General features: G+C 36.0%; 1 protein-coding gene across 1 annotated transcript; it reads left to right on the top strand.

Moving 5' to 3' along the window:
- Positions 1 to 178,777: 178,777 nt before the first annotated feature.
- GBE1 (1,4-alpha-glucan branching enzyme 1) lies at positions 178,778 to 453,536 on the top strand. Its single transcript, XM_053667205.1, has 16 exons — positions 178,778 to 179,134; positions 240,790 to 240,959; positions 273,749 to 273,864; positions 316,670 to 316,795; positions 317,835 to 317,970; positions 320,160 to 320,250; positions 323,614 to 323,823; positions 367,301 to 367,416; positions 369,983 to 370,110; positions 373,768 to 373,866; positions 379,268 to 379,378; positions 385,447 to 385,618; positions 424,285 to 424,469; positions 426,284 to 426,414; positions 444,664 to 444,781; positions 452,741 to 453,536. The coding sequence occupies exons 1-16, from the start codon at positions 179,010 to 179,012 to the stop codon at positions 452,795 to 452,797; spliced, it is 2,091 nt and encodes a 696-aa protein (XP_053523180.1). The 5' UTR covers positions 178,778 to 179,009; the 3' UTR covers positions 452,798 to 453,536.
- Positions 453,537 to 576,716: the final 123,180 nt, after the last annotated feature.

Below are 576,716 nucleotides of genomic sequence, written 5' to 3' on the forward strand. Positions count from 1 at the left end.
GGTCTTGATTGAAGGCCTTTGCTTTTTGTCACTTGGAATATTCCTTGCATTCCCTTCTAGTTTGTAATGTTTCTGTTCAGAAGTCAGCTACTAGCATTAACAGGGCTCTCTTGTATGTTACTTCCTGTTTCTCCCTTGCTGCCTTTAAGATTCTCTCTTCGTCTTGAAATTTTGCCACTTTAATTATGATGTGTCTTGAGTAGGCCTCTTTTTTTTTTTTTTTTAATTTTATTTAGTTATTTTTCAAGTACAGTTTTTTGTCTATTTTTCCCATCCCAGCCTCCCCTGCCCCTTGCTCCCCACCTCCCTCCCATTTCCTCCCCCCCCCTTAGTTCTCGTCCCTGTGTCCTTCCTATTTGTTCCTCCAAATCCCTCCCCCCTTTTTCCCCTTAACTTCCCTTCCTTCTCCCCTCTGGTCACTATCCCCTTGTTCTCTATTTCAGTGTCTTTGTTTTTTGGGGTTTTTTTTCTCTGCTTACTTGTTTGTTTTGTTGTTTAGCTTCCTGTTAAAGGTGAGATCATATGGTATTTGTCTTTCAGCACCTGGCCTATTTCACTCAGCATAATGCTTTAGGCTCCTCTTGATTGGGACCCTCTGTGCTTCCTGAACTTCTGTGGCTTTTTCTTTCATCAAATTAGGAAAGTTTTCCATTATTACTTTTTCAAACAGGTTTTCTATTCCTTGTTCCTCTTCCTCTCCTTCTGATATCCCTGTTATATGGATATTATTATGTTTCATATTGTCCTGCAGTTCCCTTAACCTCTCTTCATTCTTTTTTAATCTTTTTTTTTCTTCTCTTGCTCTTTCTGGGAGTTGTTCTTTATACCTTGTCCTCCAGCTTACTGATTTGATCCTCTGTTTCATCTAGCCTTTTTTTGATTCCTTCTACTGTGTTCTTCAATTCAGAAATTGTATTCTTCATTTCCTCTTGGCCCTTGTTGATTGCTTCTGTGTCCTTTTTTATACTGATATTATTTGCAGTAAGTTCTTTGTAGTTTCCCTGTATTTTTTGGTAATTCACACTGAACTCATTGAACTTCCTTATAGCCATTTTTTAACTCAATCTCTGATAGTTGACTTGTCCCTGTTTCAATCAGCACTCTTCCTGGGATTTCTCCTTTTCTTTTGATTGGGGTTGTTTCTTAGTCTTCCCATTATTTATGAAACTCTCCTTGTTTTCTTCTGCCTCTTAAATTGACCTATTTTGGCTTCCTAACTTGGTGGTATGTACTTCTACAGTAAGAGGCCTATGAGATTTAGTGTTGCAGTCTCCTTGATCTCCTGAACTAGATGCTTTTAGATGCCCTTTATGCCATTTATATTGGTTCTCTGGGTGTAGTGGGATTTTGATTGCTGTTCATCACTCTTTGGTGGGTCCTTCCCTCTAGCTGGGTGACTAAGGGTCACTCTGCCTACCACATCTTGTGTGCCATTGTGCAGGTGCTGCCAGAACAAAACTGCAAAGCCCAGAAAACAAACTCATACCCACAAAAAATACCTCCTGCAGTCCCACTATCAACAGCAAATGAATCAGTATTAATAAGGATATAAATAGATTAAGACTATTATAAGAAAGGAGAGTGTGTATGAGATGACCTACTGAAAGATAAATAGTTTTGGAAGGGTAGTGGGAGGAACATTAATAAGAGTTGGGAGTTGGAGCAATGGAAAGAGAAAAAATGAAATTTACTTCATGAATAAAAAAGGGAAAGAATGAGCACATGCCTGGGAACCAAACAACCATGGTTCAATTCCCAGTCAGGGCATATGCCTGGGTTGCAGGTCAGTTCCCAGCAGGGGACACACAGAGGCAACCATACATTGATATTTCTCTCCCTCTCTCCTTCCCTTCCCCTCTAAAGATAAATAAATAAAATCTTTTTAAAAATGGAATGAAGATTGTGGGATGGAGTGTGAAAAGTGAAGCATATAGTATCATGTTTAAACAGAAATTAAAATAATAAAAAATAAAATAGACAAAGAAAAATAGTAAATAATTATTAAAAAATATAGGAGCCAAATTGGAGAGAAGATCCACCACAGTACTATCAAAAAAAAAAAAGCTAAAATTAACATAGGTGGTATGGGAATAAGAGGGGAAAAGGAAAAAAAGCTTAAGAGATAGGACTATAGAACCTGGCTGGTATAGGTCAGTGATTTGAGCATGGGCTGCAAACCAAAAGGTCGCTAGTTCAATTCCCAGTCAGGGCACATGCCTAGGTTGCAGGCCAGGTCCTCAATGTGGGCCATGTGAGAGGCAACCACACATTGATATTTCTCTTCCTCTCTTTCTCCCTCCCTTCCCCTCTCTCTAAAAATAGATAAAATATTTTTTAAAAAGAGAGAAATGTCTACAGGAAACAGAAGTGATTTTGAAATGATAGAGGGAGCAGGAATATTAACAGTAATGAACGAAGTCCAGGCTAAGACAGAAAAAAAATTAAAATTTGAAATGTAAGGAAAAAGAAAAAAAGAGAATAAAGAAAAACAAAAGGGCTGGATAAAAGAGAAATAGAAGACAAAAAAAGAAAAAACAGGCTAAGAGGGCAAAATTTTAAATTTGAGACCAAAAAAAAGAGTAGGAGAAGGTACCAGTAAAATTTGATATTTGAAATACAAAATTAGTGAAGCTCTAGAGATAAAACTGAAAACAAAAAATGCAACAATAACTACCCTACCCACAACCAACTAGCAAACATTGCTAAAGGCAGAGAGAGAATGAGGGTATTTTATGTGTGGGGGGGAGGATGCGAGATGACCATTGATAAGAAAACTGGTTCTGTTTGAATGGGAAGGAAATAATAAGAGTACATGATGGAAACAAGTTGTAGCAAGAGAGAAAACAAAACTTGAAATAAAATTAATGTGAGGAAAGAGGAAGGTAAAATGGAGTAAGAGAAGGGAGGGGGAAATATGTGAATTGAAATACACTATAGTACAGCATCTAGTGGCTTAATATGTAAAAACTTGCTAGACAAGAAATGAATGCTAAAAAGCTATGCAGTGAAGAAAATATCACAAATGATGCAGAAGACCACAGTGGATGTCATCTAGATAGCCTCCTGTATTTACCACTGTTTTTTTTTTTTCTGGATCTGTGTCTGGTGACATCAGATGTTGACCTCATCTGACCTTAGGCAGCCTCTTTGAGACTTCTAGAGCCAGGGGTCTACTCTCCCTGGCTCTCTCCTTCAGTTCATATGATCATGCTGCACTCAGCAGTCAAGTTTAAGCACCGTAGGGTGGGGCCAAATCCCTCTGGGGTAGGGGTTATTGTTTCCCCTCAGGCTGCTGCTGCTTGGAGCAGCGTGGTCTGCCCGAGCAGAATGATTGCTGCATATGGGGACTGGCTCAGCACCAGATCCCGGCAACTACTCTCTCGGTTCTCTCCTCAAGTCTCTCTAGTCCACTCCGCCCACACTTTGCCAAGGATCTACTGTGTGTGACTATCTCCTTCAGTTGTTAATCTACTCCATCAGCGCTCACCAGTCAGGCTTAAGCTCCACAGGGCTAGGGCAGAGACTTTTCTGGGGTCAGGGCTATTGTGTCCTCTCAGGCTACTGCCGCGCGGAGGGGAGTGGCCTGCCGGAGCAGGATGGCTGCTGCCATATGGGGAATGACTTAGCACTGGGATCCAGAGTCTACTATCTCAATTCTCACCCTAAAGCGTCCATCCTGAGTCTCTCCTCAGGCATCACCATCCCACTCCACTCCTGCATTTGCCAGAGCTCAGTGTGAGTGGCTGCAAATGAAAATTTGTGTGTCGACTCTTTAAATGGCTCTTGCACCTCTACCCATCTGTCTCTGCAACCCTGCCACTTTTCACTGCTGGTTGTTGCCTACTCTTTGGGCTCTGGTGCTCTAGGCTGGGGATCCCAGCTTCGGGTTTAGAGCCCATCCTTCTCAGGGGGGTCTAACCAGCCGCTTAATTATCCCTCCAGTGCTCCTGCCTGTGGGTACACAGCCAGCTCTCTCAAGTCTCTACTGCACACACCAGATAAGTTGTGCCAAAGCTGATTCTTCTGTTTGTCTAAGGTTATAAGGCTTCTCTCTCACTATTGCTCAGATCATTGTTCTGGGTGGTTTCTCCACAAGTGAGTTGTAATTCCAGACTGGCCCTGGGACGAGATTAGTGTGACTTCTGCTATCTTCCTCCCCCAAAAGGGAAATCTCTTAAAAATCTCAAAATGAATGAAAATGGAAACACAACACACCTAAATTTATGAGATGCAACAAAAACAGTTCTAAGAGAGATGTATTTAGAGGTAAATATCTACACTAAGAAAAAAAAGACCTCAAATAAAGAACCTAACTTTACACCTAAAAAAAAACCTAGAGAAATAAACAAATTATGCTGAAAGGTAGCAGAACAGGGAAACAATGAAGATGAGAGCAAATGAAATAAAAGAGAGTCCAGAAAAAAATAGAAAAGATTAATGAAGCTAAGAACTAGTTTTTTTAAGAAACTTTTTTTGTAGACTAAGAATAAAAAAAGAAAATGGATGTATAAAATCAGAAATAAAAAGGGAAATGTTGTAACTGATTCTACAGAAATGCAAAGGCATCACATGAGATTACTATAAACAATTATACACTAAAAATGAGATAACCTGGAAAAACAGGTGAATTTCTAGAAATATGCAATGTACCCATATTGAATAATAAAGAAATAGAAAATTGGAACAGACCATTAACAAGTAAGGAAATCAAGTCTGTAATTAAAAATCTCCCAACAAAGAAAAGCCCAGGACCAAATGGTGTCACCGGTAAATTTTACCAAACATTTAAAGAAGAATTAATACCAATCCTTTCCAAAATACTCTTATAATCATTTTATAATACATATGTATGTGTGTGTAACAAGTTATTGTACCATACACCTTAAGCTTACACATGTTGTATGACAATAATGTCTCAGTAAAGTTGTAGTGAACATCATAGTTGTATCCCAGACACAAATACATTGTGAATATTTCCTTTGAAAGAAAGATTATTTTATAGCAGTTATTCACCTTACACTATGTTTTTCTTTAATTCTAAGAAAAATTATTAAATGGGTTTCTTATAAATTGTTGGTTTAGAACTTATTAATACTTTAGTGACCATAAATATTAACCTTATTGATATCCAACTACGGAGTATAATTGACCAAGGGCCCTACCTGCTGAGTTCTAAAATTCATCACTACATTTGCACTACAGCAAATGTTTTCCATAGGCTTCTCTGAGGTAATGAATAAGTGATAGAAACAGCAAGGCACCCTTATTGCTGTCAGGCACCTCTGACAGTCAGCTTTGTCTGGATGACTCTCCAATAGCCTTGTGGAACTCTTCATAGGCTTTGTGGCAATCTGGGACATTTCTACCCAATCTTCCTTTCCTCTGCTCTTCAGTCAGAATCAGATTTACTGAATTTAACTTATGAATTTAACTGATATTCTGAATCTAGTTAAGTATCTAGGTAAATTAGCAACTCCTCTCAGCATTTGAATGAAGGGGGATATTGTGGTAACATAATTATTTTAAACACATTTAATTGTGAGTCCCAATGTTATGGCAAGAAAAAGTTTAGGGCTAATGACCAAGGAAGGCATGTAAAATAAAAATTTAGTGTAGCTAATTCACCTAATCCAGGTAAGAATTTTTATTCAAAGTTAGTCTTAAGAACATAAATTTATATTTCATATGATTTACCACAGAAAAATTTTCTCATTGACTGTTCATCAACTGCCAAAATTCTCCAATGGCTAGCTTGTGGCTAAAATCCTACAATTAATGCTTTCTCTTTTTACAAAGCATTTATGCCTAATATAACATACATGTATTATATTTTAAATGAGGTCATGTTTTAAAGAAATTATAATATGAACATATTAAAACATATTAATGTATTACTATAAACTATATACTTAATATATTACATTATGCAATTAATATATTAATAATGCAGTAATATATTACATTATTATGCCATTAATATAACTATATATTCATATATTTTTAATATATTTATACACACATTAATGTTGCATGGAAGATAGTTTCATTTTTGGAGTAAATCTTAATAAAAAAGTGGATACAGCAAATAATGAGACTTGACACCTGAATAATTGATGTTATCACTGAGAACAGGTAACACTGACAGTAGTGACTCTGAGGAAATTATAAAGAAAAGCAGGGTAAGGATATTAAAAACTTACTCTAAGTTTTTGTACAAAGTTGGAGTTACTAATAATTTATTAGTACTACATCCATAGCAGCAAATGGCTGAACATTTGACCAAATGTAGCTTAAACAAATTATTTATTTCACATATAATGGGAAGTGCAGAGATAGCAGTCCAGTGTTGGTGCAATGGCCACCAGGAAATCAGTAGATCCTCCCACATGTGAGTCATTGTCTGCTTTCACGCTCTTGGATTCACTTTGTAATCATAGCACGGCTGTTGCATATCCAGCGTCAGGTCCACACTGCAGGCAGGAAGAAGAAAGGACCACGGGCATGCCAGCATAGTCTATCTATTTTTACCAGAGAAACAAAAATGACTTGGCAGAATTCCACTTATATCCCATTAATCATTATTATGTCACATGGTCAATTATAGCTGGGATGTAACCAAGGTAAAGTATTGCATGTCCACCCTAACCACATATACAATATTAAAATCACACCAAGTACTTTGGCCTACCCAGATATTCATTTAATAGGAACTGTAAAATATGTTTTTCTTGTTATAATGGAATAAGCAAAACAGCAATTGCTACCATCTGGCTCTTCTTAACTGCATTTTACATTTTATTCTATTTTATTTGTATCTCTGCCCAGTCATTCTTAGAACTATTTGCTGAGCCCATGAAAAGTATGAAGAACTACTTAGTTAATCCAAGATTATATAATGGCTTTGAAAGAGCTTATAGTTTCATAGGGTACATATGAAGCAAGTATAAAAAACGAGGAACTTATACTTTGTAATTGCATTGCTATACTTATACACAATATATTTCTCAAAGTTGTCTTATCAGTTGTATACAGTGGGTAACTTCCCTACCTCTTATGCAAATAGGCTGCCTTCATTGTCTTGAGCCACTTTAATAATATCTCTCCCCCACATAGCTGATACTGCTTGAGAGTTTTCCAATATTTTTCATTTTTCTGGGTTTGAGAGAACCTTTTTTGTATACAACCAGAGGTCTCCTCCATATCACTAATAACTGCAAGTGTTTCTATTACATATGCTATTACATCTGATTCTTCTATACATTTTGGATACCAGAAATACAGGCGTTCTTGGCTCTTGGACATTCCCAGCCTCATTTCCTCTACAACTAGGTATTTATCAAAACATGTTACTTCCTGGCTGGCCCTTATCCTTGGTACTAGATAAGCCATTGTAGCAATTGCTGTTTGAGTTCTGATTTTCCTCATTTGACTTCTAAGCCATCAAGAGTAACAAAAAGCCTTAAATTTCACCTCGGAGAGATAGATGAGCACAGGCAACTTCAGTTCTAAAATGAAAGATTTCAATGGAGATGACAATGATAGTTTCATGAAATGAGAAGCTCAAAATAACTAGACAGAGAAACATGAAATAACAAGTGCTGATATTTATTTGGAATATTAAGTGGTATAATTGTCATTAGCTCATCAAATTATGGGAGATAATTCCATATTTCTTATACTTCAGTCACCTAGAAATATTATTTAAAATACTGATCCCATGTCCCACCCCAGACTGAGTCCAGATTTCAAGGAGGAAACTGGAAATTTCAAATAAGTTTATGATCAGAATTTTGAGAAACACAGTGGTATTTGAAATGCTTCTTGGCAGCACAGAAAAGACAAAAAAAACCTCAAACTTTTACTCTTAAAAATAGAACAATGAGGATTACCTCATGATGCACAGGGAAAATACAGATAATGTAAACAGAGTAGCTACTGGATGCAGTTTTCTCCTTGGAGATAAGTCTTAAGATGGTGTTTTTTCTTATTTTTTTTCATATTATATCAAGTGAAAGATTGATTGGAAGCACAATAAGAGAAGTGAAAGAATTCTTCGTAAGGAGTTTTTCAGGAAGGGAAAGAAAATCAAAGAGAAAGAATCCGAATGTCCTTACGCTTGAGTGAGTACACCCTGCTGATCAATCAGCTTGTCCCACAGAAGACTAAAACTTTCCGCCACAGGATGCAGCCCTGCAGGGGCAGACGCGGGTCCAAACACAATGGGTGGGGTTTCTATGAAAGGACCAGAGGTGGGATACGTGGGGAGTCAAACCTGGAGGAGGAAAATCTGCTCCTTTAATCCTTTTCAAAATACTTTTCAGTTGAAAGAAAACCAAAATCGCAATATTCTGATCCTCCTCTCTCTCTTTCTCTTGAAATTAATAATATTTATTATGGCCAATGTGAGAACATCAGTCAGCCCCTTAAATTACTTAAATGAAACTATTCCACTTGATTTGACGCTAATGCCCAAATGGTTTTAAGAAGTAATAATAGCTATTGGGGAGATTTTAAATGCAGAGTTAGAAAGTCTCTGCTGGTACCCTGCTTTCTATTAAACAGAGTTATAGAAGCCTGCTGTCCCCATTATAACTGTAACTCACCATGAGGCACAGAGCCAGTAATATCAGCTCTGTTCCTCGTGGAAATCTGTAGAAGGAAAAAAATCAAATATCTTTTTTATGACTTTAGTTGATAGATACATAAAGATCTTTCTGGACTCCCAGATACAGATGATAGATAAGATGGAAAGATAGGTAGATGACAGATAGACAGACAGATAATATATTTTAATTGTTAGTTTGACATTTGACAGCCTCTAGTAAAGTACGCCTCTTGCTTGTCAAGTCTCCATCTACTCTCAGCGTCTCGCAACAAACAATAATTGTTTATTGATTTATGTGTTAACAATGTATCGATGAAGTCTAGAAATAAAACCCAAGGGCAATAAGTACTCAGGACAGTGATTTTAAGGTAGTTTTCTATTGTCCTTAATATGAAGTTTATATATACTTTTAAACTATCTTATGAATTTTTTATAAATCAGTGTTTAAGGAAATGATAAAAACTCAGGTGATTATAAAGAAGTTTCTGAACACCTACATTTTTATTTTAAAATAGAATAAATAAATTTGTAAGAATTCTTAAGAAAACACATATGAAACTAAAATGAAAATGCAAAGTATACTTATTACTTGTTTGGTAAAAAAGTAAACTGTAATACTTGGAACCATTTCTTTAATCTGTACTAGGTAGTTAATAAATGTTTTATGTGTATGAGTGAAGATGATAATAAGAACTAGTTCAGTTCTCTGCCCTGGCTGATGTTGATCAGTGGACTGAGCGCTGGCCTGTGAACCAAAGGGTGGCTGGTTCAATTTCCAGTCAGAACAGATGCCTGAGGTGCGGGCCAGGTACCCAGTAATGGGTGCTTGAGAGGCAACCACATATTGATGTTTCTCTATCTTTCTTTCTCCTTCCCTGCCCACTCTCTAAAAATAAATAAACAAAATATTTTTAAAAAATTAAAAAGAAAAAAAACTAGTTCAGTTTTCCCACATCTATGCCACAGAATATAACCACAAAATATACTACAGGCAAAAAAAAAACAGATAATATCATACGTGTATACTGTAAAAAGACTTAAAAAGAAAAACAAAGTAAAATGAAATCAAATATCACTCTAGATATGTTCATTGTTTGGTTTGCTATATGTGTAGCAATATACAGAAATTTACATTTTAGTAAATATGCTGTTGCCACCTTGCTTTCTGGTACCCCTAATTCTGGCAGCAGCACACCAGTCTTCCTTTGCTGAGTGAGCTTCCCTTTGGATAAGTAGGGTCTAGGCACTACCAATCAGTAACAGTGAACACTTGGCCAAGGCTCCCAACCTCCACCCACAACAATTCAGACAAGAGGTAACTATGGAATCCTTTTAGGGCCAATTCAAGTACTTCCCCAGAAGAAGTTTTATGAATGCCTATAGAAAAGAGTCTCTTTTCTTTTTAGACTGGGACTTCTAGTAGCCACTTTTTTCATCACCTGGAGAGAGATAAATTTTGGCAAGAGAGAATCAAGGCCACACAGAGAAAAATGCAGAGGCAAACAGGAAGAAAAAGAAAAAGGTTGGGGTCAAGGGGAGTGAACAAGAGATACTTAGCAAACTGATGGGGTTCCTGAGTAGATATATTGAAAGACTTCCTGATTTAGGCTAGTATGAGTTCAGTCTCTCTCACATGTAAGTGAAGAAGTGTTGACTAAAATGCACACACACAACAATCTACATCTACAAATCTGTACCCAAATCTGTGTGGGTAGATGTACTAACTACCAGAAACAAAAGTTTTTATATTTTTAAGAAAGAAATCCTTCATAGACCATTTCTTTGAGGGTGTTTTCTCTATTTTCTCCCTCTTACAAGGAAACCTCTAGGAGGGTCGTGCTGTGTCACCGGGCTCCAAATGAGAAAATAAAACTCAGATTCAAAATTACGTTGAAACAAAGAACAATGCACTAAGTCTAGTCAGTGGCTCCTTCAGCACTACAACTGTACCACAGTCACCAAACTAGAGAAATGCACATTATCCCCTTAGAAATAAAATATTAAAAAAAAAGAAAAGAGAAGAGAAAGGAAAATGAGGACATTGAAATAGATAATTGTCAGCCAAAGAGACATATCACTGAAGACGCCCCTGAATTTCTGTTTCTCTTTTTCTTGAATCACTTCTCTACAGATGAAGAAATAGAAAGGACAAAACTATTAACTAACCAAAAACCCAAGCAAAAGAAAATATGAGGCTAATGGGATAATTAAGTTCCTAAAGTCATAAGACATTTTCATAATTATATCAAAATTAAAGTCAAAGTCCAATGAAACACAGTTCAGATCCATGCCATAATTCCCCTCGGGTGCCTGGCAAAACTTAAGAAGCCAAAGTGACAATTACTGATTTACCTTTCTGTGCTGAAAAATGGAAGTTGAAAGTTAAGCGGCAACAAAAAGCTAAGCACCTCTGAGACTGAGTTTTAAGTCTGGACTAGACAGAAATGACAGAAAATCATTAAGAACAGAAGGCATTAAAAGGTCAGAAATAAATTGTTATCAAGCCCTGTTTGACCATTTTATCAGTCAGAATTTTCTCTTTGCACTCAAGAATGCAGTGGCATTTCCTTATCTCTGGAGATGAGTATGATATTATCAGGGTTGTAAACACACACTGTTTTTAGATCCTGAGAATGTTTTGAGAAAAAAAAAGATGGTTTGCAACAAAAGGTGACTCTCAAATGGTTTTATTATTTTTAAATACATAATTGGCTCATCTCCAACTGTCTGGAGTGTTACTTAGTGCAAGAAAACTATGAAGTTTATCTATGGGAGAGAAGAAAGCCAATGTCTTCATATCTTTAGGTTTCCACTGTGGTTCTTGTTGAGTTAGATAGCCCCAATTCAGTCCCAGAATAAACAAATAAATACTCCTTCCCCTTCCTCCTCCCCTTCTTTCTCCCTTCCTTTCCATCCATTTGGCCAAGAATGATATTTTGCCATTTTACTTGCAAGAGATCAAGGAAACTGATGCAAATCTCTCATAAATCAAATTTGATCTTAGCTAAATGAGCACAGTACTAAATCAAAGTATGGTTAATCTGTATGTAAATTATGAAAGTGGAAAATGATGGGTTAAGGATTTCATATAGGAGAGAAAACTCTTAATCATTTTAGCAATTAGTATGTAATGTCCTAAAATAATCCACTAATCATGTTGCCACTGGTAAACTAAAAGCAAACAAATAAACAAAAAAGGGTACAAAAGCAGTCCTCAAATGTTGTATTCCAAAAAGATCCACACTTTGAAGAGCATGTATAACAGGGAAAGGGGAATCTGCAGACCTGCCTCTAAAACATGCAGAAGCCCTGACGGAACTATCTCAGTAACTTGTATCCAAGTTCATTTTGAATAATATTACATTTTAACAAAAGCAACTTAAGAGTTTCACTATCTTTAAACAGCATAATATTTTGCCAAAAAAAAGAGAGCTGAAACTAAATCTTCAAGTGCCATTTCAAGGGTCTTTTTTATTCACAATTGCAGAGGTCACAAAAACGTTATTTGTCTGGATCTACTAAATCAAAATCTCTATATGCTACTTAAATAAACAATCCCATCTGCGAGTTTTTCAAAATCACGATGCTTAACACTTAAGATATCATATCTAACAGCCACAGATGAAAGAAAAAGGAAAGAAAAGAAGGAAGACAGAGAGGGAGGGAGGTAAAGAAAAAGGACCATCTGAAAACACTATTTGAGAATTACAATGGGGCTTTTGCTTTATACACCAGAAAACATAACATGCTGCTCAAAAAATAAGAGCTTGTCCGCCATTAGAAGCTAGTAATTTGCTTTAAATAGTTATTTCCCTTTGGTTATCCAGTATTTTACTCTTCAAATGCCCACACAAGGATACTTTTTCCTTTGTTGTATATTTGTGTGCTAACTTAGCAATAGCTTCAGCACATTCCTAAACCTGTCTGCCCCTCCAGGTAACCACAGTGTAATCAAACAGAAAACTGTTGGTTGGGCTATAGCTAGTCGGCTCTGATGATGCCTTCCTCTGAGTTTAGTAAGAAGGTCTTGGGCCATTTCAGTCTGCTTCATTATCAGAATTGACATCCATCTACCTGTGATTTGTTTTTGACAGCAATCAAATTCAGAGCTACTGCACTGGATGTGTGCTAAGCTGACAATTGTCAAGGCTGCTCCTATGACCATCAGTGGCTCCTTTTACACTCTCCAAGTGTGGATTGTAAAACGGATTCAAATGATCTAGAAGCCCTACGGTTATAATGATGTTCATTTATAGAGAAGCTTTATTCAACAATTCAAAGTGCTGGGTACCAAGTCATTGTAAGAAAAATGACTTTGGTAAGTCATTCCTTACCAAATTAGGAAGAGTTGTATGTATGTATAGATAAATTCAGGTAGAAAGCATGGAAATAATTAATTCATGTAAAGAAATATAAAATAATATTGATTATGCCTTGATTTTTAACTCATTGCAATTTTTTTCTTAAACCATGTTTATTTCTAAAAGTGACTAACGTATGTGTGTTTATCCAAACAATTTCCCATGCACAGCAAAGAGCAATTCATGGATGAACATATTCTTATAGTTCAATTAACCTACAACTCATGCGCAAGAGTTAATGGGTTCCTACAAATCTTCAACTAATTTATTCTTCCTGTCATCTGAATAAACATTGTGAGTCATTTCTGGAGAACAGGAGTGCTTTCTCCTTTCTTTTTCTGGTCTGCCTGAGGTTGCCCAGCAGTGCCTCTGTGCCTGTCATTGGAAGAAAAGGAGATATTCACTCCTGTATAAATAAGAACACAGAGTCTTTCTATTTATTAGATTTATTTTCCAGCTAAATGGATTATTTCGGCCAGGCTAAGTTTAGTAAGAACCAGAATAGCACTGAATTCATTGATCTTTAGTTACTTTAAAGAAGGAGAGAATGTAAATTCAGAAACGAAGGAGGCAATTCTCCATTCCATGCATAGAGACCGCAAGAATTGGAGGTGAAGAGGACGCAGCTGCATTTCTTAACTTTTGAATGAAAAGCAATTAGGCCAAGAGCCTTCATTTTAGGTTGTCAGCATGGGCCTGGGTCATACCCAGCCTCACAGTCCCAAACTGAAGGTTTTAAAGGCCTCCTGCCTCTGTCATCGAGACACCTGTCGCCAGCTACTCTGAGTCAGCATCTCTATATGCTGGGAAATACATATTCAATGTGAATCTATGTAAGAAACAACAGCAGGGAGGCTGGAATTCTTCAGAGTTCTTAAGGGAAAAAATTAAAGGAAAAATTAAGTTTAAAAAAACAAAGCTGAAATTAAGAGGAAATGTTTACCCCATAAAATATACTTCTGATTTGATTTTAAGTCATTTGCAATTGAAATAATTTAACCCTAATGTCAAGTTAACAAAGTAAATTCCTGTAAAAAAAGTTATTATATTCACTACAAATATTATGAGAGGCAAGTTTTAGGGAAAGATATGCTTTCTGCATGAGATCTGTAAAATGAAGAGCCATTTGGGCATAGTCATGCAACAAGAAATATATTTCTAAAGCCTTTTTATCTTAAGAGAGAATAATAATTAATAAGGATAAAATAATAAGTAAGTATTTTCTGTTTTATGAAAGCACCAAACAAGTAAACTGTGATACTTTAGAGTACTGGAGAATTTTTGGTACTCTCTACATGTTAAATCTCATTTTCAAATACATTTATTATTTATTCTTGCCCTCTTCATCCTTGCCCTCTTGCTTAGGATCATATCTATGAGTCAATTGCAAAAGCAGTGCTCATTTCTTGCTTACTGAAGTATATCAAAATATTCATGATTTGTGAATTCAAAAGAGGCATCCCCAAGAACTTCAAATGACACTCAGAAGAACTCAAAATGTTATAGTTCACTAGTTTAGATATCTTTCAGAAGAAAAAGTAATGGTTTCTTTATCCCTTATTAGCTATCTGATGGAACATTTACATGAATGTGTTCAATGTTAAAAATTTAGCATTTTTATATAGCCAATGGGGTAACAAAATCAAAGTGTATCATTTAATGATACACCAAGAAGCACTAAATCAAATCTCCCAAAACATGATTTTATATATTATTAAAATTAGAAATATGGCAATACATATAATTTCTTCAATTATAGCCTATTTTATCTTAACAAATCAAAACCAACCAAAACATATTTTAAATAAATTCCTAGATAAAGATTATTTAAGGTAGCTACCTGAACAGTACAAATTTCCAAATAAATTTTAATAACTGTTGATATCAAGTGACAATAAAAGTACAATACTAGACCAGGGCTTTAGATAAATGCCAGCTGAATGCAGAGGGCATGGAATAAATTTATTTGCATAGCAAAATCAAGAAGGGAGCCCTGGCTGGGAGGCTCTGTTGGTTGGAACGCCATTCTTTACACCAAAAGATGATGGGTTCGATCCCCGTCAGAGCATGTACCTAGGTTTCTGGTTTGTTCCCTGGTCAGGGTGGGTACAGGAGGCAAAAGATGGGTGTTGCTCTCTCACATCAATGTTTCTCTCTCTCCTTCTCCCTCTCTCTAAAATCAATTAGCATATTCTCAGTTGAGTATTTTTTAAAAGAATGAATAACTTAGGTATAAAATAATAATTTTTGAGATCAAGTACTTGCAAATCTGTCTTAGGGTTAAAACTAAATGTACTTTGTCATGTAGAATTAAATTTTCATTCATTTTTCTGGGTATACCAACAATCTATATATTAACTAAATAAAACATCTATTGGCTCTCATTTGTTCTACTTTTTTTGAAAGACTTTATTTATTTTTAGTCAGAAGGGAAGGGAGGGAGAAAGAGAGGGAGAGAAACATCAATGTGTGGTTGCTTCTCCTGTGGCCTGCCACTGGGGACCTGGCCCAAGACCCAGGCATGTGCCCTGACTGGGAATCAAACTGAGATCATTTGGTTCAAAACTTGCTCTCAGTTCACTGAGCTACACCAGCCAGGGCTTGTTCTACTTTTTCAACAGAGTCTTTTTAATCGAATACATTAATTTCACAATGTTCAGTCTTCATCCTGGTAGATCATAGATCTAACACTCTCTATATTAAACACTGCTTTGCATTTCTTCCTGATGAAGACTATGAAGCTAAAACTTTCCAACAAAGAAAAAGAATGTTAGTTTTTCTTTTTTTATCTTATCCTAGTAGATAAGAGCACACAGTAGAGCATCTGTGCACCCTTATGTTTGGGGTCACATCAAGGACATTCCATAGGCTATCTTGAGTTGCATTTAATGACCAACCCAAGTACTTATCAAACAATGTAATGACTAAGAACAAACAGGTAAAATTTCATCTCTCCCCGAGTTGTTAGTTAATAAGTTAGAAGTCAAAAACAAAAGAAGAAAGAAAAGCTTTCCAAAGAATTCTATGAGTAGGCATTTTAAGCTCATTATCTAGGTAATGGAATTAAAGGTGAGAAAATCTTCAGTAAATACTTAACACAGAGATGATTAAAACCTTGGGCAGTCAAAACCCTAGTTTTCTACCACAGAAATCATCATGTTTGCTCAATTTTTAAATTTATTATTTTGATATGGAAATAATACTCTGCTCTTATACCTTAAAGACAACATCAGAATATAACATGACCCTTTAAAATAATTTAAAATTTAACTCTTAGCATGTGGTGGATAAAATAATGCTCCCTGCACCAAAGATATCTACATCTTAATCCCTGAAAGCTATGAATTTTTACCTACCGTGGTAAAAGAAACTTTGCCCCTGCAGATTAAATTAAATTAATCTGCAGAGGCCAAGTGTGATTAAATTAAGGACCTTGAGATGGGAAGAGCATCTTGGATTATCCAGGGGGCCCAATGTAATCAGAGGGGGCCTTTTAGGAGGGAAGTAGAAATGTCCGAGCAGCTATCCTGCTGGCTATAAAGATGGAATCGTAAGCCAAGGAATGTAGCCTGCCTCTAGGAACTGGAAATGGTAAGGAAACAGTTTCTTTCCTAAGATTTTTCAAAAAGAAACACAACTCTGCTGATACTTTGATTTGGGCCCAGTAGGACCCATTTTGGATTTCTGGCTGCTAGGGCTATCAAAGCATAAATTTGTGTTGTTTTTAGTCATTACATTTTTGGTAAGTTTTTTACAGCAGCAACAGAAGTGCATGTGGCATAAGGCTATTTACAGGGCCACTTTTGTGCTTTCATACACTCTTAGCAGTGGTGAAGCCACCACGAGCCTGTAAGCATCATGATTGGCGTTAACACTCACACTGAGGATGTGGGGAATCTCTGATGTTGTAGACCGCTCTGCCTAGTTTTAGGAATTGTATCTCTACCCCTTGTGGCTAAGGGCGAGAGACTACCTCTGGAATGTGAGCCACAGGAGACCAAGCCTGTCTCTGGTAGCAAACGCTGCCTCAGTTCCACTCCCTGTCCCCAGAGCTTGGTTGGAAGTCAATGACGGGTAAGACCCCTGGGAGGCCTTCATGGAAGGACTTGGGGGGAGGGGGGGCTGCAACAAAGAGCAATGGACTCTCGCCCCCCTGCTTTGACATAGCCCAAGTCCCCATGTTCTCTGGGAGAAGCGCTTTCTGGCTCTAATCCCCTTAGGCCTGAATACCTGTTGGGGAGGGGTGCAGCTCCTTGCCTGGCCAGAGCATGCCCTGGGGGAAAATCTGGCACCACAAAGACTTGCTGATAAACCTGTGAAATCTGCTCTGCTAAAAGTGCTTTCATTCATATGATAAAGGTCCAAGAAGAAATGAGTATGTCTCCCAAAGTTTCTGCAACTCTCTTCCTGACAGACATTGACTCAGACTTTGAAGCCCTCAGATTTCTTTGTAATGTTATCTACCGTTTGATCTTTGCCGCCCTGTGTTCCTGTGTATTACAACCCAATAAAAGGCTATGGAGCAGGGCACTCAGGACCTTTTTCTCCTCGGAGAAACTGGCCGCTGCTGGCCTTTGTCTCCCCTGAGAAACCGGCCACAGCCCACTCCTCCTCCCCAAACAGATCCAGCATGTATCGGTCATATTTATTCATTCACGCGTGTCCGTGGCACCCAGGGGACCCTCGTGAAATAGTCGCCCCCACACTCTGACTTATCTAGTTTGGGTCCCTCTACAGCATTGACTTGACTCTCCACACCACTACATGCCATGGAGGCCATTTTGGACTTTATAATATCATTTCTAGAAAATTTACAAATGGGAATTAACAATGTGTCAATTATTTAACAAAAGCCTCAGCTCTCTGTATCTACTTAGATGTAATTAATGAGTCAAAAGAGACCAATTATATCAGTTTTAACTGCGTGGCCTTCAGATTGGAGCAAGTAGTTTCTGCTTTCTTCCTTTGAAAAGGGCATCATAAATGTGTTTTAAAATCCTAAAGACCACAAAACATTTAAAACACTTCCTTGAACAATGTGAAAGCTCCCACCATCCAGTCAGGTCAGGAAAGAATAATCATTGAACATTTATTAAGCATCCACAGTCCAGGAAATATCATACCAGACAAAGAAAAAGAGACAAACACACTAAAAAATGATGAGCACTTCTTTTAAAGAAAATAACCCTCACCTGGAGGTCCTGAGAGGAGATAATTATGATTGATCAGAAGTAATGACCCCACAGCTTGATTACAACCAACAAGGCAAGATGAAAAAGCCACTCTAATCTCTGTTTCTGGTTAAAAGGTCAACGTCTATGATTAGACTACAGGAGTCAAAGATCCCAACTATTCTCTGGTCATTTTGAGAGAAAGGTCAGTATTTTATGATATGTACTTCAGTAATAGCCTTGCAAATTCTGTAAAAATAGTTTTCTCATCCTCTGTACTTGTAGCTAATCTCTGAATTATCTTGCATAAAGGACTGAGCTGCATGTTATAAGAGATACAATAATTAATAAGGCCCTTCTTTCAAGGCTATCGCCACCTAGTGGAAAAGAGAAAAATGCCTATGTATGCACATGCTTCTGTTCCCACACAGTGCATGGCAGAACACTGCAGTATTAGAGAAGATCCTTAACATATGACTAATTATGTAGTTATAATACAAGAAGAATGTAGTAAAAATTAAGGTAGAGATACAAAAAATATGATATATTAAAAGTGTCCTAACATCTGAAGAACAAGCTTGTGTGATCACTGTTTTGGTAAATTATAAAACCAAGCTCGACATTCTTACCAAAGGTTGAAAACCTTTTTAAATTGAAACAAAAACAAAGACATTTTTAAAACTCAGTGAACTTTTGGTTTGACTTTAAAGAACCCCCACATAGATGTGGTGAGAGAATTTGCAACCCCAGCCCTTCCTATCACAGGAGACTCTGGACCCCAAGAATTAATTTGGAACCCCCTCCATTCCCCCATCTGATGGAGAGAGCAACCTCTAAAAGCTACTGTGGTCTTTTGTGCAGATGCTAAGCCCCAAGCGCTCCCTTGTAGAGAACCATGGACCCACTGGCAGCACACAGCTTCACTAATAGAAGGAATATTCTTTCCTCAACAGAGGCTTAAATTGTTCTCTGTTAAAAAAAAGTTTGTGTTTTGAGAATGACTGTTCTAAACAGTTCATCTCACAGTGAACACACCAGTGTGAAGGGGGAAAAGAAACATTAAATTGAAATATTTACTTGAACCTTCTTTTAAGCAACTGGGGCCTAGGAGAATGGAAAACTGCGAATATGAATGCCCACCTACCCAAAGCAGGGGTGCCCACTGAGACTGCAGGGCACAGAAAGGATACAAGAGTAAAAGTTCAACCTGTTAGAGAAGTTAGCATTTTCAAGAAGATGAGGTCAAATTTCAGACAGAGAAATTTTAAAGGATAAAGAACATAGACAACAAACCTGAGGTCATGAAAGGTGGGAATAAATAACCATGGCAGTGCCCCTCCTGATTTAGATGTATCTGTAAAGACGTATTTGAACTTTCACAGGAGGTTCAAAGTGATGGCCCAATTGACTAGAACTTGAACTTTTTTCACCTAATTTCTCTATGAAACTTCCCTAACCATATGTGCGTGCACTTTGATGTGTTAGTCTCTGGAGGCCAAATGATAGGGTGCAAAACATAGACAAGCTCTGCTCCCTCCATTCACTCTAAGACAAGATCAGAGAGGAGCCATTGGTCCACCAAGTGGAGCATGTTTTACAACCACAGTGATGATCAGCAGTATAAAAAACTCAGCCCCAAACAGCATCAGGAGCCCATGACCATGGAGGACCATTTTGCGGAGGACGTACGAAAATATATTTTAGCTTAAACATCTAAATACCTCACAGAGTAGGAGAAGCACCTACTGAGAAAAAAAGGTGTGGCTCGGGAAACCTCTGATTTAGAACAATTTAATATCCACAGCAGACAAACATTTTGAAATAATAACCCAAGTAGTTTTTGTGTGTTTGTTTATTCTCAGTAATGCCTTTTACTTTGCCTTGAGGCTGAGATTTATTAATTTAGAGGACAGCCAAATTAAGCTCAGGTTTTTGTCTGTCAAAGAGGAATAAAAGTTTTGAAAGCCCCAAAATTTTATTGGAAGAATCAATTTTCTTACTAAAAAAAATTGGGGAGGTTATGAATAACATAAAAATTAAAATTTATATCACAGTGGAGAAAATGAATAGTAATATGATTTTGTTTTCCCACCCAAAAGGATGTCAAGTTCAAACAGACCAAAGGAGAAGTGTTAATGAAGAAGGCAGTAGGAATGTTTGCTGCTAATGTATCTGAAATACTCTCACCTCTAAACCAAGCCAATAAAGTGGGGAAATTGATTATGACGTGCTTCCAGTAATTTCACTCTTTTTCTCATATTGTTAAAATATCTGTGTACAGTTAAAAACATCTATGTACAACTTGTTTTTTGGTAACTGCATCCTTTTGATTATCTTTTGCTTTCACCTTATAGTAACTTTTTTTGGATAGCCCATTCATTGGTCAAACAAAACTTAAAGTAAGGTATCTCGATACCTAAGGGGAAAACTATTACTATGTTGTATAATAATGTTGGTACTAGCATCCACAGATTTTCTGCTGCTTATTTTTCACGCAACATTGAGGCTATGGTGAAAACATTCCAACCCTGAAGGGGTTATAAAGTAATCAACTTTCTCCATTTATTTACTACTTTTTTTTAAGAGCAAAAAATTTTCTCTCTCGGGTTTTTGAAATACTAAACAAAACAGAGCTGTCCACTCTTCTGAATCACTATACTTCTTAGAAGCTATTCACATTAAAACAACAGAAAACATAGCTGAAACTGGCTTAAACAATAAAATAATGCCCATTGGTTTTCCTGCAGGGCAAGTCCAAAAGCAATGGAGGTGGGTGTGTCTCAGAGTTGACTTAATCTGCAGCAGGATAATCTCATCAAGGGCCCAGTTTTTTCTGTAACATGATTTGCCTCTCTGAAATTTTGCTCCCCCCTAAGTGGTTTACCCAATATAAAGTGGTTAGCCCTGGCCACTATCAACTCCCAGGGCTACCTGCCTCTAATTAAGCACAGACAAACAAAAAGGGTGACTTTTGGAAACTCTCTTAGAAGACTATAGTCAGTTTATGTTCCAGGAATCTCTCAGCAAATTTTTTTTCATGTGTCATTAGCTCAAATTAAATTATAGTTTCACTCCCAAATCTATGCCTGAAGGATAGATTATACTAATTACCTTAGGTCTGAGTCATTTGACCAAACCCCAGATCTGGAATAAAGTCAATTTTCTTCAAAACGCACTTTTTAGAAGTTGTATGGGGAATTACCCAGAGGCAAAAGATGGGTTTGGGGAAAGAACCACAACGTGCATTAGACATGTTCACCTTCGGGTCACATCTTATATGTATTTGGGTTTCAAAAGCATTGTCCTTTATCCCACTCCTCTCCACTTCAATCAGAGCAAGAGTAAAAATATTTAATCATGTTAATAAAAGTGATAAGCACATATTTTTAGCATTCAAGAGATTTTTATAAGCATAAATAAGATAAAGTATAACTACTATAATAAAGCATAAATAAGACTTAACTATTACTTTTCAACAAATGTCAAGCTCAAATCTGGATCTGGGGAGTTTGGGAGTTTTTCTTATAGGACGTGTTTGCTTTCTTTTCCACAGTAAAGCAGAAACATATTGTGGAAAACAAGAAGTTTAAATCATCCCAAGGAACATTAAGTCCTCCACACTGTGACATCAAGGAAAATTAATTGCTTGCAGGGGTGTCCATCCTGAGGCTCGTGGGCTGCGTGCCACTCAGGATGGCTGTGAATGCAGCCCAAAACAAAACCATAAATTTACTTAAAACATTATGAGATTTTTTTGTGATTATGTGTTACAATTTATTTAACATGTGGCCCAAGACAATTCTTCTTCCAATGTGGCCCAGAGATGCCAAGTTTGGACACCCCTGGTTTAGAGCTTTTTACTTATAAAAATAACCCTGTTCTTGTTAAAATGATTATAAATATCAGGATATATAAACCAACTGAAGGTAACCTTTAGTATCTAAACTCTGATATTCAAGGTAAGTGAATAGGTTGATTATAAACTTTGGGATAAAAGTTATTAAAATCAAGATTTTTTGCTTGGATGACTATAGTTTCATTTACTTGATCTGAGGAATATAGAGCAAGAGAGAAATTGATCAAGAACTCTGTCTTGAACAAAATGTTTAAGTTGATTGAAGGTGACGGCTTTGAGAATACCATTGACTATTCAAGTCTGGAGGGACCAGGTCCAAAAATCACCTATATAAAGATTACATCTTGAGCTATAGAACTATATAACTTAATAGCACAATATATAAAAGGAAAGTAGGCAACTCAGGAATGAGCCATGAATTACTCTCTAATTTGAAGATTAAGGGGAAAAATAAGTTCTCAAAGAAATTTGAAATGAACCACAATTAAAATAAGAAGAAAACCACTAGTGTTTATGTCTCAGACCACAAATAAAATAATGCATTGAAAAAGGAAGGCCATCACTATGGAATTCTGCTGACATCAAGATGAGGATATAGAAGTGACTACTATTGTCTTGTTCCTGATCTTAGTGGGAAAGCTTTTAGGTTTTGCCTATTGTGTATGATGTTGGCTGTAGGTATCTTGTATGTGGCCTTTATTATGTTGAGGGACACAGTACCTGATATCAAACTATATTACAAGGTCATGATAATCAAAACAGTCTGGTACTGCCATAGGAACAGAGCCATAAATCAATAGAACACAATAGAGAGCCCAAAAATAAAGCCAAGTCTCCATAGTCAATTAATATTCAACGACGGGGACAGAAGCACAAAATGGAATAAAAATAGCCTCTTCAACAAATGGTTTAAGGAAATCTGGACAGCTACATGCAAAAAAAATGAAACTCAACCACAAACCTACAACACACACAAAAATGAAGTCAAAATAAATAAAAGGCAATAAAAGTTGTGATATCATAAAATTCCTAGAGGAAACATAGGCAGGAAAATCTCAGATATTCCACAAAGCAGTATTTTCACTGATATGTCTCCTAGAGCAAAGGACATAAAGGAAAGATTAAACAAATGGGGCTTCATCCAAATAAAAAGCTTCTGCACAGCTAAAGAAAACATCAACAACATGAAAAGGGAACCACACATATGGAAATATATATCTGCAAATGATACCTCAGACAAGGGTTTGATCTCCAAAATATATAAAGAACCCACAAGACTCCACTCCAGGAAGACAAACAATCCAGTTAAAAAATGGGCTGAAGACCTGAACAGACACTTCTCCAAGGAGGACATGCAGAGAGTCTGGAGTCACATAAAAGGATGCTCAGCATCACTACCCACCAGAAAGATTAAAATTAAAACCACAATCAGATACCACTTAACACTGGTCAGAATGACCATTATAAACAAATCAACAAACAACAAGTGCTGGTGAGGTTATGGAAAAAAGGGAACTCTAATGCACTATTGGTGAGAATGCAGACTGGTGCAGCCACTGTGAAAAACAGTATAGAATTTCCTCAAAAAACTAAAAAATAGAACTGCCTTTGGACCCAGCAATTCCACTGCTGGTATAAACTTAGGGTTTATATTCTAAGAATTCCAAAACACCAATTCCAAAGAACCTATGCACCTCAATGTTCATAGCAGCCCAATTTACAATAGCCAAGTGCTGGAAGCAACCTAAATGCCCATCAGTAAATGAATGGACCAAAAAACTATGGTACATTTACACAATGGAATACTACACATCAGAAAGAAAGAAGGAGCTTTTAGCCTTCGCAACAGCATGGATGGATCTGGAGAGCACTATGCTAAGTGAAATAAGCCAGGCAGTGAAAGACAAATACCATATGATCTCATGTATAAATGGAGCCTAATCAACAAAACAAAGAAGCAAGCAAAATATAAATGGAGACATTAAAATAAAGAACAAACTGACAATAACTAGATGGGAAGGGAATAATGGAAGAAAATAGAGGAAGGGTTGTCAAGGAACAAGTATAAAGGACACATGGACAAAGCCAAAGGGGGTTAAGGATTGAGGGTGGGAGGCAGGGATGGGTGGGGTGGCTGGGGGATAGCAGAGAGGAGTGGTGGAAATGGAGACAATTCTACCTGAACAACAATAAACAAAAATGTGACCATTGGATTTGGCTGCTGGTTGTTATGACAAGAACAATCTGAGTAGAGAAGAAGAAAGAAAACTTGCAGGGCTGAGAAAAAAATAAGTTTGAACATAGATAGACATTAATTTTGAGAAGTTCTGAAATGAAAAGGAGCAGAGAAATTATACAGCAGTAGGCACAGATGTAGAATCAAAACTGACTGAGTTTTCAATAAAAGAGAAATAATGTGTTATATGACATATATAGATTGAGGGGAATTATCCAGTAAAGAAAGAGAATCACAGTTCCTGAAATATATGATTTTTACAACTCAATTCCTACATTTCAGTTGATATTGAATAGTTTTTTTCTTCTTACCTTATAATTGATGTGAAAGATTGAAAGCTACAAACAAATGGATGGCAGATAACTAATATTCTAAAATGAAACACACATAACTGGGAGACAGATACCTTGACTGCAGTTAAACTATTTTGCTACCCACATCACTAACTTCCACTGCCCAGTCCCTTCCCTCAAATAAACTGAATACAAGGTGGAGAAGAGGAGGATCTCCTTAGTTTTGATCATATTTTGGGGAAAGAACACTGTGGCTTATGCCACTCAAAAAAGGAAGCCCTGTCAGCCTGTTCTCAATTTCAGTGTCTTTGGTTATATTTTCCTTGTTTGTTTTTTGATTAGGTTCCTGTTAAAGGTGAGATCATATGGTATTTGTATTTCACTGCTTGGCTTATTTCACTTAGCATAATGCTTTCCAGTTCCATCCATGAGAGGAGAGGGGAAGGAATTTCAGGGGAAAAGGGGAAGGGCTTGCAGGAACAATTATAAAGGACACATGAACAATAACAGGGAGTGGTGGAAATAGGAGGAAGGTGTGGAGGCCTTCCTCCTGTTGGGTGGACACCCTTCCTTCCTGGGGTGTTGGGCTGGGGTGGAGGAAAAGGCAGAAAACTGTGCTTGAACAACAATAAAAGAAATAGAAAAAGTGTTTATAAAAATTAAAGGAAGCCCTACTAGGTTTCCCCAGGAAATCCTGGATTATGGCACTAGTGCTTTTGGTTTTCAAAAGTGACCTGATTTGGACCATGAAATATATGGTCATGCTTTTCAACAGCCAGATAAGAAGTATCTCTTTTCAGACAGGGAGATTAGCATTGCATTTTGTGGGTAGAAATGTGCTCATTAATCTTCCGAGGACTATATGATCAGGCAGAAAAGAAAAGTGCCTAGAATAGACAATGAGAAGAGACAGAACAATGGAGCAGCCCACATTTCCATGTTTTAAGATGGTGAGATTGAAGCAGACTTCTGGGAGTCAAGTAGACATTAGAGAAGGTGTCCAGGTTTGATTAATCTCCCTGGTCCCCCATGCTAGTGAAGGCTGGCTACAGAGAATAAGGAGGCTCTAAGGCATGAACGGGGCTGGAACTTTTGGAGATGGAGGGAAGACAGGAAAGGTGGCTGGAGGAATTAGAGGTATTGAATCTTCTGTTTCTGGGATTGGAGATGGAAAAGAACATCTCATGGCTCCCAAAGAATGACACTGTGTCTCCTCAGAGCAGCATCTGATGCTTGCTAGAGAGGGCATACATAGCTGGCCGCTGTTATATACACACTTAAGTATTCACAGCAGTGAAAGTGTACCAATAAGGTTAAAAGTTTGTTGCTTGTTTCTGCAATGCTTTCCTGCCAACCACTAGCAATGGAATAATTTGATCCAGAAAGAAGGACAAAGGATCAAACTTTGGAAATGGAACACTCCTTGGTCAGCATTGGGAGGAGAAAAGGTGATGAAATTGATGCTTTAAATTACACAAAACTAGAATGTACTTTTTAACAACACAAAGTGAGGGGAAATCTGTAGTATCTTCTAAGATGTCATTAGGGGTCAAAGAAAAGATAATAAATGAGGCCTGGTTGAAAAGAGTGATTGGAGAAAAATAAAACTATCTTCGGTTTGTATATCACCATGTTGAGATTGCACAATAATCTCACTTGATTAAAACCTTACCTGCTCTTCCACCCCACTCCCCTCAATTGTTTCATTGTTGCAACCTTTCTTTGGGTATTTGGGGATTTGGTATGTGTGTCATTCATTTCATAAAATATTTTTTAGATTGTGGCCTATTCATGGCCTATTCACTTATGAGATTAAAGAGTGATTGGTGGTGAATTATGAGCTCTAAATACCCAACTACCCTTTCTAGAGTATAACATTTTCAAACACCAACAGCAATAATATCTAACTCAGAAGGTAGGGAGAGAAAAGTCTAACACATCAGGAACCCGCATTTCCATCCTGCCCCACAGTGCACTAAATAAATGCAGAGGTTTCACCTGTTATCAATTTTAATTCTCAGATACAGAAGGGCAAGTCAAGTAGATAACTAGCTTCTACAGATCTCTCCAAGAAAAACTGAAATGATCAACTTCGGGCAGCTAATCTAGGACTGGATCAAAACCCCTCAGGGAAATATTTATGTTTCACTAGTTTACTCGGAGAAACAGCTCTAGGGACCTGCAGATATCCTCTGTGATTTTGACTGAAGGAAACACTGACGCCAGAGCTGAAGCTTGTGATTTAATCATGGGAGCAATTCGGCCTTTAGCAATCCTATCTCCTAAGAAATCAATAGCTACACTTTCAGTTCTATTAAAAGATGTTTTTCAACTTCTCCACCTGGCCCAAATATTAATTTGTGTATGTTCCATTGTCTGCCTATCTGGTTGATACCTTGAGATGTTGAAAGACTAATTTAGTGATTTGGTTTGAAATACTTTCTCCAAAAGATTTCCTTTGTCATTATCATCATCATTATTTTAATTATTTATTGATTCACATGCCATTTTCAAACACTTAAGTGCTTTAAATAGTTATCAAAAACACCCAAAGAAAACATTTCACATCAGTCTCCTAAACACAGACTCTTCTAGTCAGTTGAAGGCAGCACAACATAGCCCTTCAGAAACAAACCTAAAAAGAATTCTCAGAAATTCCCATTAAATTAAAAACAAACAAATAAACAAAAATCCAGTCGAAGAGTTACAGTAATTGGGGCAACTCAAAGAATATCATGTCCTGTCATAATGTCAAGGGCTTGTGAAATCTAGAATAGTCTGTATGGAAGTTTTCAAACTTTCCACAGAATGGGGTTCTTGAGTATATATGCATTACACCTACCAGGAAAATAAAGGCTTCCTGATGAGGTTTTCTTGAATAATTGTTACTTACATTAAAACATGGTGTGTTACTTTATAGTAATAGTTAAATTAGTTTAACACTTGGATAGATATGGATTTAATAAAATTAAAGGGTATGCTGAACAATAATGGGGTACCCAAATGGGCATTAATAGAGGAGCCACAGGAGTCATGGATTGTCTTGTCTGAGAACTCACCATCATATGTGTCTTTCCTCAGCCACATAAGTGACTTTTTAAACTCTAAACATTCCAATTCCAATATGTTAATATTATTGAAGTTGCATAAATCTTATACACTGCTGCCAAAGTGAAGAATTCTCTTTGCCCTGAAAGCTTAAGAGAGAGTTCAATAAACACATGATTTTTCTCTTGTTGACAATATTTATAATTACTCCCAGAAAATATGTTTTATTATACTACTACAACCAATGTTCAAATTGATTTATTAGAGGAAATAGGCCAATTTTTATGTCGATTTGGTCTCGGACTTTCAGAATAGAAATCAACACTGCCTTACTCACAGGATCTTGTAATTAGTTTATCTCCACTAAGTACTAGACTGAGAACAGAATGAAGATATCTCTAATTTTAGCTGAAAAGGTATTTAGCGAAACTGATTAGAATATGTGTATTAGAGGTTTTTTAGTCACTGGGTGTCACTAGCGACCAAACAAAGACCATGTCTTTTATTTCTCTGCATGACCCACCCTGGTATTCTACATCAACTAACACTGATTGAGATTCTACTATACATTAGCCACTGTTACAATTGTTGGGGATGTAAGATCACAGCTAAGAAAGTAGTATGTGCTTCTATTAGGAGTCTCTTTAGATAAACAATTTTGTTTCATCTCTGTAATAAACTTTGTTCTCAGTATACTTTAAAAAAAGGAATATGTATATTTAAAATTCAAAGATGGGAAAACAAATATGCAAGTAGAATTACTTGTGTATATATCCACTAAGTGTTTGGTACAATATATTTTTAAGGGCGTTCAGTCATTAGTTCTGGGTAGAAATTGGTACTCGATATCCTCAACACTTTATTCTCACATAATTGTGTTTGTTTATGTTAAAGATTAAGTAAAATAGTAATATTCTCATATTTCAAATGCTTAATTTAACTTAATTTTATTTTATTTTGCTTTATTTTTATTGTATTTTTATTGCTGTTTAGTCCTCTTACATCCTCCTCCTCCCAGCAATCACCACACTGTCGTCCATGTCCATGAGTCCTTTTCTCTTTTTTCTCAAGGCTTAAGATTTGATTGTCTTTTCCTCCATTTGTTCTAAATAATGATTTATTTAAGTGTAAATTTACAAAATACTTATGTCACTGAGTTTTCCCTCAAAATGTTTGAATTGTACATTTTTATTAGTCTGCCACTTACATCTTTGTTCTTAAGCATTTTAGTCTTTGTTTAATCTTCCATTAAGAAGTAATAATAAATTATAAAGAAGGATTCTAGTCAAGACAGCAGAATTGGTATACATGTTAGTGGCATCCTCCTACAATTATGTCAGTATCACAACTTAGGTAACTACAAGACAACCATCATTCGGAACTGCCTGAAATCTAACTGATCAGCAGTCCTATAATTAATGATATAAAGAAAAGCAATATTGAGATGGTAGCAGAGGCAGTGATGTGGAACAGGCTGGTCCCACACCCAAGTCTGGTGGTGAAAAGTCAGGAGTGATATCTCCATTGTGGGGGTCCCCCTGAGGAGTGAGGGGTCTCAGAAGCCTTATTCAGGTTCCTCAGCGCAGGGTTCCAGTGCTGGAAAGATAAGTCCTCATAACTTCTGGCCATGATACTTAGCAGGGACTGTGGCTGGGTAAGACGAAGAAATTCTGGAGTTACAGGTGTTCCTCTTAAAGGGCCCACATGACCTTATTCAGACTCGCTTGTCCTGAGGTCCAGAGCTAGAACAAAAGCTCAGAAGGTGCCAGGAACATATGGAAAGGAACTGAATTACCTGCCTTTGGGATGAGGGCAAGAAGGGTAGCTTTACCCCAGACAGCAGCACTGAAAGAGGCCATTTTTTTCCCCTGAGCTCTTCCCCTGCCTACACAGGCTGGTGCTGGCACAATATCCAATTCTCCATAAACCTGGCTAACACTGCTTGCTTTGTTCTGGTGATTCCTGAGATTCCCATCCCCCACTTAACTTATGAGCCCACCCAAACGAGTTCTAGTGACTTACACAGACAGTTTTTCTTGGCCCATGTTAGACTTTCCTAAAATCTCTTAAAAGTTTACAGATCCCAAAGAACAGCATCTAACTCCAATATATCTCAGACCCCTTGCTAAGTGGTCTTAGGCCAAGCACTAGCAGCAGCCAGACTTGTTTTGCAGCTTGGACTCTCTCAGAAACATTTAAGCCTAGCACAAGTATTACCATCTGCAGATCACTTTGTAGTTCATTCGGAGTGGCCCTGGGCAGGGCAAAAGTGGCACCTAAACTTGGCGTTTATCTCCTGGGATTCACAAGAGCCAGCATACCCAGTGGCCAGCTTCAGATTATGCCAGAGTACCACCCAACCACCTCTATGCATTATACACTCAAGGAGTGAACTCAGCAGGCACCAGAGTTCTGCTGAAGTGAGTTCTGCTCTGTGGAGTAGGCCCCTGACCAGTTCTACTGTACTTGCAAGTGGTCCTCATAGCCAATCAGTCTAAGGGTCAGTCTCTTCCACTGATAGAGCAACAGCTTTTGTGACTGGGGAAGCTCTGTCACTGTGCCCTCCAGGACACCTACTACCTTATCAAGACTGTGAGACATAGGAGCTGTACCTAACACATAGAAACAAACACAGAGGCAGCTAAAATGGGAAGACAAAGAAATATTTCCCAAAGATAAGAATAAGATAAATCCCCAGAAAAAGGACTAAATAAAATGGAGGCAAGCAATCTACCAGATACAGAATTCAAAACAATAGTTATAAGAATGCTCGAGAAACTTGGCGAGAATTCAATACCATAAAAAAGGACATGGAAACTAAAAAAGAAAAACAATAATGAGTCAGAAATGAATAATACAATAACTAAAATAAGAAATACACTAGAAGGAATCAACATCAGATTAGATGAAGATGAAAATCAGATTTCCACAATATATAAAGAACTCATATGACTCAATACCAGGAAGGCAGACAGTCCAATTAAAAATGGGCAAAGGATCTGAATAGTCACTTATCCAAGGAGGACATATAGAGGACCCAGAGACATGAAATGATGCTCAGCATCACTATTCAGAATGACTACTCAGCATCACTACCACAAAGATGCAAATTAAAACCACAGGGATATATCACTTCACACTGGTCAGAATGACCATCCTTAATAAATCAGCAACAACAACAAAAAAACAAATGCTAGTGAGGATGTGGAGAGAAGGGAACCCTAGTGCACTGTTGGAAATTCAGACTGGTGCAGCCACTGTGGGAAACAGTATTGAATTTCTTAAAAAAACTAAAAATGAGCCCAGGCTGGTGTGGCTTAATAAATTGAGCACTGGCCTGAGAACCAAGGGGTTACCAGTTTGATTCCCAGTCAGGGCACATGCTTGGGCTGTGAGCCAGTTCCCCAGTAGGGAGTGCATGAGAGGCAACAATACATTGATGTTCCTTTCCCTCTCTTCCTCCCTCCCTTCCCCTCTGTCTAAATATAAATAAATAAAATCTTTTAAAATTAATAATGGAACTGCCTTTTGACCTGGTAATTCCACTGGTGGGATTATACCCTAACAATCCTGAAACACCAATTCAAAAGAACTTAAGCACCCCAACGTTCATAGCAGCACTATCTGCAATAGCTGGAAACAGCCCATCTGTAAACGAGTGGATCAAAAATCTGGTATATTTACACAATGGAATACTGCATAGCAGAAAGAAAGCAACTCCTACCTTTTGTGAGAGCATCATTGAAATTGGAGAATATTACACTAAGTGAAATCAACCAGTCAAATACCATAGATCTCAAATACATAGAAAGACAAATACAATATGATCTCACCTATAAGAGGTACCTAATGAACAAAAATAAACTAATGAGCAAAATAGAACCAGAGGTATGGAAACATGGAACACATTGACAGCAATCAGAGTGGGGGAAGAGGATAATGGTGTAAAGAAGGGGAATGGACTAGACAAAGAAGATACATGAATGACCCACAGACATGGATGACAGTGTGGGGATTGACTGTGGGAGCAGGTGGTGGACTGTGTGGAGAAGGGCAAAGGGGGAAAAACTGAGACAACTGCAGTAGAATAACAATAAACAATTTTTTAAAAAAAATAACAATTTGGAGGATAAGAGCCAGAAACCACCTAATTAGAGCAGAATTTTTTTAAATGAAGATAACTTAAGGGAAATCTGAGACAACATCAAGAATTACAATACTTGCATCATAGTAGTACCAGAAGGAGAAGAGGGCACAAGGGACTGAGAATCTATTTGAAGAAATAATAATTGAAAACTCCCTTAACTTGGTGAAGAAAAAAGTTGAGCAAGTCTAAGAAGCATGGTGTCCCAAACAAGATAAACCTAAAGAAGCCCACACCAAGACACATCATTATTAAAATGCCAAAGGTTAAAGGCAAAGAGCAAATCTTAAAAGTAGCAAGAGTAAAACAATTAGTTACCTGAAAGGGAGCTCTCATAAGACAGTCAGCTGTCTCAACAGCTGATTTCTCAACAAAACTTTACAGCCAGAAGAGACTGGCAAGAAATAATCAAAGTGATGAAAAGCAAGGACCTATAACCAAGATTACTCTGCCTAGCAAATCTCTATCATTTAGTATCAAAGGGCAGATTAAGAGCTTCTCAGACAAGAAAAAGCTAAATGACTTCATTCATCATCAGTAAACTAGTATTACAAGAAATGTTAAAGGATCTTCCCTAAGAAGTAGAAAAGAAGATAAAAATATGAATAACAAAATGGCAAAAATACATGTCTATTAACAATTACTTAAAATGCAAATTGATTAAATGTTCCAATTAAATGACATGCAGTGACTGAATGAATAACAAAACAAGACCTTTATTCATGCTGGCAAGAAGACACATACTTTATATCAAAAGATACACACAGAATTAAATAAAAGAGTAAAAATAAAAGAAAAGAAAGAAACAATCCGAGGTAGCAATACTTATACCAAAATAGATTTTAAAACAAAAGTTCAAACAAGAGACAAAGACAGACCCAGCAAATCCACTTCTGCATACTTATCCAAAATACTAAATCCAAAATACTAAATCAAAAAGATGCATGCAATCTATATGTTCGTTACAGCATTATTGACAATAGACAAGATATGGAAGCAACTTAAGTGTCTATCAATAGATGACCATATAAGGAAGACATGCATATATGCAATGGAATTAGATTCACCATAAAATAGAATGAAATCTTGTCATCTGCAATAACATGAATGGAACTAGAGGGTATTGTGCTGAATAAAATAAATCAGAGAAAGACAGATGCCATATGATTTCACTGATATATGGAACCTAAAAAACAAAATATAGAATAAGCAGAACTGAGACAGACTCAGATACAGAGAATATTTTGATTGCTGCCAGATGGGAGGGATATTGGGAGGATGGCTAAAAATGTGAAGGGATTAAGAAATACTAATTGGTAGTTACAGAATAGTCTTGGGGATGTTAAATACAGCATAGGGAATATACTCAAAAATATTGTAATAACAATTTATTGATGTCAGATAGGTACAGATTTATTGGGGTGATCACTTTATGTTCTATAAATTTCTAATTACTGGGTTGTACACCTGCAACTAATATAATATTGTATGTCAACTGTCATTTAAAAAGAAAAAAATTATCTAATTTGACAAATAAATAAATCATGGAAGCCATTTGTAATTGAAGAAAGAAGTAAATATTTCCTATTCTCAAAATATTAACTGTGCCTCTTTTTGTTTCTAACTATAAGGATATAAATATCTAAGCTTTTACATATATTTTAAAACTATGACTGCTGTGTCAGGCACTGAGCTCATTTCTTGGGATATGATGGCTGATATCTGGCTCTTATTCTTGCCGATAATCACATTTAGCATGGAGAAACAAAATACAGAAGCAAAAAGGTAAAATGCAGAGCGATTAAGCTCTGTTCCTAATATAGGATCAGAGCAAAAAATGTTATTTTTGAGTAAAGGGGTTCTAAACCCTCACAGAGAAGATCATTTTTCCCTCACATCCTCAAACATGAGAAGAAAGTCACCAGGAAGGAAAGAACTAGACATAAATATATGCTCATTTATGCGGGGTAGGCTGAGATGGGAGAAATAGACAGAAAACTGTACTTGAAAAATAACTAAATAAAAAAAACAGAATACTGATAGGAAAAAAAATATTTTTAAATGCATAGATAGTTGTGAATGGTCCAATAATGGTAGAGTTTAAACTTTAAGTGAACACTAAATGTAATGATTTTCACAAGCAAATGTTTATAAATAAAAGCAAGTTACTTGGTGACTAATTATTCTAGGTATTGCCTTTTCCAGACCTGAGTCTCATGCAGAGGTCTTCATTAATTGATCACCCTTAGAAGACATCTAGATGCTATAATGTTATTGGTACCCCAATCTATTGGCACCACACTGTATTCCTTCTATTATGACTCCTTTCTTCCAAAACTCTGAATCCTTTGTCTAAACTATTTTTTCTATGACTACTACTAAGATTTATATATATATATATATATATATATATATATATATATATATATATATATATATGCTTCTATATAAGGTTGCCCATTTGTTTCTGTGAAAGAAAAATGATTATATTAAAAATTTAGAGCAAGAGCCATTCAGGTGAAGATATTTTATTAACATTTTTGGCATGAAACACAGATATTTAGTTTTATTGACCCAATTCATGTATTTTTTTCTGTCATCGAACCAAAAAATAATCTTACATTAATTTCTTTTCTTCAAAGTGCTTTGGTATTTTCTACTGCTTACTCAGGGGAAGTAAAAAGAAAGGAGAAGGGAATATAAGAGGGAGAATTGAAAACAAGTTTCTATGATAAAAAAAAAAAAGGTTTTATTTCTATGTTTAATAGATCTCTAAAGCTTCCAAAAAAATTCCACAACCTATCTCCTCAGATAGATCATGGAGGCATTAAGAGAAACCTATAGCAGAAAGAAAATGTCAAGTAACATCACAGATATAAAACAGATTTTTTTCCATGAAAGAAATAGTCTGAAGGACATATTTTCTATAAATGGCCAGCATTGCCTTGTGCAGCCACTCTTACTAATACTTCAAACCCAGAAATTCTAGAATGTTAAAAATCTGATTTTATGTATCTTTTTCACACTAGTGAAGTCTAAATTCAAGTTAAAATGCTAACAAAGGGTATAGCCTTAATTTTTTGCTTCTGTCATTTGAAAATGGAGAGTTTAAATGTCAATATTAATGATTTTATAAATATGAAATGCTTTGGAGATGACTATTTCTCAAGTTTTTAATGCAAAAAGATGTCAGCACTCCTAAAGATTCTAAAATACGTCACTCGCTCCTAATTCTGTTATATGGTTTTATAATAGCTGTTTTAAGTAGCTAGAGACTGTTACTCTAAATTGAGTTTCTCAGAAAGAGATTTTTTAAAACCATAATAACAACAAAGTTATTACTAAAGAGAAAGGATTTATTCTCTGAGTTTCTTTGCAAAAGTCAATCATGCCTGCAGAGGAACTTGATTAATGGTGCATAATCTACAGATGTTATGGAAGCATTGTAAGTGAGAATGTTAATTATCTAACTTTTTAGCAGGAAGATAAGAGTTTAACCTTTAGAAAAAGAAAGACAGGACTAAATAACTCATGGGAATTAGTAATGGGATAGTGAGCTTTTTATATTCACAATGGCAACTGAAATCCATCCCAGGTGACAACTGACAGAAACACATGAACATCACTTGTTACCAGGGCTGACACATGAAATGTTGGCAGCCTCTTCAGCTTCATCCTAAATAAGGGTCTATATCTCTAAAGTACTAAGAATACCAGCATTCACACCAGAGAAAATTTATTACTGTGGGTTACTTGAAGACAATTGAAACCAGTAACAATTCAAGAATTAGCAAGCTACTAAGATCTAACTTTTCAGACTAGTCTGTAGTACAGCTGTTATGATGAATCATGGCTGACCATAATCTAATTCATGTTTTTGAAAGATATATTTTGTGTTTGTTCCTTGTTTTGAGAGTAAACACTGATTACTTTTGAATAAAACTCATATATATTTATATATGTGTATACATGTGTATATATATATTTTTCCCTTTCTATCTAAAGTCAAAGTTAACATAAAACAAAAAATTGCACTTAACTTAATTATGTGAACAATGCAGGGCATAAAGACATTTTATTGTAGCAATATGTAATATGTCCATGAAACCTAGATGTATTAGATGATAGTCCTTTTGAATACAAATGCAAGGCCAGCAGTATTAGACCTTCAGACACAGGCAACTCTTTCAAAAGGGAGCTTCTCTAAAAATGCTTCCTCAGGATACTTTAAGATACTTCTCTAAAAATGCTGCTTTACTTGTTTGAATGTTGATGTTCTTCAGACAATTTTGCCTTCAACCTTTTTTCTTTATTTCTTCACCTCACAGATATGAAGCTATCTGATTCTTGCCTGGCTTTCAATCACCACAGACACACTGATGACTTCCAAGTCAATACCTCCAGATGAGCTTTATCAATTGCATTTCAGGAAACCATGTTCAATTACCTACTATATATAGCAGGTATGAATCCCACTCTACAAAACCAGACATCCAATAAATAAATTTTCTTCATTTTTCAATAACTAAATGTAATTTCTTGAGAACCCAATTTATCTGATAATGAATGCTTTCTGGTTATTTGTCTCTCTGTCAACACAAAAATGTGACAGGTGAAACATGGACCATATTGTGCTCTGTGTAAACCATGTTTGTGTCCTAAGTGCCTAACACAGTGCTAAGAATATAGTATGTTAGATGAATTAAACTGAAATGACATCCAACCTCTCCAATCAACATGACTTGCTTGGTCTAATTCTGGATTCTTTTGCTCTAACCCCAACTTTGGTTTTTCCTCAAAGCCTTGGGTGTGATCCTACTAAATATCCTTTGTTGCTCATCATTTTATTCCTTCGTACATAGGCATACAAAAGTGATAAAAATTTTAAAGAGTAAGACATTTACTAACACCATGAAAACAAAAAAATGTTTTCATGAAATGTAATTTTGTACTGTATGGATTAGCAGTAAATAGCATTTACACAGTCACAATAATGTAAACACAATACATTCATTATCCAAAATGACATAAAACTATCAGGGATAGAAAAATGTGTGGGACAGTGAGTAGCTGGAAGTCAAAACTATTTTCTAAAAGTGAGAGGAAGAATATACATACATTATTTGGAAATATAGAGAATTACAAATACAAGGAGAAACAGGAAGTATGTGAAGCAATTGAGGGAATCTAGAAATTCTAATGGTCTTTATTTTTATTTTCATTTTTATTTATTGTAATTTTTTCTATTACCACTTAGCGCCCTTATACCCCCTTCACCCCAGCAGCTGTTGTCCACGTCCATGAGTCCTTTTTCTTTTTCGCTCAATCCCTCCACCCCCTCACCTCAACCCTCATACTAGCTGTCATCTTGCTCTCATCTATGGGTTTGTCCCCATTTTCCTGTTCAGTTTGTTCATTAGATTCCATATGTGAGTGAAATCATATGGTATGGCTTTCTCTGACTGGCTTCTTTCAGTTAGAGTAATGTTTTCCAGGTTATCCATACTGTTGCAAAAGGGTAATTTTTTCCCTTTTATGGACGAGTAGTATTCCATTGTGCACCCTTATGTTTATCGCAATGTTACTTACAGTTATTAAGATGTGGAAGCAGCCCAAGTGGCCATCAGTGGATGAGTAAATAAAATAACTAGGAGACATTTACACAATGGACTCTCATGGTTTTTAAACACACACTCAGCAATTGAACTTCACCTCCACTTCTACAGGTTTCTAGTGCTAGCCAACTCCTGAGCCGTCTAGTAATTCTTTGGCAGCCCTCCCACTGTGGAGAATGCAGCAGTCTTGTTTCTGCTTTGCCTGTTACCACTTGTTCTGCTGGTTTCCAGCTTTGAAAACTTTTCCTGCTAGATCTGCTATTGCTTCCTCTCCAATCCCCTTTTCCCACATAGGTTTGTGCCATACACACACACACACACACACACACATGCACACACATACACACACATAGTTTCCAATAGCACAGTTTACATTCAAACTGTCTTTTTTATCCCCTATGTCTTTTTTTTGTCATTTTCAAAAGTTCTTTTCTCATTATTATTTACAAAATGTTTTCACCCAGGTTATTAAGTTGTCCAGTACATATAATAGCAAAATTCAGGAATTCATTTAAATTGGAAGTTGGAATTGTTTGTGCTAGACCTCACATAAGAGAAATGTTTGACTTTTTCTCTATCTTCCTGTCTAGTATCCCTCCTCTTCCCAACATCCAGCTATCAGCTCCTAGGGGAATTGGGAACAGAAGGAGAAATGGACAGGAAAGGAACAGAAAAGGTCTTACTCTCCTGGTTTAGTGGTACTTCAGAGATCTGGAACTGATGATCTCTAGCCTCGGTTTGTGTTCAAAGATGAAACTTTCTTTTGTGTATTTCCTTTGTAGATTTTTTTGAAAACACAACCCCACTTCTTACCCACATATGCTAGGGACTTCCGAATGTTGCTCATCTGACATGGCAATGACTCTTGTAATGTCCGCATCTCCCTCCGCAGCTTCTGGCACTCCACCCCACTCAGACGCTCTCTCCAGGGCTCGCTGTCCTGCCAGTCAAACCCGCTATCACAAAGCTGTGTCTCTCAAGCCCACTTTCAGTCCCTACATTATTTTATTTGACAGACAGTTGGAGCCCAGGTGACTTCTATGGCAGCACGTCTCTTCACTGTCCCACCTGAGCAACCACCCAGCCACAGCCTCTGATTTTACAATTTTCCAGGAAAAAAAGAAAATGGGCAGCACCCTTTGTGTCTAAAGATGCAAGCGATCCAATTTGAGCTCCCTCAAGCATCCATGAAAGCTCCTCAGACTCAGCAATAGGTGAGAGGAAAGCACTTTATTCTTTTCTACTTGTGGTGGTGGCAATACTGCTGGAGTGCTACAAATTCCTCCAAAGAAATATTTTTCTTAATCTCTTCAGTCTCAGTACTTTATTCCCTCGAGTGGCTATTGGGCTCAGAGTTATAAAACCTCTTTGAGGCATTTTCTCAGCAATTATGAATAAGAGGTCTAGAACCTCACTTTGGAAGGGCTTGTCCTCTACTTTTTCTTTCTTCTTATCTTGGTGCCTCATTCAAACATGAGGTACAGAGAGCCTCATATTTACAATCTGTTACTCTCTAACTAGCCACCCTTATCAAATCACCTAACCTCCATTAAATGAAAAGTTGACTGTAATGATCTCTGGAGTCTTCCCATCTATAAATCGAGAAGAATTTTATATACAGATACTACAGAAAATATTACATTTGCTTGCATGCCAGGCAAAAAGTATCCATACAAGAATATCCCACTCTAAGAGAGTATAGAAAATAGCTTATTTAGATATATTACATAGATTTTGTGTTTGTTTGACTCTTTAATACTCGATAAAACCAGGTACTAGCTAGAATGTAAAATAATAGAGACACTGTTTGCTGGTGATAGGATTCTGTTAGCAGTCACTTTGGAATACAGTACGGTATCATCATGTAAACCTAAACAGTACTGTGGTTTCAGTCCGGTAGTTCCACTCTCATAGGCATAGATAGACTCTTGCACATATGTATCAGGAAACTCACATCAGCATGTTCATAGTAACATGTTTAAAAGAGTGAAAACTGGAAACAGATAGAAACTTATCAGCAGTAGAATGGCTAAAAATTGAGTTTTCTTATAGTACTGTAGAATAGTATACTACAGAGAAAATCAATCAACTGTTGCATACAAAACATGCATGAATCTCAAAAACATGTTATTGAAAAAAGCAAGTCATAGAAGAGAACACACTGTGTGATTCCTTATATAGATTGCAAAACTGAAAAAAGTAATAAAAAGTAAAGTGTTTACAAATATAGAAGGGGTAACACCAACAAAGATAATCCAAAGAATGCTCAAATTAAAAATCATGACAATACCCTGGCCAGTGTGGCTCAGTTGGTCGGAGCATATCTGACCAACATGCACAGGTACTGTAAACTGTCTTCTAAATTTCATTGTCCTGTAAATTGAAAGGTCACAGGTTTGATTCTTGGTCAGATCATGTGCACAGGTTGTGCGTTCTGTCCCTAATCAGGGCACATATGGGAGGCAGTCAGTCATTTCTCCCACATTGATGATTCTCTGTCTCTCTGTCTGTCTGTCTGTCTCTGTCTCTCTCTCTCACTCTTCCTCTCTGTCTGGAATAATAAAAAAAGTCATGATAGTGGTTACTTCCATGGCTAGGTAAGCAGCATGATCAACGAGGACTACATAGGACTTTTTAAGGTCCATTATTAGGATCAAATATGGAAAAGAATGAAACCACTTTAAGTATTTGCAACACAGGAAAATTAACCAGAAATTACTGACATAGGTGATGGAAGAGCTGAGAGACCAAATAAGAGAGAGTGAGGTAAGCCAGGAATCAGCACTAGCAGGAATCTACTATCATTTCTGAGCCAAAAGAAAAAAAAAAAAGAGAAGGTGGTATTACCAGGACCCAGACTGAATCACAGAGGCCTGAGAGCCACGGAGAATAAACAGCTATTGCTGAAGCTTCCCCCTCCTCCTGCCTCCCAGTCTCCTGCCGTGTGCTTCACCCTGACCTGACACAAATGGGAGGAAACTGGGGTAATGTAACCTGCGGGGACCAAACCTCCTCTCATACAGAGCATTCGATCTGACAGAGCTGAACCTCTGAGGTAGTAGGTTCTTTTTTTCTTAAGGGAGTAGCAAGTACGTGCATGTCCATATTATCATAAGTCTTTAAATATATACATTTAACTTTATGTACAGTGTATATTGTAATATTTTTTAAATTATTCTCCTAGCATAGAGAGAAATGTTTTGTTTAGTAGATTGCATCAGTAATTTCAGTACACTGCAGGTACATGAAAAGTTCCAGATTGAATATTTTTTAATATAAGATCTTTTAAAATTCCAATCAGTTTCCACAATAAGAACATGAACATAATGCTACCGATTTTGTGAATTACTTCATGTTCTAAGGTCACGGCATGGATGAGGGAGGGGTCTAACGCTGTGACCTGGCATGAGGTGGAACCTCAGTGAAAGAGCACGGCAAGGTGTTTCCTAATGGAGCTGTGAAAAATCTAGTGAACTTTTTACTGATTTCAGAACTTACCCAGAAAAATATGAGTAATCCCAGATTTTCTTTCATATTCTCCAGAAAGGTAATTAACATTCTTCCGTGAATTTTAGTGCTATCTTCATGATTCCATACTATCATATTCAAAAGCAGAAACCAAGTTTAAGAATGATTTTTTTTAAATGCTACTGCTGAAGTACTCATTATTCTGAGAAATTCAAGAAAAAAAAGGGGCTAACTACATGAGAGAGCTTGGTCACCCCTCCCAAAAGAAACGATTTAAAATAAAGCAATAGAGATTTAAAATTACTCCTTATAAACAATGGCAGAAATGTGTAGTTTATTGAGGACTGGAATAATCCCACAGCAGTGCAGTGAATTTTCATTGATACATAAGTGGTTGCCTGTTATTTGCAACAACGAAGAGGACTAATTTAACGCAAGAATGTGGCAGGAGAGGCAATGCTGGCTCAATAATAGGTTCCTTCTCCACAGGAATTCTGATGAGTGAGTAGGGGAAATAAGGATAGTTGCAGGGTAGGCAAGAGAAAGCAGAACAAGATGACTGCAAACCACATGGCATCTTTGCCTAGAAGTCTATTACATGAATGTGCCAAGGAGCTGTTTCAGTGGCCTACTGTGTGAGTCAAAAAATGTGACTCCAACTTGACAAAGTACAAAAGGCAAAGACTGGGTAAAGCTGACAGACCTCAGGGATCTCCGTTACTAGCTGTTACCTTCAAAGTGTCCTTGGCAGAAGATGAAAGCAGCCCCTGGCACACATAGCTGCAGGTGCACAAAACGAACTTGGGTACAGAGCTGCAGGGGAAGAAAAGGTGTGCCCATCATTGGAATCCAATTTGTTAAAGGAAACTGTACATTCTGTGAAACTATTTACTCTGATTTCAAAATTAATGGTTGCCCTAGCAACACTTGAATCCCATGAGGCTCACATACAGTGCTAATTTCAATTCATAGACTCTTTCACAGATGAGGAGTGCGAACAATAACTCAGCATCCTGTTTGGCATGTCTCTCACAGGAAATGAAATTTCCTCTGCCTATAAAATAATAACTCCAATGTATCAATATCTTCTACACACCAGGTGATATACTACCAGCGTCACATTTTATTTCATCTGATGGTCACTGCAAGCCTTCAAGGTCAGCAGTATTCCCATTTTACAGGTTAAAATTGAGCTATAGAGAGGCTACATAGTTTTCTCAAGTTCACACAGTGGTGGTTTGAGGGTTTTAATGTAGCTGTGGCTGACAACAAAATTCTGTCTTTTTTAGCATTCCTAACTTCATAAATAATGCATTTTTAAACTGTAAAATAGCTTTAGGCTTATCTGCATAATATCCTTATTTAAAACAACAAACAAACAAACAACAATAAAAAAAACTAGAGACACAAGAAGGCCAAGAAATATATTCAAAGAAGCGACCAATAATGGCAAGGTGAGAACAGAATTCAGGTTTCAGGACTCACTTCTAGAAGGCTACCTCTGAAACATCTAAATTGTGACATCCTCAATATTGAACTATATCTTGTTCATTTTTGCACATCTTTGCTAGCTCTAGGTAAGCATATGTAAAACCAAAGTAGAAATGAAAACTGAAAGGATTTCTGTGTTATGTTGTGACAGTACGGCAAGAGATTAACCATTTAAACAGAAAACATTAAAGGCGACTGATTCTCACAGGCCCTTCCAGGCTGTGTGCATGTATGGCTGCTCACATTGTAAAGTACCCTCGTACAATTTTCCCATCACTGCAAGGACTCACATTTGTGAGTTGTCCCATTTAGTCTGCAGTGGTCATCCAGAAGGTGACAGGAACAGGAGTCAAATGGCAAACTCACCTCCTCCCAGGGTTTTCACAAAAGGTATGGACTAGTCCAAAACAAAATTGAAAGGAGAGGGTTATCTATGGTGCTTCTTGCTAAGCTCTTTACTTTGTCACTACCTCTTGTCCATAGACTGATAACATCGTCCCCCAAGTCACCAGACTCCCAAGGCCACCATACTGTCAGTCTTGTCATACTACCATTTGGTTATCCAAAGTCCCCTGCTCTGAAAAAACCATTAAGACTTGGCTTCTTCCAGGGTAACCTTATGCTCCAAATTTACTTTTCATTCTTCCTCTTCCTATTCTTATCTCAATTACCGTTCCTTCAGTGACCCCAGGAAGGTGTTATTAAAGGATATTTCTGGTTAATTCTGAGACAAAACAATGGAGCCAATCTTTACATAAAGTCCCTCTTGCATTATGTGGTAAAAGTCTCATTTTCCTGATCAACCAACCTCCTATGGAGCCATTGAGCCTTGCCACATGTGTGTCTTTTTGCAAATATTTCAATCCAGTACTGGGTTTTGGCTTACAGCTCACCTTGTTAGGTGGTCCACCAAGATGTGGAGAACCAGAGCCCCAAGGTGGAGGAATGTGCCTGAAGGCAGAAAACTTGTGAAGGATGCCTTTAAACTAAAAAAAAAAAAAACTGGTTACTGTTTACAAAGTTATTGAATTGGTCAAGACTTGGTAATCCATTCATTTCTCAAACATTTATTATGTGCTTACCATGTGCCAAACACTGGACTAGGTACAGGAATTTTTTAAATAAATAAGAAATAGTATTACCCTTCAAGAAGTCCATAATATAGTTAGAGAGACAATGCGTGCGTTCATGACAACTCTCTGTAACAGCTATTTTAAATGAGAAGGAAAATTTGATGACAAGATGGGCTTAAATACAGATGAGTTGGGACTTGAACATTGACTCTGCCACTTATTAGTGGGCCCTAGCAACTCACTTAATTGCCATAGACTTAAGTATCTTTTTCTTAAAACTTCAGAAAATACACGTATACTTTGAAAGATTTTTTAGAAAAATCACATATAAAACATGTATACCAGTACTAGTGTGCCTGGCATAAAGACATTATATACTCAACAACTATTACATTACTTTTACTATCATTATAATAAAGATAAGACCACATTATACTATACAAAGATGCACAAGTGACTCAGAATTCACAAATCCAGAGAAATTTCTAGAACTCAGCAATGGTTTAAAATGACAGTTATAAATCTGCTAAAGGAATGGAGAGAAAAGAACGAGGGTTGTAACCACTGCATATTCAAAGACACCAAGAAATATGATAGTTTGGGGACTGCTGGTGGGTCTGGTTAGCTGCAGCAAAGAACCAGGGAAGTAACTGGTGAGGCTGGAGACCTGACCACAGAGATACTTTATATACACAGGAACCATTTGTCTCTGTTTACCTGGAATAAGACTGAGGCATGGCTGTTGTCCCAGAGTAATTATTAATATTACACACTTTCACTTGGATTGGATGCTGATTTATAGGGTCACTCTACATGCCTTCTATGGGGAGAAATTTTGGTCTAAACAGAAAGCTACAAAGAGTGCCTAAACAAAGGTAACCTGGAGGATGACATGGCTAATTCTGGTTTTAAAGAGCACATTCTTGCAATTCCGTTAACAGTGGTGGAGGATGGCTCAGAAAGGGCAACCTGCAGACAGGTAGGATGTGGAAGTCAGTATGTGCTGCACTTTCAGTTATTTGGTCTGGGTTACAATCATAACTAACATATCTCTTCCATCAATTTATTATCTATTATATTATACTACTATTCTCTCTCTTCATATGACAAAACTAGAACTTAGAGGAGTTAAATTATGTACTAAAGATCAGGGACATACAAATTCAAACCCACAGATTATACCACCAGGCCCCATGTTTTTAAACATTAAGTTATACTGTGATTACACAGGACTCAACCAAGGAACTGGTATCAGAATCCCTAACCAGTACCTACCTAAGTAAATATAAAGTCTAGTCTTCTTTCAAGTCCTTTCTTCTTTTTGTGTTCTAGATTCCCCAAAGAATTATTGTTTTTCTTTCTCTTTCTCTTTTTTTACCCATCTAACTGGAACTCAGATAAATGCTCTTGACCTACAACAGACCAGATGTCCTGGATTCAGGATGCTCTTCCACTGTTTCTATGTTGTCAAAACCACCACAGAAAAGCCTAGGTTTAAGGTAGCCATTCATAATTCAGAGGTGTCAGAAGAATAAGACAAGTTTACTTTTAAAAAGAGCATTCTGACAACTTTTACTCATTTAAATATGAGAAGCAGCCGTCTACCACCATAACCATGATGCAAGAGGAAAAACTTCCCACACTTGTTCCAGTCTCTATTTTTACTATTCCCCATGAACCTCCTCAGGATGATTAAAAGTTATAACATGTATCCCCTTTGTAAAAGATGCATCTTTACTATCATAAAACTGTGACATTAGTATATTTCCCAAAGTCTAGGTTACACAGTCCTATTCATAATCACTCGGGTACATAAAGAAGGAATACTGCTGATGGCATGGAAACCAGTTAACTGACCTGTGATATTTAGGAAATAAAATTAAGAAAACCAAAAACTGATTGCTTATAAGAAGTCAAGGATGATTCTCAAGTTTTGTCTTAAGCAAGCAAGGATAGTGATTTCATGAAATTGGCCAGGGAACACAGAGAAAATGCTTATAGGGTTGGATAACTTGTGATGAGTTCAGTAAGTATTTGTGGGAAAGAAGAAAGAAAGAAAGAAGAAAGAAAGACAGAAAGAAAGAAAAAGAAAGAAAGAAAGCAATCACTGAAATAAAAAAAATGATGGAGAAGTTAATTTAAAACAGGATGGGTTTAACCAAAATTATTTCAAAATTCACTGAGAAATTTGAAGCAACATTATTGCGATTCCTTTTAGTAGTCAGACAATGCATAGGATAAATGGGAAATGTAGACGTATATGCATGTAATTGTGGAAACACATTATTCTAAAAATGCCTGAAAACTGATTGCAGTCAACATTTAGAAGATCTGCAGGATTCTGTACTCTATTATTATAATTTTAACCAATTAAAAGGATTGGCTTTTAGGGTTTTGTGTGTGTGTGTGTGTGTGTGTGTGTGTGTGTGTGTGTGTGTGTGTTAATACCCTAATGGATATTGTGCTAGAAAAGTGTTCTAGATCTCTGTAAGTATGATCTATACTCTCTTCGGCTCACTTACATAAGGTGTATTTTATTAATTAACTCTGAAGACTATTTGAAATCTTGGCTAGCATTCTTGTGAATTTTTTTCTATTTTAATTGGATTTTTCTGTATTCCAAAAGATAAATATATCCTTGGTTTAGATAATAAAGATAATTTGCCAGGTTGCTTCTAAAATATCATCTAATTTTTATTTCCTTGGAGATCTTTCTACAGCCAATGGCAACATTCTTGCTGACATACTTATATCGTCTATCTCTGTCCCAAAGGTGATGAGGAGATCTGACAGATAGAGACACATCAGCAGCCATGCCAACTGGCTGCCAACTTGGACATATGTACAGAGCAGAGAGAGCGCTAAAGTTCCTTATGCAGAGAGCCAACAGCCCACTGACATTCACCAATGACTGAAGAACGTGTCAATATCGCTACAGCATAGTCAGGTTTGGAGTGAGCCATGTTAAAGGTTCTGGAAAGGAGAAGATGACCACCTGGGTAGGGCACCGCTCTGCTATGTATATGTGCCTCATTTGGCATCCACTCTGCATGTCTGCTGCTGGGCCTCCATCTGTCGAATCTCAATGCAATGTCAGAAATAAAAACTGAAGACTCCATGGTTTCAAAATGCATTTTTCTGCTGGCTGCCTGATGGCTGTCAGGGGACATAAAATTTGGAAAGCCATCCTTGCTAAATGACCCTCTTATATAATATGTATGCTTTAATTTAACTCAGTTTTCACTTAATCTAACCAATATATAACTTCAGAGAGCTTTGAAAATTTAAAGATACAAAGAGAACATAGTCCATCATCTTATCATAGAATCAGATCACATATAACTTTGAGTTAAATTTTGAAATATTTCTCTTTTATGAATTGAATGTGTACCTTGAAAAATATGGTATTAACTGGAATGTAATTTAACATGTAATACATTTAAATATAGCTTATCACAATACCTAACATTTTTCAAAATAAATCTAATATCTTGAAAATATTTTCTAAATGTATTTAATTAAAATGTATTCAGCTTGTACATTCATCTATCTTATTAGTACCACTTAACCTTTCTGGACTACACTTAGCCATATTTTTCACTGAAAGAACTAGCTAATTAAAAGTACATCAATAATTCTGTCAATTTTATTTTTTCTTCTTAATTCTTATAATTTAAAGTGTTTTTTTAAATTTTTCTTTCCTGTGTAAGTATAAAAATTTACCTTTAGTTCAGCTGTACTGCAGAATTTTTTGAATGTATCTTTTTAGTGTATGAGATGGCAATAAATTAAATCACAGTTTGACAAAAATAAAAAAGCAAAGGGCCTTTTGAAGAATGATGATGGACATCCCAGGATTCCTTGGTTAGGCTTGTACTAGTTAACCTTCTTAGGTAAATATAACTTCATATCTGTATCTTCAGAATTTGATTACTGGAGTTGCAGGCTCTGTAATATTATGATGTTTAGGCATTGTGGTCAACTCACACCAGGATGACCCCTAATGAATTCCATCCTTGTGCAATTATCTCCCTTTGAGTAAAGGTTCAAAACTGTACAACCATTTTACTGATACTATAAGGCAAACATAATGGGATATTAATTCATTATTATATTATATTACAGAAGACTCACTTAATAGAACAGCCTGAGGTTGTCCTCCTAGCCTTAGAAAACATAGTCCTTAGGGTGTTGATGGCTGGGAGGAGGGGAGGATAGAAGGGGACTAAATAGTAATGAGAAAAAATAATAATAAATTATATATATTTTTAAAGTCCTGTTTTGAACTGAGTATAGAGGAAAGTGTCTAGCAAGGTGTAGCAGATAGCCTCTAGAGACTGAGAATAGCCCCCAACCAACAGCTAGCAAAAAAAAAAAATGGTGGGGGGACTTCAGTAATATAACAACAAAGAAATGAATTCTGCTAATAACTTGATTGAACTTAGCAGTGTATTTGTCCCTAGTCAAGCCTTCAGATGATAATGTAGCCTGGCTAACACCTTGGCTGCAGCCTTATGAGAACCAGCTCCCCTGTACCTGGACCCTTGATTCACAGAAATTGTCAGATGATACATGGGTATTATTTTAACCCATTAAGCTGTGGTAATTTATTTCACAGGACAGCAGCCTAATACAGGTTTATGCACAATTCCCCAGAGCTCATATTAATAAATAATCTGGCGGTGTATTGGTTGGCTGGTGCTACCATAACAAAGTACAACAACCTGGGTGACTTAAACAATGAAATATTGTTGTCGCACAGTTCTCAAAGCTAGAAGTCTAAGTTTAGGGTGTCAGCAAAGTTCATTCTTTTGAGGGCTGTGAGGGAAAATCTGTCCCTAGCATCTTGCCTAACTTCTGGTGGTCTGTTGGTAATTTTTGGCATTCCATGGCTTCTAGAAGCATTGCATTATATTTTCCCTGTGTGCATGTCTGACTCCAAATTTTGCCTTTTGATTGATATAATGACACTTGGAGTAGGGGTCCACTATAGTAAAATGACCTTTTAACTAAGTCATATAAATACATCTGTAATAATCATATTTCTAAATAAAGTTACAGAAAGCACTGGGAGTTAGGACTTCAATGTTTAAAGGGTACAGGGGGACACAATTTGACTTATACCAGTTGCTTAGCTCTTAGTGTCAAAGAAAATTTTAAGACAACACTGTCATTTTAATTTAAGGTATCATCTCTTCAAAATAATGAGCTCCCCTTTTATCCCTTGTTTTGTCTTCCCTGCATCCACTTCTTTTTTAAATCTATTTCTTTGAACATCTGGTTTCCACAGTGACAGGAACCATGAAAATATATCACATTAACAGTTACATCAGTTTTACTCATTAAAATACAGAACAAGTACTTGTCTTGACTTATATAATTTGGTGCACCCAAATATTCAGACTTTGAAGAGTATTGAAAACTTTGTGAACTGCTAATATTTCCTTAGTAATAACTTATTTTCAATCATACTTTTAGGACATAAAATATAAAATTCATTTCATATCACCTAAGTTTGAAGACATCATCATTTTCAAATGATGAAGATTTTTAAATGGTAAAATGAATCTTGTGGGCTGTAGAAATAGTTGTTGGTCAATTAAATATCTTCTGTCAGGTGCTCCAGTAAGTAGTTCACATATATCATTATCTTCACAGCAGCTACATGAAATGGATGTTATTATCCCCACTTTATAAATGAGGAAATGAAGGAAAAGAGAATAAGCAATGTGTCCTAAATCACAGAGACTCTTATCTGAATTTTAATCAAATTTGCTTTTATTTCAAAGATATACTCTATTTTTACTATGTCCCAACAATTCAACATTTATATATTTCATAAAGTCTTGGTTTTAAAATTCTTAGAGGCCATTATCACCAACCATGACTTCATGGTACAAGTAAATACTCATTGTTAACAAATATATCACGTCATTTGGAGATTTCTTTAGATGGCACCATTGGACTCAAGGAAAAAGCAGATAGGAGCAGACAAGAAAATAGGTCCAGTCTCACTTATTTTTCCTCAGCCAGCATTCCAGACACTCAACTTATCTCCTTAATGTAGAGTTAGATGAATACTGGACACACACACACACACACACACACAAACACACACAATGTTTTAAGGGGTCAACATGACACTAAAACGAAAGGCATAAGCCTACTATTACATTTATGTGTCTCTGTCTCATATTTTTCAAGAGCTTCTACTCTGACATTGTTTTTCAATTTCACACTGTTAGTGCCTTTTCCTACATTGTTTTCAGTTTATCATAAATTGTTGATTGATCTAAAACTTGCATATTTTTGGTTGTATTTGGGGCCCTGAACTTAAAACATATCACGAGTTATAAGAGATATTCTACGCATGCTCCCCAGCTGGAGAAATACCACATTACCAGAAACTAGTCACTTGGGAAGCACTTCCACAACTCTGTATCTGTAGCTCTGTAACCAAATGATCAGATCTGTTCCCTTTATCATCACAGCATGACCTCATAAGTAGCAATCTTTTCCTCTCTATTTCCCAGCCTAAGCTATGATTAATTTGATTGATTTCAAAACCTATTGTGTTTTTCCTCTATGCACTGCCTAAATGTTGGCACAATATGATTGCACTTGGTTGCATTATTTCCATTTTATCTTAACATACTTGAACTTCAGGCCATTTAATCTCACCATGTAAATTTGTGTAATATTAAATGCAAGTGAACATTTCAAGCTAAGAGCCCTAGCACTTTTTTGTTAGACTATATAGTGGTTCCTAAACTACCATGAGGCATATTATAAATGGCAACATAAATGACAGGAAATATAAATGGATCTTGGATAATATATAATCCATGTATTTGAGTCTGCCATGTGTCATATTATGTTTATTATAAAATCAATTCTGATCTTCAATTGGCAAAGCTAAAAAAATTGTGTGATTTTCTATGATTACATTGCCAAATTAAGTTAAATAAATGGAAAGGAAGGAGTGACACCAGAATGGTAATGGCATGTGATTCCCTTTGTCTCTCCCCTCGAAGTTTCAACAATTGAACAGCTATAACTCAAGAAAACAGTCTCTGCCCGATATACAAACATGTCTGAGAGATCTGTACATTGAAACATCTAAAGATGAACAAGAGACAGTGAACTGGAGAGGAGAAGAAGGAAAAAAGCTGAGACAAGCCAGTGATGCAGTCCTACAACCAGGCACTTAAACTGAAGCTCAGCCTAGAGAGAACAATCAGGTTATGGCTGGCATTCCCTTTAGCCAAAGAGGAGCAAAGAGATTCAGTGGGCATTCCAGTAGAAGGAGCAGGGAGTACAAGCTGTGGCCGAGCACAGAAACCTGGTCAAGGACACAGCACAAAGGTGCAGCTTTGGTTGTTGGGTTATTGGCATATGAGACAGAGAAACAAAGTCACGGAGCCTGACCACCTTTGTAACCTCCAGAGCTTGCCTCCCTCACCCTTGGTGTCAGGTTGCAGAGCACATCATCTGCAACCCTGAGAAATGGTCCTACAGAATCACTTTTTTCTCTGAGCAAAGGATGCTCTCTGTGACTGGTTCTAGGGTCAGATTGCAGGGGGACTCCTCAAAGTTTGAGGTCACCATCACAAAGCTGGCTGGGTTCCTCCAGGTCACCTCCCCCGCCACACCATTGCTATACTGAAAGCAGCATCAGGCTACAGCACTGGGATTTCAAGAATTTGGAGCTCACTGCAGAGCTGGTCTTCTAGGACTTGGGCAAGTAGATCACAGAAAAGGAAACCACCTACCCAGGGAACACTACCCTAGACAGATCAGAAAAGCCAGAGAAGGACAAGAAAGCTAAAAAACATGTGATTCAGTGCCGTTACTGGAAAAGAATATAAAGAACTCTTGGAATCAATCTGCTAGGAAAGTGCCACTCATACATAGATGCCTAGACAGAGAAACAATCTGTCAAACACCATGAATAACCAAGAAAGTGAGAAAGCTTAGAGAGGAAATGAAAAACCTCAAGAAAATAAACTTAAAGACATGGAAATATGTGATATAAATAACAGAGAATTCAAGACTGCAGTTCTGAAAAAAACTCAATGAGGTTTAAGAAAATACAGATAAGCAGTCTAATGAACTTAGAAAACCAAACAAACTAAATACTTTACCAAATAGACTGAAACTTAAAAAAAAAATTCTGGAGATGAAGGACTCAATAAAAAAGGTCAAGACTGAACTATCAAGCATAGAAAATAGAGCTAAGAAAATAGAGGAAATAATTAGTAACAATGAAGATAAACACCTAGAAATGATGCAGATGGAAGAAGAGAGAAACATGAGCATAAAAAAGAAATAAAAGAAACTCCATGAGAATTATCTCACTCCATCAGAAAGAGCAATATAAAAATAGCAGGCATTCCAGAAGGAGAAGAGGGAAAGAAGGGAACCGAGAACCCATGCAAACAAATAGTGGATGAGAATTTCCCAAGCCTATGGAACGAGATAGATCCTTGAAACCAAGAAGCAAACAGAACACCTAATTACCTCACTCTTAAAAGGCCTTCTCCAAGGCATGTTGCATTGACTATCAAAAATTAATGACAAAGAAAGAATTCTCAAGGCAGAAGAAAGAAGAAAGTAACCTTAGAGGGAAGACCATTATATTATCATTGGACTTCTCAGCAGAATGTCTACAAAATCAGAGAGTGGAAAAAATTACTATCCAAGAATAATACATCCAGTAAAGTTTTCCTTTAGACATGAAGGAGAAGTAAAGACTTTTTCAGACACACAAAAGGTGAGGGAATTGATCACTGAAACCTTCATTGTAGGAAACACTCTATACTACCTGCAACATAGAACAAAAGGTCACAAAACTACAAGTAAGATCACCAACAAACTTAATGCATAAGCAGGAATAATTCATAACAACAAAAACAATAAGGGAAGAAGGTAAAAGTCTGAATTTGCAAAGGAGGATGGAGATCAGATGCATTAAAAAGAATATATATATATATATATATATGTATATGTATGTGTATAAACACACACACACAACTTTCCTTCTCATAAACTTAATGGTAACCACACACACACAAAAATTTAAAAAAAGAACAAACTGAGACACATAGCTGTAAAAAAGAGAGAAAACAGAGGAAAAAGCAATGGAATATGACCAAATGAAAACAACAGACAGAAACACAAAGGAAAAAAAAATCAATGGAGGCACAGAGGTACTAGAAAACAAAAGATAAAATGGTTGCCCTGGCTGGTATAGCTCAGTGGATTGAGCGCGGGCCTGTGAAACAAAGGATCCCAGTTTGATTCCCAATCAGGCAGGGTACATGTCTGGGTTGCAGGCCAGTTCCTAGCAGGGAATCATGAGAGGCAACCATACATTGACATTTCTCTCCCTCTCTCCTTCCCTTCCCCTCTAAAGATAAATAAATAAAATCTTTTAAGAAATGGCTATAGAAAATCCTCATGCATCAATAACTACCACAAATGCAAATAAACTGACTTCACCAATAAAACTGTACAAAGTAGCCAATTAGATTAAAAAAATAAAACACAACCATATGCTGCCTTCAGAAGACATGTCTAAACTGCAAAGACAAGTTAGGCTCAAAGGGCAAGGTGGAAAATGATTCTCCAATCAAATAATATCTGTAGAAAAGCAAGTCTAGACATATTGATACTTGATAAAATAGATTTCAAGATAACAAATGTAACATAAGGTAAGGATGGACATTTTATAATGATAAAGGGGACACTACATCAACAAGACATAACACTTCTTACTATATAAGCACCCAATCAGGGAGCACCAAAATATAAAGCAACTACTAACAGAACTAAAGGAAGAAACAGACAAAAACACAATCATAGCTGGGGATCTTAATACTTCATTTATCATCCAAACAGGAAATCAATAAAGAAATATCTGCCTTAACCCTGCAGAGGTTGCAGCTAATCTGAGAGATATAAACTCTTTTCTTAAATATTGTTACTTATATGTGTATAGGTTCAAAGTCATTACTAATTGTATGTTTGTGCATGACTAATGTTAAACCATAATGTATAAGCCATCCGTTTGGTTATAATTTGTGTTTCAAAAGGGTCTCTGAAATTCAATAGCAAATTTTTTCTGAGAGATACTGCAAGGTCCAAAGTCAGTGTTGGCATAGTTGTTTCTGTATGTGAGTGTAAACTTCAAAGTCAGTGTTGTTTTTTTCACTCATCATTGAAAATGGCTGTAAAAGTGTATTGATTCAATGATCCAAGAGGTGTCAAGGAACTTCAGCAAATACTTTCTTCAATCCAATGATGAGAAAGATAGAGTCAAATGTGAAAATTAAAGAGATTTACTCTCTGGTTGGTGCGGGTCAGAGGATTGAATGCCAACCTGTGGACCAAAGGGTTGCCCATTCCATTCCCAGTCAGGGCATATGCCTGGGTTGACGACCAGGTCCCCAGTACAGGGGGGACCTGTACTTGAGAGACAACCACACATTAATATGTTCCTCCTTCTTTCTCTCTCTCTTGCCCTTTCTAAAAATAAATAAAATCCTTTTAAAGAAAGAAAGGGATTTAGAAGATGAAGATTATAGGTGTGCATAGATACACTTTGCCTCCATATACTACCAAAAGGGCAACAACAAATTTAAAAACAAAAATAATCAGAACTGTGAGAAATTCAAACTGCATAGAAGTCTAACAACCAAAAAGTTAAAGAAGAAATCTTTATCCAGACAGGTAGGAGAGGCAGTGATGGGCAGCCAGGGTGAAGAGGACTTGCACCAAGACAGCAACTGGAGGACCAGGGAAGGTAAAGTGGCAGCTGGCGGATGGAGCAGTACCACATTCACCTGTGGAAAACCAGGAGGAACAACTGGGAAGCAAGATATACCGTGCAACCCAGGGCTCCCATGGAGGGAAATAAAGCCTCAAAACCTGTGGCTGTGAAAACCTGTGGGGTTTTAAGTGGCTGGAGAAATTCCCAGCTTCATGGAGAGTTCACTGAAGAGACCCACAGGGTCGTAGAACATACACAAAACCAACCACCTAGATATTAAGACCAGAAGGGCCCAATTTGCTTGTTCATAGTGGAGGAAGTGACTGAAAGCCAGCTGAGAGCCGAGCAAGTGGCATTGTTCCCTCTCAGATCCCTCCACCATATACAGTGCCACAACACAGCAAAGTGGGTTGCTCCACCCTGGCAAGTATCTGCTCCTTACTACATGACAGGCATGCTGAGAAAAAAAATATGGCCCAATGAAAGAACAGATCAAAGCTCCAAAAATAGAACTAAGCAATGAAGAGAAAGCCAACCCATCAGATGCAGAGTTCAAAACACTGGTAATCAGGAGGCTCACAAAATTGTTTGAGTATGGTCACAAAATGGAGGAAAGAGTGAAGGCTATGTAAATTGAATTAAAGAAAAATACACAGAAAACTAACAGTGAAAGAAAGGAAACTAGGACTCATATCAAGGATTTGGAACAGAAGGAAGAAATAAACCTTCAACCTGAACAGAATGACGAATCAAGAATTCAAAAACAATGAGGATTGGCTTAGAAACTTTAAATGTTCCAACCTCTGAATTATAGGGGTGCCAAAAGAAAGAGGAAGAGCAAGAAATTGAAAAAATTATTTGATAACATAATGAAGGAGGACTTCCCCAATCTGACTATGGAAATAGACTTTCAGGAGGTCCAGGAAGTTCAGAGAGTCCCAAAGAAATTGGACCTAAGGAAGCACACACCAAATCACATCATAGTTACATTACCCAGGTTAAAGATATGGAGAGATTCTTAAAAAGAGCAAGAGGAAAGGAGATAGTTACCTACAAAGGAGTGCCCATAAGACCATCAGCTGATTTCTCAAAAGAAAGCTTATAGGCAAGAAGGGGCTGGAAAAATATTTGAAGCTATGAAAGGCAAGGACCTACATCCAAGATTACTCTATCCAGCAAAGCTTTCATTTAGAATGGAAAGGCAGATAAAGTGCTTCTCAGATAAGGTCAAGTCAAAAGAGTTCATTATCACCAAGCCCTTATTATATGAAACGTTAAAGGGAATTATCTAACAAAAAGATGATCAAAAACATGAATGGTAAAATGACAATGAACTCACAATTATCAACTGAACTTAAAACCAACCAACAAACAAACTAAACGAACAACTGAAACAGGAACAGAATCACAGAAATGGAGAGCACTTGAAAGGTTATCAGTGGGGATGGCAAGTGGGGAGATTGAGGGGAAAGGTACAAGGAGTAACAAGCATAAATTTTATGTACAAAATAGACAGAGGGAGGTTAAGAATTCTATGGGAAATGGAGAAGCCAAAGAACTTATATATATGACCCATGGACATGAATTAAAGTGGGGGAATGCTGGTGGAAGGGAGATGCAGGACAGAGGGAAATAAAGGGGAGAAAATATGGGACAACTGCAATAGCATAATCAATAAAATATATTTAAAAGAACAATCTTAATAAGGTTAATGATAAAACAGTTGATTTAAGAAACAATAAATAAAGAAAGATTATGTAGAAGTTTGTTCAGAAGATTTGGATACTGAGTAAGATATTTACAGTGAAGAAAATAAAGATGAATTAGACATGAATGAAGAGTATTTTTTGAAGGGATAAAGAATCAAAAAAGAAGGGGGAATCCAATAAAAAGACAAATTGGAAAACAGCTGCCAAATACTTTGTGTCAACTATCGTTAGTTTGGCCAAATGCAAAAAAATGCCAAGACAGAAGAAACCTGGAACTGCTTTATCACAAATAATATTTTAGATCTAATCTGATTATATACAAATAAATACATCACTTCTGTCTTGAGCTGGTTTTCATGAAAAAGAGAGACTAAACAAATAGATAAAACAGAATTTAAAGCATTTTTAGGTCTCTTAATCTAGCCGGTTTACATAGCAGTGATCAGCTAAATTTGCAGGATTTGTGGGCTACAAATGGTAGTGGGATTGAATCTTCTAGATTTTTGATCTTTACAGAGAGTTAGATATATTCAAAATTATATCATGTTTCATCACAAACTTACCCACTTAGAACTCCTGAAAGTGCACAAATTAGTGGCTATGAAAGGTATTTTCTCAGCATTTGTAGAAAATTGTAAATTGTTATTTTATGGGACAGAATGTAATGATAGACAAAATGTTACCTGGCTTTAGAGGCAAATGTGGGTTTAGACAATATATTCCACCCAAGCCTGGCAAATATGGTATAAAAATTTCTGCTGTGGCCAATTCAAAAGTATTTTACACAGGAAATCTTAAACTATATGCTAGGAAGGAGCCCAAAGGTCTTTACTTGATTAGTAATAAGCCAGGAGACATAATCAAGAGACTTGCAGAACCCATTTACTCATCAGGATATAATATTACAGCAGATAACTGGTTCACTGATATAAATCTTATCTCTAACTTAAACAAGAAGTGACTTTCATATGTAGGTACTGTTCATAAAAATAAATGCCAGCTACCCGCTGAATTCATGTCTTCTAAAAACAGGCCTGAAGATTCCAACTTGTTGCTTATGGTGCAGATTGCACACTGCTATTTCATATACCGAAAAAGGGAAAAACATAATTTTAGTTTCAAGTATGCATTTCAATGACACCATAAATTTACATTGCAAAAGCCTAACATGAGAGGATATTACAACCAAACCAAGTCAGGAGTTGACACCATGGACCAAATGATAGTTACATATAATATAGTCAGGAACACCAGAATATGGCCTATGGTTATATTCTACACAATTTTGAATATTGAAGGAATAAATGCTCAGACTATTCATATGCTGAACAACAATATGAAAATAGGGCACAGTATATTTATTAGAAATTTCATAACTCAGTGTTAGAACAAATAAAAAAGTGTTCAGAATTTTCTTCAGGTGTGCATAAGCCTTTACACCTGAAACTTAATTAATTTTAAATACAAATTGAAGGATTCTAAGGACAACATAGATATGTTTCCCACGATGAACAGAAAAATGAAAAGATGTGTTAGTTGCTATGTATCCAAAATAAGTTGCTTATCAAAATATTTTTGCAATGTTGTGAAAGGCATTTATGCCTTGAGCATAGCAATATTGTTTCCAATGACTGTTTCAAACATTTTGCAAAGCCAACTATTGAAGATTCTGATTAATTAATATTAAAGATATTTTTGGTTGTATTTTAGCAATATCTATGTGTCCATTATTTTTAAAGTTTTTATTTTTTGTTTTTATATTTCTTTGTTAAATAATTTCTACATTGTAACAAAATAAATTAAAATACTGTATTATGTAAATATAATAAATGCATATTGGCAGTTTTTAATTTTTCTATCTCATTTCAGCACATACTAGTAATGAATGTAACACTTGGATACATGCAACCTATACTGTAATTTTTTGACTGTGATCCTTGTAGGGTTAAATGAAACAGTAGAATAAATGGACATACTTAACATTTACAAAGCCATTCATCCCAAAATATCAGAATGTACCTTCTTCTCTAGTATATATGGAACATTCTCAAGAATAGACTATATGCTAGGTCACAAAAACTAGCCTCAATAGATTCAAAAAATTGAAATCACACCAAGCATATCCTCTGACCACAATGCTGCAAAATTAAAATCAACCACAAAAAGGAAGCAAAACAACTGACAAATATGTGGAAATTAAATAACATACTACTAATAAATAACTGGGTCAAAAAAGAAATAAAAGGTGAGTCAAAGACATGTAGAGACAAATGAGAATGATAATATGACATATGAAAACTTCTGTCATGCAGCAAAAGCAGTAATAAGAGGGCAGTGTATATCATTGCTCAAAAGAAGTTGAATCCCAAGTAAACAACCTAATATTACATTTTAAAGAACTAGAAGAAGAAACAAGAGCAACCCAAACTCAGAGAAGAAGAAAGAAAATAAGAAATTCAGAGCAGAATTAAATAAAATAGAGAACAAAAAGAATTCACAAAAAAATAATAAGAGAGCTGGTTCTTTGTAAAGATCAATAATATTGACTAAGGAATAAAAAAAATACTCATATAAACAAAATGAGAAATGTGGTAAATCAGAAATGTGGTAAATCAGAAACTTACCACAAACAGCATAGATATACAAAAATCATACTAGAATACTTCAATGACTGTACACCACCAAATTAATAACCTGGAGGAAATGTGTAATTGTGTAGAAATACATCACCTCCTTAGACTGAATCATCAAGAATTGGAAAATCTAAATAAACCAATCAACACTGAAGGAATTAAAATAACTATCAAAAACTTCCCCCAAAATAAATGTCGAGGACCATGTGACTTTACTAATCATTTGACCAGATATTCAAAAAAGATCTGATACCTATCCTTCTCAAGCTTTTCAAAGAAAAAAGAGGAAGCGTCCATACTTCCTAACAAATTATATAGGTCAACATAACACTGATACCAAAACCTGGCAAGGATAACACACACCAAGCCTACAGACCAAAATGTCTGAAGAATACTGATGCAAAAATCATCAGCAAAATACTAGGAAACCAAATACAACAATACATTAAAAAATACTACATTATGACCAAGTCGGACTCATTCCAAGGCACGAGAATGGTTTAACATATGCAAATTGACCAATGTAATATACCACATTAACAAAACAAAGGATAAAAATTACATTATCTTATGATAGATGCAGAAGAAGCATTTCATAAGATACAACATCAATTTACAATTAAAATATTCAATAAAATGGGTATAGAAGGAAAGTATCTCAACATAATCAAGCCCACATATGACAAACTTTCAGGCAATATTATACTCAATGGTAAAAAATTGAAAGCTTTTCCTGTAAAATCTAAAACATGACAAGGATGCCCACTTTCACCACTCCTAGTCAACATAGTTCTGGAGTTCCTAGCCAGAGCAATCAGGCAAAAAAAAAACAAAAAAAAAAAAACAAAGGCATTCAAATTGTAAATGAACCAGTAAAAGTCTGTTTTGAGATGATCTGATTCAATATATAGAAAACTCTAAGGATAAAACCAAAAAAAACTATTAAAAAATAAACAAATATAGTAAAGTTGTAGGATACAAAAATCAAGGTACATAAATCCACTGTTTTGCTATATACTAACAATTAAACTTCAGAAATAAATTTTAAAAATTTATTTGCAACTGCAAAAAAAGAATAAAATACCTAGCAATAAACAACAAAGGATATGAAAACTAAAAACTACAAAGCATTATTTTAAAAGATTGAAAAAGAAACAATGAAATCAAAAGATATTCCTGTTTATGGATTGGAAGAATCAACATAGTTGAAATGGCCATATTACCTAAAGCAGTATGCAGATTTAATGCATCACAATGTCATTTTTAAAGAAATGGAACAAAAAAAATCATCAGGTTAGTATGAATCTATTCCTGGGGGAAGTGGGGTATCTTACAGTATCTAAAGGAAAAGAATTTGCTGAAACCTGCATGAAGGGATATTGTTCTATAGGGTGATTTATTTGAGGTGTACAATTAAGGGGGTTCCCCACATGACTTCTAAATGTGCCATGTTCATGTCTCTCACCATAGATAAAGTCCAAAATTGTCTTCAGTAAGGCCAGGATGAAGGTCGATACCTAGAGTTTATGCTCCATATTAAAGCACAGTCCTGTCCAGAACCTGGCTAGATTAGCATGTGTTTACAGTTTCAATCCATTTTAGGCTCCCTGAGGAGCCTGCAGGTGGAGTTGCATGGCCCTGGGCTACATGGCTGTGAGGGTCACATGGAGAGAACAGGAAAATGCACTGTGTAAGTGCAGGTTGCAAGCAAGAGAGAGAGAGTTATTTGTTTCCCTGGAATTATTACCAGGAGTTTGGGTTTGGGATGAACCAGATGCTATCTCAAAAGAACCAATAAATTCCCCAAATTTTCAGTCTTCAAATGGGTCTATACCCTCTAGTTACACTGACAGACCTCTATGGTCCGGCATGTATCCCTGTATCCCCCCAACAATCCAGTACCAGAGGTGGGTGGTGTTAATGCCCTTAGCAGAGAAATGCTCTTATCCTGAGGTATATGAAGCTACAGCTTCTTGGCTGAGCAAACAGGCTTATGCTTCTCAGCTTATTAAACTCAATGTCTAATTACCTGTGCTTTCCTCCCTTTATCTAGCTAAACACTGATAATAACAGAAAACAAGAGAACCTGAAAAACCAAAGCAACTCTGAAGAAAACAAACAAACAAAGCCAGAGGTCTCTACCTGACTCCAAATTATATGACGGATTTGCAATAATCAAACAGCATGGTATTGGCAGAAAAACAGACACACAGACCAATGGCACAGAACTAAGAGTTCAGAAATAAAACCAGATGTATATGAGCAAATAATTTTTGACAAAGGAGTTAAAAATACACAACGGAGAAACAAAACATCTTTAATAAGTGGTGCTGGAGAAATTGAAAAGCAACATGCAAAAGAATGAACATGTAAGGAAACATGGGTAACAAACCTATGAACCTTGGTCTTAGGAAACACTTTATGAATCTGACCTCAAAGGCAAGGAAGGTAAGCCAAATAAATGTATGGAACTATGTCAAACTAAAAAGCTTTTGCACAGCAAAAGCACCTGCCAACAAAACAAAAAGGCAGCCACCAGAATGATAGATGATTGGTAAACAACAGCTCCAACATAGGATGAATATCCAAAATATATAAAGAACTCATATAATTCAACACCAAACAAATAAATAATTGAATTAAAAGATAGCCACAGGACCTGAACAGACACTTCTCTCAAGAAGACATACAAATAGCCAACAAATATATAAAAAGATGCTCAACCTCACTAGCTAATAAGGAAATTCAAATCAACATGAAAATGAGATACTACCTCACACATGTTAGGATGACACATGTGAGGTAGTATCACCAAGACAGGTAATAACAAGTGTTGGAGAGGTTGTAGAGAAAATGGAGCTCTCATCACTGTTGATGGGAAGGGGAACTGGTACAGTCACTATGGAAGACAGAAAGAAGGTTGCTCAAAAAATTCAGAATAGAGTTACCATATGACCCAGGAGTCCCTCTTTTGAGTATTTACCAAAAAAACTCAAAACCATTTATTTGCCAAGACATATGAACCCTTATGTTAATTGTAGCACTATTCATGGTGCCCATGACATACAGCAACGTGTCCTTTGACAGAGCATCAGATAAAGATGGGGTACATATACTATGGAATACTACTCATCCATAAGAAAAGATGACATAGTGCCATTTGTGACATGGATGGACCTTCAGAATATTTTATTAAGTGAAATAATTCATACAGATTAAGTTAAGAACCATATAATTCCACTCATATGTGGGATATAAAACTGAAACTCATAGACACAGACAACAGTATGGTGATTACCAGAGGGAAGAAGGTTGATGGCTGATGTGGGTAAATGGTGACAACTATATGGTGATGGAAGATTATTTGACTTTGGGTGGTGGGCAAACAATGCAACATACAGATCATGTATTATATTTGGAACCTATGTGATCTTATTAACCAGTGTCATCCAAATAAATTTAATAAAAAAGAAAGAAAACCTGTTTATTAAAAAAATAGTTATTTAGTACCTATTATATGTTAGCTAATCTTGGAAAGGCAGGTGAGGAAATAGATACAATATTAATAAACCTTACTGTTATAGAATATACACTCTAACTAAAAAACTAACTTCCCAAGAATCGTTCTGTCCTGAATTTGTCAATATTTTAAAATGTCTTATTTGGTGCTTAAGGTTAACATTTATTCCATTTATCTTTTGCCAATATCTAAATAATATTGATACTTATGAGTTATTTTAGTCAATGAAAATAACTAATTTAGGTTTGGTTTGCACTACACTTGACATATAACTGCTATGCTGCCAAAACCAAAACCTTCTGGAAAAGAAAACACCCCTTGTAAAAGAAAATGGTTAAAATTTTGACCCAAGAAGTGGAAAGAAAGGCTAATAACTCAGTTTTATCTCTAACAACAAAATAAAATGATTAATTCCTCTTTCGTTAGTCATTTGTGATTTCAATTCAATAGCCCTTATGAATATTCTTCTGAGAGTTATTTGCCAGGTACACTCTAGCTTTAACACTTTTACAGACATCCTAGTGACCACAGATACGGATCTTGGGGTGTAGCTATCTTGTCACCTACTTGTTCTGCTTGTTCTCCCTTTGTGAAGTCTCTCCTCTGCACTGTAGCGAGTGTGTCTTCAGTGCCTGTGTGCGCATGTGTGCAGAGTAATTACAGTTCCAAATAATGAAATATGCAAATTATATAGTTTTGTTTTTCTGTTAAGTGCTATTTTAATGTTCTTATTCTATTATTTTTATCTGATTTTTATTTCATAATTATCTTTTTGAATATTTTTCTATTTGTTAAATATGTGATCATTTGCATTATTTTCTCTAATTTTTAAGCATTTCTGTGTAATTAGCAGTATATAAAATTCATAGAGTATTTACGATTTCATAAATAATGGTGTTACCCAGCCATTTACTTTTAAAAAAATGTGTAGTTCCTTTCAAATAGATGAGTATACATACCATAAGATAAACTCATTCTAATTTACATAAATGTAGACATCTTACTCATACTTAGATTGTATACTTGTTGCAAAGTAAAATGTTTCTATTTTGAATGGGTTTTTTGTTACCTTTTATGTGTAGCTGTGAAATTGTCATTTGTGTCTATTGCGACCAACTGTAGTAAACAGAAACAATACAATAATATTAAATGCAGATGCTCAAATTTCACAAAATGAGTGAATGACAACTGATGATGGAACAGTGAACATGATTAACTTAGTACAGAGGCTAATATACAAAAAAACAATAATGGTGTTATCCTTCCATGTTGCTCAAAAGTGCACAATGTATTGACTTTGATCATCTCATTACTAACCATCTAAGCATTACAATGTTTTCAATACAGAGTACAGACAATATGATGCAATCATCTTTTATATTCTCAGAAACAATAGCCATAGAGTCCTCGTATTATGTGTTGTGTTAACAAAGAGCTATTCTTGTTTGTAACTGGAAATTTTAAATGTTTATTTTCTTCTCCAGACATGTTTAAACTTAAAAAAGTAGATGAAAAATATAGTATCAAATATTAAAATAATTTACCTTTAGCATTAAGCACTGACCTATAGATTTTCCTTTACTTTCTTCAGTGTCATTTAATTCAGAAATTAAGTTTCTTATGTCACAAATTGATTTAGCATTTTGAAATCATTATGAATATAATCAACAACAAGACAATTACTTTTTACCATGAATATTGTGGTGTTGTATGTTTTTATTTAACTTGAAAAAACAAGGAATTTATGTTTAATTCTGCTCTTTAGGAATTGATATTGGTGTGCTTATGAGAATAACACTATAAGTACTCTACATTAAGTTATTTAAATTTTTAGCAAGAAGGCAGACCTTTTTTAAAAAAGTTTGAAGAAATGTTTCTGAAGGCTACCAAATAATAATGTATGATTTCCCCCTGCTGGCTTAGCAGAATAATAAAAATAGGGAAGCCCCTATGAGGATTTTATAAATTCTAAGACAGTAAAGCCTATTAATATAAAGAATCTATGAGACATCTTTTGAAAATTATAAAACATCTACCAATCATAGCAATATTTGTTTACATGCCAAAAGCACAGACTTATTAGGATTCAGATACATTTCCAATTGCCCACATTCAATTCCAATTAGATCCAAAAACATATTAACCCCTTAACCCAAGGCCATATACAACATTCATACAGGCACATAACACACACATGCATGCAGGCACACATCAAAATCCCTTTTTTCCCTAGTGCTACTGTGGGAGTATTTGCTGTCCTCTCTCTGGAAATCTGCAATCCTTTTTAGACCTTGCCCACATGGACTAGTTTCCAGGTCCCATCTTCTGCCTGCTGACTGTTGGACCTTGTAGCTGAGCATGTCCCTGGAATCTCATGTGCGACCTGGCAACCATCACTACTGAGAAAGTAGTTCAGTATTAAATGATATGTTTTAAATCACTTAATTATTTTTGCATCTTATTAAATTTAAAAATAACCTAATCTGGTGAACCGAACATAATAGATGCATATTTTATATGAATTCAAATAAAATTTGCATGTTAATCAACTAATTGCTAAATGCCAAAAAATAACTTTTACCATTGCCTCTTCTCTCCCTGCCTTTCAGTGCATCTGAAATGAAGATGACCCAAATTAGAAATGTAAGACTTTCAGGTACACATGAGAATTAACAGACCTGAATATAGCACAGTTACTTCTGAAGTTGCTGCATATAAATTTATCTTTCTAGAATTGTTTCATTGGTACCCACAGGGCAAACTATTTTGTATATTTGGCAACTGAATCAAAAGTTTATTGTCAATAATTTAATTCTCTAAGAAATCATCAAATCTAGATATTGAAACTGTTAAAATAAGCAAACTAAGTATTTTTTTATTCTGTAAATGTTGTCCTGTTAAGTGATTATAATTAGCTAGTTAGTAGCTTAGTGACTGGTCTTCCCAGGATCAAGACAGCATTTTATATCAGCCGACCCTAAAGTAAAAATGCACTAGATGGTTACTGTTGCCGGTTGAATTGTGTCCCCTAAAAGTTACATTGACATTTTATTGTTTATATTTTTGATCTTCTTCTAAAGATGACCCTTTATAACATCTCATATATTGGTTAGCTGGAATGAGGAACACCTTTTGCTTTTTATTGTTTGGGAAGCTCTTTCTTGTCCTTCAATTCTAGATAACTTTGCTGGGTAGAGTAATCTTGGTTGGAATTCCTTGGTTTTCATCACTTTGAATTCTTCTTTCCAGTCTCTTCTGGCTGCAAAGTTCTTGTTGAGAAATAAGCTGAAAGTCTTGCTAGATCTCTCTTTTAGGTAACTAACTGCTTTACCTTTGCTGCTTTTAAGATTTTCTTTTTGTTTTTAACCTTGGGCATTTTAATTATGACGTATCTTGGCATGGACTTCTTTGAGTTCATCTTGTTTTGGACTATCTGTGCTTCCTGGACTTGTATGTCCATTTTCTCCGCCAAGTTAGGGAAGTTTCCTGTCATTATTTTTTCAAGTAGGTTTCCAATTTCTTATGCTCTCTCTTCTCCTCTGGCACCTCCATGATTCAAACAATAAAATGGCAGTAAATATGTATCAACAACTGATTCTAAAAAACAAAATAAACAAACAAGCAGAACAGAAACAGAATCATAGACACAGAGAATGTTTTGATGGTTGCCAGATGGGAAGGGGTCAGAGGAATGGACAAAAAGATGGAGGAAATAAGAAGTACAATTAAGTAGTTAAAGAATAGCAATGAGCATATAAAGTAGAGCATAGAGAAGACAGTAGCCAAAGTACATATATGCATAACCCATGGACATGGACAATGGTATGGAGATTGTCTGAGGGAGTGAGGGGCAGCTGGATAATGGGGAACAAGAGAGAAAAACAGAACAACTGTAACAGCATAAACATTAAAATATAATTTTAAAAAAGATATATTGAAATCCTATCTTCTGGTACCTGCGACTGTAATCTTATTTGAAGTTACTAGGGTCTTTTCCAATGCAAACAAGTTAAGATAAGATCATACTGAATTAGAGCAGGCTCTAAACCAATATCAACAGTGACCTTACCAGAGAAGAGAAGACACTTGGATACAGAAACAGGGGCATACGCCACATAAAGATAGAGGCAGAGATTGAAATAATGTTTCTATAAGGATGCCAGTATTGCCATTAACTGCTAAATGCTAGAGAGATGTATGGAACAGATTCACCCTCAGAACCTCCAGTAGCAATCAACTCTGCCAACATTTTATTTTTTGGAGTTTTAGCTTGAGAACTGGAAAAAATACATACCTGATTTTGTAAGTCATCTAGTTTGCAGCATTTTGTTACAGGAGACCCAAAAAGTTAATTTAATATAATCTTTTTTTGAAAGTCTAGGATAGGCCAGGCACTAGGTGGGTGTTTGAGCCCACAGCATGTAACAAAATCCTGGTCATTCCCTCCAGGACACTGCAGCAAATGAACTAATCATTACAATAAGGCACAGGACTATCTTCAACAGGTGTTAGATGAGCATATAGGAGGAGCCTTAGAGTAGTCCTGGGGAATCAGAACAATATTTCTAGAACATATGGACTCTCAGCTAAGATCTGAACAACAAATAAAGTAAGCCAAGAAATATTAGGGGCAAGATAAGGATGAAAGTGAGAAGAAATGATGAAATCATTCCAAGCAGAGCAAGAGCATATGGAAAGGCTTAAAATGAAAACAAGTCATATGAAGGTATATTAAATTTCTAGAACTCTAAGTCCACTCATTCACTGTAAAAACTATATATATATATAAACTTGTAACAAACCTTATTAGGAGCTAAACATGATTTCTTTTTCTTTACATGTTCTGAGTTAATAAGATAGTCTCCCAATAATAAAATGTAATCTCTCTTGTAGAAGAATTCCTCAGAATAACATATTCATCAGATGACTGATCCTTTTTACTTCAATGGATTTCCTGAAATTAAAACTCTATGTCCTCAGTTACTTAAACAAATATTCTACCACCACTTCTGTGTTACTCCCAAAGTCTTGTGAAAGTGCTTTTAAATTATTTCCACCTTTAAAATATCCCAATGTCAGAGGCATTTGGTCTATATTATAAACAAATTGTCTAAAAATACTCAAACTTATATAATCAGTAAAGAAAGCATTTTTCTTTGCAGTCTAAAGTGCAAGAGAGCATCTTAAATCAGTGTAGCTGATAGAAAAATTCAGATGAAACACCACTCTGAATCTCAGAGATTACTTGAGCATTCAAGATATATTAATTACTATGATAACCTCACTTTTTAAGTAGTAAGTGCTCTTACAAATATCAAATAATCTGTTGACAAGTTAAGATTAACCATAGTACAGTTAAGCTATAAATTTCTCTTTTTGAAAAATATAAAAGACAAAATTACTGACCAGTATTTTTCCAAAGAAAGACACAAGTAGTTACAGGGAGGTTTAACTGCTTCATTTAGAGTACTGATTAGAAACTTAAGGTATTATAAATTTCACAGTAATGTGTTATCGAAAACTGTTTAAATGCATAATTGAGATTCTCTTTTTGATCACCCAAATGCATACCTGCCCCTGTTATTTTTTATTTCAAAAAATAAATTTTAATAAGATTGATGAAAGAATTCCAATTCACAAATTCTACATTGCAGTGTATCTTTTGATGTAACAATTGTCACTTTCTGAACACAAGTGCCATGATCCTATTCTAGATTCTCTATAGAAAACTTATACAATATTCCATTAGAATGTTAATGAAAATCATATTTAAACAAAAGCCACTCAGAGAGGTTAACATTTTATCCTACATCCACGGGTACTGTTAAAACAAAGACTTGAACTGTTAGGTCAATACATAAGTTACTCTTGTTTTTTTTCTCTGAAGTACCGTGATGGGTTTTTTTGAACCCTCTTCATGTGTATGAGTGAGTATCAGATATCTCCTTCACTCATTTTTCCCAGAAAGTGTTCTCAAGTCAATAGTTCCTTACTGATTAATTGCTTCTCTTTCTACCTATCCATCTTCAAGTAAGTTTGAGTTATCATTTTTTCTCAAAAGTTTTCAAACATCTCCAGAATTTTATTTATCTACTTGCATTATCTTCTGGAGCAAAGAAAACAAGCCTGTGTCAATTTCTTTTCTACTACAGCTCACCCTCCTCAAATGTATGCCAATTTTAGTAGTAATGCTAAATTCAATAGCCTGTGAGACTATATTTACTGGTATTACAATTCTGTGATTATTTTATATAAAATATGCAATCATTCTGAGTAGGTTAGGGTGGATAATAATCTTTAGTAACCTTTTAAGGATATCACACACACACACACACACACACACACACACACACACACACTTTATCACTTAATGAGAAAAGAAAAAAAAATCCAGGAGTAAACAAGTGGATCTAATTTAAGATCTCAGAAATTATTTTATTCTCTCAGCACATGCCTTTCTTCTGGTGACCCTCAGCACTTGCTTTTCCATCTGGATCTCTAAAGAATAGGTAGGGATGGAGGTCTGGCCCCAGAAGGGAGCGTACTTAAACCCAAAGTCCAAATCCAACCCACCTGTCATCAGTACTTGCATGACCAAATCTATTGTCTGAACATCCAAAGGGTAAACAGGTAAAACTGAAAAAAAGTTAACAATATCTTTACCTTAACCAAATGAAAAAAATAGGAAATATTAGTGCTCGCTATGTAACTAGTACATAGCCAATATTATACATGAGGTATTTAAATTCTGTTCAGAAAGATAACCCTCTAAGTACTTGGTAGGCTGAATATTTTTGTCCATTTTTCAATGTTAGCTGTTGCTTCTAAGGCATAATGCACTCATGCAACTCTTGATTACCTACTTTATATTTTTATAACTGTCTTCCCTAGGTCTTTAAAGATGGGCTTATCTAGGCTTACACTTATACTACATTTGCTGATTTATTACTCTCTTTGAAATACCCCTTAATATTAGCTACTATTTATTAAATACTGGATATGTGCCATGTGATTTACATAAAGTGTCCCATTATTTGTCATAGCAGTAAATACCATGAACCTCTTCTTTTTAACACCTAGGGAAACTGAGACCTAGAGATGTTGACTTAGTTAATTTAGTGTGGTGTGCACAGCTATTAAATGTTGAATGCCAGTTGAAACCTAGGTTTTTCTTGAGCTCAGATCCAAAGCCTTTAACCTCTATGCCAAGGATTCTCAAATTTTACTTAGCTTGAATTAGGCTTGTTAAAATGCGGATTGTTGAGCCCTACTCCTTTAGATTCTAATCCAAGGTTCTTGCATTTCTAACCAGTTCTCAGATATGACTGCTGCTGTTGATCCTGGACCAACTTCAAAAATTTTATAGTACACTAAATTCTATTCCTTCTCACCAACTGCCATTCAGCTCCACCTCCTCAGTCCTTACCCCACTCCTGAAGCATTGCATAGCAACAGTCTTCAATCTCAACCATACCTTTGAATCAGCTGGGGGAAATTATCAAAATAAGAAAAATAACATACCTGGCCCCCTACCAAACAAATATGATCAGGATATCTGAAGGGGGCATCTGGATACGAGCTATTTTTAAAAGCTATCCAGAGGATTCCAATGGAGAGCTAAGATTGAAAACAACCCAGAAATAGTGAAAAAAGCAAAAACTTCATCATTTAATTACTCTAGGTTCAAGTTTCAATCCTGTGTACTTCCAAACCATGTTACCCTGGGGACAATATTAACACTCAGTTTTATTTTCTGCTAAATCTGGATGTCAACTAACTCTTAATAGCATTGCAAAGATTAAATGAAACTAAATATATGGTGTCTGGTATGCAGGAAGTACTTGATAAATATGTCTGATACTCCTAAATTCGTGGCAAAAGAAACAGGTCAGCCCTGGCCAGTATTGCTCAGTTGGTTGGAGTGTCATCCCATAAACTGAAGGGGTTACAGATTCCATTTCCAGCCAGGGCACATGCCTAGGTTGCGAGTTTGGTCCTTAGTCAGGGTGCATGCAGGAGGCAACCTATCAGAACTTATCAAGGTTTCTCTCACATCAGTATTTCTCTCTCTCTCTCTCTCTCTCTCTCTCTCTCTCTCTCTCTCATCTCTATCTCTCTTTCTCTTCTCATCTGGAATAAAAAAGAAAGAAAGGAAGGGAGGGAGGAAGAAAGGAAGGAAGGAAGGGAGGAAGAAAGGAAAGAAGGAAGCGGAGAGAAAGAGAGAAAGAGAGAAAGAGAAAAGAGAGAAAGAAAGAAAGAAAGAAAGAAAGAAAGAAAGAAAGAAAGAAAGAAAGAAAGAAAGAAAGAAAGAAAGAAAGAAAGAAAGAAAGAAAGAAAGAAAGAAAGAAAGAAAGAAAGAAAGAGAAAGAAGGAAAACCCAGCTGATTTTCTGGGTTATGCCCTCCCTTCACTGCTCACTCTTATCTGATGAGACCTGAAATAAGGCCTCATTCCCTGATCCAAGGCTAGTGGCCTTGACAGGGTATCAAGAATTCTATATTTTATTTTCTGTATCTTTTCTTCATCCAGTGTATCCTTAATTCCAAAGTACAAATGAGGAGCCTCATGTTTTTTGGGGGGTTTGGACTTCCACCCCCTTTATTCACTCCATCTTTTGTGCTCCCAGACTCCAGACCAGGAAAGTACTAAGCCCTCTATCTTTTGGTCTAACTTGTCTCCCTTTCTGGTTTTTTAGAACACCACTCTAAAGCTCAACCCATAGAACCATTCCTAGCTCTTGCTGGTATCTATTCTCAGGAAGGCTCTGTACCCCTTGCGTCACCATGGACTACTGGTAAGGTCATTCGGCAATGTCCCACTTAGCTCATAATTTACTTCTCCTATGTTCTTTCTGCCTCCCTCTATCAACTGCCAGTACCAATAACTTTGGGCATTAAAACTTGAAATGTTGCACTCACTGGAACCTGTGCCTACAGGACTTGTGTTAGCCTGCTGGGCCTGCTTGAGCTCCTTGTACTAGCCCCTGCCACACCCCACAGAGAAAGAGTGTCTAAATCTGACTGTAACTCCCGGTCATTACGGGGCCTCCGGCATCTCAATTAAAGATGTTAATTGTCCTACTCATCACTAAATGGTGAAGTTGAATGTCTTATAGGCTGGAACTATATAGTATATTGATGAACAAAACAAAAATTTTCAGTAATTTACATTTTTAAAAATGTTCCAAAACTTCCTAAATAAACTTCATTTTGTCCATAGTCATTCATTTAACAATTATTCATCCAATGCTTATTATATGACAAAAATTATTTTATATGTTGAGGATACAACGATGAGGAAAACAGACCTAAATGTCCTACCCCTTATGAAACCTGTACTTTAGTACAGTGATTTTCAACCAGTGTTTCAACGCCTGTGTGCTGCAAGAATATTTAAAGCGTGCAGTACTCAACCATTTAGCCATGGGCACTGACCACTGTTCCCTTAGATTGTCAAATTAAAAAATGACAATAGCCAACAGAACTATAACCATCGGTTATGAATCCCTCGCCTTGAACCAAAAATATGTATGGTCTGTAGGTCATATATAGAGCTGTGTCTTACTGGTCACGTTGCATAATAAAGTTGTGCCTGATTGGCTAATTCTTGGTACCAGATTATATACAAGTATAGGCACCCAAATTTTTACAAAGCAACTTTGGACCAAAAAGAGGAGGTAAACATTTATTATTATTATTATTGTCATTATCATTATTATTATTATTATTTGGCAAATGACTCAAAAATTATACTTATTTTTATCAGATCAGCAAAAAATATATTTTTTGGTGTGCTGCAGAATTTTAGTAATTAGTTTATATGTTCCATGAGATGAAAAAGGTTGAAAATCACTGCTTTAGTACAGGCATATGGCTAATAAAACATGTGAAATTTAGAGAATGTAATAAGCACTACTAAGAAAATTAAAGTGGAGAAGGGAGAAGCTGGAAAGAAGCAGGCTTGGTGGTAATTGTTATTTTGTTTTTGTTTTTGTTTTTACAGGACATGCAAGGAAATCCTTGATGGTAAAGTGACATCTGAAAAAATATCAGAGGGAAATAAGAAATAAGCCATGAGCCTGTTTGGGAGTCATTTTAAGAATATGACTTCTACTCTGAAATGGGAAGCCATCAGAGAGTTTGGTCAGAGAAGTGATATGATCTGGACAAGCTAACAGAATAACATCTGCTGCTGTATGAGGAAGCCAAGTATGGAAGCAGGGAAATCAGTTATGCAGGGTTAGTGGTAATCCAAATGAGAAATTACATTCACTTGGACAGTAGTAATGGGAGTTGTTAAAAAAGTGGTTAGTTTCTAAATATATGTCGAAGGTGCAGACAACAGAATGTTTCAGTACATTAAGTTATTAAGTGATAGCTACTGGCTAAATGATACAGGTATTCAAGGTAAGAGGCCCCAGGGTGTAGACCCAAATGACTGTACAGCACTAGAGATCTTCTTGGGAATGGTGATGGGGAATAGATCCTAATACTAAGCCCTAAATCGCTCTGGTGGTTAAGCAAGAAAGAAAAACAAAGATATGAGCAGCCTCAGAAGCCAAGCAGAGAAAGCATTTTCAGGAAAAGGGGATAAAATAGCCCGTGGTGCCAAATGCAGCTGACAGGTAAAGTACTGACCACTGCACTAGCCTCATGGAAGTCACTAGACAACATGTTGAGCAGTTTTGTCAGAGATGTGGGGGCATCCCCAGTATTTTAAATTCAACATTTTCTTTTCTCTTTTTTATCTTTATTTTATTTTTTCTATTACCATTTAATCCCTTTATATGCCCCTTCCCCCAGAAATCACCACACTGTTTTTCAAAATTCACCATTTTCTAAGTAGGTCAAACATTGTAACTTATAAGAAGCAGAGACACTGCACACATGTATCCGAATTCAGAGGGCTTCTGACTCTAATACAAACACTACACACTCTCCTGACAGCAAATTAAGGTTATACATTTTAGGCAGTTTTTGCATATTGCATCTCACTAGTGTTGAGATCAAAATGAAAAAATCTTGGCCGAATTGAACGCCAAGCCTAAAGCCACTGACAGCTCTGGGCAGGCTTTGTCAGCCAGCCCCCTCTGTCTTCATTGTTTTTCTCAGCAGACAGCTCCCACCCAGCCCTTAAGAAGTTCCTAAACTTAAGTGTAAACATGGGATTCTCTTTCAAGTAAGTTTTGCCTCCAGCAAGGACATCCCTGGAAATGGATCAGACCATCCCTCTGTAGGAATTCTTCACTTTTACACTCTCCAGCAGTCTTTCCTGATAGGGGGCCCGGGGAAGGTTAATTGGTAATTTCTCTTTGAATATGAAGCCTATTTCGCTAATTACTTGGTTTTTTATGTTATTTTTAGAAGATTCCTTTAGAGAATTTTTTAGATGTTCCTTTCCTTCCATATACTTTCAGATGTATTGTTTAAACTTAAAGGCAAATAAAGTAAGTTTGATTTAATTTAAAGTATCATAATTAAGGGGATGAGCCCATTACAAGTTTGTAAAAATTAGATCCTTATTTTATAGAAGAAAATAAAGTAACTTTCTTTATAAATTTATGAGAAGCTTGTGACTGATAAATAAGAAACAGGCTATATAATATCTGATGTTAAGAAGTCAGACTCTTATATCTAACAAGTTCAAGCGAACTCAACTAAATGTCACTTTCTCCTTCACCATCATCAACTACACTTCCAATATCATGTTATCTCCTTGTTATTCCAGAGCAAGCATCCTGATTTGTTCCTACATACATTATATCATAACATGAAATTATTTAGGGCTTGCTAAACTTCTTTATTGTTTATCTCCCTGATTAGAGTGTAAGCGCCATGAAATCAGGACCCATATTTTTCTTCTTCTCCTTGTTAACTCAAACATGTCTTACAATACTTGGAGAATGTTAAGGATTTAATAAATATTTGTTGAGCAAAGGAAAGAATAAATAAATCAATGAATCAAGTAACTAAGTGGGTGGTAACTCACTGTTAAAAGTATACAGCTTAAAGCAGTGGCTTTTAATATTTTTGAAGTCAAGAACCTACATATATAGGCTTCCCTAAAGCAGAGCTGCTCCAGGCCAACCTGTCTGGTAACAATACAATAGTTTTGAAAATTACATTTCTCCCATTTTTTACCTCATCCCCAGATAAGACACATGAAATAATTTCCGAGCCTTTTACTGCTCACAATTCTTAAGTTTCGTTGATATATTCTAGAACCAAAAATACAAAACATTATCAGAATTTCCTTTGTTATATTTCCCTCTATACTATGCTTACTTGGCAATTAATCATGAATAAACGGTCTACGTTCATCTGTTTAAGTTCTGTGAAACAGCAATTGCCCCACAGCAATTTCTACCAATTCTATTCAATTCCATTTATCTTAAATGCTGGTCACAATATCCTAAGTTGATTGCAGGATTCACGAAAGAGCATGGTTCTGTGCTTTGGCTGGTCATGCTCTCTGGTTGTGCAGAAACACTCAGTTCAGTAATTCTAATAAAAACACTGAACTGAATTCAGCATCACTTGTCAGTTCTTCCATAGCTGTTGGAAATACCTACCAAGATTTTTTTACCTTTGTTTATCACCATAATGCCAGATTTATTCCAGAAGGTAACTTTATACTGTCATTTGCTCTGTAGACCCTGCTTCCACTATGCAGTTAGGCTCAGCGTCTACCATGGATTTTAGACTCAGCAGCATATACCAACTTTCCTATTCAGCCTGCTCCATTCTCTAGCCATTCCACTTTAAAGCACATCTACTAGCCCTCACTTCCAGGTTTATCCTATTCCACATTCATCCTTGACTTGCTCTTGATTCTCCCCATATGAGAAAATTATATAACACAAAGTTTCAAAAAATCTTAAAAAACAAAAACTAGTTCTCTGACTGGAATGGCTCAGTTGGTTGGGTGTCATTCCACAAAGCTAAATGTCACCGGTTAGAATCCCGATCAGTGCACATGCCTGCCTGGGTTGCTGGTGTGGTTCCCAGTCTGGGTGCATTCCAGAGACTATCACAACCTATAGCTAGTTCTCTCTCACATCAGTTTTACTCTCCCTCTGTTTCTCCCTTCCTTCCCCTCTCTCCAAAAGTAAAATAAATAAAATCTTTGAAAAAAAAGTCAAAAAGCCAAAAACTAGCTTGATCAATTCAGCCATCTAGTTTGAATAAATTTGAAAAAGATAGTAAATGTCAATACCAGAATTAAGTTAATCTTTAAATTCTGCCTCTTTCCAACAGTTAAGAGGATATATTCAATGTCTAAACTGACTTTAAAAATTATTTAATAAGATATCAGTTATCCTCAACTATATAAAAATAATCTAGCAGCTTTTTTAAGTGAATAAATTAGTGGAGTCATATGCTTTTTCACCTCTGGTTCTTCAGCCATTTCTGTCCTCTTTTTAAAAAATGCAGGTGAATCTATAAAAACTATGTAGACCATTGAGATTTTAGGCAATGGTTCTCAACTGGTTACACAGGAAAATCACCAAGGCTAACGAAATAATAATGCTTAGGAGTGGAAGCCTACTTGAGAAGTTTTAAAAGCTCCCCAGGTAATAGGCAACTATGTTTGACAACAACTGCTTTACACACTGAAACCAAAGAGACAGAAGAAGGAGGAGGAGGAGGAGGAGGGGAAGGGGGAGGAAGGACAGGATGTCCCAGTATTGAGGGAGAAGAGGAAGAGATGAGCATCAAGGAAATAAAACAAAATGAAAATTACCCTGAAGTAGAAAGCAGGTGGTTGGTCATTCTAAGTAGCCTCTAAGCCAAGTCCCTGGGAAATTTTTAATTGAAATTCCTACACACAGGAAACTACCTATAAGAAGAACTCTTTGAATGTCCTTGACTCCTACCAACTCGGCAGTTACACTGGAGCGGAAGTTGAATGAAAAGTCTGTACTCCTTGGCAAAGAGCGTTCTTTTGCTTCTTAAAGAGTTCATAGGTTACCCTGTTAGCTCTAATGAAAAGATACAGAACAAAAACACTTTAAAAAGTTTCCCCATAGTCAGGGTCAGAAAGACCTGCAAGTCCTGTCCTTGCACAGGTCTCTGCAGCTGCTAATAGGTGCTGGGAATTGTAAAGGTCCAGGTGAGGTAGAGAAATCAAGGTGCAACCACAAAGGATTTCTATATAAGCATTTTTGTTTATATAGATCTGAGAAGAAAATGACCTGGTTGGTTTTCATTTGTTCTCTCACTTTAAGTAAAATTTCATTTTCATACCTATTTTTGTATTTGTGCTTTTCCTGAAAGTCCTCCAAGTTGATTAAGCTTCAGGCTCTACAAAACCTAGACCCAACCTTGCCCACTGTTGATATAACCTGCTACATGAAAGTTACAGACGGCACAAGTTTTCATCCAGATTGTTGTATTCTCACATGAGAATATCGATTCTAAAGTCTGAGTACAATCTGAAGAAGGCAACAGTAGAGTAAATCAACCCAATCACAACTCCAGAAAATTTAAATTTACTATGCTTTTCAAAATAAATATGAACTTTAAAAATAGAAAAAGGGATAACCTTGTACTCAAAATTTCAAAGCAGCTTTATTCATAATAGTCTAAGGTTGGAAACAACTCAAGTATCCATTAACTTACAAATGGTTATATTTTGGTGGGCCTTTATGATGGAAGCTTACTCAACAATAAAAAGAAACAAACTACTGATATGTACACAGCAGCACAGATAAATATTGAAATGGTTATGCTAGTAACAGAAGCCAGGCACAAAAAAACCATACACTATATAATTCCATCTGTGTAAATTTCTAGAAAAGGAAAAACTATAGAGGCAAACATATCAGTGGTTGTCAGAGGAGAGAGATTAGGAGATGATTGAGTGCTAAGGGGCATGAGTCAAATTTTTAACATAGTAGAAATATTCTACACATGGTAGATGGCTGCATGTATTTTTCAATACATGTATTTTAAAACTCATCAAATTGGACATTTAAAACAAACAAACATTATTTTGTGTAATTTATGCCTCAGAATAACTTATTTAAAAATTTTAAAAAGTAGCAACTATTGTGACAAATGAAAAAGAAGGAATGATAATACTTTCATTATTCATTATTTCTGAAGTTAAAGAAACAAGCTAAAGCAAAAACCACATGTTTAAATATAAGCTAATTGTTTTTATCTGTTAAAAACAAGCAAACAAAAACTATAATCTGTTTCCAGTCATTATACCCAAGATTTATTAGGTTTTCATAAGTGAGGAGTCATACCACAAGTATCCTCAAACTTTACAGTTCATGAGGGTGCAAGCTCTGAGGCTACACTGGCTGGGTTGCATCATCTGAAATTTTCTGGCCATGTGAACTTGATAACAGCTAGTGACCTTTCTATGTCACAGAATCTTAATCTGTAAAATAAGGATGATAATGGTACCTACTTCATAGGTGGGAGTTAGGAGGATTGCTGGAACTGTCGCCAACGTGTAAGTTCATAGTAAATATGACTTACAGTGTCACTACTCCTCCTCTTCCCACTGCTACAAATACATGTCTATCACACTGAGTATTTCTGAGAGTGGACCAGTAACATCTTCCTGTTTATCATGCTAATTGAAACATTTCTGTGTAAAGCGCAATTATCAATATTTTATATGATTTTAAAATAAGATAGCCAATCAATAATTTTCAATGTATTCTTTTGCTAAGAAATTAGATATTTAGAGAGTTAAAAACTAAAGGGCAAATCAACTGCCTTAACAGTGGACATTACTATTTATGTGTGTGACTTTAAATTTTGTCTTTTTTCTGCTATTTAGGAGTTTAAAAGTCTAGCTAAAGAAATCTACCATGTTTTTGTACATGCCAATTAAAGGTAAAGCACTTACATTAGGATCAATAATACTCAAACTATCTGAATCCTGAGGTCAATGAATTGGAAAAAAAGATAGTGTTTCTATCACAACCACTCCCTACCATCTGTCCTTGCATCCTCTTATAGATTAATAGGTCTATTAAAACATTTCTTTTTTTCTAATATATTTTATTAATTATGCCATTATAGTTGTTCTATTTCCCCCCTTCATTCCCCTCCACCCTGCACACCCCCTCCCCCACCATACCCCCCTTTAGTTTATGACCACGTGTCTCAAGTTCTTTAGATTCTCTACTTCCCATACTATTCTTGCCCTCCCCCTGTCTATTTTCTACCTACCGTCTATGCTACTTATTTTCTGTACCTTCTCCCCTCTTCTCCTTCTCCCACTCCCCTGTTGCTAACCCTCCATGTGATCTTCATTTCTATGGTTCTGCTCCTGATCTAGCTGTCCTCTTAGTTTGTTTTTGTTTTAGGTGTGGTTCTTAGTAACTGTGAGTTTGCTGTCCTTTCACTGTTCATCTTTTTTATCTTCTTTTTCTTAGGTAAGTCCCTTTAACATTTCATATAATAAGGGCTTGGTGATGATGAACTCCTTGAATTTGATCTTATCTGAGAAGCACTTTATCTGTCCTTCCATTCTAAATGAAAGCTTTGCTGGATAGAGCAACCTTGGATGTAGGTCTCTGGATTTCATGACTTGGAATATTTCTTTCCAGCCCCTTCTTGCCTGTAAGGTGTCTTTAGAGAAATCTGCTGACAGTCTGATGGGAACTCCTTTGTAGGTGACTGTCCCCTTATCTCTTGCTGCTTCTAGGATTCTCTCCTTCATTTTAATCTTGGCTAATGTAATGATGATGTGCCTTGGTGTGTTTCTTCTTGGGTCCAACTTCTTTGGGACTCTCTGAGCTTCCTGGATTTCCTGGAAGTCTATTTCCTTTGCCAGATTGGGGAAGTTCTCCTTTATTATTTGTTTAAATAAGTTTTCCACTCAAATCAAAGGAGTGGACCAGAAGGAGGAAAAAAATTACCAAACAGAAGAGGATGAAGAAACAAGAATTCAAAAAAATGAAGAGAGGCTTAGGAACCTTCAGGACATCTTTAAATGTTCCAACATCCGAATTATAGGGGTACCAGAAGGGGAAGAGGAACAGCCACAGTGGAAAACTTATTTAAAACATTTCTTTAGTTCAGATGCAAGCCTTATTATTAAAAATCATTCAATTGGCAATTCAAGTCTCAACTTGCCTTTCCAGCTTCACTTCCAGTTACATTTTCTTCAGTTATTTCTCTCCATTTCCAAAAGAGTTCTGCTGCTCCCTCTTTCTAATTTTCATATTTGTGCTCCACATTTTTCTCTCTATTTAAATAGTTTTCCTTTCCCTTGCTCTAACTACAAAAGTTTCATCTACTCTTTAAGGCCTAGGTCACATGCCCATGTTGCATGACTTCTGCCCTGACCAACTTCTCTCTTTGCCACCCCAATATGAAGAACTTACCCTGATAACTGAATTCCCGTGCCCTTAATTTTCAATAGATTTTTTCTGCTCTCTGGCATGCATATGACATGTATATTGATTATTTGTCCTATCTTGCTCACCAAATCTAATAAATATAATATCATAAATGCAGATCAGCATGATGTTGTATGAAATAATAGGATACACAAAGTTTCTGCAGATTACTTTATGACAGAAAACGTAAAAATCTGATATAGTCTCAAAATTAGGAAATATAAAACCAGACCACCGTATTACACCATACACAAGAATAAATTTAAATGGATTAAAGACTTAAATGTTACACTCAAAACCATAAAACTCTAAAAGAAAACATAGGTTGTCAAATCTTGGACATTACTCACAGCAATATTTTATCTGATATTTCTCCTCAGCCAACAGGAAACAAAAGAAAAAATAATCAAATGGGACTACATCAAGGTAAAAAACTTTTGCAGAGCAGAGGAAACCATCAACAAAAGGAAAAGACAACCAACTAAATGAGAGAACATATTCATTGATACATCTGATAAGGGGTTAATGTCCAATATTTATAAAGAGCTTATAAAACTAAACACCCCAAAACCAAATATTCCAAATAATAAAATGGGCAAAGGACCTGAATAGACACTTCTCCAAAGAGGACATACAGATGGCCAATAGATATATAAAAAGATGTTCAATATCACTAGTCATCAGAAAAATGCAAATAAAAAGTGTGATGATAAACCATCCCACACCTGTCAGAATGGTTACCAATAAATCAAAAAACAACAGCCCTGGCTAGTGTAGCTCAGTGGATTGAGTGCGAGCCTGTGAACCAAAGAATCGTGATTCGATTCCCAGTCAGGGCACATGCCTGGGTTGCAGGCCAGTTCCCAGCAGGGGACCCACAAGAAGCAATCATACATTGATATTTCTCTCCTTTTTTCCTTCCCTTCCCCTCTAAAGATAAATAAATAAAATCGTTGGAAAAATGCGGAGAAAGGGGAACCCTAGGGAACTGTTGATGGAAACTCAGACTGCTACACCCAGTAATGAAAAGCAGTATGGAGATACCATACAAAATTAAAAATGGAACTTCCTTATGGCCCAATGAGTCTACTTCTGGGAATTTACCTGAAAAATACCTGATACACTAATTCTAAAGAATATATGCACCCCTATGTTCACTGTAGCATTATTTACAATAGCCAACATTTGGAAACAGCCCAGGTGCCCATCAGTAGATGAAATGGATAAAAAAGCTGTGGTACATTTGAACAATGAAATACTACTCAGCCATAAAAAAGAAGAAATCTTTCCCTTTGCAACAGCATGGATGGACAGAGAGAGAATTATGCTAAGTGAAATAATCCATTCAGAGAAAAGCAAATACCATATGATTTTACTTATATGTGGAATCTAGTGAACAAAATGAACTAATAAGCAAAATACAGACAGACTGTTAGAGATTAGGCTGACAATTGTTAGGAGGAACTGAGTTGGTGGGGGGTTTGTGGAAGGATGAAGCAAAAAGAAAGAGAGAGAAAAAACAAAAATCAAAAAGAAAAACAAGAAGAAAAAACAAAAAGCTCAGGGGTATGAACAACAGAGTGATGATTGCTGGGGGAAGGGGTGGGGGTGGGAATTGGAGGATGGTATAGGGTGGGGAGGGAGGGAGACTTAATTTGGGGTGGTGAACACACAGTACAGTGTACGGATGGTGTGTTGTAGAATTGTATACCTGAAACCTATATAATTTTGTTAACCAGTGTCACCCCAATAAATTCAATATTTTTTTAAAAAGAAAATATAATGGTATCACTCTTCTGCCACATAAAATTAAACCACTTCTGGTACTCTTCACCATCAGGTATAAAAAACAAAGCATTCACTAAGTTCACAGTTGCATGCTCGTTACCAGATACTGTATTGATTTGCTCCAGTAAAGAAAACACATCTAGAATAGCAAATGAAATTAGAATTGCTAGTGGTTATGTTTATGATAATCCACTGTCATTCTCCAAAATTTATTTGACTTCTATGAAAGGCAAATAGGAAAATTAACAGAGATGCCTCTTTCAGATCTATTTTTTTACTTTTAAAAAAATTATTGTTCAAGTACAGTTGTTTCCATTTTCCATCCACCACTCCCCCTACCCCAGTCATCCCGACTTTCTACCCTTGATCCTAGCCCCCTTTGGTTTGGTCCATGTGTCCTTTATACATGTTCCTGAAAACCCTTCCCCCTTTGGGCACAAATACCTACAATCTTATTCAGAATGTGGAGTTTATTTATTATTTTTGTTTTATTTTATTTTACTTATTATTATTTTGTGTTTTTTATACTGAGAGGAAGTTCTATGGTCTAAAGAATATATTTGCACTCATTCTAATATAATAAACCTCATGCCATTTTTTGGGGGGGAATAAATGTAGTTATTCTACCAGCATTTGACAACTAACTGAAATTTAGTATTGGGATACAGCCTTTGTCACAGTCAGAACACTGAGGTAATATCAGGTGTGACGTCTTCCACTGATTCTTGTTTTATATGTACCACCCAGTGGTTTACTCAAGTACTAATATTCTAGATTATTCCCTCTCCATATAAATTTGAAAACCTACCCATTAAGCATATCACAACATGATATGATTTGTCTTTCCATTAGATGTAGTGTTGTATGAATATTTTAGTCATTACTTACCTTGTGCATATATATTTTTGCTTGGTTTTGCAAGGTTTTGTTTTACTTTCCTCAAAACATAGCATAGAAATCCAGCACATATAATAATAATGCTGATGATAAGATAAAATATTCAATTGTTTATTATGGAACATAAACACTCATATGTTATTTTATTTATTCTTCAGTATCACGCCACTACTAATAATACCTGATACATATGTGCCAGACACTGTTACATTTATTAACTTATTTAACTCAAACAATAAGTCTTTGAAGTGCCTATACAATATTATCATTATTTATATAACTACAAAAATATATATAGTAATATATAATAAATAACAGAAAATTCAAGTAACTTGTTCAAAGTCATTCAACATCTAGCTGGGTGAGTTAGAATTTAAACTGATGCAGTCTGTAATGAGGACAATATTAAAACCAATATTTTACACTGACTCTCAATCCTACATTCATTAGGATTCCTGTTCTCTCTCTCTCTCTCTCTCTCTCTCTCTATATATATCTATATATATATATATATATACCATTAATTTATTTGCCATAACTTTCATATATAATAGTTGAATTAAAGACATTCTCTATTCTAACTGATAATGAGATTCTTGAGAAAATGGCACAAACTATTTCTTTTTGTAGTCTCACAATTAATGCAATGCCTTTATTACATTTGTTACTCAATAATAACTATTTATTTATTTATTTATTTATTTTTGTTTGTATACTAACCGGAGGACATGTTTTATTGATTTTAGAGTGAGAGGAAGTGAGGCATAGAGAGAGAAAGAGAGAAACATCAAACTGTTGCCTCCCACATGAACCCCAGTGACTGAACCTTCAACCTGGGCATGTGCCCTGATTGGGAATTGAACCCACAACTTTTGATATGATGCTCCAACCAACTAAGCCACCCAGCCAGAGCAAATTATTATTTTTTGAACCGATTAATCAATTGTGCTCACCTTGAATAAATCTACAAGGTAAGAGCTGATGTTTTAGATGGATGTTCTTGATAGAAAGAAGGTATCAGGGGAGCAATCATCTCTGAAAGTTACTACATACTATTTAAGATCGATCAGTAAATACCAACTTCCCAACAGGAGATTCCCAAAGAGTACTATAATTTAATAGTGGAGACAATGTAATAAGGTCAATACTTGAACCAGAAAACAACCTCATTACTTTTGCCATTATAGCCAAATTAGACTACTTGGGAATCCAATTATGTGCTTGATCATTAACAATAATATCTGAGAAAAAAAAGAAAATCTATCTTAAGTCTGTCTATTCCAAAGTATCCACATGATAAGGAAGCAATAATTGAATAAATATGGACACAATAGAGTATCTGAGTAAAAGACTCAAAGGGTTGTTTGTCTTCCAGGTGTTGAGTCATACGAGTCCTTTATATATTCTGGAGATTAAACCCTTGTCTGATGTATCATTGGCAAATATGTCCACCCATGCAGTTGGTTCCCTTTTCATTTTGATGATGGTTTCCTTAGCTATGCAACTATAATAGAATAAACAATAAAAAATTAATTAGATAAAAAAGAGACTCTAAGTGAACAATTTTTATTTTCTTTAAGTATTAATTTATATATTTATATGTTCCATAACATATTTAATCCAAACTTTCGACTATATAATACTTGTCTCATAATTTTAGAGGTATCACAGCTATTTCTAATTTTATTAATTATTAATGAACCTTATCACATAGTTTTATGCAAGAAATATTACCTCTAAATGCTTGACTTCACTCATCCACTCTAAAGAACAAAATTAAAGAACAGTTGTAGTATATCAAGTATCTTTTATATATATGACCTTCCAAGGCTAACATAAGAAGGAAAAATATAAGTGCTTCAACATTAACTTTGCATTAATCTAAGTGAGGTCTTGTTTAATAATAATTCTTAACTCGAAGCGTACTGCTTTTTAAAACATTTTATTGTCATTCTACTGCTTTTAAAAGTTCCAACTAAACATATTCTTAGCATTGACATTAACAATTTATAAGAGATCCAGAGGAAATAGACAGACTTCTATTTTAAGATAGACTTAAAAGTATGTTAGAAGTGTGTGCTAGATGAACCTCCTACATGCAGTCTCTTTTTTATATACCATCTCAAAACAGAAATAATATTTTTTACCCTTTGAAGTGCAGAAACTTAACTCACAGCTTCTCTTGGCACTAATAGGTTGGCATAGCCAATATGATCGTTTGATCAAAATGAAGGAAAAGCTGTGTTTTAAGCTCAGCAGCTAGCTGCAGAATGAATTAAGCAAAACCCTGACAGTATAAGACCTTTTTTTATCTTACCATAGGTATAATAATTAGCAAGAAATGCCGAGAACCTTGGGTGAAAGAAACAAATAGATGTTATTATCCTTAGTTCCTGCATTATTGTATATACTAGTATAGTAAAATGGAAGAGCATTGATTTGGGAATCAGTAAACCTGTGTCCTACTTCAAGTTTTACACCTGAACTTGCTCTAATAACAATCTCTCTGAGCATCAGTTTCTTAATATATGAAGTAAATTTACTAGTCCCTGATCTACCTTAAAATTATCAATGTTAGGACAAAAAAAATTCAGTTGTTTAGATTAAATATTATGTTTTCTCCCTCACAATAATAATTATTTTATATTATATATATACACTAATGTATATACATTACTAATGTATATATATACATTAATGTATATATGTGTGTATGTATATATCTGTGTGTTTTATCAAGACATTTATAAATTTTGAGTGCTGCATATTTATTTCATTTATGCCACAAATATTCTTCTAATTTCTATGTAAGTCTGATTCTGTTTCAGGCTTTAGCTATACAGAGAATAAAGACAGAACTGTTTCAAGGTCTACCATAGAATTGTGCATAGACTAAGGGAAGGCACAAGAGAAAAAGCTAAATTCGCCCTTTGAAAGGTCCATTCTGGACATCATCCAGGACCTTTGTCAACTGTGGTTCTGAAAAAGACCTTGTAATAATACTGTCTTATCTCCACAGCAAAACACACAAAATAGGTTTGAGAAAGCTGAGGCTCCAGTTTACTATAATTCACATATAATGACTGTCTATTCCCCCAATTATTTCATTATTGAACCTAGAAATCAATTTAATTTTATTTACCCATAATATATATTTATTTATATATTTATTTTCCCAATTGGCTAGTACGTTTCTAGAATTCTGAGACTTTATTATTCATTATTGGCACCTAACAGACTGTATGAGTGAATGAAAAATGAATAAAAATTATTTATGAATGTAGAAATCCAAACATTCAACAGGAACAATTAAGACAGCAATATCTGATTTGTAATTGTCAGCATAGTATTGATGAACAAAGAGAAATCTCTGATGCCTAAAATGTCCCCAAACCTGGAAAAAAATTTAAAAGCCGTGTGTCTGCAAGTATGGTTCTGTACAAATGTATGTACATGTATAAATAGCCAGATTAATTGTAATATGGTGAAGTGAAAAGAATATGAACTTTGAAGTGAAATAAACTGATGCTAGAGTCCAAATTTTATCATATCTTGAGTGGGAGTTCTCAGAACTTTTGTTTCCCATTGGGATTTAAAAAAGAAAATGGAAATCAGTCTTTTGTTGTCATCTCACCAAGGCTCAGCCATGGCGGTGAAAGACTATTGAAATATTACACATTGTCTTTGAAATAATGTGTTATTCACTAATTTTCATAAAGAGTGGCCTCAGCACTATTTTTTCAATTGCTGGTCTTAATTTTTTTCATTACCAAATCAAACATAGCTGTAAATTTGACTGTAGTACTACAAGTTCCTAATTTGAGTTAGTTGAAAGTATAAAACTTTATATCATGAAATGTGCATAATTTGTTATTAGAGAGCATGGCTGTATAATAAAAAAAGAGTCTAAATGTCAAAATAATATTAATGATATGTTTACACATACATGTGTCAAGAGAAGCCTTCCACCAGAGGATTAAATACGTTCAAAATGTCCCTGTACCTGATGCACTAGTGTAGTGCTATTACTATTATAAAATTATGTTTAAAAATATTTACTTATATTATATGCTAAAGTGCTATAGAATATTATTTTATACTACCAGACACTTAAAAACTTTCCTACATTACCTACAGTATAACATTACCTACAGTATTCACATTCTTTTCAAAATTCCTCTAACACTGAACATTTATACTACTCATTTAGCTCTTTTATGAATGAGCCTGGGTATATAGTCTGTCTCTGTAAATAGAGTGTAAATACATTGAGGGCAAATGCCACAAATCATATTCCATGTTCAGGAGAGTTCTTGCACCCTAACCTTTGTTGTTAAGGATGCTGGGTCACTTTGGAAAAAAATGTCATAAATTATCCACTCAAAATTAGTTTCTCCTAAACTGAATTTTCCTTAGTATCCCCAAAGTACCTACCGTGCTATGTATTTACAAAACAAAGAGATAGAATGCATAGTTCTTTATATAATAAAACCATTATTTAGTTAGCAAGACAAAAACTTCATATAAAAAATAAACTAAGGTGACATAAATTGTGAAATGAGGGCTTAGAAAGAAAATTAAACTTAGAAAAGAAAACCTATACTAAAAAGATGTACATGGAATTTAAGAACATGAGCTTTCTTTTATTATAACTTAGAAATTTGTACTCAGGTTATTTTAGTTTACTGAGTCCTTAGCTGAGAAAAGTTTTTTGCTATCAAAATGGCAAATTCCACTTCTAGCCAAGATGGAGACATAGGTAGACACACTGTGTTTCCTTGCACAATTGAAAGAAAGATAACCACAAATTAAAAAACAAAAAACAACCAGAACTGACAGGAAATCGAACTGTATGGAAGTCAGACAGCCAAGGAGTCAAAGAAGAAAATATTTATCCAGACCAGTGCAAGGCAGTGGCTGGCGGACTGAGCAGTCCCACATTTTTGTGCAGATAAACCAGAAAGAACATCTGGGAGGTGACACAGACCATGCAACCCAGGGTTCCAACACAGGGAACTAAAGCCTCAAAACCTTTGACTGAAAAAAACTGTGAGGTCTGAGGTGGTGGGAGAAACTCCCTACCTCACAGGAGTGTTCATTAGAGAGACCCACAAGGTTGCAGAATGTACACAAAACCACCCACCTGGAGATCAGCACCAGATGGGCCCAATTTGCTTGTGGGTAGTGGGGGAAGTGACTGAAAGCCAAGAGAGCTGACCAAGAGGCACTGTTCCCTCTCAGATCTCTCCCTCACAGACAGCGCCACAATGCAGCAACATAGGTTGCCCTGCTTGTGAATATATAAGGCTTTTCCCCTTACTATGTAACAGGCCCGCTGAGAGAAAAAAAATGTCTTAAATGACAGAACAGATCAAAGCTCCAGAAAAAACACAACTAAGCGATGAGATAGCCAACCTATCAGATGCAAAGTTCAAAACACTGGTAATCAGGACGCTCACAGAAATGGTTGAGTATGGTTGCCAAACAAAGGAAAAAGTGAAGTCTATGCAAAGTGAAATAAAGGAAAATATACAAGGAACCAACAGTGAAAGGATGGAAATCAGGACTCAAATCAATGATTTGGAACAGAAGGAAGAAATAAACATTTAACTGGAACAGAATGAAGAAATAACAATTCAAAAGAATGAAGACAGGCTTAGGAACCTCCAGGACAACTTTAAATGTTTTAACCTCTGAATCATAAGAGTACCAAAAGGAGAAGAGGAAGAGCAACAAATCGAAAACTTATTTGAACAAATAATGAAAGAGCACTTCCACAATCTGGAAAAGGAAATAGACTTCCAGCAAGTCCAGGAAGCCCAGAGAGTCCCAAAGAAGCTGGACCCAAGGAAGCACACACCAAGGCACATCATATTTACATTACCCAAAATTAAAGAAAAGGGAAGAATCTTAAAAGCAGCAAGAGGAAAGGAGACAGTTACCTCCAAAGAAGTGCCCATAAGACTATCAGCTGATTTCTCAAAAGAAAGCTTACAGTCAAGAAGGGGCTGGAAAGAAGTACTCAAAGTTATGAAAGGCAAGGACCTACATCCAAGATAACTCTATCCAGCAAAACTTTCATTTAGAATGGGAGGGCAGATAAAGTGCTTCCCAGATAAGGTCAAGTTAAAGGAGTTCATCATCACCAAGCCCTTATTATATAAAATGTTAAAGGAACTTACCTAAGGAAAAGAAGATAAAAAATATGAACAGTAAAATGACAACAAACTATCAACAACCAAACCTAATACAAAAACAAAAACAATCTAAGCAAACAACTAGAACAGGAACAGAATCACAGAAATGGAGATCATATGGCGGGTTACCAGAGGGGTAGGAGGAGAAAGGAGGAAAAGGAACAAGGAATAAGTAGCATAAATAGTAGGTAGAAAATAGGCAGGGGGAGGTTAAGAATTGTATAGGAAATGTAGGAGCAAAAGAATTTACATGTACAACCCATGGACACAAACTAAAAAAGGGGAATGCAGGTAGGAGAGTACATGCAGGGCAGAAGGGAATAAAGGGGGGATGGGACAGCTATAATAGCATAATCAATAAAATATATTAAAAAAATGCAAGTTCCACTCACTTTAAAACAGAATATTAAAAGGTAAATTATTTTAGAGATAATAATTCACTATCTGAACCAATGAATTAATCTACCTACAGGTACAATAATTAATCTTACTTTTGTAAATCTTATAGGTATATAAGTATTAATATTTTTATTAAAAGTACATAAGATACTCAAATGTAATTCTAATAAATGAAATGTAGTTATTTGCTTGTGACTTTCTACCACTCTAAAACTTCAAGTGATGTTAATAAAAAACATAGGTAACTATGAAGTTTAAGTTATATTTAAGTGTAAGTCTAATTGCATGAGTTACTTAACAATTTTACTATGCCCTAGACTCATATTTTAAATTCTATTATTTCATCAGAGTTGTATGAGAAAGACCCCCAAAAAACAAGAATTATTTTATGGAGGGTGAGCCTCTTGTTGTGCAAACTCCCCCTGTAGGTGAGTGTCGTAGGCACCTACCTGTATCAGTGTAACAGCTGGCACTGTTGTGAGAGGCTGCCTTCAGCTTCAGTGAATTTTTTTTGGACACATTGGCCCATTTCATGATGGGTGATTTATGAGCTCACCTGCCCACAGTACACTGAGTGTTCAGCAGTTGCTGACAAAAAATGGCATAATCCTTGTGGCCCACCCTCTCTATTCACTCAATCTTGTCCTGAGTGACTTTTTTTTTCTTTTGGTTATTCCAAATTAAAAATGTCATTAAAGAGAAACATTTTGCTGATGTTGAAGAGATGAAACACAAAAATGAGAGAAGCACTAAAAAGCACCAAAATTGATAAGTCAAAAACTGTTTTGAGCAGTGGAAAAAACTATCTTAATAGGCAAATTGCATCAAATTGAGAGTACTTTGAAGGTAACTAAAGTTTAAACATGTAAGAGTAAGAACACAATTTTTTATAAATAAATTCTGGATTTTGGGGGGTCGCCCTTATAAATTTAAGGAATGCTAATAATGTAATCACACTGTTTAAGATAGATGTGAAAATGCAGGAGAAGATTCACAGATACAGGACCAGTCTTTTTTATTTTTTCAATTATTTTTTCAGAACTAGTCTTAAGTAAACTGTGAAATTCAAAATTGTTCTCTAGCCTCTCCTCTACCTACTTCTCCCTGCCAGATAATCCTTCCTCCAGTGTAATTTGTTTTACTTCACTATTCAAGGCATATATGACTGTGGAAAAAGCAGAAAATGAGTTTGATGAAAGCTGTGCATACCAAAAGCAGTAGTTTAAATTTATTCTATAGCCCAATGAATTTCTAATTGTGGTGTGTTTACATGCTGTCATGTTAGTAATAGGTTAATAGTAGCAATGAATTAAAAAGTAAAGTATTCTTTTTAATAAAAAAGATTTATCCTTTTGCCATCTCTTTCACATCCTTGAATTTCAGGAAGCTTTCTTGATTGAGTAGAAAGCAAAAAACAGAAGAGTTAATAATACTGAAGTTGAGTGTTCCCAACTGGATTGTTCCTTACATAAATGCTATATGTCTTGTGGGTTAAGGCAGATAAAAAGTTGTTGAGAAATACTCTTTTAAAAATGGGAGACCAATAATTTATTTTAAAAAGGAGAAATATTAACATATTTGAATTAAAAACGAATTTTCCCTGGCTGATGTAGCTCAGTGGATCGAGCACAGGCCTGCAAACCAAAGTGTCATTGCTTTGATTCCCAGTCAGAGCACATGCCTGGGTTACAGGCCAGGTCCCCAGTAAGGGGCACTGGAGAGGCAACCACACATTAATGTTTCTCTCCCTCCCTTTCTTTCCCCCTTCTCCTCTGTCTAAAAGTAAATAAATAATCTGTAACTATAGTGATGGTCCATGAGAGGAGAGCAACAATGAAGTAAAGGAAGTAAGGTAAAAAGAAAGTATTGTCAAAATCCAATTCCAAAATGAATATCTGAAGTTGGTCCAAAGGCGGTGGGTTATTATTAAGCTGATTTAAAAAATGAGTATCTGACCTAGACAGTGTAAACAAAAACTGGTTAATTGAAACCTGATTCATCTGTCAGTCACTTTTGTAAGCTCTAGATCAACCCTGAAAATAATTTCAAAAAAGAAGAAAATGATACGTTTCATAAGTATTTTCATGACTTTATGTACAAACTGAAGATTGTTCAGGGTTACTTTTTTTGATACTGTTCTTTGCAGGTAAAGCTTTATCTGTTTTTTTATTACTATTGCAATAGTATCCTCCTATGTCCTCTGTCCTATGCTTTGCTCTCTAAAGCAAAGGATAGAAACTCAGGTTACTCCTAAGGCAAGGCAGCTAGTTGAGTAGAAACAAAATGCTATGTACCAAATTGATTCTGATCAAATAAATCTATTAATGTCACAAAAATGTTGATTTTTGATAAATCATGGCAGAGAAATTTTAGTTGACTTAGGAATTTACAACCAAAGTAACATGTTTGAACTAGTAAATATTTAAGTTCCCTTGAATAGATGCCTCTTTCTTACTAAAGTCTGCATTAAAGACTCATACAAAATTTTTACAGGGCCATCTAGCCAACTCTCCTTTCAATGGTTGTATACCTTCTACCTGAACCTTCAGAGTATGGCTGCCTAGTCTCCATTCCTATTGTCTAGCATAGAGGTACACAACCTTTTGGGCACAAGGGATTGTTTTTGTGGAAAATAATTTTTCCATGGACTGGGGTTGGAAAGGATGGTTTCTGGATGATTCAAGCACATTACATTCAAGGTCACCTCCTGCTGTGCAGCCCAGATCCTAACGGGTCCAGACCCCAGACTGATAGCGGTCTATAACCTGGATGTCGGGGACCCTTACTCTAAAATACATTCCAATTTGTTTCTAACAAATTAAGAGTAAATCTTAAAATAGTTACTATTTTAAGTATAATTTGTCTTTAAGTTATCGTATGACACTGAATAATTGTTTGGTCTTCTGGGTATAATAATAAATAGGTGCATTTTTAGCATAATAGCTTTTTTCTACACACTACTTTCTCCTTTATTGGTTCATCTTTCATCTGTTGGTCTGGTATCATATTGCTAAAGGAATTAAAGACACCACACCATCTCGTGAATCAGGTAAGAATAGCCATTCTCAAATTATAGAGAATGTCATTTTATGTTTTGCAACATGAAGAGGAAACAACACTTAATTTATTTTAATATGGTAACTTTGAAGTTAGATTAGGTCATTTACTTAACTGGTAGGTTCGTTCCTTCTAATAGTTCATTCCTATTCTGTTTTTTCATTACCATTTATGCTTCTTATCCCCTCTCCCCAAACTCACCTACCTCCTTAACCCCACACTCTGTCTGTCAACCCACTGTTGTCCCTGGCCCTGAGTTCTTTTTCTTTCACATAATATCTTTTAAGATAAGGTGAATTTTTTATTTAACTATTTCTTTGAGTTTTCAATTTATATTATAACTTTAAAGAATGCCAGTATGACCCATTTTTAATCAGTTGCTTCTTAGCTGTAGTTTCTTTGGGAGATGAAATGATTTTAGGCATATAGTTGCCATTTGGCAAGAACAACTCATAGGCAAATTGAAAACAGAACTCAATTTTTTGCCCCCTATTAATTTACTTTTTTTCTTTTCATCTGATGACAGTATGTGAAGATCCCATGATCCTTTTGCCAGTTTAAGTAACTGAAGGCTCTACAGTCATTTCATGTCACAAATGCAGTCTTGTTTCATACATTATACAGGTCAGTCCCCAATAACCCAATTTTTATTGACCAATCTATTTTCTCTCCTCTTTGTCAGAGCCGGACTGAACATGGGCCATTTCAGGGATAGAGGAAATAGGTCTTCCTGTCTCACTCATCTCCTCCCGTACTCACTCGTTCCTGTAAATACCACTCCTAAACTAGATGAAGTGGAGGTTAAATGGGGGCAGGTGGATGCCTGCTTGGACAAATGCTATCACCAGACGGCATTTTCAGAGCTTTGGGAGGCTGGCCTCCTCTGGGTGCACCTGGGACTACTTTTTCAGTCCCTTCTCTTCAAGTGGTTGCTTCCCCGTAGCCTCTAATTCTTCAGGTGACCACTTCATGTATAGCAGCCGTTGGAGTCCTGTTGTTTATCTTGGAAATCCTGCTGAACAGAATTTACAATGGCCCGATTCAGGAAGGCATTCCCACACTTGTCATCTACACCTGTTCTCAGGAAATTTTTGCCCATCCATTAGTGAGAATGAAGTTATTTCACAAGTGAGTTCTTCTATTTCTCTCTACTCAATCTTTTTATTATGGGTACTGGAACTTTCTAACTAGTTATTTTTCTCAGATGATTTCCTTTTGTTCTGGTATCTCACTTTAGAATTTTGTGTCTATAGAATCATAATGCTTCAGTCAAAATTTCCCATTTTCACTCTATGATGTTAATATTGGTCATTTTGATAATTAAAAATGCAAGTTAATTTCTGTTAAGTAACAAAGAAAAATAGAGATCCTCCACTAATTATACAGACAAAACGTTTCTTCTAAATTTTACATGTATTATAATGACTTTGGCAAAGAAATGAGTGCACATTTAAAGTACTGTGCTGCAATTTTATTGTGATTGAAGAAAGATGCATCTTTTACTCTCTGCCTCCTTTTTCTCCATACAAACCAGGAAATCAATATGCAGATGCTAGATTTACAGACTCTCTTAGGATAACAGATCAATAAAAAACACTATTGAAAAATGCTTGCCTGGAGGAGAATATAAACTTTTTTCTTAATCTCTGTAAGGCTTTGCTCACAAGACTAAGCAATTCTCATTCAGTGTTAATAGTACTGAATTTCCTTACTGCTTTTTCATGTCAAAGGCACTCTTCAAATATGTACTTAATTAAGCCTCTTTTTTAACAGAGGTGGCCCTGTTCTCATCCACTCACCTCACTTTCCTATCTCCTGTGTGGAGAGTTCTCTTTGAAGTTATGCAGGGGAGATGGGCAGGGATAAAGGCTATGAGAGCAGAGCCAAGGGTGTTTGTAATGAACTTGATAAAAAAGAAGTTTAGATTAATTTAGCAGTTCTAGCTACCTTCTGCTTAGAATTCCTGTAAGAGGAAATACTAAAATGCAGAAAGATAATGAGTTATATTTTTATGTTCACTCTGAAAGTTTTGCCTTCTAAATGCATTTGTAGGCATCCTGTGGATTCTTGATGATTTAGAGCTCTGCAAATATCCAGTTTTACAGGACTTATTTATTGTGTATTATGCGTGGACTTTTTATGTTTATCTTATATGATTGACTTAAAATTCACAGCTGGAATTTTACTTATTAGGAGGTATCTATTTGTCTAAATACTACTTCTTGAATTGATTCTTAAAAGAAATCCATGAAGTTTTGTAACTATGCATATTATCCATAACTACACTTTTGGAAATAAATGTTTATCATTTGAGAAAGTGTTTTCTAACTGCTTACAATACAGAGACAATCTCAATAGTGGAATTGCATTTAATGTTATTACACAGCGGCTGCCCATAATTTATTTTAATTTTTATTATCTGTGGTTATCTCAGTCATTTCCAAGAAAATTATTTTTTAGATTGCTTATTTAAAGTTTACAAAAAGATGAAGCAAATATATAAAACATAAATAACTTAATGGTCATGTTTCATAATTATAGTAATTCTTTCTTCATTGTGTTCTTGCTCTGGCACGCTGTATCTTCTTTGGGACATTAAATTTCATAGCTTGGTTCATGTTCTATTATTGCAAATATCATTTTTATTTTTCATGCATTGCAGACAAGATGTAGAGGTAAAGTAAGAATCATATTCATTCTTGATTTTCAATTTACCTGAACTTATTAAAAGAACTGTTGAGAGCCATTTTTTTAAATCTTTAAATTGTTTTCCAGGTCACATATACGCTACTCAGCAGTGAAATTGTCCTTACTGGTTCTACAAGACACTAAATATATTTCTTATGATGTTTTAATAAGTTTATACTCAGAAGTGCTGAGGTTCAGATTTCTGGAAATTTTTACAGAAAAACATTTTCTGTACTTCCAATGCATTGAAATGAGGGGATACCAGATTTTCTTCTTTTTGCTAAGTTACTTTCTATGTTACTCAATTATATTTATGTCTATTAGATTATTCAACTAAATATCAGACCTCTTTAACTTTTTGTATTCAATTATTCTAGCCATTTTTGTACTTTTAGTTAGAAAGTCATGACAATGAGACTTTATTAAAGCAATTCCATCCCAGTGGTAATGGTCAAACCACATATAACAGCACCTAAATTTGCATTAAATCATATAAATAAAATTAACTAGTGTGCTTTAAACAAGACCTGTAGTTTGAATCCATTTTAGATGATAATCTTTTGCTCACACAGCATATACTAGTAGGCCAAGTGAAGACAAGTGTCTAAACATTTTAAAAACAAAACTATCAATTCCCCCAATTTTTATTTTTTTTTTATATTACTAGTGTGTTAGTTTTAGTATACAATGATTGGGACACTGCAGTTGTCTTCACATGTCGGCCACCATCAACAATGTTGGAGCAAACATAGAAGATGCATGTATCCTTGTGAATGCATTTTTGAGTTTTTCGGGTAAATGCCCAGGAAGGGGATTGCTGGGACATATGATATCTCTATTCTCAATTTTTTGAGGAATCACCAGAATGTTTTCCATGGTGGCTGTACCAGTTTTTATTCCCACCAGCAGTGAACGAAGATTCCATTTTCTCCACGACTTCTCCAACACTTGTCACTACCTGTCTTGTTGATAACTGCCATTCTAACATGTGTGAGGTAGTATCTCATTGTAGTTTTGATTTGGTTTCCCTAATGGCTAGTGAAGTCAAGAATCTTTTCATATATCTGTTGGCTGATTGTATGTCTTCTTGGAAGAGGCGTCTGTTGAGGTCCTCTGCTCATTTTTTAATTGGATTGTTCGTTTGGTGTAGAGTTTTATAAGTTCTTTATATATTTTGGATATTAAACCTTCATCAGAGCTGTTGTTTGCAAATATCACCTCCTATTTGGTCTGTTGCCTTTTTATTTTGTTGTCAGTTTCTTTTGCTGAGGGACACCTATCTAAAGAGTCTTCCTCTCTACCGAGTCTCTCTCTACTTTATCCCCCTTTTTTCATTTACTTTACAGTACTGATAATTATCTATTTTTATTTGTTTATTTGTATATTTTCTGTACTACACATTAAAACACAAGCTCCACAAGGACAGCAATCTTATCATTTTTATTCATCATTGAATCCCTGGGTAACAGAGTAATGCCTGATCCATGGTAAACTGTCAATAAATATATATTCATTCATTCATTTAACACACATCTGTTGAATGAATGCAAACATTATTAAATGAATTTCATACCTGTCTATTCAAAGTCAGGAAGAAGATAACCCAAATAGCTTCCTTAAGCTAAGTGGAGTTGACAGATAATCTCAGGATTGTGTGGCTTGGTGGTCATCTACAGCTTCTAGGGTAAAATGCAATGAGGCCATGAAAGTTACCAAGTCTCACTTTGGCTTTTGTCTTTCAGTATCAGTGTTAGAGAGCAGTGCTGTATAAAACTGGAACTCTAAATGTCATACAAAATGAACTTTGTTTATACACAGCGCCTGAGAATTCTTAAATAGCCTAAATATTTTCACTTCTGCTTACCCTGAGATTCCACCCAATAGTCATATAAACTGAAATATTGTTTTTTATATTACCACAGCTTAAATAAACATATTACCTGTAATATGATATTTCTATCAGTATATAAAATCATCTGATAATTTTTATTTTTAAAGGAGAAGTGGCAACATTTAAATTCATGAACTATAATTTGTTTTTTTCTGTACCAGAGCAAGTTAAAATTGTTTTTGGGTCTAATTGCAATAATTTGGGTGAAGACTAAGCTGTTCCAAAATATAGAGGCTTACAAATACAGATTTAATTTTCTCTTTTGTAGCATACAGAGCCAAGTAAGCAGCCCAGGTAAGTGGGTAGCTGTGCCCTATGAGGTCATTCAGAGACTCAAGTGTTTTACATTGTGATTCCAACATGCCTAAGTTGTTCTCATCTGTATGGCCACAGTTTGACCCCAGACACGACTGTGCTGCAGTCCATGGGAAGGGGACACTATACAAAATTCATGAGCTCAAAATTTTAAAGCCCATAACTGGAAGCATCACTTTACACATTCCATTAGTGATAATGTAACCAGAAGTCCACATCTAGTGCTAAGGGAGTCTGAGAAATAGGGTCTCTATCTGAGCAGCCACATACCCAGAAATAAAATAAACTATGCTATGAAAGAATGAGAGAAAATATTTGTTGGACAGCTAGCTACTTCTATAGTCAGACAAGGAGAGCATGAGGATGGTGGTCCATGAGAAAAATATTAGATTGTTACTGGGTTATGTTTAAATAAGAAATAAACAAACCTAAAACTCAAGAATAAGTTTTAAGAAACATAATGCACTAATGATGCCAATTTAGCTTATATCAATATTGAAATGAAACTCATGCAATAGAAAACTGCTAAATGCTTTTTTATAACTACATCAGAGAATAGAATTAAGACACCTTGCTACAATGTCATGTACAAAAGCAGTTTGTTTGTTCTATATAAAAGGAGGTGCAAGGCAAGTCATGCTAGAGCCAAAAGTCAACTCTCATATGTGAAGTGTGTTCCTTAATAAATACCATGTCATGAACTGTCATATTTTAAGTCTACTTCTAAATATAACTTTCTGTTACTCTCTGAATTTAATCACTCTTGCTCTTTAAAAAAATGTATCTGCCTAACATCTTTTGATTTTTTGTGACCTTCTCTCTAGTCTGACAAAAGTAGAAGATACATAAAACTTTAAGTGAAATAAAATTTTAGTGAATTTAATTTTGATGTTTTTAAATTTTACAGTCTTATTTAAAACTATCAGGAAGTACTAAGTTATGATTTATTTGTTTCTCTTGTAAACATTTGCTAGCCTACCATCTGTAAGCGCTGCTCCGGGCACAGAGAATTAAAAAATAAATGACAGGAATCTTGCCTTTAATTAATTCATTATTACAGTCTTTTTAGTGGGGAAAGCAAGTTTCACCTTGGTTAGCATGCCAACTGGAGGCAAGAAAAAGTCACCAAAAGGAAAAACATTAAGCTAACACTATTTTTATAATTAAGTAAATAATATCTATTTAGTACTCCCAAATAAGCAAGGTGTAGAAAAAGTAGGTTTACAGTTTGGAGTACACAAAACATAGAGTTGATTCTTATATTATTACTTACTAAATATTGTATTATCTTCCAAACTGTAAACCTAGTTTTGCCCTATCCTGTATTTTATTTAAAGTTAAGATTGAGTTTTTGGTTATAAACTATTTCTATTTTTATTAGAGGAGAATAAAGTTGAAAACATATCTATATTGTTTCAGTTTTGCATTATAAGTAGTAACTTTAAAACCACACACACTCTGCATGCTAGCTATTATCACTACGCCAACCAGAGTACGCCTTTGTGGCAGATGGATGAGGGATAAAGCAGAGTCAAAGTACACTAAAAGTTTACGATTTCATTTGTGAAAACTTATAGTTCTTCATGTTGGAAGATATAGTCAGTCATAGTAGGGAAGTTCTTTATGAAGTTTAAAAAGTCAATCCTCTTATTTTCTTAACTTGGAAGTAATTCTAGTGGCAGTTAAACACTTACAAAAAGAATTTTTTTAAAAAAACAAGTGTGGAAGATTTCTTTACAGACCATCAGCTTTCATCTCTAGATTTTAGACAGGAGTACATTTTAAGCATCTATATCATATTTTGGCAACTACTGTATTTTTAAATATCCATAGAGATATTCCTGTAGACATCCATACATTCAAAGTTTACCTGAGTTAAAATTTTCCATATTCCTCTCTTTATTTATCTTTCCTTTCAATGTCTTTGTTCTACATACTCCTGATAGGATACTTCTAAGGTTAGCCCAAACCTGCCACACACACCATGACATCACAGGTTAATTCAGGAACACATACCTAGTATATCTGCTAGTGTCAAAACAGTCTTTAAAATATATATAATAGCATGAGCTTGCTCCATTTTGTTCCAAAATATTTGTTGTTAGCAAAAAGATAAAATGTGATTGATTGTTGTTGTGGACCGCTCTGCCTAGTTCTAGGAAGTGTAACTCTACCCCCTGTGGTTAAGGAGGAGTCAGTGACCTCTGGAATGTGAGCCACAGGAGACAAGTCTTGTCTCTGGTAGCAAATGCTGCCTCAGTTTCCTCCCTGCCCCCAAAGCATGGTTGATATCCATGACAGTAAGACCCCTCACAGCAGGGGGCAACCTAGGCCAGACACGATCACTTGGGAGGCCATTCATGGAAGGACTCTGGGGGCTGCAACAAAGAGTAATGGACTCTCGCCCACAGCTCTGACAAAGCCCAAGTCCCCACGTCCTCTGGGAGAAGCGCTTCCTGGCTCTAATCCCCTTAAGTCTGAAAACTTGATGGGGAGGGTTGCAGCTCCTTGCCTTGCTAGAGTGCGGGGAACAAGGGGAACAATCGGGCATCACAAAGATTTCCTGATAGACCTGTGAAATCTGCTCTGCTAAGAGTGCTTTTATTCATATGTTAAGGGTTTGAGCAGGAAACTCTAAAACTCTCTGCCTGACAGACTCTGACTCAGACTATCTACTGTTTGATCCTTGCTGCCCTGTATTCTTATATATTACAACCCAATAAAAAGCCCTGGAGGAAGGGCTCAACGTCCTTTTCCCCTGAGAAACTGGCCACTGCCCAAGGCCTTTTTCCTCTGGGAAACTGGCCGCCTCTCCTCCCCAAGCAGATCACATCATGTCTCAGTCATGTTTACTCTCATCCGTGGCACACGGGGGGACTTGCACGGAAAGTTGCCAGCATAAATTGCCACTCTAATAAAATACTGAACATGCATTTGTTAGATGTACCAATTCTGTTGTCCCTGAGTAAGCAAGGTGGAGCAAAGGGTGGTATATCTGTTGTTAGATGTACCAATTCTGTTGTCCCTGTGAAACCTAGCAGGATAGCCCAGTAAGACATTTTTTGTTATTAACAGGGTGGGAATGACCTTAAATTTTCACTTAAGCTTCCTCTATGAGAAGTGCCTGTCTAAACACAGAAGCCACGTGGAAAGAGAGCCTTGAAATGTTCCAGCCAATTTGGCCATATATATGTACATGGACCTTCCTTTTTACTAAAACCATCAGTGTAAACAACTGGTAGTTTACAAACTATATAATCTATTTCCTCATGAAAGAAAGCTCTGCTAGCTATACTTAGGCACCCTCTTACAGCGGGTACTAAAATGTACCCTATTGAATAAGTTAACACACTTACCAAAATGCTTTTTATTTCCATGGAGATCATTAAATCCCCTGAAGTTTGTGACTAAAATCTCATGTCTTGTAAAGTGGTTTTATCTTTTTCCATTTCTAAGTATTTTTTTCTCATCGCCACTTCTGTCAACAGTTAAGATTGAAAACCTGAAGCATTTTTTTTTGTTCTGGCCCCATCTTAGAAGATGGTTTCTTTACACTAAACTAATAGTTAAGTTTTTTTAATATTTTCTAGTTGGCAGACTAGGTGATTAGTTTATTGAAATGTTTCCACAGCCTTCTTTTATGGTTCTTTATTGCTCTTCATCTTTTTTTTTATGTTTGTCTGAATTGAACTATATTTACCATCTGCTGTTTCAGGCTCCCAAATGATCTGAAACCTTTGAATTTTGTTAAATCATTCCTCATTATTGCTCTTTTAGTAGCATCTATAAAATCTATCTATTTCCCTCTTCACTATTTCTTTACCTCTATCATTTACATACTCCAGTCACTGAGATACTAAGACACCAAACAGTTTCGAATGCAAATCCTAGCCAAACCACAGCTGATCCTCTATCTTATACTTTCCCCATCACTTTGCCTCTATTTCATGCTTTTTATTTAGTTTATTCACAGCATGCTGATAATGAAGTCTTTCAATGCATCTTGATAGTGCATTAGATCCTTTGAATTTGTTTTAGCTATTATCTTAGAACCACTTTTCTGCCACAACATAGAAGTTTTATTTGCCATGTCTTTTCCTTTATTGCTTTAGTTTTCCCTATCTCATTTTTCAAATAACTTCAATATTTGGTAGAAATATAGGTGTTAACAAAAGTAATGAGCATGATGTTGTCCTGATAAAAGATAGAAAAGGAGAAAGCCATTTTAATCTAAATGATTTAGGGAGGCCAATAACAATCTTTGTTTTTCCTTTTTCACTTTTATCCAACACACACAAAGATATAGAACCTTTTCATAGAACCTTAGTACCCACAGGCAATCACAGGTGTAAAGCTTCACAAAAGATCGTAATTGGAAGGAAAAGGTAACACACCTTTGTGATAATACACCTGGTAATTCAGGAAGTACAGTCTCTTTCCATTCACAGAGGCTCTTGTTCTAACTATTCATTTATTCCTTCATTCTTTCATTCATTTATTTGCCTTTCAGTTACCAACTACTGAATAATAAACTATCCCACACTTGTTGGTGAGAAACAGTAACAATTTATTATTTCTTTCAGTTCCATGGATTGGGATCAGCTAGACTGTCTTTCTGCTCCCCAGACTGGGGTAATTTAGGAAGGTGCATTCTGCCTGTGGCTTTGCTGGAGCTGGAAATGTCCAAAAATGACTTCATTCCCATATACGTTGGGCTGATTGGAATGGCTGGGAAGTGCTGAGCTTCTCTCTCCAGCAGAGTGAACAGACATCTTACACAGTAGTTCAGGACTCTAAGAAGGCAAAATAGAAGCTGCCAGGCCAATTAAGAGCCAGGTCCAAAACAGTCACAGCATCATTTCTTCTGCATTCCATTGATTAAAGGAGATCACAAGGCCAGCCAGATTCAAGAATTTTCTCTACCTCTTTATCAGAGAAGTAACATGTCTAGATTTGGAAAATTTGCTTTTTGACCAAAATTCACATTCTTCTTATGTGAAAAATTAGACCCCCAAAGTTTTATCCACTCACACCAGATCTTAAGTTCTGACTTAAAGTGCAAGATCTCATCATTTTAATTAGGCTCATATATGAATGACATTCATCAGATGTAACTCCTTTTAACCTAAAAACCTTTGAACTTAAAAAATTCAAGTTATCTGACCCTTGTGTAACCAATGTTCAACAGCAAGGCAAAAATGAAACAACTACAAAAACCACTTCTGTTCACAAAGAAGGGGAATAGTAATCATAGTAATGAGTCCATAACAATTCTAAAACGGCACCGGGCCAACATAGGAAGGAAGAAAAGAAGGAAGGAAACAAAGGGATGGAGATAAAAAGGAAGGGAGGGAGGAAGGGAAGGAGTGAAGGACAGAGGGAGGAGGGACAGAGAGAGGGGGAGGGGAAGGGAGGGGATAGGAGTGGCGATGAAGGGAAGGGAAAAGAGAAGTGAATAAAATGTAACACACTGGGCACATATTTTCAGGACCCCTAATTTCACCAGGAGCAGAGAATGTTTCTTGCCTAGTCCTCAATTCTGCTTTCTGGCAATGGTTTTCTAGTTCATTGTCCTCAGCTGTGTTCACTCTCTATTATCTCAGCACCTGCCTTTGAGACATCATTCCTTTTCCTTTAAAAAATTGTCTGTATTTCCATATGAGAAACTCTCTCAGCCTGATTCCTGCCTACAGAAATTTGGAACCCAGAGATTCTTTTTCAGTTTGAACTGTCTGTTTTGGGAGGGTTGACTTCATGGTATATTTTCTAATAACATTATTTTTAAAACTTTGTGAGTTTTTATATCTATTTTTGGATGTCCGTCAGTGCTCCCAAAGCCTCATGATTTAGGTTTTTGTTGTAAAAGCACCTACTCACAGGAACAAATTCCTGTATTACTCAGCACTTAGTAAGGAAAGCAGAACAATCATAGACATAGTATAAAAGATTTATTATAGGAAGTAGACCTCACACAATCATAGAAAGGGCTAGGGTAATAAAGACTCAAAAGGGAAAGTTGGTGGATCAAAAGAATACCCAACTTACCGATTTGAAAGACCAGGCATATCCAGGTGCTGAAAAGAGATCATGAAAATGGAGCTAGCAGAGAAGACTATAGGAAACTGTTGCTTTTCTGAACCCACTCAAGAGAGTGGTGATGATACTGGAGTTGCTGTTGGTTAGCAGGGTCCACAGTTAGGAAAAAGAGCTACATTCAAAGTGGAGGAGAGAGGGCAAGCAGGTCACGGCTTGCCCTCTCTCCTCCATAACTGTCATAACAACCAGCCATGACAAACCCTGAAGAACAGCAGTTGCTGTTTCACTTGCACCTCCTAAATTTCACTCAAGTTTCTTTCTTGGCCAACACTAACTTCATACAGTGAAGAGTTTCTAAAAATGGCATTTCCAACTTAAGCAGGTTGGCAAAAGAACCATTCAGCACAGGCAGAAAGAATAAGCATTGTTTCCAAAAATTACAGTGAATTTCAGTGAATCCAGAGGAAGCTAATTGAAATTTCCATGGTAAAACCATATGCGAACAATTTTATATCTTAACATCTCTATATTTCAGAAAGATCATGGAAATTATGTGAAGTCGTGGATCAAAGCTAAGATTTTAGAGTAAAGTAGTCTGGATTTTAATTCTGAATCTGTTACTTACTGTTAATATGACCTTGGGAAAGTTATTTAAGTTTCTCACCTTAAACATGGGCATAACATAATGGTATTCATGTTGTGAAGCGAACTGTCTAAAGTACTTAACACAAGACAAATGCTAGGTACTTGATGCTTATTAGATAGCATTGTTATCCTTGCTGCCATAAAATATCTTAATCTTCTTAAAGCATAGTCAATTTTTGAGAGGTTAGCATAAATTATCATAGTACCTAGAGATTTGAAAGAGTGTATATTTCCAAGATTTGAATGGCTTTGCCATTTGTGATGGTTAATTTGACTTGCTATGGAACACCCATATTTTTTTTAATTTTATTTATTTATCTTTAGAGGGGAAGGGAAGAAGAGAGGGAGAGAAATATCAATGTATGGTTGCCTCTCGTGTGTCCCCTGATGGGGACTGGCCTGCAACCCAGGCATGTGCCCTGACTGGGAATCCAACCGAGATCCTTTGGTTCTCAGGCCAGCGCTCAAACCACTGAGCTACACCATCCAGGGTGGAACAGCCATATTCAACATTATTCCTGGCAGTATCTTTGAGGGTGTTTTCAGATGACATTAGCATTTAAACCAGTGGATTGAGTAGACTGTCCTCCCCACTGTGAATAGATATTATCCAAACTACTTAAGGCCTGAACAGAGCAAAAGGCAGGAGAAATCTGTCTCTTTTTTCCTGCCTCACTGTCTGAGCTGGAACATGATATCGCCATTTTCTCTTTTAACCCTGGATTAAAACTTGTACCATCAGCTCCTATGGTTCTCTTGGTGTCAAACTCATATTAAATTACACTACGGGCTTTCCTGAGCCTCCATTTAAAAACTGTGAAACTTACTGGTCTCCACAATTGTGTAATATCTCTCTCTCCTTCTCTCTATTTTTCTTCCCTCTCTCTCTCTGTCTCTCCTCTCTCCCCCTTTCTACCCCTCTCCCCCAATTGCCTCTGTGTCTCTGGAACTCCCTTGATATTGAGACATTACATAATCAGATCAGTTCTAGATTTTGCACCTGCCTCCCAACCAAAGTGTCCCCCCCAACAACTAAGCAAGCAAACAAATGTTTTCATGCAAGCCTGCTATCTGTATGAACATTGGTAATTCACTTGATCCTGCTTAGGATAAATCCCCTTATATATAAAATAAGAAAAATAGTATGCCTGGCTTTCCGGATTAATTTAGATGATATTTATCCCATATATTTCATTCATAAGATCTCAAGAAGTGTTTTTCAAAATTATTAAAATTCTACCACCCTACTGATAAGGTGGCTGAGGCCTGGGGTCCTGAAAACATGAAAATAAATATTCTTGCAAAAATATCTCCTGATATGTTCTATGCCCAAATTGACACCTGTTACCAGATCTGCTCTGATGATTATAGAATATTAAATATTGAATTCTTAGGCTCCTAACCAAGGTACAGGTTGGTCCTCCTGGCCTCAACACAACACAGGTCTGAAGGGACATCCCAGCTCTAGAGCATCTATGGGAGGCCTTTGTTGTAATTGTCTCTCTGTTCATCTTCTCCTTCTGACCAGTCTTGCTTTATTCCCTTCTCAGTAGCTGTTTATCTAGAGAATATTCCCCAGTAAACTTTGTCCATGAAATTCTGCATCTCAAAGTCTGTTTCCCAGATAAACCCACCTGGGTCTAATGTGACTTTACAAAGTGAGGTGGGGGAGCAAAGGAGAACGTGAGAGTGGGAGTTGGAAAGTCTTCCAAGGTCGAATGAGTTAAATAGGCATCTACAGAACTTTTCACAGTATACTCAAGACATTAATATAGCACACAGCTTCTATGAAATAGTTTGCTTAGAACAATGTTTGTATTATAGTGCCCAATGGTAGCAATAGGTGGTATTAATAACATAGAGATTGGCCCTGGCTGGTGTAGCTCAGTGGATTGAGCGCAGGCCTGCAAACCAAAAAATCTCAGTTGGATTCCCAGTCAGGGCACATGCCTGGGTTGCAGGCCAGTTCCCAGCAAGGGATGCACAGGAGGCAACCATACATTGATATTTCCCCCCTCTCTTCTTTCCTTCCCCTCTAAAGATAAATAAATAAAATCTTTAAAAAATAAAAAATAATAATAACATAGAGATTGAAGACCAGATATGTTTTATTATTCTGCTCCCGTTCTTTCTACATCCATACATCCACACATTGCCACTCTAATTAACTTCTTTTTCATCTGTACCAAAATTGGAACTGGCAGTGGCAAGTTGAGACAGAGATACCAGTCTCAGACACAGGATGACATTGATATTGCCCCTGGGAGGCAACCATCATCGCCCTTACTAGCAACAGAAAAGAAGATTGGAAGTGTTTTTTGTTTTTTTTTAATGTGCAGCATACAGTTTCAAAGTAAAGTGAGAATGATGATATGGTAAAATGTGTCTAGTCAAGAACAAAAGCCAATGTGCTGAACCACATTTTTCTTTATAGAAAGCAGACGTTATTCTCTGAAACAGCTTCCCTGGTGCTTGATTATTAGAGGTTTTAAACAGCAACCTGCTGCCACCATGAAAAGCTTAGTAAAAATAGATTGAAGGTGATTCCATTTGAAATAAGCAATAGCCCTATGTCTATTACAGCATCAAGAAAGATTAAAGATTAAAATATTTTGACTACTCTAAAAGTATCTCTAAACCTTGCTCTTTTTTATTATTTGTAATATACATAGAAGTGCTGTGATTCAGATATTTAGGAATTATTGCTGTGAATCTCATGGAAATATCCTGAGAAGCTCAGGCAGAAATACATATTTAAGCAATTTTTTAAACTAGTGTGTTTACATTTTAGAAATGATTCATCATATTCTATTGTGTAAATACCTATTTAGACTAGTAAAACTCTTTAGAAAGCTATGAATTAAAGCCAAATGTGCGTATTGGAGTTAATCTTTTCTGCCTGGTTTAAGCGCCATTTTGAATGAGCAGGGTGAAATTGAACATTGTGTGTGCATAATGATGAAAAATCGTGGGCTACAATAAGGAATAATTCTTTTGATTTCCAGAGCATAATGGCCTATGAATTATGTTTTAAATTAATGAAAGAGAAGATAGAGAATTATATGAATCTCATCAGTAGCTATTATTCTCTTTCTCCAAGGAAGCAATAAGCCATTTTCTAAGGGATTTGAACTTCTGTGAGCAAGTCGCTCTAAGCTTCTAAAAGGTCTAAATTTGAAGCTGAACCTTTTTAATGATGATTTGTTTTACTTGAAAGAACAAACAAATAAGCAGTTGGACTTCCTGAGAGGTTTTCATTGTATAAAGACAATTTCTTTGCAAATCTAAGTAAGTTTTTAACATTTAGAAGGACGTGCATATTCTAGCATATCCTTTTGCCATAGAAGATCCCTTCTTCCTTCAACTTTATGAACCGCCGCCATAAAAAGAGATGTTATTTTCCGATGAAGAGCAATTTGGGTTGAGAAAGAAGGTAAAAGTGATTTGCAACAATTTCTCTTCCTCTAATTACTTTCTCCAACACTAAATAAACAAAACCAATTTCTTTCAATACAGTTACATTCAATCTAGAACTATTGCTTTACACTGCAGATTTTCTCATTTAGTCTTTTATTGTTCAGAGAAAAAGACTTTCCAAGAAGACAAATCTCTTCCAATGGTGATGGGAAATTGTTATTAGAAAACTGACTATATAAAATGCAAAATTCAGAAACAAGTTTCATATGAGAAAGTTACCATCTCTCAGATGTTCTTAGGGAAATATCCAAATTCCAGTTTAAGTATCAGTGAGTACTCAATTTCTGTAACTTAGTTATATTCTCCATCTTCAGTTTCACAGTTCATTTCAAGGACAAGGCAGGATAGCCAGTCAGTTCACAGATATCAGTTATCTTCTTGACCTAATTGTCTTCACCCAAACTGAGCTCCTTCAATCTTCATTATGTATACAGAGTGGTTTTTCCGAGTTCTGATTTTCCTAAACTATAGAGTATGAATCACTAACTTCAAAAATAAAAGTGAATTTTCAATGATATGTAACATTCTCTTATTTGGTATTAATAGTTTTCTATTTATTTAATACTTACATTCTATTTATGGTTTTTCTATTTACAATTAGGAATATACATCTTTTTTAAAAAGGTTTTATTTATTTATTTTTAGAGAAGGCAAGGGAGGGAGAAAGAGAGGGAAACATCAATGTGTGTTTTTCTCTTTCGGGTCCCTGCTGGCAACGTGGCCAGTAACCTAAATGTGCCCTAAATTGGGAATTGAACTGGTGACTTTTTGGTTCACAGGCCAGCACTCAACCCACTGAGCCACACCAGCCAGGGCAGGAATACATAGATTTTTTAAAATAAGTTTAAATAAATGATTAAACTCAAAATATTAATTAAAATAATGTGGCATATTTATGAAGTGTATGCAGAATACTACTACCCACTCTATATATCTACATCTATATTACTATAGATATATAGATAGATATAGATATATAGATACATATATAATATATAGATGATAAATATGGATATGGATATAAATATAGATACGAATATAAATATAGATATGCATGCTTCCTGGCTTCTTACTTTTTGACATTTGGTAGTATAGACCCTCTTCTTATATTTTTTCTCTTCTTCCTGAAATTCTGACCAAAGTACATTTTCTTTATACATATTCCCTTAGAGATTTTATTTGTTTTTTATTTATGCTTGTTTGTTTATGTTTTATGGTTTTAGTCATCATTATTATAACAAATGGGCATTGTTCTTTTCCAACTCAACTGGCACTATTTAAAACTTTTATACAGTTTGATCTGGCTATTACATTGTAATACGGTCATTACTGGCCATGTTGCATTCAGTCTTTCTCTTCTTCACTAAAAGACGAAAGGTTTATACGATATGAAGAGAGACCATAGTATCAGTTTTTTTTTCTTCAGTGCAGCTCACAACACTGCCAGTGTTATCTTGTAAAATATAAATAATTGATTAATGGAACAGAATAGAAAGCTCAGATAAACCCATCCCTTAATAGTCAGTTAATATTGAACAGAGGAAGCAAGCACATACAATGGGCTAAAGATAGTTTATTCAACAAATGGTATTGGGAAAATTGAACACATACATGCAGAAAAATGAAACTAGACCACCTTCTTACATCACACACAAGAACAAATATTAAATAGGTCAAAGACTTAAATGTTAGACCCAAAACCATAAAAACCATAGAAGAAAACATAAGCAGCCAGATCTCACAATATTTTATTGGATATATCTCCCTAGACAAGAGAAACAGAAAAAAAATGAACAAATGAACTACATCGAACTAAAAAGTTTTTCAACAGCAAAATAAAAATCAACAAGATAAAAAGACAACCTAAAGAATGAGAGAACATATTTGCCAATACAGCTGATAAGGCATTAATATCCATAATTTATAAAAAACTTACAAAACTCAATACCAGAAAAACAACCCAATTAAAGAACCTGATTAAAAATTGACTTGGACTTGAATAGATACTTCTCCAGAGAGGATTTAGAGATGGCCAATACACATATGAAAAGATGCACAACGTCACTAATCATCAAAGAAATGCAAATTAAAACTACAATGAGATATCATCTCACACCTGTTAGAATGGCTATCAACAATAAATCAATAAACACCAAGTGCTGGTGAAGACATGGAGAAAAGGGAACCCTTTTACACTGTTGTTGGGAATGCAGACTGGTGCAGCCACTGTGGAAAGCAGTATAGAGATACCTCAAAAAATTAAAGAAGGATTTGCCTTTTGACCCAGCAATCCCACTTCTGGGAATATATACAAATGAACTCAAAACACTAATTTGGAAGAACATAAGCACCCCTTTGTTCATTGCAGAATTATTTACAATAGCCAACATAAGGAAGCAGCCTGTGGCTATCAGTAGATAAGGGGATAAAATAACTGTGAGACATTTACACAATGGAATACTACTCAGCCATAAAAGAGAAGAAAATTTTACCTTTTGCAGCAGTATAGATGGACCTGGAGAACATTTTGCTAAGTGAAATAAGCCAGTCAGAGAAAGACAAATATCATATGATTTCACTCATATGTAGAATCAGATTAACAAATTGAACTCACAAGGAAAATGGGGACAGACTCACAGATGGAGAGCAGGATGACAGCTAAGGAGGTGGGGAGTTTAGTGGGTGGGGAGACTGAATCAAAAGAAAAAAGGACTCATGGGCATGGACAACAGTGTGATGATTTCTGGGGGACAGAGGATATAAGGGGACTCAATGGTAATGAAAAAATACAAGAAAGATTAAATAAAAAAATAAAAAATATATATAATTGTTTGATTATTCAGTTTTTAAAAACCTCTTCAGTTGACATCATACATATATGATCCCTACTTTTTGTTTCTTTATTTTTATTATTGACACTGTTATTGATGTCCCCGTTATTTTTGCCCTTTTGCCCACCTCCACCCAGCCCCTGTCCTCCCCCTTCCCACTGGCCATCACTCCAGTGTTGTATGTGTCTATGGGTTATGTACATATGTTCTTTCACTAATGTCTTCACCTTTTTTCAGCCAGTTCCCTCTGCCCCCTCCCCTCTGATAGCTGTTCCTCTGTTCCAGGTGTCCATGCTCTAAGTTCTCTAACCTGCCACAACATGTATGATATCTCCACTGCTCTCTGCCCTATCTACCTTTGTGACCTAATCCCTCGGCACCCAGTACCTTTTTCCCTGCCTTCTTCATTTTATTTCTGCCCCGGTTCTATGTCTCCATCTTTCTGTATATAATATATTACTCTAGGTTGTTTTACATCACACAATCTATTCTGTTGATACTGATTTATTGTATATACTTTTGGTTGAATACAATAAATATAATGACACTTTAAAGAACAGGGTTTCATGTTTCCTCTTTTGCTATAAAATGTTGGCTTTCCATGTTTATAAAAGATTGGAGCTTTCTTTTTTTCTTGAAAGTCTTGAGGATTATCTTCAAACTATAATGCTGGAAATTATTCTAAATTTTAAAATGTTGTGCTATAGTATCTAAATTTTTAAACTGATAGAAAGTTGGATTATTATAGAACTCACTATAAATTTCAATGTGTATATTATCTAACCAGAAGATAACCTATAATAATTTTAGTGACTTACCTGCAAATGTAAACAAACATTAGTATTAGTTTTTAAAAAAACATTTAAAAAAACTAAGCCTGTGATAGAATCACAAAATCAGATTAGAGTCCTTACCATTCTGGACACCTTTTAAGCACTTACACTAATTTATTTATGTTGTGATTAAAATGAGGTACCAGGACTGAGAATAATATGCAACATTTGTTGCCACCAGGAAATGTGAAAATATTACTTCCTGTTACCTATACACTGTCATTATAATTGTTAACATGTATTGGACATGTTATGTTTTTATGGTGCTTTTTTATTTATATTTTTGAAGTCCCACAAAAAAAACCCTGTGTTGTAGATGGGACAATTCGTATTTTTGGCCTTTTCCATATAAATAATGCTGAATGTTGTTTAAAAAAATAACAACTATGCTTTTTGGGCCATGTGAAAAATAATATCCAAATCATTGAAAGGGTTTCTCTACTGAGCATTTAGAATTTTGTGTTAGGTTCTGGGTACTAACAGAAACTAATGGGCATCTGAAGAAAGGTATGGGGGAGAATAGAGTTGCTCAAAAATTCTAGAGAAATAAATTTTGAGAGGTCATAAAACGATACAAGGAACTGCACAAAATTTTCAGGCTTGATCAGAGAATAGGCAATAATGTAGTGTAAATGTTTTATGGCCAGCTCTCCAAAAAAAGAGAAATATGTTTCCATTTTGAGTATTTGTTAATTTCTGTCATGTAAATGCTTCCATCCATGGCCAATTTCAAGCTACCAGTATAGTATTACTAAATGCAGAAAAGAAATATGCAGAAGTACAACAATATATAGTATTTCTATCATGCATCTCTAAGAGTAATTAACCTCAATTATAGATTATGTAAAATAATTAGGAAGTGATTAGTTTTTATCCTTTAAAAATTTAAGTTTGTATAATTTAATTTTTAATAATAGCTAGTTCAACAACCTGTTTGCAAACCTCCTGAAAATTTAAAAATTAGCTATTGTTATCTGGTATAAACCACCTCCAGCAAGCCACTAGAATTATAGAAGATATGATTCCTTTAAGTATATGAAGACACACATGCAAAAGAATAAGACATTAGTATTTTATTACAGATTGGCTATTTAGGGCAATACATTTTCACTGAAAGTAAATAGGAGATGCTGTTTACTGAAAATGACTAAGAAGAGGCTGAATGACCTTACATAGTGATTTTGTGGAAAGCATACAGAACTTCTGTGGTTAGATCTGCATGATGCCTTCCAACTCAGATTTAAATGAGTTTTGTTTTTGTTTTTGTTTTGTCATTATCTGCTTTTATAGGTTCTTGATTCATGATTTCAAATCAAGTATGCCGGGGGTGGGGGAAGCCATATTTACAGATTTTTTTTACAGAGATCTCTAAAATAGACACCAGAAATGGGAAAAAATTGCCAGATTTCAGGGCTTCATGTATCTAGGTTTTGATAGAAAATTGAGAGGCATCCATAAATGAAAGTTAACTAAAAATAAAATTGTCACTTGAGTAATTTGAATATGCATGCACTTTATATCAAACTTCTTTGTGATTTCCAGAGTATTTTAGTCCTATTTAGAGATTCAGCTTTGAAAGACTTGAGATAATAAAGATTAACAAAAAAAGAATTCGTCAAAATGGAGAAGTGGAGCTCTGGGTGGCAGGCTTGTAACCAACCACAGAAAGCATAACCTATAAAGGTCTAAGGACAGTTTCGTATGCCTAATGCATTTTGAAATTTAACTGTCAATCAGATGTCAATGCTTGAATTTGTCAAAAAAGGTTATATATATACATATATATTTGTGACACTGGTTTAAATCTCCCTTTATCAAATTTTTAAAAGATTAAGTTCCAATCTGATAGTCTCAAAGAAAATTTTTGTTAGATAAATTAACACTAGGATTAAAAATATATTGTTACACAAGCTGAGATAACAATTAGGATAACGAAACTAGTATTTTAGGCCATACATTTTCACTGCGGAAAAGTCTTCAGACGATTGCGATGAACTATAACAGGAGAGTACGTGAGCACACAGGGGATGCACTAAAGGTACAACCTAGATTATTCTGAAGACTTATGTCTTACATTTTTTTTAAGAAATTGAGGTTTCTAAGGGTTGTTATATCTTATATTTTAATCAGTGCAAAAATGTGATTTTTACTTTATAATATAGCCATACTTATAATAATTTAAAATTTTTTCTCCAATATTTTTAGGATCATTGTCAATACAAGAAGATGAACCATGTGCATCCCACAGTTTCAGATGTACTCTGGCTGACATTGAACTCTGCATCCTAGGGTCATGCACTCCAGTTTAAGACACAGACTTCCGAGATTGATGTGCCATCTCTTCTCCTGTATATTCATTTGCATACTCACAATGCAGTTTCATGTGTATTTGGCATTTTCATAAACACTTCACTTATTGAAAATGACTAGGCTAAGCTACCTGGAGGTCATAAGATTGAACAGGACTTTGTTTTAGTCTCTGGCCTACAAAGATAACAACATTTAAATGAACAGTTATAAGAACAGAGCTTGTTCCAAAAGCTCTCTGCAATAAAAGAATTCCACAAACGATGTTGGGAGCTCATCCTATTTTAATAGCAGAAATTTCCTTATTCAATATACACACAATGTACTTTAACTCTGCATGTCTTGGGACACCAAAAAAAAATCCAAATAATTTAATTTTTATAAAGGCACTTGAACTACAAGCCATAGCTATATCCTACATGATTTTTTATTAGAATGTCTCTAGAATATACATGCAATTAGAGTGAAATTAAAATATTGGTTTAAATTTCTGTTGTTTGAAGTTTAATATTTAACCTTAAATATTCTCCCTTTCATTTGCCAAGTTAGAATGAAGATTTTTATCTTACAAAACTAAACTAAAATTATGCTAGTAGTTCAAATAAACAGGAAGGTAAAGACCAATATACTCTTCTTACAGGAAAAAATAAAAATATCTGCTTTGTTTGCAAAAATGGAGTGTCAGCTTTGAGCTGACAAGATTATGTCTGTACTTCTTTATCACACAGTATCTAAAAAGTGCAAATATTCAACCAATGAATAAGTGATGCTTACAGTGATTTTCATATGTGCCAGTGATCAACAGACTGAGGAAACACAAGAGTAGAAGAAAGTGCTAATTCAAAATGCAGACAATAATTTTAAAATGAGAATAATTTGTATATTAGCATTATTCCTGAGACCATCATAAACATAAAATAAAAGAGGCAAAAAGATAGTTTAGAATTTTAAAAGCATTGCTACCAAAATTTAAATCCCAGTATAAGAGCTAAGTAAGCATTGGCATGCAAAGGGCACAGAGAAAAACTATGAAAGAAATATTTAAGGAAAGTTTCCCATAGATACAGATATGAAGCACGGACAGATGTTTTGTTTTATTCTTTGCAATATAACTTGAAATTTAAGTTCATTCCATTCAGGTTAGTGTTGTTTAAATAAAGATAAATGTGTCTCTAATTTTTAAAAACAGAATTTGTCATCCTATACTAATTTCCATTCCTAAGAATGCCTTTAAATGGGCAAATATATGACTTCCTATTACCACCCCCAGGTTAACAGTTGTCCATCAGTAGCTTTCATCTAATGATTTCCTTCTTTGTGCTTCACAAATATTTTGTTAGAGTAGAAAGTTAGTTAGATACAAACAAAGAGTAGGAAGGGAGTGGAACCAGTTATCTGATTAAGCCTGATTAAGTAAGGAAAAAAAAAAAACAGCTTTACAGCCACCTGGGGGAGTAACCAACATTGTTCATTCACCAAATAGAGCAAAACATCTGACTAGGCAAGAAGGACAGTTTTTTGTTTTGTTTTGTTTTGTTTTGTCATCCAGGGGAATCCCCCGACAAACAAGGGGAACGGGGAGGGAGAAAACAAAAACACAAGGAAAAAAATCCTTTTATTGAGTACAGGTGTAGTTGAAGCCGAATGATGACGCAGAACAACAAGGCCAATGCAGTAAGAGGCGAAATGGCGACCATAAAAGGGGGAGCGGCACTGGCGCGGGAAAATCTGGGAAAAAGATCTAGCAGGGGGAGCGCATCGGCCCCAGAAAATCCAAGAAAGAGATGGGATAGTTTAAGAAAAAACCTGCTGTTTCCAGAAAGCCAAGAAAATATATGGAAGTTTAACAAAACCCCTCTGGTGTGCCCTGTATCTGCCTCTCTGAGAGTGCACTATTGCCTGTCCCTCTGATAAATCTTGCCATTTATCGCTTAAAACTTCTGTGTGAGTGCCCTGAAGTTCTTTTCCCATGACACCGCAGAAGGATCTCTTGCCTCCTGTCACACTGTGATGTCTGCTTTACAGATGAGAAAGCTGAAGCTAAAGGGATTGTAGGTTGTGGAGACCACAGAGCCCAAGATGAAGTGGCCTTTAGGATTTGAATCCAAAATTTATCCAGCACTTCAGCTACTTCTCTAATACTCTCGTATTTTTCAGGTATTAGTAAAAGGAATGCAAAAACAACATTAAGTTTTCCACACAGCTTCGGTTTAAGCTGTACTAATAAAATGATAGAGAAAAGCATTCCAGGAAGGAGGCAAAATATATATGGTTATATTTTAAATGTGAAGCTAAGAGGAATAACTATTGTTCTCTGGACCTAGAGACACAAAGATATTTGTATTTGTTTTGTTCTTAGTTTCTTTTTAGATAACTGATATATGAAGTGTCATAATGTCTAACTTATTTTAAACTATTTTTTTTATTCTAGATTCGTTCTGAGAATCAGGAAAGCTTTTAAAACTCAAATTAGTTAAATACAGGTTCCAAATTATGTCTAGTGTTACATCTAAGTTTTAGCAGCTTACATTTGAATAGCATTTTAGAGAATACAGTAGCATTTTCAAAACGTGTTTGTTCCACAGAACGTCTTTGCAACAAGAGTGCTGGGGTGAGGGGAGTCAAATATGTTCAGGAAACACAGTAACATGTGCCTTCCCAGGCAGTCACAAAACATACGAAATTGTATAGATCAGGAGGTCTTTCAATGAAGAAACCTATTTCCTTCTCTAACTTGACATTTCTCAAATGGAAGCAGCAAAGGAATCTTTTTTTTCCCCCTAGTAACATCTATTCACATCCACCTGAAATAGCGCTGGAAAATACTATCTTACTTTCTTACTTAGTTTTCAAACAAATCCTGTGAAAGGGACAACCTCTTCTCCACTTTTTTCGAGACCTATTAAGGGCACCAGGCTAATAAGTAGCAGAGCAAGAATTTGCACTCAAATCTTTAAACTATGTCCAGAGATTTTTTTTTCCTCTCTTCTCACTAGGCTACAGTCCCTTCGGGCTCCATTTCTTTTTAACCCAAGTGTCCCATGCTGAAGGAAATTGCTTGTGCCGCCACTTCATGCAGCACTTTAGGATTCTGTTCCAATTTTAAGAGAGAATTCTTGATAACAGAATTGCTGTGTTAAGTATTTGTTTAAAGCTAAAGCAGAAAACCACTCATGAGTAACACAGGCAGTTAAATGGTACCATCTGGAGCAAAAGGCGTTTGTAAGTACCCTTAGTTAAGAACCAGTTTACAAATAACTCCAGACCCATGGAATTAAGCAGTTAGCTCCTTTGTAATGTATAATAGCATTCAGGGAAAATGTTTTGCTTCATTGCTTTTGGATTTTTAGACAAAAAATACCAGGATCTCTTTGGCTCTTTCCTTAGAAATACCAAGATGAGGATCTCTTAAATCAATAATATCAAAAGTAATGTATAATCCAGTTCTTGTTCTCCACTTCAATAGACACATACAAGAAAGAAATTTTCATATTCAGAAGAAGAACAAGAAGATTAAACTTATTTAGGGTGCAGCTCAAGAAAGAAAGGAATGCATTTTTGAAAAACAAATAAAAGGAGTCAATTTATAACAACTAGAATTATCATGTAAATTCAAAAAAGTTTCTAGTCATTATTTTATAAATTATGTTTTTACTTCATATTTGAGTCCCCATAACTTAATCAAAATCAGATTTTATACCGTGTACAGCATATCATGTGTGCTCAAGAAATATTTGTGAAATAAATCTCGATACAAATAAAGATAGAGACATAAAAATAGATACAATAAAGAGTATAACCAAAGAGTATTTCATTAAGGAAGGTAATGCAAAGCAATTCTCAGACCAGTGAAGCCATAGCTGCTGCTTAGGGCAGTGTTTTCATATCTTAAAATGGTGATGTTTGTACTGCACTCTGCACTGTAAGGTAGATACTGCTCCGACCAAAGAAGAAGGGCAGCTGGTGGGGTGTCCTCTGGCGGCTGCCTGGCTGGGTGGGCCACACCCAGGCTTCGGGGGAATTCAAATCTCCACAAGCTGTGTCAGAGAAACTAAACTCCTCTTTCATTTAGGTTCTATCCTTTAATTGAAAGCAACTTTTTTGGTGTAAATTTATTTGTATCTGTCCCTCAAGTTAGCAATGAACAAGTGCATCAGTATGAAGGACCTTAGGCTCGCTCATAGAACACCAGGGACACCTGTGTCTGTCTACACTCATCATGAAACATTGTATTTCTCTGTGCACAAACACAACTTCAGGCCAAATTAGATTTGAAAATGTGTAATAGCATTGTTAAATTATACTGAAATAACACACATACACACAGTCTGTAAAAAGAAAAAAAATTCTGAAGATCCAAAAAAACATTTATAACTTTTTAATGAATTCGTGTTTTACTATCGCACTATCCCCAAGAATAATGCAAATCTGATATTCTAAATCTCACATTCTTCTAAGAAGAGGACCTCATCAGTGTCTCTGAGAGTGGAAAGAGGTGAGGTAGTGAGCAGAGGTCCTGTGAGAACTTCAGGACAATGCAGAGCTGTTAGTACTGTAGAGCAAATGAACAAACCACTTAGGAAGATGTGTTTTCATATATGAACATGGAAAATAATGCTGTATATTGGGTTGCTCCTCAGTCTCCTTACCTTTAGGATAAATAATTCAAGTTTCTCTTGTCTTTTCTTTTAATAGTTAATTTGTAATATTAAACATAAAAATATTATCATCAATAATTATGTAGCTGGAAGTGCATTTTTATAGTAATAGTAGCTGTCTGGTATTGCTTCTTAAGTGTTTTCTCACAAATATTGCTCAGTATGGTGTGTGTATATCTGATATGTGTATATTTGAGAAGATATTCACTCTATGAACATACCTTCAGACATACAATGCTTTAGAATGGCTATCAATCTGAGTCCATTTTCTTTTAAAATTCTTAGAGGAAAGGGCAGTCTTTTCTTTTCCACACTCAAGCTCCTTTCTCATTTCCCTTTTCTGATCTCTTTGTCCCTTGAAAACCTCCAGGCCCTATGCACAAATAACATACAGGCCTTTTTGAGTCTTTTATTATTATTATCATTATTATTTTCATTTTCATTTTCTATACTAAAGATAGTGGTGAAAGACTAGGAAAAAGATACAGAAACATCTTAGTTTTATAAGTTTCATCTTTTCCCCTCAGGTCTTGTCCTATCACTGGCTGTGTGCCATCTATCTAAATACAATGATTTAAATCCAACGAATAGAATGAAGGGAACACAGGAGTAAGGGTTAAGAGGTCAGTTGCAGTCTAAAACACAGCGACAAAATAGCCTGGAATAGCTAAGCAACTCAGCTTTACCCCATTTCCTCCACTCAGTTTCTGAAAATGTGTTCCATCAAATTTCCTGCCCACCTTAGAGGACCCAAGGGAATCTGAAATGCTGACAGCTAATTTGGGAGCAGGAAAAGGGTGGGATTGGGAAAAACTCCCCAAAGCCTAGTTTCATCAAACATTCTTCATGTTCAGTAGTGGTGTCTCAGTGATTAGGTGTCCCTAGGTGACTTTTCCATGATACCATTACTGTACTTTTAACTTTTTCAAAGTGCTCTCACTTTTTTTTCATCTCCTGGTTTCACATCTCTTTAGGCACCTGGAGTGACTATACTGTATTTTGTGCTTGTAACTTATGCAAACCTTTCTATTTTGGTATCATTTAAGATGTCTATTGTATGTTGACACACTTTGGCAATTCAGGCAAAGAAAAACAAAGCATTTACTAAATATATTTGCAAATAGATACAATAAGCTAGCTTTGCATAAGCTACTAGTAGTAATCAGGTTTAATTTACAGAGTAAGTAACTGTGTAATACAGTCTTTAAATATCAAAAGAAAAAACACTCTAAAAATTAAAAGGAACTTGGGCATCTTTTTTTCTTGTTTTGCATAAATTTTGTAGAAGCTTTCATAAACTAATTTTTCTACCTCAAGTAATTGCATTTAAAAGAAACCTGCAAAAAGATAAGTAATTGATCTGTGTAAGCTTAAATAAAAACAACGTATACCTCTTCATCAGGACAGTGGGGGAAGTTGTAAACATGAGGCAATTGTTATACCAGGAAGGATGATGTTGATGAGCAGACTTTCTGATGTTCCTGCAATTCGCTTTTGTAGAACGACGTATACATTCAACTATTCAATTTTTTATTGTGAAGGGTGATTGAGTTTGACTTGACATTTTCAGTTCTAACACTAAGTCAAATTTTAGTATTAAATTAAGTTGTAAACTAGAGTTCTAAATTTTAACTTCAAAATTAACTTTATAAAATAAAATAATGCCATGACCAGGGTCTGATTTCTCTAGTGAACATACAATTTCCGCAAAAGTGTGGGAAAATGTGCAAATACACACACACAGACATGCACATACATACACACATACACCTGCTTTAGGAGTCCTTATGTAATTTTGCAAGTGGAGAAGGAGGTATGTCAAACAATTTAGTTTCTAAATTATGTCTGTCTTAAACTAAAATTAAAATTCATTTATAAATCCCGAGTCTTCTCAATTTCTATGAAGGAGATACATTCATATTATTTAATAGAAATCACTTATTTAACACTTATTGTGTGCCAGGATCTGCGCTAAGGATTTTATATGTAAAAGTTCCTTTAATTATCTCGAGAAGTGAGTGAGATGTGCTCTATCATTTTGATCACTGTACAGATGAAAAGCCAAGGCCCAGAGAGTTTCAGGCATTCAAACCTTGTCAGGTTCAGAGACTACACCTTGAACACTACCCAATGCATCCTATCTCTAGGTACGCCTTAGAGGCATGTTTTATGGCAGAAGTGTTTGATGTAGTTGAAAGACTAAGGATACCTGATTATCTAAATGGTAGATGAAGGGCAGAGTAGGACTCAGCAAGGCTGAGAGGTTGTCATCTATCTTATTCACTTTTTTCCCTGTCACCTAGATGTAGAAGACTACAGTGACTAAAGAAGCATTTAGTCCATGTAGTTGAATGAACACATTCCACTAAATAATCACTGGTGCCGCTTGTTGGAGTGCAAGTCCCAAGTTTTTAGTTATAGTCATGCTGGTTCCACTGGTAATAAAAACAGAAATTATCAGTTTATATTATAAATATAAATACCTGGGCTAACTAAATTAAAAAATCAGACAGGACAATGAAAAATTGCAAAGGGTATGCTTGTGCCTCAATACGCTGATCAAAGCGTCTACCTAGGTCTAAAATTCTAGAATTCTAGAAAAGTAAGATCAACTTTTCTCTCAGTTCACTCTCTCCTCTCCCTTTTATCTTCCCTGACACCAGCCATGCTTTTTGGGATGAAATAACTCATATCAGCTTGTTTCTCTCTTTTCGTTGTTGTTTTTCCCTAGAAGTGGAAAGCAATGAAAATTACAAGTATTCCATTTATTCAGACATGTAACAAAAATATGTATTTCATCTTTCTTTAATTCTCCCACATCCCCATTTTTAACTCATAATCACACCATTTTATTGGGAACATAGGTGCAATCAGACATCATGACCCCATTTTTACAGCTTCACCAGTCTAAATGCCAGGGTCTCCATGTAACTGGCCTCCTCCCTATCTTTTCTCCTGCTGAGAAAGAGCCTCTTGTTAATGGACTTCATTTTTCTTGCTACTTAAAGACCATTATCCCTTTGATCTCTTGCACCATTAATTCCCCTCTCACTCTAAAATCATTTCCACTAATATACAAACAAGCCTTAACTGTACCAATTTTTAAAAAAGAAAAAACAAACTTCACTTGACCCTATATCTACACCTCTACCGCAACAAAACTTCTTGATTGAGTACATCAAGGAATCTCAACTTTTTCATATCATATTCTTTCACCTCTCATCTCTCACATCGCTGACATGTTTAACAGGATTAAAACTTTTTAGAACTCCTACTGCACTTGGGGAAAAGTTCAAATTCCTTACCACGATCCACAATATTTTAAAGAACCTGTCTCTTACTTACCTCTCCCTGTGTCCTCCTCACTAAGTCCCAGTCACTATGCTCTGCACACATTCGCTTCCTTCTGTCCCTTCAAGAGCCAAGTTCTCCCCTACATTATTAGGGCCAACACCCGCTTCGGTTTTACAGGGAACACTTAACTAACTCACTGTCTGTCAAATAGCTAGTTACTCCTTGTTCAGGTCATATAAAATATCATCTCTTTAGGAACTTTTCCTACCCTGACCTCACTCTGTGAACAGCTTGTATTATCCACAGTTATATAACAAATGATCCAAAGATGTAGTGGTTTAAAATATCAATGATAGCTATCAATATCATTCATTTCTCTTACCATTTCTTTTAGCAATTTAAAAAACACTGGGTTGGCTGTTCTAGCTCAGGATCTTGAAGTTGCAATCACATGTCATCTGGGGCTACAGTCACCCGCAGGTCTCAGTGAGGCTCGTGACCCTCCACTAAGGTGGCTCACTCGCACGGCTAGCGAGTCAGTGTGGGCAGGTTGTTCCTCTCCAGGTGGATTTCTCCAGGACACCGTTTGTGTGTCTTCATAATACAGAGTGTGGTCTTCCTCAGAACAAGCAGTCTAAGAGATCAAGGCTGAAACTGCAAGGATTTCAAAGACATGGCCTCAGAAATTACACCATTTTCTATTGGTCTTATTGACTAGCCATAATTAAATATGGGAAAGGTGTACACAAGGATGTGAATACTGGGAGGTTACTTTGGAGCCTGCTTTGTTTTTGTTGTTGTTGTTGTCTCTTTACTTAAATTTTATCACCCTCTCCTCCATTAGAACAAGGATTCTTTGGTAGTCTACCAAGTTCAGTAGTGACAGAATATAATGCTATGTCTTGATTAACACTTATTCCAATTCATAGCATGCAGAGGCTGGGAGAATAAGAAAAATCAGTATTTCTCATATTCTCTTCTAGCTAAGTTTCAAGACATAACTTAGGTTTACCCATGCAGGTATACTGGTATGAATTCCTAATTTAGAATCTATCGCAAGTAAAAACAGGCAGATAAGATCGATATTACTGATCATCATATTACTGTTATAGTTTCTGACAGACACGTCTATTGCAAAGCAAGTAGTTATAAGAGCAGCTTCCTGATTCAGCAAATTTCTGGTTATAGCAGAAGCAACAGCTCTCTGTGTGCTCCTTGTCTATGGTACAGCTTTGGGAGTTATCACAGCATTCACATTGAGTCTCTTTTTCAGCTTTCCCAATGATTTAGAAGCTACCATTATCTTTCAATGCATTACTTTCTGCTTTCATTAGCTGGAGTTCTGTCTGTCTATACCTAAAAACCCTGACCATCTTGAGCTGCATTAGCTGTATCAGCCAAAATACCACATAGGCAGTCCCAGATGTATGTGTGTGCATGCCTTGCATAAAAACGGCTACATCATAACACCTATCTCATCTGTAAAGAGCAGTACCTGCAGGAACTTTCATTCCCTCCTCTTCTCTCTGTTGTGGCTTTGACATTTCTATCTTGATTTTCTTTTCTATTCCATTCAACTAGTACTTCCCATGAGTATCTGTTATACCCAATTTTCTGGTTTTCTTTTTTGTGCTCCAGTCAACTAATAATTCCTGTCCCTCTCTCTCATGCCCAAATTAACCCAACGATAGGAGAGCTAGTGGTAGCAAGGAAGACAACGTTTAACAGACGACATTTAACAGCTGTGTCCATTTAACACAGCCCATTCTCTAAATTCTAATGCACCGTTTTTTATCTGGAAAGGAATGACACCTCAAGCTCAGATACTTGTCCTATTTTCCTTTTTTCTTGCCCCAAGGTACTGAATTTTTTCTCTGATGCATTAAGATTTCCAGGAAGGTATGAGTCTTGTTCTGAAATATAAACTCATCTAACTGCAGGCCTCCAAAGTTATCATTAGCCTTCATATGTTCAAAGATAGATTTAAATAGAAAAAAAGTAGACCTAAAATTTAGGAAGCCGTGGTTTTCAGAGAGAGATGTAAGTAAAAAGAGTAATGTAAACAGCAAAAAATTTCACAAGGTTTCCACTTCCATCTTTTTTGTACTTATTAGCTATAAAAGATCCCAGAGAAACCTCAAGACCCATGCGCTTGTGTAATCCACATATAATTGGGACTATGTTAAAGAATTGAACAGTCACAGCTGGAATAACTGTTACAATGTGCTCCATAGGAAATGCCATGGCCTCCTTGTTTCCACCCAGTGGGGCAACTGTTTTCAGTTTGGGCTTTTCCCAACAAAGAGACCTTAAAACACTGCTCCTGTAGCCACAACATTCATAAAGAAAGCAGACCAAGATTCCCAGGGATGGGGTGACAGAGAACTGTAGCATCACACAGCTCCAGTCAGCATTTGGCAGAGCATAACGGAGAAGAGTAAAACCTCCCATAGAACTCAACTGATAAAGACTCAGTACTTAAAGACTGCTTTGAAGACATGTATAGTAAAATACCAGTGTAATGGGCTTCCTGTAATGCCTGGGGAGGCAGGGCTTTAATTTGTTTTACTGAGCAGAGTACCAGCTGCTTCTCTGTTTGGGCAGAGGTAAAAAAGTCATCTTAAAGCCATTCTTCTCTACTCCGTGCAGTTCTGCAGTTATGCAAATGTAAAGGCATAAAGTCCTTCCTAACTGAACAAATCTTCTGTAGATTTAACAAGGCTGCACCTAACTCTTGGTAATCAGAGCCTTAGAAGCGGGCGTACCAATTTGCACAAGAAACCTTTCATGAAGGAAGGAGGCAAACGCTGAACCACTTTTCTCTGAGACTGGAAATTGAGGAAAACTGATTAGAGCTGTGCTGACTCTCAGGACCCTGAGGAGAATTCACCGAGAGGGAAGAGAAAGACTATGATTGACCCAAGCGCAACAGGATTCCTTAAGGAGGAAAGGCTGTAATTGTCCTGGTTTATGACCGTGAGAAGAGTGACAGAAAGCTGTAAACGTGGGGCTCAGCCATGGAGCACAAGCGTAATTTGCACAAAGATCTGAACCATCTAACAAACCATCACTAGAGAATCAATAACATTCAATTACTACTCTGTGGTAGTAAAGATGCAATGCGCTGAGTGGACCCTTCTGGTGTCCCCTCTCCACCTGGTTTCAGAACCAGGGCTGACTTGTGGGCCCTGACAACATCTTTCAGGTTTAATTTCTTCCTGGCACAGCGTGTACTTGTATACAGACTGCTCTGGGTATATTGTTGAAATATGATGGTACAAAATGATGCTAATTACATAGTAAGAACTGAACCGAAAACCCAAATCTAAAAGTGTCTAAAGGTAGGTTTAACAGTTATACAAGGCAATATTTCTGAGTTTTAGGGTAAGATGAGCATTTAAGAAACTTGGTGCAGTGAACGGACTCTGGGATGACCTCTAATAAAATCCACCTCCTGCTGTCTCCTTAAGTCCAACTTTTATATAACTTCCCTTACTTCAGTGTGTGTAGGAACTGTGACTTGCTTCTAACCAGTAGAATATGGCAATGGTGATAGGGTGTCAGTCTCATGCTTTATTACATCACACAAGACTCAGTGTTAGCAGAGTGGAGAGTCCTCTTTCTGGCTTGAGGAAGTGAGGCAGTCGTGTTAAGGGAGTCTACAGAGCGAGGAACTGGGGGTGGCCGCTGGTCACTGCACGTGTCCTCTAGGGCCTGAGGGTGGCCTCCAAATGACAGCCAGCAAACCCAGCCTCAAGTGGCAGTCATATAAGGAAATGAATTCTGTCAACAAGCTAAATGAGCTTCACGGTGGACTCTTCCCCAAATAAGAATGCAGCCCAGCGGACCCCTAAGTTGCAGCCTCGTGGAGCTTGAGGCAGAGGACCCACTACAACTTTCCCAGACTTTTCACCCAGAGAAGCTCTGGGATAAGAACTATGCGTTCCTTTAAGGCACTCAGCTTGAAGGACTGTGTTACATAGCAATAGAAAACTAGTACACTGGTTCACTTGGTAAACCTCCGCGGAGGACTTCCCTGGCCTGGCAAACTTCACCGGGAGCCAGCAGATGACCCTCGCTGCCTTTCAAATGTGTCGTGAGAAAACTGGGATCCTAAAGAAGCCTCACTGAGAAACATCCTCCAGCCTAGTATTTTCTCATAAATGTTGGTGAGAATGTATATCTTAAGCTTATTGCGTAAACTATAAATCTATAATAGAGTGCTCTTTTTTTTATCAGTTTTCACAACTCCAAGAAACTAATTCATGTCTCTTTCTTTAAGCGGCAGAGGACGCACAGCCTCTGGAGCTACAGTTTCTGAGAAAAGTTCTGGAAAGTCTCTCTCTTCCCCAGTTTGTCTGCCTTCCTGCTCCACAAGTTTAGGCTTAAAGAGAAAATGAACCGAGAGAGTAGAGTAGGAGTAGGACTTGTCTTTTGGGGTCATAACCACTTTTGCACTGGGTCCTGAAATATACGGGTGGCCAAGAACTCCACAAGGCAAGGACAACCTCACTGAGTTTCAGCAAGAAGTGAGCATCAAGACTTCTCATATCTTCCAAATGCACTGGTGACAATAAAGCACAAATTAATTTAGTATCAGTAGAATGTCTTACCAGCTCATCCCAAGTTAAATGCCCCCTCCATGCTTTTATATAGAGATATCTTAAGTGGTGGCCAAATGTTTCACTGTTAGCAGCAAGAACTTGGTGTTTAGAGTGAACAAAGCCTGATGCACAGAGATATTACCAAACACTGGTGGTTCTGCCTGAATGCAGCATAAATTATTAATGCTTCGGGAAAAGAGAGGAAGAGGATTGTTTTATTAGAAGCAGTAGGTAGTAGTATAAAAATAGAAACCGGCAGGTAAACTCCTAAAACTAGGTAGTAAAAAGGGGAAAAACACATTTAACTCTCCCCGTTGCCAAGCTTCTTTGCTGCTTCTGGATCTCAGCCTAGCCTCTGACCTCTCTCAAACCGACTCCCAGGCAACAGGTATCACCATTGCTTTTTGGGGATATGGGTCAATAACAGTTCCATCGCCCCATCCTTGAGGGGAAGGAAGTCCTCCGTTTTATTGCTACTGGGGTGATGATTTTTGTTTTGCCAAGCTGGATCTCTGAATTCATTTTTTTCCTAAATTCATTTTTGTCCCAAAGGAAACGTTATTTTTCAAGGTGATTCAATTCTACTAGACTGTACAGATTTTGTGGCATTATTGGATTAAATAGGCCTTATGGGTTTACCTTGGGAACCTGGACATCATTTATAACATTTCTATGGGGAAAACACATTTCAAGCTCTAAATTACTGGATCTACAAAAAGCTCATTAGTAAACCAGTAATGCCTTTTCTTTTCTTTGCCCAGGAGAGAAGCAACCACACTGGTGTGAACTGCATTCTTTTAACTAAATTCTTTTATCAGTTGGAATGCTTTTGTCTGTAAGTAACAGAAGATCCTGCTAACTGCAGCTTAAACAATAAGGACATTTATTATGACATTCAGCAAGAAGTCCAGAGAGAGACACATCTAAGAATTGGCTCAGCAACCTAACAATGCCTTAAAGTACCTAAGCTCTTTCTAACCTTTGCCTCTGCTGTGCTCTTCATGTCGTCAATCTCCTCATCCCTGGCCTCTAAGCAGCAGCAAATCTATGCATCAGATCCTCATAACCACATCCAAAGGCCTGAAAGGAAAGACGATTGAGGTGTTTTCTCCTCGCGCATATTTATTTTTACCAGGAAGAAACCTTTCCCAGAAGCCCTGCAACAACAGACTTTCTTTAAGTCCTGTTGGCCAGAATTCAGTTACATACAAACTCCCGGTGAAGTCTAGTGAAGGGGGAATGAGATTATGATCCACATACTTCATGTTTTCGTGCCCTGCACTAGGAGTAGGGCTCCTTTTCCCAGAGTGTGTCTCCTCCAAAGTTGAACAAAATTAGGGTTTGAGCAGGAAAAAAGATAGGCAGGTAACCACTAGCATATGTCACACTGTGATGTTACTTCTTTTTATTTCCTCTTGCTTAAAAGATTTACTCTAGACTGGCAACATATGGCACTGGGAAACAAACATGAGCCTTTGATGGGCTACAAAGCACATGAACAAAATGCATGCTAAATTGCAATACTATGGTTGTGCTGCAAACTCAATGTTGTGAAGTCATATTCCTAATTAGACAGTGTACATAGCACAACATCATTTTGGATGTTAGAGTAATTCATTGATCTTAAAAATGTGTAAAGCTCCCTAGTGCTAACAGTCCTCACTTTCACTGACCTATGTCCAAAGAGTCAAAAGATAATGCCATGTGAAATTCACATACAAACAAGAATGTTAGTTAATATGTGACTTACTGCACATTGAAAATGTGTCAGCTTTTCAAAGATTAGCAACTCAAAAATCTTTGCTTAGGGACTATTAGCAATGTTTTTCTGAAAGCAGTACCCCCCAAATTAGAGTAAATATATAACCAACAATATGATTGCCAAAGGCACCCTGCTCCGGTAATACTCCCAGATATCCTGTTTAGTAAAGATCATTATTACTCTTTTTGCAGGGATCACACTTTCTATCGCAAAGATATATAAAAGTAATTCACAACACAGAAAACATAGCTGAAGTCACCTTCTTTCTCTCAACAGAGGATTATAACTCTAACCATAGGCTCAAATGGAAGAGAGCTGGATTCCAATACCAACTGAACACAAGTGAAGTAATCTAACCAACGCTGAGTTACAGCCAGACTCATTTACCTATGTATAAAGCAAAACTTTGATGCTTAAATATTTAGAACTGCACAGCATTCTACTAGAAATTTTCTTACAAATACAATGTGGTCCATTCAAGAAAGGACAGTCCTTCCTTAAACCATATTCCAGTTGGTCTTTGTGAAAAGATCAAGGTCTGAGAAACTGTGTATGCTTTGTATCTATCACCTCTTTCCCTTAACTTTGAAATATCATGTATGAATGAAAACTGTGTGCCATTATGAGTTTCTTTGACTTGCCTCTCTTTCTGTATGGGGTGAGGGGGAGTGAAGGCTGGGATTCCCATAATTTCTTCATTGAATTTAAATAGTTGTTTCTTCCAAAACTTCATTTGGAGAGTGAAGACTGAAAGATTGTCAGAAAAGGTTGTCTTCTCACTTCTTTGGACTTTAATGTCTTTGTGACAGTGAAGAAAGCAATTTCTCTTATTATTACTATTTCATTTATTTATTTTATTGTATTGCTTTCCATCACCAATTACCCATTACATCTTCCTCCAACTGAACCCTCACTTCACCCTAAAATTACCTCACTATTGTCCCTGTCTATGGGTCCCTTTTCTTTTTTGCACCATCTACCACACAACTCCCACCCCAAACTATCAGCCTGCACTCTATCTGTGAGTCTGTCTCTATTTCACTTGTTAGTTCAGGTTGTTCATTAGATTCCACCTATGAGTGAAATCCTATGGTATTTGTCTTTCACTGCCTGGCTTATGTCCTTCAGGTCCCTCCCTGCTTTCACAAAGGGTAAAATCGTCTTCCTTTTTATGGCTTAGTAGTATTCTGTTGTGTAAATGTCCCATAGTAATTTTATCCACTTATCTGCTGATGGACGCTGAGGCTGCTTCCATCTCTTCACTATTGTAAATAATGTTACGATGAACATAGGAGTGCTAATATTCTTTTAAATTAGTGTTTTGGGTTTCTTCAGATAAATTTCTAGAGGTGGAATCCCTGGATCATAAGGAAGTTCCGTATTTAATTTTTGAGGTAACTCTGTAATGCTTTCCATAGAGACTGCACCAATCAATGTGCATTTCCACCAACAGCGCAAAGGGTCCCCTTTTCTCCACATCCTTACCAGTACTTATTATTTGTTGATTTACTGATGATAGCCATTCTTGCAGATGTGAGGTGATATCTCATTGTGGCTTTAATTTGTATTTCTTTGAGGATTTGTGACACTGAGCATCTTTTCATATGTCTATTGGCCTCTTTGGAGAAGTGTCCATTTAGGTCCTTTGACCACTTTTTAATTGGATTGTTTGTTTTTGGGTGTTGAGTTTTGTAAGTTCTTTATAAATTTTGGGTATAGACCCCTTATCAGATGTATCAACAAATATGTTCACCCATTCATTGGGTTGTCTTTCTTTTGAAGGCACAAACAAGAAAAGGATGTCTGATTTCACGTCTCTTATTCAGTGTAGTACTAGAAGTCCTAGCCACAGCAATCAGACAACAAGAAGAAACAAAAGCCAACCAAAGTGGAAAGAAAGAACTCTCATTATTTGTAGATGACATGATCCCATACATACAGAACCCAAAAGATTCCACCAAGAAGTTACTAAAACTGATAAATTAATTCAGTAAAGTAACAGGATGCAAAATTAATATCCAGAAATCAATTGCATTTTTATATGTCCATAATGACTGGTAAGAAAGGGAAATTAAGAAAACAATCACATCATAATTGCTTCCAAAAGAACAAAATACCTAGGAATAAATTTAGCCAAGAATATAAATGACCTATCCTCAGAAAATTGTAAGACACTGAAGAGAGTAACTGAAGAAGATAAAAATAAGTGGAAGCATTACTGTGTTTATGGATAGGAACATCATTAAAATTTCCATACTACCCAAAGCAATCTATAGATTCAATGCAATTCCTAGCAAGATACCAATGATCTATTTCTCAGAACTAGAACAAATATTTCAAAATTTTATATGACATCATAAAAGACCCTGTATAGCAACAGAGATACTGAGAAAGAAGAACAGAATTGGAGGAATCACACTACCTAATATCAAACTACACTATGAGGCCATAGTTATTAAAACAGCATGGTACTGGCATGAAAACAAACATATAGATCAATGGCACAGAATAGAAAGCCCAGAAATAATTCCACATTATTATTATCAATTAATATTTGACAGAGGAAGCGAGCATATACAATGGACTAAAGACTGCTTATTCAATAGATGGTGTTGGAGAAATTGGACAGATACATGCAGAAAAATGAAACTATACCACCTTATTATGCCACACACAATAATAAATTAAAAATAAATTATGGACTTAAATGTTAGACCCAAAACCATAAAAATCCTACAGGAAAGCATGGGCAGTAAAATCTCAGACATTGCTCAGAGCAACATTTTTTTCTGATATATCTCCTCAGGCAAGGGAAACAAAATAAAAAATAAACAAATGGGACCTCATCAAACTAAAAGGGTTTTGCACAGCAAAGGAAATCACTAACAAAATAAAAAGAAAGCAAATCGTAAAGAGCATTTAATGTATCTTTGTGCACAAAATCAAAGGAAGAGAAGATAATAAAAAAGATGTACATGGGACACCTAAATGGGATAGAAGTATTTTTTACTTATGGTGAAATTGTCTTACATGTTTCAGTCTATGGCAAGTAAAACAGAAATAAACAATGTTGAGGTGACCTAAAGCTGTTTATGACACTTCAGTTGGAATCCCTAATATTTGTGTTCTTTGCAATAATTATTCTAACACTTCATTGTCCTGTTGAATTTGAATTATGCTCATAATCAGTATACAAATAATTATTAATTGAGTGTTGAGCACTAGGCTTGGCTCTGTATTTAGGAATACGGAGGGACTGTAAAACACAAGGCCTACTTAAAAGAGTTTACACCATAGTTGAGGAGATAACTATTATACTTTAATCAATACTCACAATGCAGGTACTATACAAAGTCTGTCCTGAAAATGTCTAGGCATTGTTAATATAATGAGAACAGTTTGCACACCTTGATATAACCAGCAGCAAAGGAGAGTGGACTGGAATACATGTGTGTGAACAATGAGGACTTCACTGTAGTAGTTGGTGGGGGTTGTAGACACAGTTCAGTAAACGTGTATTGTGTGGCTGTCACATTAAAAATGACTGAGTATTGTAAGCAATCTGCATTAATGTTGCATTAAGCTTGAACATTCCTCTGCAGAAACTATTTGGATGATTCAGAGAGCGACAGCTATGGGCAACTGGTGATTGGCAGCTTCATCAAGACCACATGCCTGCTCATACATCACATCTTATGCAGAGTATTTTGGTGAAACATCAAATCTTTCAGGTGACTCATCCCCACAACTGCCCAGATTTGGCACCCTGTGACTTCCAGTTTTCCCAAAACTAAAATCACCTTTGAAAGGGAAGAGGTTTCAGGCCATCAATGAGATCCAGGAAAATATGATGGGCAGCTGATGGTGACTGGGAGAACTTTGTGAGGACCCAAGGTGCCTACTTTGAAGGGGACTGAGGTGTCATTATCCTACGTGCAATATTTCTTGTATCTTTTATCTTCTTCAATAAATATCTCTATATTTCATAGTACATAGCTGAACACTTTTTCTGGGGAGACCTCATATAAATTAAATGCTAAATTTGCACATGATCTAAAATGTACACACATGCATGCATTTGTAATGTTTTATTTCTCATCTGCTTTCCTCTTTTAGCTTCATGTATGTGCAGTTCCTCTCCATTGCCTTGGCCATTGATCTTTTTAATGTGGATGAAGCCCTTGCCTAACGTAGTGCAAACTTTGTCTGAAGCTGGGGTGTGTGACATTCTCCACCTCCTTCAAAAAAGCCCAAAATAAAACTAAGCTAAAATATTCCTAAACTTTTTATAATATGAATAACTTTCTACCTCCTTAAGAATTGTTTGGACAGAACAGACACTGGTAAAACTGAAGAACTAATTGGGCTTTACACAATTCTGTCAATACATGGGAAAGCTTCTGTTTATCCAGATACCTGCCAGAAAATAACAAAAGGTTTTCACTGACATGCAAAGCAAGAATTCATTTAATGTTTTGGAATTCTAGTTTCTAATTCTGTGTTCATTAAAGTTTATCTTTTTTTGTTCCTAATTATGTTTTTTGAGGAGCTGAAGGCTTTACTTTTTAAAAATACATGTCGGTGATGACAATATTAAATATTTGTACATAATTGGATGATTGGCTAAAAGTAGCTTATTATGATCCTTCAAAAAGAAAATCCAAAGTATCTTGATGTTCAAAATCCAGGAATAATAAATATGTTTAACAAAGTGAAATATCTAGTCATAATTATTTCCTTTCTCATCCAAGAATTAACCAACTAACTAAACATAGGTTTTCTTAAATCAGTTCTACATCATTCCTCAACTTTAATGTGGAAAGCTTATCCAATAAAAATATTTCACTAAGAACCTATTCAAAATATTATCAAAAACTTTTTCTTCTTGAAACTGATACATTTGAATTAAAGGTACATAGCAATAAAATATCTACTTAATGAGTCTATTACAAATTATAGACTCAGTAGGGGAAAATTATTTTAGTATCACTGAAAGAAAATGATCTTAATATCCTTTATTTCTTCCCATGTTACTGTAAAATCATATTATAATTGTTCAACAATTGCTATCTTACCTGTAAAAGGAAATTGTCTTTTTAAAAAACTAGGCCAAATGAAATAGGCCAACTTGTTTATGAAGCAAAGTATTTTCATCCACTTACTCATAGCTCTTGGCTTTTAACAAGATGTCTCTGACATCTGAAATGGAAATATTCACTCCATAATTACACAAATCCCTATATATATTTTCATATATATATTCATGCAAAAAATTTTAGATGAGCTTATTTGAATAGTGTAGGCTATTCATTAAAATTGAGATTTTTTATTCAAGATATGATTCATGTGCATATCCTGATATGGCAGTGGAACTTCTTCCTGCCAAACATTTATACATAGTTTTAAAGTTACAAAACTTTTGTATGTAGTTAACATCTTTTTGCCATTTATTCTAAGCAAGTCCCCACTTGAAGAAGAAAGGTTTATGCCCTGTATCATGGTCCCTAACAACTAAGTTATAAAGAAATTATAATGTGCAGGTTATAAATGATCTACTTAGATAAGCAATTTTTAATGCTGTGGTATAAGATAAGAAGGCAAAATTTATAAAATGTTAGTTTAATGAGTGGAAACTTTAAAATAATTTGCAGGTTTTCTATGAGAACTGTGTAGCCCAATCCTTCAGTTTGAACCTTCCTGTGGCCCTCGTGAGACTAAAAATGGTTTCCAAAGAAGACTGTATTTTCAGTTGACAGAATTCTATCACCATCACCAAGATATATTTATATTGGCACATTTAATTACTGTTTAATTTATTACAATAAATTGCATTGTCTTATCACTCCATTTATTTTTTACATAGTTTGGGAAACATAGCTATCAAAATACAAAATATTACATGTAATAGTGGCAGCTACAATTATGCTGGATAATAAGCAAGCCCAAAATCTTAGAGACTTACAAACATTAATCTTTTCCTCACCCTTCAATCTGTAGTTTGGCTACACATCTGCTGATCTCAGCTTGGCTCTCCAGAACTTGACTGGACCCCACGTGTCGAGTCAAGTTCATGTTTGCTCCACCCATCTTCTTTACTCTGGCACCAGACGCTACTCAGTATATTTTCCCCTCATGGTGAAGAGCAGCAGCCTAAGACCACACTGGTGCATTCAAAGCCACTGTTCATTGAATAACTGCTCACATTCCATTGACTAAAGCAGGTCACATGGCAAAGCCCAACATCAACATGATGGGAAAACATATTTTACCTACCACAGTAGGAGATGGTAAATATTTACTCAGCAAAGTTTTTGAGTGTATAATTTCCAACAGGAAAGGAATGAAGAATTGGGAACAATAACGTTCCACAATATTTTATAACAGATTTATTACTTTAAATTTCATAAATATACTTACACATTTCTTGAGATTAAACTCTTAATCTGTAAGGTAAAATGATCTACCTTGCAATAAGAATTGAACATTTAGGCAGTATTTATGTCAACTTACAGAGTTTGGTTTAAACATACATTTAACATGTAATTAAATTGTTAACATTAATACATTTAGATTATATCTCTCAGAACTAAATGAGTTAGTTTTACGATAACATTCAGCATCATTTAAAAATTAAATTTTAAGGACATTGTTTAAAAGATACCTTTCCCTCTCAGTGATTAGAAATAACATTCTCCTAGTATAATAACTTTAGGGCAAGAAGCAGCCAGTAATAGAAATTTTATATCTCTCTTATGGGAAAATACTTTTATAATATGGTTTACATGATGTTCTATTGTAAATATGTTACATAGTCCTGATTTTTGTAATGATAGTAAGTCTAATGTCAATAGAACCCCAAATACACAGAAAGTGAAATCCCAAACCCTCACCATGTGCAGCTACTTCCTTGAATACCAGATTCAAGAGCTGAATAAGAACTTTAACAAACAATACATTTGATTATTCTCTCTCTTTTTTTATTGTTGATCAGTACAATTATCTCTATTTCCCCTCCACTACTACCACCCACCCCAGCCATCCCCACCTCCCACCCTAAATCCTACCCACCTTTGACTTTGTCCATAAATCCTTTATACATATTCCTTGATGAATCTTCCCCTTAGCCCACCCTGTTATCCCCTCCTTCCCCCTGTTTTTTACTGTCAGTTCTTTTTAAAATTTTATTTATTTTTATTGTTGTTTAAGTACAGTTGTCTTCATTTTCCCTCCACAACTCTCCACTCCATCTCCCTCCCCTGCTTCCACCCCCTCCTTGGTTTTGTCCCTGTGTTCTTTATAGTTGTCCCTGAAAACCCTTCTCCCCACTGTCCCTCCCCCTTCCCCTCTGGTTACTGTCAGATTGTTCTTAATTTCAATGTCTCTGGTTATATTTTGCTTGCTTATTTGTTTTGTTGATTAGGTTCTACTTAAAGGTGAGATCATATGGCATTTGTCCCTCACTGTCTGGATTATTTCACTTAGCATAGTGCTCTCCAGATCCATCCATGCTGTCAAGAAGCATAAGAGCTCCTTTCTTTCTGCTGAGTAGTGTTCTATTGTGTAAATGTATCACAGTTTTTGGAGCCATTCATTTACTGATAGGCACTTAGTTTCATTCTTGACATTGCTGCCCAGAGTGTTGAAAAATGAAAAGGCTAATACATATTTGTTTTTGCTTTTGGTTTTAGTTTGTGTTTTCAAAGCATGCATTTCTGAGCATTGAAGGTGCTATTTAAGAGTCACCCTAATAAAAGAAAAAGCAAAGATCTTATGTAATAACTTCCTTAAACTATCTGATGAACCCAAAGTTTCCTACAGAATGAAGAACTGTGTAGCCATTTACCTTTCTAACTTCATTCTTCAACACACCCTTATCCTATAGCCAAATTAGGCCATTCCCTGTTTCCAAAATTTACTTTAGGCTATCCTACCTTTCCATTTTTTTCTAGGATTATTCTCTCCTAAAATCCGTAACATTTACTCCTATTATGAATTTAACTTGAAGGCCCAAATACAACTTGCCTGACAAAACTTTTCTGCTGCTCCTAAAACATTGAGTTACCATTGCTTTTTGTGTTTCTCTGGTGGTTTCTATCACAGCCTACCTTCTGCATTATTTAATTTATTAACATTTCTTTATTGGATGCCAACTATGTGTCAGCCCTTCAGAAGCTCAGTCTATTTTGCATGTTTGTTGTATTGTAGCGAATTGTAAACTGCCTGAGATCTAAGATATCTTACTCATTTTTCTCCTCTCTGTGGGGCCTGTCACATTCTCCTTCACACAGAAGGTGCTTGATAAATATTCAAATGAAAAATAGTTTTGTGAGAAAAGGTCTCAGTAATTTTTATTCACCCTGTCCAGGAGTTTTCACGAAATGATGCAAAATTTTACTTTAGGCTTCAGCAAAAGCACCTGGATCACAGACACACAATAAACTGTAATAGGGTCATTAGAGCTAATTGGATCTATTTGAGCTGGGAAAAGACTGTACTGTTTGCCTGGAGCTATTTAAACTCAAAGATAGGACCTCATTTGTCTGGAATGGTTTCAGCATGGTGCTGTGTAACAGTTGTGACCCCTCCAGACTATTATAGATCTATTCGAAATATTTCCAACATTCGAATAGCAAATAATACATTGACAAAAATGAGCATGTGTATATACACTAGCCTCTAAAACTATATATGATTACAGATTGCTACATAAAGCACTAAATATTTTTACTTATATAGAACAAGTGGATAAAATTTTATACTTACAATGTTTTTTATCCTCTTTTATCTTTTTTTCCTATCTTCCTTAAGCACAGAATTTATATGTCACTAATTGCTCAAAAACATAGAGTAGCCCATTATTTCTTTATAGGCACACAATTTTAAATCTAGAAGAGGCAAGAAACCATTGGATCTGATCTGTTAATTTTACAGAACAGCAATAGAGGCCCATAAAAATTATTACTGAAGTCTCATAACCTGTCAGATGTCAACCATGATGATTCTTCTGACTCCTGATATAATTGTTTTTCTACTTTTCCATTCTGTAACTTTACCATCCTGTAATTTTTAAAGCTCCTGTTTTACAAGATCTCTATGATGAGATCTCCTTATAATTACTTGAACTTAGTTTCATCTCTACCCTCAACATAAATCCTTTTTCAGTGTGATTTCCTTCTACCATACATACTTTTGTCACAAAATGTCTTTTATTAAATTGTCTTCTGCCTAAACTTAAACAGTCCTCCTTTATGAAACAAACTGCTGTTCTAATTCACAGTGATCTCTTGAGTTTTCAAAAGAAGCATTCTGTATCTAAATGCCAGCAACTCTGCTAGCTATGTAATCACTTTGGCTCCATGTAAAAAATTGCTCTCAAGCAGTTTATAATACAATTAGGAAGATTTAACATGTTCACATAAACAGAGCAAAAGATTAGTGTTTTAAAATGGCAATAATGAGCTGTAGAAACACAAAAGAGAGAGGTATAGGAAATATCTGGTCAAAGCATTTAATGATGGTAAAATAATCTAGAAAAGGGAAAGCACAATTGAAAACTAAAGTTAAGCTGCGCTTAAAGAGTTGGAAAGCATGGAAGGGAAGCCCCAAGTATAAAATTTGGCAAGGCCATGAGCAGCAATGCAGGAGTAAGTTATAGCGTAGCTTGGTCACAGACAATATTATTTTCCAAGAAAAGGGCATTTGAACTTCCTTTTCCAAAAAAATATGAAATTACTGAGACTATTTAAGCAAGGCAATTTTTTTCCTCTTAAAAAGACTTCATTTTCAGGCAGAGCGGAAAGGAGAAGAAATAAAAATATTGATTGGTTGCCTCTTGCAGACCCTCAACTGCATACACCCAAAAGGGGACTCAGCCTGCATCCCGGGCATGTAGCTCAATCAGGAATCAACCCCACAACCTGTTGGTTCACAAGCTGGCACTCAATCCACTGAGTAAGGCAGGGCTGAGTAAGGTGGTTCTTTGAACAGAGCTCTCTGCTTAGGAAGATTAAACCAACTGCAGTTGGTTTATAAAACAAATCATTTTATAAAACAAATTGAAAAAGGACAAAACTTGTAAAAAGTGTTCAAGGATAAAAATATTTAGAGATCCACAGAGAAATAGACAGAAGTTTTTGGTCAATATTTAGTCCAGCAGCAAATCTAACCTTCTCCCTCCCCCACTGGACCCCAAACACAAACCAAGATTCTAGCAGATACATTTTTTGGGAAACCCATAGCTTCAAGGGAATTTAGTTACCTTGATGTTGGAATTTATCACAACAGCTGAGGCTGGGCAGATTGGTGAGAGGAAACTAAAGGTCCTACATCTTTATAATATCTGGGACGAAGGCCAGCTACCTTAAAGGATTGAATTGGGTGTTGAGGTCAATTCAGAAATTTATCATTTCAACTATTTAGGACTTAGCAGCAGGGAAGATTGATATGTCTACATGTGTAATCTAATGCTATCCAAAAGCCCATTAGTTTTCAGAAAGAGAAACTGAGACTGAGACAGTATAATAAATTTTCCCAACATTATGCATAGAGTGAGTCAAGCCAACATTTGCATTCAGACTCCAGAGTTCACAGTCTTTCCAATACACCAAAATGTTGTCAAAGTTTTTCCAAATTAACAGATACACAAAAAAACCATTGTATCCAAATTAGGATTCATCTTCCAATCTCTAGTTTGGTTTAGTATTTTAGTTGCTATTGGAGGTCATAAAATAAGTGCCTGGATCTTATACTATCACTTGAACTTAACCTTTGATTTAGTTCTTCTTGATATTTCTGCCTAAATGTAGACAAAATGTTCTCTAATAATACTTTTCCCTGATTGGTTCTTTCTCATAAAATCTAAATAATAGTTTAATTTTTATAAATTCCAATTCTTGATAAACCTCCAAACAAAAAAAATTAGCAAAACTGTTTATATTTTGAAATTAATGACACAAAAAACCCCCCACAAGAATAACAAATATAGAAGGGTTCTCAGATAACAGACAAGAAAGTTGCAAAGTAAAGAAATTCAAATTGCAAGTAATTGTTGTAAATATTGCTAAACAAATGAAAGTCCTGAGCACATATCTTGATTTTGTGCAGCTTTCTTACGACCATTTAAATATACACACCAAAATTAGGAAGAGCACAATTGGTTTGAAACAATCAAATCACTTGTGATTTGTGTAGTTTATTTAGAAAAACATCCTTTTGTTCATTTATACCAGCAATTGTCAACTGGTGTGCTATAAGAGTTTTTAAAACATGCAACACCTGACTATTGAGTCAGGGACACTGACCTTTTTCCCTTAGATTGTCATATTAAAAAATGATGACAGCAACACTGCAATAGCTGTTCAGTGTGAATAGATCAAAATTATATCTATTTTTGTCAGATCAGCAAAAATTTTATTTTAAGTGTCTTAGAATTTTAGTAATTAGTTTTTGTGTGCCATGAGATGAAAGTGTTTGAAAATTGCTGATTCAAACTTTAATGCTACATATATACACACCTAAAAATGCATACACAAGTTCAAGTATAAATTACCATGTTAATATGAAAACAACCACTCCAAATTTTTTTGTTGGTGATTCCATATATTGGTATGACTCAGAGAATACTGTATCAGGTATAAACTTGATTCCAGAATGAATTTTACTCAAGAACAGGGTGATGGGAGAAGTTAGTAGTAACTCTGTGCCTCAGTTTTTCTGTGTTTTTTTTTTAATCTGTAAAGGACAGGATGTGGGATGGATGATTTCTAACATCATTTCCAGCTATATGATTATATATGATTCTGAGATAAGTTGGGTGAGAAAAATTCATATGACTGTATTGAATTGCCTTTGTCCTTGGTCCTGAACAGCTTCAGAGTTTAAGGCTGATTCATTACAGCCAGGAAGGAACATTTCCATTTCTTTATTATCATGGTCAGGTTTAACCCTTTCAGATTAAATGTTAACTTTCTTATTTTTTGCAGACCTCTATATTTGTTAGTCCAGAACTTTCCTGTAATTAGATGTTAGTCTTTGATTAATTCTGTATTTGCTTCAGGAAAATGCCTGCTTTAGCCCCTAGATCATTTCCAAGGTGTGTGCTTCCTGCCTTATCTATACTTGGCCTTAAGTTTTTATGCCCTTTTCCTTGCATTTAAGTAGCACTTTAACTTTAGCCGATAATTCTCTTTAAGAACCCAATTTTCCCCTTTAAGATTCCACAGTTGTGTCCCAATAATATATAGAATGATGCACTTCCAGCTCTTTCTCTGTTTTAAATGAAAAACATTCTCTGTAAAATAGAGTATAGTCTATTGTTATTGCATATTCTTGTTCCAAAACATTGCTTTAATTTTCCTTAAAATAATAGAGATTAGAATTTCTACCATAAAATATATTCTAGAATTTTAATTATTGGATAGGCAAACTAGGCCTGTTCCACTTACATGACTTAAAGATTATATTATCTCTCATAATTCAAAATTAGAAAAGTATAGAAAATTAACTGGTATGCACGTATGAGTCATTTAAGCAAACTGTAAATTCAGTAATGAAGTAATTAAATGCAAAGTCTCAAATGGCTGACTCGGGCAGTAATTTATTGTTTTTTTACCACTCAGACACACAGGATATATGAATTGCTATACGCAGTGAAAGGGATATATGAATGAGAAGGAATACTTGTAATCTTTTTTCTTTTGTGGCCTTGAGGTTGTCTCTAAGCTGAAAGAAAAAAAAGGTGGATGAAATGGTAAATCTTTATTATATAAAAACATGCTCTGGCTGGTGTGGCTCAGTGGATTGAATGGTCAGCCTGCAAACCAAAGGATTGCTGGTTCTATTCCCAGTCAGGGCACATGCCTGGATTGCAGGCCAGGTCCCCAGTGGGGGGTGCATGAGAGGCAGTGACATATTAATGTTTCCCTCCCTTTCTTCCTCTCTTCCCCTCTTTAAAAATAAATGAGATCTTTTAAAAATAAAGTAAAAACTTAAATAGGAAATAATTATTCTAAGAAATAGTCTTTGAATTTCTGCAGTGATTTATATACTCAACTTCACTAGCCATCAGAGAAATGCAAATTAAAGCCACAATGAGATACCACTTCACACCGGTGAGAATGGTCACCAAAAGCAGGGCAAACAACAAGTGTTGGAGAAGATGTAGAGAAAAGGGAACCATAGTGTTGGTGGGAATGCAGACTGGTGCAGCCACTGTGGAAAATAGTACGGAATTTCCTCAAAAAACTAAAAACAGAACTAACTGCCTTTTGACCCAGCAATTCCACTGCTGGGATTATATCCTAAGAACCCTGAAACATCAATCCAAAAGAACCTATGCACCCCAATGTTTATAGCAGCACAATTTATAATAGCCAAGTGTTGGAAGCAACCTAAGTGCCCATCAATAAGTGAATGGATCAAAAAACTATGGTACATTTACACAATGGAATACCACACAGCAGACAGAAAGAAGGAGCTCCTACTCTGCAACAGCAGGGATGAAACTGGACAGCATTATGCTAAGTGAAATAAGCCAGGTGGTGAGGGACAAATACCATACGATCTCACCTTTAAGTGGAACCTAATCAACAAAACAAATACGCAAGTAAAATATAACCAGAGACATTGAAATTAAGAACAATCTGACAGTAACCAGAGGGTAGGGGGGAGGGGATAATGGGAAAGAAGGGGAGAAGTGTTTTCAAGAACAACCATAAAGGACACATGGATAAAACCAAGGGGGCTGGGGAGGGAGGTGGGGATGGCTGGGTTTGGGGGCAGTAGTGGTGGGGGAAATGCAGACAACTGTACTTAAACAACAATATTTTTTTAATAAAATGATTTTAAAAGAAAAAAACTACCTATAATTTATTCCATAATGTCTAAGGCAGAGTCCCAAGATTCTGGCACTAGAAAAGGACCCCAAGTAGAAAACAGAAGAAAAGAAACTGATTCTGAAAAAAAAAAGAAAAGAAACCGAGTCTGTCTGTGCCATTATATTTCTGCTTTTTATACACCTTTTGAAGAAGTACGGGTTTTTTTTTAGTGTTTCGGGGTGGTTGTTGTTTTTTTTTTAGTTATAACCTTGCACGGCTATTCTGTACAAATATAGAGGAATGAAAGAAAATAAATTTAACATCATCAAGAAAGATTTCTCCAGAGTCTCTCAACTAAAGTCTTTCTTTGATGAATCTCTTAAATATTACATATATTGTTAATGTTATATAAATTATCCCATATTTTAGTGTTTTTATAGTATAGTGAGTAATTCTAAATATTACCATTTATTATATAAGAAAATAAAGGCAGATTATAAACTTCCCTGGATAGTTTTTTACTTTTTAAAATGATACAAAAACGATCAAAATCACCTTCCAGTCCCAGCATCTTTTAAGCAAAGTCTGAGTTGCATAGTGTAATTTATATTATAATGATTAGTTAATAGTTTGCAATATATTAAATTTACATTTAGAGTTGTAGTTTTTATTATATATATATAGTTAATTGCACATTGAGTCCTTTTTAAATAAATGCTATGTACAGGAAGTATATTTCTACTCATGCTATGCTATTAGTAACAAAATTATATTTTAAATTTCTATAGAGTTCCATGAGGGACTTTTGTGCATTTTAATTTACTAAATTTTTTATTGAGAATCTAGTATATGTCAGACACCTCACTGTGCTGGTAATATAGCATTGAACAAATCCTATTTTGAATACTTACTGTTAGGAAATGATATCCATACTGTGGTATTTTTTAAAGATTTTATTTATTTTTAGAGAGAGGGGAAGGGAGGGAGAAAGAAAGGGAGAGAAACATCAGTGTGCAGTTGCCTCTTGCATGCCCCGCACTGGAGACCTGGCCTACGACCCAGACATGTGCCCTGACTGGGAATCAAGCTGACAACTCTTTGGTTCACAGGCCCGAGTTCAATCCACTGAGCTACATCAGCCAGGGCTCCAGACTGGCTGATAAAATAATAAAATATTATTTCCCTTCTTCATTCTCACCCAAGGATAAGCTTTTGATTTTTGAAAGAAGGGAAGGGGGGAAGAGACAGGGAGGTAAACATAACTGTGAGAGAAAGAGCAACTGATTTCCTCCCACACATGCCCTGACCAGGGAGAGAGCCCACGACCTTTCTGTTTATGGACAACATTCCTATGAACTGAGCCACATTGGCCAGAGCTGAAATATTATTTCTGTAATATAGTATATAGAAATGTGCTGCAATAAAACACACAGAGTTTTCTTGTAATTTAATTCTGGTAAAGCAATTTTTAAAATAGACAATCCCCTAATAATGCTAAACATTCTCATGACCAATTACCTTTATATCATCCTGTCAGTTAGTTGCATTGAAAATCCAGTTTTCTCATTACTAGTAATGCTTTAATTTTATTGCTCTCATTTTATGCATGATGGCAATGAAAAATTCTTCACAAGTTGTTGAATCTTGGAGTTCCACAAAACATTTCATCTTTCTACTTTACTGGGGCTGAATAATATCCCTTCTGTACATAATATGCATGTTCTTTTAGCTCATCTTTTTTATTTTATTCTCTCTCCTTCCCCTTGAGTTTTCTGTTATTCTTCTCTACCCCACACCCCATAACAAACTTTCCCACCAAACTGGACTCCAGGGCCCCTTTGTGCCATTTTGAAAATAGAACAGTATGTGAAACATGCTTTAATAGTATGCCTTTGATAAAGAAACTCTGTAGGTAAAATAATGTTTCATTTTTCTATACTATATTGACATATTGTGACATAATTTCCAGCTAACTATATCATATTTTTCAATGTCCTCACACATAGTATTTAATTGCACATTTTTCTATGAGCATATCAACTGGAAAAAGTGTATATGTTCTTGATGAACCAGAAATTTTTCTGTTATCAAACCCTGAACATTGTGTGATCAATTACAGTTTTCCTTAACTGCCAAGAAACATGCAGACAGAAATGAATCCAAGATTTTTATGGGACCTTACGTATATAATTTTGGGATTCCTGTTTCAGAAAGATGAGTTCAAAAGTATGACTACAAATTTAGGTGCAGAGCTGTGGAGGAGCCTTGCCTAAGTTCAGGGCTTTGAATTTTAAGCTCTATTAGCGACATGGCAAATCCACTTTTGCTTGGGTCTTAGTTTTATGCCTAACTGTTACTATTTTCTTTAAACTTAAACATTTTCTTTAAACTTAAAACATTTGAATTTTCATTTGTTCGTCACTCTTTTGATTCATAACCAAAGCTTTTAATTCAGGTAACGAAATAAGTGGAAGTTAGTTAATAGAGGGTTTTTTTTTTGTTTAATATCCCTCATCCTCACCTTTTACAATTTGACATTTTTATTTTAATTTTGGAATAATAGCTTTACATTTCCAGTATATATGCTTCTGTTATAAGCTATCTGAAAATTGCTTCAAAATAGATGAATTAAAGTTATCATTCCTGACTATTTGAACATAGATTCTCTGTTTTGTAGACCTTGGACCTTTCTGAGTTGTTTCTTTTTTTTTTACATTTGGGATATGCTATGTAAAGAAAATACAAATTCATTCTACTCAAAACATATGATCAAGTTTTTATTTTATATAATTTTGGACTATGGTGTTTCAACTTTCCAAAATCCTAGATAGTTGATACCTAGATTAGGTATCATTTCCTATACACATGGATTATTTAAGTATAGTGTACTGAGAAATATATAGATATGGGTTATTGTTTTAATCGGCAGGCAAAACTAGAACTGAGTCATTATTTCAATATAACTTTTGTGCTGTAATTAACATATGCTTTTAAATTTGTATAGGAAAAATTATATAAATACTAGCTATTGCCCATCTGTTCTGTCACATAACAATGAAAATCAGATCATCTCTGGTGTTTTCATCCAACCTTGCAGTGTGAAGTTTTAAGAATCCGTATTAGTGTGCAGATGTGTACTGTCCTTTGAATTTTGCATCCAATTTTCAGGGCTCAGTCTCAGAATCCAGTGCTATCATTAAAACACAAATGCTTTGTTCTTTCATTTGTGCAGCATAACTGATGAATTTTAATCAGTCAGACACATATTCTGAAGGAAATCATCATCTGCCCTTCCATGAAAGAACCGAATTCCATTACCTTATTTCAGATTTTTTTATTCAACAAATTAATTTCACATGTCTTATGTTGAGTCATTCAAGATGGAGTGATTTCATTTCTTAACAACCAAAAGATTGTTTGTTTCATGGTGCATGCCATGCTGTGAGGCATAGTAATTATTGAAACCCATTAATACAGGAAATTTGATTTTTGTACAAGTTTGCAGAAAAAATAGCATGTTATTGTAAGAATGATAGAGAACAATTAAATGCTTTTAAAATATTTTCTGAAGAAAGCCATTAGTTTAGGTTATTTTGAAAATAGCACCTAAATTAATAGTCCTTATAAAAACTATAAAAATTAATGATCATGAGTTCTTTTTAAATTAATAGTCTTAGGTTCTTTCCTAAACATAACACAATCATGCATCTTTATAAGATGTAGTTCCTGAAACTTGGTTATTGCTTACTTTATGAATGTGTGATATTGGAGAAGTACCTAAGATGAATAATGAAAAGGATGGTGGGGGATTAAGAGTGATGCCGTAATAGAATGGACTAAATTATTGGTGCTGTTGTACCCAAAAAAAGCTAAAATAAAGAGAAAATAAGATTGAAATAGATTAAAATAGCGTAGGGATTAATAGATTGAACTTTGACTTTTCTACTAGCTTCCATGTGGAAGACATTTAGAAAATGAAATTAAGAAATATTTTAAAGCACTGCTTCTCATAGTGGTTTTGAACAAAGATGATTCATCACTCTTATGAGGGTGATATAGTAAAAATAGAAAACAATTTCTGTAGGATTTTTATATGTGATGGATGATGGTGCACAATTGGCTTATTACAGGAAATAAAGTTTAAGAGAAGTACTTCTGAACAGAGTGGAGAGAGCAACCATTGCATGGAGCTTGGTGCCTCTGTGCAATAGAATATTGCATAGCTGAACAGCAATTTGTTTCTAATTATTGTTTCATATTTTAAATATAATTTTACAATATAGGCTATACCCACGAATATTTAAAATATTGCAGAAATTTATTGTGAGTGCTTGCTTCATAGTGACCATTCAGGTATTAGGCATTGACTTCATAAATCACAGACCCAATTCTAGGATCTAAGTTCCAATGAAACAAAATTATTGCAGTAAGTATAAGTATGTCATTAAAGACTATAAAAGCAAATTTCCAAAAATACCAGCTTGCTTTTTCCAGTTTGCTCTTTGAATGGGCACAATTCTTCATCTGTAATTCTTACTGTGTGTATCTCTCAGGATAGACTTGTTTATACTGTCCTAACAAAGAACTTTAAATGTTTCAGTGGCTAACACAACATAGTTTATCATTTTGCTCACTCTGGACAACCAATATAGACCAGTAAAGGTCTGCCTTTCCCTGTCTTTCAGAGACCAAGCTGATGTTGCATCCACTATCTGGTATGCTGTCTATCACAGGGGCTGCAGGAAAGACAATTCATGAGGGTCTCACTCTGACTATGAAATGTTCTAGCCCCAAAGTGATCCATGCCATTTCTCTCTGTTCATGACTCCTTTGGACATAACTAAACTAATGGACTCATCTGAGGAAGCCAAATAAAAAGAAAATGCCACCAGGTAATCAAAAATCAGCAATAGTTGGTGAACAGCACTAATGATTTCCACCCTGTACTTATTGCACAAACCTCACTGTTCTAAAGGCAACGATAACTGACTGAATAACTCATTTAAGTGTTGACCTTTTTGAAACACAATCATGACTAAAAAGTGATTTTTATCAGGCCACTCTTTCTGGCCTAAGAAAGTAAAAGAAACCTACTTGAGAGCCAGCTCCTGCTGGGATGCCTTCTGAAGGTTTCAGTGCACTTCAGTAGCCTTTTACTAATTGTATGCTTGGATAAAACTGCTATTTTGAGAGCTTGAGTGATGTCAGTTACAAAACACTTCAACAAAACTGGTCATTCTTGGCAAGAAGATCTGGAGGAGGGAATAACAAGTATTGAATACGTATTGTCATCACTGTCTTAAATTGAGAATGATCTCAGCCTTAAAAGTTGTTTCATCAAGGCTTTGTTGAAAACTCAGCTGTTTTAAAAACAGGTGTCCTACCCAAATGCCTTTGACTGGCTCCTGCCAGATAATGTGTAACTAATAAATTGAGAAACAGACTAAATAGTCAAATACAGGAACATTTTCCCCAGTCCATTAAGAAAATGATTTGTGGGATGGTTTAAAAAGTAAAGCAGTGTCTGAAACGCTGAATATCACCTACATGGTGGGAACCACTAACAGCACAGTTACTTTTACACCATGACTTACATTCAATTTCTCATCTTACATGGAGTGACAAACATTTTGAAAACAAACCAGTATTTAGAAAATAAAATAATAAACGTTTAGTGGATGTTGTTTTTGAAACATCCTTATCTGTGACATGCTGATTTTGTATAAGTCATAGATCCCAGAAATGGAATCCACCTGGATGGACTCCCACAGGACTAAGAGAATGTACCTATAAATGACCTTGTAATAAAAACCCAGGGATTATTTTTAATCTGTTTCTAAATTTAACTGTGTCATACACTCATATTTGTTCTCTCATTGCAAGGGAGATTGGTGTTCATTTAATATGCAGTGGATACATTTTTTATAGAGTGTTGGTTTTCAAATCCTGGCACAGAACCAGTTTCAATGACTGTTCACATTTCCTACAGAGACATAGTGGAATTTAATAAAAGATCTGTGGATTGTTCATTAGATCCCTCTTATAAGTGAGATCATATGGTATTTGTCTTTCACTGACGGGCTTATTTCACTTAGCATAATATTCTCCAGTTACACCCACGCTGTTGCAAAAGGCAGAAATTCCTTCTTTCTTTCTGCCATGTAGTGTTATATTAATAAACTAATGAACAAAATAGAGCCACAGACATGAAAACATTGAACATACTGAAAGTGGCCACAGAGGAGGGGGTGAGGGGATAATGGTGGAAAGAAGAGAAAAGGACCAGAGAAAGGACATTTGTGGATGACCCCCAGACATGTACGACAGTGTGGGAATTGATTGTGGGAGCAGGGGTTGGATGGGTAGAGGAGGGCAAAAAAGGAAAACTTGGAACAACTGTAATAGAAGAACAACAAAATATGATTTAAAAAATCTGTGGATTGGAAGATTAGGGTATCAGGGTATAAAAGATTTGTGACAGCTCTGATATATTTCTTTCCTCCTTCAAAAGCAAAAATCAGAAAGCACTTTAAAATTATTGAGAAAATTACAACTGAATGTTAGCACTTTTCAAATCCAAGCATCAACAGTGATTATTAAAATGAAGGCAGTGCTAAAGTGGATTTGAAATTCAGTGCTCTAAGGAAAAGTTCTCTAGGAACCAAGGGTAGCATCTGTACTGTCTGATTAAGGATACCTGTCTGCAAAACTAAATGATGCATCAACATTGCAAGCTCAAATCAATCTAATTGATTTGTGTGTGTCATTATCCTGTTATGTTTATGTTTTCAATTGCCAAAAGGAGACTTCACCGATTAAAGGTTGTGTTTACAGATAGAGCAGTTAGAAGATGAAGAGTTCAATCATTAGTCTGTATTATAAAGAGCTAGCCAAGAACATTACTCTTCAAAAATAAAAAAGCAGCAGCTTAAAAAATAGGTCTGCTGACACATAAACTCAACAAATTCAGGAGTATAATGTGGAAGGAATACTGCACAGAAAGTTCTAGTTTGGCTTAGAATTCCAAGGTAAATGTTCCGAAAGTTGTTTGAAGATAAACTTGGCCCCATTATGTTAACATAGCAAGTTAAGCAGCGATATCACAATAATTCTATTTTAAATAAACATATTTCAAAAGTATAATTTTGACTAATAATAACCATTAAAATAAATTTTTAAAAAATCTGAAAGTATGGGTACAGCCACTGTGGAAAAGGGTATGGAATTTCCTCAAAAAATTAAAAATAGAACTAACTGCCTTTTGACCCAGCAATTCCACTGCTGGGGTTATACCCTAAGAGCCTTGAAATACCAATCAAAAATAAACTATTCACCCCAATGTTTATAGCAACATAATTTACAATAGCCAGGCACTGGAAGCAACCTAAGTGCCCATCAGTAAATGAATAGATCCAAAAACTATGGTACATTTACACAATGGAATTCTATGCAGCAGAAAGAAAGAAGGAGCTCCTACCCTTTGCAACAGCTTGGATGGAACTGGAAAGCATTATGCTGAGTGAAATAAGACAGGTGGTGAAAGACAAATACCGTATGATCTCACCTTTAACTGGAACCTAATCAACAAAAGAAAAAAGCAAACAAAATATAACCAGAGACATTGAAATTAAGAACAATCTAACAATAGCCAGAGGGAAGGGGAGGGAAGGGAGAGGGGATAGGGGGTGGGAAAGGTTTTCAGGAACTACTACAAAGGACACATGAACTAAACCAAGGGGGAGGGTGGAAGCAAGGGAGGGAGGTGGGTTTGGCTGGGGTGTGGGACAGTGGGAGGGGAATGCAGACAACTGTAATTGAACAACAATAAAGTAATTTTTTAATCTGAAAGTATGATCTTCCTTTCTCCTAATAAAAAATGACCATACATTGAATAATTTATGTTTAACATTTCTACTGTTTTTGTTAGAATAAAAATATGAAACTATAAAATTTATTACAATATTTAATCTCTTTATTGATGCTAACATTTCAAATTAAAAATTTCCATCTGTCCAGGGAATTTTAAAACAACTTGTTTGCTACTATCCCATTGATAGAGACAAGGGAAGGTAAATATGTCTATCAAGCTAATATGGATTCAAGAATTTTATTTATAAAGAAGACAAAATAATAATGTTGTACTGGTTGACAACTGCTGGTTACAAATATATATATATATATATATATATATATATATATATATATATATATATAAACACACACACACTTCCTAATATTGTTAAGCTTTGTTTCACTGGGAAAATAAATAAGTTGAGGCAACAAATAAAATTAAAAGTTCCACTTAAAACATACGCTACTTAGGAATAAAAACACCAGTGAGGAGAAATTCCTTCTTTTCTGATTTCTCACTAAAACATTCTGGAAGAGGAATAGCTTACTCTTCCAATGAGAAAAATTAAAGTTAAAAGTATAGTAAAAATTTGAATTCTGCTGGAGTGGTCATGAAGTGACATCTGTGCAGGATGATCCTACTTTAAAAAAATTGGTTAGGCAAAAAAAGAAAAGGTAAATCAAATGCTGGCAAACAGCAAATCCAACATCCAAGAGTCACAACCAGCAGAGCAGACACCAGCTGCATCCACTGAGGGCAGGGGACCACACCTTGAGGGTTTCATGCATTGGAAGGAAGAATGAAACATGGGATAGTGAGTGGTAGAAACTATCATTCTCAGTGTCCTATACCAGAAATACAGTCTGTTTTTTTAAATATATTTTATTAATTATGCCATTACAGTTGTTTTATTCCCCCTTCATTCCCCTCCACCCTGCACACCCCTCCCCCACCATTACCCCCCTTTAGTTTATGACCACATGTCTCAAGTTCTTTAGATTCTCTATTTCCCACACTATTCTTGCCCTCCCCTCTATCTATTTTCTACCTACCGTCTATGCTACTTATTTTCTGTACCTTCTCCCCCCTTCTCCTTCTCCCACTCCCCTGTTGCTAACCCTCCAATGTGATCTTCATTTCTATGGTTCTGCTCCTGATCTAGCTGTCGCTCTTAGTTTGTTTTTGTTTTAGGTGTGGTACTTAATAGGTTTACTGTTCTTTTACTGTTCATCTTTTTTATCTTCGTTTTCTTAGGTAAGTCCCTTTAACATTTCATATAATAAGGGCTTGGTGATGATGAACTTCCTGAATTTGATCTTATCTGAGAAGCACTTTATCTGTCCTTCCATTCTAAATGAAAGTTTTGCTGGATAGAGTAACCTTGGTTGTAGGTCTTTGGATTTCATGACTTGGAATACCTCTTTCCAGCCCCTTCTTGCCTGTAGGGTCTCTTTTGAGAAATCTGCTGACAGTCTGATGGGAACTCCTTTGTAGGTGACTGTCTCCTTATCTCTTGCTGCTTCTAGGATTCTCTCCTTCATTTTAATCTTGGCTAATGTAATTATGATGTGCCTTGGTGTGTTTCTTCTTGGGTCCAACTTCTTTGGGACTCTCTGAGCTTCCTGGATTTCCTGGAAGTCTAGTTCCTTTGCCAGATTGGGGAAATTCTCCTTTATTATTTGTTCAAATAAGGTTTCCACTGGTGGCTGTTCCTTTCCCCCTTCTGGTACCCCTATAATTTGGATGTTGGAGCATTTAAAGATGTCCTGGAAGTTCCTAAGTCTCTTCTCATTTCTTTGAATTCTTGTTTCTTCATATTTTCCTGTTTGGCCATTATTTTCTTCCTTCTGGTTCACTCCCTTGATTTGAGCTCCAGTTTCCTCTTCATCACTATTGGTTTCCTGTGCAATTCCCTTCATTTCAATTAGTTTAGCCTTTATATGTTCCTCTAATGTGTGACTATAATCAACGAGTTCTGTGAGCATCCTGATCACCAGTGTTTTGAGCTGTGCATCTGAAAGTTTTGCTATTTCTTCGTCGCTTAGAGTTATGGGCTCTGGGGCTTTGAGATCTTCTTGAGCCATTTTTGGTCTGTTCGCACCCGTTAATTATGAGGAGCAGAGCCTTAGGTGTTTACCAGGGCGGGGCCACTGAGGTTGCTGAGTTGTGACGCTGTATGCGGGGGCGGGGTCAGAGAGGGAAATGGCGGCCCCCTCTGCTGCCTCTCGCCACTAGGGCCTGCTAGGTCCCATCGTCTCACTCCCTCACGGGGATATCTGCTCACTCATGCAGGACCATAGTCAACCTGCCACCCTGCACCCTTGCTGGGTACGCTGGTTGCTCACTGGGTTGCTCACTGGGTTGCTCACTGGGTCAGCCCATTGCAACCCCAGGCCTGGGATCTGCACGCTTGACTCCATCTGAGTTTTTCTGTGCAACCCCGCTCTGCCAGCTTCTGGCTTCACCCCTCTTACCGGACAGGCTGAAGAATTGGTTGTTATCAGACTTCCAAAAAGTTCAATTTTCTGTGTTCTGGCTGTTTTTTCTGTTGCTAACATTTTATTGTCTCTCAACATGGTTGTGGGAGAAAGCACGGTGTCTCCACCTATGCCTCCATCTTGGCGGAAGTCCACAGTCTGTTTTTAAAGCTTATGGCTATTGCTTATGCTGATGTGGTTTGGAAGAAGAACAAGATGTTTTTTCCTGCTCTAAATCCTCTGACTTATGTTGAATATTTCTGCAACATGTGAGAACAAATTTTTTAATTTTTGCTTTAAAAAAATATATATATACAAATAATTAGGAGTTCACTAGGATAAACCATTTATCAGTCATAGGCATAACTTACTGAAAGTGATTTTTAATTAATAGTGACCTGTAAAATAATGCACTGCATTGTAAAGTGCATTGTAGAAAGACAAAACAATATAGAGGTATTTTTGTAATTAGTTCTTGTTTTTGTGTGCTAAAAGATTAGGCTTTTTTAAAACATAAAGTTCTTTTTTTACTGTAATCTTGAGTACTAGTGAGTGTATTTTAGTTATTTGTAGTGCCACCAATTTGATAGTATTCTTTCTTTATGTATAATGTATTGACATACACTGACAAAAAGAGAATCCATAAAAATTCCCCAAGAAGACACTCATATGCAGCATGTTAGAATTTTCATTTTTATTTAGCATTTTCCAATTCAACTAATTATGTTATCACTGTATGTAAACTTTAAAAAAGAAAGTTCTAAGTAAAACAAACAAAAAAATCTTTAAAGTTCAGCTGCCTAATTTCAGAGATATTTCTGTCATTTTAAGTAGAAAAAAATTTATATTCGTGCTTTTATATATTGCATTCTTTCTCTCTCTCCTCCCACTCTTTACATCTCTCTGTATCTTACTAAGAACTTGTTTGTCTACAATACAGGGTCTTTACTGATTCATTCAATGGTAATCATCACTAGAAAGTTTATTAGTCTTTTCTGGGTTATTGCTGTGTATGGAGGTTTGTCATATTATAACTCTCCATGAAATATACGTATTATGTAAGTTTCTCATTCTCTTTCTCAGTCTATAACTTACATGGAAATTCTGCCAACATAGAAATGAAGTGGCCCATTGTATCATGAATTAAAAATGTGGCAATGAACACATTCCATCAGCACATATTTACAAGTAAATACTCTGTTTCATCAATCAAAGATGCCATTGATTATAAGGCACATCATTACACGTACCACAAAGAAAGAAAACATATTTGTAGTTAAATTTGACATATCTCCAATTGTATGCTGCATCCATATTTTTTAGATAAAAAATACAAAGAAGGGTGCACCATAGAAATGAGGAAATGCACTAAGCGTGCGTATGGTGATGTGTGCTTTCTCCCTTGTACTACTTCTACTGTCGACCACCAAGCACATTATGTTTTATTTACATGACTCCTTTCACTCTTATTTTTTGCAAATCCAAATTATATGCAAGTAATTTTGTTGACTTGGCCTTGATATTAGAATGCAGCTTAGGCCTGTGCTTGGGTTCTCTCCAGTCTATGTCATGCAACCTGGCACCACTTACTCCTGAGGAGTCAATTTCATTTATTGTGCCTTTAGTTGGCCAGTTACATAGTTACCAGAAAGAGCCACACATGGGTCCAATTCCTGGGCACTGCTCTGTCGTCCAAGATTAAAAGAATTATTCCAAAATGTATAACAATTTTAATATCATTTGGACTAATTCTACAAAATTGTGATGGGAGATAAGTAATCTTTAGTGTCATCCTTTTTGATGTCAAAATTTCTCACTTGGTATTTTTCAAGATAAATGTCAGAGGGCACCCTGTTATTTGGGGTAAAACTCACAGGCCTTCCTAATAGCTGCATGTTTTTTTTCTCATATCTTCAGGAATAAATTTAGCAGCTAGCAAATCTAATAATCCTCCCTATTGGCCAAAGAAAGGGAAGTAGGATTCTGCTCTTAGAGAAAAATATGGATATGCATTTAACAGTGACTTTTGGGATGCAATTAATATATTTCATCCTATAATTAAGGACTCCAAATGAGTGTGGTTAAAGCAGAGGTATTTAGTACAAATAACAAGGAAGAGAAGTTATGATAGGTTACCAGGTAAGAAAGTTTAAGGCAGGGAGACCTTCTATCTAGTCATAGTGTATAGTTAAAAAATCAACAGTGTAATTTATTATAATATAATAAAACAATATAGCTTACAAATTGTCACACAGTAGACTCTGGAAAAAATCACTCATTCATTTACTCATTCATTTAACATTTGTTAATGCCTGTTATCAGCCTGGCCTAGGCTATGTGTTAGGGACATAACAAAAAACCATATTGGGCTTTTGCCCCCATGGAGGTTATAATATAGCAAGAAATATAAACATAAAACAAGTAATTATCTGTGTAATAGATATAAAACAGGATGAAGAATGTTACATGATTCAGCCTAGCATTTGACAAGGGTCAAGGGGGTGGCATCTCCAATAGGAGACATGGTGAATGTAGGGAATGGGATAGGGCTTCCAGGCGTGGGGAGGGTCAGGCTATTTGAGGGCCCATAGGCCAGAGCACTGACAGTCCCTTACTAAAGCCAAAAATAAATAAATAAATAAATAAATAAAACCCCCAGACCCCAAATGGGAACGAAACATAAAGAAAGAATCACGGAAAGGATAAAGTTGAAACTAACAGTTGGGGGCCATCCACATGGTGGGAAGCCCTGTGAGCCATTAAAGAAGTCTGCACTTTATTCTGAAAGAAATGGAAAGCTATTTCAAGGATCTTAAGCAAGAATTAACTCATTGAATACTTTTATTTAAAAAAATTAACATTCTAGCTAAGAGTAAGAATGGTTTAGAGAGCGGATGGACTGGATGCATCAACTGGATGCAGAGACCAATTAGAAGGCCATTGTAGTAGTCCAGGTGGGACCATGATGTTAGGAACCAGAGCAGGGTGTTTGGCAGTAGAGCTGGGGAAAAAATGGATAAATCTGAGAGAAATTTGCAGGTAGACTCTTTAAGATTTATCAGGGCGGTAAAGAAAAGGACCCATCAAGAATGACTGCATGAGTCCCAATTTTCTCTACTGAGCAACTGGGTATATGGTGATACCATTGCTGAGGGGACAAAAAAACAAGAGGAAGATATAAAACAGAATGGGGAAGAAATTCCAGACAAACTCTGATATTTAAAATTGGGCAGAAAAGAAAAAGGTGACAGAAAGGATCAAAAAGCCACAGCCAAATCATCACTAGAAGGAAAACCTAGAAAAAGCTTTTTTAAGAAAGCAAGGAAGAGTTTTCAGAGTAAAGATCAACAGTGCAAATGCTGCTTAAAAATCAAGCTAGGTAAAAACTGGCATTTTATTGACATGAAATTCATAGACAACTGTGATAAGATGAGTTTTGGCAGTGTAGTACGCTAGGAAAAACTGAAAGGAGAATAATGTAATAATAGGATACAAACTTATTTAAGTAGTTTGACAGTGAAAGAGAAGATGTGAAGCATGTGTATGTGCAGATGGAAAAGGAGCCAGATGTGACGGTGTGAGTGTCAAACATTTTTTGAAAGGAGGTAATAAAAAATTGCCCTAAACTAGTTTAAATAAAAAGAAAAAAAATTCAAGGATTCAGAGGAATCTCAGTAAACCCAAGGACAGGCAGGGAAAACAATTTACCCGAATTCAATTCACTAATTTTAAAAATTTCCATATTTGACTACTTCATTTTGGTTGACCAGATTGTATTGTGATACTTACACAAAGTATTTGTGGGAATGTTTATTTTTGTCTTTGCCTTGACTCTCAATTACATGAATGGAAGACTGAGGTGGTAGTTTAAAAGACTGAAGAACATTGATAGTATAATACAAAAATATATTTTGATAGTGGATATATTCTCCTTATTAATGTATTTTTATAAATATAGTGCAGCCTTCTTATAGCCTTCATTCTGCATGCCTTTATCTTCGTGGCCAGTAATTAAGAGAATCATTGTCATCCATGTGGCAGAAAGAAAATTGTGTAGGGTTGGAACATCAGTGATAGCTATTGGGTGAGGCACCTGGGGATCTTGCAAAAAAGGGTTGCTAAGAAATCTCTTCTGATTGGGGAGTCAAAGACAAAAAAAGGAAAACTGAGTTATAATCTCAATAAGATACCTGTTATTACAGTAACATGCATAGATCCTTACTTTTCTCCATAACCAGTATGACCCAGAAAAAAGAGAAACACATTTATTTATTTTCTGCTGTTCATAGCCAAACTTCTCGAATGTATGATTTTAATATTTATCAAACACTTATATGTGGCAAGGTTTTTACTTTGCCTTTACAATTTATGAAGTAATTATTATTTATTATTCTCATTTGATTGGGACAGAATGATTAAACAGTTTGCCCAAAGCTGCAGCAATTAGATAATCTAATTATAACCTGATCATTTAATCAATTGATGTCTGCTTGTTGGCTTTTCTATAACTCTCAATGAAATCTGTTTTGAAGCTTTCTCTTCCCTTGATATTTGTAAACACTGTTTTTTTACCCTTTCTAATACCCCAAACCTGAGCCCAAACTACATATACATTATAGTTACTTTAGGAATGAGGCCCTTAAAGGAAATTCTCTCAGCGAAGATCTTGACACCCTAGTCGAGCTGCATATAGTAACCTTCACTCCAGACACAGACTGGGGTTGAATGATGGACACACAGATTCCCTACAAGCCATTCTGCACCTCTGATTGACTTTTCATTACCATTCTCTATGTGGAACCTCCTATTACCACTGACTGAACAGCACCTTTCCTTACACACACCCAGGACTGAAACGTAACTATATATGCTGTGACCTACAGATTCTTTGCCGTGAACAGCCTTATTGGTCTGGCCAAATCTCCTTACACAATCTAACTAGATCAATTTCTCCAGTCACATATGATCCTGGACTGCCTTTTGCAACCACTTCCAGTGTTGCTTTCTGGTTGCAGCATGCCTCATGCTTTAACTTGATGTTGGAGCCTAGTATTCCTATATGAACTTATTGGAGCCCAGTTAGTCTCCACTTGATGACTCCATAATGCACTTTCTACTGTCCAGGAGGCAGCACAGCAGAGAGTGGCCTCAGAAGTCAGACTATCATATTATTGAGTTTTGAAAGTTCTTTATATATTCTGAATATAGTCCTTTAGCAGATAAATGTTTTGTAAATATTTTCACCTCGCCCATGTCTTATCATTTCATTCTCTTAAGAGTGTCTTCCAAAGAACAGAAATATTTAATTTTATTAAGTTAAATTTATCAACATGCTTATTTTGTGGACTATACCTTTGTCTTTGAACAAAAAAAATTTGCCTAACCCAAGGTCAAAAGGACTTTTTCTATATTTTCTTCTATAATTTTTATAATTTTGAATTTAATATACAGTTTATGATTCTCTTTGATGATTTTTGCATTTAGCAAGAGGTATGGATCAAAGTTCATTTCCTTTGCATATGGAAATGCAATTGTTCAGGAATCATTTATTAAAAGATTATCCTTTCTCCAGTGAATTGTGTTTGAACCTTTATCAAACATAAATTGACCACATAGGTGTACATCTATTACTAGACTGTCAGTTTTGCTCCAACAGCCTATTTGCCTGTCTTTGCTCCAGTACCACAATGTCTTTGCAGCTATAACTTTACAATAAGTATTATAAATATGATAGCATTAGTCCTTCACATTTTCTTCTATTTATGATTTGTTTGGTATTTCAAATTCTTTGCATTTCCATATGAAACTTTTAGAATCAATTTAGCAATCTGTGACAGAAAAGTCTGCTGGGATTTTAATTGTGATTACATCAATTCTATATATCAGTGTGAGGAGGATTGGCATTTTAACAACACTGATTCTTCTTGTCATTGAACCAATGTGCCTCTACATTTATTTATGTTCTCTCATTTTTAAAGCAGTATATTGTAGGTTTTCAGTAAACAAAACTTTCAGATCTTTTGCCAGATTTATCCTAAGTACTTCATATTTTGATGCTATGGAAATTGCAACTTACAAAAAAATTCAGCTCCCTCATTTTAGCTGCTAGTCTACAGAAAGAAATTGATTTTTGTGTTTTAATTTCATGTGGTATAACTTCACAAAAGTCACTTACTACTTTTAGTGGCTATTTTGCAGTTTTCATTCAATTTTCTAGGTAGATAATAACATCATTTTCAAATATGACATTTTTTTCCTCTTCAATTTGTATGAAGTTTATCATCTTTATTTGCGCTGCGCAGACTTTCAACACTATATTGAATAAAAGTGGTGAGAATGAACATCCTTTTGTAGTCCATAATTTTAGAGGGAAATCATTAGTGGTCCACCATTCAGTGGGTGTGCTGAAAGACTTTGTAGCTGACCCTTTTCAATTTGAGGTAGGTGCCTTATCTTTGTAATTTGCTGAAAATTCTTATCAGAAATGAATGTTGGATCTTGCCAAATCCCTCTTCTTTCTTTCTAGAGATGATCACATGATTTGTAATTTTATATTTTTAACATGGTAAATTGTATTGATCAATTTATAAATATTAAACCAACCTTGCATTCCTTGGGTAATCCCTTTTTGTTCATGATATATTATCTTTTTTATATATTGCTAGAATTGATTTGCTAGTTTTCTAAAACTTAACAATTTTATCAATCTTTTCAATAAATTAGGTTTTGGTTTATTTAATTTCCTCTATTATTTTTGTTTTCTATTTCATTGACTCCTGTTGTGATGTTTTAATTTCTGCTACTTTGGTTTAGTTAGCTTTTCTTCTTCTAATCTCTTAAAGTAGAAGCTGAAGTCACTGGCTTGAGACTTTTCTTCTTTAATCAGTGGTATATATTTTCTCCTAAGTACGCTTCTAGCAGCATCCCAGAAACCTGTTGTATTGTGTTATTTTTATTTGGTATAAAGTATTTTTCAATTCTATTTTGATTTTTTTCTTTAGTTTCTGTGTTATTTAGAAATGTGTTATTTATTATCACACATTTGGGGATTTTTCCAGATACATTTCTCTTGTTTTTTATGTAATTCCATATGGTCAGACAGCACATTCTTTTTAACTCTAATCATTTTAAAGTTGTTGAGACTTATTTTATTCTTCATAATATAGTCTATCTTCATAAATTTCCCCTGTGTCCTGAAAGAGTGTGCATTCTGCTTTTGTAGGATAGGGTGTTATAGCAATTCCCATTAGGTTTAATATGTTGATAATATTATTTAAATATTCTATACTGTTATTGATTTTCTATTTATGCTATCATATATCAAGGAAAGGACACTGAAATATCTAACTATAATAGTTGATTTATTTCTTCTGTCAGTTTTATCAGTTTTTGCTTTACGTAGTTTGAAAATCTGTTATTAGATACAAAACAATTTAGAATTATGATGTCTTTTTGATACCTAGACCCTTTCAAAATTATGAGATGACCTTCTTTGTCCCTGGTAATATATTTGCCTTGAAATACATTTTGTCTGATATTACTGTGATCCTTACAGCTTCCTTTTTAATAGTGTAAGCATAGCATATCTTTTGTATATTTATATTTAAAGTGAATTTGTTACAGTAAGCATTGAGTGGGTCTTCTAATTGTCTCCAAATTGACAATCTATTTTTAATGAAAATGGATAGATCTATTATATTTAATATAATTATCAATATGGTTAGGTTTAAGTCTGTCATATCATATTTGCTTTTTTGTCCTGTTTTCCTCCTTTTTCAGATTGGGTAATATCAGCAATTTCATTTTATCCTCTTTGTTGGCTTATCAGTTGTACTTCTTTGTTTTGTTATTTCACTGATTATATTAAGTTTTATTGTATATGTTTTCAATGATCACATTCTGTTTTCAAACGATTTTATACCACCATATGTGTAAGTCGACAATAATTCACTTCCATTTCTATTGCACTTCCACTCTTTCTAGTATTTTTTCATTTATTTTACCTATACATGTTGTGAAAGATACTAAATATTGCAACCATTTAAATAACTATCTTCTGAAGAAATTTAAATCACAAAATAAAATTTTATTTTTTATACACATGTAGTTACCTTTCCTGTTGCTTTTCATTACTTTAGATGCATATTTTCATTTGTTGTAATTTTTCACCTGCCTGCCAAATTTCTTTTAAATTTCTTCCGTGTAGGCTTCCTCAAAATAAATTTCAGCTTTTTAAAAAAATTAAATGTTTTATTATTTATGCTGAGTTGTCCCAGTTTTCTCCTTTTGCCCCCTCACCCAGCTTTTTGTTTGCCTAAACTATTTTTTGCATTCATTTTTGAACAGTGTTCACCAAGTATTAAGCTGTATGTTGTCAGTCTTTCTTTCACATCTTTAAAAATGTTTCTCTACTGTTTGAATTTTTCAAGGAGAAATCTGCTATATTCCTTATTTTTGTTTATCTGTACACAATATGTCTTTTTTTCCTCTCACTGCTTTTAAGATATTTTCCTTTATATCTAGTTTAAAACAATTTCATTGTGAAATGTGTTAGTGTAGTTTTCTTCACATTTTTTGTGCTTAAAGCTCATTTCGCTTCCTGCAATGTGGATGTTTAATCTTCATAAAATTTAGAAATGTTTTTCCACTATGTTTTTAAATTTATAGGGTTTGGCAATAATAGATTTATAGTTATGAGTATGTGAAACACAGAGCTAATAAATCTACTGTAATAATCATAACCTGCATGTCTTTTTCATACAAGTAACTATAAACCTACTTTTGCCCACCCCTCTATTTGTTTGTCTCCTATCTTTTTACTATTTCAGGGAGCCAATTTCAGTATAAAAAGGTTGCTTAAAGTTTTCCATGGCTCACTGGTGTTCTTTGCATTTTTTAAAATCATTACTTCTGTTTTAAATTTTAGATAGTTTCTATTTCTATGTCTTCAAATATCCTGTTTCATTTCAGATACTTTACTTTTCATCTCTAGCAGTTGAATGTTGGTATTTTTCATATCTTCAATATTTCTACTTAACTTTTTAGACATATGTATTAAAAGAATAATAACTGTATTTATTGTCCCTGGGTTTGCTAATTTGAACACGTGTGCCAGTGTTGGCAGTTTGAATGGCTGATTATTGTTCTCAATATCGGTAATGTTCTCCTACTTTGTTGCATACATGTCTGCAAAGTTTCTATTGGATGCCAGAACTTGTGGGTTTTACTTGCTGGGTGGATGTTTTCTTAGTACTATAAATATTCTTAAGGATTAACTGCACACTGTTAAGTTACATGGAAACAGGTCATTTTGAGTCTTTCTTTTATAATTTGTGGCTTCATAAAAGTACCCAGCATAGAGTTAATTATCCTTCACTACTAAGACAAGACCTTCCTGAGTGCTCTACCTAATGCTATAAGAATCATAAGTGTTTAAAATCTGGTCGTAGGAAACTGGTACTTTTCCTGGCTCTGTGTGACTATTAAGCAGTGTTCTCTTTAATTCTTTTAGGTGGTTTTTTCACAGTCTTTGGAAGTTTCCTCAAATGCAAACTTAGCCCAGTACTCTGGAATACTTAGCATAAAACTTCTGCTTGAATTTAGATTATTTCTCTATGCAGTTCTCTCCTTTATCATGTTGTGTGAACGCTAGCTTGTTTTTTCTCTTTGGACCTCAGCTTGTACTTCCTCAGACCATGTTCTTGCTGTGTTCCTCTTCCCTTAACTGTGGCTTGGAAATTTTCTCCTGGGAGTAAGCTAAGACATTCGTAAGGCTCACCTCACTGTTTCCCCATCTCTGAGGGACCACTCTTTGGTTGCCTGATGCCCAGGACCATGACTTGATATTATTATTGTTGTTGTTTCATGCAGGACGGTAAATCCAGTCCTAGTTACTTCATGTGACCTGAAGTTGAAGTGCCAGCTGATCTTAATAATGAGATGGGGCAGAAGAAGATTAAGACACTGTGTACATAATACTTTTGTAAAAAATTAGCTTATGGTAAAATATTAAATCAAAGTTTCTTTCCACATACACATATATATGTAAGTTAAACTACATTCTCCTATTCTGGAGAAATATTTTAATGAGCAAGAAATTTATTCGACATATAAGTTATCTTAAAAAATAGAAGAAAAAAAAACAAATTTGGGCACTGCAAGAGTATCTGTAATTTAATAAGTTACAGAAATGTTTACCTCGGGTAAACATTTTAGTATATTGGAGCAATTCTTAGATCTAAAATAATTTTCTGACCTCATCCTACTGAAGAAAAGTTCAAACTTTTCTCTATTAAACTTTTTCAGACCAAAAATACAGTGTAATAAATAGAATATTGAGTTGGGCGAAATGATAAACCTTTTCATAAAATAATTAATATAGTTGGCAAAAAATGCAACCTTCTTATATGAGAATTAATTGAGGAGATGTTCATGAGTGTGGGGCCTTCAGGGATATTTGCTAGATTCATTATTTCTGAAAAAGTTCTCAAAAGTAGGTTTGATATAGTTTACACCTACATTGCTAATTTTCTGTAAGCACAGAATTCTTAAAAATTATTTAGTACCAAGATCAAGGAAATACTGAAGTTTCATTGCATTATGTATGAACACTGTGAGTCTTTTCAAGTTTAAAAGGTATTATTACAAGTGCTAGTAAAAAGAAAAGAGAATAAAATATTGAGAAAATAGGAAACTTTTCTAGAAAAGATTGAAACATTTGAATAAAAGTAGATGGAAGCAAATAATGGAAGAAGTGACTCAAATGAAAAAGCAATTTTAAAGTGTTAAATGACTTCAGTGACTTAATGTTATGAAAATAAGTATTAATTACTAAGATCAAATCATGTAACTAGTAGAATGAGAATTTCTTATTAAAATTGTTTTAAAATTCAAATAGTCTAGAGAAAATTATAACAAAATGAGAAAAACAAATTCTTAAAATCTAGGTCATTTACCTGATTTCCCATATTTCCTGCAATTCTTTGCTTTAAAACGTTTTGTACATCACCTAGACACCTTTATTTCACAGAAGATCAAGTTATAAGCAAAGTACAAAATGGTAATTAAACATTTCTAGTTTAGTGCCAGGCACACATTGTTCTTTTAATGAATCAGATTATCTCAACTTTGTAAGGATTAATTAGGTGCTTGTAGCAAAGCAATTCCTTTAAATTTCTCGGAACACTATGCCACTGGATAACTAAATGGCAGCCTTGTAAATTCAAAGAGTTAATAGAAGCTAAGAAATCTTATTACACTGAATTCCACTAGAAGCATTAGAATTATTTTATTGACTATGACATTATTAAAATATTATCATATATTTTCATTTACATTAACTAAAGTTTGTGTAAGCACTAAATACCATTGGAAAAATGGAAATTAAATATTACAATATTTTTTCTTTTAGAAAAAAATTAAAATTACAAAAAATATTTTGAAGCCTGCAAGTATTTTCTATCTAAAATCAACAAATACTAAGATTTTATAATAATTCATATTATAAATTTAAAAACAATTATTTTGGAATAATTTTAGATTTATAGAAAAGTTGCAGAGACAATACAAAGAGTTCCCATATACTTTGACCCAACTTCCTCTAATGCTAACATCTTATATACAGACATTTATCAAAACTAAGGGGAGAGATAGGAATGGATGAAAGAAGATGAAGGGATTAGCCAAACAACACACATGCATAACCCATAGACACGGAAAACTGTATGGTGATGGCCAGAATTAAAAAGAGCTAGGGGATGAGTGGATGGGGGCAAATGGGGGCAATAGAGATATCTATAATAGTGCCAACAATTTATTTATTTATTTATTATAATTTAAAATTTTTGTTTCAGTGCAACTGTCTCCATTTTCTCCCCCACCACGCCCCATCCATACCACCTCCCACCCTTGCTCTTACCCACTTTGGCTTTGTCTGTGTGTCCTTTATACATGCTCCTTGATGGCCCTTCCTCTATTTTCCCTCATTATCCTCCTCCCACCTCCGCTCTGGTCACTGTCAGTTTGTTCTTTGTTTTTGTGTCTCTGGTTCTATCTTGCTCCTTTGTTTTGTTGTCTAGTTTCCACTTACAGGTGGGATCATATGATATTTGTCTTTCACCACCTCGCTTATTTCACTTATCATAATGCTCTCCAGTTAATTTAAAAAAAACCCTAAAAAGTTAACATTGGCATAATACTATTAACCAGACAGCAGATTTTACTAACATTTTATCTTTTTCTATTCCAGAATTCATTCCAGGACACCACTTCAGTTTTAGTCATCATGTGTCCTAGCCTCCATCAATCAGTTGGGTTTCCCACTCTTTCTTCGTTGGTTACAACCTTGAGAATATTTTAGAGTATTGATTAGGTATTTTGTAGAATTTTTTTGATTTGGTTTTGTCTAATATTTACTCACAATTAGGAATTCTCAATGGATTTTTGGGAAAAATATTTCAGAAGCAAAGTTTTCTTCTCATCACATCATATCAAGGGGCATATCATAGTAACACATCTTATTACAGGGGGCGTCAACTTTGATCATTTGGTTATGGTGGAGTCTGGCAGGTTTCTTCACTGTAAAGCGCATGTTTTTCTCTTCATATTCTAGTATTTGGAAGCAAGTAACTAAAGTCTAGCCCACATTCTGGTTGAGAATTAAGCTCCACCTTTTGTAAGGAGGAGACTCTATATAAATTATTTATTTTTTTCTGAAGGAATATTACTTCTTTCTCCCCCACTTATTTTTTTCAGTTAATTATGTATATTAGGATGTACCCGTGGATATTTACTTTGTTCTTTGGCATTATAAATACCATTCCTACTAAGAGTCCAATACTACTGCTATTTATTTTATTGCTTAAATGATTCCTGTTTTAACCATTTAGGACACTTTCTGGTTGGCTTCTGTGTCCTTTTGAGATATCCCCATGTTATTTTTTTAATATTCTCTTCTTAAAATTTCTATTTATCTTAAATAGTTCATTTTTAATTGGATTTTTTTCATTACCATTGGTCCCTCCATATACTCTTCTACCTCCATCTCCGCACTGTAATCACTGCACTGTTGTCCCTGTCCATGAATCTGTGAGGTAGCAGCTAGGAATGAGTCACCAGAGTGGGGATAAAGGCAGGCCTTCTCCATTACAATCTAACGAAGAAATTACGGCAGGACACTAGAAGCAAAAGGAAGACATGTCTCACCAATTAACTGAGCAGTCCTGAGCTCAGTTTGATAAGATTGCCAGGTGTCCAGAGCATTGCAAGCAAAATAGCACAGAAGGAGGCAAGAGTCCTTGAGACTGTGCTGAGAAAAGGGGCTTATATAAGCTTCTGTAAAAATGTTGCTAAGATTGTAGGTATTCTGAACATCACAAATGGGAATTACACAGTAGGAAAAGGGGGTCTTTGCTGGGAAAGGGGGCCTCTGTAACAATTTCACTAAGACAAAGAGCCTTTACTAACTGAGAAAGGAAGCCTTTGTAGCTGTACATTATTCCCAAGTGGGAGAAGGACGGATGCCTGGAAGCTCGCTGAGGTATATAACCTCTGAACCCCAACAGTCAGCGTATTTAGATTAGCTAAATACCCGCTTGGAGCCTTGGCTCAAGTGTGTAGAGCAAACTCACTAGTTTGCTAACAACCATACTAACGATTTTATTTTCTTTATATGTGGGACATTTAGACTAGCTGGGGGCCTGCTTTCAGCATTATGCTTGTATGTATTTCATAAATAAACTTGCTATTTCATTTCTACTATATGTGTTGGTCTCTTGCTTGAATTTGTGTCTTTTGAGCAAGACAAGAACCCAGGCAAGGGGAGAGAGCCCCCTTGTCGTCTCTCTCCCCATCTGTAACAGGTCCTTTTTCTTTTTTGCTAGATCCCTCCACCCTCCAAACCTCTGCACCTCAACCAGAGCTGTTAGATTCCTCTCTACCTATGAGTCTGTCACTCTTTTGATTGTTAGTTCAGTTTATTAGATTCTACATATGAGTGAAATCATATAGTACTTGTCTTGCTCTGACTGGCTTATTTCATTTAGCATAATGTTCTCCAGGTCCATCCATACTGTTGCTAAAGTTAAAATTTTCTCTCTGTCTCTCTCTCTCTCTTTTACGGCTGAGTAGTATTCCACTGTGTAAATGTACCATAGCAGTTTTATCTGCTCATCTACTGATGGACACATGGACTGCTTCCAAATCTTGGTGGGCTGCTTCTAAAGTCTTGGTTGTTGTAAATAATGCTGCAATGAACATAGTGATGTACATATTCATGGTACTGACATAAAAATAGACATAGAGATCAATGGAACAGAATAGAGGCCCAGAAATAAACCCACACCTTTACAGTCAATTAATACATGACAGAGAAGACAAAAATATACAATGGGCTAAACACAGTTTATTCAAAAAGTGGTGTTAGGAAAATTGGACAGATACTTGCAGAAAAATGAAACCAAGTCACCTTCTTAAGCCACACACAAGAATAAATTCAAACTGGATTAAGTCTTAAGTGCTAAACACTCTCTTATTTTCTGTCACTATCTGTGTTCCAGGCTTGTCTTGAATTTTCCCTACTCAGCCCTAGAAACAACCAATTCTTCATGGAACCTTGGTTCCTTTCATGGGAGAATGGTGTTTAGAAACTAAGGTCTGGGTGCTGGATATCCTGTTATCACTGCTTTTTCTCCCCTCAGCAGACAGGGATAAGAAATACATTCATTATCCAAACCATGTGTACACATTAAAAAAATTATGTGTGTGTGCCACAGTTCATATTACTATCTCTGACTCTAATTCAACACCCTAGGGTTTATTCTATCTTTCCTCCACACTCATATTTCACTTTTATCACTGATACTGAGAAACCTGGTTCCCATTATCTACAATTTATATTCTTATTTGTTCAACCAACAGTAGTACACCTACAGAGCAGCCTCAGAGCAAAGCAATTAGAGAACTTCCGTAAGTGTTTCTGGGGTGCAGGTAGAGTTGGGGAAAATTGCCTGCTGTATCTTTTATTTGATTCAGGCATAATAGCACAACTCTCCTTCCTCCTCCCTTAATTGAATTGCCTTGGGCTGGTAGCCTTCTTGTCATGGTTTTGATACAGTTGTATTTTAATGTCATAAATTCCCAATACTTGGTTTAGTATAACTGTATAATAAAAGATGAAACTGAAGTGTTGAGAGTGACTTTCCCAAGGTCATATGGTTCATAAGTTACAGAGCTGAGTCTAAAATTCAGCTGTGTTCAAAGTTCAAAATATAAAATTTTATATTAAGGTTAGAACGTAATGCCCCACAGAGGAATACAGTGTGGCTGGGTTTATGGTTAAAGTGCGTAGGTCATTTTTCTTTCATCAATGAACGTTCATAATAGTCTTTTGAGTCATCTTTTGCCTATTTACTTATCGTCAGTGGGATTAACCAATTTAGAGCTAAAGAATACATGACAGGGTCATATCAAGCCAAATTCCCAATACTTTAAATTTTGACTTAAATAATATGGCAAGGCCATCTTACCATGCAATTTGAATAGGTTGCATCTACTTGGATAATTTTGCTATAACTTTGAACATATAAAGTATAAATTGTAATTTTATTACTAAAATATTGTAAGTCACTATTCTATTTCTTTAATAGGAATTTGAGAATATCTAGTGTGTATTTACTGGGGCTCTTGCACAGATAAAGAATTTTCTGAGAAGAGTTCTGGTTCTATCTAGTACAAAGCTAATCAAACTAGTAGTGATAAAGGAAAAGTTTTTTTCTTCCTCTACAATCAGCCATGGGTTGATAGCTTTATAAAATAAAATAATTTTCTAGAGAAATAAAAATTTAAGAATACTAATACAAGCCCAAATATTTTATGATTCTATTTTTCAAGTATAAAATTACTCAGTCAAATTGATATTAAAGTTTCCAAATGTTTTTTCTCAATTTCTGTATTTTTCTCTTTGTGAATTGATAACAAACATTTGTTTACTAACATTGATCTATTGAACATTTTGATCCCTCATTAGCGATTCCTTTAGAAAACCTCAGCTGCGTGTTAGTGCCCACCAGAATCCAAGCCATATTTCACTGGCATAAGAGCAATCTCTCCTTATCTGAGAATATATTAACTATTCTCAACTACATTTAAAAATATTTTTAACATTTTTTAAGATCTCACCTGAGGGTATGTTTATTGATTTTAAGGGGGGAAGAAGAGGGAGAGAGAGAGAGAGAGAAAGAGAAAGAAACATTGCTATGAGAGAGAAACATTGATCAAATGCCTCCCATAAGCACCCACTGGGGGATTGGACCTGTAACCTGGTACGTGGCCTGACCAGGAATTGAACCCTAGCCTTTTGGTGTACTGGACTATGCTCCAAGCAACTGAGCCACCCAGCCAGGGCTATCCTCCACAACATAGCCCCTACTTACTTTTACACCAATCTAGATTATTGAAAAGCATTATATATGAAACACACCACTCTTCTTTGCTATATTACCTTTGCAGAAACATAAATGCTAGTGGCATACTGAGTGCTTAATATATGCAAGTACAGTTCTAAGTACTTTACATGTAAAGTCATTTAATCTTCTCAATATGAAACAAGCACTGTTATTATTCCTAATTTGAACAGAAATGAAAACTGAAGAACGAAGAGACTGACATGCCATGATCACATAGCAAGTGAGTGGCAAAGTTGAGATTCAAACCCAGCAGCCTGGCTCCAAGTTTGTGTCCTTATCCACAACATCATACCACTATTCATAAAATATAAAATAAAAAATATAAAACTATCTGGAAGGGCCTTTGTAGTTTATCTAAAATTGACACCCAGGTACATGATTTAAAATGTTACTCAATGTTTATTTTACAGAGCCATTTTTAACTGTAAGGGACAATTCAAAGTTCATAGAATTATAAACACTTTATATTTTTCTTTCTTTGCTCTTGCTACTAGACAGCTGGGAACTAAGGTCTGGGCTCACATATCATGGATTTTCTCTAGTGTATGACTTTTTGGTTTTTTCCTTTTGTCAAGTATTGTTTTACTTATGACAAATATTTTTATTAGCCACCTCAAATCCTTTTTGCTTGAATACTTGGTATATAAGTAAGCCAATTAATGTTCTTCAGTAGTTCTTTTGTCATGATATTTGCAGCTTCCAATCTATGATCATTGAGAATCATTGTAAAAAGACTGAAGAGGTATATTAGTGTTCTAAGGCTGCTGAAACAAATTACCATAAACTGGTTGCTAAATCAATGAACGTTCATTCTCTCACAGTTCTGGAGGCCAGCAGTCTGTGGTCAAGGTGTGGGCAGGTTCACATGTCCTCTGGAGATTCTAGAGAAAAACCCATTCTTTGCTTCTTTCAGCTTCTGGTGTTTGATGCTGTTCATAACTTGTGACTACCACTTCAATCTCTGCCTTCATGAACATATTGCCTCCTCCTCTTCTCTGTGCCTATCTTCTCTGCATCTCTCTGTTAAGGACACTGTCATTGAATTTAGGACTAATCCAGACAATCCAGGCTGATTTCATCTCAAGATCCTTAATTATATCTGCAAAGACCCTTTTTTCAAATAAGATAACATTCATAGGTTCTGGGGATTAGTACATGGGCATATCTTTTTGGTGACCACCATTGAAGCTACTATAAGAGTATTGGTAGTCAGAGCTGTCTTTCTGTATGTACACTCACTGCATTAGACTTTAATACATGGAGTTTGTGAGTTAAAACTCATATGTAAAAAGCTTTCTATTTTTTTGCCCATTTCCTGGCCCTTTGCTTTGTTCTGGAATGGTTAAGTTTGCCAGCGACCTGGCTTTCATTCAGGTAAAATTGATAGATGTATAGTATTTAAAATTTTGTTTGTCTATATTTTGTCCTAAAATCTTATAAAGAAATTTTTTACATTATCCCCCATATCATCTTTCCAAGAGGCAGTATGAAATAGTTCTTAAAAGCATAAACTGTAAAAGTTTTTCCTGGATTCAAATCCTGACTGACTAATACTAGCTACATTACTTTAAGCAATTCTCCTTATCTCTATGTGCCTTTATCATAGGATACCACACACAGAGACACACACACTGCTACACAATGTTTGAAACAGTGCCTAGGATGTGAAAAACAGTTAGTTGTTACTACTAGCTATTACTCTGAAGAACAGCTATAGTCTTCTTTCAGCATAACTCCATTATGATAAGCTCAGCTATGTAATGTTTTATTTTTACAAGATTTTTGTGCCTAAAACACCTGCAAAATTTTCAAATAGGAGAAATTGAGGAGTACTGAAACTCAGACATGAAATAATCACTAGAGATAAAATAAAAGCATAAAGGAAACCTGTAACTTTGAATGAAATAAAAATTACCATCGTGTTTGGGGAGGCCTGAGACAAAGAGAATTTATTTTAAGGTCTGATAAAAAAGACCAGGTGTCCAGAGGATTTATCAAAAATGTTAGAGCCTGTTACCTTTAGGTCACTGATTCTTATCCAACTTATGACAAAAGTAGTTGAAAATCATTATTGTTTAAAAACTGTTAAGTACCATCTCTGAAAACAATTGTTTGCCTCACTCTGGTTTCCAGGTGGTGACAATTTTCATCACTTTGAACACTTACCACTTGGCCATTTAAGTAGAGAGGTCAGGGGGTGAATGAATCTAAAGATAGACTGACAGTCTCTTCCTCCAGGGTCCTCTGAGAGACTTGGCAGGTGGTACAGGGAAAGTTTAGCAACCATTTCTGCAAATTTAATCCAGAAATAAAGGGGTGTCAATTTGGAGAATGGAATACCAACACTTGTCAGCCATTAGATTTACCTTTTCATTAAAGAGACTACGTTACAAGCTAAGAAAAATTGTAAACTAGCTTTATGTTATAATTTACACAACATAAATTTTAGTTTTTTAATGTATAATTTAATAATTTAGGTAAGTTGATAGAATTGTGTAAATGTTTGCTTCATCTGGTTTTAGAACGCTTTAATGGGGGATTTAAAGGAATATATATGTATATGTATATGTATATATATATATTCTTATTTAAAAGAAGATAATACCTAAGGTACTGAGGAAGAGAGGTTAGAAAGCGCAAGACAGAAATAGTATTTTAAAATTTGATTAAACTTTCAAATGCAAATTTAATGCAGCTGTGTAGTATTCTGATCTATGATTGTTTGAATTTTAATTTATGAATTATGTAATGTTGTGAATACCTTAATGAATCATATAAAGGTCTGTTTACCGTAATAATGCTTTAACATAATGCCTTATAGAAGGCAGACAATCAAATGTTTAGTTTGGAGAATAAATAAAATTACCCATCCTTACGTTTTCCCCATACCTAACTATTTCATATTCAGAATCACTGAATAAATTTAAATTCCAACATGGGCAAATTTAAGTGTGTTCTGAATATAGGGATAGAAAAGCTGCACCTTTTTTTAAAAAGTAAGTGCATTATTTATTAATAATAATAACTAATTATATACTGTTCAATTTATGATAGGCACTATCCTAAGAACTTATTAAATAATTAAATATTCTCATCTAATCCTCACAATTCTTTGAAGCTAAGAAAATAAAGGTATAAGGGAGGTGAAGTATCTTGCCAGGGTTACACATGGAGGAGTTCTAATTAGCATTTGGGCAATCTGGATCCAGAGTAATTGTTTCTACATAAGCAAAAATAATTGCTTACTTTTGACAACCATTTTTCTTTTCTTTGCTACATCAATATCCAGCACTAAGAAAGATTTAATATTTTATTGTTTTAATCACCCACACTAACTGAATTCCATGGCTAGGCATTTGTGACATGCCACCAACTCAAGTGTCTCAACCCTACTGACCTTCAACTCATTATGTAAATCTGTAACTCTAGCTTCACTCAAATATTTACTTTTTGAACTCACACACTCAGCATATTAAGCAATGTCAAACAAAAACTAATGGTTGGGCCATGTGGCACTATTTGAGGTAATCGCTCTCCATCCAGCCTTAGCTGTGCTCTCGCCATTGTTCAGAAATCTTGTCTTTAATTTGTTCTCTTTCTCATATCTCAGAGTGGCTACACACCTTTGTTTACTACTTCAAATTCTGTCACAACCTCCTATCCTTTTCTATTTTTATATATGAGAAATGATTAGCAGTTCCAAATCTTCAGAGACTAGATAGAACAAGAACTCTAAGCTGTTCGTTGAGTTTAATAAATAGGTGGTTTGCGGTGTTTTGGAAAAAAAAAAGAGTTTTGATATGCAGTTGGCCCTTGAGAAATGGGTTTCAATTGTGCAAGGCCACTTATATGTGGGCTTTTTCCCAAGAAATATTGTAAATGTATTTTCCTTATTCTTAACATTTACTTTTCTCTAGCTTATTTTATTTCTTAAGAATTTTGTAAAGATTTTTTATTTATTTATCTTTAGAGGGGAAGGGAAGAAGAGAGGGAGAGAAATATCAATGTATGGTTGCCTCTCGAGTGTCCCCTGCTGGGAACTGGCCTGCAATCCAGGCATGTGCCCTGACTGGGAATGGAACTGCGATCCTCTGGTTTGCAGGCCCACACTCAATACACTGAGCTACACCGTCCAGGGCTCTAGCCTATTTTATTGTAAGAATATAGTACATAATATATGTAGCATGCAAAATATGTGTTAACTATTAATGTTATCAGTAAGACTTTTGACCAAAAGTAGGCTATTAGTATTTAAGTTTTGGGGGAGTCAAAAGTTATATGCAGATTTCAGCTATGTGGAGGATCGGTGCCCCAACCTCCTCATTGTTCAAGAGTCAACTATAATAGGAACATAAGCCAGGTCACAGTGAATGGGATAATTTTTCAAAAACTTAACGATGAAGAAAGAGGAATATTATGTTCAATGGAGAGAGAATGAAGGCAGGGACACTACTAACCTAAACAGGCATACCTTGAAGATATTTTGGGTTCCAGACTCCAAAATAAAGCAAGCATAGCAATAAAGTGAGTCACATATATATTTTTTGGTTTCCCAGTATATAAAAAGTTATGTACTGGGGAAAAAAAGTTTACAGTGTACTATAGGCTATTAATTGTGCAATAGCATTTAAAGAAACAATGCACATGCCTTAATCAAAAAAGGTATTTTTAAAAATTGCTAACATATGACCCTCAGCTAGTAATAATCCTTTTGCTGGTGGAAGTCTACCTCAATATTGATTACTACTGACTAATCATGGTGTTGGTTGCTAAAGACTGGTGTAGCTGTGACAATTTCTTAAAATGGGAAAATGAAGTTTGAGACATTGACTCTTCCTGTCACAAATTATTTATCTGTAATATACCATCTTGTTCAATAGTATTTTAGGCATAGAACTTCTTTCAAAATAGGAGTTAATTCTCTCAAACCCTGCTGCTGCTCTATCAATTAAGTATATGTAATATTCTAAATATTTGTTGTCACCCTGATTAGTGTGGCTCAGTGGATTGAGTGTCATCCTGCAAACCGAAAGGTAACCAGTTTGATTCCCTGCCAGAGCACATGCCTGGGTTGCAGGCCAGGTCCTCAGATGGGAGCATGGGATAAGTAACTGATGGATGTTTCTCTCACACATCAAAGTTTCTCTCCCTCTCTTTCTACTTAATCTCCTTTCTAAAATAAACAAATAAAATTTAAAAAAATACTTTGTTGTCATTTTAACAATCTTTACATCTTCATCAGGAGTAGATTTTATCTTAAGAAACTGCTTTCTTTGCTCATCATAAAAAAACCCATTAATTAAAATTTTATCATGAGCTTGTAGTAATTCAATTACATCTTTGGGTTCCAACTCCAAACTTAGTTCTCTTGCTGTTTCTACCATATCTGCAGTTACTTCCTCCAATGAACCCCTCAAAGTCATTCATGAAAGTTGGAATCAACTTATTTCAAACCCCTGTAAATATTGATATTTTGATCTCTTCTCATGAAGCACAAATGTTATTAAGGACATCTAGAATTATGAATTCTTTCCAGAAGGTTTTCAATTTACTTTGGCCATGTCCATCAGAAAAAGAAAAATCACTATTTATGGGAGCTTTATAGCCTAACAAAATTTGTTTTTTTAAAGAATAAGATTTAGGTGACCAGGGGCATTGTCAACGAACTGTAATATTTTGAAAATAATCTTTTATTCTAAGTAGTAGATCTTAGAGTGGGCTTAAAATTTTCAGAATGATAAATGAGTATTGGCTTCAATAGTAAGTCACTAGCTACATTAGTGCCTTAAAGAGGGTCAGCCTATCTTTTGAAGCTTTGAAGCTAGGCATTGACTTCTCTATAGCTCTGAAAGTCCTGGAGGGTATTTTCTTGCAATGTAAGGCTATTTCATCTACATCGAGAATCTGTTGATTTCAGTGTAGCCACTTTTATTAGTTATCTTAGCTAGGTCTTCTGGATAACTTGCTGCTTCACTTTGTACATTTATCTTTTGGAGACAGCTTGTGTCTTCAAATTTCATTAACCAACCTCCACTAGCTTCATACTTTCCCTCTGCAGCTTCATCTTCCTCAGCCTTCACACAATTGAAAAGTTAGGGCCTTGTTCTCCATTGGGCTTTGGCTTAAGGAACTATCACGGTTGGTTTCATCTTCTGTACAGACCACTAAAATGTTCTCCATAACATTAGTAAGGCTGTTTGCTTTCTTATCATTCACGTATTCAATGGAGTAGCTTTTAATTTCCTTCAAGAACTTCTCCTTTGCATTCACCGCTTGGCATAAGAGACTCACCCTTTGACCAATCTCAGCTTTCTAGATGCTCTCCTACTTAAACTTATTTCTAGTTTTTGAATCAGTGTGAGAAATGAGACTCTTCCTCTCGCTTGAACACTTACAGACCATTGTAGGGTTATTAATCATCCTAATTTCAGTATTGTTGTGTATTAGAAAAAAGGGAAGCCTAAGGACAGGGAGAGAAATCTGGAGCACCCAGAACACACACAACACTTACTGATTAAGTTACTGTCTTTTATGTACGCAGATTGTGGTACCCAAAAACAATCACATAAGTAATATTGAAGATTACTGATCACCATAACATATATAATAATAATAAAAAGTTTTGACATATTCTGAGAATTACCAGAATGTGATACAGACCTATGAAGTAGTGAACGCTATTGGAAAAATGTGCTAATTGACTTGCTTGATGTAGGGTTGCCACAAATCTTCGATGTGTAATATATGCAATATCCACAAAGTACAATAAAATGATGTAATGCCCATATAGTCATATGCTGCATAAAGATATGTTGGTCAGTGATGGACCACATATGACAGTGGTTCCATAACAATATAACAGAGTAGAAAAATTCCTATTGCTGTCTCATCATAGCTGTCTTAAAAGTCATAGGACAATATATTACTCATATGTTTGTGGTGATACTGGTATAAGCAAAACTACTTAACTGCCAGTCATAGAAAAGTATAGCACATACAATTACTGAAGGAAATTATACTATCTAGGTGTAAACACATCCTATGATATTTGCCTAATGACTAATTTCTCTGATCACATCTCCATTATTAAGCATCACATGACTATACTCCCTTCTTCAGAAAGAAGTATATTCTTGTGGTGGACACTCTCCTAAGGATTCATAGCTTAATGAGGGACAGGAACCTTTGAAGGAAGGAAAATGTTCCTTTTTCCTAGAAGCAAATGGCCTCATTTGCTGTCTTGGTTGGGTATACCTCATGTAGTGGACAGCCCATAAAACTATGATTGCCTTGCATAAGAAAGGGGTTTTAGTGGAACTGGTTCCTATAGTTTTGATTGTTTTTTTTAAATTTTTCAGCAGTCTGGATGCCAAGATGTAGAAGGCAAATGAACTGATTATAAGTTGAGGTTTTGCCATGGAAGCATAGTAAATCAATCACAAAGGGGCAAGATAGCTGAAAACTCTGGCAAGTTTTATGGATAGTGGATCTAGGATGGCTAGCAAAGGAAGATGTGGCAGACATGATTATTCGTTCTTCTTCTTTCATGTGAATTGAATCACCATTTTATCCAGAAGTTGGGCAGCAGCAATGCAGTAAAACAACGTGAACTAAATTCAAGCAGTGAATCACAGCTGAACCCGACCATGGGAGTCACATTCATCTGTGTCAATTCCTCTGTGGTAAAACACACACCTAGGCATAGGTATGTGTTTTAGCCTAAGAAATATAAAGGAAAGTTTTCCCTTAGGCAAAGATGCCCAGGATAAACACTCATTTTACTTTCCTTTACATGTGGCCTTATGAGGAAGTGATACTTAGAGCTGTGTGGTTATTTTATGGCCACGATAGGGCAAATTTGAGCTCAAATACTACATGAAGAAATGAAAGAAACAAAACAAAAAGCCTGGGTCCTCAATGACATTATTAAAGATAGAAAGATTATCATCACTCCTTTCGTTCTGAGAATTTTCCTTTCTCTACTTAAAAGGCACTTTTTCCTTTATCACCACTATGGGATTGTACTTAAATTTTAGTTCATTTTTACTTCTCTCTCTAGGCACAGGTGTCCAACCTTTTGGTGTCCCTGGGCCACATCGGAAGAAGAGTTGCCTTGGCCACATGTTATGTACATTGCGACACGCAATCACCAAAAAACCCCTCAATGTTTTGAGTACATTTATGATGTTGTGTTGGGCCATATTCATAGCCATCCTGGGCCACATGTGATCTGAGGGCTGCGGGTTGGACACCCCTGCTAGAGGCTGGTCACAGTTCATTGGTTTTCGTCATTAAAAAAATATTTTCAACAGGCAGGGTATATATAGTTTTAAAGAATATATTTAATATCACTTATACACAAAAATCTTTTTTTGGTATTTAAAAAACACTTTTACTGAGCTATTATTCACATATCATACACCTACCAAAAGTACACAATTCAAAAGTTTTTAGCCTATGCATAGAGCCATACAGCCATAAGCATAATCAATTTTAGAAAATTTTCATCACCTATAAAAGAAACCCTGTATTTAGGAGCAGTCACTTTCCATTTCCTTCTGCCCTGGGAAACCAATACTCTACTTTCTTAGATTTACCTATTCTGTGAGCTTTATGACAATTAAAATTTGTATTGTCCATCACTGATGCCCAGTATCTAGGAAACTGGTTGGCCCATGGGTCTTCAATACCTGTCCAGTAGTGAACAAGATGGAATAAGCCCTTGCTTTCTTGGAATTTATATTCTAAAGAAGATGAATAAATTAAAGAGAAAAAGAAACACCTAAATTTTGTTAACTGTTGCATAGCAGAGAATGTGCTATAATGGAGGATGTTAAGGAATCTATTTAGATAGCAAAATCAGAGGCTTCTCAGAAATGTGCTGACATTTATGCTGAGGCCTTGATTAATGCTAGGAAGGAGTCAGCAACAAAGAGCCCAAGGAAGAGAATCCCCAGCACAGAAAAGGGCAAGTCAAGTTTCAGGGGCTGCAAAGAACTCAGTCAATTGCAGCAAAGTCAGTGTGACTACAGAATAGTAAACGCAGAGGATGATGAAAAAAGTAATGGAAAGGTAGTTGAGGACCAGATTACAGAAGCCTTGTTAGGGGATGGTAAGAAGTTTGTATTTAACTCCAAGTGAACTTGCATGTCATTTAAGTTGTATGATTTATTCCTTGTGTAGAGCCTTACCATTCGAACAGTACCCCCAACTAGCAGCAGCGGCATCACCTCTGACTTTTTAAAACTGCCCTAGAATTGATAAAACGTCTACCTTTAACAAGATCCCCAAGTGATTCATTCATCTGTACATTAAATCTCGAGAGACACTAGAGAACGAATTAGGAGTGAGAAAGAAGAGGGTATACAAATTAGGTAGGCTGCCTGTAAAGGGTGATAGCATAGAGGAAGAGAGGACCGATTTAGGGTATATTTTGGAGGTACCTGATTTTGGTTTCTTAGCCAGCTAAGTGGAGATTACAGTAAGCAAGTGTATGAACCTGGATTTCTGAGAAAAGTTTGGGATTAGAGATACTGATTTCTTGGATCTGATATCTATTAAATATCCTGCTTCTGAGTTTCAAGTGTTGTTTTACAGTTTTATATTGAAACATGTTTGCATGCTGTCATTTTTATGGAAAATAAGACATGCCTTGCTGATGGCTGTCCAAGCTTTCCCGACTTTCACTTTGAAGTTCTCTGTTACTAGATACCTTTCAAGTCCTTTTTAACCCCTTCACACACACATGCACACACAAAATGTCATGGATGTTTTAAAATTCAAGGCTCATGGCTTACCACTTTTCTTCCTTGTCCATAGCTCCTAGCTCTACACCCAGGTCTTAACTGAGGCAGACATCCTCAAGCCTGTCCAGTTTCTAGGTACAAATCAGATTGGAAACTCCTGGACTGGTGGGTCCCATTCTCTTGGTGTGCAATTCTGTACTCTTTTTTTAATTATTTATTTTTAGAGAGAAGGGAAGGAGAAAGAGGGAGAGAAACAATGTGCAGTTGCCTCTTGTGCTCTCCGTACTGGCCTGCAACCCAGGCATATGCTCTGACTGGGAATTGAACCCATGACCCTTTGACTTGAAGCCTAAAACACAATCCACTGAGCCACACCAGCCAGGGCCAATTCTGTATTCTTAAAAAATGATCAGTGAACTAGATGCAGTCAGTTAATGGGAATGAAAGAACATTAAGTGGGGGAGACTTCACAGTCCCCATTTTTAAGCCAAAGAGTAATTTTTTTGCATAGTCACTTTTGTAAGACGCTGGCACAGCTGAATTCCAGTTTTAATGCTCTTTCCTCTACTATTTCTCTCACCAAGGATGGTTTGGCCAAAAGTTCAGAAATAGCCTAAGTAACATTAATCAATATCAACCTTAGGAAACAGTTCCAATTTTGCTTATGATTGCCAAAGGCATGGCTAAAACTGACACACAAGTCAAGTTGCTCTTTCAACATAAGCTAATTTGAGTTTTGTATGCCTAAACTGGTATTGTCTATTCAGGGAATTTCAAAGCTGGTCGTCAGCTTCTGATTTTAACAGTTTGTTACAACTTAAAAACACAAGCAAAAGACCATTTTTCCTTCTTTTTTTTTTTTTTTTTTTAAGGGATGGAGAAGGAGAAAACTTGCCATGGTTTCAATTCTCAGCCACTGGTAACTCAGAGTTACGACCACACTACTAGAGTGTCCGTGGGACGGTTCCAGGATTCTGCCTCTCCTGGTTAATTTCACTAGACAGATTTCCGGTTAGGAAGTGATACGAACTTTTTCAAAGGTATTGCTCTATAGCTGTTTCTCGTACTGTAAATTTACTTGATCTGTCTGAAACACTGCCTTGAGAAAAGTAAATTCTAAGAACTTTGAGAAGAAAGTTCCCTCCCAATAAAAGCATATAAGCATTTGTGGGGTGCAGCCTGTGGGAACTGTTTAAAGAAGAAAAGCGGAGGATTTGCCCCAGAGCCAAGACTGGGTCGGGGCTGAGTGAAGTCGACTCGGACCTGTCTCCTCCGGTGGTATCGGCCTGGCGGGGCCAAGAGGTTGGGGGAGGAAAAGGAAGGTCTCTGCGCGGCCTGCAGGTGAGTCCCGCTGCTGCACCGAGTGGGCCGAGGGACGTCCTTCCCTCTCGGGACCGGAGCTCCGGAACAACCGTGGGTCCCGCTCCTCCCCCCAGCAGGGGGAGAAGGGGGGCAAGCGGGTGTTCTCTCAGGCTATAAAGGGCCTTGGGTCGCCACGGCTGCCCTCAGCGTCCTGCAGCTCCGCCCTCGTCGCTCTCCTCCAGGCTCCAGCGCCCTTTCCAGCTCAGGGTGCACCCGACCCTCTCCGGCCTCTGCTACTCCGGCTGCGGTGGAAGATGGCGGCCCCGGCCAACAGCTTTGAGGAAGCGCTGGCTGCTGCCTTGGCGGACGTGCCCGAACTAGCCAGACTACTAGAGATTGACCCGTACTTGAAGCCCTTCGCCCTGGACTTCCAGCGCAGGTACCACCCGACTCCGTCAGAGGTCTCCCCCTCTCCCCCACCCCCCATTCTTCCGAGCGGGGCAGGCCCCCTCCCATGCGCATGCTCAGGGTTCGGGCCTTCACTGCAGCTCACGAGTGCGTGGCCCCGCCTCTCCGGCCTCTGCCCCACCCCTTGCGGTCCCGCCCAGGGTCCTAGGAGGTTCGTGCGGTCCGTGGGTGGGCGTGGGGCTCATTCTGGTAATCACGTCCTTTGGTTTCTGGAGTTGTTAGGCTGATGACTCAGGCTCCTGGGCTGGACGAAGAGTAGCCGAATTAACCTTTCTCTTCGTCTCTCCCCTCCCTCGGAGTCAGAGGTCTTGCGCCATTGCGTACGTGCTTTGGCTCGCACTACCCTCCTTTGCAGGAGAGGGAGGCAACGCCACTCACTGTACCGAGGTGGTTCTGTGAATCCTCCTGTGCATTACGTCGGCGTGTATAATTGGACTTTAATTTTTTTCTAGTTTATTTCATAGCAAATATTGTGATTTTTATATCTAACAGGATTCTTTCTGGCAGCTTTTGTTTTGTTATCACCCCACTGTAAGAGAAGGTTAGGTCAGTCTTAGTCAACCTCTAGCTCCCGAACGTTGATAAGTAAACTGTTGAGCAACATGCATCTGTTTGGCATTGCCGTGCTGGAGGGGGAGAAAGGCAAGAAAGTCAAACTTCTGAAGGGCGATTTAGGATGCTTTAGCTTTAGCTTGTCTGTTAAATTGGTTTACTACAAAATTAAGTTGCTAGGATAGTAGTGCTGGTAATCAGCTCAACTTTAAAAGTAAAGTTTTTAAAATTATAATAGTTGCTGTACTAGTTACGGTAGTGACATTTATGAGATAAACACGTTGTGATTTAATGTGTTGCCCTTGAGTTCCTGCACTTTTAGCCGAGCCACTTGAGAATGAAAAGAATTATGGCAACAGAAATGGTCAAATATTCAAGAAACAGAAAATAGCTAGTTATTGGAAAGAAGCAGCAGCAATGGGGTTTACTGGAACGAGGCTGATAAAGTTTGGGGTGTTTTTATGTATGTATTAGGTTCATGACCTAACACTGTGACTTATTACCTGTATTCAGTTCAGCAACTGTTTATTAAAGAATCTCTTATTAAAGGTTGAATATAACGTTTCATTCCAGAGTTTATATATCCTCATGAATGAGCCCTCCTCAGAGTACTAGTAACTTTGAGCTTTTGCTCAGTTATTCAGATGATAGGGCCCTTATACAAGCCATATGGGAAGCAGCAGCCTTGCTTTCAATATTTACAATATAGCTTTCAAAGAAACAGTTCACAGTTGTCATAGTTCAAGATTGGATTTGATTTAGAAATAGCCAAAACTTTTAGAGCAAAAGATGGTACTCAGACTTTTTTGATGTGCTCATTAATGATGGCGCTATGCTTTGTAAAATAACTCAAGACATTTCTAAGAGTTATGAAAATGTTATGTGTGTTTCCCACCCTCCCCCTTTAAAAAATGATTACAAGCAGACAAACATATCCCTAGTTAAATATTTCTTTCATGTAACGCACTTCAAATCCATTAGGATTGAAACAGTTATGATTCTCTTTCATGGTTTGTCAAAGCTAATCAGAGGGGTGAAGATCAGAATAAAGAAGTGGGGGCAATTTAGTGTTCCTGATGAGGAGGCTGGTTCAGTGGGTCCTTGTGCCTCACTCTGGCCTGGATTCTACTTCTGGCCTTGGTTCTCAGTTCTTGTCATTTTCTAGCACACGTGTTCCATTTAGGCATTTCAAATGGTAATTTGGTATTTGGCAGCAGTAACTTTTATTTAACATTTGAAGAATAAATAATTCCTCCTTTACAAAGTTTGGTTCTGGTTACTTACTCTATTTTCTGTTTATTTCTAATAACTCATCTGGGCAGTATGCCTTTGGCATAACACAAATATACAACCAAACATTTGGGTGCGAAGTGTGATTACCAAGAATTGAAAATTTGGAGTACAAACAGTATATAAGAATGGTGCGGGGAGAGAGGCAGTTTCTTCTCATTGGGGGACCATCTCATCCTTCCCTCAACATACCTTCACTAGAAATCCTGTTCTTCTTGTTTACTGTTTGTGTAACTGTAACAATGTTGAATCAAGTGTGAGGATTAATGAATAACTCTGTGCCATAATAAAAAATTAGTACATTAGAGTGAGTGACAGACTTTATAATGTCTCATTGATTACTTCCTAAGATGGAATTATCCTTGCAGCCCAGTTTTTTTTATCCCTTATTTACACTGCAGTTAGTCGCTAGGATCATAATTCCAACATCTTCCTGTTTTAAAACCACGACATTTAATTGTCCCCATATAACATGCCAACTTAAGGCATCTGTCTATAGGACTCTTCTCATAGCAGTGTAGGCTGATGAAGGCTTTGTTTTGAAACATTGTTGTACAGTGTCAGTTGCAAAAAACAGAACATATACTATAAACTGTTTCTCACCACTTTTGCCCCAGTCACTTCTGCTAATACATTATATTGGGCAATGCAAGTCAAATGTGTCTTCTGAGCCATGTGAGTAGAAGAGAGAATTGATATTCCTGGATAGCTTGAAAAATAACACAGTTGCAATAACACTTGTCTATATCTTGTGTTTAAAGTTTATGTAATACTTTTACATACATTATGGTATTTATTTTAGTCCTGGTGAGAAAACCACAGGGTAGGACATGCAGGCATTTTTGTTTTTCCTTTTTTACAGATGAGAAACCTGAGATTTGGTGACTGACTTAAGTTGATCTAGCTAATAAGTGCTGCAGCTAAAATTAGTTTTTCTTTACTAAAACTGTTTTCAAGAAGTTCACAAACAGTGGTTTCTTGGTAATGCAATGGATGCCTCCAGCATTGGACATTTGGAAGCACTTCTTGGATCCTCAAAGCCAAGATACTGCAGCACTTGCTTTTCTTCCATTATCTCTGGTGGTTTCTTCTCACGCTCTTTCTGACCCTTGGATATAGGAGTTTCTCTGGGCCTTCCCCAGGGCCTTTTCTATGTATTTCTACTTTATGTACTTTTCCTAGCCATTCTCATTCATCCCATGGGTTTTATCTATGCACTGAGGCTGCCCACATCTACCTTTACCCCCAAATCTTTCTCCTGATCTCAGATATATTTATAAATATCTTTATTTTGATGTCATATAAGAATAGCACTCAACATGTAAAAAATTGAATTTATGTTTTTTTAAATACTAAACCTGTTTGTCCCTTTATTTCAATGTATGGCATCTTTATTTTTCAACTACTCAAGTCCAAAACTTAAGAATTATCCTTAATTATTCTTTTCCTCTTCTCTTTTATCTCCAAGCCTAGTCAATTATAGCTCCTGTGTTTCAAACAAGTGCCCCTCAATTTCTACTGTTTTCATCATAAGTTACTAGCTCTTCTAGCCTAAATTACAAAAACAGCCTCACAATAGTTCCCCCATTTCAAATCTCAACAGTTCCCCACAGCTTTTAAGGTGTGGTGCAGACATCACATGATTGTAGTATACAGTCCCTGTCCACATTTTTAGTCTCTCCTTTGGACTCTGCTTTCACTATCAGCTAATCAGAGGGAGCCTAAGGGTAAGAAAACCTAAGCCTGAGGTAGATGGATGTATGGGAGCTTCTGTAAGGGACACTACAATATCACTACAATACCTGTGGAGCATGATATTTGTTTTATAGGTGTGTTTCTTAAGTATTGAAGATTTTCGTTTCTTCTGAGATCAGACAAGATCGGACGTGTTGAGGGTGGTATGGCTGTAGGCTGACGATTTTCATTTTTCACTTTGTGTATACTCACAAGCAGTTAGGAGCCCAGAAATATCACTAAATAAAAGGTGAAAGAGACATTAGAAAATTGAGCATTTTCTGCTCTTTATCATAAGAGTGATTCTTTTCGTTTAGTAGGAAATTAATTAGTAAGTGGATCATTTGCTTAATTTTTATTAATAGACAATAATTTTTCTCTAGCCCATAAAATAGATCTTTAACAGATATTTAAAGAATGTCAATTTGAAGTGTGCCAGAACATTATCCTCTCTTGAATACCACAAGTTTTGTTCTAGTCATAGGTGCAGCTACACTTTTGTATTCTTCTCCTTCCTCTATCTTATAAATCTCTGTACATGTTGCAGGACACAGCTTGAAGATTTATTATATGCCTTCCCTAACTTCTCCCCATTCTTAAACCTCTTCCCAATACTTGTCTTCCAACTTGAATATTCCCATCCTAAGGATGCCTTCCCCTGTAATGTGGTTGTCTTTCTGCTGGTTTGTGTCCTCCACTAGATTGTTTGGTCTCGTAGGTGGGATCTTTAGTTTTTGCTCACTGTTGTGTTCTCAGTCTGTAGAACCACACCTGGCTAAGAGGAAACAGTGTGGTATTTGAATGAGCAAATTCCTGAATGAATGTCTTCAGACCCTTTCTCTTTTCCATACTACTGAGTCTTAGGTCAACTCACCTGAAGCTAAAAATGTTGGAAATGATAGGATGGATGGAAAGAGAAGAAGCGGCAGTTACCTGGAAGTTATATGTGACAATCTGGGGAAAGGAAATATATATTCAAATAAAGAGCTAAAGATAACCAGGGAAATTCAGGAAAATCATTATTAATTAGATCCTTTCATACTCCACAGAGACTAGAGGTTTAATCACTGAAGGAATACACAGTCTGAGAGAGCCTCAGGTCAAATTGAGTGCCCAAGGATGGGAGGGAAGGTTTTCATGAGCCCAAGTGTTTAAGTATTACAATTATACTGAACATCTCTATTTTGTTAGAAATAAAACTAGCTTTTTCCATTGGTGTCTAATTGGAATTAGAAAAATCCTTTGGTTTCAGTGTTATAAGTAACTACACCAAAATTGATTCTCACAGCACAGAAGTTTTATATCATAGCTGAATGGTATACTTTTTTTTATTTTCTCCGTGCCTGGCTAAGTTGAGGGCTGTGAAGAAAGTCAAATGTCAATGATTCTAGGAGGCAAGGGAAAATACGAAGGTTGTAAGATGCACCTGGCCTTCTCCTTTATATTTGCGGCTGAGATCTGCACTGATTCTGGAGCAACTCCTCAATTTTCTACAGCGATAGGCAAGGTGCTGTGACCTCTTCCCATTTTGAAAATGCCTTAAAATGGCTTGATGGGCCATTTTGGTTTTGTTTAGATTCTGGCACCTGTTGTACTACCTCCTGAGAAGTGACACTTTATGTCAGCGATTTTTAATCATTGTGCTGCAAGAATTTTTAAAACATGTAATACCTGATCCCTTTTCCCTTTAAGTTTCAAATAAAAAAATGACCACAGCCAACACAACAATGGCCATCCGGTATGAATGCCCTGTCTTGAACCATAAATATATAGAGTTGTATAATAGAGTTGCATCTTATTGGTCACATCACATAATATGGTTGCATCTGACCGATACCAGAAATCCTATATTCAAGCAAAGGCACCTGATTTTTTTAAAAAGTCACTTTGAAGCAAAAAGGGTAGAACAAAGGACTAGGTAATTATTATTATTATTATTTTTATATCAGTCAAAGTTGTACCTATTTTTGGTCAGTTTAGCAAACAATATAGTTTTGGTGTACTGCAGAATTTGAAAAATTAGTTAATGTGTGCCATGAGATGAAAACAATTGAAAATTACTGCTTTATGTGGTAACTTCTTAGAGAATTCGGTTCAACTCTCACCAAGCTGGCCCTAGCTTGTCAGTGAAATAATAACAGTCCCTGTGAAATACAGCTTTAGACTGATTAGTACATCATGCTACTATTATTTGAAAGCATGTGTTAAACTTCGTTATACATTTATAGGTATTAAAACACACAAGGGTTTTCACTGGGGAGGATATCTGCTACCAGGTGCCTTTCACTGTAGAGTAAGTTTATTTTTTACTGAAGAGCAGATTCTTTTCTTGTGCTGATGTCTGCTCTTCAATAAATGCTCACCATTACTTTGAAACCAGGGTTCTTTTGTGTTTAATATCCAAAAGCAGCCTTATTCTTTTTTATGTTTAGGATAACAGGAATCCAGTATATTAACAAAAGGTAAAACTCCACATTAAACATGTTGCTATACAACCTACATTCAGTAATTTATTATACAATCCCATTGAAGTTTATTTGACATTGTTTAAGTTATGGAGACTAACTTTTAAAACTTCATTGATTTTTGGTGTTTGATCAGAATAATTTATATTCTAACTTTAGTTTCTTCACATGTAAAATGGAAAAATATATAAAATTATTGCTGAGTGACCATGTCCCGAGTACAATAACAAGATAAGGCATGAATTTCAATTCTCCTAAGTGCTAAATAGTTTTGAGTTTAAAGGAAAATTATTCAACCTCTGTGAACCTCAGTTTCTTCCTCTATAAAATGCAGATGGGACCCACCTTGTAGCAGTGTCCTGAGGACTAGGAATATATGTAAAGATGCTTATTAATTAACAGTCATTTAATGATGATGATAATATTAGCAAACTAACTTAGTATCTTAAATGTTTACTAGATTATTATTTTCAGAAAATATTCTTATTGTTTGCTTCTTTAATGTTGTATCCTGAAGTCGACCATCAGATAAATAATGTGACCAGAAAGTTTCATTAACTCTTCATTTTTCTGGTTAATGGCATCTTCACTTTAGGGTGCTTTTTCTTTTTTTTCCCCAGTAGGGTGATTGTTTGAATGAGGTGAGGAGATGATAATTTTAATCATAATCTAATAGAGAAGGAAAATAATATGTTTAAAACTTGATCCTTAATTTGTAGAGGAAACGATAAGGCAACTGCCAGTTTACAGAAAGCTAGTTTACAGATAAAGCAATTGCCAGTTCACATCAAGGACAGATGGATCCGGGATATAGTGAGCACAAAGCTCCTTTTACTGAGAGAGGTAAATGCCAGCCTGTAGAAATGGCATATAACTCTTCTCTTGATCTTCCTTGTCTGCCTTTTCTCTTCTTACATCTACATACTAAAGTGTTCACATTCTAGGGAATCAAATGGTGACAGTAATTTCCTTTCTCTTGAACTCTAGATAGCGAGAGTAATGTTCCTGTTGAATTTACTAATAGCAGTAACAACTTGGAAAATAAGAAGAAAAATATAATAATAGTTTAAAATTTGGAAAATGAAAGAATTATCAAGTAGAGTCTGAATATATAATCTGTTAATAAAAATGTTAAAGTCTGTATCTTGCCTTATGTGTTTTTCATTTGACGAGTATAGTTATTTTCAATATGTTTGATTTTACAATGAGATGCATAACACAAAGGAATGGAATATTCATGTGTGTTTTAGTAGATCCACTGAAGCATAAATTACGAGGCACAATATTTGGGTATGTACTCTGTGTCCGTAATGTAAAATATGATAATCAGAAACCAAGTCTACAAATATACTTCTTGTGTAGGTAACCTTGAAGTTTGCAAGTATTTAGCAAGTGTAAATTAAATATTTCTTTTACCAATGAAATCATATGTTCATGTTATCAATCTAATTTATTCTTATTTTTATAAATAATAAGTAGCTAGCCACAGGTTATGTTTAATTACGAATAACTGTATAATATAGGAATGTCCTCTATCTGTTATAGAAATATGATAAAATCTGTTATGCATTTAGGTCTGTGTAACAGAAAACCCAACACATCCTTATTTATCAGACAAACCCACCTGAGTTATTGAAAATAGAGGTTTGTATTTTCACAAAGAAAGTGAAGATGAGTTCTTTGGTTCTTGCATGGACCAATCGTTCTTTCTCTCCGTCCTTAGCTCATGGTCTTTATTCTTGCGGTTAGCAGATGGCAGGGCACATCCGGGAGCATGTGCCAGCTACCATGTCCGTTTTAGCTGAGCATATGTTACTTTTCCTGTGAACTCCATCCAGTTTTTTTAGTTTACAAATTATTGGCCAGAGTGGTGCCATGGTCATCCTCAGCTGAAAGTGAACCTGCATAATCAAGGCATTTAGTTTAGCTGCACATGCATCTTTCTGAGAAATGTCCTCTTGCCTCATTCATCACGGCTACCCCAGGACTCTCACTTCCTTCAATGAAGAGACTGTACATCTGGCTACAGATGAGAAGTCCTAGCGAGACCATACTGTTATTCCTCAATATCCCAAGGGAAGTAGGTCTACAGCCACATCTCTTCATTTTGCCGACTCCTGGGTCTTGGCTCTCAGGTTACCAGACCTGAATGTATATTTTTGGACTCTTTTCTTGGGGGAAATATAGGGACTTTCAGTTGCTCTAGTCCAAAATGAGCTGATATTTCCACTAAGCCACCTGACCCCACAACTTTGGGAGTGCCCCATCTTCTCTTTTTAATTTAATAGTATTTTAACTTAAAAAAATATGAGTTATTTACTAGTAATATTTTACATAGTCTGGGTTCATTAAAAAGCAGTCTGATTTATTGAGTTATTTGGAGAATATATTATTTACAGAAAAAACTAGATTAAAGATGTCAGTTAATGTGCCCAATCTTTAAAACACTTTGTCTTCTGTTACCTAGTGACGTAAAAGCTCATGAGGGTTTTAACATTTAACCTTTCTGTTCTTTTCTTTTTAAAGCCTAAGATGTGTAACAAATGTTCTTTATAGTATATCTACCACAGACTTTTCATACAAATGTAGGATTTTGTCATGACAGGCATGTTTGGCATGCTTACTGTTTTGTTTCCTCAATAGGACTAAAGAGCAATTTGTGGAAGAATGCAATTCCTGTTTGATGTCAGAATAGAAGATATGTGATCTGAGTTCATGTTTTTTCTTTTTCTAAGATGTTATTGGTCTATTATCCATGATCATATCATGATACTGTTTGGAAATCATGAATAACTAATGTCTGAGTTACTTTTGCTTTTTTAATTGTTTTATAGTCTTTTCTCAAGAGGACTGATTATTCCAGGATTTTGGAGGTTCCAACTGTAGTTCATGTTTTTTGTCATTTTTCTGCTTTTCCCCCAACTGTTATCTTTCTGCATTAAAAACCTCTCATGCTTTTGTTTGCTTATTTGTGTTTTGCACCCCCCCCCCCACAAATGCAGGTCTTCTATCCTCTTGACCATTTCAATTGGCAGTGCTATTTTGTTGTTTTAAATTGTATTTGCTAGTTATAGGACTATAGTAAAACTAAATGACCTCTTTTTTAAAAGATTTTATTTATTTATTTTTAGAGAGAAAGGGAAGGAGAGAAGCAGAGAAACATCAATGTATGGTTGCCTCCCGTGAGTCACCTGCTGGGAACTGGCCTGCAACCCAGGCATGTGCCCTGACTGGGAATCAAACTGCGATTGCGTGGTTTGCAGGCCCGCGCTCAATCCACTGAGCTACACCAGCCAGGGCCTAAATGACCTCTTTTAGCTTCTCTTCCATAAAGTACCTTTTACTGAACACTGTATGCTGTCTCTGCATATTAGGTAAACCTCTATTTGCAAGTACAGCATATAAGCAGGAAGTACTTAGGAACCAGAGTGTTATAAAAACTTAAATTTTTTGTGCCAGGTTCAAATTACCTTTAAAGTTAGGATATTCAAAGATATTGTAAACTTAGAGAATTACAAATTCTTTTCAACTGAATTCAAAAATTATTTTGAAATAATTATAGACTTACAGGAAGTTGCAAAAACAGTACAGAGGAGGCGTCTGTACCACTTGGCAGTCTTGCCCCAGGGGTAATATCTTGCTTAACTAAATATATTACAATATCAAAACCAGGAAATTGACTGACCTCATTCAGATTTCACCAGTTTTTACAGGATCTTATTTGTGTGTATACTTTTCTGCAGTTTTATCACTGATATATGTTATTAACCACTACCAAAATGAAGATACATAATTGTCCCATCACCAAAAAGGAACTCCCTCATTCTTTATTTTTATACTATTCCCTCTTCCTCTACCCCCAACCTTTTGCAATTACTGATCTGGTTTTTGTCTTTTATTTATTTGTTTATTGATTTTAAGATGTTATATAGATTAAATCATAGAATACAGAATCTTTGGAGATTGCCTTTTTTTTTTTACTGAGCCTAATGCCCTTGAAATCAGTCCAAGTTTCATATATCAGTAGTTTGGTTTTGTTTTTTTTTGCTAAATAGTATTTCATTGCATGGATGTACCACAGTTTATTTATCTATTCATCAGTTGAGGGACATTTTTATTGGTTCTGGTTTTTGGCTTTTAGAAATATTGCCATAAAGCTAGGATATGAATAGTTATGTCTGGGTTTTAGTTCTCTAGGAGAAATGCCTAGGAGTATGAGTGCTAGGCTATATGGCAAGTGTATGTTTAGTTTTATAAGAAATTGTCAAACTATTTCTCAGAGTGTCTATACCATTTGCAACCTGACCAGAGAGGTATGAGGAGTCCCAGTTTATCTGCATTCTTGCTAGCAGTTGGTATTGCCAATTTTTAATATTAACTGTTCTGATAGTTATGCAGTGATACATCATCATGCGGCTAGTGGCTCCCACATTCAAGAGTGCAGGTTAGCCTATATTCTGGAAGAGGAGCTTTTATAGAGAAAGTTGGTATGACCTGTAAGGACATTGAAGGGGAAGATTAAGGAGGAAGTTTCACTTAGCTATGTGTTCATGATATAGAGGTTTTGATTTTTGTCTCACAAAGGGAGCCAGCAGTTATTGACCTGTGACTTTTTTTAATACTTGAAGAGAAATAAATGGATGTGTCTTGAATGTAAACATGGAGAAATGTCATATCTTAAAGGAACTGGAGCTAAAAAGGTTTCCCCAAGTTATGTGGAATGACTTTGTTCACATTGTTCTTCTCATTTAGGTGATTCTTATTTATGTCATATTTTCACATGCAAAATGAATTTCATGTATCCCATATAGCAAAAACAAAACAAAGAAAACAAAAAGCATAGGACAGCCGAAGTAAATCTGGTCCTTTTAGATAAAGTGGCATCAGTTGGCAACGTGGTGCTCTGATAGTCCTAGACCTTTCGGGATGTGCCAGCCTCACTTTGACGCAGGCCAAATAGCAGCTGTTCCTAACTTTGTCTTCCCAAGAGTTTTGCTTATGTGCAGTAACTCATCATGACTTGCATTATTCCTGAGTTGGTCTCTGCTTACAAGAGAGGAGGTTTTGAAGGATTGCTCCGCAATCATTCTTCAAAATTCCAATAGTTTTGTGCCCTTTTCTTTATGACTTGCTTTTCTTATTTCCTCTGAATGGTAGTTTCTTCAGTGTTTATCCCTTTTATTTTATACCTACTCACTTTGCATATATAATAGTTACCTTATACTATTAGTTAAAAACATTACCTTTTATGAACGTGAGGTATTTGCCCTCATGAGCTATGTCACTCAGATTCTCCTTATGGAATGCTGTTTTCCACACTGTAGCTGCCCAGTACATGCTGACTCACTGAATATCTCTGGGATGCTGGATGTGTGTTTTGAATTTAGGAAAAGAAGAGTATATTTATAGAACACATAGTGTCTTTTAGGTATTTTCCAGAGCTTAGAATAGAGGTTTGCACTCAAGGGGTGCTTTGTAAGTTAATATTGACTGGGAGTCTGTTCCAGCTTGTTCTGTAATATTAGAAATATAGAGAAGTATTTATTACCATAGTTGTTGGAGAGTCCCTAGAAACACGTGAAAGTAATTCGATCATGTAGTGGTCTGTGGTGGGTCAAACCTCTCTCACACACAGCTTAACCTTTCTCGTGTCTACTACTACTCATGAAGAAGATTGTAATTTGTGCATTGTGCTTTTATCAGGTTGCTGTTCCCAATGCAGTTAGTGTAATTTTTCATTTCATAACAGTCCTCAGGCAATTCTGTTTAACAATGCTTTCTATTTCAGAACATTCTTCTATTTAAAAAAACCTCTTTTGCCTCAGGCCCAACATGTTTTTCCAGCCAGGCCAGTAGTAATTTCTGTCTTTGCTGGCTTCATTCACCTTTGCTGTTAAAATTCTGTATGGGTTTCCTAGCAATGTCTTTGTGTGTCTATGTGTGTTAATAGCACAGCAGATGCTGAGATGCCTATGCCTTCTATTTGTTGATAGTACTTTGGTTCAAATCTCTGTTAGTTTTCTAGATTGTAAGCCAGACTTTGTGTTCTTAATGAGTAGAATTTTAATTTTCCACTTGAACTTTTAGTCATCCACAAAATTTTCTTGAACAACGGCATTCACACTGGAGTAACTACTGCATTGCTGATAAGAAAAAGTATTCAAGTTCATTTAATAGGTAGCACATTTCCTTTTTATGGTAGCATCTTAAAACTGAGTGAAACAAATAACCTGGATTGCCATCCTAAATGATCAGGAATTCAGTTAGATTTTGGCTTGAGATAATACAGCATTCTGAGTCAAGGCTTTTGAATCTGCACTTGGGTCTGAATTTGGTAATAATAACCTACTTTATAGGGATATATGTTTTTAGTGGGGAAAGTCTGATAATCAGAGACATAGAAGAGAAAGCCTTTGTTTTTTCTTTATTATTAAGCACTTTTGACTTCACATCAGGGCAGATTTTGAAATATCTTGTATAATATGAAGGTTTTTAAGAGATTCTAGGGACTAAATATATAGAGAGACCAGCGCTAAACTAAATTTAGAACTCTGGCTATGCTATAAATGTGTGTCATAGATTTGTACATATCATACATGTTATGTGTGTGTTTGTGTATATGTAAATGTCTTTTATGTCATGTCTTCTTTAAGTTGGAATAAATGTTTTCCCATTCATCGTTCTTGTATCTGAACAAATGTTGGAGAAAATGGGGATTTTCCTTTCTTTGGGAGTAGCTATCATAGTGTTAAAAAAGAAAAAAAAGAGTACTTTTTTGGGTTATAGTTTGCATTTTAAATTTCATTGCTGTTCCTCTCAACTTCCATCTGTGTTGACATTTGGGAATTTTGCTGTTGCTCTTTCTCAAGTAGAGTGTAAAAGCTTAAAACAGAATTTACACTTTTAAATACAATTGAGGCTCTATTGCATCATGATTCACTCCCAGACTGACTACATTTTTTTTGGCTTAAAAAAAGAGTCAGACATGTTGTTGAATGACATATTTCTCAAGCTTATAATGTTACTGATTATTATGCATTATTCACAATCATTTTTGCACTAGGGAAATTCAGGCTTAAAATACAGTAAGTATTAAAATTTTTAATATTTTATGACATCAAAGAGATGTTTTCATACTGATGCATTGTTAGTGTGGTTTTATTTTATTTTACTTTACTTTTAAATTAAGGTTTAGTTATAATCTAAGAAATAGCAAAAATGTGGATAAGCCACAAATAGCCAGATTGGGTGTTATATGACTTGTGTTGGCTGTATGCTTCATTTTATTTTATTTTTTTAACTTTCTAAATCCCATGCATTTGGCATGTCCGCGCTCTCTCTCTCACTGTCTCAATCTGTTTGTATGTGAGTGATATCTTGGCTGACTCATTAGTGGCCTGGACCTCTGTCCAGTGACTAACACGTGTGGCCCATTGATTTTAGCTTTGTTCAATTTTGACTACAACAAGATAATATAGATTGGTTGGCTTAAACAACAGAAATTTATTTCTCACAGTTCTGAAGGCTGAGAAGTCCAGGGTTAAAGCACTGACAGATCCAGTGACTGATAAGAGCACATTTCCTGGTTTTCAGATGTCTGTCCTGTCCTTAAATCCTTGCCTAGCAGAGAGGAAGGAGGGAGAGAGAGGAAGCAAGCTTTCTCCAATCTCTGCTTATAGGGGCACTTATTCATGAGTGCCCCACTCTTATAACTTAATCATCTTGTAAAGGTTAGGACTTTAACATAGGAATTTGGGGGATACACAAATACTCAGTCAATAACAATTCCTAAGGGTCTTTCTAGTTTTTAGTGTTTGCGATGGCTTCTTTTACAAAAAATTAGTTTTTAGATTTTAAACAAATTGTGTGTATGTGCATGCACTCAGGTGATACACCAGAAACTCATAGTAATTTCTTAATATGGTGAAGAGACTAGTGATCATTTTAATAATGAGAGCTACATGATTGAAATTGGGGAGTAGTAGATTTGGGGGCCATTAAATTTCAGTACTGTGAAAGGCAAAGATGAAATAGTGTGTCTCCCCAAATTTGTTACCTTCATATTGGAAAAACTAGGAGCATTAAATGTTCCAAGATTCCTGGGAAGCAAAGCAGAGGCCTGGTTATAGGCAGATATAATTCATTCAGTGCACAGAAAGGAATACATAAGCTATTTATTTTCTTAAGTCAAAATAATTATAATGAAATTTTTTTTGAAGAAAAATAACATGATATGTGAGGCTTTTTGTAAGAACTGAGAAGAAAAAATATTTTAAGAGCATTTATTTCACTTTAGATTTTCTTACTTAAAGTAACAATAAATACAGTGCTACCTCAGGACTGAGCAGATATAAGTGGTTGTCATACCAACAGTTAAGCGTTCATTTTAATAATGTTTTTCATAAGTCTCAATGTTATATTTTCATTTTCCTCCATTCTTAGTCATCAGAAATCTGCAGACATACATAACTTACAAGAAATAAAAGGATGCAAATAATTTATACTAGATTTCTTTGTGGTGTATTGTGATGTTTCTTTGTAGTGTGATGTAGTGCAATTAGTGAGTTAGAGATGTAGTAAATGTTAGTGGATTTATTAGATAAGGATGTATTTGTTTCTCTAGTGAATGTATGCATTAAGAGTGGAGATCCTACCACATAATACCTGTATAATCTTAGTAAAAGGTAACTGGTAATTCCAGAGACAAATGTACATTCATTAGATATTAGCCATATTTTTGTGGTGACTGAACCTTTTATCCTGTTTCTTTTTGTTCTGTTCGCTCCTGGTTTCATTTCCAGCTAAGAACTTTAATTTTTTAGTCCAGTTAGCCAATTAGAAAGTGATATAGCTGATAGTAACTTAGTGTTATGCTCTTACATATTTTATATATTTAAATGATGGTGTTTGCAGTGTAATTCAAGATCCACCATTTGAGAGTTTATGAAAGTTTCTGCTGTGAATACAAGAATTTTTAAAAAATTTGTGTGCACCCATTTAGAATGTTTGTTCTTAAGAAAAGCACCCCTCCACCCCCCAAAAAAAACATCAAAAAGCCCAAGACATATCATCACAAACTACCTGGTCACGTGAATGGAGACTGTCTGACTTCTAACTGCTCTTTTCCTAGCAAATTCACCAGGCAGAAGAGAACTGGATTGAGGGAAATTGCTGTAGTAACTAGAATTGAAAATGGGGAGTGTCGAGATAGTTAACGTCATTGAGAGATTTTTCTTTCTAATAATACAGAGAGTTAAGAATTGTGCCTCTGGATTCCCTGGGGGTCTTTTTAGATGCAGGTGCAGTAAGTAGGTCTGAGGGGAGCCTGTGAATTTGTGTTTTGAACAAGTTTCCATGTGATGCTGCTAGACCACAATTTGAGTAGCAAAGTCAAAAAATACATGAAGTTGTTGGTTACATTGACTGTCTACTTTTTTACCCCAATATTATCACTTTATTCACTTTTCTTCCTTTTATGTGCATGTGTGGGAAGGGGGTTTAATTGCCAAAACATACTTACCTATGTTACCAATAAAATTGGCTTTTAATTAACTATAAGAATCCACATTTTTGGGTGCTAGTAATGCATAAAAATGCATCATTGCCAGTCAAAGTCTTTCAAATCTTTCAGGTAAGGTTATTTTTTATCTTTATCTCTATTTTGCAGTAAAGGAGCGTATGCTGTTATTAAGTTGAGTGACTCTCCTTAGATGGTAGAATTTCTCTGTAATAAGGGCTTATCTCAGTCTAGTGATCTTCACACGGTGCTAAAATGTCCCATGTTAAAACAGACGTAGCCCTGGCCATGTGGCCCCACTGGAGCACTGTCTCAGTGTGCAAAGGGTGTGGTTCAATCCCTCATCAGGGCACAGACAAGAGTCAAACAGTGAATGCGTAAGTGCAGCAGCAAATCGATATTTCTCTCCTTCTCTCCATTCCTCCCTCTCTCTAAAATCAATAAGTGAAAAAGTTCTAAAAAATAAAATTACAGCTTGTGATGAGCATGTGATCATTTCAGAAGTTGTACTGCTAGCTTCAAAGCACATTCCTTATATCTCTCTGAGGTTTCTTGGCTGTGAAATAGAATTAACATGTCAAGACTTTACCACAAGTGAATCATGATTTAGATTTTCAATTGGAAAATCATCCATTTTTCCACCTGACTTAAAAAAAATAACCCAGCATCTAATACTTACATGTCCACAAATACAAATAAATGATTTTCTTGTAATCTGCTGTAGAAAATTAATGTAAGAAAAAGTGTCAGGAAACCGCTCTGTAGCAATGGTCATTACAAAAGGAGTTCTGTACATTTTACCAAGGAGAGGAAGTGTACATGCATTTTGGGGTAAGATTAGGTTTGAATTTTGGCTGTGCCTTGGGAATTTATTTCACTGGGCCAGAGTTTCTTCATATGTGAAAATGAGCCAAAAAATACATATGTGCTAGAGTTGTTCCAAGGATTAACTTTAGCAGGAAGATGTATTTAAGGCATTCACCATGTTGTCTGGAAGATATTAAATATTGAAATAAGTAGCATTCATTGTTAATATTATTTAATATCATTTTCTTTCAGCTAAAGCAAAATTCAGGGTGAGACAAAAATGGAAAAGTATAGGTTAAATAGAAGCACTAGAATATATAATGGTTAATTTTTATTTTAATTTATATTATGGGCTATATGAATGAATTATAGAAAATAAAGTAAAAGTCATGCCTAATTTATATAATGTTTGGATACGTGTTTATGGTTCCAGACAAAAATAAGAAAATTAGCAGAGATATTTTCTAAGGGAGTGGAATATATAAGTCAGTCCTCCAAGGATGACAGGTGAAGTAAAATAGGCTTAACTTGTTTGGGAAGCATTATGGAAAAGACCCAAGTCAATAATAAAACACTTTCAATAAAAACAATTTTGCTGGAGAATCGGCATGACTACATTATTATGTTGCCTAAGCCAATGGACAGAGTAAACTGCTTTATTATTATTTTTTATTAGGGAAAGTTAGATTCTTAGATCCAACCCTTCCTGTAACAGGCCTTAACTTGGTATTTATTAGGTAATATGTTAGGGTCTAGGTATGCCTCAATTTTTTTTGTGGCTCTTGGGCAATTATTACATATTGGAGGCAATAAGAATAATACAATGATAAATGCTAGCATTGTGGGCCTCCCTTATCTGTTGTTTTACTTTCCATGTTTTCATTTACCTGTTGTCAATTTAGATCTGAAAATATTAAATAAAAAATTTCAGAAGTAAACAATTCCTAAATTTTAGATTGATTGTCCTTTAGAGCAGTGTGATAAATCCCACACAGTCCTGCTCAGGGGAGCTCAGGATATGAGTCATCCCTTTGCCCAGCATCTGTATGCTGTGTACATTCCTTGCCTTTAGTCCCTTAATGACCATCCAGTAGTCTTATTTTACTTAATAATGACCCTTGAGTGCAAGAGTAGTTACGTTGGCAATTCAGATATGCTGCAGAGTGGCCATAAAAGGCTTCCTTTAAGCAAAGAAGTAAAAGTTCTTGAATTAATAAGGAAAGAAAAAAATTGTATGCTGAGTTTGCTAAGGTCTACAGTAAGAATGAATCTTCTATCCATGAAGGAGGAAAAATACATTTTTGCTAGTTTTGCTGTCACACCTCAGCTGTAAAAGTTATGGCCACAGTATGTGATAAGTGCTTGGTTAAGATGGAAAAGGTATTACCTTTGTGGATGACATGAACAGAAAACATGTTTTGATTGACAGCAATGTGTTGTGCCAAAAAACATTGAGCTGACATGAAGACATCAGCATGAGATCCCCTGAAACAAGTCCCACCAAATCTTTTACTGCAAGGAAGGGGTTGTTACAGATTCAGGAGGAGTTTTGACATTTTATCATTTCAGATTATCACAAGAAGAAATAAGATGAGTACAGGACAATAAGATATTTTGAGAGGGAGAGACCACAGTCACAATGTTTTACAGTATATTGTTATGATTGTTCTGTTACGTGTGTATTGAGGGCAGAGTTATAAGGGGGATGAGAAGGCTGTACATGATAAACCTATGCTACCATTCCTATCTTCCTATGCCTTCCTCCTTCCTCCACAGTCTGAGAATGTTCAGCATCTCAACCTCATTCAATATTAGTCACTGTTATGTATGTGTATATAGGAAAAAGCATAATACATACAGGATTTGGTACTATATGTGGTTTCCTCCACGGATAAGAGGGGACAACTATCTATAAAACTTATCTGATAATCAAGATGTAGGCACATTTGTGGTTCTGGAAGGTGTCTATCTACCCAGATGTTTTTGATGAGCTTCCCATGAAATATTTTAATTAAAATATATAAACTGGCTGATTAGTGAGGTTGACAATATATGTATGTTGTATTAATCAGAAGTAGAGACTTAAGTCAGTTGACCTGTGTTCAAATCCTAGCTCCATGACTTACTCCTTAAATGACATGGATGTCATTTAACTTCCTCCATAAGCCTTAATTTAAAATCTCTAACAGAGTTAATAATACCATCTTTATTGAGATTTTTAAAAGATTGAAATAATCCATGTAAAAACTGCTAGGCAAGAATTAAGTTTTCAGTAAGTATTATTGATGATATAGGAGATAATGGATTTTAAAGTGATCTTTGGAGTTACATTGCCATGTATATAATTTTTATGATACTATAAGCTGATGAGGGCAAAATGGGAAAAGCTCTTAAATCACGCCTAATTCAATTGAGAATTTTTCTCTTAGTTTCTCTCTTCAAGTGACTGTATCCATAATCATAGATGTAAATCAGTGCTTTACAGCTGTGATTTACAGGTAAATGTAACCTCTGGTGAGGGGTAAAGTTTTTTTCATTTTCTTTTTAAATTTATAATCTACCAGAGACTGATACATGTATAAAATTTAACAGAAAAGAGTGATTATAAGAATTAATTTAAAAAGAGATATAGAATAAGAACCCTAGTTTTAAAATTATATTAAAAATATATATATAAATACTCTGTACAGTTGCTGTAAAAGTTTCTAAACTCTCATCCTCAGCTCCGATCCCGTCACGGAGCAGTGGTGAGATGCGGCAGCTCCGCACTTGTCCGTGCAGCACACATTGAGTGGCACTGCTCTAATGTCATGTGCGTACTCATTTAATTCGAAATTCGCATGCATGCCCAGATCCTTCCACTGACCTTTAGATTCACACTTGGATATGAGCATCTCTCCTTTTCAGGTAATGGCGCTATATATCTACTCAGTTCATCCATCCCTTCTCCCCTTACAGACTCTTGTTTTACATCCCTATACTGACACTAGTCCAAGCTACTGTCATGTCTCATCCAACTTGGAACTGACCTTCCTGCTGCTCCTCTTCACTAACCCCTTTTTATTCCCCGTGTATCTGTAAGTGTGGTTTTTCTAAAGAAGTAAATCTGTTTATCACCATCAGGGTCTTCACGTTTTAATTAGTTTCCTTGTCTGAATGATATGTAACATTTACATTTTCAAAGGATTAGGAGAAAACTGCAGCATGCAGGGTTCTGTAGGGAGAGAAACATTATTTTCCTCATGATCTCTAACTGTATGCCTCTCAAGTCTTTCAGACCAATAACTGACCGAGTGAGAGCTTGTCCTTTCACGGGGATGATTGGCATATCACGGAGCAAGCTAATTTTTCAGCAGCAACCTGGAAGTAATGTATGGGGTTGAATTCTAAGAAAAGTAGACTAAGGAGGATAGGACATACTGGTATGAGTACACTTAATTCAAATTGAGCTAAATTTATTGGTATCAACATTTTTTATCAAGAATCTGGATTTAATGTGTTAGCTTGAGCATCTGGAGGTTTGATTACTTGACTGGTACTTGGGCTCAGCAGTGGCTAACATTTAATGAGGCAGAGATGCCTGAACATTCCTAGGCTGTGGAGGAAAGAGAAAAGCATAGGAAGATGTGAATGGTAGAGCAGTTTATAAAGTATAGACTTCTCATCCCCCTGATCACTCTGCCCTTGATCAGATTCCAGAGGATACACGTTTGATGAGAAATTTATTGGTGAGAGGAATAGACCTCTGTGGTAGCTCTAAGCTGGGAAATATCATTGGAATATGCTGCCATTGGACTAGACTCATTGACTTTAGCAGGATTCTGCAGTGGCAACAAAGCGCTTTGGCCATGCTTACAGTTCATTGATAAAGTTCATTGCCAGAATAAGGCTTCAAGTGTGGAGTGACAGTTAATATTTTTAAATGCAGGGGTCTGTGGGGTGGCTAATCATGATGTCCTTAGGATTATACCTTGGCCAATTACTAAATTTTTACTTTATCTATACAACTGGGGCAACCCTAGATATATTGAATATAAACTTGACTTACTGAAATAGGGAGAGCATTTTCTTTTGATTAAAGGAGGGGCTGATTTTCTTTTAGAAAGATACTACCATAAATATATACTTTATATATTTTCTTTTGATTAAAGGAGGGGCTGATTTTCTTTTAGAAAGATACTACCATAAATATATACTTTAAATCTTTCAGGGCTTTCCCAAAGGGATCTACTGTTTGACAGGAAAAAGCCCAGCCTTTTCAGAATTAACAAAAATGGGTTCTGGATTAATCTTGGGGCCATAACTTCCTCAGTAGCACGTTAGTCAAAGTTGAGGTTTATGGAGGTCGCTTGATCTTCATCACTGTGAGCCTAGTTCTTGCCAGTCCCAATCCTATAGTTACTAATCCTATAGTTACTTTCCAGTTCCCTGAGCACCTGACTGTGTCAGGCTTGGGAATTTGCAGTTTTCACACTGACTTCTTGTGGAGTGTGGACTGTTTTAGAAGGCCCAGCTAGAGGCTTGTATAATTGGGCTTCACTAACAAAAGATAAAACCCTAAGCAGTACTACATCCCCAGGAACATTGTGTTAATAGGGCACTTCTGAAGTCTTAAGATTCCTATACATCTCACCCCCTTTTTAATATTTTGGTTATTTTCCTGTCTTAAACAATGCTACAATGTACATTCCCTTTTGATTTGCTGACGAGATAGATGGATCTTGGGGAACAAGTATGGACTAAAACAAACATAATCAAAGTGACTACAATTGCTTTGCTTTCTAAAATGTAGTGTCGAGCCCTGGCTGGTGTAGCTCAGTGGATTGAGCGCGGGCCTGCAAACCAGACAATTGCGGTTCAATTCCCAGTCAGGGCACATGCCTGGGTTGCAGGTGGGTCCCCTGCAGGCCAGTTCCCAGCAGGGGATGCATGAAAGGCAACCATACATTGATGTTTCTCTCCCTCTCTCCATCCCTTCCCCTCTAAAGATAAATAAGTAAAATCTTAAAAATATAAAAAATAAATAAAATGTAGTGTCAATATAGTCCCTGGCAACTGGTGTGCTGCACTTGACCTGGCGATTTTATTTTTTTCTCTCTATGAATTAGTAAGGACAGTCAGAGGCAGACGGGCCTTTAACTCGTAGACAGAGCGGAATACCTCCATATGTTCAGGGCAGAGCAATGATAATTTCCTTGATTGCCGTCATAGTACGGGCCATAGGAAGCTTATGATACTACATATTTGTGTCAACTTGTCTAGGCCACAGGGTGCCCACATATTTGAGTAAATATTACTTTAGGAGTGTCTGAGAGGGAATTTTTGGCTGAAATTAACATTGGAATTTTCAGATTGAATAATGCTGATTGCACTCCCAATGTGGGTGGCCCTATTTTCATCCACTGAAGGCCTGACTAGAACAAAAAGACTTGGAGTAAGGGAAAATTCCCTTTCTTTCTGCTTGCTGTTTTTGAGCTAGGACATGGATCTTCTCCTGTCATTGGCCTTGGACCGAAATTTATACCGTCAGCTCTTCTGGTTCTCAGGCCTTTGTACTCTGACTGGAAATTACATCATCAGCTCTTTTGGTTCTTAGCACTAGAGGCTCAAACTGGACCTAAGCCATTGACTTTTCTGGGTCTCCTGCTGTCCACTGTAGATCTTGGGGTTTCTTAGTCTCCATTACCATGTGAGCCAATTCTTTATAATAAATATCTTTAATAAATACTTGTAATATCTTATTAGTTCTGTATCTCTAGAGAATCCAGACTACTATAGACTTGAATCACTTGGTTATCTATAGAACATCATCCTGGGCCAGTATACCAAAGCCATCATCCCTTTTGAATCTGAGGAGTGGAGACTAGCAAGCAACCTAGATGATTTAGTAGGACTCATACATGCCAGATGGCTGATGATAAACTCTGTGCTTTATTCTTATAATCATCTAAAATTTAACTCATTATAGTATTTGAATATTGGTTCAATACTTCTGAGTCTATATGTTTTTTTCTTTTATCAGATGACTGTTGTTTAATTAAGGAAAAAAAACCCTCCATATTAATTTAAAAGGAGGCTGCTAATTTTGAATAACTTATACAGTATCAAACCTCTGAAACACAAATTTCTCCATAGCTTTTTGACTTGAGCTTTATCTTTAATAGTGATTATTTTTTACTGTTGTTTGTTCACCAGAAAACAAATTTATGGATTTTTCTCCTGACTGGCATGGCTCAGTTGGTACAGCATCAGCCCACAAAGGAAAATGTTGCCAGATTGACACTAGGTCAGGGCATATGCCTCAGCTGCAGGCCCAGTCCTCAGTTGGGGCACATGGGAGAAGCAACTAGTCCGTGTTTCTCTCTCACATCCACGTTTCTCTCCTTCTCTTGCTTTCTTCCTTCACCTCTCTCTAATTAAATAAAATAAAATCTGTTAGATTTATGGATTTTAGTATATTTATTTTATACATACATACTTATGTGTAAAAAATAGTGTGACATTTTAAAATACCACTATAGTTTAATGATTAATAAATAAAAATTAGAATAAAAGTTAGTTTGGCAGCTTTAGAAATAAGTGAGTTTCTGTCATTAAGTTTTTTTGTAAATTACATTTTAATGATTATGCTATTACAGTTGTCCTGGTTTTTCCCTCTTTGCCGCCCTCCACCCAGCTCCCCCCATCACTCAGGCAATCCCTTCACCATTGTTCACGTCCATGGGTCATGTGTATAAGATCTTTGGCTATTCCATTTTCTGTACTGTACTTTACATTTCTATGGCTATTCCATAACTACCTGGTTGTACTTCTTAATCTCCTCACCTCTTCACCCATTCCATTACAACCTCCTCCCATCTAGCAACCATAAAAATGCTCTCAGTATCCAGGATTCTGTCTCTGTTCTTGTTTGCTTAGTTTGTTTTTTAGATTGTTGGTGAAAGACATGTATTTTTTTGGCATTTTATTGTTTACAGTTTTGATCTTTTTCTTAAATAAATCTGTTTAATGTTTCATATATTAATGGTTTCATGATGATGAACTCCATTAATTTTTTTTCCTGTCAGGGAAGCTCTTTATTTGTCCTTTGACTGTAAATGATATCTTTGCTGGGTACAGCAATCTTGGCTGTAGGTCCTGCTTTTCATGACTTTGCGTATTTCTTGCTAGTCCCTTCTAACCTGCAAAGTTTCATTTGAGAAATCAGCTGACAGTCTATGGGAACTCCCCTGTGGGTAACCAACTGCTTTTAAAGTTCTCTCTTTACATTTAGCCTTTGGTATTTTAGTTATGATATGTCTTAGAGTGGGCCTCTTAGCATCCATTTGTGTGGGGCTCTCTGTGCTTCTTGGGGCTTGAATGTCTCTTTCCTTCACCAAATTAAGAAAGTCTTCTTTCATAATTTTTTCAAACAGATTTCCAATTTCTTGCTTTTTCTCTATTTCCAGCAACCCTATGATGTGAATACTTGAAGTTGTCCCAGAGGCTGCTTACACTATCCTCATTTTTTTGGATTCTTTTTTCTTCTTGTTGTTCTGATTGGTTGTTTTTTGCTTCCAAGAACCAAATCAGTGTTCCAAATCATTGATTTGGTTCTCAGCTTCATCCACTTTACTGTTGATTCCCTGTAAATTGTTATTTATTTCATATAGTATATCTTTCATCTCTGACTGAATCTTTTCTGTGCTGTTGAGGTCCTCACTAAGTTCCTTGAGCATCCTCATAACCAAAGTTTTGAACTCTGCATCTGATAGATTGCCTATCTCCATTTGGTTAAGCTTTTTCTGGAGTTTGATCTGTTCTTTCATTTGGGCCATATTTCTTTGTCTCCTCATTTTGTTAGCCTTCCTGTATTTGTTTCCATGTATTAGGTAGAGCTGCTTTGACTCTGTGTCTTGGTAGTATGCCCTAATATAGTAGGTGTCCTGTAGGGTCCAATGGCACACCCTCCCTTATCACTGAAGCTAGATACTCAGGTTGTGCCCTTCACACTCTTCTCTTGTCACTGAGCCTTGGTTACTGTTGGCAGATCAATGGGAGGGATTTACTCAGGCCAGTCAGCTATAAGGATTGGTTGTGACCACTTACCACCTACCTCTGCCCTCTGTGCAGAATCGGCTGTGCAGGGGAAGGGTGGTGATGCCTAGAAGTTCTCTCTTGCTGTCCACTGTGTGTGCTGGCCCTGGGGTTTCCTGCGTGGTTGCAGGCCAAGGTCAGCCCCTACCTGTGTTTTTCTTGGGGGGGGGTGCCCTCTTTGAGCTATAAAGCAATCTGAGAAGACTGCTACTTGTGATGGGCTTGGAATATCCGAGGTGAAGCCAAGCTGTGAATCTAGGCAGGCTGCTGCTAGTGCTGGGCCTGGGGCTCACTGAAGCCAGCTGCTGCTTCTTTGAGAGAATTTAGGACAGGGGTGTCAAACTCATTTTCACCGAGGGCCACATCAGCCTTGAGGTTGCCTTCAAAGGGCTGAATGTAATTTTAGGACTGTATAAATGTAACTACTCCTTGACAGTTAAGCAAGAGCTTAGCACTGCTGCTGGGTAGAAACAAGGTGCTGAGCTGGATAAAACAAGGTGGAGGGCCGGATTTGGCCTGCAGGCCTTGTGTTTGCCACCTGTGATTTAGGTTGTTGTGAAGCATGAGCCAAGACTAACCATTCATATGGAAAAGCAGCTTGGAGGGATCTGTGAGTTCAGTGGGGCAAGTCTCTGGGGATCTCCAAGATAGGTCAAACAGTGTTAGCCAGGTTAATGGAGTCTCAGATATGGCATCAGCTTGTTGGCTTTGTAGGGGAACAGTTTAGAAAAGGGACAATGGGGTCTTTTCACCTCGATGCCAGACACTTCAGTTTCTCCCTCTATCCCACTGGTACCTACCCCAGTGCTGGAGCTCAGAGGGAGTGGGTCTGAGTTGGTGAGTATGTGTGTGGGTTCTTTATGAGGAACTGCTTGGGAATCCAGCAGTTTCTTCCACTGATGCAATCCCTGCTGGTTCTTGCACCCAGAAGTTGTGGGCACTTATATTCCTGGCAATGGAACCCTGGGCTGGGGGTCCTGGTGTGGGCCTGGGACTCCTGACTACCAAGATATCCTTCCTGAATTTTTATTCTCTACATGTGGGTGTGGGACCAGCCCATTCCATGTCTGCAGGCTTCCTACCAGTTTGGGTGGATGTGGTTTCTTTAATTCTGCAGTTGTCTGACATGCATTCAGCTCGATTTCTGAAGGTTCTGAGTGATGGTTGTTCTATATTTTACTTGTAATTTTAATGTGGTTGTGCGAAGAGGTGAGCCATGTCTGCCTATGCTGCCATTTTGACAGAAGTCACTCTGTCCTCAAGTTTATATAATTGATTATACCTAATGCTCTTAAACAAATGAAATAGGCCAGGTGTTGAAAGACAAATACCATATGATCTCACCTTTAACAGGAAGCTAAACAACAAAACAAACAAGCAAGCAGAATAAAAACAAAGACACTGAAATAGAGAACAAGGGGACAGTGACCAGAGGGGAAAGGGAATGGCATTTAAGGGGAAAAAAGGGGAGGGATTTGGAGGAACAAATAGGAAGGACACAGGGACTAGAACTAAGGGGGGTGGAAATGGGAGGGAGGTGGGGATCACGGGGCTGGGGAGGCTGGGATGGGAGAAATAGACAAAAAAAACTGTACTTGAAAAATAACTAAATAAAATTTAAAAAAATTAAAAAATCTTGATTATATTTAGTATAATAGATTACTACAAAAAATAAGAGAAGCAAATTTGTTCAAGTCTCATACTTTGTTTAAGTAAAGAAACAAAATTTATTTCAGTGATTTATGTCCTATTTATTATGGTCCAGACACTATAATAGGAACTTAGAATATAAGATGAACAAAACAGGTAAAAATCTATAGAGAAGCTTGCTTTCTAGCAGCAGGAAGCAGACGGTTCACAATATAACATAACAAAACTGGATGGTAAGTGCTATGACAAAAATAAAACAGAAAAATATAAGGGACACAGTTATGGAAGGGCTATTTCAAATAGGTGATTTTTTTCCAGACAGGACTTAATCTCTAAAACTTACAAAGAATTTATAAAACTCTATACCAAAAACAAACAAACAACAACAACACAAACACCCCAGTTAAAAATGGACAAAGGTCCTGAAGAGACATTTCTCCAAAGAGGACATACAGATGGCCAATAGACATATGAAAATATGCTCAACATCACTAATTATCAGAGAAATTACACATTGTCAGAGAAAATACACATTAAAACCACAATGAGATATCACCTCACACCTGTCAGAATTGCTATCATCAATAAATCAACAAACAATGAGTGCTGGTGAGGATGTGGAGAAAAGGGTACCCTTTTGCACTGCTGGTAGGAATGCAGATTAGTGGAGTTACTGTGGAAAGCAGTATAGAGTTACCTCAAAAAATTAAAACTGAAACTTCCTTATGACCCAGGAATTCCAATGCTGGGAATTTATCCAAAGAACCCTGGAACACTAATTTGAAAGAGTAAGCATACCTATGTACATTGCCGCATTATTTACAATAGCCAAGATTTGAAAGGAGCCCAAGTGACAATGAGTAAATGAATGGATAGAACAACTATGGAACATTTACACCATGGAATACTACTCAGCTATGAAAAATAATAAAATTTTAGCATGGGTAGACCAGGAGAGCATAATGCTAAGTGAAATAAGCCAGTCATAGAAAGACAAATACAATATGATTTCATTCATCTATGGAATCTAATGAACATACTGAACTAACAAGCAAAATAGAGACAGACTCATCCAAAAGAGAAGAGTCTGAAAGCTCTGGGTGAAGGGGTTGGAGGGTGGAGGGATAGAGAAAAAAAGAAAAAGGACTCATGGACTCCAACAACAGTGTGCTAATTTTGGGGTGGGTGGAGGTGGGAGAGGGTTTGAGGGGGATAAGTGGCAATGGAAAAAATAAAAATAAAAAAGGAACTATTGAGAATTTGACATTTATTCAAAAACTCGAATGGGTTTGTTTTGTAGATACCCGTTGGGAGTGTCCCAGTCAGAGGAAATGGCCAGTGTAAAAGCCTTTGGGCAGGGGTGTGTCTGGAGAGTTCAAGTAACTGGAAGTAGAATAGTGTGAGATACAGTCAGTTGGGAGAGAGCAGTAAGAACTGACATGAGAAAAATAAAGGCGTAAGGCTCAGATTATACAAATAATTGTAGATTACCATAAAGACTTTTTGGTTTTTACTGTAACATCAGAAGCCATTGATCAGTTTTTAGCAGAAAAATGACATAGTTTTACTTATGGTTTAAAATGATTACTGTATTTTGGGTTCTGCAGAGAAACATCCATTACACACACACACACATTTATTGTGAGTGATTTTCTTATGTAACTATGGATGCTGATAAGACCCATAATATACCATCGCAAGCTTGGAAGCTCAGGAAAGCTGGTGGTTTTCTTCTAGTCCAAGTAGAAGTACCAGGAGAACTGATGGTTTAAGTTTTAGTCCAACTCTGAAGGCCCCAGAACCAGGAGTGCAGATTTATTTAAAGTCCTAGACTGAGGGCAGGAGAAGACCAATATTCTAGTTTAGTAGTTAGGCAGAGAGAATGCATTCTTTCTTCCACATTTTTATTCTCTTCAGGCTGTCCAAGAATTGGATGATCCCCACCAACATTAGGTAGGGCAATCCAATTTTATCAGTATACCATTTAATCTCATTTGGAAACATCCTCGCAGACAAAATCAGGAATAATATTGAGTCAAATATCTGGTTACTCCATTCTTCTGTCAAGTTGACATATAGAATTAACCATCACAATTACTCTGAGTGGCTGTATCGAATGAAGATGTAAAGCAGGAAGACTAGTTATGGCTATTGAGATAAAAGTGATGTGACCAGTATCTTAGCAGCAGAGATGGTAAAAAGTGATTAAGATGTTGGACCTACTTTGAAAATTGAGTCAAAAAGATCTCCTGATGGGTTTGATAAGATAGAGGGAGGAATCAAGGATGTCTTCAAGGTTTTGGGCATAGATAATAAGAGTACTTTGTGACCTGGACAGGGGTTGTCTTATAGTTAGTTACAGAAACAGTTCTTGGACTTGTTTTGCAGTCTTTTTAGTTTACAGATTTAAATGCTTAAATATCATAGATGGTAGGAACAATAACCACATTTATTTGGAATTTGTTTTTATATAGTTGTATCTGGGTTTTTATTTTGAATGGAAAGGGGCTTGCTGTGTATGTTTGCCTAATATAAATTGCTGTATTGTAGTCTAAAGCCTTATTTGTGGATGACGATTATCTTCATGAATCAGGATTTTGATTTCACTTCACCCATTGACCTGGATTAATGTATTTCTCAGAGTGTTCATGTATATTTATTAATTTAACAGCCATATTGCATTGGGTGCTGGGTTACAGCAATAAACAAATAATTGTCTTCATGATGCTGTAATCAATATGTCAAAAAGTGTTTTGTTTGTATATTTGTAATTGTTTTGGGTTTTTCCATTAGTTTCTGTGGAATAATTGGGAATAAAAATTAGTCTTTATCTGGGAATAAATATGAATTTTAGACTTTATATCTGCCAAGTTCCCACAGGAAGTAGATGTCAATCAAAATAGTATAATTTAAAGATGATTTATTTTTAAAGACATGGTTGTAGAGGAAACTCAGTGTAATGCAGTGACCAGAGGCTTAATTTCTGAGTTGCTGACACCTGTAGCCTGAAGAAATAAGGGAATGAACAGTTTATATAATTTGGAAGGAGAATATGATGCAGAGTCATCAGAGATCAGTGGTCTTAGGTGGGGGGACATAATTATGTCAATTGTAGAGAGGGAGCCTGGACAGTAAGTATTCTGATGTACTCTTCTTCCTTTTTCTAGTTCTTCCTGGATCTCTTTATTGGCCAACTATACTGTAGACCAGAGGTCTGTTGATATAGTCCATGCAGGTTTTACTTATGGGGCAGAGAATATAGTGTGCTGAGTGGTAGGGAATGGGCCTGGAGGAGCAACTGAATGATGTCTGGCCCAGTCTGCCCCTTTTGCCTCTTGGCCTACATTTATCCCTTCCTCTCTATGTAAAAAGTTTGTGATTCCAGAGAAGGCAGTGCACAGAGTGCCATCAACTACTCTATCGTCAGGTGATGTCAAACTGGTCATACCCTCACTGAAGTTATAAAAGCATTGGCTACCACTAGTATTCTTCATATAAGATAGCATAGAGAAAAAATAAAATAAATGATTGGGTAATAGAAAACACAGCTACTACAGGCTCTTGCTGCCATTCCTCACCCTCTACTTTGGCTGGGTGAGGCTATATGCAAGGTGAACCTTTTTCAGGAACATTTACAAGATTTATTTCTGGAGGATCTGAGTCCTTGGTGGTTTTATTTTTACTGTGTTTTCCCTCACTGGGACAGGGAGGTTTTCTGGTTTATTCCCTCATTCTAAACATAGTCCTCTTGGCTTCCATTATAAAACTACATGTCAGTTTCTTCTTCCTCTTCCTATAGTTCAGTGGCATTAGGAGTACAAAATGGCCAGTGAGTAATGTTAGCTTTTAATTAATTGAAGAATTCCCCCCTTAGGAACTGGGACCTCTAAACCCACCAAGCTTAAAGGTTGTGTGGAGTAAAATTCTTCCAGTACATTATCAGATATGATAATGAGAGGGGCTACAGCCACCTCCTCCACTCTATTACCAGACCCTTATTCTGTCTGTGGGGAGGTAACACCATGCATTGCTGGTTTGAAGCATATAGTGTATGCTATAGGACAGTACCTCCACTTCTTAGACTGTTGCCTACTGAATGCCATCATAACTGAACCTTCAGCAGGTTCTTTTACCATTTTATAAGGCCAGCCGTTTCTGAGTACTGAAGCATTTATGATTACCAGTGTATTACCTAAGTGTAAATAAACTCATTATCTGTAAAATCTGTCCTTCGGTCAGAGGCACTATAGTGTCATCCAACATGATAATTGATAAAGTATAAACTAAGTCCATGAATGGTGATGCTGGTGGAAACATCAAGGACAAATCTACATCTAGAACATATGTTTATCCTTATCAACATGTGTATGTTGTACCTTCTTGACGTGAGGGGTCCAAGTAGCTGTAGTTAGTTGATCAGCCATAGGAATGGTAACATTCTGGGGGTTCATGAGGGAAGGCCACTCTTGGCTGTCTGCATACTCAGCATAGTTGATAGCCAGATGAACCTTGGTGAGGGGAACATCATGGTGTTGAATGCAGGCATCGATCCTTGCCACCCCTTGACAACTTTGTACACATACATGAGCTCTATAGGCTGGGGAAAATGGCTGACTGACAGTCATTGAATGAATTATCTTGTTTATCCGATCTTTAAGAGCCTACCTTTGTGCATGTCCTCTGATGGGTATTTATGTGGGGCATGGATATCATCATACTCTGTAAACCCTGGAAGTTAATCAACATACCTTTATGTCACTGATTTTGAAATTTTTGTTTCCTGGCTTATGCTTTGCTGTCCAGATCCTCTAACTATTCGCCCCCTAAGTTGGCATGGAACTGTACCCTTCATTTCATTCCATGTGAAAAACCGTATGCACAGTTCTGCTCACTAGGAAGGCTAAACTGAGCAGAGCTGGAGCACCTTCCTACTTTATCTAGGCATACTATGCAGATGCATCCATTATCTAGGCTCATGGTTTTCCCTTCTGTTTCCCGGCTTTTGGGGCCTTCCTCTAAGGCCCAAAGTGGACCGAGAGAGAGGCAACAACCTGGTAGGAACGAGCGTCTTGGAAGTCTGAGCCACTTGTTTGTGTAATTTATTTTACTTGTGTCTTCTGGACCTGCTTGGATTTAGGCTTGTATATACCACTTCTGTTTTGTAATGGAATTCCATTCTTTATGTCCATTTTGAAGGTTTGGTGGATCAGGTAATATCCATTTCAACATGGGCAGTTCAAATGTCATAGTGACTTGGTATAAATGGGCAGGTGGTTATCTCTACTAGTACCTAATAGTAAGCTAGAAGCTGCCTTTCAAATGGGGAGCAGTTGTCTGCAGAGAAAGGTGTGGGTCCTCTTGGGTGCAGGTCACACATGGCAGCTTCCTGAGGCAGAAAGCAGGATGGAAAAGGTCCGACTGTGAAATTAGAGGGGCAAGTGGAAAGTATTTCACATTCTTTGAACACTTTGAAGAATTTCCTCAAATTTTTATTGATAAGCATTTAATCAGCTTATTCGTTATGATACATCTTTTTCTGTAATAAGGTATCAGTAATGATTTGATTTGAGATTAAAATTTAGAATTAATTTTATAATAGTGATTTTCTCATTTTGCCTTTTTTTATTCAGTGGCATTTATTTCTTTCTCCTTTCCTTTTGTTTCCTTTCCTCTCTTTTTATCTCCTCCCCTCCCATCCCTCCCTTTCTGTTTGCTCCCTTCCCTCTCCCTTTCATTTCCGTTCCTTCTTTAGATGTCCAAGTAGTAGTTAGAATATATTTCTGTTGTATATTACATGGCTAAACTAAAGAGGTCTGTTCCAGGCTAGACTGGTAATTCACTTCTGGCCACATGTACTTGCTAGTTTTTCTGCTAATACCTGCTTGTTTCTGCTCTTTAAGAGAAACATTGGATGAGGTGATTTCCTTTTATCTGCATTATTTATGTTGAGATAGGTCTATGGCCAAGTAATTAGAAAGCAAATGAATATAATTGGAATGAATCAACTTCTCCTGGACTATTTTAGTTTGTCCTTACCTATAGAGTTCCTACTTTGCAAATTACTATACTTTTTGTATTTTTAAAATAATGTTTAATTTTTGAATACATTTAGCTAGCTTTAGGATGATAGATGTTATTGTTTCTGGTATATGTGTGTGTGTGTGTGTGTGTGTGTGTGTGTGTCAGTTTTTCCTTTCCCTTTATTTCCTTTACATATATAAAGCATATATATTATATATATATTATATATAGCAGATTCTTGCTTTGTGAAACACTTCAAAATTCAGAGAGCTTTGGTACCATCTTTTATTTCCCCCCACGGTACTTACTGTTGTATCTCTTGGTTCATTTACAATGTTTTATAATGTTTATGATGTAACAATTAACTTATACACATAAAATATGTATTGCCAGAAAACTAACTTCTTATTGTTAATTCTGTGGTAATTGTGGGGGGGATTTGGTAATTCTACTTTATAATTAGCTGATATTATTTTAAATCATTATATGAACATCTTTAAAAATACTCTTTTGTCTTGACAATTCTGGCTAAGTGTCAGTTTCAGTGAAAAAAGGCTACATTAAAGGATCTGTTCCCTTGGAGGCCATCAGGACAGGCTGGGATTATGAGAAACCAAATGTCACTTCAATTTATTCAGCACAAATTTATCTTCCAAAAGAAACTTAAAATTATACTGCCTACTTTTTTGCCTATTTTTGCTGAGAGCCTCATTTTATATTGACATTCATATTCTCCTTTGTAATTTAGCTTGAAAATTATTGTTAGGTTTCTTATCATATGAAGAATTGCATTGGAGATACATGGCTCTATATTGTGCAATGATTGATCAGCGGCGGGTGATTAAAATTACTTATCTCTAAACATTTAAGTATACAAAGTTAATATGTCTGGATTGTCAACTTCATAAAAAAAACTAGTGTATTGTTTTGGGAATGCCTTGGTCAAATTCCCATCTATAGGCTTAAAGTTTCTCTAACATTAACCACATAATTAATTAATTTTCTTTAAATTCTCATAATAGAGTAGCAATCTATGATTTTTGTTTGTTCTCAAATAATGATGAGATTTGTGGAAGATATGACACTCTTGCTTCAGGGGAAGAAAATATGCAGAATTCTTGTTTGAAGGGAATTTTGCCCAGGACTTAAGTATGTTTGCATTTTTGTATTTTTGTTAAAAGAATACCAAGTGTCCTGCCCATTGAACTGCCCTCAGTTTAGTAATTTGGTTGATATGTATAATACCATGGACATCAATTCTGCCTTAGGGAAGAGAGCAGAGGGAGCAGAACCCCCCCCCATATCTCTTTCCCTCCCTCCCCACTGCTCAGTGAGGTCAGCAGGGCACAGCCGTATATCCTAGCGGGGCAACATCACTTTATTTGGTGCCCAAAGCTAACTGAGCATCAGTCATCAGCTCCTGGGAATACCCCTGAGATATTTGCTGCTACAGGCTTGAAAAATAACTCATTTAAAGTCCCAGTGTGCTTAGCAACTTCTGTATATAACCCTTTGAGTGATCTGTGCTTCTTCATGTCCTGAAATGAACATTTCATTGTTCTTAAAAAGAAAGCAAAGGCCAACTTTGAAGATGGGCATTTCTCACAGATCTTCTCAACACTGATGTTGGTTACTTTTAATACCAAAACAAAAAACAAAATCCATGAAGGGGGATGTATTATTTCCTAAAAGGATAAATATGATCTTATGGAAATAAATGTATTTGAATTTTACCAAAATTGGAATATCAAGTAAAATAGAGTTCTTAATATGCTTCATTTTATTCTCTTGATAAAGAGGTGAGAGAAAGTACTCTTAATTATCAGTTTATTAAGAAGCAATATACCCACTAGTAGACCATTAAAATAGTTTGATGTACATAATAGTGTGTAAAAAGCATTTTGTTTATATGGCTATTTCTGGGTCTGATCTCTAGAAATTGGGCCCAGTAACAGGCATTTCAGCAAACATTTCAAAATTCTGACTGTGATAAGCACCCCTTTTAGGGAATTTGTAAGTTAAAATGTATATGTTGGCTTTAAAGATTTTATGTGACTCAAGTATCTAAGAGTAGTATTAATATTTGTTTATACAGTGTTTGGGTATAAATGCATTTATTTTAGATTTTTATTTTTTATTTTCAGAAAAACTAATTTTTACTTCTTGAATGAGAATTTTCTCTTCCAGTGGAAGATAGCACATTTTCATATGTACATATGAAATCATTAAGATACTATTTTTTAAGAAAAATATTTTATTTATTTTTAGAGAGAGAGAAAGGGAAGGAGAAGGAGAGGGAGGGAAACATTAATGTGTGTTTGCTTTTCACGTGCCCCCTACTGGGCACCTGTCCTGCAGCCCAGCCAAGTGCCCCGACTGGAAATCGAACCGGCGACCCCTTGGTTTGTAGGCCATCACTCAATTCACCGAGCCACACCAGCCAGGGCAAAATACTATTTTCTAACCTAGGCGATGTGACTGCAAAGGGGTGTTGGAACTATGTGAGGCCCTGTAGAAACTATAGAATTTTGAAATGCCTATTTTGTAATTGGTTGACTTTTAAGTTTCTTATTCCTTTGAACAAGAAAAAAGATTTTCTCTGTCCTAAAAAAAAATCTGTGATTTATTTTTAATTGACTAGGAAGATCTTGGAGAGGAAATTTCGGGTAAAGACCGTAATTTTAAGTTACATCTTGATACCACAGAAGTATCGGAAGTAATTAGTACACAGTATCATAATTTTCTTATTATCATACTTAGAAACATTTCTATCTTTTAAAATTGGAATTTTAGTAAGAAAGTACTGGTGAATACTATTTTTTAATATGACTTTGGAAACAAATCTAGTTTCATTTAGAATTGTATAAACTATTTTAAATATGTACATGTATATTTCCTGTGGGATGAATCTTTCCTTACATTTGGATTTCTCTTAATTATAGCCGTGTCCGGTGAACCAGGCCAGGAAATGAAAAGGGAGTCTCGTGGAGAAAAATATCAAACATACTTTTCTCAGCAGTTGTTGAACTGCCCAGTCATTGATGGGGTACAATTATTATTTAGGTGTTCATTCTACTAGCGAGTTAAAGAGAGGGAATTTGAAATATGGTGTTTTCTAGGTATGAGAAATAAAACAAAGAAAGCAAAACAAGCAAACATGCTACCAAAGCTCAGACTTTGATTTTGGAGTTGATTTGTGAGACCAAATGACTAATGCCTTTCATACTGCTGCACAGTGTCAATAAGCAGGAGGCAGGGCTGAGAGAGTAGCTGCAGATAGGAAATTACATGGTTGCCGCTGTCTTCTCTGGGAGTTTTAAAATAGAAATAATGTTACTTTTGAGTGTGCAGAGCTGGACTTCTGTGCTCTGGTGGTAACCAGTCTTAGAAGAAAATGAGTATGTCATGCTTCAGTGCTACTGCCTTTAGTATTTATTGTTTGTAAGCATGGTTTTGAGAATGTTGCTGGAAGTAAGAGGAAAGGAGGGAAATAGGTATTGAAGCAAACAATAATAAAATAGATCTATCACTGGGACTGTCTCTGCAACAGGCAGCAAAGTAATTTAAGATGTATTGCACTGTATTTTCAAGAAAAAATATAAGGTGAAAAAATTGGAATGGATTATTGTCCTGTAGGTGGTAGTTTTTATTTAAATATGGCACCTTTGATATTGCCTTATTCTTTGTAAACAATTACTTTATTTAATATTGAGGGTATGTGTCCAGGGTGGGGCTGACTTTTTGAGAGTAAGGAAGTGTCAGGAAGATTGCAGTGAGTTATATCCCTGAGGAAATGATGCTGTAAGCAAGCAATGCTGGGGAGCCTTACCAAACTCCTTGAAAACAGGCACCAACTTTTATTATTATTATTATTATTTTAGTTAAAGAGATATTTTATTTAAGAGTGCCTGCTGTTGTTAGGTACCTGATTAAGTATTGGAGATTTAAAGTAGGAGATTATATATATGCATGTATGAGGTAATTACTTATATATATATGTGTTTCTATGAACATCTAAAAATGAATAAATGAATCCATTTATTAGGGGATAGGGGAAATGTGTATAGACAGAATCAGTCAGCTTTAAGGCTTTGATTAAATTTCAAATTTTATTTTTAAATAAATTTATTGGGGTGGTTTTGGTTAATAAGATTATATAGATTTTAGGTGTACAGTTAGTTTTATGAAACATTTCCTGTATATTGCATTGTGTGCTTTAAAAGGCCTTATAATTCCATTTCATCAGAGTGATCAGTGGTAGAAGATCATACTGTTGACTTAGGAGACTTATGCCTTCTATTATAGTTATTTAAATAGTAGAATTGTTCATTAGGCATATTTTCATTATTTGCTTGTCCTCCCTGTCGCTCACTTGTTGGCTTTTTAACAAATATTCTTTCAAACATTTGTTAAAGTAGGCAGTTGGACTAAGTATGCTCAACCTTAGAACTTTCATATTATTTTTAAATAGTAAACTTAAAAATAATAATAGTTATATGATTCAGCTTTTCATAATTTACTTCATATTCTATTGTCTTTGCATATTTATAATGCAAAAATTAAAGAAAAGACAAAATGTGGATAAATCACTCATAACTTCATTTTTCTGAGATCACAGTTAACATTTTAGTGTGTAATCTTTAAGATACTGTTCTAAACATTAGTATACATTCATAATTAAACAACAAACCATTTAAACTTGATTTTTTATACTTAACATTGTGTTATGAACATTAGTTTAATGCCAGTAGAGATTTAACACTTCCTAATATTTCATGTATGTACATAAGCATACTTCAATAAAATATCTGTTAAGTGCATGGGGGTGTATGATACTGTGCATGACTGTTAATTCTAAGAGCTAAAATACTGCACATGAACTAAGCGTAGGGTGGGACTGACTATTATGATGACTATTTTTAAGGTACCTCAACATAGAATTAAGAGGTCTTTAAAAGCTCTGATTCTGGCAATAACTTGCTGAGTGGTCTTGGTCAAAGTACTTAAGGTCTTTCATCCTTGGGTTCCTTATTTGCATTGTAGGTACAAAATTCTCAACACTTACAACTGAGAGAATTAAATGAGATATTATTATTTGTAGAGCACTTAGCACAATGCTAGGTATACGGAAGGTGCTCAGTAATAGGTAACGATGAGTGAAATCATCCCAGTTTAAGACATTTTCTAGTATTATAAATGCTCCATGGTGAAACATGTTGAGGGAACCATTTGTTCAGTTTCTGTTCCTTAATGGATGTTTACTAGGTGTTGAGGATGAAAAATTAAATAAGAGATGATTTTTGGCTTTATGGCACACATAATTCGGTGGGGGGAAACGTCAGCAGATAAATTTATAATGCTGTATGATTATACCATTGGCACAGTTTGGCCAAACTCTTTGTGATCCCAGCTTTGGGAAACGTTGGCCATACGCTCATAAGCCTATGTGAGTTCACAGTCCAAGTAGTTTTGATTATGAATAGGCCACAGCATTAGTTATTAGTACCATTATGTGATCTGGCTGGAGTATTTTTGGAACACTGATCTGGAAAATTGTGGCCATAAGCAATCCTGGATGGAGTTAAATTTTGCTTTTTACTGATGTTGAATAGGCTACTAAATTAAGCATTAGGGTGACATTATTAGCAAACCAATTTAATTGTAGTTGAATGGAATTTAACCTTAGGTTTTCTTTCAGATCTGTTTATAGTATTATGGTTTTGGTTACTGTAGTTTAATTTGGCAGAGGGACTATTGATAATATGGTAAATGAAATTTATAAAGGTGATTTTGCATCCATACTTCATTACAAAACCTATAGAGTAATGTTGCTAATATTTATATACTTTATACCAATCTCAGTTTGAGTAAATTTTTACTTATTTTGGGTATTTAAAAGAATACATTGTGTCATTTGGGAGAAATAATAAACTGGAATGCAAGTAATATAGCCAGCTGCTCTATTCACCAAACTGTGCTGTGCTTTGAGACTTACTCTGTATGGTCTGTGTTTGGTCATTAGATATATAGTAAATATGTTAATATATAATCATATGTGTTACATAATATATCAATATATATATATATATGCATAGATAGATGCAAGTATGAAACTTGGATTTTTATAACTTAAAAGAGATCTTGCCAATGTGTTGGGACTCACTATGAAAACTCTGATCTTTTGGTTTTATGCTGACAGAATTTTGAAACCTTTATCTCCCTCAGTAAAGGCAAAGAACTGTCAATGTGTTTGATAGACCTTTGATATTTAATGGCTATTTAGTCCAAAAGATGTGGATTTGGGGGGGCAGATATATATATTCATTCTTTGATATGTGTTAGTATAGTGTGTCCTATGCCATTGTCAAAGTGAAAATGGATTCATTTATACTGTTTCTAATATAAAAATATTCACAAGGATAAAATTTGCCAAGCACCAGAATATAAGCTTTCTGATCTTTGGTGATCTTTTCAGGTGAAAACAAATTCTGTGTTCATTAGTTTTTATCTTACAATTGATATAATAGCTATCCAGCTTGAAAATATGTATCAGGGTTATAAATAGTATGTGTTTGCATATTTTGCTTCCTAGGGTAATTCAGGTTGATTGTGACCAATGCATTTGCTTTCCAAATAAAATTCTCTGGGCAATTAGAATCAGTGCCATTGTGATTTCTGCTGTCATCCTCTAAAAGTAAAATAGAAAAAATAATGGCTTTTGGATTTGTTTAGTGAGTGTAAATATGACAAGTTTCAATTTTTTTCAAGGGAGTTTTCTAGTGATTTTATTTTCCTCTATTTGTATCACTCTTATGTACAGCATTTTTTCTTCAGAAGTTTAGCTTATTAAAGTTATTTAACAAATATTAAGTAACAAATAATTTAAATTCAGTATAGAAGTCTACATCAAGTGGGAAACAGCAAACTGCAAAATGTTTTGGGTGGTATTATGTATAGTGGTTAAGATCTATACTCTGGAAGCAAAGTCTTGGATTTACTTTCCAGCTTTACTCACTTAATAGGGGTGATTTGGGGCAAAATTGCTTAATCTCTAGTTTCTTCATCTGAACCATAAAAATGATAATAGCACCCTCTTCATTGGGTTATTGTGAAGGTTTAAATAATGATATTTAACGGTGCCTGAAACACTGTAAACACTCCATTAGCTGTTAGTCATTATTTGTAATGTGCTATTTACCTTTTATAATTGTTCTGTTGAAAAACTATTTTTCTTGTTTTATTTGCTGTTTTATATTTCATAGGTAGCTTATATGCTGCATTTTATTTTAAGAAAAAAAGACATTTAAAATTGTGCTATTTGCACATGGTAAAACACATTCTTTGGTGTGTGTGCAAAATGTCCAAAATAACATTTCTGTTGGTGTGCATTTTTTTTCCTTTCTTGGTTAGAACAATTAGAACCAAACTGTGAATCAAAGAAAATTAGTGTATGAGTAATAGGTTCTCTCTCAGACCTGGAGGGGACTTTTGAACTCACTTTCTCCATTTTATAAAAGAGGAAGCCAAAGCTTTGGATGGTTATCTTTCTCAAGGTAACATGACTAGTACCTTAGAGTTGGTCTAGATCTTTTATCTTTTGCCATGTTAACCTCCCTCTCTATTAATATAGAAACTTTGGCCATATTTGAGTAACAGCGATATTCATATAAAATGACTAAAATATATAAGTATCTTTGCTTTTAATCTATTTATTGATACCCCGAGACACATTAAGAACAAGATTCTGGTGGTGATTTAAAAGATTAGATTGCTTCTCAGCAGGTTAGTCGGCTATCAGGTGCATAGCCATTGTGCAGATTGATGTCTAAATCACGGAAGACCTAAAATGCCCCTCTCTCTAGCCCACACCTCAGGTCTTTGCCATGTAATTTTTCCAAAAAGAGAAACATGACCACAGAACAGATTGTTATTTGAGCCAAGAGCTGTTGAAACATTCAGTTAGATTTCTTTCTGGAAATCAGTAGACTAAGACTGTGTTAGCTCATGTTTCATATTACACAAGAGAAAATAAACTCAAAGGTCAGTGGAACAGTTTTACAGCGTTACCCTTTTCCAAGGTAATCAGCAGAGCATGTAGTAAAGACGTGAACAGGAGCACGTGAACCGAGAGTGGCTGTTAAAGAGGCCAGCTGCTTCAAGTGCTTGGGACACTACTTGACACTTCCAGACCTGACCAGATGGGCCATCTCATAGGACTTCCTTTCAGTAATTCTGATTTATTACATTCAGATGATTTTTTTTGTAGTTAGGCAGTCAGGTTTTCACATTGCCAGAAGACCCCAGAAATTTTAATATTGACCATTAATCATATCTTGGTAAACTGCAAGGGCAATATATTATTAATTTGTTTGCAACCAAGAGACAAGACACAGTGATTAAAATTAATTTCTAGCCACATTTGTTAACATAGTCTAATTAATTAATCTGTTAAGTTAAACTATGTTTATATTGATAGCTAAATAGTAGGTTCTTTAAGTTGTGTCATTAAATGTCATTGCCGTTATCCTAAATATAGAATTCTGGAAATAAATACTTTATTATTACATAAATAAGGGGTTGAATAAGGCTTTCTGAGTAATACTACTAAGTGGAATGTTTCTACTTTTTTATTAATTGAATAAAAACTTCATGTTTCTGATTTTACAGGATTTAGATCTAGAAGGATCTCAGAAGTAATCTCCCACAGCCTCCTCACCTCACCTTTCCCACCTTTGCCTCCTCAGCAGGACCAGGATTAGGAGAGGACATTTAATAAGTAACAGCCATTATCTACCTTCAGGACACTGTTTTAAATAGCAACTTCAATTTTTAAAAGTTAGCTTTTAACATTTTTTAATTAACATCATTCTGCCCCTCCTCAAAAGGAAAGATTCAGTGATTTTTATAAAAATTATAATTTCTACATATATCTCATTAATTTGAAACTCAAAGTAGTCAAAATGCATTTGACTTTAGGCCAAGTAAAAAATATTTAAATAGCTCTTATTACATAACATCAGAAAATAGGAGATCAACTGTTTGTTCTTGGATATGATCTGAAGATGAATTTATCAGATTGGCCACAGTGCATTTGACTGTGTTTTAGAGATAGTACAAAATGAATAAGATTTTTTAAAAAGGTTAAAATTATTAACGTACTTAATATTTGCTGATAATTTTATTAGTATTTAGATTGTATTATTGTACTATAATTAGCATTATAGGATTATTCTAATTTTTCAAGGTTTTCTTTTTTGACTTAGAAATTTTTTACTTTTTTGTTTAAGAAGAAAGATGAAACATATCATAAAAATAATTTATTTTCGGTGTGATAATTATATATATAAGCACAGCAGCCTATATCAGTGAGATTATCTTTTTGTTTTATAAATGAGGAGGCTGAAACTCTGACAGGCTTAAGTGAAAAATCTATCCGTTTGCTAATAGGCCTAGCAATCCATTAGCAAACCCAACCTTTATTTCTAACATCTGTCATTTCTAATGTGTCATCATGCTTGACACTTGATAGGTGGTTCATACCATTTACTCTTAGACCAAGTCCATACATGAAATAACTCATTTAATTAACATCTAGTCCCAAGTATCATGAACCCAGAGGCATCAGTAAGAACTATAATAGTGGGAAACACTACTTGAGTAAAAACCATAGACATGCCCGTTGCTATCAGTTTGAGTAGAAATGAGATGTTGGGTATTAACTATCTTCCATCAATTTTTATCAGTTCTCCAGAGTAGACCTAAATTACAGAGTAGTTTGCATTCATCTTAAATAGCACTGACTGCTGAGATGGATGTGTTTTGGCTCCCGGCAGCAGTTGGTGTCTTGACTGGGTCATCACAGCCCCTGACTTGCTATTCACTTTTGTGACTCCATATGTTTGATGTTGATATAGCACCCAAATTGATGAATCAGTTTCTTATATGTGATAATCTATTTTCTTACAAAGCTGGTTGTTGGGTCACATAGGACCTTCAGGAAGGGTGCAGAATTCATCTGAGGACCCCTTCCCATTTTCCATTTCAAATTGGTCAAAGTTTGTCTTATGCGGCTTTTATTCTTCCATGCATGTATACTGTGGAGTCTGGGATCTTCCCATAGCTCCTTGATAGCCACAACCTCATAGTTTTAGTCAAACTAGTGCACAAAGCCTGGAGGGCCAGTGAGGCTAAGTGATTAGGAGTCTAGTATAGTTACAGTGGATTGTAACTTTCTTATATTTTAAAAGGGTATTGATTTTTCTATGTTGTTCTTAAATACAGCAATCATATTAAGTACATTTATTGTCCAAATAGTATGTTTATTCATCGTTTCATGTGAAAGATATTGTGCTATGCCTTTTAGGTATATTATCTTATTTCATTATTAAAACGACTTTATGAACTAGGCTCCACAATTATTCTCATTTCAGATTAAAAGAATTAGTCTTGCTTATACCTAGTAAGAAGTAGGGATTCAAATTCAGGCAAAATAATTGTAATCTTAAACCTAAATCTAACCATTGTATCACCTTTCCTTAGCCACAATCTAGCAAGTAATAGGTACTCACTAAATATCTGTTTGCCAAATACTTATTCTGTGCCAGTATTTTAAGTGCTTGGGTACATAATTATGCAAAACAGATATTTCCCTGGTCTTTGTGTAATTTATGTGCTAGCTACTCTGGTTTCTGATTATAAGTCTTAACAATGTGTTCTGTAATGTTTTCCCCTTGCTGCTTTCTTTTCTACTATCTCCCACACAGAATTATATTTTGAAGGCATGGGCTTTGTAATATCTGTGTTCATAGTGACTAGTGTACTACTGGACATATAGTAGATGCTCAGTAATATTTTTGGAATAAATAGATGGAATTCATTACTGCTTGCTCATTACCTTCACTTAAATGGTACTATTTATTGTTTCCTGATAGATGAAGTGAAGAGTATATGCTGAATTAGATACAGATTGGAAATGGCACTGAGATTTTAAATAGAATTTTCAAAATTTATGCATTTATTTGTTGATCAACGACATGTAAACATTTAGAAATAAGGAACAGCATTCAAAAATAAGACACTGACAACTTCCCATCAAGATGAAGATGTAGGTAAACATGGCTTGCCTCTTCACACAACCACATCAAAGTTACAACTCAACTATAGAACAAGTATCACTCAGAACTGAGATAAATTGAGTTCAATGGAAGTCTGACTCCTACGAAATTAAAGAATCACATCTATCAAGACTGGTAGGAGGGACAGAGAGATATGGAGATATTGAATGGGCTGGTTCACCACCCGTGTGTGGTAGATAAAATTCAGGAGGGATATCTCAGGAGTGACATATCTCCTCACACCAGGTCCCCCAGCCCAGGATTCTAGTGCCAGGAAGAAAAGTTCCCATAACTTCTGTTTGCAAAAACCCAGCAGGGATTGAGTCAATAGAAGAAACTTCTGGAGTCCCAAGCAGTTCCTCTTAAAGAATCCACATGCAGACTTACTCAAACTCACTCTTTCTGAGCTCCAGCACTGGGGTAGCAGTTTCTAAGGCACCACTGGCATATGGGGAGGAACTGAAGTGACTGGCATCAAGGTGAGAGCTGGGGAACAACTTTTTCCTCACACAGAATGGCAGACAAAGGCCAGTGTTCCTTTTCTGAGCCCTCCCTGTGCAGATCCATAGAGCTAGCAGGTGGGTGCCATAGATGAGACTCCGTCAACCTGGCTAACACTGTTTGCTTCACCCTAGTGATTCCCTGAGGCTCTGTCCCTGCAACTATGAGCCCACTGAAGCTCTTAACTATGGCTTTTCCATATGAATGGTTGGTTTTGGCTCATGCTTCACAATTTCCTAAATCTTCTCAAAGAAGCAGCAGCTGACCTCAGTGAGCCCCAAGACCCAGCACTAGCAGCAGCCTGCCTAGACTCACAGCTTGACTTTACCTAGGAATTTCTAAGCCTATTACAAGTAGCAGTCTTCTCAGATTGCTTTATAGCTCAAAAAGGGCACCCCCACGAAAAATATAGGTAGGGGCTGACCTTGGCCTGCATGACCCAGGAAACCCCAGGGCCAGCACACACAGTGGACAGCAAGAGAGAACTTCTAGGCATCACCACCCTTCCCCTGCACAGCCGATTCTGCACAGAGGGCAGAGGTAGGTGGTAAGTGGTCACAACCAATCCTTATAGCTGACTGGCCTGAGTAAATCCCTCCCATTGATCTGCCAACAGCAACCAAGGCTCAGTGACAAGAGAAGAGTGTACTCAGACCATATGAAGGGCACAACCTGAGTATCTAGCTTCAGTGATAAGGGAGGGTAAGGGAGGGTGTGCCATTGGACCATACAGGACACCTACTATATTAGGGCACACTACCAAGACACAGAGTCAAAGCAGCTCTACCTAATACATGGAAACAAACACAGGAAGGCTGACAAAATGAGGAGACAAAGAAACATGGCCCAAATGAAAGAACAGATCAAACTCCAGAAAAAGCTTAACCAAATGGAGATAGGCAATCTATCAGATGCAGAGTTCAAAACTTTGGTTATGAGGATGCTCAAGGAACTTAGTGAGGACCTCAACAGCATAGAAAAGATTCAGTCAGAGATGAAAGATATACTATATGAAATAAAGAACAATTTACAGGGAATCAACAGTAAAGTGGATGAAGCTGAGAACCAAATCAATGATTTGGAACATTGATTTGGTTCTTGAAAGCAAAAAGCAACCAATCAGAACAACAAGAAGAAAAAAGAATCCAAAAAAAATGAGGATAGTGTAACCAGCCTCTGGGACAACTTCAAGTATTCACATCATAGGGTTGCTGGAAAAGAGAAAAAGCAAGAAATTGGAAATCTGTTTGAAAAAATTATGAAAGAAAACTTTCTTAATTCGGTGAAGGAAAGAGACATTCAAGCCCCAAGAAGCACAGAGAGCCCCACACAAATGGATGCTAAGAGGCCCACTCTAAGACACATCTTAATTAAAATACCAAAATTTAAAGATAAAGAGAGAACCTTAAAAGCAGTAAGAGAAAAACAGTTAGTTGTCTACATGGGGAGTTCCCATAAGGCTGTCAGGTGATTTCTCAGAAGAAATCTTGGAGGCTAGAAGGGATTGGCAAGAAATATTCAAAGTCATGAAAAATGTGGACCTACAGCCAAGACTGTTGTACCCAGGAAAGCTGTCATTGAGAATCGAAGGACAGATAAAGAGCTTCTCAGACAAGAAAAAAACTAAAGGATTTTATCTTCATGAAACCACTATTGTATGAAATGTTAAAGGGGCTTATTTAAGAAAAAGAAGAAGGTCAAAACTCTGAACAATGAAATGGCAATAACTACATATCTATCAACAATTGAATCTAAAAAACAAACTAAGCAAACAAGAACAGAGATAGTAACATGGATTTGGAATGTCTTTTGATGGTTGCCAGGTGAGAGGAGGGTGTGGGTAATGGGTGAAGAAGTGAGGGGATAAAAATGCACAAATTAGTAGTTATAGAATAGCCATGGGTATGTAAAGTACAGTATAGGAAGTGGAGTAGTCAATGAACCCATACACATGACCCATGGACATGAACAGTGGTTTGGAGATTGTCGAAGTGGGGGTTGCTGGGTTGGGGGGGCAAAAGGAGAAAAATTTGGATAACTATAATAGCATAATTAATAAAGTATAAAAAACAATAAGAAACCACATGTACTATGATATCTAATTTTAAATTCTTTTCATTTATTATCTGTATAACAAACGTGGGGAATTCCATCCTGTGGAGTCCTCCCAGTCTCAGATGAGAATGAGTTATCCTGGACACAAGCTGTTGTTCCTGCAGGAAAGGGGCTGGTGATTCCCTCTAGTGGAGAACGCCCTGAGCCCTTCTCTAAAACGGCTTTATTGAACAGGGTTGTATATACATACAAAGCTCCTCAGTCAGTGTCTAAAGGTGATAGTGATAGAAAACAGATATTGTTTATAGGTAACAGTTGAAGGAACATAGAGACTGCCTCAGGTCAGGGTCTGTTAGACATGCCAGTGCCAGATGATTTTTAAGGCATATTGCATGAGGTAAGGAGTTCAGTTGTTCTGCTCTTGGACTTAGATATCTGATTCATGGCAACGGGGCTATAGAAAGCAAGGCAAGCCTCAAGGGGTGTAATGCATTCTTTAGGCCTGATCTCCCATGGGAACCTTCGGTGGTAGTATCAGGTCATGCCTTCCTCCAGCATTCCCGCTGGCATTCTGGTCGAGACTGAAAGGCCTCTTTCAAGGTCTTACTCTTGCAGGGTTATAGTCTCTGATATCACACAAAGTGGTCCCCAACATAAACAAGTCTACAAGTTTTTGTACATTTAATAATTATTATCTAATAAAGATTTCTTTAATCTATGGACTCTTGTCTACTAAAATTTATCTTTTAAACTGCTCCCTTTGAAAGCTATGTCTGATATCAGTTATCTCCTCTGTCTTTAAGGATTTTTATTTTTGATTTAATTTATTATCTAGATGCAAACCAACTTTTCCATCCTGATTGACCACTGGATTTCCACCCATCCTCCTGCTCTGGATAAACATAGCTAGTTGTCCTGTGCACAAGAACCACCTAATTTTTACATATGTATTGCCCTTCTCTGTTTCTCCAGCTGTCAAAATACACTACTCATCTTTCAAGATACAGTACAAATACCATCTACCCACTAAGGCCTTCTTTAATTTCTTCCTCCACTAATTTCTTCTGTTGTCTTGCTTATTACTTTAACACTTGCTTATCTCAGCCTTATCCTGTCCTGAGTAGAATAGTCTTCCTTTGGACTGATTTTAAGGAAATGATCTTGATTTTTGTAACCGAATTACTAACGCAATATTATTCATATCCTGTATTAATTATATTATTTTTGTTGTTGTTTCCATTGTATACTTATCCTAGATTAAGGGACATAAACTGTCCACTTAAACTCTCAAATGTCTAATTGTCATGTGATGTCCTTAATATGTAGATAGTTTTGTATATTTTGGATGTTTTTTGCTTAAAGAATAAAGTTTCTGTCAGTCTTCATCAATCTTTTTAAAGGCCAATTTAAAAATCTATTTTTTCCTCTCCCAATTTTTTTATTTCCTCTCTCTTTGACCTTATTTTCCCCTTTCTTAGCTATTAAAAATTCTATAGAACATTTAGTTCTGAGTTATTTTCTTGCCTTGAATCCAAGTCTCCCTTAGGAAGCAGCTGAAAATATAAAAACTCAAAAATTAAGCTAGCAAAAAAAGAATTCCCCCCATGGGTTCCTTGGGATTCAGGCCCACTCAGAAGCACTTGAGAAAGAGTTCCACATCCTAGACATTTTCACATAAGGTATGACTCATTTCCACTGACATATCTCCTGTATTCACAACTCTGCCTGAAATTAGAACTTCAGTACAGATCTATTATGAACTGTCTTCCAGGAGAGGAAAGATTTTAGCCTGTTTCATTTTTTCAAACATCTCTTGCTACTTCCCTAAAGTAACTTTTTTCTTTTTTAATGGTCAATCCAGTTGACATTTCTTCTAAACTTTTCATAATCCATGCATTTAAGTCAATATTGAGTATGTCAGAGTGTGTATTGGGTTGCCAATAAGTCCATTATGTTTTTTCCATAAAATAAATGATATATTTTTCATTTTCACCAAGAACTTTATTGATTTGGATATTTTCAGTGTGTTGGCTATATCCCACTATTGGCTTCTAGTTGGTAGAGGCCAGAGGTGCTGCTAAATATCTTCCAGTGCATAAGACAGCCCCACAGCAAAGAATTATTTGGCCAAAATGGCAATAATACCGAGAAACTTTGCAAACCACTTTTGACCCACTTGATCAGTCACAGCAGTTTCTGCATACACTGCACAAATCTTTTTTTGTGTTTCAATTCCATTTTTACCTTTCTTTAAATAACAAAGCATATTAAATCAAAGATGTTGCATATTTTCTTTCATCTTAAATGTTAAAACTGCACAAAACTCACCAATTATAATTTTTAATGCATTCAGATATGACAGCTGTTACAGTACAATCCAACAAAATTGTTTTGAATGAAGTTAAAGAAGACTAAGCACTATTAGAGTCATCATGTGGAAAAAAACGTAACAGACTTTTGGCCAATACAATATTAGTATGCATATATATAGTTTATATATCCTTTATTGTTGTTTTATTAGAGTTGTCCCAATTTCCCCCCATTGTTCTCCCCTGCCCCACCCACCTTCCACTCCCACAGTCAATCCACACTCAGCTGTCTAAGTCCATAGGTCATTTATACCTGTTCATTGATCAGAACCTTCCTCTTCTTTCCCTCTTTTCCCTCCTTTCCCTCCACCCACCTTCCATTTGGTTGCTGTCAGTGTGTCTTTCCATGCCTCTGGTTCTGTTTTACTTGTTTATTTTACTTGTCATTAGGTTCCTCTTGTAGGTGAGATCATATGGTATTTATGTGTCACTGATTGGCTTATTTTACTTAGCATAATATTCTCCAGTTCCATCCATGTTGTCACAAAGGGTAGAAGTTCCTTCCTTCCTTCTGCTGTGTAGTATTCTATTGTGTAAATGTACCACGATTTTTTTGACCCACTCATTTACTGATGGGCATTTAGGCTATTGTAACACTGCTATGAAAATAGGGATACATAGGTTCGTTTGAATTGGTGTGTCAGGATTCTCAGCATATAATTCTAGCAGTAGAATCACCGGGTCAAAGGCAGTTCCATTTTTTAGTTTTCTGAGGAAATTCCATATTTTTTCTACAGTGGTTGCACCAATCTGCATTCCCACCAACTATGCACTAAGGTTCCCTTTTCTCCACATCATCACCAGCACTTGTTGTTTGTTGATTTGTTTGTGGTGGCCATTCTGCTTGGTGTGAAGTGGTATCTCACTGTGGTTTTAATTTGCATCTCTCTGATGGCTAGTATTGGTGAGCATCTTTTCATATGTCTATGTGCCCTCTGTATGTCCTTTTTGGAGAAGTGTCTGTTTAGGTCCTTTGCCCACTTTTTAATTGGATTGTTTGTCTTTCTGATATTGAGTCATATGAGTTGTTTATATATTTTGGAAATCAAACCCATATCCAAGGTATCATTGGCAAATATGTTTGCCCATATGGTTGGTTCCCTTTTTATTTTGGTGATGTTTTCTTTAGTTGTGCAGAAGCTTTTTAATTTGATGTAGTCCCATTTGTTTAGACTTTCCTTTATTTCCCATGCCATAAAGGATGTATTGGTGGAAATATTGCTCTGTGGGGTATCTGAAATTTTATTGCTGATGTTTTCCTCCAGGACTTTTATGGTGTCATGGCTTACGTTTGAGTTTTTTATTCTTTTTTTATGCTGGTGTATGGTATAAGTTGTTAATATAGTTCATTTTTTTGTTGATGTACCATTATAGCTCTCCCAGCGCCATTTGTTGAAGGGGCTATTTTTACACCATTTTACACTTCTGCCCCGTTTGTTAAATATTAATTGACTATAGAGACATGGGTTTCTTTCTGGGCTCTCTATTCTGTTCCATTGCTCTATGTGTCTGTTCTTGTGCCAGTTTTAGCCTGTTTTGATTACAGAGGCCTTGTAATATTGTTCAATATAAGGTAGTGTTGTCCCTCCTATGTTATTCCTTTTTCTCAACATTGCAGAGACTGTTTGGGGTACATTTTGTATAAATTTTTGAAATATTTGTTCTAAATCTATGAAGTATATTAGTGGTATTTGAATAGGAATTGTGTTGAATCTATAGATTGCTTGGGTAGTATGGACATTTTAATGATGTTAATTTTTCCAATTCATGAACACAGTATATGCTTCCATTTATTTGTATTTTCCATAATTTCCTTCTTCAGTGTTGTGTAGTTTTCTGAGTACAGGTCTTTTACTTCCTTGGTTAAGTTTATTCCTAGGTACCTCATTTTTTATTGTTGATATAGTAAATAAGATTATTCTCCTATTTTCCCATTCAGATGTTTCATTGTTGGTACACAAAATGCATTTCATTTCTGAATATTGACTTTGTATCCTGCTGTTTTGCCAAACTCACTTATTAGGTTGAATAATTTTTCTGTGTGTGTATGTGTGTGTGTGTGTGCAGCCTATAGGGTTTTCTATGTACACTGTCATGGTGTCTGCAAGTAGTGACAGTTTTACTTTCTGTTTTCCAGTTTGGATGCCTTTATTTCTTTTTCTTATCTGATTATTATGGCTAGAATTTCCACGACCAAGTTGAATAAAAGTGGTGAAAGTGGACACCCTTGTCTTCTTCCTGATCTGAAGGGGAAAGCTTTTAGTTTTTGCCCATTGAGTCTGATGTTGGTTGTAGGTTTCTTGTATATGCCCTTTATTGTGTTGTGGTATGCTCCCTATATTCCCACTTTGCTGAGGGTGTTTTTTAATCATTAATGGGAGCTGTACTTTATGAAATGCTTTTTCATCATCTAGTAATATGATCCTGTTGTTTTTGTCTTTCATTTTATTTATGTGGTGTATTACATTTATTGATTTGTGAATGGTATACCATCCCTGGGTTGAATCCCATATGATCTTGGTGTATGATCTTTTTAATGTATTGTTGGATCTGGTTAGCCAATATTTTGTTGAGGATTTTAGCACCTATTTTCATCAGTAATATTGGCCTCTACTTTTTCTTTATTGTGTCTTTATCTGGTTTTGGAATTAGGATAATTCTTGCCTCATAAGATGAGTTCGGTAGTATTTCCTCATCTTAAATTTTTGGAATGGCTTGAAAAGTATAGGAGTTAACTCTTCCCTAAATGTTTGGTAAAAATTCTCCTGTGAAGACATCCGGTCCAGGGCTTTTGTGTGCTGGGAGTTTTTTTGAGTACTGCTTGAATTTCACTTGCCATTATTGGTCTGTTTAGGCTTTCTGCTTTTTGATTTAGTTTTGAAACATTATACTTTTCTATAAATTTGTCCATTTCATGCAGGTTTTCACATTTCTTGGCATACAGTTGTTTGTAGTAATTTCCTAAAATTCTTTGTATTTTTGTGGTCTCAGTTGCAATTTCTCCTTTCACTTCTGATTTTATTTATTTTGGTCCTCTTGGTTTAAAGGCTTGTTGGTTTTGTTTGTCTCTTCAGTGAACCAGCTCCTGGAACTATTGATCCTTTGGATTGTTCTTTTAGTCTCTATGTCATTTAATTCTACTCTGATCTTGATTATTTCCTTCCATCTACTCACTCCAGGCTTTGTTTGTTGTTGTTCCTCTAGTTCTTGCAGATGTAGGGTTAGGTTGTTTATTTGAAATGTTTCTATCTTTTTTAGGCAGGCCTATATTGCTATGAACTTCCCTCTCAGGACTGACTTTACTGTGTCCCACAGGTTTTGGGTTGTTGTGTGTTCATTTTCATTTGTTTCCCAAAACATTTTGATTTCTTTGTTGATCTCATTCTTAACCAATTCTTTATTTAATAGCATGTTATCTAGTCTTCATGAATTTGAATGTGACTTTTTCCCTTGAGATTTGTTTCTAGTTTTAAGCCATTGTGATATAAGAAGATGCTTGATATGACTTCAATTTTCTTGAATTTGTTGAGGCTTGTTTAGTGTCCTACCATAAAATCTGTCTTTGAAATATTCCATGTAGTTTTGAAAATAATGTATATTTTGTTAGTTTGGGATGAAATGTTCTGTATATATCAATTAAGTACATTCAGTCTAGAGTGTTGTTCAAAGCCACAATATCCTTATTAATTCTTTGCTTGGAAGATCTATCCATTGTTGACAGTGAGTGTTAAAGTCCCTTACTATGATTGTGTTGCTGTGAATACCTTTCTTGAAGTCTTCCAAGATTTTCCTTATATGCTTGGGCACTCCTATTTTGTCTGTATATATGTTTATAAGGGTTATATCTTCTTGATTGATTATTCCCTTAAGTGTTATGAAGTGTCCTTGTTTCTTTTTATGGCCTTTGTTTTGAAATCTATTTAGTCTGATATAAGTATTGCTATCCCAGTTTTTTTTCCATGTCCATTTGCTTGGAATATTTTTTTCATCCATTTACTTTCAGTCTGTGTAGATCATTTGTTCTGAGGTGGGTCTCTTGTAGACAGCATATATGTGGATCCTATTTTCTTAGTCATTCATCTATCCTATTTTTTGATTGGGGCATTTAATCTATTTATATTTAAGGTTATTATTGATAGGTTCCTATTCATTGCCATTTTTCCCTTTTGTACTGGTGTTCCTCTTTTGCTTCATCTTCTTAAAGCAGTTCCTTTAGTATCTCTTGAAATGCTGATTTGGTTGAGATGCTTTCTTTTAGCCTTTTTTTTTGTCTGGGAAATTCCTTATTTTGTCTTCCATTTTAAATGAGAGCCCTGCTGCTACAGTAATTTTAATTGCTGGCATTTTATTTCCATTACTTGGAATATTTCTTAACTTTCCCTTCTGTCTTGTAGTATTTCTGTTGAGCATTAGGTGATATCCTTATTGTATCTCCCTTGTATGTTACTTCCTGTTTCTTCCTTGCTGCCTTTAAGATTCTCTTTGTCTTTGAATTTTGCCATTTTAATTATGATGTGTGTTGGTGTGGTCCTCTTTAGGATCCTATTGATTGGGGATCATCTGTTCTCCCTGGACTTCCGTGACTTTTTCTCTCATGAAGTCAGGAAAGTTTTTCATCATTACTTTTTCAAGTAGGTTTTCTATCTCTAGCTCCTCCTCTTCTCCTTCTGTTATCACTCTGATATGGATATTATTATAGTTCATGTTTTCCTGCAGTTCCCTTAATCTCTCTTTGTTTTTTTTTTTTTTTTAGTTTTTTTGTTGTTGTTGCTTTGTCTGGAAATTTTTTTCTACCTTGTCCTCCAGCTCACTTATTTGATCCTTTGCTTTTTCTAGCCTGCTTTTAATTTATTCTACTATGTTCTTCACTTCAGATATTTTATTCCTTATTTCCTGCTGGCTCTTCTGGATAGATTCTATGTCCTTTATCATCCTAGTGTATTCCCCAGTAGGTACTTTGCAGCTTTCCTGGAGTTATTTGTAGTTTTCACTGAGCTCATTTAGTATCCTTAGAACCATTAGTTTGAACTCATTGTCTGATAGTTTGTTTGCCTCACTTTCATTTAATAGTCTTTCTTAGGATTCCTCCTTTCCTTTCAGTTGGAGGTTGTTTTTTATGTTCCCATTTTAGGTGATTCTTCTTGTTTGTTTATGTTTCTTAGATTGATGTTCTTTGACTCCTTCTGTTCATGGTTTGACTTTCTGTGGTAGCAGACCTGTGGGATTCAGTGGTGCAGTCTTCTTGACCTCCTGAACTTGGTGCCCTTGGAATGCCTTTTATGCTATTTATGTGGACTATCTGTTTGTAACTGGTTTTTGGTTGTTGTTGGGTTGTTGTTGTTCTTTGGTGGGTCCTCCCCTCTGGCTGGATGACTGAGATTGACTCCACCTACCCTGTCATGTATGCTGTTGTACATGTGCTGCAAGAGCAAAACTAAACAACTCAGGGAACAAGCCTACATCCACAAAATTAACCACCGCCTACGATCACAATATTAACAGCAAGTGAGCCAGAATTAATGAAGGTATGAAGAGATTAAGACTATTGTAAGAAAGCAAAAATGAATATGAGATGACTAACTGAAAAAAAAAAGATTTTTAGAGGGTAGAGGGAGAAGCAATAATAAGAGTATGGAATAGGGACAGGCCAAAGAAAGAAAGAAAGAAAAATTGACATTGTAAATGAAAAAGGAAGTGAAGAAGGTGGAATGGAATAAGAGAGGAGAAGCATATAGTATTAGGTTTAAATAGAAATTATTTTTAAAAAGTAGGGATAGAGAAAAGAAAAAAAATAGAAACCAAATTGGAGAAAAAGATTCTCTACAGTGCTATCAACAATAATGAGCAAAGACTAATATAGTTGGGAGGGCAATAAGAGGGAAAAACAAAAAGGGAAAGCTTAAGAGATGTCTACAGGAAAGAGAAGTGATTTTGAGATAATAGAGGCAGAAGGAATAGTAAGAGTGAGGAATGAAAATCAGGCTAAGACAGGGAAAAGTTAAAATTTAAAATGAAAAAAGAAAGGGCATGTTGAAGGAAAATGGAGTAGGAGAGGGGAATGGTGAAATATAAGATTTGAAACAAGAATAGTGAAAATCTAGAAATAAAATTGGAGAAATGCAACAACAAACACCATATCCATAGTGGATGAGCCAAGACTTATGAATCTGGAGAGAGAGTAAGGGTATTTTAAGAATGGGAGGAAGAATATGAGATGACTTATGAATAGAAAAATGCTTTTTTAAGAGACCGGAGGAGTGAAAAATTGTAAGAGTGTGGAATGGAAAAAGTCATAATAAGAGAGAAAATACTATTTAAAACAAATAAGAATAGGAAAGAAGAAGGTAAATGGAGTAAGAGAAGGGAGGAGCAAAATACGAGTTGAGACAAATCATAGTATAAAAACTAGTGACTTGATATGTACAGACTTGAAGAATAAGAAAGCTATGCAGGAGAGAAAATGCAGCAAACCATGAAGACCATGGCTCGATCATCTACCCATTTTCTTTTTCTGAATCCACCCCTTGTAATGTCAGAAGGTGTCCCAGTCTGGCCTGAAGCAGCCTGTGGCCTGTCTCCTTCAATTGTTAATGTAGTAAAGCTATAATTAGCAATTAGGCTTAAGCGCCACAGGGTTGGACAGAGTAATTCCTGAGGGCAGGACTATTGCTTCCCCCCGCTGATGCCACTTGGAGCAATTTGCTCTGCCTGAGCAAGATGGCTCCTGTAGTATGGGGATGACTTGGCACAGAGATCCTGGCAGCTGCTCTCTCAGTTCTCTCCCCAGAGCCTCTGTCCCCATACTCTCCTTCAGTGTCTCTAGTCTACTCTGCCCTCACTTTGCTGGAGCTCAAGGTAAGGGACTGCAAATGAAATTATGTGCCTTGGCCCTTTTAAAGTCTCTCTGTGACTCCAGCTGTCTCTCTCTGGAAGACAGACACCCTGCTGCATTTCACAGCTGGATATTATCTGGGTTCCTTTCCTGAGGCTGTAGGCTGGGGAGGCCAGGTTGGGATTTAGACCATGTAATTCTCAGTGGAAACACCCCCTCCCTACTGCTGCCTCTGGACTCCCCTCTGGAACTTCAGCTTCTTCCAACAGGATCTCAGCCAGCCTTCTCGCATCTTCTTTGCACTCCATACCAGTCATGTTTTGTTGAAGCAATTTCTTCCGTCTGACCATGGTTATAAGGGTTCCCTCCAGCTATTGTTCTGTTGGTTATTCTGGATGATTTCTCTACAATGTAGTTGTAATTACAGATTGGTTCTGGGAGGGGATTAATGTAGCTTCTATTTACTTCTCCCCCATCTTGGGTCTCCCTAAATCAGCAGGATTCCTATATTTGTAATTTTTAATAGGAGGGGAAAAAAGTGGGAAAATTCTCAAACACCTATAGGTTTTTTTTGGAAAAATCCTTAATGTTTACTAGTAATTAACCCATGTATTAATATCTAAATAAGTGCTATAAATAAATGATAAATTGGAAACTGTATTACAGCATTGCCGTGCACTGAGGTGGAGAAAGTTGTAGCTGAAAAGTGAGCACTTGCTGTCTGCTGTGTGGATGGCTCCTGATGTGATTTTGGTGATTCCTTATAACCTGAGGTTTCCCCCACTTAATAGGGGAAGAAATGAAGGAAAAGAGAGGATTACTGGTTCAAGGCCACATACATTATGTTACAGAGTTAGGACTGGAACCTACACTGTTCATCAGACTATGATGATCTTCTTAGTTATAAGATTAGTAGCCTTATGAGAAAACTTAAAGGGCTTTTTTGAAAAGGAAAATGTGACTTTTAATTTGAGATATCTTTTTTATTACTGAAAGTATATGTTTTGTGATGAATGATGCTAAATCTTTATTGCTTGTTACATTCTTTACCTTGGACAACTTAACATACTTCTGTTCCTCTATTTCTTGATAAAAAGAGGATTAAAAACATCAATGTAGAGATCAAATATGATAATATTTACAATGTTTTATATCTAAACAAAATGCTACTTGCTATACTAACTTCATTTTATGTTCTTGGTTACTAAGAACTTGACCTACTTTTTAAATATCCTATAAATTCATAGCAAAATATTAAAAGAGATGACTGTGGTAGCAGAGGGCACAGGCATGATGAGCTTGCTATGTCCTCAGGCATTTTTTTTAACCACAGCAATTTTAAAGTGGAATGTGTATTTCTGTATGAGAAGCTACAGGACTGACCTTCAGGGAAGTCAAGATATTTTGCTGAAGTAATATAATGCTGTAATCCTGTTTCTTTTGAATTATTGATAGGATATTTGTATATATCTTGTGAAACTTTTTAAAATTAGTATTTAAAATAATTTAAACCTCCAATAAATGTAAAATATGTGTTTTTAAGATATTAAAACCACATTAATGATAAAATTATCATTACATTTAAACCTTCCAAAGTTAATATCTTTTTTAATCAGTTATTTTTCTTATATTACAGTGATATATATATATGTATATGTATTTATTTTTTACCCTAGGTCCAAATTATGTTGAATGTTATTACTTATGTGGTTCAATACAGATGAGAGTTTCCTCCACATACCAAGAGTTATGGCTGAGTGATATCTATAGAGGGTAAAATAAAACTTTTTTATTTTTTAAAGATTTTATTTATTTATCTTTAGAGGGTAAGGGAAAGAGAGAGAGAGAGAGAAATATCAATGTATGGTTGCCTCTTGTGCGTCCCCTGTTGGGAACTGGCCTGCAACCCAGGCATGTGCCCTGACTGGGAATCAAACCAAGATCCCTTAGTTTGCAGGCCCGTGCTCAGTTCACTGAGCTACATCAGCCAGGGTGTAAAACTTTTTTTATAGGACTTAAGAGAGTATGAGAGTTTGCCACCTACTATTTCATGACATCTGTACATCAAGTTTTTTGGTCCAATTCAGTATTTTAAGTATTTTGAAACAGCTGCCACTGTTAAATTAGAGAGAGCTCAAAAAAAGGCTGAAATTTCTTTGGTTCTTGAATAATTATCGGATTCAGCTCTGCATGCTTGGTAGCAATAGGCTATAGCTGTTAAATAGAGCCTGTTGCTTTTCCGTGGGGTTTGTACTCTACAGAGTCCCTTTCTGCGTTGCTCTCCATACTCTAAGACCAACTCCGTTGGTCATGTGTTTTTGTTTTCAGGCTCTCACTTTTTTGTTTCATATGTTGGGCCATCTTCTCATATTTTTGATACTTGCCTAGCTCCTGTGTCCCTTGGAATGTGCTGTCAGTGAGACTGGGATTATGTCATTTCATTAAAAGTTAATTTGTTTCAAATAATAGATTGAACACAATTTGCATTTTTTAAAACCGTGGATGTGAATGGGTGTGTGTGTTTGTGTGTATTCGTTACATACATATACAAAAAGGAGTCATATGTGAAATACTCTGTTCACACCTACCACTCCCATAGGCCTCTGGGCTCCACTGATCAGATTCTGTGGTTTATTCTTCCCTCAGGATACAGCAAACTCACCCTGCAAATGTGGTGAGTGTGGTGATTTTAGGGAGTTTAAGGCCACTGCCTGCCCCAGGCCATTGAGATTTCCAGGTGCCCACCATGAGGTCTTGTGAAAATGGATTTGCATGCCAATCATACTTATGCCTGTGTTTTATTTATACAAATATATGCTTTGCAGAAAGTTGCTTTTCAGTTTCTTTTCCTAAGCAGTTTATATTGTACATATTTTCCTATTAAACACATATCTCTCTACTTCATCTTCTTAATGACCGTTGTGTAATTTGTTGTTTGGGTGTTCCACAGTTTAACCAGTCTCCTTTTTGAAGAGGTAGTTTATTTTCCATGGTTTGGTGTTATGAATAATGTCGTAATGATTATTTTTATACACATGGATGTCCTTGCTTTCTTATGCAATGTATGCAAAGGGTAAATTTCTAAAAATGGAGTTATTTGGTTGAAGAGTGTGATTTTGAAATTTTCATAGCTTATACCAAATTATTCTCTAACTTTTATTTCATTAAAGAGTATTTGAAACTTTTTTCTGCAGTGCACTTTTTCCACACAGATTATCATGTGTTTATTAGTGTTTTAGTTAGAAAGTAGAATTTTGAAATCCAGCTTTCTACTTATTTAGTTATGTATGGATTTGAGCATTTTTCCCAAATATTTACTGGATATTTATACTTAATTTTGGGGGGAATGTTTGATTATATTTATTTTTAATTTACATTTTATAACTTTGATCTAGAAGTTATTTTTATTTTTAGAGATCTATAGTTTATAATTAACTTACAGGCTTTAAGATTTATTTAGATAAACCATCAGTTTTGTTCCATAAGTCTACGTCAATAGCTGATTTTATAAAATAGTTTTATATACCAAGTAAATTTTCTATAGAAGATTGTATAGGATTATGTAGATTAGTTTTTTTTTTAATTTATCTTTAGAAGGGAAGGGAAGGAGAGAGGGAGAGAAATATCAATGTATGGTTGCCTCTCGTGTGTTCCCTGCTGGGAACTGGCCTGCAACCCAGGCATGTGCCCTGACTGGGAATCAAACCGAGATCGTCTGGTTCGCCGGCCTGCGCTCAATCCACTGAGCTACACCAGCCAGGGTGGATTGTGCACATGTTTTAATGGTTAAGAAAGATAGTTTCAGAAAAAAACATTTCTTAGTTTTCGCTTATATATTACTTATTTGTTATAAGTAATTAGAGCAATACAAGGGAGAAAGTAAAAAAACAGACCACCAAAAAAGTCCTGAGTAATATTTGAAAAACATTCTTGATATTGTTGTATGCTTTTATGTAGGAAAAGAATAGAAAAATAGCATAACAGACAGAAATAACATAATGAAATATGAACAAAATAACTGTGTGTGTTAAATTTAACTTTAAATAAATTTTTAAAAATAAATAAACTGACATGGTCAGTAGAGAAATGGCACCAGATGTTGAAACTCAGTACAGCAGCCTTGGACTTGATTTTGGCTTGAAAGAATTCAGAGCAAAGGAACTCAAATTGAAATAGAAAATTTATTTAGAAAATTACAAAGGTAGAAAAAGTGAGCCAGCTGGGCTACTTGGGTTTAGGAAACAAGTTACAGAGGTGAAAGAAAGGCCCTTGGAGTTTAGGAGAAAGAAAGCAAAGGTATACGAGGAAGGGAAGGGGTAGGAAAGGCAAGTGTGTACATGGGAAGAGAGAAAGGGAGGAGGGAGAGTTTTTTTTAATGGAAAGTAGGCTTTTTGCCCCTTCAAGAATGGGGTAAAACCTACTAAGTCATTAGTATCATAGACTTAAAATTATTTTAAATTTGGCACAATTTAAATATTTTTTAATATTCTGAATAGGAATTTGTCCCATATAATAACTTTAGATTACTACTTTCCCTTCTCAGAGTTGTGTTGGTCTTTAGTCTTTGTTATAATGTTCCTTTGGGGAAAAAATATCCCCCTCTACTCACTTTTTTGTAGCTGGTTGTCTATAGTTATTTCTTTATCTGTAGAATTTCAGTAGCTTAAACCGAGAGATGTTCACCTGTATTTGTGTGTTTCCCTTTTTTTTTGTAACACAGTATTCTCTTTCTGATATGCAGATTTAATGCTTTACTTAAGAAACATTTTCTAGTTTTATATTTTTTATATCCATTTTATTTAGTTTTCATCTTAAGAATCACCAGTTGTCCTTATTTGGATTTTTTGGGGTCAATTTTTGCATTTCTCTTAGATTCTTTTTAATATATCCAATTTCTTTGTCTTTTTCTTCTTTATTTAATTATAACCAGTTTTCAATTTATTCACTTAACTAGTGACATGCTGGTTTTGTTATATGTGTACCTTGTTCTTTGCCAATTCTAATTCATTTATTATTTCTCAATGATATATTTTGTTTCTCCTTTTGTTTCCTTAGGTTGGTAGGCCAATTTTACCTTTCATTCTATTGTTTTGCCATTTAAGCTCTCTTCTTTTTATGTAATTCTTTTTTTTAATTTTTGTTTTTGTGTGTTCATAGCCCCGCAAATATTTTTGCAGTCTTACACAGATGTTGCTCTTGCTCACATTGTTAAATCTTCAGTGGAGGTTTTTTTAAAAGATTTTATTTACTCATTCATTCATTCATTTTTAGAAAGAGGAGGAAGAGAGGGAGAGAAACATCAATGTGTGGTTGCCTCTCACTTGGCACCACCAGGGCGGAATTTATTTTTAGTTAATTTGAGGTGTGGTGTGAAAGATCTGAAGAAATCTTTTACTCACCACCCCAGTTAGGTGTTCTTCATTAGTCAGCTTCTCAGATTTTATATATTTCCTATATATACCCTATGTGGATTAATTTCATCTTTCTGGGGCTTTTATTGCTTACTCAATAAGGAAATGCCTTAAAAAGCTTATTGGCATTGCTCAATTGTATAGTTCTGGAACCCTTGCTTCTAACACAGCAACTGCCACATGCTTTACTTTTGTAGTTTTACAAGTTACAAGTTTTCGTCTAGTTTGCTTCTCCCCAGATTTAGGGGGATATTAGTGAAAACAGCCATCAGTAGGTTTTTTTTTTCTTTTTCTTTTCTTTTTTTTTTTTTTTTTTTAAGAAAACCAGTCCTGAATATAGACATACCTCTAGCTTTTGTAGTTTGACCTGATTTATCTTCTTTCCATACTTAGTTGCTAAAGAGGGGGCTAGACAAACTATAGCCCACAGGCCAAATTACCAAATTCTGCCTTGCCACCTGGTTTTGTAAATGAAGCTTCATTAGAATACAGCCACACCCTTCATTTGCACATTGCCTTTGGCCACTTTCCCGCTTCTGCTACATAGTTAACAGAAACCACTTTGTGACTGCAGAAGCCTAAAATATTTACTGTCTGCTCCTTAACAGGAAAAGTGAGCCAAATCGCGCTGTAGGACAATTTTATTTTTTTCATTTTATTAGGAGTTAGAGGTGATAGATATTCTTTATTATACTATCTCGACAAGGAAGTTGCCATAATGCTGATTTTAAAATTTCATGTACTACAATAAACATTGTATTTTCTCTCATACTAAAGTGGTTGAAATTGTCAAAGAAATGTTAGTGGAATTAGTTAGTATTAAAGATAAGAACTGCCCTGCTGGTGTGGCTGAGTGGATTAAATGCTGCCCTACCAACCGAAAGGTTGCAGGTTCCATTTGATTCCCAGTCACGACACAGGCCTGGGTTGCAGGCAGGTCCCGGGTTGGGGTCATATGAGAGGCAACTATACATGGACGTTTCTCTCCCTCTCTTTTCCCTCCTTTCCCCTTTTCCTGCCCCCCAAAAAAAGAAAGAAAAAAAAAGCGTGATTTTACCTAACAGGCTACCAGGTAAACTCTACCAATAAATGAAATTATTCACCTTAGTCCTTTTTTATGATATCTTTTTTCTTTATTCTGTTCTGAATAAGAGTAAAGCAGTTACTTGATTACAGTAGCTTTTTGGAAGATAAGTTAATTTTGTAACTTCCTTCTTTTGTACTTTTCAAAGGTATAAGCGGTTTAGCCAGACTTTGGACGATATTGGAGAGAATGAAGGTGGCATCGATGAGTTTTCCAGAGGTTATGAATCGTTCGGGGTCCACAGACGTGCTGATGGCGGTTTGTACTGCAAGGAATGGGCTCCTGGAGCCGAAGGAGTTTTTCTTACTGGAGACTTCAGTAAGTATTAATACATTGTTATTTTATGAAACAAGACTTATTGTATTTCATATAGTTGCTAATGGGAAGATAAAGGTTACAAAAATCCCATGGTCAGATAGCGACATAGAAGTTATCTTCTTTACCTTCATGTGGTGCAGGTGTCTCTGCGTTCGTATATGTGTTCCTGAAAAACTCTGTTCTGTAAAATCATGCACCAGAAATAAGTGTCTGTGAGAAAAACAGTGTTAGACAGACTATTCCAAATTTACTCCACTTTGTTAGCAAGCTCTGAAAAAACCAAGAACAGTCTGGGTGAAAATGTTGGTGTAAATTAAATCTCCACTGACATTTGCACCTGATTACCTGGCATTGCAGTTCTGGGATCATGTATAGTCTAATATGTTTTTATGAGACCTCAATATAATTGGATATCTAATCTTAAGGATAAACTTTTTCATCACTTCATTTATTTTTCCTTTCTTCATTTTTATAACACAAAGGGAAATTTCTCAGTTTTGTTATCTGCATTATTAATTGCACTAGACAGTTAACCTGGTAGAAAGCATAGTAGTTCCAGAGGCTGGGCTTCTGGCTTGCAGTCTAGAGGGAGGAAGGACCTGTTTATAAATAACTATAAAGGCACTCTGCTTAGTTTTATTCTATGAGTATGAATATGTGACTATAATAGTGACAAGGAGGAAAGCTCAGTTTTGAAAATGGAATAACAAAACATGGGCCTTGGCAAAATGTTCATAATACAAGAAAAGGAAATACCAGAATGGTAAAAATCCGTTAGTAGCATAGAGTGATATAGTATTTAAATTTCAATTTTACCAGGCTCAAAAGTCTACATACTGTATTATTCCATTTATGCGACATTCTGGAAACAGCAAAACTATAGGGATAGAAAGCGGAGGTGTCATGGTGTGCAGGTAGGAGGTGTGAATTGATTGCAGAGGGGGTGATGAAAATGTATTATGCCCTCATTATGGTGGCGGTTACGTGACTGTACACATCTGTCATCATTTTTAGAGCTATATATGTAAAAGAGTGAGTTTCACTGCATGTAAATTATACCCTAAGGAGCCTAATTTTTAAAAGTTTTGATTTTACAGATATTGTTTAAAAAGTCAAAAGAGAATAGTTGAATAAATGTTAATAATGATGCATTCTATTTGATCCAGTATATCAGATATTTTAACATGTATATACAATTTGTTAGCAATATTTTTATTCTGCCATAGTGTATTTGTAAATCTGGTATTTTTTCATTGGAAATTCTTGATCTGTATTTAGATTTAACTAGATTTCTAGTTTTTTAGTATATTACCAAGTTTTTTGCAAACATAATGAAAAGCTGTAGTTCCTAAATTGAGCAATAGTTTTTTAATTTAAATTTAATAATTAAATACAATTAAAAATTTAGTTTCTCAGTTGCACTAATCTTATTACAAGTGTTCACTAGCCACCAGTGTCTTGTGGCTCCCTTATTGGGAAGCACAGGTGTGGCTTAAAGTAGTTCTCTATGCAGTCCCCCAAATTAGATGATTTCAGCTTCCTATGATTTTAGAAAGAAGGGAAAGGAGGGAGAGGAAGAGAAGAAGAGAAACAGCGATGTGAAAAAGAAACACTAGTTGGTTGCCTCTTGTATGCACCCAGACTGGGGACTGAACCTGCAACCCAAGCATGTGCCCTGATCAGGGATTGAACCTATGACCTTTTGGTTGATGGGATGGCACTCCAACTAACTGAGCTACACCAGCCAGGGCAGCTCCTTCCCTGTGTTTCTTGAGAGTTATTGGAAAGTTCATTGAGAGCTTTGAGAAAGATTATGTGAGCTGCTGATTCAGATTAGCTTGACCTGGTGATAATTATGAAATGTATTTTAAGAATAGGAGACTTTTCACTTAAATTATTATTAAATTGATATTAATATTTTTTATCATGTACAACATTGTTAATTACCCAATTTCTGTATGCAGCTGCCTAGATTACTAGTGTTTTTGTTGTTGTTGGTAATAGTTTAAACATAGACCTAGAGTCAAGGCACATTTTGACATTCTATTTTATTATTTTTATGATTATTTATAAGATTGAAAGGTATTGAGTAAGAATGTTCAAGTAAAATTTTTATGTAAAGATACCAAAAGTAATGTAAGAACTTAAGTTAAAGTTTGGTAGTTGCATTAGTTACCCCTAATTCTATGTTTAAAACAACTAAGTAGGTTTTAAAAATCAAAAAATATGAGAAAGGAACTATATGAAACTTAGATTTGCTATCATAATATCTAATACTTATTTATGAAAAGTTGTGCCTTGTAAATTTAGTAGGGCCATATGTAAATGTACACTTGGAGAATTGCATTTAAAATTGTTTAAGATCTAATGTTTAAATAGTAAAAGATAGTAGTTTCAAAGATCCTTTTTAAAGAGAAACTAAAAATTACTTAGTCTACAGTTTAATGCAAAAATATCTTAACATTTTTAAAAATTTAATTTGATTTTTAAAAACCCTACCTTTTGTGAAGGTGTATTACATAGCTTAAAATCTCTCCATATCCTTGAGATAGCATTCAGTCATTTATGTATCAACCAATTGTGGTTTAATCAGTACTTTATTTATACTGAAGAGGTTGGAAAGGCTAAGATAAAATTGAGGAAGTAGTTTAGAACAGGCAGTAGGCTGGGTAAATTTAAATGTTTATCTATTTTCTAATTGAGATAAAAGGATATCTTTTTATCTACCTAAAGGGTCTCAGGATCTGTTTACACATGGGATCGAAACTTTTTCTTACTAAAAGCTTAGACATTTTGAAAAAAAGCTTGAAAATTAAGAGTAGAACCCAAATTTTGTATTAATAATACATTTAAAAGAACATTTCTTTTGATATAAATGCCAGAGTATTTATTTAATGACCATGTAGAACATAGAACTTTGATGATGATAACATGCTCTTCCTTATATAACTGAACTAACCATTCCTTTCTTAAAACCACAATTAATGGGTTCTGCATTATGTTTTTCCCTTATTTACATAAAATGGGTTTTTTTTGTCCTCTCATCAGTCAGAGAAAGACAGATACCATATGATCTCACTTATATGTGAAATCTAAGAAACAAAATAAACTGAGCAACAAAATCGAAACCGAGGCCTGGAACAGACTGACATTTGTCAGAAGGGAGATGGGAAGGAAGGAGCAGGTGAAGGGAGGTGAAGGGATTAGCCAAACAATATGTATGTAAACCCATAGACAGGGATGAAAGTGTGGGGGACAGCTGTGCGGGGGTGCGGTTGGGTAGAGGCAGGTAGAGGTGGGGAATGGGGACATTTGCAATAGTATCAACAATGAAAATAAATAAATTAATAAATTTTAAATTAAAAACAAAACCCTTTTAATTTTTTGCTTAGACTTTTCTCATTATCAAAAATGTATTTTGTAATTTTATTAAGTCTTATAATATTATAATGTATAAATTTATGCTAAACCAAAAGAAAACAAAATGCACGTTAATTGGCTTATAAATTACAGTATTTTTTAGAACATGCAAATGAGAGTTAAGATGTTTTTCTATTGGTTTTACTAATAAGATAAATGGTTTTTATTTTAAAGATTTTATTTATTTTTATTCTTATTTTTTTATTTTAAAGATTTTATTAATTTATTATTAGAAAGAGGGAAGGGGAAGGAGAAAGAGAGGGAAAGAAACATCAGTGTGTAGTTGTCTCTTGCATACCCCTAACTGGGCACCTGGCCAGCAACACAGGCATGTGCCCTAACTAGGAATTGAACCAGGGACCCTTTGGTTCATTGGCCCATACTCAGTCCACTGAACTATACCAGCCAGGTCTGTTTATGTATTTTTAGAGAGATGGAGAGAAATATCCATGTGTAAGAGATACACTGATCAGGTTGCCTGCCTCTCACAGGCCCCCAAGTGGTGACTCAGCCTGCAAACCAGGCATGTACCCTGATTGGGAATCAAAATGGTAATCTTTTGGTTTGTAGGCTGGCACTCAATCCATTGAGCCATACCAACCAGGATGTGATAAAATGTTTTAAAAAGTGGTTTAACTATTCACATGACCTCATTTATCAGTTGATTAAAAAAAAGATTCTATAGAATTAATCTGTATAACACTGATAATTTTTTAGAATTCTATTTCTTGCTTTGTCATCTAATATAACAGTAAGCTTAACATCAGTATTTATACTTGAGATATTACTTAAAAAAACTATTGCTTCTTTATCTGTTGGCAGAGATTTAAAAAGCAACATAATTTTACTTATATTTTTATCATGACCATGTATATACAGTTTAAGACATTGCTTTTGTACCTATCTACTACTCAACACCCCTTCCCCAAATAATACAAATCAAATCTTCCAACACCAGCAACAAAAACCTTTTTCTGCCAATAGATAAGTTGACTGTTGTTTATATGTATCTGACAAACGGAATTTTATTAATTTAGTTTTTACCTAAATGATTAGTCATTTATTTGCAATAATTTTTCAGAAGAAACTCAAATTAAACAATGTCTAGTCACTCATTTTGTATTATGGAAAATTATACCTGTAATAAAAGTAAATTTAGTATATTGTTGTGATGACTTTTTCCTCTTCTAATTATTTTAGAAATTGACTACACTATACATTTTTTCTTGGGACCTACTCATAATATTGCGGGTTTATTGTTCTAGTGTTTTCTTTCTTTCTTTCTTTCTTTCTTTCTTTCTTTCTTTCTTTCTTTCTTTCTTTCTTTCTCTCTCTCTCTCTCTCTCTCTCTCTTCTTTTTTTCTTTCTCTCTTCTCTCTCTCTTTCTTTCTTTCTCTCTTTTTTTTTTTGCCAAGAGATCCAAAGATAGTTTAGGTAGACCTACTTAGAGAAGTTCAATATGTATCGTCTTCAAGAATGAAAATGCATGTATTGGTATGTTAAAAAAAAAAGGACGGGCTTCAGAGTCTGAAACCATTGTTGAGCTCTTCAAACCTGGCGCTTCATCTGGCTCAGTGCAGGAAAATGTGGTATTACCTGCCTAATTGGGTTGCTCTAGATACTAAGTAGGTTTTGAATGTGAAAATTCAGTGCTACCAAAATCTTTATCATAAAATTTTTTTAAATACTCAAATTTTCAAAGGTCTTTTTATTTCTTATTTTAAAAATTAATATTCATTTTAAAAGGCAGCTGAGCTTCGCAAAAGTCAAAGGATTTTTTCTCTGAAAATCCCAAACTGAGATGGATCTAGCTTTTGCCATATGCATTGATAAAACTTGGAAAGCAGCTTTACTTTAAATATATTACACAATTTTTTTTCTTCATTTGACAAATAGAATATGAAACAGTCATTTCTTTTTCAGTCATTAAAAAACAGCAATGACAACAGCTAGCTTTCTAAGCATCCATCAGTTGCCACAGCAACTGAGGAGACAGTGTAAGTGCAGTGCTTTTCATCAAGATGGGGACCACACCACCTAAAAAGTACTTCTGGGCCTATCAGAAAGTACATTAAAGGTTCAAGACGAATGTCTAAAACTTTGAATTATCTTTAATATAGCAAAGAACCATTCTTTACAAGGTTAAATGTGATTTAAAATATACTTGGAGTTTTAGAACGAAATCATGTTTATTGCAGGTTGCTAAATAATTCCCAAAAACTAGCTGCTCTCCAGTAGCTACATGATGACAGAGTGAAAGGCAGTAAACTACATATATCAATACAAAATAATTGGGTTCCTATTTTGCTATAATCGAAAACATTTCATTTAAAATTACCAAGTCCAGGAGCTAGGAATGTTTCAAATAACCTAAATGTCTAACATTGATAGACTGAAAAAAAAAAGGAGTGGGGAAGGAAGCCCTAGTTTTTATGCCTTTATAGGAAAAAGTGAGCACAGATATTTTTATAGAGTCAGAAAGACGCTAAGGAGAATTTTACCTTTGTTCTGATGAAATTTGTCAATAATTTAGTTTCCAGTTACTACAACTGCTAAAAAGTTTATGTCATCACAAAAGCTCTTATTTTTCTTACTTCCACGTGCTCTGAAATGGTGTAACTCAGAGCGTGCTCTCTGGGCCACTTGGTTCGGTACACCATGGTGAGTGTGCAATGATATCTTGTCATAATTGGGAGTGAGGATTTAGCCAGAGTAATTTTATTTTTGTTGAATGATAATACACAAACTGGGGCTTAAATTTTGAAAGTCTTGTTTTATTTTTTAAATAATTCATTTTATTATTATTTATATAAATATTGGTTTATGATAGACTGGACATTTTTTTTAAAGATAAGTTGCCCATCATTGTAGGTATTTTGATGAACAGTGATCTGAAAATTAGTGATTGTTATTCTTTGGTTTAGAAGTCCTTCATGGTATGAAGGGTATACTTCTGATAGCAACTAATCTCTTCAGCTAAATCTGTGGTGACTGTTAGTTTCTTAGTCAGCATGGTACAGAAAACTCCATAGTTTAATGGCCTAGAACAGTGAGAGCTTAGTTTTTACTTGTGTTGGCTACATCATCAGCTGTGGCTCTGTCCTCAGTGTCAGATTCTTTCTAGGATTAAACCCCTATGTGTCACAACAGATCTCTTGATGGAGAGAAACAGCAATGGCAGGTTGTTGTGGCTCTAAAAGTTTCACCTTAGAAGTGGCAGATATGATTTGGACTTCCATTTCATTAACTGAGTAACTTGGTCAAGCCTGATATCAGTGAGGTATGGAAGCAGAATCCGCTCAATGGAGGCTTATGGAAAACTGGGAATGATAATATAAACCACCCTTCTGGTGGATAACACATTTTTATAATGTAATATGTAAACTTTTCAGATTTTTTCATATTCTAGATATCTTATAGTCTTTTTTCTGTTGGGAGGGGCAGAGGGGAGTTGGTTAGGTAGCCTGGTGCTTACGCAGGTTGTTGAGAAGGATTTCCACTGACCCCTGCATTTAAGTGGAGCTTGAAGGAGCCTTTGGCATTTTCAACACCCTCTGGGACATCTGAGTGCATTTTTGTTATATGGCTTTCCTTCCTTTTGGCTTATTGGTGATTATGATGTTTCTAGAAAGCAAATTTCTGGGATAGTTGGTAATTCTTGCTATTGTTTATTTTGGCAAAGGGATTATGGACCACAAGGTAGAGGTATTAGAAGGCTTTAGGTCTGTTAACTGAACCAGCACTGATGCTGAGGAATGGACTCTTTGATGTATGCCAACTTAAAATAACTGATCAGCCAATAGTTTCAGGACTTTCTCTACTTTCCAACCTGATGTGGATTCTCTCACTCCTTTCATCTGTTTTTGTTGACTTATTTTTTCATTTTTCAATGTAGTGGATGTATAGTGGAGGCTTACATGACCAACATCTACTTCCTAGACTTACCGAATTGACTTCTGCTTTACAGACGCACGGTAAGGGCAGGGGCAGCTTCCACAGCAGACTGAGCACGCATGCAGTTCTGAGCATGTGCTGCGTACACACGTGCAACACTGCTCCTGCCTGCTGCCCCAGGTGTTTGTAGCAAGCTCATTGCCTTGCTTCCTCCCATCCTGGGGATGCTGCTTCTCTTCCTTATACATTTGTAAAATAATGTTATATGAATCAGTAAACTATGAGTGGGACAGCAAAGAAATTATTAGATATTGGCAAAATTTCAGTATGGGTAAGCTGGAAAAATTATTTTGAATTAAGTATGTGCAAGTGAACTACAAACAATGATATGAATCTAATAATTTTACATGCAGATTATTTGGCATGTACCTTTTAACTTTTATTCTATTTTAAAAAGAATTATAAATATTTGTAAGTGTAAGCTCATGCAGAAGGATGATAAAAATCTTAATCAGAGGGAAAAAAACATAAGAAAGGGTTTTGATCTTAAATCAGGTGATTGGTGAATATACTTGTGTTTTAAGTTAAAACAACAGTTTTACTGCTTGTATGTATATATATTTATGTTTATTTTATTATTCTCTGCTTTAACCAATATTTTCAATATATGTACCAACTTGTGGCCCCAGTTTTGCTGGATCAGAGAGCTTTGTTATAATTCCTAATGGGATTATTTTTATAGGAAAGCATTCTTACCTCCTGGGATTTTAGGAGATTTCTGTCACAGACCTTAATGCTAGAAAGTGGATTTTGAACTGTGTGACATACATAATAATTTTCTAGCTTTGTGCTACTTTTTCATAAGTATCCTGCTAAAATTTTTTGCTGTTTGGATAATGAAAGACCTTTCGTTAGGTTTCAAATTTTTTGTTTCACTTGTAATTAATGTCTGTAAAATTATTTTATTTATGGTTCTTCAGCAGTTGTGTTGTGAAATTTTTATAATTTATTCATTAAAGTGGCTTTATTAAGCTCACCATTTACTTACACAAAGACAGTACATTATTCATATTATCCCCTTATTAAGTTAGGTCTTTTCTTAGAGAAGTGTTCTATTTTATAATAGTCACATCTGGTCCCAAGTGTAACTGATTATAACATATATCAACATTCTTCTGTCTCTTGATCACAGCTAAACTATTCATTTTATGTTCAAATTATATTATTTTAAGAAGCTGTCACTTGTGATAGACGTTTAAAGCAACTCCAATTTAATTTGTTGGTATTTTCTTTTTCATGCCACAGATAATACAATTGAATATCATTTTGCATTGTGGAGGTTACAAAAGTGTAGTAAATTCTTAAAAGGTGTATAACACTGTTTTGCTTACCCAGACAGTGTTTCAAGTATATCAATGGGAATTCATTGATTAGCTTTAAAGGTTTGTCTGGATTATCGTCAAGCTTTGAATCTGTGGCTCTCTCCTTATATCCTTTCCTTCTTTTCCGTGTTACCAGCTTATAGTCTTTACATTTTCATTTCCTTGTCTAACTCTTTTGTTACTAGAAGAATTTGAATATATGTGCAAGCTTGAGTCAATTTTGTAAGAAAATAGGAAAATTTTGCTTTGTAGTTGCTTGGAAATTCCTTATGTGAAACTGTGAAAGTATTAATTTTGATTTTGACTGCCAGACACCCATCTCTTATAATGGGTTACTGAAAAAATGACTTACCTGCTTATAAATCATTGTCAGAAGTACCTCAAATGTCTTTAGAGAGTAGAGACCTGAAAATAGTGCCACATTTTTCAGCAAGTACCATTGACCTTCAGTAGTGATACCAGTGGGCAGTGTCACTGCCCAAGAACCGTGGCTGCTAAGTGACTTTTGTCTTAAATCTTGAAGGCTTATTATATACTCCCACTTCTTATTTCCTTCTTCTATTTTAACATTTGGAAAGTTGAGATATAATTTGTATAACATAAAATTCACTATTTCAAGTTATACACTTCAGTTTTTTAAATATTTATTATATTGTGCAACCATTACCACTGTCTAATTCCACACAGTTTCCGTAACTCCGAAGAAAAACCTCATACCTGTTAGTAGTCGGTCCGAGTTCCTCTCTCCCTCCATTCCTAGGTCACCACTAATCTATTGTCTGTCTCCATAGATTTCTCTATTCTGGATATTTTATGTAAAAGGAATCATATAAAATGTAGGCTTTTGTCTCAAGCTGCTTTTACTTACAGTGTTTTCAAGGTTCATTCATTTTATTGCATGCAAGAATCCATTTTTAGGACTAAGTAATGTTTTGTTGTATAGCTATATCACATTTCGTTTATCCATTCCTCAGCAGGTGGACATTTGGATTATTTCCACTTTTTTCCTATTATGAATAATGCTTCTGTAAATTTTTTTGTACAAGATTTTATGTAAACGTGCTTTTAATTCTCTTGGGTTGCCTTACTTATTGACATTATTACCAACTTCAAATATTTTGCTGTGCTGGTTGTTTACTTATTTGCTCCAAGATCTTTCACCCACCTTTTTCTGCTTTTCTTTACATCAGAGTCCCCATGCTCCCTTGACCTCTGCTTTTGTTGAGTTGGTTTAGTGGGAGACACTAGTGGAAGAGTTGAGGGTTGCAGGAGGGAGAAGCTAGTGAATTCTCCGACTCTCTTGTGCATATTCTGTCCAAAGTGAGGTTGATACGTCTTTCACAGCAGGTATGTCTTGTCGTTCTTGTAGCTTTTATCTTTGTGAGCTACCTTTTCCTAAGAATGCCTGCCTTGTTTCCAGCTTCTGCTAGATGGCTCTGTCTTCTAGTTGCTGGTAACACTGTATCTCCCTTAGGGGTATCACTTGATTTCTATTATTGCTAATTCCTGGGTTACTTAATTGTCCTCTATTTGAATTCTCAATTCTTCTGTTACCCGTGTGACTAGTTCCCTGTATTAAGCCCATCTATCTGAAATTGATAGAGTGGTTTCTACTCTGAACTCTCATCACTGGAATAGTATTTGCCTTTTGTTAGGCCTGCTGAATCACTTTTCATATTGCATTTTAAAAGCATTACTAGGATAGTTTGCCTTGGTGATTCTGCTCCTGTTAAAGTATTTTCAGTATGTTTTTAAAGTTAAGTATTTTTTGTGAATTTTTACATGTTTTTAATAGTAAAGCGATGTATATTATAGACTTTATTTTATTAAAAATTCTAAAAAACTCAGCAGTGAGAGATACTGCTATATTCTTTTCCTACATTAAAGAAAATTCATTATGCTTTACTCTAAGCTGGGTTTTTGATATTCTCTCTACTTAAGAACAATTTCATATTCATCATATTTTGTTAAGCCTAAAATGATACTCCAAGCAGAGTAACCTGGGTGTTAGTAAAAGGAAGATTCCAGGGTAAATGAGAAAACATCTCCCGCCCTGGTCAGGTAGCTCAGGTGGTTGGAACGTTGTTCCAGACAACAAAAGGTTGCAGTTTTGATCTTGGTTGGGACAAACTTAGGTTGCAGTTTCCATCCTCAGTCAGTGTGTGAGCAGAGGCAACTAATCCATATTCCTCTCTCACATCTATGTTTCTTTCTTTCTCTCTCTCTCTTTCTCTCCCTTTTACTCTCTTCCTCCTCCATCCCTCCCTCCCCTTTCCTGTCTCTTTAAAATCAATGAACATGTCCTCAGGCCCTCCTGCATCACAGTCTTTAGGAGTGGAGTTTAATGATGCATTTTCCTCTTTTCTGAACAGTATCGTCTATGTGCTCGTGGCTGCTGTAGTATTATATGTGCATTTCATTTTCATCTCTCCCACCTCATCTTCCTGGGGAAGGTCACAATCTTAGTTTCCTTTCCTAGCACATAGTACGGAATGTATAGCTTCAACCAGTGATCTGTATTTTCCTTTTTTTGGCAGAATCTTCTAGAAGGAAAAAAAATTATATGTCTTCTAGGAAAGATTCAGATGGGCTCATCACTTACAGTGGAAAGTACAGAACAATGACTAATTTAATTATGCCAGATTTCTGGGGTGGTAGACATTTGGTTCTTACTCCCTGGCCAATTTATCTTTCTAGGTGTCTAGTCAAGGTTGAGACATTTTCAGATATGTTGGGATGTGGAAAGTTTATCTCAAAAGCATTCTTTCTTTGGAAGTTATGTATGGTTGCCAGCAAAATGAGGAGTGAATCAAAAGAGAAGGAGACATGGGGTATAGGAACTAATAGGCCAAGCTAAAGAGAAAGTAGAATAAAAAGAAATATCAGGTTCTGCAACAGGCAGAGAGAGTAAATAATTAGGAAGGTAGAAATGACGCCATGAAGAAGTTCTCTGTGAAGAGTTTCACTGGGAGGAAATGGCAGAATGGAGAAGACATTGAGAAGCTTAGAAAATTTTAGTACGAGTAAAGGTTTTTTGTAGAAGGAAACAGTAAGGTTCAATTTAAATGCAATGCTGGAGTCTCCTTTAGGTGGCTGTTAAAGACTGAGTGTTCATGCCGCACCCCCTCCAAATTCACGTGTTGAAGCCCTCACCCCCAAATGGGATACTGTTTGGAGGTGAGGTCTGTGGGAGGTAATTAGGCTTAAAGTCACAGGGAAGCTGTGATGTGATTAATGTCTTTAATGAAGGGGAAGAAAGACCAGAGTGCTGGGTTTTGTCTCTGCCTGTGCGTCTGCCTGTGCGTCTGCCTGTGCGTCTGCCTGTGCGTCTGCCTGTGCGTCTGCCTGTGCGTCTGCCTGTGCGTCTGCCTGTGCGTCTGCCTGTGCGTCTGCCTGTGCGTCTGCCTGTGCGTCTGCCTGTGCGTCTGCCTGTGCGTCTGCCTCCTCTTCTCCCAGGGATACAGCAAGGAGGTCAGCCTGCAAGTCAGGAGCTGCATTTTCTGGCACTTTGATCCTGGATCTCCCAGCCTCCAGAACTATGAGTAATAAATGTCTGCAGTTTAGGTCACCCAGTCTGTGGTATTTTGTTATGGTACCTTGATAGTCTAATATAGTGGCACAGGGTCGTGCTGTTGGAATGTTGACAAGTATCTGTAATCCTAGTTTCCTACTGGGCTCTATAATGAACAGTGTTTACTCTGATGTAAAAACTATAATGAACACTATTTCTTTTTTAAAAGATTGTGTTTATTTATTTTTAGAGGGGAAGACAGAGAGAGAGGGAGAGAAACATCAATGTGTTGCTACCTCTTGCATGCCCCCTACTGGGGACCTGGCCCACAACCCAGGCATGTGCCCTGACTGGGAATCGGACCAGGGACCCTTTGCTTCCCAGGCTGGCGCTCAATCCACTGAACCACACCAGCGAGGGCCAATATTTCTATAATGTATGGAAACATCACTAAATGTTTAGTGCTTACATTGTTTTCAAAAATAATGAGGAAAGATTTTGGAAGATATTTTATAACTATAATCATGTAATTAAAAATTACTTGGTAAAATATAGGTGAATTATGTCTTTATTGTGGTCAATGTATCTGATATATTTGACACTTGATAAAATAGATATACTGGGCAGATGTAATTTAGACATCACTTTATGGATGGAAATGTGTCTATATGTTTATCCCAATATGGGATAATAGGTGACAAGAGAGCTCCAGGGACCAAGGTGAATGAATGATGCACGTGTAGACTGACAACTCCCTATACTTGATAGGAACTTGTTTGTTTGTTTTTGACCTGAGCTGTTCAAGTTACTTTATTCTTGTTGTCTCTGCTCCATGATAGGTGTGCTCGTCTCCAGTGAATGAGAGTGTGTCACCTTCAGGTGGTAGTAACTCACAGACTTGCCTCTGTTGAGTTTTTCTTGAGTGTCACAGAATTTCCACCTCTGTGCTAGGCAGGAGGCAGCAGGATACAGATGGCATGCCCAGGGGTTTCACTGGGGAGTATTTACTGCGGGGCTCTTACAGAAGGCTGGTGAGTGTTCAGTAAGGACAGCAACTGGGAGCTGTTGCCCTTGTGAGTGTGAATATAAAAAAGGAGGGAATGGTTGGTTACTGGAGCAAAGTTAGGGCTGAGGTCCTAAAAGAGGCTCCAGTTACAGGCTCTGTGGTTAAGAGAAAAAGGCAGGAATTGAAATGGTACTAAATATCGTAATTCACTTGAAGCAAGCATTGAAATTTGTAGCAATTTATCAGAGTTTGAAAATAATATTAAACAGTGCATATATGATTACCAATACATCTAAAAACTCTGGGCAAGTAAAAGCACAGTTTTTCTTGCTTTTTTCCCCCTGGAGTTATAGAACACAGTCTTGAAATAAGGGGCTTACTTTGTTAATGTTGCAATATCCCCCAAATAATGGTTTAATTCACTAACTATTCAGTCATGTGTGGGTATATGGTGAATTTTTTTAAGTAGGTTTATTTCAAAGCTCTGTTAGGGCCCTGTAAGAAGAGTATGTGGAAGACCTGAAGTTTAAATTCAATAGCTTCTCTTTTATTTCACCCTACTTTCCTTCCCTTGGGTAGCACTATTTATTGAGCACTTTCTATATGCCAGACACTGTCCCAGACGAGTGCAGATGGGTGACAAGTTGATACTGTTTGTTGCAGCTCCAGTCTGTGATCAGGCCTGTGGCTCATGTCAATCAATTTGTCACTGTCCTTTTATTTTTGAAGGATTATTAAGTCAGGAAAGGAGTTTTATCTTTTACTGGCTTACTTTTGCCTAAGACTTAACTCATGTGAATGGTGATAATGCCTTGGGTGCTTTTATAGCTTTATCTTTTGGGGATGGGTGAAGTCACAGAAATTCTGAGATGCAAAAGTAGGATAGTAACCTTCTCATCTGGAAGTGAAAAGGGGTGATTTCTAAGCTCATATAAGCTTAGGTGGTCTGCCTAATTAAGCTCATCTAGTAATAAAGTTAAATTGAAATTCCAATGTTATTCTAAGTATTTATGGCCATTTCTGTGTACTTTTCAAATAATAAATGATTAACAATACTATTTTACAATGATATTTTGGAAAGTAAAGAATTATATGATGATATTTGTCCAAGCATTTTCTAAAATGAAAACAACACTTAGAATACAATTTAGTAATAATTTCAAAACAATATAATATTTCTTAATAATTTTTGAAGATTTTTTTGCTTGCCTATTAATTTTGGTGATATTTTGTGTGTTTCTTTCTAAACTAAAAGTGTTAAAATAAAATTTTTGAGGTATATTTCCAGAGAATCTATAATTGATTGAAATGATACATGAGACTTTTTTGTCAAAGTGAAGTGAGCTAGAAAAAAATCTCTTAGAATAGCTGTATTTAGATTTTAATGAAACTAGGCAGAAAGGAGACTAAAGTGAATTTCCTTTTTAGTCTTTTAAATGAAAAAAAATGCATCATTTGTCCTATATATCTTACTCATCATCAGTCATAGCAAAGCATTCATTCCCATGAGACAGATAATGGATTCAGAGAGCCGAGAGGAATGGAAGATTGTCATTCAATGCAGATGAGTTTTAGTCATATTCTTATCATGAGAAATTGGGTTGCAGAACCTTAGGATTTGGAATTAAGTTGCTATAGATATATTTAATTAAAAATAGATTGCTTAACCTTTCTTTAAGTTAGAAATTGGTTTAAAATCTTAAATTTATAGTTAGTTTGTATTTAACTTGTATTCAGGACTTGCCTTTAATAGGGATTTTTTTAAGTTTAGCTCTAAAAAGGTATATTTTAATTGAACTATTATAGTGAACATATGAAGAAAGTTTCTGAAAGGATTTTGTAACTTAGTATATTGGATTGAAGTATGGTTTACTTTTCTCCTCATGGAGAATGTAACCAAACTTATAAACCATACTAAAAACGGAGAACAACAGGGGAAATCTGCCTTCTACACTGCCTTAATACCTCATCAACACAACTCCTTAGTCATTATAAATGATATTTTCTAGTGTTTTAGGTTATCACCTGATGGATTTGTTTCTCATTTGTAATAGTGTCCTGAGGATAGTAATTTTCTAAAATATTAAAGTATATGAGAAATTAAATTATCAAAGTAGAAAAGCAAACTTAGATGGAATATATTTTATGTACATGTGTTGGCCAAATTTGCAAACTCTACTATTATATAATCCCTTTCAGGTTAATTTGAGGAAATCAAAGTGCTCCTAGCTCATTCTGTGATTTTCCTTAATTGTGCACTCTTAGCCCAAGGCATTTTAAAAAGGTAAGTTGAATATAGAAGGATGTATGGTTAACTAATCATCTCCACCACGTCCCCCAGCCTTGGAACTGCATTCCTGTCTCTCAGGCCGTGGGGGAGGTCCCTTGTCCAGAGCAGATGCTGAGGTTTGTTTGAGCTGTGTTTGGGCCAGTTCTCCTGCTTGAGAAAAGCCAGAGGAGTAGAGATGGGGCACAGGGTTTATACCAGTTGCTGTAACTCTGGTCTGTGATCAGGCCTGTGGCTCCTGTCCATCAAGTTGTCACTCATCCTTTTTTCAAAGAGTAACTAAATCACAAGAGGGGTTTTATTTTTTACTGGCTTATTTTCTCCTAAGACCTGCTCATATGAATAGTGATATTACAATATGTGCTTTATAGCTGTATGCATGTAGGAGTTAAAACTTTTTTCTATGTCTAGTTATATCGATTAGCACAAAAATATCTTACACTAATTGTACATATTAAGTCAAAATAAACTCTGTCAAAAGTCTCCTTATCATAACTTTCATTTCCTCCTTAAATGAAAAGCTTTTATAGAAAATGTTCCAATTTGTTTTTCCTCCTCTCCACAGGGTAAGTTAATTATGTACTGAATCTCTCATAAATATACCATCATTACTCAGAAGGTAATTGCAACATTATAGAGTGTAAATCTTTTCTCAGTGGAGATCAAGATTCATTCATTCTCAAAATCTTAGCATGGTCATGTTAGGCATACAGAAAATGGCAATTTGTTGTTACAACAGATGGATTCTCTCCATTGGGGCTCTACTTTGTTTCTCCATCATCAGCCATGTAGGAAGGGCCTGCTGTCCACAGTGGTACTCAGCAGGTGAGATCAGGGGAAACTGTGCATTCGAGAGCCCTCAGCACAACCTGACATCTCGCACATTCTCAACAGATATTCCTTAACAATTTCCTTTTTGCCGTTGTCCAGCATTTTCCCAAATTTAAGTGGAGAATATGAATGTTACTGTCTAGTTTGTCAAAATGTGCCCTTTCTAGGCTACCTTTTGAAGGTATGGACTCTTGGACTGTCTTGCTAGGCTCGATCACTGGTCTTATTGTCCTAAATTGAAAATACAACATAATTTTCTATGGAATAAACAGATGTACCTGGTGAAGCCTGTTGTTAAGTTTCTCTAGGATAAAATATTTCTTTCTTTTGAAATTTGGATTCATCTATTTACCAGATATTTCAGTATTTTATTTATAAGCCACTGGAACAATATTTGCACAAAATATAAGATAAAGCCATGAACGACTCACATTTTGTGATGTCAGCTGAGAAAGAAGTGGTGAAAGCTTAGGAGGAGAAACCGCATCAGGGAAGTGAGAAGTGTCCTGTCCTGAAACAGAAAGAGGAAAGGGCTTTTCACGGAATGATTGATATGTACAGCACAATATTATTATATATTTAATATCTAAAATGTAGTGAACATCTTTTTACTGTGCAATAAGAGTTTGCTGTGGACTATTTCACTAAATCTTCCCAATGGCCTGGTCAGGTAGATACTATTATTGTTCTCAAAATTGAGACTTAGGCTTTGGGACTCATACATGCAAACTGTGCCAGAGCCAGGATTGCATTTAGTGAGGCATTCTGGTTCTGTGCTGTAAACACTGAACCACAGAAGGGTAGAGCACTATGAACTTTAAGGAAAGTGAGTTCCAGCTGCAGCTTTTCTTTGTGGTGGTAGTAAGTGTTCCTTAACAGGGAGTTGTTTCTATATTTTACAGACGTGGGGATTTAAATTCAAGAAGATATGTGACTTACTAAAAGTCACATATCTAGTAAGCAGAAATTGAAAGGTTTAGCTACAGGTATTCTAGATGTTTATCCCATTAAGGCTCTGCTTACCAATGTCATCCTAATTTCATACAAATGAATTACATGTAACTCTTTTTATGCACATCTGGAATTATGTTTATGTTTCTGAAAGTTGACTATAGTTTTAATTTTATATTTAAAGTATAAGACATCAGTGTTGAGTGTGTGTGTCTTTAACACTATGTCTGTGTAATACAATAGATACATAAGTAATTTAATGGTTTACATTCTTTTGAGTTGTGAGATAGAGAAATTCAAAGTAGACTGACTTGAAAGAGAATATGAATGTGTATATATATATATATATATATGTAATTTCTTTCATGTTTGTCTCTAGTTTTCTCTGTGAATTAGAAGACTTTTTTTTTTGCTGCAAGGAAAGGAGTATGTATGTTCACCCCTCTGTGTACACACTAGAAGCTACTCAGCAGGAGTCATTTTTACTATCTGTTCTCTCCCTCACCTCACCCCCCATCTCTCTTTTACTTTTGTGGTTATCTTCAACAAGGCTCCATACACTAAGGGTAGTGCTGGGCACTGAATGAACAGTAACAAAACATTTGTTGGCAATATAGGTCAAGTGTCTGAAGTTAGCCCGAAGTACCTGTGCTCTCACTTGCTTGGCTAAGAATGGTGACTTGTCTGGAAATTGCGGTCCAGGGTGTCCTTCATTTGACAGACTTCAAATGAAGGACACCCTGGACCGCAATATGTAGCTCTTTCACTGATGTAACAACCACAGACCTAACAGTTTCAGGGCTTGCTAACATACGTTGAATTTTTCTATTAAGAAAACAAATCCACATGCAAAATTTGTTTCTTAAAGCATGAGATTCCAAAATAATAGCTATAATTGATAGTGCAAAATGCATTTACATAGGAGCCCAATATGTGCTATGAACATTTCTAATGTAGATAGATGCTGGATTGGGTCTGCATTATTGATATTCTGTAGGTAAAAGCACACACAGGCAGAAGCAGGAGTCAGACTAACATGGATTCAAATGTTGGCTCTGTCACTGAATAGCTGTGAGACTTTGGCTTGACTGCTTTCCCTCTTTGAGTCTGTTTCCTCATTCATCAAACAAAATTTGTGCTACTTTATAGGGCTTTTGAGATATTGAAGTACATCCTGAATGTCAAGCTCTAAGGACAATCCATACCTGCTGTCACTGCCACCAATGTCACCATTTTTTGTTATTATAATAACTTTTATTACCTATGTCAATATAAAAATTTCTATTTCTGTATCATTAGTTTTGAGACAGCCTCTGTTTAAACCACTTTTTTTTTTCTTAAGGGAGTGGATTGAATGATAGTTTGAGATTTTTTTATAGAACTCTTGCAGAGTCCAAGATAAATTCTGACATTGTAAGCAACAGCTTGGTGTATTTAACTGGTCATCATTCATAAACTTTCTGCTAATCTGGTTAATCTGGGTTCCAGAAGGAGATGATAGACATTTTTTCTCTGCTTCTATTTTTTCCCAGGTTCTAATATGGTCACATTGTTCCTCCTTTGCAAATCCTTGAAGTATTTAATCATTTTCTTTCCAGAGAAGTTTTCAGCCATCCATCTGGGCCCTTTATTCTACTTATTGACCAAGCTATATTCTCTGCATTAAATTTTTATATATGTTTCCCTGTGTGGTCTTTTCCTTTACAATAACTCTGCTGGAACCTGATTTTAGTCAGGGCCAGTGACTTTCAACCATTGTGCCACTAAAATTTTTAATAAAACATGTGCTACCTATTTAGTTGAGGGCACTGACCTCTTTTCCCTTAGATTGTCAACTAAAAAAATGACAACAGCCAACACAACAATAGCTGTCTGATGTGAATTATCAAAATTATACCTATTTTTGTCAGTTTGACAAAAAGTACATATTTTTGGTGTGCTACAGAATTTTAGTAATTACTTTATGTGTCCCATGAGATGAAGAAGGTTGAAAGTTGCTGGTCTAGGCAAACACTCAATAGAAGGAACAGGCAAATGCTATTTGACCTTTACAATGTTATTTTTAATAGCTTTCTTAAGATATAATTTACATATCATTCAACTTACCTATTTAAAGTGAAAAATTTAATAGTGTTCAGTATATTAGTATATTAAAAACAGAATTGTACAGCCATAATTGCAATCAGTTTTCAAACATTTTCTTCACCCCAGCAGCACCCTTGCGCCCTTTAGCTATCTATCATCTTACAGTCTTTCCATCTCAACCCGTAACCCTAGTTAAGCACTTGCCTACTTTTTGTTTCAATAATTTGCCTGTCCTTGCTATGTCATATGAATGAGTTCTCATATATCTGGTCTTTTGTGATTGACTTGTTTCACTTAGCATAGTGTTTTTGAGGTTCTATTTTGTAACATGTATCAGTATTTCATTCCTTTTTCTGGCCAGATAATATGCCATTGTATGGATATGCAATATTTTGTTTATTCCTTTATTAGTTGATGGACATTTGCATTGTTTTATTCTTGAGTATTATGGAAAGGCTGCTATGAACATTCACATACGAGGTTTTTTTGTGTGGATTTCAAACATTTCCTCTTATTCTGTGGGTTTTCTTTTGACTGTCTTGGTAGTGTCCTTTGACACATAATTTGTTAAAAATTTTGAAGGAGTTCAATGTATTTCTTTCTTTCGTTACTTGTACTTGTGGTGCCATATTTAAGAACTGAGGTCACAATGATTTACCCTTTTTTTCCTAAGACTTTTATAGTTTTCGTTCTTACAGTTAAATCTTTATTCCATATCTGACTTAACGATGGTTTGACTTAGGGTTTTTCAACTTTGTGATGGTGTGAAAGCAATATACATTCAGTAGACACTGAATTTCAATCTTCTCCCAAGCAGCAGTGGGTGGTAAGATATTCTCCTGTGATCCTGGTCATTGGCAGCAGTGAGCCACAGCTGCCAGTCAGCCAGCAATATGAGGGTTAACAGGCGCTGCTGTAAGTGTACGGTGTTGCCGGCATTTTTGAGTATTGTGTTTTGTATTCAATAAATTACATAAGATATTCAGTACATTATTATAAAATGACTGTGTCTTAGATGATTTTGCCCAACTATAGGCTCATATTATCTGTTCTGAGCATGTTTAAGTTAGGCAAGGCTAAGCTACGATGATCAAATAGGTGTATATGTTCTGAGGTAAGTGTCCATGTTTATTCTTTTGTGTGTGGAGATCCAGTTGTCTTAGTACTAATCATTAAAAAGATATCATTTCCCCATTTGAGTGATCTTGGTCACCCTTGTTGAAAATCAGTCATCCAGGGTTTGTTTCTGTTGCATTGCTAGCCATGTTAGAAAATACTATTTTACTTCCATAAGGGGCTATAAGGTTAGGAGGGAGACTATATAATTGTTTTCCTGATTACTGCAGGTATCTCCCATGCCCCCACACCAGGGACTGGTTCAGGTGGAACATTTTAAGGTTAAAGATTGTGTTTTAGGATATAGAGAAGAGTTCCTAAAATCAGGTAAAATTTATGACTTCCAGGGAAGTCATAAATGAATTAAATTGCAATCAATAGTGATGCAGCATATAACAGTGAACTGGATTTTGTGCTCTGAGAGAGCCCTCTACTTAGCTCTGCATGTTTGCCGACCTCTAGGGATATAGTTCAGTGTACATGCAGTCAGCACATAATTGAGGGCCATTTCTTGGCCCACGGGATACATTGGTTCCTCGATTATTGACCATAGAGCATCAGTATCTGTCTCCTTTTCTTCACCCCATCCTGTTATGTTGGATTCTATGTTCTTTTAAGCAAATGATATGCCTCTTTTCATCTATACCCATTAATTTTCCTCTGCTTTATAATAACTGAAAAATTATAAAATAAATGGTCAAATCCTGACCAACAAGAAACTCAGGTAAAATTGCATAGAGATCAATAATATAAGTCACAGAAAAGATAAATACTGTTACTCCTAGGTCTTAAATAATGCTTATTTTTGGGCTAAGTATAGATTATAAGAGTTGTTATAAATTGGATAAATTTTTAGATCCAGTTCTTTTGACAGAATTTAGTATACTCTTGTAATGGATCAAGTAAACTTAAAATAAATGGAGAATGAGAAACAAATGAAATTACATATTTTCAAGGATCTGTGGACCATCAGCAAAGATAGGTCAGGTATTGCAGCACTTCACAGAACTGAATTTGGAGTGATGGGTTCTGACATGGAAGGTAAGAGGTGAGGAGGGGGTCCAGCTAGGGAGGGGCAACTCCAGCAGAGTAGCTCTGCTTTTGCATGTTCTATATCAGTTCTGTGCTGCATTTTTCCATGAAATCTATTTTGGAGTAATTGAAAGGTTTATATTGTTAAAAATAAGTACATTGCTAAATAAATAATATACTAATAATATAGTATAAATAAATTAATAGTATAGTGGACCAATTGCCACTATATTAGGCCTTAAAGTATACCATGTTATTAAATCCATTTCAATAAAACTAGAAATAAATGAAAAAAGTTTAAAAGAAAATATAATACCTACCACCACATCTTTCCCAAATAACAAATAGGATTAAAGAGAATAATGAAAAGTTAAAATTACAACCTGTTTTGAAAAGAAATGAAAACACTGTGTATGAAAAGGTATCTATTACTTCTAGGAAAATATAGGCAACTTTTCTCATGCCATTTTGCATCTGATCTACAGAACACAGAAAATGATTTGAATGCATATTTTGTTAATTCTCCCACGTATTGTACATATGAGCACTATGCTAGATTCATTGAACAGAAATTAATTTATTGTACGCCATGGATCCCTGAGGCATTAGGACTTAATTCTCTCCTTTTTTTCACATTTATTTATTGTTGTTCATAATTCTGTTAGTGAACTCTGGTTGAGCAAGGCAGGTATGCCTTGTTATTAAAATAATAATCCCCAGTGTTAATGAGGATATGGGTAGTTGAACATTCTTACGTGCTGCTGGTGGGGTATGAACTCAAACTGACTATACAGAGAGTAGTTTGTTAACCGTTATTTAGAACCATAAGTTAATTAAAATCTTACACCCTTTACCTGATAAGATCAGTTAAAATGATAATAGGGACAGAGATTTACACAAGTGTTTGTGCACAGAAGCTCATAACAGTTTTTCAATTTTTATTGTGGAACTATCTTAGTATATGGTCAAATAAAGAAAAGCTTGGTTTTGTCTCTTTGGGCTCATACAACAGAATACTGTGCATTAGGGAGCTTACAAAGAACAGAAGTATATTTCTCACAGCTCTAGAGGCTGAGAAGTCTAAAATCTAGGTGCCAGCAGATCCTGTGTCCGATGAGAACCCTCTTCCTGGTTCATAGATGGCATTCTTTTCTCTGTATCCTCACCTGGTGGAAGGGGACAGGGATTTCTTTGGGGTCTCTTGTATCAGAGCAGTAGTGCCACTCATGAAGGTTCTACCCTCATTACCTAATTACACCCAAAGGTTCGCCTGCAAATATCATCACATAGGTTCATTTCAATTTGTTTTTGTCTTAAATGAATTTTTTATCATTTTTGCCCTTTTGACTTAATACATTTTGTAATTTTATGAAGTTTACCTGGTTTTTGGTGAAATAAAACAGTTACAATCCTAGAGAATTACAAATCTGTATTCTTTTTCCCTATGTACATACTAATTTTTTTTATTCTTGGCTATATTTTTATGCTTTTTGAAACATAAGAAACTGCATATATTAATTCATTATTTTTCTCTTTCATAAAAGTATTATAATATAAATACTAATCCTATAATAAATATGGTTAATTATTGTTATATTTGCCAGACTTTTTTTGACCACGGAGCCCTTTTCTTCTATGCATAGCTTTAAGAACATTTTAAAGCCCTGGCTGGTGTAGCTCAGTGGATTGAGCGCAGGCCTGTGAAGCAAAGGGTCGCCAGTTTGATTCCCAGTCAGGGCACATGCCTGGGTTGCGGGCCAGGTTCCCAGTGGAGGACACATGGGAGGCAACTGCACATTGATGTTTCTCTCCCTCTCCCTCTCTCTAAAAATAAGTAAATAAAGTATATTTTTTTAAAAAAGAACATTTTAGTAAGTGAAGCCTTAAATTATTTGATTTGTTCCTTAATTTCCAGAAAGCTGCATGCCATAAGACTGAGCACTGTTGTTGCTTAACGTAATGAGACATTAGTGTCCCATTGGTTGTGGACTTAGTGGCACTCTGATGTGCTATACATTGTTCTTGAAAAGCACAGCCAACCTAAACTAATGTATGTTGGAAGCAGTTTTCCCTAAGAAATAAATCTGGTGGTCTTATGATCATTACCAGTGTACCAGCTGCCATTAGAAGTTAAGGAAGGGTGATTCTCAAGTACAAGTACTCCACTGAGGAGAAGATTTATTGGGAGGTGAAGAAACACTGGGGTAGATCCTGTGTTCAGAAGGATTACTGTCTTATACCACAAAATGCTGTGTGGTCCTCACATAATTCTGGGTAAGGGAGATGCTACAGGAAGTTTTCTGATCCTGGACCTCATGACTTCTTGGTAATAGAATAAATGGTTTCTTGAAATGAGAGAAGTCCTCAAACTTCCATTTTGACAAGACAACTTTGCATTCTAAATCTATATAAACTCTAAATGATATGAAGCTTGAAATAATTAAATGATATTGTGTGATAAGGAAGGAAGGGTGTTTACTTGCTTTTAGGAGGTGATATTCCAGGTATTTAACAATATTATGACATGAAGGGCATCTCCTCAGATGGAAAGAAAGTAAGTGGAATCTGCAATATGGGCTAGTGACTGGTCTTATTAGCCCCGCCTACTGCAGTCACCAAGGATCTTACCTCACTGCTGGGTGAGGCCTGTCAGAGGCAGGGATTGGCCCAAGAGCAAACCATGTCCTCCAGCACATTGGTCTATGAATCAAAGGTGAAGGCTCTGCATAATAAGTTGGGGCCATTTTAATCATGTATATGGAAAATTTATATTAAACTTAAAAACTCTACAGGAATGACATTGCTAAGTGCTGATGAAGACAATAACTTTACTGGGTACTTAGTGTAGGCCCTGCTCAATGCATCAGTGAGTTAGAGTTTGGGGATATTTGAAGGAATTTGACATTTAAGAATTTTATGTGAGGATTATTACATTAGAAAAAGAGGGGTTGCTGGATTTCAGAGGGAATGCAGAGTTTACAGGCCTGATGCATTCTGAAATGCAGAGTTTACAGGCCTGATGCAGTGACCTTAGTTAGCATTTGACCTCCTGTGCCAAATGTGCTTTTGCAGTTCATATTAAACTATGCATTGTATATTGTTTCTTTTCCATATTTTGACTTAAATTTTGACTGCTGATTTTAAGTCTACGTCTAAATAGAATTTTTTGCATTATCAAATATGATGATGAAGTTCAAACTGTTCATAATAAAAGCCTACATGTTTTTTTTGCCATACAAATGTGTTAGGTTATCCTAACTTAACATCACAATGTCTTAGAAAATGTTGCAGTAAAATAATTTTTATAAGCAGGAAATATATTCTTAAAGTTCAAGCTAGAATAATAAACATACATTATTTTTGAAGGGTACCTAACTCTTGAACTTAGTGATGTCTGTTATATGAAATGAGGCATAGATAGGAAGATAAATTAATATGTTAACACTTTAACACTTTAATTAATTACTTCTTTTTAGGTAAAAAGCCTTCATATTTTTATTCGTTTTTTGATCAGTGGCCCATGAATTTTAACCGAATAATCTCTTGGTGAGAATATTTTAGAAAGTATTATCTACATTAATAACAGTATATTGAGTAATGGTCTTAATATGGGCTGAGCAAATGTAGATTTACAGTTGTTCATATGGAAAGACATGCAGGTTATGATTATTATAGTATCTTTATTAACTCAAAAGAATGTCAAAATGCAACTGTAAACCTGCTTTTTCTCACCCCTGTGTATTTTCATGTTCAAATTATTAATTTTTGTTAATACATTAATACATTTTGTTAATACCTTTCCTCGCATTAATATATTTAATGTCTCAGATCTCTTCTATAATCTTTATAACAGTGATAATCTTCTGGGCTTTACAACGCTGTTCATTCACAAATCCTAAATTTAAAATTTTATGTGAATATTATTTACCTTGAAGAATTATTCATGATATTTTCTACTTCAGAATTTCTTGACTTATTGATTTAGAATATTATTTACTAGTCTGTGAGTCCAATTTAACCTGGAAAGTTACACACAAAGCTATGAGCTGAGAACATCTGAGTACAATGATTGAACCCGACAGTTATTTCTCTACTGTGGTCCCTCAGCCAGTAGCATTAACATAGTTTGGAGCTTGTTAGATGCAAGTTATTATGCTGCACCACAGATCTACTGCATCAAAAACTCTTAGGGTAAACTATAGCAATCAGCCTGTTTTAATTAGCTCAGGTGATTCTGGTGTGAGCTAAAGTTTGAAAACCACTGAATTACAGGACTCTCAGTGTGTAGTCCTGTGTTTGATCAAGAAACAAATAATTGTCACATGTACTGATGAGATTTTTGGTCATCTCTTGAGGCATGCATAGGCATACAAATAATTTGCATTAATTATTTAATTTAAATTATTTCTATCTTGTATAGTTGGGAAATAAATTATACAAGATTAAAATGAAAAAAAATTGAGTAACCTGGTTCTAAAATTATGTTGTTTAGATATATTCTGATATAGTTTAGAATCATTTACATTATTACTTTATTTTCCATTATATTTAGAAATAAAGCCTTATGACTTATTTTGTAGGACATAAATTTCCTTAACATTTTCTTTCAACTTGTTATTATTTGCCTTCTGTGTTTTCCTAAATCAAATCTTATTTAAAAACAAAACTTCAACTTTACTATTTTTATACCAATCATTTAATGTTTAATTTTTGTTTATTTTTAATTATGTGCTTTTTTACTTTCACAATTGACTCCTAAAATCATACCTATATTCACTTTAATGATATAGATCCTTCTTTCTTAATTGTTTAATGTTAATTTTATAAGACAGGACTAAATCCTATGCTTTTTTTCCCTGGTAATTTTATTTCTGGGCCTTTTCTCCTATGGAGAAAAACTCATCTTTTTATTACAGATTTGGAAAAAACATTTTAGGGGGAAACTTTTTATTGGAAAAAACATGTTGCAGCATGGGAGAAGTGGGCTGAGGTACACATTTCAAATGGAAAGAAGTAACAATAATGAAGGAGAGTGAAGACAATTCAGGGATGAAAAGGGCTGGAGAGTAAGGAGATGAGAGGCCTTGGTGGTGATACGACTGAGGGAGATTTACACGGAGAGAGGATTGTCAGTACACAAATCTGAGTGTGCTTCATGCATGTATGCCTTGAACACCTTCCTCTCTTTCTCCCATATGAAATCTTTAGCATATGTTATATTACTCTAGATGGCTGGTAAAATGGATTTTCTTTTGGGACATACTCTTGTATGTGAAAATAGTCTAAATTTTGCTTTTAAGGTTGGCATTTGGCAAGAGAAATGTAGTCATGGTGAAAGTCAACAGCTGAGTTTCCATGAGGAGGAAGGATGATAATCAAATGAACTCTTAAAGATGACAGAAAAATTTTTTCACAATGCAGAATTATAAATAATCAACATATGCATTAGGAGATTTAGATTTCTAAGATTTATAAAAATAAAATAAATTCAGTAAAAGTATTTTTCTTTATACAAATACTAATACTTCTTTAGATAGATTTTAAAATGACTGCAAACTGAAAAACTACTTCAACTGATAATTCAAAAAAATATTCAGAATGCATTTATTTTTACATTGCTGAAAACAGCTTTTAAATAAATCTACATATATAAACTTCACATATCACTGAATTTTTACTTTCAAAGTAAGATCTTATTTACTATTGAATTTTTAGTGTATCCTGTATTATAAATTTTACTATTAATTTGATGTAATGTTCCTTAATTTGACTTTTTAGAGCTATGACTATTTTTCTGAACACTAAGTTTGAGTTTAGCTTTGTGCAGGGCCTGCGTTAAGCACTCAGTACATATTTAATGAGTGAATGAATGAACAAATGAACTGTACCATTTATTTTCATATCTAACTAACCAGGAAACGATCTGCTATTTGTCTTGTTGTCTTAAGTGATCAGCTTAAAAAGAAATTCAGTACCTTTGTAAGGTGTGTCAGGACTCAGATATTCATAGTAAAAGATTCATAGTAAAAGATTTTGTTCTCTCTAATTGTGTCCTAAATTTTTTGCTTTGGCAGTGGAATGTTACACAATGAATAGTTAAGATATATTTGAGGTCTTAGGGGCAGGATAGTATAGTAATACATAGCCTGGTGAGCTGTTCCTGAAGATAGATTACCTTTAGACATTTTCAGGTTGTCTTTGTGATGGGATGCGGAGAAATGTTTAAAGATCTCATTTTTTTACTTTTAGAGAGAGGGGAGGCCAGAGAAAGAGAGGGAGAGAAACACTGATAGATTTCTTCCCATTTATACCTGGTGCTGAGACTGAGTCTACAACTCAGGCATGTGCCCTGACTGGGAATCGAACATGTGACCTTTTGCTTTATGGGATGTCACCCAGCCAACTGGGCCACAGTGGTCAGGGCTGGATAAATATTTAGAAGGACCTTTATTTAAAAGTTGTTTCTCACCCACATCTCCAGCCATAGTGTTCACACTGGTGGAGAGTGAAGGTCATTCATTAGAGTCCATGATGTGAAAGAGTTGGTGTTTAGAGAAGGAAATCATGCCACTAAACAAGATTTCTGATATTTTTTAATCTATTCTATTAAAAATTTAAAGTTATACCACTACAGTGTATAATATCACAGGGATGATTAATTTATTTTAAAACTATGAGGTGTATTAGGCAAAAACAAATAAGGGAAAGGGTGAATTTTACCAAACATCCCAAGAAGACTAACAACTCTCCTCAAACTGAAGAGGAAGTAAGGCTCTCAAACTCATTTTATGAGGCCAACATTATCCTAATTCCAAAACCAGTTAAAGACACTGCAAAGAAAGAAAATTATAGGCTAATATACACAATTAAAATAGACACTAAAATCCTCTATAAAATATTAGCAAACCGAACACAGCAATGAAATACAAAGATCATACAGCATAATCAAGTGGGATTTATTCCAGGAATACAAGCTTGGTACAACATTTGCAAATCAAAAATGTGATACTACACAAACAAAATGAAGGATAAAAACCACATGATATTAACAATAGATGCAGAAAAAGCACTTGAAAAAATCCAGCATTCATTTATGATAAAAACTCTTAGTAAAGGGCGATTAGAGGGAACATACCTAAACATAATAAAGGCCATATATGACAAACTCACTGCTGGCAACCTACTCAATAGGTAAAAAATACAAATGCCCCCCTTAAGGTCAGGAACAAGATAGGAATATCCTCTCTCACCTCTCTTACTCAACACAGTACTGGAAGTTGTAGCCACAGCAATCAGACAAGAAGAAGAAATAAAAGGCATCCAGATTGGAAAGAAAGAAGAAAACTGTTATTATTTGACAATGGCATGACACTATACATAGAGAACCCAAAAGATTCCATCAAGAAACTACTAGAACTGATAAATGAATTGAGCAAAGTAGCAGGATACAAAATTAATATCTAGAAATCAGTTGCATTTTTGTATGCCAGTTATGAACTAACAGAAAGGAATATTAAGAAGTAATCCCATTCATAATTGCTACAAAAGGAATAAAATACCTAGGAATAAACCTACCAAGGATGTAAAAGACCTGTCTCAGAAATCATAAGACACTGAAGAGAGAAATTGAAGAAGATACAAATAATTGGAAGCACATACCTTCATGGATAGGATATATTATCATCATTAAAACATCCCTACTACCCAAAGCGGTCTATAGGTTCAACATAATTCTTATCAATTTTACAGAACTAGAACAAATATTTCAAAAATTTATATGGGACCATGAAAAGTCCTGCATAGCAGCAGTGATCCTGAGAAATAAGAACAAAGTTGGAGGAATCTTGCTGCCTAGTATCAAGCTATATTATAAGGCCATAGTAATCAAAACAGTATAAAATATTGGAATAAAAACAGACACATAGATCAATGGAACAGAATAGAAGACCCAGAAATAAACCTACCTCTTTATAGTCAATTACTATTCAACAAAGGAAGAAAAGCACAATGGGCTAAAGATAGTTTATTCAAAAAATTGGGTTGGAAAAATTGGATAGATACATGCAGAAAAATGAAACTAGATCACCTTCTGACACTACACAGAATAATAAATTCAAAATAGATCAAAGACTTGTTAGACCCCAAACCATAAAAATAATAGAAGAAAACATAGGCAGCAAAATCTCATACATTGCTCATAGCAATATTTTATTGGATTTATCTCCCCAGAAGAGGGAAACAAAAGAAAAAAGTAAACAGATGGGACTACATGAAACTAAAAGTTTTTTCACAGTTAAGGAACTTATCAACAAAGTACAAAGATGACCCACAGGATGGGAGAACATATTTGCTGATGCATCCAATAAGGGGTTGATATCCAAAATTTATGAAGAACTTATAAAACTCAACACCAGAAAAACAACCCAGTTAAAAAGTGGTCTTTGGACCTGAATAGACACTTCTCCAAAGAGGACATACAGATGTCCAATAGACATATGGAAAGATGCTCAAGTTCCTAATAATAAGAGAAGTGAACATTAAAACCACAGTAAGATATCTCACACCTGTCAGAATGGCTGTCATCAAAAAATAAAAAACCACCAAGTGCTGGCAAGAAGGGGGAACCTTTTTGCACTCTAGGTGGGAATGCAGATTGTTGCAGCTACTGTGGAAACTGGTATAGAGTTTTTCAAAAAAACAGAGATTGATCTGCCTTTTGATCCAGCAATCCCACTTATGGGAATATGTACAAAGGAACCAAAAACACTAACTGGTAAGAACATAGGCACCCCTATGTTCATTGCTGCATTATTTACAATCACCAAGATGTGGAAGCAGCCCAAGTGTCCATCAGTAGACGAGTAGGTAAAACAGTTATAAGACATTACACAATGGAATACTACTCTGCCATAAAAAATTAAAAATACTCTTTGGGGCAGTATGGATGGACCTGGAGGACGTTATACTAAGAGAAATAAGCCAGTCAGAGGAAAACAAATGCCCTGTGATTTCACTCATACATGAAATCTAATGGACAAATGGAACTCACAAGGAAGATGGGACAGACTCACAGATGGAGAGCAGGATGACAGCTGGGGAGGTGGGGAGTTTAACAGGTGGGGAAATTGAACAAAAGGAAAAAGGACTTATCGGCATGGACAGCAGTGTGGTGATTGCTGGGGGAAGAGGAGGGAGTACAAGGGAACTTAAATGGTACTAGAAGAGAGATACAATAAAATTAAATTGAAAAATCATAATTTCCCCCAAACGAAAAATATATGAACTGGGAAAAACAGAATAGGTATGTCTATACATCATCTACCTTAAGAAATAAAATGTTACAGATATTATTGAAACATACTGTGTTCCATTTATTCTGTAGAGCTCACTATAGAATTTGATGTTTAACATTTTCATTTCTCTTTTAATATTTTTATAAATATGTACGCATCTGTAGTGTTATATATGCTAAAGTGCATATTTCTTGAGCTTTACATATGTATGGTTTTCTTTCATAATCCTTTAAAATTAACTTTTATGTTTTGGTTATTTGTGTATATTGATATATCGTTATTTTTTAAGATTTTATTTATTTTTAGATACATTCGAAGGGAGGGAGGAAGAGAGAGGGGAACATCAATATGTGATTACTTCTCATGCTCCTCCTACTGAGGACCTGCACAGCAACCCAGGCATGTGCCCTGACTGGGAATCCAACCGGTGACCATTTGGTTCACAGGCTGGTGATCAGTCCACAGCCAGACCAGCCAGGGCTATGTATTGTTTCTAACCCATTCAGTTTATACTGTTGTATATAGCTTCCTGTTCAGTTATTTGCAGTGTTTTTACCCATTTTGTGGCTGATTTAAATTTTGATAGCCTACTTTTTGTTATTGTTTTAAAATTTATTCAGTATACACTTGTGAATGCTTTCTTGTATACATTTGTGAGAATTTCTCTTGGCTGTTACCTAGAAGTAGAATTTGTTGTGCCCTAGAATTAACGTATCTTCAACTTTGCTACATGATGTCAAGTTGCTTTACCAGTTTATACCCTCAGCTGCAATGTTATTTTATATCCTTGCTGACTACTTGATATTTTCAAACTTTTAAGTTTACTAATACAATGGGTGGGAAATGGCACCGCACTGTTGTAATTTGTGTTTCCTTAATTACCACTGAGCTTGCTAATCGTTACATATGTTTATTGGCCATTCATTTAAGCTCCTCTGAATAGCTTTGCTCATCTTTCTACTGTTTTATTTTCTCGTTGACTTATAGATGTTCTTTGTATATTTTGGATTCTTTTTCTTCTTTGGTTTATTCATTACAAATTTATTTTCCCAGATGGTAGCTTATCTTGTGATTCTGTCTATATATTCATCCATCTCTATGAAGTAAAGTTTATAATTATAGTGGTGAAGTGTATGAGGCCTTTCCTTAATGTTCTGTGGGTTTTTTTTAAATCTCATTTAAAAAACACTCTTAAACCCAGGATTACAAATATATTTCCCAATATTTTTTAAGTATTATATTTTATACTTTTGCCTATCATATTTAAATATTTTATGTTATTTTGAATCTTTTGCATGTTATTAGGTAGGGAGTCATTTGTATATCTCTAATTATTAACCAGCACCACTTAATAAATGTGTCCTTTACTCACTGATTTTTTTTTCCACAGCTATTATATGTTTCCATTTGTGCTTAAGTCTGTTGTTACTCCTGGCTTTCCTCCAAGATCTTCCAGCTACCTTCCCTATGCCCCTATAGTTTATCATCTACCTTTCTTGCTTGAGGCATTTCTTTAGATTTTAACTCAGTTCTGTCACCTGCTTGTGAATTTGGGTAAATGTAATAGAATTTTAATTCTTTTTCATCTTTTTTTTTTCTACCATGACATGCATCTTAGCTCACTGCTTAGAATGCATTTCTATTTTTCATGTTATCTCCATGGTGTTTGTCAAAAATATGTCCCCCATTTTCTTTTACCTTCTGTTTATTAATAGAAGTATTAAAGTTGAAAGTACAATTGAAAATGTAATTCTTAATATTAAGATGCAGAAGGCAATTTTTCAAATGCATGTCTTAAAAATAAAATAAGATTGACCTACTTTTTCTGAGTGGCTGTAGAGTATTTTGATTAACACCTTGTAAGACTTAATAATTTTAATCAATTTGATTCAGTACAAGTAAGAAGCATATTATGCTTTTCTTGAAGTTCATTAAATATTAGTTTGACCATATTATTAACTGTTATTCTTTAATTTTTTAGATGATTGGAATCCATTTTCATACCCATACAAGAAACTGGATTATGGAAAATGGGAGTTGTATATACCACCAAAACAGAATAAATCTATACTAATACCTCATGGATCCAAATTAAAGGTACTTTTTCCCTCTCCTGTTTTTATTTGAACGTATTTATTTTTAAGCTGGTATGCAAAGTACGATTTAAAATATGAGACCGTAAATTGATGCATTATAATTGTGGACAAAACAGTTTAAATGTTCAAATGGAGGAAATTTAGGAGAGGGTACCCACAAATTGGGATGTGTTAGATTAGAACTGTTTTGTTGGAGAGATATCAAACTTAGTTGTATTATCAACATTGGAAATTTTATATAAAGACCTACTGAGTAATTATAAAAATCATAGTTTAGAAAACAGGAAGTTTAATAGAAAAATAAAAACTTTTTACATCAGCCATAGGGGCAAGTTTTAGTTGTAAGGAAATTTTTGATAAAATTGACTTTGTGATGAGCCACATGAATGTGGGAGGTGGTGTGGTTTTGGAAATGCGTACATTTGGGACATGCTTTTTCTGTTTTCTCCCCTTTCTGGTCTTTGACACTGGGGTCCTTGTTTCTCCTGTCCTGCTGTGGGAGGGCACCGGGACTGGCCTGTCAGCGACAGGCTGGGCATCTCCTGCTCTCCCTCTGCCTTACCTGGGCATTAGGTCTGTGTGTTCCCGGTTTGCTGAGCCCGCAAGGCCTCTCTTGTCTCCCCAAAGGAGGCTCAAGGGATGATGGGTCCCAAAGTCTGGATTACAGATTTAAGGTGTTTGATTATATAACAAGCTATCTAAATCCTTTAACATTTACTTGATTTTGCTCATATAATTATATAATATTTCCATGTCCCTTGTTTCTCTTTCCCTTCCTTAGATATTTAATAGCATTCATAGCATTTATTGTTATAAATCCTGTGACTGAATTATTATTTTTATGGGCATTTTTAATTTAACATTAACTCAGAGTTAAAGTATATTTAAAATCAACATCGATTGCATGTTTGTTTTTCAGGGGCTCCTCCCCCCAAATAGTAAAATAATAAGTGTATCTGAAAATTACTAAAGTATTGCCATACATAATATAGTTACCAGAAGAGCATATTGTCTAGAATAAAGAGACATTTTAACATGGGATGGCAGCTGAGGTTCTTTTTAATCTGTAGTGAAAAGGAGAAAAAAGTAGCTACGGTTTACAATAAGAGGGATTTACATTTAATATAAATAATCGCCTTTCCAAGTCTGGATAAACTCCACAAGAGCAGGGGCCTTTGCACTTTTGTTTGCTAATACCATATATTCTCAATTCTTAGAGTAGTGCCTGGCACAGAGTAGGCGCACAAGAAATATTTATTAAGTGTTAAAGCACTTTTAGGCCAATCTATTCAGGAATAAACCAAACAGCTTGCTTTTTCTATGGTTTATTAAGCCTGATTGTATGGAAACTGTGAAGCAAGGTAACTGTTACGGTACTACTGATCTCATTGTCATTTTAGGTCTCAAGGCCATTTCTGTTTTTTGTTTTTAAAGAAACTAATTAGTTTTTTTAAAACTAATTTTTTAAAGTGCTGAGAATGTTTTCCCACCTTCTTTAAATTACAAAATTTAATGAACTCTGACCTCGTTACTACTTTTTGCATGAAACAGTGGCTGAATTAATTTTGGTATTTTTCTTATACATGGGGAATAATAATTACTAGGAAGGAATGATTACTGATATATGAATACATTGGAAATAATGGTAGGCATTTGCCCCTCCTATCTGACTGCAGATCTTTGATATTTTCTCCTATGGTCTGAATGTTTGTGTCACCTTTTTCCCAGTTTATTAATTTTTTTTTTTGTTCAAATCCTGAAGTCTAATGTGATAGTACTAGTAACTGGGACCCTGAGAATGAACCCCTTGTTAAATGGGTTTTTAGTACTTCACAAAAGAAACTTCAGAGAGATCTGTAACGCTTTCAACCATGTGAAGATCCAGTAAGAAGTCTGTGACCCAGGACAGGGCCCAAACCCAGCCATGCGGGCACCCCAGTCTCAGACTTCTGTCCCCCAGAACTCTGAGAAATCATTTTCTATTTTCATAAGCACTGGGTTTGTGCTATTTGGCTTGTGGCTCAGACTGATATGCTTCCTATACTATGCTATGTACTATGTCAAAAAATATACTATATGAAATGAAATAATATGATAATAAATAAATGTGGTTTTTAAATTTTCTCTTGGCTTTAAAAATCTATGTTTAATGACTAATAAATGTTAAACAAATATGAAGAAATGTTGTATAATCTACCTTCATTATTATTCTCTGAAAATTTCAGTGAAAATAATTAACTGGAAATTTAGGCCCAAAATATTTGCAGCATTTAGATGTTTTAAATATTGATGAAACATTTAGATGCTATTATGTTAATAAGGTAATATTTATCATTTATGGGAAATGATGCATCATATTTTCTTTGGGGTAGAGGTTAAATTCTTATAAAATTCTACTAACTTGAGGTTTTTGCCTTTTCAGTATGAAGTTGCCCCCAGGTAGACTACCTTGTAATTAAAAATTTTGTTTTAAATTGAACTTGACAATTTATTTCAGTCCACTAGGGATTGACCTTTGTAATTCACTTAAGGATGTTTCTCATAAGAATCATCTGGTAACCATTAATAAAACAAAACAAACAAACAAAACAAAAATAAAGACCTATTAATGTCATTGAAGCTTAGGTTTCTCCGCAAAACAACTGGTTTTCTTAATTGCACACTTTGAAAGATGATGCCTGACTGCTTATATGGCCATCTAAATGTCTCTTTGTTATGTGTTTAAGTGAGCTTACCAGTGAGAAAATGTTTTTAAAATAAAATGATATTATAAGGTAAATTAAACATTCAAAGCTTTAAAGATATAAGGAAAGAATAGAAGACTGTATTTCTGAAGGATAATGAGGCATATATTAATCATGTCTTTAACACTTTTTCTTCTAGATGCACAGCCAAACTAATTTATGTGAACTCATTTCTTGTTCACTGCTTAAAAATATATACTTTAAATAACATATATTAAAAAAACTTTTGAGGTTGTTTCACAGTAATTTGACATAATTATTAAGTGTGTGCTTTATGTCAGGTGCTGTCCTTGATGTGTGACGCTTGAACTAAATTGTAATATATATGTAGGTGGTCTATTTGTTTTTAAAAATAAAGTGCTGTTGGAGTGAAACATGACTGAAGAGTTTATTCATTTTGTGATGGCAATGGGAAATAACAGAGGGACTGCGACATTTAAGCATGCTTGGGGACATGTTTAGAAGTTGACCAGAGAGGTTGAAGGGAAGGAGATTTTAACCTGAGGGCACTGCATGAATAAAAGTGTGTGTATTGATTGAAGTCACAACAGGAAGCAAATGGCACACTGAAGAAAGGACAGTTTGAATCAGTTTGTTTTTTGTTTTGCTTTGTTTTTCCAAAAGGCTGTTTTCAAAGTTGAGCACTCAGTGATCCACCAGAAAGTTCAAAGGAGGGCTGGGCAAGGGGGCTTAGCAGTTCCCAAATCGTTACCTTGCCTAGGCAACCAGGAACAAGGGCTCGTTTGCTAGAACCTGGAGGGAGAGTCAGCCATCTTGAGAGGAGCTTTGAACTTTGGTGAGAGGCACAGTTAATTCATGGTAACATTGCTGGGAAGGAGCCAGAGGAATAAAAGAAACAAATACTCTGATCTCTGGCACTCTGCTGCTCTCTCTCAGATTTGTTCAATCTCAGTGAGAAGCCAGAGTTCTGGGGAATATGCCCCACATAGGTCCACTTTCTGGGGCAGAGAGCTGGGTGGGAGTGGGGGGTCTGTCCTAACTGCTAAAATACGGCCCAGGAGGTCAAGGGAAGTATGCCTGACTGGGGGGTGAGAGGCGAACTGTGAAGAGTGTCTTTTCTTTTTTTCCAGACCCCCATTTTCTCTTTTATCATTCTAATTAATTCTTTTATCTTAAAAATGATTAAAGAAGACAGTTTAGGGTATGGAAACAAACTTTAACACTTGATGAACTCAGAAAGTCTTCATTTGGAGAACTACAGATTAGGGCAGAAGGCAAGAAGCTTTTATAGGGTAAAGAATGCAGAACAAGGAAGAGAATAATAGAAAATATCTGATTGGCTCTGGACACACAATCAGCCTCATGGGGGATGAGAAGGGCCAGAGTTGGTTGGCTGACTGGATATACTGTATTTCTCAACAAGGGGAACATTTATAGGCCAGGAAAGTTACCTAAATTATTGGTTTGCTGATATGACACCTGGCCAGGGCAAACTCTGCCTTCTGGTGTGTCCTCACAAGCACTAATCTCATGATCAGAGCCCTCTCCTCATGGCCTCATTTAAACCTAGTTATCTCCCAAAGGTCCCATCTCCAAATACCATGACATTAAGAGTTATGTCTTCAATACATGAATTTGGAAGATGAGGGGCATAATTCAGTTCAGAGCATATCCGATTGCTTTTCTAAGCTCCATGTTGGGTGTGGAAAGTTATTTCAACAACACTTAGATGACTAGCAATGGCAATTAGAATTATCTTCTTTTAGTGTTTTAGGAGGTTTGTGTGCTTTAACTTTGCCTCGCCAAGTAGTAACAAAATGGACTAGAACAGAGTTTTCCTGATACCAGACATTCAACATTTTCAAAGGGTCATGTATTAGTTTGCTTGAGCTACCATAAAAACTATCATACACTGGATGGCTTAAACAATAGAAATTTATTTTTTCTACAGTTCTGTGGACTGGAAATCTGAAATCAGCCAGCATAGTCTGGTTCTGGCGAGAGCTCTTTTCATAGCTTCTAGAAGGCTGCCTTCTTTTATTTTTTAAAGAATTGTTTTTATTTTATTTATTGATTTTAGAGAAAGGAAGGGAGGGAGGGAAGGATAAAGGAGGGGAGAATGAGACATGGATTTGTTGTTTCATTTATTTATGCATTTATTGGTTGAGTACTGATATGCCATAATCATATTTGCTTTTTTTTTGTATGGACACTATCATCCACATTTTTCTAGGTGCTGCAAAACAAAGTGTTGAAGTTACTTTCCCTGGGAATAGAAAGAAGATAATTTGTGGAAAGAGTTTGGGTTTTAGAGAGTAAAGATCAGATTGGTTCAATAAATTAAAGTATTAAGAGCTGGAATGAGATTGCTAGGCAGAAAGATGCTATTGAGAGTTTTGGTCAGGAATGTGGCATATCAAATAATTAGTATTTAAGTATTGCTTAAGAATGCTAATCTTATAAACACTCTTTTTCATTTCTGGAATATTTTCTTGGTTTTGTTTGTTTGTTTCTCTGGGTTTTTTTTGCCTCTTTCTTCTCTCCACATTTTTTGTTCACTGTTTCAGGAATTTCTAATATGTGGATATTGGATCTCCTAGATTTTTTTATCTTCCTTCCTCAAGTTGCCCATCATTTTTCCCTTCTTTTCTTTTTTTAAATCTTATTTTAGAGAGAGGGGGAGGGAAGGAGAAAGAAAGGGAGAGAAAGATCAATGTGTGGTTGCCTCTTGTGTGCCCCCTAATGGGGACCTGGCCTGCAACCAAGGCATATGGTCTGACTGGGAATTGAACTGGCAACCCTTTAGTTCACAGGCCAGTGCTCAATTCACTGAGCCATACCAGCCAGGTTTCTTCTTTTTCACTTTGAGAAGTTACTTTATCTTCCAACTGCTTTTATTTCAGTAATAATATTTTTTAAATTTCTAATGAATTTTTTGTTTTCTACCTTTTTCATAGATTCTGCCCTTGTTAAATTCCCAAGATAACTTTTATGAGAATATAAATTTTATGAGAAAATAACTTTTTGAGACTATTAATTATAGATGTCTTCTTATTTTTCAAGTTTCCCCCTTACTTCTGTACCCTGTATTCTGTTTTGTTCAGATATTCTTTGCCTGTGTTTCTTTTAGTCTCTGTCTTTCATGTTGCAGGCTTTCTTCAAATGTCTGTAATCCAATGTTAGACAGTAATATTTTAGACTGATGAAGAAAAGGCAATTGAACACTCTGTGCATGTGAACAGGGCTGTGTTCCTGGTGAGTTTCAGTGTTAGGAAGTCAGAAAGTGAGCCAGGCTTTAGATTGATGACAGTAAGTTAAGGTTTCTTTCTGGGATCATTTATTTTTTCCAGAGATGGATCTTTCAGTTTCCTACAAGGCCTGGGCAGAGGGACGGGCTTTATATTTAGCTAATGGCATCCATGGGTAAGGGCAAGGAAAGTGAGTAAGTGTCCCACGTTTCATCAGAAAGGTTGATTCATCTCTGCTGTCTGCTGTGCTCATTGTCTCTGGATTTGGAATCCTCTTCCACAGTTTTCAGAAAATAAACCTATGATTTCCTGTTTGAGAAGTGGAAGCTGTTGCTTTAGATGGATATCTGTCTGTCTGTGCAGGGTAGGGAAAGTCTTTGCTCCAGAGCCTACAGTCACCTAGTAGAACACTGTACTGTCTCTTACCATCTTCCATTGTACTAGGAGCCTCCAGATGCTGAGACTCCTAGGCAGTCTGGGAAGTAAATTGACCAGCTCTCTTTAGGTTCTTCCTTCACTATATCAGACTGCAATTTTTCTGTCTACATATTTCTTATCCCTCTAGTTACTCTCTTTCTTGCAAAAAATCATTGAAATTTCTGGTCTCATCTCCTTTTCTGTGCTTCTCTGTTAATACCTTTCATATTCCTTTGCTTTATTTATTTCAATAGAGTTCTGTCATTTTTAATTTATTCTTCTAAACACCTTTCTTTAAATAGAAGAAGAAAAAAGTACATTTACTCTATAGAAAAATATTTTATAATTCTAAGGCCTCATGTGGGCCATTACCTTCTCATCATATTCCATGATTAAAAGGCTTTGGTAAAACTGATTATTTCTTGCTTGTCATATCTTTACATATTATTATATGTGATAAAGATTTTCTTCATTATGACCCACAGAAAATCCTTTATTCACTTTATTTGTTACCTGGTTCAGCTTAATCAGTCTTTAAGACCCCAAAACATCTAATTTGTGAGAGAATGCATATAGTTAGAATTAGATGCACTTTTCCTTACCACAGAGATTATAATTCTTTGTGTTTGCAAAATACAATATGAATGTTAATGAATCTAAATAACAAACTAGGAAATGGTCTCCCTCTGTAGATAAGAATAAAGGTTTATTAACTGATTCATTTTTTTATCTGAAGCTCTCTATAACATTGATAGGAAACACAACATACATGTGTAAATTTCAAAAACTGTCTATTTGCCAGTAGGTAGAGTACCTAACCCTGTTTGCCTAGAGAATGGATGAGATAGAAAGTGCTGGAGAGTTCCCTTGTATTTTGAACTTGCCCTACATTTATTTCTTAATCAAATTTTGTTCCTTTTCTTAATATCTTAGTTAACCCATATTTAACTGTATGTTTCCTGCATGTGAAGCATCGCTGTGTCATCCCTGGATTTATGTGAAAAAAAATGAAGATAAAATGCCTGGGCTTTGAATTTATTGTCCACTTGGAGAAAACTCTCCATAAACAAAGGAGTTGCTTTAACATTCTGTGGCTGGTAAGAGAGTAGAGGAAGAAGCTTATATATTTTGAGAAGTTTATGACAGATAAACAAGAATAAGCAAATGTAATATGTAGTTATTTCTTTTTTATTTGTTAATGTTTAGTTATCTTTATTTTAGGCTAAATAGTGATGGGGCTAAGAAGGAAACCAAGAGAGAAGATGACAGAGGAAAAGGATTAGAGGTGGTTATTGGGAAAGTATAGAGATGGGCAAGACTAAACGTCACAGTTTTATTACTTAGGGAGTGATTATGGCAGGAGAAGCATTTTAAGCTTGGTCTTGAAGGAGTTAATGCATGTGGGTCAGTGAATAGGTTGTAAGGGCTCCATTAGGAAATCAAAGAACAAAGCAAAGCAAGGTTGTATAGTTATCAACTGTCTATTATAGTGATGTGGGGGCTAAAAAGTACTTTGTCTTCTACCTTGTATGTTCTAGCTGGACTAATAGTCAAAGTATCAGAGGCAGGTTAACAGGAGGAAAATGTGCAAAGTTTATTGTTTATATCGCTGCCAGTGGTGATATAAGATATGAGACCCAGAACATATAGGGCAGGTGGGTTTATGCACCGTTTATGGACAAAGGAGAAAGGAGGCAGGGGTCTGAGATTTTGACGGAAGTAGACAATTTATAGGTTGCTGAGGAGGAGAGAAACACATGGGCAAACAAATTCTTCCTAGACAACCCAAAACAGTGGGACACTGGCGGATCTAGGTCCTGCCTGGAGACTTCCTGTCCAAGATTTCCTTCCTGGAGCAGGCCTTTCCCTCTGAATCTCTTCTGCAGGAAAGGGGGAGGGCCGACGGTTTTTTCTGAGTCTTTTGTTTCTTAAAAACAGCTTAAAATCAATGTTCCAAAAGGCACTGTTTTGGGCTGGCAAAACATTGGTTCCTTTCAGTGGTCAGTTTGACTTATATTGATTGATTTTTGAAGGTATCAAATGTATTGTTTTTGGTGGAAATGGGATTCCACCAATGGAATACCGAGGAAAGCATTTGGGGAGACTCCTGTATAGGGGGATGTGAGTTGTGGTAAGGTTATTGAAGAAGCCGGAGCAAACACAAAGGACTCTCCCAGATGCAGCTCCATCCTGCTGTGAAAGCCCAGAGCAAAGGACAGTGTCCATAAATTCTGTGTTATTGATTCAGTTCAGTTCAATCCCTGCCCCCGTCTGACCACTTAGTCTGTGCTGAGAGAGAGAGAGCCTCTTAATCTTCCGTGGGCTGGTAGTGGGCTGGTATTGGATCCTCCCCCTAACCAATCAATTTCCCGGATTCTGAGTCCGGTACCCAGTCTGATTTTTTTCCCAGGCTAAACTCCTCCCCCTTACCTTTACCATCTTGGATCTTAACAGCATAGGCCTCACAGTCGAAGCACCTGCCCCCCTGCGCCTTATTCCGGTTCTCTCCTACATGTGCCTAGTAGAATTTCTCCTGCTGTTTACCTTTCTCACGGTAATCCTGGCTAATCACGGGTAATGATCCTTCCTGCCCATTGGGGGGATTAGGTTTCAGTGCAACAGTTCCCTGGGGATCCTATAAATTCTGCAGCTTGCCAGTGAAGCAGGCTCAGAGTCTGATTCAGCTACCCATGTGATTAGACTTCTTAGCATCTAATTCCCTTTGCTCTCTTACTTAATTAATATTGAGCTACCTAAACTAACAGTATGAGGAAATTAAACTAAATTTTGAATCTATTTAAGGAAATTTTAGTCTGAAAACATTGTACGCCAACACAAATGCTATATTTGACAGAAATTCTTTTTTGCTTTTTCTTAAATCCTGCATTACTAAAAAAAAAATAAATTTTAATAATGACCAATATCCCTGGCTAGTGTGGCTCAGTGGATTGAGTGCCGACCTGCAAACCAAAGGGTCACTGGTTCGATTCCCAGTCAGGGCATATGCCTGGTCTGTGGGCCAGGTCCCTAGTAAGGGGTGCATAAGAAGCAACCACACATTAATGTTCCTCTCCCTCTTTTTCTCCTTCCCATCTCTCTAGAAACAAACAAATAAATAAATAATTTTAAAAAATAATGATTAATTTATCTTTAAATTTTTTGTTCATTCTTTTTTTTGGGCAGGACTTTTACCCTTAATGAACTCTTCTTTTTTCCCAGAAAACATATTCATACTGTTTCTTCTAGATACTGTGTTTATAATTTTTTTAAAAAGCATATTTGGTCTTCTACCCCATTCCTGGCAAAGAGCTACTAAAACCCTTATAATTTCCTACTTGATGAGAGCAATAAAGGTGTCTTTTTTTATGCCAATGAGGTAGCCTTTGGAAATCACCTAAGTCTGGATGCAAGGCAGAATCAGCCAGGTGATTGGTGAGTTGGAAGTTTTATTTCCACCCCCTGACTTCAGGAGCTGAAAATCAAACTAGTTTCCAAAATCCAATGATGTATTCATGAATGCCTGTATAATGAAGCCTCCATAAAAATCAAAAGGACAGAGTTTGAAGAGCTGGGAGGTGAACCTGAGGAAATGGAGAGTGGCTTGTTGAAGAAGTTATGTGTGGAAGCTCTTGACCCTTCCCATATACCTTGCCCTATGCATTTTAACCATCTGGCTGTTCCTAAGTTATATCCTTTAACAATAAACTAGTGATCTAGTAAGTAAAATGTTTTTCTGAGTTCTGTGAGCTGTCCCATCAAATTGATGGAATCAGAGGACAGGAAAGTTGTTGGGCCCACCAATCCCTAGCCTTCTTTTGGAAGCACAGGTAGATAGTGTCAGTATTGAATTGAATTGTAGGACAGGCAGACAGTGTCCCAGAATTAATTGTTTGTGTGGAGATCCCCCTGCTGCCACACACATTGGAATTGGTTTTCAGAACCTTTTATTATAAAAGTGCTAAAGTAATCTACTTTTCTACTTTTAATCAACAAAAATCATCCACTGTTAACAAACCCAAAATGCGCTCTTTTTCTAATTTGGTAAAGATTTTTTAGAAATAAGAAACTATTGTCAGATATATGTATTTTTTTCTCTATCCTCACTTCCTGCTCACTGGTTTCTATCCTCCCCTACTCTGATTTAATAAAATAAATTAGTACAAATAACTGGATGATGGTAATTTAATTTAAGATCCATGAATGGAGCAATATAAATCTCATTTACCATTAGGAATCATCTGAGCAATATATTCATATCAGTGTTTCATAAAATACCTATGTGAGTTCCAACATGGCATGGCCCATGATAGTGTTTCAATAGTCTGTTGTTCCTGAGTGATGATATCTAGTTATGCCATGGGGAAAAATATATTCTTTTGTTCTGTGCCACCTGCCAATTCAAACTTTTCATAAATCACTCTTTTTTGCAGCTTACTTGTTAGCACTTAATTTTCCTATCTCACATTCTATATAAATTCTTTAGCAATGACTTGTGGTCTTATGTAGTTCATGTTTTATCTAGGATTAAATTTTACTTATTATTGATAGCTAGATTCAAAGTTGTTTACTCTCATTATTTGAAGTCATGGCTGCAGTTTTGTCTTTATATCCAGTGTTGCTGATAAAATTCCCAATGATTTGATTCCTCCTCCTTTGCATGTAATCAGCCTTTTCTCTGGGTATTCACTTATATTTCTTCTTTATCTTGATGTTCTAAACATTTTATTTCCACCCGCCCTAATAAAGGCTTTTTTTCTATTTTTATAAAATGATCTTATTCTCAGAACTGGTTCTCATATTTTCCCCTAGTTCATTTTCATATTATAGCTATAGTCATCATTTTAAGATTTGAAATCTACTCATGTTATTTTCTGCTTTTAATCCTTTGTGATGAGCTCCCACCACCCCTGATTTGATTACACAGTCAGGGTTTTTTTAACTGTGTTAAGAAGCTTGACCTGGTCAGTTTCAAATTCCTGAGCACTCTCTTGAAATAAGGAAATCTTTTTTTTTCTGTTTTATCATTGGGCTCTTGTGTATGATTATGTCTAAATAATGATTTCTCCATTTTAAAGGAATTGAACAACTTTGGTGTCCAGGCTGAATTCCATTACTCTTTAGATTAGCATACAAAGCCCTCCATGCCCTGATCTCTGGACTCCCTTCTAGCTTTGTCTTTATCCTTGTTTCACTCAGTTCAGGCTGCTATAGCAAAGTGCAATAGACTACTTGGTTTATAAACAGCAGAAATTTATTCTCACAGTTCTGAAGGCTGGAAGTCTGACATATGGGAGCCAGCTTGATGGAGTTCTAGTGAGGGCCCTCAACAGGATTACAAACTGCAAGCTTCTCGTGGGATTCTCACATGGCTGAGAGCAGAGAGAAGAGGCAGACTCTCTCCCGACTCTTGTAAGGTTACTAATGGAATTCAGAGCGCTCCATCTAATCCTAATTATTTCCCATAGGCCTCACCTCCTAATACCATCACAATGCAGGGATTCAACATATAAATTTGCGGTGGGGCACACACACATTCATTACATAACAATTCAGTACACTGTTCACATCAAGTTACTCAAATACGACCTGGTCATGTCTCAGAAACTGCAAAGGCAACATTCATTTTACATGGGATGCCTTTCCCTGGTTTTTGTCATCTGGCAAACTCCCAGGCTTTGATACAAATATAGAAAAAGAGCTTACATTTTTATTTATTTCTGGGGAAGTTTTCCATAATTTCAAACTCTACTTTCCACTTACCACCTACCCTTTGTGCCACAGACCTCTCTAGAGTCTATTCCCTCTTCCCTCGCTGTGATGCTGTTGTACTTTAGATTGAACTTTTTGAGGGTAAGGACAGTGTCTTGGTAATCTTTGTGTCCCTGGGACCTAGTGCTTTTTATTTGTAGAATCGACTCAATAATTATTTATTTAATGTGTGGGTGAAATTGATAGGGACCATCAGGTAAATGCATTTACCACTGTTGCAAATACCTTTGCATATACATATTATGCAGAAAGTGAAAGAAAATTATAAAATTGTGTTTCCATAATTTTAAATTATATTCTTTGAGTTTAGGCACCAACCGAATTGCTGTTTATAAGGGGAATACTATTGATGTCAAGGGGGTAAAAAAAGGAAATACTGGTCTGGAAATTTCAGCTTATTTTAATGAGTCTTCAGCATTTTCTGTTTTACTTTTAATAAAAAGATCCTTGTGAGTCACTGTTTAGAGAACTTAATAATAGGAAAAAATTTGCTTTTGTCCTGAAGGTTTGAAATGCTTATTTTTATCTCATAGTCCCCCCTTTTGTCTTATCTCTCAGAACACCTAAAATTAAGTGAGCTGTGCGTTTGCAATAACCATCCTACCCTAGAGTCCTGTGCCGTTAGCTTCCTTCCTTGCCCTCCAGCGCTTCTCTTTTTCCAACCATTTGCATTGTAACTGCTGGTTTTTCTTTCTCATTTTACTCTTAAATGACTACATAACATTAAAAAAAATTATAAGCTATTTTTCAGAGGTAAGAATATACATTAAGTCTATGCAAATCTGCAAATAAGTACTTGTAATTATTTTAAATCAAATTCAAAATTTGTTTTACTATTACTTTAAATCACCTATATGTGAATGGACAGTTTCTAATTCTTTTCCAATACAGTTTGGAACCAGTTAGTTAGGAGACTATAAAATGGATTTCCTGTGAGATGCACTAGAGGTTAGAATGTTTAGATGTTTAGATGAAAAATCCAGTTATGGGGTGATGTTACTTTTATCCCAAATTAATAATTAGAGGTTCTTCCTCTATGGGTAAAGCACATATCATCTCTGTTTTAGAAATTTTCCTCATCAAAAACTTTCTCTAACTTTGAAGAATATTCACTTTTGACACAATGAAATAGAACTCTGGAATGTACTGTTACTATATCTATGTCTATTTTACTCAAGATAAAATAAACTATGGTGAAGAAGAAATAGTTTAATTGCCTCATTTAAATATATAGATAAAATCTTATTACAGCTTGTTAGTATTAAGCCTGATTTCTGTGCATTTTTCATGGCAAGGCTCAGAATGAGGAAAGGCTTGGATTACGTAGTTTTGTTTTCCGTTTTCATTTTCAGCTACAGCCCTGCAGAGAGTAGGGGGTTGTTGGTGAGATATCAATGGCAGTATAGGAATTGCTTTCTGAAGTCATTATGAATTAATAGCTAGTGGGTAGCTTTCTTTGATAGCTCGTTTATAATTGAGTGCAGATAGATGAAAATCAAACACAAAGGGAACTCAATATTATCATTAATTTTGACTTTGTTTAACGGATGATTTCTGGCCCCGCAGCAGCCTGCCTAATTTGTCTGTGTACGATGAAGAAACTAATCATACACAGCTCAGGGAACAAATAACATACGTTTTCCCTAAAAGGTCACCTTCAGAGATAAGCACAAGGAAAAAAAATCCCACAACCTTGTTTGATCTTTTCATTTTTCCTGTTTTTTCTCTCTCTATTCTCCTTCCTTTTAAAATGCAGTTTGTAAAATATTATTTTATAATTTAAAGTGTGCAGTGGCCAACTTCTCAGAATTTATAGCATGAACTATTTTATAAGTATCAGATCTGTTTCTTGTAAATGCTTCCCTTTAAAATTTATTTTATAGCATATACAATGTGTTACATGCTGTTTTAAGCACTTTATGAATATTAACTGATTTGGTCCTCAAACCCTATCAGGAAGGTCCTGTTATTATCATCTCCAATTTTCCAGATGAGAAAACAAGAGGCACAGCAATTGCATAACTTGTTTATTAGCTGATAGTTGGTTGAGCTGGAATTCAAACCCAGAATGTTGGGCTGTAGATGATGCATTCTTAACTATTGTGCTATCTTACTATAATTTATTAGTTTAATTTCAGTCCTGTGCCTTCTTGATAACTGTATTTAAAACATTACCAAACATGGCTCTTGGCTAAAATAATAAACCTTCACAAATCCTAATATGGTTTTAGAATACATGTATTCCTATAAGCAAGTGGCAATGACAGTAATAAACTTGGGGAATGTGAAGCAATCTGATCTTATTTGATTGTTAGAAATATTCAATAGAATAAATACAAAAAGTATTTACATATTTATATGTATGTCTGTAAGTATACACAAACACATGCGCACACATATACATACGTAACATTTCAAGTTTGGTATTTGATAGAATCTTGATTACTAGTAGATGACATCATGCATCATGGCAGCGTGAGGAGTCTGTGCACACATACTGACATGGTTTGATCTTGCGATACTGCTAATCGTTGTGTGTATATACATATGCATGCATGTGTGTGTATTGCAGAATATTACAAGGCAAGGTAGATTTAACTTTTTAAATCTAGACTAGTCCCTATGTCTGCTGTGAAAATACATTCATGTCCTACCTCTGTGGCCACACCTGTCAGGTTGGGGGCTGCTGAAGGGGCATGGTTCACAAAGTGAGGTGTTAAGTGGCTAGGTGAGACCATACATGGTCCCAGGAAGGACATCAGTGTCATTATACAGTCAAAGAAGTAGAGGCTGAGGATAGAAAATAACTTATTTATTAAGCTGGTGTGACTAGACTGAGGATGGGTGGAGAAATCATTAATAAATACTTTAATAAATACTAATAAATAGGTCAAGATGAGGTGTGAGTCCGGTAAGGTGAACGTTGGGGCTCCACCATGCTATTATTTATATTTGGATTGTAATGTGTTTTGCTGTCCCAGTACCACACTTGACTGACTTTACAAATTTATTACTCTTTAGTAAGGTCGTTCCAGTGGGAGACCGACATCTTTCTTAGTCGTGGTATTAGGTAAGATATTGGTTATGTTGCATTGGCAAGGGCAGAAAAAGTGTTCTAAATAAGAAAGATGGTTTGTTTGTCCATGAAGTGAAAGTTCAGCTTGGTAAAAATTCCAGCACCAGTAGGTGCTCTTTGGACAGGTTCTGTGTATATGTTCAGTCCATTTTCTTGACATCCTATTGGTCTTGTATCATCAAGGGCATTATCTCCAAAATCAACAGTGTTCATCATCTCTCTCTTGCAGAGAGAGAAGAAGACAAAAATGGAATTAAATCAGTCCCTTTTAAGGATGTGAGAACATAAGTTCTATATATATCCTTATGGCCAGACCTTTGTCACATTTGCCATTCTACCTGCAAGGAATGCTGGGAAATGTGGTTTTTAGCTTGGGGCCATTTGTCCTGCTAAAATTCCTGTCTTAAAGATAAAAATGGGCGATTGATTTGAAACAGCTAGCACTTATTGAGGTGACATTTTTTAATAAAATTATATAGGTTTCAGGTATACAATTCTATAGTACATTATCTGTGTGTTGTATTGTGTGCTCACCTACCAATCTCCTTCTGTCACCATTTATTCCCACTTTACCCTCTTCTACTTCTACACACTGGCAGTCAACATATTGGGAACACATTGTTTTAAAACTCTCATGCATAAACTTATTGTAACTTAGAAAAAATGTAGTGTTGTTAATACAAAAGAAATTTTAAAAGATATGGCTGATAGTAATATACACTCGAGGATATAAATAATGTGCAGTCATAATGATCACTGTAAACTCCAACATTAAATGAAATCCTAAAAGCAATCTGGAATTAATTAGATACTATTATGCAAACCTTAAATTTTTGCCACTTTTGAAGGTTGTCCAAATTTTCATGAAATGCCAGTTTTACTTTTAATGCTATTTTTACTTTGATAACAATTTTTGCAAAAAATAAGAGTTGGATTCTAATGAAAGCACTACATGTTAATATAGCAGTGTGGGATGCAAGTGCACTGAGCAGACTGTGCAACTGATAATGACCAGGCTTTAACCGGTTTTCTTGAATGTCAGAACTGAGCATGGGAACAGCCGCACTATAACATACTTCATAGGACAGTTGCATGGCTACATTTGAGATACCTAAAATTTAAGGTATGGTTTGAGAAGCATGATTTTCTTCCTTTCTTAGTAATGCTAAATAGGTATTAGCTCTAATCATTTAATTTTTGTATTGATGGTGAGCATTTTTAATAAAGTTTTAATTTTTATTTTTAGTGCATTTTGTAGGAATATTGGATTAAAAGGAAAAGGTGTGAGAGAATGTTTGTAAAGTTATAATACTAATTATCGAAGGGAATTTAAAAAATCTTTTACACAACGTTAGAAGGGCTTTAGAAAGAAGACTGTTTTGAAACTGGTAAATTGGTTAAACATTTTTAAGCCAGTCAATAAACTGAATCTTACGAAAATAAGAATGATATTCTCAAAATTTATATCTTCTTAAAAATTATTTTAGGGTAAAATCATAAAATATGGGGAGAACAAAAGCACCTCTTACACGGAGTGTTTCAGTTCTGTCCCTTAGGGACTGTTTTGAATAAAAACAGTTGTGATTGCAATAGCGTCACAGAAGATCACAGAAGATCCTTCACTGTGTGGACCTTCGTCTCTGCTCCAGTAATCTCGCCTTCCTCCCAGCTCAGTTCTGCTAAGATATGAGGCCCTTAGCCTACCCCCAGGGTGATCGTGATCGTACTGTAGACATTGTCTTTACTCACAAACGCCACTCCCCACATCCATACCATCCACATGCATGTCCACAAAAACTGGTTTAACAGTGGTTCTCACTGTTATAAAACTATAAAACATCGGTTCTCAAACTTCACTGTGTGTCAAAATAACCTGCCCAGCTTGTTAATGACACACTATAGTGTGTCTGACTCAGCAGAACTGGGTGGGCCTGAGAATTTGCATTTCCACAAGCACTGAGGTGATGCCAGGGCCACTGACACAGGGACCACACTGAGAATTGGTCAAACGTGCGTTCTTTAGCGCGATGCCATTAGATAATGATGCTTTCATAAACAGAATTATGTCCTCAAGTCTTGTTTACCTTTCTTTTCTTTCTTTTTAAAAATATATATATAGACCTCAAGGCCCCTTGCAAAAATGAGATGGTTTTATTTCGATTAGTTATATACAACTTTTTTAGTTCTAATATGGCTCAGATGCAGTAAAGGTGTGCTTGCATGTGATTTAACATTGTATGTTTTTGAATAGAGAGATAAACTTAGGCCTGGAAAAGTCTCTACTGAATGCCTTTTTTTTCCTTTTCTCACCCCTCCCCTGCAAATTTGCTATTTTTGTTTCCCCACATCAGATAACCTGAATCAGTGAAACTTCTGCAGTCACAGATACCTTCATCATCCCTTCTCCTTCGAAATGAGATTAGGATATGTGAATTTGTGTGGTCACTGTATATGAAGCCAGTGCTAGACACATTTTTTTTGGCATAGCTTTAGAAAACATTCTGAATTGGAATATTCTAAATGTAGTGTTTACTATTGGAGTCCATCTACCATCTCGTTAGCTGAGTGTCATAACAAATCATTATGCATAGAGAATTGGATAAAACAGGCTTTGGAATATGTCAGTTCCTTATTTACCATTTATAAGTTGTGTGGCTTTGAACAAGTTACATATCTGAGCCTCTTGGCTAGTCTCCAGGTTACATTTTAAAAAATATAATGAATATATTTCAAATATTTTTCAAAGAAATTGTATTCAAACAGCTTTCCATGTTTTTTTCTTATCCATAATAAATAAGAAATATATTGATTGTTTTTTCATATCCATAATAGATAAGAAATATAGCAATTGCTTTTGTTCTCATGGTAAACAAATTTGAATTTCTGTCCTCTCATAATTTATCTCATAGAACAAATTATCTTTGAGTTTACTTCCCAGTAAGATTCTTCAATGCAGTGCCATGTTTCACCTGAATATCTAAGATGTAGTTGATACTATGTGACATTTTTCCTGTGCACTCTGCTTTGACTTTATGTCAGTGCCAATCCTACCTAAATTTGAGAGGACACATGTCTTCATGTTCTCTTGAATACAGAGTAACAGCAAAATGTATGTGATTGTGGGCTACAGTGAGAATGCCTTGCTCACTTGCCATTTCTAGTACCTGCTAATTGTGTGACCTTCAGCAAATCAGTCACTTACCTCAGTTGCTTCCTATCTAAAATGGGAATAATAATAGTATTTCCCCATAGAATTGATGAGAGCATAAAAGCATTTATGACAATGCCTAGTACTTAGTTAATGCTTCATCATCTCAACTCTGTTTTCTTCTCCGTGGGTATCTTCAGAGCTCACGTGTATTATGCCTACAAAGTTCATATCTTTGTAGACTTTGTGAGTACAGGCCAAATATTTTATAAATTTGTGTATGAGGTGGTATGCGATGATTGTATAATCCGTATCATCTCACTCTCTATAAAATCTGTTTCCTGAAATTCAGCTGGTGTGTTTATGGGATCAGTCCCACCAATGACTGAAAATTCATGAGTGTCTGTACAAGTGGTGTGCTTTGTCTAGCACTTATTCATGCAGCGACTTTTATGTGGTTTCGAACATTCATTTTCTTAGTTTAACATTTACGATTTAAGACTCTTGGAACTATGTATAAAATCTCTGTATAACTTTAAAAGAAATCTTAATGAAATGTTATAGGAGAGATCAAGGAGACTATGAGAATAAAACTACTATAGTGAAAATGGATAGAGAATGATTAATGAAGAAAGGAACTATTGGCAATGAGAAAAGTTGGTTGTTTTGGGACTAATCATATACAAGTAGTGGATGTGCATAATCAATAAGATCTAATCAATGTGAAAAATGTATTGAACTCTGAGCACAGGGATGAAGTTGATACCGTTCTTGCATTACACTTGTTTTTGTCCGTTCAGTAACCAAGTGAGCCCTTTATCTGTCAGTGCAGACAACTCCTGTAGTCTTTTCAGTGACCTCTACCAAGTCACAGAACACATTTGGCTGTTTCTGCTTGTAACTCCTGAAGCCTGCAAATGTTTATTAGCATACCATTTAGTACAATCATTTTGTGTTTATGTAATTGCTCCAACACAATACACTGGCATTGGCCTAAAATATAAAATATATTTTAATTTATCATATTTGTTAAGGAATAAATAGAAAAAGAAATATCCTAGAGGGATGGGAAATGGATATGCATTCTAAAAGAGAGATAACTTTGCAAATGAATACATAACTTCAATATGTTTCAGCCTAATTAAACAGCAGTTTGACACATGTAAATTGTATTCTACCAAGAAAATATTTGCTTTACTTAGATTAAGTGATTCATATGTTTATAAATGGTCCTTACTTGTTTATGAAGAGAGTTTTCTACTAGATTTAGTTGAAAGATAATTTAAATTAGCCTAAACTTCAAAAGTAACAAATATTTGAAAATAAGGACATTTGTAGTTTAGACTTACTAGACAATTGTGTTTTGCTGGCCTAATTTAAAATTAGATATTTTTCACTTTTTTAATTGTCTACAGGTTTGAGCTACTGGTGAATTCTTTTTTGTTTGTTTGTTTATTGTTGTTCAAATATATTTATCTCCACTTCCCACTACTACTTTTCTCTGTTCCACGACATCCACCTCCCACCCTCAATCCTACCTCACCTTTGACTTTGTCCATGGGCTCTTTATACATGTTCCTTAATGACCCTTCCCCTCCTTTCCCTCGTTATTGCCCTGCATCCTCCCCTCTGGTTACTGTCATTTTGTTCTTTGTTTCAGTGTCTCTGTTATATATTACTTGCTTGTTTGTCTCGTTGATTAAGTTCCACGTATAGGCGAGGTCATATCATATTTGTCTTTCACTGCCTGGCTTATTTCACTCAGCATAATGCTCTCTATTCCATCTATGCTGTCATGAAGCATAGGATTTCCTTCTTTCTTTCTGCTGCATAGTATTACTTCGTGTAAATGTACCGTGATTTTTTTATCCACTCATTTACTGTTGGTCAATTAGGTTGCTCCCAGCACTTGGGTATTGTAAATTGTGTGGCTATGAATACTGGAGTGCATAGGTTCTTTTGGATTGGTATTTCAGTGTTCCTATAGTATAATACCAGCTGTGGATTTGCTGGATCAAAAGGCAGTTCCATTTTTAGTTTTCTGAGGAAATTCCACACTATTTTCCACAGTGGCTGCACCAGTCTGCTTTCCTACCATCACTGTACTAGGGTTCCCTTAAAATAACAAATGACCCTTAAAATGACCTACTTCACAGGTATAGAAAAAACACTTCAAAATTTATATGGAATCATAAATGGCCTTGAATAGCTGCAGCAATTTGGAGAAAGAAGAACGATGTAGTATGGATCATCAATGCCTGGCATCAAACTATATTACAAGGCCACAGTAATCAAAACAGTGTGGTACTGGCATAAGAGCAGACAGATCAGTGGAAAAGAATAGAGAGCCCAGAAATAAACCCATATCTCTGTGGCCAATTAATATTCGATAAAGGGGCAAGAGCATGACATAGAGTAAAAATGGCCTCTTCAACCAATAGTGTTAGGAGATCTGGATAACTACATGCAAAAAAATGAAATTCAACAACCAACTTACACCATACATAAAAATGAACTCAAGATAGATAAAAGACTTGAATATAAGTTGGAACATCATAAAAGTCCTAGAGAAGAATATAGGCAAGAAAACCTCTTATATTCCATGGAACGATATTTTCACCAATATGTCCCCTAGATCGAGGGACATAAAGGAAAGAATAAACAAATGGGACTTCATCCAAAGCTTCATAAAAAGCTTCTGAATGGCTAAAGAAAACATTAACAAAATGAAACAGGAACCAACTGTGTGGGAAAATACGTTTGCCAATGATACCTCAGACAAGGGTTTGATCTCCAAAATATATAAAAGGCTCATACAACTCCCCTTCAGGAAGACAAAAAATCCAATTTAAAAAAATTGGCAAAGGACCGAAACAGACACTTCTCCAAAGGAGGACGTACAGAGGGCCCAGAGACATATGGTAGGATGCTTGGCATCACTATAGGAGATGTGGATTAAAAAGAGATAGTTTTCTGTAAGAGTGATACAATCAGTATAGTTTAATATTTTAGGTCTGGGTTTCAGTAGTGCATGTATTGGTTTTTGGGAGATGAGGGAAGATAAACCTACACACAAACACAATGGATATTTATGAAAATACACTCATATGTAGTTTTTTATTTGCTTAATTTTAACAGAAAAATAATCTCTGGACATTTTGCAAAAATGTCTTGTATTTATATGTATGAATAAAAACTTTGTAGATGAGGTAAATTTGATAAGGTTAAAATATATGATTGACATCTAATATGAGGATAGAAGCTAATTTTTTTACTTGTAATGTAGCATAACCTTTCAACGTACTTATCACTCTCAAAAGGTCTGCCATCCTCTTGTTTTCCCAAAATTGTAAGCTTATATATTTTTCTTTATTTTTTAAGGATATTGTGTTTTATTTGCTTTTTAATTAATTAATTAATTAATTTATCTTTAGAGGGTAAGGGAAGGAGAGAGGGGGAGAAATATCAATGTATGGTTGCCTCCCGTGTATCCCCTGCTGGGAACTGGCCTGCAACTCAAGCATGTGCCCTGACTGGGAATGAAACCACGGTCCTTTGGTTAGCAGGCTTGTGCTCAATCCACTGAGCTACACCAGCCAGGGCTATTTTTTCTCTTTGTCTTTCTATTATTGTCATAGTCAGTCAAGTATAGCTGATTCTAAATCTGTAGGATTGTTTGAAAATTGTTCTTTTCATTTGTAGCTCAGGCCTTTAATTTCCTTTCATCTGAATTACTCCAGTAGCTTCCCCTTTCTGACCAGTAGTTTTCAAAGATAACTTTATGTCACCATCACAAAAGAAGAGGTCTTTATATTTTCAAGTAGCTCCTAGTGATTTTAGTGGGTAGCAAGTTTGGAATTAATGGCCTTATAGAAATAATCACTGGGCAAGTGGTCAGGCCTTTTGGGTTATTGTTTATTGTTCCATTTTATATATTGGTTATTTTGTTTATTTAGTGAATATATTTATATTTGTACATCCCAACCCAATTAGTTTGTGAAGATGCTCTTAAAAGATGATAATGATCTAGTGCTATTAAGTCATTATAATTTATGTTGTAATATTGGTTGCTTAAGGTCTTGACAGTTTTTCAGTTGTTACTCGATCCTAAACTCAGTGTGGCATTTTCATTTTCCTTATGCATTGTGCTTAACTGTTGCTGTTGTTTTAAACATTCTTCTGTTCAACTTGCCAGTTTTTAAATTTTATTAAGTTTATTGAGGTGACACTGGTTAATAGGATTACATAGATTTCAAGTATATAATTCTGTAATACATCATCTATACATAGCATTGTATATTTACCACCCAAAGTCAAGTCTCCTTTTGTCACCATGTATTTGATCCCCTTTACCTTCTTTTACCTTCTCCCACCTACCCCTTCCCTATGGTAACCACTATACTGTTGTCTGTGTCTATGAGTTTTTGTTTGTCTTGTTTGTTTGTTGCTTTGTGTTTTATATAGCACGTATGAGTAAAAACCATATGGGTCTTGTCTTTTTCCATATGACTCATTTCTCTTAGTATATTCTCAAGATCCATCCCTGGCAGGTGTATTTCATCCTTTCATATGGTTGAGTAATACTCCATTGTGTGTATGTATTATATATCGTATCTTCTTTATCCAGTTTTTGATGGAAGGACTTTGGTTGTTTCCATGCCTTGGCCACTGTGAATAATGCTGCAGTGAACATTGGGGTACAGTACATCTCCATAAATAAATATTTTCAGATTTTTGGGGTAGATACCCAAAAGAGGGAGTGTTGGGTCACAATGCACAAAAAATTAACTCCAAAAATACATCAAAGACCTAAATATAAGAACTGAAACAATAAAATACATAAAAGAAAACATAAGTTCTAAACTTAAGGATCTTAGTCTTAGAATTCTGTGAATTTGACCTAAAGGCAAGGGAAGTCAAAACAAAAACGAATTGGAACTAAACTACATCAAACTAAAAAGCATCTGCATAGCAAAAGAAACCATCAACAAAACAGAAAGGCAACCAAGTGAATGAGAGAAGATGTTTGCAAACAGTACCTCAAATATTATTTTAATATCCAAAATGTATAAAAAAGTCATGCAACTCAACAATAGAAAAAAATCCTCTTAAAAAAGAAACAGAGGACCTAATCAGACACTGAGAAGACATACAAAAGACCAACATGTATATGAAAAAGGCTCAACTTACTATCTAGGAAAGTGCCAGTTTCTTATTGGGAGGTGCCTGTAGTCTTCTAGAATCAGGTTGTGTTCCTCATTGCTTTTGTCTCCACTTCCAAATATCTACTTTATTCACTTCCTAGAATAGCCCATTTTCTGTGTTCTCCCTTTCCAAATCTGTCTGTTCAAAATGTCTTAAAAGTTCCTGCCTTACTGAAATAGCATCATGATTAAATGTCTATTTCAAATAGCCTCAGAACTTACATATGCTGTTTTTATTGTTCTCTTATTATCCTGTACTATCTCTCTATTTCTGTACATATGTATATGTGTATGTATATACACACATGATACTGTTTTCTCTTCATGGTGAGCATCCTCTAGAGCTTTCAAACAAGAAAGAACTTTCAGGATTATCTTTGTCCAGTATTGTTTTAGTTAAGAAAATTTAATTTCAAGGAAGTTATAACTTGCCTATGATCATGTATCTCTTCATGATAATAATGTCAAGCCTACAAAATACCAGTTTATACTCATTACAAAATAAATTTTCTGTACTTGCTTAATATATAAAAAGAAAATGTCAGAAAAGATGTTTTTATTTGTAATATGTTCATGACTGCACATATTTTCCATGGGTACTATTCTTTTATGAGTTTAAGTTGTTACACATTTTAGTTTGAATTAAAAATATTATTTTGATTAGTATATTAAAATACTATATTATGCATTTCATTTGCTTAATAGCTTGTTCTGGTTTAATCATTGCTTAACAGTACTACAAAGTATAGATACTATGATTATTTTTAGTTTTAACTGAAGAAAGTGGATATTGGATAGATTAAGTATTTTGTTTCATGTTCTAAGTGTCTGAAACAATAATCAAACTGAGCAGTTTACCTTCTACTCTATTGTCTGAAATAGTGTTGAAGTTGGCAGAACTGTAGTAATCAGCTACCTCAAACCTTATTTTAATTGTGTGGAAACTTGGTGATTTGGCCACATGCTGATTAAGAAAAACAACCAACCATCTATTTTTAACAGTAATTACATAGAAAGTGGATAAAATAAATAAATATGATAAATAACATTCTGAATAAATACGTGCCTTGTTTCTTACTGTTTTATGCTTGCTTGAGTTTTATATTTAATATACATATGTGTGTGTAAGTGTTTAACAAGGACAGTTTCATATTGATTTTAGAATATGCTTTCCCACAGAGTAATACCATTGCTTTTATCAAGTTGAATAAATATCCAGGATTTGAAGCTGATATATCTTGTTTAATCATTCATGTGTCTAATTTAGTCATAACATAGCTCAAATTTTTCTTTGCTTTGAGCTTTTAAATTCATGGATTGATTTTCTTAATTTAGAAACTGGATTATATTCTTTTACTTTCCCCACCCCCCAAGATGCAGTGTATTTTTAAAGTTTTAATTTAACTTATTAAGTAAGTTTGTGAATGTTTTCAATGAGAAGCCCTCAGGTAACAGCATTTAATATTCATATTTTTAATAATCACTATAGGAAATGGATAGCAGTCTGTCTCTATTTCTTCTGAACCACACTAAGTCTTATTTTCAAATAGTAATAAGGAACAATAAACTTAGTTACCATGAACATCTGTGGTCTCGGAATCTGTGCTTTGTTTTCAAAATCTAAACACAGTAAGACTTCTGTCATATTTTTATTCTACAACTGAGAGCTCCACAAAAGAGGTAGAGTGGCTTTCATTTCATTATTGTGGATCATGATATTTTTTATGGATTTAACTGTGCTCTTCAGGCAATTAAAATCATAATGCTAAAATAAATACATAATTTAAACTTTTTTCTTAAATTTATTTTAGTTCAGTACCTCAATAAATTCTATTTGAATATATCATTTATGTAGCAAATCAAAACTTTTATGGCAGTGGAATTATAGCTCCCTCTTTTGGAAAGCGAAAGCATGGCATTGTGATTGAAATTAAATGATTTTTTATAGATTTTCAGTTTACATAATTTCCGGAGCATACAGGCATAAATGTAATGTTTATGTTTTTGGAATGGTTTTTCTTTGGCATTTAATAACATCATTAAAAAGTCAAACTTGTGTATAAATACCCATATGTATTTGTTTAGTCTTGAGAACTGTAGGCCATTTGATATGTTTCAGCCCAGGAAAATTTTATTTTGATACTTGAAAGGCTTTTCTTTTTATTTAAAGAAAGTTTCACATATTTTGTAATTATTAAATGTGATGTATAATATCTGTTAAAAGGCAGAACTTACAGTAATAAGAAATAGGAAAAGAAAACAGCAAAGTCGTTTTCTTCATAATTATCAACAGTCTGAGCCTCCCTCCTACCACTTACTGTTTTATATTTTGGGAGTTTTCTTCCCAGTGTGTTGCTAGGCATTTATAAACTGACTTCCTCCTTGCCTTTCTGTCTCTGTATTTGTTTTCAATCGCTTTTTTACCCCTACTCAAAATATCATACAAAGCTCTAAAGGTATATCAATAATTTATTTGAATAACTGCATTCTCATATTAATAAAGTGATATAAGCTAAAAAGTATATCCTATATTATATAATACATTGACATATATTATGTCAATGTATAATATATGTATAATATATATGTACATACATACCGTATGTTATTATATGTTATATATTTATATATTTATATAAGTATCTAATATACAAATGTCTAATATATATTTATATGATACATGTTATATATAAACATATATTTAATATGTAGATATAGATATATATAATATATTGTTATATAGATAACAGATATGTATATGCCTTCTAAGTATTCTACTTTGGTATAACTATTAAAAGAAATGAAAACTTGCTAATATAACTAATGTTCATTACATAAATATTTTTCTTTTAATAGCTAAAATAATTTTATTAAATATTTGCGATATATTGAGTATTAAAATCAGGATCCCACCCTTATTATTATTGCTTAAAGAGCATTTTCTGTTCCTATTGCCCTGCTGCCTGCCTCTGGGAGTGGAAGTGCTCTGAATGTACCTGTAAACTGTTCAACAGTGTTGAGTGTCTTGGTAAAATGTGTGTAGTGTACTCTTTTGTAACTTAGCTTGCAGAATATGAAGAAATATCTCAGATTTAAAGATTTTTTCAGTTAACATTACCATGTTGCAATAAGACTACTGAAATATAATATAAAAGGAAAATATGTACAAGAGTCAATTGGTTCTTTTGCTTTATAAAGTCACATCGAACATCCGTGTAGTAGTTTCATTTGTTTAATTTTCATAAATTACTTTGAAAACTTAATTACTTAAATAGTAGTTCTAAGGGGCTGAAAACACTACTTCAGCCTGCAAAATCTAAATGGATCATACAACAATGTGTCCTCGTGTATGTGCGTGGTTATTGTGAAACATGGTTGTGAACTGCCTCTGAATTTAAGGGAAAAAACAACTCTCCAGAAAGGCCTTATTTATATACAAATTAGAATCTAATGAGATGAAATAAGTTGAAGAATATACAAGTAATACCTTTTGTTTGTTGCCTATATCATTGACATTTGCTTATTTATGTTAAACTGAATTTACTCTATCGTTATGCTTTGTATTGTTAGTTTAAGATGGCCAATTAATTCTACGTTATTTACATAAAAAGTCACATTTACAGTCATTTTGAGAAGTCTGAGTGATAATACTAAGGAAAGAATCTGTGATGTCTTGTACTGTGGATGATTTTTGAAAATCCCTGTCCATGTGAATATTTTCACCATTCTTTCAAATGAATTATGTGATTTAGAGATGAGTGTAACACTTCACTCACCTGTAAATCCTGAAACATTATTTCTGGCAAATAGGTAATTTTACTGTGGGTACTTATTTGGTTGATGGTTGAGATAAATGTAAGCTAATGCTATAAGCATGCTTCTCTCTTGGAAAAACAACTACATAATCCATTTCATAAACAGTTGTTTCTCAGTTAAGCAGCAGCCTTTGCCATTTGTTCCTAAGACATGAACTCACTTTTAAATTCATAATTATATCAAAAGTACCTCTAAAAATCTGAAGAAATTAATTCTGTAGATGTTTTCTTTTTCTTTCCAAAGCTTTTTGGTCATTTTAGGCCCCAGTTTATATCCTTACTGTTTGTCTTCATAGTGCTGGCACTTTGTTGACACTTTTTAGGAGAGTTCTATTTTTGCCCAACTGTTTTTTTCTTTTAATTTATTGATTTTAGATACACAGAGAATGAAAGAGAAACATCAATTTGTTGTTCCACTTATTTATGCATTCATTTTTTTTAATTTTTAAAAGTTTTTATTGATTTTAGAGGGGGAAGAGAATGAGGGAGAGACTGTTTTCTTTGTTGTTTCATTTATTCATTTATTCATGCATTCATTGGTTGTTTCTTGTATGTGCCCTGACCATGGATCAAACCTCCAACCTTGGCATATCAGGGACCAGCTCAGTTAGCTGGCCAGGGCTGCCGTATCTGGTCTGTTCTCCTCTAATTCTTTAGGCCTCCAGTTTCCAGGTTCCACCTACAATTTTTTATCTGAGCTGGTTTATTTCACTTCTTTTTTTTTTCAAAATTCTCGTTTTCATGTGTTCTCTTCAAGTCGTGTCCCACTTGAGGTCAAAACATCTTCAAATACCAGTTTAGTACTCAAAATAGTTTAGGTAGAGACCTAAACTACCAAAAAATCATTTAGGTACAGACTAACTGTGACCCTCCAATCTGCTTCCTGCTCCCTGAGGATTACTATGTATTGCCAGCATCCATTTCTTTGTATATGATAATCATATCAAAACTGCATCTAAAACTTAAAATTTGAAATTTCAACTTTGAAACCACATTCAGGGAGAAAAGAATTTTCCTAATGCAAAACCCTTTTTTGTGTGTGTCCTTATCTCTCATGAAAAAGTTGATTCTGAATGTAGATGTAATTGCGTATAAGGAAGTACAAATGGAAATTACAAGTGCGTGAGCTAATTATGTGTGACATGTCATTTATTATCGTTGAGTTTTACATTGTTTATGCTTATGGAGATAATGACATTTTACTTGATTAAACATCATTCAAGGTCCTTATGCAAAAAGTATTGATCTCCATATGATTTACCACATGTACTAGTTTCTCCCTTCTGTATCTTATATGGGTTCATCTACCAGGTGTAGAAACCTGGGTGCAAAGGATGTCAACATTGTGATTTTAAGCTTTGTATTCTCTCTGTTTATTATAGGAAAGAATGCCATAAAGTTGTTTGACTGATTGAAAAGCCAATATCAACAACTTTTAATTAAAATTATAAATGGAATTCCTAAAAACAATATTGACAAGAAAATCATCCACTTTTAGTAATGGCATTTAAAGTAGCAGTGATAAATATTGTTTTGCAAAATGATTTATAATACAGAAATTGAGAAATATATTTTAACTGATTGGTTAGAAATACAGGGTAAGTTAAAAAACTTGAATAGATTGATCATACCCTTTTTGGAAGGCAGTCCTAAGCACAGTGGGAAGTTTTTCATAAGTAAATTTTGTGAGAATGTTCATGGATATACTCAGGACCACAAATGAATAAATTTGGAGCCAACATAGGTACCTTTAGTGATTGAAGTAACATGAAGTTTACTAAGTGCTTGAGAATAATAAATTACTAGGGGAATTAGACTATGAAGAAATAAGAATAATTGTAAGTTATTACTGAATAAGAAATAAGTTAAAAATTCAAAGTAGAGATTTAAAAAATTTCATTGCAAAGTATTTTTTATCATTTGTACAGGTATTTATTATTATCAAAGTTTAGAAAATGCATATCCTATAGTGCTGGTGTTTTCTTTCCTCGATGATAATTAAAAAAAATAAAATCTGTTATTTTATTATTGGAACACTGGCCCCTGTAACTATTTTGTCTCTTGCTTTCTCAGGTCTAGCTTATATCCCCTAAGGCACTAGACTGCAAACTACAGAATCAGAATCAAGGGTGACAGACAGGGTTGTGGTAGAGGACAGAAATGGGGCTCAGGGATCTTGGTTTTAAAACGTTCCCCATCTAGTTTTCATGGCACACCCAGGGTTGAAAACTGCTGCCCAAAACACATATTTGTAAATGGCTACTATTCTCTTTACCAAATTCAGGAAGACAACATTCATATTCCAAGCCTGTCACAGTTCAGTGTATACAAATCAATTTCACGTATTTAAATCCCTCTGTTAAGGCCAAGGGGACAGTATAATACATTTTAGAAAGATGACTATAAAATTATTATTTTTCTCTTTATGTTTTAGTGCTTATAGAAGTGAATCACAGGTGTCTAGAAAATTAGACTGCCCATAAATATCTGTTCCCTGATTGATCCCTTTATTTGAACATTGATTCTAGAAATACTTTAAATGCATTAGATTTGCTTTTTTTATATCCATGTACTGTGAAATATCTTGCACTTATTTTATAATGTTTATTCTTTTGTCCTTCAATATGGGCATAGTAGATTTTAAATATAATTATAAAGTCTGGAAAATTGAACACCTTCATTTTTCCTTAGAAGTATTTTTTTGTAATAACAGTATTGCATGCTTTTTTTCTAAATTATGTAGGCATCAGTTTTATTTTAAAGACAGGTTTTATTTAGTATTTGATCTTTTAATACTCTGCCAGGAGAAGAAAGAAAATTATACTGTATGTCTGTTTAGGTGAGTGTTCTTTTTGGAAGTGCTTAGTAAAAATATTTGTCCTTTGACCAAGTGTGCCTTCAAATAGTAATGAATAAAGGTATGCCTACAGGACATAACCTTTGTGCTAAAGTACATATAATACTATATAAGCTTTTTATGATTTAAATATTTACATTTAACCTGAGTTCTGTTCGTGAGTAGCACCGTTAAATGTATGGTAAATGCCATCTTTAACGTTTAACCCCCTTCAATTTAAAGGGTTTTTTATTACTCTTCAGTCTGTTTATTTTTACCCGTCCTAATATGCCAATAGCCATAAATTTCCCCCAAGCGACTCAGTTAGCCACGTGTCACTGCATCTTACAGGCAGATATTCTGTGAGTCTCACACAGAAGTCAGGTGGGTAATTCTCTTGACTAGTGCTGTGTAAAGTACATTGTTGAAATTTTCTTCTCAAACTTGTCAGACTTGGAGATCAACACTCATTGGCTGTCTTGTGCTATCTACGTAAGATGGAACTATCTATATTTAATAATTTAAATACAGCTGAACTAGGGAGGCTTAAAGTAAACAGCTCCATTGTGAAGACTCCTGTCATCTACCGCTGAGTCTTCCCGTCATCACTGTCTCTACCTCCAGTGCTTGAGCACTTATCAAAGGGACCGCTTTAATTTTTGACCACTTTTTATGCTATAAAAGTCAGTTGACAAGAAATTACCCAAATACATATTTTGAGTTACATGTCACATGTAGTCATTACCTATTTCTTATTATAGTTTCTGTTTCATTACTTTCTTCATTTTTGATGGTTGTACTTACTCCCTATCAATATTCTTACATACCTATTTGTAGTTTTCCTTCCTTAATATTTAACTATTAGAAAGAATTCTTTTCATCGTTAACTGTTTTCTTTGTAGTTATTAGTTATATTCAGAGAGATACCAGTCTCGATGTGTGTTAAGTATGGAATTGTATGTTTTCACAAAAGATCTTATGATTTTTAGAATTATGTATTCTGTATCTAGGTTTTGGAATGTCTCTGGATTTCATCTAAGAACTAAATTATTTCTTCCCCCACATTTTATAATTTACTTCATTGCAGCAGCATTTAGAGTGATTGCTTAGGAATTATGTTATTTTCTTTAAATGACTTTCACCAAATAGACTTTTGTAATTATACGTAGTAAAATATTTTGAAGAGTTTTAAGTCATTTTACTGTATAGTACCACCTCCATCCTAGCACTTCTGAAAATACTTCGTACATTTTTTATTGACATTATACCAGATTATAACTCTGTTTACTTAATAGAATTCCAGCCCTCACTGCGCATGGATGAATCTCTTTGAAGCACACTTTTTCAGTAATGAAAACTCAGCTGATCCCCCTCCTTTCATAGCTTTCTCTTTTATTACTGTATTGATCTTTCAGTATCTTGGAAGTTTAAATCCTATATTTTTATATCATGTGTAATTCATTTGTTTTCTTGTCTAAGACACCTAATCAATCTTTACTCAATTACAACATTTCAGCATTGTTTCTATTCTTTTCACTTTGGAGTAATTTTCTCACTTGCTCAGGGATTTTGTTATCAATGCTTGCTAGCTAAACCTTACATAATCCCTTTGAATTTTTGTCTTTTCGTGGTGACCTCTCTTTATAAGGTTTTTGTTCAGGTAATGTACTTGAAATGAAGCAAACACTTTATCAGTTCTACTTAGTTGTTTTTTTTTTTTATTTCTTTAAAGATCTGTCTCAGTCAAAAGATAGTAACAGGAAAAATATTATAGTTATGTTGCTTAGACTAGAAAATTGTGGAAAACAGTGAAAAGCTTTGGAAGTAAAAAGTTCCTTTTTATAGGTATAGGAGCATCTCTCTAAATTATTCTAAATAAAAACCTAGTGTTAGAATAAGAAGCAACCACTGATTTTCATTTGTTTCTCTTTGACAATATTCTGCAGTTTCTTGTCTCCCATGTGTACTACAGAAAGGGATGTTTCTATCTCTGATTCTATAATTGGTGTTAAACCAGGAGCAAAGTAGCTATGGGTGTATTATACTTCAAAAATTGTCTCTTCTACTTTGCATTGGTGTCCTTTATTCCAAAGTTTAATGTAATATAATCTGACACTCTTTTTTGTCACATTACAAACTTATTTTTCATAGCAGATATGCTTCATCTTTTCTTTCAGTGAAAGATTTTTTTTTTGTTAGCGGCTTCATTTCTGTTAGAGAAATCCTTTAACTATTCCTTCTCAAGCTGTTATTGGAGGCAACCTTGGAAAACTTTTTGTTTCATATTTTTAAAAATGGAATTGTGATAGCATGTTTTTTTGTTGTTGTTGCTCAGTTCTGTTTTGCTTTGTTTTGCAGAAACTAAAGGTTTTATTTTTACTTTCCCAAGGGAGGGAAAGGACTGGTTTCAGGGATATGCACCAGTCTGGAGGGGTTAGGGCTTTAGGCTTTTATGGGGTCATGGGGTGGTTGTAGGGCAGGGTGTCTCAGCTGGGCTGCAAATTACGTTCCTGGAGCCTCCTGTCCTTCAGGGCAGTTCTAGTAAATTTCTAGTCCTAAGGATAAAGGCTCATAAAACAATTAGAGTCGGTCATGTTCTGAGGGGTCCTGCTAGCTCTGGCAAAGAGGACCTGAGGAAGGGGCTTTGCCCTATTAAAACGGAAGCACAGAATGGTAAGTAGCTTGTCCAAGGTCATACAGCTAGTAAATAGCAGGACTGGGAGGACTGGGATTTGATCCCAGTCAGTCTGGCACATTGCTTCTTTATAGCTTGGTTCTGCTACCCTAAAATGTAGTTTTGTTTGTCTAGGTTTTCTTTTCCCTTTTTAAAATCTTTTTTTAAAAATGTATTTTATCGATTATGCTATTATAGTTGTCCCATTTCCCCCCTTTATTCCCCTCTGCCCTGTACCCCCCTCCCACCTGCATCCCCCCACCCTACCCCCACATCCTCCATCCCTTAGTTCATGTCCATGGGTTGTGCACATAAATTCTTTGGCTCTGACTAGTCTGGCTCAGTAGACTGAGCACCGACCTGTGAATCAAAGGGTGGACGGTTTGATGCCCAGTCAGGGCACATGCTTGGGTTGAGGACCAGGTCCCTGGTGGCAGGGGTGTGAGAGGCAACCAGTACATGTTTCTCTCACACATCAATATGATGTTCTGAGCTCAGGTGGTTAGAGCACCATCACTATAGCATGTTTCAAAATAAGAAATCCTATACAAAGCTAAAATTATGAGACAATGAAAATTTATTAATAGATTATTGCTTTTGAAGTTCAACTGATTTCTATCTTTTTCTTATTTAAGCTACTAGGAAGGGTATCACCTTTTCTTTTCTTTGTATGGTGTTCATTGCCGTGTAACATAAGAGTTCAATCTAACGTTTAATCTGTTTTCCACCCACCTCAATCCCTGAATATCCTAGATTGTGTCACAAAGACATGACGGCTTTCAGTGATGACTCTATATGCAGCTGGCTTGTGCAAGGTTGTTTGATTGATTGAAAATTATGAGATAAAGGTGGGGATCCCCAAAATGTATGGGCTTTGATATCCAGATAAAACTTAGAGAAAATTTTGAAAACTTGAAAAACAGAAGTTGATACTTAATATAAACAATGGTAATATCAAGTATAGCTCATATGTAACCCTAATTTATCTAATTTTACTAATCAATTATGTGGAGTTCACCCTGGCTGGTGTAGCTCAGTGGATTGAGCACTTGACCACAAACCAAATGGTCACTGGTTCAATTCCCAGTCAGGGCACATGCCTGGGTTTTGGACCAGGTCGGGCCCCCCAGTAGGGAGTGTGTGAGAGACAATCACACATTGATGTTTCTCTCCCTCTCTCCTTTCCTTCCCTTCTCTCTAAATATGAAGTATTTAAAAAATTAGGTGGAGTTTTATCAAAATCCACACAATGGTCATTTACACATTGGCCTTATTAGTATTAGAACTCCTTTGGTACTTTTATTGGTGACTTAGTTTTCTTCCCTCATTATTCTAAAAACTACCAGTAAGTTGAAGTTCACAATGAAATAACATTTAATGTCAGATAGTGTCCATGATATTTGTAATTTGAAAATTTAGAATGTAATTTCTCCAGTAAGCATTATTATAATTAATTGTTTTGCCGACTGGTCATTGATTTATTGAAATATTTTCATCTCTGTATAATAAAGTAAGTATGTCAGGTACTGGGTATAAATATAATCCCTTAGCTTTTTCCCGATGGTAAGTTTAGAGATTTTATTTGCATCCTGTGAAGAGTGATTGTTTTTGTTCAATCTCTGAGAATAACTTCATAGGAGTAGGCTAGCAATAAAAACGCATATTACAAATTCACTTTTTTTGAAGGCTTCTCCTATCAGTACTAAAGTTCAGCAACATGTTTATTCTGAAGGACTTTGCTTTTCTTAGACTCATCAAGGAGACTTGTTTAGTGAAGGTCACTGAAGTATGCTGGTGTAGGTTTGTCTACTTTTGGGGGTAGGAAGTTAATAAGAGATTAAAATGTGAATTTAAACTACTCATTAAGGTAACTCTATTTTTTTACTCTTTCTGGCACTGACAAACCTGAACTAAATTTAAGTACATTTTGCTTAATCTTAAAAAGTGATTGCGTCCAATTTTTTCCTGTATGTTGTATTAGTTTCCAGTGAGTGCTGCACACATTTGGTGGCTTTGAACAGCAGAAGTTTGTTCTCTCACAGTTTTGGAAGCCAGAAGTTAAAAATCAGTGTAACTGGGTTGAGGTTAAGGTGTTGGCAGGGACGTGCTATCTCTGTAAGGGAGAATCTGTTCCTTACCCCTTCCAGCCGGTCTTGGTTGTTGGCATTCCTTGGCTGTCAAATCCTTACTTGGCTGCATTGCTTTGTCCTCTCTCTGTTTAAAATACCCATCTTCCTTCCACCATAAGGCGACATGTAATTGCTCTCCTGGATAATGGGTAAAATCTCTCCATTTGAAGGTCCTTACTTTTATAAACATCTGCAATGATACTTTTTTTTTTCCATGTAAAATATCACTCACAGATTTTAGGGAACAGGATATAGAATCTGAGGGGCCAGGTTTCTTTCTCTCCCAATGACAGAGATTTCTTTCTTCTATAACCTTACCTAATCTTAAGATAGGTTTAAGCAAGGATAACAAACAAAACTATGAACAAATGAATACTCATAGGTCCATTGTTTTTACACAGTGTAGTAGTAGTAATTTTAGTTTAATTAAAATGAAATTTAAGAGCTTTTAAAAAATTATATTGTTATGTTAGTTTTCATTATATCTATGCATTTTAAATAATTTTACTCTGTGGTTTGTAAATATTACAAGCACATTTCTTTTTTCAGGATTGTAGTCATTGGTAGAATCACTAAATTCTCCTCTAGAATATCATAATTTTCCTATTTAATTATCAACTTTGGATTACTTTTTTCTAACACTTTCTCCTTATTTTTGTTCCACACTTTTTTAAGTATCACTTAAGATAAATTGCAACGTGTTCTATATGTATGTGTGTATGCTTCTTCTCTCTTTAAATGTATTTATGTAGATATACATATATTTCAGTCACATTTTATACATAGAGTCAGAATACTTTTATTCACATTGCACATTAGTATGGCTGTACCCATTGTTGTGTATCTTATATATTTATATGTACTGTCAGTTATATTGAATACTTTATATACTTATATATTTATGTGTATTTTTATATATATCAATTATATAATATAACCTAGAGGTAATTTAAAAGAGGAGGTATGTTATATAACTTAGAGGTAATTTAAAAGATTTATATTGTTTTATAAACTAGAAATGGCTTTGCTTAGTTGTTTACTTTAACTTATACCTCATTTAGTATTTATCTTTATTAATATATATTTTAAGCCATCTTCAAGCAATTCTTTTTTGAGAAAAGATTATATTCTCAAAGCATATAGTTCTGATTTGGGTGTATAATCTGGGAAAATTGAATAGTATTATTCAGTATCTGTGTCTTCTTTCTGGGTATTCTGTAAGTTCACTCATGAAACCCAGAGTGCCGTTCAATGGCATTTTCCAGAGTATGCTAACACATTTAATCAGCTGGATACATTCACTCTTTTTATGTAAAATTGTAGGCCATCTAAAGAACATCTTATCTCAGTAATTTTCTAGTCCATAGGAGCAATATTTTTGGCAAGAAGCATTTCAAAATATATTCCCAGAATGAGTAAATACACACACACAATTCTTTTTTTCTGTTTTCACTATTTTACCAAACCATTTCTTATAGTGTATGTTTCAGTTTTTGTTTTTTAAAGATTTTATTTATTGATTTTTAGACGGTGGGGGAGGGAGGAAGAGATGTAGAGAAACATCAATGCTTGGTTGCACTTGTGCATGCCCCCCACTGGGGACCTGGCTTGCAACACAGGCATGTGTCCTGACTGGGAATCAAACCAGTGACCCTTTGGTTTGCAAACTGGCACTTAATCCACTGAGCCACACCAGCCAGCGTGTATGTTTGAGTTCTAAATGATATTTTGTTAATAGAATTTGACTTCATACATGTCACTCAATCAGTTTGGCTTTTGCATGGGTAGAGGTTTCTTTCATCTACTTCTTTTTTTCTTTATTAATGTCTTTTGATAGTAATTTCCTGTAAGTCAAAGATATCACTTGTCTTACAGTTAAAAAAGGGCCTATTAACATCTTACAGTTAACATCCAAAATGTTACAGTCTTACAAAATATCTTTTTGCCCTATAAATTTTTTCATTATGATATTAATTTCATTACCATATTTGTTTAAAGTGATTTAATATATTTTAAAAGTTTTCTTTTTAGCACAATCAATATATTTAACGTACTAAATGTATGTAACATGTTTAGCACACCTCCCCAGTGTGTATGCAGTTATTTAATCCATCTATTTGCAATCTTACTAAAATACATATTTTTCTAATTATATAGATGTTTACAAGGGAAATTAAGTGATAACAATATAGAAGCACACAACTAGAAAGTAGAAGCTGTTAAAGTTTCTCTATCCATAGCCAACAAGCTCCATATTTTTTCTGTCTTTTTAAAAATTTTAGTCTATGAGTTCATGTGCATTTACATTAGGAAGATGCAGCACATGATTTTAAAAAACTTTTTACAAAAAGATTTTATTTATTTATTTTTAGAGAGAGGGGAGGGGAGTGAGAAAAATATCAATGTGTAGTTGCCTGTCACGTGGCCCTCACTGGGGACCTGGCCTGCAGCCCAGGCATATACGCTGACTGAGAATCAAACTAGCGACCCTTTGGTTTAGAGCCCATGCTCAATCTACTGAACTTCACCAGCCAGGACATTATTTTTTATAATTAAAAAGAATTGCAGCCTTCAATACAGTTTGAGACAAAAGTAGGTCTATGGTTGTTCATATGGAAAATAATATCCAGTAATTAATAAATAATGATATCAGAATAAACTCCATATTTCATATACACACAGCAGAAAATACACTTTTTCCCCACCTTGCATAAATCAATAGTTTAGTTTGTTAACAACTATACATTATTCAGCCACTTACTTTTTGCTAATGAAAGTAACACTAAAATTAATAGACAAAGATAAAGTTTTTTGTGCACATTTTTTATTATTTCCACATGGTAAACTTCTGTCATTCAAATTGCTGAGTTATTGAGAATTATTGTTTTAATATTTGGTGCATATTGCCAAATTGCTGCTTACAACTATTATACTATTTTGTACTCATACCAGCCTTATATAAGACTTTCAATTTGTTATTATCCTGTGAATGCTTCTACCCATCAGATATGAGACTTCTTATTGTTGATAGATTAATCAAGCAACTCTTTTTCTTTTACTTTAAATATGTATTTTTTTATTTTTTAGTTACATTTGGTTGACATGCAATATTATATTTTTTAGGTGTGCAACTCAGTGACTAGACATTATATAGTTTAGTAAGTGATCACTCAGGTAAATCTAGTATCCATATGACACCATATAGTTATTACAATATTATTGATTATATTTTATGTTCTTCACTTGACATCCGTATGACTATTTTGTAACTACCAATTTGTACTTCTAAATCCCTTTACGATTCCAACCTCCCTGCAACCCTTCTCCCATCTGGTAACTGTCAAAATGTTCCCTTTGTCTATGAATCTGCTTCTGTTCTGCTTGTTTGTTTCCTTTGTTTTTTAGATTTCCACATATAAGGGAAATCACATGGCATTTGTCTTCTCCATCTGACTTATTTCACTCAAGCACAGTACGTTCTACTGCAACCCTCCATGTTGTTGCAGATGGCAAGATTTCATTCTCTTTGATGACTGAATCATATCTGTTGTGTATATGCATAACTTTTTTATCCTTGTATCTGTTGATGGGCACTTAGGTTGCTTCCATATCTTAGCTATTGTAAATAATACTGCAATGAACGCATGAAGGTGTATGTCTTTTTGGCATATGGACATATATGTCTTTTTGATTTTATGTTCTGAATTTCTTCAGGTAAATACCCTAGCTCTTCCTTTTCAATTTGCTATATAGCATGTGCTATTTTGAGGTTGTAAGCTAAACGATATAAAGCCTTATTATGTAAAAATCTTTCATTTGAATTGGAACTCAAGAGAGCAAAAATCTGTGAAGTACCCTCTTCTCACTACCCCATAAACAAATTTGCAGGCAAATTTTTGTCCAAAAAAGAGTATATTCTTTATTCATTGGGATGTCTCTCATGCTACATTTATTTAGATTTATTATAATACCCTTAGTCAGTTATCACAACCATCTAGAAATAGTAAATCAAAAGCAAGGGTAGGTGTCTATTATAAGCAAGTGTATTAGGAAAGTGTAAACCACTGTCACAAAGGTACTTCCAAAGTTCAGGGGCCTAAAGAGCAGAAAAATTAATTTAACTTTTATGTAATGATCTGAGATAAGTATTCTAGATTTTTTGAGAAGCTTTGTTTTGCATATTTATGGACCTAGGCTATAATTTTATTACTAAGGAAGATGGAGGAAATTGGATAATTGAAGGTGCCCACTCCAAAAAGCAACAGTAATAGAGATAACTAATAGATGTATCTAATAAAAAACACTAATAGACTGATGGTTCCCAGAGAGAGGAGGTGTTGGAGGACTGATTGAAAAAGGTAAAGGGATTAAGAATTACAAATTCTTACAGAAGAGTCATGGGGATGTAAAGTACAGCGCAGGGAATGTAGTTGATAATATTGTAATAGCTATGCATGGTGCCACGTAGGTACTGAAAATATTGGGGGGACCACTTTATGAAGAATATGATTGTCTAAGCAGTATGTTGTACTCCTGAAACTAATATATGATACTGAATATAAACTGTAATTGAAAAATAAAATTGAAAAAAGAAGAAAACACTAACAGAAATGAAGAAACACAACTTTTGAAAACAAATATATTGAAGCCTTTCAGTGAATGAGTAAATAATCTGTTGTCAGGGGTAGGATTTGATTTTATTCTACCCACAAACTTATGTTAACCTGTTACTGTTTCATGGATTGTGGCAGAAAACATAGGACTCCCGAGTCTGAGACAAATGGTTTTATTACTCATGGTACAGAAAGCAGTATATGCACCATGTTTGCATTGGTCCCCCTTGGCTTCCAAGTCCCATAGGGATGAAACTATATGATCCAGATGGATGCTACTCAAATGGTTGATTTGCCTCATAGCTGAGGAATATTCACCTTGGGAGATGCATTGTTCTATAGCAAACAGTAATCAAGCCTGTTCTTTGTCTTCAAGGAAGTCATCTAATTTTTCAGGGCTGTTTGCTACATATAACCAGAACCTGTCAAGAATAGACAGGGCCATGTATTCTTGGTATGCTAAGCAAAATAAGTAGAAGTGTAGGAGATTCTTAGAGGGACTATTTCTTCCAACCCCCATCGCTCAGTAGCCTCTGAAGGTATTTCATGTGTATAGCAAGATAAACATTCCAAAAAATGAGGAAATTATAGTTAGCATTAAGAGAGTCTTCATGTTCTTAAATTTCAAATATTTCTCTACCAACAGATGTCTTCAAAATAGTTATTTGTATGTTTATTTGTTCATGTTTATAAGAGGAGTTGTAGAGCCATTTGCAGAAGACAGGAAAAATAGATGGGTGGATTAGGCAGAATGTTACTCAATGAAAACTGCTTTTTAGGATTCTGTTTCCCCATAACCTATTCTGGGTTGATGAGTGAGCAAAAGATCCTTTTCTCAAACTTATCACTCCTGAATATTATATTAGAAACTCATGTGGTGAAAGGGACATATTTTGGGTATTTTGGGGGTTAAAATACTCCAGAATTATGTTGAATTTGTTTATTCCTGTTTTTGTGATAATTACTCAATTAATAGCAACCCTTGGCTATGATTGGCTTCAGTAAGTGCTTGGCCTAATAAAGGAGATATAATTGATTTCATGTAAGTTAGACATTCTTTTTCACCATGGACTTGCCACGTCCATTGGTCTAAATTATGATTTATTTTTGTATCTGACAGAAGTGCTGTGGAAGTCTGTTAAGAATAAGGAAGTGGCCCTGCCTGGTGTAGCTCAGTGGATTGAGCGTGGGCCTGCAGACCAGGGGATTGAGGTTTTATTCCCAGTCAGGGCATATGCCTGGGTTGCAGGCCAGTTCCCAGCAGAGGACCCACGAGAGGCAACCATACATTGATATTTCTCTCCCTCTCTCCTTCCCTTTCCCCTCTAAAGATAAATAAATAAAATCTTTTTTAAAAAAAGAAAGATGAGTACCAGAAGTTCTGTGACTTTGGGATTTTTGGCAGTTTACATAATCTCACTTAATATTTTTGTCATAAAGATTCTCTGGAATCAAAAGAGAATCAACCGTATGGGAAAACATATTTGCCAATGATACCTCAGACAAGGGTTTAAATCTCCAAAATATATAAAGAACTTAGAACTTATACAACTCCACTCTAAGAAGACAAGCAACCCAATTAAAAATGGGCAAAGGACTTGAACAGACACTTCTCCAAGGAGGACATACAGAGGATCCAGAGACACATGAAAAGATGCTCAATATCACTGGCTATCAGAGAGATGCAAATTAAAACCACAGTGAGATACCACTTCACACCAGTCAGAATGGTCATTATAAACAAAGCAACAAACAACAAGTGTTGTACAGGTTGTGAAGAAAAGGGAACCCTAGTGCACTGTTGGTGGGATTGCAGACTGGTACAACCACTATGGAAAACAGTATGGAATTTTCTCAGAAAACTAAAGATGGATCTGCCTTTTGACCCAGCAATTCTACTGCTAGGATTATACCCTGAGAACCCTGAATCACCAGTCGAAAAGAACCTATGCACCCCAATGTTCAGAGCAGCACAATTTACAATAGCCAAGAGTTGGAAGCAACCTAGGTGCCCATCAGTAAATGAATGGATCAAAAAACTGTGGTACATTTACACAATGGAATTCTATACAGCAGAGAGAAAGGAGCTCCTACCCTTTGCAACAGCTTGGATGGAACTGGAAAGCATTATGCTGAGTGAAATAAGCCAGGCAGTGAAGGACAAATACCATATGATCTCACCTTTAACAGGAACCTAAACAACAAAACAAACAAATAAGCAAAATATAACCAAAGACACTGAAATAGAGAACAGGCTGACAGGGACCAGAGGGGGGAGAGGAGGGAATTTCAGGGGAAAAGGGGAAGGGTTTACAGGAACCCTTCCCCTCTAAAGATAAATAAATAAATAAATAATTTTTAAAGACTTTACAAAAAGCTTTAATTTCAATCACTTGAACACTTAGTTCATGTGGCTTACTTTTTATATAAACATGTTGATCAATTCAGTCTTCTGATAGATTCTATATTAAATCTAAAATGGTGGATTCAAGAAAATTGTATTTGCATTTTATTCTTATTTTTTATTATTGATTACAGTAGTGATACTGTTGGAAAATAAAGGAGTGGATGATCAAAAGATAAAATGTTTGGCTTTATAAAGGAAAGCATACTTGGAATAGGGTAGGGAAGAATTTGAATAGGGATAGAAAATATTTTCAGTGTTGTATATGTTTGTGTGTGCACAATACAGGTATTAATCAAAACCATTTTTCTCCCTTAGCTTCTTGAAAATGTTATAATTAATTGTTATGGGAGTAAAAGAAAGAGATGGTGATATAACTCACCTGTCACTTTTTTATAATAGGGTAGGATTATTTCTTCCTGATGATTGATTTATTGACTGCAGTTCCCAAATAATATTCATGTCTTTTATTATCTACTGTATGCTGAGTTTAATTAACCACTCTAATGGTTGGTTTGCAATGATGGAAATTGTGAGAGAATCATAAAATATTCTAGATAGAAGTTACTTTACGGATCATATACTATAGCAGGTGAGGAAAGCAAGATCCATATAATGAAAACATCTTTAAGGTCACACATCTGGATGGTAGTTTATATTCTTAATGACCATTCCTCCTTTTCCAACTTGCAGCAGTTCTCATAAACTATTATACATTATCTTAGTTTTGAAGTATTTTAAAACAATAACATTTTGTTCTCTTTTTAGGTAGTTATTAAGAGCAAAAGTGGAGAGATTTTGTATCGTATTTCACCGTGGGCGAAGTATGTGGCTCGTGAAGGTGATAATGTGATTTATGATTGGATACACTGGGATCCGGAACACACGTATAAAGTGAGAACGACAAGTCTTTAATAAATGCTTGTTCCAATATTTTAAGGAAAATTAATGTTTACTTTTATAACTTTTATAGCAATGTTTAACTTTTCAATGCTGGTTTAATATTTATGTCATACTACATCTGTTTGGTATACATATATCAGATTCTACTATCTGTAGCCAATAAAGTATAAGAGTGATTTTTTTAAATCATGTGATTCTAAGGTTGAGGGGAGAAATAAAACTAAATCCCTGCATAGTGACCTATAAGGAAACTGATTAATTTTTTAAATCTTAACCAAGTTTTCTGATTCATCAAAGGCTCTTCAATGACATGATATTTCCATTGTCATTAATTTGAAGCAGGATCAGTGTCCTTAGAGAACAAGGAATAGTGAAGACATTTCGCGAATGTATTAGGGTAATTGTTAAGGCTGTCTTATTCACAAGACTTATAGGTGTGCTGGCTGGTGTGGTTCAGTGGATTGAGTGCCGGCCTGTGAACCAAAGGGTTGCCATTTCATTTCCCAGTCAGGACACATACCTGGGTTGTGGCCAGGTCCCTGGCTGGGGGCATGCATGAGGCAACCACACATTGATGTTTCTCTCCCTCTCTTTCTTTCTTCCCCTTTCTCTAAAAATAAATAAAATAAAACTTTTAAAAAAGACATTTAGCTATCTTTGTACTCACTTTTCTGTCCTTTAGGTTACTGGGGCTTGTTGATAAGTGCTTGGCATTTAATAGTTATATATGCACTTCACAGCTGTTATGTTTTCTTTAAGGCATAGGCTTAAAACATATCTTCACTCAATGGTAAGGCATAAGCCATTACACGATTGATCTTTTAAAATAGGTTCATTAATATGAGTCTACAAATGATTTACTTTTTCTCAAAATAAAATTTAGTGGATGTAATCAGGCTTTGTTTTTTAATGTGAAAACAGTCCCAGAGTTTTGTCTGAGTTTATTCACCTTTTCATTAAATATGCTTAATCAGCTGGAGTTATACTTGCATTCCCATTCTAACTGTATCCCTAACTTTATACTCTGTAGTTTCAGCATTCCAGACCAGAGAAGCCAAGAAGTCTACGAATTTATGAATCTCATGTGGGGATTTCTTCCTATGAAGGAAAAGTAGCTTCTTACAAACATTTTACATGTAATGTACTACCAAGAATCAGAGACCTTGGTAAGTAATAACTGTGATATTTGTTCAGATAAAACTTTAATGAATCTGTTTTCTTATTAGAAAAGCTAATTACAAGTGTCTCTTTTTGTGTTAAGAGATTAAATGTGTAATAGAGACGAATTTTATTTTAGACTCCTCAAATTGCCCTGTAATAGTGATAGTCTAGAAAAGAGAAATGGTATAAAAATACAAATTCAATATATTATTCCAATTACAATTTTAAGTAATGTGAACTAGTATCGTACAAAATCATAGATAAATACATAAGCATAATTACTTTCTTATAGGAGAGAACTTTTTATCATTTAAGTGATCATTGAGGAAAGCCTGTCCATTTCAGTTACTTAGGGGAAAACATTGTCCATCTGTAAGCTGAAAGATGACTGGAACTCATTTTTATATCCAGGTCATTGTACATATAGCTCTTGTCCGGATGACATTTTTGACAAATATTTGTGGTAAATCTTCTGTGTGAAACATGTTGTTGTAAATGGTTGGGACTGTGGTGACACAAACCCTGTCTTCACGGGAATAACCGGGAGGTGAATGGTGTACTGCTGAATTATTGATTCAGTGTGCTTTAAGCCTATTCTTTTTCTTTTTATAGCTATGCTTTTTTTTTATCATTTCACAGCATATTAGCACCTGCTCCAATGGCTAAGCTGGGAGATAAAGTACATTTAATTACTGTGCTTTTGCTAGGCAGTCCAAATTTTGGCTGCAAGAAAGTTTTGTAATTCATGGTTAAAGTTTTCAGTTATATATGGCTTGTAATTATCTGTGATAATGAGGTTAATTTCCAGAAATCAAAATTAAATAATGTATAGAGTATTTAACAGTGATTATATTTAATAGATATTATATTAAAATTGTTATATTTGAGATGTTCTGCTATTCTATAATGTAATAAATGATTTATGACTTTGTTCTTGTAGAAGGTTCAGCAGAGTAAGAATTCTCTCATTTATCTTTGTGTTTGAATTACCTAGGCTAGTATTCTGAACATAAATAAATCTGGGAATGATTAATGCCATAAAATTAACAATAAAACTATAAATTTTTGCTTGATTTTGAGAATAATATTTATTGCATAATAGAGAAATAAACTGCAAACTTTATATTTTGTTATAAAATATATAATTTATTTCTGTTATATGAGCTGTTTATATATATGTTTCTATCAAGCCAAGTGTAGTTAATTTGATTTTTTTTGCAGTAAAAAGGCAAACAATTGTAAACTTTTCAGCAGACTATGGACAATGGAGTTTGTTATTTTTAAAAATTTATCAATCCCTAATTTCTGAATGTGAATTTGTAATTGTTCTGATATTAATTATGTACTGAACTATGTGCACAAGAAGCTATGTTGACCTGAACTGGACTTTGAGAACAGGATAAGACTATTTCCTATACATTTTACAGAAATATAATTTACAAAGCAATCAAAATATATTTGAAAATTACACCAAATTGTCCTTGGAAGAAGAAAAACCTGATTTTTTAGGATTTTTTAAAAATAATAATTTTTTCTCTGATTATTTGCTTACATTAAAAACACATTAATAAATACGTTTAAATGTTATGGATTTTTAGAAAAGGCAGTGCCTACCTTTTTGAGTCACTTCATTTAGTGTTAGAGCAGAACATGTTCAAATAGAGAAAAGAAGGCTGTGTGTGTACCTGTGCATATGCTCACGTATGCACACAGGCAACTTCAGAGCCATTTAATAGGTGCAAGAAATAGTGGAAAGAGAAGAAAGTAAAAAGTAAAGAAAAAAGTAAAATAAAAAGTATATAGCATGCAATTGGTTACTTGTATTTAGCATTTATAATCTTCAATATGAATATTAGAAGCACAGCTGAAGTTTAGCATATGGAGATTTTCATCTTTAATATTCTAAACCCAAATTAATAGTCTATTTGCATATAATTTATTACTTGTTAAAATGAAGACATTTGAAATAGCTAGTTACAGTATAACTCTCAAGAACTAACTGTCCGATTTTGTTAGAAGGTCAGACAGGCAAAAGATTAAAGTAGTAGAACTTTATAAAATGATAAGTCATTTATATGTAAATGATTATATGTAAAATGTAATGTCTTCAGAACAAGGATCCTGTGTTTATATATATTTTTTTATGTTTTTTCAAAATGTGGTTTTAATCTCTATTTGGCCTTGGCTCATATAGGGTACAACTGCATTCAATTGATGGCGATCATGGAACATGTTTATTATGCCAGTTTTGGTTACCAAATCACAAGCTTCTTTGCTGCTTCAAGGTAAAAGGAAAGACTCACTACTTCTATTCTTTTTTGAGCAAAAGTTAAAAAATGTAGTTTTATATTTTATATGACATCATTTTGTAACCTGTTTTAGGGTTAACAGAGTTAACATAAGGTGGTTAGCATTTTTAAGATCATAGAGTTTCATCTCATCTAGTCTTAGAGATTGACCTTGATTAATGTTGCTTTTCATGAAATGATTTCTGATCAAGAATATTCAGTTGTTTGCTAAAATTTTCATGATTGGGAGGCCCATGCTTTAGTTAGAAAATCATGTCTTACAGAAGCCATTATTGCCAGAACTCACATCTTTTTATAGAAAATGATTGACTCATGTAGGAAGGTGACTGAGGAGTCCATTGGTAGGACATGGGGCTATTATGCACAGAAGGACTGTCCTTCCTAGGCTGAAGTCTAAGGAATGGTGCTTTCTGTGCAGAAAGATTCAAGGCCTTCTATGCAGTTGAAGAAGTGCTGACCTGAATGATCACAAGGTGAACATGTCTAACACTGTTTTGGCCTCATGGCAAATATACTGAAGCAGCATAGAGATTCTAGTCCAATAATTCCACATATCATGATTTCCACCTGCAATAGAAGCAATGTCAAATACAGCAGCTGCAAATATATCAATGTCAGGGTGCTATAATAGCATATAATCTGATAAGATTAGATTAGATTAGACACGAATTGCTGGTAGCACTGAGATATAAAGCACGATTAATAGTTAACTTGGGGAGGAGTTAAGTGGGACTAGGTAGATAGAATTCAAGACAAAAAAAAGACTGTATTCATTTATCTGCTTTTCTTTATTGTAGTTCTTCTTGAATAAGTTACCCTTATTTACTCTCTCTAATTCCTCCACTTTTCTTCTTTTTTAAACTTGTTCCAAGGAGTCTTTTCACCTCTTCACTGAAAATGCTCTTTTCAGTGATACTGATAGCCTCCATATTGTCAAGTCTAAAGATAACTTCTTACTTGTACTGTCAATAGCATTTGACACAATTGGTTACTCTCACCTCCTTGGAACTTTTTTTCTCTTGCCTTTTAGAATATTTCACCCCCTGTTGTTTTTGCCACCTTTCTTGTGATTTCTTTTGTATTTCCTGCACTCTTTCTGACCAGTAAAGATTGTATCTGCCAGTGCCCTTGGTTTCATTCTCTTCTCTTTTTATATGAAGCACCTCGGGACTCATTAAGTCTCACACATTCCTATGATTAAATACACTTTATATGCCAACTCCCAAATTTAACTCTCTAGTTCTGACCTCTGTCCTGAACTTCAAACAGTGCCAGTTTGACATTGGGGTATCTAATCCTTACATAATACTTAACATATCGCAAATTAAATTCTTGATCTTATTTTCCATCCTCTCCTCCAGTCATCTCTCCTAGTTCTGTAAATGCAAACTTCATCTTCCAATTGTTCAAGCCAAAAACATTTGTGATATACATGACTCTTCTTTTCTGTCCCTCTAGCTCTAGCTATCATAAAATTTAGCCATCTGTAACTTCAAAATGTGTCCCACATCTGGCTGCTTCAGCTGCTATCACTCTGTTCCAAGTTGCTGTTATATCTTACTTCTATTATTTCAATAGCTCTTTCGCTGGTCACTCTATTTTCTTTTACCCTCCTACACTTTCCCTAGTCTTTCCTCCCTCCATAAACATGGACTATTTTCTGCACCCTGGCCACAGTAAACATTTAAAAATAAAAGTTAAATCATGTCACTCTTTTGCAAAGAATACTCTAGTGATTCTCTTTCAAAATAAAAGCCAAAGGTTTTATATAGGTCCATAATACCCCATACCACAGGTCTTGGCAGCCCCTGTAGTCTTAACTCTTGTTCATTCCACTCCAGCTACAGTAGCATATTTGCTGTTCTCCAAATGCCCCTAAGCTCATTTCTGTCTCCAGTGCTCTTTCTCTCTGAGCACTCTTCTCATTAACTATTCACATGCATTGCTCCCTACTTCTTTAAGGCCTTTGCTCAAATATTGCCTCATGCAACTTTTATAGCTGCTCTTAGTCAAAATAGCAAACCTGCCTTTCTTACCCTTGGTTTTGCTTCATTTTCTAAAGATAAGTTACTGCTATCTGAGAGTCCACATATCTTGCTTATTTATTTGTTTTTCCCAAATAGAATGCAACATTTATAAATGCAGTGATACTTATTTTGTTCAGTGCTGAATCCCCAGAGCATAGAAAATTTCATGACATGGTAGATAGCCTAACAAGTATTTGTTAAACAAACAAATGAATGAATGAAACTTTAGTAGTGTTCATTCACTGAACATACTGTTTAGTGAGTAGAAAAAAAGACTTGGTAGCTAGGGTAGGGAGAGGAAGTGGTAGAATGTTTTAAGTTTGAAGTTATTGGAAAAAGCCACATTAAGCAGTGCAGTAGGTCATGATTAGGACACTGATATTCATCCTGAGAAGATGATATAATCTTATTTGCATTTTAAAAATGCAGGTCTTGCCGCCCAATAGAGTTGGCTATTAAGAGAACTGCTGTATACTAAGCACTATGCTGCACCATGCATGAAAACAGCCCCTGCCCTCAAGAAGCATGTGATCTAGTGAGGAAGAGCCAACAATCATAAGGGTGACCATGTAATAAACTATAGAAATGATCCCTGAAAGTACAGTCTTATAAGAAACTATAGAAATGATCCCTGAAAGTACAGTCTGACCATTTAAAAGACAAACTTGATGCTATGGAAAATGGTAATGCCGAGATTTTACACAGATTAAGAAAGGACTTCCCTTTGGGTGTGATTTTGTTCTCTTTAATGTAGACTAGAAAATTACTTTTAACACAAACACATATGATCTATAACTTTTCAGCTTGGGTGAAAAGTTACATACATGGCATTTTCTCTTGAGCACATCTCAGTTTAGGAATAAATAAATGCAGGAATGATGACCTCAATCAAGGCCCTAAAGATTTTCAAAGGAATACCTTAAGAGTTCACCTAACCCCAACCATATATACTCAAAGGGACAGCTATGCCTGTGAATAGGAATGACCATATTTCCAGGATTAATTAGACTTGGAGATGGAAATCAGAAACTCTGAGCGTAGAGAGGTAGGGTTCTATGGTCTAACTGTTCAAAGCGTGAATTCTTCTTGGGATATAAATCTGCATTTAATAGCTTAATTTAACTCTTTATTGAATGCTGTTAAATTTATTCAATAGCAAATATTAAGCAACTTGACTTCTACCTGTCATATGGTATTTGCCCATTTAAAGTATGTAGTACAGTATTGATAAACCACATGATTCACAATAAATGATTGGCTGTTTGCTTTAAATATGATGTAATCTTGTTTTTGCTGTGTTCTTTATCTTTAGTCGTTATGGAACTCCTGAAGAGCTAAAAGAACTGGTTGACACAGCTCACTCCATGGGTATCACTGTCCTCTTAGATGTGGTACACAGCCATGCCTCAAAAAATTCGGAGGATGGATTGAATATGTTTGATGGGACGGATTCTTGTTATTTTCATTCTGGACCTAGAGGGAATCATGATCTTTGGGACAGTCGATTGTTTGCCTACTCTAGGTAGGTACATATAATGTTGAAGTGTTTTCTTTATTTAAAATTAATTTTAAGGAATTTCACTATATTCATTGTATCTGTACCTTCTCACTGATATTTAATTTCTTAAAATGACTTTTTGTAATTTTATGAAGAATGTTTGGCAGACATATACAATTTAATTTGTTTTGTATAACACATATTCATGGTAAGTTGCATTAAATTTTAGTTTTATAAATCTTTTGCCATTTCAAATATATTGGTGATGTTCCCATTTAAAAGGATTAATGTGAAGCATTTTTTAATATCAAAAAGACTATCAGGTTGAATTAACCTTAGTAAGTCTCCCTTTAATAAAGAAATACACATTGTTTTAAATAGGTTATTTTTTAAAATCATACTTCATGTTTTGCTATCTTAATAATAACACCATATTTTAGACTGCAGCTATATAATTATAACTAATAACAACTAACATTTATAAGTATGTAAACAATGTCTCAAACATGGTGCCACATGTTTTAGCTATATTAGCTACATATTTTATTTATTTTGAATGACTACTCTAGTTATACATGGTAAGTACTATTTTTTTTCTTTCTTCTAGGTTATATTTTGCTGTAAGCTAAGTACTGTTTTTATAGTCATGTGTCTTACAGATAGTAAGCTAAGGAATAGTGTTAAAACAGTTTGGTGAGATTAAACATATCTCTAACTTTTTTTTAACCATCTGAGTAGAAGTATATTTTAGGTGATTAAATCTAAATAGCATGATATGGCAAAAAAATTTTAAAAAGCCAAAACACTCTCAACTTGTATCTGTTATTTACCATAAGTGGAAATATAAAGAAAAGTGTTATCAGGCATATTAAAATTAGCAGAGCATCAAGTAATGTATAACTGATTTTTAAAATAAGTATTTTGAAAAGAATTTAATGAATTTTGTGAATACTTTATATTATATAAACATTCACATACCTGGAAAATGAGTAGTGTAGAAAATGGTTCAGCAAATAATTTGATAAAATTAAGATTTCTAACTTTTAGTACAAATTGGATGACTTTTATACAAATGAAATTGTTTCACTATACTCTTTTGTTAATATCATACAGCCGTGTATTTCATAGCCATATAGGAATCACTCACACCAGATGAAGCAGCATAATGTATGAGAAAAGACATAGAGGCAAAAGCTGGTGGCAGGGTTCCAGGCCTAGCTTCACTCTAGTATGAATCAATTAATCATTGTTCTTGGGTTTTTCATTTTAAAAAAGAAGGGAGAGTTTGGGAGCTAATAACCGTTCCTTCTGTAAAGGTATTTTGTATTTTGATCCCTTCTCGGAACATTGCCTTTTATAGTATTGATTTATAACAAGTAAAAAGGACTGAACACAGATGTGCTAATTTTGTGATATAGCCCGACTAACTACATTATTAAGTAAATCTTATATATATGTTGATTGTGGACAGGAAGTGCAATTAATTGAACTCTAGTTTATATTGGATGAGTAAGAGTTGACTCTATCCTGTAAAACTGTACTTTATGAAATAGATTAAAGTTTTAAATTTGATTATAAAACAATTCTTTTATAGAAGTGTATCTTAAAAGAAATATATTAAGTGGGTAAATTGTATATATCAAATTCTTCACTTTATTAAAATATTAATTATAATGTATTTTCTGTACCATAAGCTCTTGAGGTGTAAAGTTGTCAGTTTTCTAAAGGGATTATCAAGACATAGTTATAATTTTTGTTTGATCCTTGGTTTCTTCTGTCATCGAATCGACTATTAATCTTTCTCAGGTGCTTACTTTGGTAAATAACATATGTTACCATTTTAGCTTATTACTATTTTTATTGTTACTATTTTTGACTTTGCTCTATCCTATAGACCTAGTCCTCTGTAACTATAATTTCACTTAAAATGAATTTCTATCATTTTAGATGTTCTATCTAAATTTTCCAATTTTTAAAAAATAATATTTCTTACATAGGTTTATAATATTGGTCATAATATCATTAAATACTATAGATAAAAATCCTACAAAGCCAATGTGTATCTCAAAGTTAAATTCTTATATACTTAAATTCTATAATATATAAAATTCTAAAGTTTCCCATATTCTTTGAATTATTTTCTCAGTACTACATGCAATTTATTGAATTGAGGCTTTTTACATTCTCTTTCTTCTGTTCTCATAGTTTATAGCACATATATAATGTTGGAGTCATTTCATAATCAGCATTCATGATTCAAATCCTACTCTGCTATTTTTGTTATCTACTGCTGCTTAACACACCAGACCAAAATTTAGTGAGTTCAGACAAAAGCAGTTTATTTTATTTCTGTATCTACAGTTTAGCCATAGTTCAGGCAGAGCAGCTCTCGTTTCCATGTTGTGCCAACCGGAGTGACTTCTTTGCGTGTGGAGCATCTACCTTAAAGATGGTTTCCTCACATGACTGACATTTGGTGCTGGTTCTCTGCTAGGAGCTCAGCGCTGGGTGTGGGTTAAAGGGCTTCAGTTCCTCCTATTGTAGCCCACTCTACTGCTTACCTGGGTACCTCACAAGTGTGAGGGTTTTCAATAATAGCCATGGAGGCTGCCATTTCTTATGGTCTGGATCTGGAAACTGATACACAATTTCTGTTAAAATGTATTGGCCAAACTGTTACAGATTCAAGGGATTGGGAACATGGATTCCTTTCAATGGAAAGGACATGAAAGAATTTTAGGGCTATGTTTTAAAGTTCCCACATCAAACGAGTTGACCACACACACTGAATATGCCACCTCACAAATTCTAAAGAGATGTATTGGAATACCTGTCTATGTGAAAATACCATTTTTCTCACCTGTGTGTGTATTATAGAGTGTTATGTCTGAAACAGGCATCTTTTTAAAAAAAATACATTTTTTCTTTCAAAAGTACCACTATTGTCAATAATTAGAAAACCTATAAGGGTACACAAAATCCAATATAAACTTACTATTCTTTGTAAATAACATATATTGTATGTAAGTGCCTTTAATGAATAGCCCTTTCATGCACATACATGTGAAAAAACAAGCCTTCACTATGACCCGTTCCATACAAGAGCTACTCTGCCTATAATTTTAGGTTTGTTCCTTTTCCAGATGAATTAAAAAAACTATAATGTATATATTATATTTTGAAATATGAGTTATTTTCCAACCCTTACCTCTGATAGGTTGATTAATATTATAGTCATGGAAAAGTATATATGAAAAAGGTACATCATGTACCTAAGGCCTAAGCCTCTTTTATGAAAACTTCTAGTAATTTTTAAAATTATTACATTTCCTGTTTGAAAAAATAATCTTATATAAAATCATCTTCAGTAGAGATATTTTGCTGATGCTCACTTCATCCTATCTGTATGTCACAACCTGTCACCATTTATAATCTCTGATTCAAGTGCCATCATCAAAGTTATCTGAATTAAATCTCATTCTGAGTAATACCAGGGATCCTGATTGTGCTATATCATTACCTGCTATGAATAAATTTTCAATCAGGAGCTGCCCATGTTTTAATTTTCTGTCTACTCGGCTGAACTGCCTTCTAACTCTGCTAAATTACTAATGACAGTTCATAACCGAGACTGGGTTGTCCTTCCTTTAGTTGGTAAAGAGAACTTTCTGACAAATCTGTCACCCTTAAGTTTCAGAAGTTTCTAGAGTAAGAAATAATGGATATAATTTAGAAGTCTCAGTTTCAAATTCGGTTTGCATATGTGCCTGGCACTAGGTAAGTGCACGTGATAAAATGATAACTTCAGTCATTGAGTTTAAACAATCATTTTACCTTAACTGTTACTACAGCTTCACATGAGTACCTTTTCTTTGTTGAGTATTTCTTTCAATGATAAGACATTCAATCTCAAAGGACATAATAGAGATAATGTTCATTTTTTACCTGAACTTTACATTTATGTACAAAAGTAGTATAATCAGATACCATGTGTGTATAATGTGACAACTATTAGGCAGGAAGATACTCTAATCTTATATTGAGTTATTAGAAGCTCTAATTCAGAAACAGAAGTGAGTCCAGTTTGCTTTTTTAGTGTCATAACCACATTCAATAAAATACCCCTAGTATAGACACTGTAATATTTGGAGCTTCTTGATCATGCGAAGTTTTTTCTACAAGTTATACCGTAGAAGAAAATTCATGGGGGCTTTTTCTGCTCAGAGTGAGTCATTTGGATCTTAAGGTGTTATTGTATGGTGTGTCTTTTTCAGTTTGTTAATATGGTGAATTACTTTTATTGGATTTGAGTGCTAAGCCAATCTTGCAATCCTGGGAAAAACTCTCAAGAATATAAGTGCTAATATTCTAAACAAAATTTTAGCATATTATATATGATACCACACTGTGACAGAATCAGTTCTTAATGATGAATTTTAACCTAAGGCTTATTGTGCACTTGATATATTAGCTACTGAGGCTATGACACGTTCATGATCAGCAAGATATTTAAACTCTAAGCATTCTGGACATGATTAGAAACCTCTAAAATTATTTTATTTTATTATTTTAAATATTTATTGTATTTTTCCCATTACCATTTAGTTCTCCTATACCCCTCCCCCTTGGCAATCACCACAGTCCTGTCCCTGTCCATGAGTCTTTTTTCCTTTTTGCTCAATCCCACCAAAGAACTTTCAAGTCCTGTGCTACTCTGTGCTTTTGTCAAAGCCAAAATGAAAAGCCATATTCCATCTGGTGAAATAATTGCTCTTTTGGCCATAGTAAAAATAACCAAGGTAATACCGAGAAATTAGCACAGGATAGGTAAATGTGAACAACTGCCTCTGTAAACAATTTGGTGTTATGTGGAAAAGTAGATTCACATGTTCTAGGATGCATTACTAGCTATATATGCTTGAGAAACTTCTGATTATATGCTTATTGCAAGTGTGGGGAGAAGCAAAAATTGAAAAAATTACTTTCTCAGGATAAAGGTGCCATTTTAACACTTAATTTGAAATAACTGCTTTGAAAGAAAATTTGGTTTGGACAACCTTTTGGAACAAAATATCCAGAAAAAGTGTTCATCATTGTGACTTTATTTCCATAAATGACTTCAGTCTTAAAAGTTCTTTTATTTGCATGCACATGAATCTTGCAGCAGTTTTTGCAAAACCTTTAAAAGTAGTTCTAGTTATAGTTTATCTGAAGCCTTTTGGTTATAAATATAAATGTTAGTATAAATATAAATGAATCATCTTGTGGTTACTTGGCAAGATCATCTAGCTTCAGGGGAAATGAAAATATACAAGCTAAACTTTCATGAAAGACAATAAATGGTGAAGGAGTTGGAATAAAAGAAGTTTTATAATTGGATAGTGACAGCATTGGTCCTTGTCATTCATTTATATTGATGTATTTTAGTGAGCTACTACAGCCAGGACAAGCATTAAAATACATATCAAAATAATTCCAACTTCAACCAGATCTTGATTATTTTATCTTTATCTTAAAATTGGTTTATTTGTGTGTATGAGTTTGTAGTATGCTTAATATATGACTAAAATGATAAGCATATACAATTTTAAAATAACTACATATATGGAGGACTGTGCTAAAAAGTTTTTATTGATAGGGCACATAGTCAAAAAAGCTTACAGTTCATTGAATTAGAATGGCTAGTTAAAGTTAACATCAAAGGTTCTTTAAAAGAATAAGAACTTTTTTCTGATCAATTTATAAATTTATTGATTTGCTTAATATCTTTATCTCTTGGTAAAGATATTAAGCATCTACTATTTGTCATGTCTTTTTACATTTTTTAAATTTTTCCTTCTTATTGAATTTATTTGGGTAACACTGGTTAACAAAATTATACACATTTCAGGTATACAGTTCTACAATATATTTTCTGTACACTATGTTGTGTGTTCACTAACTCAAGTTAAGTCTCTGTCCATCAGCATTTATCCCTCTGTACCCTGCTCCACATCCCTGACCCTTGCTCCCCACAGCACTTTCCACACTGTTGTACATGTCCATGAAGTTTTTTTCTCTCGTTTTCCTCAATCCCTCCACCTACCCCCACCCACTTCCCTACCCCAACAGCTGTCAGCTGGCTCTTTGTCTTTGAGTCTATCTCTGCTTTGCTTGTTAGTTCAGTTTGTTCATTAGATTCTGCATATGAATAAAACAATATGGTATTTGTCTTTCTCTGACTGGCTTCTTTCACTTAGCATAATGCTCTCATGTTCATGTATGCTATTGCAAAAGGTGAGATTTCCTTCTATTTTTTTCCTCTCTCAGGAAATCTACTTTTATTTATTTTATCTTTTTAATGTTGTTCTATTACAGTTTTCCCACATTCTCCCTCACTGCTATCTCCCCCAACCCCCTCCCCTGCTCCCACAGTCAATTCCTACCCTGTTGTCCATGTTCATGTGTCCTTTGTACACGTTCCTTGACCACCCTTCCCCTTTTTTCCCCTGATATCCCCCTCTCCTCCCTCCCCTCTGGTTATTATCAGTTTGCTCCATATTTTCATATTTCTGGTTCCATTTTGCTCATTTGTTTATTTTGTTGATTAGGTTCCACTTATAGATGAGGCCATATGGTATTTGTCGCCTGGCTTATTTCACTTAGCATACTGATTTTCAGCTCCATCTATGCTGTTGCAAAGGATAAGATTTCCTTCTATTTTTGTGGCCAACTACTAGTCTATTGCACCACAGCTTTTTTATCCACTCATATACTGATGGACACTTGGGCTGCTTCCAAATTTTGGCTATTGTAAATAATGCTACAGTAAACATAGGGGTGCTTATATTCTTTGTGAATTAGTGTTTTCATTTCTTCAGATAAGTTCCCTTCTCTGTCTCCCCATTTTGGCTGCCTCTTTGTGTTTGTTAGCATGTATTAGTTAGATCTGCTAAGACTCCAAGTCTTGGTGGGGTGGGCTTTATGTAGTAGGTGTCTTGTGGGGTCCAGTGGTGTGTGCAGTCTCCTTGATCACCTGAGCTGGGTGCTTCTCGAATGTCCTTTGTGTGGGTTATGTGGCTCCTTCTTTTGTAACTGAGTCTTTTTATAAAAATATTTTATTTATTTTATTTTTAAAAAGGGGGAAGGAGGAAGAGAAACATCAATGTGGAAGAAATATCAATTAGCTGCCTTTTGCACATGTACCTACCTGGGACTGGCCACAACCAGGCATGTGTCCGGACCAGGAATCAAACCAGCGACCTTTTGCTCCTTGGGGCTATGTTCAACCAACTGAGCCACATCAGTTGGAACAGTAGTTGAGTCTTGATTGCTGTTGGCCCATTTGTGCATGGGATCAACTCTCAGGCTGGCTCACTGTAAAGCTCAATGTTAACTAAGGTGTGTGAGTTGCTGTGCAGGTGCTGACCACACAAAACGGAATTCACCTCAGCAGGGCTTTATGCCTGCCAAGATCTCCCTTTGGGTGTGCTGGTTTAAAGCTACTTGCATCCTTCTTTGACAAGGCCTGAACTGACCACTGGGTGTGTGATTCTGGGCCTCTTGGGAGAGACTCTTGTGAAAGCCAATCTACCATACTGCCTGTGACTGGGCCTTGCATCCTATTTGGCGCTATAGGGTTGTCTTTGTGGCTTCCTCTGCTGGGCCTGGGCATGTGCTGGAAAGACAAGCTGTGTACCAAGATTGGCTTTTACTAACACTGGGCCCAGGGGAAGGTCAGCAAAAGTTCCAGTGCACCCATAGATCTGCTTCCACTTGCCTATGCATGCAGGCAGCCTTTTGGACTCAGTCACTAAAGGGGCCTCTCTGTACTCTTCAGCAGGGTGTAAGCTTCACAGGACCAGGCAAGAAGGAGTCTAGAGATTGGGGCGATTGCTGTCCCCCAGGCTTATGCCATAAGGAGGGGTATGTGTTCCACCCAGGAAAGATGGCTCCTGAGGTATGGGAGAGAGACTCAGCACAGGAATCCTGCCATCTCTTCCTTAAGCCATCTCCCCAGAGCCACAAACCCAGACTTTCTTCACATGACTCTAGTTTGCTCTACCTTCCCTCTGCTGTGAAGCCCAGGGTTAGTGGCTACCAACAAAACTTCATGTGCTAGCATTATAAGAGAGTGCCTGTATCTCTAAATGGACTCCTGCCTCTCTCTGGTGTACAGAAACAATGGTACTTTTGTTATAGCCAGATGTTATGTGGGCACCCTTTCCTGACTCTGGTGCTCTGGCTTGGGGAGCCCAGTATCACATTTAGACCCCATCCTTTTCAGGGGAACTACGCCCTGCTTATAGCTAAGATATCCCTCTGGAACCTCAATCACTGTCCAGAGTAGCAGGACCAGTACTTTTACCATCTCAGCTATTCCTACCAGTCTCAATGTTACTTCTTCTGTAAATCCTTGGTTATAAGGCTTCTCTTAAGCTAGTCTTCAGTTGGTTATTCAGGCTAATCTTTCTATGCTTCGCTTGTAATTCCATTTTGGTCCTGGGAAGAGCTGAGTGTAGCTTCTACCTACTCTGCCATCATCTTACATATTTCATATCTTTAGGGAGATGATATATTTTTTTTATAAGTCATCTTGTTTTTTTTAAATATTTTATTATTTATTTATCTTTAGAGGGGAAGGGGGGGAAGGAGAGAGGGAGGGAAACATCAGTGTGTGGTTGCCTTTTGTGCGTCCCCTGCTGGGAACTGGCCTGCAGGGAACCGGCCTGCAACCCAGGCATGTGCCCTGACTGGGAATCGAACCGCTATCGTGTGGTTCGCAGGCCCGCGCTCAATCCACTGAGCTACACCAGCCAGGGCGGGAGATGATATTTTAAATATATTTAAATGTAGCACAAAACCCTAAAAGAAAACATGTTTTAATTTTGGGGGTTGATTTCAGAGCATTTAAGTTATTTAATTGAATTAATACATTATTGTTTTAGACCGATATCTCTCCTATTTGCTTTATAAAAAGCAAATGATGCTTTTCTAAAAATACAGCATTGACTTTATTAAAAAAGCAAGTTATGGATAATTAACAGACAATTTTGAACATGGATTTAGTAAATGGCTGACTATTCCAAAGGTAGTCAGACAGTTAAAACAAACAATAACTTACAGACTATTCATTAAGATGTTAATTTCTGACAGTAACATTGTTAATAAATGGTAATGTCCCATAAAATGTCTTACTAATTTCTTCTTTTATAGTATTTTTTCCTTTCCTTTAAGTATTTTTTCCTTGTCTAAACCAGAACCTAATTTCAGCTTGATTAAAGAAAATGGTTAAATCTACTTTAAAGAAAGTAGAGTTTGATTCAAAATTCAGACAGACTAATTCTCTTTTGTAAAAGAGATTAAGAAAGTTGATATATCAATCTGATCGGTCTGGATTTGACTTTGAATAGTAGAAATATAACTTCTCTCACAGGGTTTATGAGCTTATTCAGCCTAGCTGAAAGGTTTCTATTGATGCAGAGCACAACACTGGGGTAAGGATTTACAATCTTTGTACAAACTTTATTCCTGGTATTATCTTGAGTCTATAGGTCTTATTTACCTATAACATTCACCTTCTCAAATCGAAACCCGCTCTAAAGAGAACAGTTCTACTTGGTAATTTACCTTACATTTGAAAATGTTATGCATTGCTGTAAATGCAGCTTCTTTAGCTTATGACAATGGCAAATGCTTATGACAATGATCTGAAAGTTTTTATTCAGTGATTATTCATTTAAGTGTGGACATTTCCAGAGTCTAAAATAATATTTGGGTTTTGTTTATTACCTTTTTAAATAAGCAGGTAAAGCATGGAGAAAAGTTTTTTTTTTCTCTTTTTTTCTGTGTGTAACAAAACAACTTATTTAAGCATGTCTCTTTTCTAGCACACAGACTAACAGTTTCTAAGTTAAGAGATATTTCATGCTCTCCTAGCTGAGTGATGTCCTTAGTGTTATGCTGCAGATAAATAATCCATGTTATATTGGGACAATTATTTTCAGGAAATAATTTTATAATTTTGGAAGGGTACATATTAATAAGTAATACAAAAATTACTCATTTTCATGTCATTTTTCTCATTCATTAAATTAGGGGCAGGCATATTTTTTTCTAATAATTTCCTACCCACAATTTGTGATGGTGAGATATGTCTGTTTCGTTTTACCCTTAGTTTTCAGTCTTTTTTTTTTCTTCACTGATTTTAAGGGAACCTATCAGCCTCAGGATTTATTTTAATCTTCTCCTTTCAGGTTAAAGTATCTGTAGCCTTTCAAAGTCTGTGTGCTGAAAGCATCAGTAAAACCCGGGGTCAATCACAGTTGACATTTTCTCACAGTGCTTTAGGAAACAAAACAGCATCACAACCAACTTTTCCAAGCCTGAATCTCTGTTCTTCGTACTGTGTTAAGAATAACAAATGAGGCTGACTAGCAGTCTGTCCAGTTGTGTCCATCTGGTCCCTGTGAAGAGATGCTGAGCACGGTGATTGAAGTGATAACTTTTATTAAAGGCTGTTCAATTTGGAGGCATATAAGTGCTTTAAACCTATTTCTCTTACCACCTATGTAAAATAACTGCAGTGCCCTGCAGATCCTTATCTACTGCTCTTGCCTAATATTTCTTCATTGCATTTATCACTGTGTGACTTTCTAAATAGCTATTTATTTTTTAATTTTATTGATATTTGTTATTTGCTGTTTTGTTATTTACGTATAAAAATATGTAAGTAATATATGGAATGGAATGTATCAAATGTGGAAGTAAAACTAATTATTTTTACTGTAAGAAAATATTTCATTTAACACAACTTCTGTCTCTGTTTTTCTCTCTATCTCATAAACTTTTCAATATTGAATTTATTTGCCAGGAAAATGACACTGTGTGGTATTGATTTAGTGGAGTTGCCTGTTCTTCAGAGCTGAGTTCAGTGAAGAAAGCAACAAAAGATAATTCTACTCAAAAGGATAGCAACCAGGAATCCACATTCTATATAAAATCTCATCATTTTTAAGTATCTGCAACTAATTAGAAATTTGAACTCCACTGTGCAGACCAAAGGAACATGCATGGGGGATCAATGTAATCCCTGAGATTTCCGGGCACTCTCTAAGCTCTGGGATGTGCCTTGCGGTGTGAGAATATGAGATTCTATTGAACTTCCAAAATTAAGTAGTAAATTAAGTAATGAGTCAAATATGATAAGGATACTTTTATAACTTAAGTGCAACATATTGTAATGCACTTTAGGGGGGATAGCAATGGGAATTTTATAAACTCAAAGTGATGATAGTATAATATTATCAATCACCAGAATTATGTTAACATCTTGATTTTAAGTAGCAGACAAATCAACAAAATGAACACCTGTTAGGAGCAGGCTCAGTAAAGCAAAATGTGAGTATACTGAAGAAGTCGATATAGTCGAAGTTCAGTAACCTTCATTTCCTTTAAAACCTTGTATCTACATTGCAAGTAACATCTTTTAAAAAACTATAAATGTAGTTACTGACCTTTGGAGATAATGTAGAGAATGAGTAGGAGAGTTAGCTGTAGTTATCAGGTTATCAGTCTGGGCTCACATACTAGGTTGAGGTTACTTTTCATGTAACTGTACCCACATTAGTTAATCTTTCTAAGTTTAATTTCCCTGTCTGTAAAATCAAATTCTAATAGTCCCCCCTCCTTTAATTGTGAAGATTCAGTGACACACTTTTCCCAGTGTCATCTGGTCATGATAATTGCCATCATCAACATCATTGCCAAATCATTGTCACCATCATCTTGTAGGCAGATTAACTAGTCAGCCTGTAATAGCATTTTTTTTCATGAGCCAAAATACATCCCATAATGGCTATGGATCGTTCTTCACTGTGGTCTCACACTATTTTTAAAAAGCACGTTAAGCTCTTTTCTTGGTGCAAGCAGAATATTAGGAACAGTTGTGGAACTGACAGATCATATCAAAATCTAAAAGTCCTGAGAAGTCAGAGCCGAGAGCAGTGGTGGAGAGAGAAAACCCATCAAGGTCAGAAACCAGAAGTGAAAGCACAGCAATGTAAGGCCACTGAAGTACAGCAGCACACAGTTCCATGCACTGTAATTGTCCCTCTGGGCATCATTAGACTGCAGTATGGTATAATAATTGATCATAATGAACATGAGTCCTTAGAAAAACTTTTGTCATGTTCAAAAATTTCTTTGTGAGATTCTAGGAAAATGTGCAATGTAATTTCAAAGTATTTCCATTAAAAGTGTTAAAATGTTAAATGTTTTAAGGACTAAAAGTTATGTCAACTGTTTTTTTAATGAGCTTTACTGAAAAAGGTGTTATTTCTGTGGATTACTTTGTTTCCCTCCATTGTGGAATAAGTGGAGCATCCTTCTATTTATTATTTTTGAAATCTTCACATGTGAAAGGCATTTCATTAAACAGTTATTGAATTAACTATTCTGCTCATTTTGCATTTTAAATCATGGACCATTTGATATATTTCTTAGAAAAATGTTTAATGGTGTTCTCTTCTAAGGGGCAAATAGACTTTTATCTCAGAATGTGTATTCTAAATCAAATTATTCAGTCTTTCCCAATAATGGAGTCAGGTAACAATTTTTTTTAAAGTAGTACCTGGCTTAACTGTAGCAGGAAGGACATACTTAGTTTTTACAGTCTTATTTTTTTTCTGTTTTGTGTGTCCATTAATGTTGTCAATGCTTATGAGCTGGGAGATCGTACCTTTATGCTTGTTGGTATAGCATTTGCATTGGATTTCAGTTTATTTTTTGGACAGAGTTTTATATTAATGGTTGCCTTATAATAACCTAGCATGGGTTTGCTTGACTTGCAGTTTGTCCTTCTAGCTTCTGCCATTGTTACTAGACCATTTCTGCAACCCCTGGTACTGTCAGGACCTTTTAAGTGTCAGATGACCTCCAGATTGACTTGCCCGGGGAAAATGTCAAGGACAAGTTGGAGTAAGAACAAAGCAAGTTTGTTCAGGTAGTGAAAAATAAAACACAGGGCACGGATGCCACTATGAAAGAAGTGAAAAGTGTATGTCCAAGTGGAATGCATACTCAGGAATGAGTTGCATATGTGGTCCCTTAGGTTTTGGGATTTTATGTGTTTCCAAGGGTGGGGGTATCTCCAAGCTTTGTGGCCATTGCAAGTGTATGTTTCTCAGTATGGTCTTCCCTATAAACCAGCCTTGGATTCCCGCTCAGATTGTCTGATCTGGGTCTTAAGAACTGAAAGCACCCAGCCACCTATAAGACCACTAGTTTGTGAGTCAGTGGTCCCCAAACGTTTTGGCACCAGGGACCTGTTTTGTGGAAGACAATTTTTCCATGAATGGGGATGGGGACAGGAGGCAGAGTTCAGGAGGTGATTCAAGTGAAGCTGACTTGCTTGCCTGCTACTAACCTCCAGCTGTGCAGCCGGTTCCTAACAGGCCACAGACTGGTACCAGTCCATGGTGCAGGGGTTGGGGGACACCTGCTATAAGTGACACTGGCACCAAGAAGTAACAGGAAGCAGACATAGGCGACTTGGCTTTTATTAATGCAGATTCAATCCAAATCCATACTAACCTAATAACAGTAATCACTCAGAAAAACTCAGTTATAACATCATACAAGAGAATTGGGGGATACATAGCATCTCACAAGGCAGAATCTCACAGTACTGGGTCAGCAGATGAGCAAAGTTCTCAGTCCAGTGGGGCAGAGCCTCCGGCAGCACAGGAGTCAGAAGATCAGCAGGGTGTGGAACTGCACCTTGTTGTAAGGAGCTCAGCTGGCTCAACAGTGATCTGAGGTCCCCACTTCTCATATGCCTGTGAAGGCCATGTTCTTCGCCCTTCCGATTCTCTAGATGAATGTCTTAAGATCCTGGATAAGTCATTGGGGAATTTCTTGGGGTACTTCTTGGGGTACTGCACCTGGGGTACTCCAATTTCATTGGGGCTTCTTGGGGTACTCCACCTGGACATGTCTGTCCAGGTCACATGTGTAGGTATTTTGAACACTCCACCTCGCCAGACACATCTGGCATGACTTAGGCAGTTTCCTTCTTGAAACAGATTCTAGTGCAAATGCTCCAAACATGGCCTACATGGCAGCTGTCTTGTTTGACAGGACCGATGCCACTGTATACAGTCCTGCTCTCCACAGTGGCACCAGATTCTGACTCCGCCTTCTGGTTGGGAAGGGGGTCTTGTTCTGCATACAGTGTATTCTGGAGGTGTTATGGTGTTTGTCCCCCTCGTCCCACCTTCTACTCGTGGTGTCAATTTTCATTATAATGATGGTGTATTGAGCTTTGGGGTCGGTTCTCTGGTCAGTTTTTCCTCCATCCTGGATCAGTCTGGATCTAGATGATTTTTGTTATCTGACTGTCGATTTAAGCCATCTGCTGTCAGGCATCTTTAGTTAGGGAGTATCACATAGGGTCTTGTGACTAATTTTTTAAAAAATTTTATTTAGTTATTTTTCAAGTACAGTTTTTTTGTCTATTTCTCCCATCCCAGCCTCCCCCGCCCCTTGCTCCCCACCTCCCTCCCATTTCCACCCCCCTTAGTTCTCGTCCCTGTGTCCTTCCTATTTGTTCCTCCAAATCCCTCCCCTTTTTTCCTCTTAAATTCCCTTCCCTCTCCCCTCTGGTCGCTGTCCCCTTGTTCTCTATTTCAGTGTCTTTTTTTTTTTTTCTGCTTGCTTGTTTGTTTTGTTGTTTAGCTTCCTGTTAAAGGTGAGATCATATGGTATTAGTCTTTCAACACCTGGCCTATTTCATTCATCATAATGCTTTCTAGTTCCATCCATGTTATTGCAAAGGGTAGTAGCTCCTTCTTTCTCTCTGCTGCATAGAATTCCATTGTGTATATGTACCACAATTTTTTGATCCATTCATTTACTGATGGGCACCTAGGTTGCTTCCAACTCTTGGCTATTGTAAATTGTGCTGCTATGAACATTGTGGTGCATAGGTTCTTTGATGTTGATATTTTAGGATTCTTAGGATATAATCCTAGCAGTGAACGTACAGAACATCCAGAGACACATGAAGAGATGCTCAATATCGTTAGCTATCAGAGAGATGCAAATTAAAACCACAATGAGATACCACTTTACACCGGTCAGGATGGCTATCATAAACAAAGCAACAAACAACAAATGTTGGAGAGGTTGTGACTTATTAACTGGCTATTTATTGCTCATCTATTCTCGTAGTTTGTTTAACCATTTGTCTCAGTTTCCTCATTCCACTTTGTAGGGAAATTTTTCTAGATTGTTATTGTCTCACCATGAGCTCACCTACTAGCTTATGTGGTTACATCTGAAAGGCTACCAAATATTACCCATCTCTCTACCTTTCCCAGTCCTTTCCAGAACCAAGGTATCTAATGCCTCCCGTACAAGAAGAGAATGCAGGGAACTTAGTGATAAAATGAAGCAGATGAACACAGCAGCCATGTTCAGGTTTTGGGGTGATGAGTAAGGTACTTGGTGCTTGTGTCCCTCCTGGACATTTGGTCCTTTCTGGACACTAGTGATTCTGGAATGGTAGCTGGTAGGATCACTGGGGAAGATGTGAAATCACAGGTGAAGTGCACATAAAATAAGTGTGCAAAATAGAGACCCAACAGCCCTGCTGAGGAACATATAGAACACTTGTGCAAAAAAAATAATGCAAGCTGCATATGTAATTTTGAATATTCTGTACCTACATTCATCTCTAAATAGTGATTAAAAAGAGATCTACCTTGTGGAGCTGTTGTGAGATTTAAAATGTAAAAAATATGTAAAATTTTTAGAACAGTTCCTGGAGCAAACATAGTAAGAACTAATTTTTGTTTCTGATGACTTCCATGGTTTGTTCTGTATCTACACTTGTTTGTACAGCTCAAATGTATGCATCATGCACCCTCTGAACATACAGCAATCCCCCCTTATCTGCGGTTGCACCTTCTGTGGTTTCAGTTACCCACAGTCAACTGTGGTCCCAAATATTAAATGAAATATTCCATAAATAATTCGTACATTTTAAATGGTGAATCATTCTGGGTAGCGTGATGAAATCTACACAATCCACTCAGTTCTGCTGGAATGTGAATTGTCCCTTTGTCCAGAGTGTCCACACCATGTACACTCCTGCCTGTTAGTCACTTAGTAGATGGCTTGGTTATCAGATGGCTTGTTGCGGTACCATGGTGCTTGTTTTCAAGTCATCCTTCTTTTACTTAATAAAGGCCCGAAGTGCAAGAATAGTGCTGCTGGCAATTCCTATATGCCAGAGAAGCCATAGGATCTTCTTTAAGTTAAGAGGTATTTATGCAGGACAAAAGTAGGTTTGCTGTTGTTCATATGGAAAACAATGCAATAATTAATAAATAATAATACAAGAATAAAGTGTTTCATGAACTCACAACCGTAACCTACTTTTGCTCATATAGGTATATGTATGTATGTATGTATACACACACACACACACAAACACACACTCACACACACGGTTCAGTACTGTCTGTAGTTTCAGGCATTCACTGAGGGTCTTGGAACATATCCCTGAGGATAAGGGCGGGCTGCTCTTTAGTCAATTGACCACCAAATATGTTCTTCATTGTATTGCTGGAGTAAGCTCACTCAAATGCAGATTTGGTGTGTGACACACAAATGTAAATCACCCAGTGGTAAACCATAGCCTATAACAGTTGTTTTCTAAACAGAACAATGCTAATAGCTCCGGCGAAAATAGAGCTCTAATGTTCTTTGTAGAGTCTGTCCCACTTGAGGCTGCCTCCCCCTCACAAACTATGTCAGAGCTTGATACTCTCTTGATCATGAGACAGAAATACGGGACCCAAAGCAAGAAACAGGACTTCACGTGCCAGTTATGCCATATCAAACAAAGGTCCCAGGGAGTCTCAGGTACTATCTTGTTTCTAGTCCACTGACCGAAGGTGGGATTCTTCTGTATCCTGACAGCTTTGAGCACAAAAAAATGCCATTGCCAGGTGGTTAGAATTCCAGGTAGCAGCAGGCAACACAAGGGTATTTTCTAATTTGCAGCTATCTTTGGAAAAGCCTGGTGGTCAAATTTCTGTGTGTGTATTCTAATATATTAACTGATTTAGGAAGTCCAGTTTTTCCTAAGTATGGTGATATTTTGTTTATAAATTTTCTGTCTTAATGGTAATGATATTTCAATTTTATGCTTTTTACCTATGATGAAAAGGTCTTATCGAAGAGACCTAATAAAATCAAATAAAAAGAAAACTCTATTTAAAATAAAAATATTTTGTTTCCCCACATTGAAGTGAATTTAAAAAGGTCAAAATAAACATGTGGATCTAAAATTAAATCTCTTGATCATATTTTTGAGAAGTGATGACTCTCTCTATTTTAATTAAGTCCCTAAAGAATTTTTAAATGTGAATGCCTCTAACCTAGAGGATATGTTTCAAACAATTATGTATACAATTATTTGCTTTATAGTTTTTCTCCACTCCACATAAAGGCATAATTATAGGAAGTACTTATCTTACCAACCATCTATGAAATGTTGGAACAATTTATGTTCCAATCTGCCATCTCATTGTCTGTCACGTGTCTATAGTAGCATATAATTAACTGTCATGCTTACTTACAGTTATAAACAATTGTAAATATAAATACAGATAAATGCACTTAAATGCAGTTGTCAGCTTTATTTAATTAATAGAAATCTTTTAACTATACATTTAAAATATGTCAATATAGATTTTATTCTGATTTCTACATGGGTATATTTAGCAAAAGCTGAAATAATTTCATTTATTCTAAATTTAAGTGGAAATATAGATTTTCATAATATGTGTGTATGTATATATACATTTGCAAGATAAACTTAATTTTAAGTAAATGTGAATAATATAAAAGATATATTTTCTATAGAGTGCATATTACAAGTAAAATTTCATCATGGTGCTGAACATGTGCATTCTTGTTTTTATAAGACAGAGACCAATACATAAATACCAACACTATTAATAGTTTCACCCTTAAGAAATCTTTTTTTGAAAATAAAAGGAATAAAAATTGTTTCCTTGCAATATATGACAAAATGAAATATGACATATGACAATATATCATGTCAATATATCAATATATGACATAATTTTCTATATATTTTCATCATTTTGACACAACTTAAAGGGTCATGTTTTAAAAATCATTACACAGACAAGTTCGGAGATTTCCAAAAGTATATTAGGTAAGGTGTTTCTTTCTGGGTATGTACCAGTTTTTTTTAAGTCTGGAAAGTGCCTGATGAGTAGATTTAACTAACAGGTTTACTAAGGATAAACCACTCTGGAATACCAATTTCTCTGTCACTAGTTGTAACTTTTCTACTAAGTCTATAAGTAATTTTACTATCACATGGACTTATTCTACAGCTGTAAAGTGTGACTTTATCTACATTCATTTCTAAGTCCTTTATACAAAGGAAAATTCAATGTAGGATATGTACCATCAATAAAATTCCTGAGCTGCAGGGAAAAAGGTGAAGCAATATCGCCAATGTGAACTGGAAAGGGAGAAAATAGGTATTGATTGACAATGTCAAAGGCAAAAGAAACTTCTCAGTGTCGTTTATTCTTCTTTTATCATTGTGATGATTAATTTTTTGTGTCAACTTGATGAGCTAAGGGGTGTCCAGATAGTTGGAAAAACATTATTTCTGGTTGTTTCTGAGGGTGTTGCTGAAAGAGATTGTTATTTATTTTAATAGACTAAGTAATCAATTGTGCCCTTACCAATGTGGGTGAGTATCATCTAATCCATTGAGAACCTTAACACAACAAAAAGGTGAAGGAGCCTTTCTTTTCTCTTTTTGAAAGAAAAAGACCCGTTGAATTCTTTCTTTTCTCTTTTTGAGCGGAGACTTTCATCTTTTCATGCCCTTGGACATCATAGTTTCTGGTTCTCGGGCCTTTAGATTCCTGGACCCATATCCAGTGGGTCTCAGGCTTTAGGCCTCAGATAGAATTAGGTTATTGGATCCCCTTGGATTGAATTACACCACTAGCTTTCCTGGTTCCCCAGCTTTCAGAAGGCAGATTATAGAACGTTTCTGCCTCTATTGGTTTTGTTTTTCCGAAGAACCCTAAACTATTAATAATAGAGTCATGTCCAAAAAATTAATGCGGTAACTTATTCTCTTCAATGGTATTATTTAGAATTATGGACTGTGGAGTAGGAAGGGTCTTGTGAAGTCAGCTAATACATCCTCTTTCTAGGAGTATGGCCCACTTATATCCACTATTTTACATGACATGTACTTTTCTGCATTCCTTTTAGAAAACAATGTTGTTTGGTATGTGTGTTAAAAATGCTATAAAATGCTCCTTGAGTTATTCCATTTAAGGCATTTTATATAAGGCTATACCTTGCTAAATATTATACAATATGTTGTGCATAAAGATATTAATACACGATTAGTGACTAGAAGCCAGTGAAAATATTATTCAGGAGTAAAGGGCAAATTAAGACAATCTCAGATAAAAGAAAACTAAGTGAATTAGTGGCTAGCAGACCTATCTTAAAAAGGTAAGGGAAATTCCATAAACAAAAAGGATTATAAAAAAGAAATAATGGAATATCAGTGAGGAAGAAAGAAAATGGAAAGAATAAAAATGTGGGTAAATGCAAGAAAGTTTTCTTCTCTTTAGTTTTTACATTATGTAACTTTGCAGACACCGAAATGATACTAAGGGGATACAAGGAACACTCATAAATTTGACAACTTATATGAAATGGATGTTTCCTAAAAAACCTCTATCACAACTGATCCTGTATGAAATTGATCATTTAAATGTTCTGTAACTATTAAGGAATGTGAATGATAACTTTCAAAATAAGAAATCTACAGGCCCAGAATGTTTTCCATGGATAATAATATGAAACTTCAAGAATTCACACTAATTTTAGACAATGTTTTTCATAAAATAGAAGAAGAAAGAACTCTTATGTAGAACAATATTCTTCATGAATATGGACAGAAAAGTTCTTAGCAAAATTTTAGCAAATACAGTGTAGCAACACATAAACAGAATTATACACCATAACAAAATGGGTTTTATTTCAGAGATGTGAGGCTTGTTCAATACTTAAAATCTGTATCTCTATCATATTAACATACTAAAGAAGAGAAAAAGTTGATACAAAAAAGTATTTTATAAAATTAAATGCCTGGTTATAATTAAACAGCTCAGAATAATAAAAATAGAGAACTTCTAAACTTGATTAAAAGCATCTTCTAGAAACCTACATATAGCGATATACTTAATGGATAAAGACTAAGTACCTTTCCCCTAAGTCTGGGAACCAGGGAAAGGCATCTCTCTCACCATTCTTATTTAATATAGAGCTGAAGTTCTCGCCAGTGAAGTAAAGCAAAAAAGAGACGTAGATTGGAATAGAATAATAAAATATTTTCCTATTTGTGGATGATGCAAAAATATTTTCCTATTTGTGGATGATTGTCTGTGCAAAAAATCCTGAAGATTACTAGCAAACAATTAAAACCTTCCAAAATCTAAGAAGTTAGCAAGGTTAAAAGATGCAAGAAACATTTTAAAAAATCAATCAACTATATTTCTATATATTAGCAGTAATCATATGATTGTTAAAACTATAAAAACGTATATGCCATTTATAATTGCTCCCCCTTCTGCCCTCACTCCCATCCTTCCCTTTTCCCTCCCTCTCTTATTTTCTCCTTTCTTCCTCCCTTCATCTCTCATCAAAAGATATATTTAAGTATAAATCTAACAAAATACTTAAATAAGTATATGCTGAGAACTATAAAACGCCAATAAAAAATAAAGATAAAAATAAAAGTTCATACTGTTCTCATAGATCGCAAGACTCAACATAGTAAAAACGTAATTTCTCTAGAAATAAAAAGTAGTTTAAAATAATTCCTAAAAAAAAACTTCAAGATTTTTTAACATAGACGTAGAAATTCTAAAGACATAGAATATTCTAAAATTATATGGAAAGCAACACAATTTAGGAATATCTAAAACATTCTTGTAAAAGAGAAATATGGTTGCGAGAATCAGTCTTTCCAATTTTAAGACATTATATAGCAACAATAATCAAGACTGTGGTATCAGTAGAAGGACGTTCTTCCTTCTACTGATTGACATAAATATTTCTGGGTTCTTCATTCTGTTTCATCAAAGTATACACCATGGATTTAGGGGCTACAACTGCACAAATATGCTGTGTGACTTTTTGACAAAAGTATAAAAGCATTTCAGTGTAAGGATAGACTTTTTAACAAATTACGTCGGAGCATTTGTACATCCATGGGTAAAATATTAACCTCAACCTAAATTGTGTGCCTGAGTTCATTGGAGTGTCATCTCATAAATCAAAAAGTCACAGGTTCAGACCCTGGCTGGTGTAGCTCAGTGGATTGAGCGTGGGACTGCGAACCAGGGGATGGCAGTTCGATTCCCAGTCAGGGCACATGCCTGGGTTGCAGGCCAGGTCCCCAGTAGGGGGTGTGCGAGAGGCAACCATACATTAATGTTTATTTCCTCTCTCTCTCCCTCCCTTCCCCATCTCTCTATAAATAAAAAAAATTTAAGTCACGGGTTCAATTCTCAGGGCACATGCCTAGGTTGCAGGCTTGGTCCTTGGTCAGGCACCTATGGGAAGCAACTGATCAATGTTTCTCTCCCCGCCCTCTCTCTTTCTTCCTTCCCTTCTCTCTATAATCAGTAAGCATGACCTTGGTTGAGGATTAAAAAATTTATATAATGACATAGGTAATAACAATTTGAATAGATTTTTAAAGTAACTTATATTTAAATTTAGTCAAATCAGCATATGTGCTGTTCATGAAGTCTTAGAACATCGATGCCAACTAAAATCATTGTGGTTCAGAGCTCATCTTCAGCTTTAGTGTTCAGAACTTTTTCCCCTATGTTAAAATGATATGTAAAGGGTTATGGTCACACTAAACTCATAAGAGAAAGGTATAAATAATGCTGATCTAATAATATTCAGTGGAGAATATGCCTTAAAAGTTATTGCTACCTTTGTATTCAGTAAGCAAGTTACCTTTGTTTTATTCCAAAGAGTTTCTAAATCAAAATCAGTAATTTTAAGGATTTTTAAAAGAGCACAGAATTACACTATAATAGTCACATGGTCCTAGGAGATATATTAAGTCCTGGTAAAGTAAATGTACTATGGACTATTCCCACCTAACAAGTGCTACCTAACAAGTACTATTACAATAAAATAACTGGAAAGTTTGGGCTCATCAAATAGTGTTTCCTTCTTCTCGTTACTTCTGGATTTGTATTGACTAATACATGTTATTAAGATTAGTAATAGTGTTTGCTTTTACTAGGCAAAATGCAGATTATTCATTGCTCTGTTCCCGGAGGCATTATTTTAGTTAAAATTTTTCTCCAATGTCCTCAGTACATTCTGGATTTGACAATTCAAACTTGTTGCCTTGACGTTCTTTGAGTGTTCCCTAAATCTTCACTTAAAAAAAAGAAATTATAAACTGTCTTAGTTACATTTATTTCTGCCACTAGCTAATGTTGTGCATTATGTGCTGGCATTTATTGTACTCTGAGATGTTCTCTTAATCTATCTGGAGGGTGTCTCATTATAGAAAATTCACAGACTTGGGACTTTGAAGAGACCTCAATATCATAGTTTAATTTTTCTTCAGCATCTGTTGTTCTGCTTGTCCTTGGATGTCTTCAGTAGTGTGAAACTGATTTAATGAGTTAGCCCATTCCATATTTGGACCGGTCTCTGCTTTAGAAAATTCTTTTTATATTGAGTTAAAAATTGGAAGCTCACAGAACAGATCTGATCACTTCTCTATATAGCATGCCTTTGAGTATTACAGCCTGGGGCTCTTTATTTTCAGAATGTATATTTCCATTTCCCCAATTGTTTTTCCTATTACATAACACGGTTTTGAAGTCTTATTTATTAACAAACTTAAATTTGCCTATATCTCTCTTAAATGTGGCATTCTGAACTCAATGTAATATACCAGATTGGTCCTGACTATATCATATTATATTTTAGTCAGTAATTTCTTAGCCATTGCCCAGTATCAGGGTGCATTATGTCCTGTTGTTTAGGGTATCTATTTTACACCTTAAAAGTGCAGTGATGTCAAGATTGGGTTCTGTTTTTGTCTTCTACACTCCTAAATACTTTGCATACAAGGTAAGGGGAAAAAATCTCACTCAGTAACAATTTTTTTCTTTTTACCTCATTTAAACTCCTTCAAGATTATTGTGGAGATTACTTTTTTTAAGGCTTAATATTTGTGTAGTGAAAAATCTTAAAATCAATTTTTAAAAAATGTAAATTGGATTTCAAAATTCAGTTAATAGATTAAATCTTACGCTACACTTGGTGAATGAAAGTGTATTTTAAAGGAGGGAAAGCAGACCACTATTATGTTTTTAACAGGCTAAATTGGGAACTCGCCAGCATTCACAATCCACTTCTTCAGAATTATAAAGCTGAACTTGAAAACACCCTGGCCACCTCTGACCCACTGTGGAACATAGTGGTCACCACTGAAGGGGAAAGTGGTGCGCTTCTTTTGAAGAAGAGCCACCTGCAATCACAGGTGTTATCGGTGAGCCTTGTCACTGCAGAGAGCTATTGTATTTTTCTTCAGCCAGCCATTCGTGATAACGGCACTTCAGAGGTCGCTGAGCCACTTTCAAACTTTTGTCTCTTAAAAGCCACAGTAGAAATATATAGGCCATCCCAATGTATATAAATCATTTTTCTATCCTGTTTTAATAAGAGCATAAGTATTCAAAGAGGTCTTAGGAAGTGTTTATGAATTATGAGAAACAAATTAGGCCTTTAGTCTGTAAACACGACAAATATTTGATTCACAAACATGCATGTGTCTTCAACAAGATATTTCTTTCTTCATTAAAAGTGACACACGTTTCATAAAATAAATTATTGCCAAAGACTGGCAAATATTTATAAAACAAAGGATCTTGAAATTATATTTTTCATTAACTTTGGTATATCAAAGGTCAAGGAGTTGTGTGTAGAATAGTGATGGAGAGATGTAGAAGTATCGTGTGGACTTAGTACCACTGTTGCTCTGGCAGAAGAGAAGACAGATTTTAAGCCAGTGGACTAGACATGTAACATGGGATAGCAATAATAATTGGAAAAAACCCAGAAAATTCTGATAAGAAGCACTTTTACTTCAAAGCAATACTAATTTTTGTATATAACCATTATTTTCTTGACTTTTCTCCTTGTTTCTGTACCTATTTCATTCTCTGCTCACATTTATATCTTTATTAATTTTTTACACCCTTTCTTTTTTTCCCTCATTTATCCCTCATGTAACTAACTGTCTACGAATGGATCTGAATCACATTTTTATGTTAGTGACAGGTCCAAGTGCTAAATTTGAGCTCTTGAGGCTGTTTGGAGCAATTTCTATGTTTGTAATCTCTATCATCTTTAATGAAATATTCTAATATTATAATTATTTTCAAAGTAGGATTGGCCAGTAGTGATCAACAGTGACAACAATGAGTTGTATTATGATGGCAGTTAATAAATTTTTGCAAAACATTCGTGAGCAAAGGGCTCTAGAAAAGGCAAGTTTACGTGGCTGGTGGGGTGGCGCATTGCTACAAGGCCATGAACTTCCTGCGATATAGTTGAAAAATAATTTGGGAGGCAGGGGAACATGTGTGGGCTATAATCATTGGTATATTTCCTGTGTCTGAGAATATAATCTGACTTTAAAGCTCTGCCCTTGACCAATGTTTTGGGGGAGAGAGGGGAAGAATCAGAGAAATCTGTACCAGTGTCTCAATCCTTCACTTATCTGCCTAGGTGATTTGGAACATCACTTAACATCTCATTTCAGTTTCCTCATCTGTAATTAGAGGATGATAGTCCCTACTATAAATGTAATGAGAAAACGAAGTGATTTATGGGGATGAAGCACTTGACCAATTATAGATCCTCAGTGAAGGGTAGTTTTCTGTTCTTCATCTCCCCAATATGCAAACTGACAGCAGCTAAAGGTGAGAGGAAATCATCTCCAGAAGTTAACAGATATATTGTGACTCTAACCATTATGTCTTTTATTGTTTGGGAGTCACTGAGCAATATAGCTGCAAGTGTTCAAAATGACAGTTCTACATGCCAGTGTAAAAAGTACATGTCACAAACCTAGTGCAAGATGAAAAGGGTATTGAAAATGTATTTCGGGAGCACTTTTCTAAAAGGGAGAAAGATTAGCCCAAAAAAGCAGGTTGCTAAGTGCTGATTTATTAAAGCAAAATTGAGAATTTATATTTCTTAAATAAAAAATCTCTCAAGAACAATCTTCAGTGGAAGAATCACAGTAGATTTAAGTAGTGCATCCTCTTCCTTTTCTTTCATGTTGTGTAAAGGTATTGCAGTGATCGTAGAGAAGGAGACCATAGAGTTCAGGTAGCAGATTCTGTCTTAGTAAAAAATATTGTTTGTGATAAGTAAAACTGATGACTGAACTAGAAAATCACTGATGGTTGGTTATACGAGTAATGACATAGTGATATTTTAAAAATATCCAATTTAGTTATCTTTAGCAACAAGAATTAATTTTGGTACAAGTAGCAGATTTAGTTCTAAGGGTCTGGAAAGGCCAGTACAAAACTTAGGTAAACAGGTATAACAACCCTTGCTTAAGGTATAGTTTCTTTTTATATATGATCCTTCTTTATTTATACTGTATGCTTCCCTACAATAGGCTAAAAATTGTAACAAATCCAAAAGTAACAGTAAGAAATGATGAAATGTAACATAAAAGGTTAATGAAAACAACACTGAAGTTCTGAGAAATATGAGTTAAAAGAAGATAAATAGTTATAAATTATATAATAGATGACATTTTCTTGCAAATAAATACAATAATTTTTAAACCAGACTAACATTTTAGAAACTAAAATTATATGGATGGGGTTAGAGCCAAGATGGCAGAGGAGTAAGTTGAAGCTACACTAACCTCCTCCTAGAACCAGTCTGGACTAAAATCTACATGTAGAGAAAGCATCCTCAGTAATCGACTGAGCACTAGCTGGAGAGAAGCCTTATACACATAACAAACAAAAGAAACCACTTCACCACAAGGAAACTGGTAGGGAGTGGGGGGGGAGGTGTGACAGGGCTGAATGGGCTCCCACATGTGACAGCTGAACTTCTAAAAGGACATTTCAGTGGCCAGGATAGTTCTCCTGAGAAGTGTGGGGTCTAAACCCTAAGCTGGGCTCCCCAGCCTACAGCACCAGAGCCATAAAGGAACCCAGATAACATCCAGCTGTGAAAAGCAGCAGGGTTTCTATCTCCCAGGGAGACATGGCTGGGCATGTAGAGTGCCTCTAAGGGGATCAACACACAAAATTTTGTTTGCAGCCAGGTACCCTGGGCTCCTGCAAAGTGAGGGCAGAGTGGAGTAGAGATGCTTTCGGAGAGTCAGGTTTTGGTGACTCTGGGGAGAGAACTGAAAGGAGAGCTACCAGATTCCATGTGCTGGGTCTTTTCCATACTGCAGAAGCCATTTCTCAGACAGAGCACTCCCCTACAATTGGCATCAGCCTGAGGGAAAACAATAAACCCTGCCCACAGAAATTATACTGTCCCACCCCATGGGAGCTTAAGCCAGGCTATTGATTACAGTTTAAGGCTATATCATTGATTAGATTAACAACTAAGGCAGAAAAAATACAAAGAAGCAGTCAAAATGGGAAGACAAAGAAACAGACCCCAAATGAAAGAACAAGAGAATTCTCGAGAACAACTACATGAAATAGAGGCAAGCAGTTTATCACACAGAAAGTTTAGAGTAATGATTATAAGGATACTCAATGGCATGAGCAAAGACATAGAAACCATGAAAAAGGGCCAATCAGAAATAAAGAATGCAATATCTTAAATAAATAATACATTGGAAAAAATAAACAGTACAAGATATGAAGCAGAAGATTGAATCAGTGATTTGGAAGACAAGGTAGAAAAAACACCTAGGCAGAGCAGCAAAAAGAAAAAAAATAATTTAAAAAAATGAGGAGAGCTTAGGAATCATTTTGGACAATATGAAGCATAATGATATTTGCATTCATGGGAATACCAGAAGGAGAAAAGTGCAAGGAAGGAATTGAGAACCTGTTTGAAGAAATAATGACCAAAAACTTAACCAATCTGGAGAAGGAAAAAGACACACAAGTCCAGGAAACTCGGAGAGTCCCAAACAAGTTGAACTGAAAGGGGCTTGCACAGAGACATAGAAATATTGAAAGCACGAGGCTTAAAGGCAAGGAGAGAATCCTAAAAGCTATAAGAGAAGAGCAGGTAGTTACCTGCAAGGGAGCACCAATTAGACTGTCATCTGATTACTCAACAGACACATTTCGGGCCCATAGGGAGTGGCATAAAATATTCAAGGTGATGAAAAGCAAGGACCTACAATAATCCCACATCCACAAATCTCCTTGTATCCCACAAGGCTAACATGGAAAGCCACAGGAGAAATAAGGAGCTTCTGCCACAGGAAAAGCTAAACTTTATTAACACCAAACCAATACTGTAACAGATGTTAAAATGTTTGCTCCAAGAGGAAGAGAAGAGAAAGAAGAAATTAAAAGAAGAAGAAGAAGAAGAAATAGTCTATCAATAAATGCCACTAAATATATATTTATCAATAATCATAAATGTAAATAGCTTAAATGTGTCAACCAGAAGACCTAGGTTAGCTGAATGGATAACAAAACAAGACCCACATATGTGCTGCCTCCCAGAAATCCATCCCAGATTGAAAGATACACATAAACTAAAAGTAAAGGGATGGGAAAAGATATTTCATGCAAAAGGAAAGGGAAAGAAAAGCTGGGGTAGCAGTACTTACATATGACAAAAATAGACTTTAAAGCCAAGACTTTAGTAATAGACAAGAAAGGACACTATATAATGATAAAGGAGACAATCTAACAAGAGGATATTACTTTAGTAAGCATTTATGCACCCAACATAGGAGCACCTAAATTTATGAAGCAAATTTTGGTGGACATAAAGGGAGAGACTGACAGAAATACAGCCATAGTTGGGGATTTTAACACCCCAATGACTTAGATATTCCAGGCAGAGTATCAGCAAGGAGACAGTGGCCTTAAACAACATAATAAGTCAGATGATTTTCATTGATATCTTCAGAGCATTTCATCCCAAAGCAGCAGAATATATATGCTTTTCAAGTGCACATGGAACATTTTCTAGGATAGACCACATGTTAGGACACAAAACAAGTCTCAGTAAATTTAAGAAGACTGAAATTATATCAAGCATCTTCTCTGACCACAATGCTATGAAACTAGAAAGTCATCATAAAAGAACACTGAAAAAAATGCAAAGAAGTGGAAGCTAAATAATGTTATTAAACAATGAGTGGGTCAACAAACTGATCAAGGAAGAAATTAAACAATACCTTGAAAGAAAAGAAAATGAGGAGAAAACAACCCAAAATCTGTGGGACACTGGGAAAGCAGTCCTAAGAGGGAAATTCATAGCATTACAGGCCCATCTCAAAAAAAAAAAAAAAGAAAAAGAAAAAAAACACACAAGAAAAAGCTCAAATAAACAATCTAACTTTGCACTTAAAGGAACTTGAAAAGGTCAACAAACAAAGCCCAAAGTGAGTAGGAAGAAGGAAATAAGAACAGAAATAAATGGCATAGAGTCTGCAAAAATGATACAAAGGATCAATGAATCTAAGAGCTGTTTCTCTGGGAAGATAAACAAGATTGACCAACCTTTAACCAAACTCTTCAAGCAAAAAAGAGAAAGGACTCAAATAAAACCAGAAATGAAACAGGAGAAATAACAACCGATACCAAAGAAATACAAAGAATTTTAGAAAAAATTATGAACAACTATTTGCCAAAAAACTGGATGACCCGGATGAAATGTATAAACTCCTAGAAATATACAGTCTTCTAAAACTAAATCACGAATAAGCAGAGAATATGAATAGACAAATTACACTTAAGATTCAAGAGGAAGAAAGGCTCCTAAATTAATTTTAAAAGGCCAGCATTATCCTAATTCCAAAACCAGTTAAAAGACACTACAAAAACAGAAAAGTAGAGTCTAGTAACCCCAGTGAACATAGGCACTAAAATCTTCAAAAAATATTAGCAAAGTGAATACAGCAGTACGTCAAAAAAGATCATACATCATGATTAAGTGGGATTTATTCCAGGAATACAAGGTTGGAACATTTGCAAATCAATAAATGTGATATAGCACATAAACAAAATGAAGAATAAAAACCACATGATCTTATGAATAGATACAGAAAAAGCATTTGATAAATCCAGCATCCATTTATGATTACAACTGTCAGCAAAGTGACAATAGATGGAACATACCTAAAAATAATAAAGGCCGTATATGACAAACCCACTGCCAGCATCATGCTCAACAGTCAAAAACTACAAGTGTTCCCCCTTAAGATCAGGAACAAGGTAGGGATATCTGCTTTTACCTCTTTTTTTTCAACATAGTATAATAATTCCTAGCCACAGCAATCAGAAAATAAAAATAAAAGGCATCCAAATTGGAAAGGAAGAAGTAAAACTGTCATTATTTGCAGGTAACATGAAACTATACATAGAAAACCCCAAATATACTACCAAGAAACTACTATAACTGATAAATAAGTTTAGCAGTGTAGTGGGATTCACAATTAATATCCAGAAATCAGTTGCATTTTTATATACCCCAATAATGAACTAACAGAAAAGGAAAATAAAAATGACATTCACAATTGCTACAAAAAGAATAAAATACCTTGAAATAAACCTAACCAAGGATGTAAAAGTACTTTACTCGGAAAACTATAAGACACTGAAGAAAGAAGTAGAAGACAAAAATAGTGGAAACACATACCGTGTTCATGAATAGGAAAAATTAACATCATTAATATGTCCATACTACCCAAAGGAGTCTATAGATTCAACCCAATTCCTGTCAGTATGGCTGGGATTGGGGGAGGAGAAGTGTGTGGGGGGGAACAAACAACTGTACTTGAACAACAATAAAATAAGAAAAATATTTTATGAAAAAAGATTCAAATGGTGTATTTCACAGAACTGGATCAAATATTTTAAAAATTTGTATGGAACCACAAAAAGTCCCACATAGCAATAGCAATCCCGAGAAAGAAGAACAAAGTTAGAGGAATCACACTACCTTGTATCTGTACTTGTAACTATACTTTCAGGCCATAGTAATCAAAACAGCATTCTACTGGCATAAAAGCAGACACATAGATCAGTGGCACAGAATAGAGAGCTCAGAAATAAATCCACACCTTTATAATCAATACCAACAGAGCAAGAAAATGTATACAATGGCCAAACATACTCTATTCAATAAATGTTGTTGGGAAAACTGGATAGATACTTGGAGAAAAATGAAACTGGACCACTTTCTTACACCACACACAAGAATAAATTCAAAATGGATCAAAGACTAAAATGTGAGACCCCAAACCATAAAAATTGTAGAAGAAAAACTAAGCAGGAAAATGTCGGACATTTCTCATAGCATTTTGTCGGGTATACCTCCCCAGCAAGAGAAACAAGAGAAATAAATAAACAAATGGGACTACATGAAACTAAATACTTTTGCACAGCAAAGTAAATTAAATTAAAAGCAAAAAGATTTTTAAAAAATGACTGAGAGAATGGAAGAACATATTCACTGATACATTTGATACATTTCATGTCCAAAATTTCTAAAGAACTTAACAAAACTCAACACCAAAAAAAAAAAAAAACCCAAGCAACCCAATTAAAAAATGGTCAAAGGGCCCAAGTAAACACTTCTCCAAAGTGGACATACAGAGGGCAAATTGACATATGGAAAGATGTCAGTAGGGTTTTCACACCTATCAGAATGGCCACCATAAACAAATCAATAAGTACTGGCAAGAATGTGGAGAAAGGAAAACCCTTTGGCACTGTAGGTGGGAATGTAGACTGGTGCAGCCACTGTGAAAAGCAGTAGGGAGATACCTCAAAAAATTAAAATGTATCTGACTTTTGACTCAGCGACCTCGCTCTGGGAATATATCTGAAGGAACCTAAAACACTAATTCAAGAGAATACATGCACCCCTATGTTCATTGCAGCATTATTTACATATACCAAGATATGGAAGCAGCCTAAGTGTCCATTAGTAGATGAGTGGATAAAACAAATATGGGACATTTGCATAATGGAATACTACTCAGCTATAAAAAGAAGAAAATTTTACCCTTTGAAACAGTATGGGTGGATTTTGAAAACATTTTGCAAAGTTTGATAAGCCAGTGAGGGGGAGAGAAATACCATATGATTTCACTCATATGTGGAGTCTAACATAGAAATGGAACTATCATTGAAAATCGGGACAGAGCCTTGGCTAGTGTAGCTCAGTGGATTGAGTGCGGGCCTGCAAACTAGAGGATCGAGGTTCGATTCCCAGACAGGGCACATGCCTGGGTTGCAGACCAGTTTCCAGCAGGGGACGCACGAGAGGCAACCACACATTGATATTTTTCTGCCTCTCCTTACCTACCCCTTCCCTACTCCCTCTTCTTCCCTACCCGTTTATTTATCTTTATTTATTAAAGATCTATTTTTATTAAAGATAAATAAACGGGTAGGGAAGAAGAGGGAGTAGGGAGTATTTATCTTTAATAAATAAATAAAAATAAACCTAAAAAAACTTTTAAAAAAAGAACAGAAAATGTGGACAGACTCATAAGTGGAGAGCAGGATGACTGCTTAGGGGGTGTGGGAGGTATGGGACAGAGAGACTGAGGAAATAGGACTCATGTACAGAACAACAGAGGGGTGATTGCTGGAGGGGAGTGTAATAGGGCTATATGGTACTGGAAAAAATACAATAAAGATTAAATTTAAAAATTATACAGACAAGGATAACGTGCAAAAATTAAGACTAAAAATACACACAGATCAAATAATTAAAATAAAATTGTAAGACAAAACAAAGCAGCGGTATGTATAACCATTTTTAATCAGTGCATTTTTATTGTTCAGGTATAGGTGTCTCCATTTTCCCCGCCCCAGTCCCTCCCACCCCAGCCATCCCCACCTCCCACCCTCAGTCCTACCCCCTTTGGCTTTATCCATGTGTCCATTACACATATTCCTTGACAACCCTTGTATTTTGCAGAGGCAAACAATCCCTTTGGTTTCTTTCTCTCAGTTTTACACAGCAATAGGTATCCAGGACAACTTATTTTTTTTCTCTTTTGAATAAACATAAGTCTCCCTAAATTTTTAATGCCTTTTTAATTTCTGTGAGTCCTAGACACCCTCCCCCCTTTTTGTGCATGGTTCTGCATAGTAGATTAAATAACCAGGGGCCACATGTGCAGTGTGCAGAACAACAGACTGAGAGCTCTGAATTTGCAGTCCGGGCTTCCCCTCCTCTGTTGCCTTTATTCCTTTATTTTCCATATGTTTACTACAAGGCCTCTAAGTGCCAGGTATTGGGCTAGGCTCAGGGGACACAGCAGCAATGAAACAAACATGGTGACTATTCCCAGGAGCATGGATTTATTATGTTGGGAAAGAATAGTAAATCAATAAAAAACTTTTATGGTGTTACATATGTAACACTATTATATATATAATAGCTATGCAGATAGTAAAGAAGAAAAAGTAAGTAATGAGATATAAAAAGATCACAGTGTTACATAAGTGGTAAGCAAATACAAATGCGGGTGATGTGGCTGGTAGAGTAACAATGTCCACAGAAGTTTTCCCAGGAGTCTGAAATTTGCTTGACATTTGCACTGGGGGGCAGAGAATTCGGGCAGAGGTGTAAAATCCCTATGGCTGAAAGGAGCTTGACTGTGCTTGAAGAGAATAAAAGGCCTCTATTCCTGTTACTCAATGGAGAGGAGAAAGTCATAATATTAAACTGGTGACAGATCATATCATACTTTGCAGACTGTAGACTGGATTTTATTCTGAGTGAGGACTGTACCACTGGATTTTATTCTGAGTGGGGTGGGGCTTTATTTAACAGGGCACGTCTCTCGGACTGGGCAGGATTTTGGGCTGAGTGTAGACTATTATTTTCAACCTGGCTGCCCCCTGTACATTTCAAAGTGTTCGGGCATTGTCAGTCTGTATGTATGAAATTCCAGGTGAGTGGTTTTCACAATTTATCCTGTGTCATTGTATATGAAAAAGAATCCTAAAATGTATCATAAAACTTTCAAATAATTTTGTATCTTTTTTAAAAAAGTGTATTTGGTAAACATAGGCTAGAGTCTCTTCAAACTTTTCATCAGATATCCTGATATTCTGAGGAGCATAAGTTTTTTATTTCCCAGGCTTGTATCCATTGCAAGTGGAACATTCTTTTTAGTCTGTTACTTAATCTTTCACAAACATACCAATTTGCCTTTGACTTTAGAATGTTTGTGTTTACTTTATTCTTAAATAGCCCTTTAAATAGCTGTGGAGAGGCAGATATGCATAGTAGTCCTCTGCTTTGCTTCTGCAGTGAGAGACCTGATTTCAAATTCAACTTCAACACCAGTCAGCTGTGCGGCCATGGGGACGTTACATTACCAGTACTAGTAAAATGCAAATTTTAATCGCAAGAGTCAGCAAACCCCAATTTATCCAAATCTGCTGCCTGTTTTGTTAAAGTTTTATTGAAATGCAGCCACGCCCACTTTCTTAGTTATTTCCTGTGACTTCTACCCAATAAGAGCAATGTTGAGTCATTGTGACATAAACTGAGAGCATATGTGGCCCACAAGGCCTAAAATATTTATATATGACTTAAAAAGAAAAGTTTGCTGAAACCTGTTATATAGTGTATATTCCTGAGGGTTGTGGGGAATTCCATGAAATAATTCATATAAAGCACTTTGTACAAGATCTGGTATTTAATAAGTATTCAGATATATTTGCAATTATTAGAATTTTTAAAAATTTGTCTTGTTTACTTCCAAATCATCGGGTGCAATCGGTTCTCATGAAGAGGCATTATTGTTTACGTGAACCTTCTGGGATAAAGCACCCAAGCTTGAGAAGTCTGTTTATAAGTAGTCATACTTCGGTGACATACTTTATTTCTGCATTAATAACACTCCTGGATGTTGGAAGTTCTATTTTGCCTGCTAATCTGTCCCTGATATGGATATTATAAATTATATATGTAAAAGTTCTTGGCTATATTACAGCAACATGGGTAGATCGTTAAATTAATCATTGCAGAACCTTTTGAAAATCTAGGCAGCAATGTGCAAATGTAAAATTTATAACCGGAGCAAACAAAAAGAAGCTGATGATTCCTTAAGGATACTGAGGGTTCTGTGGTTTCTCTCTTTTGTTGTCATCACCAGAGACTTATATAGCATTGGGGGGAATTTTTAATATTTAAACATAAGCATTTTTATTCCAATGTAAGCTATATATACAGGCTGATTTGAACTTACTCTAAGTAGAGGCCAGACATACAACTTTTTTCCTCCATTAGGCTATATGTTGGCTTGAATGCCCACATGTGTTATAACTTCTAATAAGCAGGTCCATGTGTTTATCAGGAAATACATTTAGTGAAGAGTTTAATGATTTTACCTTTTCATAGTGGAAATCATGTTATAAAAGGTCCCTTAAACAGGGATTATAAACTGTAGGGGGGAAGGAAGGAGATAATCTTTCATTTGAGTGTTCCAACTAAATAATTTCTCACTTAGTTTTCTTTATGAAAAAGAAATCTTTCTAAAATCCTGTGTCATACTTCATAGAGCTACTTCTGTAGGTATCCAAAATATCATAATCATTAAGTTGTACTTATTCCAGTGAAGTAAAAAGTTGTGTCGTTTTTAATTTCTACTTCCTATTTCAGTAACTCTTAAAGTGAAATTGCTTAAGTAATATGTGTAATTAGTTTAATTTGTTTTTTAAACTGCTTTAGAGTTAATGTTGGACTTAAAAATAAATTTTATTTTATTATTATTTGAGATCCTTAGCTTTTCCTGTACCTTATTAATCCAATGGAAGTCAATTTGCTTAAAATTAATTTTTAAAAGGTGTGGGGCATCATGATTCCTACCACATTGACATCTATGGTTAAGTTTGGAAGACTGCACTTATTTGCATAAACCAGTTTTTCTTCTGCATTCTTTCGCAGAGAACTACTGTAATTGCCAGGAAGACTGTGAAGTGTCTGCTGGGTTTTGAATAATGGGTGGAGTTTGGATAGGAGAGGAATGACAATGCTCATATTTGATTCTGTCACAGGAGCAGGTTGATGGTTTTGGTTTGATTTTGGAGCATGATTTTTCCAGGTTATCTGGAATTCTAGTTTGCCTAAAACACAGTACAAACCTTAGGCCCAGATTCTGTTTGTGTATAATGAAATGATTCAAATTATGGACTCTGTGTCTTGAAACTCAGAAAAAAATTATCTTGAATTACTCTTTCACTTTAATAAAAAGTTTATGAAATTACATGAAATGAGAACAGTAATCTAATATACTCTTTTAAAAAATAATCATACTGGGTAAGGTACAGAAAGATTATGTGTTTATACTGAATTTTAGAAAATTGGCTAGAATAGTTTTTTGACATCCTTGTCAGATGTGCATTGGCAACTTTTCTGAACTCATATAAAGTGATTTCTTTCCCGTAAATTTGAATGGGCAATACCGTGCCCCACTGATCCTGTAGACGTCAGCCTTCAATGTCACTTCTGAAAAGCTTAGAGTAGATTAGCAGGTCCTCTCTCAATACGGTGTCACTCTACCATATTTTTCTGTGTATTATTAGTTACTATGGTAAGTAAACATGCTTGTGTTATTATTTTAAGATGGCTGTCTTTTCCATTAGATAGTGAACCTAATGAAAATGGATATCGTGTATATTGTGTGTTTCTTACTCATCACTATATCCCAGCACCTTAGGCTTGGCACAAAGCAGGCAGTCACTATATGTTCAGTATCCCAATATGGAAATGTCACACAGCTTCAGAAAACATAAATACAGAGTTTTTTAAAGGCTTATTTTTTAATGTTAGCCACATTATGCTTATCTTTATGAAGATTTATTTTTAATATCAAAAATTGGGACAACTGTATTAGAATAACAATGAAAATGATTAAATAAAAATAAAATCTGCGAGGAAAGTAAAAAATATATATATTTTAGGGCATATTGGTCTATTTCAATTTATAATTAATTTATGTTTACAAATATATTTCAAATCTGTTTATTGACTAATAGGAGTCAATAGGAGCTCCTCTTCATTTTTCCTCTACTGTATTAAATACTATTAACCACATTATACACATTATCCCATTTAACTGCCTTTTAAGAGGATGTCAAAACTGTCTTCCATTTCACAGTGAACACAACTCAGGCTTAGAGAAGTTGAATCCCTTGGCTAAGGGATTCATTCATCTAAGATGACCACATATTAGAGCTATGGATATGTGGGAGTTAATGTGGTTTATTTTTATTTTTGATCCTCACATGAGGGTATTTTTTTTATTTTTGAGACAGAGAGAAAGAGAGAGGGGGAAAGGGAGATAGATGTGGGAGAATAACATTAATTGTTTGCTTCCCCTGTGCACCCTGACCGGGAATAAAACCCATAATGTAGGTTTGTGCTCTGACTGGGAACTGAACCAGCAAACTTTTAGTGTACAGGACAGTGCTCCAACCAACTAAACCACCTGACCAGGGCTGAATGTGGTTTTAAAACACTAGTATACTAAGAAAATTGCAAAACACACACACACAAGAATTTATTTATAAATAGTCATGCTGAATATTGTGGTATGCAATTATACTTAAGAATTGAGATTTCAGATTCAAAAGGATGAGCCCCATCTGTACCTATTACCAGGGTTACCCTTAGCATTTAACGTAGCTTTTCTAAATCTCAGTCTCCCAAATCATAAAACAAACTGGATGTCATAGTCTTGTTAACTGAGACTATGCAACTTGTAGAGCCTGGTGGCCAATAAGAACTCACTGAATTTGAATTATTTTTTCTTCTGTATATAATATCACATCTCTCCCTCCTATTGTACCCCAGTGAGCCCTCTAAAAGCTAGCTCCCTTTGTGGGACTGTGCACAAATATACCTTAGAGAGCTGTATATTATTTAGCAGACTTAGTGATGGTTGAAATTTAAAGATGATTAATAGCAGCCTCCATATTAATTCCCTCAATATCCCACTCCAGAACACACACATGTGAACACATACTTGCTCTCCCCTCCCCACAAACAGGCAATTTCACAAGGATCTAGGTGCTTCTCTTATTTTCACCCTGCCCTCCCTCTATCCCTACATGAATGGTTTTCCCCAGTTCATCTCCTCTCTGCAGTGATTATCCATTTTGGGTCTCAGAGTACATCATTGCCTGTTAATAAACAACTTTCTCAGTGTTCCAAACCAATATGTTCCTTGAATGTTGCCCTCAAATATTCATTGTTTGGGGGTGATAATCAAGGGACATCCTCCTGTAGTCAATATAGTTTATAAAGTTATAACTATTTTGGACTAGGAAATAAAATTCTCAGATGTTTTATGCTTGTATGTCTGCAAGAACTTTATTCTTCTTCACCTGTATTTTTCTCGTTTACTTTTAATTCTCTGTAGGTTTATTCATCGATAAGTTGCCTCAAGTCATCTTTTGAAATGAAGCTAGTTAAGTATAAGTAAATAAATATCACATACCTAATTATAAATTTTAGTAAGATAATGGGGAGCTATCAAGTTTAAAAATGTGTCTTCCAAAATTGAAGTATTATAATAGTTTATGTAAATATCATAATCTGTTATGAATAAATCCATAAGGAGTGAAAAAAATGAAAAAGGAAAAGTGTATGAATGGATAATGTTTATAAACTTTTACCATTAAAACAAGCTTTTAAAAGCTTATTATCAATTATGGTTTAATATTTTTCAGTGATGTTTATCTTTTTATATTCAAGTCACTGTCAGTGTTTTGATCTGCCACAATAATTAGCTTACCTACCTCATTCTGTAGGTAAGCTAGGGTATTGAGTGTTGTTTGAAAAACAGAATGTATGTTTATCTATATACCCATGTCTATATGTATTTTTTTATAATTGGCTAACCTATAGTGATTTATTCTGGAGAAGAGCAATGCCTTATTTGAATGATATACATAATAATTTCACATAATCTCACCTATGTTTTATTACAGGGGATGACCTAGCTTGAGTTTTTGCTTTCTGAGTTTTTGCACAGCTTGGGCTGTGCAGCGTTTTGGGTTATCTACTTTGAAAAAGATACATCCTTTATAAGCATTAATGCTTTGAAAAATCACCTTTGATAATAATCTTTGTGAGATAAGCAGAGCAATATGAACCTATTTAAAAACAAACTACATTAAAAAGTTTTAATTTCTTAATCACTCAGGTAATCATTATCAGATTGACTGGGTCATGTGTTGTTTTATATTTGTCTTTTATATCAGGCTGAAAACTTTCATTTTTCATATTGGTCTCGTTCTGCTTACACACACATGCACAGGTACAAACACATTCTCCTCCAACTTTGCCTTTTTCATATCTACTTCAGCAAGTAGCCAAGCTTGTCAAGAATAGAGATTAAATTAGAGAAAAAAGAGACTTGAACATTTCTCAACTTGAGTACAGTACATCCTTACTTTATGTCATACAGAAGTTCTTGGAAACTGTAACTTGAAATAAAATAGTATATACCTAAACCAACTTTACCACAGGTTGATTGATTTAAACAAGAGTTAAATTTCTACAGCATATTTCTGGGCACAAAAGCATCACCAAACTTTTACATAAAGACCCCAAACATTACATTACAAAACAAAACAAAACATTATAAAACAAAACTTATTAAATAATAAAATAAATCTGAGTCATTTATATATTTAGGAAAGATTAATAAAAACAAGTAAGATATTATTTTTCAGTGCACTGAGTTCAAGGCCATGGGTAGCAGTAGCCTATTGCTGCAGCTCAGGGTTGCAAGATGGGACCCTGACCTGGAGGACGCCCGCCTGTCACAGGGACTCTCACACCCGCCCACACTCACACTCACTCAGATAGGACAATGCAGACCTGCTGATTCACCTCATGTGCTCAGAATGGGATGGGTGAGGAAATGAGAATTCCCAGAGAAAAGCCAAGCAGACGGGGTAACATGCAAACTCCACTCAGACAGTGACTCTGGCCAGAAATCAATTTTTTTCTTCATTAATGTTGTAAAGAAATAACACTGAAGGAAACAATATTACTCGAGGACCTGTAGTATGTTTTAAAGTAAAAGTGTAATTGGAAGCATTTAGCATGTTAAGGAACAGACCGACTGACCCAAGTGAAGGGGAAAGGGAGATAAGGGGGAAAGATGAGGAAGGGTCCAGACTGATTGACCCAAGTGAAGGGGAAAGGGAGATAAGGGGGAAAGATGAGGAAGGGTCCAATCAACAAATAGGTACAAATGACCCATGGACATGGACAACAGGGTGGGAATTGACTGTGGGAGTCGGGTGGGTGGGCCAGGGGAGAGCAATGGGAGGAAATTGGGACAACTGTGATAGAGCAACAATACAAAAAGGGGAAAAAAAGAAAAAAAAGATACAATGTTATCTTTTTCTACTTATTTCCTAGAAGATACCCAAAAAGACAGATAATGAAAGTAGAGGTAATTTTAATACAATATTTAATAATCTAAGTACAAATGAAGCCTTAAGCAAAAGAAAATACTCATTTTAATAATAAATGTAAATAACGAGGGCTCTGAGGATATAATTAAACAAAAATTAATTCATATAAAGCAAAGTGTGTAGGTAAAAATTTAGAAAGTCATATAATATTGAAAAGAAAAATTCAAAATAATTTTATACTTACATTCCAAAGTTTGTATAGTTACAGATATTTAGTAGTTGAGTTAGCAGTTTACTAGAGTTTATACTGCTTGCTACCTAATTTTATTTCAAATTAATTCTGTGTCTAAAATTCAAGATGCATTTTATTAATGATGATACTGCAATCTAGTAGCAGATACAAATAATGACATTTTTATTATTTTAAGTTTTTGTCTTAATTAATTTTTATTAACAAAGTATGATAGCTATTAAAAAGTATGAGCAAAAATATAACATTTTTATTGGTTAATTTAATTAAAATTAAATAGATGAGTTTTTTAATTTTTAAAAATAGAGTAGGTAGTTGGATATTACTTGCTTTTCAATAGTAACATTTTAAAATGTCTTCAAAAATGTTATTTTTATTGCAATTTAAAATTCTATTATTTTAAAATAGAATTTTGACATGACATACCTTTCTCATAAAAGAAAATGTCTAAGGCTCTTTGCTCAAGGTCAATCAGTTGAAATCGGTCAAAATGTGTGCTTTTTTTCTTCATGGTTTTATGGTGTACCATTTAGTAGCCATTCTTAAGTGACTGTTGACTAACTAAGAGGAATATATAATTTTTATTCATATTTGTTATATTTAGCCACTGTTTGATAATGCCATTCTTTATTAGCATACAACATTAGTAGATACAATGGACTAAGTTGCTTATTTTGAAAATCTCAGGAGTCATTAAGGACCAAAAATAAATACAACATTAAATAGGTTTGAACTTCAATTGATTATTTCACCTAATAAATGTTTCTGTATCTGATTATATTTTCTCGCCAGAAAATTTGGTTGTTTTGTTTTATTAAAAAGCTTATTGGCAGAAATTGAGACAATCATCAGTTTTTGGTTTTAGAGATAGTATCCTGAAAACCTTACAATTCGAATTATCTGTCTTTGACAAAATTTCCTTAATAAATTCTCATTACTTGATTACAGGTTGAATGTTTCAGACATCTAAACTAATTAGACTACTGATTATTTTGATTACCAGAAATGCTTAAATATATATCTTACTCATCAATGTATTCACCTTCTATATCAGACACCTGTTATTTAAACATATTTAGTAGTTTCTGATTCACAGGAAAGTCAGCTGCATTTCATTATCTTTTTCTGTATGTTAGGGATTTATTCTTGATGTTAGGGATTTACTCTTGTTTCATAAAAATGTGAGTAAGCTGATCAATAGCCTGTAGGCAGGAATAGACAATATGGTGTTAGCTTCTAACTTATTTGTTGATTATTTTAAGGTATAACACTGATAACTAAAGTAGTTATTATATACACATTTATGCTGGCCACTAAGGTATATATATTTTTGACATTACCTTCTGAAAGTCAACATCTAACTCCTTCAATTGTTCGGAAAGGAGGCTGCCCCATGGACTTCAAGGATAGTCTTTAAATGCTTTCTGTGATATTTTTAATTATTTAAATTTTTTAATTACTTTTGCCATTTAATATTATATTACCTTCAGGTGTGATGTAGTAAGACGTTTATGTAACTTATGAAGTGATTTCTCCAGAAGTCTAGTCCTACTCTGTCTCCATACATGCCAGCAGTTATAATATTATTGACTCTATTCCCTATGCTGTACTTTATATTGTTTTGACTATTTTGTAACTGTTAATTTCTACTTCTTTTTTTTTAAAAATATTTTGTTTATTTTATTTATCTTTAGAGGGGAAGGGAAAGAGAGAGGGAGAGAAACATCAATGTATGGTTGCCTTTCGTGCGTCCCCTGCTGGAAACTGGCCTGCAAGGAACTGGTCTGCAACCCAGGCATGTGCCCTGGCTGGGAATTGAACCGGGATTGTCTGGTTCCCAGGCCCGTGCTCAATCCACTGAGCTACACCAGCCAGGGCTAATTTCTACTTCTTGATCTCCTTACCATTTTCACCCAGTCCCCCAAATGCTCTCTGATCTGGGTGCTACCAACTTCTGTGAACCTGTTTCAATTTATTCATTCATTTTATTTTATAGATTCCTTTAGTTTTGCTGAGAGCCTAAAACTGTTCTAAACAATAAGGGTTATTAATTTTAAAAATGTATTATTAGAAATTTTTATACAAAATACTTATTTTTGTTCTTGTTCATTTGTATAATACCTCTTTGTTTCTATTCCTTTTTTGGGGGGGTTGTTGTTAAACAGAATTTTTTCTTAAACCCTAAGTGAATATTCAATAATAGAAACTTGAGAAATTCTACTTTCATCGTGGTTTGGATCTAACAATCTAGGACTTACAATCTAGGACTTACAATCTAGGACTTCTGTGCTTCCTTTCATGTCTATTGGATTGTTTGGGTTTCTGTTTTTTTACTTCTTTTTTTTAACTTCATTTTTTAAAACTTAAAGCAACTTTTATAAAGCAGTGAGTTAACAACAACACTCAACTTTCCCCAAAGTTTAGATTTACTGTTCCGAAGCTGATTGTGATGACCGAATGTGCTTGTGTCAGGTTGCTGTTTAATATATGGAAGGTTTAAAGAAATACTTAAATTTCAACTGGGTTAAGCATCTGTGTACACTGTTACTGCTTTGTCATTAAACTAAATGAGGTATTAAAGTCTTAAAACCACAGTTATAATTAGATAGAGAACTCGAGCATAATTGTGTGCCTAAAGAAAATACTAATTGATGGTGCCCGTTCTCAATTGTCCGAAATAGGCTTGTCTCATGTGGTGTTTTTAATTGAGTTATAATAATTCTTCAGTACATTTTCCTCTTTTATGGATGTAGGACACTTTAACTTGTAAAACATTTTACTTTATTAAGCATGTGTATTTTAGTAATTAGCTTTTGTTTTTTCACTCGCACAAAATAATAATCTAGTAAGTATAATACTGCTTCTTATGTGATTGATTTTAAGTCTTTATTTTTTCTTTTACTTTTTACTCTGAAATGTATTTGTTTGAAATTATAGAATGGGGAAATATTTTAAGCTGACAAACATGGAAGGCAGTTTTTCCTCTGATAGTGGAATTATATTTTTAAAAGGAGAAACTACACATTACATATTACATGTAAAATGGTTATATTACATATAAAATCCTGTGGAAAATTCAGAGATAAGCAACAGGTTGGGTTTTCTTGGTATTGTTTTTTTTTTTTTTTTTTTTTTTTGGTTTATGATACACACTACCATACAGTATCACTTTATGGTTGCTGAGAACACAACACTGAACAAGACAGAGTCCCTGCATTTTGGACCTAACCTACACGCATTTTCTCAGGTTTTTTTTTTAGATATTAAGTGATTTTGTGGCTAAACAAATTTACTAATTTTCTTTTTGGAATGAGTTTCATCAAACAAGATAAATATTAGTAGTTCTGGTTTTTATAGGATATATTTCTTGAACATCATTATTCTTAAGATAGAGATTTATAATTTTAATTAATACTCTTAGCAATTAATATATAATAATTGAGAAAATATCGTATACTGTTGTACTTAACTATATATTTCTCTAATATTTTAGCTGGGAAGTTTTAAGATTCCTTTTGTCGAACATAAGATGGTGGTTGGAAGAATATGGCTTTGATGGATTTCGTTTTGATGGCGTTACGTCCATGCTCTATCACCACCACGGGATGGGTAGGTAATCTGGTCAAACTCAGATATCACTAATGATTCTATGGAGTTTTCTCACTGGCAGATTGCAACCAGGTCTGGGTTCAGTTACAGAAGCTGCAATAAGTATAACTATTGGCTTGATTATTATTATTTCTAATCTATGCATTTCCTCTAGTTACTTCTGGTCCTTTTTTGGAAGAGGTTCTGTATAAATACATTTTATAAATAAATGAAAGATAATGATTTTTTGTTAAATATATGTATTTAATAATATGCTACTTTTAACATGTAGCTTTCTTCTAAAATGTTGTTTAAGGAAACCTTTTTTTGCAGCACTCTCAGAATGGGAACATGACAGCATTTATGATGAAGATAAATAACAAAAATAATAAATGAGAACATTTGTGAATGTGTAGGTTCCTGCATATTAAACCTTAAAGAAAATATGCATAATGTATTATATATATAACATTCTCAGTTTAAATTAAATTATAAATTAATTTATAATAAAAACATTGAACAGAGTTTTGCAATTTAAAAGTTATATAAAGAAATAAGACCACAGAATTGAATTCTTCAGTAGATAACAGGTCAAACAATTATATTTTAGAAATCAAATATTTTACCAGCAACAACCAATCCAAAAAAACAGAGACTCTCAGTCTTGAAAAGTGGCTGCTTAGGAAAGAAGCTGTGTTCAAAATGTGGTGTTGTCTTTAAAACCTGCAGCACAGTCTTGGAGATGTTCCCTTGAAATGTTGCTTCGCACAAAGTTGAACCTGTAAAACCTGGCAGGTTTCATTAATATCTTTCAGTTGGAGAGTTGCTTATTTAAAGGATGAAGAAGAGAAGCATGGCAAAATTCAAGAAAGATTTTCTACCAAATTAAAATATCCCCATGTGCCTGCAGAACTTCCTTCAGATGAGGGTTAGGAATTTTCCAAGGAAATATGGGATTGAGGAAATGAACTGGAATCTATGCATATGGGATAGACTTCTAACCCTGTGGAAGTCATGGCTGGTCTGAGAGATTCAAACAAAGAGATCTATGCTCTAAAATGTCTCACCTAATAGGTAAAAACGGTAAAGAAAAGGATTCTAAGTTACCTAGTTTTCCCCTTTCGAATGATGACAAAAACATCTGGAACAGTACTGCGAAAGAACACATACTTGGAAAAAATGAGATTAACAATTAACATTAAGACACAGGGTGTTTAAGTTCATAAAATTCAGTGGTAAGGAGAAATTCATTAGATGATAACCAGGAAGAAAAATGAATTTACCTGCATGGTTGAAAAAAGTGGCTGGGTCTACTGCTCTGTTGCCAATAGCAATGCCCATAAAATTCATAGGGAAACAAAGTGTGACTGAGGAATTTGATAGTTGAAGAGCCATTGGGGTACAGATTTGAAAGACCTTAAGAAATAAAAATTCCATAATTACACTTGAAAATATCCTCAGTGATGGAATTCTATAAAAAAGAATTATTTAAAATAAATAACTTAAGAGTTATAGGGAAGCAGGGTAGAAAATGTAGGCATTGAGCACTAATTTGACTTAACCAAAAGAAGTGTAAACAACTGAAGTAATAGAAAATAAATTGTATATCTCAATAACTGAAATAAGGGACCAAAATTAGGAGATGAAAAAGAGAAGGTAGAAAGATGTTAGAGAGTGTTAATTTTTTTTGTAATCACAGGCAATCCATATTGTATAACTCAAAGCACATATTTAAAATAATATACACATTATGCCTCAATTTTATGATGGTTTTCATATTTGCTTTTCTTTACTTTTACTCCTTTCTTTACTTTGCTTAACACAACATGTATATAAAATTTGAAATTTAGAATTCCTTTCACTATCATTTCAATTTCTTTTTCTGCTATACAACTCAATTAAAATTTTGCCCTGGCTGGTGTAGCTCAGTGGATTGAGCACAGGCCTGAAAACCAAAGGATCACAATTCAATTCCCAGTCAGGGCACATGCCTGGGTTGCAGGCCAGTTCCTAGAAGCAGATGCATGAGAGGCAACCATACATTAGTATTTACCTCTCTCTCCCCTCCTTCTCTAAAGATAAATAAATAAAATCTTTAAAAAGTTAAATAGAGAACAAGGGGATAGTGACCAGAGGGGAGAAGGAAGGGAAGTTAAGGGGAAAAAGGGGGAGGGATTTGGAGGAACAAATAGGAAGGACACAGGGACGAGAACTAAGGGGGGGGAGGAAATGGGAGGGAGGTGGGGAGCAAGGGGCAGGGGAGGCTGGGATGGGAAAAATAGACAAAAAACTGTACTTGAAAAATAACTAAATAAAATTAAAAAAAAAAGTTAAATTAAAATTATAGATCAAAGTGTCTTATTTATTTACTTTTATAAAACAAAAACTGAATTGCAGGATTGTTGATATGGAATACTCTTCTAACTTAGATCATATATTTACGATGATAACATTATGTGGTTTTGAGGCTCATTACACTTTGCTATAACAAATCTGATATCAACATACTACTAAATGGTAGTGAAATTTGTGTAGAGTTAAGACTCGCATGTTAACAATACACTTACGCTGATTTTATGTTTTCTAGGTCAAGGTTTTTCAGGTGATTATAATGAGTATTTTGGACTGCAAGTAGATGAAGATGCCTTGATTTATCTCATGTTGGCAAATCATTTGATTCATACATTGTATCCAGAGTCTATAACAGTCGCTGAGGTAAAGCTATAGTGATCTCTAGCCTCTAACCCCCTTTAATATAGAACATTTTGTCAGCCTGCAATATTTGAATAATTAATCTCAAGTTGTCAATAATTGCCTAACTGAAATTATACCCTGACTACAGTGCAGCTACCATGTATGCATGACACATTATGTAGAATTCACTGTTTGCCTTCTAGGAGATAGTGTACACTAATTACTTGTCACCATTTCATTGTTAAAGGAATAAATGCCAATGGTCAGAAAGCAAAATGTCCTAATTAGTGGGCAGGTTCTTCTGCCATAAGACCTTCAGCAAAGAAAAGAATTGAATTGAAAAGAAGTTCATTTATTTGCTTCTGTCTATTTATTTATTTTTTTCTGGTTTAATCATTAGAGATGGCGTGGATCACTGCCTGGGAGCTCCTCTGAAGCCTCTCTTGTTCTTATGCAATTACCTTTCTTGTTTATGTTACTGCTCTCCGATTGCCAAATGTTCACTGGTTATTCATGATCACTGAATGTTCATGATTAACTGTCCCAAAGCTGCACTGTAATGATATAATTCGGTATATGCATAATTGACAATTCCCCTCTTGGTGATAAATGTGATAAATTAAGAAGTTTGCTAAATGCTTATGCTAATTTAGATTTAGCACTAAACTCCCTCTGGTTTCCTGAGTCTTCTGACTAGAAATTATTATTGAAATTGCATTCAGTATGTTAAAACTGTTCTATACAAAGTACAGTGGTCGTCATATAAAAATAATAAGACCGTTGTTAAAAGATTCAGAGTTAGGGTGTATTTTCACATTGTTGGCCTTTAGTTTATTTGAATGAAATGTAGTAGTTAATGATTATCTCCTTTCTGTAGTATTTATTATTGATATATCATTTTTTCTCATTCGTTATTTCTCAAAACCCTAAATCCCCAAATAGTTGTTATGATTTTCTGCACAGAAAAGTTCTCTCTTTAGTCCTTTTCAATATAAATATCTTCAAGGAATAAAGCTATGGGTCTTAAATCCCAGGAATATATTCTTATATAGAATTTTTGAAAACCCAACCATCGTAATACCATTTTGGTACCAGTATTAATTCCACACTCTTTATCTATCTACATTTGACCATAGCTTGTAAGTCTTGCTAATAATTTGTGCTGACTATCTTTTAACATCAATCACAGTGTGTTTTAAACTTTTAGTTTGCCTTTTATACATTTTCACATTATCTTTCAAACATCAAAAATTTAATTAATTATTTTGTTGATTATATTTATGGCAATTCAAAGCAGAGATATTGTATATGACAAATTACTATAAATAACTAATGGCACAAATCAATTTTCATACTGGAAAAAAAGCAATTACTTAATACATGAAACTTAAAATTGTTCCATTGATCTCTTCATTCATTTCAAGTAAAACAATTCCATCATCCAGGGAGCCCTTGTCTGATTATCGGTGTTTCTACCAATGAAACTTTGAGACTTTAGCCTACTTTATATTACTTGGTTTCAGATTTTTTTAAAACAAGATATGTCTTCAATTTATTTTACTTAAATTGAAAACGACTTCAATTTCAATACATCACTTTTCTGTCTAGTGGGAGTCTCTTCAAAGCATAGAATTGATTCTCATGAACTTTTTTTGAAGAAAGGAATGTGGTATAACAAATATATAATGTAGTTTTGTATAAAATCCTATAGTAGATATTTGAATTTGTGAATAATGACATTTATTAAAATTGAAAGCTTCTTTTCTGAACTATATCTACCACTCCACATGGTTACATTTGCTATATTAATTTATTAATTTAAAATATTTTTAATTGTTAGTGCCCTTTAGATATTAAAGAATGAAAACTGTTTTAAGTTCATTTGAGAAATCTATGATTATTTCACTATGCTCTTTTGGTAGATATTAATGTTGTATATTTAAAATATGTTTATTTTAATGATATTTATGTTTACCTTCCTTCTTCTTTTAATATTTTAAAGAATAGTTATTAACTCTCCACTTTCAAAAGAGAGCTACATATATCTCATATGCATTAATGGGGAAGATTTCTGGGATTCAGATTTAGGAGTCGAGACAAATTAGTGTCCAAATATTGTTTTAGCAGACTCTATTTCCTATCAAATTATTTCTTAAAGCCAAGGTAAATATAGAATCTACCTTAATGTTTTCTTGAGAAAATTATCTTGATCTCTTGATCTTCAATACTATCCCATTACCAATCTTATAGAAACTCCTGGTCTCCTGGAAACTCTTCTCAGAAGGCCTTGTATCTCTTATTCCAAGGCCTAACATGTCTGTCTGATATTTAATACATATTCAACTAATGCTTGTAAAGAATTGAACTAGATGTCCATGAAAATGTGGCATATTTTGATAAATATAACTTCTTTTAAAATGACTTCTTTTCTGTTAACTTTCTTCTTTTACTTATTTCCCAATCATTTTTTCACTGTTATGTACTATGAAGTGCCATGTAGAAATAAGATATAATTGACAAATGTCTTGTTTCTTAGTGGATGTATGGCACCATGTATTACATTTACTTATACCTCTCATTCACAAAAGATAGCCAATTCATAAATGATTTGGGGAGACCAGAGAGGTCATGCATTTCTTTGTCCCAGCTTTTCTGTGGGGATAGTTTGGTGATGGCATTGTGGAAAAGGAAGCATTTATTTCTCAGCAAACTCATAATATGGTATTCTTTTATAGGGAGAGTTTGGTCAAGGACATAAATAAAAAAGCCTATGACATTCACAGGGAAAAGTAAATATTTCAAAGTGGATGAAGTATTAAGTATTTGAGATAAAATAGTACAAAATAATGATAGAAAGATGTAGATCTCTCCACTGCACTTTCTCTGTACTTGAAAGAACAATGATCATAATTATATCATATTGTCACTTCATGGTAATGTGTGTATATGTATTTAGGTTGTAGTTTATGAATCTCCAAAGGTCAGATAGTATACCTTATATATCTTTAAATTCTGGAAACATATTCATTCACTCACTCAGCAGAGTCCCAGCTCTAACATTGACAAGCATATATCTTTAGAGATCCCTTCACCTCAATAAGCCTCAATTTCTGTGTCTTCTGAATGAAGAGGATCTACTGGATAACCTCAAAGGCCCTTACACTGAAAGCCATTTTCTTGCTTCACTCTTAATGTACCAACTCTACTTTCCATTTCATCAGAAGTAAGCTAAGTGAGCTAAGTGCTCACCAAATACACTCCATGCCTGATAACAAGTATAACAGATATACGCTACATGTAGTTTTGTGTTTCATGAAAGCAGCAACTAATAAAAAGTGTTCAAAGTAGTTCAAAAATCAGTCTGAGAAATCATGTTTTAGCAATAATAGTAGTACTAGTCTGTTTTCTGTGTGTGTGATAACAAAGAAAAGAAAAATATGGCCACAGGAGATCAAAGTTGTCCTGCAGTGAAGAGCATGACCCAAAACTTTACTGGGAAATGAGATACGCTATCACAGTTTTTTCTACTTTTACAAGTATACCACCAAAACTCTACAAAAATATATGCTTATGTCCTTAAATCTTGTTTTCATTCATTGGCCTTATCTTTACTGTCAGAGGACATTTAGTAAAAATCTGAGTAGTGTGAACTCATGATACCGATATCCTTTGTTTTAGGATGTATCAGGAATGCCAGCTCTGTGTTCTCCAATTTCCCAGGGAGGGTGTGGCTTTGACTATCGATTAGCCATGGCAATTCCAGATAAATGGATTCAGGTGAGAGTTCCTGTAAATATTTTTTGTGTATGTGGACAGTATGTATTATGCTGGCTTATTTATTTTTTATATTTTATCTTAGTTGTGATTATTAGTTACAGATATTACAAATGAAGTACTAAATTCTCCCATAAGTGTGTTAATTCTTGTGCTTCTCAAAATTCTAAAAGTTCTAATATAAAGTATTCATAGTTGCCCTATCTAGGCAAGTGGAGAAATATGATTAATGTAAGGTCAGCTGTGGAATTATCAATGCAATTCTATAAAACTTTAGTACACTATATTTAAAACATGTTAAATTTTATCAAAGTAACTATTTCTGCTTTCAAATTATCAGTTAATGTAGAAGTTACTCCTTAATTCCTAGTACTTGCTTCACAGTATGGTCTTTTCTCAGCATGTTTGGATTCACCCAGTTCTTCATTCAGTATTTAGAAGTCCTTAGCATGTGTTAATAACTAGAAATGAATAATTGTACATAACACCTTATACATCATTTCTAATACAATTGTATTAAACTTAATGACAGTTCAAGCAGTTGAGAATTGCATCTTGTTTTATTTAATGTGTGCCTATAAGACTAAATGTGTTACATACACTTAGATAGGGTATAGAACATTTTTGAATGGCCAGTTCCATTAATCATAGGCTGAATATGGCTAAGGAGTCAGATATGTATCAAATAATCATAGCTTTCTGACAAGCCCTTTTGTACAGACATGAACTGATGCCATGAGATCACAGTGTTAGAATTGCTTGACTTCCATAGAAACACCACAGAACCTCCTCCGAAGGAAGTGGTAATTGCAGTCATCTCTTAACTGTCTTTCCTGGGGCCCAGGGCAATTTGTGCAATGTGCAGCTGTGGCATTAAAACCCTACCAATACAATTTCTGCTTCTCCATTTATAAAGACTCCTCAAACATTGTCAACTCAAAAAGCAAGTGACAATCTTAGAAATAAAACTAATGAGCTGAGCATCTTGCTTTGATACCTGAGAAAGTTGCTGTATATTTTTAAAACTATGCTAAGTAAAACAAGCCAGGCAGTGAGGGACAAGTACCATATGATCTCACCTTTAAGCGGGACCTAATCAACAAAACCAACTAGCAAGAAAAATATACCCAGAGACACTGAAATTAAGAGCAACCTGACAGTAACCAGAGGGGAGGTGGGAGGGGATAATGGGGGAAAGGGTCTTCAGGAACAACTGTAAAGGACACATGGACAAAACCAAGGGGGAGTGGAAGCAGGGGAGGGAGATGGGGATAGTTGGAATTGAGGGGAATATTGGGGGGTAAATGCAGACAACTGTATTTGAACAACAATAAAAAAAACTGGTATTGTCTTCAAGTTTCTCACCTTGGTTTAAGGTTCTTTATCCACTCATCATGTTACAATTTCTAATCCTTCATACAAACTTTTTCCCCAGCAAATGCCAAATCTTACTTTGTTAGCCTCCCACTAAAAAGCCTTCACCATTCTCCAGTCTTTGTGTAGATTTGAGAATATTTCAAGGTGTGTATCAACCTTGAATTTTTCCCAATCACTCATAATGTACATTGGGATTATTTTTCTTTTAGAACGATGGCAGTTTTTTAATTTTCAATTTACTAAACATGTAAATGCCTTATATACTGAAGGCACTGTGCTAGGCAGCACATCATACAAGTGGAAAATGTATTGTCCTGTGTTTAGCATGTGGCTATGCTATCTGTTTAAATTGTACATAATCTGAGACAGACGTCCTCTTCTGTTGCATGAAATTATTTAAAAATCTTTTGGCCTCACAAAAATAAACTCCTTAGTTAATAAAACTAAAGAGAGTTCAAATAATATTTTTTACAACTCAGTATATTCTCTGACTTTTACAAGTTGTGCATTTAATGAAATAATTGCACGAATGTCTACTATTCCCTCAAATGTCAATAAGACATGCAAGACTATTAATCCAAATGACAGTCATACCCAGAATTATGTGGCATTCATTGCAGTCTACCCATAGAGTAAGAGTTAGAGTAAATCCTAGATTCCATTTATATTTTTGTTGTTCCAAAGGAAATTATTTACTATGTTCAACTTCATGATTTAGGAATCAGTAGTTTGGATTATCATACTGTATAATCATTTACTGAACAAATATTTGCCTTTACAAAATATGGGTAACATGCTTTAATTTTATTTGATAATTTTCATTATCTAATAACTGCTTATGTAAGAGTTGTATAAGTAAATTGAATTCATTAATTTCATTAATTCTACTACTTATTGTATACCTATTTATTATATAAATATGCTTTAATTAAACATGCTGTATTGAGAAAATTATAAATTCATATGCAGTTATAAGAAATAATACAGTGATATCCTCTAACTAGTTTTCCCCACCCCTCAATGGGTAACAGTTTTGCAAAGCTATAGTATGATATCACCACCAGGATGCTGATCTGGATGGAATCAAGATTCGGAACCCTTCCACCACCGCAGGGTTCCTTGTATTGCCATTACAACCACACCTACATCCCCTGCCCCCCAATCACTTTGTAAGCTGTGGCAACTACTGCTGACCTCCATTTCTATAATTTTGTCATTTTAAGAATGTAATATAAATAGAATCATACACTATGTTACCTTTCTAGATATTAATATTTCACTCAGAAAAGTTCTCTGGATATTCATGCAGGTTCTATCAGTTGTATGTCAGTTCTCTATTGCTTTTTACTGCTGAATAGTAGTCTGTGGTATGGATATACCACAATTTGTTTAATTATTTGCCCATTGAAAGACATCCGGATGGTTTCTAGGTTTGGGCTATTATAATAAAAGCTGCTAGCTTATTTTATTTTTGTTTTTCTTTTGTTTTTGGCTTTTTCCAGCTTCTAAAAGCCACCTGTATTCCTTGACTCTTGGCCCTTTCTTTCATCTTCAAAGCCAGCAGGGTAGCATGTTAAGTCTCCATCTTATACCCATAAGTCACGTCTCCTTTTTAGAAAGATCTCTGTAATTACATTGGTATCCACATTTTGGACATTAGGATGTGAACATCAGTGGCTGACCATTACTCTATTATTCTGCCGGACAGTCTGCGCTCTAGTGCTCAGCAATTCAGAAAGATATTGTGAGGGATGGGCAAGCACGTCTGAATGCTGCAGGGAAAAAATCAACAAAGGAAGATACAAGTGAGCCCGAACCCAATTTCTGGTACCAAATCTGCATTAGTTTTCTCTTGCTGCCTAACAAATTACTACAAACTTGGCATCTTAAAACATTACTCCGTTATTATCTCATGTGTCTTCAGAGGGCATCCATCATATTCAAAGGTTCCCTCATACACACTCTCACAGGGGTATCCAAACCATGGCCCATGAATCACATGTAGCCCAGGAAGGCTATGAATAAGGCCCAACACAAAATTGTAAATTTACTTAAGACATTACGAGATATTTTTGTGATTATGTATCACGAGTTATTTAATGTGTGGTCCCGGACAACTTTTCTTCTTCCAGTGTGACCCAGAGATGCCAGAAGGTTGGACACCTCTGGAAAGGATCACACAAAGGTGTGACTAATAGGGAACAGGAATCACGAAGGCCAGCCCAGAATTCTGCCTATCACAGAATGCAATGGATACTTTCAACAGAGAAATAAGCCTATGCAGAAAGAGTGTAAAAGAAAAGAGGCTATTTTGAGTATGTAACTTTGAGGAGCACCAGCTTCTTATTGGACAGGCAGAAGAAGAGACTGCAGAATGCCTAGAGTAATGGGCAAGCAAAACAAGAGTTCAAAGTGGTGGGCTAGGAAGGAAAGCATTTCGTGGGGAGGGAAAGGGTCAGCCTTGTTAACATGTACAGCTCGTAAGTATTAGCCTGAAAGCATTCACTGACCTGTGAAACAGTGATCTGTGATCTTGACAAGGGCATTCGCAGTAAAGTGGTGTTAAACGGGCAGAAGGCACAGTGACGGCTGTGTGGGAAAGTGAAGACAGAAATGTGTGGTCTGTTCAGATAATTATTTCATAATAACTAGTCTTTAAACTTTTATATATTTTTAAATTTATTTATTTTATTGTTTTTGCTATTATAGTTGTCCCTGATTTTTCTCCCTTTACCCACCTCCACTAAGCCCCATCCTCTCCCCTTTCTATTCAGTTCCCACATTGTTGTCCTTGTCCACGAGTTGTGTATATACATTCTTAAGTTAGTCCCTTCACTGTCTTTCATCACATCCCATCATCCTTTCTGGCAGCTCTTAGTCTGTTTCATGTATCTAAGTCTCTGTTGTTATTTTATTCATTAGTTTATTGTGTTCATTAGATCCCACATGTACATGAGATCATGTGGTGCTTGTCTTTCACTGACTGGTTTAATTCGTGTAGTATAATATTCTCTAGTTCTATCCATGCTTTTGCAAAATATGAGTTTATTCTTTTTTACTGCTGTGTAGTATTCCATTGTGTAAAGGTACCACAGTTTTTATATCCACTCAACTATTGATAGGCACTTATCCAAATCTTGGCTATTGTAACTAGCACTGCTATGAACATGAGGGTATATAAATTCTTCCAAATTGGTGTTTGGGGATTCTTAGGGTATATTCCCAGCATAGAATCTCTGGGTCAAAAGACACTTCCATTGTTAATTTTTTTTAGGAGATTCTATATGCTTTCCACAGTGGCAGTACCAATCTGCATTCCTACCAACAATACAGAGAAGTTCCCTTTCTCCACATCCTTACCAGCACTTGTTGATTTATTGATGATAGCTATTCTAACAGGTATAAGGTGATATCTCATCAAGGTTTTAATTTGCATATCTCTGATGGTTAGTGACATTAAGCATTTTTATGTGTTTATTGGCCATCTGTATGTCCTCTTTGGTGAAATGTCTATTCAGGTTTTTTTGCTCATTTCTTAATTGAGTTGTTTGCCTTCCTGGTGTTAAGTTGTATTAGTTCTTTGTATATTTTGGAAAATAAACAACAAAAGAAGCTAATTTTTTTATCCAGCCTAAAAATTTAAGAAGTATGTTTCTGCTTTGTGAAAGTTACCAAAAGGTGTATTGACAATAATACTTTTCTTGTAGTTATTAATCAAGAGGTAGCAGTTGTTAAAGGGGAAAAAAAGGTTGCAAAAATCCTAAAGTGCAATGATCAAACCATCTGCACAAATGTAACAATACATACACACATACACACACTCACACACACACACTACACCACTGTCATTTGCACAGTCTGCTTAAAAGCTGTGATTTCAGAAAGTTTCAACATACATCTTTGTTACATGGGTGTGCTTGTATCTGTGTGCCAGATAATATGGATTGATATGATGTATACCCTAATGTTGGAATTTAATGTAAGTATAATAATGGCTTATACAAATTAAACCCTCTCTTGCATCTAGCTACTTAAAGAGTTTAAAGATGAAGATTGGAATATGGGCAATATAGTGCACACACTCACAAACAGACGCTACCTTGAAAAGTGCATTGCTTATGCAGAAAGCCACGATCAGGTAAATGGATATTTGTGTAAATCCATCTCTCTCTCTCTCCCCCATCCCATCTATGTGCTCTCTGCCCATGTGTGTGTTTGTATTTATTAACATACTTAAACATAAATTTCTTTAGTTCAATACAGTTAATGTAACTCATTATATGTATCTATGTACATCTGTGTCTATATGTGAAAACTACTTACATTTGAAAAACATTTTAAATTATTTTGTAGGACTATAAATTCTAGCTTCAAAATATGCCATTTTTATCCTGTCAAAGTCTAATTAAAAGATTGTAAATGAAACTTGCAAGTGTTATCTTACATGTTTTTCTTTGTTGTAACGAGAGGAATATCAATGCTAATCTGGGTTAATTTTAATTTCCTTTCTTGGTTTCCTTCCAGAGGTTTTCTTTTATGCCTTTGGACAGGCTTTTATCATTTTTTTTCTTCCATCACTAAAATCTCTTGTTTTTTGATCACTGTCCCCTGAGCTACAGTCCAGCTTCTCTAAGGCAGCCTGAAGTATTTTCCAAAAAGCAGAGCTTATTTTGTCATCCCAGATCTTCTGAGTGAAGCTTGCCGTTCAAGGCCACGTATAACCCGACATGAGCCAGAGTTTCACTTTCATTCTCTACTCAGCTCAGCAAGCAGTCCGTTCTTCAGTAAAATTCTCACTCACTCCTGAATGGGCTTCCTCATTCCAGTTGTGTCCTTTGCCCACACAGCTAGGAATGCCTGCTTCACCTGGGAAGCTCCTGTGAAAGACCCAATGCTCTGTAACACGTTGCCTCTGAAGCCTTCATCTAGCTGTCTAAACATACATAAATTAAAAATATATATGGGCCTCAAAAATTATTTTACAAAACATCTCGTAAGTATATAAAGTTAGGAGCAATCTATGATTGGATTATGGAACTATAGATAGAATAGGTAATTAAACTAAGTATAAATTATATTAGACATGAATGTATTTTTAAGGAAAAGAAAAAGAATAGTTGCTCCATCATCTACGTTCTCATTATGTTTAGGCAGAAAATCTGCTTTTATACCTTTGTATTTCTAGCCTTGATACCATGACTGCTCCACTTAGTCACTCAATAAATATAAATAAATGGGGGGGGAGGCCATTTAGGTTTTTAAAGTTACCTTTATAAACATAAAGAACATAAAAATGTAATTTTTATACATTAAAAATGAGACAGGGAAGAGTTTTGAATTATTTGCTGTATATGTACTAAGATAATTAAAGCTTAAAAATAAGTTTCTCTGTTATTGCAGCAGAAATTGACAGGTGGTCCTTCAGGTGTCTTCTCTAATTATTAAGAAAGTAGAAGTAGATCAAGGTCAGCTACAAAGACTCACAGGCCAAATTCTGCTTGCTTTCTATTTTTGTCAAGTTATTTAGAACACAGCCGTGCTCATTTGTTTTCGTTGTGTGTATGGCTGCTTTTAAGTCGTCGAGACAGAGTAAGTGTCCCATAACACCTAAAATATTTATGATTTGGCTTTTACAGAAAGTTTGCTGACTCATGAACTAGACATATGCTAAATTTTGCACCTTTCAATCAGAGGACTGCTATCTTTTCCATTTAAATTGGCTGCAGAGCAGAACAAATAAACATGAAAAAAAACACAGAACCAAACTATTGCAGAATAATGAATGAGTCATAGTAACTTAAAGGTGTGTGGAACAACCAAACAAATACATAACAATATGAAAACTAAAATACATGCCCAAATTATATCTCTCTATCAGCAATTCCTAGCAGTCATAGCACATTTTGAGCTTCTAATATGTACTTATTTATTATGAATGAATAGAATTAACAAACTGAAGATGAAACTGATAGATTTCTCTCATAATTTTCCTCCAAAATGTATTGAAACTATGAATTTACCAAGAATTATTTTATATTTAAAGATTCAAGTAATTTTTTCTTGTAATTCAAATTGTCAAGCATTTATAAAAAGATGCATGTTGTCTAGTTCTTTTTAAAAGCAAATATATAAATAAATCTACTAAAAATGATCAATATACAGGGTGGGGTGAGTCAAAAGTAGGTTTATGGTTGTGAGTATGTGAAAAAGAATTTGTTCTTGTATTTTATATATTGTTGTATTATTTTCCATATGAACAACTGTAGACCTACTATTTCTCCACCCTGTGTATTACAAAATGAATAATATAGAAATATATACATAATTAGCCCTGGCTGGTGTGGCTTAGTGGACTGAGTACTGGCCTGCAAACCAAAGGATCACCAGTTTGATTCCCAGTCAGGGCACATGCCTGGGTTGCAGGCCAGGTCCCCAGTATGGAGTTGGCGAGAAGCAACCACACATTACTGCGTCTGTTCCTCTCTTTCTTTCTCTCTTCCCCTCTCTCTAAAAATAAACAAATAAAATTTTTAAAAAAAGAAATATGTACATAATAGTCAAAATCTAACAGAACTTGTCAGAATGATTTTATAATAGAATCAAAGATTAATGAAATAAACAGCTACACCTAACATATAATTAATTCAAAATAAGTGGGGGGGACCAATTGTTTAAGAAATAATGCTGCCCAATCAACATTTAACAAATATATTTATATTTTATGTGCATTGTTTTCAAACATTTTTTAGCAGTAGACCCTAGTTTTAAACTATATAGAACTCTATGTTATATGTCAGACTGAAGATGCATTTTGTTGGTACATGTATTAGTCTTGTAGGGATGCCACAGGGTGGCTTAAATAATAAATTTGTTTCTCATAGATCTGAAGGCCAGAATTACAGGATCAAGGTATCACAGGTTTAGTTCCTCCTGGGGCCTCTCTCCTAGGTTTTCAGATGTCATGTTCACTCTGTGTCCTTACCTGGACTTCTTCTGTGCGCATTCATCCCTGGTGTTTTTTCCTCTTCCTGTAGGGGCACCACTCACTGGATTAGGACCTCATTTAAACTTATTACCTCTTTACCATATCTCCTAATATAGTCATATTGGAGGTTGGAAATTCACAATGTATTTTGGGGGGATGAGGTAGGGCACAACCCCCTCCATAACAGTAAACATTTTTTGTATGTTTAGATTTAAAGTATTTACCTCAAAGTTAGAGAGAGAACAAGGAGGTTGCTATCATAAAGCAAAAAAAACAAAAAAAAAAGTTGAACTCAAGTAATACAAATGAGAATACTATTTAACCAAACTTTGAATTTGATTAAATGGTAAAGTTATTGGTGAAAATGAAAAATGTGTTTTTATGGATAAAAACATATGGACTTTTTGGCCAACACAGTAAGTCCATATGTTTTTTTCCCCTTAAAATAAAAGACACATTTTTCATTTTCACCATTAACTATTGATTTGGATATTTTGAGTATGTCAGCTATCTCCCACTATTGGCTTCTGGTGGGTAGTGGCCAGATGTATTGCTAAACATCTACCAATGCATAAGACAGCCCCACAGCAAAGAATTATTTGGTCAAAATGTCAATAGTATGGAGAAATTTTGCAAACCACTTTTGACATATTCAATCAGTCACAAAACCTTCTCCATATACCGCACAATTTTTTCTCTTGCATTTCACTTGTGTTTTTACCTTTCTTGAAATAATAAAGTATAATATGCCAAAAATGTTGTGTATCTTCGTCCATCTTCAGTATTAAAGCAACTGCACAAAAATTCACTAATTTTGAAAAGTTTTTTTCTACATGCATGCTAATATGATAGCAATACAATCTAACAAAATTGTTTCAAATGAAGTTAAACACAACCAACCACTATGAGAGCCATCTTACAGGAAAAAATGAATGAACTTTTTGGCTAACCCAGTACATACCTATCATATATACACATATAAAAGATTGTTTAACTTCTGGCCAAGATTGGGGCATAGGTGGAAACACTGTGCCTCCTTGCACAACCAAAATTAAGGACAAAAAAGGTTTAGAAACAAAAATAGAACCAGAACAGACAGAAAATTGAACCGTACAGAAGTCTGAGAACCATTCAACCAGACCAGTAAGAGGGGCGGAGTTGGTGGCAGGAAAAGACAATGTCTGCCAGACCCTGGAGTGCAGGTGGAGCAGGACTTACTGCGGTCACACAATCACATACGGATAAACTAGGCAAAAACAGGCAGCCAGAGAGACTGTGCAACCCAGGGCTCCAGCGCCAGGAAATAAAGCCTAAAAGCACTGATTTGAAAGGTGCCAGGAGAGACTCCCAGCCTCACAGGAGAATTTGTCAGAGAGACCCACAAGGTCCTAGAATGCACACAAGACCACCCACCCAAGAACCAGCATCAGAAGGGCCCAATTTGCTTGTGGGAAGTGGCACAGGGGACTGAAATCCTAGAGAGAGCTGAACAAGCATCATTGTTCCCTCTCTGACCTCTCCCCCACATACAGCATCACAACCCAGCGACTGGGTTGACCTGCCCTGGTGAACACCTAACGCTCCAGCCCTCACTAAGTAACAGGCACAACCTGACCAAAAAATTATGGCTCAAACAGAAGAACAAACCAAAGCCCCAGAGCCAATACTTTCAAGTGACCAAGAGATAGTCAACGTATCAGATGCACAGTTCAAAACACTGGTGATCAGGATGCTCACAGAACTGGTTGATTTTGGTCACAAATTAGATGAAAAAATGAAGGCTACACTAAGTGAAATGAAGGAAAATGCACAGGAAACCAATAGGGATGGAAAGAAAACGACCTCAAATCAATGGAGTGGACCAGAAGGAAGAAAGAAACAACCAAACAGAAAGTGAAGAAACAATTCACGAAAATGAGGAGAGGCTTAGGAACCTCCAGGACATCTTTAAACGCTCCGATATCCGAATTATAGGGGTACCAGAAGGGCAAGAGGAAGAGCAACACATGGAAAACTCATTTGAAAAAATCATAAAGGAGAACTTCCCCAATCTGGCAAAGGAAATAGACTTCCAAGAAGTCCAGGAAGATCAGAGAGTCCCAAAGAAAGTGGATCCAAAGAGGAACACACCAAAGTACATCATAATTACATTATCCAAGATTAAAATGGAGAGAATTCTAGAAGCAGCAAGAGAAAAGGGGACAGTCGCCTACAAAGGAGTTCTCATGAAACTGTCAGTGGATTTCTCAAAAGAGACCTTACAGGCAAGAAGGGGCTGGAAAGAAGTATCCCAAGTCATGAAATGGAAGGACCTACATCTAAGATTGCTCTATCCAGAAAAGCTTTCATTTAGAATGGAAGGGCAGGCAAAGTGTTTCTCAGATAGGATCAAGTTAGAGGAGTTCATCATCACCAAGCCCTTATTATATGAAATGTTAAAGGGACTTATCTAAGAAAAAGAAGATAAAAAAAGATGAACAGTGAAAGGACAGCAAACTCACAGTTATTAACAACCACACCTAAAACAAAAGCAAACTAAGAAGACAGCTAGATCAGGAGCAGAACCATAGAAATGAAGATCTCCTGGAGGGTTAGCAACAGGGGAGTGGGAGATGGAGAAGGGGGGAGAAGATACAGAAAATAAGTAGCATAGACTACGGGGAGAAAATAGACGGGGAAGGGCAAGAGTAGTGTGGGAAATGTAGAAGCTAAAGAACTTGTGACACATGGACATGAACTAAAGGGGGGAAGGTGGGGGAGGGAGTGTGCAGGGTGGAGGAGAATGAAGGGGGGAAATGGGACAACTGTAATGGCATAATCAATAAAATACATTATTAAAAAAGATTATTTAGAAACATAATTTTTTCAAAACAAATCCATAGTTGAGAACTATTTCAAAATCTATTTGGTATTCTCAATATTATAATAAACATTTAGTCCAATTTCATAAAATTTAAAGCATCTGCTCAATCATAATAGGTAGCTTACTGTGTTTTTCACCAAGCTCTTTTAACAATAAAAATCAGTCCAGAAACACATGTTGATCTCTAAAAGGTTTTGACAGCTCACCTTCAGTACAGAAAATAATTATTAGAATATACGTTAAGTTAATACTAATTCATACATCTATCCTACATTGTTTTCCATCCTCTGTTATTCTAGTGTGAATCATAGCTGCTTCCTCTTCTTTGCATTCATCTCAGTGATTTTCACTTCTGTAGGCACTCGTTGGGGATAAGACACTGGCATTTTGGTTGATGGATGCTGAAATGTACACCAACATGAGTGTTCTGACCCCTCTTACTCCAGTTATTGATCGTGGGATACAGCTTCATAAAATGATTCGACTTATTACTCATGCACTTGGTGGAGAAGGCTATCTCAATTTCATGGGTAAGTATTAATTGAATATATAACCCAATTTATGTTTAAAATCTTAGAACTAATACTACGTATACATAAATTATTTAGAACATTTTGATTTGGCTGTTTAGATTTAAAATATAAAATTATAACTTTATGCTTTAATATGCTGTCATGTGTAAACTGCAAAAATTAACTCTAAGACTAATACATAATGCAAAAGTAGTCTAATAGCTGGTATTTTACTTATTATTATTGACAAGTGGAGTGAACTATTTTTAAAACTTAGAATTATTCTGAATTTAATTATTTGGGGTTTATTGTAGTGTTTGCACATTAAACGTAAGAAAGATATAATTGACATGTCATGTCCTATTATTCTAGTATTAATAGTTTTTTTTGAGGAAATTGAATGCCAGTGAAAGACTTTCACATTATAAATGTAAAAGACTGGCCTAGGATATCATGATGGGTAAAAAAATATTTTAAAAAACAGGAAAAAATTACTAGTATTCAAAAATCACTATTGTCCGCAGGTTCTTGATTGAGAAAATATAGAAATCAACTGACACAGTTTTCTCTTCTATTTGATTAACAACGTCCATTGAAACATTTGAGCATTAGGAGATTTTGCAAGCATTCAGGGTAGAGAGCGGCAGAAAGATTGATAAATGCTTATGGGAGGCAGGCTGACTTTTATACAGTAAAAGACTTAGTTCTTCAAATTAAGTCATTTTCTTCTGGATGTTTTTATAAGGAATCTCAGATTGGACTTTTAAAAACTTCTTTTAGTTTCTTGAGGAAATTCCATACTGTTTTCCACAGTGGCTGCACCAGTCTGCATTCCCACCAACAGTGCACAAGGGTTCCCTTTTCCCCACAACTTCACCAGCACTTGTTTGTTCCTTTGTTAATGATGGACATTCTGACCTCTGTGAAGTGGTATCTCATCGTGGTTTTAATTTGCATCTCTCTGATGGCTAGGAGACAACCATATTTGAATATCAAAAATAAAATAAATAAATAAATAGAAAACTTCTGGTTTTTGTTCGCTTGAGGTTAGAAAGCCAAGCCCAATAAACCATACAGTAAAATTTAACTGCTTAACTGTACCTTTAGGTGCATTCCTCTTCCCTCAGGATCATAAACATGTGTTAATATTACTAACTTTCCAGGAAGTGCCCTTCCTGACCTGTGAGACTGCACATGCCAGCCAAGCCCCAGACCCAAGTCCATAAGGGACTTAGTGGGCATTGGATCCATAAGTACAATCAGCCTCAGTTCCTTAAAAATCTATTTTTCCCTGACTCGAGGAGCATCACTCACGAATGCAACTATTCCAGTAAGGTCTTAGTTGCACAATCGTTTTATTCAATTATGTTCTGATAAAAATGGTGGAGTTATGAACCTGCATAAATAACTGTCTCCATATAAAGTAAGGAGACCTGAGGGTTAGTGAGAAATTTTTTAACATTTTATTTTGTTTACAATAGCAGAGTTTTTAAAATTAGTCCAGTCTAAAGATAGTGTAAGAAAATAATGAAAAAGGCTACCTTATATACTTGGAAACTACAACACTTTTTAAAACAGAACCAAACTAAAAAAATTAAGACTTCCAAGTTTATGCAGTCAGTCCTATACAATTAATTCTTGAAGTTCACTGTCCCTGAAAATTCCAGAAATCCTGACTCAGTCTATTGCTTTAGTCTGAAAGATGTAAAAATGTACTAAATACATGACTACCTTGATATAATTAAAACTCAGAAGCCTGTACCTAAGAGTAGAGAGTGTCAGTAGTTTGAAGTAGTTAATGAGGATCTAGTCCTGGGACTGTCCTCCTTTGCTGAGGACAGTTCTAGCCTGTAGCCTATACCAGAGCCTCTAGGCAGGCATCAAAGGAAAACAGAACTTTTTGCAGAGGACAGACTTAATTAATATTGATGACTCGCAGGTAAGGAAGGGCTGATAAAAGCTCACAAGGAGAACTATTTCCTGAGTGTTAGTATTTTCTGAGGGTGTAAATCGATCATGAGCAGCTAGGACACCAACAGAGCTCCGGAACATCATAAACTGTGTGAAATGCTTATATTAATATCACATGAACTGTACATGTTCAACTGCACATGTTCAACCTGTATAGAGGCCAAATACCTATTCTCTTTTGGAAACTCTTCTCATGGAACTTGCAACAGTAACACAATCAATAAACACATTTCTAGCATATCTTTCTATAATGTCTGTAAATTGACCATACTCATGGTATCAAATCTGATTTTGAGGTTGTTCTTATATATAGAACTCAGAGATCCTTTGAAGTTTTAGTCCTGCTATTGTCCTCAAAATAAATGGCTTCTCATATTTAACTTCAATATAGCACCTTTTTAAAAAATTTCTTCTATTTTAGTATCTTAACATAAATCTTACAGTCCTATAACTTTAAAATCTGTAATTTCCAAATGGCTCTAATTTCTTATTATTTTATCAAATTTAATATTTCCACATAAACTAACATGACTTTAAATATCTATAGATATATTTTCCAATTTTCTGACCATGACTGTTTACCGGCTTTAATGGTGACAGTGTCCTCCCGCTGACCTGGAAGCCTCCCACGAATTGTCCCCTGTGGGTTTCCCCACTGATCACTTGGCTGGACCCAAACGAGTCTTCTGTCAGTTGTTGAATGTACCAGCCTTCTCCTGCCCTGAACTCTGTACTTGTTGCTGTTCTCACTCTTGGAATCCTTCCGTTCAAACACCCCCTCCCTTACCTGACCAAACCCTTTACCTGCATGTCTCAGATCCTTCCAGAGGTCTTTCCTAAAGCATCAATCTATGCTAGTTTTCCTACTATATGTTTTTATAGTGCTGCATACTTACCTTTCATGGCACTTAAGAAAATTACATTTCAAAAACTATTAAATGTATGATTCCCTTGATAAAATTAAAACTCAGTGAAAAAAGAGGTCATCTGTATCTTAGTCACCTTTATATCTTCAGGAACTAGCAGCAACTAGCACAGTAATCCAAGATATCACAAGGTTTTCACATTTTTCTGAAAGAAGATATCAAATATATATGGAACATTACCTGTATGTAATATTTTTAGCAGTTGTTCATTAGCTGCAATCACCAGTTGTAGTTTTAAGCAAAGTATTTTTTTCAAGTGGCATATAAAACATTAATATTTAAAAAAATCAAATTAAGAAATCCTTCAATACTGAAGAGCAACTTGGTTGTTTGCTCATGTTTTAGGCATTTTTAAACTTGTTAGCTATCTGGAATTTTAATTTTATTTCCCTCTAATACAGGAAGAGTGAGTTAAAGGAAGTAAAATAATGACACATTCTTGTAGGTTTTAATTAAACCATGTTTACATAAATTTGCCAGGCATGTAAATATGTTTTCTTATTAAAAATTGTTAAGATAAATAATGAATTTTCTCAGAATGATATCAATTTGACTCTTTTGGGTTTTGTTATTATTGTTCTTTTTACATTTATTATTCAGTTAGAGTTGTCCCCATTTTCCTCCCATTTTTCTCTTGTATACTGCTAATTTTGAGTTGTTTTTTTTTTAAATGTTCTACTCTGGTTCAACCAGAGGAACATTTGCTATGAACTTTTTGATTTTCTAAGTTATGTTAATTGGTAATGAATAAATACGTTTATATTTCCTATTCTGTCATATACTCATATAAAAGATTGAGATATAGAAGAGGGAAGCAGGAATAGCTAAATTATTTTTATATATTCATATTAGTGATTATAAGAGTTTATACTTTCTAATGCATGTTCATAAGCCTCATCTTACTTAATCTTCGTAAAGTTTTTCTTCTGGTATACTATGCCTCAGTTCTGAAAACACCTGGGATGAAAGGAGAGTACAAAGATGTGCTAGGGAGATGATCCAAGTCTCATTTTGCTAAAACTGCAACTCAGGGAGGTGAAGGGACATGCTAACACTATACAATTAGAAAATACAACAGCAGCTGGTTGATTGTCTTTTTCTTTTGATTTCCAGTTTGAGAAAATCAAGCAAACGTTATTCTTAGATCAATATATAGATTAGCCATGAATATTAATGAATATTAATAATTTTAATAATTAATGAATATATTTTAGGGAAATGATAGAGCATGGGGTTAAGAAAGCTATTTGAGTGCAAACCCAAGTTTTCTAGCTGCATGACCTGGGTAGGGTGCATCATCCTGGTGCCTTCATGGGCGCTTTAGGAGATGGAGTGGTGCCTGCCTCAGAGGGTTCTTTTCAAGGTAGTTTGATACAGTACATATGCAAGACTCAGAATATTGCCAGGCACAGAGATCATAACTAACTTTTAGCTAAATCTAAGCTTAATTTTTAATTAAATTTACTATTACTGTCTTTAATATCCATGGTTTCATTAAATGTATGACTCCTGAGTACTCATGTACCAATTCCACCTAAGAGTGTTTTTTACAATCTTGTCTATTTGTACATAGCTTAACAAAAAAATCCTTAAAACATTTAATTTATTTCCTCTTTAAAATATCAGAAAGGGCCCTGGCTGGTGTAGCTCAGTGGACTGAGCTTGGGCCTGTGAACCAGAGGATCGCAATTCAATTCCAAGTCAGGGCACATGCCTGGGTTGCAGGCCAGTTCCCAGCAAGGGACACACAAGAGGCAACCATACATTGATATTTCTCTCCCTCTCTCCTTCCCTTCCCATCTAAAGATAAATAAACAAATAATTATATATATATATATATATATATATATATATATATATATATATATCAGAAAGGTAACAATTATTTGTTAAAAATCAAGCAACATTTTCCCAGTTGATATTATTTGGTAAATTAAGTCATTTCTGTAGTCAGTCTCACTAATAGTAACTATTAGCATTTTTGTATTTAATTCATAGTGACATTTATGGAATATTTCTGTGAAAACACCTGACTTAGCTTTCATTTATGAGGGATCTGAGAGTTACCTCAGTTAGTTTTTATTTTATTCATTAGCGTTTATTATGTATCATATTATATGGTGTCTGTGCATGAATTTCTGTAAGTAGTGGATAAAACCTAGCATGTTTTTCTGGCATACCAGAGCACCGAATTGAGAGAGCTAGAGAGAGGGTGCGGGAGAATGAGAATGAGAATACAGATTGACTTAAGGCAAGTTCAATTTTAAAAGTCAGTGAGATATGTATCAATTTAAATGATAAATGTACTATATTCATAACACATTCTAGACTGTGTTTTAACACAGTTTATAAAATTTCTTCATGCTTCAGACATTTATATGTATCTGCTGTATACAGAGTATTGCTAAGTGGTGGATAATCTGAAGTGAAAATAGTTCTGCCCTCGAGCTCTAAAAATTCAAAAGGAAATACAGACAAGTGAGCTGACAAGTACCTTTATACTAGTACAGGCACCAGGTACAGTGATAGAGGTCAGCAGAGAATGCCATATCAATATGTAGAAACTAGGTTAGAAGCTTGCTGGTGAAATTTATAAGCTACTTCAGCAACACTTAGAATAGAAAGGTACCATGAAGCCATACAATGAAGTCACTAAAATTTTAAGGAAGAGCAGGACTGAGGAAAGAGAGGGAGAGTAAAGTCAGTTGGGAATATTCAAATGAAAGAAAAGAAAAACTGTTACCTAAGGGAATTCTAGAGATCATTCATGGATTGGCAAGTTTAATGAAAAATGTGCTTTTTCAGCCATTTAGAAATATTGTGAACTCTTCAAGGAGGAAGACCTGATACTGATGGTTAAATGACTTGTGTTTTGTTTTATTTTTCTATTAAGATACTATGCAAACAAAATGATGAAAATTTAATTGTAAATTGGAAAAGGAAATAATAGTTTTTTATGTGAGTTTCAAAAATAAAGTACATTAAAATATCATTCATTAGCAAGTCTCCTTTTGTGGAAAATGTTCTGGCTGTTCAGAAAGTTCCTTGTAAGCCTATCCTAGGCTGGGCAATGGTGAGGAGAATGTTACCCTGGACAGCTGACCCTAAATACTTAATAGCGTTAAAAGAGTCTCATTAAACCACATTTTTTTTTTGGTAAAGACTATAGTCTTCTTATTGAGAGCTTGCTGCCAGCTTTCTTTCAAAGGAAGGGTTTTTTGTTTTGTTTTGTTTTCCCCCATTGATCTGACTTCATCTTCTTTAGTTGCATCATATATAGATAGAGACTCAAATGCAGAGTGCCCTGAATCACTTTAAATGCTGTCATGTTCATATTCCACTTGTTCGGAAAGCCTCTGAACTAGAGTAAGAATTATTCTTGCTATAGAAGCTCTGCTTTCTTGGTTGTCGTTTTTCTTCTTCCTCTTGGGTTTTATAGTGTTACAGAACATTTTCTAAATGAGTATACCCGTATTCGATTTGAAATTTTAATGCTGCATATAACTCTCTGGGCATTTCTCAAAACATAAATGATTTAAATTTCTCATTTAAAATATACTGAACTAGCAGCCTTGAATCAACAAAACTAGCAGTGTTTCAGTACTATAATACAGCACAGTGGTCAAAGAAATGGAAAACTCATGTTGTAATCATAAAACACATATATATCCCTCATGACATCAGATGTTAATCCATAAACTGAAATGTCAGAAATAATCTGGAATCAGTATGACTCATTGATTTGTTTGCTCATTAATTCATTTAATTATTTAAGTTAAACTAATTTTTCCATGTCAGTTTTTGGGTACAGGTACCAGTTGCTTGAAAGTGGAGCTGTGTGAAGACATAGAAGTTTATGCTTGATAGGTTTTATGGTTTTAGTGAAGTCATCATTTGAGAGGAAAGGAATAAGAGGCGTTTGAGAAAAAAAGGCAGAAGCATGAAATAGGCATCTCCAGGTGTGAAAGTACTAGAGAACCATAGTATGATAACTAGATAATACTGAATGCTTGTTGAGATTTGTGATCAACACTATAAATTGAATCAGCCTTTTGGTTGTGTGACTTCTTTTCTAGAAGGCTACGGTTGATCAAGGGCCGAAGTTTTTCCAGGAATCTGTCAAAAAGAGGAAAAGATTTTTGAAAGTATGAGGAAATAACTGAGAGAGAACCAATAAATCACTGGTTCTCAAAATTACACATTGGAATGGCCTGAGGAGTTACAAAATGTACTAGAAATTGTGATTGGGTTGGTATTGGTCATAGTATGGGTTTGGGGATTAAAAAAATACATATTTCCAGGTGATTCTGAAGGGTAGGAAGTAAAGAGGGAATTCCAAGAGGATGTAAAAGATACAGAAAACCTCTGGTTATAGGACAGAGATCGCAGAGGGCACACAGTAGAAGGATGTAGGAGAAAGAGAAGGGCAGCTGGGAAGGAAAAGCAGGCAGTACGTGGCAAGTCCAGCTGTTAGGGAGTGACCAGGAGGCTGGGCTTGGACTACCCATTGCAAACAAGGCACACAGGGATGGGGCTTCTCCTGGAATGTCTTGCTTGGTATTGAGAAGCATTTTTCAAATATATTTTGATCAATAGATAAAATTTAAACCAAATACCTTATCTGCTTTTCTTATATCATTTGCTCTATTTATAAACAAAGCAAAATGACAATAGAGAGCAAACGGGTTTTTTGTTTGCAGTGTGGGTCACCAACGTGTGAACATACGTTGCACTGCTTTCCTGTTTAGGAGCCTCATTACCATGATGCCATTCTAGTTTCCGTGATGAGTGATACCTGTGGAGGTAGAAGCATAATTACAAACTGACAATTTTCTCTCTCAGCAGTATTATGAAATTTCCATTCTAAATGCGAAGGATTTTCTCAACATGATTATTATATTTTGACATTTGAAATTCTGTGGAATATTCTTGAGTGAACATGTTATATTCTCCCTAAAGTCACAGGGAAAGTTGGGTTGATTTTGTCCTAAGTGTCAGTCTGCCCTTAGTGATATAGCTACATGACGCTTCAGTGTAAATCAGTGATCTTACTTCAGTCTTTGGTCTGTGATTGTTTAATGTCAAACCTGTAAATTTTTTCTATTTTTCTGATAGACAGGAATAAAATAAAATTTTAAGTGTCTTCCTGGCAAGTGCTAGAATTGAAGAAGTTATAGGAAGACAAAACACATCCTCTGGAACAGTAGGAGTGCTCAGTTTTGGCATTTTCATTTAACTCATTGAGGCAAGTTCACCAAATGTATCATGCCTGGTATAAGTCTATAAAACTGAGCTGTGAAAAACTGCAGGATTCTCAATTGGAGCAGCTGTGAATGGCTTGAAGCCCTGTTAAAATTCTCAGAGACACAAATAGCATCTATTTTAAATGGAATAGACTTAAAAGTAATAACCCAGATTGGATTTACAGCCCCGCTGATAACCCATTTTAACTGGCATTTGATGAGAACTTACTATGAGTACGACATTGTCCTTCCTAAGAGTTAAGGAAGTGCTGATGTAAGTACCGGGAGAGCTTTGAAGTACTGAAGCCAGAGCGCTGCACCAACCGTTCCAGCTAGAGCCATTGACTAGAAAGTCTCACCACGTGATTTTAATGTGTGGGGTTACACTATAGAGATCCACTGATGGACAGAATGCACAATGAAGGTTTGGGCCAGAGACAGATCCAACAATGATGGGAATCACTGGAACCCAGCTGATGGAATCTCCTATCCCTCTCCCCTCATGATTTAAATACTCTTGTCAGAACTGGAAATATTCTTTCAGCTAGGTTAATTTTTACAAGAGAACCTGCAAAACCTTGCTGATGTTTATAATCTGGGTTAAGAGTCACATTAGAGAAACTTCAGCTTAACCAATTAGAGAATGTTTCTGATGTAACTTATTCACATTTTTCTCTCACATTGACCAAGTTGAATATTTCACACTCTTTACAAGTAGAAAAGGCTCTATTAATAATCTGGTTGTTGAGAAGAGAAGGAACCAACAGAAACTTTTTAATTCTTCAAGTGTTGCTCTCAGGGTAAGATACTCATACGGTCCCAGCTTTTGATCTTTTGGGGTATGTGTGTTTATCAGTGTGTACAGACTTCATGACTCCTTAACTGCTCCTTAGCTTGGCTGACCTACTGAATTTCCAGAAAAAAGATTTAAAGCAATAGAATGAGACCCAGTGCAGCTCCCCAGTCTGCATTCAGCTATGTGAGGTCTACTGCTCTCTGGTGTCTTTGCATCTAATCCCTCTACACCAGAAATAGGAATTTTTCTCTCTTTGATTTATTTCTATAAAACCCTGTCAGAAAAGTGGACATATTAATCATTACTATTGGTTCAATTGTTTTGTTTTGTTTTGTTTTTTATTAGAGAGACTTGCTAGAAAAAATAAAATTGTTTTTCTGTGCAGGGTGTGCTAATCAGTACAGTTATCCCTCTTGTGTTTTGTATGGATTTTAAACCAAATCCTACCAACCAGGGCACTGACCTTTCTCCTGCCAAAGGTGTATCACCATAGAAAAAGAAAATTTCCAAGCACAGGAAGGCACTTAATTTTCTTTTCATTTCTATCTCTTCATCTTCATCTACTATGGAGGCTTCACAGCAAATTTCTTAATCTGACAAACCCATGAAGTAGGTCTGGGTCTTAGAATAAATCCCAGTGAGCAGAACACAGTTGTTTCTAAATTTAATGTTTGAATTTTTATCTGAGGCTTTACACACACAGTATATACACAGTGTGTGCACATACAGCATGTGTGTACATATCTACATATGCCATATGCATATATGATATATATATTTTATAAATTATGACTTATGGACTCACTATCCACATAGCCCTGGATTAGGAGGAGATTCATAGCATACAAACCTCTCCAGCTCTAGTTGAGCTGTAGATGGTTGAGTTTGTAGAATGGAGGTAATATATACCTTAACATTACTTAGAGATATAGAGATTTCATCCAAACCTATTTATTACTTTATTGCCTAGCATTTTGGAAGAACTCCAAAGCCTTATTTCCTAACTATGAGCTGTAGTCTCCCAAATACGATTCTTCTAAATTCAGGATGTCAGTTAGGTCCAGGGCCCTCTATCAAATTGATCATCTTTTTCTTTTTCTTAAGCCTTTTAAAAAATTGATTCTTTTTAGAGAGAGAGAAAAAAACATTGATACGTTGTTCCATTTTATTTATGCGTTCATTGGTTGATTCTTATATATATGATTCTTGACGGGGACCTAACACTCAATCTTGGCATATCAGGTCAGATGCTCTAACTAACTGAGCAACCTCTTTAGGGCCAAATTGCTCATCTTCTTAAGGAGAAAAAAAGTAATACTATCCTAGGAGATGTGACTAAAGATTAATTAATATACAATGAGCATTATCCCTGGCTCTGAATTTCTAATTTAATGTTACATCTTTAATTAAGCCTCTCTGATCTAATCCTAGATACCCACCTGAGTCAAACCCTTACCTAAATGAGATGCCAGTAAATGAATAACTTTTATAGAGTCTCCCCCCCACCTGTCTCATAGCATGAGTTTTCTTCATACTTCACAGTATTTCTGCTGTGGTGTTAGGCTCTTGATCATTTCTCATGTCACTACTTTTTTTTCTGCAATTTTGCTATACAGTAAGTCTTATTACTTGACTCACACCCTCTTAGAACTTATCATAGTTTTCCAGTGGTTCTGAAAACCTACAGATCTTTCTTTAAATCTGGACTATCTTGTTTTGCTAAAAGGATGTATGGTGGTATTCTTTCATCTTTTTTTATTGTTTTTGTACAAATATTATTTGAAAGTTTGCTGTGTTTAAATTCTTGTTCGCATTTATAATAAATTTTCGTCTTACTAAAAAATTGATTAGGAAGTTTATCTCAAAGGCTGCATGGCTGTCTCCTTCATTGTTATGCAAGCATGCTGTAAAGATCCTTACAATCATAGATGTAAAATGTGATTGATTATGTTTTGCCATAGCTGGTCAGCTATATGGCTGTTATCTCTTGGAATGTGGCATTGAGTACTCTAAACTCAAATACGCTATAAATTTAGAAGATTAATATATCTTCTCTAATCTTTACAACATTATCTGGGTCATTGCCTCTCCACACCAAACTTGCATACCCGCCCCCCCAAACAATCAGAAAAGTGTACTATATTATATACTAATATCAGTTAATAGTAGAAAGATATTTTCTAAATTCCTTAGAAAAATGTGGGAGCAACTTTCTCGAAAGTCCCTCCTCTCCCCGCAAAGTGCCACGGACACGAGTGAATGAATATGACTGAGACAGACATGATGCCATCTGCTTGGTGGGGAGAAGTGGGCTGTAGCCAGTTTCTCAGGGGAGACAAAGGCCAGCAGCAGCCAGTTTCTCTGAGGAGAAAAAGGCCCGGAGCCCCCTGCTCCATAGCCTTTTATTGGGTTGTAATACACAGGAATACAAGGTGGCAATGATCAAACAGTAGATAACATTTCAAAGAGATCTAAGGGCTTACTATGAGTCAATGTCTGTCAGGAACAGAGTTGCAGAAACTTTGGGATGCATACTCATTTCCTCTCGGACCCTCATCATATGAATGAAAGCACTCTTAGCAGAGCAGATTTCACAGGTTTATCAGCAAGTCTTTATGATGCCAGATTTTCCCCAGGACATGCTCTAGCAAGGTAAGGAGCTGCACCTCTCCCCAACAGGTATTCAGGCTTAAGGGGATTAGAGCCAGGAAGAGCTTCTCCCAGAGAACATGGGGACTTGGGCTATGTCAAAGTAGGGGGGGGCGAGAGTCCATTGTTCTTTGTTGCAGCCCCCCCCATTCCTTCCATGAAGGCCTCCCAAGTGATCGAGTCTGGCTTAGGTTGCACCCTGATGTGAGGGGTCTTACCCGTCATTGACTTCCGACCAAGCTCTGGGGGCAGGGAGAGGAAACTGAGGCAGAGTTTGTTACCAGAGACAAGCTTTGTCCCCTGCAGCTGGCACTCCAAAGGTTGTCCTTTGCCCTTAGCCACAAGGGGTCGAGATACAATTCCTAAAACTGGGCAGAGAAGTCTACAACAGAAAAATATAGTAATCTTTTCACTAGAAAACCATAGTTTTTGCTTTGGGATTATATTTTCCATGGGAAACACAGATTATTAGGGTAACCTCTTAATTTGACACTTTGATCATAGTATTCTGACAATAGCTACAATATCTTTAACATTTACACTGAGCAAGGCAAGACAGTAAATACTTTACATAAATATCTCATTTAACCTGAGTTGCAACCCAGAGAGATAAGAATTATTACTTTCACTTTACACATGAGAAAAATGGAAGTTTAAGTGACTTGTTTATATTGATACAGGAGCCAGAATTTGAACCCAGCATTACCCATTTCCAAAACACACCCATATGAATCAATATTATTATTTTACCTTAAGTGATTGCTAAGATTGGCAGTGGTATTGGCAAATCTCTTTACAATAAATGACCCCCTAGAGGAGAGGAAGCAAAGAGGAAAACAGCAAATTAAATTTCATATTGTGTGGTAATCTGTGAAACAAATTAAAGGAGGAAGTAACTTACTTCAAAATTTTGAGTTTGTCTTACAAATTGCTTGTTAGTCCTCTTTGGTTACTTCACTCTGTAGTTAGACACTAGCAATTTGTAGGTGAGCTGGGTAACAAAGGAGAAGATCTAGCCATTAGCTCTAGGAGCGCACTGTCCAGGGAAGAGAAGGCAATGCCAGATAGATGTAAGTGTGTTCGGTGATAAATGTCACCTTGAGATCTGCAGAGAGCCCTGTGAGTATGTGAAGGAAGACCACTGAACTGATACTCAGTGGAGGAAATGGTGGGCCATTCATGGAAGGCTTACTGCGGAAGGAGTGGTGAAGTTTAAAGTATCCCTTTCCCGTGTATCCTGATCCTCCATGAGCATCCCTCTCTGGAATGATGGCTGAGCAAAGCTAAGGTGAATCAAAGTGACGGGCACATTACTTTAGAACATAAATGATGAGTGAGAAAGTTGAAGACAGGAGCAGAGGCCAGGTCATAGAAGGCTATTGAAGGGTTTCACAGGAGCTTGACGTAGTCGGATGCATGGTTTAGATATGTTACTCAACAAAAAATGTGAAAGATAGATTTGAAGGGGGCAGTCACTTTCTAACTAAATATAGCACTGAGCCCTGGCTGGTGTGGCTCAGTGGATTGAGTGCCAGCCTGCGAACCAAGGGTCGTGGGTTGGATTCCCAGTCAGGGCACATGCCTTGGCTGCAGGCCAGGTCCCCAGTAGGGGGCACTCAAGAGGCAACCACACACTGATGTTTTTTTCCCTCTCTTTCTCCCTCCCTACCCCTCTCTAAAAATAAGTAAAATCTTTTTAAAAATTAAAAATAAATAAATATAGCACTGTAAGATCTTCTGCCACCTGAATTCTTTAAAATTTTAGGCCTAAATTATTTCTACACTCTTTATATCAGTTAATAAATTGGATATATTCTCTGTGCTTGAGTTCAAAATCATTTACTTCATTTTTTTAAAAGAATTTTCTGAAGATTGAAGATTTTGAAGAAAATAACATTGCCATTTTGCAGGACCATATGAATACTAGGATCCCTTCGATTACTAACTCAAATCAAAAGAGATTTTTAATTGTTAATGCTGCCTAAGCTATGTAGTATAAAATAAAAATATACTATTGAGGTAAGTTATTTTGACTGCATATATGTATCCTAATTAAACAAACACTTGAAAACTGTTTTTTCCCTATGTGGATCATATAAGAAATGTGTTTCTTTGAATGGGCAATTTGAATGAATCTCTCTGCCTTTTATTTCATAACTTAGAAATAATCCAGCTAGTTGATTCAAGCAGTTTTAAAAATATGAGGTAGTACAGGTTCAGATTTCCCTGATATCTGAAAGTTGAGTGTTCCTATGAAACTTTTTAAACTGAAATGGCATAAAGCAAAAAATCAATTATCATTAATATGTATGGAAAAATGGTGGGGCATTCCCAAACACAAAACATAACCCACCAAAGTATACCAAATATGCTCTTACCTCCCCTATCGCACTAAGCATAGCACCCTTGTGATCTCTTTTTAAGTTTTTCTGGTACCTGAGGACACATCTTGCTAAGGGATGCACAAAAGAAATCAATAGCAAGCACAGATGCTCACAGACACAAATCAAAGATTTGTCAGCTTGAAGCTGAGATGCCGTGTAGTTGCTGGGGAAGGGTCTCTGTGGTGCGGCTCTCACTGCTCACGGTGCACGCTGCCTCCTTAACAGCTCACTGCACGGCAAACACTGGACACTGTTGGTGCTTTTTTGCCTCTTTTTGTAAAATAGAGAATCTTGTTCTGATTCAGTTTGCAAAAACAGGTACTAATGTAGGTCTTTCATAAAAGCAGAGTAGCATAACCAGAGATTTTGAAAAGCGGGGAACACCAGTATAACTCATGTTGTTTAGTAAATATCATTTGGGAACTTTAATTTTGAATTTGTGAAATGAATAACTTTTGGTACAATTGTAAAATGTACTCTTTTCAAGAATTCTGTTATATAGAAAAGAATTGCCCCTAGTTTATCTTTCATGAAAACCTTTTCATCTAATTAAGTTGCTAAAGTGGTACCCATAGCATAAAGTACAAATGTAAGATAACACTTGTATAAATTTTAAAGCATGAACAGTTCATAAATATATTATAAAAATGCCTATGATACCTATCTTGACTTTAAAATACATTTAGAAAACCTATTGACAATTAAAAAGCTTACACTGTTAACCTTAAACATGTAAGTCAACTTTCAGTTTTTAAACAGGAATTTTACAGCTTGGAAGAAACAACCCAGAACCAGCTATGCAACTTCTTTGCATGCTATTGACTAACAGACCTTTATGAATTGCTTTTAACAAACACGATTGGTAGGTGTTGGAGAGTCACCAGCACACACACCACCTCCACCATTGAGAGGTTTCACTTTGAGATGCGCTCAGATGGCCATCTTGGGATGAAAGGATAAGATAACAAAAATAGAAGTTTGAGAACTGAGATAAGCCACCCCTTTTCGATTGTTTCATCACATGTACATTTTGCTTTGTTATATATGGGCCATGAAATAAAATTTCGTGTTTACTTGATAACAAATGGATCAGGTGGTGATAAGTACATTATGCGGTTGTTATACTGAAATATTTTTACAGTCTCTTCTGTCTACCACTGTAGCCAGCCTTAACAGCACCTTTGCACAAACAAGAAAACATTTTGGATTACTTTAATATATTTGTATCATTTAATAAAAATATTAATTATATTATGTGTTTAACAATTCATTTCACATTTTATATTTTATTTCCTTTTTCTTTATTAAATGCAAAATGCTCTGAACTTAAAATTACTTTTAAGATCAGCTTAGTTTATGACAATTATGACTTAAAAATAGTAGCATGACACAAGAACTTAATTATTACATGTTGAACAAATAAATATTTACAACTTTGGAATATTTTGAAAAATCTATATATCGACTTTTAAGAGGCATTTTGCTAAAGCAAAAATATTCTGAAAGCTATGTGAACTAATGGGAACCAGTCTCTCCCCCCCCACCTCTGTCCCCCATCCTCTCCCTCTCTCTCTCCTTCTTGCTCTCCCTTAATTAGGAAGCTTTTAAATCCTATGTGTATTTGGGATCTCCTATAAATTAGGCCAAAAATATTATGAAAATAAATAAAAATAGTTAAATATGTTCTTTTGCTTACAAAGTCATAAAGAAACTACTGTCAGGATGTTTGTTGGTCAATCCCAATATTTCTGGAGCTAGACTTTCATGGTAGCTCCTAAAGAGAGCATGATGGGAACAAAATCCAGGGGACAGGGCAGTGGTCACATGGGCCAGAGAGGCTCCCTTTATTTACTTTTCGAAGATGTGTACTCAAACAATTCCTTGACTAACCTGATACAAACAGCATGTACTTTCTCTACATAGAGCAACATCTATGCACCCATTTTCAGTAACGTGTATCTCTTCACTGTTTCAGAAACTTGTCTTATTCATACATTGTCAATGCAGGTGACATCACCGCCTGTGGGAGTGAAAATAGTTAAAGGAGGTGAAAAAATCATACATGTTACAGTAATTGTTGCTCTTCAGACAACGACAGCATATAACACATATGTAGCAGAGATATAGCACTTAACTTTCATGGGGTGCAAGCAACTATGGAAAAAGTCTACAAAGGCTCCTGAATGCGTGTATATAGTGAGGCAACAGTGGGGGAGAGGAAAGTATGAAGTCAAAAAGACCAAGTGACAGTGTCACTTCTAGAACTTCTACTCAGATGTTGCCCACTAGATTCTGTTTTTCTCAAAATTGTAACTCAAGAATAATCATTTCAGTTTTCTGGTTTGATATGTAGATTCTGCTTTGAGGATATACAGATAAGATTTTCACCCTGGCTCGGCCATTTCCATGCCACTGGATAAATGTTCTATTGTGTAAGGTTTTTTGGCCTCATATTCTTCCTCACAGTGGTATTGATGAGAGTTCTTATTCTCTTGGCAAATATTTCTCAAGTAGCTAAAAGTGAACAGACTTAACTTTTAAATGTTTTGAAAGTGAGAAACAGTGTTCAGTGGCCGCTAGCCTACTTCCAACTTAGTTCTTTCATTCTTCTTTGCTTTTTTCTTCTTCCCTTGCCAATACATGCTGCCCCTGACTTAATGAGGGCAAGAGTTGCCTGAGCAAATATAACATCAAAGGCCAGACAGCTTAAGATAAAGAGCTGAAACTTTTAAATTCTAATTTTCTTTCTATGGACACCCATCATTTTTTGAATAAAAGGCAAGGATATTCATTCATTTTTAATCAGTTGACTTAAAGGGCACATGTTTAAATTGGAAAATATTCTAATAATTTTATATTATGGTATACATATTATGAAAATTATTTTCTTGAATAAGAAAATGGAATCATTATTCACATGTGCATTAATATATTGAAATCCATTTGTGTAAGCAATTTTTTTCTAAAATCATAGCTGCTATCCATGTAACCTCAGGTACACAAAAGCCTTGTTTTCTCTATGAGTCAGGAACATTTTTAAAGTGTTAACTTGTTTTGTCTGGGAAATATTGCAACAGGCAGATATAATTATTATGATTTACACATAGAAAAACAGAATTTTTGAATTTCTTTAAAGATTTTATTTATTTATTTTAGAGAGGGGAAGGAAAGGAGAAAGAGAGGGAGGGAATCATCAATGTGTGGTTGCCTCCTGTGCACCCTCTAATGAGGACCTGGCCTGCCACCCAGGCATGTGCCTCAGACTGGGAATTGAACCGGCAACCCTTTGATTTGTAGACTGGCATTCAATTCACTAAGCCACACCAGCCACGGCAGAATTTTTGAATTTTAGTAGTTAGCAGAATATTTGCTATTTTCTAACCATTGGTCTATAATATTTTATACCAAGTAGTATTCCTTCTGCAACTTCATCATATTTTAGTTATAATTTGTTTTGTTTTTAAGTTGTAGTTAAATAAAACAATAAATGTCTCCTTTTATTGTGTGGCTAAACATGCAATGTCAACAGGAAGTGTTGGGCTGCAGATAGTTCTTTTCACCATGATTTCGATATACCTGTGTTTTAATTCTTTCGCTAATTATAATAAAATTAGTAGGAAATGAATCTTAGAAAATATTGTAAAACTTTAAAACATTGCTAAAAGTGCACATTTTACAAATTGAGAAATAATTTACTGACCTATGAAGCCAATTACTATTTTAATAATTTTTTTCTATACTTGGCGAAGTTTCATCATGTAGTTATATGTGCCAGCATTGCTTTCTCACTCTCTTCACTGCTCTAACCCTTGTAGGTTTCCTGCTACCCTCTCTACAGCTGGAAAACTCTGCTTTCTACAGATCATCACTGACTTACTTGCAGGTCTCTGCACCCGTTCCAAGACTCTCCTAATCACCTGGTTCAGTTTGACTTCCCTCATGTTTTCTTCCCTCTCTTCTTTGTTGTATGAATCATGATTCTTCTGCTTCCTTCACAGTCTCCTTTTTCTCTTGTTTCTCCTACTGTGTACATATTCCTCAGGTCCTGTCCTGGGGTTCTTTTCTTTTTTTCCCTACTCTTTATTTCCCAGAAAGCTAGTCTACATTTAGACTTTGGCCATCTCTTTAATGCAGGTAATTCCCAAATCAACATTTTTCAGTGTAACCTTTTGATCTAAATGACACACATAAATTTTGAAGCTGGCTGCTTGAGATCTGTATTGATATCTTGCTGGCTCCTCAAAATTGCTGAATCTAAAATGGAAATCATTCTCCCTACAAATCTTGATGCATTTTAAAAACTATTTTTGTCATCATCTCTATTCCAGTATTCCAGAGCCAACTCCGAGTCATTCCAATTGCTCCTTCCACTTCATTGTTCTTAACATTTAGCCAATAGCCACATCACAACAACCTTATTGTTCATGTCTTTTTTCCTACATACTTTCCCATATATCTTTCTATGTATGTTGCCTTTGTTTAGTTTTTAAAGTGTATAAATAAAGCATTTTTGCTTGCATAATTTCACTTACTGTATGCAATGCAAAGTTAGTGCCCTTATTATAATTTTCATTTTGAGACAGTGTAACATGGTGTAACATTTGTGGAGACAAGTCTGCCTAGGTCCTGATCATGGTGGCTTTACTTCCTAACTATACCATCTTTGACATCTTATTTAACCTTTCTGTGCCTCACCTGCACCATCTGACAAATGTCAATTTTACTGTATACTTGTAAGAATTAAAATATTTAGTGATTTTATGAGTTTGGAATGACACTTTGCAGTAACAAGTGTTTGATAAAGTTCTTACTGTATTGCAAATAAGGGAAAGCTACTTTGCTTCCAGTTACATATTGTAAGTAACAAACTTAGTCCTAAAATTCATGATTTTTGTATTTATATCCCATTTTTCTCTACTATATGATATAATTTTGCCTATTTTATAATTTCTATAAAAGACATTATTTTTTCTTTCTGAATGTTGGACTAATTTATAGTCAGAAAATTACTTGAAAGCATAAAACCATACAGCAGAATTTGCACTTATGTAAATCAGTTAGTGGAGGTTACCTTAGTAGTATGTTTCCATTCTGTGTTCCCACTATTCCTAAAACATGTTTTTTACCTCTTTTAATGGATCCCAGGAATAACATTAAAGTAAATATGTATATGTATTCCTGGATGCTGGCTTAGAATGTGTGCTAAGTTATGAATATTTAGATATTCATGAGTCTTGACATCTGTCACTTGGAATGTTAAAAGTTTCTTTTTCCTCAAAAAAATACCTGGCACATTTAATGATTCTTTGTAAAGTTTCAAGAAGTTTGGGGAAAACTTTGACACATTTGTTTTATACATTCATGCACCAATTTGTGGGAGACCCAGGTAACTATTGTGCCATAATTCTGGGTGCTTACTTTAATCTTTTTTTAGTGTAATTAGAGTCTCTTGAATATTTCTCTACTCTTTATGCAAGCTACAGTGTTTATTTCTTTATATTATTTAAAATTTAATACATCATCTTCACTTCAGATTATTTAAAATATTATGATAATAATGCATTTCATACTGTTTCACTGTATATTATGCACATAATTTCTAACCTGAAGAATAGATGTTCACTTAGAAATTTGTCATTCCCTTAGGTTTTTTTTTCTGTACAGTTACATTAAATTCAGTTAGTTGTGTATCCACATGTACAAAATATTTCACTATATGAAAGACACAAAACTGAAATGCTGCCCTTCCTACATAGTCAAAATCAAAGTACCAAACAAAGCCCTCTCTACACAGGAAGGAGAGGAATACAGGTGAGTATCCTCCATTTCAGTCAGCTCTTAGGAAAGAACCTTCACATAACGCTGCTATTATTTCACTGGACCAAACTCAGATACAGAGCCATGAAAAGGAAGTTAGGAAATGTGTCCTTTCTTGAAAGCAATTTATCTTGCAAAAAATGTAAGTTACTCAGACAAAAAGAGAGATATGTCTGACAGGAAATGATATGTAAGCTGGTTGTTGAAGAATGAGTAAGATTTCTGGTGGCAAAAATAGACTTTACAAGTCAAGTACTAACTGGAGAGAAGATAAAGAAGCAGAAAACATGGGCTATGACCACATTACCATGTGGCTTTTAGTGTGGCTGAATCAAGGTCTGTATAGTTCCCAACATAAGCTCCAAAGAGAGCAAAGAAACCTTGCTTATCCAGGGATGCGTGATAATGATGAGTATTTCCAAATGGCATAGAGTAAAGAAGCTGTATATAACAAAATTTCAACATAAAACTGATTAAATTTCTAATCGTATCACTTCACTTTTGTGATATTTTCTTTACCAAACTGTTTCTCTGATTTGGAATTTTAACTTTGATGGAAGTGCAGACAGTTGTTTAGTCTAAGGAAGACTTTATGGTTTATCTATATGAAGGGCAGTGGTGGTGGTTGTTTATGTCACATCAAACTTCTCAAGGAGATCTGTGTGTGATACTTAAAATGCCATTATTATAAAGACGGTAGAATGTTTATGTGATTTTTGGAGCCCCTTTTTGATTGCCTTCAAAGCCAGTTGATAGGCTTATTCAGAACCTTCTCATTACATTTTTTTTTAAATTGAAATTAGCATTACCCAGAGCAAAGGGAAACAATGAAGCAAGTACGAATACTGAGTACCTTTGACTTATTGAGGGAAGGGGTTCATAGTGTTTCCCACAAGCCATCATGCTGCTCTGCAACGTTTTGTTTTGTTTTGTTTTTCCTCATTTTTTTTGATACCAGTGGCTGGAGAGGAAGCAAGAACTGACAGCAGGAAGCAGACAAGGCTAACTGGCTGTTTCAGGGAACTTGGAGGGATGGAAGCATCATCCAAGGGCAAACGGAAACTGGTTCTTTGATTAAGTTATAATCAGGTGAAGTCTCTACTGGGGGAGTTAGAGTTGCTGACTACAGAAAAAAGGCTGTGGGAGATTAAAACCTAGAAAAGCTGTAGCATGCTGCGCCTTGAAAGAGCCTTGTATTCTTACAGAAACACTCGCCTAGCCTGGGAATTATATCAGGGTTGGATTAAACTGATATCAGTGATGGAGTACAGAGGATGAAAGTGAAGATTTTTCTTTCCAATATTATTTCATGTGGTTACATGCCTCTCTTTTAAATGTCTGTGCTTAGCTCTTAAGAATAATTCATTAGTGGAATTTGTTAATCCCTATTATGATGTGTGTTTGATGTGAATGTTAATGGTGAATGGCATCAGGTGTTACCGGCAAAGTTAGACCTCAGTCCTTGAGTAGGGCTAAGAAGGAATCCAGAGAAAGTTTATTTAGAAAGTCACAGAGGTACACAGAGGTCCAGCTGGACTGCATGGACTCAGGAAAAAGTTACAGAGGCAGAAGACTTCCCTTGCAAAGAAAGAGAGAAGGAATGGCACAGGCATGCTCTGGAGAGAGTGGGAGCATGTGCTTCTCTTTCTCTTAAGGGGTTTTACTGGTTTAATAAAGGCAGGGATTTTAGGGGAGGATCTCAATAGAATATTCATCAGCTTTCCAGGTGTGTCCTTTCAGTACACGGTCTTTACTGATTGGTTGGTGCCAAGGGCCATTAGTCATTGCAGCTTGTCCTGATGTCAGCCAGTGTCACTTCATCTGGTTTTGCTGCTTTTCTGGTCCTGGAGCTGAAACACAACTGAGGCCCAGATGTTATCTCTAGTTTGACCAAAACTCTCTGGCACGTTCCTAAGATTATTTGAGGCAGGTCAGAACCTCCTTGTCCTGAGGGTTTAATGTATAAGGGCTTGTATGAAAGTTCTATGAGGCTATTCTCTGTGCCCTGCCCCCTTGCTCTTCCACTATGGGAGTCTAAAACCACATAACTAGCTGCATGCCAGGGAAGGAGAAGTCAGGGTGGGGTCTTAACTGTATGACCGGTAATTCTGAAAGATCAGGGAGTCTAAACCACAAGACCAGGGCTACACTAGGGGAGGAAAGGTCACCCTAGAGGCTCAATCCCACCCCACAGTACTTGTTTTCCCAGTTGCTAGGCACCCAGGACCTTCCTTTTTCCAGATCCATCGGGAAACAATCATTGCACCAGAACACAGACAGACCACAGAACCCCTCATTGTCATTTTTAACTTATTAATTATTAACTACCCTATACCCACTCTTATAAAAGAAGTGTGTGTTTATCCATTTTACTTTTTATCCAGTCTCAAAGATTTCCCTGCGTCCTTTTCTAGTGCCTCCCTAATCTATCACCAGAGGATTTCATGCTAATCCCCTTAAGCCTTTTCCTTTGATTCTGCTGTAAAAAGTAAGTGGTAAAACTGCCTTTTCCCAGAACATTTTCTCGATCCATTGAGATTTTGCTTCCTGGTGATTGTAAACTCATAAGAATTCTCTACAGGTTTGGACTTTTCCTAAATCGACATTTACTTGAAGGAAATTACCCTAATATTCCAAAAATATGTTATTGTAGATGCAAAAAAGACAATGGATAGGTTCAGACAATGGATAGGTTCAGTTAAAGTAAAGATTGACCTTTGCCAGAGAAAACATTGGCCTTGGACCCAACTACCTGCCAGGACTGGCTTTTGAATTTTTAATTTCAGACTCTCTTATGTGGTTACGAGAGGCCTCTGAGTTTGTGAGGCCACCATGCAGGCCTCCCCTGTGTGGCAGGTTTAGTACATGGCCCTTTTCTCGTCCACAATATCTAGTTCATAAAAAATTGTGTTTGCATAAAAATAATATCCATTTTCAACTCAGTCTCATTTGTTTTGTTCATTGTTTTACCCTTGGTTTTATTACACTTTTGTTACATATTTTAAATCAAAACTGTGCCAAAAAATGGCGTGTAGGTCAAAACACATAGCAACAGAAACTGCAGCGGCACCTCGGTACTCCTCATTCATTCCTTCCAGATTTCATGACCAGTGCCAAAACCAACAAGTACTGAATGATGAGTCATTTTCTCCTGTGGGCAGCGTTGTGGTTCATACAAGTTCTAGCAAAGTGTGACGAGTCCCCAGCAAGTGCTGAGCATTGAAATGTTTTCCTCTAATTAAAATATGGTAAATACAGACTTTGACAAGTTCTGAAGCGGGCAAGCACTAAGGCATGACTGTATTTGACATTCTGCCTCCTCTTGGCATGACATTTCAGATAGGAAACACCTATTTGAAGGAGGCTTCGTGGACTCTGAGGAATAGAGAACTGGAGTGCCTTATCTGCTGCCTTCAGATTTGCATCTTCTCCCTGGTATTGGGAATATGCTTCTTTTCATCCATCCCCTGCCTACCCCAAAGCACTTCTGTGTGTTTATCTTATAGCCTTCATAAAAACCAATCAGTAAGGAAACATTTGTTAGACACTTTATTTACATTAGTTCCTCTGCTTTTAACTGAGTATGCAAAAAATAAGGTGCAACTTTCCATAAGTAATATGTAGCCTACTAAAGAAAGCAGATATAACTTCCTTCATGTCTTTCTTTCAATGCTTAATTAGTAAATTATTGAGTGTGTAGTATATGCCTGCTATTACATTGGGAAGTAGGGGTAATAGATGAAAATATAGGGTATATATCCCCAACCTAAGAAAGAGATGGGCAAAAGCAAAACAAATACAAAAGCTAGATCATTTAAATAATCATTTGAATAAGGGAAAAATATGTGTATGTATAAGCACCAAAGCCTGCCTGCCGGGGGTTAAAAGTCCTCATGGAAATTGTCATGGAGTAATGACAAAGTAGCAGAAATACAAAACATAAAGGGAACACAGGTCACTAATATATTTTATTTGTACACTTGATAGTGAAATTGGAAACACTCTTTTATGTCTTTTTGTAGCTCTTTTATTATCTTCCCTAAGGCCTGTACATTCATAATAGGTTTCTGGCTAATTTTCTAATTCAGTACCTAGTACCAGATGACAATGAAAAGAATACAGATGGACAGACCGAAGTTTGAATACCTTCCTTGATATTTTATACCTACATGGACTTAGAAAGTTACATTCCCTTCCTGATCTATTGTATTGTATGAAAGTGGGAATAATGTATCCTTCTCTATTGAAGGGTTGTTGTAACTATTATTTGACTCTTACACAGTCTGTGTATATAGAGTGCTATCAAAAAGTTCCTATTGCTTTTATTACTTTAATATAGTTTTATGATTATTTTCCCTTCAATATTTAAAGTATTTTCCATTTATTTGATTTAAATTAAAAAGTTGTGTAGTTACCTTTCAATATAATAATGATAATTCTTCAGTATTTCAGATAAAACTGTTTTATAGGTGTGTCTACATTTATTCTACCAAATCTATATGTAATATAAAGTTAATTTGATTTTTTAGTTATAGACGTTGATAGTTAAAAGTATTTTGGGTTTGTTTGTTTATTTTTACAACCCTGTTATCACCCACGATCCACGCCTTCCCAGTGGGAGCTTCCTGCCCAAAGCAGTTCTAACCATGGAGATGAGTAGAGGGGTTGAGGGGCTTGGCCAAGGTCCTATGCATAGTTCAAATTGATTTTTCCCCCCAAAGTGCCCAGGGCCTCATCTCACTAGTGTCTCAAGACTTTTTGTGCATCATTCATCCAGGGGAATACTGGGAGGAGCAGGGCAGAATGACAGTATTGACCAGCCTTGCTAGTGCAGCTCTAACCTTTGGTACCATTCCTGGTCCCCTTTGGCTATCAAGAAGCATGGAAATGAGTACTCGGGCATTTATTACAATACGGTTTTCAGTCCTTTGTCTTTCCCCTGAGATATCACTGCCATTGCTCTCATTCTGTTCATCAGTGTGCTCTCTCTCTGGTTACCAAATCTATTATGGTACTTCAGGTTTTAGTTCAACATGGTAACACGTGCTACCATTGGCCATGGTTTTCTCTAGGAAGACTCCTCTGCTGGGGTCCATCTCCCATTTTCCATCCGCCCCACTATGGTTTTCCAGTTTCCCTTCTCTCCCTTTGGCCCTTCCTCCTCAGGCTGCTTTCCAGGCTCCTCCTCTGCCCTACCTAGGCAGGTTTTGTTCCATTACAGTCTTTTTTTCTGCTGCCCTTACCTACATATTCTTCCCTAGCAATTTCACCCACTCCCATGGCATAAATTACCCTGTATGTTTTTAAAGGCTATGTACATGCCTGGAATGGGGAGATGTGTCTCGTTTCCTAAAACCAAAGGTAATTTTCTAGGATTCTAGGACAGCATTCCTAAAACTGACTCTTTTCTTCTTCTACATTAACAGTTGCAGGCGCATCCTCTCAAGTTTGCTGTGCTGACATCTTAGAGTTTTGAATTTACTCTTTATTTGCGGATCAGGTGGGGAGATATGCTGACATTTTGTCCTTTCCTCCTCTACTACATTTTGTTTAAATCTTACTTATTCTTAGAGTTGTTTCTGGAGCTCCATCCTCTATGCCACCTCATTAAGAAAATAAATATTCTTATAGTTATTTAATTCTGTTTCTCTATGAGGATGGGGATCATCTGTTAGACATTAAGCATGTTATCTGGTACACAGAATACATTTGAGAAGTTTTAAGTTTATAACCTTGTGGTGTAGTTGAGCACATGAAGTAAGTCATGAAACTCAAAATGTAATCTTCGACTTAATACCCTTCAAAGGAGGAGCGTGCATGAGGGAGACTCCATGGCAGAATAGGGAGACCAAAACATTTGAATGTTAAATAATCTTCAGTTAAGAGGAATGGGCATTAAAAGTTTTTTGTGGATTTTTTTTAAATATTCACTCTAGGACTGTCATACACACACACACATTTATACATATATATTTATAAAGTACCCAGTCATGTATTATGAAAAAGAGACATTTATTGAAGAAGGTACAAGATACAAGAAGCATTGTACATAGGACAATGACACCCAAGTCCCCTTCAAGGTAGGCACCTTGGGACCTCACACAGTTCTCCCAGTCACCATCAGCTACCCTATCATATTTTCCTAAATCTCATTGACAGTCTGAAATCTCTTCCCTTAGAAGGTGATTTTAGATTTGGGAAAAGCCAGAAGTTGCAGGGTGCCAAATGTCAGCTGTCGGGGGCACTGTGTCACCTGGATGATTAGATGATTCACCAATAAACTCTGTATAAGAGATGATGTATGAGCAGACACATTGTCATGATGAAGCTGCCAATCACCAGATGCCCATAGCTGCGGCCTTCTGAGTCATCCAAATAGTTTCTGCAGAGGAATGTTCAAGCTTAACATAAAATTCGATGCAGATTCATTGCTCAACTTGATCAGTCATTTTGAATGTGACAGCCACATGGTACACATACACACTGAACAACATCTAGCACCCCTGTTGATTAGTACAATGAAGTCATGATTGTTCATGCATGCATCTTCCAGTCCACTCTCCTCGGCTGCCAGGTTACTTCAGTGCTGCACAAACTGTTATATTAACAATGATCAGATTTGTTCCGTACAGACCTCATATGTGTATTTTAAGTGCATACACTTGATATCAGCAAATACTTACCTGAAATCCACAGCATGGAGGTTGTAATAAACTATGTCAATTAAAGCTGACAGCAGTATAATTTTATATTACTTTTAGGTATACAGCATAGTCGTTAGACAATTATATCATTTGCAAAGTGATCAACCAAAATTCTGATACCCACCTGACACCATACCTACTTATTATACTATTATTAACTATATTATACTTTGCATTCCCGTAACTATTTTGTGATTATCAATTTTTTTACTTCTAATCTCTTCACTTTTCACCCCATCTCCTGCCTCCCATCTGACAGACCTCAGTTTGTTCTCTGTAACTATGGGTCTGTTTTTGCTTTTGTTTGTTCATGTATTTTGTTTTTAAGGTTCTTAATAAGTGAAATCACATTTTATTCATCTTTCTCTGTCTAACTTATTTCTGGGACCACCCATTTTGTCACAAGTGCTGAGATTCATTTATTTTGACTAAGTACTATCCTGTTGCATGCTTCAACTTCTTTATCCTCTTGTCTGTTGATGGGTACTGGGTTGCTTTCATATCTGGGCTATTGTAATAATGAACATGTATCTTTGCATGTATCTTTTTAAATTAGTGCTTTAAATTGCTTCTGACTTATACCCAGTCGTGGGTCATAATGTACATTGGTTGTTAATTTTTTGAAGAACTTTCATACTGTTTTCCATAGTGGCTTCACCAATTTGCATTCCCACCAAAAGTGTGTGAGGGTTCTCTTTCCTCCACATTGTCACCCACACTTGTTTGTTGACTTATTGATGATAGCCATTGAGACAGGTGTGAGGTGATGTCTCACTGTGGTTTTAATTTTCATCTCTCTGATGATTAGTGATGTTTAACATCTCTTTACATGCCTATTAGCTATTAGTGTGTCCTCTTTTGAGAAGCGTCTATTCATGTCCTCTACTCATTTTTTAATTGTGTTTTTTGGATTTTCTTGGTGTAGAGTTATATGAGTTTTTTACAAATTTTGGATATTAACCCCTTATTAGATATATCATTGGCAAATATGTTCTCCCATTCAGTAGGTTGTTTTTTCATTTTGTTGATTGTTTCCTTTGGCACACAAAAACTTTAGTTTGGTGTAGTCTCATTTGTTTAATTTTTCTTTGGTTTCCCATTTCTGAGGGAGGATATACCAGGAAAAAAATATTAGAAAGAGCAATGTCAGAAAGTTTACTTCTGTGTTTTCTTCTAGTTTAGACTTTAATGATGAGTCCTCAGTAGCACTGCTGAGTTTTGTTCTGCTCGCCTCAGCTAGTGTGCCACCCTTTATCTCTTACAGATCTGATCTTTCTATTTTACTTCTGTGCCTCAAAAAAGATGACATTAGACCTTTAACAATTGCACAGGGAAACATCCAAACTTAACAAATACTTAAGAGGTCCCTGTTTGGCACAGCACACACTGGAGTGTGCTGTGGAGGAGGAAAAAGAAACATTAGGTGTGGCCCTTACCAGGAGTCGTAGTGATCAGCATCAGAAGTGGGATGGGGGTAGGGTGAGTGGCAGGTTTATTATTCTGTATAGGGAAATCACAGGCCCTGAATTTTTAAAAAAATATTTCATTGTATGCCCAGACCTTTGATGGGCTGAGTATTGATGATGCACCTGAAGAAGCCCAACACATTTTATTTTAAAATATGTACTTTTTAAAAAAGTCAGTCTTTAGTACATTTAAGGGTATCATCTGAAGTTTGTTTGTTTTTATTCTCATCAGGATTATACCCTTTTTCTCGTAAATATATGAACTTGGCATTAACATAGAATTACATAACATCCACAGCATGGAAGCTGTGATAGACTTTAATTAATTCCTAGGTAAAATTAGTATGCATTACAGTTCAGAAAAACAAAACACACAGACCCACTAATCAAAATGTTCAGATTAACAGAGCTGGGGCTTTTTCATTAGTTGTATTGTCTCGAACTTCATCACCATACCAGCTGGCTTCTTGTCAATTTATAGTTTGGACCTTTACATCAAACAGCAAAAAATTAATTACAGGAAGAGAAATCCCAATAGGTATTTTGCGCTTAGAGGTTTTTCACAATTAACCAGACATGAATAGTGCTATTTACAGAGGAAATGGAAAGGGAGAGAAGGAACTTAGTACAATTTTCTAGAATCATTAATTAACTATAGCAATGTAGATGCTTGCTTCCCTGTTTTAAAGTTGTTTAGTCAAAGCTTTTAGCCTTCACACTTGTGGAAGCACCCACTTCTACTACTATATTGAAATCAGTGAATCATGGCATAAACTGAATTTTCATGCAAAATGTCTCAAGTGACACCTCAAAAGATTACTATCCTCCCTTCCTCTTGAAATGAATAACATTCTATGTATTACATTAGTGATCATAATCATAATTAATGAGCAGGAAGATCATACTTGCTGGGTAGTACCAGGTTAACTGTATTGCATATTTGGGATTCGAAAGTATTGTTGTCAAGTATCACAGTCCTTGCCTCTGTGTGTTAGAGTGAGTTTAAATGTGACTTTCCTAAGCCTCTTATCTGTTGAAGAAACCAGCCAAAGGTTTTAAAAATGCTTTCCTCAATTTAGACTTCTACTTTTTTTTTCTTTTTCATACAGCTTAGAGATTCTTACTTGTGACCCATTCCTATAGCTCCTAACATTTTAATACAGTGAGTGGTTCTTACCCTTTTTAAGACTCAGATGCTTAGAGAAGCTGAAGAAAACCTTTCTCCTCAGAATAATGCACAGACTGGCAAAGGAACAACATTTTGCGTAATATATCAGGGAATTACTAGGAATGCATGAACTGCAGGTTGTATTCATTGAGGAATATATTCATAACCACTCTACGTATGCATGTATACATGACATGTGTATGTGTACATATATAGATAATTTAAAAGTAGACACACACATACAGTTTTATATGTTTAAATTAAATGCTGATTTACCTCATGTGTTTACTATTCCATCACGTTGTCTGTACTGACACAAATCAATTACCTTCTTTGCCATTGCTTGAGTAAGTTTAGATTTCTTACCCATCTTTATTTACAGCAGCCCTTAGTTATAAGCTTACTTGGGTGGCCATTTTTCACTGCACTGTCTGAAGTGCTGCCACATTCCTTAAGTAATTTGTAGACCATAGCTGAGAAGAGCATTCTTAACTTGCTTTAATGATAGTATTTTTCTTTGTTAGGTTTGTGAGCTGTGAGCTAGTGTAAGATAACTAACAGGCATTTTCCAGTTTTCACTGTTCAATCTGAGAATGGTTCACTATGATTCCAAGGTCACTTTGAAAGTCTGTCTGTGATTTGCTTCCATTTATTTTATGCTTGTGTTTACAGTTCTGAACCACATATGAAATTTAATGTTGCGTTTGTCTACATTAAAGTTAATTTGCCCTTTGTCAGCTCATTTACAACAGATATAACATTCGAAAGCCACTCTGTAGAATGTTCTGTCTGCAATCACTAATGTAATTTTTCTGTCTATGTCTTTGTTGTGGGCAGCTTTTTGGATCTTTCAGTTCAAAAAGAAGCTTCTTTAGGAAAAGGTTTCAGAAAATCTAAGTCTTTAATAAAGATTAATAAACGGTTCTCTAATAGAATAGGTTCTTCATCATGATTCTCTAATAGAATGGACTCTATCACATCTTGAAAATTTTAATAGCTCTTTTTTCTAACTTAGGAATTCAATTTTACATTCCACAACATATAAGTATGCTTATTGGAATGTCCTTTAAAGTAGTGTTTACACTTGTAAAAGATAAATGAAGTGCAACTTAAAATGCATACAAATCCTAAATTGGATTATGATACCAAGTATCTTTCCTGCTTTCATTTTTTTCTTATGTTTTGCATACTTAATTGGAGCTCATGCAATATAATTTTTCTTAATTGTTAATAATTTCTAGACATATTATTGAAAAGATAAGTGAATGTTTATAATCAATTTACCTTAGAGGGCACTAAAATGAAGTCTTAAATATAAATGATGAAAATACTTTTAAAGTAGTATCTTAAACATATACATTAAAGAATATAATTAGGGTGTTCTTTGAACAATATTTTCAGTAATAATTTGCTAACTTGTACCTGTATCTTCAAATAATTAGTAATGTTCAATACTTAAGAAATGTTTTCTCAGAATTACGCCTACTGCTTACCTTTTAAAAATATTTTCAATTACAGTTTACATTCAATATTATTTTGTATTAGTTGCAGGTGTATAGTATATTGGTTAGATAATCATATATTTTATAAAGTGTTTCCCCTGATATATTAGTACCCAACTGGCACCATCAATAGTTACTACAGTGTTATTGACTGTATTTCCTATGCTGTGCTCTCTATGCCAATTCTATTGTGCAACTTCTGATATTACTTCTCAATCTCTTCATCTTTTTCACCCAGTCTCCCAGCCCTCCTCCCCTTTGGCAACTATCATTCTGTTCTCTGTATCCATGAGTCTGCTTTGATTTGTTAATTCGTTTTGTTCTTTAGATGCTACAGATAAGTGAAATCATATGGCATTTGTCTTTCTCTGACTAACTGATTTCACTTGGCATAATATCTTCTAGGTCCATCCATGCTGTCACAAAGAGTATAAGTTTGTGTTCCTTTTCATGGCTGATTAGTATTCTACTGTGAATAAAGGTAAACAGCATGATGCTGTTTGAACATTAGGAATGTATTGAACATTCCCAATTATTTGAAGAAACAGCACGGTGCCATTTACCTTTTGAAAAGCTGTTTTACTTAGTTTATATTAAGGAAACATCAGACAAGTGTACAGAGATACATTTATAAGACTGGTAATTTTTTTATAATACTAAAATATTAGAAGAAACCAAAATGACTAGCATGAAAAGAATAACACTGCATTATATGTACATAATGAAATACCATCATGGAGTTGTATATTCATTGACCTGGGAAATACTTAGATTAAAATTCAAAATAGCATATAATATAAGTCTGTCTTTGTTCAAAACAACTTGTAGGTAGATAAGTAGGTAGGTAGGTAGATAGATAGATAGATAGATAGATATGGAGATATAACTATTGCTATAGATATAAATGAAATAAATATATTTACCAAAAGAAAAACTGATGTCTTAGTCCACTTTAGCTTCTGTAATGAAATACTATAGATCAGGTAACTTATGAACAATAAAAATGTATTTCTCACAGTTTCTGGAGGCAGGAAGTCCAAGATCAGAGTGCTATCATACTTGAGTGAGGGCCTACTTCTGAGTCACAGACTTCTAATTTATAGGGAGCTCTGTATAGTCTCTTATTTAGAAAAGCGCTGTTCTCATGCCCTGGTCAGTGTGGCTGAGTTGATTGGAGCATCGTCCCATGAACCAAAATGTTACAGGTTTGATTCCCAGTCAGGGACACATAACTAGGTTGCGGATTCGATCCCTGGTTGAGACGTGTATGGGAGGCAGCTATCAATGTTTCTTTCTCTCTCTCTCTCTCTCTGTCTCTTCATCTCTCTCTAAAAGTAACAACAACAACAAAAAACGCCCTGGAGTGAGGGAGAAGGAAAAAAGCACTGAACCCATTCTTAAAGGCTCCACTCTCATTACCCACAACAGGTTCCACCTCCTAATACTACCTCATTGAGGATTAGGGTTCCAACCTAGGTATCTGGAGGGCCACTAACATTCAGGCCATAGCAAGTGATCATTTGGTAAGATTTCAGATATATTATGGATGTATTTAATTGTGATTGTTACTTTTTCTTTTTCAGGAAGAACACAGATTTTTCATTGTTTTATTTTATTTTCTATTGTTGTTCAATTACAGTTATTCCAATTTCCCCCCACTGTTCTCCACTGCTCTGCCCACCCCCCACTCCCTCAGTCAATCCCCATCCTGTCTGCCACCCATGTCCATGGGTCCTTTATACATGTTCCTCGACTAGACCCTTCTCCTTCTTTCCCCCGTTTTCCCTCTCCCCCCTCTCCTCTGGTCACTGTCCACTTGTTCCTTATTTCTATGTTTCTGGTTCTATTTTGCTTGTTTTTATTGTTTGTTTTGTTGGTTAGGTTCCACTTAGAGATGAGATCATATGATATTTGTCTTTTGCTGCCTGGCTTATATCACTTAACATAATGTACCCCCATTCCATCTATGCTGTTGTAAAGGGCAGTAGCTCCTTCTTTCTTTCTGCTGTGTAGTATTCCATTGTGTAAATGTACCATAGGTTTTTGACCCACTCATTTACTGATGGGCACTTAGGCTGTTTCTAGCACTTGGCTATTATAAATAATGCTACTGTGAACATTAGGGTGCATAGGTTCTTTTGAATTGGTGTTTCAGAATTCTTAGGGTATAATCCCAGCAGTGGGTTTGCTGGATCAAAACACAGTTCCATTTTTAATTTTCTGAGGAAATTCCATACTGTTTTTTACAGTGACTGTACCAGTCCGTATTCCCACCAACAGTGTGCCAGAGTTCCCTTTTCTCCACATCCTCTCTAGCACTTGTTATTTGTTGATTTGTTTTGATGATCATTCTGACTGGTGTGAAGTGGTATCTCATTGTGGTTTTAATTTGCATCTCTCTGATGGTTAGGGATACTGAGCATCTTTTCATATGTCTCTGGGCCCTCTGGATGTCCTCCTTGGAGAAGTGCCTGTTCAGGTCCTCTGCCCATTTTTTAATTGGACTGTTTGTCTTTCTGATGTGGAGTTGTGTGAGTTCTTTATATATTTTGGAGATCAAACCCTTGTCCAAGGGATCACTGGCAAGTATGTTTCCCCATACAGTTGGTTCCTTTTTCATTTTGCTGATGTTTTCTTTAAGCATGTGGAAGCTTTTTAATTTGATGTAGTCCTATCTGTTTATTTTTTCCTTTATATCCCTTGCCCTCAGAGATATATTATTGAAGATATTATCACATGGGATATCTGACATTTTCCTGCCTATATTCTCCTTTAGGACTTTTATGGTATCACAACTTATATTTAAGTCTTTTATTCATTTTGAGTTTATTTTGGTATATGGTGTATCAGTATATTACATGTACAATAACAATAATAAAATAAAATATAACAGTATAATAATAGCTAATATTAGCATATATGTATTGAACAACATATAGAGTGTTATAAACTCTTCTAAGTTATTTTTTTATAAATTTTTTTAAGATTATATTTATTTATCTTTAGAGGAGAAGGGAAGGAGAGGAGGAGAGAAACATCAATGTATGGTTGCCTCTCATGCATCCCCTTCAGGGAACTGGCCTGCAACCCAGGCATGTGCCCTGACTGGGAATCAAACCGCAATCATGTGGTTCACAGGCCTGTGCTCAATTCACTGAGCTGCACCAGCCAGGGCTCTTCTAAGTTATTTTTAAATAATATATTATTATGTTACTATTGAAATAAAAATAAGTAAAAATATGACTCAATATTATTAGCTAATATGTGAGTCATATATTGGGTCATGATCTTCTAATGATTTGCATGACTTATTTCATGTAGTTATTATTTGCTACTTGCCAATCATTATTTATGCTATAGATTATAAAGATGTGAATTGTCATGCGAGAGTGTTAGAAATAAATGATAATGTAATCTCCTACTGGATCAGGCTTTGGATGGAGTCTAGAAACCTTGCAGCTGTATCCAGTGTATGTGAGTACCTGAGTAGCAGGTGCTTACCTACTAATCAGACTATGAGATGGGTTATTATTTCCCCAAGTAATTTTGCTCAAACTCACCATTCATTTCTGTACTGATGAGAAAACAAAGCAAGACTGTGCTAAGAGAGAAGCTAAAGTATACAGTGGAGGAAAATTTATGTTTTCACCTCATTAGTCTATCTGAGGCAATTGGAAAAGATGACAAGCAGCAAAAATTATGACCTAGGGTCACACTTTTCAGGAGGTTGGAAGAATTAGGAGTGGAGGTGGCCCTCCAGTGTCAGTGTGTCCCAGCCAGCAGAGAGTTCCACTTTTAGAAAGTGTTGTGCTGTTTTTTTTTACTGTAATGTAATCAAATGTATACTGTGCAGTATAACTATTATAATCTAATATGTGCAATTACTATATATAGCATATGTACTTGCTACATATACAGTATTATATGCACTGTATAGTAGTACATATAACCCCCTGACAGCTTCTTCAGGGTTTTTGTGGGATGAATATGTAGGGATAATGCAGGAAGAAAGTAGAGAGGGAATTCCTAATATAGCAGCCTGATTTATGCTATCAATCTCTGTCTTGTAGCAAAATTATTTTCACTTTTAATTCTACCTTTAAGTTCTAAAATAATAGATAATTCAAAGGATATTAATACTTGGCTTAGGGAGGGCCTGGCCAGATACCTCCATTGGTTAAAGCATTGTCCCAGTGTGCCAAGGTTGTGGGTTCAATACCTGGTGAGGGCATATACAAGAATCAGCTAGTAAATGCATGAATAGATGGAACAACAGATCAATGTTTCTTCCTTTCTCTCTTCCTTTGTCTCTCCCTCTCTCCCCCTTCCTATCTCCCTTTCTGTAAAATCAATAAAAAAAGAAAGGTCTTGGCTTAGGGAGATGTGTTTGTATTATTAAATATATAAATAAATGCATCAGTGTAGAATGTTTTCACTTTAAAGAATGGAATAATGTATCATGAAACCTAAGTGAAGAGTAGCCAAATTGCTGTCTTGCAAATTTATCCTGGTTACTTGTATGTCTGCTACAGAGTAGGACTGGTCAGTTTTCCCCTCAGAATGATGGGAGCCAGAAATTTCAGCTTTATTATAATTCTTACCTATTGCCCTTTATGTCATTCTTTCCTGAACCACACCAGTAATGAGTACGTGTGTAGCATAAAAGCTGCCATACCTTGAAAGCTTGTAGCTGCCAGAACCTGATCCAACTGCCTCACTTACCTCACTTGAATCTTAAAAGAGCTTTTATGAAACTTATTATCTGCTTTTACAGTGGAGGAACCTGAGTACTGGGGAGAAAAAAATGGCTGAAATTCATATCACTCATAAGTGGCCTCGCTGGAACTAAAAGCCATGTCTCTCTGACTTGGAAATCTGTGTACATGGGCATCATGTCATCTCACTGTCCTTATTTAGACACAGATCTCTATGGGGTTATTCTTCGGGGTGTGGTCTTTGGCCCTTCTTTCAGAATAGCACAGGGAAGCTGATGAAAATATAAATTCCTGCCAAAGACTCACCCCAAAGATAGCGAGTCAGAATCACTAGAGCACCCATGTTTTTAACAAGCTCTCCAGGAATCTGTGTTTCCTCTGAAGCATGCTAATTAATTGAAAAACACAGCTCTACACTATCTTATTCCTACACATAAGATGTAATGGTATCGCAAGTTTCTTCCTTCTTTTGTGGGAGGGGAGGTAGCATTTGACTCTGACACCCTCCTTGACACTCTTCTTAGCCATTTGTGTTTTCTTCTGATGTTCCCTTTACTCTGCTAACCATTGTTCCCCTGTCGTTTCTAATCCTCTTCTTCCTGCCTGCAGTTCCTCAGGTTCTGCCCACGGCCCTTTTTCCTTGGATGGCTGTGACTACCGTTGATTGAGGCCTTACAAGTCACTCTTGCCCCTCATCCCCAATTCTTTCCTGAATTGTAGCGCCTTATTTTTATCAGTGTTATTTTACTCTAAACCCATGGATGCCTGTCTATTCTTCAGGTCTTAAATTTAGCATGCCAAAGAATGAACTCATTATCTCCTCCCCACACACTTCCTCTGTCATCATTTTCTCCTATTACAGTCAGTGCTGTCACTACTCAGTCTTCTGAGCTGGAAACTTCAAAATTGTATTCATCCTTCCCTCACAACCTCCATTCAGCAGGCAGTCATCCAGTCCTGCTACTTCCACCTCAGAAATGCCATCTGATTCAATCATTCTTTTCTCCATCCTCATTGTTTGTTGTCATCTTACCTTATACTTTGGATTTCATATTAGACTTCTTACCATTCAACTATGCCCCAGTGTATCCAGTGTCTTCTCCACACTGCACCTGAGATATTTTAATAATAAACATATTCGAACCTCTCATCCCCCTACTTAAAAAGTAGCTGTTGGTTCCCTGCCATGTAAAGTCCGAATTTCATGAGGCGTATTCTCAACTGACCTCATCCTGTCTGAACCACCTCTCTGTATCACAAACTCTATTTCATGGCTAAACCAAACTCCTTACTATATCTCACCTTCACACTCCATTGCATCCACATATGTCATTCCATTAGCTTGGGATTTCTGTCCACGTATAAGAGGCTGGTCATTCCTTGTGCTGTGTTTCCATGGTACTTACTTCTGAGCAATATGGAGTAATTATAAGTCAGGTTGTTAAAACCAGACTGTCTTCGGTCATAGGCCCCACTACTTAGTAGTTCTTTGTGCCTCAGTTTTCTTACCTGTAAACTTGGAATGATAGTAGTACATACTTCAAGGTTATTAAAAATGGAAAGAGATAAGTTACATGCAATGCACATGCCTGGCCCATAGTATGCAGGCATTGAGTATTTGCTGCTGCCTCTGCTGTGGGAATCATGATGGCAGTGACATAATAGTCTTCTCCAGAAAAGGCTAAAGGAACTGCTTATTAATATTGGAGCCACCTCAGAGGTCTGTGGCCATGGTGAAGTAAAAGTGTTTTCGTATAGAAAGCCTGGCTCCAATTTGTAGGCTACTATACCTTAGCAACCTCATAGAATTTCTAGTCTCTCTAACATTCTCCACGAGTGGAGACCCCACTGCTACTTGGACATACCGTGGTCCTCAGACCGGCAGTACCTCCATTATCTGGAAGGAATGTGCTCCACTGTAGTTCTGGAGGTACCTCATTTTGCCACTTGAATGGAAGATGGAGCAAGTTATGCCATGGGTATACCTTAGGCTGAGTGAATCCCTCTCTAGACAGAGGCAGGACTCCTAAGTGTAGCAGAAGAACATTTCTAAAGTAAATAGAGACCCATAGAGTCAGAAATCTGGTTCCCTCGCCCATCACATGTTGAGCAACATATTAAGAAATATTATTTAGACTAAAATATTTTAATTTAGCAAAATGTTTGTAGACACTTTAATTTTTGTAAACATACGTGTTTGGATGTGGTATTTACTTTGATGACTATGGTCCTGAAAAGTGAAACAGAAATTGCAGTGATTCTTAACAGAGGATACTATTTAAAGAAACTCTATAATAATTATTTCACAGTACATGCTAGCTTATTAGTTTTTATTTATTGAATTATAAATACACCAGTTTCTTTAAAGTTGAACACACCTGTCTTGACTATAGTACTTTCTAACTAAAAGGAAAATTTTATCTTAGAAAATTATAATGTTAAAGGGTTAAATGAGAAAAAAGTTTATAAAATAGTGTTGAATTTTTAGGGGAAAGAAAAAAGCCATAAAGACGAAATCTAACTTGGGAAAACCAAAGGAGCCAATCTATTAGACAACTGACAAGTACATTTAATTATCATTTTAAGTATGTTTCACTTATGGTTTTTCATTGTTATAATAAGAAATTTAAATGGGTTCTCAAACAAGTTTCCCATTTATACATAAACTCACACTTGAAATTAAAGATACACATCTAATGGTAACACATGCATCTGAGAAAGAAAATGAATGATAAGGGTGATGACATGGGTTTCTTTAGCATGGGAAGTGCACAGTGTACTTGCCCAATGTGATGAGATAGAAGGAGCTTTGGATTTCAATCAGAAGAACGAAATTTCAGTGGATGCTTTTCCACGTACTACCTCTGCGAGGTTGAGCAAATCCCTCAACTGCCTAGAGCTTTGGATTTCTCATCTGTGAAATGGATATAATAGAGAGTTTCTCTGAGGATCAAAAAATAATGTACGTACAGAGGTGTTGGAGATTATAAAGCATTCTACAGATTTCAGAGATTAAAGAAATCGAGATTTTAGAAATAACTCAGAGATTTCAGGGATGATTTCAGAGGTGAAATAAGTATGAGAGAGATACCTGTTCTTAAAAATGGGAACACGTGGCCTGGCTCAAACCGCAGCCTGGACTTCTGAGTCCAAATGTGATGGTCCTGTTTGTGCTAGACTATGCTATTTCTCAGCTATGGTTGTACATCATTCCCAGAACACAGAGGTATTAAATTATAACCTAAACTGATTTTAAGGACTTTAAAACAATATAATTATTGGGGTTTCTTAGTAAGAAATACTAACATTACTAGGCAGACTTTCTATTTGTTTCTTAATGCAGGTAACGAATTTGGGCATCCTGAGTGGTTAGACTTCCCCAGAGAAGGAAATAACGAGAGTTACCATTATGCCAGAAGGCAGTTTCACCTAACTGACGATGATCTTCTTCGCTATAAGTTTCTAAATAACTTTGACAGGGATATGAATAAATTGGAAGAAAGATATGGTTGGCTTTCAGCTCCACAGGTAAGCTCCTTACTCGAAATGTATGTTTTACTCACCAATGTTCTATGTGCTCACAAAAACAATCAATTTAAATATATAGGCAGGTCTTTTAAACATCACTTTATTTTTCATGATCTAGTGCTCTGTGACATACTTCAGGGTGTCAACACATGTCATTGAAGTCTCTCCAATAGATAAAGTCTCAAACACAATACCCTGCTTACTGCCCTATGTAGTTTTGTTATTGTTTAAATTTAGTAATTTTTATTTCAGTTGGTTAAAAAAAATAACAAAATCTCAGCATGGAATCCATTTTGGAAATTGCTGTGGAAGCATCTTAATTATTTTGACTTTTTCTTTATATAAATAATGATGCTGTCATAAACAAATTACTTTGACAACATGTAGATTTCTTTATTACTTTCTTTTTCTTCCTTTACTGGTCTCTAATTTGTCATTTCAATAGATGCCATTATACCTGCATGCTGTTTTATATTTTTTATGAGCCAGACTCTTCTCTGGAATTAAAGTCTCAGTTTTCAATAAGTTTTCAAAAATGTAATTAGCAGGTGCAGATTTTATACAGGCTTTTTCCCCCTTGCAAAAATTAGCATATATTATCTGTTACTTATAATCCATTTATTTTTTAGTGGTACAGTTTGAAATTGCTGTTGATGCGTTTATACTTTGGTGTCTATTATTTTTTTAATGGTTGAACAAAGGTCCTTATATATTCAGTAAGATTGGCTACATGACATGAATGCCCTACTCACATTTATTAGTAATGCTGTTTCCAGAAGAGAGAGCAAAATGATGCTTCTTTTCAATAGCAACAATGTTGAATACCAAAAGGCATGTTGTTTACTAGCAGAGCCATAGTTCTCACTTCTAAATTACTGAGAGCAGTGCTGCTTATATGCATGGAAATAAGTCCTGGCAAATCTGGGAAGAGAATGGTATTGAAAACCAGAGGCTTCTCACAGCCTACCGTAAAACATAATATATAAAATAAGAAAGCGTGTAGCTGTTGTAAATTTTTTAGACCTTCTCTTTTATTATATATTTATATATATTTATTTTACATATATACACACATACATATATAGACAAATAACACATATATATGTGTAAACACACACACTTGTATATGGGAAAGGACTTTATGTTGCCATTGAATCTGACAAAGTTATGCAATAATGCAAAGGTTTTAAGATAACTGTAACTGCAGAAACCCAATAATAATAATAATGTCACATTATATTTTGAAAAGTAATTTATATACCTCACCTTCTTAATCTGGAAATAAAACAGAGGTCTTAAATTCACTTATAAGTAGGTCTGATACATATGTCTATATCTATACATATAGATATATATACATATAGATATGTATATAGATACTATGACTATATATGGAAATGTACATAGATACATATAGATATGTACATAGACATACATATACATATAGACAGATCTATCTATACTTAGACATATATGTATAGATATAGATATATGTGTAATAGATATATATGAAACCATAGGTTTTCTGTTCTTACTTAAAACCTGAGCCACAACACTAATCATCTGTACTTTGTTTGAAGTTGGCAATGGCTGATGACATTTTTATGCTCTTTATCAGTTTATGCTCTTTAGTTTTTGAGATAGTCATTGGCTTAGAGTTGGAAAATTACAACATATTCAAAAATGCATTTCTTATTTTTGGCTTAATAACTAACAAAGCTATTAATAAAGACAAAAACAACTTTTTGTAAACAGTTCACTTGTATCAGCATCTAGGTATTATTTAAATGTAATATATGTGTGAATTCTTTCAGGCTTATGTGAGTGAGAAGCATGAAGATAATAAGGTCATCGCATTTGAGAGAGCAGGTCTTCTTTTTATTTTCAACTTTCATCCAAGCAAAAGCTACACTGATTACCGAGTTGGAACGAAGGTGCCAGGAAAATATCCTTTTTGTTGCCAATGAATATAACTATGTGCATCATTTTTTTAATCCTAAGAATAAGGAAGACTAATGCTGATCTTGGTGTCAATAGCTCACAGTTTCCTTATCTGAAAAATGAGGGGTTTGAGATAGTTGATCGATAAATCTTTGCTCAGCTCGGTAATACTGAATTAGGATAAGTTTTCTTCTGGCTCTTAAAAGTGTGATTCTAGACATTTAAAAAATATTTTGATCCACTGTGCAAATATAGATGATGATCGTAGTTTTTCTTTGTGACAATATTTTGTAAGTTGCCTCTAAGGATTTTGTTCTTTCCCCTTCTCCACTGAGTGAGAGGGCAGGCAGTGGGAGTAAAGAGAGTGCCCTTCCCTTTTCTCTTTTTTTTTTCTATCATGCAGGACGTCGCTCACTATCCTAAGTCTGAACTGCTAAAGAATCAGGGTATGGAAGTGTGAGCAAAGGAAAGAGCGGGGAAAATATTTTTATATCCTCTATATTCATTTACTCATTCATTCATTTCTGATGCTTCCTGAGCACCTGCATGCCACCCATGGGCCAGGTGCTGTAAAGCAGGAATTGTCTCAACAAATACAGTCACTGCCCTCATGGAGCTTTGATAGAGGGAGATAGAGATAGAGATAGAGATATAAATAAGTATGGATATAATATATAATATACATGTATTTAATCCTCATCTAAGGATATCTGTTGCTTTTAGAGAGAGGGAAAAGGAGAGAGAGAAACATTGGTTGTCTACCATATGTGCCCTGTATGGGTGTGGGGGCGACTTTGCCCTCAGATCCTCCCCCTGTCCACCACCGGTGAAAGTAACACTACCAGGACATGATCTGCTTGGGGAGGAGAGGTGGCCAGTTTCTCAGAGGAAAAAGGTGTTGAGCCACTTCCTCCAGAGGCTTTTATTGGGTTGTAATACACAGGAATACAGGGCGGCAAGGATCAAACAGTAGATAACATTTCAAAGAAATCTGAGGACTTAGTCTGAGTCAGAATCTGTCAGGAAGGGGGTTGCAGAAACTTTGGGGGACATAGTCATTTTCTGCTCAGACCTTTACCATATGAATGAAAACACTTCTTAGCAAAGTAGGTTTCACAGGATTTCTAGGAATTCTTTCTGATGCCAGATTTATCCCCGGATACTGCTCTAGCAAGGCAAGGAGCTGCACCCCTCCCCCTCAGGTTTTCAGTATTCAGTGGATTAGAGCCAGGAAGCGCTTCTCCCAGAGGACACAGGGACTTAGGCTAAGTCACATAGCCAGGGGGCAAGGGTCCATTGCTCTCTCTTTGTTGCAGTCCCCCAGTCCTTCCATGAAGGCCTCCCAAGTGATCAAGTCTGGCTTAGGTTGCCCCTCTCTCTGTGGGGAGTTTTACCCATCATTGATTTCTGACCATGCTTTGGGGGCAGGGAGAGGAAACTGAGTCAGCATTTGCTACCAGACAAGCTTTGTCTCCTGTGGCTCACATTCCGAAGGTCACTCACTCATCCTTAGCCATGGAGGGTAGTTACAACTCCTGAAACCAGGCAGAAGAGTCCCCAGCATATGAGGATTGAACCCAAAACCTTTTGGTGATGATGCTCCAACCAACGGAGCCCCCCAGTCAGGGTCTCGTGGAGCTTTTCAATTAATGAAGAAGAAAAACTTAGTAATTCTAAGTTGACAACTGTAACAAAAGAAACAGTACAGTGTATTTTAAGAGATTATAACTCACTAAATCCATGAAAAAAAAGGAGCTAGCAACAAAGCAGCACAAATTGTTAAGTAGGCAGTAGACATCATGTTCTTCCCTGGAGCCCTAAAAATGATCAATGGCTGCCACCTGAGCAAGTGCCTGACACCAACATGAAGTCCTGTGTGTCAGGGTCTCTGTCACTACAAGAAGATAAACCCCCAGTTCAAGTGGCTCTAACAGTAAGGAAAATGTATTTTCCATATAATAAAAGTCCTGGGGCTGTGTAACCCTCGCATGGTGACAGTATCACTGCATTCCCTGATTTATTCTGTCTTTCTCTTTTCAAACTTGCACCGTGTCAGCAGGCATTGAGTCCAAAGCCTGACACCTGTTACAATTGCAAGGCAACAGCCCTGTTTCCAAATGTCACCTTCCACACAACAGAAGGCAAATAGGTATTATTTCTGTGTCTTTCAAGAATGAAGTTGCTTTAGCAAATTTTCTTTTGAACTGTGTATGTACAAAGAGGCAGAAAGGGAAAATCAATGTTATAACATTATCTGCACTATAAAAAGCTGTACTGTTAAAGGAAGCAAATGTTCTCACCCTCATCATTTCAGTGAAGAATGCAAACAAATACTAGACCTGTGGCAACTCATACATGACCTTTCTCAGCTCCGAACTGCTAAAATAACACCCCCAGATTCAATCCTTCCGTACCTAATAATGTAATACAATCAAATTACAATCAAAATATAATCAAACCAAAATACATTTACAGAACTCTTGGAATCTACTGCAGTCTTTCGTAAGTACTGTTCTTAACCCTTAAGTGGGGGAGAAGAGATGTATAAAACCAAACGATTTTGTAGGCATAATGCAATAAATGGGGAGAGAACAGGAATCTTCCAAGGGAGATCAGAGGACCAGGAAAAGAAAATAAAAATGGAATTGATTGATTGAGTGATGATTTAAGCCTGGTTGGGGTGGGAGAGAAAGGGATAGCAAGCGCAAGAAAAAGAGGGAAAGATTGATTTAGTGGTTGATGGATTGATTGAGGCAAAGGTTTTTAAGCCAGGACCTTGAGAAATGGGTAAAATTAAAGTAGGAAATGTTGAGGACCATGTCAGCTGTAGAAAAGCCTTAGATAATGGGCAACACAATGGATTAATTGGAGAGTGGTGCTCATAAAAAGCGACACTAGGAAGTAGCCTGAAAAGATAGGTCAAGATGACATAATGGAAGATTTCAATGCTATGTTAATTAGTTTAGGCTTTTTTTCCATAGTTTTATAGAGAGTTGCTGAAGGTTTTGAGCTAGGGAGCTACTTGATAAGAATGTATACTTTAGGAAAAGGTTCATGTACCCAGTGTATAGGAGAGTTTTTTTGAGGAGACAGATTGGAAGTACAGATATTAATTAGGAGAAATTGTAGTACATATAAAAGATAATTAATGCATGAACTAAAGTAATGACAACGATATAACCATATGCGAAGGCCTTTCTTGTAGTGAAGAACTCAGCAACTGTACATGAAATGTAGAAGAGAAAATTGAAAGTTTTACTTTAAACAATGGGAAGAATAGAATGTTATTATCACTAAGTATAGCAAAGCAAGGAGGAACAATTGGGAATAGAGCATAAGAGCTTAATTTAGGATCAGTAACAAAGGAATTTCAATAATTATGTTTATAAGAAAAATCTTGGTTCTAAGCTACATTGATCTCCTGATATCTATGTAACTTTAATAAATATTATTGAATAAAACATACAATTACATAGTAGACCCTACCCAAAAATTAATTTTATTTAGTGATATAAAGTTATACTGTACCCGAAAGTCTAGTTTGATTTTGGGGAAAAAAAAACATAAATTGGGTCTCCTGAAATTTAGTGATTTCTCTAAATGTCTAATAGGCCCCTGTTATGCAGACCCCTCTTTCCAGTAATAAACACTAAACGCTCCACCTTAGTGATCCCTTTCAGAAATGTACCCATTAAAATCTGTAATGACATAGACACCTTGGAAAATTGGGCCATGTCTTAGAACTAGTAGTTGAAGCCTCAGTCATCTGTTGGATCTCTAGGAGAACCTCGAAAAAATATTGTTGGTTCTTTTCCTACAGTGATTTTGTTTTCCAGGGATTTGTTTCCACATGGATCTTATCCACTCTTGCAGCCTTTCTCATTCCTGTCTTTATGTCAACCTATTACTAATCCCCATATGTCACTGCTTCCTCCGGAGACGTTTGCATTATAGTAAGTCTCTTTGAATACCCGAGAAGTATGCAAGACCTAATGGACCAAGATACTTAATGGAATAGTTTTGTTATAATGAGGATTTTTGTCTGAGGGGAGGGAAGCAGGAGGGAATTTCCACCGTACTTTAGACCACCTCTTCTGACTAGCGCTATGTCCATCATGCCAGCTTAAACTCATAGATACAGCTCATAAAAAATCTTCTGGACTTTATGATGCTCTGTACTCCAGTGACCCAGTTCAGTGCAGATATTTATAAATTCCTCCACATATAATAACTATCATTAGAACACTTTCCAGTTCTAGGAATCTCACTACTTCACAAGAAAAAATTCAAGTTTTTTAAAAGTTTTTATAAATCTTTTCTTACATGTGAATGCATTAGTTCTGTACTCAGGCCAATCCCTGTTCTGCATGCCAGCTACACAAATGAGAAAGGCATTTAACATGTCCCTCACCGTACCACACCCTAGTCAGTTCTTCTTCCAGACCAGCGACCTCCAGGTTCTTTCATAGATTCTCATGAAATTTCCCAGACCTCTTACCATCACGTCTCCCTTATCACCCATCACTGTTCACACTCCTCTTACGTTGTACCCCCAGAGCAAACACCTCGGTATTCCCAGATGGCCCGGCAAGTGTGACACAGAGTGCCGCATTGTTCCCTGCACCTGATACTGCTCCCCCATAGTTACATCAGCTTCACCAGCAGCCATCACATATTCTGCCCATACTGTATTTGCATTCAAATAAAAATCTTTAGTTTTTCTTTATATGTACTAGTGCTTCACTGTATCTCTCTTATTCTTTATGCAGTTAATAATTTTAATCTAAAATCCAAAATTCAACATGAAACATGAAAAAACATGTATTGTTTTTGCCTTTACCCTGTTGCTAGAGAAGATAAAAGGATATTGGATAGAACAGCTCTCTGTCATTAATCTGTTATGATTGTACCATAAGCAGCCGATAAATCTATCCTTTCAGCTTCTTGTTGTTCGAAGCTTGGCTTTAAGGCTGTATTTGCCTTAACATTTTACAAGTCTCATCTTTTTTTGGCCTGTCATCTGTTTGACTTTATTCTTATACCTTTAAACAACATTGTAGATAAACATTACACACTAATTTTATATACAGAAAGTACAAAAAAATATTAGGGTTCCTAGGTTGTGTCCTGACTTTACCAAAGTGGTCTCTGCTGTTGGTATTTTCAGAGACTGAGTCCGTGAATGGAACAGATTTTCACTGTAAGGAGTCTGCAGTGGCAAGATGGGATATATTAATGAAGTCAAGGAATTCATCAAAATTTTAATTCCCTGGAAAGCAGGATTTGGTGCCAGAACAAATTTAAAGTTTCTAAAGAAGTCATTTGAACTTCTGTCACTGTGAAATATAAACCTGCAATAGAAAACACGTCTGAATTCTTGAGCAGTTTCATTTTTTTGAGCCCATATATCCTGTTTACCAAATAGTAAGGCATCATTTCTCACTCAAACCTGCACGGAATAGGTGGTGACTGTCTTCCCGAGAAGCCGTTGTAAGGGGAGCTATTTTGGGGGTAATGCCAGGCAAGCTAGATGAAACACTTCAAGGATGCTTTTAACTATCACTTCAAAATAAGACAGTATATTTGGAAATCTAAGAGGGAAGTCTGATTCGTATCACTGAGCTCTGAAAGTGGTCTTCACAGTTACGCTGAAAGGACATAGCACTGTTTCTGTACAAAGAGTCTACGGCCACATTCTAGAAAATAAGCAGCAGCAGCAAAAATCCTTGGCCTATGCACAGTCCCATGTTGGTCTTTTTAGCTGCTAATCTTCAGTGTAATAATCACCAGTGCTCTTGAATACAGTAGATAGCAATGTGGGTCATACAGAATTGAGATCTGAATATAATGGGTAAATAAGCAGGTGATAAGTTTCATGCTTAGGAAGATAATATATATTTTCCTGAAATGTTATATTTGCTTATGATTCCACATTGCTTAGCTGTAGAGAAAGAAACAATATGCCCTTTGTATTATCAGAAACATTGTATTCCTTCCCTCTTTTTTTTCACTTACAACATTATCAAATCAGCTTTAGATCAAAAGGAAAACTGCTAAGGATCCAAGGCAAACTTCTTTCGTATTTATTCTCAATAGCATAAATGATGATGCCACATTTTGAGTGTTTGGGGGAGAGTGTGGGCATTAGGGGACCTCTTTTGAGTTCCTTCTGTTTATTAGCCATTTTCATTAAGTATCTAGTTTAAGTATTGCCCTATAAGCTAGACTGTATAACCTCATGTGACAGATCAGTAAACTGAGGTCCTTAACTACCTGCCTTTCCTCCAGCATGTAGCTGACAAATGTTGAGCAGCGTATTGCAAAGCCTGTGTTCTTCCTACCATATCATGGTGCCTCTTCCACTTTGTTCTTGGGTACTGATGTGGGGTTGGTGGGGGTAGCAGTGAAAGTATTACTGATGGAGATTTATTTCTGGAATGTCTAAAGTGATCTTGAAATAGTTCTGGGAAGATAGGTAGCAGGCTAAGATTTATGCACACATTTCATGGTACCAGCAGGCTTCTCTGTCATCAGCTACCTCCCTTCAACACTCCACCATCACACCCCACCAATTCTTCCCCAGAACTTCTTCCCTGTGACCCTGGTCAACATCCTACACAAGAAAAAAAAAAAGGTAAAACTCAGGTCGGGTATTTTGTTCACATTCTAGAGTGGAATATAAATGTGTTGTGGTGAGTATTCAAAGTTAAACTTCTCTGAGGCATCACATCAATTTAGGTCAACTGTATAATATTCAGAGGAAACTTTAAGCCCTTACAGCTTATTTATAAGGTGTGTTTCTTGGTGTCTACAGATTCATGTCATTTTGAGACATGAACACTAAAATCAATTTTTTAAATTATCTGTCAGTGTGCCACTGAGGTGGGGATAGAAAGGATAGCAGCCCCTTTTCCAATAATGTGTCAACAACAGTGGAAGGTTAAGTGGAGCGACCAAGAAGTGTGGCTTGGGAAGAGTGTGTGAATCTAGGCCAAAAATATTTAAAGTTAAGGGAACAGATCAGTAAATAGTTGGATTTGACCCGAGATCATTGAAATATTTTCATTAAACTGCTGCAAGAAGTGCTTTTTAAAATGTAAATTTAGGTTCTGACATTTGCAACCTGTACACAGAGTTTTTAATGAGCAAATAAGGTCACTTGGATGATTCACTGGAGTGTGATTGCTGAAGGCAGAGACGTTGCTATGAGTTGCTTAGTTTATAGAAGCCTTTGAAGCTTGGTTATGTAACACTGTGTTTATTAAACCTGTGCTTTATGCAGCAAATGCGAACAAAGGACTTAATTCAGGACTAGCCAAATGACACATTCAGTCAAGATTTTATATGTAAAGGTTATTTCTTGGCTAAAAAAAAGTAGAGTATCTCAACTTAGTGTTCTAGTTTTCCAGGTTATAGATATTTTGATTTAAAACAGTTAAAAATACAAGGTTTTCTGACAAGACCTACAACAATGGCTTTGAACAGATGCAAGAATTTTTTTTTCTTGTGTTGCTGTGTGTGTGTGTCTGCTTTATTTACTCTGTGCTGCAATTTAATGATTATGCTTTTTATGTGAACAGCGACTGTTAATCCTACTAACAATTTTGTATTTAATATAGGTCCTCCTTTTGTTTCTTTAGCTCCAAAATGATGTACACTCATTGCCTAGGTTAGCCTTCCTTAGTTTCAAGATGAGAGCAATATTTGTAAACATTACCTAGTGGTTGTTTGACAGTTTTTCATTGTTAAACACTGTTCAACAATCCTGTAATTTAATGGTAATGACAGATGCATACCCCTACCTCCACTGGCGATAAAGAGCTTATGATTTAGTGTCATTTTTCTACCCGTGAATTTGAGATGAATCACAAAGAAAAACATTTTGCATGATTAAAATATTTCAACTGCTGTAACACTTTTAGATTGGCTTAATATATATTCATAAAACTATAGGCAGTAATGAATAATGAGCAAGCCCTTACTACAAACAAATGGTTTTAGTTTTTTGTGGGGTTTTTTTGCTTTGTTTTGTTTTGTCTGAATAGCTGAGTGCTATTCAGTGTTCACTGCTCTGAGATGTTCAACAGCATTTGTGTTTCTTTGCTTCATAGCCCCGTTGTGCAGTGATGGTCTCCTTTGGTGACAGATATTCATCTAACAGTAGCTCAATCAAGATTTCTGTCCTCAATTTCTTGCCCTCCCTACAAAAAAAATATCAGAAACATTATATCTTTGAAAATAGTATATAATCATTTTATAATTGTAGCACAAATGGGGAAAAACATTTGTGCTAATAAGAGCTACCACTTATTACAAACTTACTGTATGCCTTGTACCTCTACTTTACACTCTTTATCTCATTGAGTAAATCTTTTCCTTTCCTAGGGAACAGCATTGCAAATATGGGAGAAAAAAATCTGCAATGAGATCACTGGCCTGAAAATTTCACATCTAACCTTTCTTTGAAAATAGTCCTCTATTTAACCAGTTCAAAACAGATGGTTTTCTTCCATCTTAAAAAATAAATCTAGCCAGTGTTTTTTTAAACTACAGAATGCTGTGTCTGAGGTAAATTTTTAGTATTGAAAATTAAATTACCTTTTCCTTCCGGATCTCAGTAGACATTAGCCTTTTTTTCCCCAGTAAATCTCTCTGCCTAACAGAAAGCTGCTTAGATCTTCTGTAAGTGAGAAATTTCATTTTCATCATTTTCTGTTAAGCTGTTCTTACTCAGACCCCACAGGGTCAAGCTGAGTGGTCATGTTTCATTTATTTGTGAAAAGGGTACCTGAAGACCCCTAGAGAATTTTAAAATTAAGTCATAATGTAATTATTACTGGCCCACTATAATAATTTAAGGGCTTCCAACAATATGTGGATTCTACAACCAAAAGGGAATTTCAGGGGAAAAGGGGAAGGGTTTACAGGAACAAGTATAAAAGGCACATGGACAAAAACAAGGGAGGGTAGAAATGGGAGGGAGGAGGGCTGGGTGGGTGGGCTGGGATGGGAGTAAAAGGCAGAAAACTGTACTTGAACAACAATTAAAATTTTAAAAAATTAAAGAAAAAGAAGAATGTGTTTCTCCAGAGAACAGTGGGAAAAGAGAGCCACAAACAATGTGTTATTGAACACAGTGGCTTCAGTATTAACCAAGTGTGACAATCATTTCTAATTCTGTTAATGTATTTATTGGCCTAATGATGAAAATGTATAATTAATTCCTATTATATGTGTGAAATTTATTTGTGTAATTAAGTATGATTATTTTTGGTTAGTTATATGGCATCAATTGTTGAATATGGAAAGTATTCTGTAGATGCTACCAAGAAAATTATTTAATACATAATTTAATTGAGTGTAATCAAATTATCTTTTACTGGGAAACAATAATTATCTTATTATTATAGGTACATTACTTAAAACAAATTTATTTTTGTAAAAAATTATAAATATTACTGTCATTTTCCCTATGAGCTCTTTGTTATTTAGGGAGATAGTTGAATTTCACTTTTCTTTTCTTTTTTATCTTTATTGTGTTTTTTCATTACCCCTGTGTCCCACTCTCCCTCCAGCAGTCACCACACTGTTGTCCACGTCCGTGAGTCCTTTTTCCTTTCTGCTCAATCCCTTTACCCCCTAACCTTCCCCCACAACTTCCCTTCCAACACTCTTCCTTTTTGTTTTTGTTTTAAACTAAGAAACACAAAAGAATAATAAGTTTCACTGGTGGTAGCATGTTTTTCTCTGACTCTGAAACATTTTCATCAGTTTGTTCTCTTACCCCAATATTTTTATCTCCCTAAGGTTTATATAACGTGTATGGCTACTTGTAGTAACAGTATAGTAGTAGGTATTTCTGGTTCTTATATTACAAATGGAGAAATTTGTTGTCATTACTAGATTTCCATGGATTCTAGATAAGACCATCTGAGGGTTCAGTTCCTTTTGTGTGTGTGTGTGTGTGTGTGTGTGTGTTTGAAGTCCTCTCACTAATATTTTCTGTGCCTGTGGGAAAATGTTTACTTTGAACACTTTCCCTCACAATTATCAGTCTAGGTGCACTTATAATAGTTATGGGCTATGTGTGCAGAAATGCTTGGGAATGATTGGGACTGATGGTGTGTGTGTGTGCACATGCCCATGTGTGTGCACACAAATACACACACCTGCAAGCTTTGCTTTGCAATTGCTAGTGCCTTGTTGCTTTACAGGATGCCAGCTTAGAACCTTCTCGTTCAGCTTCCAGAAGCACAGACTGAGTCCTATAGTGGTGTGATTTCCTACTTGGTCTTAAAAGTTCAAAGAAAAAGAGGAATATACATTAAACTTTTAATATTCCTAATAACTATGATTTCCAATAGGAAAAAAAAAAGGATGTGTCTACTATCAAGGCTAAAATGATAAGATTTGAATTTAATTATTTTAATATTCATATTCTTTGCATTTTTATCTGGAAGGTAGTGGTAGAGTGGTAGGAAATATTATTTTTATGTGTATATCCTAGTCCTGCCAAATATATATATATATATACACATGCATGCATATATATACATATATATATGACTTTGACATTTCATTTTGATCCTCTATGTATAAGTTCAGCCTTCTGTCCAAAGAAAACTGGCCAGTCAAATTGATATTGCAAGTTGTTAAGTATATGCTTACTTTAGTAAACACATAATTATTTATGCACTTCAATTAAAAATTATGTAAAATGTCTATTTCCAAGGTTCAAACCAATCAGAATTATTCCCGAGAATTAATTGCTTCAAACTGACATGCATTTGTTTAATGATTGGGACTTCTCCAAACAGAAGGAAAATATATGTATATTTTTTAATTTAATTAACTTATATTTAGAGAGGAGAAGGGAGGGAGAAAGAGAGAGAGAGAAATATCAAAGTGTGGTTGCCTCTCCAGTGTATTCCACCAGGGATCTGACCTGCAACCCAGGCATATGCCCTGACTAGGAATTAAACCAACAACCCTTTGGTTCACAGTCCAGTACTCAATCCACTGAGCCACACCAGCCAGGATATTTTAACATTTTGAGTTAAAACCTATAGTGAAATGGGATTGTGTCAGAATTTTTTTATTGTTGTTCATTTATAGTTGTCTCACAAATATGATAATTTAACACCATCAAAAGAGGGAAGACAATTAAAGCTCTTTTTTATGGCAAAGCATTATCAAATTATTTCTTAACATTTAAGACAGCATGCACAGATAAAAATTCAAGGAGTATAGTATAATTTCATTATTATAAAATAATAAAAACCCACACAATAAGTATGACTAATTCTAATCTCGGGCATAGGTAGAGGAGAGAAAGGTGTGGGGAAAGACAGAAATTCCCTATAGAAATTGCATTTTAATATTGGCCAAAAATATAATAATAAAATGTATAGTATGTTAAAAGTTGATAATGCTATGGAAAAAAGTCAGGGCAAGTGAAAGAGAGTGTGGAAAGGTATTTAATTTCTAGTTAGTGCATTCACACTAGCCTTCCAATCATTTCAGAAGCTTGAGCAGCAACAACTTAAAATTTAAAAAGGTGTCTAGTCCTCAAATAGTTCAGTGTACCATGCAATTAAGCTCTAATGTTAAAAAATTTATGTAGGAGGAAAAATGTTCAGATTCTAGTGAGGACAAAGACATGGGAGGAAGGAATGCAAAAAAAGTCATCAAGGAAGAAGAGGCCAAGTTGGGCGGAAAAAGGAAGCTACAGAATAAATAGATTCACTTTTGTATTTTTCATCACTTAAAACAGCAGTTTAAGTGGTCCAGGGTCTATAATAATAATAACATAAATAGCGGCTAATAATTAGGGAATTTTTTCAGAGCTAGACCCTGTTTTAAGCACTTGATGTACATTGCCTCAATGAACCCTCACAGCTTTCTGACATAGTACCTCTGTTTTACCAAGGAACTGAGCTTCTGTGAAGTTCACTAACTTGTTTGGAGGCACACAACTGATAATTGGCAGAACTGGGGTTAGAATGTGGTTGTTGGACCCCAAAGCCCATTGATTCTCCCACCATATTTTACTCCTGTGGGGTGCTTTCTCCTACCCCTGACTGTCTGCAGGAAGTGGTTCAGGGATGCTTACTTCTCATAATTGTCATTATTTTTCAGGCTTTGAAGTTTCCAATTATTTTTTCCATTTATACATATTGCATTAGAATCCACTGAATGCTGTATTTGAGTAAGTGTGAGGAAAGGTGTTTCTTTATAGCCTATGTCAAAATTATTTTGAGTTCAAAGCACAGTGTTTGTCTAAAAGGTATAGTTCAGTCTGCATGGTTGAAACTCATTTTGATGACAAAGCACATGGTTAAAAGTTAAATAAAAATCTGTCATTTTTTTAATTTTACAGTTCTAAATAATTGCTATTGCTTCATCAAATAATTTAATTTACAAGTTCTTTGGGTAGTCTTTAATGACACACAGCAACTATTTTTGAGGAAGATTAGGCTAAACTGTGGGTATAATTTTCCTTTATTATTCTTTCTTGAGTTATTGAGAAACAATGACTTTAAATTTTTTTAAAGTTATGTAATCTTATAGAACAAAGAAAAGTTCCTAACTAGGTTAAAATATTCTGTAAAGAAGTTAGAATATATTTTCTGTTTGTACAGAAAAATATGTAGCACTCAAAACTTTGTTATTATCCTTCAATTTACTAGTTATTGTTCTGTGTCATTAAGCATGCCTAAGAATAAAGTAATAATTTGCATGAAAATGCATTTGAAAAGGCATAGCAATCCAGTAATTAATGTGGTAGATAATGATATTTGATCCCTTCATTCTTTGAGTTTGTTTTATTGCTCTTGTGCATTGTATAGTTTTAAAAAATTTACAGACAAGGAAGTAACCTTGCAGGGACTGGAGATAATGTTTTTATGTCTGTTTTACTTTTAAAATAATATAGCACTAGGGTGTTTTTTAAACTAAAATCAAGGAGAGAAAAAATTAAATGGATATTTTCCCTTAAAAGTAACATAGTAATAAATGCCTCATTGCAATACAATTGTTTTGAAAAATAATTAAAATATCAGAACTCATTTGCAGTGAATTTTTAAGTTACCACATATTCTAGATCACAGAAAGGTGGAAATGCCTAAATCTCACAGACCTACCCCCCTCACTACCACAGGCACATGTTTCTGAAACATACAGCAACTCCCCACAAGTCCCTGCACTCCTATGTTTGGAAAGAGACCAGAGAGGGCAACTCAATGTAAAGTAGGCATAATTGAGCTCTATTTATTTATTAAAAAGGACAAACATATTTGAAATGCTATACAGTTATAACCCAAAGTTTTTTTTTGTTTTTTTTTAATATTTTATTTATTTATTTTTTTTTTGAGAGAGGGGAAGGGAAGGAGAAAGAGTGGGAGAGAAATATCAATGTATGGTTGCCTCTCAGTCCCCTGCGGGCGCTAACCCAGGCATGTGCTACGGGATCAACCGCGATACTCTGGCGCTCAATCCACTGAGCTATGCCAGCCAGGGCAGTAACCCAAAGTTTTATGGATTGCAGTGGCCAATAAATAAAGTTTGACATGTGAAAGATTAAAAGGGAAGGGCTGCTAGAACATCAGGACAGCCCTGTGCTGGGTGGTTGTTTTTACACTGTTGCAAACATAAGACTCTCCTTGCTTTTCAGCACCTGTTCTTAGTCTACCAGATGTTTATTCCAAGTTGCTTAGAATTTTGTATCTAAAGTTTTCTGCCTGTGATATAGGTTCTCTCTTCTGCAGTTACTTAGCTCCCAGAAGTTACTGCAATCATAATTACATGGGTGGGATGTTGAAAGACTGAGATCTGAAAATAGCATACCAGTTTCGTGTATAAATAACCTTTTGACCTCCTTTACCCATTCAACCCACCCCCAACCCCTGCCAGCCACCAATTTGTTCTCTTTATAATTACCTTGGTTTCTTGTTTTGTTTCTAAATATTTAAATAGTTTTAAGTGCAATCCAAATGGATAGAGATCTGTTTGATCTTCTTTTGGGAAAAAAATCTCTGTAACAAAATTCCACCATTTTTTCCTACTATATTTTCCCAAATTGAGCAAGGTAAATATTTTGGACCAGTATTTTGTAGTCACCCGTTTCACATGCAAAGGTTCTCCAATATACATTTTTTACCACATTTTAACATGTCTTCAGTTGGGATTTATCTTACCATGATACCAGTGATTGTCATGATAGTATTTTTTCTTTTTGTTGGAGATACAAATATATGTATAATTCATCTTAAAATCGACAATGTCTTCATCTGAAGACACATGGTGATTAACCAGCGTTGCCATCTTTATGGCCATCGTGGCCACTGGAGAAGCCCTTTCATTGTCATTCATTTTGAAACCTCAGGGATTGTACCTTATAATTTGTCTTAGCTTCATCAGTGGGAGTGCAGTGAAGAGAGCTTAGTGCAGAATGATATAAATGATAGTACTTCTTACATCAAAATCCTTACGCTTTGAACAGACACTTTATCAAGTGGCTGAGCAAACACAGGAGCTTTTGAAGTATTTGAAGAGCCATTGAATTTGAGAGTCTTCATGCCTTCACTGTTCTTTACTCTTATTAGTACAGGTCCTCAGAACATGGCTGTCTTCCTTGGTTCAAATTTAAGGACACAGATCATAAAATCATGCTTAAAACATCTTACCTACTTCAACCTGTTGATTGATATATCAAATACTTAGGAAGTTCTTGAATTTAAAATAAGAAGAAATCATAATATTTTTAAATGACAGTCAAATGGATAGGTACCTATTAGGTCTCTTTTTAAAAAATCTCCTTAAAATAATCCTATCATTTTATTATTCTTTCCCTGCTATATTTTCCCAAGATGAACAAAGAAAATGTTTGCTCCACTATTTTGTATTCACTCAATAAAATGACCAAATGAACCTAATGAACAAAAAACGGATGTGGAACAAATGCAATAAACTTCACAGATATTCACACTCCATAGAATTCAGTCCTTTAATGCCAGTCTTTTAAATTTCATTCGGTAGATCATTTAGATGAATGTTATTTTACCTGCTTTTCTTCTTCTTTTTGTTATGTCATGTTCATTATGGCCTCTTTATTCTTCGATCTCAACTCTAGAATTAAACAGGAAACTCCACCTGAAAACACTTTGCCTTATTCTCTGCATAACATAGCTGCCCCCTGTAGAGAGTAGTGTGACCCGATCTATATTTGACTTATGTGTATATTCCAGCTCTTCCACTTTTGTTTCCCCAAATTGAGCATCAGCGTCCTTACCACTGAATACAGCAAAAGGGCGTGTGGAGGTGCCCTGCTAAATATATTCTATCTACTCTCGAATTGAAAATTACGTAAAGAAGCTAGTTTAAATAAGTGTAAATTAGCTCTGAGTAATATTTTCAGAGAAATTTTTGGCGGAATGTGGGGTTTGACGCTGCGTGGGCCCCATACCCTGTGCGTGGGCACACGCATTATTAAGAGGGAGTGAGGGGTGCCTGAGTGAGGGAACAGGAAGAGCAAGCCAGTTGCTCAAATAACCTACTTAAAAATGTGTGTTTTAAGCAACGTTCTGGAAATATGGGGGTTTTGCTAATACTGGAATAATATATGGTAGTGATTTTTATGAGTAATGATAAAGCTCTTTCACAATCATTACTTTTAATTATTAGTGTTTAAATCGTTGGGCTTTCTGTGTCTGAGGGCTGCACTTTCTAAGGGGGTCGTTGTGCTCTCTGGGTCAGCCACACAGCAGGCTGGGCATCTCCAAAAGTGGCCACAGCAGAGTTTTTCCTTTAAATTATAGATCAGAGAAATAGGTCTAAAATGATGTTTTGAAACTTGCATTATGGGGTTTGTAAGCTTTTCCTTTATGAGCACAAATTACATATATTAAGTGAATACATTCTAACCATTTTTAAGTATGATGATCCCTTTCAATGTCAAAAAGAAATCAGATCCTTATATAACAGTGATTCTGAAGGAACAATTTTTCAATCTTTGAGAAATTATATAGGTACAAACCTACTATAAATTCAGTGACTTTTTAAATGAATCTACATTTTAATTAAAAAATGCACATTATTTGAAGTACAGTATCAAATGTGTATAATCACAATACCTAATGCTCAAATAGATTCTCAGTCCCTTATAATAACACAGTCACTCGTTTGTTGAAACCCTTATAATAGCTCGGCCACCAGTGTTTTTCATCCCACAGATTGTGATCCACTGTTTTTGATGATACACTTGCTTTCTTCAGACACTTTGTTGTTAACTAGTGATGGTTTTGTTTTTGCTATTTGAAGATTTGTACAAGTATTGAGTTAACTAGAATGAAGAACAAAAGCTAAATGTTTGTTTTAACAGTTCCTTTAATTCCACAATGTTTCATTTATTTACTGTGTCTCCAATTATTTTCACAACCCATATTTTACCATTAAATAGATTGGTGTATTCCAATTATTTCCAGTTTATTTAGTGACTTTAGAATGTGCTTGTGCCCAGTAGTCATTCTTTGAATCTCAATCTCCCTCTCTCTCTCTCTATCTGTCTGTCTCTTTGTCTGTCTGTGTGTGCTCCTTTCTCCTTTAAACACACTAATACGTTGATTACCAGTTTGAATTTGAATCAGAACTGGCTGACCTGGGTTGACTAAAATGGAGCCACCACCTCCAGCAAAGATCCTATAAGTGACCCCATCCAGATTTTCTGCCCAGTTAGGGTTCTCTAAATGTGAAAATGATGGCCATTTTTATTACCTATATGTACTTTTAATGCGACAATTTTCGCTGTAATAAAAATAGGCAAACGTTTCTGAGGTTAAAGGTTTTTATACCAGAAAAAGAAAACACAAAATGCTTAAACCTGTCTGTATGCCTCCTTAGGCTAAAGAAATTTAAGGTTTCTTGGCATGGATGAACCTGGAAAATATGAAGATAAGTGAAATAAGCCAGTCTGACAAAGACAAATACCATATGATTTCATTTGTATGGGGAAGCTAATGAACAAGATGAACCAACAAACAAAATAGAAACGGACTCATAGATGCAGAGAGTAGACTAAGAGCTGTCAGAGGCAAGAGAGGTTGGGGGACTGGGTGGAAAAGTTGAAGGGATTAACCAAAACCGAAACCAAACAAACAGACAAAAACTCAGGCACAGACAACAGTGTGGTGAGTGCCAGAGAGAAAGAGGGTGGCGGGACGGTGATGGCAGACTTCACTCTGGATGTGAACACACAACACAGTATACAGGTGGTGGACTATAATATTGTACACTTGAAACCTATATAATTTTATTAGCCAATGTCACCCCAATAAATTCAATTAAAAAAGAAACCTCATATTTCTAAGTATTTATGTACATTTTCTTACAGAGTTTTTTTATATGACGGGTCATGTCCAGATATTCTAGGCATAACAAATTTGAACATAATAACTATAACTTTCCTTTTGTTGTAAATAGGGTAATGCTAACGTGTTTAATAACTCCGTGAAGAATCAGGTATTAAATTTTAGTAAGATCACATGATTGCAACACGAATCCTATGGCTTGATGGATAGCAGGTTGGCCTGAGCCTGGGTGTGAACAGCAGCGTGCTGCTGGGAGCCATGGGGAGGAGGAAGCCTGCTTGGCCTGCTCTCTTCAGACCACGTGTGGATTCTTGGTTCACTTCTGAGTTCCTAACTTTAATAACCAGGGTCTAGAAAACTGAAGTGGCTTCAGAGATGAGGAAGCAGCAAAAAAACGTATCAAGTGAGGGATGACTAAAGGTTCTGAGATTATATTTAATATGTAGTTACTAATGTAGATAAATAGAGAATAGGTTTAAAACATATGGAGATAACATAACTCATTTAATATTTCAATAGTTATTGTATTTTGAACTTACCTTTTATGGATTTTCTGGGTAGAAATATGGTAGAGACTTTCTAACAAAGGGAATGAGTTGTATTAAGAGAGATGTCGATTCTCCATTAAAGGTACACTCAGTCCAGCGTAGATGGTCAGGAAATGAGCTGTGACAGAAAGATACAAGAGTCCCATCAGGGTGTGGACTGGGTCACCTGTGGAGCTCCTTTGAAACATGAGAATCTCTGGAGCCTTACAAAGTGGAGTATTTAATACAAATTATATGATTTCATAAGTGCGTAGAATATTCACTTTTAAGTTGCTGTCTGAGAATGTATTTTGCAATGTCTCATTCACCTCCTGAACTGGTCAGATTCCTTAAATCCTGTACATTCAAGATTGTGCTAGATTCAGATGCACCGGAATACGGAGGACACCAGAGACTGGACCACAATACCGATTTCTTTTCTGAGGCTTTTGGACATAATGGGCTTCCCAATTCTCTGTTGGTAAGTAAGGTTTTTAAGATATTCTCATTGCATTTAAATTTAATGTTTTATTTTTAAGTAATGTTTTTGTCCAAAGAAGTCATTTCTCAACATGTAAGCAACATGCAAAAATGTGGAGTGAGGTGAGTGGAAAATGATGACTTTGCTGAAAAGCCAGATGCCACGTGTGCTCCCCAACCCAGCTGGGTTTTAGAAAACAGGGTAAGGGGCATTTGGGGGACGTCTGGGGAAGCTTGCATTTAATAGGATTCAAAATTATTTCTCCAAAAATAAGAGGGAAGCATTTTTAACTCTTTCTTTTTATCATGAACACTTCTATTTTTAATGTCACAGTATACTTTCCCGTGTTCCTGCTTCCTCTGTAATATTTTACATGAAGCAGGTTTCTACATTATTGACTGTCTAATGAAGTTTAATTTTAAACATCTTAAAAGAATCAATAAAACATTTTTTCTTTTATGAAATCAGTCTTTGACTGATTTCATTCTAGTTATAAAATTCTCTGGTTTCCTCATATTACCGAGGAAAGCATTAAATTATGTAACTAATTTTTCCTTTGTGTTATCAACACAAATGAAAGAATATTCCTTTAAACTACTAGGTTTAAGTCCTTTCTAAAATCTGGAATCTAGAAGTTCTTCACATTTGAAAGAATCCTTCCTTTGTTTTACGTCCACACGAGAAGCTCAAGCCCATGTCGACGCCCCGCATGTTTTTCCTTGCCCCGAGCAGCATCTCCGCCACTCCCTCTCTGGTCCTCCCCTCCTCTGTGCTGGTCTCAGCTTGCGTTCTGTTCCCTGTGGGAGGTCTTGGATTAAGATTTGTTTCATTTTCATGAGGCCAGGATAGATCGAACAAATCTATCAATGGCTTTATTATAGCTGTTAATTTTTTTCATTTTTTCAAAAGTTGAGGTGTAAGTCATGCGGGAGAATCTGTGTGGGACCCCTGGCGTCCTCACTTTTCAACTCTATTCCCACCTCTCAGAGTGGTGCCGGCGCCGCACTCTGTGAACCTCCGTGTTGCATACAGAATGGACGTTCCAAAGGCAGCGGCGTAAAATAAATGCAAAGAGCGAGATTAAGCTGTTGATCATAGGCGTCGAAGAAAGTGCAATGGCCACAGGAGACTCAGGTGTTACCTTCAGTGTGTGTACACCTGGGTGTTACTAATGGTGATGTTGATCCATCTGTAGATATAAATGTAGATACCTAGTCATTGTAGAGAGGACGCAAAAGTGCTATAACAATTTGTCTTCAGAGAATAATCGCTGTAGTTTGTCAAAATGTTCAATTTTACCATGTAAACTAAGATTGACAAAGCAGTTTCTGAAATGAATAAGAGGATTATATGAAAGCTCTGAAATAACCAAAGAGTTAGAGACCCCGACAGGGTGAGGGAAGATGATTCATCTTGTAAAGAGGCGTCATGGAGAAGTAGCAACTGATTGCAACATAGCTGAACTTGAACCAGTTAAACCAGATGGAAAGGAGAAACATTCAGACAGCAAAATTTTGTATAATAAAATTCTTATTCTAGTGAAAACACTAGAGAATGTCATGTCAGAGAACTTAGAACCAAGCCCTGCCACCCCAGCTGCCATTTACTAGCTACAAGAATTGAATATTTTAACCTTTTTTTGCCTCGGTTTTCCTCGGTTGTTTATTAAGGATAGCAGTAGTATCCTCATTACAGCAAGGGGCTCTTAGGAAGTATAAGTTCCTCTATACAGCCATGATTCTGAGAAATTGCAAAATGCCACTGCACCTGTATTTTAAACTTACTATTATTTTTAGGTATCATTTCTTAGGTATTTTAAGCACATTATTATAACTAGGTGTTTTGAAGGCATGCAGCTAAGAAGTCCCCTCAACTTTGGGGAAAATAATCTTAAATGAGGGCTCCCAGCCTTTGGGACTGGGCACCAACTATCTTGCCATCCTTTCATTTTTGCGAGAGCAAACATATTCTGTCATAATTAAAACAACCAACTAACCAGTGACAGGAGCAGCCAGGAGATTACTTTTCAAGCACTAATTGCATTGATCTTGCAAGTATGAAATGTGCATTTCTAAATTAGCAGGTGGAATGGAGAATACACATACATTTCAATAACAGGCCAAGGAATACGGCATTGCAAACACCTGAGAAATAGGGTTGAGAGAGTTTAACCACTGCCTCACTGCCTGGGATAACAATTGTGAGCGGACGTGGTCAGAAAGGTAAAGATGAGCTGTGCCTTCCCGAAGCTGCAGTGTCCTGTTTTCAGCAACTACAGGTGCTTCAGGAATTACTCATTTAAATAAGTCTTGAGGCTCCAGAGGAAGTGATCACGGGTTTGAAGGTAAGAATAAGGGAGCACAAATAGAACAGAATATCCATTAAAACATGCCTTCTCTTCACACTTACCCTCGAAAAACCAGAAAAAAAAAAGTGTTAAAAAGCATGCTGGTTACAAGAATGCCTCGTTGTAATGAAACTCTTTATTAAACTTATCCGTCTGTGCTGGAATCCAATCAAGTTTCTTGAACATGACCAGAAGTGCTTATAGGTCTCATTTCATCACCAATGAGAGATCGCTTCTGCCTCCCACATACCTAGAATAATTGGGGAAAGGGGGACTAAAATATAACTTTGTCCTTTTTCTTGAAAGTTCTGCCCCAAACAGAAATGGTACACAGCATTAGCTAAAGCTCAATTTTTGAGCTCAATAATCCAAGGGATCCGCTGAATAGTGTCAAATCTATTTTCAAAGAGCAACCAAACACAGCCCGAAGGGATGTTAAAGTAGCTGTACGCGCCGCATTAGGCGCCACCTGTGTGCGCTCAGGGAACTGACGCCCGAGGCGGACTCACTGCAGGTGCGCTGCTGGAGCTGTTTGCGGAGGTCAGAGCATCTCACAAACGCCAGGCAAGAGGCAACAAGACAGAATGTCTCCATTCTGCTTTACTGGCCATTATTGGAAAGTCCATTTTAGCGCAATCATTTCTTTCTATGTTGGTTTTTGATACGGGACCTTACATGTGTTAACCTACACATGAATCAGGGCACTGGAGAATGGGATGGGGGCGGGCTTTCTGTCTCTTCTCTGGCTCATAAACTCAAATTTCATGGCACAGAAGGGAGAACAGAGATCATTGGACATGAAATTAATTAGATTCCTTTATAGTAACTCGATCAGCCTCAATACTGAAGAGTGAAAAAAGCAATAGTTTCAGCGTTTACTGTTTTACCAGTTGAGGCCCTCGTCATTAAGAAGTGAATCAGTGACCAGCTGCCCTTGACCAGAGGCGATAACGTTCCAAGACCCCCAGTGGGTGCCTGAAGCCACAGGTAGTGCTGAACACTGTATGCTGTGTTTTTCTCCTGTACAAGCAGGCCTACAGTAAAGTTTAATTTATGAATTAGGTTCAGTAAGAAACAACAACTGTTCGTGATAAAACAGAAAAACAGTTACAACAATGTACTGAAATGAAAACTGTGAGTGGGTCTCTCTCCAAACGTCTTTGTGCACCACACTCGCCTTCTCGCTGAGAGGAAGCATCGTACTGCCCTTCGGTCTCTCCTGATTGCCAGCATCCCTGCCCTGGCGCGGGGCCGTGAGTGGGTGGAACACAGGTTACTGGAACACAGCACCGCGGCACTGTGACGGTCGTGTAGTGACCGGGACAGCTAAGTGACTGACAGGTGGGCTGTGTCTGCAGCGCGCAGGTGCTGGACAAAGGGGCGGCTCAGATCTGGGAGGGTGGGGGACGTCATCACGCTGCTCAGGATGGCCTTCGGCCTAAAACTTATCAATAATGTTTATTCTGGAATTTCAGACCGCGGTTGACTGCTGGTAACTGAAACCTCAGGAAGAGAAACCGTGGATAAGGGCGCACTCTTTTATTCCCATTCTAAATGTAGGGGTTTAAAAGTAGACTTTTTTGTTTAGATGTGGGAGTTGGCATAGACATATATTTTATATTATCCCTCAGCTGTTAAGTATTGAAATGACAACTTACAGTTGAGAAATGTCTTTTACTCTATCAAAAATTATGAAAATGTTTAGTTTATTTTGCAAACAAAAAAAAAACTTCTCAAAGTTGACTCTTTTTAATGTTTCTAACTTAGATAAGATACTATATAATGCTATATAGAAATAGTTATGGCCCCACTTTTCTGTTAACCCTAATGCAAAAAAGTGAATTAGAGTAAGACTTTTTTCTTAGAGCATATTTTATGACCTTAAAGCATGTTCATGAAAATTTAAATTATATGTGTCACTTGTATTTTTCACAATATTTGTAACTTTTAGTAACCAACAGATGTATGTAGACTGCTAAGAATCATCGAGTGATGTCCTCATCCTTCAGTTACGGGCTATTGATAAATTTAACAATTTCTAAGAAAACTTTAACATTAGCTTTTAAATACATTTTACTTAAAATTACTTTTAAATTTGTCACACCTGTTTTAAAAAATTGTGTAGATAGCCTTGGCTGGTGTAGCTCAGTAGATTGAGCCTCTGAACCAAAGGATCATGTTTCGATTCCCAGTCAGGACACACACCTGGGTTGCAGGCCAGTTCCCAGCAGGGGACCCACAAGAGGCAACCACACATTGATATTTCTGTCCCTCTCTCCTTTCCTTCCCCTCTAAAGATAAATAAATAAAATCTTTTAAAAAATTGTGTAAATAATTTTAGCAACTTAATTATGATCCTAGAAGAAGATAACCCTTTCCCGGATGACATTGTGCAGCACAGCGTTGAGTGATCAGTTATGTTTTTCAGCCTTACTCATGGTTGGCCTGGTGGTTAAGTCCTCAGGGCAGTCAGAGTAACTAGGTAGGTTAGTGTGCATTTCGACTTTCTTAATAAATGAAGTGGATTATAATGTGGCATTCTGACTTCTTGTGAGGAGTGGACTGTGAATATAGCTTGACAAAATGAAATCCATGGCCATGTATTACATTGTCTTATATGTTCTTAAAGTGACCCTAGCCTCAAAATGCTTTGGGCTTAGTGGCTAATAAATGGGCTAGTAAATTTGTGTATCACCATATATTATCTGCACTGCATACGAAATGGTTTTTATATACATGCACTTGGATATAAATAGTTCATATTTAAATATACTTAAACATTTATGTTTAAATCTTAAATTGTGTTCATACTTTTTCTATTGCTGTGAATCAAAACTAATTTTAGAATTAAATTTTCAAATGAGAGTTACAGAGCCAAAACTTAGCGCTAAATTATAGTAGAGCCCCTACACTGTTCATGCCTCCGGCCGTCTCATCATAAGGCTTAGCTCTGGTTAGCACACGTCCTTTAGCATAATTGCCGATCATTTCCTAACCACTAAGAACACTGATTTTCAAACTCAGAACCCTAATAAGGAAAACTCAAAATTCCATATACAGCCATAGTTAAGAAAAACCACTTACTTGGGGAAATTATTTCATGTTGCCTGTACTGCAAGGAACTCTGGAGCAACATAAACACAGCCTGGTAATTAACACTGCAGTGAAAAAAGTGCTGTAATTACACAACATTCCCATTAATGACATTATACAATTATCAAACGAAGGCTTCTGAGCAGATAGTAATAAGAGGTCTTTAAGTGGGACTGCAATTGGTGTCATAAAGCTCCTTACATGAAATGACGGACATCATTTAATGAGAGTTCTTGGGGCATTTTTTAAAGCCATTAAATGCCAAAGTGAGAAAATGCATACATTGTGAACCTTGAACTTCTTAGGTCATCCCAGTGTTTTACTTTTAAATTTGGGCTAGCTAAAATACCAAAAGATCACAGAGTAAGATTATTCCTAAAGTATCAGTTTATAGTTACCATTTAATCATATTAAATCAGAATGAGATTATAAATCAAACAGATGCCAGAACTGCATAAGATCCAAATAGGAGCTCAGCGTGGCTTGTCCTGATATGTCACTGTGCCCCCAAGCAGGGACCTGTTATTATTTGTCCTGGGCCCAACGTGAGTGTTTCATTACATCTTTCTCAGAGTCCTTCTGTATGCATATAGGACCACATAACATCAGAGAAATGTTTTTAATGTAAAAGGAACTAATCCAGTTCTGACGCTATTGAGAAGTTTAGGTTGGTCTTCAGTTTTAAAATACTCATAACAGAACAATTGAGAACCATTCTGATTATAACCCTCTATCCCACTAATTACTTATGTACCTACTTACTATGATCCCACAAAGTCAACACAGAGCAGGGTAAGTACATGGCAAATTTCCTTGGAAGGCCCCGGACACTGTCTTCTGATTCATGCCTGTTTTGATAAGACTTGGGAGGGAACTGGTTAAATCGGACTGTTGGTTTCTTTTATTTCCCCTCCTTTGCTTTGCTCTGTATTGCCTTAATCTGCAGCTTAATTATGGAAAGATGCCATTCTTTGAACTGGATCTGTCTGGATTGTTGGTAGGAGTCTTCCTTTGCTTTATGAGTATCCCCAGGTTCCTTTCATCAGTAAGAGAAAATACTGACTAGAAGGGATTGCATTACTAATTAAGTTGTGATGTAGTTTAAAACCTATAGGACATCAAAAACAATGTATAAATTATAGGGAAACAGATTGTGCCTGATTTCTCCTCACTTAATGACTGCAAGGCTACAATGTTGATCTTTTGGAAGTACTGGATTGCAGATCGGACTGGAAAGCATTGAGCTTACCCAGTGACTTGGCGTTTATGAAACTTTTCTCAGCTGCTGATGATTGTTTCCTAAACAATGTTATTTTTAATTGAATATGAGGAAAACTATTCTCTAGTTATTAAATTCATATTATAAATTTCTCAAAATGCCATCATTCTAACACTGCTTTCATCTTTAATGATCAGAACTAACCAGCTATATTGGTTTATTAGATTCTTTAAAAGAGCTTTAAGTGTTCTTTTTTCATTTAATTTTTATTGTATTTTTTCCATTACCATTTAAATGTTCTTTATTACAGAATCCTTAAGGGAAAACATTGTGTTCTTTTGCAGATCTGAGATGCATGAGACATACAGTGGTCTCATTCAGTGCACATACTGATCTCACTATTGTTTATCCCCTTAGTTATTTATTTTTTCATTCATTCATCCTTGGCACCTACTTTGTCATTTCGCACCTGCTAAGAGGAATATGAAGACACGTGGTTCTGCCTTTGTAAAGCTCAGAGTCTAGTGGAATTCATAATACACTTGAAAAAAATCACAAATTGTATTGTGTTCAGAAAGTAACAAAAATGGTGCTGTGATAGAAAACGAAATGGGGAAACTATTGTATCTCATGTTATGAAGAGACACCTGTCCATGGACCTGGGGTATTTCAGGATGCAGGAGATACAGAAGTAGCACAGTTAGGGATGTTCTGAGCACAGGCCACTGCAGGGCAGAGACCCAGAGGAAGGGCGGGGTGTGACCTGTGGCTGGAGCAGGAAAGGAAGGGGAGAGAGACCAGTGGCATTGAGCCTTGATGAGGGACCTACTCATACAAAAAGGAGCTGTGTCAAGCTTTTTGATGGTCTTAAACTGGCAAGGGGCCTCATAATCACTTAGGATCCCTTATATTAATTTTAAGTTTTTGTCCTTAAAATGATAGGAGAAAATAAAAACAAGATGATAACTATCTTGTGTTAATCAGTGTTTTGTATATTACTTTTCTTCACCTGACAAGACTAACATTGTGACCTGTAGGACAGGCTTCCTTTAGCACTTCATGGTGTCTGGGGAAATATTGGGTTTTTTTTTTGTAAAGCCTATGGTGCCCTCTAGTGGTAATTATTTTAAATGAGTCTCACAGGGACACCAAAACTGTTGGAAAGGTGAAATTGTCTCTCCTCCAAGATGGTAGAATTGTCAAGATAACAACAAATGTGAGAGGGCATCATATCCCTTTGCTTAATGACATCACTTTCACTATTTCTTTCAATTGCACTGACATGATTGTGTTGACTTAGGTGTATATTCCAAGCCGAGTGGCCTTCGTCCTTCACAACGTGGATCTGCCCAACTGAAGAGACCGGATTTCAGCCCTCCCAGGAAGAGGCGTGTGCTTTGTTTTCCTCTTCTCATTGTCACATAGCGTATGATGTGCAAGCTTTTCAGAATGCAGTGTCTAGCCAAAGCGTCAGATGTCTGAAATTCGGTATTGACTTATGCAAATTATTGTCAAACTTTTCTTTAGGAAGTAGGAGAGAATATTTCTGAAATTTCAGGGATCTTAGACTATATTTTCCTGATATCTAAGCAGCTAGAATGTTCAAATGAAGATATATATATAAGCTTTAAACAGATGAAGTTATATATATGTAGTCTTTAAACAGAGTTATTTTCCTGGCCAATTAATTGATGCTTTTAAATTGAAATTTGAATCATGTGTCATATATGACTATTTCTGTTGAATGCATCCAGTATTTTTTAAGGTGGGTAGTTGGTGGCTTTATTTGTTCTAATACCTCTTAGTCTAACTTGGGAGGTACCAAGATTGTTACTATGTTTTTTCAAACTATCTTCCAAAATAATGTAATAAATGTGTAACAATGATATAAAATTAAGAACTGTATTCAGTATTATAGATAATATAAAAGTCATTATCTGTGAACTCATCTGTGCTTCATTTTGCGTAAGTTCTTTCTACTTTTGTGATCTCTTGTTCACTTAGTATCTTGGTAGATTCTGATATCTCAGTCTTTTTCTGAAGGCCCATAACATTTCAGAAAATGTCTTTCCCTTTCAATAAATTTTCAAAAATGACTGAATAATCGAAAATTGCCTTCGTTAATGTGTATTTTGCTGTACAATTGTGGAGACTGATTTAGGATGAACATTAAAATGCCTGTCTCAGTGTGAAACCTTCTCCCATACACAAACGTGGGCATGATGGACTCGGCATGCAGGTTAATAATGTTTTCTTCTGCAGGTACTATTTTGTAACTTGAAATTATATTAACTAACCCAGATATCTAAGCTACTCTCCAGCTGTAAACCTGAGCACATTTAGAAGCTGAACTATCTCAACTCAGTGGGATACGCAGTCATGAAATTATACCTCAGGTTATGAAATACGAGACCACAGGTCTAAAATCATTGATGGGTAATTCCTTCATAAGTAAGAAATTATAATGCACTTAAAAGACATAAAGTATCTGTCACTTTCTTTAAGGATCTGACTGCTTTTTGTTTGTTCATTTTTAGCACAATTACTCATGGCTGACAAGGGGCACTGGAAAACTTCCTATTAAAAACTGGTTCAGTAATAGAAGAGATTGTCAGAGACTTTCAGAGCTAAACTTATATGTCAACCATCTTGCTTATAACTTTTTTCAGCAAAGCCTTGAATCTAGGTCTGAAACATGTTGTTTGCTTTAAACTTCAAAGTACAGTAATAGTCTGATTTCCTGAAAGAATCAGCAAAGCCAGCTGATGCTGTTCCATGCTAGGAAGCGTGACCGGAAGCCTTCCGCACCGCCCTTCCCTCCGCGGGGCTGTGTTAATAATATCTCAGCGCTGCCGTGCCGGGGCCTGTTACTGATGACCCAGTCAGTGTGCAGCGCTGACTTTTCACATTCTAGTCTAATCTCTTATGTATTAAGAGAGATGCTAATTTTCTGTGATGGCTCTTTAAAAATGACAAGAGGTTACTTAATGCCTAGAACATACTTTCTTCTCTTTGTGACTTCTGTGGCAAAGTCAAAAGGACCAGAATAATTATGTACTATAGTTCCATTACATTGATTGACCTTCTAATATTCTGTAGATTTCACAGTCTAAAGTTCGAAGTTAACGATGTAATGTAAGTTAGTTGCCTTCATCAAGTGTACCCCCTAAAAAGAACAATAAATGGATATTGCTAGGAGTTATTACGACACATGCAAACAAGTAAAATATTAAGAATCCAAAACAGAATGTAGTTGGGTTTATTTTTTCCTATCTATCATAGCAGACAGCCTTTATAGAACATTCCAGTGTTATAGTATAGTTCACACTAAGTCTTCCTTCTTGCGTGGGTAACACTCTGATAATAGTAATCGTGATAATAGAAATAGTAATTTCTTTCATTGGTTAACCATTTTCAATAACCACAACAGAGAGATACATAACTTTACTCTGTGTGCCTTATAACAAAGTTTTTTTTCCTCTGATGTCTAGATTACTGACATCAAAAATGAGGATGATATATCTACCTTTGATGACTCTTTAAGAATAAGTATTTTTAATGTTTTAATTGTATATGTTCTAAAATACACAGATGACTACAGATTTCCTGTAATTTTTTTTATTATTAGCAAGTGACTGCTAGTAAATACTCTTATCAAAAATACCTTTCATGCTAATGATGCTTAATGTTTTAGTTTAATATCAGCTTACTCAGAAAATACTGTGATTTTTAATAGTCAAAAATAAAATTGTGAACATTTTTTCTAGACTATTTCCCACCTTACAACACTTGAACTCTGAGGATCAGCTTCTTTCATAATTTCTTTTCTGTGTCTGCTGTTTTTCACCTGTTTTTCACCTTGCCTTTGTCTTAGCTGACGCATTCATCATTTAGCCACCGTGTTTCTCAATTTCAAAAAATAATCAGTGACAACAACTTGACTTTTCTCGTGCAACTGTAGAAGAACTCAGGTATGTCTCCTCTGTGCCGACCACTCCCCTTAGCGATACCCACTGAATATCAGCCATCCATCAGGGTGACAGCCATTGCGATGTGAGATCATACAGGAAGTTGTCTGAATGAGGAACCTATTTTTCAAGTAACACAGAGGAGGCGGCAGACAGACCTAGGGAGAGTGACAAAAGATAATGTGTTCCCCTCTCGTGTTCTGCTTATAGCTTTGGGGCCAGGATCTTTTCACTGTCTCTGGTCCTGCAGCCAATGAGCCTGGTGATGAAAGCAACACAAACTCGTTCCTGCTGCCCCTCCCGTGCAGATGAGCCGAGTGACACACCTGACAGAAAACGAAACTGGGAGCAGCTTCCCGGCCGCACTCGCACGTCTCACACTCCTCCTTTTTGCCTATTTTGCATCGCGTCCTAAATTGTTGTTCTTTAATCGTGGGTTTCGTTAATCTATATGTGTTTACAGAGAGATAAGCACTGAGCTGTGAACTTTACTAGGTAGAATATTTTGATGAAAGAAAACAGAAACCTAAGGCAGAGGAATGTCATGTCCTTTATTCAGTAGAGTTCCTTTATCTTTCACAATGCAGTACAGTTGAAATGAAGATAAATTTTCCCACTAAAGCCAGCCTTCAGGGGGGGAAATAAAATAAACTTCCTACTAATTTTTCTGCTCTATTATCTTATTAATGGTGATTTGTAGAGAATTGCAGGGAAACATCCATACTGTAGGGCAGAATTTCTTAATTGGTACTGTAAGAAATGAAGATACAGAAGCTATGTGTTTTTGTCTCTCTGTAATTTAAAATACTACATCTGGATTTTTAACTCTTGGCAGAACGTATGCAGAGCATATAGTATTTATTTACATGAAAAATACATTTTGTGATAGATATGCTTATGCTAAAGGGCATGTCATTCAGAAACTTACTTACAACACAGTTTTTCTTCTCATTTGTGTGGACCACAGAGAGGTTGTGTGCCCCTTCCTTATCTATGCCGCCTGTCCCCCTTCACCTAGAAGCATGCTCTGTGTTTTGATAGAACAGAATAATGTAATGGTCAGAAAACCTAGTTCAAGTTAATAGTTTTTAACTCCCAAAGCCTCACTTTAGAGAGCACTCAGTTGACCTTTAGTTCGTATCCAGGATAGTAAGGCAATTAAAGTGAGAGGAAAAAATAAAGTCATTGTCGTAGGTTCTCTAAACACTATTACTTGATCAACACTATACTTGGATGGCGACTCATTGTCTGGAGACATCTTCCAAATGTGCTGTCAAAAACACACTGTCCCACCACCTGTCTGTCCTTCACGTCTTCTGCACCACGTTTGCTGTCCTCTCCCAGGCCAGGGGCGTGTGGGCTGCTTTCCAAGGAGGGGCCTGTTTTGCATTTCCTCCAGCACAGCAGATGACCAACACACCAATCCTCCAATTTGCTCATTTTAGCTTTTTCTTTGAGTTCACTAGGATGTCATCGTGAGTTCCAGTCCCCTGCAGTCAATGTACTATGCCATTGAGTGTCACCTCCTCTCAGACTTGGCACCTCTGTAACCCATGCCTGTGAATGAAAGTTAACAACCTCTTGATGGTAACCGAAGGGGCAATAGAAACTGTACATGAAGCAAAATAGCCGGAGATGCCCGTCAGTGAGGTGTATCAACCAGCTGTGGAGGGTCTCTATTTCTCTACCCTCTTCCCCTTCTGCTCACAGCCCACCCAGTACACACTACTAGCAGAGAGAATAAATGGCAAAGGAAGCAAGAACGCAAAACATGGCTACGAGGTTAGAAACAGTTTGACCTGTCAGTTTTTGGATTACAAGTCTGTACTTGAATCAGAAATTACATCTTTATAAATAATGTCTTCATAGTAAATATTAACCTCTTAAAGAAGGGAGATTTCAATTATCGTCCTGCAGTTTCCACAGTGGTCTAGTACAGTTGCCTCTGTGTTCACAGACTCCACAAACACAGACATGGAGGTCCAACCAAGGGAGGTGAGCATCCGTGGATTTCAGTATCCACAGGTGCTTCTGGAACCAATGCCTGGTTGGTACCCAGGGATGACTATACTTATGGTAAGACATCTCTGTCACGCTAAATTAATTTGGCACACAGAGATATAAATTAAATGAGCTGTGTTTGTATTGTGTGTGCATACTTATCTAAGGTAATAGAGGCACTAGAACTCTATGATTAAGTTCGTTAAACATATATGTGTTTATAGCATATCCAGGGGTACGTGAATACACACAAACATATAGAATTTGTAAGTAAAACGAAAACCCCCATGGTCCGCTGATTCTGATATTTATCTTGAATTAGTTCAAGATAAATTCACTTGATTCACTTGATCTTGATACCCATACTCAGTGTTAGGTATTTTTCTGATTATAGTATGAGCACCAAATCTAAAAGAACAATTTTACTTAGTTTAATTGAGTTTTTCCAAGTTTTGGAATTAAATGCAGATTATGTTGTAATTTTTATACAGCATTTCTCACTTCCAACTACTTGGCTATTAGTCTTTTATATTTCTTTTCCTCTAGAAAGGGAAGAGGAAGTGAAATACCTTTATTACTTCTTTATTTATGTCCACTAAGGATTATTTTTAACTGAGTTTGTAGTGTCACTTTCTATTCACTCCAGTAAAATAAATGATGAAAAACACGGAACGTAATTTCATTTCACAAATGCCTCTAGCCATGTTGTCACCTATTTATTAAAACCAACCATGCTACAGTGTCCCTTCCGACAACATACGCACTGAGTCACTGCCTCCTCTAGTCTTCCGTGGGATGCGTGGGCATCACTCACTATGTAGAAGCAGCAGTAGAATGCCTAATTCTTTACTAAGCAGAGTTTTTTTTAAGACATATTGTATTGGCTGCCACCTATTGAGTGTTTTCTTATTACTATCCCCTATGCTGACACTTTAGACACATCATTACTAAGTCTCTTAAACTCTGCAACCTAATTATTATTTTTGTGTGGGGCAAGGCTCATGTTCATCCTACTGTACTTGGCCATCTTCCATGTGGATCACTGGAGATCTCTAGATTACAGGGTCAAAATTTGGCTCTCATTTGTATGGCTTTAACTGGATTTAACTGGATTTTAACATCTTTGGTGGGGGAAGGGGATGACATTTAAAGCCAAAATAGAGCTTGTAATGCCCCACACTCTTTTGTAAGATGGTATTCAAGTTCCAGAATTTATTTTTGTTATGTGTTACATTAAAAAAAAAAAAAAACATGAACCCAACTTCCAATTTCTGCTTTCTAATGTTACTCTTCAATAAAAAGATGCAGGACTCCTTGGAGAAGTGGCTGATTCTAGGGCTGGGGCAGGGGACTCACATGAGGAGCCTGCAGCTTCTTGTACTGCCAGAGTAAGGAGCGCCCCAAATCAAGAATGAACACAAGTCAAAGAGGCACGTGAGCCAAACAAAGGCACCCAATGGTCAAACCTGGAACAATTTGAGCAGCAAAATAAATATTATTTTGTTATATTATTACATGAAGTATAAAATATCCATGACTTTCTACTGATAAAATAAAGGATTGGGTATAAAAATGAATGGGGACAAGACACAAATCTTCTGTATAGGGAAATGCTAAATAATTTTTGTAAGTACCCCTCTCAAGAAAGCACTTTACTCCCCTACCCCCAGCTCCCTCCCTTCTGTGTAGGTTCCATGTACTGACTATCTTCTAAAGAGCAGAGTAAGGAAGGGGGAAATTAACACAGTGGAAAAACCAGGAAAACTACTTCATCCAGGTGACCATGGTTAGCATCATCAGTAGGTCATGTTTCTAGCATGTATGTACTCTGGATAAGATGTGATGAGAATGACAAAAATACGATTCCCAACCACAAGAAAAACATTAAAAATACCAACAAATTGAGTGATTGTGTATATATATATATATTTATTTATTTATTTATTTATATTTATATTTATATTTATATTTATATTTATATTTATATTTATATTTATATTTATATACACACATATATAGAGATTAAATAATATAGCAGGAGATTATACACATAAGATTTCTATGTGTATGAATATGTGAGAATTTATATATGTGTGTGTGTATGTCTCTTTATATAATACCTATAAGTCATATACAAAGAGGTTTATTTTAAGGCATTGGCTCACACAATTATGGGGAGCCATAATTATGGCAATCCAAAATCTGTAGGGCAGGCTGGTAAACTTGGAACTCAGAAAAGACCTGATACTACAGTCTTGAGGTAGAATTTCTTCATCCCAGGAAATCCTCAGTTATGGTGGTACGTTAACCATCATGTCTACAGAATACCCTCACAGCAGCCCTGGTCTGGAACACCAGGCAAGGTAAGTATAACAAACTATCATAGCCCAGGGCTGGCTAAAGAGACATGACCACTAAAGGTAATACAGTATCCAAGATGGGATTCTGGAACAAAAAAAGAAAATGTTGAAAAATGTTCCCTAGTGAAATCCAAATTAGATGTAGGGCTTAGTTAATAATTTTTTATTGTGTAAAAGAAGACAGACGCTTGAACAGACAGTTCTCCTTTACAGAGGAAATGATGCTACAACAAATCACATCCCATGTTTCAGGGAGACAAAGCAAAGCGAAGAAGAGATTGAGTTCAGGAGCCTGAGAGGCAGACTGAAGTTTTCTGATGCGACAGAAGTAACGATGACCAATCATCCTTTCATCATCTTCCCTCCTGACCACCAAGCAAAGGTCGAAAGCCATGACCACGTGAAAGCAAATGTCTAAAACTCATGTCTTACTGGTCTACACCGAATTACTTCCTCCAAATTGTTATTCTTTGCACTCTATTCTGCCATGTATAATGCACACCCACATTTGGGGCCCAAACTTTCAGAAAAAGAATATTTTGTTTTAATCTTTTAATTCAACTTTTTAAAAAGATTTTATTTATTTTTATTTTTAGAGAGGGAGGAAAAGAAGAAGAAAGAGAGGGAGAGAAACATCGATGTGTGGTTGCTTCTACGTGGTCCCCAGTGGGGACCTGGTCCACAACCCAGGCTTGTGCCCTGACAGAATCAAACTGGGGACTCCTGGGTTCACAGGCCTGTACTCAGTCCACTGAGTTATACTAGCCAAGGCTCATTTTTTTAACACTTAGATACTTGGGATTTTTTGTATTACAAAGGAATTTTAGCATTTATTTTTTAACATATTATAGTACAAGAAATTTTACATAACAAATAATTACAAAAGGCAAGGACAGATAACAAGGTATTTCAGGTACTACCCACATATAATGTGCATCCTTATTTTTCCCTAAAAAATTTGGGCAAAAAATGTGCATTATACACAGCAAAATACAGTATTTGGGTAAGTGGCCTCCTCCTGTAGGAGACCATTCTGCACGGCACGGGCCCAGCTCCCAGTCAAAAGTAAGGTCTGATGCGCAGTACCCACGCCCACAGATAGGTTCTCCCGTGGAGATTCAGGCCTGCATTGTACCTAGACCACTTTGAGACTTGCTTGTGCTAAAACTCCCTCACCCTGAAATGAGGCAGCAAACATTTACTGCATATCTTTAAAGTAACTTCCTAAAGTCTGTGCTAAACCTCCCAAGGACGAGTGTAACCAGTTCAACCACTTTTCCCTTTACATTTGCAAATACCCTTCTTCTGTGATGTGATTAGCAGTATCCTCTCCTTTGTTTTCTGTAAAAGGTAACCACCTAAAGTGAACCTGTGCATAATAAATGAGGACCTTCAGGTAATGTGCCCAGAAAAGCAATCAAAGCTTGTCAAGGCAAGGTTCGGGGCTCTCTCCCCTTGAGAGACTGAGCGAGCCATCCCATTTCCTCCACGGGACTCGGTAGTCTGTGTGAATTTGTCTGGTCTCAGCCACAATGCCGTGGACCCCACAAAGCCAGTGCCCGAGTCAGCCTCCAAGTGAGCAAATGAACATTCCAAAACTAAGACTCAAGATTTTCCATAAAATTTCTTCTACATTTAACTTACTAATAATTTTATGAGCAAAATAATTCATTCAGATACCCGGGAATATATTTTTCAACTATTTATCTTGAAGCAATTTCTCGTGTTAAAAAGAAAGATGTTTGTAAATGTTCTCCAAAAATTAGGAGTTTAATTATAGTCAAACTAGAAAAACTTAGGCTGAAATTACAAGTAAACCCTAAAATCTTAATAACTAGACAAGACAAAAGTATATTTTTAATTCATACCACGTTTTAGTACAGAATAGGTGTCCCTTTTCCATCTTGTAGCTATAGTGTCTGGTGTATGTGACCTTCAAAGTCACACTGGAAAAAGACAGAACTGAAGAACTGTAAGAATAAGTGCAGGTTTGGAAATGCTTTAGACTGCTTCTGCCCCACCTTATTAGCCAGAATCCAGTCACATTGTCCTGACCTAATCACAAGGGACACTGGATATTTTTCTGCCCAGGAAGAGGAAGCAGTGCAATTAAAACATAATATAGCATCTGCCATAGTCACCAACTAAGTTTAGGAAATCTTGCACAGTTTATTCCCCCTCACAGACTCATAATTCAAACTAAATATGAAATGCCCTGAGAATTTCTATATTAAGGAAACTGGTGTATTATTGCTTAACTCAGTGTTTCCACAAGGAAAATTGCTAAAAATCATGAAAAAAGACACTATATTTGCTTAAACACATTTTAGATACAGTAACTTGAAGATACATAACTTTCCTTTTTTTATGCTTCTGTGACTGATAAGTCCTCTTTCAAATTGTGTGTATGCGTGTGTTCAGTTCACTTACCTTCAAGGTCAGCTTACTAAAAAAATTATATTTATTTCCATTGAAATCATTTATTGATTGCACAATGTAATCATCACTGGGCAATCTTATTTCCCTAGATTCAGAATTGGCCTGATAGATTTAGAACTGGATCCTTCAATAGTGATCTCAAAGTTCTCTGGAATGAGTTTCCTGAGTTTTGAGAAATCTTAGAGAAAGATTAATGTCCAACTTCTAGAAAGACAGTACTAGGATTTCATGGTACACATTTCATTTAATTATCTAATTCCCATATTAATCTAATATTTTATCCCCCAAATTTATCTTTGCTCTGATTACTATCTATACATTTAAATTTTATTTTTGTATTGCTTATTGCAGTATATATCTGTAAGACATCTAAATAATTTTTGGAGTAAGGCAGTAGATAGATGATAGATAGATAGGTAGGTAGATAGATAGATAGATAGATAGATAGATAGATAGATAGATGTGGATTTTTTAACTATGCATTGTTGTGATGGCACAGTCTGTAGCTTTGTGTTTCTGTATTGTGTTACTAGTTGCTGAGGAAGCACTTAGAGCTCATAAGAAGCACAGGAGCTTCCATTGATATTCCATTAGGCTAAAACCTGAATTTTCTACATGGGTACATACTTCTGCCTACTTTTGTGACAGTAGAAAATTAAACCTCATCATGCTATGTGCTTTATTACACTGTGTTCTTTTATACATATATATCACTAAAGTTTATATCAGAAATCTGAAGGTAATATAAAAAGTTAAACAAAACTAAAAATTAAAATTGGGTAAAAGCACACATATTTATTAACAAGCAGTTACAGAAATGAAGGGAAGCTTTAGTTTCTTTCTTTTGAAGGAACATTCCCGACACAAATCATTCCTGTCCCCCAGGGCAGTTACTTCTGGCACTTCTCACAGTCCTGATACAAGTGTGATGCAGGCCTCTTCTTGACATTTTGGCTTTTAGCTAAATACCAGTTTGCAAAAAGATAAGGTTGTTTATTCATTCATTATTATCCATCTGTGTATTGAGATACTGTGCCAGGTGCTAGGACTGCAAAGATAAGTAATAGAATTTTACAACTTAATATGCTGACATCAGTCTCAAAGGACAAATAGATTTGTTGTCATGGCAGAGTCTACAAGTTCCCTATCCCATGTCTATTCTTTTGTCTTCTACAATAATGGAGCCATTATTCAGGTTCCAAAAGACATCATTTTTCCATCCATGTAACTGAATTCCAAGCAAAGGATGAAATTGACTAGAAGAGCTTCCAGGAAGTCTCCTTAAAAGGTAAAATTAAAAACTGAGGCATTTATTGACAACCTTTACATTCTTCTAAGCTGCTTGGTATGTGGATAAAAAGTCTGGAGGTCTGTATCTGTCTTAAGTCACGAGACAGCTTTACATGCCAGATGGTAGGTGGAAAGACGGGAGGTGCTGGACTCCTGATGATACAGACCAGTCATTCAACGATGGACTGCCTTTGGGTTTGCTTATGTGGGAGAAAAAGATAAGCCCTTATGTATTTACTAATATATTTAGGATATTCTCCTACATACAGGGACTCTTAAATGACCTGCATATCAGTGAAGCTAAATTATTTAACTGATGACAGTAATCAAGAACTAGGTCTTACATGGACAAGATCCAAATCTGTAGGCAAATGAGGTTGTAATATACAGAAACAAGGTGCATTAGTATATTAGAAGTAAAAAATTACACCGAACACTCTCTAAACCCATATTAATTCATTCAACATGAGTCGGTATAATAGTTCAATCTATGGAGAAATAAGGCAAAAAAGTCGGTGGAGTGATAAGCTAAAATAGAACTAGTTTATATCAAAGTTTAAGCTAAGAAGATTGGGTTGTGTACTGGTTATTTAATCATTAAAGATTATTTACAAAGTATAAAAATGACATTTTGAGCTAAACTTACTACTCCAGTAATTTTCAAAATGCATTTGTGGGCTGGGGGACGTTCATGAGCACCTTGTACCTGATGCGCAGGAGCTGGGGGAAGATTCTGAGGCTGCTGTGCCCAGCGCCGGGATCCCTCGTTCAGAGCGACTCTACTTTTATCTGTTTATAACTCCACATAGCACTTATTTGAGCAAAATATTCCAAGGCTAACAAAATGTGAAATCCTTCATGGTATTTATTGGAAAATTTTGACTCAGAGGAGCCCTTTTTCCACTGCAAGTGAGGATTTGATGATGCAGGGCTACAGAACAGCCAATTTCACCAACTATGTTATGGTGCCCATAATAGCAGTGCCTCAGGAAGATAATCTGAAATGTACTTTGTAATAAATGTTGGCGGCTAGGAAACCAGTTGTAAAGCTGAGTGCAACTGCTCACTCCAGATATGGGGATGGCCTGAAGACAGAGTAGTTTCAGCAAAACTACACAGGTAGGGACACATATCAGCCCCCTGAAATGCATTCTAAGCCTCCTTCATCAACAGTTTAACCAAACCCCTGCTTTTATATCCCCATGTTTTAAGTCATAAGAATTGTTTCTTTCTTTTTTTTTCCTGGCTGCATCCTGAGTTATACACAGTTCAGTGCCCTACTTCTTGCTGAAGAGAACTGGCGAAGTTGTGAGTTTAACTTGCATTATACTTTTGCAACCTGCCATCTCAAACTTCGGGTCTGATGTTTGAATACATCAGACCTGAGGCTATGAGAGATAAAAGATTGTTTTAGGCTGGTTTTCTGATCATGCCTTGAGCTGAGAATTTTAAAATTTGAGACTTCCTTTCATCTCAGTGTGCTCTGAAGTAGGCATCATGCCACAGTTCTTGTGCTCATCTCCACCCTGGCATTCTTTCCCAAGAGCCACTGGAGCTCCCCATATTTGTTTTCATTAGACTCTAGAATGCAGGAAACTGCAGATGACAATTTAAGGGATTGTCTTCCTCTGTATCCTATGGACTGCTATCTCATTCTTCACTAGTGATAAAGCTGTTGCTGCCTCCGGATCTCACTAGGTAAGATAACCAACACAAAGACCCTTCTTTAGGTGGCAGTTTACCTAGGAAATACTTCTGATGCCTAATATTGTATCACTCAGGGACAGTCAGAAAACCAGCATCACTACGGGCATTACAAATACAAAGTGATTCATTATAGGAACATGGAAGGGCTGGGAAAGCAAAGGTAAAGGAAATTTACCTCCAGAAATTTACTTTGACAAATCCCAGAAATATGTGTCTTGCAGAATGACCACTGCTAGTCATCTTGGCTGTCTGCAACACAAAAGCCAGTGATTCTCAAGGGGATGCCCAGATATTTACTGTCAATAACCATCATAGCTTCTTTTAGTACTGAAGTGGGTACTTCTCAGGCAAATGTCTTGAAGCCCTTGGCAAACCCCCCATTTCTGCGATCTGCTGATGATACCCTTACTCTAAGGACAGTGAGGAAGTTTCTGAGCAAGAACACCCGATATATAACACAGGACACAGGTAAAAGGCTGCCGAAACTGACAATAACACAGGTGGTCCTTGCTTTGCGCAAGTATGAAGGATAATAAACGTGATTGTGCTAGCTGAATCCATATGAAAGGAACTTAATAATCCAAAAGAAAAAGTATAATTGTTTTACAACCTTAAAATTATTTTTCAAAGCACTAAAATCTCTCTTCCTGCAGATTACAAATATAAAGGGAAATGAAAAATGTGAGGAAAGTAATATTTATTTAGTGTACAGTAATTTAAAACATTTGGAACACTGACAATTAACATTTGATTTTTGTGTGTAAAACATGTCAACTTTCTTGAAAAAAACTATATAAATAAAAATAATATATCCATTAAAGTTGGCTCATTTGTGGAAAAAAATGTCAAGAGTAATTTAAACAGTGTTTGCCTTTTTGTTACACAGCTCACAATGTGAAGAGAACATATTTTCTGTGCCTCGGTGAACTGTGCTTCTGTCTAAGTTTAGATCAGCTTCCGACATTTTTTACATTGAACTCTCGGGGCCTTGACGTATCTCTGAGAATTCCTTTTAATGCCATGTTTTGCCAGGATCACGTCCTCTGGGACACAGTTAGCCTTTCTGTTACAACAACTTTTCTCATTTATGTCACTAAGCCCACCTTCAGTAGACTAATGTGTTGCTGCTACACATCCAGTCCTCGAATTTCAGTGGCATCACGTTTCTAACGACTTTTTTCTATAAAATCATTTACCTTTGATTCGAATTTCCCTTTTCAGCATCATCACTTACCTTGTTGGGGCTTTTGGGGGGGGACTTCACGTTCACCTTTGTTGGCCAATTTCCTTTTTCAATTATTTATTTTTGTTAAATGGGTTTATCATGAGAGAAAAAAGTCAACACAACCACATGAGATTTGCACATGAATTAAACAACAGGCACACAATGACCTATCATTGGCATCCTTTGAAGGCAGTGATGGCATTGGCCACCAATTAGTATTCACAGTTGTTATTTAAGTAAGGATTTGTAAACTGAAGAACTATCAGAATTTCACATTTTAGGCAATCACTCAGTAAACCTACCATGGTAACTGAAATTTGGACTGTTGTTTAGAACTCGTATTACTTAACTACAGCATAGTGCCTACAATTCTTGTGTATTGGAACCTGACGAGAGAAGAATTATCTGTCTTGTTGACCAGTTGTAGTTCAGTAATAGTGTGGGGAGTGAGAGTGGAGAAAAAAATAAAAATCAAGGATAACCTTGTCATTGATGTTTATGAGGAAAATTTAAAGAGGAAAAGAGTAATAACACAAGTGACATAGAAACATAGTAGAGAAGTTGAGTGAAAATGAGGACATTGATTTTAAAACTCTTAAATTTTAGGGGCTGAGGCTAATTCATGTGGAAATGTCCAGCAGGTTATTCAAATTTCAGTCTATACCTCAGGAAATTTAGGAACCAGAGATGAAATTTTAATGCCGTCTACAAAGAGGTTGTAAAGTTAAGAGATAAAATTGCTGAACTCATACCATTAAGAACCCACATGTATTTGGTATGTGGAAGATGAACCCAGAGAATGGTATATGGTAGCATCCTGAGAGACATAAGGCACCCAGAAATGCAGTCATATAACAAAGTTAAGTTAGTTTTTAGAACCAAACTAACAGCAACAATGGCAAAAGGTAGGCAGTTGTAAGACATGTTGCTGGCAAGTAAGACAAGTCCTAAGTAAAAAACCATTATTTGATCTCCCATTTAGAATGTCAATGGCGATTCTTAAAGGGAAAACTCAGTAAAATTCTGGTAGGGATATCAGAGGAGGAGACAGGCTGGAAAGGTCTGAGCAGTGAGCAGTGGACAATTGGTGACTAGCTCATATGGATTAGACTTTTGAGATATTATTAGAAAAAAAGAGCTTGGTATTACACTGAGAAAAAAAGCACAGTTTGTTTTCCTAGAAAAGGACAGTAGTATTTATTTTACTCCAGAAAAGGAGGCAGTAGAGAGATAAAAACTGCAGGTGTAGGTTCAGAAGAAGTGGAGAGGGCTATAGTTGAGAGAACAGATTCAGCGTGACTTGGAAATGAGTAAGGGCAATTTTTTTCTTCCAGTTTTATTTTGTTCAGGTGTATAGCTTAGTAGTTAGACAATTATGTACTTTACAAAGTATACCCCTTAATATGTCCAGTGCCCAACTGGCATCATACATAGTTACCGCACTATTGCTGAATATATTCCCTATGCTTTCCTTACTTTCTCATGACTATTTTGTAGATACCAGTTTGTGCCTGAGAGTCAGAAAACAAGGGAGGAGGTATCAAGTAATATTTCTAGGTGAAAAAGAAGAAAAGTGGTGGAGCCTTCATTAGCACTTGTCTTCACCTTAAAGAGTAAAAATGCAGTGTCAGGTTGAGAACTTGTGAAGAACTGAGAATAGTTATAATATTCATTATAGGGATTGGTAAAACATGCGTAAAAGAATGTTTGGTAGTTGTTTAACCTCGTCTGGTGGGTAAGATCACATAAATTTTGACCCAGAGATAAGCTGCATTTTTATGATTTTTTTCCATTTCAGTCCTTAGCTACCTGCAAGTTGGGTTGGAGAAAAGGAATCATAATATTTCTAGAGGGACAGTGATATAGCAAAAAATTAATCTTTAGTGTTAGGAAAAAGTGTTTAAAAGAATGCCGAAGGACAAGAGTAAAACCAGGTTGGAAGAATGGAGAGTACACAGACTATAGATAGGGTCATGGTAAAGATCCAGTTTATTAAGGAGTGGCAAGCAATTCTGTGTTGTTGGGTTTGTTTGTTTTTTAATTTTCTTTACAGGTGTTCAGTAAACGTTCACCTGTGTCAAATACTTTATCTTCAAGTTGAAATACATAATTACATTCACACAACCCTCAGGTGCCTCTTCAAGTCCTGCATGCATTTATCTCTTTTTCAGGGAATTATGTCAGACTGTGGGGTCTTCTGCTTTTTCCCTTGGGAAGTTTTTTTTTTCCTGTGGAATTCATTTCTAACATTATTCTGTAAATTTCTTTCTATTGTGTAGATTTTCTTAGAGCTTAAGAAAAAGAACAAAACCAGAGGAGAGAGGGAAGGGAATTTAAGGGGGGAAAAGGGGAGGGATTTGGAGGAACAAGTATGAAGGACACAGGGATGAGGACTGGGGGGGAATGGGAGGGAGGTGGGGAGCATGGAGTGGGGGGTGCTGGGATGGGAGAAATAGACAAAAAACTGTACTTGAAAAATAACTAAAGAAAATTAAAAAAGAAAAAGAACAAAACTTATCATTTTGTAAACAGTGACATTTTGCTTTTTTTTTGGGGGGGTGCCTTTTTAAGAGAAATAAGCCTAACAGCTTTGTCTCTGGCTAAGAGAGCTGGAAGTGAACAAGTTACAAGTATTTTTCCTTTCACACAATTATTTTTATTTGTCCATGGTATATGGTGTGTAACTGCTGAAATAGTTGTAATAGTGATTTTGGGGGGGACTTAACTCCCCTTCTCTCAGAATATGATCTTTGGCCTACAGATGAAAAAATTACTTCATGGCATGCTGAGTGGTCAGTTAAAGAATAAAAGATATATATGCATGATGCAGCACCTAACCAAGAGACTCTTGGTGTAGAAAAGATAGCCTATAAATTAACCTACATGTGAATATTTAGGCGCAATGTATTTATTTAAATTCAGGCAACTCAACCTGTCTTAAGCTTACCACTGGGCTGCACAGCAGTTCAAAACTAGTCAAAATGTTTACTCAAAAGTGCTTTAAGGTGGTCCTTGCTAGTTACGTGCTGAATCAAAACACAAAGAAAGATACTCACTCTAGGAAGCTCTTGAAAAAGGTGTTGTTAGTGAGCAAAGCGGATAAGCAGGTGAAGGGGTCTCAAAAGGACAGTAATTTGATGGTGCTGAAGCTTTTGAGTGTATTTAGATTTCTGTGGGCACCCCTATGTTCACTTTCACATCCCCAATTTTAAAACTCCTCCTGCTCCTGATAGCCTGTCCATGTTCCCACTGCCCTTCCTTCAGACCTGGGTTCTGTCCCTCAATTTTGCCCAGAGTCTTCCAGCTCAAAACCCACTTTGAATTTACTTAAAGAAGGTGATGCAAAAAAAAGCATCAGCACACAGGTATGCATTGGTCTTCAGTACAACAGCTGAAATAAATTTGATTTCTTGACCCACTGATTTCCACACCTTGAGAATTCATGGCATTTAACATTTCCCAGTGACCTGCCTTTTTTAAGTGTTGTATTTCATCGCTGTGAACACTGCATGTATATGTGTGTGGTCTCCCTAATGATATTACTATAAAATCTTGAAGCTCAATTCCTTCTATGCTGTGGCTTTCTTTTTTCAACTCAAAATTCAATGTATAGCACAGTGACACAGAGAATATGCTCAATTAACTTTTGTGTGAAAAACATTTTTTCCCATAGAGGAGAGAATTTTCACCTAAACATATCATTTATCCCCTTGATATTTTACCTACAAAACACGCATGCAGTGCAGTCTACTGACTTTGATATGCTGAAATGATAATTTAATTTTTGTTTTTCAATGGCTCAAAACTGATCAGATTTAGCTATTTCACTTTGCAGGCAAGGAAACAAGAATGTTTATTCAGATGACTTTAACTTCCTGAAGACAATAGGAAAAAAACAACAGTAGAAACAACCAGGATAAAAGCCAAGGAACATTGATGCAGGGTTGTCATCTACCCTGAAATATGTTGTCTGACTTTTCTTCCTGATTGGAGACATTTACTTTGGCATCTCTACAATATAAACTTAAGGCATAGGAATAATTTCATTACTTCTTTGAACCTAAGTCACTTTCACACTTAATTCTTTATAAAAATGTTTCCCAGGGCAGGAAAAGAATTAAAATTTCTTATGTTTGGACTGTCTTACAGTAAAGAGGTGGAAAATAAAATTAACTGCATCGAAATGGTACGTTATGCATCACTTTAAATTATTCATTTTTTATTTCTTTTATTGAGCTTGAATTTTTCCTCATTATTGACCTTCGGATGCTTCTGAGTATCTTTGCACAGCACAACTGTGTAGACTAGCATCTCACCTACATAGGTTATGAAGTATAAATTGAACTGATTCCCTTGAGGCCTAAGGCTGATGACATTGGGTGCCTTTTAATGGAGACGTAAGAATTGAATAGTCAAAGCTTGCTCTTTGAAAGTTAACATCCACCTATAATCAAAGTCCATTTGTGCTTTGGCCTTGATAATTTCAGTGATGACTTTAATATGAGCTGATTTGAGCAGTACTTTGGTAGTGTGTTTGGCAAGTTCTGATACAAAAAAGAACTGAGCAACATAAAAAAAAATCATACTAAAGAGTCAACATTTGATGAAATTCTTTAAAAACTCTCAAGGCGATCATTCAAGAAATGCATTGTGTTTCTAAGAGCATACCGAGAGCGCAGTAACCACTACATGTGACCCACCGTCGACCACCAATGTTGTGTTCCTGAGATCTACCATGGTAGACAGGAAGTATACAACGGGACATTTTCCCTCAAACAGCGTAGAAGCTGTCTGGAGAGACAAAAGAAGAGAATGGTTATATGTATAAAATGGAAAGAAAGGAGAAGTCATGGTAAGCTGGAATGTTTTAAATGATATACGTATTTTTTGGAAACTGAATTATAATTTGGCCACAAAGCAGGGCAGAATTTGGACTCAGTGAGGGAAAAGCAGGTTCCGTTGAGGCAGATAAAATAGGGTTAGCAAGGATTTGGCTGTGAGCGTGAGCATGGTGTGTGAGCGGACAGAGAGCACATCAGCCAGAGTAGAATAGACCATGCTTGGTGGGCTATGGTGGGGGACAAGGATGAAGAAGCAGATTTACGAAGGATTTAACACAATTGAAGAGTGGAGAGTCGATACTGTGTGTGCTCCGGAGCGGTGGAATTGGATAATGACATCATTCTTTTGCAAGGATTAATCAGATTGATGCATTAAAATGATTGAAAGAGGAGAGAGGTGAGAGTTGGAGAAAAATCATTACAGATTTCCAATTCGGAACTATTGCCGAGACAAAAGGGAATGGATTTGAATGCATAAATGTAAGAGACATCTTAAGAAAGAAGCAATTGCATATTATGATTTAGCAGAAAGAAATGGAAGTGAAATACAGCCAGCAATATGCCAACCTTAGAAATGACCAAATATCTCTAATGAGTAATAAAGTGCTCAGTGTGTTTACTTAGCTCTGCCACCTTGACTATTCAATGAATTTATTCATTAGGAGGTAATATATCAATGTCAGGCGGAGATGTGGAAGGCTAGCAAGTAACAGGGAAGTGGCCTCACCTGACACTGCTCAGAGCCTAGGGATTGCATACCCATTAGACTTGACAGAATACCCTTCACGACTGCTAAACAGGGATCACGTCTTTCTCATGACACACAGCACTGCAGTTTCCCAGCATTTATTCTCCTACCCTTGGGCAAAAGCCTTTTTCTTTGTGTTTCATGCCATACTCTGCCCCTCCTCATAGCTGTCATTCTCCAATCACTGGCTACCTAAAAAAATTTGAAGCATGGATACCTTCATCATTACTTCTTTATTCTCTGAGATGTGTCATAAGGAACAGCAGCTGACATTTTGAAATCCAACATGCCTTTGTGTTACCACCGTCTCTCACTCTTTCAAGTTCTTTCACACCGACACTCCTGACGTCGATAAGTTAATGACTATCTGCCACGTTTGCCATCACCAGAATTTCTTAGTAACATTTTCATATCCTTAACTCTCTTGCAAACTTCACATGATACCACAAACCAAAGCTCCAGTCCTGAATTCATGCCATAATTTACCACCTCCCTTACCCATTTGAGATACGGTATAAGAATATCCATGACCTTTAACCTCAGTGGATTACTTATACACCAAGAACACATCTAGAAAAGAAAATAAAGACAAATGATTTTTTCTTTTAGTATCTCTGCCCACTATCTGAAAAATAACGGCCAACTGTCAGTGGCTGTTTCTCTACCATGAGCTCCATGTGTGCATGTTCAGGTGTACACATGTGTTCTTTTTCAGGGAAGAATTTAAGTGAAAGCAGAATCAAGTTGCTTATTTTACTGTAAGTCAGCCCACACACCCTGCCCCCTCACTGTTTTCTCTTTGCACTTCTGAAATTTCTTCCCGAACCATCTCTAGCTTTATGCAGTATCTGATCTTCTTTTCCCTCTAGAATTAAAATATCCAGAGGTTCCCCAGATTGTGTTGCAGTACAGGCATTCCAAAAGGATTTAGGACTTAAAAAAAACAACACTTTGCTCATCTGTTAAGCAAAAATTTAGATAAATTTTTTAAAGGAGGGAAGGGTAAGTGTTAGGTCATATGTGTATATATGATTGTGGATTATACATGTTTCTACTCAACCATATATAAGAATAACAAAGAAACTTTAAATGCAACATCATATTTACACACATCTCTACCATTTTAAGTGTGTATTACAATATTCTTTTACTTTAAAAAAACAGAATCTTAACACAATTCTTCAGTCCTCTCATCAGAGGAGATTAGTATATAAGTTTTCTTGCCCTGAGAAGTAAACTTTAGCTGACAAATTCATGTAAGGAAATGAAAAACAGCAGTATTTCTACTTTCATCCATTTTTTTCCGGTGTCTTCTAATGTAAAAATATTTCAACTTTCAAAAATAATTGTTTTATATCTGCATATGTTAAGAAAAGCTTTAAATAATTAAGGTGATTTCCTGAAGTAACCGTCCATATAAATTTAAAATTTAAGGCTAAGCAATAAATATTCTCTTTGAATTAAAGCAAAGTTGCTGAAATGATTCATTAAATTCAAACTTCAAGAATATATACTAATGAATTTCCTACCTAGCTTCATAATTAAGTTGGAAAAATCCACAAAGAAATAACTGTTGATACAAGAATGCTGATAATCATACAGATTCAATGATCTTACTATAAAAGTTCATTAACATAAAAGGTACCTGGTTGTCTGCTTTGAGTATATAATTGGGAATTTCACAAAGCCAGCGATTTCACACAAATAGATTTTCTACTTTTCTAAGTGTACCCTTATATCCCCAAAGATATAAATTTATTGCAACAAAGCATTACCAAAGGAAGCAGAGAATATAAAGATTGGAGACAGCTTTCTCAGGAATACCTAAGCCCCTTGCAGTTTTGTTACCTTGAATTTGGCTTTATGATACCAGCTAAATAAAGTTGGTCTAGTGAATGGTTCAAAGAGCAATTGAAGAGTATCAAGAAGTTGGGAATTCCATGGAGACAGGTATTATTTATCTACTGTCTAAGTAATCAATTTTTAAATAAAGCCACTTTTTGCATAAATATAAATTATTTATGATTATTTGGTTAAGATATAGCAATACGAAGCCAATAACCAAAAATTAGAGATTTTTAAATTTCTCTTTTTAAAGATTTTATTTATTTATTTTTAGAGAGAGTGGAAGGGAGGGAGGGTGAAAGAGAAGGAAACATATATGCGTGTTGCCTCTCACACGCCCCCAACTGGGGAGTTGGCCTGTGACCCAGGCATGTGCCCTGACTGGGAATCGAATTGGCGACCCTTTGGCTTGGAGGCCAGCACTCAATCCACTGAGCCACACAAACCAGGGAAGATTTTTAAATTTCTTAGTTAATAATTAAGATAACAGTATATAAGTTTGTGAGCAATATGAGTTCCCGAAATTAAGCAAATTGTGGTTAAATTAATAACAGAACATATATTTACTTTCCATGAATAAAAGAAATCTGTGAAATGCTGAGATTTAAGTTGAATGCTGGTTAGACATTAATGTATCCATGAAAACATCTAGGTGACTAAAGCTTTGGTAACTGTTCAAAAATTATATGAACAGGAGGAGCAGACTATTGAATTCAGGTTTGTTGTACCCTGAAGACTATATTCCTGAAGACAGCGTACTTTCTCTATTGCTGTTACTTTTCTATGATACTATATGCATTTCAGAAGTACTCATCATATGATCTTTTAAATAACGAATACATAGTGATTTATGGTGAATATATAATGAACTAGAACAACCTTTGAGAAAAGCACATTGGCAATAAGTACCAGATATCTATAGAAGTAACTGGGATAAACTTTCTGGAAACTGCCTACCCCAATAAACGGGAATTGCCACAGTGTTACTGAAATAGGTGCCTGGATGTTGTTGTTAAAGGAAAAAAAAGTACCCAATGGCACTTGTTGAAGACTGTAAGACAGACTTTATTCAAGGAATGCCATTCATTGCATTAGAAATTGGGACTACTGCAACCAGTCCTTATAGTAGAGAGAGATATTGGGCTCAACTCTCAATCCAGCATAAGCAAGTTGGAATTTATCACCAAGGAGGAGGACATGGGTCAGTGGATGGAAAATTTCTAAGGAAACATTGGAGTGAGGGGAAATTCTGGCTACATTATCCTAACAGGAGTCTCACAGGGGCAAATCACAGTGAAAAGTCATCACCTGGGTGGTGGTGGAGGGGGAGAAGCCCAATGAGATATTGAAGGTGATCTGATGAAGAGGAGGGGCCACTCTAGCTAATCCAGCTTAGCAGGATACTTGCTAAAATTGGACAATACAGGGATAAACATGGAAGTCTAAAAATGAAGCCCTAATTGAAAAAGTCCAGGGGCATCTAAGCAGTTTGGCAATGCTTTCAGGATGCCTTTTGCATCGTGACCATTCAGGGCCTGACAGGTTCGTGGTATTCAGACAGATGGAAGAATATTCACAGAGCCATCCAGATGTCTGACATGCCTTTATTCAAGGATGGGCAAGCCATGCATACTGCAAACTGTGTGCCCCCTGCACATCTCTGCATGGCACACTGCATGTCACCTGTCCCCTTGTGTGGCTCTTGTTGTGGCACCCAGTGGGGAATCCCTACCTGCTTAAGTACTAGAGACAACCAAAGCCAGCAAAAAGCAAAACAATATATATAACATAGCATGATTCTGTGCATACAAGCCCACTTCTTGTTATGGGAACCATTTATCAGACCCAGTCTCAAGGCTGTGAGAATGCTACTTATCAGGGCCATTCAAGATTATGGGAAACTGCTTCTCTTCATTAGTTAGCCAGACACCTGAGTGAGGAAGCCAGACTGCCTCCACTTACCCGACACTTTTGTTCCACCTTTTTCTTCTATTCTTCTCTATGTTCTGCCTTCCTTGAAACATGTTTTCTCTACAAGACTAAAACAGTGGTCGCCAGCAGTTCTGGGCATTCAGTTTTCAAAATGAAACAAAATTAACTTTCAAATGCCCTCCCCCTACTCCCACAGTTGCCACTTATAAAGCTATTTGGCACTTAGTCATCTGTCTTAGACAGTGTGTCTATCTCCTGGATGAATCACAGTCGAGCCAGGACTATAGGGAATGACTATAGGCTGAGTTTGGATCAGATGCTTACTCTTCAACCAGTCACTCGTTAGGAAAGTACACATATGTAAACAACAATTAAGCCTGTTCCATTCAGCACACTTTCCCCAGGAGGAAGGAGGGTATTGTCCTGGAACACAAGATGATAAATATATCTCACATATTCTAAAATGTTCCCTCATTTGCTGAAACAAATTCAAATGGGGTCTGGTCATTGTGATAAAAAACTTTAAATTATTATATTGAAATATTTTATTATGTATGACAAACTTTACTGTGGAAGAAATCCAAAGGAAAAAATTTTCTGTGCATCTAATGCCCTTTTGAATGTAAGAAACAATATGTGTTACCATCTAGCATTCATTTTTCCTGCATGCCCATAATAACCCAATTTTCATGAAGGTGTTGACTCCTCCACAGTCAAGGTGATCCATCACAGCCTGCAGGGTTGGGCTGGATGATCACAGAGAAATCCCACAGTGATTAGTTCAATGACCCAGACCTAAGTCAATCAGTGAATGCCCTTCCGTTGGCCGCGGGGCTCAGGTGCCAGGATGAACATAATTCAGGAGGGTGAAATTGAAGGGGGTTTTCCTGGGGATGACAGAAAAGACATCATCTGAGTCCTTACGGGAGAGAAGTCAGGGAAAACAAGTTCTCTGTTCTGCCTTGCATCTTGATTTGTGGAGCCTGGTCCTGCTGGAGGCATTTTGCAAGCAGGAGGAAGACTGGTCCTGAGATTAAACCTATGCCCCTGGAAAGGCACAGCTGAGGAATCACAGAGGAATGAAACCATCGCCATTGTACTGACAGAACTGAAGTCGTCCCTACCTCTGCATATCCAGCTACCTAAACAAATGCATGTCTTTTAGATTTAACTTATTTATGGTCTTTTCTCCTGTTACTTATGAAACAAAGCATCCTGAGACATTAATTATGATGTCATTACAAGCGACATGAATGATCATCAGCCAAAGACAAATAAAAAATAATTTTTGAAATATCCACTCAAAGAAATACTTTGGAGACATTAAAATTATATAAACATGAAGGTCACATAGCAGAAAGGATACTTATATGGTTATATATAAGTTATTTACCTGAGCTGCCTATCATTTGGCTTCTGGAATTAATATTAAGTGTGTTCTGGTGTTAATATAAGTAGGGTTCAGAGTTCTGACATCTCAGGGAATGAGATATTTCACAAAAGCCTCTACACAGAATACTCAGGTTTTCTTCTTCTTTTTACATTTTTAAATAAGTGTTTTTATGGGACTATCTTTTACAATGTATTAAATACTTCCTGCCTTACTGGGACAGGTGCATGATTTTATGTTTTCTGGATGAGTTAGGGTCATCATTGCATAAATCAACTGCATCGGGCAGTGATTCACAACCTTTCTCATCTCATGGCTCACATAAATTAATTACTAAAATTCTAGGCTCACCAAAAAATACATTTTTGCTGATCTGATATAAAAAGGTATAATTTTGATTAATTCGCACCAGGTGACTATTGTTATGTTGGCTGTTGTCATTACTTTATTTGACATAGTCAGGTATTTAGGTCAGGCTTAAAATTTTTAAGTCAGGTTTCAAAATTTCTTGCAGCACACTGGTTGAAAATCACTGGTAGAGGTAACAGTAAAGTGACTATTTGAGAAGACACTTGCCTCAAGACATAATGCAATTTAAATCTTGGGTCAATTGGTTGTATTTACTTTTCATAATTATTCTGTGTACTTTATGGTTCTTCTCTCTCAGGCTGTCAGCTGTCATTTCCTTCCTCTCTTTGGTGACCTACAAATATGGTCATGCCTCTCCTAATTTTCTGCTTTTAACATGCTCTAGGTTAGAAAGTCAAATAGGCACACTTTTTAGAACTGAATCTGAAAAAAGAGTCAAGAGTTTTTGTGAGGGATTTGTCTACTATAACAAGTTCTGTTCCAGAACTTGTCCAAATACTTCAGAATTGATAGAGTCAGGAAAAATGACGTTATGATTTGTTAACTACAAAATAAAAAGATCACTTGTGTGTGAAAGAGATTTTTCTGTGAAATCTCTTAAACTTAAGGGGATTATTCTGAGAACTATTCAAATTGAGATAATTTTGACGTTTACCTGAAGTAGGCTTTTTGCCAAATGACATGTAAGTGTTCAATCTGTGTTGAGTCTCAGGCTAGAAAGCACATTAGTCAAGATGTCGTATTTCAGGTTAGCAAGGGCACACCAAGTTCCTGAGCTGTTCGCAGCTCAGAACAGAGCTGGTCTGTTATCAGCACAGTGTTTTCATAGAGTGATCTCCCATATGAAAATATCTGAGTAAATATACTCCTATTCTTTTGTCCACTACAATTACATAGTTTTCTGCTGAATGGCAGCTTTGGAAACAAAAAGGAATGACTGACTAAATATTCTTTAAATCTGCAGTATCCTAAATAGACATTTTTGGACTGGGTTTAAATCTCAAGGGATAGTATTTAATATGACATCAATCTGAAACTCCAAGAAGACCATATGGAAATGATGCCTCAAATGTTTACTTGCAGCTTTATATACAATTATTTTTATAGCTATCTTTAATGCGTCTTTTTCGTTTAATAGCAGCTTTTAGTCATTGTTCTTCTGGCAGCTAAAGCATAATGCACTGCCTGGTGTAACAAAGTGTTGTTAGAAACAAATTCTTCCATCTCTAATTTGCAAACCTCAGTTTTGCAAGTTTTCGATCTGAACTGCAGATCTGTAAATTGGAACATAGAGAAAATATTCCACTTGGAGAAATTTTACCAGAAGCTTTTAAAATAAATATCTTTTCCTTTTCTTTTTTCTTTCCTTTCCTTTTCTAAAAAGGATGAAACTTTGATTGTTTTTGATAAATCCTGTGGAGTTTGAGCCTCTAAACACAAATAAATACATACATACATACATACATACATACATAAATAAATAATAAGGGGAGGATTCTAGAACTCTGGTTTATTAAGGAAGATATTGGCTTCATGGGAAATTTCCCTCAGACTCAGTCCATATGGATTATCCTTTAAAATGTTTTCAACAGTTTTGCCTTCCTGCGTTCGATTGAAATGAGCCTAGCCTTTGAATGCTGATGAATTTACAGCTCTAGTAAAACAAACTCTTCTGGCATTTCCTGCACACAATTAGGCTTCTTAATGCTCGAAAGATTTGAGCTACAGTAGTTTGCTTCATTATTAAAGACATATGATGCCTGCTGTACAGATTTCCCCTTGGGTGACAAAGCTGATAAAAGAATAAAGACTTTCAAGAATCTGTATCTCAAAAATAAGTCCCATGGTATCTTTCTTTTATTTTTTAAGTTGTAGGAAAGCTTGCACAATAATTTCCATTTTTATTTAGCTTTGTATTTATTGTGAAGCTGTGTGAGTACATAGCATTTACCAGTTGAAATTATTTGCCATGTGAAAAAGGAAAACATGTAATTTTACCATTTTTGCCCACAATTGGTAATGTTAATGAGACCTTCCTGAAAATGGAAATTTGAAGTCAGTCCTAATCAGAATCCTGATTGCAGGTATAATGAAATTCCAAAGAGATCAAGTGCAGTTTACTCTGGGATCTTTTAGACTCAATATGAACACTGTCTCTATCCCAGGTCAATTTTTAGCATGGTCAGTTGTTACGTATTCTCATGTGGTAGCTTACTTTGGTCCTAATGACTTCAAGTCAGTCCTGTGGTTTAGTGATGGAAACGTCGTTTATTAAATCCATCAACTCTTCCATACCCTCTGCAAGCAACACTGAAGCAGAGTGTGTGAGCTGCAATGGGTACTTCGTGTTTGCATGTCAGGGGACAAAGGCCATCCTAATGCCGGTCTCCTTCCATGTACTGGGCCATGTAGCTTTCCACGGGGACAAGAGAGACTCCTTTCGTTAGTGACGAGAATGGCAGCAGAAGTAAGGAGGGGGGATTCACAAGGCAAGAATGGCTGTTAGAAACTGGCCTAGAAGCAGAAGGTGGCAGTGTTCCAAAAGTGCTGTTTTAGTTTCTGCAGAGTCACCACTGACAGATGGACTTGGATCCAAATGTCACAACAGAGAAAAAAATTCTAGAATTCAGCACTTAGGTCCTTTATTTGTCTAAGTGAATCAGCTAGAGCTATACAAAGGGGGTGCTGTAGTTAGATAAGGTGCTGCAGCTATAGCCCTAAAGACATGTTATTCATAAATATAGAATCTTATTTGCAACACGGTCCCCAAATTTGCAGAAATTCCTTTGTGCTCCAGCCCTGAGCCCAGTGCCCATAGCCTTGCTCATAGTAAGTGTTCAATGAATAATTGTAAAATGTAACAAATCTCTGCCCAAGCATATGGCTTAACTTCTCTGCCAACGTTTATTGCATGAAAGCTATTGAAAAAATGCATTTCTTCAACTTCCTCCTTGCTTCTAAAGTTCCTCTCTTGTCTTTTCAGTGTTACAAATCTCTGTTTGGGAAGCTCTTAAACAAGATAATAGTGGAAGTTTAAAGCTAAAGTAGACTTTAAAGAGGAAGTGTACATCAGAACTTTAAACTGATAGGTAAGAAAATTGTGCCCCGTAGAAGTAGAGAATTTTGGTAAAAAGTCACAAAGCGAGCTGGGTGCAAAAGCCAGGAATAAAAACTAGGTCTTTTAAACCTCAAATTGCTCTCTCTGCCTTTTAAGTAATTGAAATATGTTCATATTTCTTACTGTGCTGTGTAATGAGAGAAAAAAATATATGTTATTCTGAAAATAATAAATAGTATTTATTGAATGCTTATTTGACAGGCACTGTTCCTTATATAGTTTCTATAAATCTTTCCAACAATCCTGCGAAGTAAGGGATTATCTTAATTTTACTTTAGTCATATTACATGTATAAGAATATATATATTTATCACTGTATGTAAATATATCTGTCATTTATCTATCTATCTATCTATCTATCTGTCATCATCATCTTCCATCCACTAATTTTTGTGGCCACAGACTATAGGTAGATGCAAAGCTGCTTAAACACAGGTATGTCTGTGTAAGAAAACTCACTTTATTTCACTCAATAATGCAACACAAATGCCCGGAATTTAATCTTAAGCAAAGACCAATCAAAATGGTAGGATTAAACTTTAGTCAGAACATATAATACTTTAATTTCAAAAACAGTCAAACAAGCAATACAGATAAACACAAATAATTTAATGCATAATTAGCATTTTATTAAATAGAGACACATTTCTGAAGATTATAATTAAGGATCTTTATTGTGCTAAAGACACTGTTGATTTTCCAATTGAGTCTTAAAAAGTTAAGACAAGATGTTAACTTTGGAAAATGCAAAGTTTTATAACATGCAGAAATATGATCATAGTAGTTGATGTGAATCCAAAATAGAACAATATTTACATAGTCACATGGTGCAAACATTAAACACGATGAATCAAATACTGAAGTATAGCCCCATTTGGTGACTGGGAATGGAATATGTGAGGTGGTAGCCGAGAACTGAAAATAGGCAGGTAGCAGGTACTGCAAGTAAATTAATGAGCAGCCTGAACTCATTGAGGTAAAAACAGGAGTAAAAAAATAATTTTTCTCCCATCACCCTTTAAACCTGCTTTATCAGATCTCCTTCTCCCATCGCTTTACAGACACTGTCATTTATAAGAAAAAAAAATGAATAGGGACTACTTTTAGGTATTAATTATATCCACACCACTCTAATTTAAGACTTTGGTGTGCCTTTAATGCACAGCACCCTCCCCCAAGCTCAGGCTTCCCTTGACTAGGCTCAGAGACTTGCAATGGGAAGAGGTTATAGGGTCTGTCCTTTCTCTCTTCCTTCAGTTCTCTTCCTACTCTCCTCCCAATACTTTCTGGTTCCTCCAGGGGGGTGGAGGGTGGGAAGGGTTAAAGTGCTAGGGCAACACTGACAAAGGTCTTCAGTCACTGGTTCCTATGTCATTCAGCCATTGTTATTTTCTGCATGGCATCCTGTCACAGGCTGACTCTTTTGAGGACCATATCTGAGGCTGTCTTGGGGAGTCTGTGGTGAACTCTGGCCTGCACAGTTGCCTAAATTGAATGATAACCCCATCATCTGGTGAGCTCTGTGATCCTAACCCCAACCCTTCCACAATGCACACAGGGCCTTTTACTTTTGAAGGATCTTCTCCCACACTCCTTCATTCTGCTTAGTCAGGACTGGACACCTTCTGCCTTTGGCCTCCAATGGCCATTCTGAGACTTCCTTGATTCTGTGTGAGGTCCCCTGTTCCTAAGAGTTATGCCTTCTTATTTCTTCATCTATCTTCCTGTTTGCTTGAAGCTTCAAGAGCTTCAAGGGCTTCAAGTACTCTCTAGCCTTGAATTTTCTTGTGCAGTCTTTTGATGACCAAAAATTTTTAATTTAGATAAAGTCCAACGTACTATATTTTTTTCCTTGTGCATTTTTTGTCTTTTCTCAGAAATAGTTATTTATCTAAAGTTTCTAGAAATGTTTTTTCTATGTTTAATTCTGGAAATGATATGATTTTGGTTTAATGTTTTAGATGTATGATTATCTCAAATTATACTTTTACTGTTGTAAGGTAGTAGTTAAAGTAAATATATTTTTTCATACTTTTATCCCATTTTTTCCAGACTATTTGTTGATAAGACTTTCCATTCCCTATTGACTTGCTTGGATCTGCCTTGTGAAAAATCAGAGTCTATTTGTGGAATTGTTCTTTCATTAATCTACCTCCCTATCATTCTACCAATACTTCCCAGTCTTGATTACTGTAGCTTCATAGCTATAAACAAATAAATAAATGAAAAATTTAAAAAGAAACAGTATTTCTTTTTGTATTCTTGCTTTTAGGTATTCCACATTTGGCTATATTTCTAATACTTTTTTAGGACATAGGATAAAAGATGTAGTTGTCTTTCAGACATTGCTATATCTGCTAACCTGAAATTCCAGCTACAATGGGCCTATCACTAGACTCCTGATATATAGCAAGAGATTATTTAATCACTTACTTTGTTAATGCATAACAGAGAATATCAACAATCTCCCTGAACTAAACAGATTCTGGCTATTTCATATTTCGCTTTGATGAAATCTAGTCAAAAGTTTCTATTTTACCCCACATGCAGGCATCGGTTTCTGTAAATTTGAATCTTTAAACTTTAAGTGACAAAAATCCCTATGATAAGCTTGCTTAAAATGATAATAAATACATACAAAAAGGATTATTAATAGTTTATATAATGTAAAAAATCCAGAAGTAACAAAGCCAGCTTTAGAAAGAACTATATTCTGAGGGTATTGTCAGTGCTCCATCAGTCCCTCCCGGTTCCCCACCCCTCTTCCAAACCACTTCTGTCCACCTCTTAGCAATTCTGTTCTCTGGGTTGGCTTCCATCTTGGGCAGCCTTTCACCATAGAGACAGGCCCTTGGCAGCACTCGGCTTACCAATTTAGTTTCTCTTTCCAATAATTTCTAAAAGAGTCTTGGGCTTAACTCCCTGGCTTACATAGAGTCACTTGACTGTCCTTGAGTTTCTCGCTGTAAATCTGTTCACTTGGGTATAAACTACTTCCCCTCCCTCTGAGCAGAATGGACTGGGGCCAGATTTACCTGAATTACTTTGCAAAAAAAATAGAGTTGTAATTGCCAGAAAAGGGGATAATGCACACTGAACAGACACAAACAAGAGACTGTTACTACAGTGTGAGGGCTCAAAGAGTTGAATTTAATAACTATGCTGAAGTACTTATTTTGAAAAGATTTTTCCTCCACTTTTTGCATTTTGTCCCAGAGCAAGAGGACAGCCAGTTTCCTCCTGCAGCATGATTCGAGGGGTCTGCGTTGTGCAATGAGTCCTCAGTTTATCTGAAAACACTGAAGGCATATCACACTTGCCCTGTCAAAACTTCTGACACATGTGGTAGTTTATCAAAGAATATATATTTTTTGACTTTTCAAAAACATTTACTGGCCACAAGTATAGGGGCATGAACGCATTACTGTGCTATAATCAGTTTTAAGATGGGTTTTGAGAATTTAAAATGTAATTTATCCGAACGAAATTATCAATAAAATAATTGGCATTCTGATCTCTGCAAGTATGCTTCATTTTTATAGTGATGAAAAAAGTCCATTTAGCCGATTTGTCAGCCTCCTTGGAACCAGCTGTTGGAAACTCACCAGAGTTCTTTGGAAAAGGGCCATTTTACGTGGGTAAAAGGGGAGGAATTTACATCTTTTTGAAATTATTTTTTAGTCTCTGATGCAAATCACCCTAAGTCTCCATATAAATTAACTCCAACATTAAACCAAGGTTGAGCAAGCTTGTTTTAACATCACCTTTGGTCTCTGGACAAAGAGCTTTTTATTTCTGTGCATCCATGAGGCTACTATGTTTTGTCACTGTCCTCAAGATACATTAAAGGTTATTTTCTAACAACATTGCTTAGTAAAAACATGCTAGAAAATGAATAGTTATGCCCTTAATAACATTGTGTTGGTTTGCCTTCCCGATTCCATAGTCAGGGCCTGAGACTCCCAGGATAAATTGGACACCACTCCAGAGGTTCATTAAGCAATTCATTCTACTTGGCCAGCATTTAGCTCAGAGACCAGCAAACTCAATTATCCTTTCCTTACTTAGAGTTATTTCACCTTGACCCCTTCTAGCTCCAGAACTCACTGTGATATAAAAGAACTCTCTGGAAACGATTTCTCTTATGGCTATTAGCATCTGTTATTTCAGCTTCCCCTTGTTCACCCTCAGCATCTGCATGCCACCCTTCTGGGCCCTTTCTTAGCAACTGGTTATATTCCAAAGGCCCTTTGCCTCCCATTCATGGTTGAAAGCATCATTTTCTACTCTCTCTTTTCTTCTTCTTATTTTTAGCTATATTTCCAAAGATTAAAAACATGTGGAAGACCTCTTTTGATGAAATGTTATCAAGATAAAGTTTGCATTATGCAAGTAATATCTTTCTCTGTCTCCTTTCTCCTTTTTTTCCAGCAACTTCTGCATGAACCTTCTCAGAATGTGAACTTTATATGCAGGGAGCAAGGAACATTCCACACTGACAATGCTCTCTGTTCACCAGTCACAGCAGAAGAAGAAAGGTCTCCGATAGCATAATGGAGTCCCACTGGAGTATTTGGGCAAAGGGAAAGAGGAATCAGAGACTCTTGGTCCTGGACCTCTGCAGGACTGTGCATCTCCTGATGTCCATGGCCCCTGCTCATCAGTGGCTGCTTTTGAGGTTTCTTTAGGTTTCTAACACAAAAATTCCTGAGTTGTCCTTCCGATGATTGTTTCTTTGACATCCGGGTTTCCCAAGCCCTGCCATCCACACAGTAACCTTGTCTTACTCCTCTTCTCTCCAGTATTGCTTTCTCATTTCTGTAGCTCTTAGTCAACCTGTTAGACTAGTTGTCAAAAACACAAGAGTCTTTTTTGCTTGTATATAGGATATTTTCTTATTAATTACTACTAAACTTAATAATCTCTCTGTTACGTTTTATTATCCATATAAGAAGCAATACAAAATAGTGGTTAGAGAGCAAAGATCTTGGTGACATACCACCTAAATTGAAGTTACAACTCCACCCATCACTAGCCATATGACCTTAGAAAAGCCACTTAACCTCTATGTACTTCCTTTTCTCAACCACCAAATAAATGCAATGGTAGTACTAAATCCACAGTTATTGGAAGAACTTAGTGTGTATAGCCCTTGTCTAAAACTCTTGAGACTGGCCCTGACTCAGCGGGTTGGGCATTGTCCTGCAAACCAAAAGGTCCCCAGTTTGACTCCAGGTCAGGGCACATACCTGGTTTGTGGGTTTGGTCCCTAAGTCAGGGTGTGTGCTTGATCCACATTCCTCTCTCTCTTTCTCCCTCCCTTCCCCTTTTCTCCAAAAATAAATAAAGTCTTAAAAAAAATAAAACTCTTGACACTAGCTATATCCTAAAATTTGAAAATTGTTTTATTGTTTAAAGAAAGATTATATACAATGGATTATTCAGTATATTACACGATGCCCAATGACAGAGTTTGGGCAGCATAGCCAAATAAGTCTTCAGAAAAATATATTCACATTATTATGAATGTGATTATTCACATTCAGTCAAATAATTTTTTAAAAGATTAGAAATAGCTACATAGTAGCTCACATCAGCTTTGCCATCAAATGAGTTCCAGCTGGGCCAGGCATTGCTGTCAAATAAGTTACGGAAAACAGTGTGCTCCAGAGCTGGGGCCCCGTGAATGCAGTGTTCAGCCAAGTGTTTAACACATGGGAAGTTCTCCAGTGGAATTATGTATATTATTAATATCAGTTTTAGCAAAAGCATTTATCAAGTGTCTACCACATACTGTTTATTTTGACATCTATTATTGTTTTATGGAACCTCTTGGTTGAGGTCAGGGACTCTCATTTTCTTGTCAGACTCTGATTAATTCTTTTTTTTAAGACTGTGATTAAAACCATTGAAAATTGGGTAGATAGGTATTGAAGAGTTTTTCTAACAAAATCCTTTTTATTTGCTTCTCTGAATAACTTCAATATTCAGATATAGTCACAATGATTTTTAACATTATTTTATTGAAGTGTAATTGACAAATAAAATTATAAGATATTTAAAATATACAATATGATGATTTGATATATTATATGTATCAGTATGAAAGGATTTCCCCACATCAAGTTAATGAACACATTCATCATCTCTCATATTTACTTTTCTGTGTGTGAGAACATTTAAGTTCTACTCTCTTAGCAAATTTCAATTATACAATCACCCCCCTTATTTATGGTGGCTTTTTTCTAAGACCACCTAGTGAATGCCTGAAACTGTACAGAGTGCTGAACCCTATATGTATACTGTTTTTCCCTAAATATACAATAAAGTTTAACTTATAAATTATACACAGTAAGAGATTAATAATAATAACTAACAATAAAGTAGAAGAATTATAACAATATACTATCATAAACACTACATGAATGTGTTTTCTCTCTCCTCGTCTGGCAATGGAGACAGCTACTAAGTAACTACTGGGCAGGTGTCTTATACCATGTGGAGATGCTGGACACAGGTATGTTCCACATGCTGGGCAGAACGAAGCGGGAGTCGGGGGGTCATCTTGCTACTCAGAAGGGTACACGGTTTTAAAATCTTATAATTTATTTGCTTCTGAAATTTTTCATTTACTATTTTTGGACTGTGGCCGGTCATACTAACTGAAGCCATGGAAATCTAAACTGTAGATGGGGGGGTTGCTGTACAATACAGGCTTGTCACCTGTACTTTACATGTCATGGATTGGATTCTAATCCTGTGGTGGAGACGGGTCCAAGGGTAACTGGAAGAGGCTGCCAGCCTCATCCCAACCCCTCCCCCTATGGCAATTCTCTTCAAGACAGAGTGATTCGTACTCTCTCAAGTTCCTCCAGTCCATCTGGTCTCTGCTGCTGAGGTGACCCAGTTCATTCTTTCTGTACTTGAGATACGGGCAGCGTAGATAACCCATCACCACATTTGCTTTCTGTTTGAGCCACTGAGACATGGGCCTCCGGTACCTTCTCCTGGATAGTACGTGGTAGCAATTGGATGAGAAATGTGATGGCAGCTTGCAAGATACACAAACTATAGAACACTCATATAAAGGGAAGATAAGATACCATTCACTGTGAACCACATTTTACCAAATCTCTGTGTTCACAGATGAAAGCAGCCTTGTTCCAAACTAACTGTATATGATTTCAACCCAGATATAGTCACTAACCAGCCTAAATGATAAAAGTCATTGTCTTTTTTTTTTCAGAAAAATTTCTGTAACTAGTATGGCCCCTAGTTTTTATTTTTAATTTTTTTTTACTGTTTTATAACATACACCAAGTAAAAGAAATATCCTAGAATTTTTTGTGTAGGTAGGTGGTGCATTGGGATTAATTTTTTACTGTTAAATAACCAGATTGAATATAAGAAATTATTTGTACACACATGGTACCATTAGACATACAGATATAAAAATATCTATGTAGCCATGGATAAATCAGTAGATAGTATACAGCCAGAAATACAGATACCTCCTTCAAAAGGCCACCTAAATTCTTTCCCCCACAAACCTTTTCCAGGACACTCACTGAAATGTGAAATTCACTCAGGAGGCCACTTTATTTCCAGCCTAAAATTCCTAGTGTTCTGATCACTTAATATGTTGCCCTTTAGGATTACTGCTAGTTGAACCTAAATTCTGCAGCCATTACCATGAAAAGTACATCAGGCTATGAAATGAGCTCTTAAAGGAAAGTAGTTTTTCAAACTACATTATGGTGTTTTTAAAGGGAATAAAAGCCTTAATGAGAAAATGAGTCTCTTGAGACTTCCGGCTCCAAGGTCAGCCATGCACAGTTGCCCTCTTGGTTGGCAGAGACTCTGTTAAGGGGCAGTGCGGGAGCCCATTCTGTAAAAGGTCCAGGATGAAATAAAATGACAGCCGGTTCTCTGGAGCCTCGGCTGGGCAACTTGACAATTCTCGGACAGATTTCCTCTGAAGCTGCTCCTACACAACATCACAGAGTAACCCAGCCTCTCTCCTGCTACATACCACCCAGGGAGGGGACATGGGGTTGCTAAGAAACCTGTTGCAGTAGTACCTGATAAAACCAACACTTGTCAGCTAATAACAGCTTAGTTGTGAATAAATTTATCAGAATCTCCCCAAGTGGATTAATACATCATCAGCTTCTGGAGAGATTGGGCCCTAGATTTATTTATCTTTATTTCTAGTCACATCTAGGCGGTGCTTCGTAAATGTTTCTGGAGAGTGGGCTAAAGTCAACCTACTGTACAATGCTGTCCTCGACTGGCTCCTCCAGGGTGGGAGTGAGGAAGAGTGAGGAGTAGACCGAGGGTCTGGTTTTAGACTCGGCTACTTGTTGCTGAAGTCTGTTCTGTGAGGACGACGATGTTGTGGGAGCTTTCAGAGGGTACCTGGGGGGGTGACGGAACTTACTTGCACCTTCAAGTGTGATGATTAGGGGAGAAAATGATGCTTCCCATTCAGAATAATTTGCCAAATACTAAAATGAGTATTCAGAGTATTGCAGAATAAAGGATAATGGAAAATGCCTAAAAATTACGGTGCTAAGTCTCCCTGGGTGGTCTCCATTAGTAGGTGGTGTGATTTACGTGCAAAGGCCCCTCCTCTAGAAGAACCGGTAAATGACACTTTGATGACAGGATACCGAAAATAGGACTGCCACCATTCTGTTTATTCCAGCTTTCTGTGCACCCGCATTAAAGACTTCTTGGTAAGCTAAAATGAACCCTCCAACATTATGGGAAATGGAGGTGACTCTAAAATAAAATTACATTTAATTCATGGGATGCAGAATAATAACAACCTGTAAACTAGGACGAGTAAGAGAAAGGAAAAATCCGATCTGGCTTCCTGAGCCTCTTTCCTCTCCATCTCTTCAGTGATAACCAAGGCTCACTGTAACACACGTATTGTGAGGAGATGAATTCACTGGGGTGGTTCTTTGTTATTTTACCTTCACCCAGAAATGTAATTAAGAAGCAAATCATATTATCCTGATGACAAAGTGTATCAGAAATGGCATTATTACTGCAAAATTACAGAAAATAGGACTTCATTCCCACTTCTAATTTATCACAATCTTGATAAAAGTTCTAAATGCTGCCAAACAGTGAAATGGAAAGAGGCCTGTTGAAATGAGAGTGACCAGCATTTTGTTACTTATGGGCAGTACTAATTGTTTTCAACCTTATGGAGCTAATTATACAATTTGTGATGCATTTCGCTGCTTTTGGTATATGTATAAACAGTAACCGTCCTTGGTATTCTATTTTGAAGATTTTTTTTCCTCAAGCTCTTATTGACCTATGAATTCACAGATAAACTTCCCAGTCATCAAAGTGGCAAATAGTTTTCTTGATTTAGAAAATGAGACACGAGCTGGTTAAAGGTTTATGAACTTTATTCAGTTCAAGATTATGTAGCTGGTACTTCCTTCCCTAGAGTAGGGAAGCAAAATCCCACCCATATAATTTCACATCCCCCTCACTCTGAGCCTCTGTCTGGACCATAGTGAAATCACTGGAATATACTTTCTCACCTTGAAGAGCCCTGTTGTCAGATGTGACTTCTTTGTTCTTCCTTTTCAGTGCAGACCCAGTCACCAAACATGTGCCCAGAAGAGGCTTCAAACGTACGTAACTCCTTGTATGCTGTGTTCTCTCCTGCCAGCCTGTGCAGAGGCTGCGTTTAATGCTTTCTACGCTCGGAGTCCTGGAAACAAATCACACACTCTCACAGTGACCCTCCGAGCAGCCAAGGGGGGCTTTATGACAAGATGTGTCCTGTCTTTGTGCTTTTTATCTCTTCACAGGAATCATAATCATTTTAGGAGGCTATTCTCAGCTCAGCCACTGTTGTCCCAGGGGGTCTCTCTCCTCTTTAAAGAGTTTCCAATGTCATTCTTCCTCCTGACCCTTGGCCCGTGCCCTAGTACTTTGGTACGGTGAACTGGTTCATCCAGGATCTTTGTGGCAGTAGAGAATACAGGCAAGAATTTCTGTTTTAGGGCAAGAGCAAGATGAAAAGCTCAGAGCTGGGAATGACATCAAGACTGACAATGTTGAATCTGGCCTTAGCCCTGTGATCCTGGAGCTCAGTGAAGGTTAAGGAAATCCCCCCACCCTCTGTGTTCCAGAAAACAGCACAGGGCAGAGAAGTGTCCTGCCCCATGTAACTTAGTTATAACTCACAAGATGCCCCTGTTCACCTAGTAGAAGACCAGACACAATTCCTTTGCCTCATAAATAATTAGCTGAACCACGTGTCTCCACTGATCAACCAGAACAAAATGCTGGCTAACTGAACTTTAATTTATTTTCTTGCCCCAGGTTCTTGAACTTTGACTCATCCTCCTGAGCCTGCTCAGTCCCTCTTTAAGAGCCCCTGTTTCAAATAGGCTGGCCTCACAGAAAAACATTCTCTGGTCTACTGCCCCATCAGGCCACGCTGTGTCTCATTTCCCCACACCTGGTTCTTTCTGGCCTTCTTTACTCCTCCTTAGGAAAGTAAAGCCATTTTCTGCTTCACTTGAGACATTTGTAGATCATTAGTCAGAGCATCTTTCCTATTACAAGGGTCCACTTTCCCTGTTGCAATAATAGCCCCTTTCCCCCAATTTTACCACTTAACAGTTTTTAGGCCACATTAAGTGCCTAAACGTCCCTTCCCTCAACAAGTTCTTTCTCTCTCTCTCTCTCTCATCTTCCCTTCCTCTCCCTCTCTCTCTCACACATACACGCACGGATATTTCATAAAGACGCCAATATGGCTATTCATGTTTCTCTAATAAAACAACAGGTGTGGTGACTGGGTGAGTTACAAGTAGATACATACACTGATTGTAAGTTGTTCTTTTTCTCTGAAGTTCCATTTACCTTTAATGTTCTGCAAAATTGCTTGGCAATCTCAAACTCTTTATTAAGATCTCAGTTTTGTATAGATGTGTCTTTCAAAACTAGTTCCAATCAGTTTAACTCAGAAGAAAAATATGTGCAGAAAACACAAGCAACTTTTAATTGTTCCTTTTTCCTCTCAGTAAACAGCATGATTTGTCATAAAAACATCAAACTGCCAGATTTGGCTGAAGAAATTCTGATGATTGTAGGTAGAATAAATAATACTTACTCTAACATGATATTGTTTTGGTATTTATGTTTTCTTATGGGAGAAAATATATTCCTTTTCTTAATCTTCACCCAAGGATATATGTACTGAATTTAGAGAAAGAGAGAGGAGGAGACAGAGAAAAACATCGATTACTTGCTTCCTGTACCTGACTGACCAGAGATCAAACCCACAACCCAAGCACGTGTCCTGACTGGAATTTGAACCCACAACCTTCTGGTGTATGGAGCAACACTCCACCCAGCTGAGGTACACGGCCAGAACTCATTCGTGTGTTTTGAATTAAAAATGGTATTTGTTTTTCTTAGCATTCATTACTAACCAGGGCCAAAGCAGACTTACTTGGTTTAAACCTTTACAAATTAAATTTGAGGGACAGCTATTCTTTTCTATCAGAGTAAAACACATTCTTAATCTCAATAAATCTATTTATTTAATGTGCCGCTTGATGTATAATAATGCAAACAAAAACATATAATGGGCCCCTCTTGAGAAAGGAATATGTATTCACACTGGATGAAAGATCTTTTGATAATTCACTCTTGGCTTCATCACTTGATTTATATTATCCTCCCACATTAATTTGTTTTTGATTTTTTTCTGTCTTCTAAGCTTTTTCTCATTTCAGTGGCATGCATGTGACAGAGGCAGTTGATGAACTACAGAAGTAAAGATTCTAACTCATAGGAAAAGCTTGAAGAATTTTGTAGTCCCATAGAGTCCATGCAAGAAACTGAGAAGTGAATTTCCAAGGGCTTGATCAGAGCGTTTTAGAAACAAGTGGTGAAATCAACAACAACAAAAGAGCCCATTAAAACAGTGTATTTTTTTAGTCAATGCTGAATGGCTCCCTTGAGTCTATTTTTTTCCAAGGCTTTAGCCCATTTGACTGTACACTCTCGCAGTGACTGCAAAGCTGTAGGAGCGCTATAAAATCCATTTTTATTATAGATCCTAATTTCAAAACTGTATGCCTTTTCTGAACTTTATTTTAACTTAGGGAAGGGTAAATAACTTATTTAACTATCTTCAGTTAAGGAAAGAAGCAGTATAGGTGACATACCTCAAGTTGAAACTCACTGCTTTTTTTTTAAAGATTTTATTTATTTATCTTTAGAGGGGAAGGGAAGGAGAGAGGGAGAGAAATATCGATGCATGGTTGCCTCTCATGCATCTCCCTCTGGGAACTGGCCTGCAACCCAGACATGTGACCTGACTGGGAATCAAACCACAATCCTCTGGTTTGCAGGCCTGCGTTCAATCCACTGAGCTAAACTCTCTGCTTTAAAAAAATAATACACCATCCCTTTCCAAGTTCAGCCTGTGTACTTTCATTAGAAGGAAGATCAATGACTTCAGCCCTATTGTTTTCCACCAGTCAAGTTAGAAGCTGTTTATTGAAGCACTTTTCTTTATAATGGAAAATATGTTTTGTGATCTTTTTTCTCTCTTGTTATATTGCAAGGTGTGTTTTCTGTATCTCTTCAATTGTCCTTTAATTCTACCTACATGCTTTGCAAAGACGACTGAGTTGAGGGCATGACCCTAGCTAAAATACTAGCATCCCACACTGCCTCCCGTGCTAAGTAACCTACATTGTGTATCAGTTTCCTCATCAGTAGAATGGAATTCTGGTGAAGATAAAAAAGAATTACATGTATTTTTTAAATGCTGAAAATTGATTGTCTGGTTGACTGATTAGTTGGTGTTTGTAACCTGGATTCTTAGTTGGGAACGATGTGTTCCATTAATTTAAATTAAATTAGTCACTTGCTCCAAGGTACCTGTAAATCCTGCACTTGTATCATGTCGGAGCTGTATTAGTAACATCTGACCTAACTGACTGTGTACCCACTGGATGCTAGGAAACTCCCAGTGCCTTTTTTTTTAAATAAGTTTGGTTCATAAAAATAGGCAAACAAGGCAATTTATTTATTTTTCCTAAAAATACATGTTTTGTAATACTTTCACATACATATACTCCAACTTCATTCTTTTACAATACTTTTGGGAAGTAATTTCTTCAGGAATAGGTAAGCATATTTTTAGATAGTAAAATCCTTAGGAATAAATCAGTTTGGTTAATTTGTTACTGAAGACCCCTGAGCAATCCCTGTGTTCATAGCCCTGGACTAGAAGATTTGGGCATATTTACTTAAATTTAGGGATCTTTAAGATGTAACTAAAGCAAGGTATGGCAAAGAATTATCCTGTTAAATGGTGATAGTCCCCTTGGCTGTTTCCTGGGCATCTCTCTCAAGCAAGAGTCAGCTAGTTATTTCAGTTACAAGTGGAGGATTCTGTACAGTGTGACAATATGCAATATCTCCAAAATGTGAGCTTGTGGATGGACTCAGTCATTTAATTCTTACAATTTAATTTCCACAGGGACCCATGTTTTCAAAGCTATAACATAAGTACTTTAAACTACAGAATTCCCTAGCAACCTATCCACACTACTGACTTATTTAGATGTGTTCTATGAAATTGCATGTGAGATTTTTTACCCCCTCTTTTCTGCCACCAAGAACTAATATGTTTCCCATTGACAGAGGGCCTAATAATGACCAGTTATCAGTGTGGATCTTGGAAGAAGGCATTTACAAACACTGTTTTAGTTTTCTACTTCTAGGTCATTAACAGAATATTAACAGAATATTTCAATGAAGCCCCCCCTTGTTTTATCAAATAGCATTTTTTAAACTTGGTTCTAAGATTCTATAATTCATTGCCTGTTTTTAAAATTAAGAATATATTTATGTGTTTTGGCTACCAGAATTCTTTTTGCAAAGAAGCTTAATAATGTAAACAAATTGACTGAGATGGAATGCTATAGCCACCATACTAATGTTGTGTGTTATTCATATGTTTCCATTAACCCCCATGACAACCTTACCAGTATATTTATTTTATGGTATTAAACTGTGGCTTAGACAGTACAACCTGCTCCAGTCACAGAGGCAGTCTCTGGCAGCACAGGGATCCTGACCCAGTCATCCTAATTCCAAAGCCCATCCTTGCTCTTTGTCCTGTGTCCTGCTTCTGTGTGTTGTGTACAACACATTTTCTAACATAGTTACCCCCCAAAATCACTTGCTAAAATATGAGTGAATAGTAAGTACTTGGTAAATCAATATAAATATACATATACTATATCTCTATATTGTATTTTATATTTCATAAAGAAAAGTGTTAATAAACCTCCTGCATATCTGTCTTTCTGGGGAAGCATTTATTCAGAATATTCACAGAATAACAGAAGTGCAGGCATCAGGGTTGGTCTTGTTCATTGCACTTTGGCTGAAGTAGATACCAGAGTTAGGAGAGAGACTTCAGCTCTTGAGCTGGGGCTTTTAAACTGTGGTCATGAAACACCAAACGCTTCCTCGTCGCGATCAGGGGTCCCATGCTTGTGGCTGCAACTCTCTGGTGAGTGAGACAATGCCATTCCCTGTCACCTGAAGCTGTCTTGGTTCAACAAGTACCAGCTCCTCCCCTGACTTGTCATGAGATAGAGTCTGTCCCTACTGCTACAGCAAATATGAGGTTCACTGCCACTTGGGTACCAGGCCAGCATTATTTGTTTTCAACACTTGTATTGCAAATTTCCGTGGAATTTTGCAGGAGACTACCATGCAGGAAATCCATTTAAATAAGTTATCTCTTACCTTTTCTGCATATTATTGTTGCTGTAATTATTTTATTTCATATATGATCACAAAAATGTTATTGGCATCGTCTCCTTGAAATTATCTGTTTAATCTCTCATTGAGTTCATTCTTCTTCTTCTTTTTTTTTCCTTTTTCTCTTATGGGGAGAATGTATGCACTTACAAGAAAATAAATGAGCCCCAGTGCTGTGTGTCTCAGTTGGTTGGGTGTTGTTCTGCAAACCAAAATGTTACCAATTCGATTCCTGGTTGGGGCACACGCTTGGGTTTCAGTTTGGTCCCCACTAAGGGCGTGTAGGAGAGGCACCAATTCCTGTTTCTTTCTCACATTGTTGTTTCTCTCCCTCTCTTTCTCCCTTGCTTTCTCTCTCTAAAATAAAAAATAAAATTAAAAAATTTAAAAATGGCTCATGAATGAAAATAACAATGATAATTGTTGCAATGACAACATAGAAATAGTATGAGAATTACTTTGCTTAATTTAAACAAGGCCTGATTTGTTAAGGAAAGAGGCAGAATGAACAGTTACCTACCTGGAATGATAAGAGTCATTAGGGAAACTTCCTTGTTTCTCAAAATACTTCCTTTTCTATTGATTACGTTTTGAAAAATCCTGCTGTAAAAGATTGTTCTGTTTAATTAAAGGCTTAAAATGACAGTGCTCCTGGGACAGCTTATACTGAGTAACTTAAACTATCAATCCCTTCCGTGTGAATAAATGTCTGAAGAGTTAATAAGAAAAGGAATTTAGAAGAGGCCAGGAGCATAATCTACTGAATAATCTTACTGAATAATAGACTAGCATGATGATGGGAGACACTCAATCACAAAATGCGGTTGCTCTCATTTAGGTCACATGTTTCTCTTTAGAGTTTGTTTTATGCCCACTGCTGCCCCAACCTATGACTTGCCTCTTTTATTTTGTACATTTTCAGCATCTGGATAATTGAAAATTCATTTAGACTCAATATATTTAGGTATTTAGAAAAAATGGCTAATAAACTACTCTTCATTTAACTATTTTCCAAGATGAAAAGTCATAATCCCAGATGAAACAATTTCCTCGACTAGTCCCCTCGGTACAGCCAGGATGAGCCCCCCTTTGCTTCCTTCACACACGAAACATGCCACAGCTCCAGTGTTAATGTTTTGCAACTGTTCGGCTTTGTCTTTCTTAGATTAGGGAATCAACCTTGATAGGACAGGAATTCTGGCCTGTTCGATTTATATCCTCACTTCCTCCTTACCACAGTGATAACTACTTGGTAGGTGTACAATGTCAGTCAAGGATCCCTTAGAAATAGCTGTGTAGCACAGATGTCAATAGTATTACGGTGCCCTGGGGCCAGATGAAGTTTATTCTATTCTAAGTTACAAATGTATCCAGAAATGACTCACTATTTTATCTTGGCTTGCATCTTGTTACACATTTATCTTTTCACATATTTTGGAGGGCTTCCAAGAATAGCTTTTGTATGCAACAGTAAAAAGAGCACCAATTTTATAGCTGAGAACTGTGGGAAAGTCTGTGCTTCACCAGCAATATTGACAGGTGGTATAGAGCAGTCTACTCTCATCTTTGGAGTAAAGGGAAGAGTTCACTACTTGGTTTCAAAAATATTAGCATGAAATTGCATTGTTTTTGACCCAAAATTTCTTATCATAACTTGTTACATTTTTGGAAATCACCTTATAATTTTCTTAAGTTCTAATGACAGGTCAGAACATTTTAATGAAGTGTGAGCATAAAAGAAAAGTGAAGTATAGTAGTGCCACGTTTTAAGTGGCAAACTTCATAAGTATAGCACAGTCTATTCCAGTTAACAACTTATCTCTGTCTTTCTCAATAACTGTGTGGTGTGTATTCAGACTTAAAGGTTTTGACTCCACCCTGCTCTTTACTCCTCTCTCCGGGTGACATTTGGGCACATTGAAAACATACATAATGGTACCTTATCCTTATCTGTCTGGGTTTCTGCAATTGAGGTGTTGATTGCCTTGCCTGATTTCAGGCCTTGATTTCTATTCTTGCTGCACCTCCTGTGTAGTGTTTTAATGTTATTTCTCTCTATACAAGAAAATTCCTAGCATACTGGCCACCTCCTTCTGTTACCCAAGACACACACCTCAATTTCCTAGCAAGAATTTCTGTGACTTTGGGCTATCCATCACACACACACCAAGATGTCACATGAGTGACTGGATGTCTTTCACACTTCTTGCAGGCTTGGGAGAATGAAGGGCTCAGGATCTGTTCTTCTTTCTCTGCCTAACCATGTCATGCTACCATTAATACTTTGTGGCAGCTGTCTTGTATTGTTAGGCTGCTTCTACATGGGGTTTTGTAATTTAAAAGGAATAACCTAAAATCAAGGAGTAAGCCTTCTTCTATGAACACAAATATTTCTAACAACCTACACTAGAATTTTGATTAGAGGAAGATAGGAATTTTATGTCACATGACTACACTTCACTTTTGTTTTATCCGTGTCTTTCTTTCCACCAGGACTGGAAGACCCTTTCTTTTTGGAAGAGTATGGTTTTACATTATGCTATGGACTGAATTATGTCTCCCCTCTTCCCAGAAAAAGGTTTATGTTGAAGCCCTACCTGCAGTGCGCATGGCAGTTGGAGATGGCACCTTGGAAAGGTAATTATATTTAGGTGAAGTCGTGAGGGTCGGGCCCTGTGATGGGATTGGTGTCCTGGTAAGAGGAGTTGCCAGAGAGCCTCCTTTCTCTGTACTCTCTTCTGTGGAGAACTTACCCAGAAGCCTGCTGTCTGAATGCCAAGAAGGAAATTCTCATGGAACCTGACCATGCAGACATCCTGATATTGAACTTCCGGCCTCCAGAATTATGAGAAAATAAATCTGTTGGTTAAGTCCCCCAGGCTATTGTGTTTTGCTATGCCAGCCTGAGCTAAGACACATTATACCCTTCTTGCCGCCCAGCTTAACCTGAAGGAGACATATTTCCAGTAGACCAAATGCAACTTATCAAGACAGCAAATAATATGAGGGATAATTTAAAGTGCCTTGCTGTTATTGGTAAAGGAACACAAGGCAAACCTCAAGTTCAGACTAAATAATGAGAAGTCAAGCATATGTTACTTTGCAAACTGTGGGCTACAACTCATTAATAGACTATGAAAACAATTAAGCAGGGCATGGCTGACCCTTTTTTTAAATGATTTAGCATAGAACAAAATAAAGTAGAAAATATCAGTTTGCTTTGTGAACATTTTTATTATTTAGTTGTCTGCCTAAGTATGTTTATTCATGTGTTTGTATACCAGTTAATAATATAAAACATGGTTCTTCCTGAGACATTAACTGTTACAACTACATTCAGCATGTCCACAGATGAGCGTGTTAGTAAATCCTCTCGTTTCATGTCCTCACTGCCTTCAACAGAGGACCACCAGCAACAGTGCCTTCTGAAAGGGACCATGACCATGCTGGAGACCCGTGTGGTATTCTGTCCTTCCAGACTCGCCCCACACCCTCACATACACAGTGAGTTTATCTGGACTAGATCTGAAAATCGATGATGACACCTTCATAATCGCTTTTGTTTCTTTTCTTATCTTGCTGTTTTATAAATTTCCTTCAACTTTTTCCACTTTCCTCCCAATTTACTTTTACCCCCTTTAATATCTACTGGAAGTAATTTAATTTCTCTGAACATCATTTTTTCTTATTTGCACAGTAAGAGATTTGGCCTGGCTTTTATTTTATGGTGATTCTTGCTCTAAAATTCTGTAATTATTTTGCTATTACTTGAGAAATTCGGAGCTATGACAGTGTTTCTCAACCTGGGACTTTATGGCCAGCCTGCCAAGGTCTGAGGATCTATTCTCAAGGATTGGAAAGCTTTAAAATTGGTTGCCTTAATTTCCATTGTTGTTGTTGTTTTCTTAGCCTTGGGAACTCAGACACATTTTTAGGGATGAGTGACTTATGGAAGGGCTCAAAAACTTTAAGTTGTTTAGCATATCTGGGGCGTATCGTGTTGTATGTGGGAATACAAACTAAAGCTGAAGCAGAGGTGTAAGCAGGCCTTGTAAACCAAACTGAGAATTTTGATCAATTAGGTGTAGATATGGAGTCGGACTGGGTCACGGAGACATTTGTGGTAGAATAATTTAGAGTATATTCAACGGGAGAGGGAAAAAATCAGTTTTTCATTTTGTTTGGCTTTAGAAATATTGCCAAGGTAGAGAACGGATTGGAGGTAGCAAAAACCTGGGTCTAGTCAGAAAGGCTTTAATGTTATTTAAATAGTGAAAAATAATGTTTGCCTGTACCATTGGCACCAATGGACAGTTGGACGGAAAGATGTAGAAACATTTGAGGCATACTTTGTAAATAAATTAATCGGAACTTGATATTGGACTAGATTTTGGGAATAGGGAAAGAAAGGGCAGAGGATGACTTTGACCTGATTTGTATAGTGAGGTAAGGTGGCAAAAAGAACAACCTCTGGGAATATGTTAGAAAATGTTGGAGTGGGCAGTAAGGAGAAGATGGGAAGAAGAGTTGCCATGGAAAGTCAGAGAGTAAACTACCTAGACGCCGTCTCATACTACCAGGCAGTGCGGAGGACTCATTTTGAGTGTGACATTATGAATGCGTACACCTTTCCTCCAGCAGCATTCAACAGCTAGTCGAAGCTAAGATGTTTCATTATTCCAGAACTGGGAGGAATACAAAATGTAGCTACAAGTTTGGAGGGCATTTTAGACATATTGAAACACCATGACAATGTTAGATTGGTGTTTTAAATAGATCAGTTTGGCTCTTGCAGTACATATAAGATCAGCTGCTGTGAAAGAAGAATGGACATAGGGTTGGGCAGAGGGAACATTGAAGCACAATGCAAGGCTAAATGCCTCAGCCCATTCTACCAAGAGACCTGGAGCAGAGAGGATGCTTTAGATTTGTCTCCTTGAGGCAAGGGGCCTGGCTTTTGTACTCCCCAGGGACCTGGGCTGCTTCTGCGTAGGGAGTGTGACCTTGGGTGGTGCAGCTCTCTTCAGCTTAGGGCAGTGATTTTCAAAGTGTGGTTCTGAGAACATCATCACCATCACCTTGGTGCTCGCTAAAAAAGGTGGAATGTGGGATGTCTTGCCGTGATTTACTAAATCCGAAATCGGGGCACCAGCCATCTGCTCTTTAAGTTCTCCCAATGATTCTAATAAATGTCAAAGTTAGAGAACCACTGGCTTTGGAAAACTTTGAAGAGAGACTCAGTTGAGAACAGCCAGCCGTCCGACTGTCAGAAGCAGGGGAATGAGTGCCTGACTCCTGTGTGGGAGAAACATGGGTCCCACCCTACTTCCTCACCAAGCGGGGTCAGAGATGCCAGGCAGTGTTCTCTCTTCTGGGTTAAGAGTATTGAGGGCAGGTTTAGTAGGAAGGACTGTATAGGGAAGGGAACAAACTAAAGAATTCAAATATTAATTACAAAAATTTACTGTGGAAGAGCCTTTTCACTTATTGCCTTTTTATCTTCAGTATTCATGTAATACACAAAATTATGTATTCTTTAATATCAACAACTCTTCTGAAGTGGACTATGATTATGTCAAATACTTATAATGAGTTTTATGTTGTGATTAAGCAATAGAATATCTTTCTATATAGTTCAAATAGTTAACTGTAATTTACAACATGTTTTTTCTTTTTATGTACAAGCTGGTAGTAATTAAAAGAGGAGCTCTTGAAAGTAAATTAAGTTCTATTATATAGAAGTATTCATCTAAAGCAAATACATCTCTCCTTAGCTGATTAGCATAAAAGTCAAGTTTTTATTAGAATAAAATACCTAATAATTTATTAAAGCACTTGTAAGTTTGTGTAAAACTTGATTTTAAACCCACATTGAATCGATTTTTTTCCAAGGCAACAGCCTTGGTTATATATATACTTTATTGCTGAGCTTTTTCATCTTAAATCCTTTTAACACCAACCTCGACTAGGGGAATATTTATTGGCAATGCACAATTTATTTAATGCACAGAACAGTTTGATGGGGCAGTTCATTGAAGTCTGAATGCTATGAAGTGAGCGTCTTGACATTTTCCCACTACGCAGGGCTAGAAGTACCTGGAAAATGACACTGCGTCTTAAAAGGGGATATAGAGGAAAACTGGCAAGTCACTTCACCTTGCTTTTGCACTTCATGCAAATGAATTTGCTTTTGCAGGAGCCAGTAAGGTTTCTGTGCCATGTGAAGTAGAATAAACGCTTTCTAGCAAATATAAACAAATGAAGGTGCAACAGGTTTAAATAGCCCTGAAGATGGAAATTCTGACTTTTGGTTTAGTCACTACCCAGTGATAATTAGTATCTCTTTAGAAAAAAAAAGCTTAAGGTGTAACTTTCTTAATGGAAGCAATTGAAAACAAAGTAATATATGGAATAAACACCAGAGTATTACAGTGCAACAATGTATGTCTCAATCTGCATGTGGTAGATGCTTTCTAGTTTTTAAATGACTGGATCTCCTAACTTGATTGCAAACTGAACATGCTGGAGTTGGGTGACCTATTTGTTCCTTGACAGTGATGGCTTAATATTCCTCCTGCCTTTTTGTTACTCAGCATTTTACTGGTGTGGAAAAGGATGAAGACAGAAGATAAGCACAACTGGACAGTGGATTCATGGCTGCTTAGAAGATAAAAGGGGAAGTTGAACTTGGGAGCTTGCAACAGCTTTTGATTAGCAGTGTTTTTTTGAGATACCATAAAGGCAAATGGAAAAGGTTTTAAAGTTTTGCTGTGGGTGAAGGTAGATATCAATTATCCCAATCTAGTTAGGTAAAGAGTCCTCATTCTCATTAATCCTTTTTACAGATAAATAATTTTTATTGAAAACTTGATTGAAATGATTTCTTTGTGTGTTTTATTCACCTTGCCCAAATGCATTACTGCCAAGAGGAATAATTTTAATGTGTATATTTAACATTGAAGTCAGAGTGTGACATCATTTCCTTGACTTCTAAACTTATTCTCTGTCTCAGTACACTACCCTAATTTTAATGAACATCTGTTCTTTGCTGCCATAAAGACCACATAGTGTAGGAAGCTGACTGGATTACCAGGTACAAAGGGGCACATGGAATCCCTGGCAATAGTGATTTGTTCAGAAGTGAGCCTGTGGTTTAGTTGTTCTGATCAGAATGAATATCTGGTTATCTATTAGGATTTTGTGGCCAAAATCCTCTGCTCTGCTGGAAACACAGAACTATGATTTCTTGGGATCTATATCATTAATCATGGACTATGAGGAAATAAGCTTCTAATTACTAAAGGGAGCATCTCAAAGAAAGAGTTAACACATGCAAAAATGATAAAACAAGTTCTGATAATACTTTGGAGCACTACTTGAAAGACTCTTCAGCGACAAAAGCAATCAATTATTTTTATTAATTAAGCCTGTTTGAACTGAATTTTCCACTACTTGAAAGCAGAAGCATTCTGATAAATTGGTAATCCTCTGTTCTCCAATCTGTAAATCATATGTTAAAATAATAACAGAAACAGATAAACATAAGTAACAATATTTCTACACCAGGTACATGATTTCTAACTTTCTTGTGTGATTTGTATGTTATAGGTGCATTCGATACCTTGTTTTAATTGCTTATCTTGTGGCAAAATAGTGGAAGCCATAAATTCCCAACAGTAGTGACCAGTTTGAAGATTTATTACATTATTTACTTCTTCTTCATTCATTGCAATGGAGTCAAAGTATTGTTTAGGAGTCAGGATGGTTTCTCAACATTAACCGAAAATGGTCGTCTATAAACCAAAATCCTATTTCATTCAAATATTTTGCTTATGGTAACAAAGAACATAGGAAAAGAAAATTGGAAATCAGAGAACAAACTGTTTCTTCTCCTGTTTCAAAAATTACCTGGAGGTATCCATTGCCCTTTACTATATAATTAGAAAGACATATTACTTGAAGTTAAAATTTTCAGTGAATAAAAAATATGTTTTCTGAATATATTGACCTAAGCAACTTGGAGAAACTCACATGTTTTTATTGCAGGTCAAAACTTACCAATGGAGATCCATCATTAAACATCATTAAATCACCAAAATATGTCTGTTCTTTTTTAACTTGACTGCACATATATGTTTATATAATAGTTGCTGACTGCACATTCTAGTGTCCTTGTTTTTGTTTGTTTGTTTGTTTTGTGTTGAGAGGCTACAACACTAGGAATGTTGACAATGACAGAAATAATTGGCTCTCTGGGAGATAAATTATAAATCAATATTAGATTATACATAGATCAGCAGATTTATAACAGGATCAGATGGCTTCTGGTTGAAGTGTTAACATATTTTTTAAAATGTGCCTGCAGAAGAGGCATCAGTTAACCACGAAGAAGCCAGAAAAGTAGGAATTCTAGTCTTTGGGCATCAAGTTACTCATGTCCTACTGGCAAGGCCGGCCCTTAGTTTTGGAGCCAGGAAGCCCTCAGTCCTTCTGATCTGAATAGAAACTCCAGCGCTGTTGTGAGATTGCACCACAGGTTTTCTTACCTGTTGCCCTTAGACATTCAATTCATCAAACTCCCTTGTTTTCATTCTGTAAAATCTGGAATCTGATCCCCACATCTGCCACCCTTTCTGCTTTTGCCCCTGTCACTGCTGTATTTGACAGTAAATCAATAAAACAAGCTTTGACCATCTTTACCAAAATGGCCACAGAGTTTGGCCACTGGGAGCCCATGCATCAACTCTGCTGGCTCAGACCTTCACAGTTTGGGTTGAAGGTTGTATTTTTTAGTGAAAAGATGTAGATTGATCCTTTTGGTATTTACATATATGTTGTTTATTAATAACTGTGGTCTAGTCATTCAGGGCCCGATTCTCTTCTGGGAAAAACCAATAAGAAAGTCTATTTGAGAACTTCAAAATGAAGGAACATTAAAGAAGGCTTTCATCTGTGTGATACCACTTATATACCTATACAGGAGTTTCTAAACTACCCATAAGAAAATTGTCAGGCATTGTTTATACCTTCTGTACAAAGTTGGATAATTTGCTTTAAATTTTATAGACCTATCCTGTCTTCAGGACACAGTTTGGGCTGTTTAGGGTGATGTGGAAATCCATTCATGATCTGATTTTACCTCTTTGTGAGCTTTATCTCTTGACACCCTGTTGCCTGCAATAGATGCTTGATTTTTGTTCTCTTATATGAACTACTTACATTTCAAGATTCAGCCCAAAGAATATCTTAGGAGAATCACTACTCCCATTTCTTCTTTCCCTTGCCTTAATACAACCCTTCTTTGGGGCTTTAGACTTTGTTCTTATAACATAATTCTTGGCAATACTATGGTGTATTGTAAATATTGACTTATCTATCTCACCCAGAAGATTACAAGCCTTTCTGAAGATGCAACTCTGAATTTTATCTTGCTATGTGTAGGATATAAGAATAGCACTTATGTATGAAACCTAAGAGAGCTTACTGAAGAAATGAGTCAATGGATAAATTAATAGAATAGAATTTAATTTCCAACTTGATTCACTTTCCTTGTTGCTAATTAGAGTAGATTGATCTAGTGACTCAAATACTTCTTCTTTCTATTTCAGACCCATCATTATATACCTTTGGTAGGGTCTCCACTTTGACTCTTGAAGTGGCTTCATTGGGCCAATAAAATATTGGTAAAAAAGATGCAAGTTGAGACTTGTGGAGAGGCACATGAAATAGAACCACTTTGCAGAGAAGGAATGAACCCAGGCAAGCTCAGCCATGCCTAGCCTAATCAGCTGAATCCCAGTAATACATTTTGTATAAATGTATCAATATTGCATATTGATACATTTGTATATTGTACACAATTGTATATTGTATACAATATTGTATATTGATACATTTATACAAATGTATTGATATAATTTGTATACTGATCAATAGACATTGACACATTGTAAATGAGTGTTTACAATATTGTATAAACACTCATTGTTAAGGCCCTGAACTTTTCAGCCATTTATCATGCCGCTTTGTCACAATACATCACAGGTACCTCCACGATTACTGGTAATCTTAATTAAGGAGTATACCTGGTAAAAGCAAGATGATTAGTGTTGACCATAGGCAGCATGGAAAAATAAAGGCGCATGATCTAATGCCAAAATGGCTGGCTTTTAACCTCATCTTTGCCCCTTACCAACAATTTGACATTGCTCAAATTACTGATTCACTATATGCTTCAGTTTTCTCATCTATACAACACAGAGACAATAGCACATGCCTCCTAAGTATTGCTATGAGCATTAAATATATTAATACATATAAAATATGTAGAACTGTGCCTGGTATAGACTAAGTGCTCAAGAAATGTTATTGCTCCTATGTATAAAAAGAACCTCCTGTAGTGAGTTTCCTCTTTGCGCTTCGCCTGGGTGCATTCTGCCTTGCTCATCTTGGCCATGACGCATGGCTCTATGTGTCTGAGGAGAATTATAAAATATTAATGTTTTATCATGCCATTCAACAACATAGCTCTTTTGAACTCACAAGTAGGCAGAATTCTAAATTGTAAGCCACACTTATAGAACTACAAAAGTGGGGATGACAGGTTTCCTGAGATAGTCCCACAAGATATCCTAATGAAATTTGAAAAATTAGGAGCTGAGAAAGCAAAGCCTATTCATGAGAAAGCTAATATCTAACCTGCAAAATCTTAAGGCTCAGATTATTCTAATACGTGTTCACTTCCTTTCACCTCTATCCAGAGAAAAATCTCCCACAGGCAGATCCTCTCTGACAAACCCTCAAGGGTTAAAAGAGCCTAGACCATCCTTCAGACCTACTTAAAATTTGTCATTCTGGCTTTTGCCTGTGTTCATACACTTTGGGGGGCTCCCCATCAACTGGTACTGTGGGTTACTTTTTGGACCAAGTGACGGAGAAGGTATGGATTCCACCCTTTCCCTGGGAGGGCCTTTGGAGCAGGCATCCATAGTAGTAATAATTTATCATTTTCCTTAATGCCTTCTACCATTGTGCAAAAGGCTTTCAATTACACAGAAAACTCAAGAAGTTGCTAAAGATAATATTCAACTTTGCCTGATGTTGACAGAGAAGGAAGATAAAAAACAGTAAAGCTCTTGGACTTTGCCATATTCTTGCTAAGGGTTTCTAAACAAGAAGGAACTTCTTAAATATATCCAAGGATTCTTCCCACAAGCACTGGCAATGTGTCTCAGGATGCAACGAGCTTGTCATCACCATCTGTGAAGAAGAGAGTTAAAATGCTGACTGCAGCAATTGTCGGAGCCTGACAGCTCCCTACAACACTGGCACAATCTCGGAACGATCCGCTTTCAATCTGTTACCGAACAGTGTAAATAAGTGTTCCAGCATCATTGCTAGTTTTGCTTCCAGGAACAGCAATATTCTCTTGGTAGGAGAAAAATATAAGGGATTATATGAGTGACATGTCTCAGCACTTTGCATGGAAATATTTTCAATTATTTGTAGGCCAAAATTGTGGCACAGTGGATGTGGATAAGAATAGAATTAGGATCCAACACAAGAACATGAGGATGTGACCTTGGGGGTGACAACTGAGGGGCTGTGTTAGAACCATGGCCCATCCCCAATAGTATGAAAGTATGAATAGCTTGTAGATTTGGCTTCAGGGTTATCTTTACCAGAAGGCCTGCCTAGGAACATGAGATGTGAGGATTAGGATATTAGAATATAAATTTGGCCTCTGGGGAAGTGCTTCCAGTTCGAAAACTTATAGACATCTTTAAAACACTCAGGAATCATTCTACATACAATAACTCACTGGAAATATGAAGCCAGCCACACACAGCAGAGATTCACAGGGCACTCTCTCCATTTGGAAGAAGATAGACAGCAACCCTGCCCTATACAGTGATGACCATTTGCAAAGCTAAAGGGAGTCCTTGGAAATGAAAGCTGCCAGTCCATTCTTATGGCTTGTGAGTTTTCTGACAAATGTTGTTAATAGCAATATTTATAGCAATAAGTGAAAAAAGAAGCCAAACCTGCACTTGGGGGTGCTAACATAGCTTGAAAATCCATGGGGTATTATTAAGCATTATCTCCTTTCCAAGACCTCCCTTCAATGTGGTGAAAAATGAGGCACTAGAGCAGGTCATGGATGGCAACTTTTCACTCTGGGTACACAAGGGGAAGACAGCGAGGGTGGGACCAATTCATTAATCTCTTTTCAGCTTTCTACCGTTGCAAGGCTTTACACAAAATGCTCCATTTTATTTTTTTCTGGAAACAGTGGAGCTCTATTTACATCAGAAGGGACATCAAGTACCACAACAATCAGTAAAAATGAAATCCTACAGCTCAGCCTGCCAGCCTGCGTGGAAAGTGTGCAGCAATAAGTGAACTTCACAAGACAAGTCATGCAGCGGGGAGGGAAGACAGCAAGATGCCAAAATAGCTCATGGATTGCATGAGAAAGGGGGCAGACTGAGAACGGCAGGCAGCAAAACCTAAAAAGACTCTCAAAAGAGAAATCTTTGGCTTAGCACTCTAGAAACAGACAGATAGGAAGAAGAATAACAGAGAGGCCAAGTTGAGTTTGCAAGAGCAGTGTCAAACCCAGAGATAAGACCTGCTCAGAGTGCCTGCAGCAGCAAAGGCAGGGTTATAGCCACTTGAACCCGGGGTTTAGAAGGACCCTGAGTTATATATCAGACTTGACAGCTGTATTCGATACTCTCACTGTCATCTGTTTCATTGTTAAATATAAAGGGCAAGAAACTGAAGAGTTGCAGAAACCTCTTAAATATTAAAGCTATACAAATGACACTTGACATGAGATCACAACCATAAACATTCCAGAAGAGGTTGTCTAAATGCTCTATGTATGTTATTTTTATATACTCTGACACTTCCATGTAGGCCAGAAAAATGGAAAACTATATTTCAGCTTAGGTTAGCATCTTCCCTTCTCTGCTATTCTGTTAGATTGTTGGCCTCTATTCCCAGATATCTGAGAGATGCAGTGTGAATGTGAAGGATAAAATAGTTTCTTATTAGCTGCATAGATATAAACCCTCATTTTCTAAAACCTGAGCCCATCCAAACCTTGTGGGAATTCTCCCTGCTTCTCAGAAGATCTTACAGTACTTAATCTCTATTCATGTGATACAAGAAACGATGTCCTTCTCATTTTATTCTAAAGCCATCTTTAATGCCAAAGATGAATGTGGATATGAGGGAAGTTGACATTTATTCAGAATTATTATTCAATCAAAGTTCCATTTTCTTCTTATGATGATTTCATTTGTCAGAGTAGTTTTAATGCAAAGCTTGTGATTAGTTTTATTTTATTTTTCCCTTAAACAACTGATGCTAACATCTGTGTCACCTGAGGCTTCTTTTTGTTGATTATTTTGCATTGTAGCTTCTTGCAACGTGACACAGTGAAAGCATAAATAATGTGAGCATTGTTTTTGCTGGGAGAGAATGCTCCAGACAGTTGGATAGTGCCAGAGCACTGACTCCAGAGGAGGTAAGGTAAAATTACATCCTTCCCACAAAAAAAAACGCCACTGTTTTTTTCATCCTCTCTTTAAAATTCTTTGTTTAGTTTGATTAGAGATCCACATCAGAGGCATCTTTTAGGTCAGGGGATCTGTCTGCTTGGGAACTTCCCACTGTGCTGATGAAGCACCATTCACCTCTTCTGAGCTGCTGGAGCTCAGAACAGCCCTGGGGCATTTTTGTTTTCCATTTTACATCTCCTTTGTTCTTTCCTTTTTTTCTCTCTTCTCTTCAGAGGAAGGTGTGTGCTGATGCCAACTTGTTAGAAGTGTACCCAGCAGGGGGAAGATATGAGCTGTTTGGGTTTTTTTAAATAGCTCTTGCTTATTTGCCCAATGCTTTAGACAACTATTAGAGGGTAGTCTTCCCCTAGACACAAGGGGCTTGCTTACTCCTCAAATGGCTTATGTTAGAAATGGCGTTGCTCAGTAAACACCCATAGACTTTGATGCCTTACCCTAGCTCTCTCATAATTAGCTCTTAGCCTCTTCCCCTCATGTCCAGTACAAATCTTTTTGTCTCTGTTTTTCTATAACAGAGATGTCACTCAAAAAATTAGACACATTGGAGATGTGAAATTGACTCTGAAATTTTATGCTTAGAGAATGCTGGCCAGCGTGAGCTGTATTTTCTGCTCTTTCTCCGAAGCAGGCATTTGCTTCTTCTTGGAAAAGCATGGACACTAAAGACAGTGTTAAATTAATAATCTGGTAGTATTTTTTAAATTTAATTTTCAGAAATATCATCCATAGGGGAGTAATAATAAATTAGCATGTTTGTAAAAAAATTAAGAGCTTGAGGTTTGGATCAAAGCTCATGTTGGGTTATTGACCAATGCAACTTCCAGGTTGGTTGCTTCTGATCGATTCTGTTTTATTTTTGCATGTCTATGCCCCCTCTAGCTTACAGACATAGTCTTCTGAGATACTGCTAAGCATTTAGTGGCCATAGGAAATAGATTTTTTAATACGCTCTTATACCAACAAAACAAACAAACAAATGAACAAAAACATCCAGCCCTGGCTGGTGTAGCTCAGTAGATTGAGCACAGGCCTATGAAGCAAAGGGTCGCCAGTTGGATTCCCAGTCAGGGCACATGCCTGGGTTGCAGGCCAGGTCCCCAGGAGGGGGTGCAAGAGGCAACCACACATTGATGCTTCTCTCCCGCTCCTTCTACTTCCCTTCCCCTCGCTCTAAAAATAAATAAATAATTTTTTAAAAAATCCAGAGCTAATTATTTTCCTCCTTCAAATAGTTTCCTGTTCATATCTAAAAAAGAGCCAAATTTTAAATAGCAGGACTTGGAACCAGTGGGCGCTAGGGATTTTGATTTTTCTACATAATTCTTACTCAGAAAAGTTGATTAAGTATGTTTTACTCAATTAACCACAAATGTGCCCTTGTGCACCACTAGCTTGTAATTGCCCTAATTGATTGTGAGGACAGAGCTTTGGTTAGAATCAAGCCAGATGTAGGCTTTGTTAGTGATTTTGATGGAATGACCCCAGGAAGCTTCATTTTTACAGCTTTGATTTTTTAAAAAAAATATCCAAGAAGTTTGCTCATGCTTCCCTGCTTACTTAATTATATTTTGATAATTTATTTTACCAATTGACTTTTAGCCAGGCCAGGTTATGTCTGATCTTTATGAGGCTGAACACACTTGTGGGAGAAAATGTCCTAGCTCATTAATCAGACCCATTTTCTGGAGATTGTATGCAAATTCTGGTTCTTAGACATTTACTTTATGAAACTGTTCCTTCCCTTTTCTGCCAATTTCTGAATCATTTCATCATCATAGGGTGAATTGTTTTCTGTCTTCTAATCACTGATGTTGAAGATTTCACAATAAGACATCCATTATATCTTATAAGCATTACCTTCTCGGACCTATTCAAAAACCAATATTGTTTTGGTAAAGTGAGGTTTTAAGTATAAGATTGGGTTAAGATAAATTTTCATTAGGTTCTACAATCAAACTAATCCAGAATGCTCCATTAATTCTTTTACTTAATAATAAAAGACTATAGAAGTTAAGGTTTTAGGAGGTTAAAATTCTAATATACATAATTGAAGCTAATTGAAATAATAACAGGGGACAACTATATGCAAGAAAACTAGGATGTGTTTTTGGCTAAGAAAAGGTGTGAAGATTGAAGATACATTTTTCTTAAGGCAAATTAGAGTGTTTTTGTCTAAACTAGAATTTCTGGTTATTAAGAGCAAACTAAATGCATACGATGAAGTTGAAGATAGCGAAAAAGAATTTAATGTTTAATTAAGCTGGCTAAAAATGAAATTGTTATTATAAGGGTTCTAGAAATTAAGCTTTAGTATCAATGGTGAAAGGACTAAATATTGTTGAACTATTGGTCAATGCCTGATGAAAAGTTATAAAAGGTTTTTCTTATCAACTAATCTGCCAAGAAAACAAAGATTCTTTGTTTTATGAAAATCATTTTCTATGTTTTATGTCCTCTTAAGCAGGTCTTTGATTACTCAAGAAACTGAATCTTCTGAATAGTATGAGCTAGCTTTCTGTACATGCCTTTGAAATCGTTTATTGCCAGTTTGGTCAAATAGATAAATAAATATTGTTTCATAATAATCTGTGATCCTATTTAGTCAAGTGTTTTAAAACCTTTTGATATTTCTGCCTAATTTCCCAAGAACCAAATTCTCAATAATGTCTTTTGACCACAAATTTTTTGAAATTTTCCAGTGGGTCCCTTAAACATTTCAAAAGATTTGTTTTTTTTTTCATTATAAAAAGAGAGATATTAAGCTTATTAGATTTACATGGTGTGATAAATTACATAGGAAGCATTGCCAAATAGGATATGATAAGCCTCCTGAAGTTATATTGCATGGGTTAATATAAGTTGTTCTACAAACTGTATAAAATTCATAAAAATCTGATCTGTCCTGGCAAATGTTATCACTTGGAATTCTAGTTACTTTAGAATATGTCACAGAAATAACCAACTATCTTTGTCAATTCTATTGTAGTGGCTCCTCATTAGAGCTTTAAGAGTAGACAAACCTTCTTACTATTAATTCTCTCACCTTCTTAAATTGCTGTCATCAAAATTGAGGCTGACACCAAAAAGACTGAATCTGAGAATCAGGGAAATGCACTGTCTGACTTTTATGCAAAGGTGGTGTTACTGTATTGAAGTGGGATTTGGCTGCCCACTGCCACCCATAGCCAAATGCTGGAGGCAGAAGTTAGGTGAGAAAAGGAAAGGGGTATTTTATTCAAAAGTTATAAAATTGGGAGGACGACAGGCTCCAACCTCAAAGTGCATCCCCTCCAGAACACCCAGAGGAGAAGCCAGTCACCCTCTGCCAGACCAGTCCAAGGCCGCACCCAGCGTTCCTTCCTCCATTAAAAAAAATACTGTCCTTCAGTAACCACAGGCAGCTGCAGGATCATCTGGGTGGCTTAGCTTGTTCTCGGTTGCAATCTGGCTTTAGACCCCTTCCTGGAATCTGCGGGTGTTGATACAGCCAACAGTCGCCATGTAGCTTCCGGGACCAAAATGGTCCCACACGCTCCAGCCCACACGTTGGTGTGTGGGCCCCAGAGAGGAAGACAGTGCATTTCTGCCTTCCCTTGGTTTAAATCTCCTGGCCCAAACTTCCATGTGCTCTGGGACCCACACAACCTGTGGGTCGGGGACCCACAGCCTCCCACCAACTAATGCCATCCTTTTCCAAGGCTGGACTAATAGGTTTATTTCTGGCACAGCACCTCCCCCTTCCACCAAGTCCCAGAAGGAAGTAGAACTTTTCCCTTAGCCAAACACTTCACTAGCCTCAAACACCCTCAGCACAATGCCTCCTCCAGTCCATGTCTTTCCCTGGGAGGTGGGGGGATCTGTCATCACAGCTACACCAGCTCATTTACCCAGGCAACTCAGCATCCGTGCTGCCTTGGACACTTCTTGTGGCATCTTCCTGACTTGGGGCACTGGTCAGGTTACATTTTTGGGGAAATTGAAACTCAGTTACATAAGATGATTGAGCAAGCCATTTGGCCTAAACAGGTGACTCCTTCAATTGGGGTCTGTCTTTGATTGGCTTGGATCTTGACTATGGCTCCAAAGTGCCCTGTAGAAATTGGAAATTGTCTTGTTTATAGCTATCACAATAGTCTTCTCAGTGTGTTGTATCGTCTCAAAAGCTTTAAATGCAAGTTTGTAGCCACGGACCACTAGACAGATCATCTCCCTGAAAATGGAACCTCAAAAAAACAACACAAACAAACAAAATAAAACAAAATAAAAACAAAGGGAAAGATCAACTTAAATATTATAAAGCTGGAACTGTTTGTGATCTATGAGTATCACAGCACTTAAGCAAAAACATCCTAATTTGTAAATATCACATAAAGTATCAGTAAAAGCTGAAGGAACCTCAGGGCAGTAACTGAGAGTGAAGACAGTGCCTTAATTTTATATCACATCTTTCCATTATACTGAGAATCTGATCAAAAGGAGGGAATAATTAAAGAAAAAAACCACACACTCTAAACAGTGTCCCTTGCACCACAGCCCAGGTACCAAACTAACATTTCATACCTGACCTCTTCGACGTTTCAGCTCCTTCAAGAAGAGCAGCAGCTCCTTCAGCTCCTGCATGTAATCTACACCAACCAGTTTGGACTTCTCTTGTCGACACAAGTGAGGTAATATGACAAGTAACCCTCTCCATCCCCCACAGGAAGAAGAGGCGATCTCTGTACAAAACCTTTGCCCCACCTCCATCACAAAATGCAAGGTCTAAAAAATAATCTTTCTTCTTTTTTTTTTTTTGCTAGGCTTCTTTGCCACACCCTTCCCCCCATAAACACCTGTACTGTACATAGCATGCACCCCCCCGAGTACCCTATGGTTACTAGGTGGGATACTGTCCTATTTATTACAAGTCACTTAACAAAGACAGATCTTCCAAACTTACTGGGTTCAATTTTGTTCTTTAACAATATGTCATATATATGTGTGAATCTACATATTAAACAAAAGCTGTGGGAAACTTGATAAGATAGCTTTTTATTAAAAAAAAAGAGCTGAAGCAATATTGTTATAGACTAACATGGGTGCAGTTTTTGGAATGGAATCATAGAATACCATAGAATTTTAGAATTATACACTAGAAAACTAGACCAATACTCCATTCAATAAAACATTCTTTACTATATTGAGCTTTAAATTTCTCCAAACCATTTTTCCTGGTGCTGCCATTTAAAATTACTTCTAATAAAAAATTATTTTTTTTACATGACAGTTCTTCAAACACTTGAGGCTAGTTGTAGATAATAATATCAATAATACTGTCTTATATTGGGTAGTGCTTTAAAGTTTTCAAAGTCCTACTATGAAAATTTCAGTATCTTATTTTCATTCTAATATATATATATATGTGTGTGTGTATATATATATACATACACAATTAGAAAAGTTAATCAGATTAGGAATTTTCTTGACATTAAGTAATCGAGTAATAGATTTACAGCAATTGATTCCAAGGAAAAGTCAAACAACCAGGCAACCACTATTACAAAATAGAACTGAATTCAGAAGGACTGAGGCAGCTGAAAAATACAAGTCTCTCTCTATTTTTAACCATTCTGTCTCTCTCTCTCTCTGTGTTTATCAGCTTATTTTTTTATTGTAGGTTGCCTTTCTTCCTTTGGTGTTAACATCATCAGTAGTAACTTCTTAGCTGCTACCTCCCAGGTTTGGGTATTAAAGATCATCTAAGACAGCAGGGACTTCTGGCCAATATGGAGGTGTTGATAGATATGTTTCACTTCCTTGCACAACCAAAATAAAGATAATAGCCGATTTAAAAACAAAAAACAACCAGAACTACCAGAAAATTGAACTGTATGGAAGTCCAATAACCAAGGAGTTCAAGAAGAAACATTCATCCAGACCTGCAGGAGGGAAGGAGACAGAAAATAGGAGAGGCGAGGATGTGACAAGGTTGCAGCTGGTGGACTGGGAGATCCCACATTTGCTTGAGGATAAGCTGGGGGGAACAACTGGGGAGAGAAACAGACCATGCAACTCAGGGTTCTAGTGAGGGAAACTAAAGCTTCAAAACCTCTGACTAAAAAAACCTGTGGGAATTGAGGCAGTAGGAGAAACTCTCAGCCTCACAGGAGAGTTCATTGGAGAAACCCAAAAGGTCCTAGAATGTACACAAGCCCACCCATCTGGGAATCAGCACCAAAAGGGCCCAATTTGCTTGTGGAAAGTCAGGGAAGTGACTCAAAGCCAGCTGAGAGCCAAGCAAGTGACATTGTTCCATCTCTAACCCCTCCCCTACACACAGTGCCACAACACAGCCAAATGGGTTGCCCTGCCTTAGAAAATGCCTAAGGCTCTGCCCCTTATAACATAAGTCTCAGACAAAGAAATATGGCCCAAACAAAAGAACGGATCAAAACTACAGAAAAGAAACTAAACGACAAGAAGATAGCCAACCTATCAGATACAGAGTTCAAAACACTGGTAATCAGGGTACTCACAGAAATAATTGAGTAGGGTCACAAAATAGACGAAGAAATGAAGGCTATGCCAAGTGAAATAAAGAAAAATATACAGGGAACCAACAGTGAAGGGAATGAAACCGAGATTCAAATCAATGATCTGGAATAAAAGAAAGAAATAAACACTCAACTGGAACAGAAAGAACAAACAAGAATTCAAAAAAAATGAGTAGAGGCTTAGGAACCCCTGGGACAACATTAAATGTTCTAACATCTAAATTATACAGTAGCCAGAAGGAGAGGGGGAAGAGCAAGAAATTGAAAACTTTTTTTGAAAAAATGATGAAGGAGAACTTTGCTGCTCTGGCAAAGGAAATCAGCATGCAAGTCCAGGAAGCACAGAGAGTTCCAAACAAGTTGGATCCAAGGAGAAACTAACCAAAACACATCATAATTATGCATTACCCAAGATTAAAGATATGGGATCTCAAAAACAGCAAGAGAAAAGCAGAGAGTTACCTACAAAGGAGTTCCCATAAGACTATCAGCTGATTCCTCCAAGGAAACCTTGCAAGCAAGAAGAGGTTGGAAAGAAGTATTCAAAGTCATGAAAAGCAAGGACCTACATCCAAGATTAATCTAAACAGGAAAGCTACCACTTAGAATGGAAGGACAGAAAAAGTGCTTCCCAGATAAGATAAAGTTAAAGGAATTCATCATCACCAAGCCCTTATCATATGAAATGTTAAAAGGACTTATATAAGAAAAAGAAGATCAAAACTATGAACGGTAAAATGACAATAAACTCACAACTATCATCAACTGAACCTAAAAACAAAAACAAAAATAAAACAAAGAAAGCAACAGGAACAACAGGAACAGAATCACAGAAATGGAGATCACATGGAGGGTTATCAGCGGGGAAGAAGAGAGCAGAAGAGGGAAAATGTACAGGGAATAGGAAGCATAACTGGTAGGCACAAAATAGATGGGGGAGGTTAAGAATAGTAGAGAATATGGAGAAGCCAAAGAACTTACATATATGACCCATACACATGAACAAAGGGGGAGGGAATGCTGGTGGGAGGTGTGGTACAGTGTGGAGGAGGATAAAGGGGAGAAAAATAAGACAATTAAAATAGCTTAATCAATAAAATATACTTAAAAAAGAAAAAAAAAGATGATCTGATCTCTCTTTGATTCACAAATCACATGAAGGGCCTCATAGGCTAATCAGGCTGACACTCCTGTACCTGCTACAACCAGCTGTAGTTGGACACAGTATAGCAGCTCCCATGTGAATGGTGAATACTTTCTAGAAAAGATTGTTACAGTGGTAAGCACACACATATCTATTATATCAGTAAAATTTTATGGATGAGGAAACTGAGACTTGGAGATATATCAGTAGATTTATACAAGACAGTATCTCTTGCAACTGACAAGTCAAGAACTTCAGGTCCTCTGCATATAAAATATAAATATTTTACTTAGAATTCAGAAAATTAATTTACAGAGCAATGAAAAACAGTCTAAATATTTCTCTTAATGCTGCTGTTATTCAGTTTGATCACATTAGTTATTTTGGACATCTCTGCAATAATCTAAAACCCCTGTACATTTTTTACTTGAAAAGATGTATTAATGGGACCCACTAATCATATGTTAAAAATATAACCCTCCATGTGATCTTCATTTCTATGGTTCTGCTCCTGATCTAGCTGTCCTCTTAGTTTGCTTTTATTTTAGGTATGGTTGTTAATAACTGTGAGTTTGCTGTCCTTTCACTGTTCATCTTTTTATCTTCTTTTTCTTAGGTAAGTCCCTTTAACATTTCATATAATAAGGGCTTGGTGACGATGAACTTCTTGAATTTGATCTTACATGAGAAGCACTTTATCTGCCCTTCCATTCTAAATGAAAGCTTTGCTGGATAGAGCAATCTTGGATGTAGGTCTTTGGATTTCATGACTTGGAATACTTCTTTCCAGCCCCTTCTTCCCTATAAGGTCTCTTTTGAGAAATATGCTAACAGTCTGATGGGAACTCCTTTGTAGGTGACTGTCCCCTATCTCTTGTTGCTTCTAGAATCTTCTCCTTCATTTTAATATTGGCTAATGTAATGATGATGTAATAAGTAGCATAGAAGGTAGGTAGAAAATAGATAGGGGGGAGGGCAAGAATAGTAGGGGAGATATAGAATCTAAAGAACTTGAAACAAGTGGTCATAAACTAAAGGGGGGGAACAGTGGGAGAGGGGGTGTGCAGGGTGGAGGGGAATGAAGGGGGGAATAGAAGAACTGTAATGGCATAATCAATAAAATATATTTAAAAAATAAAACCCAACTGTAATATATATATATATAGATATATCTATATATATATATATATATATATATATATAAATCTCTTTGATAGTTTATGTTCTAAGTTAGTTTTGACCCACTTTTTCTTTCAGTTTTTCAAACTTGCTGAAGTCCTTATTCTGTCAGTTACTATGTGTCAGTTACATTTTTCTAAACACAAACATCTGGGTAAATGATCTGATGGATCTTTATGCTCCTTTCTCATATGGAAACCCACCCAGCTCTCCACATATTAAAGTGTCCTGTATAAAACTAGAATAATTCTGAAGAGACAATTAGTTTTCTTCTTACCCTCTAGCTCTGATGCTGCCCTTTGGAGCCAAGGAAAACAAGATACTTCACCGAAAAACTTGAGTGAAGCAAAGTAGGGTTTGACTCTATTTTTCAACACTCCTTTGGTTCTTTTTTTTTAAGTTTTATTTATTTATTTTTAGAGAGAGGGGAAGGAAAGGACAAAGAGAGGAAGAGAAACATGAATGGGCAGTTGTCTCTCACGCTCCCCCTACCGGGGACCTGGACTGCAACCCAGGCATGTGCCCTGACTGGGAATCGAACTGGCAACCCTTTGGTTTGCAGGCTGGCACTCAATCTACTGAGTCACACCAGCCTGGAGGGATGAAGACTCCTTTGGTTCTCAATGAAACCCGATTACCAAATTAGTTTGGTAAAAAGAAGACAATATTAGCTCACATAAATGAAAAATCAAAGGGAAGGACCGACTCAAGCATGACTAGATCCATGTACTCAGGCACTACCTCTCTCCTCACTTGCTCTACTTCTCTGTGAATTGACTTAGTTCTTAGGAAGGCGTTCTCCATACTGCAGCGTTTTGGGAGCCCCTAGTGGAAATCATCTGCATTCTTCACTATCCAAAACTAAGAAAAATCCACGAGAATCTAAAACGTATTCACAGAGCAAATCTTAAGGTTTTGTGTTGGAAAAAAGAAAGCCCATTTCTTAAAAAGAAAGCTACACTGAGTTACAGGAGTTTTTTAAAGGGCATCTAGCTTGTGCATAAGAGAATAGAACTCAAGCCGGAGCTTCACCTATATACCTAATTTCAGTTTAACATGCATAATGCACATAATACTTTAAAAATTTATGAGATTTATAACATTTATAAAAATTTTCAATCTTTGTGTGTTTGGGAGGATGCATAATATGTACGCATGTAAAAAATAACTTATTTACAGTTACGGTGGTGAATGAAGGAAAGTCTTGTAATTTTTATTTATTTGGATTTTATTTACATTTCTGTGTTCACAATATCTTCTTTGTATTGAATTTCCCTTAGTTAAATGTACAATCTATTTATTGTCCATAAATAGTAATTAATGTACTTGGATTTTATTACAAGGTACATCTTGCTTCTGTAATATTTTTTTAAAAATATGTTCACTCAGTTAATGTTTGCAAAAGTAAGAACTAAAAACCTAGCTATTTAATTTAACTCTAAAATAGTTTACCTTCAAAATACAATTACAATAGAATAAAGAGTCAAGACTCTCTTGGTTTCACGTGTTCAGAGTAGCATTTGAACAAGCTTAAGTAAAATAGGAGCTTAATGAATGGCTTGTAGGATGTCTCCCAGATTAGAAAGATAAGAAATTAATTGTAATCACGAGGCTCATTCCCTCATAACTTTATCTACCCATATACCCTTGTATCCATATCTCTCTGTCTGTTTCCTCCCTTCCTTCCTCTTTCCCGATTCTGCCTTCTGCACCTCTGCATTCTAAATCAAACGTGATTGCCTCTAATTCCATGAAGTTTATATATTTATATATTATAGCTTCATCTACAAGAGAGAGATTTGTTCCCACCCTTTTGCCCCAGTTTTTTAAAAGATTTTATTTTTTTTATTTTAGAGCAGAAGGGAAGGAGAAAGAGAGGGAGAGAAACAATAATGTGTGGTTGCCTCTCATGTACCACCTACTAGGGACCTGACCTAGTCCACAAGGCAGGCATGTGTCCTGACTGGAAACTAAAAGGTCAAACCAGTGACCCTTTGGTTCACGGGCTTGTACTCAATCCACTGAGCCACACCAGCCGGGGCCCCAGTTTTGTCATCTTTAGAGAAAGACTGTTGGGTCATTTTGGATCAGGGACCCCTCTTGTTGACCAGAGTTGGACTTTACGAGAACTTTGTCTCAGCTTCTGTTAGATGCTCATGCCAGTTGTGTTAAATGCCTGGTTTAGTCAGTAGCTGGTATTTTCTCATGCTAAAATGTCATTCCCTTAGTTACTGTGTATATGGAGCAGGAGCACTCTTTCAGAAAGGGGGTTCTCTAATACCCAATATACTAACAGATGTTTCTCTATGTAGTACCCTAAGTCATACATTTTTTCATAGTCAATGGTAATTTTAGGATATGAGCACAAGTCCTCATTGAGAATTTAACACATGTATCCTACCTACAACGGAAGTTTATGCTTCAACAACCTTGCAAGAGATGTTATATGCAAAGTGGACTTGTCCTTTTTCCATATTCTATATTTTAATTATCAACTCTTTACTAATTTTATTTCTGTCCATCCCATCACGACTCTTAAATCTATTTGGCATTGAAAATAAATATTTTTAATTTGACTAAAGGAATAGCAGTTATTATAGAATTAAACGGATATGCATGACATAGCACAAAAAGATATGTGCTCTGGACATTTGTCCTGTTGGGTATTTGTCTTGTGAAGGGCATACCTGAGATTCTAATGACAAACTCACATGCATATTTCATACTTTATATTTCTCAAAGTACTTCTTTATTATTCTATGAGATTTCGGAAATGCCTGTAATAAGATATGTAATAATCTTTATAATTATAAAGAAAGAGCTGAGTTCAGAAGCCAGTTGCAATTGTTTTTTCAGGTCATACTTTTCCAGAACATTCAGGACCCTGGAGATAGAGCTAGAAGACAGAGGGACACCATCTTGATATAAGTAGATTATCCCAAAGAAAAAAACATTGATTTTAGAAAAAAATATAATTCACTTTTTTCATGCATTTTTCATAAGCACACAAATATATCTGAGCAGATTATTAAATAGAAAATCATTTCAATAGGTGGATTAGACAGAATTGGTAAGAAATGGTGAATTCAGGCCAGTCATAAAATTTACTAAAGTTTGCCATCTAGAGGTATAGAGTGGTATATTTTGGAAAGTATTTTCAGATACATTTTCTATAAACTAAAGTCCGAATATTTGATATGATTAATGTATTAGATAAAATAAATACTGAGGGAAAACCATTTATTTACTACAGACTCTACACAGAATGTTTTAAAATGTGGGACTTTTAATCTTAAATGAAAGCAAATATGCCTCTATTTTTTAGTTAAGCAATCATTTTTGTGGATACATTATAAGAAGCCTTTCAGGCAAGCCCACTTACAAATTGCTTCACATACATGAGAGAAAGAAAAACAATGCAATACACGTTGGTAAATGTATCGCGGCATGCATAATCATTAACATTTTCTTGACTATCAAGACTGTCTTAGGGTTATTTGCATTCCTGGTGAGTACTGCCATTGAATGCATGGGAAAAAAAGGTTGTTCATGTTAAATAACTATAGAAATATGAGAAAAAAAATTCTAGTAATAAAGGAAAAGAACATCATTATAAAACTTGGTTTTAAGGCCCAGCACTACATCTTTACGTGCACACACACACACACACACACACACACACACACAAAATATGAATTTGTGGATTTGGGTACTTTAAGAAGTCATTATAATGCATAGATCATTGCTGAAGTAGATTACCCAGAGGAGGCATTTATCAAGGCTGCAATTGTGTTTTCATGAATGTTTTACAGTTGTCAGCTTATCAATGCTAAAACAAAGGATAATGAGCTTTAAAATGTAGGTTATAGGTCCACAGAAGAACCTACTCTAATGAAAACTTCCCAGTTAAGTGAACTGAAGGGTTAGGAACTTTCAGTTCTTACAACGACGTCACAGGGTGCTGGTTTTGGTGGGAAGAGAAACAAGAGGTTCCTGTCGTTGCCACTATTAATGCTTTACTTTGTCAGGAGAAAGTGGAGAACTTCACATGTGATCCAGACAAACGCATTCAGTTGTTAACAGGAGTGGAAAACCCTGAACAGACTTCCTTTAATTAAAGAAAAAATTCTGTACCATACCAATAGAAGGTCATTTCATTTTTTTCCATTTTAGGAGGTCCTCCAATTTAAGATGTACCTTATAATTAAAATCAAAGTTTAGGGGAGGGTATCACCTCACTAATGGTACACACTTCCCACAGATTTCGAGATGGTAAAATGCATTCTGCTGTCAGACTTCCCATATGGAGACAGAGTGTTTCTTAGAAGTGAGAAATTGCTGTAATATAAATGGCTTTATTAGTAGAAGTAATACGTAATATGTACCTCTGTAATTAAGTATCTCATGTTATGGTGGAATCACTCAGTGTCCTTACATTGACCTTCAGGAAATAGTGTCTAAATGTTACATTATAATTTTAGCATTTATCTTTTTAAAAGTATAGTTCCCTGAAATGTAGTGCATTTGTTGATAAAATATCCAACACAATTTATTGACGAAAGGCTATGCCAGTAGCAGTGAGTTTCCTTTGCCTCATATCTTGAAATTGACTTAAAAAGTGATGAGTTTGAACAGATAGCTCAATCTTTATGCCCAGCAGTGTTTGGAGACCATGTGAAATGGCTACCTGAGGCACTGTTCATTACACACCATCCACAGACCACTAAAGACAGCGAATATTTTGTTAACAGGACCAGATCTGATGATGAGAAAAGCTGGTTAAAAGTGTTTCCTGAAACCCAAGCTACTCCTCTTACTATTTTATCATAGCAGGAGTTCTATTTGCTAGTAAGTTGATAATCATAAAGTCATATGGGAACTTCTTCACCCCAAGAGCACATCCTACCACTGTGGTTGTAACTGTGTGTTTGTGCTTGTAAGTGAGAATACTGTGCGGCTTTGTCTTCAAAGACAGCATTATGTGTATTTCAATAGTCTTGTTATATATTCAAGTTGTTGCCTTGTCTTTTAAAAATGGACTTAATTAATAAATAAGTCTCATGTATTTAGGTATTATGAGTCTCATATATTTAACTCCTTTAAAGACATTCTCAGTCTGGCATAATGGTTAATGCTATGGTTGTGGAATTAGACCACTTAAGTTCATATCCCAGCTTCTGCCTAGCTCTGTGACCTTGGCCATATAACCTTAAATCTTTCTGTGATACAATTATCTATGGTACCAAAAGGGAAAACAACTGTACTTACATAACTGAAACAAGAGTTCAATAAGTATTCACTATTAGGATGATATGTAATTACCAGTCAATAGCCTTGAAACCTACTAGTCTAGTTTATTTTCCCATGTCAACAAAATCTCGATTATTCTTTCTGGCAAGAGACTCATAGGTAAAAATCAACACCTGGATTTTGTAAGAAGGTTTTGAGGTTATTAAGTGTAAGAGGCAAGCTGAGTTTCAATTTGAGAGTATTCTACAGTTACTTTAAAGATGCATGATTTTCTAAAGAACTAAATATACACTCGAATACAGCACATAATATTAGAGGATAATGAAAGGTATTGTGGTGTTATTACAGTGGCCGTTGGCATACCTGAGTCACAGTTACAGGTCTGTCACTTGGTCAGCATCTTTAGGTCCTCATTTGTAATTTAGAATAGCAATGCTTTTATTAGAGTTGTTGTGAGGTTTAATGGAGATAATACAATTAAATCATATGCAAGATATGGTAAGTAGTAGTTTTTTTTAAAAATAGTAAGAAAATACAACAGGGCTAGAGTTGACTAGATGTGGGAATATTGCTCTTATTTTTTCTTAATAATTTGTATTGTTTTTCTCCATTCATATAAACTATGACCTCTTGCTCTCTTTATTTACCATTTTCTTTCACTAAGTTCTCCCCTTGCTTCATACTTCGTTTCCTCTACACTTTCCATTTTACTATTGTTTTCCACTAAAGTGAAAGTAGCATTTTGATGAACATATTTTTTAAGTTTGCTAAAAAGTGATTCATGTGGAAAATTGTTTATGATGTACAATATAACATGACTAAGCATGCATGGTTTTGAATAAGGGGAAATGTGTGTTTATATATTTGTCTATCACCAATTGATCTGATATTTAAGCCAGAGATTGGCAAAGATTTCTGCTGAAGTCCAGATAGTAACTATTTTAGCCTTTGTGGACTATGTGGTCTCTGTTGCAATTATTTAACTTTGCCATTGTAGTGTGGAATCAGCCATAGACAATACAGAAAAAAAGGAGCATGGTTATGTTCTCATAAAACTCTATTTACAAACACTGAAATTTAAATTGTATATCATCTTCACATGTCATATTTAAAAATTTTTCAACTGTGCAAAAATTAAAGTTAGAGCATGGGGCATACAAATACAAATGATAAGCCACATTTGCTCTATGGGTTGTAGTTTGCAGTCCCCTGCATTATATTATGAGATTTATGCTGATGTTAAGAAATTTTATGTCTGTCCCTGGCTGGGGTGGCTTAGTGGATTGAGCACTGGCCTGCAGATTGAAAAGTCACCAGTTGAATTCCCAGTCAGGACACATGCCTGGGTTGTGGGCCAGGTCCCTGGCTGGAGGCATGTGATAGGCAACTGATGTATCTCTCACACATCAATGTTTCCCTCCTTCTCTTTCTCCCTCCCTTCCTGTCTCTCTAAAATAAGTCAGTTAAATCTTTTTAAAAAAAGAAATTGTATGTTTAAACCCCAGCTAATTAAAAACACATTAGAGCAGTCCACAATACCAGATTAAGTGGGAACAGATTATAGAAGACTTGAAATAACAGGAAGAGACATTGAGATAAATGATATTTTCAACAGATTGCTTTATTTATTCCAAGCAGGAGAATTAAGTCATAAAAAACAACGTTTAAGTAAGATTCATCTGGAAGTTCTATACAGTGTGGACATCAAAAACTGCAACAATTGTGCCCCCGCTCTAACCCCACAAGAGTTAAAGTGAATTCTAAGCACATATTTTACTACTCAGGTGTTAGCTCAGGCTGGCCTTGACCTGGGTGGTGGCTTTGAGAACTGTAAAGGAGCCAAAAAGAAAGAATCAACAAAACTTGCTAAACCATCAAATAAGGGGTAAAATGGAGTACATAACTAAGTAAGCTGGCAAATTTATTAAAGTCAGCAACTGGAATAAAACAAGAAAGTAATAATGGGAAAGAGAAGTCAAATTTGAATTAAGAATCTTTTCTAGGCCAAATTATTAAGAACAATAGGGCTTCTAGCTTTTCTGAAGAGATTCACAAAACAAAATCCTCTAAGGATCATTTGTTTCCAAATTTGTTTTTCCATAGTTAAACTGTTGTTATTTTAGTTTTTATGTTGTAATCAAGTGAGTCAGTAAGTTTGCTAACAAGTTGTAACTATATTGGACCATTCAGCGGCCTACATGTAAGTGAGTAAGATACTAAAAGGTTCACATAAAAACTCCACAGGCAGCACCTGAAATCATGGCAGTTTAAAAGCATGGAGTATATAAACGCATTTTGTTTCTTTTGTTTTTTTGGTTTGTTTGTTTTTGTTCTATTAGTATCTAATGAGAGAAAAATGGCTTTGTTCAGATCTCATTTTCTGGACACTTTTAGAACATAACATTCAAGGATGTGCATTCCAAGTAAAAACATTTACCAGTTACTTGAATCACTGAGAATTGAATCACTGAGAATTGAATCACTCAAGATTTTCTTCGAAAGCTCAATTTTTAAACTCTCATATCTCATTCCTATCCAGGAACATGCTACCCTACACATGGCTTTCCTATGTGAACTTTTTAATCCATCAACTTGGGGAAGACTTGGCCTTTTAAGAAGTAAGCATAGAATAAGAAAACAAAACAAAATAAGACAAAACCTGTTATTTAAAATAAAGTATTCCCCTAAGTGTAGAGGGAGTTTAAATAATACATGTGGTGATTTCTTAGAAATTGGGTGGCGTTATGTGACAAGTTAAATGTATTAGTTTTTGTAGAGTAGTTGACAAATCTTCAAGTGTGAAGTTGTTTTGGTCCTTGTAGATTGTCTTTTTGAAATTTTAATGATCACCTCCATTTTCCTTTTGTCAACTGAGAGGCAAAAGCATCTTTTGTGTTTTGAAGTAAAATACTATCTGTCTGTATAGGCACTTAGGATAAAACACCTTTATGCTGTATCTACATGTCTTTGCAATGGTAGTTTGTGAATGGCAAAACAGAAAACCTCAAATCACAAGTGAGTGGGACTGCTGGTAGGTTGATTAATTGAAAAATATCGTCTCATGAGGAAACATGAAATAATCCACTGTATGCATAATTGAAATATTCCTACTTACTTAAACCCTGTAAATATACAAGGTCTGTCTAGAAAGTATCCAGCTGTGTACTATGAAAAATAGGCACATTCATTGAAAAGATACAAGATTCTAGAAACATTTTACATAGGACAATGATGTTTCAGTCCCCTTCAATCTAGGCACTTTGGAATTTTTGGAACCTCACACAGTTCTTCCAATGGCCCTGTAGTATTTTCTTAAATCTCATTGATAGTCCGGAATCTTTTCCCTTTTGAAGGTGATTTTAGTTTTTGGAAAAGCCAAAATTCACAGGGCGTCAAAAATCTGGGCTGTAGTGGGGCCCAGATTTTTGGGCCCCACTCAAGTGGAGTCACTTGAGTGATTTGATGTTTCACCAAAAAATCCTGTATGAGATTTGATGGATGAGCGGGTACATTATTGTGATAAAGCTGTCAATCATCAGTTGCCCATAGCCACAATCTTCTGAATCACCTGAATGGTTTCTGCATAGAAATGTCCAAGCTGAATGCAAAATTTGATGCAGATTCATTGTTCTCCTGGCTCAGTCTTTTTTAATGTGGTGGCCAAAACCTACACATGCTCACTCAACAGTGTCTACTGCCCCTACTGACTAGTATAGTATAGTCCTCATTGTTCACACATGCACATTCGAGTCCATTCTCCTTGGCTGCCAGGTTACATTGATGTTGCACAAACCATTCTTACTTTATTAACAATGGCTGGAGCACTTCCGCCAAGATGGAGGTGTAGGTGGAAGCATAGTGCCTTCGCGCACAACCAAGTTTAAAAACAACAAAGTTTTAGTAACAAAAATGCAGCCAAACCACAGAAAATTGAACTATACGGAAGTCTGACAATAAGGAACCCTTCAGCCAAACTGGTAAGAGGGGCAGAGCCAGCAGCAGAGCAGGGTTGGGCAGGAAAGATCCACCGGACGGACCCCAGCGAGCAACCCAGGTGTACCAGCAGCTGTGGGTGGATCCCAGGTGTGGAGTAGCAGTGGGTGGACTCACCGAGGGCTGACTGAGGTGACACACTCATGCTCAGATAAAACGATGAAGGAGACAGCACTGAAACAGACTGCGCAGGCCCCAGTGGTGGGAAGTGGCAGAGGGAACCACCATTGTCCCTCTCTGACCCGCCCCCACAGACAGCATCACAAACCAGCCACCTGGGTGGCCCCGCCCTGGTGAATATCTAAGGCTCCGCTCCTCATACTTAACAGGCACAAACAGATCAAAACATGGCTCAAGAACAACTCAGAGCCCCAGTGCCAATAAATCTAAGCCATGAAGAAATAGCCAAACTTTCAGATGCACAGTTCAAAACACTGGTGATCAGGATGCTCACAGAACTGGTTGATTTTAGTCACAAATTAGAGGAACATATGAAGGCTAAACTAATTGAAATGAAGGGAAATGCACAGGAAACCAATAGTAATGGAAAGGAAACTGGGACTCAAATCAAGGGATTGGAGCAGAAGGAAGAAAAAAATGACCAAACAGAAAAGGATGAAAAAACAAGAATTCAAAAAAAGGAGGAGAGGCTTAGGAATCTTCAGGACATGTTTAAACATTCCAACATCCGAATTATAGGGGTACCAGAAGGGGAAAAGGAACAGCCACCAGTGGAAAACTTATTGGAACAAATAATAAAGGAGAACTTCCCCAATCTGGCAAAGGAAATAGACTTCCAGGAAATCCAGAAAGATCAGAGAGTCCCAAAGAAGTTGGACCCAAGAAGAACACACCAAGGCACATCATCATTATATTAGCCAAGATTAAAATGAAGGAGAGAATCCTAGAAGCAGCAAGAGATAAGGGGACAGTCACCTACAAAAGAGTTCCCATCAGACTGTCAGCAGATTTCTCAAAAGAGACCTTACAGGCAAGAAGGGGCTGGAAAGAAGTATTCCAAGTCATGAAATCCAAAGACCTACCTCCAAGATTGATCTATCCAGCAAAGCTTTCATTTAGAATGGAAGGGCAGATAAAGTACTTCTCAGATAAGATCAAATTAAAGGAGTTTATCATCACCAAGCCCTTATTATATGAAATGTTAAAGGCACGTACCTAAGAAAAAGAAGATAAAAAAGATGAACAGTGAAAGGACAGCAAACTCACAGTTATTAAGAACCACACCTAAAACAAAAGCAAACTAAGAGGACAGCTAGATCAGTAGTGAACCATAGAAATGAAGATCTCATGGAGGGTTAGCAACAGGGGAGTGAGAAAAGGAGAAGGGGGGAAGAAGGTACAGAAAATAAGTAGCATAGATGGCAGGTAGAAAATAGGGGCAGGGCAAGAATAGTATGGGAAATATAGAATCTAAAGAACTTGAGACACGTGGTCATAAACTAAAGGGGGGGAATGGTGGGGGAGCGAGGTGTGCAGGGTGGAGGAGAATGAAGGGGGCAATAGAACAACTGTAATGGCATAATCAATAAAATATATTAAAAAAACAATGGCTGGACTTTTTCTATACAGACCTCATATGTTCACTAACTATTGTATTTATCTTCACCTAAGGATATGTTTTATTGATTTGAGAGTGGCAAAGGGAGAGAAAGAGACATTGATGTGAAAAAAACACCAATTGATTGCCTTCCAATGTGCCCCAACTGGAGACTGAACCTGCCAAGGTCTGTAACCTGACTGGTAATCGAACACATAACCCTTTTGGTGAATGAGATGACACTCCAACCAACTGAGCCACCTGGCCAGAGCACATTAACTAGTATTTTTCATGTAAGACCAAAGTTGATTTTACTCTTTTGGTTTTTAGGAATGGGTCTGGTACATGGTCTTTCTGGCATAAATTATACATATGACATATCTTGTATGAAAGCCTGTTTTATTTTTCAAGTAGAGGAAGAACTTAAAGACCATTGTGAAGTAATCTAACCCAAGTATGGAAGACTTCATGTTTAATATTTTTTCCTTAAATTATTTAAAGCTGTGTCTTCTGAAGCTAGTTCAGCTTACTTGGCAACTTAATTTTCGAGTATCACCAAAGCACTCACCTTAGTTCCCACAGAAACAACAGCATCAAAGGAACCCTTTCACAATCATTTCTGATCAGTTCAAGTATTATGTAGTCAAATTACATAATTACATCTGTAAGCATAACCTATATGACCTAAATTGTACTCAGTAAAGACAAAAACATAAAAATTGTACTTGGTAAAAACAAAACATAAAAACCTTCAACTAGTGGAAAGAAAAGTATTAGAGCATACAAAAGAGCATCTATTTCTGAGCCGTCATTATAGTATGGATATCAGATATGATGTCATATATAGAACAAATTAAGAATGTTGGTTAATATAATGAGATATTTAAGTGATAGTTGTACAGCATATGTATTGGATTTTTAAAGTCATTCTTACATTTTTTGTGGCTTTTGAGATATCTAGAAACTACTAGTAAGTTTTCAGCTCTTGAGAGCAAGGAACAGGTATTATTATTATATGATCAATGCCTTCCACTGTGCCTGACATATAACAAGCATTCAATTATTATGTGAATGAACAAATAAGTGGATGATTCGATAAATATGTAATCCAAAGGGAAAACCAGTAATATTCTGTCTTCTACATGGTTTCATCAAATATGCCCCTAGATTACCAAATTAATCCTACCACAAAAATGCATTTACCTTCATATTGCAATAGAAAATGTTTTCTTTACTCATTATGTAATAATATAAGCAGAAAGTCCATCCTCAGTATAAATTCATTGTCTGTCTTCAACTAGCTTAGGTGACCAGATCCTATAATTTCTAACTTAGATTCCACTCTCAATGGAATTTAAACAATTCAAAGATTCCTGGCTGGTGTAGCTCAGTGGATTGAGTGTGGGCCTGTGAACCAGACGATCATGGTTCAATTCCCAGTTGGGGCACATGCCTGGGTTTCAGGCCAGTTCCCAGCGGGGGACACATGAGAGGCAACCATACATTGATATTTCTCTCCCTCTCTCCTTCCCCTCTAAAAATAAATGAATAAAATCTTTTAAAAAAGGAAATCAAAGATTAAGAGTTACAGTAACCTAAATGCCTAATTATATACTTTCTAGAAACTAAATCAGGAAAATTCTCTGGGTTGCTGGTCATCTATTTTCATGTCTTGTTTTTCACACTTTTACCTTTATAACCTATATACAATTTCCAAAATGCAAAACACTTAGGCTACCTGCAAGCTAAATTTCTTTTGGGTAGTCTGATTCTCTTACTGTATTTTATAAGTACATTTAATTTTTATCATAAAAAATTAATCACTGATTCCAAAATGGTATGCAAGCTCCTTATTCTTGCATCAAAATTAATTTTCCACTGTAGTTTAACTATGTTTGGTGTAAATTTCAAACAGTTATAAATGTTCATAATGATAGGCTGTCTACAAATTCATATTATAAAGTAATAAGTGCAAAATCCTTACATAATGCACTTTTGAATGATGTCACTGTGCAAATCACAGTAATACATTGAAATAACTTTGAATAAACATTTTTCACCTCTCAGAAAGCTATTGATATAGCTTTTTATAGATAGACTCTGCTCTGTGATATGATGTTCATAGATATAAGTGTAGTCAGCATGGGAAGAAAATTTTCTCATAATAAAATGACTACCATTTTCCCTCCAAATAGTTTTCTATGGTATCCAGTGACTACAAAAGTAAGAAATCTAATAACTCTTTCTGTTTTTCTTGATCTATCGCCTTTCATTTTGACTATTTTGTTCTCCATGAAATCTCCAGATGATAAGAACACTTAAACCTCTTTCCAATTCTTTTCCAGTTTTATACTCACATTTTACTCCTGTCCCCCAAATGGAGTTCCTTAAGTTTCCTTTATGAGAGCACCCCTCATCTTTTTTACACAGTGACCCTCATGTGCACACCTCTCAGATCCCTTTTGAATTTCTGACTTCCTTTTCAATTCTAGTCCTATATATGCAAATATTGGCCAAGGCCCTTGCTTGAATATTCAGTTGCCCTCAAAACTAAAATCTGCACACTCTTTTCAAAATACCTAAACCACCACTTTCTTCACGGGCACAATCTTTCTGTGTTCTTTCTACCCAATCATTGAACTTAAATCCTCAAGGTCAACTTGATAGCTTACTTACCCTTACTCCCCACATTCCAGAATTTACATTTCGGGGAAACTATTTGAACTAGGAACCACATAAGGTCATGAAGAACTAAACCTTGTCAGGTGATTGTCTCTGAACTAGAACACTCTAAATTTATGCAAAATAAAATAAGTTATGGAAATAAAGCAGTTAAGGAGATATAGGGGGGAATGAGTAGTCAGCTGAAAATTTGTATTACACTTTGAAAGAAGAGTGGGATTTTGGCAAAGAAAAAACAGGAAGAACAAATCAGATCTCACGTTTCCATTCTCTGGACCATTGTTAGTGTTATCCTTTCTGATCGGATTTCCTTTCTCCTTTATTTCTACCTGTCACATTCTGGCTGGACTTTAGGATCTGTGACTGATTATCTTGTTCAATGTTTGCTTTTTAATCCATCACAATGTGTAAGTGCATGTGTCATTTGTTAAGCTTTATGGTTTCTTTTTAAGTTTTTTTTCTTTTAATATTCACCTGAGAATATGTTCATTGATTTTAGAGGGCAAGAGAGAGTGAGAAAGAGAGAGAGAGAGAGATGTGTGTCTCCCATAAGTGTCCCGACCAGGGGTGGAACCTGCAACCTTTTGCTATATGGAATGACACTCCAACCACCTGAGCCATGCAGCCAGGGATGAAGCTCCATCTTGTTTTACTAATTTTAATAGTTCATGCTAACACTAGCGCTGTTTTGGGCACCTAATAGGTATTCAAAATATATTTGCTAAATCAATGACTGTGTGAAAAAACAAGCTATGGGGGCAACAAAAACGTAGTTTATACTCTGAGTTTCATATTGCTCAAGCTTTTTTCTGTTGTATGCACATATGAAACCAGGAGCTGATAACTGGGATACTAACTGTGAAGTGTAGTGTAAGTACTCTGGTGCCTTGTGGTCAGAAATAGTCTGTCTCTTTTTATATATAGAAATATCCACAATAAATATCATAAACTATTATTCCAGTATCTTACTAGTTATGAAGAAGCTGAAATTTAATCACAAATGGACATTTAATTATGGTAAATAACAGTTTCCTGGATCTTTAGTTTCTCCTAATGTTCCATTCCACTTTTTTTTCAAACTGTAACTAACACTTGCTCCATAGTTGAAATTAAGAAAAGTTGATTTTTACTGACTCATTCACTGAAATATATTGTGCCTATACATATAAAAAATATAATGGCATTTAATATTTATTGTCTGTCTACAATGTGTGAGCCACTTTGCATATGTTACTTCACTTAATCTTTCCAGCCAACCCAATACATTATTCATCTCCTTCTATGGATGGAACTAAGGATCACAGTGATAAAGTAACTACCTGTTTATAATCCTAGGAGAAAAAGGCACTGTATTTGGAAACAAGGTCTAGCATAAAAACCCAGGTCTCATCATTACACATGCTGTCCTCAAAATGTGATGAACATGGTGGACACGAAAATGGACATGAATATACACTGTCCATATACACAGTTGTGAACTGAGAAAATTGTATTTAGTTTACTTATTATATATCATATGCAAAAGATCATGGTTTATTTTAGAACTTATGTTTAGATGGTGCCATGCTCTCAACTCTAGCTCTAGTCTTTAAAATGGCAGAATTGGACTTGATGAATTTTATAGGTCCTTCAAGTTCTAATGACGAAATCTTCATTGTTGATAGTCCAAAGGACTGTGTTTAGCAGCAGGTAAAGTAAATGTGCTTTTTTAGAGGTCAAGATCCACACTAGTTTGATTATTTAAGTGAAGCTGATATTGGTCAATTGTATCACAATAAAGCTGAAATAAAATAAGAGATGAATGTTCATTCTTTCCATATAATAATCTATCAACAGTGGCTTTGATTAACATGACAGAAATAGAAAACAACTAGGTGAAAACTTGAGAGTGAAAAAAGTCACCCAGTGGTTTGGGCTATATTATGGAAATTATAAAGTTGAAAATCTTTTCAGACTCTTCTCACTGAATTAATTTGTGGTTTTCATTTTCCATAAACACATTCACTAAAGTGCCTAGAGCTGCTCATACTTGGCAGTCACCTTTCCCCCGACATTTCTCAGCACAATGGCTTGAAAGACAGGTTTTTTTAACTTCCCTTTCTCCTCTCCCTTTTGTCTTGGAGTATTATATATCTAAGTGACAGGAGTCTTATAAACATTAGGAAGATAAACATCCCGAGTCTGTTAGGTACCACAGAAGGATTCATACATCATTTCTGAAGTCCCTTCCTAACGTGTCTGGGGCAGGGGAGGACAATCACCCTAGATGGGTTCACTACGTTATGGCTGATTGCTGTCCAGGACATCATTATTGGTGATTTTGTCTTGTCGTTGGTTTATAGATGTCTCAGAGGATACCGATCCCAAAGTGGAATTTCTGCTGCAGGACCAAGAGTCATAATATGTTATTATTCACTTGCAAGATGATGAATATGATGTTTGGGTTTGGAACCACTTCCAGAAATAATTTTCAAAGAAATGCACATTTTATCATTTTCTACAAGATTTCCACTTTGAAAAAGTAGATGGATAATCATTATTTTACAAATAATTCTAGATGTTTTACATGTTTTTAATGGTCAACTCTCCAAATCCTAATCAATTTTTCTTTTGCTGGAAAGTAGAAATATGGAAAATATAAGTCTTGCAGCACTTCCAATGAAAGGGTCCAGGACACCAGTTTCCTCCAGTTTCATATGAAGACAGGTTGGCTATCTTATTTTTCTCCCCTCGGTGAATTGATGAAACTGGGGCTAAATCACTTGCTTGATTATTACACATGTACAGCTTACATTCCACAGGAGGGTGAGTCATGGCAAGCTTCTCAGGGATTTAGTAAACTTATGATTTATGGACCTGCTGCCAGATTTTCAGTTTCCCTCACATTTAGCATGAGTGTGGGCTGCCATTACCATCCTTATTCATCTGAATGATGTTGGTTAAGGGAAGGGAGAAAGAATGCTGGGAAATATTCACTTACAATCAGAAGCTAATCCTTAAGGAGATGAGTAACCATAGTAGGAGCACTACCTTCTCCCAAGCATCAAATATTACCTTCTAATTACTATTATGTTTATTTGATGGAAAGTGAAATAAAGCAATATTATTGTCATTTGAAGGGTAGCCATGCTACAGAGCCCTTCTGCTACCTTTGCACGATGTGGGATTGTGTTGTGGGACTGTTTTATCCATAAGAGACACCTGAGATTCAGAAATTGTTTTGCATTTGCTTGACAAAGGAAGCGTCCCCCAACCTCCAGGAGTGTATATCTGAGTCACTAATGATCACCTTTCCATGACAGCTTTCCCTTCTCAACTGCTTGTATAGTAAAACTTTGCTTTATACAACCTTGGCATGGCTCTGCATATGAAATACTAAAACATCATCAGTTTTAATGAAATAGTCAACTTACTACTTGAAGAATTTGTATTTATGACTCGCAAACTAGCTACCCTCCAACATGAGCTAGGTGATACATTTCTGGGAACTTCAAATTAATCCTTTTCATTACAGAAGTAGGTACCCAGGAAAATGAATAGAAATAGCTGATCTCATTAAAGGCTGAATTGAAACCAATTCTTATGGTGGCAATAGCTACAACCTGTGATAATTTCCCTAGCTGCTATATGAGTTAAGTCCTGTAATTACTTTTTAAAAATTCTAAATAGCATAATTTTAGGTTATATTGTATTTTTATGTGTATATTTGTATGTATGTGAGAACAGGGTATAGAGATGTATTTATGTAAGCTTGAGTCTTAATTAGGTTGGCTTGTTTTTTATATTCACATGGCTTTATATATGTCTTTCTGCAGACACAACTTTTTCCCTCTAATTCTTCTTGATTCTCATTCTCATTTTGAGAGACTGACCCTTAGATTGTGACTCTCGTTATAAATGCATACTAGCTAGAGGGCTATTTTTACGCACACAGACTCAAATCATTCTGGGATTTTAATTTCTCTTCTATAGTTTGAATCAAATTTTTAAATTTAAAAAGATGAAGACATTTGTCCTTGCCCTAGGGCTCTGATTTAAGATTCAGACAGAAGGTTAAATATCAAAACTTTAATATAAATCAAGTGCATGCATTTCTGAATTAAGGTCTGGCACCATCTGTACAGGGCATTGATTCCTTTAGCTAGAGGGATGGAGAGTCTGTTTACAAAAGAATATACAATTTAGACAGAACAAGAGCCCTTCTATCAAAGAGAAGAGAAGAGTCATGTTCATTTGTCATTACAAGCACACCATTCCTTTTCAGTGAGTTAATGCCTTTCCTTAAAAAGAGATTAGTCCTTTAAAATAAAGAAATTGGAGCTGGCAGGCAGCAGTCAGGAGTAGATACAGATTTGAAATTCTTTAAAAGCCTGAGTTCAGACCCACTCAGAATCTCTTTAAAACATCACCAGAGAATACTGGTATATCCACATTCACCCAACAGGATTATTTCAGAATCATGGCCACATAACTTTTTGCAGTAAGAATCTGCATGCAAATAGACAGCAGTTCTCAATAGACCCTGCGCAAACTCTTTGGTTAATGCAGTAAGAAAGCAAGCACAAAGACAGGGAGGGACATCTAGATACTCATCTTAACGTATGGCAGGAAGGGTCATACCTTGATGTGAGTTAACATCTATCCTCTACAAGTAGATGACCTCAGTTTCTTTAATAACTTACCCTCAAAATTAGATGCAATGGATAATTACCCTGGTGGAGAATTTAAATTCAGCTTTTGGTTCCTTTCATAGATGAACCTCATACTATGAGCACCAGGATAATAACAGGCCGAGAAGCATTTAAATATCTATGCAGATTGTACTTTAATTTTTACTTGGAAACTTTGCAACCCTAAGAGACAGAATGTTTCCCTTATCCCTGCGTGTTATGATTTCTAGTACTTTTAAAGTGAATATATTAGTACAGAAAAATTGTGAAGTCCAGTGACACTGTAGCATTGAACAAAGACAACTCCATTAAACCTTCATTTAAAAGTCACAATTAGAAAGTTAGCTGAGAATAACAATTTGCTCCATAAGTAAATTGAAAATTGTCCCAGGCATTATAATGCAATAAAATATATATATATAACACTGCTATCATATTAAAGATATTTTAATATTTCCTTAATGGCTTGGAGCCACTTAGAAAAAAACTTGTACCAATTTAGGATGTTCATTAATGACATTGTAATCTTATGAAAAGACATTACTTTCAAAGTCATCTGGTTGTTTGAATTTAGAACAAAGCCTGATTGTTAGCATAATTCGTTTTATATGAACTGAGGTTTTAGACATCTTTTTGGAGAGTTATTCTAAGATGTATTACTTCAATAATAATAATACTGCTGCCCTTGTTTTTATAATAATTTTGATAGGAAAACGAAAAGTATAAAGTTTATAAAGGCATATTCTTTTTGATAGAAGAGCAAGGAAAGAAAGAGAAGAAATCTGAAAAGATCCCTGGCTGGTGTAGCTCTGCTCCGGCCCGCGGAGCAGTCAACTGGGGCTCGACCACCTACCTAGAACAAATGAGTTGGGGGGGACAAGAGGCGCGAAGAATGGCAGCAAGACAAAAGATTCTGATCAAGCTGCAAACTTTATTTTTCCGAACTGGGTATATATATAGGGGGGGAGGGAGAGGAAGGAGATTAGGTTGCTTGCTATTGGCTAGCTTGAGACAAAGAAGGGCCCGCTTATTGATTACTTGGGTGCAACTGGTACTCGTGGACACCTCATGTGCCTGTAGCCGATTGGCTTGGGGAGCGCATGCACACCTCATGTACCTGTAGCCGATTGGCTTGGGGAGTGCATGCACACCTCATTTACCTGTAGCCGATTGGCTTTGTGGAGCGCACAGGTTCCTGTAATCAATGCAATGTTTTTAGCTAGAAGCCAGGTGTAAGGTTCCCAACATCTGCTCCCCTTTTTATTACTTTGAGGGCGAGGAGAATGTAGGTAGGGTAGACTTTAACCGGCTGGGGGGAGGCAGAGGCCTGACTCCTCCTGGGCTCATTCTGAGCTTTAGGGTACCTTTTGGGAGGAGAGGAGTTGGGTACCAACCTCTTTGCAAGTCAGCTTACCTCTCAGGAGACTCGAAGTGGCCGTATGTACAGGCCTCTCCTTGCAGTGCTTTGCCTTGCACCCAGCGGTGTCTATCACAGCTACTTGGCTGTGAAGCATACCTTCGAGGGTTATGCTGCTCCCGCAGGAGGGGAACCTGGCAGGAATCGTGGGCTAGCACCCCAGCGGCTGCACGGCTCAGAGTCCACTCCATGTTTCAGCATTTCTAATTGTTGATAGTGCACCTGAATAGGCCTTCCTAGTACACTGTTAAGTTGGTCTTTGGCTAAGTTGGTTATACGTCTAAGAATCCAGGGGGCAAAGGAGAGGATGAGGGTGATAGAAACTAAAAGTCCTAAGAGGGGAAAGAGGTAGGGGAGAATTCCGTTGAGTCCACCCCAAAGGGGGTGTTCGGAAAGTTCTTTTCTTCTTTTTTCTAAGTCTTCTTGTAACTGTTTTATCTTGTCTCAAACGATGCCTGATTTGTTGGCATAGAAGCAGCAGTGTTCCTGTAAAGCCAAACAGATACCTCCCTGTTCTGCAGTAAGTAAATCTAGACCTCGTCTGTTTTGAAGGACAACTTCTGCTAGGGGAGTCTACTTGGTCTTGGATGTCACTAATGGTACTGGACAGAGCCTGGACATCATCAATTAGTTGTTTAGAGAGCTTTGTGTATGAATGGACTGCGACTCCCAATCCTGCAGTCCCTGTGGCAACTGCTCCAGAGATGCCTAATCCAACTAATAAGGGTATGAATGTTAATGCTCTTTTTTGTCGCCCCGCAATATGGTCTAAGCTGGGAATGGGGACAGGCTCGTCTCCGGGGAGAACATCTATATCTGGTAGTAAGGTAGCCAAGACACATAGCCCGGTCCAGTTAGCGGGCAAGGCTGAAAAGGCCAGGTTGTTTCCACAAACGAATATTTGTCCATGACCTGGGCAAAGGGGGTTACTATAATTGGTTATGCTTCTACAACTAGTAAATTTTATAAAGCCGACGGGAATGTCGAAGCTATTATTTTGAGCTATACCTTGTAAGCACGGGGAGGGTGGAAATATTGTAGGTTGGACTCTAAAAGGTAAACTAGGGTTACATTGTAGCTGTGATTCATTAAGGGTGGATATATTGACAGGAATAGCTAAAGGCATGGGGGTGCCTAGGCTCATACATAACCAGCAATCCTCGGCTAGGTGAGGGTTAGATATGTTAAGAGCTTGATGTGTGGCTATTAAAATGTCAGCAGTCTGGGTATCTAGGTCTACTCCCCGCAGTTTGGGGAAAGCTAGTAATTCAGTGGGGGTGGATACAGTCAAATCAGTGAATTCTTTAGCCACGGCCTTGATTTCTCAAATGAGAATTAAGGCTTCTTGAATGGAGGTTTTTTGGAGAAGGGGTTTTTGGTGGATTGTTGGTGGCTCGGGGTTGTTTAGAATGGGGGCTAGAATACGGGTGGCTGCGAGCGGTAGGTTTGAGGGTGCATAGGGGGGCGGCCGAAAAGCTGGGAGATCTTTAAGTAAGGAGCAGAAGAGAGAGGAGGCCAGTCAAGGTTATTGTAAGAAGCTGCCTCTTTTTCGAGTTCGGCCTCTTCTGCTGGGTTTAATTGGTCGGCATGGTTATCTGAGGAATTACGGGAAGGGTTAGGGGTTTTTTTAATCTCTTCCTCTATGTTAATAGAAATTGAGGGGCAAATTGAGGGGGCCCTCGAAGGGGGCCGAGATTGATTTTTTAGAACTTCTTTTCCCTCTTTACAGAGGCTCTGGACATCCAGAGAATGCCCATGAGTGACTAAGATTTCTTTAATAAGATTAAAATAACTGAAGGCCTGGGGGCCAAAGACTCGATAATAGTCATTAAGGCAATCTCCAACCCGGTTCCAACACTGCGGGTCAATCATCCCCTTTTAGGGGAACCAGGGGCACATTTTGAATATAAAGTCAAAAAATAAAACTAAGTCCTTTTTCTTAACTCGAGTTCATCGCACCTTGAGAGTTTGCTTTAATCGACTTATAAAAATATCACTTTGTGAACATGCTTGTCCCATGATTGGGGGCCTTACCTGGCCGAGTTCGCCGTCGAGGGGGAGGGGCTCCTGGATCTGTCTCGCGGTGAGTAGTCGCGGCGATCCAATCTGTGCGGGGAAGTCACTGGCGGGGACGGCGCTTTGTTCCGGCGGCTATCGGGCCTCCACGTTGGGCGCCACTTGCTCCGGCCCGCGGAGCAGTCAACTGGGGCTCGACCACCTACCTAGAACAAATGAGTTGGGGGGACAAGAGGCGCGAAGAATGGCAGCAAGACAAAAGATTCTGATCAAGCTGCAAACTTTATTTTTCCGAACTGGGTATATATATAGGGGGGAGGGAGAGGAAGGAGATTAGGTTGCTTGCTATTGGCTAGCTTGAGACAAAGAAGGGCCCGCTTATTGATTACTTGGGTGCAACTGGTACTCGTGGACACCTCATGTGCCTGTAGCCGATTGGCTTGGGGAGCGCATGCACACCTCATGTACCTGTAGCCGATTGGCTTGGGGAGTGCATGCACACCTCATTTACCTGTAGCCGATTGGCTTTGTGGAGCGCACAGGTTCCTGTAATCAATGCAATGTTTTTAGCTAGAAGCCAGGTGTAAGGTTCCCAACATAGCTCAGTGGATTGAGCGTGGGCCTGCGAACCAGAGGATCGCGGTTCAATTCCCAGTCAGGGCACATGCCTGGGTTGCAGGCCAGTTCCCAGCAGGGGACCCACAAGAGGCAACCATACATTGATATTTCTCTCCCTCTCTCCTTCCCTTCCTCTCTAAAGATAAATAAATAAATAATCTTAAAAAAAAGAAATATGAAAAGATGTAGTATAACAGAAAACAAAAGAAAAGAAAACAAAAGGCGTGCTTATAAGGTTGTATCTGGTTCAAATCCTGGCCTTAAAACAAACCAGCATATAACTGTGAAGGTCTTAGCTTCTTCCTCTGCAAAATATGAAATATAGTTCATACTGCAAATGGTCTTTGCAGGGGTTAGAGGAGATGATATATGTGAAGAGTGTGGAGCATAAGGTTCATTGCATGTTTCTATTCCCACTACCTGCTTGGGCGATAGGAAGGTCAGGCTGCAGCAATTACTCTCATACCAAAGCTACAGCAAAAGGCCTCAGAAAGGAGGTTTCTCCATTGCTCAGTTTTGCGATTTTTCTCCCAGGCAGATATGCCAACCAGCAGGTCAGGCAGAACTTCATGGGTAGGCAACCTTCTGATTTATTACGGACACTGGTATGACCAGAGTCAGTGGGATGCACTACCCTCAAGCTCAGTTGAACTTGTAGATGCAATTTAGCCTTCTCATACTTAACTCTAATTCTTTAGATTAAAACCTTTCATTTTTTTCTGAAACACAAATGCCCGTGGTAAATCTTAACAGACCTCATGTGGTCCAACATGTACATGCACTTTATGCCCAAGCATCACTATAGTAGCGTTACCATGCAGAGGAGGATCACTGCCAGGTGAGCTGAGCGGATTCTGTGCTGGACAGGTTTTGCTGAAAACTATAATAGAATAGAATATGCTTCAACTTCCACACTGTTTATGGTTCTCTTTAACTGCTGATATAAAGATTCAAAAAGCTGGTGGTAAAAATTAATTGTGTCGATAGCATAGCTGTGATTCAGGCATAGTCTTTAGCCTCAGGTCCGTCAATGAAAAACAGACTAGCTACTATAAAGAAAAATGTGAAAGTAAAGTGATTACATGTCTCAAACTTTACAAGAAGATACCACTCTTCTTTCCACCTCCAACAAACCCTCATATCCAAATCTCATAAAATATGCCTTCTCCAAACTTCCGACCTCTAGCGCAATCTCTTCCTTCCACTTCCCCCATAATATTACATCACAGTAAGACAAACATCTGCTTGGCATTGCAGAATAATCCTCATTTTGGGGGAAATGAAAAAAAATTAGCTAGATAAGCCAGAAACATCTTAAGTGGGAAGTAAGTATGGAAAGGCTAGAGCCATTGTTATTTCTATTATGGAAATAACAATATTTGTGCTGCTTTTTAAATCTGCAAGCTCCAAGTACCAAAGGGGAGAGAATAGAAAAGAACAAAAGAGGTTTGCTGGACAATGAGGATTGTTAACAGACTTACTGAAACAACTAGGAACAAGGGGATCAAAGAGAGCACAAATGCTTAGGGAAATTAACTCTGGAGAATATAAAAGGAAATGAGTCTGAGTTTTGTATTCTGGCTGAGTGGAGTGTACTCTCTTGGATACTGCTTCTCTGAAGTTTGGAGACATTTTTTCTCTCCTTTTCAATACTAATCAATAAAATCAATAAAAATTGTAAATATGAGTTTTTATTGCTTACTGGCTTAATAAATAAAAGGTAACCGATGCCTGATAGCAATTTAGAAATTAACTAGATTTTACCCAACGAATAACTCTGAAATTGTCTAGGATCAAGAAAAATGTTCAGTACAGTCCACTATCTGTTCAGCCTGTTTTCATGCTCTGAAGATCCCTCAGTCCCGATGCAGGTAGAGGCACTGACCAGAAAACTTTGCGCTGCCTTCCATGGTAAGAGCCTAAATCCAAATATACATATCAGTGAATGTAAAAAAGTATTTAAAGGGACACAATCCCCAGATTGTGTACCGTTTTCTTATTTTTGTTGGATTTCCTGGATTTTCCATTTAGTGTTTAGGATCGTAGTGCTAATTTTCTCCTCGAATTTCTTTAGAACCTTTGTGTGTACGTGTAAATTCCAGCATTTGTTTCTGCACTGAACATTACACAGTTTTCATCTAGCAATCTCTTCTGTTCCCTTTCATCAAACATAGTGGTCTCTGCATTTACAGTTTCTCAAAGAGGTAAAATTGCCAAACAAGGAAATGCATTGATTTGCTTTAAAGCAATTTCATAGAAAGTTAAGATAAATGAGTTGGATGACAAAAAGAAGCAAAGCAATATTAACAGATCAAGAAGTCATAATTGACAGCATGGATGGACCTGGAGAACATTATGCTGAGTGCAGTAAGTCAGTCAGAGAAAGACAAATACCGTATGACTTCATTTACATGGGGAATCTAAAGAACAAAGTAAACGAACAAACAAAACAGAAACAGACTCAGTGATACAGAGAACAATTGGTGGTTGCCAGAAGGGCAGGGCATTGGAGGATTGTGTTAAAAAAGTGAAGGGATTGAGAAATAAAGATTGATACTTACAAAATAGTCATTGGGATGTGACGTACAGCATACACAATATAATTAATAATATTGTAGCAACTATGTATAGTATATGATTGTCTAACCACTAGGCTGTACATCTGAAACTATTGCAAAATAATATTGAATGTAAACTGTACTTGAAAAACAATTTTTTAAAAAAGGAAAGAAGTCATAATTGAAACAGGAATGAATATATTGATCTGATAAAAAGTGGTTTACATTTTTCCCTGGCTGGTGCGGCTAAGCGGACTGAGAGCCGGCCTGGAAAAGAAAGGGTCATTGGTTCGATTCCTAGTCAGGGCACATGCCTGGGCTATGGGCCAGGTCCCCAGTGGGGGCCGTGTGAGAGGCAACCACACATTGATGTTTCTCTCCCTCTCTTCCCCGTTCTCTAAAAATAAATAAAATCTTTTAAAAATGGCTTACATTTTAAAAATAAATTATCACTATGCGCAACTATGGTAAAATTGCATTTTATAACTTTTTAAAATATTCTCAGCAATACGGCTATTAAAAATTCTATCTCTACTAATTTAGATATGTTATAGCAGAAGCTGTATGTTGTGCATTCACTGTGTGCTGAGAATTTTTTAACATTAAAAAAGTCTGTTTCACTCAGTCCTTACATTAACCCTATATCATAGGTATCATTAATCTTACTTTATGAATTTAAAAAAACACTTCCAAGAGGTTAAGTAAACTGTTTAATTCCACATATTTATTAAACATCAAAGTTGGTACTAGAAGCTAATTCCACAGTACTCCAGATTCCACGGCTACTGTCCCTATACAATGATAATCCAATAACTTAGTTTTCAAATATCAAATCAAAAATATAAGCAAAATTACATCTTTTAAAAATTTTCTCACTTCTCGAGATGTATCTACTTTGAGATAGTTTAGAATCATGGAATCTCGGAGGACCTTCTGTCTAACCTTTCATTTGATTCAGGAATCCTCTCTACAATTTTGGGGATATAAGACTTTTTTTCTTCTTCAAAGTGTTTTTGATAACAGAAAACTTCTGTTTTTGTAAGGCATTTGTGTATCCATGGCTGTCGGGAACCACTGTATATTTTTTTGTTTCTTTTTCCTCTATTTTTGAGTAGATATTGCTTTTATTACCACCTATCCATGAATGTAATTCTGCAGTAACCAGAGTAAGTCACAAAAGTCTCTTTATAAAAAGTGAGACTGAACAGAAAGTAAGTACAACTAAAGCTTGGTGTATAGGTATTCTAAACACAAATAACAACAAATCATGAGAATATTCAATCCCAGGGTATCTGTGAACATGGGTTTATTTTCTTGCCCTAAAATTTTTATAAGATGAAATTCTATCTGGGGTGCATTATTATTTTAATGCAATAGCAAAATAGCAACACAACCATGTAATACTATGATAATCCTACAGAAAATGTGGAGAATTGTTCTGAGTTAGATATAACCAAGGTTATCCAGTGAGGAAATCATTTTAAATCAGATGCAGGAGTACCAAAGTGTAATATAATTTAAAGATATATATATATATTTTTAAACATTCCAGGTAACATTGGAGAATATCAAACAATAAAAGAGATTATTTTGGTATAGACAATGTTTGATGAAAATGATTTCTTGGAAGAACCTAAAAACAAATATATGGCATTATGCTTCATATTATCAGTATTCTTATACAGAATAGCCAGTAGCTTTTTGACAGTATATGTAGCTCATGAAACTAAACCAAACAGTTATAAAGAAGGCAATATAATATCCATTTCTTTTATAATATTAAATTTCTTCTTAAAAGAAATTCAGGTATGTTTGAAGTAGACTGACCAGTGACTTTCAAGATTGGATTCCCTCATTGGAAGAGACTAAGGGATTAGCAATTTTTCAGGACCTTGCAAGGAATGTATCATGGATATATGGGGCAAGGAAGGACTGAAACATGGATGTAAGTTGTACACCGTTCACCCAAAACAGTTGTTCATGTCTATTTTGTGCGTCTCATAATATACACTTGTTCCAATCAAGCCCCCGGGCAGACAAACCCTACTGTGGCCCATTTAGTAACCTTCCTTTGATCATCTAATTCTTTCTACATTCCCCTTTCATTTACCTTGTATCAAACCTGTAGTGTGGTGGTCCTCTCTTCACCACTGGTGCCTACGTTCACCTGCACCCCCATCTCCAGAATCACTCTCAACAGAATCATCAGTACTTTCCTCCAGCCAGTGTGGGGGTCCTAGTGGGGTTCATGTCAAAATCACAGGATGGCAGTTCTGACCCCACTACTTTAAGTATGTGATCTTGGGGGAGTAATGTGCATATTTGGGCTTTTCTTTACTCATTTATTAAACAATATTGTATTTCTATGTACTACCTCATTTGATCACCCCAATAATCAACTAAGGAATTTTGTACTATTATCCCTATTTTACAAATTAAGTGAATTTGTTCAAGGTTACTCAGCTGGAGATTGTTAGGCATAAGAATCACTTCTAGGCAGTCTAGCTCTAGAGTAGTGACCCTGACCACTATACTGTATCTCCTCTATAATGTTATATTACAGCCTAGATGTTGTAACTTTGGATCTTAATACTATTCACCTTTATGTTTAAGGGGAATAAAATGTTGTCTGCTCATATTTATATCATAAGAAACTGTAGAATTCACATTACCAAAGTATTTAACCTTGTGACAATTATCAAAAGAAAATAACTTTTTTGTAATAGTAATATCCAATCTGTTCTGTTATGATGAGTGCTCTGTCTGCAATGAGCAAACTGAAATTTTATTTTTGCTTCATTTTTTTCAACAGTTGGCATCATTCTTGAGTTTTCATTCACAACTACTTATGAACTTGTGTCCCTGCTAAGGACTCTGGCAGCAGCAAACTTGGCTGGTAGACAATGTCAGTCAGAAGGCTCTGACTCCTGTTGACATCCTCCTGCTGTATGTAATGATTTAATGGAATAGGTACTATTTTGGACCCACATCTTAACATAGGATTTCGTTATCTATAATAATTCTTAAAATATTCAAACTATAACTGGACTTTCTCATTAAATTGATCTATATTACTATGATAAATCTAACCACACCCCTGATGAATTTGAACCCTTCAATGGATCTTTTGATTTATAAATACCTGGCATGTCCTCAAGAGTTGCTTTTAGAAAGACTTTCTAACTTTTGATATTCAAAGAAAGTTGACATTCAGATGTTACATAATACTCATTTAAAATTCTGCTAATAGATCTCCACACAGCCTTTACAAAAAAAGAAACTCGTGTTTTTATTTATACAGCTGATGCCAGCATTGCGAGGAAGAACATAAGTGAAAGGTGTATACACTATTCAAAGTAATAGTTAAAAATAACCCTGACTTGTCTGGCAGCCTCCTAGAAGGTGCTTCCATACCCTTCCTTTGTCTGCCTTTTCGTTTCCTCTGTTCTTTCTAATCATATTGTGGAAACCTATCAGGAGCTTATTTGTATGATGGCCGGTTTGGACAATGCAGTGCTATCCAGCTATAGAGAGGTGGTCACAAATCTTAAAAAAAAAAACAACACATTATTCAGCACTTACGTTGGTCTCACTTAGCATGCCTTCATGAATGTAAAGCTTTTTAAATTTTCCCAATTGAGTCCCTAGGCCTATTATTAGCATATTATGATTTATAAGAGAGTGGGTTTTTTAATAATAACACTGAGAGAGCAAAACCCATTTGTTCATCCCAAGAGGTTTGAGAGTGCATTATAAGCACAGGGTGGTCAGAATAAAACCTGATACAAGTACACAGTCCATGATTGTCCCTAATTGGAGAAATCTCCCCATTAGAGCCAAGAGACTGAGAAACAAGTTGTTTGCCACAGTTATTTATTCCCATAAATATCATTATTTAAAACGTTTGAACTCTATTTAAAGATTTAAACAGCGATGTGGGCTTCACGAGGAACACAGACAGCTGGCTGGCTTTAAAAATCTTAGTGGCAACCACATTGGAGGCTGCCAGGGGCTTCTACTGTTCCCTTTTTAGCTAAAGGCTGGAGTACTGAATCCACGTTATATCCTCCATCTCATTTTCAGCTCTATTGCACCAATTATGCTGCATTGAGGCTTATAGGGGCTTACATTGCATTTCAGATAGATGAAAGAAGCCAGTCTATATTCTTTGTGATAAAAATAGTCATTAATTACGGAGACTTGTAAACTGCTTAGCAGCCTTCTTAATGTAGCCCATCAGGTGCTTCTTATTCTATAGCTAATCAGCAAAAGACGAAAAAATCCTCAGGCACAAGATGATCTTTTTTTTTGGGGGGGGGCTCAAACAGAAAGTCAAAATAAAAGGTTAAAAATAAATCTAAAAATACAGTGAAAACTTAAGTCAATATGCACTTGCTGGCAAAATACCGCCTTGTTTTCTTTTGAATCTGTGTTTATTATAGAAAAATACCTTACAATACTGTTCCATGGGGAAACTAATTACCAATAAATATATATTTTCTTGTATCTGATAGAAAATAATGTGTTCGGTGGAGTTAGATGCATGAAAACACATTTATAAGTAGCTCAAATAGAGTTGGATAATTACCTAATTAAAGAGAAGTGAAATGTCATAGGAATTAATGAAGTAATTCAGTAGAGAGGAAACGCAGCTAGTAAAGAGTTTGCTTAAAGCAACAATGGATAGTCTCACCTTTGAACAGATAGCTTGAAAATGCTGGTGGAATTTCAGGTTAGTCTGTTTCAGAATTGACTGCCATAGCCAGTATTTTAATTTTTAACAGTAACCTTATGTTTAATTGGCAAAAATACCCATTATGCTATCTAATTAAGGCAATCAGAAGCATGGGGCAGTAAATGTCAGCATGATGAACTGAAACAGCCTTTATTTGGTAGACAAAATAGAGATGAATGGCTTTTGTGTATAAAAGTATCCGACAGGTTGGAAAGATAGAAAGCATGACTATGTTGAGTGCAAGCACATATTGAAGGCTTCTTTTTTAATGTACATATTTCACAAGTAAAAACCATGCTTTAAAGAATGCTGTACATCCATGTTTCATGCATTTCAGTATGACTAATATTCACAAAAGGGAGTACAGTTTTTCAAAACAATGGCCAAAGAAAATTGGAGTGATGGGGTATCTGCTAAGTTGATTTTTATAAAAGTCTCGTAGAGGGCTTTAAAAATGAACAGTGTGTGCAGGGGAAAAAACTATGAAAGGAATTACAAGTGGGTTTCACTACATTATAAGCTTGAGATTGCTTATTAAATACATAACTTGTTTTTCTGCTATACCAGTCATTTTACATAAGTGTGTGATCTGGCTTCCATTCATAATGTTCAACTGCAGCATGCTTCAACAGTGCCACAGGGAATACTTGTTATGGGCTGAATATTTGGTTAAAACATTTGGAAACATTTCAAAAGCATTTCCAAACCCATGGCCGATTTGGGTAAGCACTTCTTTTTCAGTTTACGCCTCTCCGTGGAGAGTGGGGGTGGGGTTGAGTGGGGAACAATTGCCCTCCAGACACAGGGCAGACAATACATTCCTATTACCTTTCTTCCTACTCCAAGTGGGTGTGAATTGATGGTGTTTGCATGTGAAAGGCATTGAAATTTGTACTACTCCTTAGGAAAAAGATGTCTTGAGGTACTAATGTACACTATGGCTATATATTGAGGTACTAATGTACACTATGGCTATATATAGTTATTTTAATAATAAGTAATTATGGTATTTAAAACCAACAATGAAATATTGACTCCTTAGTACAGTTTTTAGTAAAATTCTATTGCATAGCAATTCTGAGGAGCAGGGAGGGACAGAGAGAAAGTGCTGTGACTGCATACGAGTAAGAAGAAATTTGCCCAAAATGTGGAGACTAGGTCCTTTATATGCAAGACCACCTACAGATTCCCACATTGATTTTATGATGGACAATTGAAGTAAATATTTTTTCTATTTTAAGGCTCTTATGGAGACTCTGTGTGTGTCTTAGATATAGTTGTTGATTTATGATAAAACAAACAAACGGAACCAGAAATGGGACTGGAGTTTGCAAGAATGGAGAAAAAACATTTAAACATGTTCCAGGACTGTTTGTTAATTGTCTAACTGCTTTGCTATGTCTTGTACAATTTCAAAGGCTTTGCAGGAACAGTCTGTTAGCAGAGGGAACATATCTTATTTTTAATAAAAACTAGAGACTGATAAATGATATGAAGTATTCTTTTTTTATATTGTCATGTTTCAGTGTACACAATGCACCTAGCTATAACTGACATTTAGAAAGCATTTTTCTATGATATCTCTTCATTTAATCCATTACTCCCCAACCCTGATGCAGTAGTTCCTTCCGCATCTTTTCTGATTGTCTGCACCCTCCTCAGGATTTTAAGGTCTTGGCCTCATCCTGGCACATAGCTTTAAAGTCAAGATCTTGATGAAAATCCTTGGACAAGTTCCAGTGTAGCTGATATCAACTATATCCTCCCATCTTTCGGAGGAATAAGCCTAAGTCTTCCAAAATGATCATGGCAGCATCAAAACACCTCCTCACCATCAGGGATGAAGAAGTGAGAAGGAAACTCTTTCCTGTTACTCTGCTTCTAGTGGTCTATGAGTTTTTGAAACGTAGCTATTTATCTTTCCTAAGTGAGTGTATTTATGTTTTGGTAGTTGGTGGTAAGATATTTCTAAGTACTACATACCAAGGAACAATTAGCCACCTAGGAGGTGACTTTCTCGGGCATACTTGGAAGATCATAGATCTGTTATGCAGAGAACAATAAATATATAACTGAAGTAAAAGAGGAACACTGTGGGCTCCTATGATTGAATAGATCTGGGCACAGTGTGGTCTGAAGCTGAAACATTTTCATCATGGACTACATTACTCCATGTTTTTCAACTTATTTCTTTTTGATCTGGCTTTCTTCTTCAGTTTCAAATATCATAAGATGGCTGTCAACACTTTCAGAGTAAAACTGTGGTCTTATTAGAAAAAGGCATAAATTTGCATTCTGCTTTACCTAAGAGTTAGGAAATAATTAGTCAAATAGAGAAGGTTTGATTGACAAAAGATGGGAGTGATGATACAGTTGTTTTCTGAAAGCAGGCTTGAGTCATTCATTCCCCTGGCTATCCCTTTGTAGGCATAAGATTAAACATCATTTGTTTGTTTTCAGAATGGAGCATCTATAGGTAAATAAACCTTCCTTATACTAAAGTTGACTGCCTTTTTTAGCTTAGATTAAGTGAAGTTACCTTAGTTCCCTCTCACTATGGACAGAGCAAAACTTGAGTCAGAGGCAAAAAAAAATCTCCTCCAACTACAAGTATTTATTAAGGCTTTACTATGTACTCAATATACACTAGAAATATATGCCCTGCCTTTATGTATGATATGGATATTGGATCATATGGTCCTTTGGTTTGATTAAACATTTTTTGTTTTTGAATCTTTCTGAAGATCAAGTGAGAACTAATAATCCCAGGAGAAAGAGGCTTGCCACTCCATTTGGTGAAACCATTGCCACATGTATAGGAAAAATGGCTCATCTTCAGTCATAGACAATTGTCACCACTGGTCAGATTCGGAGTACCAGGACAGACCCTGAAAGGTGAGAGCAGAATAAGGAAGGCTCATCCAGCACAGAGGTCCTCGGGGGGATCATGGATATCCTGGCTGGGATTTGAGTCTCAATCTATACTTCTAGGTTGCCACTAGATAATCAAAGGCATGCATGTGGGAGTTCATGGGTATAGGGTTGATATTTAATTAAGGATCTTGCTTAAATATTTTAAAAGTTTTAATAGGCATTTGTGCATAATGTATTCTGTTAATGAAAACTTAATTGTTTTATTCAAGTAGATAATTTCAGATTTTCTGAAATATTTTGTCAAAATATTATCATAAACTATAGGTGAAATATTACTGACTACCATGCCTGGCTTGTTGATCCTCAATATAATTTTTAAAAATTATGCAATATTGGATTGTGGTCAAAATGTGTACATAATCTTGAGTGATAAAGAAGATATTTATAATTTTCATCAGATGTTAAGGTAGGAAACTTCTTTACTAGACCCAGGTGAAAGGTACAAAAAGGACCCAAAACAATAGGAATTTATTTATTTAGAAAAATTGTGTACTTATTCTTGCATGTTTTAACTTCAGTCACCTTCAAAATACTCTCCACTTGATGCCATATGCCTATTGAAACCTTTTCTCTACTGCTCAAAACACTTTTTGAGCTATTCAATTTTTATGCCTTTTAGTGCTTCATTTTTTGTTTTACCTCTTCCACATTGGCAGAATGTTTTCTTTTGAGGATTCTTTTCTCCTGGGGCAACAAAATAAAAATCACTTGGGGTGAGATCGGGTGAATAGGGGGGTGGGCATGCAGGTCATGCCCACTTTTGGTCAAAAACTGCTGAACACCCAGCATGGTGTGGGCAGGAGTAAATCACCCATCATGAAATGGGCAAACACACTGAAAGAATCTTCAAAAAAATTTTCACCAAAGCCAAATGCAGCCTCTCACAACAATGCCACCTGGCTGCTGTGATACTGATACACTGATAAGATGAGTTCCTAGAATACTCACCTATGGCGGAAGCGTGTACTACAGGGAGCCCACCCTCCAGAAGATAATTCATTGTTTTGGGGGTCTCCCCTCATACATCAACTGTTGGAGCCCAAGAGGCCTGCGAGGGGTGGAGGATAGGGTCTAGCACCGCGGGTGTGGTGACTGGGCCTGGTTTCCGGCCTCGGGGCTATCTTGGGTTGTAACAGTTCTCTGACCCCTTGAGAAACTAGCCACCTCTCCCATCAACTCATATCTTTGGCCTGTGCGTCATGTACCCAGAAAGTATGTTAGCTTGGGAACGTCCGGACTCTAAGGGAAGAGATAAACTTTGTAGGTCAAGGAAGTAAGCTACGTGCCAGAAGGCTTCTCCTTTATTCTCCTTTGTATTCAAGATTGTATATAAGCCAGAAGACTGCGCAATAAACTTGCCTTATGCCAGCAGAGCATTTGGTCCTCTCCTTTATTCAGTCCCTCGCTCAGCCTCACGACCACCCTTGCTGCAGCAGGCTGCGGCAATCAACAATTGGTTTTTGAGCACTGTGCCAGCCATTATAGTTCCTGTCCTCAAGGAATTCATAGTTTACAAGAGAATACTGACCCCATTCATTTGTTACCAGAGCCTACACATATCAGACATTGCACTTAGTTCTCCCTGCCCTCTTGTAGCTGAGACTCCATTGTTGGAAGAGGGGTAAAAGTAAATGATCAAATAATCTTACAGTGCAAATGTATCTAAGATAAGTGGTGTCAAGAAAGGTTTGTAGCTCTGAAGAGAGCATATTGGAGGGAGTTGATTTACTTGGTAAGGCTGGGAAGTGTTTCTAAGAACATAATATTTAGCTGACATCTGAAGGATGCTTAAGATGTAATTAGAAAAGATGAAAAAGAGACTAGTAGTAAAATATTTAGGGGTAGGTACTGAGGCCCTGTGATGGGAGGAAACATAGCTGCTTCTCAGAGTTGAGAGAGCAGTGTGACCAATGCGCAGCTGTTATTGACATAAGGGGGTTGAGTGAAGGGTGTCCTACTACTTACCTTGTAGGGCATGTAAAGAATTTTAGACATTTTTCTAATAATTCTGGGAAGATACTGTTTAAAGGAGAACGTGGAGTGTTTAAATGATTATTTCATTACAATTGCTGTGGTGGCCATATATAGAGAATATATTGGGAACAAGTAAGTTTGAGCAGAACTTTTAGACAGCTTTTGTGGTATTTCAGGAGAAAAATGACCATCATCTAGATGAGTGGAGGTGGTTACATGGTATTTTATATAGAGAGATCTGGGAGACATTTAGAAGTTATAATCATTAAGATTTAGTGAGGTATTGGGTGAGGGAAGTATTACAAATAATTTCTAGTTATTTGTAATTTGTTACTGTACTCTTTGTTGACCAATTTCATCAAGAATGGATGCCAAAGGAAAGGGATCAGTTTTGCTACCATTAATGGTATGCACAAATTGATAAAGACATTAAAGAGAGTGGTAAAGATGTAGCACAAGTGTTGGGTAACTCACATTGAGATTTCTCATACCTGTACAGAACCATGCATGTTCATGGAGAAGTAGGATGGTATGTAATACCCAGTAAAATTATCAGTATTGGGGCCAATTATGATCTTGTGTATGAGTTTTGGGATCTTTGATTGCAAACAACAAAAATCAACTTAGCTTAAATTAAGCAAAAGTGAATTTATTAGGGTAATAATTAGAGGTTGCAGAATTCATGGGATACTAGATATGAACACAGGACTAGTAAATGAACAGGGTTTCTCCTAGAAATTAGAAAGCAAGCAGCACAAGAGTTTAGGAATAATAAAAGTCTGCATGAGTTATGGCTATTTAGTGGGATGATTCCAGTTACATCTGGTCTGTTTGTGCTTCTGCTCACGAGGGACTATCTACTTGGCCTAGCCCATATCATATATCATCTATTGAATATGGCAGCAGTAGACCATACTGGGGAAGGCAATTCCTCAGAAGGATATCAAGATTCAATTAGAGATCTGAAAAGCCAAAACAGATCTCTGCTACACCTTGGAAAGTGCTTACCTTTCTCTCTCGTGAATCTTTACTGAAGTAGTACAAAACCGAAGCAAGCTCTTTCAAACGTCTGTTTGCTCACATTTGTGAAAAGAGAGCATCTTCTCTTAATTCACAGTGGCCGTGACAGTGAATAATTAATTGAGTTTTTCCCTTTCTGCATCCTTCTTTCCTTTCTTTTCACCTCATATATTCTAGGGTTGGCCAGGTGGGCAGATCAATTATCTTAGTTTTTGTACCTTCTGAATACATTGCATTATAGGAGAAGTGTTAATTTGGAGTTGGGAGACACAACCTTCCTTTAATACACAAATGCAAGGTAATTAAAATACAAATAAATTTTAATAAAATATTTTTACAGATTTTTCATAAGTCAAATTGAATTCTAAAAGGATTCCAGCATTATTGAGGAGGACACACATATGAATTTTATATACTGCATTTTCCTCTCCGTGAAATTTTTCTGTAATGAATCTATGTTGTATATACCATATTTTTCAGACCATAAGACACACATAGATTTTAGAGGAAGAAGATAGGAAAAAATTGAAGCAAAAATGTGGTAAAATATTTAATAACATAAATAACATAATATTTCACCAATGTAAATGTAAGCAGAACTCAACAGCAGCTTTAAAAACCATTATTTCCCCCACCCCCAAGTTTGAGGGGAAAAAGTGTGTCTTATAGACTGAAAAATATGGTAGTTATACAATTTAAATAGGAGTCATTCATATGACTGTTGATTTACATGTATTTCACAATACTTCCCCACCCTCCACAGTTGCACATAGAATAATTGTAAGGGTTTTGTTTGCGCCCATGCCTTTCCTGTCAGTCCGATTCTACTCACTCCTCTAAGGAAAATACATCTCTCTTTCTGAACACAATTTTGGTTCCCAAGTGCTTTAAGTAATTTATCTCTAGTTGTCCCAAATCCTGCATCAGATTACCTAAATTGTCAGTCAGGGTTCCACATATTGATTCAGCAATCTCATCCTTGTGTCCTGTCCAACTTCAGCAGATAGTTGATTGCTTTGCTCCAAAATCCTTTGAAATGTTAAATTTTTAACAATATAAATTCGCAGGAAATTGGGATAACTCTTTGTCCTAGCTTCAATCGCTTCACCTTGAGCCCTGGGCATTTAGAACTCATCTCTGGGTAGCCGGACAGGGAATTGGAAAGGAAAGTGGTAATGCAATTACCTCTGGGAGCCAAAGGAGTTAGTTAGATGTCCACTTACTCTGGTAGTGGGTGTGGTTGATGCTCAGACACTCATCTGCCTCCTCAAGCAAACAGCTGCTGATAGAATCTGTTAAACATAACTTGCATTACAGGGTCCCTGATTATTCCTGGCCAAATAGCCAGAAAGAGTAAAAAAGAAATAGGTCTGGACGGTAAGGGACCTGTTTCCTTTAACCAAAATCCTTGCCTCGATTCAGCTTCTGCTCTAAAAAGAAAATTTTCTGATTAGATACATTGGTCTATGGATTATTTTCATAAGAGCTAATGAAAACCTTTTCTGATTGCAAATATCATACCTTCATAAGAAGGCACTAAAGCCTTAAACAGCCCTGAGTGCTTTTTACTTAATGTTCAATTTGTCGCTAATATACTTTAGGAGTTAAGTGCTAGTGTTTAACCTGTTAAGGGATTGTAAGTCAACTTGGGTGTTTAACAATGAGCTGTGTTGAAGAGTATTTAAGTGAGCAGGTGTCGAAGGGAGTGGATCATAATTTTAAATACTTCAATGAAAAATAGGCATCCTTTTAAATGATATTTATGTGTCGAAGTCTTTGGTAAAACCTTCATATGAAAACAACAACAAAAATAAACAAAGAGGACCCAGCAAGGAAGGATAGTGCATTTTTCCCTGCTCTTCATGTGATCATGACAGTGAATCTTTAAGTTAAAAGGTAGCCTAGAATCCATTTATTGCACCTTTTCACTGCCCTTTTAAAAAGGACATATTGCTCCATTTTTCCTCATTAACTTTCCTACTTCTCTGTTGTCTTTATTCCAAAAATCCTAAAAAGAGTTGTTAATAGATGCACCTTAATTTATCTTCTCTTATTCTTTCTTACACCTACTCAGTATGTTGACCCTGCCACATCATAAAAATTCTCTATCAAGGCCACTAATGACCTCCACGTTCCAAAATTCAATTGTTAATTTTAATTCTCATCTTAGTTGATATCTCAGAATGATTTTACACAAAGACATAGAAACACCCCAGAAGACAATTGAGGTGGAATCTTACAATATTTTGTTTTGGCATTTGGAAGAATGTTGAAGGAGCTGAGAGGATGTGACCACCGTTTGGCCTCAGAGGTGGACCCAGGCAAGCCTCACCCTCTCCCCTGTTTTTGGAATGTATGTTCTATCCAGAATTTCCCACACAAGGACATGGCCTTGAGGGAGCAAAGTGTGGTTGAGAACTTCTGGACTGAATATGGGACTGACTCCTGTTAAGGCCTCTGTATAAACTTTTATAGATTGTGTCTCCCCGAGACAAGCCTCCCATGTAAGTTTCCTTGTGTTTTCAAACCTGCCACCTGTGGGTCTGGAGGACTCTGCCTCTTTCTTCAGGCTCTCCTTGCCCTCTGGGGGACCACTTTCAGATTTTCCCCGGGAGATTTCCAAGGTTTCAAACCAACAAAAAGTTGAATAGTTTCAGAGATGATAAAAATACTTTCTTAGAAGTGCAAAAAGACCATATCACTTATTGATTATTCATCAACAGTTATTTATAGGCAGTAAAACACATACCTTCTTATTGCAGGTTAATGCTTGTCCTACAGTTTCCCCTTGAACCATTAGAGCTGCACTTTGGTATCTCTGAAGCAGTTGTACAGATGGAATTTGTGATTCAAGATGTACATTAGAGGTAGAAACCTGTGATAGAAAAGGAGAGGAGGTAGGTTTGGACAGAGAGAATGGTCAAACTGACGACAGAGCTTCGACCAAGCCAGCAAGGGGCTCTGAAACAAGTTTACGTGTTCGTGTTCGAGTGTTATGTATCAGGCTGAACTGTGTAAACTTAATCCTTCTCACTTAGTAGCCAGTTATGTACAGACTGTCCTAGAAAGGATGTGACCTTGGTGAAAAATATTAAATCTGACCAGGTTCTCCCTTTAAGAACACATCAACCCTTGCATAGCCCTTGGACCCTGGGACCTACTCCATACCTATTGAAAAACAGCTGTATCTCATGTCAGGGTCCGAGGATTTCCTAATCAGAGCCCTGTCCATTGTGTAACTGACTGGCCTTGGTTGAACAGTTCACCTTGTTTTTCGTTAGTCATTTAACCATTTGGTCCTTAACTTGGTCTTTGCCTTTTTCTGCCTTGACACATAAATAATAATCTTACAGGCTTGTAGTTCACATTTAGATTTTTGTTGCCTGTTACCTCAGATGCTTGTTTATTTATTTGTTTATTTCCAAGTGGAACATTAATGGGCCTTCAGCATAGCCACCTGATGCTGTTACCTGATGCTTTAAACACCTGCTAGTTCCTCCCTAACTTACAATGTCTGATATTTACCTGGGCTGATTGACTACCCACTGCCCTGGTATACCCTCCTAACTCACCACCAGTGAAGTGTTAACTGTCGACTTCTGGGAAGAATGTTTGTGGCATACCACAAGCGAGGGTATTCCTCATTGCCTGCAGATTCTGAGTCATCTAGTCCCAACACCCAATGTATGACCTACTTTCTGGACCCCATGTATGGGGTGTCCTGCAACAGAGTTTGAGGTGCAAAGTGTTCATCAGTGATAAACTTCTTTGAAAGAAAGAAGAAGAGAGAAAACCTAAGCTCTAGCCAAAATTCCTGGACCTTTATACTCTAGCCTTTTCATTACAATGTGTGGAAATTCTGCTCATCCTTACCATTCTAATTGCATAAATATGCCTTCTACTACATGCCTTCTTCAGTCTCTTAATTTAATGACTCCTGTTTAAGCTTTTATAGTATTAAGATTGCCTTCCTATGCCATATCTGTAATGAGGTTATGGCTAAAAAGCATACTTGTGAAAAATTTTTGTATGTAGTTTGCTTACTAGAAAGAAATGTTTCTTCTCCCTAAAATCTCAGCAAGAGATAGAGCACTGGAGCTGGAGCCAGTGGTTGTTTTTCTGTGTGTGGAAGAGCAGATCAACATCCTTCCATGATATTAGAGGGTTGTGACTGACACTGCTGGCTCTCATAAGCTCAGGAAGCAGACTGGGGGGATGTGGATCTGGTGGGGCAAAGTGTACACACGGACAAGATGATGATGAGAACATAGATTATGATGAGAACAAACTGCAAAACGAATTGAGGTGTCCACAAGACAGTGAAGGAGAATAGAGTTTGTTTAACCCACAGCAGAGAGCAGCCAGGATCCAGAGGACATTATGCAGGTTGGAAAGTGTGTCTACATCCTCAGTGTCCTGTAAGCCCCATCTCTCCACATATGCACTGGTTTCTTGTGAAATAGGAGTGAAGATGGGAGAAACAGCAGTGATTGGGAGTTAACTTTCAATCAACTGAATAATCACTAAATTAAAATGGGAATATCAAACAAACTTGAAGGACAAAGCTCATCATTGTTTTGCACCAGGGTGGAGACTTGAAGCAAGATTAGGTAACACATGAAAAACAAATGTTCCCCCTTTTTTTCAGTATATGTGCACTGACTATAGATGGCGATGTTTTGTTTATACAGAGCATCTTTCGGGGGATGGTGGGCTCCTCCCATTCAGACACAACCCCTCCTTGTCTTTTAATCCTTTGGCCTGGCATTTATAGGTCTCCAATCAATGTTTTATTTTTCTGAGCTTTGCAAATATAGGTCATTTAGAAAATATGCTTTATGTTTAATTGTATGATTTTGTAGTCAACTAGAGTTTCCTCTTCCGTGTGTATATGGATTTATTATTTATAAAAGAAGTATACCTAAAGCATTTTGACAAATTTTCAGATTTAATTTACCGGTTCTTCTGCATTTCTATGTATTATAAAGTGTTTGTGTTGCTACTTTCCATTTCACCCCCAATCATCTCTGGGTTTTGATTTTAACAGATCATTTTGATGATGCTGATCAATTTTTCCTTGCTTATATTCTTTAAAAATATACATAATACTTCTTAGCAAGAAAATGAGCCTAATACTAAGTTTTTATTGCCAATTCACTTAATACTTAATATTTCTTTACCAGATTTTTAAATATGAATAACACCACTTACTGGAACAGAAAAATTTTAAAGGTTTTTACATTAATTCTTCCTCTAATTCTTGCCAATTTGCTGTAACAATGTAATTGCATTGCCTACATTATGGTTAACAGGAAAGATTAGGTATGTAGCATTTTATTGTCTTTGACAGCTTGATGAATTGTGACTTAAAGTGAGCAAGTGCCTTTGTTCTAATTGTCTCTTTTTCATTAAAGCTGAGAACTATACTTGGGCTTTGAGGGAATACTCTTCTTACTGTTTTTAAGTTCGAGCTGTTCACACTGATAAATGTTCTCCACCTAAATTTTGTACAGGCAGCTTCTTGTTTATATTCTACCCTTTTTATCATTTCAAGGCTAAAACTGATGAAGATCAATCAATACAACACACCAAAAAACAATGTTAGAAAAAGTGATTCCAGGAAACAAATGCATTTTTCTGCATTTCAAAGAAGTGGAAAAATAAGATAAAAGAATCTTTAATATTACAGCATTCTTTCCATGTATATACTTTACAGCATGTATAGGTGTTTTTGTGTATCTGTGTGGGAAGAATTGGTGCTTCATTAACCTGGTTATCCAGCATGGTTAATGCAGGTTAACATCATTAATTTGATGCCTTGGAGTGAACATTTGCATTTTTATTTTCCAGAGGTATAAATTAATTCTAACCAGTTGTTCCACAGAGTCATTTATCCACTCACTCATTCACAACTAATTCATTTCTTTCAATTGGCACACTCTTACTGAAGGTCAACTATGAGCCAGGCTTTATAATATAGACAGTGTGGGAAAAAGATGAATGCAATATATCCAGTCCCTAAAGAGATTATATTCTGCTCTTAAGGGAAATCAGATGAGAGACTTTTGCTCCATCAGTGAAAATTCCATCTCTTTGCTTCAAATAATAATCGTATTAGTTGCTGATTAATGTTTCTTATGAGATAGAAAAACAACTTCATTTACAGAATAGCCAAGAGGAATGTGTTGGGCATTTTCACTATCCTGCACCATTCTGGTAGATACATTTAACATGGCGAGAGTACACAAGGCCCCGCTGGTGTAGAATGGGGAAAGAGAAATATGCTGGAGTTGCACTATGCTCTCCACTTGGTTAAGGAAGTCGATGACTTTATTCAGAAGTTGAAAAGAGCCACAGAGAAATTTAAGAAAATAAATGATGGGGTTATTTCCAAGTCTTGGAAAATCTAAATGGCAACATCACATGTCAATAAAAGGCAGGGAAAAGAGTTATTTTAAAATTTCACTTAAGGTGAATCTAAACATTTTTAATGTATTTGTGGTGAAAAATGGCAAACGTGCCAACTAATTTAATCCCAGGTAATGGTGAATATCATAAAGAGAAGGGAGGTAGACAGCCTTTCTCCTTCTCTTTCTGCTTGACTGCATATGTTCATCTGCTACTTTTGTTTTCTCTGGTGAGTCTGATGACTCCATCCATATGCTGCGTAACTTGTGTTTAGTGCCTGAATGTTCTTAGAGTAAAGCATCAGTCTCAAAGACTTGGCAGTTTTGCATGAAAATATGTGAAGTTCAGTAAATTGAGGACATTAACCAGCATTAATTAGATGAGTTATTACAGTATGTTTCAAAGGGTTTTTCAGGTCCAGAACACTCAAGTCAAAGAGAACGCAGCTCTTGGTTGACTGGAGTGCCACATCCTTAGGGAGAGAAACAACTTTATGCCAGAATCTGAAGATATATGCCATGCATGAAGTATTCAGTGGCTGACAAAAGAATGTCCTGAGCCATGAGAGGTGACATTGATACTTGGTTCCCTTGCCTGACTCACATTCCATTTTCTTTACTTTAATTTTTTTTTAATTTCTAGATTTTAGAGAGAGAAGAAGAGAGGAGAGAGAAACATTGATCTGTTGTTCCACTTATTTATGTATTTATGTTGATTCTTGCACGTGTCCTAATCAGGCACCATACCCACAACCTTGGCATATGGGGATGGTGCTCTAACAAATTGATTTACCTAGCCAGGGTCTGACTTTACATTTTCTATTCAATGTGGGTAATGATGGGATCCCCAACCCCTAATATTAATTTTCTTACTGACGTCATTTCTTAGGCTCAGTGACCCTGACTCCATGTTTAGTATCACTCTGAATAGTTTAAAGGGAGTTTACTTGAATAGTTCAGAGCCAGAGCTTAAAGACCAGGCAGAAACAAAACACCCAGGCAGAGCAGCAAAAAGAAAAAAAAGAAGAAATGAGGAGCACTTAAAACAGAATTTGGACAACATGAAGCATAACCACATCAGCATCATGGAAATACCAGAAGAAGAGAGTGAGCAAGGGATCAAGAACATATTTGAAGGAATAATGACCAAAATCTTCCCTAATCTAGTAAAGGGAAAATACACACAAGTCCAAGAAGCTCAGAGAGTCCCGAATAAGTTAGACCCAAGGAGGCCTACACCCAAACATATCATAATTAAAATGGCAAGGCTTAATGACAAGGAGAGAACACTAGAAGCCACAAGAGAAAAGCAGATAGTTACATACAAGGGAGCACACTTAGTTTTCAAGTGTACATGGAGTGTTTTCCAGTTTAGATTACCTGTTAGTACATAAAACAAGTCTCAAGAAATTTAGGAAGACTGAAATCATATCAAGCAGCTTCTCTGGCCACAATGCTATAAAACTAGAAATCAATCACAAAAAGAACACTGAAAACCGTGCAAGGACATGGAGGCTAAGTAACATATTATTAAGCAATGAATGTGTCAACAACACGAGATCAAGGAAGAAATCAAAAGATACCTTGAAATAAATGAAAATAGAAACACAACAATCCAAAAACTATTGGACACTGGAGAAGTAATCCCAGAGGAAAATTCATAGGATTACAGGCCTATCTCAAAAAATAAGAAGAAGCGCAAATAAACAATCCAACTTTACACTTAAAGGATCTTGAAAAAGAACAACAAACAAAGCCCAAAGTGAGAAGGAGAAAGGAAATAATAAAGATCAGAGCAGAAATAAATGAAATAGAGTCTAAAAAATGATATGAAATTAATCTGAAAGCTGGTTCTTTGAAAATATAAATAAGGTTGACAAACCTTTAACCAGAAAGGTAATTACTTTGGAAGATAATTTCTCTTTCAGTCTCTGTGGGAGAATGTGATCTCCAATGAACAAACACAGGTGACCAATGTTTCCCTCTCCCCACCTAATTTACTGACTTCGAGTTTCCTCTAAAATACTTTTTTTTTGTACGTTTGGAGTAGTGGGTCAAAGACTCTTTTGCATAAAAATAGGCAACCATTAGGGGGTTTACATCACTCCACTCTGGGCCACTGTTTTTGGAAGTAGCAGAGTTTAGCTATATTCTCTCTTAAAAGAAGGAAAATGTGAAGACTGGTAACTTTTATAGACCCAGATTAAGTGATTTATTCTTGGTATTTCGAGCTCTAAAGTCAATAAGTCTCTGTAGGTCTCTTCAGATCTGTGCATTGGTTGAGAAAATGACAGCAAAATCCATAATCTAAAATCTCAGAATTATGAATTTCCTGTGATAGAAACAAAAGACAGTAAGGAGGCTGTTAGTGTAATGGGATGTAGAGCTAGGGGTCCCCAAAGTCTCCACAGACCATAGTCAGGGGATGAGGGAAAGAGATGATACAGTGTTTAAGATACTCTGCATAACAAAAGACAAGCTCTGGTACCTCTCCAGGAAAAAGGAGTATATGACTTTCAGAAGGTATAGGGACTCCTGTCATAGCTGGTACCTGCACAAGAGGCAGGGAGATGGAGGCTCCTGTGTCATGAGGAACTCTTGCCCTGACTGAAGATGGCAGCTGAAAGAAGATAAGAAGATATGAGGCATTTGGCAAAAATAATTCATTGTAGGAGGGGTCAGATACAAGGACATTCAGGAAGTGCCGGGTCAACATTTAAAGTAAGGGAGGTCTGAAAGAGAAGAGTTTGGGTTTTGATCTACCATGGGGGCTGGGAGAGTAAAGGCAGCATGAGACATGCAGTCCGAAAGGGTGTAAGGAGAGAGCTGATAGAGCCTGAAGATCTGGCAAAGATGATGGAGCTGGAATAGTGACAACCTGCCAAACCAAACATGGATTAGGGGGAGATACCTGGAATGCTGAACCTTGACCAGGGAATGCTGACTTCCACTTCTCTGGAGGATGTCCAGAGAAGCCACTCTCTTGGGACATGTCTTTTCCAGCACTTCATCATGATCCAGTGCATCATGGCACAGGTTTTTTTTTTTACTACTCCATGGAGGCTGAGGACAATGTACCCCAGATCCTCAAGTAAAGATCTGTTGTGAGAAGATGGTAACTTTGATACCCACGAGTGTACTTTCCAGAGGAGTTGGAGATCTGTTTGTACAGCTGGCTTAAGAGCAGATAAGGGTATGGGGCACTATGGAGCTTGGTTTTGGCTTACACACCAGTGGGGAGCAAGGGAAGTTCTGGGTCTTGTGGAAGAACAGGATTTGGTGCAGAAGTGCTCTCAGCCGCCCTGAGGTTTCACTCCTGTAAATAAAAACCTGTTTCCTCAACGCCAATTGTTGGGTCATGCAGCAAGGCACCCCATGCACAGGCCCCACTTGGCTTGGTTACATTAGTACCTAATGGAAAGAAGGCAGGGCTAACAAGAGTTGGGGTGGGTGTTGTAGTCTGGGTAAGAATCCCATTTAATGTAAAGGAACCGAAGACCAGAGGACTGATAAAATTGCAGAGGAAATTTTCTGGGGCTGGTGCCTGTACTGATGATGAAAGACCTAAAAGATATTTAAGAATACAAAAACTAGCAGCACTTTGGGGAAGAAAGGGTAGGGACTTTGCTTACAGAATAAAATTACTTGGGATAAACCAAGATAGGGTCTTCTCAGGAATGCATCCAGGCTGATTGCCTTCTATTAACATTTGGAAGTTACTTATGCAGTGAAAAATCCAAACGATACAATGAATGAATGTGGAAGCCTGTATTACTGGATTTTGCAAATTACGAGGAAACCTTTTAACTAGTTAATCATTTTGTTAGGGCAAAGGCCTGACAAAAAAGAGGGTTCTGAACTGTGTTCTTATGTATTACTCTACTTTTAACTAACATGAATGCTGTGAATGCACAGATACCTGGACCCACTGTTAAGGTACATTGTCTTTGATTCTTGTTGGCGGCTTCCCTAGTATTTGACTGTGGCTCAGGACTGCTTGTAAACTTGAAGTTTTTCAAGGTTCTGATAGTGAAATAATGTCACTTCTCACAAGAAGAAAAAAAATTACTGTTCTGATCCAAGAATCATTGGAGCCACGGGTACTATAAAACAACCTCCCATTCTGGCCAGTGAAAAATCATTAAAAGTCACTGGTATTTGGAGACTTACTCTGGACTATTGAGGCTTATAAAGAAGGAACTGTTGTTCTTGTAACACGGCATTTCATTACAATGAGTGACCAAATAGCTGTCACCAGTGATATCTTATATGTAACCTTGGGCATTGCTAATGTCCTCTTTTCTATACTCCTTAACTAAAAAAAATCCCCCAAATCAGTTTATCTTCACTTAACAAGTAGCAATATGTTTTTACTCTCCCAAGCTTTCCTAGAAAGTGTCCTCAGGAATTTGACAAACTCAAGTACAAATTTGACAAACTCAAGTACAATGTGGATTTCTGGATGCGGTATAAACGTCTAGGATAGTAATGATATTTTGGATATTGGTTCCTACTGCAAAATCTCTTCTCATTACATTATATGGCATCCTAACCCAAATGACTAAATATGAATGGGACCTTCAATAAGAATAGGCTCCAAGGCTCTGCATACACTTAACTGTAGGAGTTAACTGTACTGCTGCCCTTAGAAACATTTCATGGCATATTAAATATAATTCATTGGTATTTCTGTCTCCCACTGTAAAGAAGGAAGCCCATCAATTGTTCAGCCTCTTTGGACATTGAAGGAGATAGGTTCTATACTAATTTTACTAAAACCATTATCCCAAGGCACAAGATTAGTGGTCAGAGTTAACTAGCAGGCCATAATCTTGGAATGTATCTGGGTAAGTAGTAAGACAACTTTACATTCCCAATTCTAGATTCACGTTATAGCTGTAGTGATCCTCAGCAAAAGCAATCAATGTCAAAACAAAACAAACAAAAACCTTTGCTGGTATTCAGTAGTTTCTTGGCTTTTGTTTCTGAAAACTTTATTTTGAGGTGTACTGACAGTTGCTAGCCTGTGACTAGGCCCTAACAAAGGAAACTCATTCTTATACTTTGTGAGTTTTCATGTAAGTCGTCTTCACTGAATCATAAACTTGTAAGAAAAGGTAAACATAAAAATAATTTGTTGAAAAATGGACATAGTATAAGTAATCAAGAGCTGGGCTTGGTTTCTTAGTCTTAGTTAACATCACAAATAGGCAATTCAGTTCTCATTTCTCCCAAGATGAACCATCTATATTTTTACCCAAACTGTGAGCTCAGTAAGGGCCTTGCCAACAAGATTTTCCACCTTAAAAAAAAAGACATGAAATCACTAATTAAAACATACAAACAAATGACAAAACAAACACCCTCCTCCAAGGTGGGTAAACTGTATGAAATGCCTTAACCACCTGCCAAGCAAAATGAGAATTAGTTGTTGATAACCCACAGCATTTGTGGTCCTGTGCTATGGACTACATTTTAGTCCCAACCAAGGAGCAGCATTTCTGGCATAGACTGAAATCAACATGTACGTAGGTGCAAAGCTACATGACAAAGAGTCTCTCCTGGACCAGACTCTACAAGGCTCCCTGAACTTTTCAACTAGACCTCCATTTTTGGACTAAACATTTGCCTTTGCATTGTCCAGTTTTAGCAAGGATCCTGTTAAGTTGGTTTCGCTTACCAATTGAGCACTTGATATATTCAGGAACAGAGTGAATATGTTTGTTGTTACTTATCATCTTGACCTGCAAGTCCCAGTACTTTTGTTTTAACATGGTCCTTTTCAACTTTGAAACTACAAATGTGTATCTATACATTTTAACTACACACGTGTAGACTCACAGATTAACTGTTGTATTATAACATTATTACATGTTAATAGTGTAGTTATAGCCTTTATTTATTAAAAAACATATATTTAGTCACTTTACTATATCTTAATTTAATCTGTATACATATTCCATTTTAAGTCCTTAAATGAGTGCCATGCTGCAACAAAAATGTAGTGATATAATTAATCAGTCATTAAATATTTACTTCTACATTTTAATTTTTTTTCATATCTTATCACTCTGGATAACTAGTCAGGTTTCTTTTCCTCTCCCAATTCCCAGATATGTCTGGTCACCATGGCCTTCAGCAAGAATTCTGTTAGTCAATTCAGCCAAAATCCCCCCCTCAGTCCCGATATTTTCTTTTAGTCACTTTCTATCCACTGACCTGCACCCTGCCACTTAAGTGCCCACTAGCCAGTGCTGTATTTGGAATTGAGTCCATTTCCTCTCTCCAACTTCAAGACCCCTTGCTACAGTTTCTACAACAATTGCAATGGTCCCCACTGAAAAACATTTTCCTTATGGTACTTTAACAAGTGGAATAGAACCACCATGACTGACAGGGATGCCCTATGAGAAAAGTTTTGACACTCGTAGAATTCTCTATTTGCCACCTATGCTAGCCTCTCCACTAACTATACTTGCAAGGCTAGCTGAGCTGGCTACCTGCTGTTCTTTAACAATTGTACACTGTTATACCTGCTTTGCCTTGGTGGTTGCAGTATACCCAGGAGTCATGGGGCAGTAAGCCAGGAGAGTTTGAGGAGGAAGATTTTGGTCATCTTCAGTAGTTTTAGAATTGGTGTTTGCTTTTTGCAATGGTGTATAGATAGACATTTTATGACCTTAGTGAGCATATGAATAGTATGTGCTGCCTAGATTGTGGACCACTAGAGAAGCATGACTCTGGATAGTGACTTTGCCTCTCAATGTTGTATGACTACCTTCTTCAATGCCCAGAAGTTGCTTTTAATAATAAAAGGGTGATATCAGAGCCGCTGATGAACTTTAAAAAAAATTGAATATATAGTCTAACCTATAGCCAAAGAGGGATGACAGGCCTCAATAAGTCATGCCTGTATACCCCTGACCCCAGAAATAAGTAAAGTGTGTACATTTCTTATTTCAGATGTGGATGAAAAGGCCAAAATGGTCTTCCCCAAGTGTTTCAAACAATGGCTTGCTATCTATCCCAGCTGCAGGGTACTTCCCAGGTAATTATGCAAGAATCACTGTGACCCAGAATCCATGAGAGTTAATGGAAAGATGCATACTTAATGAGCCACCGAGGGCTGAGGGATAGACTGAGCAGAGACAAATTCAGATGGCTCTGAGGCTCATTATCCTCCTCCCTGCACTCCCACTCTCTTTTGATAGCTTAGCAAGCAGCTAGCATAGCAGTTTTGAATTAGCTCAATAGTGAAAGAGTCTGATACCAGAAGCTAAGCTCAAAGGCTCTCCAGCTGTGCTGTACCCCAGCATGGCTCTCTCCTCAATGCCATGAGGGTGGAGGAGTCATTCGCTCTGCGACATCTCTGCTTGTGAGTTTGCCCAAGAAACCTTTTATTTTACAATTGCACCTATAGTGCCATGGTGTGTGTCCCTGCATGACAAATGCAAAAAGAATATAAATATCATCTGTACCTATTGTTTAAATGCTAGGGAGTAGAAGATCTATTAAGGTCCCAAGAGGAGCCATAAGATTTGTAAACATTATTTCAGGTAGCTGTGGATAATTTAAAACCTATGAATATGTAATGCATAACTTAAAAGGCTTCAACTGTAAGATACAAATGCATTATAATAGGCCTTACCTCAAAAGACAGAGGGAAATATTGCAAGACCTTCCTTTAGTGCATGTAGATAACTCTGCCTTAATACTATTTGATTATAACTGTAAAATCCAGATTGAATTGCAATGAATCACAATGCACAGAGTTTCACCTGAGTGAACACTGTTTCAACTGAAAGTGATATTACACACTGGAAAGGAAAACACACGAGCTTTCTTTCCCATGAGATTTCCATAAAGATGGCATACTGACTACAGATCATCCAAGCTCACACCAGCTACAAATCTCATTTTGTATGCTTCTTGTGAGTTCATCAATGAAGCTGGTGTTTCCACATGGCATTGAGTTAAACACTTTTGACTTCAGTGTGATTCTGTAAGTTATAAAACAGTTTTACTTACTTTTATTTTATTTTGAGGGGAGATCAGGAATCCTGGTTAATAAAGAATAAGTTTCATTGATCCTGTACTTTTGCATGTTTTGGTATGTTTGAAAACATGAACTACAAGGGGGCAATTGTAGAGGAATTCTGCATCAGTAGCACAAGCAAGGGGAGGTAGTAAAAGTGGAAGATGGAATGTGGGATGATTCCCTGAAAAAAGGAGTGTAATGGAAGTTACTAGCAGAAGAGCCTCTATACACTTAGACACTTTGAAAGAACTGAGATGATAATGCTCCTTCAAACTGGACTTATTAAAAATACATTGGGAGAAAAATGATACTTCTAATATGGGAAATCAGAAATAGTTACAGATAATGCAATTCATAAATCTTCAGGGAGAAACAGAATGAAGATAGCTAGAGATTAATTTTAGGGAAAAACCTATAGCACTCCAAGCATATGAAAATTGCTAAAATTTTTAGTGGTTTAACTTTGCACACAATCAGTGGCAGGGCTTAGGGGACCAGTGGTCATTGTCCTTTAAGAGCAACTGAATGGAATCTGAGGCAAAGCACAGATTTGAATATAATGATGGGCTTCGACTGTCAATTGTAAAAGATTGAGCCAACTCTTTCTATCAGAATATCAGGCCTGGTTGGTGTGGCTCAGTGGATTAAGTGCTGTCCTGTGACCTGAAACTTTGCCAGTTCAATTCCCAGTCAGGGCACATGCTTAGGTTGTGGGCCAGGTCCCCATTTGGGGACCTGTGAGAGGTAACCAATCAATGTATCTCTCTGGAACATCGATATTTCTCTCCTTCTCTCTCCTTCCCCTCTCTCTAAAAATAAATAAATAAAAATTTTTAAAAAATTAACATTAGCTTTAAAAAAGTATTTTTTATTAGAATATCATAAAATTCCTTCTACTTGATGAGGTACTTAATATTCTGGTTTAATTTTCATGAATGTTATACAAGTACATGTTCTGTAAATTATAGTTAAAACCTGGATAGATAGCCAAGGTACCCACAAATGAAGCATTTAAACATTTTTGTCATATAACTTGGGAACATTTTCAATTATAAGGAAAGGATCCCAGTAAAATAAGAATATCACATAAAAATGGGAACTTCTTTGGAAATTCCTGAAGCATATCCATTGATTATGTTACTGCATAGCAGCATTCTATTTCTATAAACTATTTCTGAAGTCTTTTTACTTTTGGGGTAGTGAATTAGACCTAAATTTTTATAAAATTAAACTCATATGTTTTGGTATACAATTCTATGAATATGGATAAATGCATACAGTTGTGTATTACCAACATAAATTTAAAAAATACCATTACCCCCAAAAGAAGTTCTTCATGCTGACTCTTTGTAAACATATCTTTTCCCCATTTCCCAAAAATTCTATAGTTATACCTATATCATATATATACATATATATATATATATTTCAGTGGCATTAATTATATTTACAATATTATACAGCTATCACCATTATCTACTTCCAAAACTCTTTCATCACTCTAAAAGATACTCCATAATAGTTCAGTAATTACTGCCTATTTTCCTCTCTTGTCATCTTCTGGTAATCTCCAATTTTATTCTGCCTCTAAGAATTTTCTTATTCTAGATAGTTTCTGTGGGCACACTTATATTTGTCTTCTCGTGTATGGCCTATTTCTCTTAATAGAATTTCCAAGTTTCATTCATGTAATAGCTTGTATCTGAACTTTATTCCTTTTTATTACTGAATAATATTCCATTGTGTATATATTCACTGCATTTTGTTTGTCCATATATCTGTTGATGAACCATTTGGTAATTTCCATCTTTTGGCTATTGTGAATAATACTGGAATGAATACTGGTGTACAAATATCTGTATGAGTCCCTGATTTCAATTCATTGGGGGAATTTCACCTAAGAATAAAATTGCTAGATTATGGGGTCCTTCCATGTCTATCTTTTTGAAAAATGAGCATACTGTTTTCCACACTGTACCATTCGACATTCTTACTAGCGATATACAAGGATTCAGTTCCTCTACAAAAAATAAATTGTTTATTTTTTCCCAGGCCCATTCCTTTAAAAATAGGATTTCTCTGGGAGAGTTTCCCATTAACAATATCCTTTGTGCAGTTTAGGGATCAGCTTGCTCTTTGACCAAACCTGAGAGATAAAGGAGGGGGAAAAAAACTACTAACTCACCACAAGGCTGGTCTTTCTTCAGATTTTGACACCCCTCCTCAATCTGTCTGCTTTTGTTTATTTTTGAGTCTTTTCTGTCACTTGTGTTTGTATTCAGTTCAAGTTTTAGTTATTAGCATTGGAAGATATGAGCTATAGTGAGCCTACTTCATCTTGGCCATTAGCAGACCATCACACACCACTTCATAAATCTTCAAACTGTCAGCACATTTTCAAATGTATTGCTGTTCCAGATTTTTTTTTCAGATCTCTTTCTTTTTGGTCAGCTGAGAAAGATATTTGTAAGTGTTCTAATGTGAACAATGACTGAGTGATAAATGCCATCTAGCTAATGATCCAATAGATGAGAATACAGCTTCCGACACGGGTAATAAATAATGTGAACTGTAGTGTATGCCTCAAAACCAAAGCATGTTTGGAATTCTTTGAAGATGCCCCCTGATTACAGTACTTAGGAACTTTACATTCTTCAATGGGAAATGATTACATAAAAGATTTGCAGAGTAAATACTTTTATGTAAAAAAATGGCAAATCCAATTTCTATTTTCCTCTATATTCTATACAGGGAAATATTTCTATATTTTCTCTAATGTTCTTCCATTTAACTTATCTTGAGGTGAAAAATATTTCACTGTAATTTCAACGGCATGAGCTTAATTCATGATATATTAGGGTGTTCAAATTCCTCCTGGGATTCTAGTCTTTCCCTAGAAGAGAAAATTAACCTCTGAAAGCAGTCATTTATGCAGTTTCACTTAGTAGTTTTTCTTAACAATTGATTTATCTCATTTACCTTTTTGTCTAATCACTTAAAACTGGAGCTATGATTAGTAAGGATGTAGAAAAAGAGGTGACCCTCACTGGGACATGTCAGCAATAAGGAAACCTAACTTTGCATTCTAGCATTCAATATTTAGGAAGCATGGTAACTTTTTAAATAAGAATTCTAGGATATTTTTCTCTCCTGGTGTACTGAGAAATGCACAGGACTTCAGTTCTGAAGGATTAACCTTGCAATGAGGTCTACCTCATTAATATGTTATTTTATCAAAAGTATGTTGATAAAAGTACTTTTGATAAAAAGTAACATATTAATTATGTTACTTTTGATAGTTTATTATTATGAGCCTTAGGTTCCTCGTATCAAGGTGTAGTTAGCAATATCAATAGCAAAGGAGTTTGTCTTGAGTTCTAAATACGTATTTATATATAGCCTAAATAAAGAGGTACACTAGGTAAGCACAAATTACCAGAAATTGAGTTTATTTGGGAATAGCTAAAGAATTGCAATTCTGGAAATGCATGCTATAACAAACCACAGGTCAGTCTGTTGAGGGTTTGGGATGTGGTTTATTTATGGGCAAGGAGAGCAAAGAGAGGGAAGTCCAGCTAGAGCCTAAACAGTAATTTCATTAGATCAAGTATTTAAAGATGGGGAGAGATTCTTGGTAGATGTTCAGTGGTCAGGAGGCAACTCCCAGTCTTCTGTAAATCAGGCATTTAGGAGAAATCCATCTCTTAGTTCATAATTTCTGTTCTTCTGAAGGTACATGTAGGAGAGTTTCCATTTAATATCTTTCAGTTCCATTTTATATTGACATTCTTTACTCTGTACAGGCATGACACAAATAATACCCCCTTTTTATTACAAAATCTTTTATTAGAAAAGCATAAGCATGCAATTCTGTAACATAACATTATCACACTCAAGCATATCATATGACATTTTAGGCGAAATGTTCAAATTAAAACTATAAATTCTTACAACCATATTATTACCCTATTAACCACATTCAAGCAGGCTTTACATCTGCTGGAATATATATATATATATATATATATATATATACATACACACACATATACACACATACATATGTATACACAGAGAGACACACAGACACACAGTATGCATATATCACTGCATATGTGTATATGCATATACATATACGCACATGCAAATGTATACATTTGTGGTATATGATGTGCATGCATGTATATGCAATACATTATTTATGATGCATTATATATGAATGTTCAGTCCTAAGACATTTTCAGGTCATGTAAAAATTGTTTGTCAAATATAATTGTTCTCTGTCCCTTTTAAACATCATGATGCTTGGCTTTGAAATGTATTTGATGGTAGTAAAATTGACAGTGTTTAAAAACATTTAAACACATGTAAGTGCTTTGCAAGATTTTAAACTGCACACAAAACAAATAAATATTATTTTTCTATAAGTAATTTATTCCAGAATAGCATTCCCCATCCTCAATGGGGAAAGGAGGCTTAGAAACATTAGTAACTTTCCAGGAGTAGTTTTAGGAATGTTGATATTTTATACTGTATTTCCACTAGTAACATCTCTAGGTGATCGCAGAAAGAGAGGTTTCTCTTTGTTTCAGTTTATAATTACATATTGCAGGTTTTCTTTGAGGTTCTGAGTCTTTGTACTCACTATACTAGAATCTACATATGAATTGCTGTGTACTGTCAATTTTACTACAATCAAATATATTTCAAAGCCAAACATCATGATGTTTAAAAAGGGACAGAGAACAATTATATTTGACAAACAATTTTTACATGACCTGAAAATGTCTTAGGACTAAACATAATCCTTTTATACTCTGATTTGCTTGGAAGTGTTTGTTTAGTTGAAACTTGTGGAATTATTTCTCTTTACTTTGTAAGTTGATTGAAAAAGTTAGAAAAGTCTCAGTAAAGATTCTAAATTTTGCCTCTTTGTTCCCTTGAATGAGAGCTTCAAATAGAGGAATCACCAACTTTGTACTGAACATATTGGGAGTTGTTACAACTCCCACTGTAATTATTTATGCAATTTTCATGAATAAACCAGGAGATGGTAAAACTTCTGTTTGTGAAAGAGCACAGAGTCATTGCTCAAAACACTTGACATAACTATAAGAAAACATCTCATGTTGGAAATAGAATGCAGTTATCTTTATGTTTAGTATAAAACAGACATATTCATGTGTTTCTCACAGTTTAAAACTAGGCATGTGGAAATTTTTTGTGTCACTCAGTCGGCAAATAGATAATTCACAGTGAAATTAACTGTCTTAGAGTCTGAAAACTTTCCCTATGTATGAATTTAATTGACTGTATTTTTAAAAACCGTATTTCAATTCTATGGATATATTCATTTTTCAGTAAAATTTTTTTAACTGATAGAAAGGTTAAAGAACAAATATGAAATGTTAGGAGGTCAGTAAAATTTGAGTTGTGCAATATTTCTCATCTGTCTGCCCAACTGCCCTACTTGGAAGTTCCCTTAATAGCCCACCAACCTGCCACTCCAACCTCATTTTTTGCAAAGAGAGTATTTTAGAATTTAGATCTTTAAAGTTTTTAAGAATGATTCAGAAGATGAATGTTATTCTGGCAGATTGGTTCTTAAAATACATAAAAGAAGCACTTTTTTCTGAAAAGAACTGGAGCAGTTTTGATGTTCTCTTCCTGAGAATAAATAACTTATGGAGACAGGGTCGCACCTTCAAAGCCAGTTTCTTTCACAGAGGTCCCATAACAGAACCACCTCCATTCTTTCAAGTGAAGGATTTTACCAGGTTTGAATTAATTCATAAGCACTCTAGGAGATTAGTAAAAAGGCCACCTCTCGCCCCTGGAAGGGAAAAAGAACAACATTTCTCCCCGAAGCTTAGAGAAGATGAAGGACAGGTTCTTAAACCCCTAAGAAGAGTTCAATGTTCGATTTTATAAACCCATCAGATGAAGGTCAGGTTATTGTCATGGCACCACACGTGCGGGCACACATGCCCATGCACACATACAAGCACATGCACACGCCTGTGTGTTCCTGTGAGTTTTTCTGAGCCACTTTCCTGTGAGAAGTCACCAAATGGGAGATGTCTTTGGCTAATATTACTTCCTTTTTTTTGTTGTTAGCTAAATACAATAAACCTAAATTAGCAACAAAATTAGTGGTGACAGAGCCTATAGTTAAGAGTGCAGGCATGAAGCCATACTTCTTTAATTCAAATCCTGTTTCTAAAATTAACTAGCTTTGTGACTTTGGCCATCTTACTTGAACTATTTGTGCCGTAGTTTTCTCTTTCACAAAAGAAGATGTAATAATTACACAAAACCAATAATATTTTTTAAGGAGAAAGCAGTGACTCAACACATAAAATATTGGTACATGTTTAGCTTTCAATAGATTTTAGAAGTTTTTTTGTCATGATCATCACTGTTTTAGTAATTATGAGCATAATCATCATTATTATATTTTGACTTTCTGTTTTATTTTATTGTATCAATCTTTTAGCTGAATGGATTAGTTTTGTTCTTATATTTAATAAAGAAAAGTATATTTATTTGTACATTGTTTGGGAATTTAATAGTTTTCAAAAAGCTGAAATTACAAGTAAAATAATGCACCACATTGAACAAACATACACATTTAGATACACTACTTATTAAAAGTTTATGTTCCAAAAATTACTCAAAATGCCTAAAAAACATGACATTTAAAAATTTAAATTTAAACATTTTGTAAGAGATTCTGAGATATTTTAAGCATCTCATTTAACTCTAGAAGTACAGCTGATTGTATATACATTATATTATATATTATATACAGCTTAAGTCTACTGTATATTGAAGGTAAAATGGAAATTTGCACCATTTCAGTACACAGTCAAGTGAGGAATTGAAAGGGAACAAAAGAAAAATAGAAGCCCAACTTTGTAACCTAAACTCCACATTCATTTTAGTACTGTAAATAAAACTATTCTTTTCCTAAGAAAACAGTCATAGAGTTTTTATCTTAAGTACAGGGATATTAAAGATCATGTGGCTTTACATCTTCTTCTCAATGAAAAAATTAAAAAGTAACTCTCCAATATGCTTTATAATGGGTGGGAAGTAGAGGAGGGTAGAATGAATCCAGAGGGGTAAAACCAAAAAATTCCATTTGAAAGTTAATTGGGGGATATGCTTCAGAGAGCACTATAATCAGGAGATGTTGTTCAGGGGTATTGTTTAGAGAAAGCTAATATTTTTATTTATAAATTTCACATATTATTTCTTCTTCTTCTAAATATATACTTCCCTCTCTTTGCCTGGATAAAACTACTGGTTTTCCATGTCTCACCTAAGACAGCATTTCTGCCTCATTTCCTTATCTCTACCTTACTTTTCAATCTACCTCAAAACTAAGAAGCATCCATTCTTTTCCTCCTATCATAAAAACAATAAAATAATTTTAAAAAATTTTTAAATTACAATTGATGTAAAAGATTATACTAGTTTTAGGTGTATGTACAACCCTGTGATTAGACATTTATATAACTTACAAAGTGATCACCCTGATAAACCTAACCCATCTGACACCATATATAGTTATTACAATACTATTGACTGTATGCTGCACTTTACATACCCATGACAATTCTGTAACTACCAATTTGTAGTTCTTAATCCCCTTGCGTTTTTCACCTATTCTCTCATCCTCCTCCCCATCTGGCAACTGTCAAAATGTTCTATCTATGAGTCTGTTTCTGTTCTGCTTATTTTTTTATTTTCTTTTTATAATTCCACATATAAGTGAAATCATTTGGCATTTGTCTTACTCTGTCTGACTTATTTCACTAAGTATAACACCCTCTAATTGCATTCATGTTATTGCAGTTGGCAAGATTTTATTTTATTTTTATGACAGAAACATACTCCATTATAGATATGTACCACTTCTTTAACCATTCATTTTTTGATAGACAATGAGGTTGCTTCCAAATCTTGGCTATTGTAAATAATATTGCAATGAACATATGAATGTGTTTCTTTTCAATTTAGTGATTTGGGTTTTTGGGATAAATATATAGAAGAAAATTGCTGGGTTCTTCTTTGTTTCTTGTAGTAGACTTTGTTGTAAGGTCTGTTTTTTTCTGGTATATGTATTGTTACCTCACCTTTTTTGTTTGTTTCCATTTTAATGAAATATCTTTTGTCCTCTCTTTACTTCCAGGCTGTGTGCATCTTTCCATCTGAAGATAGTCTCGGTAGACAGCACACATAAGGGTCATGTTTTGTTGCCCATTCAGCCTTCATATGTCCTTTGATTAGAATACTTAATCCATGTGCATATAAAGTAATTGTATTTATTGCCATTTTGTTATTCATATTTTTTGTCTTTTTTACTCTTCTTTTAAAAGAAGATCTGTTAGCTTTTCTTGTAATACTGACTTGGTGATGGTGAATTCTTTGAGTTTTCTCTTGTAAGGGAAGCTCTTTAACTATCCTTTGATTCTAAGTGTAGCTTTGCTGAGTAGAGTAATCTTGGTCATTAGTCCTTGCTTTTCATCATTGTGAATATTTTGTGTCCACACCTTCTGGCCTGCAAAGTTTCTGCTGAGGAATCAACCGACGGACTATGAAACCTCCCTTGTAGTACCTAACTGCCTTTCTCCTGCTGCTTTTAAGGTTATGTCTTTGTCTTTTAACCTTTGGCATTTTAATTATGATGTGTCTTGGTGTGGTCCTTTTTTGGTTCATCTTGTCTGGGATTCTCTGCACTCCTGGACTTGTACATCTATTTCCTTCACCAAGTTAGAGAAGTTTTCTGTTATTATTTTTTCAAATATTTTTCCAATTTCCTGTTCTCTTTCTTCTCTTTCTGGCACCTCCATGATCCAAATGTTAGTATCCTTAAAGTTGTCCCCAG

This window comes from Artibeus jamaicensis, unplaced genomic scaffold (assembly GCF_021234435.1).
Source record: "Artibeus jamaicensis isolate MK-2021 breed Jamaican fruit bat unplaced genomic scaffold, CSHL_Jam_final contig_466, whole genome shotgun sequence".
Lineage (NCBI taxonomy): Eukaryota > Metazoa > Chordata > Mammalia > Chiroptera > Phyllostomidae > Artibeus > Artibeus jamaicensis.

Coding starts and splice junctions, on each gene's coding strand:
- GBE1 (XM_053667205.1), top strand. CDS start 179,010: ATGGCGGCCCCGGCCAACAGCTTTGAGGAAGCGCTGGCTGCTGCCTTG. Junction 240,960..273,748: donor TTTTCTTACTGGAGACTTCA/GTAAGTATTAAT, acceptor TTAATTTTTTAG/ATGATTGGAATCCATTTTCA. Junction 424,470..426,283: donor GTTGGCTTTCAGCTCCACAG/GTAAGCTCCTTA, acceptor GAATTCTTTCAG/GCTTATGTGAGTGAGAAGCA.